Source organism: Rousettus aegyptiacus, unplaced genomic scaffold (assembly GCF_014176215.1).
Source record: "Rousettus aegyptiacus isolate mRouAeg1 unplaced genomic scaffold, mRouAeg1.p scaffold_m13_p_2, whole genome shotgun sequence".
In the NCBI taxonomy this organism is placed as follows: domain Eukaryota; kingdom Metazoa; phylum Chordata; class Mammalia; order Chiroptera; family Pteropodidae; genus Rousettus; species Rousettus aegyptiacus.
In genome coordinates, this window is record NW_023416295.1 from 39,527,836 (window position 1) to 40,072,650 (window position 544,815).

A 544,815-nucleotide genomic window follows, 5' to 3' on the forward strand; every position below is an offset into this window, starting at 1 on the left:
CTGAAAGTATTTCATTAACTATAGACAAAGGGTATGGGAGAAGGTGAAGTGGGGCTGGGTCTTGGATAGGCACAGCAGAGTCTGCAAGGAAGAGTCTGCCCCTGTGGATTAGCAGTGGGCAGCAGATTGGAAAATTCATATATAAATGAGCGGAGGATCCTGGGGTTCTAAGGCAGCTGGCTATTCTCGCTTTTGGATAATCTCGGAAATAGCAACCTGGAAATTAATCCTAAATTCCAGCAGATATACAGGAATGTAAACAGTCTTGTCAGACCTGGTCCACAGCTATTAACAGGTTAATGTTCTGTCTCTCTTTCTCACTCTGTGCCACTGTAATTTTAATTTAGATCATCTCATATTTTTTTCTTGTCATCGCTTTGATAATTTCTTTTGTATTTCTTGTCTTAAAAAAAAATCGCCCATTTTTTTTTCTCTATGTAAAATTAATAGTCTTTCATTTCTTCTACCAGAGCTCTGGCAGGGAAGAAATCCATTTTCTTAAGAGCCTTGTTCAATCAATTATTCCTCTTTCTCCTGAATCTTTAAACTTTCTTCTCTCCGGATTCTGATTTTTAAGAGTATGAACATGCTGTATTAGTTAAGAATATGTGTCCTTCCTGAAAGCATGTGTTCTAATACAGAACCACCTGCCCTTTTCAACTCCAAGTAAGTAGGCTTTCCCTTGTCAGGAGAGACAGTCCTTCATGGGTCTCTTGTCTTCTGGATGTGTCCAAACTGCAAGACTGCGATCAGTAGTCATGGAATCTAAGGGAGTTGGGGGCCTGGTGCTACTGATTGGATGACTGGACAGGGTTAATTGATCATTGTGTTCAGTTCTGGGATCAGCTTGGTGCCATCCCATCTGGTCCTACTGCCAATGGAGTTGTTCTGCCTTCATGGGCCTAGAGTTGAAATGCATCTAAGGCTAAAATATTGTCCTTAGTATCACTAAAATTTATTGTCCTCATGATTCTAGGCCCGAGGCTTGATCAATCTTATGTCCTAAGGCTTAATAATTAAAGCAGCAGGCATACAAAAGTAGAGGGAGAGAGGATGGAAAAAGCAAATAAGTCACAGTGGCATTATCTGGGCAAAACCAAATAAAATCTGGTTTTGAATCAGAAAAAAATATATTAAAGAAATCAAATGTAGTTTGTGTGTGGTTGCGGTGCAGCTACATCAACAAAGAGCAGGTTTGCGTAATGCTTTACCACTAAAAGCAGTAAATTTCCCCACATGACATTTATACCCAATTTTACCACACTGTCTTTGGAATTTCATGCTTATGTGAATTCTCAAAGTGCACATGTTAAAATTTGTTTTTCTCCTGTTAATCCGTCTCTATTAATTTGATTACTAGCCCAGCTAGAAGAACTTAGAAGGTGAGAGTAAAGTACTTTTTTAGCCTCGACACTTAAATCATCATTTAGGACTTTTAAGATGTTGTTGAATACTAGAGGTGATGGCAGATATTTCTTGTTTTTGTTGATAATTTTAATGATAATTTAGTATTTCATTGTTCAATATGATGGCTATTATTGGTTTTTGTTAAATAGTCATTTCTTTTCATTCCTATTAATTTATAGTTTTTATTATGTATAGATGTTTTATATTAGTAAATGCTTTTTTGACATCTATGTAGATAATGCAAATATGATTACAATATAAGTCAATGAATATAGAAGACATATCAGAAATTAATAGAATAAAAAAATAAATACAAAAAAAGATGAAATAAAAAACTGGTTTTATAAAAGATAAACAATGAAACTAGGCATTGATCATCAACAGCTGCTAACATTACAGAAAGAGAGGCAATCAGACATATGCTTCCTGATATAACACCAGCTATAGAATATTCTTGCTCAAAATATTGATACTAAGTCTTATCCAACTACCAGTTGACAGGAAGGAAGTACAGAGGACAGAAAAAGATGTTAAACTGCACCATTGAAACGTAAACAGGAAAATTCAGACTGTGGCAATCCCTAAAGGACAATCTGCTATGCTCAAGTAGATAGATTGCAAGGAAAAATAAAAAAGAGAGAGAAAAGAGAACAAGGGGACCCCATTGATTCAAAGAGTCTTAAAAGATCTAGCAACCATTTAAAATCTATTGGCTCTTATAGAGATAAAACAAACAATCTACTTTAAATTATATTAATAAGAAAAATGTGAATTTGAACACTGGGTATTCGATATTAAGGAATTCCCTAAAATTAGAAGTACCAGATGCTCCAGCAATTCCTCTTCAGGATATTTATCTGAAGAAAACAAAAACCATGAATGTAAAAAGATATATGCACACCCATGTTCATTGCAGCATCATTTTACAATAGCTAAGATGTGGAAACAACCTAAGTGTCCATGGACGTCTAGATGAATGAAGAAAATGTGGTGTGTATATGTCTGCATTTGTATGTATATATATATATATATATATACATACATACACACACATATATATATAATTGAATACACACATTTATACACACACACACATTTATACACACACACACACACACAATGGAATATTATCCAGCCATTAAAAAAAATGAAATCTTGCTGTTTGCGACAACATGGATGGAACTTGAGGGTAATTAGACTAAATGAAATAAGTCAGAGAGAGACTAATACCATATGACTTCACTTACATGTGAAATCTAAAAACAAAAAACAAAAAAACAGAAACTCAAAACCAAACATAGTTACAGAGAACAGATTGGTTGTTGGCAGAGGCGAGGGAGGGAAAAATGTGTAAAAGGGGTCAAAGACACAGACTTCTAGTTCTAAAATAAATAAGTACTGGGGATGTAATGTATAGCATGGTAACTATAGTAACAAAATTTTATTGCATACTTGAATATTGTTAAGAGAGTAAATCTTAAAAATCTTCATAAGAAAAAAATTTTCGGTAACTATATGTGGTGATGATGTTAACTAAAATTATTGCAGTGATAATTTTGTAATATATACAAATATCAAATCACTATTTTGTACACCTGAAACTGATATTATATGTCAATTATACCTCAATAAAAATTTCTTGTTCTTTTAGTTGTGACAATATTATTATGGTTATATTTTAAAAAATTCCTTAACTGTAGATAAGAAATACAAATATCTGTGATGACATGATATGGTACTTGTGATTTGCTTCAAAATAATATAGGGTAGGGAGAATTGTGTAGAATTTAAGTGAATTAAATTGACCAAAATCGCTAGTCAATGTTAGGTGAAAGATTATGGGAGTTCACTATATGTTTCACTGACTTTATACATATTTGAAATTTGAAGCAAAGTTTCACAGGACTCTGGGGAGTTGTTATGTAGGCTGAAATTCTGCCAAATAATTATGGAATAAAAGTAAAAAATAGATTTATAAAAAGACTAATAAATTAGGCAATCTCTCATTAAGTAAGATATAATCATAGATTTCCAGAAAAATATAAATTACCTGAAATGACCCAATAGGAAGCAGACGAATTAAACTGGTTACTGTGTAAGACATGGGAAAGGTTTTTAGAGAAAATAATAAAAAGTTACTAGGTCCAGATTGTTTTATGGCTGAATACAATCTAACTTCCAAAGAACATACATTATGTACTATATCAATTATTTACTATATCAAACCATAGGAAGAGATGCAAAATAACCACAATTAATTTTTCAAAGACAATCTTAATATTAAATACTAGTAAGAATAATTCAAATGAAAATATATATGAATATAGATACAAATATCAAAATATTAGTAAATTAGATTCAGCAATGTATTAAGGGATAATAAACCATAAACAAATGATTTTTTTTTATTGGTTTTTAGGGTTGAAAGAGTTTAACATTAGGAAATCTATTAATATAAATCATTAATTTAGCAGATTGAACAAAAACCCATGTAATTATATTAATTGAAGTTTTTCTTTTTTTGGTATTACTGGCATATTTGGAAGGTATATTTTAGTTCAATTCTCACACTAATTTTAGATAGCTTCTGTAACAATCAGCAAATTTTTCAGTCTATAAACTTATATAGTGGAGAGTAAGGAAAGGAAGGGTATAGAAAAATTTTTTCATCAACTCTAGAAGAACAGATTGCTAAGGCATCTGAATCAAATTCAAATTGGTTCAAATTAAGCTTATTATGTAGTACAGAATCGTTATATGATACGTAACGATTAAGAATGCTCTAATGTCTAGTGGAATAGTCTTTGTGTCTTATTAAAATACAAATTATCTTAGCAGGGATAATGTATTCAGTATCATTTGCCAATTACAACAGAGGAGACTTTGTTAGGAAACTGGAGAAGAGGAAAAAAATAAATTGGATACTTAAGATGGGGGAAAGGTGCATCATCAAGAAGGCAAAAGTACTGCAGGAGAACAAATTTACTGCCCTAATACTTTGCCTTATGGTGAGCCCTGAATGCCTCTGCTCTAATTGCAGAGGCCTCCATGGGAAAGGGAAGGGTGGATTCAGAAGGAGGAGAGATTAACATTCAAGTGTGCCTCCTATGGTTCCAACTTTTCTTTCTTTTTTTTTTAAAAATTAAACTTGTTGGGGTGATATTGGTTAATAAAATCATATAGGTTTCAGATATACGATTCTATAATATATCATCCTTATTGTGTGTTTACTATCCAGAGTCAAGTCTCCTATCAACATATATTTGACCCCCTTTACCCTCTTCTACCTCCCCTCACCTGCCTTTCCCTCTGGTAACCACCATACTGCTGTCTGTGTCTATGAGTTTTCGTTTCTTTGTCTTTATTCATTTGTTGCTTTCAGTTTTATATCCCACATATGAGTGAAATCATATGGTTCTTGATTTTTTCCATCTGACCTATATTGCTTATATGTCATGATATTCTCACGATCCATATTGTTGCAAATGGTGGTATTCCATCTTTTCTTGTGGCTGAGTAGTATTCCATTGTATGTATGTACCACATCTTATTAATCCACTCATTTATCAAAGGATATCAATTTTTTCCACATCCTGACCACTGTGAATAATGCTGCAATGAACATAGGCGTAAATATATCTTGACAAATAAATGTTTTCCAAAATTTCAGGTAGGTACCCAGAAGAGGGGTTACCGAGTCATATAGCAACTCTATTTTTAGTTTCTTGAGGAATCTCCATACTGTTTTTTGTAGAGGCTGTACCAATTTACATTCTTACCAGCAGTATATAAAGATTCTTTTTTCTCCACAACCTCTCCAACACTTCTTATTTCTTGTTGATAATAGCTATTCTAACAAGTATGAGGTGGCATCTCATTGTGGTTTTGATTTGTATTTCCATAATGAAATTGAGCATCTTTTCATATACCTGTTGACTGTTTGTATGTCGGGAGAAGTGTGTGGTTCAGGTCCTCTGCCAATTTTAAAATCGGATTATCTGTTTGGTTGTTGAGTTGTATGAGTTCATTATATATTTTGGATATTAGTTCCTTAGTGGAGTGCTGTTTGCAAATATCTTCTTCCATATGGTTGGTTGCCTTTTTGTTTTGTTGATGGTTTCTTTTGCTGTGTAAAAGCTTTTTAGTTTGATATAGTCCCGTTCATTTGCCATGGTCCTAACTTTTTACAGGCATTTTAAGTATAGCAAGCACCATGATTGTTCACAATTTATAGATGAAGAGACTGAATTTTAAGATGGTTAAGTATTTTGAACCTAGCTATTAAAATGCTACACCAAATTTTAATTCAAAGTTTGTATAACTCCAAGGTCAGTATTGTTTCCATTGAAATAATTAAAGGAATGAATATTCGACTACACCATTTTCCTCAATAATGAGAATGTGAGATAAGTATTACACATGCATATTATACAAAGCATACAAATATTTAATTAATAGATTTACTAAAAACTTTAGTGAGATTCAGAAGCAGAAAATGTCCTTTTTGTTCAATACAAAGAAGAAAAAAGCAAGTGGAGATTATTTTATTTTCCTAGTATATTTAAGTTTAATCAGGCATTAAAACCAGCCAAACCAACTGTCTCTCTTTGCTAGCCAAGGTTTCACAAAGTTACTTTCTCTCCTTTCTTTCTCTACCTCTCTGAATGATATATATATAACAATGTTATGTATATGAATATATTCAAACAAATTATCTTAATATTTTTTCAAGTTTATATTTGGAATGAAGTTTTAGAAATGGTTTTGGCGTATTAATTATATATAATTTTTTAAGATATTGTAAGATAATTCTGTGTTGTACAGTTTGCATTCCTGTCAGCAATTTTCTCAAAGCCTTCAATCAATAGAAGTTGTTGACATAATTTGATCCCCAATCTGAAAGTTAGAGATGAAATCTTAAATTGCATTTTTTGTTATGAGTCAGGTACAGCATATTCTCATATTTTTAAGGGCCACTTGTGTTTCATTTGATACACTTTTTCTATGATGATTATGTATGTTGTCTATTTTTCTACTTGTTTCTCATTTTTATGTTCTTCGGGTCTTTAAAAAGTAGTTAAATGTTTTTAACTACTTTTGCCAATAAAAAGTGGCCAACTTTTTTCTCTTATTTTTTTTTACGTATTTTGAGTTACAATTACATTTTTTTTTTTCTGTGTAGTCAAACTTGTCAATCTTTTATGGTTTCTGGATTTTGAGTTAGTGTTAGAAAACTCCACTCCGGGATAGTGCATAGAAATACTTTTAGTCTTGTGTTTGTCTTCTCCCAGTACTTCTATAATTTGATCTTTTACATTTAGATGTTTGAGCCATTTGGAGTTTATCTTTGTGGACTTATTTTTATCTTTTTCCATATTTAGAAAGTACAGTCAGGTCTACTATAGTACTTGTTTGAAAACAGAAGTTGTTTCAATGCAATCGATATATTAGGGAACAGTTTGAATATAACGATAATTTTGCATTTGCTTATGCACAATTTTGTCTGTGAGAAACACTAGATGTGCACAGAAAACTCCCCAGATGATCTGAGTTACAGTATGCAGGAATACACAAAACACATGTGTGCATGTGTGTGTGCGTGCACGTGCCCACACACATACTTCAACTTCTTACCAGTTCTCAGTTCCCCACAAGTTTTACCCTACGAGGTTATGTTTGCTATTACTTCACACATTTGTAAATTTTTCTATGTTAAGAAAACTCCCACTCATTTAACATCCCAAACACATCTAAGCATCTTTGGTTCAAAAATGAAAAGCAATGCCTACAAGAGAAAAATTATAACATCTGAAAATTAAAGGTTTTGAAGAAATCAGAACATATGTGATAACTCTCAAGCAAAAGTCATATAAGAATTCACATTGTAGAAAATCAAAGACCCACAAAAATAAAAGAAACATTCAAGCTGCTAAAACTTCAAGTGCTGTGAAGTCAATAAGAAGATCTAAAGAAATAGAAGTGGAAAGATTGTGGAATGTGGATTGAAAATTAAGTCGTGTTGCAAGCCACCTTTCTCACAATAAAAGAGAAAGCACAATCTACATACGAAGCCTTAAATAGGTATTGCCAAACCCTACAGAAGAGATTATTTTATTTAGAAGTGCTGGTTTTGGACATGGTTCCATAATGTAGCAGCTAGCACATCTGCTGTACATGTAGAAGGTCTGGGTTCATACCCCAGTGGAGCCATGGTCCATAATCTATGGCCATGCCACCCTGAAGAAGCCCCATGTCTGATCTTGGAAGCTAAGCAGAGTTGAGCATGGTTAGTACTTGGATGGAAGACCACCTAGGAAGACCAGGTGCTCTAGGCATAAATAATAATAAGTAGTAATAATAATAAAAAAAGAAGTGCTGGTCTGGTGATTTTAAACATCACTATAATTTTCAAAATTTTCAGCTTTCTGGTGAAGATGTGACTACAAAATGGAAATCCGCAAAATTTCCATCAGTGAAACAGATGTTAATTGAAGAAGTAGGCTATCCAGTGTATCATATTGCAGTTTTGATGAAACAGATATCTATTAAAAATGCATGCCTTGAAGGGACCTACATTTCAAAGGCAGAAAACAGTATTTAAGGCTCTAAAACATTACAAATTGTGATAATCCTCCTACCACTTCATAGTGAATCACAGTGTGCAACCCTTTCTAAGGGCACTACCATAAGGAAACTTCAGGTCTTTTTTGAGGTTGAGTGCCATTTTTATTAAGTATTTCTTAACCATTTAGCATGTGTAAAACTGTGCTATTAATTTTAAAATTGGATTTCTATTTTTAATGTGTTATTGATGAAGTTTCTGAGTGTTGAATCCTAACCCATTTTTCCTATAAGCCCTGTGATTTTTATTGTACAATTTTGCATAATAGGGTGATTTTTAGGACCATATATTTTCTGTTAAAGCAGAATTGACTGCATATACTTTTTGGCGATTTGAAATACTGCTTTTAAAAATCTTTTATTAAGTTTATATACGTACCTTTCCTATTTCTGGACATTTGTTTTGTTTCACAATCTTACTGTGACATATGCCGATGTCACATTATTTTAATGTTTGAAGCTTGATACTAATTTAATAGAGCTAGCTAGCTTTGCTGCATTGACTGCAAGGATGGAGACCATTCTCAGCCATCTGACTGTCGACATTCCAGCAAATGTGGAATCACTCTGAAGGGACACACAGTTACTGTGAAGGGCTCCAGGGGCACCCTGTGGAGGGACTTCAATCACATCCCTGTAGAACTCGGTCTCATTGGAATGAAAAAGAAGAGGCTCCAGGTTGATAAGTGGTGAGGAAATAGAAGGAAACTGGCTACTGTTCGCACTATCTGTAGTCAGGCACAAAGCACGATCCAAGGGTGTTACACTGGCTTCTGTTACAAGATGAGGTCTATGTATGCTCACTTTCCCATTGATACCATTATTCAAGAGAATGATTCTCTTGTTGAAATTTGAAATTTCTTAGGTGAAAAATACATCTGCAGCATTTAGATGAGGTCAGGTGTTCATTATCTAATGTCCAGAAAGATGAGTTAATTCTTGCAGAAATGACATTGAACTTGTATCAAATTCTGCTGCCTTGATTCAACAAGCCCCAAGTTAAAGACAAGGACATCAAATTTTTTTTGGATGGCATCTATGTTTCTGAAGAAGGAACAGTTCAGAAGGCTGATGAATAAAGTTTAAGTTGTCCAGCTACATAAAGGCCAAGATGTCAGATGATTCTTCAGATTTATTTGTGATATTTTAAAGATGCAATAAAAGTTATGTATGGAAAAAAATAGAGCTAGCTAATTAATCCTCTTCCTTCTGCCCACCTCCACCCACCCGTAGTTCCTATATTTCAAGATTTTCCTGTCCTATTTTTGCTTTCTTATTTTTCCATATAGATTTTACAGTCAATTTCATAAGCTCTAGGAAAAAAGGTGTTGATGATTTAAATGGAATCACATTAAATTCACAAATTAACACAGAGAGAACTGTGATCTCCACTGTATTGAGATTGACTAATCTTGGCTAATCCTGCAGAGATATGTTTATAACACCTTGATTCTGACTAGTGTGTAAAGTGTCTTCTTCAAGTCTGTGGGTCCTATCATTTTCCCCCAATCATGATATGCCACCTCCTATCTAACTGGCCAAAGTGTCACTAAGAAGAAAGAGATGAACAACCTACTAAATATTGCTTAATGTATGTAACAGGAAATACTGCAAGTCTGATGACTATTAACCTGACCTGAGTCGTCTTGTGAAGAGTGATGAATTTCTACCCAGTTTCTAGACCTAAATTAGTTCACAGACCTAAAACTCCTTGATTGAAGGGAAGGCCAGGTCCCCTTGAGGAAGGATGCTGTACTCAGTAGGCATTTATTGCAATTAAATTCCCCACTTAGAGCTGCTTTTGCTGCATTGTATAAATTTTGGTGTGTTGTGTTTTAACTTTTAATCATTTAGAGGTACTTTTTGATTTTATTTTGATTTTTTCTTTGATCCATTAGTTACTATGGAGTGTGTTGTTTAATTTACATATATTTGCGAATTTTTCAATTTTCCTCTTTTTATTGATTTCTAGTTTTATACCACAAGGAAGGACACCAAGTTGGTATGATTTCAATTTTTGTAAATTTAAGATTAGTTTTGTGGCCCTACAAATAATCCACCACAGATGACTGAACCTTCCCTACATATCCCCCAGGCCACGGGGAAGCCTGTGCATTTACCGCAAGTGAGACATTTTTCAGAAATCTCCATTTGGAGCTTGAAACTGACGTCAATAAAGTGTGTTTTGCCAGAGGTACAATATATATATATATATATTTATATATATATGCCCATATATATATATGGTGGATTTTAGAAAAAAAAGGCCCTGCTGCCCATGGATCTTGTAAAAAAGGTAGGCTTCTCACTCTCTCACCATTGTGTCTGAGCTCGTCGTTGTGGTCCTTTTAATCTCATTTCAGATGGAAAACTGAGCTTCAGAGAGGTGACCACACAGGTCATAAGTGACTGAATTGAAATTCAGACCCACACTTTATTGACGTCAATTTCAAGCTCCAAATGGAGATTTCTGAGAAATGTCTCACTTGCGGCAAATGCACAGGCTTCCCCGTGGCCTGGGGATATGTAGGGAAGGTTCAGGTATCTGCGGTCGGTGGCTGCAGAACTTTGAGAAGCTCTCGCCCACACATAGGGCTCCTTGGGGTCCAAAGTATGTCCCATTGCTCTCTGTATCCTCACGGCAGATTCAAGGCCAGCCCGAGATGGCCAGCCCAGGCATGCCTGGCCCACCATTGCATCGACCCAACATGCATCCTCCTTGGCGAGGATAAGGCAGAATGGCAGCCTTGAACTGGTGGAAAGAGGTCATTTTCGCCAGACTTCTGACAGCTGTGGATCTGAATTCTGATTCAGTCACCTATGACCTGGTCACCTCTCTGAGGCTCAGTTTTCCATCTGAAATGCGAATAAAAGGACCACAACGACGATGGTCATTGGGCCTGTGACCTGAGGCATGAGTACGACTCCTTCCAGGTCCCTTGGCAGATCGTGCTGGTGGCCGGATCAAGGCCAAATGAAGCTGTAGCTGAGTCCTCAGGAAGGTGAGACTATTTCTGGGTCTGTAGTCAGGACCATGATTGGTGAGCCTGCTACCACAAAGTGAGCCTGTCTCCTCAAATGGCCCTCCTTGATCTTGGGCTCTACTGGGGTTTCATAAACTCCTACCTGAATTGCAACGCTTCCACAAAGGCATTTTTTGTCTGTGAATGGCTGCCAAACTTTTGCTATGCTAAGCAGTGAAACTTTTATTCTGCCATCTGGCTCTGTTAATTTTTTTTAATGTCTAATCTTAGCTTCATTAAGCCAGATTTATGGGTTCTGGTTTATAAACATTTAGGTTTTTTATGACAAAATTTATACCCCTGAGCCCTTTTTATTTGTGCCATTTTTTAATTTTGAAAGAAAAATTAAAGTGAAGATGGAAAAATCTAGTTCATTGTAATAGTCTATCAATTTTTCTAGATGTTTGAACGTTTTTATAATAAATAAATTGGGAAAAGAAAAACAAATCAAAGTTTAATTTGATTAAAATTTGTCAAGAAAATGATTTATAAACTTCAAAAGAAGATGCCTTCTAGGAAACAACTACTCTTGACAATAACCACTTTGTATTTTAAGTTCACCTTTTCTGAGAATAATGGTAGTGCTATATAAACAATTATTGAAAAATTTTGTGGACCTGAAATATGCATCGTTTTAAGCCTGAGAATAAAAAGAAATGCAATTTATTGATTTTCATATCTCATTAGAAGCATGTGAAAGTGGTAAATTTACTCTGTACAGCACTTCCTTGACATTATGCAGCGTGTGTTATTACTGATTCAGCAGTCCACTGATCCAAACATGCATGTATTAATTAGATCTAATTTTACAGAAAGCTATTTCTTTCTGTCAGACACTAGGATATTTAGATAGGCAGTGGTGTTCTTCCCTTAAACTCAATCACATTCCCTCTTCCTTTGTTCTTCAAACCAAGAGATCCACTATTCTATATTTGGTGTTTATCATTTTAATGCCTGTCTTTATATTTTAACTACATTTGTATTCATTCTTAAATGATATAGTGGTGTTTCGAAACTATATAAATGTTTAAGTATGTCCCACCACTTCTATAATTTTTCCGCTTTAATATTTGTAGCTCTGTCACTCATTTCATAGCCATGTGTTTTTCCAAAGTATAAATCTACTACAATTTACATATCTATTCTAATGTTGTTGGACATTTAGATTGTATTCAGATTTTTTTGCTCTTACAAGTAAGGCTTGTGTATGACTTTTTGGACATATTTGTAAAAATTGTTTTAGTAGTGGAATATGTTTATAGAGAATTTGTGTTTCTTCTTCTGTGAATTGCCTGTTCAGATTTTTGCTTATTATTCTACTGGGCTGTTTTTCTTTTTCTCACCAATTTTCTTTATATATTTGGGATACAAATCCTTCGCCACTTACAAAAGTTGCAGACACATTTTCTCAGTCTGTGTCTTGTCTTTTCACTTTTCAAAAATGAGAAACTTTAATACCGAAAAGTTTTAAAATTTAGTGAATTACTTTCTTTATAGTTTATCTTATTTTGGGGGAGCTTGTTTAAGAAGATTTTATATTCTTAAATTCTATTTTTTTCTGAAAAAGTTAAAAATTTTTCTTTTAATATGTAGGCTTTTAATTATCCCCAAATTTATTTTTCTACTATTCTAGCATTTTTGGGGGGAGGGCTACTTCAAACTTTCCACTGAAATATTATTTCCCAATACATATCTCTTCCTTGGTTCTCTATTCTATTCTGCTTACTTATTTCTGAGGTCATATCACGCCTTCTAAAACTATATAATAAATATTGATATGAAGTAGGGTAAACTCTCCCCACATGTTCCACTTTTTACAAAAATGGTCTCGACTATTTGTGGCCCTCTAGTTTTTCATATAGATTCTTTTTAGAATTCCTTGTCAAATTCATAAAAAATTTCTTTGGGTTTTGGTTGAAATCACACAATTTTACAGATTAATTTAGAAAGAATCTCTGTCCTTATGTTATTTAGTCTTTTTAAATATCTTTTCATAAAGTTTCATGATATATTACATGTCCTTTGCTAGATTTATTCCTAGGTACCTTGTATTTTTGTACCACAATTGTGAAAAATAGCTCTTAAAATTCCATATTTCAGCTATTGCTAGTGTCTAAGAATGCATTTGGTACCTCATATCCAGTTAATTGTAATAATTTATCAGTAGTTTCTCACAGGACTTTTTTATAGATAGTAATATTGTTTGATAATAATGTCAGTTTCCCTCCTCCTCCTTTCTAGTACTTCCATCTTTTTATTTCTTCTTGTTTTTCTTCATATTGAGGGCACCCTCTAGTACTATGAAAATAGTGTTGTGATAGGTAGTATCCTTGTAGCTGATTTTTTTTAAAAAATAGGTACAGTTGGTACACATTATTCTATTAGTTTCAGGTATACGGTATAGTAAATCAACATTTATATACCTTATAATGTGATCACCACACTAAGTCTTATAATCATCTGTCACTATGCAAACTTATCGCAATATGTATTCCCCTACTTTTTTTTTTTTTTCCACCTATTCCTTCACTCTACTCCCCTCTGGCAACCATCAGTTTAATCTATGTTTCTAAATGTCTGGTTTGTTTTGTTTTGTTTGTTCATTTGTTTTGTCTTTTAGATTCCACATGTAAGTAAAACCATATGGTATTTGTCTTTCTCTGTCTGACTTATTTTACTTAGCAGAATGCCTTCTAGCTCCATTCATGTTGCCGCAAATGACAAGATTTCATTCTTTTTTATGGCTGGATAATATTCCATTGTATATTTACCATGTATTCTCACCCATTCACATATTGCTTGACACCTAGGTTGCTTTCATATCTGCACTATCGTAAACTGTGCTGCAATGAACATGGGAGTGCATATACCTTTTAGAATTAGTATTTTAGTTTCTCTGGATAAGTACCCAGAGGGGAATTGCTAGGTCATATCATAGATCTATTTTTGTTTTTCTTAGAAATGATAGTGTCCTCAACAAGTGGTATTGGGAAAACTGGAAAGATATATGTAAAATAATGAAACTGGGCCACTCTCTTATACCATATACAAAAATAAACTCAATGGATTTTTGACTTAAAGGTAAGACCTGAGACCATAAAACCTCTAGAAGAAAAGATAGATGGTAAATTATTTGACATCAGTCTGAGTATTATCTTTTTGGATATGTTCTCTCAAACAAGCGGGACAAAAGCAAAAATAAACAAATAAGACTTCAAACTAAAAAGGAAACCATAAACAAAACAAAAAGACAACCTATTGAATGGGGGAATATATTCGCAAATGATATATTCAATAAGGGGTTGATATCCAAAATATATAAGGAACCCATGCAACTCGGTAACAAAAAAATAAGCCATCTGATGAAAAAATGAGCAGAAAACATGAAGAGACATTTCTCTAAAGATGGCTAACAGGCATATGAAAATGCACTCAACATCACTAATTATCAGGGAAATGAAAATCAAAACCACAATAAGTTATCAACTCACACCTGTCAAAATGGCTATTATCTGTATCTATTTTTAAAACAATGCTTCTAATAACTTACCATCAACCATGACGTCCCTGAATGCATAGGCTTTTAAATAGAAGTTGGTCACGTTTTTGATCCTAGCACCTAACCTTGTATCTGGTACACAATAGATATTTATTAGATAAATGTTGACTCAAATTTTATTATTCTTTCCAGGATATGGACAAATATTATTAGATAAGAGCATATCTGTCAGACACAAAAATCTTAGAAAATTATATGCTTAAGTATAAAGTGATTACAGCTTGCAATCTGGTTACATCTTAAATTATCCAGAGTAGGTATCAACTTGAATATTTAAGAATCTTTCTAATCTCTGTAATAAACAAGAGGGAATTACTCTGTGACTGAGTAGAATTGGTTTATGACAAAATTGCTGTTTTTAAACACCTGTTGTTACTAACCCGCTAGGTATAAACATTCAAACGTTAAACATGTCATTTAGAAGCTGTTTTTGTGTTTGTCTTTTTCACAAATTAATACTAGACATTAAGAAAGTGAAGACAAATTCTTCAGTTCTGTTACTGTATTTGTTTTCTGTTGCTTTATAACAAATCATAAATTTACTAGCTTAAAATAATACCAATTTATTATCTCAGAGTTTTTATGGGTCAGGAGTCTGGAAACAGGTTTCTGAGCTAGATTCTCTGCTCAGATTTCACAGGGCAGTGTGTCAGGATACTGGCTGTGCAACAGTTCTCACCTAGAGTTTGAGGACTTCTTCTAAATGCATTTGAGTTGTTGTCAGAATTCAGCTTTTGATTTATTCAAAGTCAAATGATTCGGGATCTTGATTACATGTGCAAAACCCCTTTTGCCATATAATGTAATATAATCACTGGAGTGGTAGCTTGTCATATTCACAGGTTCTGCCTACAGTAAAGGAGAGAGGGTTATACAAGGATAAGGGTCAATGGGGATCATTTTAGAATTCTGTCCCAGCCAGTATACACTCATAGGTAGAATGTCACTTTCCTTCTTCCATTCTTGCAGAGATGTATTTTCTTTCTTGTTTCATGGCATCGTTGCAAATATTTTCCAAATATTTGCATACACTTTAAACTGCCATGTACCTTAAATTGATAGTTTGGTTTTAGTCTTATTTTTCAGATAAGCCTGGGGCCATCTTTTTCATGTTCCTCTTAGCAGTTGGTTAGCTGTTAGATTTTAATCCCAAAGTTTCTGATTTTCACTGGTTTCAAGCTGCTGTTTCAGTTATATTCAAAAGCATATGGAGACACACACGCACACACATCCACTACATACATAGCTATATTCACAATAAGTCACATATTTCTGGTGACTTATCCCAGAGTTCTAATATATTTTGCTGTTTGTAATAGACCTGGTATAATTTTATTCTCTCAGTTTGAGCATATAGAAAGTTTAAAAAGTTATGAGAACATTATACAATCTTAAAGTGACAGGAAAAAAACACATTTTTGTGGCATTTTGTTCTTACCTTTGGGAAATGTGCACTTCATTAGTAGCACCTACATCTTCATAGTGTTTTACAGTTTACAAGTTGTCAAATCACATATTTATGTCATTATTTAGCAGTACTATAATAGAGGAAGAAAGTGAGATATATATCGGTGATTTATCAAATTGAGTAGAACTGGGAATTCAACCCAGGATGTTTGATTTCAAGCATAGAGCTTTTCATATAGTTGCTTCACTCCCACATCAGCAAAAAGACTTTGTTATTTCTCTTATATTTGCAGTAAATATTAGAGATAGAGCTTTCTAGAACTGAAGGGGGACTCTTTTGTATAGACCTACTTTGTGTAACTCTGAACTGGTTTCAAAGGATGAATTTGTCCTTTTCCCATGATTGATGTGAAATTCTTTTTGAACTGGTTTTATTTTATGTTATGTTCTATCATTTATACTTTGGCATATAGTTTTGTCTGTTTCCCACTTTCCTTATATTTTTATGAGGCTATGTATCCTATTTAAAAGAGGGAACAAATGGAGAACATGCCAGTTAATAGGTTTACTCAAGAATTTCACAGCCCTTCACTTATACTATTCCTTATTATTCACATCTCATTGTCTGGTGGCAAATTTTCTAACAAAAAAATAACAATAATATTTAAAATAGATATTCATGATGGTTGAAGAGTTATGAGGATATTTTACAATACAAGTGCTTTTGTTAAGTAGATGAAGCTGACAAATATAAGGAGAGATGATATAAACTGGTAGACATCAGCTGACTTTTTAAATTAGCTATGTTGTACAATAGTATAGATATAGATAAATAATAAATTCAAAAAGATCACAAGAATGTGTAGTGAGAAGTGAGTTTTTCTCCTGATCTTCTGCTCCAGTCCCTGTCAGTAGCTTTGTGCCTTGCAGTGAGTACTAATTTATTAAGGAAAGGTTTAGTTCTTCAAAATGAAGAAAAAAATAATTAGCTAATATTTGAAAGTATAGCAGAATTTAAGAATGAGTGGGGAAAGCAGTTAAATGAATTTATGTGCATATGAAAGAAAACTTTTGAATATTCAATTTCCAAAAGAATATTGCCCTTAAACTGACACAAAGTTGAAGGACTGAGAGAACATGACACTGTTTTTGCATGCTTGCTAGATTCAGCATAACACGGCAAACATTTATCACTTATTGATCTCCTTCTATCATGTTGTTGCTAAGCTCTTTAACCGTCCCATTCCTTTAGTTATCTTCACTTAAATTGATCTCTCAATTATGGTATGGAAGACACTTATGTCATTATAGAATCAGGAAGTGTTGTGGGTTGAATTTTATAACTCAAAAAGATATGCTGAAGTCCTAACCTTTGGTACCTGTTAATGTGGCCTTATTTGGAAATAAGGTCTTTGAAGATGTAATCATGTCAAGATGAGATAATATTGGATTAGGGTAGGCTCTAAATTCAATAACCAGTATCCTTATTAGAAGGCCATGTAAAGACACAGACACACACAGGGATAATGCTATGTGATGGTGGAGACGAAGACTGGAGTTACACAACTGCAAACTAAAGAATGGCAAGGATTGCCACTAATCACCAGAATCCAGAAGAGAAGCATGGGACAGATTCTCCTTTAGAACCTCCAGAAGGAACCAACTTTGCTGATATGTTGATTTTGGGCTTCTAGAGTCCAGAGTTTGAGAAAATAAATTTATGTTATTTAAATCACCCAGTTAGTGGCACTTTGTTATGACAGCTCTTCGGAAACTAACACAGAAGAAAAAACAGAAAGAATTTTTTCTTCACTGAGAAGTTACTTGCATGCTAGGCACTACACAATACACACATTATATCATTACTGTTCTTTCCATACAGCCTTGCAAGGTAGATATTATCTCCATTTTAAAAAGGCAAAAATTTAGGCTCAGAAGTCTTATATACTTTTTCTGAGGTCACATTGTGAATGATCTCTTTCTGATAAAGAAGCTGTTATACCACAATATGACTGATGATCACCCATTTTCAAAGGGACAGCTAAACACAGAAATGGTTTTATCCATCTAGGGCAATGCCACATAGTCTCATTACAGGAGCATTAGAAGCAAAAATTACATCTCCCACTGATGCCTGAAATTTCGATATTTTTCATAATTAATCTTTCTTTTTAAAATGTAAATATCTGAGAAGGGTTAAAATATGCCCATGAAAGTACAAATATATAACAGAGTTTTTCTTTTTTCCCTGTTATCATATAAGATATAAGCTCAAGAACACTGTTTACTTGATGATAAAGATGAGCTTGGAATAGCGAAAGGAGTATAGACAGAGGAAATAGAATAATAGCATAAAATAAATGTTATCCACTTCAGAATTTTACTGAGTTTTGGCAAATATTTTTTAGATGTTTTTTGTCCTTAATCAATTTTGTCATTAGGACTGACACTATCTTCACTGGAGATTTATATTTGTAACAGTGTGAAATGTGAGGACTAAGTAGGAATATTTGGTAGGTATAGGATAGAATATGTATCTGACACATTACCTGTCTCAAGCAACTTTTTGACATTCTAAATCTGGCCACAAAGTTTTCATGTAATAGTTTTTTTTTTTTTTTTTTTTACCACATAGAACACATTTTCATTGTGAATAAATTTAAAAACATAGCTAATAGGAAAGAAGAAAATGACAATTAACTGTAATCATACCATCCTAAGTCTTACGATGTTGTATTTTGGTATGTCTTTCCAGGATTTATTGTATAAATACTTAAAAAATAACATATTTAAATTTTTTTTTGCAAATATTTAAACAAAATGAAATTTAATTTAAGAATAGATGCAGAAAACTATATTTGGCATGCCTAATACAGTTAAAAGATTATTTGAATTTCTGCTAATAGGCATTTTATGTTTTAAGTGAAGCTACTCATCGAAGACTAAGTAAAATGACATTTTAAAGATTCATTTTCATTTTCTGCAGAAGCTAAAATCTCATTCTAGGGCACAGGGAAGAAAAGAGCTTGACTCACTTCATTTGCTTTCAATTTATAACCCTGATACAGGCTGCACCCAGAATTGATAATTGATGATTTTCTTGTGTTTTTCCCAGTTCAATCTTATTAAAATAGTTTCAAAGTGACATTATCATAGAATGTGCATTATAGATAAACAACAAGCTGGCTGCCTGACAAAAGTAAGATAAAGTTAAATTATTTAGATTTTCAGAGCTTTTGATTGTAATGAATATTGTTTGCTAACTAAATATAATTTCTAGGCCTGTACTTTATATGTCTGAGGTATTTTTTTTTTTTTTTTTTTTTTGAGGAGAAAGTGCTGGTGTTAAGTGAAATGATGATAACTCCTAGGTTGATGTGGTGTCATGGTTAATATCCTTACCTGTGATGAATTGGATGTGCAACAGGTAGAGGGTAAATATTGGGTAGCTCAGTAATTGAGAGATTTGAGGAGAAGAAGAACCGTATAATTGTCTGGACTTTCTTAACTGCTTTGGAAGGCTTGAAGAAGAAGAACCACAGGCTTAGGTCAGCCAGTTATCAACTCAGGACACTCTGAAAGCCAGAGGCCTTTATAACAGTGTTTAAAGTGACTCTTATTTCTTGCAGTTGGAGACCAGACTGGAACTGGAATTGAATTGTGAGTGTTGTCAAGATGCAAAGGAGATGGAGAGAGAACCTTGCCAGGTCTCCTCAGTTAGAGTCAGGGCCCTGATAGTGAAAACTTGAGAAGCAGGATGAGGAAGTTGTGTGGATGTGCTAGAGAATTTTGAATCCTCAATTCCCCTGGCTTGGCGGAAGTGACCCTCACCCATGTGCCAGAGAAGACCACCCTCTCCTTGCCTGGGGATGAAAGACTCTGCATAAAAAACCTTAACAGAGCCAAATGCCTTGTGAAAACTAGTGTCCTCCTTAAGAATACTCCTTCCCTCACTGCCTAAAGAAGAGAAACAAGAGTCGAATCTGAGCATAGCTTGAGGAGAAATGCCTGGGGGGAATAGTTAAATTTCTGAAGAAACACAGAATCTGAATATGATGTACCAGCTGGAACTGGGAACATGCGTGGGAGTAAATCTTGGCCTAGGGCTAGTGTGGAATATAACACTGGAAAGAAAGAGTTTATTGACTTGGGTTCACATTTCCATGACTCAAGATTTCGCATACTAAGACACTGAGAGCTCATCCTAATGCCCTGCTGGAATGACACTCTGAAGCTAAGTGGAGAAGCCAAAACGTCCCTAACAAAGTATTGGGGAATAGAATTAGAGGCTAAGGGATGTGGGTACGTTTGAATGGATTGTGTGAGACCAGAGAACCCATCCTTGCCTCAGTTCCGCGGGAGAGGCCAGATAACACTTCATTTGCTAAGGCAACAAGGAATGCACCCCTGAGGGAGACATTAGCATCTTGGAGGAGTTCCGTAGTGGCTGTCCTCTCTAGGCTACAGTGACAGTTCAGTTGAAGATTGTCATCTGTGATTGCCTGGAGAAAATGGGAATGATAAGATTCTAGAATATCTGATGCCAAATGGTGGCACCTTGACCATAATTATTGTAATGGGTAGTAAGTCCAGAGAGGCAACCAGGAGGGCTTGATCTAGTGGGATCTGAGGCAAGTGTTCATACATCATGGGGCTCCTGGGAGAAGAGAAATGGAAAGTTCATCAGGGCATAGCTTGTAGACTTCAATTAATGGAAAAAATATGAGTTTTATTGAAAAGGCTGTTAGAGGAGGCAATGGAAAATAGATTTCAGGTCTGACCTAGTAATGATGAGATCTGAGCTAGTTCACAGATGCAGAGCCCATAGATTGGGGGAAAGTTTGGGTTCCCTTGAGAAAGAACCCTGAGAGTTTACTTCAAGTATATGCCATAAATATTCTCCGACCCTTACCCAGAAGGACTTATAGTCACTTATTGGATAATGATATATTGGATAAAAGACCTTTTGAGGGGTTTTGGATAAATAACCTGAGCTGATACTTGCGATAGGGGACCAGAAATGTTGTCATGAACCCTGGTTAAGGTGAAACTTTGGAAGAGCAGGTTTTAAATGGAGTGCTGGCCTAAATCTGTCTGATAATGTGTTCAACTCTCTGCACCAAGAAAAAAAAAAAAGAATAAGTAAAACTAAAACTGGGAGAAATTGCAGAGGTTGGTGCCAACCTCAAAGACTTAATGGACACAGGGTTATTTCCAACATATTTTCTTTCAGTTTACCTATTTGACCCATGCAAAAATCATGTGGATTTTGTCATATGATGGTAGCCCATCACAAACTTAACAGCATAGTAAGACTAATTGCAGCTGTGCCAATCTTTTATCTCTACTAGAACAGATCAATAAAGCCTCTGGTTCTTGATATTGATCTAGGAAATTCATTCTTTTCAAACCCTATGAATCAAGAATTTCAAAGTCAATTTACTTTTTGTTAGATGGACAGTGATACACATTTACTGTCTTGCCCCAGGGAAATATCAATGCTCTTGCTCTCTATTAAAATGAGGTCTGCAGGAACTTTGATTATCTTAACATTTCACAGATCATTACACTGATCCGCTACACTGAGGCCATCGTGCTAACAGAACATGGAAACAGAACTCATCCTTCTCACCATCACTCCCTGAGGCCTACTTATGGAATTTGTACTTTCCCTCCTTGACAACTAAACTCTTCTAGATTTGGAGAATATTTTCACTCAGCAACACAGTAAGTGTCCACTGAACTTGAAGTTTTGACTTCTTCAAGAGAGTGAAAAGTAACTCCTGATTTATTATAGGATCCTTATACCAGCAGACCAGCAGCAAAAGAAAATAATTATATATGCTGAATTATATTTATAAGGGAAACAACCACAATATCATGAAGAACTAGAATTTCTTCTAAACAGTGGAACTCAGGAGATCCATTGGTGTTTCCACTAGTGATAATGGCGAACTAACAATTGCAGTGACCATACATGATAAGAACAAAACAATTAAGAGCTAGATACTCAGGTTGAAGATCAGGGTCATTCTACTAGGAAGCAACTTGGATAAGCTGAGGAGGGACTGAGCAGCCTGGCAGACAGAAGAGTGAGAAAAAATATGTAAAGGGTAATAGAGATGTGAGATGATGAATACGAATTTTGGTTTGGGTATCAGTTGCAGCCTCTGTAGCTTGTCCTTCTAACCCTTGTGCATTATGCTTTTTAGAGAAGCCAACACCTTGAACACACAGTAACAAATTACATTTAATGTAGAGTACAAGTGGAGTGGTACCAGGATGGAAGGTATCGAGGTACCCCTGGTACCTTTAGTTCCTCTCAGTCATTTTTCTGAGTTCAGCTATAGCTGGAGAGGACAGTTCCAAGTCAGTTTTGCCTCCTTTTTCATTTACAGCGTCTTGCTTCAAATGTGCTATGTGTCTTTGATTTCAACTTTAGGGCTCTTCTGATGCTGTGGATGAAGGAAGCATAAGATAGGCAGCTGGAATATGGGTCTAGATGTTAGGAGATAGGTCCATAGAGATAAATTTAAGTGTTTCTAGACTGTAGAAGGTATTCGAAGACATTGGAAGGAAAGAGATTCTCTACGAAGAATTTCAAGAGAAAAGAGAAAGGTCATGGGGAAAAGTTTCAAAGAATAGGTAAAACATATATACTTGTGGAACAGTTAATACACGTACTCAAAGGGAACACTGGTGAAAAGCTTGAAGAGTGGCCAGTGAGAATGTTTAATGTTTTTATTTAAAGATGACCCCACTTATCCAAATCAAGTAATCTCAGTTTTATATAGAAAACAAATAATAGCAATAGTTTATAAAGCCCTTCTATAAAATTTCAATTTGATAAATAAAAAATTATGTAATATGCACAGACTTCAAAATTACCTCTGTTTTAGAGGTAAGAACGTGGGATCTCCGCCTTTATTATCTATCTATCTATCTATCTATCTATCTATCTATCTATCTATCTATCTATATCTATTTATTTTTTGCACCTACAGCGCCTGGTCTTCCTAGATGGTCACCCATCCAAGTTCAAACCAGGCCCAACCCTGCTTAGCTTAGATCAGATGAGATCACATGTGTTTAGTTTCTGCCTTTATTGATAAAGAATGGATAGTTAGATGTTAAAGCAAAGCCTATCTCTTGTGAAATTGAAGTATTGTTCATCTTTCTAGACTTTGAATTTTAGTGTCTGAATTTTATAGCTTCAGGCTTCACATGTTATTTATAAACCTATTCCTATTACTCCTGTTGTTACAGCCTCCTCTGTCTCATGCACCGTCTCATTTTAAGGTAGTAGTCTCAAAAGTTAGATTAATGAACACTATTTCTCTTTTTGGGATATAGACTGAAACGAATACATAATATAAACAAAATATATACATAAAGATGAAAATAGCCCTACTTGTATTAGATTTGCTTCAAATATACTTGTATGTGTAGGCCATAGGAAAAAAAGTAAAATAAAAATGTAATACGTATTAAATAAAAATCTTTAGTTTTTTTTTTTTTTTGGTTTTGCATAAATTAGTAATTGTTCAAAGATATTTCTCTTGGGGAGAAAAGAACACTACTAAATGTTGTAGATACACCCATTTTTGTAGCAGCAATAGACAAATTTGCCATGTTTCTAAATTTTAAAGAGCATAGCCAGAAATAATCAAAATGAGACTTTCCCCTTGATTTGGCATCAAAAACACATATGAGACCCTAGAGGGCACTCTATGCCTGCTGTTTTTCAAGAGGTGATACAATTCCTTTTAAAAGCAGCAATGAAAGCAGATATTTAAAATTCATTGTGAATACTTCTAAGCAGGTAAGAATTCTTATGCAAGACCTTGAAATCAGTAAGGATTAATAGGAATTTGCATTTTATGTAACATGTTTTCACTTGGGATAGTTTTTGTTTTTTAATGCCTGAAATATAATTATAGGTTCTCAAGAGAATATACCTACATTTAAAGGTTAAATGTTCTAATATCTTAATTACATTTTACTTAATTATTTGATTGGTATTGCTAATAATAACATTATTATTATTATTATTATTATTAAAATACTTTAGTCAGAGTTTTGGGATGTTTTCTAGGAATAGGATCATCTCATTAATTTGATTCTTTCCTAAATACATGCACATTATATGTATATGGGAGGGTCTCATCTGGTGTCTGGATTATAGTAGGTGTTAACTGAATGTTCCTTAAATCTGAATCTGAAGATTAAAAAAAACCCTTTTAATATTAATGAAGATATCACACTATCTGCTTCTGTGCCCTCTTTCCCGGGCCATTCATGGGCAGGTGATGGTAAGAACCTGGTCACTTGGGGTTTAATTTAGCCCAGAGACCATTTTTGTTTCTGGTGAGGTTTTCAAAAATCTGAATTTCACTGCATTTATGCTATTGCAGTCCTAATTCCAACAATGCTCACATTCCCCTTTTGTGTATATCACCTGCCTGACCTGAAAAGCTATGTGTGTTTAAAACCTCTGGGCAGAGCCAGGATCTTTTGCTGGCAGCAGATGTGTCTTTTGAACACCATTTTGTGGTTGAATGAATGTTACTGCATCAGTTTAGTGTATTGCACCTTGTGTAAAACCTCAACTTCCTGAATCTCTACACTCTTCACTGCTGATATTTTATTTCCATTTGTAAGCTCAACTTTGCCAGATTTGACCAAAGGGAATTGAAGTCTTAGGAATAGCTCACTGCTGCTTTTCTTGTTCTGACTTTGCTTTCAGTGCTAAAAACTTGTGTTGCACAAAGCTCCTATCACATACTCCATTTCCAGGAAGTATATGCCGAATTTTTCCCCATATGTCTGAATCTTATCTTGGCAAGCTTCCAACTCCCTGATTCCTCCTCAAGTAACTCGAATCCTATTTCGCTGTTTCTATATCAGGAGATGGCAGTCTCAGGTGAACTACAGGCCGATAGACTGGCTGTCATCTGCTGCCACTTAGCCACATTGTACATCTCTTTCATTCTACATTTCCATTGTAATGTTTCCCTACCCACATATAAGGACATGCCTTGTTGGACTCTCCTAACGCCAACACTTGCCCTCATACTCTTTACTTGGTAGTTATAATCCCTTACATTTATGTAGCACTTTCAAATGTATTATTTAACTTGCTTTTCATATCAGCTTCCATAATCAGCATCCATAAATTAGATATCATCACTTCTTTTGTATAGATGATAAAAATGTGGCTGAAAAAGTCAATATTTGCAACCATCTGTTTGTTTGTTTAAAATAATTGCAACTGGTAATAGGATTTGGCTGCCTTACCTCTTCTTTCCTTCAAGTAATTTTAAATAATTACCAACAGGAAACTCAATCCATGCACTCCTACGACATACGTGACCTCCTTCTTCCTTCTGACGGCAGCCGGCCGGAAGGAGAAGAAATCCATTCGTTCTTTCTTTTTTTCTTTATCTTTTTAGTTATTGGTTGTGCGTTCTTTCTTTGGTTGTATTGCTTGTCTTTTTTTCATTCTTCTTTCCTTATTTGCTTTTTTTCTTTCTTTTTCTTTTTTCTTTCTTTCTTCTATCTTCGTTCTCTGTCTTCTCTCCTCTCTCTGTCTCTCTCTCTCTGTCTCTCTTCTTACCTCCTTACTTCTAATTTTATTTATTGATTGCCGCCTGTGCCCTCATCTCTCTGTGGCTTAATGACTAGTCCTTTATCCATGTCCATGAGTCTCTGTTTGTTTGTCCTGTTCATTTGTTGCCTTTAAGTTTATATTCCACATGTAAGCGATATCATGTGATTTTGAAATAATCATACTAAGCGAAATAAGCCAGATAGAAAAGGTTGAAACCTAACTTTTTATTACTGGGTCTGCTTAAGCTCTCGTCCCGCATTGTGAGCCTCATCTGAATCATCTGCTCATCTGAATCAGAGCTCATATGCTGATTCTAAGAATTCGACTGTAATTTTATTAGGAATGAAGGTCACCATTCCCAAGGCTCAGAATATCACCACAAGCACATAGAGGCACTGTCTCAGCCAATAACTCGACATTCTCTTTTCAAACGGTACATCCCAAACATACTTGAGAAGAATCACCTGAGGCCTCATTATATGCACAGACTGCCAAGTTACCAGGTTTCTTCCCTTGGACACACTGTGGTTAGTAGGTTTAGGATGAGGTCTGAGAGTTTTTAAACTGGTTGTATGTAGCTGTTATCTTTGAGCAAATTTGAAAATCACCTTTCTAGGGCAGAGTGTCTTGAAGGACATGAAATTAACCTGCTCGTGCCCATTTCCTATTCTGTGACTTTTATCTCAGTAGATGAATTTGAGCATCTTTCTTTCCCCTTTCCCTCCTCCTCTGCCCAGTTCCTTTTGTCAGTGACAGAATTTCATTCTGATAGCCTATCAGCCCACTGTGTAATTTGAGTTTCGAAAGGCATTTGATATATAGATGCTCCTTGTCCTGAATTGAATTGGAGCAAATGATTTTGAAATTGTACCCACCCAAGATGATTTATGCCATAGTGTCTCTAAAGGCCACACATTCATAAAAGAGTTTTGGAGCCAGATAATGTTGGACTTAAATCTTTTTCTCATCGTCTCAGAAGAAGATGATATGTCTTTTTCTAAATGACCCCATTCTATCCCTGTAGAAGCTGCTAGAGTATCTCAATGATATTTAAAAAAAAGTTTTAATTTTATATTGGTTTCAGGTATACAGTACATTGGTTAAACATTATATAGTTTATGAAGTGGTTCCCCTCAATTACACTAGCACCCATTTGGCTCTACACATAGCCATTACGATACTATTGATTATATATCCTATGTTGTACTCTATGTCACCATGACTGTTTTAACTGTCAATTTGTACTTCTTTATCCCTTCATCTTTTTCACCAACCCCCAAACACCCTCCTCTCTGGCAATCATCAGTTTGTTCTCTATATCTGAGTCTGTTTTCATTTAGTCTATTCATTTCTTTTGTTCTTCAGATTCAGCAGGTAAGTGAAATCATATGGTATTTGTCTTTCTCTGTCTGACTTATTTCATTCAGTATAATACCCTCTAGGTTCAACTATATCATCGCAAATAGTAAGATTTCATTTTTTTTTTTATGGCTGAATAATATTCCATCATATATATGTACCACTTCTTCTTTATGCACTTATCTAATGATGGGCACTTAGGTTTATTTACTATCTTGGCTATTGTGGATAGTGCCCATAAACAGAGAAGTGCATAGATCTTTATGAATTAGTGTTTTTGTTTTCTTTGGATAAATACCCAGAAGTACAATTGCTAGGTCAAAAGGTAGTTCTATTTTTAATGTTTTGAGGACCCTCTAAACTGTTTTCCATGGTGGCTGTACCATTTTTTTTGCAATACCACCAACAGTGTATGAGAGTTCTCTTTTCTTCACATCCTTGCCAACACTTGTTTTTTGATTTGTTGATGATAGCCATTCTGACAAGTGTGAGGCGATATTTCTTTGTGGTTTTAATTTGAATTTCTCTAATGATTAGTGATCGTTATATATGATTTTTTTTCATATGCCTATTGGCCATCTGTATTTCCTCTTTGGAGAATGCTTATTCAGGTCTTCTTTTTAAATTGAATTGTTTGTTGTTGTTGTTGTTGAGTTGTATGAATTCTTTGTACAATTTGAATATTATCCCCTTATTAGATGTATCATGTCAGTGACTCTTAAATTAAATTCTAGGAGACCCTTAGCATATTATAAAAACAAAGTACATATATAAAAATCCCACAAGAAAAAGTAACAAATTATATAATGGTTATTTGTGTCAAGAAGTAAGATGATCTGGAAAGTCATACAATCTAATCTAACCATCCTCTTTGGAAAAAATTAGAAATAAATTCTCATCTTGAAAACTGCTAATCTATCCTTAATGAATCTATATTGTCACGTTGCCTCATCTGTGGGGAGCGTTACTCCAGTAGGGCACAGTCAACTTAAAAATAAAAAAACACCCAAACTCTTAAAACTAATATATAAAATCAGAGTGCCAATTTGTCATGTGCCATTATCCCTGTGATAAGAAATGGAATACTCCTATCACCCAGAATCCATTTTTTCTCATGTAAACCTACATGGAAATGAATTTTAGTACAAGAAAATCTGTTAGTTAACTTTCTTGTTTTTTTTTTTATGGACACTATCTGGGTAGTCGCTGTTGATGTTTACAAAAGACTATTCTATCTATAATTTTATAGCTGATCAATATTTCTTTCTGGTTAATACTTAATTTCCTCAGCTATATTACAACTTTTAATTGGGTTATACTTAAGTTTTACTGACTTGGAAATTATACTTATTAGGTGACTTTGCTTAATTATTTCTGTAAATATTCATGGCTGGAGGCTTTTTTTCTTTTTTACTCTATATCCTTTTATTTATGTATCTTTAAATTCTTCAAGTAGCCTTTTAGAAGTTATTTTCAATTGAAACATGACACTTTATTCCCCAAATAGGAATGATATGGATCAGCATATTTAGAAAAAAAGAAAATTTATTTTAGGTAAGTTCTTCTGGATAGCATTAAGAAGAATAATCATTTACTCTGTTAGCAGAGAGGTAACATTTGAACCATAGATTTCTCTTAACTATAGAATAAGAAGCTGGCATAACTTTTTCTGTTTTACTCTATCACATTAACAATTCGAATTACATTGTACTTGGATTTAGCATATTTTGTTCAGTACTGGTTACATAGTAATTAATTTTGTTCAGTACTGGCCACATATTAATTAATTTTTTATTAGGAATTGAAGACTTAAATAAGGTAATCTGAAAAAATTTAATGTTTAATTTACTTTAGATATTCAGAGTTGTTGCTTTTTGTTTTTTCTTGAGTATAATGACTTTGATAAACATTGGTCCACCATTATTTGAATATGTGACAGGCTCTCCATTAATACTCCGAATAGTACAATGGTTGACCTCAGTTTGACAGAAAAAAAGATGAAGTGTACCATGGCCTCAACTATTATTGATGTGTTTTGAATAAAAAATGCCAACCATGCCTGTGTAGCTTTGTACAGATGAAGAAAATGTAAAAAGAAACAAATTGGTTGTAATGATTTTATGATAAGTGACAATTTTTATTAGAAAGAATATCCCAAATGAATAATATATAATCAGGCAAAAAGTATATTTACATTAAAACAACAATCTATAATAGAAAGCAGTTGCAAAAGTGTGGAAGATGTGGGCATGCCGGAAGATGAAGGAAATGATTTATGCTTTTCAAAGTACAATTTATGAATGTGACAATCATTTAATACTATTATTTAACTTTTGAATGTATGCGTTCATATAATTTTTCTTATTTTAGAATTCATTTATATTCAAACAATTGGTGAGTTTCGCTGGCCTTGCTCATGTCTTAGGAATGCGAAAGAGGAGAAAACCATGTTCTAGTTACTCTGTCTCTTAAGCTACCTCCCTTGTCACAGTTAAGCTTCACCACGATCTTCTGAAGCAGTTTGTAGTGTTCTCACTCAAAGACATGGAAATAAGTTTCAGAGAGATTAAATCAAGACAAAGATCACAGATGTAGCATTTCCAGCAAAGTTGGCATAAGAAGTTCAATCTTTTGGTTCAGTAACTCATTCTACACTATGCAGTATACTTCGTAAACTATAAAACAACATGCACTTGTAAGAGTTATAATTATCATCTAATAGTACAGAGTTTTGCTAGGGTGTTTTACTATATAGAAAGATATTGCATTTCGTTCTAAATAAATGTTTGAACTGAAGTATTTTTTGTTTAACTGAGTACATCAATACATGTGCCAAGTCCCTTATGTGTGCTATGTTGTTAAACCTTCACATCTCATTGTAGTAAATAATGCTGTTTTCCTCATGAGAAAAAAGGCACAATGTATTTAAGTAGATTTTTTAATAGTGAGTGCGTTGCCAATTTCCTTTCCTCTGAACTAAGTTCTATTTGCACATCACATGTTCCATTGTCAGTCAGTGGTACGAATTCCTTATATGTAAAGAATTACACATGCAGCTGCATTAGAGTCCAACTCCTTATTTATTTAATTGCAATTCAGGCTTTTCCCACAATCCATTACTCAATTAGTTTTTGATCCATTTGATTTAAAATCACCACCCCAACCTCTATGCTTTGGATCTAAAAACAAATTTGGGTTTCATAGGTGGTTTTATCTATCATCTATCTATCATCATCCATCTATCTATTTTTCTATCTATCTATCTATCTATCATCTATCTATCTATCTATCTATCTATCTATCATCTATCTATCTATCTATCATCTATCATCTATGTATGTATGTATGTATGTATGTATGTATGTATGTATGTATCTATCATCATCTATCTAAGGAGTTAAGTGAAAGGGAAAATGGTAACAGATCAGTCATAAGCACTTATTTATCATCCATCATAAGCTAAAGAGAGAATTTTGGTTATATAAAGTCAACAGAAGTTGGCTGAATTCCAAGTCTAATTTAACAAGTAATCAACATAAACAGCTTAAATATATTGCAAATAAATTGCAATACTGTATTTTCCTATACTTTCTCAGATGTGCCAAAGCAAGTACCCTTCCTGTCAATTCTCTTATTTAAAAAACTGACACATAGTCTCTCATTTCCTTTTATTGTGTCCCCTTGAACTGTACCCATTGTTTCTGGACTGCCATTTTCCAACCCTTTCCTTCTCTTGGTGAGGATGAGGAGGAACGCTGCAGATTCTGATGAGAGATCTGTTTTTCTCTTTCACTAATCTTCTTTTTCACTTCCCACATTACTTTAATTACTTTAAAAAAACCAAACCAAAAAAAAAAAAAATACTTCATTACCAAAATAGTACTGCTTCTTTAGAGCAAAAATATTGGGATGAAAGTTATGTAATGAATGAGGGTTGGGAAGGAAGCTGAGATGAGAAGGCAAGAACAGATGTGAGAAGGTAGGACTGACAGCAGTACCCAGGGCCAAACATATAATGAGTTAGATCCAGAGAGAACCTGGAAGTTGTGTATAGGGGAAAAGTAATACGACCCAGGAAAGAAGACCTGGCTCAAAACCTTCCTATGTCAATCTAGGCAATTAATTTATAATGTCTACGAGCACCAGTTTTTAATCTCTATAAAATGAGAATCAGACCCATCGCAAAGGGGATTTATAAGTGTATGAATGTGCTATAACTATAATTACATTTGAAGTTTAAAGATGGAGCCGAAGAGCAGCAGTATATAGCTAGGAATTGAGAATTTGGGCTTTTTGAGGGCCAGGATTCAGTAGTAGTTGGCTTGGGATCTGAGCAGCTATGGCAAAGAGCCAGACTATCTGGCCTGGAGGACTGCAGGAAAAGGGTACATTCTCTAAGAGGAGGATGTGGATGGAGAGAAATGACATTTCGTTCACCCAAATGAAACTTTGATCTTCCATTCTTGAGCATGTGCTTGTCCCCAAGACTTGGTTTAAGGTTTGCTATCTTGTATTGCTTATTTCTACCTATAGAAGTGGAAGGCATTTCTTGAGCCTATCAAAGAGAATAATGGGTGCTACTTTTTCAGCATCTCTCTGTTAGGGGGCCACCCCTTCTCCCACTTCATAACAATTAGCTAGGCCTGGCCAGGTCATGTTTCCTAAACCCGCTTAGTTTATGGCCTACCCAGTTAGAGTACATCTCCCTGACTTCAGTGGTTACTATAGGAATGGCACATAACTCAAACAGGGTCATTTAGAGCCTTCCTGGTTTCTGATTTTTCTAATTCATGTGGTTTTAGGGATACCTGTGACTGTTTTGCTGCTACACAGACAAGTCCTGTCTGATATCAAGCAAAGCAAAGGCAAGCAGAAATAGTCAAGGAGGCAAGAGAAGAGAGTCCTGATGACATTGTTTAAACTCCTGGATTCAGCAGGAGATATAGTTTTTGGTCTTCTCATTGCCACTTTTCTGTCACTTGATCTTGAAAGTATTCTGGTTTGTACAGTCCCATAGTGTTAAGCTCCAACTATTTCTTACTATATTAAATGATTTATAATTTATCTGAGCAAAAGTAAAATAAATATTTTTTGGCCAAAAAACAATTTAATATTGTAGGATGCATCACCATATGTAGACCCTGATGAAGTGTTTGCTATTGCTTTAGAAATAACAGGTAAGTTTATTCCATTAAGCCTATCAACATGAAAACTTTCTCATATAGGTCTTTATCTTTATCTTATTAGGTTAAATGTAATTGCTTAGGAAAGAAATAGTTTCTATAGTGACTTCCAACAATAGCTCTCAGATGATCTTAAGAGGCATGCCATAGTATATTAGGAAAATGTGCAGATTTTTTTTGGATACATCTTTTAACAATTGATGATTGTTTAAAAAGTCAACTGTGAAGACAATATATTGTCTCATGTAACCTGAATAGCAGCTATACTGAAGTGATAAAATTTCCAAATGAGTATCGTGTTTGTCTAAGAAGAGGAACAATAAAAATATTATTTAAAAACAATAAAATTGTTTTCTTACCTCAGAAAAATTTTGCAAAAGTCTTTGGTCATTATTCAGAGTTGTAAAATTAACTCATTACATGAGGATGTAAAGGAAAACTAATGGTGTTCTCAGAATATAAAACTATAATAAATTGTTAATTATACATTCATTATCTTCTCCTTATTCATCATAATGATTCACTTTCAAAATCTGAGATGAATAAGCCCAATTAATTCATTTCGATTAGGTCTGCTCGGTTCAATTTATATCTGCTTTCTTGGGAAAAATGTCGAGATACCTAAGGTTGTATAAAAATGTCTAATAAACAATCATTTTAATTTTATATTAATTATAAAGTATTGAGAATAGCATAATTGCAATATGATGACAACAGATAGAAAAGGGGTCCAGTTTTTAATGATCAAATATATTTTTTAAATTATGTTATATTTTATTTTTGATTAGGTAATATTAAAACTAAATTAAATGAAAAATACAGTGAAAAGTCTATACCATCCTTTTGCTCCGTATGCCTACTACCTACCCTGCTACCTACCCTATATCCTTCCTCCCTTACATAGGCCACCACTTTTCTTAGCTTCTTATATATTCTTCCAGAGTTTCTTTATGCTTATGTATATAGTACCTTAAAGAAATGAAAAGGTAAAAATGAATTATTTAAAAAATGTTCCTGGGGTAATGGGTGGCTCTCTGAAAGAAAGTAAAATTGGATCCACATTGTTCATTGTATACTATAATAAATTCCGGATTCATCAAGAATTTATATGTAAAAAGAGAAGCCATTAAAATTCTAGATGAAAATTCATTTCTCAGCGGGAAGGCTTTTCTAACTATGAATCAAAATCGAGAATCTGTAATAAAAAAGATTAGTGAATTTGGATATATAAAAGGAAAAAAAATTCTTCATGGCAAAAACACTACATGGTAAGTCAAAAGAAATTGCAAACTCAGGAAAATTTTGCAATCCATATCACGGGCAAAGAGTTAATCTCACTATTTTAAGGAAAAGCCCTAGAGATCAACAAAAGGCTAATAGTCCAAAAGATAACAGGGTAAAAAATATGAACAGATAGCTCACAAATAACAAAATACAAATAATTTGAAAATATTTTTAAATATAGTCAACCTCACTATTAGAAAATTAGAGACCTGCATATTAAAACTACACTGTTACCATTTCTGCTGTCACATTGGCAAAGTTTTGATTTTTGTACTATAATCTATTGGTAACAGGAAACAGGCATGCCTATGCATTCCTCATGAGAGTGTCAATGAAAGTAACTATATATCGAGGGCAATATGACAATATTGGTGAAAGTTACAAACGTACATTTCACCTTTTGAATCAGCAATTTGTCATAGATAAATTTTACAGGTGTGAAATGATGGATGTACAAGTCCACAGGGTATATATGGTACATCAATACAATGGAATATTTTTTATTTGTTAAAACAAATAAAAAGCAAATGAAATAATTAAACAAACAAGTGCTCTATGTACTGAAAGATTTCTAAGATATAATGTTAAATAAAAAAGTAAAGTCCAGGAAAGTATAAAATATTACAATTTGTATAATTGGGAAAATCTATCTATGTATATGAACACATAAAATGGATATATATATTCATTATATAAAACAGTTGTTACCGGGAAAGGGATAGTTGGAAACTGGGCAGATGGAGATAGTCTTGGAAGGAGTCTTCACTGTATGTCTTTTTAAATTTTGTAATTTTTGACCATATGAATTATCTTTTACATATTTAAAAATATAAATTAAAAGCAACATTGGTAAGAAATTCTAAAGAAAAAAGAGGCACTGCTATTGATTGAATTTTAAAAATAGCCTTTTTATTCATTCAAAATGTATCTTTTTATCTTATTCTCTCCTCTCCGCAATCAGAATTTGAGAACAAGTTTTTATAATGAAGGGCATCCAATTGATTTATTGTTCTAAAATTTAAAATTCAGATTATGCTGTTGAGATCCCGTAAGTTATATTATATTACTTATAATAATTGCAAGTGCAATTTATTTCGTGTGAAGTGACATTATACTATCTTTTATTTTTGCACCTGTTTTTAATATTTCTGGAACAGGTTCCAATAATTAGGATGAATGTGGTAATTAAGGGCCTACTAAAGATGAATCATCATTTATAAATGCTGTGTGAATTTTGATCACTCTAAAGCTGCCACTGCTGTTAAAATAATTCATTCTCATTTTATCAAGTATTCTTGGAGACTTTTATTTTCTTTAAATCCTCACATTACAAAGCTGTTTTCCTACTTTGAGTACCACAAAATACTACACATCTGAGATGAGGATTTTAGATTTCAAGGTGAGGGTGACATTATTCAGTGGATAAACATAACACCTGCAATCCTTAGTATCACACAGAAAATGGTAATAGGATCAGCCTCAGGCTATAAAAATGACAATTGAAAATCTCTTTTACCGAATCAGGACTCTTCTGCTACTGCTTGTTTGTTTCAATTGTTCGTGCTCTTCAGTCTGCCCTGTTCCTGGAGTTATTTTCACATCTCCCAGTACTTATTATTAGTATTATAAACATATTGAAGAGGGTCATAGTACATCTTCCTTTTTTGATCTCTTTTTTGAAGAGTCTCCTTGTAGAACTCTCTGAGATAACTGGATTTTCCTATGTCTGACTCAAGTTTTATCGGAGTTATGTTGGTCTATGGGGTCACATTGTACTGAGTAGATCCTCTCAGCATACCTTGATTTATCCAGCTTGCCAGTTAAAATGGTGTTCTACATTTCTTCTGCAAAACATAGCCATGCCCAGAGTGAGCTGAATGCGGATGACCGAGGATTGCTTTCTTCAGGCAACCTTCCCCTCCTCAGTTGCATATTTACCGGAAGTCAGAGAATTTGTCCCCAAAAGCTTTTAATACTTTTTAATGATCAACCTCTTTATACTACATGGTTTTGATTAGCTGACCAGTTATACATGCTTATATGTCAGATGAGAGGACTTATAATGAACTTGAATTTGAATGATTGTTCTTTTAATCCTTCTATGTGGACCTAACTTTTTTGAGATAGGTAGAAAATTGTTTTTGGAAGAACATAATGTATTCTTTGGATGCAGGTGAAGTGACTAAAGAGATTTAGGGGAATATCTGAAATAAGGGCAGAAGGAAATGAGAGTGAGAGCAAAATGAGAAAACTGAATTCGGAAGTCAAGTTCTTCCTATTCCCCTGGAAGAAATTCATGATCCAAATCACAAGTTTACATCTCTCCTCTTTTCCCCATGGCTTCCTTTAATAAGAGACAAAGATTTTCATGCTATATTAAGGATATGTCAAATAGAAATAACTGGACACAACCGTAGCCATTTCTATTTTAGGGTGAATGAGTTTTTAGGCTTTGTGTAAATGACTGAGACTGGTGGAGGTCCTGGAAGATAACGTAGATAAGAAACAAAAAGAGTAACAACTACATTCCTATCAATAAATACCTTAAATGGAAAAGAACTAAGTGCTCCAACCAAAAAGTAGAATGGTTGAAAGGATAAGAAAACAAGAAAGGAAGGATGGAAAAAGATATTGCTTTGATGGGCCCAGAAGATATTTAAGTCACACAGAGAAAGATAAACACTACATGATTTCACTTACATGTGGAATCTAAGAAATAAAAAGAACAAACTAATAAAAAAGAGACTCACAAATATAGTGGACAATTTGGTGTTGGACAGAGGGAAGGGGGATGTGGGGGGCTGGGAGAATGGGGTGAAGTGCTAAAGAAGTACAAATTAGTAGCTGATGGATGGTCATGGGGATGGGGAGCACAGCATAGGGAATGCAGTTAGCATTAATACATTGACTAGGTGGAGGGTCAGGGGAGGCTGAATCAGGGTGGGACAGGGTGTACCTTCTTAATCTAGTATCAGATGAGGAAAACATATTTGACTATTGGATAAACCTATTATTTTCAAAATTGTACATATAATCAATGTCATACTGTTGACCCGAACAACTGAAATCTTATTCATGTTGTGCTATTTGCCCATTTTGCTGACCTGCTACCACCATGACATTTCACTCCTAACTATGTTTGAGTACGTCCATTCATCATGCCATTTTACTTTACCTCTGTTTTGTTTGTAACATATGAAACCAATGGAATTTATCTTTATTTGTAATCTAGCATACTTGGAAAAGTTAGCCTTTAAGACCTAAGTGGATATAGTATAGCCTGAATGCTATATCAAATTATGTTGTTTGAGTTTGCCATGACATCATGAAATCATTTTCCCTTTTCTTAGGTTTCTGGGGAAAAAAATGTGCTTTTTATTTAATGAGTTAAGAAATCCAGAGAGGAACAAAGTAGGATTGCTACCTTTTAGTAGTCATAATTTGAGATTGTCTTATAATATCATAATTTTTGATCTTTTTACTTAAAATTGAGATGGCCTATATAAAATTGTGGGTTTATAAGAACAATAATCTTTTAAAATGAAATTTGAATTGTTATAAACAACTTTTTGCTGTATCCATTTGCTTTGGTTATAAAAACACTTGAAAAAATTATTTTCTAACTTTGTAAAATTAGGAAATTACTTATAGTAAGTCTAGAACCCAGCTGGTCACAGGAGCTGTGGAAGAAGAGGCATAATTTTCAGAGTAGCAGAATATTGTTACTTGCGGTGTCTAACAGAGCTATCTTATTGCAAGAGAACGAAGAGGGCAACTAGAGCATCAGGGGGCATACTTACAAATAAAAGGGAAGTATTATTACATTGATCTTTGAATTTATTGTCAATTGTTTGAAAAGGAAGCTTTATTCTTGCAGTTTTTCTTCATTTACTCAGGTGAATGTTAAATCTTGCAAACCTGATAGTAAAAGGCTCAGATTTTATATATGTGGCTGGTAGGATAAAAGTGGTCTGGTTAAAATATACCAGCAATTTCAACTTATATTTTTAAGGGTGGTACAGTTAAAGAAAGCTTATTGTGTTTTGGTTAGACTTTATATATGATGAAATATTTGTCTGGAAGAAAAATATGCTTAACACATATGCATTTTTATGTATTATTATCCTAAAGGCTTTTTACTTCTCCATCCATTTCCTCAAAAGCCAAAACAACTCTCATGTCTTAGCTACTTAAGCCTGGAAGAGAAGAAAACCCTCTGAAAGTTGTTTACAATTAGCATGAAAAGAGAGAAAGAAAGCAATGACTATGATTTAGTATCAATGTATCTGATTCCACTGTTTTGATCAATAATGCTTCCCATTTAAGGAAATCACAAAAACAAATGTAACCATTGCTATTTCTTTGGGATTCTGAGTTCGATTTATATTTTTGAGAACAGCAAATATAAATTTGACAATTTTCTGACATTACCTTGAAAGAAATGCAGAGAAATATTTTTATGTGAAAACCTTCCTAGGGAGAAAGGAAAAGTAAATTGTACAAAAGATTTTATTTACCTTTATATGAAATTAACTTTTACTGTTAACTTCTGTTAAGGCAAATCCCAAAATGCATAGTACATGATTCATGTTTAAGTACTTTCCAACTGTAGGGACTCAAATTCTCATTAAATAAATAAACATTAAAAAAAAATAGAAGGTAGAAGGAGAATAGGAGAAAATTTGCTGAGCTTACATCTGTGTTCTAGTGAGTGCTTAGATCCTGTGAGACTCTCAGGGAGAACTACTGCTGGATTCATCCTTATGTTAAAAACTACAGATTTGTTCTGAAGAACATAACATGAAATATGAAAAAAGGGCTGGAATACAATTTTAGACTAAAAGAACTAGCAATATTAAAACACGAATCTTCTAAATGTTAATTCATTTTTAACTAGAACTCTCCTCAATCTATATTTTTTCAATCTGATGAAGTGTTTTAAGTTTTGTTTTTGTGTTTTGTTTTTTTTTGGAATAAATGCCTGAGTTAAGGTAAGATATTTTTGAACAAAACAACTAGAAAAAGAGAGCTTGCCTTTACATGAGAACATGCTGTAATTTACTGTACTTGAATCAATATGGCATTGGCATCAGAACAGACCAGTGGAAAAAAATCCAAAATTTGAAAATAGATACTGGTAAGGATGAAAATTTAACATATGGCCAAGGTGATATTTTAAATCATTGGGAAAATGATGGTTTTGCAACATATGGTGCTAGCCCAGTTGGCTACTCGTCAGGAAGTAAATAACTTGTACCAGTACCTCACACCATATAGACAAATTTTGGATGGATTAAAAATTAAATTTAACAAAAACATAATCACAAACATATACAGAAACTTTAGAAGACGATGAGTATAAACAGGAAAAAGAGAGCTTTCATTTTTCTTTTAAAAGGAAGTTAAAAAACAATATATTTTGAAAAATATATGCACACAGAACACAGACAAAAGATTAATATCTGTAATACACAAAGAATTTTACAAATTAGCAAAGAAATAATCCAAGAGAAAAATGGGCAAAGGATAAAGCTAGGCAAATCTCAGAAGAGAAAATTTGAAAAAGCTCAAATTCCTTATTAGGCAGGCAAAAGCCAATTAAACTAACATCTGTATATCTCTCAGAATGGCCAAAATTAAAAAAGAAGAAAAATACCACTTTCCGTCCAGGAATGTAGAGGAGAGAGTATTTTTAAATGTTAGTAACAAAAATTTTTTTATCCTTTTTTGGAAAGTAATGTGGTAATGTTTATTAAAAGAAATAAATACATGGCTGACTTTGATCTACAGTCTCTCTCTCAGAAATTTAGCCAGTAGAAGTAAGAGCACCCATGAAGATTGCATACATAATATTGGTTGTAACATTTCTCATAGTGGCAAAGAACTGGAAACAAAGTGAATGCTCATCACAGCACATTTATACCATGGACTATTTTGTAGCCATTGAAAAAAGTGTATTAGCACCACAGTAGGAACTTGGAAGGATTTTCTTGAGGTATTGGTGAGTGAGAAAAGCAAGATGCTGATGATGTTGCATAATATCCAAATTTTGAAATATAAGTATGATCCCCACACTGTAATATATGCATTTTGTAAATACTTATAACATTCTCTAGAATGAAATTTGTTATCTTGCTTTTTTCATACCAGTACAAGAATTAATATTACAAGCTCTAAAATTAATTTAATATATTCAATAAGTGTTAGAAATAATTTTAATTTTCCAAAGGAACAGACTAAATTGCCACCTTAAAAAATAATAGATAGCATTATATTTATATACTTAGGCTTTAAAAAATTTTAGGTCTCCTTTGCTTCCTTAAATATTTTTTAGAACTTAAAGTTTTTCTCTAATCTTCCTCTGAAACTGAATTTTGTAGTACTATTCTATTTTTCATCAATAAAAGTTTTACGTAGAATGCTAAGAATTTATTTATAGAAAGTTTCAAAGTGAGCTGAGGCAATCCAGTGTTGCAGTTTGTTTTTTTGCTTCAGAAATCAGTGAGACATATCAGACACAGCTTTAAGCTAGAGTCTAATTTTCAGTCACCTTACATATCTTCTCTACGCAGACGCCCTGCAGATTTCAAAGGCTGCGGTGAGCCACTAGTGAGCAGGATCAGCTACTCATTCCTGCTTTGTCAGTACTTACTCTCTACCGTCATAAGAGGTAACTTTTCTTTCTCTCTGCCTGTTTCTGATCTTGGCCATTATTGAATTTGATCCTTGTAAATCTTCCTAATTCTCTTCCTTCCCTTTCGTTTTTCTCACATACAGGCAATAATAAATGCCAGTGCTATGGCACGTGTTGCTGTATGTGAGGAATGGTGTTTTTATTAGTAAATATGAACGCTTAGATTTCTTTTCATTTGAGCTGGAAGTACATGATGGCTTGGTCTTTTAGCCCTGGGACCCTTAAAAACACATCTTGGCTGTATGATGTCATATGATATTGGCAAGTTAAAAACAATGTTAACATCTCATATTATCATGTTTTTCTGTTACTGTCTGTTCTTACACTAAAGCTGGAAGATTGAGGCTTTTCCAGCACTGGTGATATGGGCCTGTATCCAGCTGCCCAGCAACCCAAGTGTTATTTCCCCAAATTAACATAAATTGGGGCCAGTTGTGTCCTATTCCTTAAAACAAAGAGATCTCTTTTCGTGGTAGTGTTCCTGCACTAGGCAGGTGCCCCATTCTCAAGCTCACCTGTCAAAAGTCCAGAGGAGGCAAAAGATATTTGGAAGAAACAGTCAAAGAGAGTCAAGCTATCTATCCAATTCTCCAATTTATATAGCCGTATCAAGTGAGAGCGCAAGAACACCTTGTACCCAAGAGGACTACTACCTCACCTTGCCTCCTTTCATGTGTTTCATAAGATTCATCTTAGCTCCAGTTACTATAACAAAATACCATAGACTGGGTGGGTGGCTTAAACAATATAAATTTATTTCTCATAGTTCTGGAGGTCGGCAATCTAAGATCAGGTTGCCAGTATGGTAAGCTTCTGATGAGGACTCTCTTGCAGGCTTGCAGACAGCCATCTTCTTGCTGTGCCCTCACGTGGGAGAGGGGAAGCTCTGATGTCTCACCTTTTTATAAAGGCTTTAATTCCATCATGGAGGATTCATCTCATGACCTCATTTAAAACTAATTGCCTCCTAAAGGCCCCATTTCCTAATACCATTTATTATATTGAGGGTTAGCACTCCAATATATGAATTTGAGGGGAGCACAAATATTCAGTCTATAACAGATTTAAAGAATTTTTTTTTTTGATGACAGAAACAACATAATGATACTGTGATAGCTGAGATAGATGAAAGCATAGCTCTTTATTATTTTCACTCCAAATGAAAGAAGGCTGTCACACAGGGCCACACAGGGCATTGAACCCAGGGACAGAGTAACAGCTCGCTGGAGCTGTAGGAGGCAGCTTATGCATGGCAAGAGGGGTGAGTTTAGCTAGGTTTTGCAGGCTCCCTGTGGATTAGCTAATCTGAATAGTTTTGTGGGCCCTAAGGCATAGAGGCTGTCTCTAGATGTTTGATATCGGGACCAGACTAGGGTAGGTGCATAGTGGCCCAGAATGTGAAAGTCCAATAAAAGAAGCACTTGGGGTGTGCACTCAATCAGCTGCTGAAGAAGGGGACCTGACTGGCCTCCAGGCAGGGACTTAAAACTGTCATGACTGCATAAAAAATTGTATTATGCATGGTTGCCAGAAACATGATTTCATATTATTCTTTCAATTTTTATTTGATGGTATGAGGGCTGTCCATAAGAGAAAGTTTTCTGCATCTTTTAAAAAGTATTGTTGTCTATAGCCATGCCACCCTGAACAAGCCCGATCCCATATGATTTCAGAAGCTAAGCAGGGTCAGGCCTGGTTAGTACTTAGATGGGAGACCACCTAGGAAGACCAGGTGCTGTAGGCTATAAAAAATAGTAATAATAATAGAAGGGATTGCAAATTGACAAGGTCCTTGCAATCTGTGAGGTCAACCAAGGGTTGCCTCGCTTAAAAAAAAAAAAAGATATAAAGTACTATTAAAAAAATGTTCATCCATGATACCAATGCGAAAACTCACCTCATAAATTTCTCTTAGTTTTTAGAGCTATCGGACAAGTATTTCCCAATGCATTGGTATGTGAGTATCTCATTTTGCGTAACAAATGCCATAACTTCTGTTTTTTCTTTTGAGTACAGACCTTTTCAATAAACAGCTGGAGTCATAACAGAGACTCTCACATTTGCTGTGAGCATGCCCAATGACAAAGATCAGGCTTATTATTATTATTATTATTATTTTAAATCAGGAAACAAAGTTAAATTTCATAATGGGTGATATTAAGCAGGTATTTATCTTTTTTGAACTTCAGATCAAAAATGGAAATATAACCCCTCTTATTATCTACAATATTTATATAAGGTTCAAATGAGATGATTATATTTTATAAAGTATATGAAATAGTGTTTTATTAAATAATAATGTAATTCAAATAAGCTTCAGCTTGTGGGTATAAATGAAATCATTGGTATTGATACCCAAATAAAGAGAGCTTTTTAAGGTATACCCTCAACCCCCAAGGCTCTCTATGTATCTTTACCTATCTTCTGAAGATGTCTCATAGGTGTTTAGGGGACTCTACGGCCTCTCACTAATATCTCTTCTGTGGACTAGAAGTCAAATTGCTGGTGACAGCCCTGAGCCCCAGGGCTTAACTGTAGTCTGTGGAAGAATAGGTAAAATGTTAGCTTCTTTAATTTGGGGTTGTTTTCTGTCTCTGAAGCCTGAAACAAGATTCCTTGCTTTTTATACCCGGAATGCCTCTTAGGCTCCCCTAGAGAAACATACTAGATCTGTCTACTCCCAAACTTCTCCTTCCGTATAGTAACTGTACCAGTCCATTGGGTTGGGCAGAATGGACGATCCTAAGTATGCTGTCATCTCCATCCTCATTTCTTCCTCTCATTAGATTCCTGGCTCAGTGCATATGCATATGTTCTCCTCTTCCTTCTTCCCAGACCGTAAAACTTTTTATGGATGTCAATTCATGCACATATGTAATGTCATAGTTGCAGTCTAACAACTTCTGCGGACAGCAGTTGGTATGGATTCGAGTACAACATATTATCATAATAATGATTTTGTTGAGAAGCATTTTTTGTAAATTAAATCATATGCTATTTTTGCTTGCTGTTTTTCAAACTGAGCTCCATACCCATAGGCTCTCTGCTATTACTAAAATGCTTCTTTCCACTGAGTACTGCTGTGTAAGACTCCACCTTTGAGTGCATCCTTGTATTTATCAATTTCTTGTTGTTGATCTAGCTCTTTTTTTTTTTTTTTTTTTTTTTTTTTCATTTGGGCTATCCTTACATCTATCCAGCTTCATCAGACTCTCATCTAATTCCTGGGCCTGCCTTAGATTCTATTAAACCCAGCTCAGTCTCCTAAAATCCCAGCCCTGGTCAATACCTTTGCTTCCTACTCACCATGGCTTGGATATAGGATGGTATAAACTGATTTTTAAAAATAATATATGTCATTCCTGTCATTTCTGTGTAGGTTCTATATAAAGAACATTTGTTTCTTCTTATGTTATGGAAAATTGCTTGTGTTGGTAAAAACTTACTTCAGGATAATTAACCTTATTCATTTGAGGAACTATTACTATATAGTTTTCTTTCTTGTATTTAGCTGCTCTGTGACCTAATGAGATAGAGCGGTGGTGTTCAACCCTGGTGCACATTTTAAATCACCAGGAGTGGTTTTGAAGAAATGCCTCATTCAAGATCAATCCGAATCTCTACAGGTGAATCTAAAACATGGGCGTTTAAAAAATCTCTCTAGGTGTTTCTAATATGCAGCTAGTAATGAGAACTACTGGGATCAGAAGAAAGTTTCAAAACAATCGCTTGCTTTCTAATTTTAAATACTTCTGTCTCATACTAAATAGCCCTGTTCCCCCATACCCCTATTCTATTCTCTTGGAAAATAAAAGTATTTAAAACATACTTAATGCTCAATTCTTGTCTAAGATAGGGCCTTTGTATATCTGGAAGCAGGTTAACCAGTCTATAATATTTAATTGTTTATAAATAAAACCATTAATTATGTTTTCAAATCTTATCCTCCAGAGTCATGAAAATGTGCAATTCTCTCCTGAGGATATTTCCATTTTGGAGTAAATTAGCAAACCAAGGGAATATGCATCAACTGTAATTCACATCTTGTAAATTTCAGATATATTGCTGCATACTTCTTGTCTACCATCCTGAACTTACTTACGTAGAAATTAAATACTTTGATATCCTCAAGAATCTTACAAATGTTGGGGAAAACAACATGGATCTTGCTGTATTCACACAAAAATTAAGCAATAAAAATACGCGTTGGAGATCGAAGAATATCATAACACAAAGGGAGAGAGAAACAGTGGATTATTTGTAGAATGATAATGGAATTTGAAAGAAAAGTTGTCTCAGTGGTTGAAAATATTTGACAGGTATAGAAAATGACAGAATATGATTTTAAAAAATATTTCCTTCTGATAGTTTCTCTTTGGAGAATGTGATAGATTCGAAAGTAAAAAAGCATTGGCTTTCATGTTTCCTAAAGGCTCAGCCCCACTAAGGAGATGACATTAGTTGCTCTATCAAAAACATTTGACAGAGAAAGTGATTTTTCTATATTCAAAGCAAGACTGGGAGAGGTGGGGCTCAACTGGACATAGCCGAATATTCTCCCAGGTTTCAAGGAGCTGGTGATTTGGGGGTCACACAGAGAGGATGTGTACTTCTGTTTCTGAGATAGAATCCTGAAGAAGTGAAAAGATATGAGAGGTTTGTAGAACCCAAGATAGAAAGAGATCTGCACCTAATTTTCAGTCTTAGAGTTTTGGAAAAGCTTGAGAGAGGGAATGGCTGTTTGCTGAACCTAGATAGCAGAGGCACAGAGAGCCCTGTGGAGATGGTTTCAGGGTCATTAAGTGCAACGGAATGAATGTTCATGTCCCCTCTGAACTCGTATGTTGAGACTCAATCTCCAATATAGTAGCGTTTGGTGGTAGGGCCTTAGGGAGTTGATTAGATCTTGAGGGTGGAGCCCTCATGAATGGAACTAGTACTCTTATAAAAGAGGCTCCAGAGAGATCTTCCACCATGTGAGGACACAGTAAAAAGTCGGTAGTCTGCAACTTGGAGGGGACCTTACCCAAACTTGACCATGCTGGCACCCTGATTTTAGACTACCAGCCTTTAGAACTATGACAAATAAATTTCCGGAGATTATAAGCCACTGAAGTCTGCTGTATTTTTGTTATAGCAGCCCTAACGTGCTGAGACACTAGGAGTGATAAGGAGGGAGTGGAGAGAACTTCTGGCCCTGAATGTAGGCAGGAACGAGGATTGTCCTAGTAATGCCATGTGTGGGCTGATGATTAGGATGATGTTTGGGTTGACATTTTAGTACATGTCTGCAGAACTGCATGAACTGGGGACCAAATGTTTTCCACCCAATCCTCTGGCAGTATATAAACACCAGGAGTTAGAGTCCCAGAAAAATACATATTGGGAAATCAAATTAACTAAGATTCAGATTTGTCATCCCAGTGAAATGCTGCTCAAAATAGAAAATGAGTTTTAGGAAGTAAAAAAAAAAATTGTAGTTTTGTATATGCAACTCTGTTGAATTAAATTCTTAAGGAATGTCAAAAGTATGTATTTATTACCATTCATGATCTTTTAATGGCATTTAAAAAATCTTGTAACTGAAAGGGCCTAAATTTCATGGCATTCTAGCTTCTATTTCCTGTTTTAAGAGCTCTGCAAAATTTATTTAATTATTTTCAAATCCTTGGCCTTACTATTTTTCCTGGCTCATCACGACCCAGTTTGGATGAGGGATAACAATAGAAGACAATTTTGTCACTAGAGTATGTTTAAAGCAATAGACAAAGATCGAAGAATTATTTCAGAAATCATTAAAATCAAATAATTAAAGTTCGTATTAACATAGACATGTATTGATAATTATATTTTCATTAAATTACTGTTTGTTAAATAAATTAATACTTTTTTTTAGTGTAAACCTCATTTGTTTTGTGGGATCCTGCACTTGGTTTAATTACCATTCAAAACTCCAGCACACCTTTTTCTGTGAAAGTCCAGTGGTATGAAATTCTCCTAAACTTGCATTTATGATACCTCTAATGTATTATAAGGAAATTTTGATAAAAGGAACAAAAATATTTTTTGTAACAGATTATTTTACAGTGGTGTAAAATCTTAGAATCTCAGCATTTCACAAAGAGTTATTTCTCAATGTTAAAAACCACTCTGAAAATGAATTTCTTTTTCATGCAAATATCCACTCTGTGTGCAGCTCTGACAAAGTCTGCAGCATTTCCCTCTGTAACTGTGGTTTGCTCATGTGACTCTGGTCTTCTGGTCACTGGGGGCATGACTGGCTGCACATTCCTCTACTTGTGTGGATCACACAGTGTCTTCTCAGAACTCGCTCTGTCTCATTTTCTGAGGCATCTATAATCTTTTCTGGACATGCTCAGACTTTTGAATCTCACATTAGTAATATTTCTCCTCAATTTTGGGGAATCATATGTTTTGATTTTTCTATTTGGTCAGCAAGCATGTTAATAAAATGAACTGATTACTACTCATTCTTATGTTGAAAAAATGGACACTTTTATCAGAGATAGAGAAAACATAATTGTAGAAATAAAGAATGTGGAATTAATTAAGCTCTAAGATAAATTTGTTATAGTATTTATTTTTAATTTTTTTTTGCAGAGACATTGAAATCAATGAGGTTTAATCACTGGCACTGGACCAAGGCCTGGAATTTGGGAGTCACTGCTCTAGATAATGTCCCCTCGTTTTGGCCAATTTTGATGTTGCCTATAATTCTAATATGGTGTCAGAACAGAGATTATCTTCCTCTGAGGTTTATGTTCTTTTTTGTGGGTCATTCATTCATTTATTTAACAAACACTATTCAGACCTGTGCTTCATGTTAAGGACATAGAGGTAAAATTCCCTGCCTCCTGAAACTCACACTCTGTGATCAGATTATTTTTCAGTTGAATCCTGTTGCTATGGACTCATGTTCCTGGAAATAACCATGTATATCAAAAACACATGAAAGAGAAATATAATACATACCATCTTTTAAAGCAGTCAGTGTATTACCAATATTCAGAGAAAACTTTCAATTCAGTCTATCTTTATTAAATTCTCATTTATATCCGTTCAGTTTTTTATAAACAGAAGCATCACTTTTATGATGATTCTATAATTTCTTTGGCTCCATTGTGCTTTGCCTATCATTGTATTGCTTGCTTTTCTTGTCAGTCTTTCACCGCTTCTACCCTCACTTGGAACCAATAAGTTATTTTGCAGTATCTTCCTCTTAATTTTTCCTATTCTAACTCCTTCTCTAACTCCTTCTCATATATATATGTAACAACACATTATCTATGATCTTGGGGGGGGGTACAAAGCAAGCAAGATGAATATAAAATATTAAAGTTTTTCTGTTGCTAAAATTGGAGCTTGGTCAAAGTCCTACAAAGGATATATGAGCTTAAACAAAACTAAAGCAATGATTCAGGTATGAGTGTTGTAATGAGATAAATGTCAGATGTAAGTACAAGATCTTATGAGAACATGTAATCTGAAGGGGTATGGAGGATTCTGAAAGCAAGTGGCCCCTGAGACAATTTAGACAAACGAGTAGTAATTGAAGATGAATGTGAGTAAAGACATTCCCAGAAAAGGAAGAAGCTGAAGCGAAGAAGTGAGAGAGGAGGCTGCTGCAACTCAAATGAAGAATTACTCAAGATGGGGATTATGTCTTTCACAGGGGAGAACATCTGAGCTGGGTGAACTGAAATAGGCCCCATGCTAAGTACATGAAATCCCCCAAATCGCCCCTATTTTTCATGCCAACTGCAAATTTGAGGGTCCCCAAGATGACCCTCAGGTTCAATAATTTGCTAGTGGGACTCTCAGAACTCAGCCATTATACTCACAGTTACAGTTTATTACAGCAAAGATATAGATCAAAATGAAATAGGGAAGATGTGCATAAGGTAGGGTTTGAAGGGTTCCAGGCACAAGCTCCCAGTTATCCTTTCCCAGTGGAATCTTGAGGACAGGCACTAACTTTTCCAGCAACAATGTGTGGCAATCCTATGGAGTACTGCCCGCCATGGAAGCTTACTTGAGCCTTGGTGCCAGAGTTTTTACTGGGGCTTGGTCAAGTAGACATGTTTGACACTTACATGGCTGACTTTAATCTCTATCCAGCCCCTCTAGAGGTCAAGCTGACACCATGTGGCTCAAGGCTCCCCAACCATAAATCACACTATTAGCACAGACTATCTGAAATGGCCCAAGGTTCCCAAGTAAACAAAAGCACTCTTATCATGCAAGATGTTCCAAAGTTGTAGAGGCTACCTCCCAGGATCTGTAGGTAACAGACAAACCTTTCTTTGGGCAAGGTTAATCTTTTATTGTATACCAGGAAACTCTGAAATCCTAAATGTACTTCCTTCAGAGGAAGTCTGACATAAGGCATTTCTCACTGGACCAGGGATCAGCAGCATCCAATGCAATCTGGTAGCTTTGAACTATGGTCACACATTGAGATTACTTAGAGGCACTTACATTTTTAATGTTTAAGTCTATATCCCTTGATCCAAGAGATTCTGATTTAATTTGTCTGGGGCAGGTCCAGGATTGGTATGTTTTAAAGTTCTCCAAGTGATTCTAATTTATAGTCAAGACAGAACCACTACATAAACTAGCTGGGAGAATTCTGCCTAGTAAAGATGCTCTCAGGAGCATGATGTTTTTTTATTAGAGTCTGAATAAAACAAATAATTGCCTCTGGCAGTGTGTAAAGAAGATACAGTCTCAGGAGAAGAAGCATACAACAGAAATGCTGAGTCAAGAGAATGGTTTGCTATTGGAGTTGCTGAGGCATCCAGAGAGAAATGTCATTTGTCATGAATCCCTACCCTATTACTGTTAATTTGGTTTCCTGTATCTTTATCCTTAGAGGGAACATGTCCTTCTTCGTGCTGTGCAACTTGAATGTGTTTACCTAATGTTTTGGCTGCTGTCCCTCATCTCTTAGGGAAGGTTAGTTAATCCTTTCAGCCCCAGCTTTCTCATTGGTAAAATGGAGATGCAGTAGATACCCCACAAGTTGTTCTAGGATTAAATGACTGAAACCTTCTTTAAGCCACTGTGCCAAATCGTTTAACTTAACACATAAATTAACTTAATTAATTTAATTTTTATAACAGCCCTACGAAATGAGTGCTATTATAATTTTCATTTGAAAGCTGAGAAACTAGAATTTATAGAATGATTTGTTCAATATTGTTTGTGGCTTATTTTACTAATGATGTTATTAATAAAATTTATACAAGGGGATAAATATATTTAATCTGTTAATAAGGAAGTTGCTTATTTAGCATTGATGATATATGGTTTTGTATTGCTTTTGAGTTTTTCCAAGCGTTATAGTTTTTTCTTCCCATTAGACTATATGTTTTATCTTCCCAATAAGATATAACTAGCTCTTATATTTTGTTTCCATCCCTTACTGCTCCTGAAGCAAGAGGAGAACTGATCCCGTCATATTAGAAGAAACAAAATTAGTACTTAGGGAGGTTAAATGATTTTTAGGTGCTCATTGAAGTGGGAGTGGAACCTCCATCTACTGGCTTTAATTTGGGAGGCTTTCACTAGACTTTACTCCATGGAAATGGGGAAAAATATATGTAACAATTTCACACATCTCAAATTATGTAGCATAGCTATATAGTTTTAGGAAATATTGAAAATTACATAAATCTGAATTCAGTTACAAGAGAATTTGCAGGAAAAAGAATATTCTAGTTATTGAAGATTTTCTGTACATGTCACATAGGAATTATCTATTTAAAAAAATCCCCTCAATATTAAAACTATATAAGACATATTGTACTCTATGTTTGATAATCCATAAAAGTTTCTTCCTATAGTTTAGGATCATGGCTGTCAAGCAATGAAAAAACATGGAGAGACTTTAAATGCATATTAGTAAGCGAAAGGAACTAATCTGAAAAGTCCATGTACTGTATGATTCCAACTGTGTGACATTGTGAAAGAGGCAAAACTATGGCAACAGTAAAAGAATCAGTGGTATGGACTAGGATCGTGGGTCTAGAAGCGATCCTGGTATAAACCACTGGGGGAAAGAAAGAATAAGCGAAGCATAGAGGATTTTTAGACAGTGAAAATACTCTGTATGAGATCATAATGATGGACCTATGTCATTGTACGTTTGTCCAAGCTCTTAAAATGTAAAGCATCAAGACTGAATTGTAAGCTATGGATTAAGGTAATTCTGATGGGTCAATGTAGGTTCATCAACTGTAACAATGTACTAGTTAACAGAGTGTGTTTCAGTCTCCCCAACCATGCCATTTATTTTTAGTACAACATAAGTGTCAACTTCTTAGATGCTCAATAGATCTACTGGGTTTTTTTAGATTTGATATAATTGGCTCTAACTTCTAACCCGGTGTCCATTTTTATATCTTCAGTTTCATGAAAGCCAGGTACTATTGGCTTGAGTTCCTGATGTTGTTTTATACTCTTTGTCTATTGTACCATTTATTTTCTGCCTATATTAATTCCTTCCCTGTACCATGTTGTACCATTATTCTGTTTATAAATTGCCCCCATTGTGCAATGTTATTCTGCTTCCAAATTGACATCAACATGGTTCGATTGTTTAGAAAATTTTTATTGGATATTTGGGGAAAAAATATGTTACATCACAGGATAGCATACCATCTAAAATCAGATAATAGTTGTTTGTACCTGTTAGATTTTTCTCCATAAGAAACCCTCTCAAAACTTTAGGCTGACAATCATTTTATTATTGCTCCTGAGTCCTTTGGGTTTATCATGTAGTTCTACACCCACTCAGGTCTGGCTGTCCTGGGACTATCTCACTCATATTGGGTAGATGGTTATAGTTTTTGGCTGAGGAAATGGGGATGACTGAGCCATTTATTTTTTATCATCCAATAGACTAGTCTTACCTTTTAACAGTAGCAACAGAGTTCTGAAGAATATCAAGAGACAAACTTTTAATATGCAAGGACTTTTCAAATATCCGCTTATGTCTGGTTTGCTATTGACTAAAGCAAAACAGATGGTCAAGTCCATAATCAGTGTGGGAGGGGAATATCAAAGGTAAGGATACAGGAAGAAGAGTTAGTAAGCCAGTTCGTAAACAATCTACCTAACATTGTTTAACTTTTTTTTTTTTTAATTGTTCATCTTTTCTTATGGGTACATGTATCCCATTGCATTGCTGGGCTAACTTCTTTCTCCCTGACCTCTTCTCTATCACTCAGTGACTCAATTGTACCTAACGCCTACTTGTTTCTTCATTTTATGCAAAGCACCTCATCTCTTTTAAAATTCTTTTCCTATGTCATCTAAATCTAACCTTCAAAGACTTAATTTTTGTAAACAAACCTACTGACAAGATACATTTAAAAATGAAAAAGCTCTCTCCATGATAGAAATTCAGTAAACAACTCAATCTTTTTATCGTAGCTACATAAATATGAATATGAAACTGAATGCTCACAAAATAGTAATAGTGCTTTTATGTATTCATTGTATAAACAAGGTTTGGGATTTATAAACCACTTGCAATAGTTTTGGGGCCCCTCTATTGGTCCTCTGTTGTTGAAAATTTAACAAATACATTTGGAAAAAAAACCTTTCAGAAAATGGATATTCCAAAACAGACTGATGCAGAAAGAGACCTGTGTTGATGATGATGGAAGAAAGTGTGAACACTTTGAAATAGTGCTTTAAAAAAAAAAAAATCAAATTATATAAAAGTGCCCAGTTTTATTTTTAAAACCTAACAGTTTTTGTCGGGAGCCATTAAGAGACACTGAAGAAGTCATGTAGCTGATAGCCATGAAGCAACCGCTGCTGCTGAAACTGCTTAAACAAAGGTTCTAGGAAGCAGGGTGTGGAGTTAAACATTGCTGACCCTGGAGGAGAGGTTTGCCTCCTAAAGAAATCTCCTTAAGATAGTGGAATGTTTTACAGCCCAGAAAAGAATAGGAACTTATGTAAATGTCAGCATTCCTATGGTAATGTACATTGTGCTTTGCCATTGTACTATGTACTTTACTATTGTTCCCTGTGCTTTACTATATTGTACCCTGTGGTTTGCTATTGTATCTAAAAACTTGTATAAAGGCTGTGCTAAATAAACTCCGGGCTGCAGCAGTGACTGAATGCCCTCCGGAAACACTTTCCTGTCTTCTTTTTTCTGAGGCTTCACCCCCCTCTTTCAGGTACTGATCGACTTTAGCTGGCTGGCTCCAGCAAGTTTTCAAATCTAATTACCAGTGACAATGACTCTAAAATCTGAAAAATTTTACTTAATGGCTTATTTTGTTACTGGGAGTGAAATAGGGTTGTGTACTCAGACCAGACTCTCAGGGACTTCCTTGTCATGCTGAGGTAGCAACCTGAAGATCTGGGTATAGATGTGTAATTTCACTTTATGATTCCTATAGAGGGTGTAGAGTCTAGTGATCTCATAGATATGTTCAGCAACATATTTGGATCAATAATTGGCATAATTGAACCTCTCTGATACGGATAGTATGAGGATATGTGCTAGAGTAGGGTTATCTGATAAAATATAGATATTCAGTTAATTTTAAATTTTGGATAAATGACAATTTTTTAGTAAAAGTGTGTCCTAAATACTGCATTTACAAATATCTATGTTTCTATTCTAAAAATTATGCATCTATAATTCAAATTTAATGGGGGAATTCTATATTTTTATTTGCTATTTCTGGCAACACTATCAGCTTATAATAATATGAAGCTTAAGAGCCAGGACCTATACATACAAAGTAATAATACGAGGAAATATATTGTGTTTGTTTTAACACATAAATCCACAAATTCTTTGGTACTCCTTCATTGAGAGGTGAACTTCTATGTCCCTTCCCTTCAATCTGGTTGGTTTTAGGAGTTTGCTTATAACTAATAGAATAGAGAGGAAGTGCCACTGCATGGCTACTGAGATGGGGACATGAAAGGTAGTTACGGTTTTTCCTTGCTTGTGCAAACTCTCACTGTTGAGGTACTGAGCCATCAGGTAAGAGGACTAACTATCCTGGGGCCCTTATGCTATAAGGAAGCCCATGCTACATGGAAAGGCTCAAGTAGGTACTTCAGTCAAGAACCCCAGCTTATATCCCTCCCTGAGGTAGTAGCTTAGACACAACATCAACCACCAAGCATGTGACTGAAGTCATCTTTATATGATTCTAGCCCCCAGCCATTGAGTAGTTACCAGCTGAAGCCTAGATGTTATGGAATGAAGATATGCCATTTCTGCTGTGTCCTATCTTGATTCTTGATCTACATCATTCTAGAGCATAATAAAGTAGTTGTTTTATACCACTAAGTTTTGGCATAATTTGTTGCGATGCAGTAACAGTAACTGTAATGCACATGTTAAGTACAAAGTGGATAGTTAACATAATTCCTGTTATAGGAGCTTAGAAGAGGAAGCAATCACTAAAGGTTTGAGTTGGAGTGGGGATCCCCTGCTTGGCTCCTTCCCCACACTTGAAAGGCAGAACTTGTTAGGAAGTATAGGACATGGACAAAGAGAAAGCACAGTAATTAGCAAAGATCCATGTTCTTTTAAATTAATTTTCTTAGAATAACTGCAATTTAAAATAAATCAGTCCACAAAGCACTTGAAAAAGGATTAAGTGTTGAATGGAAGAAAAGAATAAATTAAATTCCCATTTTGATTTCTGAGCTATGCTTTTGAGCATTTAAAGATGAAGCCATTATGGCTGTTCATAGGACTTAATAGTCTTTAGGGAGACTGAATACTGAGAAACAGATTGTCATAATTTCTGATTGGTGACCTACCAGGCTAGATTAAGTACTTAAGTTTCACAATTCTTTAAAATTCTGAAACCAGGGCACTTTAGTGTTCTTTTAAAAGAATAAAAACTTTTCACAGGAGAACAAAGCAATATTGGTGAAGAAAGACTTTTCTTTACGGTTTAATGCCTTTGGAGAAGTCTCCAAACTGCTAAATGACCAAAGATAAAAGCAAAAGAGAATATTTTGCCTCTATCTGTGGAAGGAATTTTTGAAAGCTATAATGCACAGATATTGTGGGGAGAGATAGTGAAGGCTGATTCCTTTTCTTTGAGGAGTTCACAATGTCAGGAAGTGTTTATCATGTAAAGGATGTTTGTATATTACTCAAAAAATAAAGCTAAATAGATATTTTATTTACATATGAAGCAATACATTTCTTATTCTAGGAGTGGACTTTGGGGAAAATGGTGAGTTAGGTGTTGCTGAAATAGCTCTCCCTATCTTCTTACCTAGTTCTTCACTCCCTTTCCCTGGAACCACTCTGGGCCTTCCTAGGATGCTTCAGTTTTCATCCTGGGTCTGGGTCCCTCAGCTCCTCCCTTTCTCTGCTACAGTCTATCAGCACTGGTTTCTCTGAGTTTCCTCAATGCTATCCTTTGAACCTATTGATGTACCTCTCGTTAGTGATGCATGGCAACCACATAGGCTGGATCTTCCAAGATAAGTAGTGTACAAACAATTCCATTGCCTCTATAAACTGAAATTCCTCAGAAGCCCTAAGATTTCAATATCCAGAAGACATCGCTGAGAACTTCATTTAAATCTGAAAGAGATCCTAAATCCTTTCAGCTCTTGTGTTTAGATTTCTTATATGAAAAAAATTTTATCCTTCACTCCTCATTGCCTCTATTTAAAAAAATCAGTTTTCTGGTTAGTCTACAGCTTTCATTGCAGGCATTAGCATTTGCCTTATTTTCTTTGTTCTTGTCCAAACTCTGGCATTTTCCCATCCATCCATCCATCCATCCATCCATCCATCCATCCATCCAGTTTATTATTCGTGTGGACAGCTCATATACCACAGCCTCATAGTTACTTGTGGTTCTCAATTTTGATATTCTTATCTCTTTTCCAATTTATCTGACACATAGTGAACGTTATGTTAAATAAATAAAAATACAAAAGTACAAGTTAATTGTTAAAAATGATCATTAGAGTTTGATAACAGAAGGGATCACATTTCAATAGCTCAAATTTCACTGGCCCTTGTCTCCCCTGATGATATGGTATCTTTAAGCCTCTGCAAATATTTACCCAGTTAAGTCTTCAGTTATCCTGAAGGTGGGCGATGGCGATATCTTATATGTGTCTCAAGAATCTGTCGAGTGCAATTATTGTACATTGCCTACCCTTGTTTTCCTCTGTCACTCCATGTGCTTTTCAATCCCTTTTGCCTAAGGGGCTGCTTGTCAGTGCGCTACCTGCAGGTCCCTCCTGTGAAAACAGCTATGCTCATGCCAAATGTTCACTCTCCTTGAACTTTCATAGCTGCCAAATCCTAAGCTGGTTATGAACATAACCTTCTCAGTTAGACTTTTGCTTTGGCCACTTAAGTTCTACCCCTTGTATCTGTCCTATCTCAAATATTCTCTCATGAAAAAGTTTTTTCAGCTTTTGATTTTATTTGCTTGTGCTATAGGTTTAAAGTAGCTCTCAACTTTGTGCATTTAAATGACCCATGCTTATGCCCCGTCACAGATTCTGATTTAATTTGTCCGGGGAGGGCCCCAGAATTAGGTGATTCTATCATTCTGTGGCTGAAAATCTATAGTTTATAGGCATTGATAGGAGGCTGACATTGTGTTCATTTTCCCCTCATCTCAGTCTTTATTCCACATGTTGTCAAAATAGTGGCCTTCCATTCAGATTAAAGCAAATAAATAAATACTCCTCGCTCTCCAGCAAATCTTATCAAAGCACCCACCTGACGGCCAGAGATGTCTGATTTTTTGTTTGCTGCTTGAAGTAAGCGTCCATGACAGTTTTTAAGGAAAGAATCCCAAACAAATTTTGAGGGTAGAAAAAGACAGACATACTGGTGTTGGAGGTTTCCCCATTCAAAGCTATAAGAAAAATCTTTGGCTCAGTTTTAAAAAGGATTGATTAGGATGAAAAAAAATAAGCACATAATACCTCATTTTCATTGTTGACCTATTTGATTTTTCTATCACTATATGGAAACACAGTAATGTCACATATTATAGTCTGGATTTTAACAGATTTCTCAGTTTTCCAGGGTCACAGTATATATTTATCCCATGAGAATCATTTGAAGAGTCAATCAATTATGCAATATCCTCTGAATAATCTACAGAGGTGAATTTAGTGATGATAATGAAGTTGAAGTTTTAGGCTCTCTGGTGGGGCTCTAGAAATGTGTTCAGATAGTCATATATCTTTGTAAAATTTGTGTTAAGAATGTTAATTTTTTCTTAAGAAGGGCCACCTTCCCTGAACTGCAGAATTTTCAGCCTTTGTTTAACCTGATTATGTTGAATCCTTGAGAATACTACAAGATGGGACTTCCTCAAAGTGAAACAGTCCTTAACTCAAATATATTTATTTTCCATTTTTTATTAGAAAAAATAACAAAAAAGACTTAAAACAGGGCTTATTTTAAACCAATAGATAACACTAACAATATATACTTGTTAAATTATTGAAGAACCACTCTATTCCATCTAACCTGGTTGTTCCTCTGAAACTCACTCATACCTTTCATAATGTAGCCCCGAACGAGGTAACATTTTTCACATAAGAGAGCCCTCCAGGACTCTGGTCCAGTGCTATGGCCACCAGCACCCATTCTGATTAGTCAATACTGTGCTAAATGGGTTATTAAACAACTTAAAAAAACAACTTAAAAAAATTTTCTATAGTTATATATCATAGGTAAGAAAACTAAATGTTAAATAACATATCTTTATACAAGAAATGATGCTATATAAAACTAACATCTTTTATAAATTATTTTTGGAAATCCACTTTGGGTCCATTTAATATCTGGTTTATATGTGACTAAGAAAAGCCATATCACATGGAAACCAGATCTTAGATTAGTCAAAAGGAATTTGAGGGCTACCTTAATAGAGTTTTAGTTTGTGACTAGAATGTTCTTAAAATATATTGAAAAAAGGAAGCCAACTAATAACACAAAAGAGTAGTACTCAATAGTCATTATGTAGGAGTTGATATGAGGGCCAGAAAGGAGATAGTACAGATATTCAACAACTGTTTCAATCTTTACCAAAAAATACATTGGGAAAAGTCCCATATTAAACTCTATCTAGAGATGATCCACATTTTAGGCTTAAAGAGTAATAAGCTCATGCTATTCTCTGCATAATTTGCCAACCTAGAAATGAATAAATCATTTGTGTAAGAGTTAATGCACATGATTATTGAAAATAAATGAAAATGAATTTATGACTAGGTTGTTTAAAATGTATAAGCTCACTTCAGAATATAAACCATAGCATAACCTTTAGAAAGAATAATCCCACCTTATTATTTTCACAGTCGTTTTCATTTGTAAAGTGAAAAGAATCTATGGTTATCTATATTTTTAGATTCAAAGACACTTTAACAAGTTTAATTATTAATAAACACAAAAATAAGCAACAAAAGGGACAGGTGAAAGGTACTTTTGGGTGGAAAGAGTGACTTGCATATATTTCCAAGGTAGTTTCATTAGAAGTTTCACAAATGGCCTGAAAGCACAAAAGGGAATACTCAGATTTACAGATGCCACTAGGTTTTCTGAGAAAAGTCTCATCTGCCTATTTATTCAGCACTCAAAAATACTTTTTGGGGTACTTAACATACCCTAGGCATTGTACTGGACTATAGAGAGGAAAGTATGAAGACCACACAGTCCCAGTGGTGGAGACAAACAGGGAAACAGAAAACTCCATTCCATATAACATACAAGAGGTCTGCAGAAATGAATTAGTCACTCTATATAATTATACATCTTTTCAGTATAAGATACTGCTTGGCAGAAACTGCAAAGGAGTTCTCAAACCCAACACAGATTCTCTCCCACAGGTCTGACTCATTAGTAGGAATTATTTTGTCATGTGTTAAATGGAACCACATCTTGCTATCTTGGAGGGCAGATTTTGAGTACTTAATTGGTACAATAGCGCAGTGATGGGGTGTCCATTTGATCTCTGCCAATATCTCCTGTTTTTCTGGTCCAGCTGTAGTGCTCTTCTGCTCACATTCCTGAGACAAATATCTGTTCTCTGATTCTTTAGTAATGAAAGCAAACTTAACTATAACTGATTTCAAGTGCACACTTGCCCAGTTTAATCTCTAGTTTGATCCCAAGTTCCACCAGCAGGTGGTAGAGAAGTTCAACAGAGTTTACCTGTTTGTAATAGTTTTGGTCTGAGACTGCATGTTCAGTAATGATTTTGAAATTTCTGGGTAAACAACACCTTGACTATAAATGTTTATAACAACATTTATAGTCATTGTTCTCACTTTATTTGACTTGTAAAATATGTGTATTTTTTTTGAATCACATTTTTAGTCTTCTAGAGTTTCAAGCATCAGCATTCTTGTTATTATTGTTTAAGGATAAAGTGTGTGAGCATGTATGTGTGTGCATTGATTTGGCTTACTTCAGGCTTACCTGAAGCATAGTCTTTGTAGTTGAGCAGTATAATACAAAAATCTGAAAACATAGTTTATATGTGGTAATATTAATATCTAGGAAATCTTTCTTTCCAGAATAAAAATAAACCTGAAAGTCTAGTTATCCATTTTCTTTGGTTCATTTCTTATTCTGCAAATAAACCTAAAAGGACAAGTGACTTACTGACCATTGTGATCCACAGGTCTCTGGAACACTCAATTGCATATGGTATCCATTATCCCAGGACTCTTAAGGCCCTTCAGCATTGTTTGTGACATGGAATTAAATGAAACAAATATCAAACACCTATGGTCCTTTTTCCCTTCATTTTTTTTTCCATAGTAGTTTTATATAAGTTGCTGCATGTACTAAGTTTAAGAGTTAAGGAAACCAAGGATAATTAGGAGTAGAATATCAAGCTAATTTCCTTTAACTGGCAAATATTCTACATAGTATATAGGGCTTGTGAAATTGCGTTTTAAACATACTTTGTGCCAAGTATCTCCATGAATTATTCTGAAAAAAAAATTATTTGAAAGGAGCATGTTTATTTCGAAAGAACTTTTTTTTTTTTAGGATGCTTTCTGAGATAATGTATTCTTTTCGTTTATTTCTTAGTCAAGGAAAGTGTTTCTTTTCTTTTTGTTTCTATTTTTCTTTTGTATAGCAAATATTTTCTTGATGTCAGTGGCTACTCTATTTCAATGAAATGATGAAAATGGTCATGACAAATGATTCTTTCTTGATAATTTGTTAACCATTATCATAAGAATAAATATCTGGCAATTAGAAGTTACTCTTTTGGTAGAATTATAACATATAGAAATTTTAAGTTAGGAAATAAAATTAACTTGCTTTTTACTACGGCAATCAATATATTTGATATATGGACTATTTGGCATTAGGCATGTGGTATTAACTTGGAGTTTGAAAAAAATAGTTCCTTTTTGAACTTTGATGTATCATCATAAATTACATTGTTGAAAAATCATTTGGTGGGAAAATAGAGGTGACTTTTGGATCTTTCAAAATCCTCACACAAAAATAAACATAAGAAGTAGATAGTAAAATAAAATATTCATGCACAAGGTATGTAATAAAATTAGGTGACATGATATTCTCTTGAATCCCAAAAGTAAAATCACCAAATTGTCTGTTTACTGTGTGCCTGTCCTAAGCTCAATAAATATTACATTATTTTTCTATTGCCACTGTAATTAATTGCCATACACTTAGCAGTTTAAAACAACCTGAATTTATTATCTTCCATTCTATAGGTCAAAAGTCTGAGCACAGAATGCCTTGTCTGTTTCCTTTGCTTCCAGTCTCACGAGGCTGAAATCAAAGTGTCAGCAGGTCTATGTTCCCTTCTGGAGGCTGGGGACAGGAATGGGGGTGGGAGTGGGGTGCAGAGAATTTGCTCCCAGGCTATTTGTATTGTTGGCAGAATTTGGTTCCATGCAACTGTAGGACTGAGGTCCCTATTTTCATTCTAGCTGTCAACTAGGGGTGGGGGGTTGCTCTTATCTCTTCCTAGAGGCCTCCTTCCAGTCTCTGCATACCCTGAATCCTTCTCATGCTGCCATGTGTCTCTATTTTCATTTCTGCCATAGCCTTCTGACTGACTTTTCTGCCATGCTCTTCTAATTTTAAGGGCTCAAGCAATTAGGTTGGGCCCAACTAGATAATCCAGGATAATCTTCCTCTTTTAAGGTCCATAACCTTAATCATATCTGCAAAGTCCCCTTTGCCATATAACAACATATTTATAGGTTCTAGAGAGTAAGGAGTTTAAATATTTGAGGGGGAACATTATTCTGACTACCACATAAATATGTTTATAATTGTTTTTATTACAGGCTCTATTTCTCTGAAGCTTAAACATAAAGTTACTCTAATCTTTTGGATCTGATTTTTTTCTGGGAGAATTATTCCAGTCCTCTTTCTGAGGACATGAGTCTCTTCCTTTATCTGACTCTTGAGCACCAGTTATTCTTTCTGATCTGGTAATAACTAAAAATCTTCTTTTAACATCCCTTCTTCAAGAGCAACTAGATCTGAGTCCATCTTCTTTTCCCATTTATATATATCCAAGAAGAGCTCTAAGATCTCGGCCTTTTCTTTTGGGTAAATCTTTTGCTTTCTTCCCATCTTCTTTCATTTTTCTTTCTTTATCATGCTCCTGTCAAAGCATATTTTTACAGCTAATTCAATCTCTTTTTGTTTTTATGAGCAAATATGATCCTAGAGACAGAGAGTTCCAGGCACAGTTCTTTTTAATTGGCTACATAACTGTTGTATTTTCAATAATTTTCTTGAGTTATTTCTTTATATGAACTGAAGAAGATGGAATATTTTCTAATAATAATGTCCCATAGTCATGGATTATGTAATTCACAAATTAGAGCCAATTTGAAACTCTTATGTTTGTGTACACATGAGTGTGTATGTGTGTGTGCATGTGCGTGCATGTACGTGTGTGTGTGTGTGTGTGTGTGCATGGTGTCTTCCAGCCTGTTGACAACCTTAATGAATATGAGTCTAACCTTTCATTTGTGAACAAAGCTACAATAAGTTACTGGAATCCCACAATGTTAGAATCTCATTTAACTTTTTCTAAACTATTAAACTTTAAAACCATCTACCCTAATCATACCAAAAACTTCGATGTCCAAGTATTGTCTTGGTCTTCATATGATAGTCCTCATTCCTATGTATCAAGGTTTGTGTGTGTGTGTGTGTGTGTGTGTGTGTATTATTTTACTGATAGTTTGGCAAATATTTAACATTTCTCTTACTCTTCTGAGTCCAAAACCAATTGAGACATAGATAGGGGAGCTGACAGATAGATAGATACTAAGGTATCAGCTTCAAAATGGGTGAAAACTAGATTGGAGACTGTAAAGTAGAAATACTTCCATCATGGGCTTCTTAACACGTCACCCCTGACATAACTAACCATCCGTGATTGGCGCAATTTCGATAATGGCAACTTAGCACTGTAAGTTCTCATAGGGTAGAGTACAGCCTAAAGTGTTTCCCCTCTTTCTGTGGGAAAATTCGATATAGAAAACCCAAAACATGCTAAGTCAAGCAAACTTATTTCTTTCCCCAGATATATTAATTAGGTAAGTCCTTCTTCTTCTTATAGGGGGAGTGAGCAATGAAGGAATTGAGAGACATGCGGAAACATGGAACAAAAGGAATAAGGTTGCCTTTTCTCCTCCTGCCTGCCAATTTTTAGGTATGTATGATTCGTGATCATGGACAAAAGTTTCTTCACTGCTCCCACCCCCCTCGTCATTTAAATCAGTGAAAAATAGATATCAGGAGTACATAAAAGAGATTTTCCTATCCCACATGCCACAGATAACATACTTCCACCTCCCTTGTTACAACCTCCTCTGAGTAAATTCTTTGTAGTCCCTGCACTGATTTCTACTATCACCAAAAAATTTTCCTTTGAAGAAATAGTGGCAGCTAGTCTTTTCCCTAGGGTATATAACTCTCCCTATATCCTAAGCAGTTAGTGTGCATTAATGGTATCGTGTGCACATAAATTTAACTATTGTCTTGAAATGTTCACCTAGATCTCCTTTGGGGGGGATGCTGTACTTGGTGTTTAAAGACTACACACCTCTTCAGGTGAGACCTCTGAATCACCTACTTATTTTATACTTCTTGTTCCTCCTTGAGTGGAATAGAAAGTCCTACCTTGTACACTGTCCAGAGATGGATCATTGTGTGTGCAAGTGGTGTATGCTTTGACAAATGTATCAATTGCCCTCTTTTCCTTCCTTATCTCATTTCCTGATTCCCTTTTTTGTTTTCTCTAAGGGTCAGGAATAAAACCTCTGCCACTCTGCCCAGAGGTAAAATTTATCTAAAACCTTTCCATGGGGCTTGATTATTTAATTGCATTCACTTGATTTGGCCTGTCCTATTTTTACATGTATTTTGTACACTGAAAAGTGTCCCTAGAATATCCAATTACGGATTGGGGTCAGCTGTTTTTTTTTTTTGTCCAGCATAATCATTTTACTCAGGCCTAACTTATAACTAAAATCAAAACTGAAATAATCTAAAACCACTTCTCAGTTTGACCCATTGCAGTCGGTGATGGAAAATTATTTATCAGTCCTCAGGTGTAAAGGGATCTCATATACAGATAACCCTCACTATTCAAATCTCACTGTCCAAACATTTATTCTACATATTTCTAAAACTTTTATCCATAACTCATTCTTTGAACTGAAAAACATGCTAAATGAATATGTTTGCATACCAGCAAAATTATTTTAATTGGGCAAGACTCAAGGAGAGAAGATAAAATGTGCTATTCTCCCAATATAATTACAGCATGTGTGCTTGTGTTGTCTGAGTTTGCATTATTGCTATTAGCTTTATTACTTTTTCTTTGAGAGTTCAGCCTTTAAGTTTCCCAGTGGTTGCTTCTGTAAAGTGCCTGTGCAGTACCAACCTGAGTCTAAATTAGATAACAAGTGTTCATTTTATTTAAAGTCGGAGGGATAGTTATTTGGCATTTGAAAAACTCTACTCAAGCATACACGCATAACAATCAGTATTTGAAAGAATCTAATTAGGAGGGCACTCTTCAGAGGCACCTGCTACCAGCACTTTTATTATACCATCTTGTCATTAGGTATCCTAATTATAGCATACGGGATGTTGAAATGATTTTTCATTAGTGAAATGAGAGTGTTTAAGATATATGGGTTGATTAGAAATATTTCATAGGCACCCCTGACCTATATAAAAAGAGACTAAGTGTCCAGTGAGCCATGTGGCCTAGATCAGTGGTTCTCAATTAGGGGTGACTTTATAATTTGGCAATGTCAGCATTTTTGGTTGTCTAATCTAGGATGGGTAGATGCTAGAGATGTTGCTGAAAATTCTATAATGCACGGAACTTTCCCGCCCCACCCCTTAAACAAAGAATTATATGATCCAAAATATTAGTAAGTGTAAAGGTTGAGAGACCCATCCTAGACTCTTCATGGTTGTGCCCTATTTCTGGGACTCTATTTGTTCATATATGTAGCCGTTAACTAATTCTGTCTTGTTTTTGACTAGAAATTTACCTGATACCTGCAATTAGAATATCTCTGCAATTCCCTCAAGTGAACCTTTTATGGAAGGTGCAAGTTAGAGTTCTGAAGAGGTCAGAGGACTTAAGTATTTTTGTGCATGTTTGCTAATATATGTGTGCATATGTTGCAGAATTCAGTCTGAGACCTACTCTCACTATAACAGAATACCTAATAGATCAAGATATTTTGAGAGCAAAGACCTATAGCTTTTATCTATCTCTTGTTATTAGAGACTACTTATATTTATCAAAATTATCTAATAATGATATGTGACTAATCTTGCTCAGATTAATTTCCAAAAGGCAAGGTACAGCTTTAACCTTCTATCACATTGACTACCCACTATCTTGATGAGCTATTGACATGCTTAAATTTTTGTGCATACATTTAACAGGGTATATTAAGCACCTTATAAGTACCAGGCAATATTGTAGTTCCTATGGATTTAATGATGAACAAAATAGACGTAGTGCTTACTTTCCTGTGTATTTATTTTAGTAATATGTCTGAGTTCCAATTTTGAACACAGGTGTGTTCTTTTGATAGTAGGGAAGTCATTTTTAATGCAAATTAGTGGTTCCAAATAAATGTGAGTGTGTGTATGTGTGTGCGTGTGTGTGGGGGGGGGGGATGGTCATATACAATTACCAATTTTACCCTCAGAACAAAATCTCTAGATTTTTATAAAAAGGTTTGCATATAAAATATCTAGGCTAATCACTCTAAAGATAGAGAATCTGTAAGTTCTGCAAGTCATCGCTACATGAAATAGAAAATGAGAGAGTATTTGGCAACATCTCTTGGTTATTTTAATTTAGAGACTAATCTCTCTCCCTTATAGCAGAAGTAAGTCACCCTGCACTTGTTTCAATTTCACTTCAACAAACCACCATTATAGTGTTTTCATATTACATCACATTATGCACGTATTTTTCTCTCGTGCTCAGTTCTGAGCTGTTTCAAGGTAGGAATAGCACGTTTCCGGTACTTAGCAAAGAACCTGGCACACAGAAGGAGTTATGTTTATGGAAATGATGAATGAATAAACTATCATCGCTTATTCCTACATTGAGAAAAGATACATATTATTTGTATTGATATTTTCTACATATTGTTTGATGTTCACAAGAAATGAGCAAGTTTTAGTGGTAGAAAATTCAAATGGAGAGAGCACACAGACAATATACCATGGTTAAGGCGTTCACTTATTGGCTAAGAGGAATCACAAGTGGCATTTATTTTCTTGGTGAGTATGTAATTCTAAATCTTGTGCAATCACTCTTCAAGTGGATGTGCTAGCCATTGATGTGACGGACACCCATTAACCAGACTCATGAGACTGATGTAAAGTATACAAATGTTAATACATCAATATTCACAAGTGTTGTCATGATCAGAGTATTCTTGAGCTCTAGGCACGTCCATTTGGAATCAGAACCAGAGTACTGAGACTAAGGTACAAATTTCTTTTCTTTTTCTTTTTTTTTTTTAACACCTACACAACCTGATATTCCTAGGTAGTCTCCCAATCCAAGGACAAACCAGGCCTGACCTTGCTTAGCTTCTGAGCTCAGACAAGATCGGGCACGTTCAGGGTAGCATGGCCATAGGCTTTCTGTGTTTTTTTTTTTTTAAAACAAATTTCTTTAATCTGATGCATTCATCTAGCTGAAATGGAGAGAATTTTTCATGGGATTATAGTACTCTAAGCGTAATTGGCTAAGATGCTTCCTTCTCTGGATGAAGCTTGACTGGATGCTCTAAGTTTTTGCTCCTTGAATTTCCATTTTTGATTATTCCATAACAAAACACTCCTGCTTTTCCATATCCTCCACCAATTTATGATGGATGTATTCTTTCTTTAAAAATATTATATTGATTCAGAATTGATTTTGTCTTTTTGGCCAGGGATCTCTGTACTCATATATCATTCATTGACTCAAAATCTCAGTGGAGATTGTCGCACTGTAGATTCTGTAAATCACAACATTTATTGTATTTTCATCCCTTCTGCTCTCCTTCTCCATCCCCCTTTACTTCCTCCATACTTCTTTCTCCCTCTTCACTTCCCCTTCCTTCCATCTTTCCTTCCTTCCTTTCTCTTTTCTCTTTCTTTCTTTTCTCTCTTCCTCTCTCCATCCCTCCCTTCCTTTTCTATCTTCTTTCTTATTTTTGGTTCTCAAAATCAGATCAATTATGCTAAATTAAAAAATTATAACAATATAATTATGACAAAAGATCAACATTTATTATTTTAAATTATTAATTTTTTTGATTGCCATGAAAATTTAAATAATGTTAAGAACAAAGAATTAAATTCCTATCCTCCTCTGAGAGGTTTTATAATTTTAATTAGACATTCAGATATGACCCCTTAGAAAGGATGAGATAATATTTAAAACTTAGACAACAGATAATAAGGTAAAAGGCTCACATGAGTGTTCATTTTTAAGAAACTTGCAGTGATATTTAAATTTATTTCTGAAGAGAAAATGAGAATAAGGGTTTCTGGGGAAAATTAGATTTTCAGCATTTGAAAAGCCTACTAAATATTCAGAATTAAAGATGTAAGAGAAATAATTTCAAGGAATTTAAAACTCCAGGAAATTTTTTACCTGGGAGAGAAAAATCAATTAATAAGAATTACTTGGAAGTGAGCTAAGGGTCAAAGATAGAGGTCCCTCACCCACATCTCTAGATGTAAAAATGTTTTGTTTGTTTGTTTTTTTACAGAATTGGAGGAAAAAGTTCATCTCTATTTTATTTTCCCCAGAGCTCTCTTTTCCTGTTTTATGCTGTAGTGAACAGATGATAAGGAGGAAGTGATTCAAACTTATTTACTTGCAAATAGACATATCCTACAAAGCTTTGCTTTGAGTAAGGTTAGTTAATAGCAAAGCAGCACTACCAATTTTTCATCCTTCAAATTCCAAACCGATTCAATCAAAAACACATTCTGTTAAAACACTTGTTACTCCTTGGCAAAAATATTTCTCCCAATATGTTGAGTATTCATTTGACTTTCTTATTTGTGACGCAGATATTACTCAAAGTCAAATCAAGGTGTTTTCTCTCATGCTAAATCTCTTCTTTAGTTGTGTAGTATATTGAATGAACATCACCTACCTGTTGTATTTAATTCCCACAAAGAACCAAATCCGGTGCTTATGTAATGCATGGATTAGACACTTAATTAAAAAAAAATTTTTGTCCTTATGATTTAGAAATTCCCAATTTAATTCTAGACAAATCTAACAGCATATAACATCAAGACTTGGGAAGGAAAGTTGGTAGTTTTCCCCAAACTTTACATGCCATGGATTTGCTTTTTTTTCAGTTTCATCTATAAATGACCAATTAACTATGCACTTGCTTATCTTCTTAAAGAACTGCTTTGAACATTAATTAGTTGTATCCCCATGAAATATCTTTGAGTTTAGAGTTATTTGTGTAATAGTGAAAAATATAAGATAGTTTTAATTTTAGTTACAGAAATAATTTCTTCTTCTTTTTTTTTTTTTTTTTTTTTTTTTTGCAGATAGAAGATTAATGGTTTCTGTCTTGTACCTGGTAAAATAGTAGAGAAATTGGGGGAAGTTTTGGGCTGGCATAGAAGTATTCAAGGACTGACTTACATTGATTGGAAGGACATTTATCTTAAGTTACACAAGTCAGGGCAAGGGAGCCCAACAAGAGTCATTGTCCTGAAAAACAAGATCATAGTTCCTCAGAATAAACTCAGATCTTCTTAATATGGAACCATAAGACCTCATGTGACCTAGTTCTTGCTTACAGTTCTCAGTGCCCCAATAATGATGATGTGCTTTCTCACCTACAGGCTTTTGCTTAATTGTTCTCTTTTCCTGAAACACTTTGTCCCTATATAATTTTTCACCAAGCTAAATCTCACTCATTTTCTTGGCATCAGTTTAAGTGCTTCTTCCTACTTGATCCGCCCGAGCTGGTTTAGGTGTCCTTTCATTATGGTGTAGTAGTACTTTGTTTTTACCTCTGTGGTAATACTTTATATACAAAATTGTAATTGACAGTTTACTTGTCCACATCTATAACTAGACTACAGGCAGGAGAGGGCAAGTACTATATCTTTTTTTTTACTGTTGTACTCCAGTATTTGACACATTGCATGCATCCGATAGACATTTATTGAGTGGATCAATGTATAAATACACAAATGTCAGTGTGAACCAGTGTTTGTCAAATGGGGTGCTTGATCTTGCCTACCAGGAGACTTTTGGCAATGTTGGGAGTAATGTTGATTGATAAGATTTGCTATATAATCTAGTGGGTAGAGCCAGATGCTGCAAAAAAAAAAAAATCCTATAATACACAGATCAGGTTCCATAACAAAGTATCATCTGGTCCAAAATGTCAATAGTGTCAGTCTGAGAAATGTTGGTGTATATAATTCTACATACATTATAACAGGTAATACAAAGGTGATCACATAGGTAAGCAGTAGGAAAAAAGCAGATAGCAAAAGTAAATAACTGACATAGTTGGAAGCAATTCAAGCTGAGGTGCAAAGAGAGTTTTTCAGAACCAAGGCCATGGAGAGCAATGGGAACTAATCTTCCCATGTTAGTGGTCCCATGTGTGGTGGACTGAGTAGAGCTCAAAAGGTTCAGGATTAGATGTGCTCTCTAATTTACTTATTCTTTTCTTATCTTTTCTAGTTACTGCTCTTTTGTGTTGCCTTAATTTCCAACTGTCCATAAAATATTTGTCACTCAATTTTGCAGTTTTAAAAAAAATGTATTTCTTTGAACATGACAGATTGTATACTGGGAGAAAAACTAAAAATGAATTCTCCATAATTTGTAGGAGGAAGAAGAGATAGAACCTGAAGTGCTTCCAACATAGGGATAGAGAAAACATTGCATTTCTGGTCTGTATTATTAGAAATAGGGATACATTATTTTATAATATCCAAATTTTATCTTCCTTTGATTACATTTTGTTTATGGTTAAGCATAGTACGACCATTTCTTCTATATATACATCTAAAATGCATCTTAATATAAGTCAAACTGGCCTTTAAAATTATATTCAGTATAACAGAAATGGAACCAATTAGTAAACAGAAAAATGTTGGAATACTAAATAAAGACAGATGATATTTAACTGGCTTTGTAATTTACAGTCTATCATTCTGATTAATAATCAGACTTACTGTATCTATGGAAATGAAGAGAAAAATTACTTCTGTTTCTAACAAGTATGCAAAGAAGATAACTATTTTGCTTTTCTGAATAATCAGCACAGATGTTGCCCTCCTTGTTAACCTTGTGTGATCTATTTTACCACGAGAAAAGCAAAATCGTGTGAGTAGAGTTCAAAAGATGTAAGATTAAGAAAATAGATGGACATTTCCTTAAAGAAAATTGTATACTATCAATTAATGGGGAATTCTGAATTGCTGTCTGAACCAGAAAATAAAAAATGCCCAAACCTAGATGATTTCCACTTTCTGTACAATTTTATAGGCAAATTTTAATGGAAAATCTCTAAGATTAAGAACATTGAGAAATAAATATTAACCAAATAGGGAAAAGACTTCAAAATATATTTCATACAAATAGCATGCTATTAATTTTTAATTGAGATCAGCATGTTGTCATATCAGCATGTTGACATCAGAATATGGTTTTCATCAGGATCCATATTTTAATGAGATTTCTTGGAAGATATCAATACCTTCCAGGTGATTCTCAGATTTTAATGACCAACTAGGATTTGTATGACAGGGCCGAAATGCAGTTCTTAACCACTCCACATCCATCTCTTACCTTCTATTGAAATTAAAAGATAGCCATCTTCCTCTACTTAGGTTTAAAAGTTTTAGACTCTGTTTTACATAGTTAAAAAAAAAAAGTTTGTGGAACCCTCTTGTTTTTTACATCAGTTTTTTGTTGTTGTTTGATTTCTTTTAGTCATTTGTTTGTTTGTTTTGGTAGAGTAGCTCGAAAAACTATTCTTCTATTACCTTTCACAGTGTATTGAATCTTTTTTGTTTGTATAGTTAATGATTCGGCTTGGTTCTCCTCTGTGCTTAAGACTGTTTGAAACACTTGTTCTGGATGAAGCCAGAACCTGGGCCAGCCAGGCAGGCGCCTCACTTCGGCTCCCTGCTGAGAGGTTACTGCAACTGCAAATGCTGACAGGATGCTGGCAAGAGACTCTCACTCTAGGAGGACAGGGAGGTAATGAGGGCAGAGTTTACTCTGGAGAAGTCTCTGTCTCTATTCTGGCACATCCTGTCAATGCCCTTTTAAATGGTAAGCTTTGCACAGCCATCTAAGATATGAGTGGCCTGAGAAAGTGGTAAAAACCACTATTTGCCTCAGTTACACACATTTTCTCACAACTTACAAAACCCTGGCCAAGGGAATCTTATTATCTTCTTTTTTCAAAGAAGAGGAAACTTTTTTAAAGGCAAGGAAATAATATGCCCAGAGTCACACATATAACCAGTGGCAGAGCTACAATTCGAACTGAAGTCTCCCTAACTTCAACACTGCTGTGTTCTCTCTCTGCAATCAATTCATTGTAACTTTTTGCAAGTTCTTCAGAGCTGCCTTTTAACTAAAAGAGCATTGGTCAAATTTCCAAGACACATCGCCCAGTACCTTTGTTTTCTAATCTGGCACTCAGAGGTTAAAGGATTCAATAATAGTCTAGAATCTCTTTCTTGGAATTTTGACCCAGTTCTATTGTTAGCTTTGAAATCTAAACCTTAAATAATCTGAATTTTGACTTTTTCTGTGCAAAAATTTATCATGACAGTCTGTTATTTCATACAGATGTTCTTTGGAACACTTAATGGGTAGTTTTTGATTTTTTGCTATGAAACATTGCATGATAAAGGCAAAGATTCATCATTGACTGGAAACATAGTATAGCAGAGATACATGAATAGCTTGATATTAATCTGAAAGAAAAGTTGCACTGGACAAAGTTATACGACTTTTACTCAGGATTATTGCAATGGAGAGAAAGAGAGACTGAACTTGACTACACTGAAACAAAGGGCTGGAGATTTTTTAATAGTTGGGATGTGAGGAATTATAAATCACCTACATCTGCTAATTTGCCTAACCCAAAAGAAAAGTAAACTCTTGCATCTTCATGACAGGAAGAAATTTTGCAACCTGGGGCTATGCATCCACTGAAGTTAGGCTTCAGTCCTCCCACAGAGTCTGGGAGAAAGGGGTGCTATCTTTATTAATGAATATATTTCAAAATGGTGACTCTCAGGTCTTTGAGAAAGACATTTTGTGGATCGTAAAACTAGCAAAAGGCTTCTAAGGGGATTTGTATACATTTCAAAAGAACAGAAAAATAACTGCAATTATGTTTTCTAAAGTAAATGCTCTAAGAAAAGGGACTATAGTTAGGAATAAAGCTATCTAAAGTTTACTCAAGCTGAGAGGAACATCAAAGTCATCTTGATCATTAATTATAACTCTTTGACTGAAGCCTAGAATTAACATTAAAGTTGTGATATACTACCATGAATATTTGAGAACTGGCATTACTTGTCTTCCTAAGATCTATGCGCTCTGCATAATCATATTGCTTTTGTCTGCAGATGAACAAAGAAAACCCAGATATTTTGGATAAACACCTAACCAGATCTCTACAATATTTATAATAACTCAATCTAAGTGGTCACTTTACATATATTATTCTGATAATTTCCTTAATTATTGAATTTTCTTTGAATATAAATTTTTCTGTTCTTTTTCAATTCTTATTAAATGTATGATAGCGGAATCATATAATATTAGCCGCTGAAAGAAGAACATCCTCCTTTATTAAAAACAAAAACCAGAACCTCCATAAATTTTGTCACTAGAACATTATCTTGGAAGATGAGAGCAGATGAACAAGCAGCTGCTTCTTTGTTCTCCTGAATTTATCTTTGTCTTGGGATTCTTTTATTTCAATTACTCCCACTATCATTAAGACATTCTCCAGGACTATTCTGCAGTTCCTTTAAACGTCTGATTTAAACACAAAAAGAAGCCTTGTCTTTTAGTTCTCTTTATTACAATTACTACAATATGGAATTTTCAAATATTAACTGAACACAAAACTGTAACAATAAAGATACAAGCACAGAAAGATATATGAAGCATAAAAACAATCTGGCTTACATAGGGTAGGTTTCTGATACTACGGTAACTAGTTTTTTTTCCAAGTCCCATAGGCTTTTGTTCAATACCCTAGTAATAAGTCTCATAAATGTGTGTCTTCTTCCAATTCTATCTCAAGCTCCCTCATATGTGTTCTGTGATATAAACCCTAGCTCCACTAGGGAATTCTCTTCCCTATAGACATCTGAACTTTTATATTTCTGTATCATTGCATGAGCTGTTCCCCTGGACAGAAATGGCACCCTTCTCCAACTCTTTTGTCCATAGATCTTTACTCATACTTGAGATCCCACTCATTTATCACTTCTTAGTGTTCCAGATTCCTGTGAAATTACTTACTTTCCTGTTTCTGTAGTATTTTTAATGTTATTTTAAAAATGTACTTTTACTGTGTTATTATTTAGTCTGTATCTATCCCCTTTATTAGCCCTAAGTTCCTTGAAGGCAGGGACCGTACCTCGGTGACCAATTATATTTAGCGTAGTCACAAACATGTAGCAGGCACTCAATGGCTTTTGTTAGGTTACATTGATCAATTCGTATGTCCCTTTGGAGAAGATACCTACATCTTCATGCTAAGTGACATAACTTTGAAGATTCTTGTCCAGTTTTTTTATGGAAAATATTACTAAATTGTATTAGATCTAAGAATGACTGCCAACAGCCAAATTTAAAAAGAGCAAGTTCCTGACAACACTGCTGGGGAGAAAAAAAATTTTTCAATTATTTTTTTCACTTTATTTAACATTTTATTTTTTTATTTTACCCCTTCCCCTTCTCTCCTCCCCCCTCCCCTCTGGTAACCACTAGTCCATTGTCTATGCCCATGAGTCTCTGTTTGTTTGTCCTGTTCATTTGTTGCTTTTAGGTTTATATCCCACATCTAAGTGATATCATGTGATTTTCAACCTCTTATGCCTGGCTTATTTCACTTAGTATGATTATTTCAAGGTCTATCCGTGTTGTTGCAAATGGCAGTATTTTTTCTCTTCTTATGGCTGAGTATATATGTACCACTGCTTCTTTAGTCAATCATCTATCGTAGAATGACAGTTTGGTTGCTTCCATGTCCTGGTTACCGCGAATAATTTTGCTATGAACATCAGTGTGTAAATATCTTTTAGGATATGGGTTTTCAAGTCTTTGGGGTAAATACCCAGTAGAGGGATTGCTGGATCATATGGTAGATCAATTCTTAGTTATTTGAGGAACCTCCATACTGTTTTCCATAGTGGCTGTACCAATTTGCAGTCCTACCAGCAGTGTATGAGGGTTCCTATTTCTCCACATCCTCTCCAACATTTGTTATTACTTGTCCTGTTGATTATAGCCATTCTAACATGTGTGAGATAGTATCTCATTGTGGTTTTAATTTGCATTTCCTTAATAGCTAGCGATGTTGAGCATCTTTTCATATATTTGTTGGCCATCTGTATGTCCTCTATGGAGAAGTGTCTGTTCAGGTCCTCTGCCCATTTTTTGATTGGATCTTTTTGTTGTTGTTGTTGTTGTTGTTATTGAGTCATATGAGTTCTTTGTATATTTTGGATATGAAACCCTTATCGGAGGTGTTGCTTGCAAATATATTTCCCCATTCAGATGGTTCTCTCTTTACCCTGTTGATGATTTCTTTTGCTGAGCAGAATATTTTTAGTTTGATGTAGTCCTATTTATTTATTTTAGCTTTTACTTCCCTTGCCTTTGAAGTCAAATTCATAAAATCCTCTTTAAGTCCAAGGTCCTTGAGTTTAATTCCTATGTTTTCTTCTATGCATTTTATACTTTCAGGTCTTATATTCAGGTCCTTAATCCATTTTGAGTTGATTTTGGTGTGTGGTAATAGAAAACAGTCTAGTTTCATTCTTTTGCAGGTGGCTTTCCAGTTTTCCCAGTATCATTTATGCAAGAGGCTTTCCTTTCTCTACTGTATGTTTTGGCTTTTTTTGTCAACAATTATTTGCCCATATAAACATGGGTTTACGTTTGGACTCTTGATTCTGTTCCACTGATCAATGTGTCTGTTTTGCTGCCAATACCATGCCGTTTTGATTACTGTTGCTTTGTAGTATAATTTGAAGTCAGGCAGTATGATGCCTCCAGCCTCATTCTTTTTTTCTCAGGATGGCTTTGGTAATTTGGGGTCTTTTGTGCTTCCATACAAATCTGATAATTTTTGTTCTATTTCTTTAAAAAATGCCAATGGGATTTTGATGGGGATTGCATTAAATCTGTATAATACTTTAGGTGATAAGGTCATTTTAACTATGTTGATTTTTCCAAGAACACAGAATATCTTTCCATTTCTTTTTATCTTCTTTGATTCCTTTTAATAGGGCCTTGTAGTTTTCATTATATAGGTCCTTCACATGTTTCACTAAATTTATTCCTAGGTATTTTATTCTTTTTGTTGCAATTGCAAAAGAAATTATTTTTTCCACTTCTTTTTCTGACACTTCGTTATTAGAATATAGGAATGCTATGGATTTTTGAACATTAATTTTGTATCCAGAAACTTTACTGTATTTGCTTATTGTTTCTAGTAGTGATCTTGTGGAGTCTTTAGAGTTTTCTATATAGAGAATCATGTCATCTACAAATAGTGACAGTTTGACTTCTTAGTTTCCTATTTGGATGCCTTTTATATATTTCTCTTGCCTGATTGCATGCACTAGGACCTCTAAAGTTATACTGAATAACAGTGGTTATAGTGGACAGCCTTGTCATGTTCCTGATCTTAGAGGGAAGGTTTTTAGTTTTTCACCATTAAGTGTAATGTCGGTTAAGGGCTTGTCATATATGGCCTTTATTGTATTAAGGTATCTTCCTTCTATACAGAATTTCTGAAGTGTTTTGATCATAAATGAATGCTGTATCTTGTTGAAGACTTTTTCTGCATCTATTGATATAAACATTCCTATTTTTTAATTTGTCTATGTGGTGTATCACATTAATCGATTTGTATATGTTGAACCATCCCTGTGCACCTGGGATGAAGCCCATTTGATTGAGTTTTAGATGTTCAGCTTGTTGTTGTTTCAAGGGGAGAGATCTGGGAACATCTCTCACTCCGCTATGTTTAAACTAATCTCTTGTCTAGTTTCTCGCTTTACATTTCCAACTCTATGGAAGAAGTCATTCAACTGGACATTTTGATCCTTGCCGACTTTACATCTGAGGTCAAAAAAGCTATGAAGTGAAATTTTGGGTTATGAGTTGCTGGTTAGAGTGGAGGGGGCATTCAGATAATTTGCTTTATTTTAGTATGAGATCGGATCTTTCAAAATTCTGTTACATAAGAAAGCTATTTTTCATTTTGGTGCATAATTCAATTACTACTTCAGGTCAAAAGAACAAAAGTCCACTGGAGGTGTTCACACATAACAAAATTCTTGTATGAAGTCTCTATACTTGCATAACATGTTTGCTTAGCTAGTGCTGCCCATCTTTTGAACCCACATAACCATTTGCCTGCTAACTAAATCTGTAGATTTTTTCCATGAGAAGAGAGAGTGTCCATGAGGCCATTTGAGGTTTTTATCCCATCATGTCCTTATCTGAGTCTACTCTGTGAGAAATAAATCTATGAGAATACTTTAACAATCCTTATTTTTCCTTTTCCAGATCTTTCTGGGGAGGGTAGGGTGATTCTCTCTGAGTTTGTGTAACAACTATGAAAACAAGCATTTTTCCCAGGGACTAAAATTTACTTTGGTATAATTAAAACCAGCTAGTGGGTAAAGCTTTGTTATTGAATATTCTCTAACCTTTTTCTTTTTATTGCCTTAAGACTCAATTTGTGAAGGAAATTATGATTGTATATGTGGTCCACAGACATGGTTATCTTACTGGATATTATCTGATATTGTAACTAATGATGAAGGCAGTAGGAATGGGGTAAAATACTTCAGACTGGTAGAATATCATTGACAAGATATAGAAAAGAGGCATGTAAATTTTACAATTGGAGGATCACTTTTACAAGGCATATAATTTACATGGAATAATGGGAGGGAGACAAATTTAATATTTGGTGAATAGATTCAGTGAATATTTAATTATTCCGAAAAAGATAAAGAGTAAAGTTATACAAGACTAAGGTTTTTGTTGAGCTGGTGTTAGGCAAAGAATGTTTATAAAGGCCATGAAGAAGAAGTTCATCTTTGCTAAAGATCTCTTGGATTTTAGTAATACTCTTTTATTAAAACCTTACTATACATTATTCCTGGTAATTACAATGGCACCAAGTATATTAAAAGTGGGTTGGCTGCAAGCACAATCTTTAATTAAGGTTATAGTAAAATATTTTCTCTGACCTCGTTACAGCCTGAATTGTGTTTTCCCCAAACTTATATATTAAAGTCCTTAACACCTAGTGCCTCAACATGTGATTATTTGAGGATAGGATCTTTAAAGGCATTAAATGACTTTAATGAAGTCATTGGGATAGACTTTTATCCAGTATGACAGGCACAGAGGGAGGATCATACAAAGACACAGGGAGAAGATGGCTATCTATGAGTCAAGGAGAGAGGCCTCAAAAGAAAGCAACCCTATCAACACCTTCATCTTGGTGTTGTGAGAACTGTGAGAAAATAAATTCTGTTGTTTAAGCCACCCACCCAGTCTGCAGTGTTTTGTCCTAGCAAACTAATATAATCCTCAAGACTAGAATTCAGTAACTTCTTATTGATGGATCTTGCTTTGAGTTTGTGATAGGAAAAAGCATTTTTAATATTTTAATGTTATCTATAAGAAATAAAGACTTTATATCAAGGTTAAAATTAAAGGCTCCTAAGCATTTTAGGCATACTGCAATTCTCTATAGCTGGACAGGTAAAAGATAATATCCATACTGAAAGTGCAATGAGTATTTGTTTCCCAGAGTTGCTGTAACAAGTAACAAACTGGTGGCTTAAAACAAAAGAAATTTATCATCTCACAGTTCTGGAGGCTGAAAGCCCCAAATTTCAGGAGCTGCATAACTCCAATCTCTGCCTCCATCATCACATGACATTCTCTCCATGTCTGTAACTCTTCTCTTATAAAGACACCAGACATATTGGATTAAGAGTTGGTCCTACTTTAGTATGACCTCATCTTAACTTAATTATTTACATCCGCTATGACTCTATTTCAAAATAAGGTCACATTCTGAAGTCCTGGAGGTTAGATATCACTGTATCTTTTAGGGTGACACAATTCAACTTATAAGAGATTCTTTAGCATATAGTAAATTTCTTGTTCCAGGAAAGGTACATTTAGGAAACTCAAAAGGTTAATTCGTTTATTGTTAGCAATCAAAGGAGTAGTTATATATAGTTTGTTTTGCAGCCTGAATGGACTGGAAATAGAGCCTGGATACTTATCTGCATTTAATGAAGTCATATTGCTTATGGTCAGCCATTAATTAGATATGTGCTGATGGCATTGCTAGGAATAAGGTTTGCCAGACGTTTTCTCATTACTTTCTCTTCTCATGGAATTAATGCCCTCTATGTTCATTCTATTCCTAGAGTCATCATCCTTTTGTTCAAATCATACCAGTTTATATCAATTTATTATAATAATATATATGAAAGTAATTTAGATTTAAGAGTTCATTTCTCCTTTTCAGAACATACCATATGCTTGCTTTCACATATGAAGGAAAACAGTCATCTTTTTCTTCTCAAACTTATTTTCTTTCCAGACTTATGTCAACAATGACAGTCTAAGTGACTATATATACTGATAGCCCTTGGCTGATCTCCAAGCTGCTACAGACCATGCCACTTGTGGGAGAACTAAAAATGTCTGTGATCTTTTGCAGAAGAGATCATTACCTGGGTTACTTACTAATTTTTAGAAGTTTGTCTTTCTACTCCACTATGAGCTACCTGAAGGCAGGAACTGAATCCTGTAGCAGAACACCTAAACCATTTATTGAAAACTTATTATGTGCTGGCACTATTCTAAGCTAATTATCTCTTATTTTATAGTTGAGCAACTAGAGGAACTACAAAGAGGTTATGTAAGGAGTCAAGTACTCCACAGCAAGTGAGTGGCAGACAGAATTTGAATCCAGGCAGTCTGATCTCAGGGCTAGGGGTCAGCTCCATTCGGCAGTTCTGCCTTTTCACATAAACAGCCAACGAGTAAATATTTCTTAAATCCATGGTAGGATGTTTATTTTGGGATAATTAAGCTCATTATTTCCCTTTCATACTCAATCAAGTTAGAGTCAAGTGTCTATAATTTTTCACAACTGTTTTCAGGTTATTTATTTCGCTCAGAGTAAAAGCATGTTTTCAGTTTTGTGTAATTAGATAACTAAAAGCCTTTTAGAAAAGGAAAGGGGAACAATTCTATTGTCTAGAATTTGGTTTTATAAATTTTATTTTGAGGCCTGAGCAGAACTTCACATTTTTTTCTTTACTAGACTAAAAAATTACAAAGTAGTATGTAGTTGTTGCAACAAGATTGCAATATGAAATCTAAAGAGACTAATCCTATCTTCTTTAACTCTTCCTCCAGTCTTAAAGTAACATCCAACTATCTACCCTTTCACATCCTTTCCAAAGCAGGATAAAAATATATACATTTCTACAACTTGCTGTTTCATTGAACAAAAATCTTACCCCTTCAAGTTCACGTATCAAGATGTAATTCATTTAAAAACCAGTATGATTTTTTTTCATTGTAGAAATGCACTGATTCAACCATTGCCTTCATGATGGTCATTAGGATTGTTTCTAGCCTACCCTGTCCCCTTATTATTATTAAATAATAAGCTTATTAAAAGTGAGTCCATTGGTTAAATTGCATACATATTTTTAAATAGATGTTGCTGGATTATTTTACCTAAATTTACTAATTTAATATAAACATTAAGAATGTGGGAAACTTTTATGTCTCTGTTGCAATGTTTTGAATGTCTCCTATATCCAGAATAAAATTTGTAAGAAACGTAGATGATCTACTTAATAGATATATAGGGTGCAAAGGAGGACCCTTAAACTTGCATCCAAAGAGTAGAAAGGAGTTTACAAGAAAATAGATCCAGGTTATGAGAATTTCATTATTTACTTTGGCTCATGACCTTGGGTTCCTTCTAGACCAAAACTCGTGGTTCAGAAAATAAAAATAAAAATAAAAATAAAAATAAAAGAAAACTTTCCTATGGTCCTTGTACGAAGATACCTTTTGTTTTAGCTAAATTCTTTCTCCTATCTATTAGGATAGGAGAAAGAATTTAGCAATTCCTTAAACTGTTAAGTACAATTTTAGAGATGATCTCACATAATGGACTTGCTGCCACATTCATACATTCTGTATTATAACATTTTAACCCTTTAATTCTTGTCTTGCTTATTCCCCAAGGTGACAGTTTACTAGCAGTTTTGTCTGACTATTTTTCTCTGGTTCTAAGCACTTCACGTATCAAAGAAGATAACACATTAGACATTTGGTTGTCCAAGCTCTGCCATTTGAGAGTTTCTCTTAATTTAATCAGACTCTGTAGAACTGACAAACTGGCACAGTCCAGGTGGGACAGGAGAGTTTATTCTAATTAGTAAGTTACAGTTGACCCTTGAACAATGCAGGGGTTAGGGCACCAATCCCCATAGAGTTGAAAATCCACATATAACTTTTGACTCTTCAAAGGCTTAAGTACTGATAGCCTACCATTGACTGGAAGCCTTACTGAGAGCATAGTTGATTAATACATATTTTGTATATTATATGTATTACATACTGTATAATTACAATCAAGTAAGCCAGAGGAGAAAAAAAATGTTATTAAGAAAATCATAAGGAAGAGAAAATACATTTATAGTATGGTATGTATTTATTGAAAAAAATCCATGTATAAGTAGAACCATGCAGTTCAAGCCCATGTTGTTCAAAGCTCAACTGTATTACTAACAACAGTGATAATATTTAATTTCACTGGGTTACTACTTTTCTTTTTAAATAAAGATTAAAAAACCCTTTTATGTATGTAAATTTTCAAATGTACAGAAAAGATGAAATGGCACAATAAACACTTGTATATCCTTATCCAAGATTCAGCAAAGTTAACACTGCCATATTTTTATTTTATATATACATACATATATACACACACACGCACACATACATACATATGTATGTATATTTGCATACATAAATATCTATATGTATTTGATTGATATATTATTAGAATTTTATATTTTATATAAAAATATTTTTACTGAACCATTTAAAATAAATTGGACAAATTATTATGCTTTTAAATATTCTAGCATGCATTTCTTAAGAGTAACAAATGTCTACATAATCAAAATACAGTATAACTAAGAAAATTAATAACTATTTCTTAATTTTATATATTATTTATTCATATAAAAATAGTTCCAGTTGTCTCCAAAATGTCTTTAATAGATAATTTTTTCAAACCAGGATCCATTCAAGATTGACGCATTACATTTGCTTGTTATATCTCTTTAGACGCTATTCTAGTTCAGTGACAACACCTCCCATGTTTGTTTTTCCCCATGGCATTGGCTTTTTGAAGAGATCAGGCTAGCTATTTTGAAGAATGTCACACATTCTGGATTTAAAAAAAAAAAAATCTCCTTATGGCATGGTTCAGTTTGTTCTTCTAAATCCTCTATTCTGTAAAGCTGGAAGAGATTCAGATGGAACAGTTAAAAAACTAACTTTATTGAGATATCTTTGACATATAAACATTGAATATATTTAAGGTATACAATTTTATGCTTTGTTATATTTATACATTGTGAAAAGATCACCACAACAAAGTTTAATAACTTACACAATGTATTCTCTTAGCAAATTTCATGTATGTGAGACATTTTTGGCAGAAGTACTTTACCAGTCATGATATTTTTGTGTTAGTTTCCAACAGGCACATAAAGGCAAGCTGTCTTCCCATGAGTTGGCTAAATCACTGGGTTAACAGAGGGTCTGTCAAGCCTCTATATTGTAAAATATACAATGTGTTTGTCAAACAATCTGTAGAATAACGTGTAAAACAGAGCCTGCTTCTTACCAGCCTCGTCCCAGTTGGCCTTAGCATTTTTTGATATTTGATTAAATCAGTATTTCATTGGGAATTAAAAAATGGCAATGAATTAGAATTCCTCCAAAAAGGCAATTTAGATATTGAATTCTTTCCCTTTAATAATTAATTAAGATTGAGTATAATTGTTCCCTTTAGTCGTGGCAAATGAGATTTGTTTGTCTTTCACTTTTAAAACACCGCAAGACATATAAATGTTTAGCGATAGGTTTTAAAATGAAGTAAACATTTCTTAGCAAGTCTGGGGCTGATATCTTGCTATACTCTTCTCAATTGAGTTTTAGGGATTATAATTTAAGGTTATAAACTCTGAAATGTGAAGAGAAAGAGGCTGGCTGTTTCAACTGACAAGTTCGAACAACCTTCTTCTCTTGCCTTTCTCCTTTACCAGATCCCTCCAGAGTTACATCACCAAAGTCTTACCCCTTGGCTGAGAAGAGGAGAGATTACTGTCCAAATCTTTCCCTTGCTCTTAAGTGAGTTGTCTTCCTTCCTTTTTCTTCTACCTCATCCATCCAAACAAAGAGGGCTTCTTATAAGCACATAAAAAAACAAATAAACAAACAGAAAAAAACACTTCTGGAAAGACATTCTGCTGACTTCTGTTTTTTTTTTTTCCCCCTAATAATAATCAGTTATTAAAAAGTTGCTGAGTGTCAGGCATGGTGTCAGTTCCTGGATCTATGGAGGTAAAAACCGGGAGCTTATGGTTCATTTTGAAATTATCTTTCTAAGGGGAGTCAGCTAACACTCCAGGTATAAAAGAAATAAGCTGTGTATGATAATGAGGTCAATCGAAAGATGACAGTTTTTCTTTCCTAGGAAGTGACATAAAAGAAAAGGTCAGTTTTAAAAAGGACCTTTTCTGGATAATGAGACAGGGTCGAACTGTTGCTGGGCTGTAGGTTTAGAATTCTGCTGGCATAATGGGTCATGATCTTCTTCTAAATAAGTTTCTACTACAATAGAGACCTGAAAATTGTTCAATTTTTGTCTCCACTCTCTCAAATCAGGTTTACTGGCACTTAAAATGTTTTCCATGATTGGTATTATTTTGCTTTTTAAATATAAACTTATTGTCTTAGTGACTGTACATTTTTGAGTTCTGTTAGAGCAAGAAAGTACCTTTACATATTACTTCCAATTGAGTAATAATTAGTTCTTGCATTTTACCAAGATTTTCATTTTAACAATGACATAGAAAGAGAGAGAGAGTGATTATCTTCCTTATAATGCATGAAATTTGCCTTCCCAGTTTCCTACTCACTTCAGGTAAAGAAATTGAAATAATTAAGAGGCTAAACAAATCTCTAAAATCTCGAAGTTCATAGATGACAATTTTATGCCATTTTCTTGAGCTTCTCTTTGTCTGGTCATATTGGTTTCTTTCTGTAATTTGATTTGTAGCATAATACCGAATATATTTGCATTTTCATTTTCCATTCTCTTCTGCTTGGTAAGACTTCAATGACCCAAATTTTAGAAGAAAACACTTTTAAAAGTGAAAAAATATGATTCTAAACTTTTGCATTGCAAGGTAAAATCTTCAGTTTTAGCCATGATAACAGCTCTTGCCATTTTCTTCATAATCAGAAAGAATTAAATGAATAACTTGTGGACATCCATTGAAATAAAAACCCTGACCCATCTTCTCAGTTTTCATGTAAGTATTTCAGTATGACTATCTACTTAAAATGAATCAGCAAGTACTTTTATAGCAGTTACTATGTGCCAGCTCTTATTCTAAGAACCTTATTAACATTACTGTTATAATGCTCATATAAACTCAATGAGATTGGTACTGTTATTATTTTCATTTTAAAGATGAGAAAATTAAAGAAAATAGAGTTTAAGTAATTTACCCAATGCTCTATAGTCAATAAGTGAGCCTGTGCTTTCATTTTTATCCTGTGCTATTTTCCCACATAGCTTCACATGTCAAAAATTTAGATATATACGCCCTTAAACTTTCTACCATCTGGCCTAGCCCAGAAGTGAGGTTAAGAGAGTTTCAGATATTAATGACTGTTTGAAGGATATGCATTGCTTCAATTATTTTATTGCTCTTATTATTTTATTTCTATTCTTACCCTATTTAGAACAATAAGAAAATGACTATTGAACCTTGAACCTCCATAAAATGACCTTCACTACTGTGTTTGATGCAATGTCATTCATAAGCCTGGCACTACATTTAGCATGGTAATGCTGCTGAGGTCATCTTCTACTGTATTTTTTAGTCTTGCATTGTAAAGCCCCAAGTGAGAAATGTCTTTTAAAACTTAGCAATAGGAAAGAAATTTGTTTCCATTGATAATTTTTCCCTTTTCAACAGTAATTGGCAATTGGTCATATTTCCCTTTTCACTTTGGTAACTAGGAATAACATATGTAGCTTAATTAAATATATATCTTAGAGTCAAATATGTACCTCAATATTAAAAAAAAATTTAAATAAGTTCTTATAACCTCCATTTTTATATTTTATACTTTGTACTTCTCTTTTTGTCTTGGCTTCCTATTTCAGTTTATATTTTCCCTGTCCGGATTTTTATTCACATTATATTTTATGTAGTGGAATATTTTATGTAAGCTACTTCAAATTGCTCATGGAATAAGACACACAATCTGATGTTCCCCAAGCATCGGGGAATGCAAAGAAGCAGAAGGCATGAACTCACATATTATGGTTGGAAATACAGCACACTGACAGAGAAACAAATTATTAATGAGATCAAACACACTGTGAGTTCCAAATAAGTGGTATAGATTAAAAATACTAAGTTTTGAGTGAGGTCTGGGGCAGTTGGACACAATATAAAGAAATCGAAACTAAATGGGCCATTGAAGAAAGGCCAAAACTTCAATAAGAGCAGCATGGGAAGGGAGATGACTTTTTATGAAAGGAAAGTTTCCTAACTGACATATAGAAATAGAAATCTGATTTATTTGAATGACAGTAAACATATGAGCATGGCAAAGGACTGTTAGTTCTCTCCCCCAACATCCGTTCTCTTACTTCCCCTCCATTGCTGAACCTTAATTTTATTTCAGAGCAACCATTTAACCAGATTAAAAAAAAAAATACTATTTTTTCTGTCTCTACTTTGAAACCAGTTTCATCTAAGTAGTATGTTTTTGGCAGTGAAATGTGAGCAGAAGTGTTGTGTCATTACATGGAACTTTTGGAGAGTCTCCTTAAAGAGAGGGAGTATGCTATTTTCTCCTCCTTCTATTGTCCTACTGCCTGGAAGGCCGAAATTGGAGGGCAAGTGGGCATCTTAGACTCTGAGGATAAAGGCCACATACAGGTGTGGTGGAGTGGAGAGCTCGAATCAGCTTGGGACCTGATGATTTCCTGCAGCTGCCAGATAGCTGCGAACTTCCCACCTCCAGATTCTTTCATGTGGGAGAGTAAAGCCCTGAGTTTAAGGGGCTATTTTCCAGGATGCCCTGACTCATAGCTGAACACAATTCCTCCCTGATAAAATCATTTGGCTAGAATAGATAACATATAGAGCATAATAAAAAATTGTGGGCCAGAGCTAATAGCCAGTAAACAAATTAAACTTTATTTTACTACTGAAGGAAAAAAATTTGATTGTATATAGCTTTCAAACAAAAGTTTCTAAGCTGTTTTATTCAGTTAATTAAACTTCTATGAACTAATTTTCTTTCTGAGTGAAATTATGTTTTATACCAGTGCCAAACATAGAAATATATTCCTAGTCTACTTACTGTTACAATAAAAACTTTTATAAAAAGATAACATGCACTTAGAATAATTTTTAAATTATTAAAAATTATATAAAGTTTCAATAGTAGGTAAAGAAATCAGGAATATGAGTTCAATAAAAATATTTCCTTTTTCAAGTTTATAAATACTAACTTCAGTTTAATAACTCATTATTTAATGACAGAATATAAACAGAATAAAATAGAATAGCATTAAATCTTAAAGTGAAAACCTAACAAAGGTAACTATGTAAAACTGCTGTAAAAAATTGTTTATAAAACTTAAGCATTATAATTTTTATATAAAAGATATTGAAAACTCATTAGAAGAGGAGTTAGATTTTCTTTTAACCAAGAATGTGAACATATTTAGATGAATATTATTTTTTCATTTTCTAATTTTGCTAGCCAAGATTTATGATTAGTCTTCTAAAACATTTTTCTTGGTCTTTGTATGCTTCAAACCTGTGTAAATGAAGGAATCACTGTATTTGCTTTTGAAACCCTCTTAACGTGATTTTATTTATTGTGAAATGCAAGGAAGATGAAGAGATAATACACGTTTGAAATCTCTCAATTTGGTGGTATTTCATGTCTAAATGAGTAAAGATTTTATTTTCCACAACTATTTGATGTTTAGTTTAGGAATCAGGTGTATCCCATTCCAGGTTTCTTATGCAGGTACCACGAAAGTACAGAAGTAAATGAATAGCACTCCTGTTGTAAAGCTCCCTTCCCCTTCTGGAAAATTATCTTAGAGCATCAGGTTGCTGGTAGGGATATCAAGCACAAATATATATCACCTGCCAAGAAAATCTAGTCATCTGATTGGATGATTCCAACTGGAACTAAACCTTTTTTGATACCTAGGTAATTTTCTTACTAATTTCCTAATTCTTGATTTCTGTGGTCATGTTGTAGCAAATTGTTATGAAATAGCATCGGGGAGAGTGATTCAAAACATCATGCAACTAAATTTGGCTATAGCAGAAAAAAAATGTTTCTCTATTAAAAAAAATGTTTTAACTAATAATTAATTAGTTAACCAAGCTAGACTCTTCCAGGGCTTTTAAAACTTCAAATTATTCATTCTAAATAATTATAAAAGAAAGAAAATTTATAAGGTTATTATGGATTATTTCCATGTTGCAAAACAAGAATAAGTGCTAAGCCTAATGTAGGTGTTCACAAAAATAAATACGAAATTTTATTGCTTGAACTTGTTGTGCAAAGGTCAAGTTTATAAAAAATATTTGCATAGAAGTGTTGCTATTTAGAGAAGATGAAAAGTAAATTCATAACTGGTAAATAGTCTGACTTTTAAGAAAGGAAGGAAAGACTTGGCAAATTCAGCATATATCACTAATATCAGATCCCCAGATTTATAGTTTCTGCTCAAATATAAACTTCAGAACTTTAAATATATATTATCAAGATAAATGCCTAACATTGATGCTTTATCTAGTTTCATGCTAGAAATCATAACTTAAGTAACTAAAAAGAAATATTTAAAGTGTAATGCCTACTTCTTATTTCCTGTATCATAGCATTTATACAAAGAAAATTGCATAGATACTTTATGCCATATATATTATTATACAAAAATTATATATATTTGGAATTTAAAATAAAATGAAATCTTTTTTTGTTCTCTCTCCATCCATTATTTCTTATCTGTCTTCTTTTTTTTTCTTTTTAATCTTTGTGTTTTAAAATAATGATGACTAGGAAGTTTACCAGTTTTATATGAAAAATAACTTCAAAAATTACATTATTAGAAGATATAAGGACAAAACTGTGGCAGATAGATAGCTATGGCAAATGAATTGATTTAAAACAGGAGACATTTTAACAAGAGATTTGCTATGGTTCAATGAAAGAAGAATGTAGGAGTGGGATATGAAAGTCCGTGGATGGAAGAGAATGAATCCTCTCTCTGAAAACACGTCAATGTCTTTAAATTTTAATTTAAACTTTAAATTAAGGTAAGAATGTCAAACAAGATCTGAAAGCTATAGCTACCTTGAACTACCCTTATTATAATGCTCTTGCATCTCACTCAAATCGCTGAGCTCTGAAGCACCTTGGACTTACAATTCCATCTTACATATCCTATATCTGTAGCGCTGACTCAACTCCTCCCTATTTTTATTAGTAACATTCACAAATGAGAGTATTCCAGAGAGTATTCCAGAGGGTGGTGACTGGGATGGGGCTGTGTCTGCCCCCCCTCCTTTTTTTTTTACAAAGAGTCGATCAAGTTGCTGAGTTGTTTCACTGAGAGAAAGAAAGACTAAGAGGAAAATATCTTAGCTGTCTTCGACCCCTTGAAGAGCTTTTACTAGACATTCAAATGGATTGTTCCACATTGTTTTAGAGAGAATAACTAGAATGACAAATCAGATTTTGACTATTATTATTGACATATGAACCATTAAATTTTTTTTTTCAACCAAAGAACAGTCTCCCTTATAAATTGTGTTTCTCATCACTGGCAGGGGTTAAACCAGACATATAGAAGGCAGATGACTATTAAATATGAATCTCTGATGCTCTGCTTTTTATGTAGACACAACTAGTCAATAAAAAAAAATCTCCATCATTTCCTCAACATCCCACTTTGCCACCAAGTTGTGGTCTCAATGCCAATGTGTTTATTACTTCTCTCTACCCACATTACCTTCTAGTCACTGGCCACCCCCCACAAAGGATAACCACTGTTCTCTCTTTTAAAAATATAGATTACTTTTGCCTGTTTTTACATCTAAGTGGAATCATTCACTATGTACTCTTTTGTGTCTGGGTGGTATCCATTAATATTAATGAGATTCATGCATACTGTTTTGTGTAGTTGTAGATTATTCATTCTAATTGCTGTATGGGGTTTCATTGTGTGACTATTCTACATGTTATCCATTGTACTTTTGATGGGAATTTGGGTCGTTTTCAGTTCAAGGCTATTTTAATAATGCTCATTCTATTATTTTTATATTAAACAAATGTATGTATTTCTATTGGAAATATACCTAGAATGGCTCGTTGGACTGTGGAGTATATGTATGTTTATTATTAGTAGACACTGAAAAATATTTTTCCAAAGTGGCTTTATCCAGTTTACAATCTTACCAGTATGTTTGAGATTTCTGGTTGTTTCATATCTTTGTCAACATTTACTATTGTCAGTATTAGTCATTTTAGCAGTGCTAATATATATTTTGTAGTCAGTGACTTTTTTAAAACTATAAATAAGATTACACTTTCTCTCTTCTTAAATAACTCTTTAATGGCTTCTGATTCTACCTAGAATAAAATCCAAACTTCTTATCATGGTTAGACCTCTGCATGATCTAGCTCCCTGCCAATCCCTAATTTCATTTAATATCACAATCTCCCTTATTCTCTAGAGTCTAAACTTGCAGACTTTATTTCTGTTTGAAAATTACAAATTCTTTCTTACTTTAGAACTTTTATGCTCAGTTTTTATCCTGGATCTTATTCAGCTTATTGAAATTTTAATTCTAATGTTATAATGTATATATATATATATTTTATGACTCTAGTATTATTTATTATGGTAAAAGTATAATAATTAATAATGATTATGAAAGCTTTAATATTTATTATTTTGTGTTATTAAGAACTGCTTAAGAGTTAAATAAAGAAACAGAGTGGTGATTAATACAAATATTAAATGAGCATATTAGCTCGATAAGTTTGAAAAGGCCAATATATATTTTTAAGTCAACAAATATTAATATAATCCATATTATAAAACAATAACATATATTATTTCATAATTTTAATTTTTATAGATTCATTTGGTGTACTTGCCTGATTAAAAAAAATGTTTTCAGTTTCATGTTTCTTTGAAACTTCTTCACACATAGTGAGAATGAATTAACTAACAGAAGGATGCTGACCTTGTCCCTTTGAAATTTATAAGAAAATTCCTACAAAACTACATAAACATTAATAATAAAAGATCTTCAGTTCAAACATAAAGAGAATATCAAAATATGACAAAAAGAAGAGTGTTAGAGAAAAATGGGGTATACCAAACACATTTTATACTCACTAATAAAACTTCAAAACAACAGATTTATAACAACAGTTTAAAAACTCTTTACACTAAGTAAACTAATTCAGATGGAAGAAGTTGAGAACCATATTATTTCACTCATATGTGAGATATAAAACAAAGCAAATGAACAAATGAACAAGACGAACAAACAAAAACTCATAGACACAAATAACAATTTAGTGGTTACCAGAGAGAAAGGGAGAAGGGGAGAGGTAGGTAAGGGTAAAGTGAGTTAAATATTTGGTGAATGGAGGAGATTTGACTTGGGGGTGGTGAACACACAATATAGTATGCAGATAATGCATTATTAAGTTGTATGCTTGAAATGATATTTTATTAGCCACAGTCATCGCAATAAATTTAATTAAAAAAACACACAAAAAATAAAAATGAGAACTCTAAGTTTTGTGGCTATGGTAGTCAAGAATTTCAACAGAAATCTTGTTGAAATTATTTCTACACACTGTCAGCCATTTTCAGTAGTTGATAATGAAGGCTTTTTAAGGTTTGCTTAAGCTATGAATGTTAGTATGGAAATACACTACAAAAATACTGCTTCCTGAATTATAGACTTCAGTGTACAGAGAAGTTTAGATACATTATTAAGTAGACTAGTTGAAGAATCTATGTACATAGTGACTGCAGAACAATCTAGAGATGATAGTGCTGAGAAATTATGCTTAGACAATAATGTAAAACTTAGGCAATGACTAGAATTTTTAATAATCTGAAGTAATAGTATTTTTGATGAAATTTTGTTTATTTTTATATACCAGATATTCTTTCAGAATGTTGACATTTGTTTTTGAGTTAATATTAATTGTAATGCTCAATTTTCAGTGAAAATATTTACTGTATTATCAGTATTTATTTATTCATTAATGATATGCATGTGCTAATAGTCCTAATATTTTAAGTATTAGATGTATTATATTAAGTACTTAGTAAATTCTGTATATTACAAAATGAACAGAGAAATGGAAATTGAAAAAGGCTGAAATAAAGACAGTATAAACAATATTTTAAAATGTCAGCTTGCTAATTAACATGGCTTCCTAAAATCTTTAGATAATATTCTGAGAAATAAAGTTAAAAAACTGCATTCTTCATAAGTGATAGTTAATGTAAATCCATCATATAATAGTGTTCATTATTTCAAATGTTCAAAGAGCTGATTGTCATTGCTTTCAGTTCCTAATGTGGCTTTCGAAGAGCACTTTCTTATAGGAGAAGTGTCACTTCACTCCATTTCTTATTGTTTGCTCATGCTTGTATTATTATACTGCCTGTAATCTTTAATTTATTTACAGGAATATTTTAAAATCATTTGCATATTTTATAGAATAAATTTAATTCACATTATATGGAGTAATCTGTAGATTAATTAACTGCTTACAAGTAAACTGTGAAGAAACACGACATCCTGTCTGCTTGAGGCTCTCTGTTCTTCTCTCACCACTCCACAGCCAAATTATCTTTTAGATCTCAGCTTCATTGCTATGTTTTTTTTGTTGTTGTTTATGGATTTTGGTGAAAATCTTTAAAATGGTCTAAATAGATATTTATTTCCAAAGTTTCCTCTTGCTCTATGTTTGCAGCTACTATCTCAAATATTTTTAACAGTCAGTTCTGATTGATTTTATTTAAAGAATTACAATTTTATAGTTGGAAAGGATTTTAGAGCTAATGTATATCAATATCCTAATTTTTATTGTTGATTTCCTTCCAATAAGTTAGTTTTTAATTATTTTCTGTTTTCAACCCACCAACACTTCTGTTTTCCAGTTATTTACCTGAGAGTAGACTGTTTTATTTTTAAGTCAAAACAATGCTATTCTCAAAGAATATTAACTTAAAAAGATTTCTAATAACTAATAATGACATTTTAAACAATTTTTTGAGACTATATTTTGGCAAAATTTTCTTAGTACAAGTATACACATTCTCAATACATGTACTTAAATGGTGAAGAAAAAGTTATATGATTTTTAAGACAGTCATTTTTCCCCCACTGTGCTATAACATAGAAGACATGTTTAAAAAAAATTGGATAATTTGCATGAAAAAGAAGTTCATTTACATATATCACAATTTACTAGTTATGGCAGGCGGCATCCACATGGCTTAGAAGTCATTTATTTTATTGTGGTTCTTGGAATCTTGATTCTATTATCTTCTACTTTTAAATGGTTTCATCATCTTGACAACAACTTCCACCAGTATTGTATTTGAATGATGTGATGAACTCTGGTATCATGGAAATTCATTTTCTCTGAATTAAAGGAGAAGCTTCACAAAAACCTTCTTTTGGTTAAAGTTCTGTTTATTTTCTAGAGTGCCTTGTGTCAACTGAAAGCTCTGAAGTCAGGGAAATGATTACTGTGAGTGCTACTAAAATTAAATTTGTCATATGAGTCACTGGCCAGTTGTGATGTCAAGTAACAGATTACATTTGTTCACATCTTTTTACTTTACATGAGTGTTATGAACCAGATAGAATTGACAAAGCTTTATACATTTAATACTTCAAGAGTTTCTCTACATTTTTGAAAAGATACCTTGAAATCTTAACAGGATGTCTATGAGATTATGCACATACTTTGCAAGGAATTTCTTTCAGATTTTATGATGAACTATGGCTAATAAAACACTGAATTTATTTTTCCAAGTTATAATCTGAAGCCACATCTTTCTATGAAGTGGCAGAAAGAAGAAATTTCTAAGGCAGCTATCCAACACTGAAAGATGATGCCTTAGAAAGTAATAATACTAGCATAAATAAAATGAGGATAATATTATCAACTACTTATTGAGGGCTTACTATGTGTTGGGCATTGTGCTGAGTGCTATACACATTTCATTTGTGTAACTCTGAGTTAACTTGTAATATCTCCATTTTACAGATGAAGATTCTGGAACTGAGAAAAAAGTTAAATCACTTGCCAAAGTTCACATAAGTGAAAGTAATAGAATAGGAATTCAAATGCTTAATTCCAGAGCCCACTCTCTTAACTACCTCACTCAGTACACAATCCCTGGAGATGTTCAAGTCTAGCCCAGAAGATGGCTTGGCAAGGATCTGTAAAAAGGCTTCCAACATCAGCTGGATGGTGGAACAAAGTAAATTAAAACTTCCCAACTCTGAGAATCTGTGATTCTATGTTTATATCAGTAAGAGATGTATTTTTATGTACCTTTAAACTTCAGAAGGAGAATCGTGACTAGAGTTTCATCAAAGATGGATTTAAAATCAGTTTTAATTTAAAACACTAAAGAGGAATATGAAATAGTTTAGAAAATTTGGTTCTAAAACAAATGTTCTCTTCAAATTGTGGGTTAAATTTAGTCAAAGGAAATGGTGTAACTTTTTTGAGAGATGCCTTGCTTTCAAGCCCTTGTATCCCACTTAAATATTGAAGTCCCTTCTCCACTGGTGTACCTGCCTGAGACACATCTCAACATGCCATTTATCCCTGTTCACAGCAGTCACCACAGAAAACCCCAGATAGCCTCGTCACTCCATCTTCAGCAAAATCCTGATATCCTGGACCACTCGAATGGTCTCTCTGCCTTCTTGCTCTAGTGAAAACTTGTGTCTTTCATGAAGGCACTCCTTCCTCACAGCCTTCTCAGGTAGCGGCTGTTTATTCTACAGCTCTCATACAGCTAGATCTGTGGATGGGGGCAGACTTTCTCTTTGCCCCTCATGGCTGCTTTCAGATTATTTTTTTCCCAACGTCTCTAAAACTGAACTACATGCCAAGTTACCCACTGTTTCTCCTTATTGCTTTTTCAACTAAAACATTTTCAACTAACTCGTGGGACACTCCCAAGCCCTCCTTCTCTTTGATTTCAATTCCCAGCTCACCATCCCTTTCTCTAACATTATGCCCTTTATTGGTAAAGATGAAGCCTTCAATAGTTGGCCTCCCATTGATCTTTACTTCTTCAAAGATCTATTCTCCACACTACCTGAGATACCTACATCAGTCTCAAAAGACGCTTTCCCTCTTGTCCTGCTCTGTGTTTTCTCTCCCTTTCCCCTACCTCCCAGCTACAACTGTTATCACTATATACCAGACTATGCAGTTTATAATTTATTATGCTTGTTTTTAGTTGTTTGTTTCCTCCAGAGAGAATGCAAATTCTTTAAGCTTAGAAATTTTTAGGAAATATTTGCTAGTTATTTTTCAAATTTGTTTCCTTCTTCCCTGAGCATGGAGATAGACTGTATTCCTCAGCCACCCTAGCTGTTCAGTATATCCTTGTGCCTTTGCCAAAGGAAAGTGAATGAGGTGATGTGCACCATTTTTGTGGCCTGACCTGCGTGTTCTCCCTCTGTCCTCACTGCTGTGTGAATATAGAGGATCCAATTAATGACTGACGTTATCTATAGCAGAGGTCCCCAAACTTTTTGGTAATTCCTGATAAACTGAGGTGGAGCTGAAGTGGTGATGTTAGTGCTGGGGAGTGACTGTAAATAAAAGTGAAGCTTCTTTCGCTTGCTCAGCCACTCACTTCCTGCTGTGCAACACAGTTCCTAACAGGCCATGACTGGTACTGGGTCCGTGGCCTAGGGGTTGGGGACCCCTGGATAGGGTAGTGGATCTACCAGATAGAAACAACCGAGTTCCTAAATCATCACCCAATGATTGCTCATCAAATACACTCATTGATTTCTTACTTGACACAGAAGTAGAATTCTATTGTACTAAGCCTTGAAAATTGTTGGGTTGTTTGTTATAGAAGTTAGCTTATCCTGAATCACACAAGAAGGTATTCCAAGCATCTAGAATTGTAACTAGATCATGGTAATTTTTTAAATTTACAAATATATTTTTCCTTTTTGCTTTAATATAATGGAATTAAATATCTCAAAAATGCTAGTACCAGATAACCAGTATTTCAGAATTAGTAATAGGCTAAGGTTAACGGAGAATATGACTTGGTTGGAATTGCCCTGATTCTGGTAATGGTGTCAAGAAAGTAATTGCCTAGAGCATGATTTTCCTGGGGAATGGGGTCTTACTCTAGCAACAATAAAATAGAAAGACTAGTGAAATAGTCTGTGAATTAATCTATTCTAGATGAAGTTTGTAAATTATTTATTCATTGCATGGCATTTAAAACCTTTGCTTAGAGCTCAGGACATTTTTGCTGGACTGGGAAAAGACTAATTTAATGGATTACTTATCATTCTCATGTTTACTATATTTATAGTAGGAGTTTTCAAGTAGGCTAAACAGAGTTAAACCCCTTGTTTTAATGTTTATATTTGACTATCTTGGATATTTGAGGTTAGAAATATACTGCTGCATTTCTAGGAATCTCCAAGACTTACCAAACATTTACCAAAAATATATTCTTTTTCCTCATGACTTTGAATGACTATGGATATACAAATAATAAATTTTCAGGGATAAGCTAAGTTAGATGTAAAGTTAATGCCTAAATTCAGAATAATCAGACTTTCTGCCTGATTTCATGTGTGTATCAATTTCCTTAACCAAATGTTACTATTTGCTCAAGTGAAATTATATAACACAAATAGAATAAACTGCTTAATAATTCTGCTCATAAGTAGCATGAACACTTATACACAAATATGTCAAGAAACACTATCTCAATGAAAGAACTCTAGTAACTTGGTGAAGGAAAATAATGTATGCTAGGAATACAAGTGTTGCTTCTCTTCTGCATCATATGTGTGTCTAAATGAAAACAGAGTTCCTCAGTTTTGCTCTTACCTATAGTGAATGATTTTTAACAGTAATATAATATAGACTGAAAAAAGCATTTGTTTTTCTATTTAAGTAGACAATCAGATCATATTTAGAGACATTTCCCAGAGATCTGCAAATCATATTTGATTTCCTAATTCACTCTTTTCTTCTGCCACATGCTACACATACTATGTAGAATACAATACCGTATTGCTGATTGTATTACTGTTAATTCCTGATTTTTGTGTAAAATGACTTTTATATATTCTGTGTTCTTCCAGAATTATTGGCTTTGTACCTTTTTGGATTATTAGTAATCTTAATTTTAAAGAGGCAAAATCTGAATTAACAGAAATAGCTCTGCTTTGCAAGTTAAAGAAGACTAGCTTATAAAAAGCTTCAAAAGGAATTATATTTAATGTTCCCTATATTTTTTTCAAGATTTTTCTTGAAAAGTCTCTTCAAATATATTTCTAACACCTTTGAAACACTTTCCCATAAAATAGCTTTTTCAATGTATTCTGAAATCTTGATGATTTAAAGATTCAAAATTTCTATAATCTAAAATATATTATGTCTGAGAACTTCCAAATAGTTTATAAACATTAATTTCTTTTATAATATATACTTGAATAAAGTTACCTTAACTGTATATTATAAGCTGTACAAAGTGGCTTTGAAGATCTTCAACATATTTCTGTTTCCTGTTTGTCTTGCAAATTGTGATTTTAGAAAATGTTTAGCTGGTTATCCACACAGAATGTTCTTCCAGGAGTGGTCCACAAACACTTAGAGAATGTGTACTGGTCAGTTTTCCACTGTGGAGCTGCTGTTTGGCCTTAGTGTGACCTATGTGAAGGAACTCAGAACCATATGGGGAATCTGGTCCCGAGTGGGGAAAACATCTTGTACTAGTATTTTATGAACTAAGTGAGTACACAAGAGCCATCATCTACCCTGGATGAAAGTTTAGTCACTGGAAGAAAGAACATCATCCATAAAGGAAAGTGGAAATTCTTAATTTGGGGAATTATCCCAGAACCCTTATTTAAAAATACCCTTAAGAATACAAGGAGAAGCAACATATGCCTCTTTGGTCTGTGTGTATGTTTGAATAAACTTCTGAATGTGTCTTTAACTTTAGCATGGTTTATTGAGAGCCATTGGCAGGCACAGATCTAGGTCCACATTTCTCTAATCTGTCTTCCAAATTCCTTCTTAAGTTTTGCTCATATCCTGTGCATTTCAACTTGGCATTTCAGCATTTGTCACTAATCCTATTTTAAAAATTGAGTTTGCCATTGTTTTGGGTGAGGTATTTTAAAACAAAAAATGGAAAAGCAACAAACTATTCAGGAGGTCCTGGGAAAAAAAGCCAAGCCAGTTAGCTGTTCCTGTTAATAAAAGTTGAATCTGGACATAGGTTTCTTCAGGCTCCTGTCTTGTCTTTTGTCTGCTATTTCTCTGCTGGTGTCTGAGCAAATATCATATCATTTAACATGAGAATAAAAGCAAATTCCCTTTCCAAATTTCAGGGAAAAATACAAAGTTGAGAAATGAAATGTTTATTTTAAAATTGTGATAGGAATTACATGGTACAGAAGCCTGTTTCTAAAAGAAATCGTGATATTTGTTTTAGGAAGAGCCATTTCTATTTCTACATCCTTCTCTCAGTTCCTCGCTCCCTGATTCTCAGATACTACTGTGATAAACATTGCTATTTAACTTTGTTGAAGATCCCTCTTCTTCAAAACTTACTTGCCCTATGTACTGATTTCTCAGAGAATTGGAACTAATTTGCTAATCAACAAATTTATGTGATGGTGTTGAAAAGTAATTGATAAATGCACTGGCTTTTAGATTTAAGTAAGTATCATTGATGGCTTTATTCTATTCATATAAATTTCTGGTTCTGTGATAGGACATTTCTGAGGGCTTTTTTGGCCGGAGGGGGCCTTCCAGTAGCTGCCAAATCATGTTATACAGGCAATAGTCTAATCTGCTTATATGCAAATGAATGTAGACCTCTTTTTTTTTCTTCCAAGATGTTTCCTATGTATACTTCCTGTGTAATCTGAAGAGTATGACAAGCGTTTAGATTTTTATGTACTTACTGGGTACTGTTGGTTAAGTAGGTCTGATTGATGGGAAAAAAAAACAACTTATATAAAATAAATTCTAATGATCTTGATTAATTAGTTCTGGCACGAGTACTTTCATTAAGCAGACGACTTATGCCCATTGTCAAAGGCACAAAGACATAAGATGGTAGGCTAAATCATATCAACCTAAGTTGGTTTCCTGTGACTTGCTTTTCTCATTTTTGGAGGAGAGATTCATATTAGGAGATAACTGTCCTACTAAGCAGATATGGACATCAAGATGGTGCTAGAATCGAAAGGGCAAGCTGGACATTTAGAATAGGAGCACTGCAATGGATGGAAGCCTAGCACTCCAGATATACTAATGCTTCTTTTTGTATTTTGCAAATGTAATTATCGACCAGGGCTGTCTATGAGGTCTTTTTGTTTTGTTTGTTAAATACTATTTAACATTTATTTACTCTTAGTAATCCTTGATAATATACATTCAATTTCATTTTTTTTTAAGTTTACAATGTGAATTCATCTACTGAAGAAACTTGGATTACAGTTAGTTGAAAATATCTGTTAAACATGAGATCATAAAACTGTTTTGAAAGTAACCATACTGGTGAAATCTCAACTTGAGTGTAAAAACATGACATAAATATTTTTTCAGTAACTTCTACTACTCTTTCAGTAGCAGTTCTTTCAAGTTATCCACCTTTCCTGCTGGAGGCTTCCTTAATAAGAATTCGGTTAAATTATATAACATTTTATCATTTATAGTTAAGGAAACATTTCATTTTGGTTATTAACATTCCTTTCTTCACACTCATTTCTCTGATATTGGTTTTGTGAGGAGGGAAAGAGAAGAGATTTGTCCCTATAGTGACAGTGCACAGAAGTTTGGCTATATGCTCTTTGGTTGAATATAACTTTTGCTCCTTGATGAGAACCACCTTTTATGGGTGGTGGTGAAATTGCTTATTTGTCCATTGCTGGCTGTGGCTTTCAACTGTATGGTAGGCTTTCAAATGCTGACACCCAGTTGGTTCTTTGCAGGGCCTGATAGCAGCCTCCTGAATCACAGCTCTCTGATAAAGGATATCTTTCTTAGGCTCAATCTCTCTTACCGCCCACTGCAGATGAGCCTTGCGTCTGATATACACCTATCCAGGGAGTGGTCTCTTGGAAGGTGGGCCAGGAAAATGACTTTAGCTGTGTCATCTTCTCCTTTGTTTGGCTGTATTGCAGAGATCCTGTATTGCAGCACCTGATAGGAATGCAAGCTGTCCTCTTGGAACTTCGTGTCTCTAATCTTCCACTTCTTTCCTGCCCCTTCTCTGTAACACATCTGTATCAGGTGTTTTGCTTATCAAGAGCTTAGTCACTGCCACTTTCATATGAGATAATTACCAGTTCTTGCTTTCGTAGCAAGAAAGGACAGTTTAAATACTCTTTTCTTTTTACTTATTTATTTTTCAATTATAATTGATAATCAAAATTATTTTATATTAGTTGCAGGTATATAGTTGGTGGTTAGACATTTATGTAATTTATGAAGCGATCCCCATGATAAATCTAGTACCTACCTGGCACTACAAAGTTATTACAATATTGACTATATTCCCTATGCTGTACTTTATATCCCCATGACTATTTCATAACGACCAATTTGAATACTCCTTTCTTATTGGAAAAATGGAGTCAGGGGATCAATTCAAATGACTTTCCTTGGCCACAGGAAGGATGAGGGAAGAAATGGTTGTTCTCTACCAACTGTATACTGCTCCAAAAGATGACCTCTTACTTGTTTCCAGTCCTTCTCTTTCATCTTTTTATATGGTAAAAGTCACCAGACTAATTCAGCCTCTGCCAGTCACTAATTATGTTATGTAATTACACTAAGGACAGGCATAATTAGATCTTGAAATAAACATAACCAACTCTCAGTAAGAATGTAAATCAGAGTGTAGGGGCAGAAGTGTAGTCTCCTGGAAAGGAGACTACCAGCTCTGAGCTTTCATTGTGCTGTTGGATGTCAATTAACCAGTAGTTTTACAGAGGAATGGAAAGCTTTTATGAATCTGATAAGTCTGTTAACGGAGGTGGGTTACAGAACTTTACTATAAACTATGATATTTAAGCCGTAATGCAACTTTTTGAATGACCCGACCCAAACTTTTCAGCTAATTAGTTACGTTTAGACATGAAATCAGGTCTTTTAACTTGTAGGGCTCTACTTTAGTATTTGTATTCATTAGGGTTTAGTTAGGAAAAAAGAAATCATTCTAGTTCTTTTAAGAAGGATAAATTTATTAGAGGGAACCTGCTAATAGGGAAGAGTGCAATGGTCCAGAGGATAGCAACCACTCCTAGGGCTTGATGTGTTGCTGTAGCCCATGTAGTAGAGGCTAGAATGAGGGCAGGGGCTGCTTCGCAGGAGCTGGGACCACAGAGGGTGAGAGCTGGGGCCGTAGAAAATGTGCAGCTCTTATCAGAGAAGCCAACTGAGGCAGAGAGAGACAGGGAGAAATACCTGGCTTCTTCCTTTATCTTGTCCTTCATTCTTCTACCTGTGCCTCTTCTCTCTTTTTCAATTTTTCCTTTTTGGAAATGGATATATAGGAATCCTAATAGTATTACTTAGGGAAATATGTACCTATGGACTAAGAAAAAGGATGGCATGTCTAATAACTTAGCTCTAAAGAGGCATATTTAAAAGATAAAAGGAAGCAAACCTCCAATAAGATGGCTATTTATTATTAATAAAATAATAAATAATACATTATTCACAATAGCCAAGACATGCTAACAACCTAAGTTTCCATTGATGGGTGAACGGATAAAGAAAATGTGATATATCCCATTGTACGTATGCACATATACATACATATAGTTTTAAAATGAAGGAAATCCATTTGTGACAACATGGATGAAACTTGAAGGCATTATACTAAGTGAAATCAATCAGAGAAAGACAAATATTGTATGATCTCATATGTGGAATCTAAAAAAGTAAACTCATAGACACAGAGATTTTAATAGTGGTTGCCAGGGGCTGGAGGTGGAGAAAATGGGAAGATGTTCAAAGGCTATAAACTTCCAGTTTTAAGATAAGTAAGCTCTGGGGGAAAATATTACACAAATAGTAAGTGATACAAGTAGACAAGTCCATTGTACCACTTATTTTGTTTCATCTTCATCATATCTTTTATTGTAATTTCACCTGTTTTGTTTTTGGTTGTTTGTTTGTTCCTCCCCCCACCCCCACCCCCCATCATAGGGAAAGGAGAAAAAGAGGGAGAAGAACCAGAAAGAGTAAAGGGGGGTGGGAAAGGAAGAGAGAATCATCAGAGAGACAAAAGTATAGAGCATAAAGAAGGCACAGACATTACAGGCAGAAAAGAAAGGCTAGTAACTGCAATATAAATTAAAATGTTGAAACAATACTATGCATACAGCATTTTAATGGACATTTTCCCTATTTAAATGAGAGAAAGAAGGATAGGTTGGAATGGTGAGTTGGAAGGAATATATCAAAGAAATCCTCCTACTAGGGCATCATTTTCTATTAGGCTGACCTTGAGTTTCTGACAGCAGAGCAAATGCCACAGATGTTTAATCCTCTGAGTTGGTGGCATGTTCCTAATTTTATGTTTTTATGAATATTTTATAAAGCTTTTTTCTTAAGACTTAAACTCATTTAGACTCAATGGTCTAAGTGTAGATAGCAGAAGGAAGCATAAATAGAAAAAGAAAGCATCTATCTTCCTATAGAAGAGAAATTGCTTTAAACTTGACTATAAACAGAAGAGAGAAACCAGACAACTGTATTGTACTTTAATTTTTTTTTTGTTTACTAGTACCTGTCAGAGCTAGTCTAGCTGATTGTATGAGCAATTCGCTCTGCTTTTGTTTTGTCTGTTTCTTTTCATCACCTATCTTTGGTATCCAGTTATGGTCCAGTAATTTTCACCTTTTATCTCCATATAGAAAAGTTTATATGTTGATAGCCCTGTAAGAACACAAGTCGCTGATTTTTTAAAAGGTTAGAATTCTTTTTATTTTTTGCCTTTCGTGATTAAGAGATGTTTACTAAGGAACACAGAGACTACCATTTAAGTAATTTATACCAAAGGCATCCAATATCATGACAGAATTCAGGATGTGGTGGGAGACTGGCAGGTGGGGAAGGAGAGACAGAGAGGAGTAGTTGGCAGGACCCGTGTGCATCATCTTCTCAGTTTAGAAGCCCATATGGTGCTTCATAATGCTCCACTCAATTGCCATATAGTTTTAGTTTACATCATACTAAAAATAAACTATTAAGAGCATTTTAGATGAATTATAAATCTTATAATTCACAAAAATGTTTTAGGAAGTGTTTTGATCTCAATTAACATAGACTGAACTTTAACATAGACAGATAAATTGTGACATCTACATTTTAATGAAAAATGAACGTATTTATGAAAGATGTTTCCACTTTTTAAAAATTACTCATAAAAATTACTAATCACATTTTTGATTAAAATAAGCTTAAAGGGCAATTTTAATGTTGGGAACAAAGCAAAACAAAACAAAATATAAAAAATACACCTATCCCCTCAAAAACAAAATAAAACAAACTATTCTATTGTCCATAATGCAGACACGCCCACTTTCTTTTGCATCTTGATGTATAAAAGTGTGCGTTTTGATTTTAAACCCTGGGGATGAACTAATCAAAAGAAATAACAGTCCCTGATCTTCGGAATCTTGTAATCTGCCTTATCTGCTGAAATATAGTTATAAGAGTAAGTTGTAGTGGCTCACAGTAATGGTCAGCGATATATTAGGGACTAATCTTACAGTTAGCAGAGTAGCTTGTAATTAATCATACCAATCTGTAAATTCTATTTAGTTTTCAGGATAATTTTTGGAAAACATAAACATAATCAAAGGGAACTAGGCTTTATTTTTATTTTCTTATTAGTATTTTTATACCTGACCTATTTACACTATCAACATTTCGTATATGGTTCAGTTACAAAGCATGATTTGGGTGGTCTTCGATAATATTTACATTGACTGTGTCAAAGTAAGAGGGCCACCCTGTCCTCGATGGCTACCTTCCCCATCACCCACTGCTTCCTGGATTTGTAATTTAAGGGAAATAGAGAAGCTATCTAAAACAGATTCATTCAGAGCACAATCACAAAACACTTCTACAAAAGCCAGAGGAAAAGAGATGTGGAAGCAATGTACATCAATGATAATTCTTCCGAATGTACTCACCTTCTGATTTCCTTTATCATTGCCCTGTAAGTTTTGGCTTTTGGACCTGGAAACATATGCTTATTTTCATTAACATGATTTCCCCCTAAAAGATTAATACATGACTTTGGCAGAATGTTCAAAACAAATGTGAAAATTGAGAAACACCCAAGTTATTATCTTAATTAACAATTGGCTTTTATACACTAGTTGGACATTTTCAAGAACCAAAGTTTTATCATCCATTGACGTAAATCCATGGTGTGGAAATTCTAAAGATATGCCATGGGACCAAGAGATTTCCATTCCCAAATAGCTACTGTTATTTTACTGTCTAATACAATAATAAAACATGGTATAAAGAATAAAATAAGATTCATAAAAATTTTAAATACTAAGAAATTTTGAATAAAATAATTCATCAAGATTAACACTTGGAATATACCACATATTTTATGTAATGTAATTCATTCTGTTTGAGCAAAATAAGATTCTTTGGCAAATTAAATATTCTAGTTAATAGATAGTAACAATGTGTACATTATTTTAACAGTCTTTTAATGAGATCATCATTACAAACAAACAAGTTACAAAATTTGAAAAAAGTTGCTATACAATAAATACACTTAAACTATATTTAGTTTTTCTTTCCTGATTCCAAAAAATGTCAGGGTTATTATTTGGACCATAAATTAGTTTTGTCCAGCAACTAACTAGCAGAGTCCTCAGTAAACATATATTGAAAAATAAATATTTGGAAGCAGATGCTAATAGATTCTGGCAGAGAGAATGAATGGCTAACATATTACATAATATATGTAGCATTTACATTGACCTTACAAAAATGTTTAATTCATACAAAATGTCAGATATTTTCATACATTTCCAATGATTTTTCTTAGCCCAAATTTACTTGAAAAGTCTATGTGGTAGTGATTCAAAAAATTTGGTGTTTTCTCTAGTGTTTGAAAATAATTTGGACTTAAAAAAAGTAATTTGGGCTTAAAGCACATACACAAATATATTTATCAAATAAAAAAATCAAAATGCATCTATTTTTTGATAAATTGAACAGTTTAAAAAATCACAAAATATAGTTAACATAGTTTCAAATATTTAAGGTTGAGTTTTTAACTTTACATATTTTTCCTGAAAGTATATAGGTTTAGATATTATAAAATAATAAACTATTTTTAAAAGGCAAGGCCTGATTATATTATTTTAAAATGATCTAGTAAAGGCAATATATTTTATAACATAAAATTATTCAACTAGGTTAATTAAGATATTTTTAGTAAATATTTCTAGATGCCCAATAAAAACCTCTCTAATTGATTTTAATTTTGATGCTTTGGACTTGGAATTGATAGGCTTATTAGTTGGAAAAAAATTTTAATATTCAAGAATAGCTGTAAGTCAATCATTTCCTGCTCTAGTTATATAAAGCTTCATTTACAATAGTTAATTTGGAATTTTTAAACTTAATATTTTCTTTTATAACATGTGAAACTGATTTAGTCAGAAGCAGATTTGTCTATAAATATTTATGACTAAGTAACAAAATACTTTTAAATTTTCTTCTATGCTCATTTCATTAATACTCTATTATCAGTTAAATTAATTAAACATGAGCAAATAATACATTTAATGGTCAGCCTAGAATGGTATTAAAAGTAATTTAGACATATAATAGTTTTCCATAAACATTACTAGAAGTTGAGCCTCACAAGAATAGATCCAGGCTTATCTTTACCTTTTTTGCTTATTTATAGATGAATAAACTGAAATATAGAAAGTCTAAATGTTTAGTTTACTAGCAAGTAGTTAGGCCAGAAACTGAACTCAGTTACTGTGAATTCAAATTTAGGGCTGATTCTGCTCTACTACTATGTAAATTTCTTATAAAACTCTCTATAAATCTAATTAGTCCTTTTAAATAAATCATGTGAGGTTAGCAATGGCTTTCAGCAGGTCTAGATTAGAGGTTGCTCTATGTATGTGTGTGTGTATGTGTGTGTGCGCGCATGTGTGTGTGTATTTATATACACATATAAATATAAATATATATATATTTAGAACTGTATTTCTCTTAAGTAAAATACATCTTTTTCTGTAATTTCTTTTCTTCTTTCCTTTTTCTCTTTTTCATTTAGATAACTGCTGCAATTGCATTAGAGATTTTAGGTAATGGTAATGGTGAAGAAAGTTGTTTACTTGCATAAAATCATGAAATGAGCATGTACAATTAAGTAATAAATATTTAATGTTTTATAGAGCTTATGGGAAGGGAGAGGTACTGTGCATATATATAAACATACAATACTGCAAGTTTATACTAATGCATCTTTTGTCAATGTGAATTAAGAACGACATAAATAAACGTATATGTTTACTCATTGTATTAATTGAAACTAGTCAAGTGGATAAAAAATCTTATATTTTGACAAAATCTATGTACATGTGAAAAGATGTGAAACTGTGCAAGTCAAGATCACATTTCATCATTTTTGAATATGAAAAATATAACTTAAACCAAAAAAAGTACATAAGATTTTAAAATTATAGAGAATTTAGTAAACTCAGACACTATTTCTTTAAAGAAGTATTTGTTATATATTAGTGTGGCCAATTTAATAAGTGGTAAGCTTTTCAAGTGGGAGAGAGTAGTCCCTTGAAAAATTACCTCCCAGTTTTGTATCCCTTGTATCCCTCTTCACGTATCACATTCCTCATTGCTCTCTTCTGACTCTCTGGCTTATTTTCAGAAATGATTTGATGTCAGTAATTTATTCCTTAGTGGAACTTGAGGTCAATGTCTCACTTCTCTGACAGTTATTTGCATTTTAATATTTTTAAGTAATGCTACAATAAAAAGTTTTTCTCAATATAATTTTAGGGATTATCTAGTATGTGTGGGGATATATTTGGAGGGAGGAAATGACTTATTGAAGACATCTGAATGGAATTCTACTCTATATCTGCATAAAACTGACTATGGAACTAATAAGTCAATTGATAGGTGTATTCACATATGTTTATTAAAAATGCATTTGATTGTTACTAAATATCCATTGCACTGAAACTATGATTAGGCTATTCATGCTAACCTATATGATGAATTTGACACTACATAGTTTAAAATGTGTTCAATAGTGGAGTAACACAGTTTTTATTTTCCCCAGCCAAATGAAAATTGTATGAGCTGTGATGTATATATAAAAAAATTATGATTTTTTCTAGCTAACAAATAATGAATCAAATATTTTCACAGATAACTTTAAGGTGGAAATTTTTTTTTTACTTTGTTTTGAAAAGTAGCAGAGTTATGCTCAAAAATGCTCCATTTGGGGTAGAAACTTTAACTTTGGTATCTAATTCCTGGTCTGCCTCTGAGAGTTCATTGCTTACTCTGGAGACTCAAAACAAAATGAACATGAGCCTACTGCTTGTACTAGCAGGTTGGGAGAAGAGAGAGAAAAATCTTGAAAGCTTTCAGGTATTTGTGATGGCTGTGGAGCCTCTTCTTCTTTTAATGTTATGGAATATATTTTACAAAATTTAAGTTTCATTCAGATAACTTGAGAATTCACCGTGAGTAAAATACACCACTTTTGTGGGACCTATCTTTATTTGGTGATCTTGCCAATGAGACGCTTTAAAGATGGTGTGGATGCTTTGGCTATTCTTACCACTATATATTGCCTTCGATGGGATCTTAAGTGTGGGAATGGGGTAGAGATGGTTGGAGATATAAATGTTAGGTCTAGCTAAAATTCATTACTATCGGAGGTATAAATCTTAGCTTATATGATGCCGATGTTTTGATTTTGCTGAACGACTCCTTTTTACCATTCAAAATTCACATGTATTCTTGCAAAATTTGACCCTCTTGTAATCGATTCATCCAGCTTTAAGAAACTTTGTGAAGCACAGTGGAGGAGTCTTAGACCTAAAATACTTCCAAAAAATATTTAAATTAAAAAATCTCTATTCACATTTATTGAAGTTTTTCTCTTGTGCAGATTATTTGTGAGATAGCAGAGTAATTTTGGAAGTAAAAGCTAAACACTTAGAAGGAGCCAGATAATTGAAAATATTTTGCTTATTGTAATCTCTGGAAAGAAGAGCATCTAGAGTTTATTTTTCATACGTGTCATCAATTACGTAAAGCATTCCATATTTTCGTTTGGTTTACAATCTAATCATGGCTTTCCTGTTCAGAATTTTTTTCCCTCTAGAGATTTAAAAAAATTTTTAAATTAAACATTTCTTAAATACTAAAAAGTATAAAGATGTTGCCTGTAAATCCGTATATTTATACCCTGTTTAAGAAATCAGGCTCTTCCAAAACAGCTGAAGAACTTTATCCATTTTAATTCAATAACATCCCCTTCTCATTATCCAGAGTTTAGTGTTGATCATTCCTATTCATTTTAAACTTAACTAACTACATATGTATTTCCAAATTAGTAAAAAAAAAATTATACTGTCTAAATTCTTCCTGGAATTGATTTTTTAACATTATTTTTAAAATTTATCCATGTATATAGTTTTTTTTACCATGTCATACTAATTCACTGCCATATTATATTCCATTTTGTGAATTTGCCAACATTTAGTTAATGGGAAGCAGTTAAAATTATTTTTGCCACTATAAACATTCTTGTGTATGTCTCTTGCAATGGGCCAAATGTTTGTATACCCCACTCCCCCAAATTCATATGTTGAAACCTAATTGCCAAGGTAATGGTGTTAGGAAGCGGGGTATTTGGAGGGGGTGGTGGTGATTAAGTCATGAGGATGGAGCCCTTATGAATGGGATTAATGATTTTATAAAAGAGACCCCAGAGAGCTCCCTTGCCCCTTCTGCCATGTGAGGGCACAGCTTAGAAGACGCCATCGATAAATCAGAAAGCAGGCTCTCACCAGATGCCGAATCTGTCACATCTTGATCTTGGACTCCCCAGCTTCTGGAACTGTGTGTAATAAATTATGGATGTTTATACGCTGCCCAGTCTATTGTATTTTGTTATTTCAGCTTAAATGGATTAACACATCTGATCGATACACATAAGAAAGTATTTTAGAATATATGCATCTTCAACTTTTCTAGATATTGAATTGCTTTCCAAAGCGATTTTGCCAATATTTACACCAAGAGAAAACAAAGTTCCTATTGTTCCACATCCTTCCCAGATACTGGGAATTATTTGCAATAATTTTCTTAATCCTCTTTTGGAGATTTTAGTATTCCTTGTGGGGTAAATATAAATAACTTTAATAAAGATAATGTTTCCCTCTGGGGAAAGGTCTGGCATGCTTACTCCCATTGTAAATGATCCAGATTCCCTAATCTCAAGTTTTCTCTTCTATAATGCATTTCACTGTGTGTGCAGGTGTTATCTGGCTGTCTTCACAGCATCTTGTGGTAACTGAAGCTTAGAGAATCTGCACAAAAAAACACTAATACTCTGGTTACTAAATTTAGTGTGAGTAATAGATATTTGTCTCTTTATTTCTGACCCAAGAATGCCTTTTATTAGTATCCAGGGAACTGTGGTAGGCTGATCTGATAGCTTGTATGAATGGTGAAATAGCTCAGAAACTTGACAGTTTTTGACATCTTATTGTACATATCAATATATCAATTTTCTTGATTTTTTTCAAAGAGCCAGCATTTCATTTCATTGTCTCTATTGTTTTTCTGCTTTCTATTTCATTGATTTCTGCTCTGATATTTATTTTCATATTTTTACTGATTTCGTTTTTAATTTGCTCAACTTCTTCAAGTTTCTTAATGTGGGTTCTGAAGTCATTGATATGAGATCTTTGTTCATTTCTAATATAGCTATGTAGTGCTATCAATTCCCCTCTAGATACTGCTGTAGCTACATCTCACATAATTTGATATGTTGTGTTTTCATCTATCTTCATTCAGTTTAAAAATACTTTCTAATTTTCCTTTTAATTTCTTCTTTGATGCACGGGTTATTTAAAAGTGTAATATTCAATTTCTGAGTATTTGGGAATTTTCCAAAGAGCTGTTACTGATTTATAATTTAATTGCATTGGGGTCAGGGAATATGCTTTGTAGGATCTGAAACCTTTTAAATTTATCAAGCCTTATCTTATGACCCAGAATGTGGTTTCTTTTGGTAAATATTCAATGTGTACACTTTAAAATAATGTATATTTTGCTATTGTTGAGTAGAATGTACTATAAATGTGAATTATTTCATATGTATTAATCTTCTTGTTTATATCATTTATATTTTTAATTGGTTTCTACTTTTTTTAAAATCAATTTTTAAAGTGAGGAGTATCAAATATCTGACTATATGACTATATATTTGTGAATTTGTCTACTTCTTATAGTTGTATTACTTTTGCTTCATTTTGAAGCTCTGTTATTATGTGCACCTTCATTCTGACACCATTTTAGATAAGTCCACCTGTGCAGTCAAAAGTATATTCATCATTATTTTTCCAGTATTTGAAAATTTCAGAATATCTAGTCTGCTATATTAAAAGTCCAAATATTTCCTGGATTTTTTCTTGTAAATTAAAAAAAACAATGTGCTTTTATTTAAGCAAAAAATAATTACTCTTTTTAGTTTAAGAGTCTTGATAAATTTAGCTTATTTTTTTTTATCTCGAAGCCATATTTTTGGATTCCTTTAGTTTCTTGTTCTAATTTGGGCTAATTTATTTCTACTCCTTCTTCACACATGTAAATCTGGGATTTTGTTTTTAATCTCCACAGCTAAGTTAAGTACATGTCTCTGATTTAAGTTCCTAATTACTTTTTTTGTTTTGTATACTGACTCATGTAATTATTTTAGAAGTGTATTTAAATGACATTCTTTCTGAATTTGGGGCTTCTAAATATGTCACCATTTATTTTGTGATTGTGTGATGGTTTGCTGGCTGTAAGATTATAAGTTATTACATGGTGCCAGTATAATCTTACTATGAAAACCAATAAAGTTAATGTCACAAATATTTAGAACAATTTTACTTATGAGTAAGGATAGAAAGTTTCTAAAAAAAAAAAAATTAACACCAGCAAAGAATAAAAACAATAATGTTTTGTGACATTATTTCAGAAATAGTTCATGATCCGTAAACCTATTGAAATATTTATACTACAATCTAAAGGAGAAAAGTCATGAATAGTATCAATAATAATAAATGCTAACAATTTAGTAGAGCAGTTAGTATGTGCCAGAGAGTGTCCTAAGTTCTGTATGTATATTAACTCATTTAATGCCTACATCAACATTATAAGGAAGACGATATTATTGTGACACTTTATATGTGAAGAAACAGATACATAAGGGCAACTTGCAAAAGATTGTATAATTATTTAAGTGAAAGAAAAGGTATTTAAACCCAGGTAGTTTGGATTCAGAATTTTTGCTGTACTATACCTATTTTTAATAAATACTGAAAAATCATTCTATAAATTTTTGTCAACATTTAAATAAAATATTAGGTAATATGAAGGAACTACTTATTATAACAGAGATAATTTACCTGAATAAAGAGTTAAAGCAAAAGAAATGGAACATATGAGACAAAAGACAGATTAAATCAATTTTTACCCTGTATTTAGGGCTATTTTCTCAACTTAGCCCCAGAATTTACATTGAATGCTTTGTTTGGGGAAGTATATTTTAATTTTGTAGAATCCCTTCTTGTGTTCTCTTTCTCACGTCAAAATTTTTTGGTTTAATTTTATCAATGCAACATCTCAAATTTTTCCCGACATATTAATTAGAAAAAAAGTTGTACACTATTCCCCGAGTTCTATTCAGGTTTTCTCAATGTGACTTATTCTATTTTTATTCTATTAATTATAAAATAGCAAAGGCACAGTATTTGCTGTTTATGGCGATTTATCACTGTGATTCATCTTTGAGAACAGAATTAAGGTGTTTGTTGACTATCTCATTAAAGAAAAACTAGCTCTGAGTTTATTAAGTGAATATAGTTAGGTTTATACATGAAGGCACAGTGATGGTAAGATCGGCACTTCTGAGCCAAGGATATTATTTTCTGACAACTCTGGGAAAAGCTCATAGGAGTGAAGTTGTGATTGTCTGCTAGCTAAAGACATTAAATTCATATCAAGTTCAGGAAATAGCTTGTTGGAGGAGGGAAAACTGAAGCTTCACTTGATTTACCGCCCCTTCTTTTTTTCTTAGAAACTTTATTTCCTGTCAACCTTATTTCCATTTTCTGTTTAAGAGTTTGTAGTTTAAGACCACTCAGTGGTTGTCCCTACCCATTCAGTGGCTTGAATGTTGGGGCTGTAGACCAGTCCTCAGTGGCAGCCGGGCCCTGCTAAATAGGCACAGATGGTACCTGTGCCTTAGACCAGTCAGTGAGCTTGGGTTGAGTAGAAGTAATCTGGAAGTTGGAACAGTCCATTCATGCTGAAATTCCTCCTGGTCACAGCCTTTTCAGCAGTGGCTTGCTCTTTCTTTTGCATTCAAGATCTCTGCAGAAGTAGAGGTTGAGCATGACCTGCCCCAGAAGGCACAGGATTTGGTATAAGACATGGGCAGAACTCCCAGCCAGTGGTACCTCATCACATGCCGAGCGAGCTCTCCTCTTGCATGGGAAAGGCCAGGACCACGCATTGCAGAGGAATCTATGTTCCACTGAGTGGTGGTACATGGGTAAACAGGCTGCCTCTGTGAGAGAAATGCTGGTTAGCCCTGGGATCAATAATGACCGGAAGTCGGGACTCCTAGAACACTGCCGCAACCTGGTTAGAGAAGGTTCCAGGAATAAAGTGGCTGCAATAGGAGTGGCTCTAGTGGCAGCAGCAAACTAGCACAACTCGCTGGCTAGAGTTCCTGGAGGGTATGATGCTGACATCAGCCAGGTTTTCAATGGCATGAGCTACCAGCAGAAGATTTCTCCCAGGTTTTCTTGATTTATGAGATAATGGTATTATTTTTCCTTTTGTGGGTGACTTCCATTTGGAAGTCAAGTTCGGTGCCGCCTATGGCTGCAAAGAATTAAGGACATCCTGTATCTTTATTTGCAGGATATCAAGGGCTCCGGGCATTGTTAGTTTCCCTTTAAGTTGCAACAAGAACCCGGAACAACGTAATGTGGACCCCTCTCTGGGTGCTACAGAAAGGCTAACCTCTTCTAACTTGAAATCAGAAGACGGTTTCTATAAAATCTTCCAAAGATGCTTTTTACATACATATTACAACTTTGACTACCAGATAGACATAATAACTTTATATTGGAACACTACTTGTCAATTAAATCATAGCGCCTATTTTAAAGGACTGGCTTTAAATCTTGGGAATGTCTCTTTCTCAGTTTCCTCAACTGTTAGACAGGACTGTTACCTACTTCATGGGCTTTTTCTAAGAATTTGAAAAGGTAAAACTGTTAGGTACTAGGTATAATATCTGAAACATAGTAAGCACTCAAGTTTTAGATATTGTTATCTACCTACTATCTAAGTTTTCTTTCAGGGAGGAATAAAACTACATCTAGGTTTCCAAACAAACAGGAAATATTGCTTTTAAATGTATTTTTCTTAGCAGCTTGTAGATAGCAATAGCTGTTATGGAGCTCATACTCAAGGTCTGTGCTTGTTTCAAAGAAAGCTCGCCATGTGTTTGGATCTTGGCAGATGACTCAGTTCTTATTCTGTTTATGTCCACTTTCTCTCATTTTTCTTCTAAAATGCACAAGCAGCACAGCATTAATTTCTCTACTCTTACTCTTTCCATCCCCACCCTTATGCGCACGCATGCGCACGCACACACACACACACACACACACACACACACACACTCTCACACTCCCTTTTCTACGACACACACGTATAAGCACATGCACTAGTTTCATTTTATTTCATTTTTTTTTTTTTAATTCCCAGAGGATTCGTAGAGCAGGCTGTTTGCTACTGCTGTGTTTTCCACTGGTTAAATTGGCAGTTACCTACTGTGTGGAGTTGCTAGGAGAAGGTGAATAAGCATGATTGCAGCATCATTGATGTACATATTCTTTCAATAACAACCTGTGGAGCTCTGTGGTCTGTCTTCTGTATGGTTCTGTATGTTATTTTCTCAGTGTTGTCCTTAATATTTGTTGCATTTTTTGTTAGAACATGATATATTTTTAACTGTTGGTTCCAGATTAATTAAGAGAGAAAAACCTGGCATTTAAAACAGGCACTTTTTTTTCTCAGGGTGGTGCTGCTGATACTGGTTCCTGCCATCTGTTTTCTTATTACATCCTGCTCTCTTTCCATTGGTAGAGAGGAATTCAGCTTCTTCTGGTGTGCTAAAGTCATTCACGTTTCTCTTGTGCATAATAGATCTCATAAACTGTAGGAATTCTGATGTGCTTCGGTGCACGAAACAGTAACAAATGAGCTGTTTTTGGGGAGAGCTAGAGCACTTAGTTGGTCAGTAGTACAGTAGCAGGCTCACATGTGTGGATTGTTTCCGTGAGGTCAGAAGATCTGTTTATACTGCTGTCTGCTTGAGGGTGGTGATGTGGTGAGCAGTGGATATGCCTGTCAAAGTCAATAGCAATTCTGGCAGAGGCTGCCTTCAGCTTTGTAAATCTGCAATGTTTTGATAGATAAGAGATGCTACTGTATAACTCAGATTTGTAGTGGGCTGAGGAATGCTTGTTCTAGCTGCTAAAACTGACTGTAACTGTTTGCCCTAGGAGTATCATCATGGGGTCTACTACTACAGATATCGAAGAACTGGAAAACACCACTTTTAAGTATCTTATAGGAGAACACACTGAAAAAATGTGGCAACGCTTGAAAGGAATGTGAGTAAGCTCTTTGCTTGGTTTTGTTTTTATTTCTCCTCTCCAAATTTGACTATTAACGTATCTAAGTGTTGGTAAAATCTGACTTTGTGCACTAGTTGTTCCTTTAGAAAGATTTCTCTTAAAGAATAAAACTTGTCAGTCTCAGCTAATAACCTGCTTGAAAAGTAGACATTTTTTTTTTTTTTGCACCTGTAAGTTTTATGTAAGGCAAAGGCAACTCCCAGATGGAAAAAATCACTGTACTGTTATACTATAGGACTTCTTTTCTAGTTCTGCATGTGTCGTTTAGATATGCATAAAAGTAACCAGAAAGCTGTTTGCCAAGGTACTTGCAGAAAAAAAAAATTTCTTCATGTGAATAGAGAGATTACTACTGGTACTTATTTCTCTGTGATTGGATTTTGAAAAAACAAAAAGATTAATATGATAATATACATTTATACTCCATGGTGCTTATTATTTATGTCTTAATGAATCATATTTCTTTAAGAAAAAATGCATATGTGGGAAACATACTATCAGCATACCAAACTTATTGGAGAATTATGGCTTTAAATTAAACAATTCACTTGTGAGAGTACAGAAGAGCTCATGAGATAAAATAGATCTTAGTAAGGTGGGTCAAGAGATGTGCTTATGTCGCGCATGAAATATAAGTAGCTGAGTCAAACTTTAATTGAAATTCTATTCACCTTGCTCTTTAAACATTTACACTTTTTTTTTCTTCTGTGTATGCTACTAATTCCTGTTTAGTGTTACATCACATTATGTTTACATGCTTTATTTTAGTTATGCCATAATTTGAAAATCATATTTAAAATTTAGATAAAATGTGAATATGAATATCTTCAAGCAGTTGCTTAGCATGTTTGCATATTTAAAGTGAAAATATATTTGCTCTTCTATGATAAGAGCTGAATGAATCTTATACCATGTGGAACAAAGATTTTCTGGGATTCATATTCATAAAATACAATTAGTATTTTATAAGATACAACATGTCAGTAAATTCAGTGTTGCTCTTGATAACTATGGTTTTTTTAGATAAAAAATTATATCAAACTTTGTTTAAAGGTAAAATGCCTTCCACTTTCTTCCATTTAAATGTATTTAATGATGTTTATATTTAACTAATGTCTGTATATTTTCTTACACATGAATATATAGCATTGCACTAGTATAATAGCATACTAATAATGCAAAGAACTTTTAACAGAGACTAACTTTGAAAAAGGAAGCCATCTTTACATCATTTGAATGAATTAAAGAAATATGTTTCCAAGTTTCACTGAAGATTTAGACATTACAGTGTTTTGGTGAGGTGGTTCTCTAGGGAAACAATCCTATAAAAGCAAATAAAAATTTACAAAATTAATTATCATAGATGAAGATTAAACATTGGCAGTCATCAGATTATTTGTGTCCTTACCTAGTGAGTAGATAAACAATTGTACTAGAAAAATTATATCTCATATTACAACCATTTTAGATTTTCTTTCCTTCAGTAGAACAGAATATTTTTGTTTGTGCTGTTTATATTTGTTTTATTTTTCTGTAGTAACTTGAATGTATGAAGATTTATGGTAGTGAAATTATGCATATGTCTTTAAGAAATTTGAAAAATGACTTTGTATTTGCCTAACATTTTAGGGCAAAGTTATCTGACTTTCACTTTATCAATTGATCTCAAAGATCAATCTGTCATTACATTTCAGGAGGGAGTGATAGGATAATTCAACAGTAGAGCTTCATAACTCAACACTCAACATTGATGTAGAATATATAATATATGTACCTACTGAGTAAATTTTGAATTGTGTCTACATAGAGCCACCAAATAACCAGAGGGAAAAAATTACTGATAAAAGTTTTAAAAAAATTATTGTTACTAAACTGATTGGTATAAAAAAAAGGAATTTCATTTTGATGTTATTACTTTAACTTGTACTTTGACTTAAGATATTACTAGTATTCTAGGATTAGAATTGTCAAAATAAGAAGCTCTAAGTCTAAAATCAGCATGACTAATGACAACCAAATTGTATAATTATGGTCTTTGTGTAATTTGCAATCAAGGCAGTGATATGAGGGACTCTCTATTTCATTGCTGAAATTGTCTGGCCTATTTAAAATGTAATATTGACTCGAACAGAATTTTAGCTTATTAAAATAGCTAGTGCTAGAATTTCACTTTTAAATATTGGCAACTATATTCTTGCTACTCATGAAAGCTGTCAAACAATTTTTCAATAATTTTTCTTTTTTTTTAGTTTGGTAAAATAGACCCAATGAATTACTTTAAATATTTGTTGGGAGAATGTTTTTTGATCTTTTATTGAATCTACCTTTACAAATACATTGATTTATTTCAACAGGATATTCTGTTTTGAAGTGGGTTTACAATATAATATGTACATTTCTGAGGTTAGAGAAAAATAGAGACAAAGGTTAAAGTAAAATGTTTATTCAAGTATATCTTGAATATTGAAAACACCAGCCACTATAGGTAGATATTTATAGAAAATGTTTTATAAGCATTATCATGTAACATAACATTTTAAAACACTTTTTTTTGAGTCCATAGAAATAATTCTTAAGTTTTGTAACACATGCAAAAACTAAATTAAGATACATATCTTTTCTACTATGTTGTTGATTTATTTCTTTTAGCTCATTTTGAATCTCCTTCATGTACTATTTAATTGGGACACCATATTCAGTGATGTGCCAGGAAATCTCTTCTTCCTTTGTGGGAAGAAAGGTGAAACAGCTTCCTCTTCTGATTTCTGATATGGGCTTGTATGCTTTATTCTATTGATTTTTTTTTTTTATAGTTATAGCTTTTTTCTTTAGCTTCCCTCTCCCAATCCATCTTCTATTACTCATTTGTCACTCAGTATAAAAATTTAGATTTTACACTATGACTCATCATTTATGATGGTAGAAATGTTAGCAAATGACTATGTCATCATGTTCATAAATTACATTTAAAAAGAAGTATATGCTTTTCCATAAGATATCAATTATTTAGCACCTAGAAAACTTTCTATTTCTTCTTGCATGTCAACACAGATGAAATTTCTAGTTCAGAAGTCTCCTATGATTCTGGGACCTATACTACTTCCTATGTACTAAGAAAAAATTTTTAAATACTAGTCTTTGCAAAGATTGTTAAGGTTACTGATTTCTATGAGAAAAGTTGGTTTTGAAATTTTATGTCCATCTATGTGCAGTGCTTTATAGTTAGTTTTAGATTTTTTGTGTCATGGTGCTGTTGTTTTTTTCTTCTTTAAATGTAAAAGTGTAAAAAAAAAAAAAACCCTCCACAACCATGGATTTTAAAAAAAATAAAACTTACTTAAAACATTAGTGCGCTCTTTCCCATCAGTGCCACTGTTCTAAGAATTCAATTTAAGGGGTGGCAGCATTTCCAGAAAACTATTATCAAGTAGAAATTCCAGCAAAAGCCACATAATGTTATAGCAAAAACTAAGTCAGTGTTATCTTACTCATTGTTTAACAGAAGAAAGTTTGAAGTGCTTAGAACTATAATCTGTTGACAAAAATGTGAGGCTCATCACTCATGGCATTTATTGCCAATTTCTTAAGTTTTCATAAAGTAGGACTAGAACTTATGAGAATTTCAGTTAGAAACTAACTTATATGCCACATACCTCCTATCTTTCTCAACATAGACAAATGTCCAGGTATTACCATCTGGAATTGTGCATACAACAGTTGAAAGATTTAAGTTAAGCTTCTTTTCTCCCTCTTTGTTGGTAAACATAATCTTTAGCAATGTAAGAAAAAAAAATGTTAAGCGTAAAGGAGAAAGGAACTGTATAATAACCCTATAACTAATTTCAATGGGGTGTTGTTATTAAGAAGACAATGTATGATATGGTTTCAGATGAAGCAACCCAAACCCTCATCACCAAGGAGATGTAGCATTAATATATATTTAGAATAAAAATGGCAAAAAAGGTAACATGACAGGAGTTGTTAGTACCATATTCTCAAACTGGGAATCATACTTGAGGTTGGAGCAGTATTATATTAGAGAAAATCTGATCCATTTACTCTTCTGCTTCAAACTTTAAGCCTTCTAGTATCCTCCCTTCCCAGTTCAGCATTCTTCACAGGGTTTCCCCAGCCCTGCTTGACTTTTGGAGCCTCCTCTCGTGCCTCAACTTCTGTGTCCTCTCCCCACCAGACCCGGGCTGCCCAAAAGAAAGCTACTTAGCACCCATCTGACTTTTCTCATTTTGTTCTCTCACGCCGAGGGAACCACTCATTTCACCTCTCATCCAGGGTTGCTCTTGCTCCCCCATGATGCTTTTAGAGATGTGTGGGGATGATTCTGGTCGTTGTAATGCCTGAGGGTGTTTCTGTATTCAGTGGGCAGCAGGGGCAAGGCATGGTGCTCTAGAGCTTGGGACATTCCATAGCAGGAAAAATTGTCCTACTGAAAATACTAATAGGGACTCCCGTTGTAAAAGCTCTCTTGCAAAGATCTTGCTTCTGGATTCCCAGCACTTTGCACAGTACCTGACACATAGGAGAAAATTCAATAAATGCGTTTCAGTCCGTCAGTGAATGAATAAAATTCCGAATCTTGTAGTGGCTCTAACTATAAAATTAGATCAGTCGGGCTGCCTAAATAGGGCCCATACAGGTTGTAAGAGTGAAGATGGATTCACAGCTAGCATAGGGATAGAGAAGATGGAAAGAAGTAATGTTTGTTTACTATCTACTAGCTGTCAGAAAATTTCAGGTATAACATGTCTGTATTCTTATTTAAAACTTAGTTCATGGGCCTTGTGGTAGGCAGACTATTTGTCCTCCCAGGCATGTCCATGTTTTAATCCTCAGAAGCTGTGAGATGTTACTTTACATAACAAAGAGGAAATGAGGTAGCAGATTAAGTTAAAGTTGCTAATCATATGACCTTAAAATATAAAGATTAACCTAGATTTTCAGGTGGGCCCAGTGTAATCACAAGGGTTCTTAAAAGTGCAAGAGGGAGGCAGAAAAAGAAGGCAGAGTGCTGTGCTGTGACCTATCTTTGCCAGCTTTGAAGATGGAGGAAATATGCTATGAGGCAAGGACTGCAGGCAAGCCCTAAAAGGTTGAAAAGGCAAGAAAACAGATTCTCTCTTTAGAGCCTCCAGAAAAAAAAAAAAAATTGTAGTCCTGCCAACACCTGATTTTAACCCAATGAAACTTACAGCAAATTTTTGACATGAAGAACTGAAGATAATACATTTGTATTGTTTCAAGGTACTAAGTTTGTGGCAAATTTGTTGCAGCAGCAATAAGAAACTAATACATGCCTTCAGTAACAGAATAACAGAGTGTTTAATCAACATGACCTTTCCTATATCCTCTTTCGATACACACACACACACACACACACACACACACACACACACACAATGCCTTGAGGTGGGGCCAGCCTAGGTCACTATGGTAAATTGGACTAGATACTCTTTATCTTTAGCCATTATATAGCTCACAGTCTTCCATATAATGCTGGCTTACATACTCAGATCTCCAGTTTTCTTACTAAGCTCTGATATTGGGAGTATAGAGTTGATTCATTTCAAATGTCAAAGAAGAATGTTATACTATCTTTCTTTAAAATTATTGATAAATCTCAATCTCATCTCACATTTTTGATTATGTGATGGTTTTGTTGGATTAATCAGGTAACTTAGTTTAAAAATACTGACCTTTAAACTATCAAAAACAGACTCATTAATATAGGGGACAATTTGGTGACAGATAGAGAGGAGGGAGGGTTGGGGGTCTGGGAGAATGCGGTGAAGGGTGAGAGAAGTACAAATTAGTAGTTGGTAGATAGTCACGGGGATGGGGAGCATGGCATAGAGAGTGCAGTTATCATTAATGTAATGGTTGGGTAGAAAACCAGCAGAAAGAAGGAGCAATTAGGGGGATAATTTTATAAACTATATAAATATCTAATCAATGTACCATATACTTGAAACTAATTAAAATAAATACATAAATTTAAAAAATACTGACCTTTAATCATAAAACTAAATTGAAGAAAACCACCTCACAAAAACTATTTTGGTTATATAAACATAGTCTTAATATAAATCTCAGTCCTTATATAACATTATGTTGTAGTTTATAGAATAGACATTGTTGAGGTAAAATACCTTAGAGATTAAGAAATTAAACTTTAGAATCAGTAAAGTATTTTCTAATACTGTCTGTCCTGTAATTGAGTGATCATGGAAAATCTATTAACTTTTCTAAACTTCACTTTCCTATTGTAAGATCCAAATATTTTATTTATCATTTATACACTCAGTCAACAAATATCCACTTATTGTATGCTATCTCAGGAACTATTTTAGGCGAGGGAGTTTACATACTAGTAGAGGAAACAAACAACAAAAAGCGAATTATAAATAATAAGTTAGTATGGAGTAAGACGTGACCTGAAAAAAAAAAATGCACCAGGTAATATGATCAGGAGTTTCTTGGGGAAGGTATTTTGGATTGTCAGGAATGATCTGTTTTTGAAGGTGACTTTTCAACTGAGACATAGACAAAAATTGATGCCTACCTATTAGGATCTTGGGGAGAAAGAAGATGAGTGAATGACACCTCTAATTCGAGTTCAGGATTAAGTAAGGGATAGACTTTATTCAATAGTCTTTATTGAAGGCTAAACTTGTATTGGAGGATAAAGTTTTGGTTGTAGATAAATAAACCAGAATACTTCTGAATTCAACTTACCCTCCAAAACTGCAGATGTTCCCAGCAGGGGACAAAAATCTCCCCTCCTAAATTTATCTCACCGTCCTAACAAATGAAACAGCTTTCTACAAGCAGAAAATCCTTTCCCCACTTCCCGAAAATGACAGCTTGCCCTCCTAGGTCTAATTCCTTTTCCATAATTCACCAACCAAATGTCACTCCACACCTTCTGTGAAAGAATGTAAAAAGTGGCAAAGAGAAGCCTGGAAGCCTTTTCCTTTGGAAGGTCCTTCCACTTAAAGGGAAACATTAGAATCTGGGAATCTGAATATTGCCCAAATCAAGAAACTGAAAATTAAATTAAAAAATTACATAATAAGTATAACGCAGTACCTGGTATAGAATAAGCTCTCAAAACATTGTAATTATTAATATTCCCAAAATTGTATTTATTTTTTCATATTTCAACTGTTATTTAATATCTATATGATCTTCTCCAAGTTGATTTTTTTGGCGCTTTCATTTTCTCATCTATAAAATGGAATGATATCATAGATATTGAGAAGATTAAATGAATTAATGGTTATAAACTGCTTAGAACAGAGTCCAGAAATCAAGAAATTCTACTTGTTATCATTATTATTACTATCATTATTTGCAAAGCAGAATTTTTTTTTCCAAATAATTTTCTTATCAGAATCAGTGGAAAGAATAGTGTTGTCAGGATGAGAAAAAAAGTTTCTTTTAATTCAGTGAAAGTGATCTCACCAAGATCCTCAGGTTTCTCTTCACCAGAAGAGAGGATTTAAATTTCCCTGGGCAGGAGGGAGAATTGCCTAAGGAGAGAGTTGAGGAATTCAGGCTGACCTCGAGAGTTTCACTGATAGAAGAATTGCTTAGATGAATTTAGCACCTTTCGTTCAGCTCTTTGCGGTGGTCCTAGAATGAAATTTAGGTCTCTATAATCATATATAACCCAGGGTTAGTCTCATTTTCTGCATCACTCTAGCTTGAAAATCCCTCCTTAGGCCCATACTTATTCCATTTAACACTTAGTTAAATAATTCCATTTAACGCTCAAGACTCACTATAAAACCTGACACTATAAAACCTAGTTCGCTATAAAAGGCTCACTATAAAACCTAGTTCACAGTGGAGCTGACTTCCAGGTAATTACTTTTGTGTCCCATAGTCCTTCCTTTTGTCAATTAATTTTAGAAAATATCAAATTGCCATTATATTATTAGATTGTATCCTTTATTCTAACACATTTCAAACATTTAATCAAATGTAAATACTTGGGCAAGTCTGATTCCCATCCTGCAGGATTGTGCTATAAGCCCTTTAAACATGAAAGGAACTGTTCATTAACATAGTTAAACAGATGACAGTGTTAAAGGCTCATGAGAAACACAGTATTCCAAATACCTGCTCTGGATATGTATCAGACACGAATAACTATTTATTGTTAAGAAAAGACAAAAAATAATAATAGAGCAAGAGAAGCATATAAATGAAACATGACTCTTTTGGTTTCTCCTTAAAGCTATACTTTGTTCAAGTTGTTTAAAGAAATATTTTATTTTATATTTTATAAAATGTTTAAAAATCTAAATTTTTTATTAAACTAGGCTCAGAAAATGCTTAATACAGATAATTTATGATAGGCAAAGTTTTAATATCTATAGCTATTCAAATAATTTGAGTCACCAAAAAGTAGTAAAATCTCTAGGTACAGTCTACGGGGCAAGAAAAATGAGGTCAACCTCAAACCCTGCATCAGCATAGAGGATCAATGGATTCTTAGAATTTTGTACATGAATCGGGTCCTTGATAATTTAGAAGAAAATCAAGATAGATTTCTTATTGGAAAAGCAACAGTATGTTGACTAGTCCAATTAAAACTGGACTTTCTAAGACTTGGTTCAAAATAAACTACATTTGGAGCAAGATAAGAAAAAAAAACTGAACAACTTGGGCATTGGTCACATTTTTGATTAACAAACTATTTTACAAATCACCTCATAATTGAATTATAGTAGTACTCATACTTTATAGTAATTTTTTTGTGCTTTATAATTTCTAAAAGATTTTTTTTTTTTTTTTTTTTTTTTTTTTTTTTTTGTGATTCAGCACAGTTATCATCAGTTTTTCTGAGGAGAAAACTGAGCCTCAGAGACATTCAGTGCCTTGATCAATGTTTATCAATTAATAAGGGGAGGACCAGTTTTTCAGGCCCATACCTATTCCATTTAACACAGAGTTAGATAATTCCATTTAACGCTCAAGACTCACTATAAAACCTGACATTTCAGGAGTTAAAAACTGTTCTCTTGTTTTGATTATTCCATAATCCTGCCATCTGTTTGCCTAGTTCTGCATCCTCAAAGCTGAATACCAAGGGGAGTTATCATTTGGCATATGCTTTAGATGTCAGGAACTCTCCAGTTTTATTTTTCTCCTTCTCTATACGTGCACTACCATTTCTTCTTTTATTAATTTATTTAAACAATGATTAAGCTAGTATTTGCAAGTGAATTTGACTTTTCTTAAATCCTCTTGCTGCTTCAGAGCTTGGACGCTTACAAAGTTATTCTAATTTGCTTGGCCTTTTGTATCCCAAACAACAGAGAAAGACAACTGCACAATAGAAATACCTGGGTGTCTGTCCTTGAAGATTTTTATTTACTAATAAGTATGAAGGCAGAAGTTCCAATGATTAAAAACTAGGTATTTTATTCTTGATATACTGACCTTTCTCTTTTTGTTATAAAGGATTTAAGCACATGATAAAGTTCTTTTCTGAAGTAAAGTGAGAAGAGTCTTTTCTCCTCTTATTTTAGAGAAACGATCTAAATGGAGTTTATTATGCTTTATTTCCCACAGAGAACACAAACTACTTAAAGGCACACAGTATTTTCCTCATCCTTTCTTAGACTGCATTTGGAGATGTTTATTAAATGGGTTAAGGAGCTTCTTTCTAACTTTTAGAACTCTTGAAATCTCAAGTACCTCCAACTGATTCCAATATGAAGGAGTGTTTTTACATGTGTGACCCTCTTGATATTTCATCTGCCAGCAAATCTCTGCTTTAATATTTCATGTTTAGTTTTCCCAGAGATTTGTCCATGTTGTTGTTTACTGTTACAATATGTCCCAATTTGTTCGTGATTTCCTGTGTCCACTCTTGGGTAATCCCTCCCATACTAACTCTGAGCTTGGCCATCAACTTGCTTTGGCCAGTGGAATCTTAGCAAATGTGATACAAGAAAGTCTTGGAAAGGGCTTGCGCATTGGGATTTACTTTCTTGCTGCTCTTTGGAACTCTCATACCAGCATGGAAAGAAGCCTGGTCAAGCCTACTGGAGGCTGAACATGCAAAGCAGATATAAACCATTCCAGCTGAGGCTCCATTAGACCAACTAGGCCATCAACCACAAGACATGTGAGTGAGGTCATCCTAGACTATATAACATCCTCAAAATTATAAGGAAATAGTAAATGTTTATTGTTTTTGGCTACTAAATTTGTGAGATGGTTTGCACAAAAAATCCAACTGATATACCCTCCCAAATCAAACTCTTAGACTTAAAATTTTTTATATAATTCTCCAGCTTCCACAGTTTTTTCCTACTACCACACTGCTTCTTTTCTTCTCTTCATCTTCTGTTACTTATTTCTTTGACCAATCAAAATTTAGTTTATATTTCAGAAATAAAAATTGAGGTCCTTATTCTCAGAAATTCAGTCCGGTAAAATTCTCCTGCACATTATTTTCATCTAAAACAATGTCAATGGCATGTACCCACATAAATATTTCGTCTAATACACGCTCCCTCAGTGGCCTGTATATTGAAGTTGTGTTGTTCTATTTCCCACTGAACAGAAGAGAAACATAGAATAAGGCAGAGAAACTGCATAGCTGCATAAGAGAGGATGGTTCATATCCTGTTACCCTGGCAACAGGCACTGGGAAGGCCAGGGCTCCCTACACATCGTGTTGCCCTGACAACAGGTCATGCAGGGCATAGGAAGGCCCAGTTCTCACTCTTTTAGGCTTCTTTTTACCACCACAAAGATAAAGAAGAAAGTGATTCTGCATCTAATTCCTCCCCACCTACATATTTCTTCTATTATCTGAATCACTTTAGTATAAGATTGTCTTTCCAGATGTAGGAGAGGGTAAGAAAGGAGTGACTTCAATTTTTACATTCATACACTCTGAAATATTTGCTAATTTTTGATTGGGTCAGGAAAGTAAATGATAGGAATAAAAAGAAATAGAAGGAGTCAAAGTTGTAGAGAGAATAAATTGTGGAAACCAGGTAAGTAGCATATAGATAATGTAGCAGCCAAGAGCTGATTTTGGGTATATATCATTTAGCTCCATTGGTTAGGCTTAGCTAATTTTTAGTGAGTTCATCTGAGTAGGTCACATCTGCTAAATGGTTGCTTATTTGGTTACTTTTATTTTGTGAGCAGATAATGCATAGCCAAACCTATAAAGTAATGTTATGTTATAATATTTTTATCAACTTAATTTTCAATTCTGTGTAAATTTCCCCTTTTTCATTTTTTTTCAGCCTTAATTTTCTTTCATCACTTCTTTTCTTACCATACAGAGTTGATAAGATAGCAGTCTTATAAAATTCTTTTTTCCCTTCCTTCTCTCTTTGTTCCTTAAGCCATTGCTTTGATTATATAATAGAAAATCATTTCTATGTATTTTTGGAGCTATATATTGCTTTGTCTTCATAATTTATGGTTTATATAAAATAGGTGTCTATTCAGAATTGAGTAGTACCATTAGTTTTGCTATTACTAATGTCTACCAGTTTTTCTGTGAGTTAATATAAAATCTTAGTTGACTCCCCTAGTTTTAAAGATAGAGTAATAGCTATAAATTTTGGAAACCAGAAGTCTTTAACTTTTGTAAATGAGAAGTCTTATTGCTGAAGAGAAAAGTGGCAAAATCTCTCCAAAAAATGGAGAAGGGATTTGTGGAAAAAGACTTTGAATTTAAATTGAGTGAAAAAATAAGTGTAAGTTGGTTAAGAGGAAGTATCTTTGGGAGACTGTAACTATGTTAAAGCTGATTTCTGAAAGGCCAGGTGGGAAAGTTAGAGCCTAATCAGAATATCATTAGAGTCAGAGAAAAAACACGCATGATTATCTGAGACTAGGTAACTCTTCTTGATGCTCTCATTGCATTTCATGTATTTATTGTTAATGTCCATTTAGTTGTTCTGCCTTCCAGACAATCTTTCCCCCTCCTTCTGAGGTAACAAGAGGGAAGAGGTAGAAGCCATTTGCTTATTAAGGTATCCTCAGCGCTCAGCATAGTATATTACATGACATAAGAAGTTAGAAATGTTTCAATATAATAAAAACAAGTAATTGGGCAACATACACCTTTACATTTGAATGGTATAGTTAGTAAAGCTAGCTGTTCAGCAGCAACAATAATTCAAGCTGGAAGATCAAAAAAGTTTTATGTAGGCTATTTAAGCCACTTCTGGAGAAAGGAAGAGAATGTATTATCAGAACTTGATCAGCAGAGATTATTAGGATTGTGACAGTATCACAAATAAAACAAAATCAAAATCAAAATAAATAAAAACAAAAACAAAAGACAAACTTTGTAATATGAAACAGAATCTCAGAGGATTGTCGTGAGGGATAAAAGTAATGCATCAAAAATGTGCAGGCCCTGAGTCTGGCACAAAATAAGCATCCACAAGTGGTAGCTGTTATTGTAGATTATTACTGTGGCACAACCAAATGTAAGACAATGTGTTTGCTTTTGCCCTTTCTTCTGTCAAATATGAGCTTGAGATAACAGTTGGCCCTGGGTAACTGTATGATGGGGGAAAAGACAGGAGATTTAAACTTTTCTAAGTAAGTAGACTTCCTACTCCAAGATTCTAATTTCTGAAGTTCTACACCACTCATATCCTAGGAAAACTCAAATTTCTGTTTCATTATGTGGTTGAATGGTTAGATTATGTTGAGAATATCTTTCAATGATTATAAATGTCCTGCCTCCTTTGGCCTTGTGGCACAGTGAATTCTTGGTAAGTGAAGACAGCTGTGTATCCTGTGAAAGTTAATTGCCTGCTGAAGTTTCCAAACTGTAATGAGTCAGACAGGAGATAAGCTGAATGAACTTGGAGGCAATCAGACTAAATACTTTATATCAGCCTCTAGGCTACAGTTACTTGTCCACCACTGAGTTGAAGAATAACTAATCCTCTCTTTGCTCAGATCCTCAAAGAGAAACTTAACAAAGTAAGGTAGTCTTGAAATTTCACAATGCAAATGAGCAATTTTAAGTTTTTGAGTTTACTTTTTACCAAACACTCAAGTTCGAGGTGATGAGCCTTCAACTAAAGTCATCATTTTAAAACTGCCACTTAATATTTTTGTTCTCTGACTTCATCCTGTCATGTGTATCATATTTCAATTAGGGAGAAATGTTTGCAAAATGTGTATCAAAAGATGCATCTACGGGATAACCCATTTATCCATAGTGGAGTCATAGGTTAAGGAGAGATCACATATACTTGATGACTGAGAATATGCCAAAATGAAATTCACAATCAAAATTTAATATTCAATTTAGAGGATTAAAATCTTCTTGCCATTAGTCCCCAAATAGCTTTATTATATATACCTCCCATCTATTTTATATAAGGCATTGTGACAACTTTTTTGATTCCTTGCCACAAATTATTTTGGTGTCATAAATTAAAAAAAATGAATAATATAATGCTAAAATGATTTTATTCTTATATTTCTTTGATTTCTAATTATATACTCAATTAGCATAATGTCTACTTTTTGTTATTAGATAAGTTAATTGATTAACCAATAGCCATAGCACTTGGAAAACAAGAAATATAATGGAATCACTTTTGATCCCTTTGGAATTAGAAACACATTGCCAACTAATCTTAAGTTCTCTAGAAAGAGGAAATGTTTAGGGTTAGAAATGAAGAAAAAAATACCTTCCTTGAGAAATTCAGATTGTTTCGTTAAGTATATGTCTTATGGTTATACAAGTAAATACTAATTTACACAGTGTGAGTCAGACTATGTTAATCTTAGTCACTGATTAGAACTATCTTCAGAATGAGAGTCATTCAGAAATAAAGTTGTATTTAAGTTCATCAGAGTTATACTGACACTTGTAAAAATGTGAGATACTTTGGAAAGTAGGACTAATATTTAATTAAGCCAATTTATTACTACAATTTTATTTATTTGTTCATTTAATGAATATTTGTCAGTGGACACATGGAGTGCTCCAGAAGTGTTCTAGGCACCAGGATACAGTGATAAATAGTATAGTCATGATCCCAACCTTCATAGAGTTATGTTTGGATGGTGAGGATGGATGATAAACAAGGAAACAAATAAATATGTAATGTAATTTTAATAAAAACTAACAGAGTAAGGTGACAAAGCACCTGAGAGATTCAAAGTGATTACTTTAGAAGAATGGTCAGGGAAGGGCTTTCTGTGACAGTGACTTTTGGGGGGGAACCTTAATGAAGTGAGGAGTGAGCTACACCAAGGCCTGAAGTCATGGCTTTGCAGACAAAAGGAAGCAAAAGCACAACCCCTGAGGCAGGGTGAATCTGATATGTTTGAGGAAAAATGAGACCAGAAGGATTGGAGCAGAGTGGGAGGGGGAGAGAGTAGAACTGAGTGTGGAGAGAAAGGAAGAAGTCAGATTATCGGACTCAACATTTAGGATTTTATCCCTAGCCCCATGTTGGATCTGACTTATGTTTTAAGAAGACTTCTCTGAAGAGAGTAGAATGGTACTTACCAGGTGCAGCAGGGTGGGGAAAATGGGAGATGTTGGTCAAAGGAGACAAATTTCCAATTGTAGGATTACCAAGTTTGGGGGTCTATTGTACAACATGGTGATTATAGCTAATAATACTGTATCATATACTTGAATGTTGCTAAGAGAGTAGATATTAAATGTTCTTACCACAAAATAAAAGGCAACTATGTGACATTATGAGATAGAAGCTAATACTATGTTGGCAATCATTTTGCAATTTATAATATATCAAATGAACAGGTTATCTACCTTAAACTTAGGGAAAAAGGACTCCTCTGGTGATTTTGTGGAAGCTAATATTGAGGTGGGGGGAAGCAGAGAAAGACAAGATTGGAAATAGAAGGATGTGTTAGGATGCTATGGCAGTTGTCCAGGCAACAGTTTGATAGCTTTGGCAACATTGGTACTCATGTAGATGGTAAGTGTTCAGATTTAGGACATATTTAAAACTAGAGCTGATAAGACTCACTGATGAATTGGATATGGGAGTATAAAGATTGAAAAGAATGAGTCATAATGCCTTGTTTTATTTATTTTAGTGTGTGTGTGTGTGTATGTGTGTGTGTGTGTGTGTGTGTGTGTGTGTACCTGAATAACTGGGTATACAGTCCCTTATCTAAACCTTTGTGACTTAATTCATAACTTTTCTGACTTTAGTAAGGTAGCAAGTTACCTATTTCAAAAATTACTAAATATTTCCAGTGAGGTCTGGGGTAGTTCCCATGAATATTTCTGTCATAAACATGTAAGTACTCATTTAGGAAAAATGACCTTTCGTTAGTTCAGGATGAGTTTTGCTGCCAAATGAAAAGGTCTAGTTTTTAGAGTTATTAGGATTTTGATAGGTGTGGATAAGGAATGGCTAATCTGTACCATTTCCTAAAATGAGGAAAATGGTAGTGAAAACAGAAAGCTCTTCTGTATCTATGAATTTTGAGATGCCTATTAGACATGAAAGTGGTCTTATAAATAAACAGATATCTAGACAGATAAAAGGTCAGAACAGAAGATATAATCTTGGCAGTCATCTATATATGGATATATTTAAAATTTTGCAACTAGCTGAGATCATCTAGAGAGTTAAAATTGATGTAGATGAGAAGGGAATCAAGGGCTGAGCCCTCAGGCACTCCAATATTTAGAGGCTGGGAAGAGGAGAAGACAGTAAAGGAGACCAAGGAGTGGCCGCGTGCTGTGGCCTCTTGGAAGCCAAGGGAAATCTACTTTTCAAGAACAGAACATATCAAGTTTCAGATGTTGCTGGGAAGTCATGTAACATGGACTGTGCACTTACCATTGGTTTTTGCTCTGTGGAGATCTTTGGCAATCTTGGCAGGACACTCTCAATGAAGTGGGGAAACCAATATCCTCATAGAAATGAGTAGAAGAAAAGACTAAAGGTAAAGGAGTGGGAGTAGCATGTACAAATAACTCTGAAGAATTTTCTATAAAGAAGATCAGAGATAGGGTGATAGCTGGAGGGGAGTTTGAGAATAAATGAGTTTGTTAAATGTGGGAGATGTTAGAGAGTTCTAATTCTCTGATCAGAAGAATGTCAGGAATGATTCTCTAAGTAGTAAAAAGTCAATGCAGAGATGGGGTAGAGAAGAGAGAGAGAGAGAGAGAGGGAGTAAGGGAGAGAAATATTTCCAGGTTTCCAGCCTCCTGAGTAGGTGAGAGGTGAGGGCTGCTGAAGTGCAGAGATTGGATCTAGGAGCAGGGGAGGGAAGCAGAATATCTGGGAACATGTGCAAGTAGGTAGGTGAAAACTTGGTGATGGTGCCTTCTGGTTACTTTTATTTTCTCAGTGAAATGAAATAAGATGCTATTTGCGGAGAGTGAGGAGGGGAGAGAGAAGGAGTGGAGATCTGAGGAGAAAGTGTGAAACAGTCACCTCAGAGAGAAGTAGTGTGACTAAGGAGATGAGGTGTAATTGGCGGGCAGCGCTGAGCATCCACTTGCTGTCATATATTTAAAGTGAGATCAGTCTGCCTCCCTATGTGCTTTTTTTCCCTGTTACTTTCAGTTTAGCTGCTTCCAGGAAGGCTCAGAGCAGATGCAGAACTGAGTTGCCAGAAATATAAGTGTGATGGATGAAGAAGGGGTAAACGCAGTGAGGGCGTCTGTAGGGTTCAAGGTAAGAGGAGAGATAAGAACCTGAGGGTGATCATGAACAGTGAAAAAATAGATAAAATGAACAGATTGACAGATTGAAGGTAGAAAAGGGGATAATACATTCCTGGAATGCGGTGCTAGGATCAGTGACCTTTTGTTCTTCTCAAAGATGCAAAATTATATATATATATAAACAACAAAAAACACATGTGTAGACACGCTTATGCAAGAGAAACGATTTGTGAAATTAATATATGGTAGGCTATTTATTCTTTTCCTCTTTACAGAAGCTTCCTGTGAGATCCTTTACATTTCATTCTTAGGCTGTCTCTTCAAAGCAGAAGAGTCTGTTAGGAATGTGGTCATTGCCACAAAGAAAACAAAAACTGACAAGACCTAATTTTAGGATGCTTTTCCTTGACAACAGCTTTTTTAAGTGTTGCCTATACGACAGTACAAATTGTCTCCAGAAATTAATGAGACTGTGTTTGGTTAAAGAAATTCAATTCCATTTTATACTTGAACCTTTCACAGTGTCATGAGAACACATAATAGAACTTGCCCTTCACCTTTCTTCAGTAACTTAAGTTTTACTACAAAGTGTTGATGGCAAATTTTAATGTATGCATCAGTAGCAACAGGCCAAGCAAACAATGAAAGGCTGCTATAAAATGTGGTTTTAACCATAAGGATATGGAGATTGTTTCACTATATAACAATCGTTTCTGTTTCCATTCATAGTAGCTTTGGTTGACCTAAATAATTCAGACTTTAAGTTCTCTCTTGAAAGCCGAACCATTTTTTTAAGACTGTACATACTAAACAAGCAATTAATTGTGCATTTTTTGGATGATTTTAATTCCAAGAGTGGAGTGGAGTTTGCCTTAATTGAAATTTATAATAAAACACACGCACACACACACACCATCACACACACACAGGCAACCACACATTCACACGAAATAATGCTATTTAATTATGTACTTTGGTATAATTACAACTGCTACTCAGTAACTATATATAATATTGTGCTGATCAGGAATAAAGAGAAGTGAAAGTCATTTAAAAAATTTTTATCGTAGTGTCATTATATATAGAATTTGGTGGGTCATGATATCAAAGAATTATAAGACTTCAATGTAAAGGTCACATGTAGTAAGATTTTACATCTGCTTTTTCTAGGCAATTGAATCTTCTTTTTTGTGATAAACTAATTTGGGGATAATTATATATAAGTTATGTGAATATTTAAAAGTTACTCTTTTGAAATGTTTGCCAAATTTCATATTTGGCATTGCAGGTCTGATCTTGTTTGCAGTTTGGTAGCAGGTAGCTTACTCCAAAATAATACTTCAGTGATTGGATCTATGGTGGGATGTTTTCATACATAATGCTGTGCATTTTATGGTTGGTGAATTGAATTTCCCTCTCACCTCCCAGCAATCTGCTCTCCTGATTTTCTTCCTTTTGAGAATTGACCTGAGTATGATCTGAAATTACATGATTCCTGCTTTTCTGCCATCAAAGCTCTCCTTGAATGAAACTGCCAGTCATACCCTTTGACTGGGTCTTTCAAGAAATATAAATTTGGCTTCCTTGGTCCTACCCCTTTATATTGAATTACACTTGTACTTTCAAAAATTAATTCTTATTTTTATTAAAATAATAAAATACTACCATAAGACAATGAAAACCGAAGTTTTCTTCTCTACCTCTTGGTGCTACCCAGGTCTGCTTCCTGATATATCGACTTTCATCTTTGAATTTTTTCTTCTTGTAAATCATCCATTTTTAAAAATAATAATTTTTATGTAGTTATTCATTGATTTATCTATTTTAAGTGTATCTAATGACTTTATACAGCAGTAGATGAAAATTTAGCACCTTTAGACCAGGCTCTAACCACTCCCTTCTTGACTTACCCTCCCTTATTCTTCCCGGTGTAGTTCTGTTACCATTCCAGTGAATCAGTGTTTGGTGTTTATAGTATTATGTCTGAATTGTTTTCACTTCTGAGCCAAGAAATAAAATATGAATATGTTTCCTGTGGAGTACAACCCCCTTGTTTTTCCTGGAATTATTAAATATCTCATTGTAATTGTTAGCTTGTTGGCCTTAATCACTGCATACCTATCAATAATTCTTTCCAAATTCATGAAAAGAATTATAAAACTCCCTTTAATATATTTCCTACATTTCCAAGCACATCATGTGCTTTTTCTCTCCCCCTCTTTTCCTTGGAGACAGTGTTCCCTGAGCCTTTGGGTCTCTCCAGCCCTGAGGCACAGTTCTCCCCTGGGACTGCCCTTTGCCTTCATTCTGGAAAGTCCCTTCAACACCCTCATGAGTTGTGTCTGTTGTTTCCCATCCTTTCTTGGTTTACACTCATTTAGGGGATGAGCTAGTCCAATAGCTTCCTGAAATAAAACACTTAAGAAATGCATTCTTTTAAAGAACATTCATATATAAAACTGTATTTCTTCTATTTTGATATAGCTAGATTGGCTCTAAAATAATAAAATTAAAATATTTTTTTTTCTCAGAATTTTGGAAATATTATTTCATTTATTTTAATTTCTGGTATTGCTACCAAGAAGTTTGATGCCATTTAGCCCTGTTCTTTTTACGTGATGTTCTTTCCACCCCCATGAGTAGTATTCCTTTTTTTTTCTGAAATTTCATGATAATAACACTGATGTTAATAATAATGTGATAACATCTACATTAATTTTTAATACATATAATACTTTTTTAGCTCAAGTTTATTTTTATTGATTGACAATTTTCTTCTACTTGGATAGACTCTATAGAATTATTCTTTTCTGTGTGTTTGTTTCAATTCATTTTTCACGTTAAAGACTTTTCTTAAAGCGGCTATCTTTTCCGACAGAAACTGAAAAGCTGATTGATGTTCAGTATGAATGCATAGTGTTTGCTGACTTGGGGGCTTCATGGTACAGTGGGAGGTTCTCTGCCATCTAATTAAGTGATTAAAAAATGCCAGTGTTCATAGATCTTTTTTTCTGAAGCTATTTGTTTTCTATATTGGAAAAGAATCTAATCTTTAGTCTAGGATGTTAAAGCCTTGCTGCCCCCATTCTAGAACTGAGTGAGGGAAGAAGCTGGGTCATACCGTAATTCATTATGTAGTTTTTACTTAGGTTCTGTTTTTAAAATATAGCACCTCACCTCTCTCACCTCTGTGGATTAATTTAATCAGAAAATAAACACAGTAATCTGCCATAATAATGTGGGAGCAGTAGATGCTAGGTACTAAGAAAGAAAATGAGGTCTATCTTCTCTATACATAAGCTTTTAAATAAAGTCCTACTTTCAGTCCCACCCTGATTCCCTGACTTCTGCAACTCCCAATGCCTCCAATTCCTTCTATTTTCAACCCCAAAATGAATTGATTCTCATGTCTTATCTTCTTTCCCACTCACTGTCTTTTGGGAGAATTTACAACATTTTTATGTCTTTACTGTCATGTTAATGGAGGTTTAGGAGACGTTGATAAATGCATGTTCAATTAGCCGTGATTAAAAAATGACACACTGTCTGATCTCGGAAGCTAAGCAGAGTCGGGCCTGGTTAGTACTTGGATGGGAGACCACCTAGGAAGACCATATACTGTAGGCATAAAAAAATAAAATAAAATAAAATAAAAAATAAGGGATCGTAAGCTAACAAAGTCCTTGCAATCTATGAGGTCAACCAAGGGTTGCCTCACCTAAAAAAAAAATAAAAATAAATAATGATGCATTAAGGTTTTTTAATCCTTTTAAAATTAATTCAAATATTTATTTTTCACTTTAATTTTCTTGAAAATCCTGTGAGGTGACACCGTGTACTAACTCCATTTAACATGTAAGGAAAGAAAAAGAGTTGATTTTCTCAAAGTAATTGTATTATAAAGAGTTCAGTGCAGGAAACAAAATCCAGGTTGGCACCTGAAATAGAAGGGGTTAACTGTTTACAAAATTATAGGAATGTCTATAGTTGCTGGAAGGCAGGGGCCACCATGGCTTTGACAGGTTAAAAGCTCAACACCATCAATAGTTGTGATTCAGAGGCAGGGAGCTGCTGCAGCTGGGCTGCCATGACTAAGTGCTGCCATCTTATTGCCTCCAGACACCTGTGGAGCCAGTGGCTTGATGTGTCAATACAATTGTCTCATGTCTTATTTGTCAGCAAAAACCAGTGAGTGGCAGGAAGATGACTCCTCCTGACTTAGCCTTACAAACCCTTTGAGACTGCTTTTGATTGCAATACCTAATTCACATCTAAAACCTCAGCTTAAATGGGTTGGGAATTTAGATTTTAGCTTTCAAATCTCTTCAAATAGAATGAGTCACTTTAAAACAGCTACTACAGTAATACAGCTGGTTTGTGACAGAGTTAGAATTGGATCCTAGTTTTTGTGACTTCCAGCATTTTATTTTCTACTGTTTTCTTCTACTTAAAAAACATAAAATAATTGAAAAGATAAAATTAAATATAGGTATTTAAATATCAAAATTATATGAAAATTTGGAATAATTATCTAAATACGATAATGGTATAATTGACATGTTTTTCTGTTAGGCTTTTGTCCCTAGCAGTATTTGGTAAAATCTAAATGCAAGATAATATTTTGATTCTCATTACACAGAGTATATGGATCACTGTTACATGCTTAACATACTAGGCTTAGTCTTTTCTTTAACTAGAAAGATAAAACTATTAATTGGTAGTGCATAATAAAATATGGAATATATGTATTTTCCTTTGTGGGTGAGAAAAATACTCATATCTATTGTGTCTCAAGAACTATGTATTTGTTATCTCTTTAAATATTTATACAAACCTTGTAAGTTAATATTGCCATCCTCATTTTACAGAGTAGTAATGGACACTCAAGAAGATTAGATAATACCACCAAATTATGATGACTCTTGAGGTGATTAAAGATGAGCCTTGATGAAGGGTAGGATTTGGATGGCAGAGGGGTAGGAGAGGTGTATCAAACTCACATTCTATCAGGGGCCATAACTGAAAGGTTGGGTGGGGGCTGTGGCAGCTCAGGGATTACCTCTTTTCTCTTGGGACAGCAGCTTCTTAGCTCAACTTCTTTTTCTTTGTTGGAATAGCAGCACATAGTGGTCAATTTTGATTTTCAGAGAAAAGCCCAAACCCATATTTTTATATAGAGTCCTTTGATTTTAAAATGTTAGAAAATAAATCAAAGCTTTAAAAATCACTGATTGGGTCCACCAAGCAAACCCCAGATGTAATAGAATGTTAAAATGGGACTCTTTCCATTCTGGCTCTGGCTGAGGTACTGAAGCCCAAGGACAATGCAAAAGGTGCCAGCCAAAGCCAGATATCGTATGCTGGACCAACCATAAAGGAAAACTAAATGAGTGAAAATGGAATCTCTGGCATTAGAGAAAGCTCTCCTCCAGTCTCTATTGAATGGGATATTGAAAAGGAGAATTTCAGGACCTGTCAGTGAGCTGGCATCTTCACCACCCCCAAGAAAAAGTTCAGAGGTGACAGACTGTGGCTGGAGCTGCCTTTGTCAGCAAGGAGAAAGGGGGTCCATTGGGCTTGCCACCAACATCAAAGCAAACAGGCTAAGTTGGCCCTTGGAAAGAAGCCATACTGGGTCAGTTCATAAGAGATGCTGCCTCAAGTATTGCCTGGAAGTACAGGACACCTTAACAGATAAAGCCTGTGCAGAGTAGACCAGTAAAGGTAGGATGAGGGAGGGAGCCTTTAGTGGTCATGTAGGGATAAGCATTATCTTTAGGAACTGTGGTTCCCAAAATCTTGTGTTGGGGGTCCCACCAGAGAAAAGTTCATCATCTAGAATAAACCAGTACAAGACAGCTATTGTATCTGATGTACAAAACTGTGCCATTTCTCCTAATTCCCTTTTCTCTTGGGCTTAGTAAGTTAAAGAGTTGGAAGTGGCATAGAGACGAGGAGGAAGGAAGCTCTCACCTGATGCAAGTCTGAGCATGGATCTTGGGGCAGAGATGTGAGGCTGGAAAATGCTTCACTTTGAAACAAGATAGAATTCTGATCATTGCACTGGATGTTGGACATTTTGACTTTCTAACGTGAAACTTGTGACTGAAAGAGACCAAAAAAAATCTGTGAGGGATGGATTTCATCCAGTAATACAAACAAACAAACAAAAAAAATCCAGAGGGTGTGTATAAAAGGACAATGAGGGAAAAGAATAAGACTCCTTACTGACTTTAGTATGTTTCCTAAACATTTACACATGTCTGCCAGCCAAAACTGTGTATTCTCCATTTGCAGTCTCTGGTATAATGACAAATGATTGTGGATCAGGGATAAGCATTGGATGAAGAAAGTATGATCGATGATATTAATAAAAAATGTAAAGTTTATGTATAAATAGACTGCATCCTGTTTTGTCTTTTCATTCAATTGTAGAATCCAAATGACCTTTTGAGGCCCTTACTACATATTTAGATTAGTGAGCAAAATTGACGGTTCTAATACTTTTAGATAAGTAGGTAATAAAAGGTTACCTGAGCTTAGGAGATAGCTGGGTAAAGAACATCCAGTTTTCTTCGCATGATAATGCATAACTGTTGACAATTCAGAAAAAATGATTTTGTTTGTTCCTCTGGAGCCCACTTCAACTGATTTTTTAAAAATGTACATTTTCAAGGATTTAACAAAATCATCAAAATAAGGGGCATTATCATTATTTGATTACATAACTGCTGAAGTGCCATTATTTGGAATTTGTTCAAATACTGGTATAAAATGCATTGCAAAAGATAGTCCAGAAAATCCTCTTGCTGATTGAAAGTTAGCGTAAGTTAAGGGGGGATTTTTATTATGTATGGCAAGGAATGTTTTGGCTAATTGTTAAGGTTTTTTTTAGTTTGAGTTTCTGGTAGTAGTGTTTTCTTGTTTGGGACTCTTGTAGCTGCTGCAGTAATTAAGATGAGGTTAGCAGCGAGTGGATGGTCTATACAATAAATAAAGTGTGGTTGAAATGCCTGCTGGTTCCCTGCTCATTTGCCACCACCACAATGGTATGCTGCCTGACACTCATTCTGAGCCTGGAAATTGTTTGTATAATTTCCCACACAATTAAATTTCTGAGTAACAAAGGCAGCACTAATGACTTTTTGGCATGTGGATATCTCCTGTGAGACTCAGACTTTATTTAAAAACATGTTTCACTGGATCAAAAGTAAAATTCATTTAGCATTGTTTTGAAATATAACAATAAACAACAGTTTGTGGTTAAATGAAATCACATGATAGGAAAATCGATTCTCCCCTAAGTGAGTCTAATTCACAAAGTGAATGTTTTCTCTTGATCTGTGGTTGATTTTAAGATCTTATAGGAAAAGATTCTAATTTATGTGATGGTTTTAAAATTCTAAATTATTTACACCGCTAGGTCAGACAGTTCAACTCAGAATTCCAGGAAGTTTGCTATTAGAAATTTCATGTGATATTTAGATTTGAAAGTTAGAAAGTATACACAGATCTTCATTTATCCATTCATCATCCATGAATTCATTCATTTACAAAATCAGTCACTCATTCACTCACTCATTTACTCACTCATTCACTCAATAAAGTATACTGAATTTCTACTATATGTAGAGTCTGATGCTTGCTTTTCAGATGGATAAAAAGGTGAATAGTTGTAAACCTTAGGAAGTGGGAGTCTTAAAAGCTAATGAGAATTAGTTATTGGAACAAATAATCAAATAAATAATTAGAAATGCATACATTTATATATTTGTAATGTATGTTACATATTTATATATACACACACATAATCATAGTGTGCATAGAGCTTCATGTCTCAGTTTAATTACATTTTATTCATTGCTATTGTATTTTCTTTATATATTATGTTTTAAATGGCAACATGAAGTTTATCTTATTGTTTCTCTGTTGCTGGGCAATTGTGTTGTTTCTAATTTAGAGATATTATGTAGATAACACTAGAAAACACCCTTCCCATATTTTGTTTTTCCTTGGAATATATTTCTAGAAGTGGGTATGCTGGTGAAATCTAAATTCCAAATGACCAATTTTTCAATCGTTTCCTCTTATTTTCAAGTCTAATTCTTCTAGCACCTCAACTCCAAAAGTTTTTCCACCCTACTGAGACCTTCGATTCACTGTCCCTTGACACTGTCTCTCTCATTCCCCTTTGCTCTTCTCATTTGCTCACATTCCCCAGAAAGCTTTAGATGCAATAGTCCATTATTATACCCCTTGCTTTCATGCTCATTAACAGCCTTGTCCTATTTTTTGTATACACTTCCAGAAACATCCTATTCCTGTTTAAATCACACTTTTTTTTTTATCATTTCATATGCATACTCATGCAGCTGAATGTAGTTGGAGAAAAACACATCATTGTGTTGACCGCTTTTACTTTAAACGCTAACTAGGAACCTCAAGTGCAGCCATAATTGTTGTCTAAAAACCCACTACATTCTGTATAACTATGAATGACTGTTCTGTGCCTTCTCCTGTCAATCTTTGGATGCTGCCTTTTTACTTGCTTACTACTTTACTGAGCAAATGGATCACTAACAAGAGCCCTCCTCTACCATGTCTACAGCCCCACATGTCTCTCCCTGTCTATGCTCTGCCTTCCCTTCTGTTAAAATGAATGACAGTGTTCTGTCAGTGCTCTTGTCTAAGGCTACCCCCTACCTGTGTACTACAGTGTAATTGTTTCTCAAGGACATTACTCCCACAATTATGTCCCCTTTCTTCTGTATAATTCTGATCAACATGTAAGTATACCACATATCTTTAAATTAATCAAATGACTTTTGTAATAAAAGCCTTTTATTAGAATCTCTGATGAATAAGTACAAATAAGAAATTTGATGCAAGATTTATATATTACAGTAATTAATATTTCTAGCTCATGATTTATAATTTGTTACGTTTAATAAATATTTATTCAATGAATGCAGAGTATAATGAAAACTGAAATGTGCTAAATACGTTAAACTCCTTTCACAGTATTTAATATTGTGCCAATCTGCACATTAACCCATTTTCATTCCTTGAGACTAAAGCTAAATGAGTCATATATCCCAAGCCTGCCTGTTTTCTTCCCTCCCTCTCTACGTTCCTTCTTTCTTTCCTGTTGTTTCTTTTTATGAAGAAAAGGGTAAAATTGTATCTGCAAACTAACACTAAAGATTCTGTCAATTAGGGTTTGAAATAAAGCTTTCACATTTCAATGTAACTTGTAAAGCCCAAATTTATCTAAGAATTGTTATGATTGCCTGTGTAGTGAGCTGTCAACATAACTATCTTTTGGATGAGCATCCAAGTGTGAGTAAATGTAAAGATAGGCATATTGCTTTCATACACCACTAAGATTGCCTATAATTGCTTATTTTTACAGAAGTGAAGTTCATTTTTCATGCTTTGAGTTTGTCTAAGAAAATTCTAACACTTCCTTTATCTATTGTCTAATAAACATAATCCGAAAGGATTTTTCCTTTCAGATTATAGAATTAACATAGACATCTTTTTGAGTTTGAAGTGCTTGTTTCATCCTTTTTCCTCATTCCTAACTAAATGGAATCAGTGGAAGTAGTATATATGTGTGTATGTGTGTTTGTAGTTTCAATAATTTCAAGTTAAAGAAAGTATATCAATCACATCTGCTGTGTTTTAGGGTAAGATGGTGTATATTTTCTGTTATAAAATGATACAACAAGACGGGAGTCATTATCAGACATTGCGACATTATTATTTTAGTGTGGACAAGAGAAGGTTGTGGTCACCAAAGGCCAGACCAGGGATCAGTAATCTTTTAAAAGTAATAAGTTAAATTAATGATCTCCTTTTTCTTTCATGATGAGAAATGTGAGATGTTCACTGTATTAGCCTCCAAATGGGAATTAGGATACAAAATCTTATGTAGAAAAGGCCAGCTTTCCAGAGTTCTTATTGGCCAAGGAATTGTACAAGTTCTTCCAGTCGGTGAGACAAATGCACTGGTGGCTTTCCAATCCTAACCTGGTTTGGATTAAAAGGTATTTACAGAAATAAACTACATGGGGAAAAATCAGGACATACAGGAATGACCCTGAAATGGGGGTTGCATACATGTGGCATGCACAAATACTTTTCCACTGCTCTGTGCTTCTCAGACATTATTAATCCATCATAGCACCCTTTCTCATTGATTCTCAATGCTGTGCTCTAGGAATCTATTGTCTATCTGTCAGAATTAGAAATAATTTGTGTGTGTGTGGGTGTGTGTGTGTGTATGTGTGTGTAACAGGAGTAACCACCTCAGTGCTTAACTCATAGTAGTAGTTCCTAATGGATATTTATTTTATAAATGAATTGAACGAGATTTACCAGCATTTATAAAATTTCCAGTGTTTTGCAAATTGCAACACATATAAACCAACAAAGAAATTTTTCTGTAGATTTGTTTGTTTATTTTCAAACTTCTAGTCAGCAGAAATATTCATTTTAAAAAAAAGAAAATAATGGATCATTTTTATGCTTAAAAATATATGGATTTGAGCAGCTTCTTTTTGAGATGATTTTTAGCCCTGTTTTTTAGCTCCACTTCATGTTGAAGAGAAGCTGTCCTTTGTCATGGCAAGAATGAGTTGGGCTCCATGGCTTCTGCAACAAAACCTCACCTTTTCTTCCTACATACCTGGTATCTAGAGAATGGAGATCTTTCAGTTCTCCGCAGATGACACTCACATCACCTGAATGACCTTTTCCTGAATGGATTTTGAACTGTGCTACACAGCTTCTGTCAAAAGGATGGACAGGCTTTAGATTTTCAAGTCTTAGGTGAATCTTTGCTTAGTTGACACAAAATATGTAATCTTGGGCTATATTCGGCTTCAGTTGTCTTATCCATAAAACGGACATTACAATAATAGTGCTCTCTACTTCTAGGAGTGGTTTTGAGAAATGAAATTACACCTGTGAAAATACTTGGAAAGCTTTAAACACACGTCAATTAATGTTCAGCTCTGTGCACTGTGCCTTCTAGACATGGCACTTAAATGGGGAGGCAGTATAATGTGGGAGTTAAAAGAATTGTCTTTAAAACAAAACACATCAGAGTTCACATCTCAATTTCACCATTTACTCACTCTGTGACTAAAGGTGCATTCCTTGATGCCTCTGAGTCTCATTTTCTTCATCTGTCTGAACGAAAATGAACCACTGTGAGAATTAAATTGTCACCTGTTTAAAGCAGTTGGCACAGTCACTGGTGCCCAGTAAACAGTCAATTAACAACAGCTTCATAATAAATACTAGCTGACTTAATGGAAATTATAATCAGAGAAATGCTAACCACTCTACACTTTTTATTTTCAGCATCTGTCACATCATCCAAAAGCTACATATATGAATTGTTTTGTATTATCCTGCAGTACAATTACTACTACAGAATCTCGACATTTTGTATTTGGCCTTTTATTGATATTCTTTTCAAGTGCTGAAGTATATGAATGCTTTTGAATTATTATGAACGATTGTGCTGCTCATTTTGTTCTTTGGTATCCTTATATAATAACCCATGTAACAAACTCCCAACATAATTTAAATAATTTAAAAAGTTTCTTCCAATTTTCTGGTGTATTTCCTTTTATGAGATGAAAAAAGTTGTGGTAATTCCTAACATTTCCCTCTTTTCCTTGGCTGTGACGAAGCTTAGAACTATGTTTTGTTCACAAAGCTTTAGCCACATTAAGAATGAAAATTCCCTTACATATTTATTACTTTATGATCATTATTATTATTATTGGCTTTTTCATTATCATCTTAAAATATTATATATTTATATACATAAATATATATTTTATATAACATTGCTCATATTTTTTCATCTGCCTAATATGTATTACCTTTTTGATGCTATCCCTTTTATTCAATAAATAATTATTGAAATGTATCTCATAATTTATTTAAGTGTTCTAAAGCCATGTGACTGTGGATCATAGTAGGTGATTTTAAAGAATGTTTTTGCTCTGGATCTAAATGGGTCTGTAAAATAAGTTGATTTCTGTGAAACCACTTAGAGAATTGAGTTCACTAAATTGTGAAAATTGTCATTTGACTATCCTGTTCTTTATGTAAGCATATATAATTTTAATTGTTTGAAATGTTATTCCACCTACGTGCAGCACTGAGGTACAAAAGTCACTTAGGATACAGACAAGGTAATTCATGAAAAACAAATTGCTGTATCAAAATAGTGATAGTATCTCAGTAAAAATTTAAAGTCAGATGTCATCTCCCATAGGGTTGAGCCTAATGTGCCATGTGCAAAACCTTTTATTCTAAGCATTTGATAACACGATAAAGACACTTTTTACTCCATGAACACATTAATTTATATTTCCTACTTGTAGTTCTATGAAAAGTACATATTCTCTCTTGCAGTTACACTCATTTCAGCAGGCTGTAAGCTTTCACTTTACATAAATCCACTCTCTGAAGCTTTCCTGGACTGGAAGACTGGGTTAGGAGCACCTCCATTGTGATTTTACATCACCCTGGTATTCACCTAACATCACAGCACTTATCATATCTTTATTGAAATTTGTTATAGTTCTTTCACTAAACTTTTGAGTTCCTTTCATTAAACTCTTGAGACTATCTTCTTGGTCATTGTTGAATAGCTATTCCTATAATAACCCCTGACAGAGAGTGACTGCTCAATTAAGATTTGAAAAATTAAATTAAATGGAACATTTAAAATTTCATATTGAGGAAATTATTACCCTAACACAATCAATGACGGACATTATAGACAGTACCATAAATCACAAAACTACCTAAATTGTCAAATTCTGCATAGCGAGGTTGACTACAGTGCTGCCGACTGCAATTTATATACAAATAAGACCACCTCGATCCACTGAATGTTTTCTAAGCATCATCCTGTTTCACCTAGGCTCTGTAGACCAGTACCTTTATGGACACTGAACATCTTTCTGAATCCATACCAATATTTTAAACAGGCAATTCATATTTATTGCTTTTTTCTGAGATGTAGAAATAAATATGCAATACTTTCCTTTTCTACTGGGGTTCTTCGACTGTTAGGTTAAGGAAAAGTTGACTAAAACATTTCCTAGGAACCTACTACTAGCAAGGAACTGAGCTAAGCATTGTGTAAGGTATGAAAATAAATGAAATGCCAGTATAATTCACCAAAATCCTTGAAGAGAATTATTTGCTCTTAGGTAAAATCCCAACTCTGAGAGATAATGTTTTAGCAACTTAGGCAGAACTCGTTTTTCACTATTTTTGCGATTATCTTAATTTGAATTTTTAGGGAGTAGGGGGTGAGGCCTGATGATTGTCCTTAGAGCTGTGAGTTTGTGAATTTAGGACTGAGTGGTATGGTGTCAACCACAGATTCAGAATCTTTGAAGAAAGGTATAAGTGGGTGAGGTCAGGCAAGGATCTTATAAGACCCATTTGCAATGTGTATGGAATGAAGTGCGTAGCTGCATTTTTATTCCTGATATGTATAAAAATGATTTCCTTATAGAGTAAAGAGGCCATGATTCATCCTATGACACAGTATTACAGTGTTAGCCTTTGTATAGTTTTTTCCTATTCTTTTTTGTTTATAAAATATCATTTACCTATAATGAAATTTCCAATTTTAAGTGTATACTTTGTTGAAAATTTGGTAATTGTCTTCAATCATGAACTTGTTATGACATCAAGATGTACAATAGTTCCCTCGCCTTAAAGAAATTCCTCGTGCCCTCTTGCATTTGAACAGGCTAACAGACCTGTTCTCCCCCCCCGATCCCTGGCCACAGGCAAAATCAGATCTGCTTTCTGTCCTTAGAGTTTTACATTTTCTAGAATTTTATATAAGTGGAATTATACAGTTCATAGTCTCCTGGCTTGACTTGTTTTACTTAGCATGTTTTTGAGATTCATTCATGTTGTTGTGTTTATTCATATTTAATTCTTTTTTATTGGTGTGTACTATATCATGATATAGATATATAATACATAATAAGTATATGTAATATAATATATATTATATGTAATAAACTTTTTTTATCCTTCATAGGTTGATGGACATTTAGATTGATTCTACTTTTTAACTATTATAAATTATGCTTCTATGACACATAATAGATTTATATGGACACATCTTCATTTTTCTTATGTAAATACCTAGGAGTGAAATTACCAGATCATGTGGTTGATATTTGTTTAACTTTATAATATACTGCCATGTAGTATTCCAAAATGGCTCTATTATTTTACATTTCTATCAGTAATATATGAGAGTTCCCCTTGCTTCTTATCTTGGTCACACTTGCTATTTTTAATCTTTTTAATTTTATTCATTCTGATGGGTACAGAGTAGTGGTTTTCACTGGTGACTAGTGGTTTTAACTAATGACTAGTGATAACTAAGAATCTTTTAATGTGCTTATCAGCCATTTGTACTTCTGTGAAGTGTTTATTTAAATATTTTATCCAATTTTTGATTATTTTTCCTCTTATTAGTGAGTTGTAAGAATTCTTAATCTATTCTGGATACAAGCCCTTCCTTGGCTGTTTATATGGATTACAAACAAAATTTTTCTCAATGTGTGTCCAGCTTTTTGTTTTATTAATTAAGCCTTTTGAAGAGCAAAAGCTTTTAATCTTGATGAAACCTATTGTATTATTTTCTTTTATAGTTTGTACTTTAGAGCTCAACCAATATCACAAAAATTTTCTATTTTTAGAATACAAGTTTAATAGTTTTAGCTCTTATATTTAGGAACAACCATTTGGAGCTGATTTTCTTGTTCGTGGTATGAGGTAATGATTAATATTAATTTTTCCCCATATATTTCATTTTTCCATCACCCTATGTTGAAAATTTCCCTGTTAAATTACCTTGGCTACTTTGCCAGGTCAATTAACCATATAAGTATAAGTCTGTTTATGAAGTTTCTATTCTATTACATTGACCTATATGTCTAGCATTATTGCTAATACCTTGATTATTGTATCTTCATATTAACTTTTGAACCAGATAGTCTGAGTACTATAATTTAATTCTCTTTTTTCAAGATTGCTTTATCTATTTTAGGTCATTTGAATTTTGATATAAATGTTAACTTTATATTGTCAATTTGCTTTAAAAATCCCAGTTAAGATGATGATTAGGACTGCTCGAATCTAGAGGTCAGTTTGGAGAGTATTGGTATTTTAACAATATTTAATCTTCTAATCTAGGAATGTAGTGCATCTTTCCATTTATTTCCAGTACTTTCCACTACTTTCAGCAGTGTTTTGTAATTTTCAGTGTAAAGCCTTGCAACTCTTTTATTACATTTTTTGTTTATATTTTTATGCACTTGTAAATGCAGTTTTCTAAATTTCATTTCACATTTTTATTTCTAAAAATTGAAACACACTTGATTTTTTTATATTGATCTTAACTATTGCAACCCTGCTAAACTCACTTATTTGTTTTTATATCTTTCTTGTCTATTCAGTTTTCCTACATGCACTATCATGTTGTTAGCAATAAAAATATTTTTCTTCTTATCTATTCTGTATGCTTTATATATATATTTTTTTCTTATGCACTGGCTTGGATTTAAAGTACAATGTTAAATTAAATGGTGAGAGCACAGTCCTTGTTCCCGATCTTAGCTAGAAAGCATTGATCCTTATGTCACAGAGTTTCAAGTTAGCTGGTTTTTCCACATGAACTTTTAATAGGTTAAGGACTTCTTCTTTTTTAGTTCTAGTTTTCTGAGAATTTTTATTATGAAATGGTGTTCCATGTTCTCAAATGCTTTCACTGCATCTACTGAAATAATTTAAAAATTTCCCCTTTATTCAATTAACATGGTGAATTATGTTGATCTTCAGATGTCAAATCAATCTTGAATTCCTGTGATTAACACTTCTTGGTTATATTATCTTTTTAATGCTCAATTTGTTTTGCTAATATTTTAAAGTAAATTTTTTTTGTGTCTGTATTCTTGAGGGGTACTGATCTGCAATTCTCTTGTGTTTTTTTTTTTAACCTCATTTTGGAATCAAAGTAAATTTGGCTTGAAATTAATTGTGAGTTTGTTCTCATATTTTATATTCTGAAATAGTTTCTGGCTAGTGGTTACTATTCTTTTCTTAAGTGTTTTGTAGAATTAAACATTGACGTGACCTGGGTCCTGAGTTTCTTTTTGGGGGAGGTTTTTAATTATGAATTTAATTTATTTAAATAATATAGGGTCCATTTAATTTTTTTATTTATTCTTTTTTTTTTTTTTTTTAGGAATTTTCCCCTTTCATCTGGATTACCAAATTTATCGGCACAAAACTGTTCATAACATCACCATTATTTTTGATAATTCCATTATTCTTCTTTTAATGTCTGTTGAATCTGTAGTGAGATCCTCTTTCATTCCAAAAATTGATAACTTTCATCCTTTTCCTGCTGCCTCCCTCTCTTTTTCTTCCTTCTTTTTTCCCCTCTTTTCCCAAAATATGAAGTATGTGCGCAGTTTGATTTCTAGGTGCTCTTTTAGCCTGGTGAGCCTCAGGGCTCAATAGACAAACCCTAAGAACTCTGCTTTCTTTTTCCCTTATGGCTAGAGCAGAGCAGAATCAATTTTTTTTCTAGTGTTCTATTCAGCAAAACTGTGTCCATGCCCTGCTGGCATTTCAAGAATAAGGGTTCCCATGAGAAGAAAGAATGAACTAGTTAGGAGAAAGAGTGGAACTTTGATTTATGAAAGAGGAAAAGGTTTGAATACTGTCCTCAGATCTACACCATGGAAATGGCCCCCACGATCAACTTTTTGATTGGAAAGAATTTGGTGGATCCATGGCAGGGCTGTTGAGGCCTGTGGATAGGAGGCCTGGGATGAAAACCTTATCCAGTTGTGTCTCCATCTCTTTCTTCAACCCCATTTCATCTTACCTTTCTCTACAATAAATTCAATCACATGTAAGCCAAAAAAAAAAGGTTAGATTGACAACTCTAATTAGGTAACAAATAAATAACAGCACTTAAATTGATTTACATAACAAAATTAAATTTAAATTGATTGATTTAAATTTATTGATTACAACTCATAAATTGAGTTGATTTACAACTCTAACCAAAAAGTTTACCTCCTGTACTGCATGATCCAATTGTGTGTACTTTTTGAATATTTCATTTAAGAAGCCATTCCTGAAAATTAAATGATGAATATAAATATCACCCTTTTCTCAAAAATCTTTAATGACTTCGTATGGTTTGATAAAACAAAATATATAATTCTCTGTCAAATATTCTAAGTCTCCTTCTCACTGCTTTTTACAACTTTCCAACTTTCTATTTTGTTATGTTTTCATGCTCACCTCTCTCTCCAATCGAGATGGTTTAGTAATTATTTTGCCAACACACGCAGTGTATTTTCATTTTTGTGCTTTCATCGTTATAGGGCTGACTCGCTCTTTAATTTTTTTCAGTTTTCTAGAACTGAGGTCCAGAGTGGTGGGATAAATTGATCAGTGCTAAACACTTAGGAGAGAATGGCAACAAGAACTCAGATCTACACCTGTTCTTAGTCTAACAGTTTGAATGGGAGCCTTTAGGTTTCCTGGGAAGATAACTCTTGGGAAGAAAATGCGGTCTAAGAAAGATAAACTTTAAATAGGAAGGAGAAAGATGAAATTGTGGCATGTACAAGTGATAAATGAAGTGGCTTGAGGTATCCCTAAGCATACAGGTTAGGTCAGAGGTTGTGGGACAAACAGAGAGGCACGGATTTAAAGATATCTTGAAGAAAACACTGACGACACTTGGGAAGGAAGAACTGGCAGATACAAAAGAAGGCACTACTTTAAAATTCTTCCTCTAGGTTACCATAAACCTTATCATATTATGTTTGGTATAATAGATATTTTTGTACTTTATTTTTGCAAATTATTTTTACCATCTACTCTTTTCAGGCAATGTTCTAGCACTGGGGACACGAAAATGAACCATTTAATGAACCTCACCATCAAAACATGATCTCACTATCAAATTTCATATGCCAAAATTTTATTAAGGCCATTGGATAAAAATTTTGATTCTGCATAGTTATTTTTAAAGAGGAGTAATAATCCTGATTCTGGGACTATTTAGGAATAACATTCAAGTTTGTCTGGGTAATTCCATTCAGTAGACATGAAACCAGAATCTATGTATTTGTGTCTAGTGAGGACGAAAAATTTTTTTTAAATGCATCAAACAGGTTTTAAGGTTAATGTTTATGGAATAATTTAGGTGATGCTATTCCCAAACATCATAACCAACAAAGGATAGAATAAAGGAAATGGTTTCTAAACTGAAGAGAATCTAATTTTTTTACTTAAAAAAATTGTAATTCTAGTGGTTTGTTAGAAATTACACAGCTCTTCAATATATTGGTATAACCAATTAACATTTTTGAGAATGCTTTGAATTTTTTAATCAAAATACACTTTGTTTCTCAAATTCCAATGCTATTATATGTATATTTGGAAAGAAAAGGTGTAAAAATATTAGATATAGATATTCACAGTATTTTTGGCTAAATGCAAAATTAATTAGTCTACTATGATTTGACCAATAAACTTTAGGCTAAATTTGAAATATTTGATGGGCCCAAATTCATTTTAAATTATTAGTAGTAAAGTATTAATCAAAGGCATTGTTTCTTCTTTCAGCTATCACCGTTTAGTCTTTTTCATTGTCTTAGAATTAAGCCAAATAAGCAAAGAAACCACGGTAATACCAAGTTAACCAAATTATTCTCTAGTAAAAAAGTGAAACAAAAATTAGAGGTAGGAAAAAGTATCCATTTACTAGTTTTGTTTAGGAGTCTTTAAGTTTCACTCTTTAATTAAACATCCAGTCAACACATTGATTGAGCGCCCGCCATGTGCCAGTGTTTACACTTACCAGGAGAAGAAAGCCAGAGGGTCTGTGGCATAATGGTGCTTTCCTCTGGGTGGTGAAGACAGGTATTAAAAGTTAGCAAAGATTTAAGCAGGATAATTCCAGAAAATGATAAATCACTTGAAGGAAATAAATAAGCTATGGAATAGGAATTAAGAAGTGGCGGGTCACTTTTATATAAGGTAGCCAAAAAAAGGACCTATTGAGAGATATTACTTGAGCTGTTGAAAAATTAGAATTTAACTGATTCACAAACTGGGTGCAGGAGAATGGACTTAGCTTTATAGCGTCTACAAAATAATCAACCCTTTTTAAAAGGCTAGAGTATCAAAGGAAATACCTTTTTTTTTTTTTTTTTACATCCAGGATGCCATTTCAGTTCTGACACTTCCCCTACTTATAGACTTTCAAAAGACAATAACAAATTAGGAAATTTTTGAAAGTAATAATAAAGTTTGTACTTTCCATCACTTTCTTTTCAAGTATCATTTTATAATTGAAAACATATGCTCTGGATCTGAAGAGTGATTCTGACTATGGTGTTTATGTATCATTAAAATTTTTTTCATATTTAGCTTTAAAATAATTGTCTCCTTTTGTTTCATATCATACTTAGTTATATTGTGCATTACACATCTTTTGAAATGAGTGGAAATGTTGTTTCTCTAATAACTGACTATGACTAGAAGAAAGTTACATCAGCTGAAAATAAGAGTACTTTCTTTATGCACATCTTTGCTATTTGTTTAAAAGGGAAGTCGAGAATCCTCAAAACGCATCCATAAGTACATAATAGATTTACAAAGCTCTAGTTTCACAACACCGAAATGATTTGTTACAGCTCTCTCCCACTCCCAACGCACGCGCGCACACACACACACACACACACTCACGCACACACTCACACACACTCACATACTCACACTCTTTCCTTCTCCAGAATTTCTTAGATTTTCTCTGTTCAAAGAACCCTTATAAGTTTTCTAGTAAATACAATCTTCTGTCTGAGGTGAAACTATTCCTAAACTGTTTCAAGTAGATATTCATCCTCTCCTATTTTTTTAATCTCCTCAAAAGAAAATGTTAAGTTCTCTGACAGTCCATATATGAGTCCCTTTCTTTGTAGAATCATATATAAAACTGATGGTTTTGGAATGACTGTTTAGTTTCCAGTGTATGGTACAAGGTGACCAGATCAGGATGGAGAAGACAGCTTTAGTAGAGGCAGCATAGGCATCAGTCTCTGAACACACTTATTGAACAGATGAAATGAGAGGTTAGGCTGGCACAGAAGCAATTCTTTCCATGTCATTACCAGCTTAGTCTCCTTGCCAGGAGTTTCCTCGCTAGGAGATAGCTTGGTTGCCATGGGCTCCCAGAAGTGTTCCTTGGCAGCCAGAATGAATCCGGAATGTGATTTCATGCTTATGCTTTTCTTCGGCTTGTGCTTATCTGTGATTTTGAAAATTAACTATGATTTTTGGATAAATTGTTCATATGTTGCATATTATTTGAACTCTATAGGGACTTGGACATTAGTTATCTTTTATATATTTGTTAATATTAACAAAACAAAATTTTTGCCTGGTAAAATGTACTTTTTCTTTCTTTTATAGAGTAGTAGGTACGTGGAAATATTCTCGAATCGTTCCTATTTTTCCTTGTGAGAAGAAAATAAAAGTTGAGGGGTGAGAGAGTGGGGAAATAGAGATTGGGAGAAGGATACAAACTTTCAGTTTTAAGATGAATAAGGTCTGAGGATCTAATGTATAACATGGTGACTATAGTGGAAAACACTATAGTATATAGTATAACTAAATTTTGCTAAGAGAGAATTTAAGTGTTCTCATAAAAAAGATGAGGAGATGAATGTGTTAATTTATTTGATGGGAGGAATCTTTTCAAAATGTATGCATATCATCACATTGTACCCTTAAAATATCTTATAATTTTATTTGTCAATTATACCTCAATAAAGTTGGAAAAATAATAGCAAATAATAGGTATATGTGTTGCTCATTTTAGGGATGAGAGAAAATTGTGAAAAACCAAATGTATTATAAACATAAAAGGTTTACTGAGCTCAGAGAACAGATGCAAATGTATTCATTAGATTTATATAAACTGTTTTTAACTATATTATATAAAAAGTAAAAATTAAAGTGGAAAAAAGAGAGGCAGTATTAAGCTTAAAGAGTGATCTTTAGAATATGATGGCTCAGAATTTGGACCACTAATGAATAGAAGAGTGGACTGGCACAGTTATCTGTGCAATGAGAGCACTTAGCATCATTTTAATTAGTGCCAATTTATGATTGCTCAGTTGTTTTTGCTCTTTAGTGTTTTTAAAAGTGGTGGCCTACAACAGTTCTCACTTCCCCCACATTTTGTTTTAAGAAAAGCTCTTCAAGCATAATTTCTCCTTATCAGAATTGGATGGTATAATAATATGAGTACAAGACTGAGTTGGGAATTCCAAGACTTAGTCCTAGGTCACCTACTTCCTGTTTTTCTCTCTGAGCTTTAGTTTTCTCATTTTAATATAAGATTCAAATGAACCCTCTTTATTTGCTTCAGAGTGTCATTGAGAAGATTTATTAATACCAGTTATAAACTATACCTCATCCATCTCTATCCACTAGATAAAAATCTCAGGAAAATCCAAGTTTGTAAATGGCAGTCAAGCATGCTATAAATAAATGTAGATTTGTCAAGTTTATAAACTTTTTGTTTATTCTTATAATCCTTATTATACCTGTCATATTTGTTTACTGGATTATTCTCTTCCTGAACTAGAGTGGAAGCTCCATGAGCAAAGGGACTTTACAAGTTTTGTTCATTGCTTTTTTCTAAAAGCACATGGTGGTGCCTGATGCAGAATAGGCATCGAATAAAATTTGGTTGACTAAACAAGTGAACATACCTTAATTTTATAGATGAGAAACTAAGATTTAAAGAAGTCACATACCCATATTTATATGTGAGGGGTGGAGCCTAGATCAGAATCTAAGATTTCTAAGCATCCTAGGCCAACTTTTTACTACTTAATAGAGGAAATCTTTATAATATGATTAAGTGAGAAATTTGTGTAATATGATTAAATGGAAGGTAAAACATTTTAGTTAGTGAACAATGCTAAAAATAAAGAGCAAAAACACCTAAAAGTCTAAAGATTTAAATTATACTTTATATTTTATGTCAAATAAGTAGGGTGCCTTTGGTATAATCAGAAATCTACTTTATTATTTTGTTACTTGTTCCATGAAGCTAATTCTTTCTTGACCCTCAGATAAAAAATTGAACAGGAACTTTTTTATTATATTGACAAAAATATCAGTCCTCCTCCTGTATTTCTCCTCTACCCTCACACTATGACCCATTCACAACTCTTTTGACACCAGATATACAGAGATTTTACCCACACCATGTGACTCAGGGACTTCAGCTTGGTGTCCAGCAATTTAATTCAATTCTGACACTGTCTCCCTGGATATAGCATCAGGTCCCACAGGTTAAGATCTCAGTCTCACAAGAGACTTTAGAAGTGAATCGCAAGTCCAGGATGTCACCTATGCTTCTGGCAGACTGGCTAGAAATCCGAGGTTCTTCTGACCCCTGCTGGGGTTTGATTAATTTGGTAGAGCAGGTCACAGAACTCAGAAAAACACCTACTTACCATTACCAGTTTTCTAAAGGAGATGACAAAGCCAGATGAACAGATAAATAGGTGAGGTCTGGGAGGGTCTCAAGCACAGGAGCTTTTATCCTCATGGAGTTGGAGTGTGTCACCCTCCTGGTACATGGATGTGTTCACTGACCTGAAAGCTCTCTGAACCCTATATTATTCGGATTTTACAGAAATTTCCTCGTGTCAGCACGATCAACAATTAAGTCCATTTCCAGTCCCTCTCTTCTATTTGAAATGAAGAGGGTGGAGTGGGGGAGAGTAAAAATTCTAATTATGGTTTGATCTTTCTGGTGACCATCCCCCATCCAGATACTTATAATACCTTTACCCTCATTCACAGGGCTGCTTCATGTCCTACTGAATTGAAGATGTGTGGGAGGGAAAGGTAAGGGCAGGAAAGATATTGCTTGTGGTCCCAGTTCTGCCATTATGATCAAGCACTGATAATGAGGGCTCAGCAGACTCTGATGGAGCATATGTGAGGGCCATTCACACCCTGTCTCAGTGCAAGGGATTGAGTGAGTCTCCTCTGGCCACTGACTGCTTCTACAGCCTCTAGGCATCAAGAGGTCCCCGACCTTTTTACTGTTAATGTCTTTCCACACTTCTACAGGACTCTCTTAGGCAGAATCTAAAACGATCCCAAAGCAACCCATTCTCTTCTAGGCCTCAAATTTAGTCTGTGGGGGACCTGCATAAATCATAACCCACCAACAACCCAGGGATTGTAGGCAGCTTCCAGGACAGTAATGTTTTTATGCTCAGGTGTCTGGAAATCATTTATCCTTTCGACCTCTCATGAGTGAGTCATAAGTCAGGCCATGGTATGCTGTGCACTCCAGAAGATGTGTATTAATCATTCCAAGTGGTCCCACTAAAGCCCCTCTCCCTAGGTTATAGGAGAAAGGAAAGCATTGCTGCCCCTTTTCTCCATTGGGAGGAAGGTGGCCGTGGAGGACTCAGAGCTCACCAAAAGTCTGTTCTAATTATTTACATTTCCTCTGGCCTCTAAATTCTTATTGCACAGAAGTGGATAATGAGCTTTGGGTTATAAACTGGCTCTCAAACTCTTCCTTTGCAAGTCTTATTTTGATGAGCCTGAAACTCATTTCCAAACATGAGGCAAGTTGTCACCTTTTTTAGGGGGGACTTCAGTAGAAACTGAGAGAAGAAATGCCTCATTTTAACATTCTGTTCCAGTAAAATATAATCGCTTGTTTCGCCCAGCAGAAGAGAGATTTTCTTGTTATTTGGTGGTGACCAGAGAATCCAAGTTGTGAGAAATTAAAATGGGAATCGTAAAAAACAATCTCCAAAAACACGCAAAAGAGGCAGGAATTTAGTCTTTGTAGGGACAGAATGTGTCTCTCTTGTTTAGTGTTTTATAACCAGTGGCCAACAAAGATTCTAGCTCTCAAGTTGACTATGAATGTTGAATGGGAGAAAGAAGAGCTACTTGGAGGAAAGCAGTTCATAGCAGAAGAGATAGTAAAGACGACAAAGCAATGAGGAAGGCAGGGGAGAGTGAATATTCTGCACGTGGTAAAAAAAGAGGCAGCTCTGAGCTGGCAGTGGAGACAGCAAGCACTGCCCAACTCTGAGCATCCTGAGGTTATCCGTGTTTTCTTTTTGCGTTCTTTGTATCAAAGAGCTTAGGCAGCTGTAGGATAGGTTGTACACTGTATGAGTTCACACTGATATAAGACCTCAGGTTGCTGATCATGGCTTGAGAGAACAACAGAATCCCCACTGATTAATGATTCCTTAAGTACGATCAGGAGTGGATAATACATTTCAGGATGATTTTTATGAAAATAAAAAGAATAAGCATTTTTGAAAGGCTTGAAGAATCAAGCTTCAGTGATTTAAACAAGAATGATAAAGTATTCTCCAATGGTGCCAGTTAATAATAGAAATATATTTGGGGTGATATGTATTTATGCCTTTTCACATTTCTAAACATATGCTAATATATTACTATATACTTAAACAATTTTTATAAAGAGAAAAACATCTTTCAAGTACATATTTCTATAGCATTGGTCATTTGAATGTGATTAGGAACCCAACATTTATTAACTCCAGTGGGAATTATAGAATAGAGGTATAAGTTATTCGTAAATTAAATTTGTCAGCGGAAAAGGACTTACATATGGTAATTCATGTACTTTTGACATTAGAGAATTTTTTTCAGAAACTGGTACACCAAACAGTGTCAGCTATAGATAGCTATTTTTTCCCCATTTGCAGCTAATATACATAACTTTTTACAAATGTAAGTAATTCTTATTTTTTGTACTTTGCATACTTTTTATACATAGTGAAAAGCTAGCAGTTCACACACTGTAATATTAATGTAACATCTATCTAATGAATAAATTTGAAAATACAGAGAAAAATTAAATTCAGATATGTAGATTAGAGGAAAAGGACACTGCTTTAGTATATCTTGCGGCCTCAGCTTCCCCAGAGGAAAATACAGACTCTGAACTAGATGATTTCTGAGGTGCCTTTCCACACCGCCACCATAGTTCGTGTTTGTATGAACCACAGGATTAGAGAGTAGATTATAACAACTCTGCCGTGCATAGAGGCTTTAAATTAAAAAAAAAAAAAAAGAATTAGGCTTCAGCCATTAAACCACACTAAATGTAACTGACTTAGTACTCTACTGAAAGGAACTGTAAGTGAATGCATTTGTTGGTAGATAAAAATTGGCTGGCATACGTAGCCATTAGCAGTGGCTTATAGGGATTTTTTTGGATGTAATGTGGAAAGAATAGAAAGCTGTGATGGAATGCCTTTGAACTCTTATCTTTCAGTTCAGAATACCTGAGAATCTTTATAATTTTCATAACAGAATGGTCTTTAATTTTTGCTTAAGTCACATGTGCTTAACAATTATGGAGTTTCAGGGTACCTGTAAATAAGACTTCGATAAAGGAAACATAAGTTGGAAAGAATAACTTGAAAGTAACTCTAAATTCCATCTTTAAAAGTCTGCTTTCAGTATGAGATAAAAACAATCTAAATGATAAGATAAAGCAAATCACATGTTTTTAAAATTGTTATTTGAAACATATGCTCCAGGATGGTTTAAACAGTTCCAAAATTAGAAAGGAAGGAAGAAAATCAAAAGTTACTGAGCACACCCAATGTGCCAAGCATGAGTGTTAGGAGCTTGAATGTTAGGAAAGCCAAGGATTTGCATAATTGGAAGAAGATTCGCTGAGCTCATAATGTAGTGCTAAGATGCTAAAATGCAGCTTCGGTTCATATGGCATGCCTGGGATCAGGGAAAACAGCAGTGACACCCAGGGCTTGGGAGCAGGAATTTCACAGTTGAGATAAAGCCAGAGATCCAAGAAAATCTTTTGTTCTAGCCCCATAATGTCAAGAAGTTGTTCAAGGCTGATGCTCATCTGCAAACATCCTTGTAACAGAATATGGACAGAGCTCTGAAGTACAAGACTGTCTAAGCAGTTTAGACACGAGTCAGAGAGTGACAGTTGATAGTCATTCATCCATTCTTTAATCACTTATTTAAAATGCACACAAGCCTAGTAGGGAAAACATCGAGACCATAAGAAAGTATAGGTCAGGTTTGTGGTTTTTCAAAGAGAGAGAGAGAGAGAGAGAGAGAGAGAGAGAGAGAGAGAGAGAGAGAGAGAGAGAGAAAGGGAGAAGGAGAAACCAGTGAAAACATCATTCAATAGAAGGCTGAGAAGGCCTTTGAGCTGGACCTCACAGGGTAGTTTTGGATGCCTTGTAGAATGGATCTTTTAGTCTCCAAGTCTGTACAAGTTGTTATCCCTACTGGGAAGTGTAAGGCTTCTTATTCAGTGGTGATCTCTAGCATATATTTTCTCTTCCTCTCTACTTGTGGTATACACACCCATCACCAAAAAGGGCTTTTTATGAACCACATTGGTGGTAGGGAAGGTTGATGAGAAGCATTGTAAATTGGTGGGGATAGGAAGAAGTGAGTGTTGGCAGGGATGGGAGGTAGGGGGTCAGGTGTACGTCTGTACTCTGTAAAAAATCCCAGCTGATTCTTATATATTCTCCTTAGATGGCTATGCCTCTCTTTCACTCAAAAATTATTACTATTAGATGATATGAAATATTAAGACATCAAAAGTAAATGCAATATTATTTAGGAATACTTGATACTGAAGAACTAAACTTTATGAGGAGGAGGTACCTTGTAATAAAAAGTGATATGTAAAATATGAACAAGGAATATGCATGCATGTGTTTATGGGGATGGGAAGACTTTGCTTCTACTGTCATAGGTTCGATAGCTGGGCCTATGAAATAAACTGACAACAGGAAGATTAACAGGAGAAATAGTATATAAATTTATTAATTTTTTACATTACTTGCACAGGGCCATCACACACAAAAAAGCAAATACCCAAAGAAGTAGTAAGACTTGAACATTTATATACTGTCTTAATGGTGTGAAGGAAGGGTGCATACACACTCATGTGTGTACAAACACAAATAGACGCACACATACATACATATATAAAAATCATGGTTCATTCAGCATTTAGGAACTGTAATATAATGAAAAATCGTCAAGGTAAACATTTTCCAAAGATTGTACACCTAACCAAATTCTGAGTGTAGTTCTAGCTTTTTGTATATATTAAAATAAGAAACAAAATATTTTGTGCAGATTTATTACATATCAGGTATTTGTTCAAGTGTTCTATATATATTATCTCATTTAAAAAAACAAAAATCTCATGAGGCAGTCACAACCCTTATCATTTCTTTGCACTTGAGGAAATTGATTCTTAAATATTTTAAATAACTTTCCAAAATATTATATACCTTGTTATATTATATACCTTGTTATATTATATACCTTGTTATAAGGTATATAAGAGGAGTTGGGCTTCTAACGAAAGTAGGCCATTTCACAGATTCCATGCTCCTTACACTATACCAGGGAAGGTATCATTTTAAAGGTACCTAAAAGTAATGTTTAATCATTTAAACTAAACATTTCATATATAGGATGTAGGTCTAGTAATAGTCAAACAATAAAATTTGTAAAATTTTAAATTAATTCTTTCTCCTTACATTTTCGTTTACAAAGCAAATTGCCAGTCTGGATAATTACTCTTTGCTTTACAATGAATGAACATCTGTTGTCAGTTCTTAAATCTGGCATTTCAGGGAGAATTATTAGTCTCAGTTGGGGTATGTTGTAGTAACCACCGACCTGACTAAAATAAGAGACTGTACTTAATTTAACAAATGTTTAGTGGCAATAAAGTTTTCCTTCACCCCTTGACCTGATTTTATTTGTGGTAAACAGTATGCCTTTATGTGATCGATGGCTAAGGTAAATTTATCTTTGTCCTATGTTGACTGACCCTTGTGAGAGCTTTCACTTCAATAGTATGCTGCTCTAACAGAGCTGAGTGGTTCATGATCACTTCCAGGTAGGAGATTTGATGATTACACTTTCTTTAAATCTAGTAAGTATGTTAAGATACTATAAAATATTCCCTAGAAACCATTGCTAACCATTTTACTTTTAATTAATTTATTCATGCTTTTATATGAAAATATTAATGCAATAATAAAAGCTGAGACAATGTAAACATGATATCATGACTGCCATTTAAATTGAAATGAACTGAAAAACATATTTGTACTTTTATATTGTATACTTACATTTTAAATAGGATCACATTGAACTTTTATCTTGCACATTAACATTTACAATAGTGATAAATATTGAATATTCATGTCCCAGCATGCCATCATTTCTGTTATAACTAATTGCCTAATAAGGTTAATGAAATTTTATTTTGATGAAAAAAGCTCTTGACCATATTAAAAATTTTAATATATCAAGTCTTCTTTGAGGGTTAGAGAAAACACTCTTAAGAGGCAAGCGAAGTTTTATGCCAACACTAATCTTTAAAACAGCCCAAGTATTTTTGAGCTTCAATAATGGAAAAAACAACAATATTGGGCAGAAACGAAGCAGGAAATGTTTAAATTATTGTCTCTCTAGGCAGAAACTAATCTAAGTAATGATATTAAAAACTATACAGTTTTTTGGCTCTTAATCTTGCCTAAATTGTTGAAATATATTCTTGCGCTATGGAGTTTTCTCTTTTGTATAGCTTTCACATTGAAGCTAATTTGATTTTTATTGGTATAAAGTATTTTTCTTAAACTTCTAGATAAGCTTCTTAAAATAATATTTGTAGGTTTCAGCTCTTCTAAAGGGAATCACCAACATTCATGGACTCTAGAAAAAAATAATCCTGTTTAGAAACAAAACAATGTTATTTGACTCTGTGTCAGATGGGAAATGGAATGTTTATTTTGAGGAGATAGCTCAAGGCATAAACTAATTACTCTAAGTGATTTGTTTTACTATTGTTTTTATACTAATAAAAAGCAGATTTTAGGTGATTCTGTTAACCTTGTTGAGATCTTGATATTTCTATTTAGAAAGAAGTTCCTTTGTATTTCCTTATTGTCTTTTGCAAATATTTATGTTTCTATATCTTCAGTAAATGGTCTTAAGAAGTTAAACTCCATTGCTTTTGGCCTGTCCTCGCCTTAAGTGCTGAGGAAGATACACTTTCCAGGATACATAAACTCATTTAATCAGACTGAATGCTCAACCATCACATTATGCATTTCCAAACACAATTATAGTATGGCCCAACATAGTCTAAAATTCCATTTTCCGCAGCCAAGAAAAACAAATTTTGGCCAAGGTCCAAAGTATGCCAAGTTTAACTTGTGTATCTCAGGACTGTTTTAGCATACTAAACCCAAAATGGTTAGATGTCTTTTCCACTCCTTTTCCCTTGTTTTATTGAAAAAGAAGACTAAGAACACAGAATTAAGTACTGAAGACATTCTCTAGGAAAGAAGTATGTATAAAATGACATATTCATGCACATATGTTTAAATAGGTGATAGATAATTGCTGATTATTTTGTCTTTAAATCACTGTGAACATAAATAGTACACAGATGTCATTCTCCCAAATTTTTTGACTTTGCTTCTGAAAAATGGCATAAAGTTTTGATGTAGTAAATTTTATTGTAAAATTCATACAAAGTTAAAGATAATGCAGAATTATACATTACACTTAAAAGTCAATTATATATTGGCTTTTCAATGTCTAAAATTTCAACAAAATTTAAAATTAAAGTGTAACAAACTTTTAAAAAACAATTTTGTTTTAATATAATTTTAAAATTAAAGAAGATTTGCAGGAATAGTGACAGGAACTCCAAGAACAATTGTTTTTATATTTTGCTCCATTTATCATTCTCTCTCTAACTCTCTCTATGCATATATATAATTAAACATGTACATAAATAGGAATTATTATATAAGTACAATAAAGTTAAATGTGTTTAATATAATGCACATACTTTTTAATCAATCATTTGCACATCAACGGTACAATTATTAAAATCAAGAAAATGAACATTGATAAAATATTGTCCAATCTGAAGTTTTATTAAGGTTTTGTCCTTTTCTAATAATATCTGTTATAGCTATGTTATTCCTCAGCCAGAACTAGATAAGATGCTATACTGTATTTAGTTGCTATGTCTCTTTAATCTTTTAATCTGGAACAGTTCTTTACTGTTTCCTTGTGGCTTTGACCTTGACGTTTTTAAAGTACAGGTCAATTATTTTGTAGAACCTTCCTCAGTTTGGCCATGTGCAATATTTTCTCATGAGTAGATTCATATAGGAGTACTACAGAAGTGATACTATGTCAGAAGGAATGTATCGCTGGTTTGTTCTAATGTTGATGAAGTAACAGTAAAGTTCTTAGCTTTTATCTTTGAATTAATAAATTTGTAGAAAGATACTTTGAAACTATATAAATATCCTGTTTTTTTTTTTAAATAACTTCATTGAGGTATAATTTACATACAAGAATTTCACATATTTAATGTATGAAATTTGATGAATTTGGACATACATACACCTGGGAAAATACCACCATAATCCAGGTAATAAACATATCTATCACTTTCACAAATTTACTCACATCCCTGTGTGTGTGAATGTGTGTGCATGCTGCAGTAAAAACGTTTGACATGAGATCTACCCTCTTAATGAATTTTTTTATTTAAAATTTTTCTTTTAATTTAGTCTATAATATACATCTACAATTTCCCACATATTGGTAGTCCCCATGTACTGCCTAAATAAACATTAACATTTATTCAGTAGGTAAATAGCACACGTAACTCTGTATCAGGTTGTCATTCTTTTGTTCTGCTACATACAATGATCTTAACAAAAGTTTTAAGTGCACAATACAGTTTCCTGTGCTGTGAAGAAACATTTTAGATTGATGTAGTTCCAGTTGCTTTCTTATTTTATTGGTGTCATATCCAAGAAATCATTGCCAAGATCAATGTCAAAGAGATTTTTCCCTGTATTGTTTTCTAGGAGTTTTATAATTTCAGTTTTTACATTTAAATCTTTAATCCATTTGGAATTGATTTTCATATATGGTATCATATAAGGATCCGATTTCATTCTTTTGCATGTAGATATTCAGTTTTCCTAGAGCCATTTATTGAAAACGCTATTCTTTATCCATTGTGTATCCTTGGTACTCTTGTCAAAGATCAGTTGACTATATATGCATAGATATATTTTTTGACTCTCAATATTTTGTTCCATTGATCTATATATCTGTCTTTCTTTATGCCAGTACCCTACTATTTTAAAATTACTGTAGCTTTATAAGATATTTTGAAATCAGGAAGTGTGCTATCTCCACCTTTGTTCTTCTCTCTCAAGATTGGTTTTGCTATTGTAGGTCTTGTGACTTAACATAAACTTTATGATTGTATTTATGATTGCATCACAACTGACCCTGAAGACCTTGGCTTCTGTGAAGAGTGAAACTGATCTCTTATGCTTATTGGGAAAATACCTGGATAAACAGAGGAACAAAGGCTATCTGGAACAATAGCTTCAATATCATAAGAAATTAGAAAAACAGGCCCAGGAAGAAGATGTATTTAAAAAGCCTGCTACCAGGCTAGATAAAGAGACTTAACTTTCCTTACTTTCCAGCACAAGATTCCAGGTTCATTTCATACTTTCCCCTTCCAGCCCTAGATTCAGCCTATTTTACAAGGAATCCTAATTTCTTTTAATAATCATATATAGAAACAAAATTTGGGCATTAGGTATACTAATTGCTACTGGCATCTCATTGTTTCTCGGCCTTCTCAATGAACATAGTTATGTATATACATACACATATATTATATATAATATATTACATAACATATACATATATGTATATATAACATACATAACATTACATATACATATACACATATATTATAATATATATAATATATATTACATATATTATAATATATATGTAATATATATATATATTACATATATATATTACATATATATATGTAATATATATATATATTACATAACAAATTGCTTATGCCAGTACCTCCAACTTCTGTGCAGCACCACAGGATATATCCTAACCTTCCCCTTTTCTATATGTGCAATTCTCTTCTCCAATCATGAGAAACCTGGCTCTTGCTATTCTTAATAATTCTTAGTTCAAGTCAATAGGAACTTTTATATTTGATAAAATGATTATATAGAAGAATACATTTTTACAGAAGAATAAACAGTCATGTGTATCAAAAATAAATTTTGTGGGGAGGAAAAACAACTGAGGGAAAGCTGATCCTATCTAATGCTTAAGTAGACTGAAAGTTATATTAACTAAATCAGTGTGGTATTGGTGCAAGAAAATCAACAGAATAAAAGAGAGACTTCTATTTTCAAATTTTCAAATACACATGAAAATTAAATGTCTGATAAAAGTGGTATTTTAAATTAAAGAAAAAATAAAGAATATTTTTAAGAAGTAGTATTGAAAAAATCAAATTATATCATATTGAGAATATGCCTTAAATTTTAGATACTATTAATTTCTCAAATAGCACCATTTTAATGTGAATTATCTTTTTTTAAATGATGTAGTAATATGTCAAGTATTTATTAACTTTTTTGCATGAATAAAGATACAAATAAGCATTTACTAGAATTGAATGGGAATACATAATGCCTGCATATAATTAGGAAGAATAGATAGTTGACAATGTGGTATGATTTATAAAGCACCTATAACTAAATATCATCTAATTGATCTACCATAATTACTTAACTTTAGCATTCTTGATAATTATGTTCTAGAATACAATAGACGGTATTTATTATCTGCTAATCCATGAACAGATTTGATTTTGTCATTAGGTCGTGTGGCTCATAGTCTTAGTTTTAAAGCAATAAAACAGAACAGTTAAGTTTTTATAATAATCAGGATGAGAAAAAAATACATAGAACACTGACTAGATGGTCGCTGTTGTTCCATACTTAAACATCCAGAAATCAAAAGAGAAGAAATGGGATCTTGGAAGTGAACCCAAAAGAAAGGTGATGAGACAAGAAACAGACTGTGGCTACTTAAATAATATGCCCAAGGCCAGTAGAGTGTCACTCCTTCTATATATAGAACAACCACAAAAAATGGTTATCCAAGTAAGTGCCAAACTGAAGAAGACATAGGGCAACTTGTCCTGATCTTTTCTTGGATTCATATCTCTGTTACATTCCCACACATGTCCTCCCAAAAGAAAACATTCCTTGGAAATTTTAAATCAAGACATTAAAGTAGAAAAAAAAAACACTTTCTTGAAGCAAACTATTGTTGTGTAAACAGATGGTCATACTTCTTCCTTCTGTGACCCCAAATATTTATACAGTTAGTCTGTATCTCCCTTTTTACATTTATTTCCATAGGCAGCATTAACTGAAGTGAATTTGGTATATACCTAATCAGAAAAATTCTCCAACCTCTCTGGTTTTCTTGGTTTCAGAACTTTTGTCTTACTGAACATGTGATTGTTCCAGGATAGAAATTGCTTTCATTAAGGCTGCCAGTGGCTTTTATATAGCCAACTCTAATGAAAACATTTGTTATTTTTCTTTTTAATTGATCTTCTCCTTTGCTACCACTGATACCCTTCTCCTACCTGACACTTCTTCAACTTTTGTTGTGGGATAAACTTTCCCTCCTAACTTGCCAGACTCTCCGATGTTATCATTGGATACTTTTCCCTGCCCTACCCTTCAATTGCCAGGGTTTTGTTCTTGGGACTTTACTTCTCTAACCTATATGTTTTCTCTGAGTAATATCATCCATATTCACAGTTTTATATTAATGTAGCAATACCTCCCTCTCCCTCCAACACACACATTTTGTCTCTGTAACTGACTTCCCTCTCTCTTTGTAATTTAAATATCTAATTGCTCATCTCTACTTGGGCCATCCTTTGGTATTGCAAATTCTTTGTGCCCACCAATAAACTTTTGATCATACTTCTTTTTCAAATTTTATTATTATTATTTTTTTATTATCTGGGTCTTCCTAGATGTTCTTAGTACACCGTCCACCCAGATAAAAAACCAGAAATAAAAGTATTGTCTTAATCCTTTTCTTTCTTGTTCAGTATACCAAATTATTTGCTAAGCCCTATGCTTTATACTTGTTAGTATCTTAAATAGCCTCTCTCTTTTCTAATTAATGGCTTTGCCTTGCTTCAAGCCATTATTATCTCTCACCAAGATTACTCTAATAGACTATTCAGTGATATCCCTGCACCCAGATTTATTCTTTTCAAAAATATATTTCACATTTTTATCAGTGAGATCTTCCAAAATTGAAAAGATGAAGGTGCCATTTCTCTGACAGTGGCTCTCCATTGCCTATTGGATAGAGGCCAAGTTGCCATATAGCACATATGATTTAGCCTTTGTTTAATTTTCCAACTTTATCTTCTGCTGTTCCCCCTAACGTTTATACCCTCAGTCATACCAAGATGATTTCCAGTTTCTGAATACTATGGTATTTCAGGCTTCTGTATTATTTTCCACCTTCCTTTAATGACTTTCTCCACTATTTTTTCGAGTGAACAGTTCTCCCTGATGAACTTCTAATCACTGGCTAAACCTCGCTAAAGCAGGATAATTTCCTCCATGAGTTTTCTTTTCTCTCCCTTCTGAGCTTCTTTTGTTCATTTTATTTATTTTATGAATCCACTTATTGTATTGAAATTATTTTTATAAGTAGATTATATTTTCCTTTTATACTTGAAGTCCTTGAGGAGAAGGCCTGTGTTTTAATAATTATCGTTCTCATAACACCTGGTACATCATTTGTCACATTGACCAGTAAAATTAAGCCAAGTTATTTAAAAAGGTAGTATATAAGGCAAAAATTTAGCTAGAATCAAATTTTGCCTTTCAGTATATATTAGCAGTGGCTACAATGGGGACCAAATACTGCTCACCAACACCAACATAGCCAGTTTCCCCTCTGTTGTTGAAACAGATTATTGCTTCTTTGATTGTTTACCAGGTGAAGAAGTTAGTATAAGAAAATCCTCTATTATTGAATACAAGTAGCACCAAACAAGATGAAATCCTCTTGTTATGAGATGTTCTTGGGGATGGAAATGAAGGAAAAAGCAGATTCATTTTCTCCAGCTCAGGGGCACTTGGGAGTAAGCCCTTGTTGAGAGGAAAAGCAAAAAGAATTTTGCAGTGTTTGGGAGGGTGAATAACTTGACCTTGAAGGTCCCTTCAGATTCTTGGAGCCTATGATTCTATTTATAACAAATAACTCATTACCTGAAGGTCGAAAAATAGACGTCTGTGAACTCCTCTACTAAAATACTATGTACATTCAAAACAACAGCAGTGTTCTGTATTTGCAGAACAGTTGAGGAAAGTGAGTTCAGAATCTCCACAAAATTAAGAAGGTTAGAATCAATAATGATACTTGGAGCTCATCATTGGGAAAGAAAATTGTTTATAAAATAGGAATAAAAGAAGAGAACGAAGATAAACATATAAAATGATTGTGAAGAATACAGAAAGGGAACTGAAGTAAATTGTGTTAGCCACAGTCATGGGAGGCACTAGTAGTTAAATGCATGAGCTATGGAGGAAAGCAGACCTGGGCTAAAATCCTTGCTTCATTGGTCCCAGTTGTGCAATATTAGCTATCTCTAAAATAGGGATACTAATTCCTATTCCTCATTTTTGTTGGGAAAATTCAATGTGGAGCTCATTCATCCTGTTTTGTAGAGATGAAGTATCTCATGAAGTGATTTTAAAAGAGGGTAGAGAATTTTAATTAATAATATTTTTTTATGATATGAGTTTCTGTGGGCATGATTTTGAGAGAATTATGGTACAACCACATACCTCAGCACTGGAGAGCCATTCTGTATGTTGGAGATAGAACTAGTTTTGTTTGTGTATGTGCTCTGACTTAATTTTTTCCTGGGGTTTCTCAGTGACATTTTAACCAAAATTTTGTTTATTTACTTTTGTTCGATGAAGATTATATAGCAAACAAATGGCAAACTTCATATTTAGTGTTCTGTTCTTTTTTTTTTCTTTTTCCTATTTTTCTAGTTCATTGATCCATAAATGTATGAGGATTATATTGTGAGAATGACCCAAACCAGACTAATGTGTTTCTGAAATCAAGTCTGAATTGTTGTTAGGATTTAAGCTAATTCAAATGATCTGAGAATTATATTTTTAAAGATACAATCAGCCAAGATAACTTTTTCTTTAAGGCTGCCATTAAAACTAGATATATGATCACGAGGTGGCGATGTTAGTAAGAACAAAGATGTTTGCATTTGATAAAACTGGATACAAATCCTATTACTGTAACATACATGAAGTACAGCCTTTGGCAAATTATATAACATTTTTCAGCTCCACTTTTTCTGAGTGTAACCTGAAGGTAAGAGAATCTACCTTCTAGGTGTGTTATGTAGAATTAACTGAAATGTGAACTATTGTGCTGAACACATAGTAGTAAATGACTGATAAACACATGCCAATTCTCTTGCTCCCATACTTTCTACTGGGACAGGTGGAAAAAAGAGCAGATAAAGGAAGATTGCCCTTTTCTAGGACTATAGAGCAGGATGAAGGTCATAATGTTAAAAAAAAGATGAAGAATTTCTGAAATTGACCTCACTTCCAATATTCTGTCAGGTATTGGGCCTTGCATCAGATAATAGAGTAGGTAACGTGTCTAGTATTGGACCTGGGAAAATGTTCACTGACCAGTTTAAATCCTGCATGGAATTTAGAATTTAATTAAATGAATGTATAAATAAATTATGGTAACTATAGCATGCTATAGAACAATTGATAGGAATGATGCATTAATATAAAAATTAAGAGTAATTCCAGAGATCAGATTGTCAAGGATAGAGCATTTCAGTGGATATGGAGTGAGAAAGTTGGCAGATGCAGAAAGAAAGTTGAAAGTGAAATGGGTCTTTTGAGGAGTGAAGGGATGTGAGGGTACAAACATATGTAGCTTGTATTTATTATCTCTGCTAATAGCTCATTTTTGTTTTAGAAAGGTAACAGGAATAGTGACCTATTTCTATACATGTGAGTTATTTACACAGAACCTACCACACATACTATTAAAAGCTTGGCAAACTGAGTGGTTGCTTCTATTCAAAGTCAGTGTGAGTCATGATTATCTCTATTGCTGTCTAATTCTAAAAGCTTAGAGAGTCAATAGGTTAGCCTTTAGGAATTTTCCATTTACTGACATTGATTCAAGTCATTCTTGCTGGTAGTTCTGCACATTTATTCATAGGCATTACTGGAAGATTAAGACAGACTTAAAAAAAATTACTAATTGAATTTAGACTCACGTTGAAATCATCTTAAAATATTGAGGAAAGCTGATAAGAATGACTCAGTACTGAAGCTAAGTTAATGATTTAGTGATGTGTTTCAGAGCTGCAGAGAAACTGAACGAATCTCAGCATGCAACTCTCTACCTTTGGACAACTTTCCATGGACTAAAGAATTGTGGACAAGAACATTTTTGGCATGTTTTGGGAGTAACTAAAACCTCTGAGTCACATTCTTTTAAACTGTGATATCGTGTTGATTATTTTGCTAATCACAGCCCCTCTTCTTACGTGATGATGTGAACCTCAAACTCCACAGCCTAACATGGCAGGAGCCACAGCACACTGCTTCAGCCACAAATGAGCCCTCCAACCCGAGTGTTATCTGGTGCTTAGGGCTGGTGAAACACTGCTTGCCTTTTCCTCTTAACCTTCTTAATGAATATCTATTCATTCTTCAAGCCTCTGTTCAATCATCTTTTTCTTAGTCCTCTGATTCAAAGAGAATTTTATATTAAGGAGGTCTCTTCCTATAATGTTTATTTAACTACCCACTATGCAAAAATCATTTCCTATAATAGTAAATTTACATATTGCTCGATTGCACATTGAACAGTGGTGGGCGGGTGTTTGGCTATGGGAATCTGTTTTCAATGATTTCCTTTGTTGTTGTTTTTGAGGGCGTTATCACAGAATGTCACACCCATTCAAAGGAAGTTGTTTGCCAGCACTAAAGGCTGTCAGAATTTGTGGGAGTGTTAATTGGAACCAATCAAAGTTTAACTGACCTGCTTCTACCCTTCAATGACAAAGAGGAATTTCTCCTACTTTATGAAGTAGAAAGGCTCAGCTCTATACCTGGCTGAAGAGTTATTTAATTTGGAGAACAGTTTTTCCTTGTCACCTGAAGCTAAAAATTCAGTCTTGCTTATTTATTCTTTTAAGAAAACAACAATTCTGAGGTATTTTATCACTGATTAAGTGAGTGATAAACTTTGAGTCTGATACATAAGTCAAGAGAATCTAGTTTAAAACTATTAAATGGATAGAATCTACTTTTTGCTTTTAAGGTAGAAAAGATTTTTAGTCAAATTCAGAACCATTTCCCAAGTGATTCTCAGTTGCATCGTCAATTTTAAAATGCCCATTCTATTTATTATCAGACATGCAGAGTTACTGATTTGAAGAAGTGTAATGACAAATGTTTCAAGATGAAACACATACATAGGTATCAGATGATGCTTTGAAGCATTCCAAGATATTGGTGAGAGTCTATTTTTAGGGCCTTACACACTTATGAGGAAAAATGTATTTTTGGTATGACTCGATTAGGTTTATTTTTAAAGTAGTCAGGAATAATTAGATGTTCTGATCTTTTCCTCAGTTACTGCATTTGACAGAATGGGTTTATTGATTCACTGAACAGATGAATTTTTAAACAAATAATTATACATATTATACAACACACAGATTATAATATTTGCTATGAAAGAAACAAAGACAGTGTTGTAGGTAGACAAAATTCAGAGAGAGTTGTCAGAGGAGTAACCTCTTTGAGGAGGTGAAACTGCAGCTGAAATCTGAGCAATGAGCGGAAGGAAGAGTATTTTAGACTGGAGGAAACAGTGTGTGCAGAAGAGGCAGGAAAGAGTGAGGAGTGTTTGGGGAACAAAATGCTACCATGGCTAATGAGAAGTGAGCCAAACTGTCAGGGTTTTGAGATGAGGGTACAGGTAACTAAGGTCTAGATCAGGCAGAGTGTTCATACTGTGATATAGTTTATCACTATTCACCCACTGAAATGAATGCATAAGAAAACTTTATAAAATAATGGGAATAATGTGCTTTTCTCTCTTCCATTTTGGTGAATATGATCTTACCTTATCCCAGAAGGATCCATCTGCTTCATGCAGGGTGGATAATGGGATTAACATTATTATAGAGTAAAGTAAAAACAAATGAGCCCAGTTTTGAATACCTAAATGGAACCCTTAGTAAGACAATAATCCTGAAGGCTAGACTTTGTTCACATTACAAGGGTTCCCCAAATTCCCTAAGCTTTACTTAACATACATAATCCAGGCTCGTGGATCTGAATATTGAGTTTATTATAAACCACAAAGGGAACCCAGAAGATAACAGTAAGAGATTTTCTGCCACATTAGATTAGGAAAACATATGTGTTCTGCTCTGGTGAAGTATAAAAAAGGAGACCCAGATAGAAGGTGTTTCATGCAAAAAAAGGACTAAGTGTTTTGACTTCTTACCTCAGAGCTGAAATCCCAGAGAAGGGAGCATGTAAAAGCTTAAAGTAGATGATTTTTCCAGTGACCAGCTATAACAAAAATGGTGGTATAATGTGGCCAATCGCAAGCCTTCTTCAGTGTCTGTGTGAGATAGAGGGCTCAAGAAGTCCTACTTGCTCAGTGAGGAATTCAGAAGTCAGTTGAGATGAGGCCAGTAGATCTGTCATGAGCCTGCCATGCCCATGGCCAGGTGTTAGGGCATCTTGCACAGAAGCCAAAGGGTTAAGAGCCTTGGTGGATCCAGATGAAGGATGCAACTGAGACTTAGAGGGTCCTGAAGCACCAGTGAAAGATGAGATTGAGCTCAATAACAAGGGGATGACTACAATTCCCAGACTGAGTCAAGCGATCAGACAGATGAGAGATGTTGGTTCAGAGACCAGAGAAAACAAAGGAGAGACGCCTGCAGGTTTGGGTTTGAGGCCACCTCTTTCTTGCTACTACAGGGTTATAGAAGCCCACCTTCCTATAAATGCAGATGCTGGTCTTATAATAAAATTAACATAAGACAGATTAACAGGAGAAAAAAACAATTTTGTACATTTGAGGGCTACATAAGAATGCGAGGCCCACAGGCAGTCAGGCAATTGAGGCTTATAATGGAGAAAATGCCAAAGGTTATGAATGACAACTTAAAAGGATACAACAGATTTAAATTATCTGTAAAATGATGCCACTCTCACCCTCTTATACACAATAGTTTTTCTTCAAGGGATAAAGGGACAGAGTTACGGTTAGTACATCTGCCATTTATCTCATGGTAGAGTTGACCGAGTGGCGTTTCACATTAGCTATGTCAAATGAAAATTATGGCAGTGCCTGCATTTTACTTTGTTTTTTGGTTTTATTAAGAATTAGGTGCTTTTGGGGAGAGTATCATGTGCACATTTCATCTTCCATATATGATATATCAAAAAACAAAGTTCGAGAACTTCTGAACTGGAGTTTCACTATAGAAGACACTCATCATACAAGGCACTAGCTCTAACTTTGGTGGAAAGTAAAGAGGCAAGACTGAAAGAAGCAAGTTTTTTTAAAAAAATTGAAATGATGTCATAATAAAACCTAAAATGTCATTGGATTTTTTTTTTTGCATTTCCTTCTTAGTTTTCCATTTAATTTAAAACTCAAATATATAGCTTGTGACATTTAAATTGTATTGGGAAAAAAACATGTACACTTTGTTTCAGACTTATATTTGGCTATAGTTACATGACAAAGTGATAACCTGTAGATATATTTATTTTCCAGTTCTTGGGCTGGCATTATATCACATGATTTTTCTACCATTGCATGCTTGTTGGCACTTATCTATTGCAAACAGAGCCAGAAAACAGACTATTATGATGAAAAAAAAAAAAAAGGAAAAAAGAAAGCTTACCTGTTTTCTAAGATGCTTAATACAAAATCCTATGACACATTTAGTATTCACCAGGCCAGAAAAGTCATGCAAGTGGATCTTTTTTTTTTTTTTTTTTTTGGTCACACAAAATGAGTTAATTATGAAAATGTTGGTTAGTTATAGATATGATGGATATGTTAGTGTGTTTCAGCTGAGCATTTGAATAAATAAATTTCAAAAATATTTATTGAGCACCTATTATGCAGTCTCTTAACAGTGCTGAGTAGAGGAGGGTATGTGTGTATGTGAGGGGTGGGGGGAGGGAGAGAGAAATGCGCAAAAACAAGGGTTTGGGTGAAAGTGTTAGGCAAAGTCATACTGAGTTTGCCATACCTGGAAAAATATAAACACCATTTCTGACCCCTAGCCCCAGGAAAAAAAATGTTTATAATAAGTTATATTTAGCTTATTTTATAGGAGAGTTGACATGGTTATAAATAAGTTTAAGTATTTTACACAGTACAGTTGTGTTAATTTAAGGAATATAGTTTTGTAATTTAAACAATAGTGAGGTTCTTTCTTTTTATTAAATACTACATTAAAGTTGACTAAGTTAATAAGGCAAACTTTTTCTCAATATTAAATTTAAATACTCTTTCAGAAAAAGTTAATGAAAACATATAAGAAATACAGATTTTTCTTTGTGCCAAGTGAATATTTCACTTACTGGTATTTTGCATGGCTCTGTAGGTTCTAAGACTGAGTATAAATATAGTGCTTGATGTAAATGGGAATCTAAAGCTTTCTACCTGGAAAACTTAAGAGCAAAAAGATTATAAACCTAATGCAAACAAAGATGTTATGGATTTCCTGTAATTAATTTAACAACTTTCAGATTCTGCAGTGGATAATTAAGCCTTTGAGACTCAAGTTGAATTGTATACTTTCTTGTCATTTGAATTCTACCTTGCTTACATGTTTATTAGTATATGTGGTGAGTTCTTTCTATCATGCTAATGAAGAAGTCACCTCACTTTTCTAGTTCAAAAGCAGACAAAATGAAAGTTAATTTTTAAAAGTTGGTGGACTTATTATTCTCTTGGGTTGTTCCTTAGGGGTTTTTGTATTAAATTGATATAAATATAGGTAAACTATGAGTACAGAAATTGAATGCTACCCGTAAATTCAAAAATCCTTCCAGAAGACCTGTGTTACACGTTATTACTTATGTACTTTCCTATACGAAGAAATCCAAAGCCTATGGTTATGATAAATCTTCTCCCTCGAAGGTCTGCATATCAATTTGCATATAGATGTTCTCCAGATTTAACATCAGTATCACACACATGTCAATCTGTATGACTGGATGCTTATTGATGAAGAAGTAGACATTGATTTAGATGTCATTATATAAATACATAATATCTACATAAATGTATAATATAAAATTATCTTCCTTTTATTTATAATCTCCTTGTTTACTTATAACTTTATATAATAAATTTTTTTGGAGCATCAGGCATCATGCTAGGTTCCATTGGATGAAGCAGACAAATTATATTTAGAAATAGCACCATGGTACCATTAAAACTGGAAAAGGAGCATAGAATTCAATTAGTATTATAACTTCATTTTACAAACAAGGAAACTGGGGGTCAGATAGGTCAACAAATTTTCCCACAGTGGCCCAGCTTGTTCATAATAGAACTAGGACTGGAACCCATTTAATTTATTTTTAGTTCAGTGCTCTCTCAGACTGATTTTATTAGGAAAAACAAAAAAGAAGAAAAAAACCTGTGAATTAGAACTCCTCAATATGATCATTAATTTCTTAATAATTTTATTCTTCCTTGTTTTTCTTCTGGGAAGAAAATAAAAAGACATTCTTGCTTCTGTGGAAGTATCTGGAGAGTGTTAAGAACTATAGATTGTGACCATATTCCCCTCTGTGACATTCGATTCTTATTTTTATGGATCATCAACTAAAGATATGTGTTTCTTAGGTTTCCCCCCCTTTTAGTACATGTATATTTTTAAAACATTTAAATCATGATTTGAGATGGTTTATTTTATTACATACCAAACTTCAGGCCTAGAGTCTCATGACACTATTGATTGAGTAGGAATTTTGTTAGTGATTCAAATACAAGAATGTCTCCAAAATAAGTTATATTAAAATAAGACGTTTTGCCTTATCTGTAACTAGAACAAGAGTTCCTGCAGTATGAGTCTAACTCTTCCAAATAAAACAATTTTTTAATGTCATTTATTTTCAGCTGTTCACAACTTCTCTTTTATATCTACTTTTCTTTTTATTTTTATAACTTCAAATTTGATCATATAATGTAAAAACCTCAGGTTCCCAGGGAGTTTGGGGGACTTAAAAAAAAAATGGTGTGCGTGTATGTGTTTTTGTATCTTTTTTGTAGTATCCTCTCTGAGCTGGAAAGCCACATTTGAGTACAGACATTTGGGTACAATGTCACTGATAGAATTGAGCAATTTTTGTTTTTCTAACTTTTGTAGCTCTGGCCAGCTTCACATGAGCTTTCAGTTGAAATGGCATCTTTGACTTCAGCCAAGTGTAGGTTATTAGGTTATGAACGCCAAAAATGATGAGTCTTGTCCATATTTTATTCAGTGTGAGTAAAAGCAAGATTGAAAAGTAATTATAATCTCTTGAAGCAGAGCCAGCCACACAGTCTGAGCCCTTCTTTCTTCATTAATTTGTATATAGTTCTTATTTTAACAGAACAAACTTTCAGAGGGTACTCACATGGGACTGCTGAACCAGCTGTACAACTTTTATTTTGAAGAAAAAAAGTTGAGCTTCAGAACAGGCTGTTTTAAAGACAGGGAGGGACTTAGCTTTTCTGAGCTTGACCAGCATGTGGAAGGAGTGCTCTCATGGCTGCAATAACTTAGGGAGCTCCTACCTGGGTGCCGCTGGGGTAGGAAGTTTTCTGTTTGTTTTGATCTGCTTCCGAGGGTCCGGTACACTACTCTTGACTGTATCAACGTGACTCTTGGTGGATTTTGCACACCCTGCTCTGTGGGGGAGTGCCCCAACGTGCCTGTCTTATGTGGCCTCTATGGACACATTGCTCAGCTGGCAGAGAGCAGGGAAGTTTTCTCCCAGCACCCAAAAAGAGAAAGAGGAAACTGCTTTTCCCTTCTGGGCTCCTAGCAGCATAATAGATCAGGATAAGCTTCCACATTCCCTCCCTGGATTTCTGGAGTGGTTTCCAGGAAGAAGTTAAACCTTCACCTTTAAATGGATGACCATGTCACAATCAGGAAGAAACATCTCCAAAGACCCATCTTTAGGTAAGTAATGCTACATCTCAGGTGGCTCCAGAGGCATCAGCAAAAACAATTTTGCTCCTTCATCCTTAACTTGAGAATTCTGGCACTAAGCTACAGAAAAGCAATAAAGAATGTGCCTGAAGTTTAACTTTATGCATACCGAAGGAGTCCTTTTATTTTCTGCAACTCTGTGCACAAGCTCTTTATCAACTAACTCCTCAAGATATATTTAAAAAACATATTAGCCATTCAAGCACGTGAATGACAGAGCATGAGAAAAATTTTTGAAACATGCAACGCTTTGCTGTTTCCAATGGTTGCTCAGTCCTGTAAATGGGAAATACTGTGTTTGGTTCTTTCAACTGATTACACTTAGAGGTAGTGTTTTAGTGTTACAAATGCTATATTTTTCTGCAGTAATGTGTGGGGAGACAAATTTGAACTTGATAGGTACTGTACCAGAGTGTACATTTTATAGCTCATTCAGGAGTATTTGTACAACAGTTAAGGAAACAATAGGACCATAGCAGGAATTTTACATTTTGGTGGGATCTATGGCTAGGAAAAATGTAGATAGAGTATATTGAATTGAGCTAAGGTTTAATTTTGTGAGGAAGAACACTCTCTAGGAGTGCAATAATTTATTCATTGACTCTTTTAACTCTTGATTCTTTAATAACCTATTATGACTTTAGAACTCAGAATTTGGAATTAAGAATTTTAAAGTAGCTAGAAAATAAACATAAAAAATTTCTCTCTCTCAAAACAGAAAAGAAAGAAGTTTTAATTATATATCAATTTTGTGCTTTCTCCCAAATAATATCCTAAACTTAGCAGAAATACTACATGTAAACAATACTAAATGTTAAAGTCAAGTTGCAGTCACTGGTTGTTGACTTGGACTTAAATACAGGATAATCGAACTTTATGGTTAGAATTCCTAGCATTCTGGGGTTGTTATATAATGGATAAGAATGGCTCTCAAGGAGTATAACAGTATAAAATGTGACCATTTTTATGTGTTGATTAAGCATTATTACTATATTTTTCATAGTAAGAATATGCTTTACTAATGCTTAAAATTCTAGCTCAAATCTGTTTACAACCTCCTCTTGAAGATGTACATTTAAATCTATATTTAATATCATAATCTGTCTACTTAAATAGGCATTTTACACAGTGATGACAGTAAATAAACAAAAATCTAAAATGACCCCCAGTATGTGTATCTATCTGCCGCATTTTCTGAAAAGTTGTCCCAATCCTATGTTATTAATTTCTGTTTTCTCCCAAGTGAGTGTGTAAATTCAAAAAAGCATAACAGTGGCACAGATAATTCCAAAGTCAACCGCACTGAGGCACCACTGGCAGAGGGCACCTGCAGAGTTCAGGAGGGCAAGATTATGTTAAATAAAATCAGACCCTCTTAGCCAGCATCTTTAGTATGTTACCCCACTGGGGAGCTGTTGTGATGAGGCAGGTGATTCTTCACTGCTGCTTTATGCCAAACTTTATTAGCTCCTGATGAATTATCCACTTTGGTGCCACTCACAGGGAAACTGCAACTCAAGTACGCTGCTGTTCTTATTTTATATGAAGAACAGATCCTTTGTGGAAGCTGAGATTCTTGGCCCAGATAATTAGAAGAAAATTTGGTAAATTCAGATGAATGCCTTATGACCCTGGTGACCTAGAAAAGAAAAAGTAGCTGCCAAAGAGGACATAACTTTCACCCAGGCAATTATTGCAAACAAGTGTAGAAATGGTCATATGTGGGGTTGGCATTGATTGTTCAGCTTGCATGTCGACAGGTGGCTTTGCTTTGACCAGGATATAATTGTGAAGAGGACAAAAAGAGGTGGATAGTATCTTAAAGGATTCTAATGACCAAGCATAATTTCTTAGAGAAATTTTTGAGCTGTTCTTCAGTAAAATATAGCATGGGCTTTCTGATAGGTAGTTGTACTTTGGGGCAAGTTGGGAAGTGGTTTAAGCCTGCCTTTGGCATTTTTGCCCTTCATGCCATGCCCCACTTCATTTTCTTTGTTAGCGTTTTCCCTCCTTGGTCCTTTGTTCCTCTGGACTGTCCAGACTTTCACAGTGAGATATCTTTCTCAGGCCTGCCCTCCTGGTCAGAGACCCATGTACCAGGACTTCCTTTCTCAGTATGTACTTGTTTGCACCCTGCTTCCTAAGGGCTTTGCGTACTTGTTCTCAATCCACATGGTAAACAAATCTGTACTAGGCTGTTTTGGGTGTGCTAGAAATTTTATGAAAATAATATCTTGGCCATTTATACATTATTCATTTAAATTTTCAGTCATTAAGAGAGATTTTTTTTTGGGGGGGGGGAAATGTCTGACATATTGACACCATTCACATTTCTATATATAGGATACTTTCTCTTGCAGCTAAACCCACAGCTTTAATTTAGTTCACCCTGTCTTCTCTGGTTGACTATGAATGTCAAGATTCTGGGCTAGGGCACCTGAGAGGTCAGACAGGATAAAGAAAAACAAACTGCATTTGTTCCCACATGACATTTCATCTAGTATATACCTAGATAACTATGGCACAAGCAGATGACGGGTGCCAAAAGAAAGGTAACAATATCTGGAGAAATTGAAGTGGAAGAGACAAATTTCAACAATGACTAATTCTGACACCTAAGTGAATTGAGAGAAATAATAGCAAGATTTTTACAATTTAATTTTTGGACTAAATTAAAATTTTTACTAGCATAATTTCCCTAAATTTCAGACAATAAAAATCATCTATCAAGGTTAAAAGTAAGTTGAGAGGTTTTAGAATAGTGGACAATGAAATTCCATGACTAGGTAATGATACTGAGAAAACTAGGAGAAATCATACATGTTATTCAGATTTTGCCTCTATTTCACTAGTTAGGCTATCAAATCTTTGTTTTAAAAGTTCTTTGTGGAAATTTTAGGTGTATGTATTTCACATCAGGTCTGTGAGGCAAGGAACAAAGGCAAGTTTCCAAATGGCCAAGGCAGGAGTTTGTATGATCTCTTTCATGCATATTGTGTGGAATTTGGGACCAGTGAAACCATTCAGCCCTGAGCATATATAATAGCGCATCTCAAATACACTTTCTGGATCCACCTGTAGACGTCCTTGCAGCTCAATTTGTATAGAAAAAAGATGATTCTCCCTTTACCGAAGAGAAACACTTTAGGTTTTATAATTTTCCAGGAAGGAACCACTATCACAATATATTTATTAACATGTTTTCAATCAACAGCACTAAATTTGCTCCTCGATACTTAGAAAATTATATAGATCCTTAAAATCCAAGATATGAATCACACTTGATATTGGAGACCTCCCATAGGCACATTCCCTTATACTTTGAAAAACTCCTTTTTCTATATTACTATAGATTTTTATGTCTGTTAATCATAATTTATCTCTTTATATAAATAGAGTCAACAATTTACAACACTCACAAATGAAGTACTTTATGTAATTTCCATAAAACAATTGCTGAAGATGGTCAGTTTACATGTTGTGAACTTTCTATAGAGTGTAAGGGATAGATCAACCTTTCACTTTGATACCAAGAATAATTTCTTTCTCCTCATAAAATTGCACTAGTGAAAATATCTCTTATCTGAATTTCACTGCCATGAAGAGTTTAAGTCTGGATTTTTGTTGTAATTATTTCCTCTCACTTGGTTTGATATTTTATCAAATTCTATTTTATGTGCGTTATTTTCCATTTGTTGATTCAAATTATTTCTAGAGGTAGGTAGGGAAAAAATGAATTTTAATAAATAATTTGAGACTTTTTCTACATGTTAAGCTTTATTTAGTGTTCTTTGGAATTGACAGCCTTTTGAACTTCTTCAGGGTTCAACAGTGGATAGTTATTTTTGTGGTGATTTTTTCATTAAAAGTAGCACTAAAAAGCCATAAATGAAGTCATGCAAATAGTTCTTCATCAGCTATAGAACTGAGAACTGTTCTATGTGTCCAGGATCCGAGACATTAAAAGTGCAAATCCAGTGGCCACCAGGGCCCAAGACCAATGAAAATTGTGTTGAGATCTTCAGAGTATTTAGAGTGTGCTATTTCTTTATGCCATTTCAAAAGCGTTATTTTTACAAGTTCTGTTAGCAGAGGAATTCTGAATGTGTTTTTGGCAGGCATAGTCTCTTCACATAGAGATGTAGAAAGCATAGGAAAAGAAAGGACGATCCTAATTTTGTTTGTGGATCTCATACTGATGGTTAGTAAACTATCACTGTGTCTGAATTCTAATTTCAACCTTGTGATCTATGATTTATAAAGGAATATCATAAAATGTCAGTTACATATTTAAAATCATACACTTTTGGAATGTAATCATTTTTATTCCCATATTTAAGCTCAGTGTATTAACATTGGTGTCAAAGCAAAACCGGAAGTTGATACACCGCATTTCAGATTTTTATACATTAATAAGGTAGAACACCTGACTGACTTTGCCAACTTATAGTAGTTTTCTAGGCAAAGTGTCCAGATAGTATTTAAATATTCAGATGTTTCAGACCTAATTCCTTCACTATTTTTGAAACAATAAAAAATGTAAACAAATAATCTAAAATGTCAAGTCACTTCAAAATTAAAAAAATTGCAATACATTATTGGACATTGGCATTTTTGTCTTATAAATACTTATTTACAATATTCTTTGACTTAAGCCTCTTTTTAACACCTTCACCTCACCAAAAATATGTCCTTCAGATAGAAATATATTTAGTACAAAGTCGTCAGAGTGAAAAGTAATTCAATAGAAAAAAATTAAGTTTAAGCTGATGAAGTGTATAATATATTAAATATCTTTTCTTTTTTATGCATTGAATTCCTCACAGGAAAAAGTTCTATGTAAATCGAATCTGAAATATAATATCATTCTATATTTATGAAAATATTTAACCAACTTTTGGCTTTAAGGTAACAGTGATTATAAATTCATTTATTAAAAAAAAGAAGAAAGAAACGAGTTTACCTGCAATATTTACATAGTTACATACCAGAAATTTAGTTCCAAGTTTTTTTTAAGAAAGTATAAATGATGATTTTTACATGACAATTAATTAATAGAAAAATATATATTTAAGTTATCCCTTTGTTATGAAAGTGAAAAATATTTCTGGAAAATAGACATAGTTAAATGAATTTAAAGTTTATGACACTATTGGATAAAATGCTAATTAGAAGAAATATGTATTTTATAACAGACATGTTTATTAAAATTAATCTTTTTGTTATCTAGGTCAAGATATTATTGCTGTTGGTTAAAGGTTGTTCATTGTATAAAGCAAAACACAGACACAAATTGATCTTTAAAAAGACTTCAAAGATCAAAGCAAAATAACAAACACACATGAATGTAAGGCATATGGTAATGTTTAACATGAAAGAAATAACTGTGCTTTTTTTCCCCAGAGTTGTGGTAAAAGTAATTCTAATTTATGTGTTCCTCACAAACAGATAAGCTGTAATTTGATATACATTTAAAGTCTGGAAGTAAATTATTTACTCCTGCTGATGTTATTTCACTCACAGTCAACACAAATTTAAATTATCTCCAGTAAACTTATTAGCAGCGGCAGCAGCAGCAGCAGCAGCAGCAGGTATTAATATTAGTACTAATAGCTGCTATTCATCAAAATCTTAGCATATTTTTAGTCATGTACCATGCATACAATCCTCAGAGCAACTCCATGAGGAAGTAGTAAATCCAAATTTATAATTTTGACTATGGGTCCAAGAACAGAGACTAGATTAAAACATGGGAAAGTGTCAATAGATACACAAATCTTGTTTTGTAAGCTAGAGAAGATTGGTGATAATTGCATTTATTTCAGACCTTGATATGATTTAGAAATGGTTTTTCAAAGATTGGTAATGTTCAAAATGAGAAAAATTAAGTTTATGCCAGTAAGATGATCTACTGGAGGTAGTTTAATGGTTTTATACCATCTGGAAAATTTTATATTTGGAATAATCAGCCTATAACATATAGTGTTTAGGTAAAAAGCAATGAAAAATAATGTTAATAAGACTAAAGATGACATATATGTTTGTAGGGATGGAGTAAGTTTAAAGAAGTCTGTAGTATTTAGAAACCCCAGGCTCTTCAGCTCTGTGACTGGACATGACATAATTTTGATAGTTATTTCTCAGGAGAACACTTTAGTTTATTTATGTATTTGATTAAGGCCACTTGAACGTGAGCTCTAATTGAGGAAAACCCAGCATTTCCTGAATTGGAGCAGCTGTAAGCGTATGGGGCAAGTCACAGTGCATTTGAAGGAACAGATGATAAAGCTTCCAGATTTGCTATCTTCATAACATCCCAAGCCTACTCTGTTAAAACCATATTATTTGTTACAAAGAAGCATTAATTCTGAGTCAAATCAGTGTTTATTTTAGTGTGTTGGTGACTAGAGTCTTTAGGATCTTAGAATATTATTTTTGAAAGCATTGTTTATTAAGTAAAAACAGGTATTTAAATATTAATTATATATTTATTCACCAATTATTTAAAGGTATTGAAAGTCATGGACTTTTTATGAAAATCATCACTTCAGCTTTAAAAACATTAATATTTAATTTGACATTTTTAAGGATCAAAGAGCTTGGAACAAATTGGCGATCATCGGAAATGAAAAACAGTAGGGCTGTATCTTTTACATACAAATGTGGCAATTTTTGAGTCCTAATTGAGGAAGGAAAGGAAAATCCCATTAAGTCGAGTCACTTTTAAATTATATTATTAAACTAAAATTTGGATGAAAGTAGGGGCATGTGACAATCTGGGACCATCTGTTTGATAGATATCTCTTCTAATGAAGATTCCAAATGCTTATAGCTATTCTGGTGGTGATGTCTTTGTGCCATAACATAAAATAGAAAAAAGAGACTCTTGTTAATTTCTATGCCCACTTATTAAGCATTTGCTGTTTAGTCCAGCCACATTCAAATGTTTCTCACTCTGAGTTCCCATATCATTTTATCAGTTTCTCTTTTACTGCACATATCACTTCATTCTATTATAATTAATTACTTGAAGAAAGGGAGCAACTCTTCTACTAACTGTAAGATTCCTAAGGTTAAAGTAAATATTGAATTCATCTTTGTATTTTCCATAACTTTTGGTAGAATGAGTGTGACAAGTATGCATTTACCCAGTCTTCAGACTTAAATATATAAAGGAATCAGGTCAGTATTGCAAATGTGTGAACTGAGGAGTGTTGGTAGATGGGAAACAAAAAGCATTTAGTTTCACGTTTTTAAAAACACTGAAAGACTAAACAAAATCTAGCTGCAGACTGCTAGCTGGTGACCCTTGAAATGAATTCATGATAGAAATGAATAATTTGCATAGTTAGGTCCATATAATAGTGGTCGCTTTCCATTTTCAGGATGTATGTTGGCTATAAATCTTGGCTGAAAATTCTGGTGGCTATTAGAGGGTTACTAGAGGGATGGGCACTTGGTTCTTGTTTCTAGTACTAGTTAAAGAATAAGAAAACCAATATACTCTACAATAAACTTATTCTGTTAATCTGTATATAATTTTATAGCAATAAAGGAATAGATGAAGAGATGTATAATTGTTGAATGAATAAAATGCATTAATGTTAGCTCTCAAATGAATTATTTCAGAATCAGAAAATTCAATGTCTATAGCCCATCCCACCTTTGAACAACTAGTGACTTGTTAGAAAGTACTTTCTTAAGTGGAAATCCGTTTTCCAATTAATACAACCTTTTTTCTCTTTTAGTAGAACTGGAATGAAAAAGATCCAAACTCTCTTTTTCACAGAACAGCCTTTCAAATACTGAAGACAATTGTATCAGCTATTGCTGTTTATAAATCTAAAACATAGTGGCTTAAAACAACATGAATCTACAGATGAATAGTTCTGTGCTATGTGCTAAACTTGACTGATTTCAATGGGCTTTCTCATGCATATATGACCTAATGGTGGGTTTGCTGGGAGCTGGCTGGTCTAGGAAGACTATGGTTACATGACTTGGGTTTCCTCCATGTGTCTCTCATATCCCTCCAGCAGGCTAGACTGAACATGTTCTCACGGTCACAGCAGGAATCCCTGAGAGGAAGCAGAATTTCACACTTTTTCAAGGCTCTGATTGAGTCTGAGTGAGTCAAATTTCTACTGTCCCTCTGTTACAGAATAGTGAAGGAGAAATAAAGTACAGTGTCTAGAAGATAGTGAATAATATTGTAATAACTGTGTATGGTACCAGATGAGTAAGTACTAGACTTATTGGAGAGATCACTTTGAAAGTTATATAAATGTTTAACCACTATGTTGTACACCTGATATTAATATAATATTGAATGTCAAGTGTAATTGAAAAAAGAAGAAAAGAAAAGAAAAATTCAAAAAGTCACATGGCCAACCTCAGGGCCGGTGTGGGAGGGCATTAATAATAGGAAGCATATACAATAGCTCTTGTGCTTCTTCTCATTCCTCTTTCCTTTAGTTTATCCCCAATTCATTCGGCCATTGAAGAGAAAGCTCATAATTTGAATTTTTATTTTACATTGTTAAAGTTATTTGAGTAACCAATGAGGGTAGAAAAAAAATATTGACAGAATAGTGAAGTTCAGTTGACCTTCATATGGCTGATGGGTCAAATGTGGCTTACCTGACTCCAGGGTTACAGCACGCCTGAAATTCCTGGTTTAAAAGCTTTAAAAAGTTAAATGTTAAAAAATGTTCACCTAATTGCCTAAAATATGAACTATTACACCCATAATGATCTCTTATATCTTCCCAGTTCCTTTTTGAGAATCGATGTTTACCAAGTGTCATACTAACAGACTTAAGAAAATTAGTTGTTTTAGTAAAAGCTGAATATAATTAATTATATAATTTGGGGAAATTCAATTTCAATTCCATTAAAACTGTGATATGGAAAGGGGGTCTTGTATTTACTTCCTATGTATTCGAATAATATTTAGGTCTCATCCATAATGTATGTTCTCTAGAATTTATGATTTTTATCTTTTAAAAATTATTTATTTTAAATGGGATAGATTTATGATATTGTTTTCTATTGCTGAACCCTCCAAAACACCACTATTATGAGTAAATGTTTTCATAAAAGCCAAAAATTATGTAATTTCTCTTTTAAATCGTGATTCACAAAATGAATCTGTTTGCTATTGACATTAGAATTGCAGCTTGCAAAACAAAAACAAAAACAGAAACAGAACAAGATTCTGAAGATCTAACCTCAAATATTCTGCTTTAGTAAGTCTCAGAGTAGGGCTTTGATATATTTCCACATGCTCCCCAGTTTATGATGAGTCATAGCTAGATTTGGGAGTCACTTTTTCTAATGATATAATTAACATACAATAAGAGCAGAATAATGGAAAATGTTTTAATAAGATTAGCATCATACTGGAAATAAAGCCAAAATTTTTCTTTTATTTTTTAATTCAAAAATGTCTGAGAATATGAATATGAACATGAATATGAAGAGGATTGTTTCTCTTCTAAAAAAAATATTACCCCCCCTCCCTTTTTAGAATGTCGGTTTATAAAGTATAGAGAGAAACTACCATGAACTCCAAAGCAATGGTTGTCAACATTGGCTAGATCTTACAATCACTCGGGAATTTTTAAAGTCATAATTTAGGAATTGTATTTCAGATGTATTATATCAAAATCACTGGGTAAGACCCAGGAATCAATGTTTTTTTAAAACTCTCTAGATAGTTCTAATTGTACAGCCAAGTTTGAGAACTATTGCCCTAAAGAGAAGCACATATGAAGTACAGTAACAGGAGAGGGAGTAAGATTTGAGTGTAAACATTGAAGCATATGTAGAATTATGATAGGCAAGTGGAAGAAGAAGGAAAGGATATCAAGAAGATGGTATAGCATGTGCAGAGGCATGAGGATACAAAAATGTGTGAGTATGTGGAAGACTTTTGGGGATAGGGAGAATTCCTGATTGGCCAGCACATAGCAGAGCTCCTGCATGTGGAGAAACATTGGGCTGAAAGGTTAATTATGGCTATAGGTTGGTTATAGTGAGTCAAGGGCCATATTACATTTATATTGTGAATATGTGCTGTTGCCATCTAGTCTGTTGTTAAAATGGACAAATCTGATAAACTGAACTCCTGAGCTCAGTGTTTCCAAAATACTATTTCATCATAGACAACCAGTCCCCTGAGATACTTTAAACAAAAGTATTAAGTAAGTTAGGAAAAAAACTGCCTACCATACTCTCTCTTCTCTTAGAGATTAGGTCATATTAGAATTTTTACAGTAAAACTTAAGTTTGTTTACTTTCATATTTCCCAAAACATTCTATTTCTACATAAAGCTTATTAATAACTCCAGAAATTAGTATTCCAAGGTACAGTTTTGTTCCTCTAATTTTCTCAAAATATGGCTCATTTAGTTTTCTGAAACTCACTTTGCTTCAGCTATTTTTTTTTCTTTCTTACTTTCTTTTCTCATTTACCTTGAAGATAGTATGACCCCCCAAAATTTTTTCATGGTTGACATTTTTCACCTTCTCTTAGAGAAACTTGGTAAACAAAGTTGCCTGGTTGAGAGAATAGTTAATGTTATATTACATAACTGTAATGGTGTGAGTTTAAAAAAGAAAAACAACATTTTGAAAAGATTGAGAATGATGAACAATGTCACATTAGTGAAACAGCTGAGTTAAATGAAGAAATAACAGATAGGAGTTATCTGTGGATTATCACACCCAGGTACCACTGTACATGCAAGTTTGGCAGCATTTTACCTAGCTCATGTGCTTTTTCCCTCATTTCATCCTGAAGAGATATTTTAAGGCATTGCCCTAAATTCAGATTTAGTGAAAAACAGACCATTTAAAATCTGCAAATAACACTATTTTGATGGCTTGTGATTGTGTAGAATCCTGTACGTAGGGTTTTGAAAATTTTTTTACATCTGTTATACTATTTGTTTACATGATATCCTTATGAACTAGTAAGGAAACTATATGGATCCCCAATTCATAGATCAAGAAATTGAAGCTCAAGTGGTCATTGTAAGTCAGAGGAAGAAACACTGAATACTGACATTAAGAACAAGCAGATTAAGTGTGGCTTGCCATTACAGGTTGCACCTTCCTAACTGATAACGTTAGGAGACCTTAATGACTCTCAGACCAGCCATACGATCCTTTCCTTTTGGTATAACCCATCAGACTAGCCAAGTAAGTGCTCTGAATCACTTTAAAAATACTTTTTAGCTGCTCAGAATTATTTAATATCCATGATATCTGTGAATATTTTCTCTTCTAGAGGTAGAATAAGGGGAAAAAATTGTGTGTTCTCTGAGTTACTGTAATGACCAAACATAGATTTGACATGTCACATATGAGGTACTTACTAGGAATTTTAGGACATAAAATACTTTCTCCAGAAGGAGTAAAGAAAGAGGAAGGAAAAGAAAGATAAAGTTCAGGCATTTGTTTTGAAAGTGTTTCTAAACAGAAGAGATTTGTTGCTACCATAATATAAACAGCATTTTTCTAGGCAACAGAAAGATCCTTGTAGTTACTGAGGATGTGGTTTCTAGATTGTGAAAGACTAGAACTAGATTTCACTATGACTTCATTATGATATCATTAATAGAAATGTTTAAATATAATTTGATAGTAGCCAGTCTAGTAATATTCTTTTTAGGCTTTGCTTTCTATAGATTTCCCAAAATGCTTGAAATTTACTGTTTTGATATTTTATTTCAATGGACTCCAGACCATTCTTGAGTACCACATTTTGTTATTTTAAAATATTTTACTTTATTGTGATTTTGTTCCCTGAAATAACATACTAAGAATCTATTTTTAAAGGAAAAATAAATCTCACATTCTATTTGAAAAACAATATAAAACCTTATGAAGCTATTTTCTCTCTCTTAAGAATCAAATATTTAAAAAACCTTAATGGATATGTAATTTTTGTGGCACAGGATGGTAAAGACACAATTTGTTTTAAACACATTCCATTTCTAGAGCAAATCCATTATTTCTTGATATTTGCTTATCTAAAAAATGAAAAACACTTTCTAGTTACATTCTGAGTAGCTGAACAGCTGTACTAAATGAGCATTGATCTGAACTTTATATAAAATTTTTATTAATTCCATATACTAGCTTTTAGACAAACTCAGTGTGGAAGTTGAACACCTAAAGTTGAATAATTTTAATCAGTGTGTGTAATCTGGATAATTTGTTGTTTATCCTTCTTTCTACCTACCAACACATCGCTTCCCCTTCTCCCTATTAGCCCAGTTGACAATTTCGCCTTGCTCGTCCACTTAATGGAGGCTATGTCAAAACTGGGCTGGTGAAGGACCCTAGCTTGCATGTAGTTGTTAATTTGCATCTCTTATGGATATCTAGATAAACTACGTTTGTTGTTCTCTCTCACTTTCTGTTCTTTTTTTCCCCCTCCTTTCCTGCCTGACACCAGAACACCCAGCATTTACTGTTTGAGAACAATTTACTGTATACTGAGAAAACTAACAGTCATGTCTATTAGTATGTTATCCTAAGAAGTTCTACCTATAACTGTAAACATTAGGGCATTTTAGGTCTCCGTAGGGCTATGAGTTTAAATCTATCTGAGCATAAAATGGTCTTAGGACTTTCAGGTGGATTATTGGTTCTAGATTTCCTTTAAAGATTGGGCTGGCAAGGAAATAGTTTGGTATTCCATATTTGACACTATGCTAAACTAGAATGCCTAGATGATATCTCGATAACTTATTAAGTAAACTGGAGATGCTGATTCTAAAATAATTTTGCCTTAATTTTTCTACTTTATCAAGCCACAATTCAGTCTCTCTTCTTTCCATCCATTAAAGTGTAGATTGTCTGCTGCTTCCAAAATTTTTTTTAATTAAGTTTATTGAGGTAACATTAGTTAATACAATCATATAATTTTCAGATGTGCATTATCATTTGACATCTGTGTACTCTATTTTGTTCACCACCCAAAGTCCAATTTTCTTCAGCTACCATATATTTAGTCCCCTTTACCTATTTCACCCTCCTCTAACCCCAATATGTTAGATGATTCTTAAATTCACTTTCGTAGATCTCAATTTTATCATGACAATTTACCTTTATTTTTATCTCTTAGACATGTTCACCTGGATGAACTCCTGATACCTGATACCAAACCACTCCAAAGAGATTTATTATTATTACATACTTACTCTGTTAAAGTAAGTTCAGAAGCATATGTGTGATGTGTGCATGATTCTAAACTTTATCTCTTGCAACATTAGTGTCCCATAAGATTTAATAGTTTCACATACACATACATATACCCCACATGATTTCCTAGAACTTTATTAAGTTTATGTTAAATGTAAATATTTAAGAAGAAGATATGATATTTAGTGTTTCCCAAATTAGTGGAACCCTCTGTGTTGAATCTATAAACACGTCAAAGTCTCCAATAAGCTGTTTGAGAAATATTTTTTAGATGAATAGGCTGGCCTAGCTGCTTTGAATATCTGTTGGTAGCTGTTGAGAAAAACATAAAATGTTTCCCTGTACTTCTACTCCTTGTCATTTGGACTTAAAATCTATTACTTTGACAATAGATTTTAGATATAGAGGCAATAGATATTTTTCCTATTCCTTGTCTCCCATAACAAAACAAATATCAAGTCTTTTTAATTATGACCTTAAAATATGATTTATGTATCTCCTCTTTCTTTGTGCCTTTTTGCTTTAAAAACTTTTTCTCTCTCTTCTAAAATTTTATAGTATTTTTAAAATTGATCTTCTAATCTTCAACCCCCCTTCCACAGTTCCTTGTTTCTAGAGTGATCAGATTAATCTTTAGAGCTTTGTCATGGTTATGTCACTTCTTTCTTCCATAATTTGCAGTGACTCTTCATTTTCAGCCAAGTGAAATATTGGCTCTTCTGGCATTCCAAAGACTTTATACCTACTTTCCATTTACCTTTTCTCCTTTCTCCTTTCACAAATCCTGTGCTGTAGTCATTCTGGATGACTCATTATCCCCTGAGACCTGTCTTATGCTTCCCTTCCTGAGCCTGTGTCCACTCCTGGGCCTGCTTTCTCTGCTTCAATACTTCCCTTCCATCTCCTGTCTGAACTTACTCTCTGTCCTTGTCTGTGTTTCAAGTCCTAATTCAAATGCTCCTGTCTTCATGAAGTGTTCCTTGATTCTTCCACCAAAAGTATTCTTTTCTCTTGGGTTTTAATGGTAGTAACATTTTTTTTTTCCTGCTCTGTATTTCTGAGCATAGTTGCCAGAAGTTGGTATGATTATTTATTATTTAGTTTATATTCTATCTCCTCTTCTTATGAATTTATTGATGGCCAAGGCTTTGTTATATTTATAGAATTATAGAACAATCAGGTTAGAAAAATCTTATATCTAGTGCAACTCTCTTATTTCATAGATGACTAAATAAAAAACTTTAAGACATTAAATATTTTGATGAAGTTATCACAGTTGATTAATGGTAGAATCAGGACTAGAACATGAGCCTTAACTCTTAATGCAGTGCTCTTTCTAGCCTAGTTTCTTTGTATCTTTTACACTTCTAGCCCACACTAACAATATACATCGAGAATCCACTATGTACCAGAAATCTTCTCTACATTATATCTAATTGTAAGAGTAATACTAGAATATGAGTTTTAGTATTTCCATATTACACATAAAGAAACTGATGTTCAGTGAGTTTAAATAACTTGCCTAGGTAGAAGAGTCTGGAATCAATGCCAGGTCTACTTGTGTGCTCATTAAAGACATATACATGATGTTCATAGAAGCACTACTTATAATAACCTAAAACAAACAAACAAACAAACCAAAACACCAGAAAACCATGATCAGTAAAAGGGATAAATAAATTTTGTGGAATACTATAAAGCAATGAGAAAGAATGAACCACAAATACATGCAACAATATGGACAAATATCACAAAGATAATATTGAATGAAAGAAGCCAATCACAAAAGAGTACATACTATATGATTTCATTTCAGGTTCAGGAACAGGAAAAAATAATACAGATAATTGAAAGTCATGAAAGCGATCACCTCTGGAATTCTTTGAAGGGTGCATGAGGGGGGCTTCTGGGTGTTGGCAACATCCTTTTTGTTTGTTTTTAAATCTGGTTTCTGGTTGTATGGGTGTATTTAATTTGCAAAAATTCATCAAGCTAACTCTTGTGATTTGTATAATTTTCAGTATGAATGTAACACTTTAATAAAAAGTTAGGAAAAACTAGAGCAGCTTCTGTTCCATGGAAAATACTCAAACGTTCCCTATTCATTGACTGCAGATGAAACTTAAGGGAGAACCTGATAGTGGCTCTAGAGCAGCTTTGAGGGGAATATGCTTTGTAAATGGCTGTCATGGAGTTTGAGTAACCATGAAAAGAATGAACAATAGTTTTCTTCTGTCTTGTCAGTGGAAATCTGTCAAGGAACGATAAATAAATGTGGATGTCAATTAGAATTTCTTGGATGTACATTTAATTTTTATATCTTTTATGTTTACCCACTTATCTTGTAAGTTTTACTATTCTTCATTGTTAACAAAAGTGATTATTCTATCTTCATGAAATAGAATTTGAGAAATGGAAATGCTTAATACAGAATGACACAGACCATGTGAGCCCAGCTATATTATTCTATTATATACCCATGTATTAGTTGTACTGCAGTTCTTATATGTTTATTAGAGAGATGATAACCCCACATTAATATTTAGATGATTAATCATTATTACAGTTAGGAACAATTCATGTCAAGATATAAGCTTTCTTTAAAATAAATTACACTCTAATAAATGTTTATTCATAGTTTTGAACTGTGGGTACATTTTTAAATGCTAAATTAGTTAAACTGTTCATTATAAAATTTTGAATTTTTTACAAATTTATTTTTATAAAGTATACATTTAGAAACCGTTTATTAGTCAATATCTTACAAAATGCTCTGAACCTAGAAGAAAGCAGAAAACTCATTTGTTATTTTGAACACTCTAATGAGAATTATTATTCTTACTTTTGATTATAATTTGGCTACTTAAGGATCTAATTTAAGTCTCTATTGCTAAGGAAGAAATGTATTTAATTTATTTTAATATTTTTACTGATAGGCCATATGGCATATATAATTTTAATGATTCCAGCCACTGCAGTTAAATGAGATCAAGAAAATCAGAGGTTCATCAATATAAAGATTTTGACTTATCTTTCCCTTGCTATGGTATACCCAGAGACTCTCCAATAATTCTATTGTCATGAATGGAAAGTAAGTGAAGATGCATCCACAAACCTATCAGGAAATGAGAATATGGTTATTTCATAGCACCTTTCAACCTCTGTTTGAAGTACTTGTAATTATACATTTAGGTTTATGATTTGCTTGGTGTCTGTCTCTTCCACCGAAATGCGAGACAGAGACCTGAACAGAAACTCCAGGGGCCTCTCCCTGTTAAAGGGACAGGCAGCTGAAGGCAAACACATGAAGGGCTCTCAGGTCCTGTTCTGGGAGATCCTGGAAAATTGGAGGTTGGCACTTGTCCCTAGCACTTGGCTTCTGTTCCCGTTACCTCAGTATGCCTGCCCAAGTCTATGGAGTATGAGCTCAAGATCCTTTCCCTCTGAGCCAGGACATGCCAGTCTCTACCTCCTGCTTTTGGGTGGCACTGACTGAGGCCAGCACCTCAGCCACTTTGGACATCAGGGAATTGTAGTTCACAATAGTTGCGTCAATCACCTCATCTTTGGTGTAAAAATTCATGAACTTCGGCTCCTCCATATACCCCTGCATAATGATGTAGTGAAACCCTTCTCTGTACACTGTGGACCAAGCAGGCAGGAGGTGTCTGCATAAGCCCGGCACAGGGGATGGGGCTTCACTGGGTCTGAATCCTGAATCCAAACTCCACCGTGTACCTTCTGCCCTAGAACAGACGTTCTATGCCCACAAATTTGGGACCGAGTTTGCACGTGTTGTATCTCCGGTGTCAGCAAAGTGTCCTCTATATAATAGGTGCTAGATAAGTATTTGTTCAATTAAAGAATAACATGAAATTATATATATATAATTTATCTTACTGCTTATCTAATTAAGTATGAACCCTATACTTGAGATTAATCGCCATCGCTATTACTCTATTCAGGTGGAAATTTCTAGCAGATTTTTCAAAATCTAAGAGTTGAGCCGTAGTCAGATTTTGGAGATACTTGAAGAAAGATGCTAGTTGAAGGGGGGAAAGGTTAGTTTCAAGAAAGAGAGGTTACAAAGACAAGGGAAGAGGGCTAAAGAAAGAAACAAGAGAAATGCCAGTTTTAGAAGGAGAAAAAAGAGTTAGAGAAAAATGGAGGAAGTCAACAGAGTTGTGGAGCAACAACTGACTAGTAATGAAGGTGGAGCAAAAGGCTTCCTGGAGGCAGATCTGTGTCTCTTCTCAGCTTCTAGCTAATGAGACACATTGCTTCACCATTCTGAGCTTAGATTTTCTTTCTATAAGGAAAGCAAATTGACCTCTAAAAGATTTTGCCAGCTCCTGAATTTTGTGAACCTTTCCCATGAGAATTAGCAAAGGCCTTAGAGTTGATGATCTTTGTTGATAATATTTAAGTGAGACCTTTAGAAGAACAGAAGAAAGCAAGAAGCTGTGTAGTAACAAAAAGGGGGCAATGAGTGTAGATCACTTACATAAACAGTTTTAAAGAAACTACGTTGGCAACAGGAAAAATATTGCATGTTAATTTCAAATACATTTTAGGAAAAAAATTATAACTTCTCTATTTAGTTTATCACTTCTCACAGGTAATTACTGCCCAAAGAATCTGAAATATTTAGGGATCCAGGCGAAGGCTAAGTAATAATCATTGGTAATTACATTAAATGAGCACCTAATATGTGAAAGTCCCTTTTCATTTGTTATTTATATAAGGTATATCATGGTAGTGAGTGTTTTTCAGAGTTGAGAATTTAAAAGTGAAGCTCAGAGGAATTAGTCAATTTATTTAAGATTACACAGCTAGTAAATAGCAGATCCAGAATTCAAATTCACATCTACCAAACTATGAAATCCATGTGAAGTTCAAGTACATTTCATTGTCTCAAATAGCTAGGAGTAATAATGTAGAGCATTAAACATAATGGGGAGAAGAATTTGGGTAGCTACTGTTTTTATATTGACAAGTACTTCTAAAAATAATTATATTTTTATATGAATTGGTAGACTAAATACCAGCTGGCTCAAATCTAACATGTCAAGTGTAGGGCACTGGGGGCAATTCTCACTGGGTACAAGCACTATGGGCTGACATTTTCTATAAAACTTTTAAAAGCAATAATAGGCAGCTAAATCTGTCTGTTTTTTATTGCCGTAATGTGCCAGCAATTCTAAGCAATATAAGCAATAAAATACTCAAGAGTCCTATCTTGATTTAATTCCTAAATAATTGCTGTGGTACTTTTGAGTTTTAATAATCTGCATATCTATATACATTATATATATACACACATATATTATGTGTATATATAGCATATAAAGTATGTGTTGGTGTGTATGCATACATATTTTATGTACACATGTATATTACTTATTCTTTGGTAAACATTGTGTTCTATAGAGGAGATATTTTGGGAGAATTTCCAGTTATTCAGTAGTCTCCCAGCACATGCGAATTCAGCTGTATACATTTGTTTCAAGAGTAAGTAGTCAGCCAAGTTCTGTTTTTTGGTCACCGTGCCATCATTTCAAATATACTGTTCAAAATGTGTTACAGAAAGCAAAAACTGTTCTCAAGCCAAACACAGATTATTCTGAACAATTATTAACTTTGAGAAAGTTTACCAAGTATAATATAAATTTATGCTGACTTTTCTGGTGAAGTTATTTTAGTGGCATTTTTCTGACTGCAGAGGCATTAGAAAGCCTTTGGAATCAATTCTGAAGAAATAAAGACATTAATAGCATTTTATTGTGCAATTGGATTTTGTAAATCTCTGCTAAACTTATCTTTAATCTTTTTCCTATATATTTTTTTACATCTGTTGTTTCAAGTGAAGGAAACATTTTGAAAGCAAAATTAATAAAATGTGCCCTTTGAATTGTTTTGAGTGAAGATGGACAAATCTGGCTGTACTGTCTACCAAAGGCAAATATATGAAGATCAATTTTGACAATGTTATTGAAAAACATGCAGAAGTTAAGTTTCAAAACACAAACCAATATTAACGATTAGTTTAATGGAACACCATGTAGACATGCATTTGTTGACATTTTATTAACAAAATACATTAATTAAAAAATCAATGCATTGCTTTTTCATTTTTCTGTAATATCTAAAATATTTATTATTTATATTTTTATACTGGCATACCAATGCAAGTTCAACTAGGAAAAATGTTTACTGTATAAATTTATTTGCTAGCCATTATTACTTGTCTCATTTCATAATTATTTCTGAGAATAATTTTTTCATGCATATAAAGAGAGTGTTATAAAATGATCCGCTCTGGTGTCAAACATGCTAGATATGCCACAGGCTAAAACTAAGGATTATTTTTAAAAATCTTCTTGGATTGTTGCGGGAAATTGCTTTTTATTTCTTTGTCTCCACCAGAGTTCTACGCATAGCAGTTGAAATACATACTTTTTGAATGAAAAGACAAATGATGAATGAATAATAAACAAATGCTTAAAATAAGCCATGTTTGGTCTGCTAGCATTACTGGAAATCAACGTTTTTACTGTGAGCCTAAAAACCTAAAAATAATTTGACTGCTAATAAAAACTCCTTTAGGTTTATGCTGAAGATGAAAACTACTAAATAAATGTGGTCAACTTCATTATGTTTAAATCACGATCCTCTAAAAATACCCTGTAAAAGGTTTTGAAATTTCAGGCTAAATATGACTTTTTGGTTTTTCATCTGTAAAATGGGAATAATAATAGTAGTGTCATGTAGGGTCGAAATAGAGTAAAATGTGATAATATGTATAGCATACTTAACATAGTGCTCAAAATAGTCTAAGCATTTGATAAATCAGAACTATCATGATCACATAGAAACCTAATTTTTTTTGGTAAAATCCTTTGACCTAAAATGGGTCCATAAATCTTTTCATTTAAGCAGAAAATATTTGTAGGACAATATTCATTCTTTAAAAATGTTACAGCACTAGATTTGGTGACTGTAGCTTTTGATAGAAATAACTGAAAGCCAGAAAATGATGAAAATTGGAAAGGAATAAAAACCACAGTGGGAGAAAGGAATTGGATCTCTGAGAGACATATTCATGGCTTCCTGCAAGCTAAGTTTATGCCATGACTACCTGACAAAATCCTACCTAGAATTTACGCTTTTGAAATGCAAAGTTTCACTGACTTTGCCTTAGGCAACAATAGGCTCCTTTTTGCTATCAGCTATGTCTTCTTGCTATCCCTTTACCGAGAAGAAGCAGAAAAGTAGCAATTCATTTATATTTTTAGTTTCCTGTTTATTCCTTGTTTTATCCTAGGGAAAGTCTGTAACACTGAAATATATATATATCCTTTAAAAACTCTCTTATCAGTCATACCAATGTCATCATCCAACATAGCTATGAAGTGTATTAACTGTCTCTAAGTGTGTACCATTTTTGTGTGATACGGTCTGTTGTCATTTGCATATTATTGAACCATAGTAGAAGCTCTTTTTATTGCTTTCTTGTTTTGGTAAAAACAATAGTCCCCTCTCACATTTTTCCTTTTGGCCATGACAGCAATGATAAAGCTAACTACCTAGGGTATTTCTGTAGTTCATAATATTCCTCTTGTATTTTTTTTAAATTTAAAGCTGACATGAATCCTGGAGGAAGAGGCAACATATTATTATTCTACACATATTACCAATGAGAAAACTCTGTAAGTACAGTCATAGGTTACATGGTGAGTGAGCAGTGCAGTACAACTTTCTATTTCTATTCAAAGCACTTTCTATTACGATAAAAGTTTGTGGTAAAAATGCTGTCTGTAGCTAAAAATCATTGGATCGAGAAGTTACTATATACAGTTGATAAAATTTAACTAGGAATTTGGATTTTATTTTGAAACCAAGCCTGGATTACCATATTTGCTTTTTCAAAATTTCTATTGACTAAATAAATAATTAAGTTAAGGGAGTGGTTTTATTATAATTGCAATAGTAATTCCAAATTGGTTAGTTAGCAACTCTGAAAGAACAATATATGATACTCATTTTTTGCCAATATTCTATTCATGTAATTTGAGGGATAGGGTAAAGATGTGCCATTAGTAAAACAGCAGTCGGTAGAGACCTATGCCCAAATCTAGATCTTGACGACCAGTCTTCTGTTATTTCAATTTATAAACACTGTGAGACTAACAATTTATTTTCTCTTGACTTCTATCAGTCCCTGCCCACCAACCTAAATTTCTTATGTTACATGGCAAACTGATATTTAAACTACTTTCTGGTTGATGAGACTTCATTTATTTTCTTAAATAGAGCTAGAAGTAGTGGTGTGGTGGTAAACTGCCTCTGTGAAAAGAAATTTAAAAAACCCTGATGTGTAACATTAGCCGGTTTCCATGATATGAATATTTCCATCATGGACTTAGAGTTGGGAAGACATGAACTCTCAGAGCTGGCAGGGGATGGCTCCAGCCTACCACTGGGGAAGGGAACAGAGGTCACCAAACTTTGACCCCTCGAGTCACAGAGGATGAAACTGAGGCCAAAGCAAAAGTGAACACTTACCCTCTCTTTATTCTCCAACTATGAGTACTTAATTTAATTATTACTATAAACTACTTGAGGAATTAGCATTTAATCTAAAAGAAAAGGTAGCAGTAAGCAAAGTGCAAAATGATGTTATAAAATATTTATGGGAAACAAAGTAAAATTAACATGTGTCGATAACCAGGAACCAAAACAGATCAGTGACAGGAGAACGCTATTCCTACCTACAGAAGTTACTTTTTAACCCAAACGGATTAGTTTGACAATTTAAAAATCATTTTAAATTGCATTATCATTTCCACTGAACTGAAGAGATATTTGTAGCTTCAAAGAATCTGTGACAATTTTTGTGAAAGTTTTCATATTCTTATCTCAGTGGATGGCAAAGTCACAGAGTGACTTCCTAGTGGTTCAGTTAAATGCCGGTCCAGAAGTTTCTGGTTCAGAAACTTACCTTCCTAAGAGACAAAATATATGAGGGAGAGTATCTTCCAAGAATCGTCGGTAAAGACTAATCTAATTGTCAGATCTTTTATCTCTTTATTTTCTCACATTCTTTTTAGATTCAATCATGTAATTTATATACTCTGTTAATTGTGGTGATTACATTTTCTGAATTCTAATTGAACATGAGTCATTGATTTTTATCCCTTAAATTTAAATTCCCTTAATTAATTAGATTAGCATTATACAATGCTAATGTCAAGTTTTGACTGTGTAGAAAGTCATGAAATGAAAAGTTTAAATAGTATTATAATAGTATGTCTAAAAATAAGAATGATCGTTGAGTAACTGAGTGGTATTTGAAATTGTAGCATATGATCAGATTTACGATCTTTTAAATTTAGAAAATATGTCAGATATTTAATACTATTCAGTTCCTTAATTTATTACTCATATTGTTTTAGGTGGCAGGACTCAAATAAAATTTATAAGAGGACTCGAAAAGGCTCATAGTACACAGCATTGTTTTGTAGGGTATTCTAATACCTGATTATTTGCCAGCTTCAATATATTATGTAGATGGTGTTGATTTACTGTAGTAAAGGATTATGTTGCCAGACTCTTCTAATACCAAGAATAAACCTGACTCTTTAATTTTTCTAAAGATGTAGTAGATACTAAATTAAAGTAAATTAGAGGAGTTTAAAGACCAGAATGGATGGACACCAAATGTTTCAGTTTTTAGATGATTCTAGCTACAAATTAATTTCACGTGGAACATAAAAAAATTTGGTTTTATACATCAAGACTGACCTTTTGGTATTTTATATATTAACTAAGCTAAGATGGCTGTGAACTGTGTACAATTTCATATTTTGTAATGCACAGTTTGTGTTCACAGATGTAAATTTACAGGCTTCAGAAAGACTTTAATTATAATAGTCTAAAAAATGAATTGCATAGAATCCAGGGACCATGTGAAGAAACTACTCTCAAAAGCATGCATATGCTGTCTCCTAAAGTTAGTTGAAAACATATCTAAATCTTCAAATAATAATACAAAATATCAAGACAGAAAGTGTCACAAATTAGTAGGTGACTCTGCCAATAAGTGATTCTGATGGAATACTGTGAATTTAGTAAGGGTAAGGGACCAGTGACTGAGTGAAAGAGTAAAAGAAGGCTTTACGAAGAGGTAGAAAATGATTTGCAACCTGAAGGAGGGTGGGAGCCACATAGTTTGAGAGAAAGGGGATCCGGCTTTTTAGTGGGGATAATAACATGGGGGTATGCTTAGAGAATAGACTGAGCACATAGACTATTTCAGGGATGGTGAGTAGGGGTTTTGGACTAAATTTAAAGATTAGTTTAATTGGACTTACATAGTGTTTCCAAAATGTTTATGTGCATGTAGCTCACCAAGAGATCCTGTTAAAATGCAGATTCTGAATCAGTAGGTCTGGGGTGTGATGTAAGATACTGCTTTGCCAAGGAGCTCTTTAGTGATGCTGCTGCTGCTGTTCCTCCTGGGTCACGCTTCATAGTGGAGTTTTAGTTTTTTATCTTTATCTCTAACCCTTCACTTTGCATTTTAGCCTGGAAAGTTAATTAGAATTTATACACAGCTGAGACAATAACATCGATCTATTCTCGCTCGTAATTACTGGGTTGAAGTGACTTTGAAGCAGTTCATACCTTTAAAAGTTTTCCCAAAGGCAATAGTGCCATGGTTTCAAGGTATCTGGTCCTAGTTTCTGTTGGCCCGCCTCTTCATGCAGTTTCTGAAAACTAATAGACTCGATTTTATTACCTCACTTCCCGTTATTTCATTGTTACTTTTTTTGGACCACTTCTAGACTGGTCTTTGACTCCTGTGGGATTGTCTACCTTTCAGTACTCTTAATTTTATCTTCTGTGATACCTTCCAGAAATAGCTTACTCTTACCTTTTATTTAGCACTTCACCTTGAATCTCCTCATCTGTGCTCTTCCTCTGGTCTCCCTTATCCTCCTCCATGCTCATGTTTTTGGTTTGAAACTGTCAGATAAAAGTTCAAAAAACTAGGTTGAGGTCAAGTGGTGGAGAGACATAAATTTTCTAAAGCTCTGTGTTTATAGCTGTCATAAATTATCATGATCATTTAAGTATAGAGTTCACTCAGGATGCTGAAAGTAAAGTAATATAATATTTTTATAAGGAATCTTAATCCAACTCTGAAAAATAACTTGACCTATGCACAAGGAACTTTCAATAAAATAGTAGGAGATAAAGAGTCATTGGTAAATGATTTATCATGGGTCACTATAGTAAAAAAGTATCATAAATTTAAAATCTGGTAGTGCTACATTCACATCCTATGACAATGTTGAACTCTGTCTTCATGTCAATAGGAGTTAAGTGGCACAAGAGATCAGAGTTGCATAGTTAAGGTTGACAGTTTGTATTATAATTCATGTATATGTCCATTTCCAGTAATAATGGTGAATATTAAATATGTCTTCCTTTTAAGTGATCATAATTCAAGACAGCACATTTAAAATAGAAACTGTTTTGTAAGAGTAGAATAGGAATTTTATCAGACTTTGTCCAACTCAAGTGTTTTTTTATTGATGTATCCCTTTGTCTTTCTTACTTTTTCAGTGTCAAATACATACTGTCTTTCATTATTGCTTCATCTCTCTAAACCATGTCACTCCTTTCTGAGCTCAGTTGAAATCCCATATTTTTCATATAAACCTCTTTATAAAAAATGCCTTTTATTTTCTGAAATCTTACTATATGTAGAATATATTTTTTTGGTCTGTACCACTTAATTTCATCTCTCCAAACAAATCGTAAGTACCTTCAGTGCAGAGACTATATCTCTAAGATATAGTTTTGGCATTTTCCTATCATCCATACATTCAATCAAGTAGGTACTGATCATCTTTTCTGTTCAAGGTACCATGCTAATTGGGGAAGGAGATAACGAAAAGAGCTAAACTATCCCTGATCTTAAAAAATTTATCATTCCGTAGGAGAGTCAAGACTCATATATGTGACCCCAATACTAGACATCATGTGGAACAGAGTGATCAAAAAAAGACAAAAACAAACAAATAAACCCTGGAGTATTGATGCAATTGATGGAGGGCAGTTTTTTTCTCAGACAGATCTCTGAAACATTCAGTGAAACTGCTCTCCTAATTTGGTTTCTTATCCCAGAAAATTTCCCTTATGTCTGAAATTGACACTAAGAATTTATTAAATTATATATTGCTTTCATTCTGAAAAGGTTTATTGAAAAATACTATGTTTTTTGCTTTACACATCCCCCCCCACATTGCAATGTCTCTGAAATCATATTGGCTTTATAAATTGTGTCTTATAATCCCTTTTGAAGAGACAACAATTATATTACTTTAAACAAAATGAAATTGTCTACATTCGACTGCTTTTAACCTACAAAAATAAGAAATTTTATATGACGTAATTGCCAAACCATTTGTAAACTTTGTCATTTTTGTTCATCTTGTCATTATTTCAGTTGTGTTAGGTGCATTAGTGTGACTAAAGATGTTGAATTCACTGCCCCTCAAAATGTATTTTAAAAAATCATACTAGAGATGCCATTGAAATGAAAGGTAATTGTTCAAGGAGAAAGGAGTGGAAACAGAGCACTGGATCCAATAATTGACATTGCAGCAAATATTTATCATGGAATAAGTGACCTTAATTACCTATTTTCTTGCAAAGCAGTAAAAAGTACTTGAGAACTTAAAAGGGAGATACTCAGAAGTAGGTAAAACCTTGCAATTTTATTCTTTAGATATATGCACAAACATTGCTTTTCACTTCCCAGTTAATACAACTAGAGGTAAGAACAGTTGCCAAGTCACCAAAAATGATGAAATATATGCCAAAGTGATGATGAGAAGCTGACGTAACCTCCAATGTCATGCAGAGGTATAATGAAAGCATTCTGTTACAGTTTAAATGGCAATTTTTGTTTACTTTTAGTGATATAAAAATAATAGTGTGTCTTACAATGATCGTATTTTTCCTTTAGTTCAATACGATCATTTAGATGTGTTTTTTTCTAGTAAAAATTAAAAAAAATTGTTCACATAAATTATGCTGGAAAGAAACACAAACTCTTCAAATGACCGCAAAATCTCAGAGAACACTGAATCAACATGTTTTCTTTTTCATACAGTCATGGCTAAAAAGTGATTTAATTTACTTCTCCTTTGTATTTTATGAGACACAAGTTCTAATTATTTAAAAAATTTCTTTATTGAAATTCGAATAAGTAATCATTTCCTACATTTATAATATAATCTCTACCCTCAGTTAGTCTAAAATCCATATAGAAAGGTAAGTTAATAGTTCATGATGACATTTATATAGAAATAAATATGATGGCAAAATAACTAGCACAGAGAAGAAATACTTAGGAATTCAGAAAAGATGTCGATCTTGGGGGCAAGAGAGGAATTTCAGAAAGAACTTAGTGTTTTGAAAGATGACTGAAAATATTTATTCAGGTATTTCGCCCATTTTTAAATAGGATTATTTGCTTTTTTGCTGTTCAGTTGTATGAATTATTTATACATTTTTGGAGATTAAGCCTTTTGAATGTTAATCTAATAGATATACGGTTTGCAAATATTTTCTCCCATTTCATTGATTGTTTCTGTTGCTGTGAAGAAGCTTTTTATTTTTATGTAGTTCCAATTATTTATTTTTTCTATTGTTGCCTGTGCTTTTGGTGTCATAGTCAATAAATCATTGCCAAGACCGTCAAGGAATTTTATCACTGTATTTCCTTCTAAGATTTTTACAATTTCAGATCTTACATTTAAGTCTTTAATCTATTTTGAGTTGGTTTTTGTGTGTGATGTAAGATAAGGATCCAATTTCATTTTTTTTTTTTTTTTTTTTGCATGTGGATATTCAGTTTCCCAACACCATTTGTTGAAAATACTGTCATTTTACCATTGTGCATTCTTGGCACCCTTGTCAAAGATCAGTTGACTATATATGTGTGGCTTATTTCTGGATTCTTTATACTGTTTCACTGGTCTATGTACCTGTTTTTTACATCAGTACCATACTGTTTTGATTACTATAACATTGTAATATAATTTGAAATAAGGAAGTGTGATGCCTTTTGCTTTATTCTTTTCTTCAAGATTTCTTTGACTCTTCAGGATCTTTTGTGGTTCCATACTAATGCTGAATAGGTATTTCACTAATCATCATTAGGTATTTGCTCAACATCACTAATCATTAGGGAAAAACAAATTAAAACAATAATGAGATGTCACTTCATACCAGTTAAGATGATTAATATTAAAAAGACAAGAGATAACAAATGTTGCCAAGTATGTGGAGAAAAGAGAACCCTTGTATACTGTTGATGGAAATGTAGATTGGTATAGCCATTATGAAAAATTTCATGGCAGTTCCTCAAAATTTTAAAAATAGAACTACCATATTATCTAATAACCTTATTTCTAGATATAGCCAAAGGAAATGAAATCAATATTTCAAAGCGATAGCTATGCTCCCATGTTCAGTGTATCATTATTCATAATAACCAAGATGTGAAAACAACCTAAATGTCCTTTGATTGATAAATGGATAAAGAAAATGTGATATACCTATACATACAATGAAATACTATTCAGCCTTAGAAAGAAGCAAATTCTTCCATTTGTGACAATATGGATGAAACTGAAGGGCATTATGTTAAGTGAAATAGGCCAGAGAATGATAAACACTGTATGGTATCACTTATATGTGGAATTTTTTTTTTAAAAAGCCAATTTCATGGAAACAGAATGTAGTGGTGGTTGAAGAAGGGAAATAGGGAGATAGGCAGAAGTGTACAAATATTTAATTATAGGAAGAACAAGTTCTAAGGATCTTATATACAGCATAGTGACTATAGTTGATAATATGGTATGGTTTGCTTAAAAGTTGTGGAGAGTAGATCTTAAGCATTCTCACTGCGCGCACGTGCACACACACACACACACACACACACACAATTAGCTATGCGAGGTATAGATATGTTAATCATGTTGATCTTCGGAATCGCTGTACAATGCATATGTATATGAAATCATCATGTGTTAAACTTTAAATATATACAATTATATTGTAAATTATTCCCTCAATAAAACTTGTTAGGGGAAAGATGGGTGGGAATTGGATAGGCAGAGGGGAAAAAAAGGGAGTCCAGCTAGTGATGTATGGAAAATAGAAAAACAGCATGAGAAAACCTCAAGAAGTTTTCAGAGTATGGAGAGGATCTGGGAAGCAGATTCATTATAGATGAGGCAATGAAAGATTTGGGATCACAATGAGAAGGATATTGTTTCTGGATTTTATGTTGATGGTGAGAAGTAGTTAATTATCTTGATGATCAGTTTCAGTAATTAAGCTATGGAAACTGAATTTATCAACATAACCCCTTACTTTAAATATTTTTTCACAAATGTTTTTCTCAAAATATTGTTAATTTTCAGACATTTAATTATTAAATTTTACAAAATGTTATATCTACTATTTTAGGATATATCCATTTAAATCTGCTAGGACTAACTATATAAGAGTGCCAGAACAAAAAGGCTAGATGCTAAATTAATAATAATGTGTTTTTGAAATATTTTTCCCCCAAAGAAAATATTTCTAAAATTTAGCTCTTTTATCGAGGCAGTAAACTAAGCTTGTGTCTCTTGGTTTTAGATGCCATATTAGTTTTCGTTTGCTAATTAACAAGTTATCACAAATAGGAGCTTAAAACAACACTCATTTTTTAGCTCAAAGTTCAATAGGTCAGAAAGCCATGCACACTGGCTGAGTTTTATGCACAAAGTATCACAAGAGTGAAATCAAGTTTTCAGCCATGCTGGATTCTCATCTGGAGGCTCTGGAAAAGACTGCTTCCAAGTTCATTCCTAATGTTGGCAGAATTTAGTTCTCAGCTGTGAGACTGAAGTTCCCATTTCCTTACTGACTGTTAGCCAGGAGCCATGCTTCAGCTTCTAGGGGTGCTCTTCTTTGCACATGGCCCTTCCATTTTCCAATCGCAAATCAAATCTTTGTCTTGCTTTGAATCCCTCTGACTTTTTCTTCTACCTTCCTCTTGTGCCACCATCCAAGGAAACCTCTACTTTTAAAGGAGTTCTGTGATTAGCTTTGAATGCCTATGATGATCTCCCTACCTTAAGGTTAATTTACTATATAAGATGACAATCACAGCAGGAATGTTTCATTATACTCACAGATTCTACGAAGGAGAGGAGGTTACAAAAGGATAAAGATCATTGCAGGTTATTTTTAGAATTCTGCCTATGACAGATCTATATTTGATTATTGTTAAAACTTACTTTAATATTATACATGGTAGAAGTAGTGCATATAATTTTTACAGAAATAAATAATGGCTAGAGACTAGTGAACAAAACACATGGTCCAGAAACAATGATTATCAAGAATAAAATTAAATTAAAAGTTAAAAATATATAAAAGGTGGCAAAATTAAACTGAATTAATACAGGTCTTATAAGCAACTCTTACTTTATGTTCAACACATGCCCTCACATGAATGCATGCAATAAATGCCTTTAAGAGGGCAGTTTTCCACCCTCCCACAGACCATATAAAGAGGCTCTTCATTTACTTTTCTGGCAATGATGCTAAATCCCATTTTGACTTGTTAAGTTATCCCAATAACAAATGCAGGAGTTTTGAGTCTAAGCTGGAAAGGGCACGACGGTGGAGTGGGAGGTGATGAAGAAAGTTCCTCTTCTTCCAAATTTTAGATGAAAAACAACTTAGTCTGTGTCAAAAGTCTGTCAGAATTTCAGTAGTTCTATTTCTTGGGAGAAATGTAAAAACGAAACAAAAACAAAAATTACACATGATTCTTGAAGAAAGAGAAAATCCATCACAATCACATCAATGATATGTTTTGATGACCAATACTCCTGTAATGGCCACCTCTACATCCTTAAATGCTGTGAGTTCATTACTACTTCTCCATGAAATCACTGTTTTGACTCATAGCCATGATTCCTGTCCTGGTTGGTAATCTTGACTGTGAAGTCTGTAGGCATTCTCTTTCGGTCTCACAGAAGCATGCTCTGTGTCTGACTTTTCACTTCTAGGATACCGGTGCATTCTTAAGGACTCTTCAGTGCAACTTATGTAACTGGTCCTAGACCTGCTGAGGTTTATTCAGTGGTATCATCATTGCTTTATTCAATAACCATGATTCCGATTAGCTTGTAAGTTGAGTTTTTTAAGTTTTCCTCAATGACTTATAATTATCCCAAAAATGAATAAATAATTTTCCCAATTAAAAAACTCTATACATGATTATTAAATAGAGACAATTAAGAAGAAAAAAGATAAGGATATTTGAAAGGTAAATTTAAGTCTTTTTCAAAATAACTAATTTTAAATTTAAAGTTTAAAAAGCTTTTAAATAACTTGTTTTTATTTGGTATAAAACTGGCACACATGCCATTGTTCTCAAAATGAGTGAGAACATATCATATTGGCATGAATGGTGGAGACAATGATCTATTCTATTTGGACAAGAGAGAAAGAAAACTTGAAAAGTTTAAAAGAGGAGCTGAGTCTTAGATAAATTGGTGTTGCAGAGGGAATCAGGAAAAAACATGAATAAAGGCAAAGAGACATGATGGAGCAAGGGACTAGCGCGAAGAGCATAAAGGAGGAAGTGTAGGAAGAGAATAGATGAAGAAAGAAAGAAAAAAGATTTGGGTGGATCCTGTCTGCAAATGCTTAGAAGTATGTCATAAAGATGGTGGTCTAGGATTCGAGCCTTGCCTATAATTTGCTGCAAAATAAAGTGCCCATTTAAGTACCTGGACCATGATGATTGAATAGAATAGAAAAGATCTTCGTCCTGAGAGGATCCAACCCTAATACTTTAAACCAAGTAAAATGATCCTGATAAATACTCATTTTTGGAAAGAAAAGATATTTCATAAATTATTCATGGCTTCTTTGTCTCAAAATAAGAATAATCCTGTTAATTCTTTATGCTTTAACTCCTATTTTATATTATGTTACTACACATTTCTTTCCACTTAACCTTCACAGACTGATGCCTTTTTATTTCCTTCATTTGCAGGATTATTTAGTTCTGCAAAATCCTTGCCTGTGAGCATTGCTTTATTCCTGTTTGTACTGTTAAAGCTAAGCCAGATGGAACTCTTCCAAGCCCTTATTTTTGGCAGAGATTTGAACAGCTGGGATTGTGTAGTTTCTGAGTTTGAAGGAAAGATCTGTAGAACTCATGTCAGCAAGGGCCATGAGCTCTCATGATCTCTCTTAGTAGCTTTATAATCATACAATTTCGCTTGGAAAAGACTAACATCTATATTTGTGCCAGGATGGAAGAGATAGTGAGAAGAAATTGCATCGAAATCTGGCTTTTGACATTTTAGAATATTTGTGCCTGCTTTATTAAACCCATTTTAGAAAATTGTAATTGTGTCATTATTCTATCTTGTGTAGTCATTTGGCTGAAAACATAGATTTAAGTAGTTCTAAAAAGGATGGGACTTTTTTTTGGAAGGGGTGTTGAGATTCACCATGTTTAACTTAGATCACTAAGTGGAAGATAATTAAGACAAATTGGTGTTGACGTAGATGTGAGATTTATCTCAAAGATTAAGTAGGTTTCAAAAAGTGTTCTTTACACTATTAAAAAAGAATGAAGTTTTTTTATTTTAATATCTGAAGGCAGTTATTTTATTTAAATATTTTATTTAAATATTTTAATTAAATAAAATATTTCCCTCCCTGTTCTCATTTTCAATGGCTTAATATTCATAGAAACTAATTTTAAAAGTTTAGTCAAAAATAAATTTCACCTTGTTGCATGTGCTTTTTGGGTCATGTTGTGCTTTTTGGGTTATGTTAGACTACCTAGTTTTTTTTGTTGTTGTTAGTTTTATATTTCTTTTCTTTTAAAAATATTTTTCTATTTTTAATTATAGTTGGCATATAATATTATATTAGTTTGATGTGTACAACATAGTGATTAGACATTTATATACTTACAAAGTGATCACCCCAATAAATTTAGCACCCACCTGACACCATATATAGTTATTATAATATTACTGACTATATTCCTTATGCCATGCTTTGCATCTTCACGATCATTTTGCAACTGCCAATTTGTACTTCTTAATCTCTTCCCCCTTTTCACCCCCCAAAGCCCCCTTCTATCTGGCAACCATCAAAATGTTTTTTGTATCTATGAGTTTGTTTCCATTTTGGTTGTTTGTTTTGTTCTTTAGATTCCATGTGTAAGTGAAATCATATGGCATTTGTTGTTCTCTGCCTGACTTACTCCACTCAGCACAATGCCCTCTAGGTCCAGCAATGTTGTTGCAGGTGTCAAGATTTTATTTATTTTTTATGGCTGAGTAATATTCCACTGTATATATGTACTGCTTCTTCTTTATCTATTCATCCATTGATGGACACAGATTGCCTCCATATCTTGACTATTGTAAATGATGCTGTGATGAACATATGATTTCATATGTCCCTTCAAAGTAGTGTTTTAGGTTTCTTCAGATAAACATCCAGAAGTGGGATTACTGGGTCCTTCTTGCTCTCCTGTTACAGCCTTTGTTTTAAAGTTAATTTTGTCTGGTGAGTATTACTACCCAGATTTTTGTTTGTTTCCATTTTCATGAAATATCTTTTCCATCCCTTTACTTTCAGTCTGTGTATATCTTTTGATCTGAAATGAGTTTTTGTAGGCAGCATATATGAGTCTTGTTTTCTTTTCTATTCAGCCACCCTATTTTTTGATTGGAGTACCTAATCCATTTCAAATGATAGATATCTAGTTATTGCCATTTTATTATTGATATATTGACTTTTTTTTTCTTTTTTCCTCTTCTCATAGGAGTTCCTCCAACATTTCCTTGACGGTGATGAACTCCTTTAGCTTTTTCTTGTCTTGGAAGCTCTTTATTTGTCCTTCGATTCTAATTCTAAATGATAGCTTTGATAGAGTAATCTTGGTTGTAGGCACTTGCTTTTCATCATTTTGAATATTTCATGCCAATCCTTCTAGCCTGCAAGGTTTCTGTTGAGAAATCAACTGACTATCTTATGGGAGTGCTGTTGTATGTAACTAGGTGCTGTTATCTTCTCCCTTTGTCTTTAAACTTTGGCTTTTAATTATAATAGTCTTTGTGTGGGCCTTTTCAGGTTCATCTTGTTTGGGACTCTCTGTATTTCTTAGGCTTGTATGTCTATTTCCTTTTCCAGGTCAGGAAAGTTTTCCATCATCGTTTCTTCAAATAAGTTTTTAATTCCTTTCTCTTTCTCTTCTCTTTCTGTTACCCTTACGATGCAAGTGTTGGTATGCTTGATATTGTCCCAGAGGCTCCTTAAACTATCCTCATTTCTTTGAATATTTTTTTCTTGTTATTCTTACTGGGTGTTTTCTGTTACATTATCTTCTAAATCACTGATTTGATCTTCTGCTTCATCTAATTTACTCTTGATTCCTCCTAAGCTGTTCTTCATGTCAGTTATTATATTCTTCATTTTTGATTTTTTTTATGTTTTCTGTCTTCATTTTTATGTTTCTATTTTTATTAAAATTCTCATTGAATTCATCTACTCTTTCCCTAAGTTCATCAAACATTCTTATAACCATATTTTGAATTCTGCATTTGCTAGCTTGCTTGTCTCCATTTCATTTGGTTCTTTTTCTGGATCTTTGTTCTGTTCTTTCATCTGGGACATGTTTCTTTGTCTCCCCATTTTGGCTGCTCCTCTCAGTTTGTTTCTATGTATTAGGTAGGACTGCTCTGTTTTCCAGTTTTAGTAGAGCAGCCTTATGTAGTAGGTGTCTGTGGGGCCTTCCTTATCACTTGAGCCAGATATTCCAGGTGTGTGCCTTATATGGGTTGTACATACCCTCCTGTTTTAGTTAAGCTTTGATTTCCGTTAACACATCAGTGGGAGGGATTGACCCGTGGGATGATTGTTTGTGAGGACTGGTTGTAACTATAGTGGAGGAGCTGTTGTGCAGGGGCTGACCCTACAGAGCAGGATTCATTTTTGCAGAGCTCTGGTGCCTGTCCAATCTACTCTTTGGGTGTGTCATCCTCAGATGTGGCCCCAGGTGGTGCTCCACCTCAGTGTGAAGCTAGCCACTGGGCGTGCCTGTCCCAGGGCCTTTTGAGAGGGGCCCCACTGCAGGTCCAGTTCAGCCACAGCCTGTGCCCTTCCTCAACCCAGCTATCATGAGCCGCAAGCAATCTGCAGATAGCTTCCACCCAAGCAGGGCTTGGAAATGTCAAGCTGTGAACTAAGGCCAGCTGCTACTAGTGCCGGGCTTGGGGCTGCTCAGCCAGAGATATGGGTATGCTGAGGCCAGATGCTGCTTGTTTATGTTTTCTGAACCTTTGAGAGATTTTAGGACAGTTCACAACATGAGCCAAGACAGGCCATTTGTATGGAGAAGCCACTGGAAGTGGCTTGGATGGGTCCACAAATTGGGTGGGGCAGAGTCTCAGGGAATCACGAGGGCAGAGTGATCAGTGTTAGCCAGGCTGATGGAGACTCAGATACGGCATCTGCCTGTGTCTGCATGCTGAGTCAAGGAAGGGCTCAGCAAAGAAACCATAGATTCTGTCAGCACTTCTGTCTGAGAGAAAGCTGCCCCTCCAGCTCTGCCCCTGAAACCAGTCAATTCAATTCCTCCCTGTGTGTCCCTGGCACCTTTTGAGCTGCTGCCCCAGCACTGAAGCTCAGGGTGAATGAGTCCATCACAAGTAAGTCCATGTTCAGGCCCTTTAAGAGGAATGCCTGAGACTCCTGCAGTCCTCCTCTCACTGAGCCACAGTCTCTGCTGATTTTCACAGCCAGATTTTGTGAGGCCTTCTCTTCCCAGCACTGAAAGCCTGGGCTGGGGAGCCTGGTCTGGGGCTAGGGCCCCTCAATCCTCCAGGGGAAGACTTCTGCAGCCAAGATATTCCTCCCATTTTTTAACCACCACGCATGGGTGTAGAACCAGCCTATTCTGTGTCTTTGCACCTCCTATCACTGTTGAAGTGGCTTCTTATCTATGTTCTTAGTTGTGGGACTTCTGGTCAACTAGATTTTAGCTGTTTCTCAATGATGGCTGTTCTGTAGTTTACTTATAATTTTCATGTGGTTGTTAGAGGAGTCAAGCACAGCATTTACCTACTTCACTATCTAAACTGGAAAAAGAGACTACCCAGTTTAATAAGGATCTTTAAAAATATGAAAATATTAGACAATTTTGAAAAGTGAGAATTTTATAGGACAAATGGCATGATTACTTCAACAAATAAATTACATGAATACAAAAGAGTGAAAAAGGAGGACTGTTGTAGCTTAAAAGAGACTTAATAGACATCAACCAAATGTGATGTCTGGCCCTTTTATTTCAGAAGAGGTGGAAGGGGAGGGCTGTTCCTGATAAAAATGACAAATTGAAGAAAATATATATAAGAAAATCATAAAAGTTGAATAGGAAAAGGTATTTGATAATAATTAAGGAATTATTAGTAACATTGTAAAATGTGATAGTGGTACTAGGAAATGTCATAGAAAAAAAGTGTTACCTGTAAGTGATAAATTTAAAGGATAAATAGGTAAAGTAATATTAAGTATGGGATTTGCTTTAAAGTACTTTTATAAATATAAGCCAGGTGGAGATAGGTGAGAAAAGATTGGCAAACTATTGATAACTGTTAAAGCTGAGTGGTGAGTGCATGAGAGCTCATTATACGAAGTGCTCTATTTTTGTATATTTTAAGTCTTCCACATTAAAAAGTAAAAAAAAAAAAAAGGCAGAGAAGAAATAGAAGAGATATATATTTTCAAATTTATTTTCAGATGTAAGACAGAATCATGAAGGGTCAGATATAATTTTTTTTTTTTTTTTTTTAGTATGTATTAAGGCATTTGTGGATGACAAAGTATAATTATATTTATAAATTAATTTTTAACATCTTAGAGAATAATTGGATTTTGAAAACTCATTCCTACTAACCCATAAATGCTACTGTTTCCAGCATATGTAACATTACACCTGAATTGTCTTTGCTAAATTAATTTGTTAGGACTCTTCTATCAAGAAGTTAAGTACCCAGAATGCAGAAAATTTCTTTAGTTCTACTCACTGATTTTGTTAGAAAAACAATTTCTCACTATCATAATTTAAAATTTATTAGCATTTTCTTCTCAATGTTTAATATAGATTCTAAAATTTTAACACATACTTGAACTAGAAATATAGTGATATAAAAGAATTACAGAAACCATAGCGAGTAAATTTGTTGATCATGTCATGTATATCATGCCCTTGGGAACAAAGAAGCTAATTGCTTCACATTTGATTCTAGTCATAAGAAACAAAATAGTAACAATAAAAATATAATCAATAACAAATAGCTTTGCCTTAAAGAGCTTTAATATTTGTACTTAGCTGGTGTGTACACTTTTGTCTTTTCTATGCGATTTCCAAATCAAAGGAATCAGTCAAACAAGCTTGTTTTTTTTTTTTCTAACTTGCAAATTTTATAAACCATTAAATATTTTTGACCGAAAGATATGGGCCAATTTTTGCCATAGTGACCAATGCTCATTTGAAGAAAGATGGTCAACAAGTACTTGAAACTTGCTTTTATTGTGGAGTTTTGTCAAGTTTATGGTTATATTGACAGACTAATAAAGCCCACAATGATTTAACATGAGTTTGTGACAATGATGCTGCACTCTGTTTATTTATGTAACACTGATTGCTCAAGGAGCTGCTCTCTTCATCCCACATTAGCCGCAACTGCCAAGTCTACTAGTCAAAACAATTTCACAATTGAACATTAATGGATTCAGGAACATTAGCAGAAGCAAATATAAGCAGGATACCATAGTAACCCATGGAATCTGAGGAAATGATATTCTATTAAAGGAAAAGATAATGTCCCAATATGAAGCTTCACATGGACAGATGAGTTTCTCATACTTAAAATGTTTCCTAATGTAAAATGAGCTTATAATTTTATAGTGTTTATATTCCTCACTATCACCATAGTACTTTTAAAATTCTGTTAATATTGAATATGTTTTTAATGTTTAAAAACAATAGATTAAATTAATGAGGGGAGAAAGATAAGAGTGCTTTATATAGAGGTAGATAATTTAAGGTTTTTAAGTTTATATATTAATGTTTAAGAGAAGCAACAGACAAATCAGAGTCAATATATCAATATGATTTTAGATTTAGCACTAACAAATATCACCTCACTCATAAAGACAAATAGAAAAGATACCTCTCATTCTCTTTTTTCTCATCTTTTTACTTGTGCTTACGAATCATCACTCTGCAAATAAACTTTTATTACAGTGGATTTCAAACTTTTCATGTTTGAGGCAAACTCTTTAACACTAGAACTTTTGGGGTTACCCTTGAAAGGATTTTAAAAAGTGAAAACGCTAAACACAGGAGGAATAATTATATTTTCTAGAAGAACTCACAGTGTTTATTCCTGTAAAACTAATTACAATTTCACAGAATTCGTATTATCACCTCCAGCAATGTGTCACTGAATATAACTGTTTATTGTCAAATTAACATCTCTTAGTATTTGAAAGGCAAATTCCTGCACATTACAGCCACTTTAGCAACTTCCAGCATTTGGCTGCACACCTGTGAAGATTATGGTAAAGAGCAGAGGTGAGAACCACTGATGGGTACCAAGCCCTGTATAAGTTCCATGCACTCTTTTTATCTACTAGTTTGAGTATGATTATAAAGAATACAATACAAAACGAGGAACAGATTTCTACGGAAGAATACTAGCAAGTGTATATTTGTATATATATTTAATCAAAAGAATTCTAGGACACTTTTAATGTTGATAAACAAAAGCAAGTCTAAACAATATTATTTCTATCATTGCAGACCCAAGACACTGGTAAGAGAAAGAGAGGACTGAAAAGAGTGTAGGGCCAATAAGAAGGAAAGATGGGGCACATGAGGGGCCCACAGTTATTTACAACTAAAAATCAATTTAGGGACTATGTTGCCATTAATTTTATAATATGTTAATTTTGTGATTGAGAAGCTGATTTAGTTTGATTCTTTTTACTTTGCAATACACATTTAATTATGCCAAGCTAAGTTAAATGTATAGAGTTCAAAATCATTTCAACAGAGGAATGATCTAAAGAAATGAAATTGTGTTTAATTTAATGAAGACAGGAGAAAAAGCTATAGAAGAAATCATTTTAAATTATTTTAAAAGGTAGCTTATAAAGGAAGAATCATATACATTCATTGTAAGTCTGAAATAGCCAAACGTTGGAACTTTTATATAATTAAAATTAACGTTCATTGTGACCCATACATAGGATAATTGTACCTGCTTATTTGTTTGGCATCATCTCAGTTTACACCTGATGCCCCCTCCTTAATTACTAAGAATGTCCTATTTCACTCTCAAAAGTGTTCTTGTTTTCATGATAAGGAATATAAACACTTTACTCATAAAATGAAGTAATAGTGATATAAAGTTTTACTCAAAATTAGGAAGACCTTTCCATAAATTAAAATTTTTCAATAATGGAAATAATTGCCTTAAGAGTCAATGAAAATATTAGCAATCTTCAATCAGATGCTAAAAAATTATTAATGAAGGGGTTTTTGTTTTAGGAGGGGCTAGACTAGGTAATGATTAGAACAGCAGATATATTAATTAATTTTAATTATATAAAAGTTCCATTGTTTAGCTGTTTCAGAATTACAAAAATGTCAGTTTCATATAGTTCAACTTAATACGACATCTACTAACACTCTAAGAGTCTATTTTATATTAAGAGTGCTGTAAAAGCATAGTATATATTTGAAACATAACCTACAAAGTGTTTTACTTTAAAATCTTAAAGTTTTATCAGGAAGAATGAAAATTAAAATACCTCTTTATTTGATGTAACCTTAATAGAATACTAAAATGAATAAATCAGAGGGACCGCATCGAAAGCTGAGAGAAAATTTGGATGGATTTTGATACCAAGCTTTCATAAAATGTCAGGGATATATACTAGAACTTCCTGTTAGGGATAAGATTTCTAGAAAAGAATTTAGAGTACGCTTTTTAAAAACAAAGTGTTTTAATATAGTCTGGGAATGCTATAAAAGCCATGTTAAATTAACTATGATTGATAATAGTTAAGATTAGTAGAAGCCTTACAAAAGTACACTACTATTTATTGATTTCTAAGATTGCATTATAACCGTGTTTTCCAAACAATTACAGTCTCTGGGGCCATTGTCATGTGGAGAATTACACTGAGGAAATGGTGTTCCCCAAGCATGTTAACAGATAGACATTCTCAGGGGTCAAAGGGCAGAAAAACTTTCAGACACAAACTAAGGTGCTTGAATAACATGGTTTAATGAACAAATGAAAAAAACAGCAAGAATCAAGGGGAAAGAATTGAGGATAGCTTGATTAATAGCCATGATGACAGTCCAAATAGGAAAGAGATTGGTGTAAAGAGTGGAGGAGAAGTTTCTCGAGTTATTTAGAAAGCTACTGAAGTTTAAGTGACATCGGCTGAATTCTTAATTGCCCAGTACAATTTCTAGCTCTTCATACCACTGTCACAGGCCAAATACTGGCTAATACTATACACATCTATTAATTATCTTTTAGCTTACACTTATTCTGGAATTTGTGTGTTAACTTTTTAGTCATTTTACTTGTTACATCAGAAATGTTCTTCCCAAACTTAACTCTGTTATAAAATTTAAAACATTTTGTGAAATATAATTCATTTTCTTTATTAATATCAGTATAATTAATATCACTGTTGCTCTTATTAAGTTATAAAGCAAATTATTAGCAAATATAAAATGTAACTCATGTCATATATTTTCCAAAGTAATTTATCTATGTTCACTTTTACACATAAAAGGCAGTGACTCTCTCTCTCGCTCAATCTACACAACTCATCAGATGTGCATTTTACATAATTCCCACACAGCTCACCAAAGCTCTAAACCTTTCAAATCTTGTATCTGTAGTTTGTGGTAAACATCTTTTAGTTAGACCATTACATTATTTTTTAATCCTCCTGATAAAACCACTTCACGATTATTGTTGTTTTAAACATTCTTAGCAGCCCAGCTCTTCACCTACTCAATAATGTGTGCTGCATCTAAACAAGCTTGAAGAATTCAAGTTTCCTTTCTGGCATCATCTCTTCCTATTCGGTCCTCAGCCCCCACTGGACTTTCTCTCTTCCTCAAAAAACATAAAGCTTGCTCCCTGCTTAAACTCTTTGTTTGTGGTGTTCCTTCTGCCAAGAACATATTTCTCTCCAAAACATGTGGCTTGGCTTGCTCTTTTTACCTCCCTCAAGTCCATGTTCAAATGTCACCTTCTTAGTGAGGCTTTTTATGAACATCCTACTTAAAGTTGGTGCCCTGGATCAATCTTTCTATTTTTTTTTGATAACACTTAAAATTTTCTAACATATTTTATACTTCATTTATTTGTTGTATTTATTTTTTTTTTAATTTCTTTTCTCTTAGAACATAATGCCTCTGAGGTAGGGATTTTTACCTGTTTTCTTCCCTCTGTTCTGTATAGGTATGTGTGTACATGTATCTGTATGGTTATTAAATATCAACAACCACATTCTAGACAAATTTGTAAATGAAAGAAAGGTAAAATTATAAATTGAAAATGTAAGGGAAAACAACACTCATGGCATCTTGTTCTGGTTCACCTGGGACTTTGTCAATTCAGCACCAAAAATCTTGTGTCTTGGGAACCCTCTCAACCCTGTGTGAACCAAGACGCCTTTTATTTTTGTCTTAGTGTGAGATGCTACTGCTGACATCACAATTCTTAATAAGATTGCGTATGTTTACCTCATACGAAGACCTAGGGGGCTTTCTCCTTTAACTGATAAGTCTCTAAATGTGTCACTTTTTTGGTGTTCTGCCTTGATTTGCAGAATGAATATATGTTCTTCTCACTAATACTTCTCATGTTAGCATGAAATATTAGACTAGCAAACAGGTTCTGCACTAATTTGCTCAAATGATTTTACTAGCCTAGCCTCTTAGGTTTTTTTCTTTTATAAAATGAGGGAACAGATATTAATCTGCATCCTTTCCACCATTAACATTCTAGGGTTCTACTCTATGGGATTTCTTTTGCCTTGCATCTGAAATTGTTCCTTTTGCTTTGGAGATGTCTTGGCCACTGTTACCCCTTCAACTAGAGAATTTGGCACTTGGGGAAAAGCAGGAAACTTCTCTGACCACAATAGGCTGGAACGACTTTAGTTTCTGTATCTCCTCTGTTAGGGCCTCCTCGCCTTTACCTACTAAGATTCTCATGAGAGGAAAAGAGTGATGTGGCTCTGAAACATTTTGATTCTAAAGAGGCTGTTTCCTTCTGAATTAATTTGTTTTTAAAGGACTCAACTGACTTTTGAACAATTTCAAACTTAACTTGAATTTGATAATTTATTAGCAATTTCTTTATAACATATACAAGTATATGACTAAAATAATACATATATGTGAGATATGTGAGACTGAACGGTGTATGTCTGTGTGTATATATAGATTAAAGGAAACCTGACAGTTCTTATATTTTTTTATTCCCCAAACACTTAGGTTTTTTGTTACCCTTTCATGAATTTGAATAAAACGTAGGAGACAAACAAGTATTTTGATTTTAATACAGCTCTCATATTTGGATCAAAAAATGCTTTGGGGGAAAAAATTAGCAGAAGCAAATATCATTTGCAATTAAGTACTTTACATTTGAATGATGCTAAGGTATTCAGAAATCACTTCCTTTGTCTACTGATTTTCACAGTGACTCTGGAAAAAGAGCAGGTGTTCAAATCAGATTGGATTCAGATTTTTGCTGTACCACTCACTAATTGTGGATACTTGGGAAAATCAGGTTAGCCCTCTGATTTTTGGTTTAGGCAGGGTATATAACCATGATTGCAGTGTCTGCCTCATTCAGCTGAACCCTTTTACAAGTTGTTGTAGGTCTAATGAAGTAATGCTTACAATGTACCTAAAAGAATGGCAAATATATAGAAATGTAATTATTATTATTATTTGTTATTATTATTATGTTGGGGAGATTTTTTTCTCTACCCTTTAAGTTCTTCTAGCTGGTCTAAGAATTAAATTGACAATGGACCTAGAGGATATTGCGCTGAATAAAATGGGTCGAATTGAGAAAGCCAAATATTGCATGATTTCATGTGCATGTAGAATCTAATTAACAAATGAGCAACAACAGTAACAAAAGTGGAAAGAAACTCATTGATACAGAGAATATTTCGAGGGCTACTCGATGGGAGGAAAGTTGGGGGGAAGATGAAAAAAAGGCAAAGAGATTAAGAGGTAGAAATGAATAGCTGTAGAATAGACATGGAGATGCAGAGTGTGGCATGGGGAAGATAGTTAATAATGTTATAATAAGTATACAAGGGGGAAGAGGGTACTAGATTTAGTGGGGTGATTGCTTTGAGAGTTATGTGGATCTCTGATCACTTTGCTGTACAACTGAAACTGGTATATTTTTGTATGCCAACTATAATTGGAAAGAAAAGCTCATTGAATTGTACGATGTAAAAAAAAGAATGCTAATTGCTTACTTTTTAGTCATCGTTAGAAAATACGGTTTCTAAGGATTAAGATTTCTAATTAATATGAAAGTATTAATATGAAAGTGTTTTCAGTAAAAAAAAAGATATAAGGTATGCAAATGTACTTTTGAGGAAATTAAAAGAAAATGGTTTACCCTAAAATAAGTTGATTATTTCTGCATGAATAAGAATAGGCAAGCTAAGAGGTACAGGAAAATTGTAGAAGCTTTATGAAAAGGAATCATGGGGCAAAAATTTTATGTGTGATCAAGGTGGATAAGATTGAATAAATTTGGTAGAAGGGTTTTTAAAAATAAGCTTAATGTCAGTAGTGTAGTAAAAATATTCTTTCAACTGCTAAAAGGACAAAGTTTTCTTGGATTATTGGTCTGCTCCTGATAATTTATTATGAGAGTTATCTGCAGAGAAAGCAAAGAATCTGTTTTATCAACGACAACAAAAATTGACGAGACAGATTAACAGGAGAAAATTTCATACATGTGGGAGCTCCATAAGGAATGAGGCTCACAGGCAGTTGGGCAATCAAGATTTATATACTATTCTGAGCTAAGGAAAAGCAGGTCTGGGACTTCGAAGCAAGGAAAACAGTTTACAGGAAATGGAAGAACACATGTTTGGTAAGCAAACGTTTGCTGTGCTGTGCAGAGACAACAAGACACAGACAGGGCTTTGAGCAAGCAGGCCTTGGTGCTAAGCACTCCCTCCCCCCGCCTGCCCCATCCAACTCTAGGCTATCACACCTCACTTATATATTCTTTGTAATTATCCCTGGTGATAGTTCTCTCCTTGGACCTACCCCTCTATCTAAATTTTTTTAGGCAGTTAAGGGGAAAGTAAAAGCTTTTTTGTAGTCTTTTGGGCCTCAGTTGTCTTCAGTGTAAAGTAATCCACGTGCCAAAGTGGCACGCACTGGGGAGATTGTTCTGAACCCCTACAATTATTATTCCTGTTTATAGATAAAGTAACTGAAGGTAGAGAAGGTTAAGTAAAATTTGTCCAATTGACAAAACTTACAACTTATGAACTCAGGACTTGTTTACAAGTCTAGGACTCTTTCTCTGAGAATCACAGTGATATTTTGATGTTTGTCAAGAATCCACTCAGCAAAAGAGCAGCTAAGTTCAGGGCTACATTATGAATTTTTTGAGCCATGGTCACTTTTGTCTTCATAAATCCCTTACGCCATACAAAAAAGAAATGTAAATACATCCAGTGGGATTCATTATGTTATATGCATTACTATTATATTTAGTTTTTTTTCATATTTTAAAGAAAAATATTAGAATGTTTTCATGGGTCTCTAAACTTATCATGGGCCCTGGGCACTGTGTTCACTGTGCCTGATGGTTAAATCAACCTTAAGTTAGAAAAAAACTACTTTGTCCTGAGACAAACAATAAAAATAATGAATTCCCTGGCCCTATGTTTGGTCTTAAATTCAGAAAGTGTTCTAGTGAGGTCTTTCAGCTGCCCCCACAGTGCCTCCCAAAGTGTACTATAGTTAGCTTCTAAACCAAGTTAGATAAAACTGGGACACTTGCCAAATCCCATTGCCTCACTCTCTGTGAGTGATGGATGGGCTTATACAACTTTAAAAGTTCATGATAAAAAAAAGTTAATATTTTAAAATGTAGAACACAACAATTCTTCTACGTCAGATAATAAAATCTAAGATTAATACAAACAAATGTGTTCGAGGGAATGTTGCAGTAATTCATCATGTCTCTCCAAAAGTGCTATCTACGTTAAGTGTTCCCAAACAGTGTCAGAGTCAGTGTCTGGAAACAATGTAATCAGGAAGGAAAAGGAGCCGAGTCACACATTTTAAACCCGTAGGCTTCATATGATAGTTTCTGTGAGAAAGAGGAATGCTGCATTGAAACTTCTTTAGTACTTTCTTTATGATATTTGGATTCCCTTTAGGAGACTCTATAGAATTTCAGAATTAAAGGCTTGAAGTATATAAAATCCTTAGACCATCTTCAAGGAACAAAGCAAAATAAGCATATCATTGTTTGGCAATCTCAGGATAAGCCTACCCTTCTTTGCTGGTAATTTTTGGTGTGGCGTAACCATCTGAGTTTCCTCAGACAGGAAGGTTTATGAATGCAAGGAATAAAAGCTCATGGGAAAATGCCTTCTGTAACCTTTTCCCTGTTACTTTTCTTGACTGCTGGGAGCTTTATTCTCAGCAGCATAAAGTGTGTCTATGACATACAAGCCAATACAGATTTTCACTACTCAATTATTTTACTGACATGGATGTCAAACAAACAAAAAAAATACTTCATTAAAATGACATCAATAATCTTTCTGATGCATAAAAATTATGTTTCAAACAGGGAAATGTATTAGTACAGGTATAAACTTAGGCATCTGAATCCTCAGGCCCAGAAAATGATTTCAAACTGAAAAAGTCATTTACATTAATCATCGATGTGTCAGCTTAAAGGCTGTAAATATGTCATTTCTAAAAGCGATTTTACGTTATAAAGTTGCTCAATAAAACACTCCAAATATAGGATAGAGGGGTTTATTGCCATTATTTATTACAAGTTTTAACATACTCATTTTGGATTTGCCTTTTTAAAAAATTAATTAAAAGAGTTGGTGTGCTCTGGAAGAGTGTACTTAAATTTTGCTTCAAATGGATTCTGATTATGTTTCAAACTAAGGAAACAGAACTATTTATTATAATTTAACTTAAATTTATTAAACTTGTTAAGAGTTCATTTGGGAAAAAAGACACTGTGCCTGACTTTCTCCAAGGTCTATATCGGGCATGTTCAAACAAGTTAATTTGCTCAAGAAACATGCACAGCTACATGTTAGGAACCATAATAAGCACTGAACAGTCAAAAAAAAAAGGCAGAAAGAAAAGGAAAAGGAAGGAAAGAAGGAAGGAAGGAAGGAAGGAAGGAAGGAAGGAAGGAAGGAAGGAAGGAAGGAAGGAAAGAAGGAAGGAAGGAAGGAAGGAAGGGAGAAGAGTTGTGTACCAAATTGGTTAAGAACAAGGGTTATGGAACCAGATGGCCTGAGTTTGAAAACTGTCTCTTCTAATGGCAAAGGCTTGGGGAAATAACTTTCCTCTGCCTTAGTTTTATCATATTAAACATTGGGAAGATAATAGTCCAACCTCCTAGGGATGTTAAGAGGATCAAATGGATTCATCCATGTTAAGTGTTTAGATTCATTTCTGGCATTTTGTAGGCTAATGAATATCAGCTATTAACTGAATATCCCTCCTGCCATGAAACTCAGTGCCTTAGGAAAACAGCAGACTCCAAATGCAGATATACTATACTACTGTGCAATAAATACTATATAAATCTGAACAAAGTGTTTGAGGAGGCACAGAGATGATACCAGATGAAAAAAATATCATGATAATTAGAGAATAGAGATGATAAGGGATAAAAACATCATGCAGGATAAAACAAAGGAGAGATTAATTCTGATTAGGCGAGTCAGACCAAATTTTAAAGAGGAGATTACCTAGAAGCATATTAAGATTTTAGAAATCACACAGATGAAAGTTCGTGAACAAAGGATTGAGGGTATGAAAATATAACATAGGCTTAAGACAAAGTGACTAGTCAGGTGTCCATGATGCAGGGAGTGGCCGAGTTGAAGGAAATGAGTCTGGAAGAGAAAGTTAGGATCAGGCTGCCTGTAGCTTCTCATGAATATATAAACACTAGGAAGCCATTAAAGGATTTACATGAAAAGGTGACATCATTGGAGCTGACTTTGAAAGGATAACTCTTAATGTGGAAGAGTGGAATCATATATACCCAAAACACAGAATCGGGAAATTCAAGCAATTGCTAGAAAAAAGGAAGATGGCTAAGAAATGCTTGAGGGGCAACCAACAAATTTCCATCTACTAGAGGTAAAAATTGCAATCACAGTGAAAGTGCTCATTGCCTATCTCCTTTGATCTGGAGTTTGAGCTCACGCAACAGTGGGAGTCAAATGCTATCTGGGGACAAACTGCTTAGAAATCTAATATTAGTTATTTTATGATCTGATAGTAGTCAATTTATTTCTTTGATATCTGTGCTGAACTCAATGGAGCTGCCTTTAACATGAACAATGGAGCATATTTAAATTAAAATCTGGTCTGGAATCTAATATTAGTTAGGTAAATAGTTAGTTATAAAGCTAGTTTCTTCCAGACTCCAAAACAATTTTGTAAACGATACAAAATGGACACCGTAATAATGCCTTTGTACTCTTAGGGATAATATTTTTGTGTAGACTTTTAATAAAGCATCACTATGAGGCTGTATTGAAAAGAGTAATCTTTGTGGTCTATTTAAGTGTATATCGTCTCTGCAAATGCCAAGTGAAAGCTCATAGTGCAGAAACATGTTAATGATTCTTGCAGTTATTCTTTGGAGAAGCTGTCTTGAGTAGTTATTTGGGTGTTTACTATAAATTTGAAAATAATATTATTTTTTACTTTTGTCTTTTTAATTTGAATTACTTCAAATTCAGAAAACATTAAGAGATATTTATACAAACATTCAAATTTCTCAGAAGTCTTTTCACCAGGGTCTTAATGTTAATTATTTCTGCTGTGACTTGACATATATTAAGTGGTGATATTCTCATTTGTCATAGTGACCCTAATAGCCAAAGGAAAAAAATCAAACTTTCTGCAACACTCAAAAGCTCAGTGACTTTGTAATAATTCATGTAATGTTTTTCTTTAAGCTTTTTCCCCATATGCATTAAGATTGTTTAAAGCAATGAACTGATTTAGAGGGATGACTGAAAGTACTGATGTCATCTAAGTGTTTAGACTTCTAGTCTTCTAGCCTTGTCTTTTCTGTTCTCTCTTGTGTCTGGTCTTTCTTCTCATTTCTCTTTTTGAAAAAAATTCTTCTTTGCTCCTTCTTTCTCCTCTCTCAGTAGCTGTTTGATCCATCATTTCATAAGAACCATTTTTCCTAAAATGATTAGATCATAAGAAGTAAATGAGAAATTTCCATTTTTGCATTTAAAAATTAATAATTATTAATTAGTATTAATAAAAATCTTTAAGATATTATTTTTCCCTTTTCAAACAAATGTAAGAAGTTATTTAACATACTATATATCACCAAGGGTATGTAATTATGTAATTGCTGTCTTTTTTTTTGGACCCTGTAGTCTATTGTGTTATCAAAGCATTCCCTAGTAACTATTAAAGTCTTCTGTTTCTGGAATTTCAGCAATTTTATAAACTATCTTTGTATTTTTGTATGGTTCAATTGTTTCTTAATGTCAACATTCAGCAGTGTAGTTTAAAAGCTCTTATTACAATCAAACTGACCTTTAGCTATTTTCAAATTGTGCAATTCTTACATGTTAGATATTATCCAACTTTGACTTTCCTATCCTAGAATATGAACAACTCTTTAAAATTGTTGGTAAACTTAGTTTCTCTCCAAATCCCTATAACTGAATGCAACTTGAAAAAAACAAACAAACAAAAAAAAACACAAATCATTTTAAGAGGTACAATCATTTGAAATCAAAATGTTAAAATTTCATTAAATGCATTCCTGATTAGAATTGTTCACTTTAAATATTACATTGGCAGAAACTTCACTGAAACCATGAGTTGTCATAGAAACAGAATCGGGGCCAAAACTCTACCTTAATTAAAACCTTTTTCAAAAAACATTTACCATGAAATTATTTTTAAGAAATAAATGGCTTAGGCTATTTCAGTTTGATAGCAATGATTTAAGTATTAATGAATACACGTAAAATTCAGATGAGGATGATATATGCTTAAATATAAGCCACATAAAAAATGTAGACATGGAATCTAGTTATTTGAAAAGATCGAAATATTGAGTGTTTCTCAATTTTAAAATTTTATTTTAAAAGTGAAATTTATCTTAAAAGGACACGAAAAATCAGAACAAAGTCTTTTAAAAATGATAATTATTATTTCAGCCTAAAGTTTTACAATATACTCTATACTTATATACTTACACCTATCATCTTCCTTGTACTATGAGTACCAAGACAAATTCAGAAATTAATTTTTAACTCTCAGTGGGGCTATGATGCTTTCTTAAAGCTAAGAATATCCATATTTATTTAAGTGTAATTTTGCTATTGATATAACAGGCAATAGAGCGTTCACATATATACATTTCATTTACATTTAATTATGTTTCTTGTGTGTATGAAAAAGATTGGCTAATAGTAAATATTCATGTGAGTTAGTAAGTGTACATTTGCATTCCATAAGTATGTTTGATTTTGATTTCCATAATATGCATTTCACACCAAGGAATTCTGGATTTAGAAAATATAATTAGTATTTAGAAAATGCTACCACTGATGATTGCTGACAGTTTAAATAATTAACAGATTAACTTTTAGAAAACAAGTGAAGTAGAAACATAATTAAACTCAATGTGCCTGTCTCCTATGGCCATTAGAAAGTGTCTGTTTTTTAGCTTTTGATGTAAGATACATGTGACTTTTTCATATGTAATTGTGAAAATAGTTGCCAAAGTGCATTGTTGCCTATCCAGATGTTTATATTTAACTTTCATTACTTCATAGTTATCTCATTAGAACTCTTAGACTCAGACCAAACAAAATGTGCTATTCAAACATTTGATTTTGATTAATTTATATCTTACATATTTGAGATACACTAGGTTAAATCACTGATTTTTTTTATAGGATTTTAAAGTTCTCCTTTTAGAAGCATCAAAGTTTCCTTGATGCAAGATGAAATATATTCACTGCCTAATTAGCTATGTGTTTTTTACAAAATTTTAGCTATGTGTTTTTTACAAAATTTTATCTAAAATAAATGCTTTCTGCCATGTACAAGTCAACTCTTGTACAACTCCTTTAGTCCAGCTGGCAATTGGGCAGAACACATACACAATTAAAAAGGAAAATTAACCATTTTTTAAGGGGGCTATTATTACTTTACAGTAAATTGAATGTCCTTGCCTTGATGCCTATGAAATAGTTTCTTTCTTTTCTTCCTTAGTTTATTTCCTTCTTTTCATTTTCTTTGGAAATGAAACATAAAGTCTGTTTATTTGGATATCCCATTTTAATTTTGTTTTGGTATTTTATATTTGAGTCCCTTTGCCTTGAAATAGATTTTTAACTCTAATCTAATAAATTAGCCTATTACTGCTTCATAAATACTGTCAGAGACATGAGACTCCTGGGTCATTAGCAAAAAGCTTTATTATCCAGGGCACTGCAAGCAGCATGAGTGTCAGCATGTGCATCCGCTGCCCATAGGGACAACACAATATGAACTCAGGTGGACACTGCTCATGTCATTACTTTGCATCACAGCTAAGGAACACTGAGCTTGAGGAACCCATATTTTTATAGAAAATAGGAGGCAAGGATGTTCTTTGTCCCAGCGACATTACCTCATCTCTCAAGGTTATTTGCTACAAACAACCTGAAGAATAGGTTAAAAGCAGTCATAGTCCTGCAATCTTGGCACACCCAGCAGGACATGTAGGGTACTGCAGACCTGTGGAGGATACTATCACATAACAAACTTTTATGTGGGTATTGTATATGTTTTGACATGCATAACCCTATTTCAGGTAGGTATGTGTGCATATTTCTTCCATTTTTTGGTGTTTTGTGTTTTTGTGTGTGTGTGTGCCATATGACTGACTAAATATGTGTATGACAAAGTATATATTTACCAGTTCATCTTCTTAATCAAGATTATTTCCTAGAGCATTAGCATCAAGTAAATTATTAACATTAGTTATGGTTCAGATTCATTGCCTTAGAAATAGGCTTATAAGGCTTAATAAGGTTCATATCATATGCACACAACAGAACACGGATGACAGGGTCTTGGCTGTGATTTTACATTTAGAAGTGAGAGTAGACGGCTGTGACTGATCTGAAATGTCAGGGTAAGGTGCCAATGCTGACACTTGAAACACTTCAAATGAAATGATTCGTTTGTAGCATTGCATGGAAAAGCATTCCAGATTTGCAAAGAAAAATGACTTGTTCTTTGGTATTACCCTGCTGGATATTTTTATTTCTTATTTATTATTTTCTTTAGTTTTTATACTTCAAATTGGTATTGATTTTCCCTCCACTTGATAATCAGATCCTAAAAGATATCTTCCAAACATGGCCAATCACTCTACAACTTTCAAAGTTATTATCTAAGAACTGGATTTCACCAGTTTGAGACATTTAGAGAAAAATGAATGTCTAGAAACTCCCCCTAGCTGTGTTCATTGTTAATGTATGAGAAGATGTGACCCTTGTCCACATTTACAGCTATTGAAAAAAATGGAAATTATGTCTACTACTTTGAGAAACAGCAGGTTACATTGTAGAAACAGGGAACTAAGAAGGCAAAATTGTCTATAGTACTCAGGTAGCGCTAAGAGATGTCAATTTAATGGAATCCTTTCTAGAGTTCCTAAAAGATAGGGTCTACCGATTTCAAATGCATTTTTTTTCCTTCAAATTATCCCAAGAAGAACATGTTCTGTTGCTCAGTGTGCTTTTTGTTAATACTGTTGAAACAAGAAAAAGCAAAATAGCCATCCTATACTACAACCTTGAATTTGTTATAATTTATAAAAATAAAAGAAGCTATACAAGTTATAGAATGGTAATAACCAGAACCATTCCTTGGGATAAAGAAAACCCTGGATCAGCTTTTACTAGTTTTCAGAATTCCCTTTTTTCAAAAAGTTCCTGGCCTAGTCTCTTTCTGGTCAAGCCATGGTACTCTTTCCTTTCACTATCTTTAATTTTTTCTAGATATTGTTTTTTTTCAATGTCTTCTTTTTCACCTCAAAGATGATTTCATTTCTGATTTTAGTATTTGAATATAATTACAAGGTATCTAACACAAGTATTCTCTTTTATAGTTTTTCTCTTTATGGTCAGTGGCCATTTTTGTAGGTACCTAGTGATGGCTTTATGAGTATGCAACCTGTGTAGTCACAGAAGGCTCTGGGCTCAAAACAGCCTCACGCTTGATTTAAAACCATGCTACTGACATCTTAAATCTTACAAAATGTATCCATCAACTCCTATTTTATAAGCGAAGCTCCATGGGACAATGGCACATGTGCCAGGGGCTTGAAGCCTAGGTTTGCTCATGGGGAAGCCTAGCATCAGCTTTCTGGTCACCACTCTTTTGTTTGAGGGGTCCAGGTCCTACCTGGCTTTCCCCATCTATCTCCCTTCCCTGCCTCATGACACTGCTGCCTCTGGAGGGTGTCTACTGAGTGAGGGGAGAGGAAAGAGAGGCTCGAGTTCAGCTGACTGCCTTCAATATGGGCAGAGATCTGAACACAGGCAAAGGGGTGAAGAGGATTGGGGTCTGGGGAAGTCTTAGAGCGGGATGTGGTAACGACTTCCCCTACCATGGGTTGGCAACAGCCCATTTTTAAAGACTCTTATGGGGAGTCGCCTGTTTGCTGTAGGTTGAGGCAATGGGGTCCTAGAAAGAAGAGCTGTCTGCCTCAGTTTCCCCAGAACTCCCTTCTAGCTGTGGCCTGGCTTGTCACTCCAGCAGCCAATGGAAGGACGAACTTGGCATTCTTTAGACCTGAGCTCCCAGCTCACCTAGCTGTGGGGTGTCTCCCTGCTTGCTTGTGAGGACCTACACTCAGCTGAGAATCTTGTGCTCCAGAGAGTTTCCACAACTAGCTATTGCCTGGGTTCCCCACTCTCCCTTTTTCTAACCTTCCTTAGTCTGGCTTGTGTTGGTTCTGGCCAGTTCAAGTCACCCTCTAAAATAAGAATTATGCAATTTTGGTGATTTCGACATGGATTGAAGGCTCTTTTTGCAGTTAAAACTAACATTGTACGATATAAACAGTAAAATTCATGCTAAAAATTTTAACTTTTCCATTTTCTTTGCTTAGAATCTGATTGTATAATAAAAATCATCATGACAAGTCAAAAGAAATCATGGGAAAAAAGGGAAAGTTTTATACCTCTAACTGCACTTTTTCTGCTTTTTAAAAAAAGGGTCTTATATTTTTATTTTACACTGTGCCCTGTAAATTATGTAGTGGACTCTGTATGCAGCCATTTTTTTCAAGAAACTACTGTACTTACCCTTGAATATACAACAGCCAGCACACTCAAGCTGAAACATAAGCATCCTGTATAACCCAGCAATTCGACTCCCAGGAAAATATCTAATAGAAATACATGCATATATTCATCTACAGACATGTAGAAGAATGTTCATAGAAGTACTATCTCTCACAGCCCTAAGCTGAAAACTATCCAAATGCCAAATAAATTATGGAAATGGATTATATCCCAACAACAATATAAATGAATCTCACAAAGATCATGCTGAATGAAAGAAGTCAGATAGAAGAGTTCATACAATATAATTCTGCTTACATAAATTCAAAAACAGCAAGACTAATCAATGGTATTAGAAGTTACTAAACGCTTACTCTCAGAGGTTTGAGTAAGTACTGAGAAAAGGTATAAGTGGAGTTTTTGAAGTCCTGATAATATTCTATTTCTTGATCTAATGCTGGTGACAATGCTGTGTTTATTTATGATAATTTATCAAGTTGTAACAACATTCGTGGACTTTTCTGCATGTACGTTATACTTCAATAAAAAGTTGAAAATAGGCTAGCATGAAAAATCTTCCTTTCTTTTCCTCATTGTTACTGTTAAGTAAGACCTGATTCTGTTAATGTAAAGTTCAGTGGAAGAAATGATATAGCAAAATAAATTTCTTTTTTTGTTAGAGTTATACGTTATGCAGATAAAGAAGAAACCATTGTCTTGATCCAAACTTTGTGAATGTAGAAAGAGTAAGAAGAGGCAAAATATTTTACTATTAAAAAGGTCTCCCTAGACAGTGGCAAATTCTTGGAAGGGGTAACATTGAGAGGTCCTGTGGAGTTTAATTCAGGAATTAGAACCATCCCAGTAAGGTTAAAACATGTATTATTCTAATTAAAATTCTATTATGTATGTAAGAAAAATGTTCTGTTGATTTAGTTCAGTTATGTTTTTTACCTCTCTCTCTCATTTTTTTTTTAGTTGTCAATATTGATTTATGGGAAATCTGCAGAGACAGTTTTCAAATATCTTCAGTTTCCTCACAGGAACAGTAAAATTTTTTTATAAACTTTGGTAAATTGGGGAGGGCCAGTTAAATCTAATTTTCTATAAAGCATAATAATTATATTTAAAGTAACTGATATTCTCTACATTCCCATCACTTGTCAAATAAAATCAAATCCACAAAGTATTGGAAAAATAGAAAAATATTAAATGATAGAATATTTAGCTAATTAATTTTTATCTCTCTACTATATTAACAGATTCCTTTATGGTTTCTCTGCCAATAGTGTCTTTGGATAGTGTCAGCTTCTTTTGTATCACAAGAGTTAATTTTCTCAAAATCAAATATAATAATATTATATTACTGTACTTATATGCTTCAATTGACTCCCTACTACCTATGGAATAAGATTCAGTTTATTTAATCTGATCTATAATGCCCTGTTTCTCTCACCATGTCTTCTACCATTTCTGTCTTTCCTTAGCTTTGTTTCCCCGGGCCTAGTTGTTTCAGGATTATGTACTGACTTCTCATGCCTACTGCTGTACTTTGTGTTTAAGGCCTATATTTCCATTTGAATTCTAGCCCCATCAGGAATTAATTATCACCCTTAGTCATGTTTTTTGGAATTTTGTTCATAACTGTGTAATGCACAATACTTCTTAGCTCAAAATATTATCATAAACTACAAGGAAGCAAAGTGAATTCATCCTCATATTTCAAGGGCTTATGTTAGTGACTGGCTCATAGTTGGTGTTCAACTGTGTTAAGTAAATGATGTTTATAAAAATCTGAAACCAGCTAGAACCTGATGAACTAAAACTATCAAAAGGAATTTCTACTATACCTTGCTTTTAGGGAAAAGGCTTTTTATCTTCATACAAAGTTTCAGTTATGCAAGATGGTTAAGTTCTAGAGATGTACTGTAAAGCATAGCTCCTGTGTTATATTCTTTAAAATGTGCTAAGAGAGCAGATCTCATATTAAGTGTGCTTACCACAAAATTAATAATAAAGAGGGCAGGAGGAAAATTTGGAGGTAAAGGATATGTTTATGGCATAGATGGTTGTTATGGTTTCACAGAAGTATACTTATCTCCACACTCATCAAGTTGTATACAGTAAATTTGCACAGCTTTTTTGTATGTCAATCATACTAGCATAAAATGGTTTAAACAAAGTTCGCATTAACCTTGAACTGTAGTTTGAGCATTCCCTCAGCATTTTGGGTGGTTGAGATAGTGCTAGAATGAAGCAATTAACTGTTTGAAATTTTAACTGCCTTCATTATATAACCACAGCATGACAAAATATTCCTCTACTGCTAGCCTCCAGGGACTTTAAATATCTTTCCTTTAAGTATGAGTGTGTGTGTGTGTGTGTTTGCATTGTAATTTTCAGATTAAGTACCATGTCTAGAAGTCTATGGCTTTGGAAAGGAATTCAGTTTGACAAATCTTAATCATCCTAATCAGAAGATTGATGTTTTGCAGAAATTTCAAGTGCCTTTCAATGTCATAAACACTACTAAAAATTCCACCAACCTGGTCTCTGACCAAGAATAACAAAAAACATGACAGAAAACCTAAACATAAATGCCTGTCATTGAAGAGCTTTTCCATTCAATTTGTTGTTGTAGTTAAGATACCAAGGACTCAATAGCCATGTTACTTTACTGACCTGTACTGGCTCAGTTGGAGGTCAGTATGTTTTTTTGGCAAAGAGAAATGGAAAGTGTGTCTTTTTCGGATAAATTCTATGTTTATCCTGTTTACTTATGATATTTAAAAATATTAAATTGTTCACCCTCAGAGGCTTCCCTTTTCCTCACCGAACTCCATTTTATAATCTGGACTTCTGTATGTTGAAATACTGCTCCTGGCATCCATAGCAAAGAGCTTTCTGACTAAATAAACTTAGCAGTCAAAGGTCTGGTCTGTACACTTACTTGGGTTATTTTCAATTCTCCTGAGAGTGAAATTACCATAGCAATGACATTTTATTCTACCTAGCTCCTTATTGGAGATGCCTATTAATATACCATTTATCAGAATAGATTAGTTTATTTTGGTGTTATAATAACACTTTTTTACAGAAATTCGAACTATTCCACCTCCTTTGCACAATCTTTTCTGCCTTGAATTCTTTTCTTTTTTCACAGAAAAAATGATTTAGCTCATTTTTTTTTTAGTAGAGAAAAATATAGAACAGTTTGAGCTCAAAATTTAGAATAAGGTTCAATAACCCACCCAGGCATGTAGTAGTCCCAAACTTTGGCACAGGTTCGATTTTGAAATCCAGGGCTACAACTAAGAGTGTAGCTAGACATGGCACTGAGGTAAAGGACTAAGGACTAAGGACTGCTGTTTGGATTAAAAACATAAAACGTAATGAACAGAATAATGTGGTGTCCAAAAAGTTCACTGGGTAGATGTGATCTACACACCTCAGTAAAATCTTCCAAAGAGAGGGAAAAAGGCTGGAACATGTGAAAAGAATAAGGAGAAACTCCCTGAGCTATGTGAGAACACAGGACAAAACCTTTTCAAGGGAATCTATGGTCCTACTGTTAGTTGATCTGAGCCAATTCATACAGGTAATGTATAATCCCAAAAGTCAGAGACCGTAGAATACCAAAGTGTTCTGTGCTTGTTCGTTGGTCTAATTCACCTTTCCTCTTATCTACTTCTTTCCTCTTGACTCTGATCATTTCCCCTTCTTTATAAAAAGGTCTAACAGTCTGCCTAAGTTCCTAAAGAGTCCTATCAACATACACAGAATGGAGAAATGATCTCTTTCTGTCTTTTGAATACTTTTATTTGTTCATACTGGCTTCTTCAAGGTTATTTAAGTAAAGTCAGTTTGTAATTTAACAGCTACATTATTAAAGATTTGTAGTAGGAGATCATAAAGTAGATCGCAAACAAATGATAAACATACTGGCTGGCTTCACATCAGCATAGCATAGGTAGATTGAGTTCAATAATGGCTGCAGATCTCCAGCAGTGGTAATCAACTCAAACATATCATTTCATTTGTGGCTTGCATTAAAAGTTTTTTTCCCTATAAATGTACTTGTTACTTTCTTTAAAGATGACCACATACCACCATAACTCTATGCTTCTTTCTTATACTTTTTCCCTCATCCAACAAAAACATTTTTTAATATTCAGCTTTTTGTACCTTCTTCATGAAGCTATTTCTGATCCTCTCTGTTAAAATCAGTACTCTCTCCTTTGTGCTCTCATTGTGCTTTGTTTATATCTCTTTGTTAATGGATTAGCACTATAATTATTTATGTGCATCTGTCTTTCCCACCAGATGGTAGTCTCTTTGAGAATGGAGAACACACCCTATTCATTCTTATTGCACAGTATCTAACATGGCACCTGTCTTAAATTAGGCACTAGATATGTATTGGACAAAGAGTTTCACTACATTATGGCTAAAAAGCAATTTTCCAAGGGCTGAATTCATGCTGCAGTTAACAAGGTTTTCAATCCATGATTGTACCAGAGGCAAAGGAAGTAATAAGATATTAATGGAGACCGTAAGGGAAACCTAATTTTAACAAAATGAAATGGATATCCAAGTGCATTAATATTGAAACTGAATATATGAGTTATACAGAAGCATAGTGCAAATTAGCTGCTAGATTGCAGACTCCAAAGGTTTTAGTATTAATTTTTGAGTTTACAACTTTAAATTAGATTAATCGTTGAAGTTAGGCAAATTGCTTTCTTTGTAGCAGAGACTGTGAATACTCTCTTCTCCTTGGGTTATTAACATGAGATAGAGCCAATAATTTATCAAAGGGACATCTGAACCTTTAAAATCACAATTTAAAAATTCCTTATCAGAATTTAAATCAAGCATTTTCTGACTAAATAGCTTTTACATTTAGCCCAGAGGGGAAGTAATACTCAGCTTTTTGCCATCTTTTTTTTTTCTTTCCCTCACATGATGAGGACTTAACCATTAACAGTCAGCTCTGATTTTATAAACTTTTATATCAGATTTTGTTTCAAAATAGTTTTCTGGAAAAGAACAGAGGGTCTTAATCACTTACTTCTTAACTAGCTGCCAAATGAAGAAAAAGTGCTTCTGTGGAGACAAAGTCAATTTTCTCAGCAGTCTTCGGTGAAATACTTGGGTGTGGGCTTTCAAGCCAGACAGGTAGGAGCTCAAATGCCATGCTGGCCCTGCTATTTATTCTCTGAGTGATCATAAGATTGCCATTTGAACTCTGAGTCGATTTTCTCATTTTAAAAACAGAACTCTACTATCACTAGTGTAAAGGTGTGTCAAAATTCATATATGCATACATTTGTATATGCTTAGACCTCTTTTACAAGAAGATTATAGAAGAAACAATTACAATCTTTCCAGGTAGAGGGAGTGGGTGCCTTCCAGCTGTCAAGAATGGAGGAGAGAATTACTTCTTATTATATATCTTTTTATACCCTTAGAACATTGTACTGTTACGTGTATTACCCTTTCAAAAGTAGATTGCTTGATTAAAAACAATAAAATATGAAATAGAATTTCCAAACAGTTCCTGACATGGTAGTCAACAAATACTATTGTCTCTGCCTTCTGTATTTTATTCTCTACTACCCTCTCTGACCTGGTATCCACAGGAAAATATACTCACTCTTTTACAAAACTTTTAGTTCTACTATATTTTATCTCAATCTATTCTTCTGTTTCACTAGAGGAAGTTTTAGTTTTCACTTTTTTAACTGTTTGTGGCTGTAAAGCAAGTTTAAATTCAAGATTAATTTGAAAAAGTTCAAGTTTTTTGTTTTTGTTTTTGTTTTTTTTTACTTCTTGTGGGTAGAGCTAATATATTTTATGAAGTTAAGTCTTTTAGATTATTATGGATAAATACTAAAAAGATTGATGTTTTTAGAAAATCTAAACTTTGATGACTTAGCTTATTATCCTTTCTTGTAGGACATGTACATTTAAAACATAATAGCACACTCATTCCTCTAAGAAATATTTATGTTGCCTGCCATAGATGTGTCGGATACTTTTCCAGACCCTTGAACAAAGAAGGCAAATATCCTCTCTTTGAAGAGGTTACATTACAGGAGACAGATGATAAACAATAAATATGATGAATAAATAAATTATTTAGTATGTTAGAAGGTGGAGTATACCATGGAAATAAGACAAAGAAGACCAAGATAGGAGGAAATTGGAGTGCTGGATGGGTGGTGGTGACTTTACCTGTGGTGGTCAGAATGACCTCATTGAGAGAGAGGCTTGAGCGAAGACTTGAAGCAGACAAGAGAATGAAACCACACAGGTGTCTGGGGGAAAAGCATTCCAGCCTGAGGCAACAACCATCTCAGGCTCTAACCAGAAGCTTGTCTATGTGTTCAAATAATAGAAAGGTAGTGGCTGCAGGGGGTGCGAGTATGAGGAGGTGTGGTAGGAGAGGAGATTTGGGGGTAACTATGTTTATTTAAGACCATGTAGAGTCTTATAAACCATATTAAAGATGTCAGCTTTACTCTGAGTAAGATAGGGAGACATGGAGGGTTTGGGGCAGGGGAATGACGTGCTCTGACTTCTTCTTTTTTTAAATGGATGACTCTGACTTCTCTACTTATAATAGATTATAGGAAGGCAACAGAAGAAGCAAGAGATAGTATTTATTAGTGTAATATAGACAAAAAATGCCCCCGGAGTGGTAGCGTTAGGCTTGATAGGAGATGTGAGTAAAGGACAAAGCCCAGGATAACTTGAAACTATGTGGGCTGAGCACCTGAAAAAATACTATCTCCATTAACTGAGAGGACAACTGAGAGAGAATCAGCAACAGAGGAGGAAATACTGGTAGTTCACTTTTGAACATCATAAATGTGAAATATCTATTAAATATATCTAAGTGAATATGGCAATGAGGCAGAGAAGCCCGGGCTGAAGACAAATGTGTAATCATCAGGCTAAATAAACTCTGAAATTAGTGACTTCCTTTCAAGCCAAAAACAGGCTCAGGAATCTGTCTACCTGTAAGTGATATCCTGGTGGATCCTGAGAGCAGAAAACGCAGACCTGGTAGAATGCCAAGGGAAAAGGCAGTGATCACTGAATTGGAATGTAGAACATGTAGTTTTCTTTGCGGTCACTTTAGAATGAGGTGCTAATTTCTGTATCCTGTCTTTGGGAGAAGACTTGTAGAGGCTTTTGTCAGGGAAGGCAAATAATTGATATTTTGAACCTGAACTTTGGATAAAATGTCCTCCTAAGATCTTAAAGTCTTGAGGAAGTTGGGGAGGTAGAGAAGAAGGAGAAAAAAAGAGAGAAAAAAATAATGAGGAAAAATAAACAACGAAAACCCCCAACTACTAATTTAAAGATGCAAGCAAGTTTCCTGTCTTGCAAAGGTAAAGATACCTTTGGTGCCAAATATTTATTTGTCCAGAGAAAAGCACAAAAATGATGACATCATGTAAGCAGAGGCAGTGGCTAGAAATGAAGCTGTTTAAGAAGCTGAGGCAACAATGAGCTGAACGCTCTGAGAAGTTGTATACACAATGGTGTGAATTTGGGGATGCTTATATTGCTATAAACTATGCTTTTTTAAATACAGGAGAGAGTTGTAAATTATTAAATTGTTTTAGTTATTTTTTGGTCTTTGGCAGAGGTTGGTTTAATATTAAAGAGTAAACTCGATTGTGTCATGGGACTTCTATGGACAAGTTTGTTGTCCACATTTTGGTCACTATATGGGAGAAGAAGGCACTTAGGTAAGTATCAGAGGCCCAGAACATGAGCAAGTGAGCTGTAGTGGGTCGCTTAAGGCATCTTACAAAGCAATGTTTATTCAGAACTAGAAAGAGAATGTATTTACGGCTCGGGCTTTCAGATACATGCAAGGATGGAATAAAAAGGAGGCTAGCGATAACTGCAGCTCTTTATATGGAAGCCAAAACTGGTAGAATTTTGGCATACATATGAATGTGATTTCATTAATACACTCAGGGTAGTGAAGTCTAGAGACAATTAAATTACATTTAATTAAGTTATAATAGCTAGGAAGATTGAAGCCAATTTGCAGTCATTGCTGAGAATAGTAAAAGTAAGCATGAAATGCATTTGTGTATGCCAATCTTTTGGAGTTTTTTTAAAGCTTTGTTCCTTTTATTTTTGTAAATATTTTATTGCATATTTGAAGGCTTCCTCATCTTTATATTTCGTAGCATGATTCAAGGTATAAATACTATTTTCCTTTGAATTTTACTGATGGCATCAAAAACAGTAAGTAACTACTATGTCTTACATGTGGTAAGATAATTCAGGACAAGTATTAAATATAGTCTTTATATATTCTTGTCAAAGATGACATTTAATATTGTAATTTCTAAAAATGAGAAATCATAAGTGGTACTATACTAATTCTCCCTCTCTGTTACTCAATTTAATCATGATGATTTTGATAAGTATATTACAAAAACATTTTAAGTCTGAAGATGTAGATCTGTGTAAAATGTCAGTCTTGTCACTTAGGTTGCAAAAATTTTTAAGAGTAATAATTTGTAAATGTTGGGGCAACTTTAATGACAACTTTTCTAGCTTTTTATCTTAGAATGAGCATGTCACACTATAGTTTCTGTAAGGATAAAATTCAAAAGATCACCTACTTAGGTCTGCTGCCTATAGTTATACCATACACCTTTAAAACGGTTTTATATTTTTAAAAATGTATATATACTCTAAAGCATATATACTCTAAAGTATAGTGTTGTGTTGTTTATCCATCCCATAAAAAAATTACCAAATGAATAGCATATGCTTTCACAATAGGAATTGAAGAGATGATTATTGAATTTAATTTATAAATCATCCTATATTTTAAAATTTTGCTTCTTATGTAATGATCCTGTGAACATGAAAAGAATATATGTTCATAGTTGTTATGTACAATGCTGGATGCAGCTGGGTGCAGAGTCTGTTACATTGGGTCAAATTTATTAATGGATTTGTTCAAGTCCTCAGTGCATTTATTTATTTTTTTTATCATTTCTCAATTGCTATGAGAGGTTTGTTAAACTATCTCGCTATGATATTAGATTTGTTTATTTCTGCTTGCAGTTCTGTTACTTTGTTTTATGTATTAAAGCTATGCTATTAAGAGCAGACACTTTTAAAAGTTCTTCTAAACTGAAATTTTTATATTTAGTAGTGATTCTATGTTTCTAGAAGCAAAAAGAAATTAATGTAGGGATATCAGTTTTTTTCTTGGTTAAAGTTTGCATGGTATTTCTCTTTTTTATTGTTTTATTTTTAATCATTCCTTTTACTTACATATATCTCTTTTAAAGAACACAATTTAGTCTGCTTAGTTTATTTATATTTAATGTAATTATTAATATATTTTACATTAAATCAAGCAACCTATAATTTGTCTTTTGTTTTACCTGGTATAGTCTTTATTTTCATCTTTAAATGGACAGTGTATTTTTTACTGTTTTATTTTTTTAATCCCTGTATTAGTTTGAAAGAGATATACTCCTTTGCTAGTGTTTTTAGTAATTCCTTGTCCTTTAAGATCTACTCTATAATTAAAAATCAAAATACTTACAAACCATTATTTAAAGATAAAGAAAATATCATGACTGCTAAGTGTTCATTGGCTGCATGATAGTTCATCACCACTTTGAGTTCCAAAGGAGAGAGCAGAGTTGGTTATATAATTATCAGATTGTATTTGATGCAAGGCTGAGAATTAAGAGTGACAGGGATTATGATTTAAATAAAATGTTTATATTAGTCAGGATTGGGAGTTGACTAAGTAATATGTAAATAAGTATTAACTCTAATTTATAGTAAGTAAATAGTAGTTAGAGCTGCTGCTTTAATGTTAAATGCCTACTAAAATACCAAGACAAAACAATTTTGAGCCTCAACTACATATGAGTTAGCTGTGTCCTTGCAGGAAGTGACATTATCAATGAGCATGAGCTTATTTGTAAAACGATGTGTCAACTCTAAGTCTTATTATAAAAAATATTGTTGTATTTATCTTTTATATGTAATTTATATATATATACACACACAAACATATGCATATGATACATACTCATCCTGTGTAAGTTATATAGAGTAGGGAAAGTGTCATATTTTTCTAGCATGCTTAACTTCTCAATACAATGCATTGGAATCTCTACTTAGTACTATGGGAGTCTATTGATATACTAATGAAAGAGTGTTTCATACAAAATTAAGTCATATAAAATGGTTCTATTTCAATGATGATTATTCATATATTTACATTGAAAACTCAATAAAAATCCACTTAGCGTTTAAGTGACTTTTTAAAATTCTGAATCTTTGAAAAATGCTTTTGATTTTGCTACTCAGTCTGGTTCAGGTATACTAAGAAACAAGTGAAATGTTTTTAGCCAAGTCATAAAAGCTTATTTAATAGTTATTAAAAAATTAAACATTAAGTTCTCAGCATCAACCAAGCAAATTCTGTTAATATATAGCAGGCAACTAAAGAGAAAATATACCAAATTTGGAGTTTCTTAAAAAAAAAAAGTCTCTTATAAGCACAATAAAAAACTAGAGTAAGAATAACTTTCTTCCTATTAGTTGTTTATTCAGTGAAGTTACCAAATATATATATAGGCTTATGCTATGTCTGGATAATGGCTAAGATAAAACTGCACCTCATACTTGTGTATTGGAATATCTGATTAGATCAGGGTAGAGTTCTTGGGGCTGCTGAATCTCCAGGGAGAAGAAAAAAATATAGATTATATATGAGTGTACTATATGAGTGCATACTGTTGATTAGAAATGGAGACATAGAAAAAGATGTCATTAAAATATAAACATATGCAAGAGTTATAGTCAGAAATATGTTTATATTATAGTTCGAAATTTAGAAAATTAGACTCTACATACATGCATGGCTTTGAAATAACTTCATAAATAGAATCCACTAGATGAGGGATCTTGATTTCTTGGGCCAGATTAGCTATTTCTTGGCCTTACAATTTAAGTAGGACTCTAATCCCATTGAATTTCAGTTCTCTTATTAATGGAATGGACAGTATTAATTTTACCCTTCCTCTTATAGGTTATGAGAATTGGGGACCAAAACTAATGGTGTTGGTAAAAGACCTTTTTGGCTGTAAAGTACTATTAAAAATTTAGATTTTATTATTAATAAATAGCCAAGCACATACAGCCTCAGGATCACCTTAAGCAATGCCAGAGGATGCCAGGGAAATACAAGATATAGTAACTGACTTTAAAAAATTTATGCTTTGGAAGATTCTAGGAGGAAATAATATTTTATGTCAGAGTCCTAAGAACTCAAAGGGACAGTAGAAATTAAATTACATGTCCAAACTCTCCATTTTACGAATGAGGATTTTGAGACCTAGAAAGATCTGTTGGACTTGTCCGTGGTTCCCCAACTAGTAAGGCTGGCATACCCAGGCGTTATGACTCTAAGGCAGCCCTATCACACCATTACATGTTAACATATGTGTTGACCTAATATATGTAAATATGTAATGTAATGCTTGTTTAGAATTTGAATTGGATTACATAAAATTTGGGTATGGTTCATTAGATAACATGTATTTATATTTAAAAATTTTAATAACTTGTGTGCTAGGTGCTATAGGATGAGTCTGCTCTTGCTGAAAAGGGAGTTACAGTCTGACTACATTTTGGAATGTTGTTAATTTTTTTATGGCACCTTTCATTCATTTAACAATGGTATTTTAGGGTGTTAATAGAAAAATTATCTTTTGAAAAATTTTATTTTGAAAAATTGTTTTCTCTTGTATTTCTCACAAAATTTGTAGAATATAAATGTGGTTATATCCTTTTTTTTAATAGGAAGTCCACTTTCTGCCATGTGTTATTTCTGCTTCAAGAAAACATGATCTTTATGCTATTCCGAAAGATGTCTAAAGAGTAAAAAATATTCTCTGCACTTAACCCATTTGACATGTAAAAATATTCATTATCATAAAATTATTTTCAACACCTAGGTTTTAGTTAATATACTCCTACTTTAACATCAGGGCTATAGAAAAGCTAGCTGTTATCCTTGACATTCTAGCTATTTTAATGACATGTAACATAATCATACCATTTTTCGAGTAAACTCTTCCTTAACCACATTCCTGCTTAAAAATCTGAAGATGCTAGATCTAGTTAAGGTGTAGCTTTTTTTTTTTTTTTTTGTATTCTGTTTCTAATTTTGAAGTTTCTATTTTTTACTATTTTATAAGAGTTATTTTATGAAGTTTTATGAGACAAGGTGCTTTTGGCTTAGATTAATAGCCAAAAGAGAAAGGGGTAGTGGGTGACCAAAATAGGCTTAGGAATTTTGTTCTTGAGAATTCATTCCACTTCAAGACTCTGAAAGTTTTGACAGCAAGCTAGTCTTTAATGACAAGAGCAGACATTAGTCATGCAGAAGTTATAGTAGTTCATTTTTATTAGACAAACTTTCTGAAGAATAACATTTAAATTTGATGTGATTTTCCTAAAAGCAAAGGGAAACACAAGTTGCATATTTTACAAATGGTCTTCAAAGCATCCTTTTGCTTATTTTGAAACTTCTCTTGACAATTCTATAAATTCTAAAGACTGCATATACTTCATTTTGCCATTTCCCTTGGCCTTACATAATTCAACAATCTTCATAAGTTGTTCTTCAATAAAAGTTGTGTTTTATAGTGTAATCTCAGTGATCTATGTTCAAACTGTGAAACAGGAGGTTGCTTTACCAGGGCCGTTGAAGATAGGTTTATATCTCCACAATGAAGTAGAGTAATGAATGTGTGGGTTTTCGTCCTCCCTATCTCAAGTAAATTTGGTTCAGGACTTTAGGAAATGAAAAATCTTTCTTCTTTTACAGAAGATAAGTATAATTGCATTATGAATCACATTATGAAATTGACAGGAAGTAGAACTGCTCAATCGAAATCTCATGGAGTGTTAATATTTTTTAAAAGTTCTGCAGATGATTATGATTCAATTGCTTTTGGAACCTTTGTCATAAATGAAAGTGGAATATTTAATTTTTCCTGAAAAAGAGACCAACCTTGACTTATAATTCCGTCATTCGAGATTTAGAAATGCATGATGTTCCCTTAGACCGAACAGAATTAGTAGAAATCAGAGCATTTTTATGTTTGCCTTTTGACCCAAAATTGCATTGAGTCACTTTTCAAAGCAATTATGTTCTGATTATTATTCAAGATTGCATATTATTAATAAAAACATTTTATTCAAATTAAATGAACTTAATTTTTATTGAATCTAGATTGTTTGAGTTTTATAGCTCTTTTAAAATTGCTTTTCAATGACTGAATTTTTATAGCCATACTTTTATTTATAAAATGGAAAGTCATGAATATTTTATAAATAAAAGCAGCTAGTTTATGCTAAGTATTTCCTTAGATGCCTTGACAAATAAAAAGGTAATATGAAACTGGGCACAATAAAATGAATGCATCTTTGAGAAATACAAATTATAAGGAAAGATTTCACACTCTATTAAGCAGGTAGAAAAGACTCTATTTCTTGTGTCTCTTTTTGTTCTACTAAAGAAGGCCTTCTTCATACACCTTATAAAGATTTTTTGTTCAATGATTCAAAATAAAAAGGAAATATGCCTTTGAGGTTAGATCAATGTTATACTTTCATGGATATATAGAAAAAATAATAATGTCTTCAGAACAAATCCATGAGGAAGACTTTAAAATTTCTGTTTTTCAACAAGGCACTAATAATCATCAAGTACAAACAAAGTTAAACGTTTCGAACAGCTCATTAAACGGTCTAGTTACCACTGAAATGTTGGTTATTACCAGTGGTAAAATCATTTAAGAGAAAACAGATGACTTCTTTGTCTGCCATTTCAGACTCTTGCTTCCTGGTTACAAATAAAACCATGTGCTTAGCAGAGGGGTGGGATTGGAGACAAAGACCATTGCGTGTTGAGTAAAGCGGTTTTAATTGCATATGTACTTATACCAGTTAACATTCTAAGTGCAAAACCCACCAATAAAGGGACTGGTGAACTACATATATTTCAAATATTGCTTAAGTAAAATTAACTATGAAAATATTAACATGTAGAAGATTTTCTTTCTGTTTATTATACTATCATTCCTTTTCTTTTATATTTCTTTCATGTAGACATTCACGGTCTTTCTTTCTTTATTTATTTTTTATTTTTTCATAGTCTTTCTATCTTCCCCTGCTCAAATCCTTTCCCTGCATTTCAGATCTTGCACTTTGCACTATAAAATATAATGTAAAGAGCACAGATTCACGCCCCAGAGAAGAAAGATAACGCCTAACATGTACTTACCACTTACTATATACCTGGTACTCTTGTAAGTCCTTAATACTTTTATTTCATTTTAATTCTCAAAACAAACTATGACATAGGGACTATTTTCTATCTCCTTTTGTAGCTGAGGGAACGAAGACACAGAAAGTTAAGTAACTTACCTGTTGCCAGGATTCAAATTCTGAGCTATGAAGCTTCTGATCAGCTGCTCCATAACTGTGTGATCACAGCTAAGATACTAAGCCTCTCTGTGCCTACGTCTGCTTGTTCATAAAGGAGGGCAATGGGAATACAAAATAAATAGATAAGCTAAAAAGAGTGTGACAGTCTTCTTGGCACAGATATTCAGTGAACAGATAAAAATGTGACTCTGGAATTCAAGAGGCAGGTAGAGCACAAACTTTAGAGATTAGTTATGGATAGCACCCAGAGAAGCCCTGAGAGTAAATGAGACTTCAAGGAAGATCATCAAGGGCAGGACCCAATGAGGTAGTCTGACTTGAGTACTGAGGAATAAAAAGGACAGTGTGGGAAAGAGATTAGAGAGGCTGGAACTGCTCTCTCCAAGAAACTGGCTAACAAGGCCAAATATAACTTTTTATATTTAAACATAACATTATGTTTGGTGATGAGGTCACCACTGACCTTTTAAGAGACACCTTCCTAGAGCTGTTTCTGTGGAAGTGAGGTTGCAGTAGATTCTGAGGTAGGAGGGTAAGAAGTGGAGGCAGGGTGGAGAGGGATTGTCCTAGTAGTTTGGCATGAAGAAACTGTAGCCAGAGAGAAAGTGTTGCTGAGAGAAGGGCTTGTGGACAGGGGACATCTAAATGTGTTTCTACATAACATTTAAAAATCAGAGGAAGAACAGGGAGAGATTGAGAAGAGGAAGAATGATAAAATAAGAGACAGGAGGAAGAAATAGACCTATAGCCTTCTGAAAACATTTGCACTTTAATGATTTCTTCAGTGGTGCTACCAAAGAAATGATTGATGATAATTTGAGATTTATTCAATAACTAATATTTATTAAATGGTCACTATATATCAGACACCATTTTAAGTGCTGGTAATGCAACAACAATAGCAAAAATGAAACAGGCAAAATTCCTGCTCTTATGGTACTTTCAATGCAGGGTCTGTCAAAAATAAACAATAAATGTGTAAATGAATGCATAGAAAATGTGTCCGGTAGAAATAAGTGGTATAAAGAAAACCAAACTGGAGTAAGGAGGTAGCGGTGGTACCTGGAGGGATGGCATTGCTGTTGTAGATGGTGGGTATGAGACTCTATTTGATAAAGAGACTGAATGGAGATCCTAAGCAATGAGAGGTTGAATTTTATGAATAAATGGTGAGAAAATGTTTCAAGCACATGAACAGTGAGTGAAACTACTTACAAGTGCAAAGAGTTTGGAAGATTCAAGGAATAGCTAAGATGTGGCTATAGTTGAATGAGCAGGAATGGGGTATGGGAGCTTGGAAGCTTAAATTGTGCAACCATGTTTTCCTCGAAGAGTTTATCATCTGGCTCACTGTCTCTGCAATCATATTTCATAGTGATTCCATATAGAACCCTGGCATCTCAGTTTCTTGGTCTTGTTTCCATCATTCTCTCTGTTTCCTCAACCATTTACTCCCATGGACATACTCTAAGCTTGAAAACTGTACTCCTTCCACAATCTCAGTTTCTAGAATCGCAGTCTCAACCACTGCCTCCTGTTTTTCCAGTTTGCTCCCTCTAGTGTCCCATATCCAAAAATTCTTGATCCTAATGGAATCTATTGTCCATTAATTCTGCCACCTTTTTATTGCGCCCCTATCCCTGAACTACTTCCTTACTTCTCTTCCCACACATCTTATACCCAGTGATCCATCACTGCATTAGTGACCTTCCTTACATTCTCAATCCCCTTGTTGCATTACTTCCTATCATGTTTTTCTGGCAAAACCAACTTTCAAACTATTCACATCATCACTTGTGCAATGCAGCTGAATAAAAACAGAGGTATGCCTGATGTTCTGTATTTAAATTCATGACCACAAACTCTAATGCTGCCTGGCAATCATACTGTCTCTCTACTGTTCAGGCTAAAACACATTCCTAGGAACTGTTTCACACCTTCTTTTTCTCTCTTCTCATATCACCTGCCCCCTCACTCTCAGATGGAGTCTTTGTGACTTTGTACCCTATTTCACTGAGAAAATAAAGAAATCAGAAGAGAGCTTGCAGCATTCCTAACACATCCACCCACCTAACTGTACCCATGTTACATATTCTACTTTCACTCATATAAGTATAGATGAGCCTACTTATTAAAGCCATCAGTTCTACTCAATCATATGCCTTCTCACCTTCTCAAAGACTTTAGCCATTGCTCAATCTGCCCATTGCATCAATTTGACCTATTGGATCAATGCGTTTGGTATAAAAAGAAGCATGCTTTTATTTTTTTTTTCATTTAGAGAAAACCTTATCAGTCCACATTTATCTCCAGTTTTCTCACCATATTTCTTTATCGTTTATAGCAAACTCCTAATGTGTCATCTATATGTGCTTTGTCTATTTTCTTTTCTCCCATATTTCTTATACTCAATTGAACCGGACTTTCTCTCTACAGCTCCACTAAAACAGTTCTTGTCAGTCTTTCACTGACCTGGTGTTGCTATATCGAATGGTCGTATCTCAGTCTGCCTACAGGAACTATCAGCAGCATTTGAGATAACTAAATGCTCCCTTCCTCTTGAGATAAGTTCTTCACTTAGTTCTACCCACAGCTCATTGGCCACTCTATCTCAATGATCTTTGTTCTACCTTATCTCCTTACCTTTAAAATTGGAGCATTTTAAAACAAACCTCTGCTCCATTCAAACTGACCTCCATATTCTTTCTTGAATACCAAAGCATGTCCTTATCTCAGGGTTTCAGCAATTCAATTTTCTTTTGTCTGAAATGCAATTCCTGCAAAAATCCACAATGCTTACTTTTCGTTTCATTCTGTTCTCTGATCCAATATCACTCATTCACTTCCCTGCCCCATGCCCAGAAATGCCACTGGCCACTAAAATAACCACCCTTGTCCCAGGAATCCAGTCACTACCTCTTCCCCTTACATTGTTTCATTTCCCCTCCTCATTGATCATCATATTTACTCATTTGTTTATTGTTTGTCTTCTCTCAAAGAAATACCAGCTCTGTTAGGATGGGAACTTTGTTTCATACACCAGAGTGTCCCCAGAGCCTAGGGTAATTCCTGATGTGTGCTAGATATTCATTAATTATTTATTGAATGAATGAGAGAGGACAAATTGATTTAGCATCACAGATTTGTGTATGACACAATGCTTACTGTGAATTTTTGAGCATGGGAACCATGACTTACTTATGTTTTGACTAAATGAATAAGAATGTTAACATATGCTTTGAAATGTCAGATAAATGAAAAAAAAAAAAGCTGGATTGCTAATATTCAGAGTAATGTTGTATGCCTCCCTCCCATCTCTGACCCCAATCCACATATATACTATTTTAAAAGGCTGCTAATTTCTCCCTCTCATATAACTGCAAAGATATTATTCTCTTTTTTAATTGTGGTAAAATACACATAACAAAATTTACCATTTTAACCATTTTAAGAGTAGATATGGACCTATCATCACTATCCACCTCCAGAACTTTTTGATCATCCCAAACTGAAACCCTGTACCCATAAAGCAACAAGCTCCCATTTCCTGGTAATTACAATTCTATTTTCTATTTCTATAAATTTGACTATTCTAGGTACCTCATATAAATGGAATTATATGATATTTGTCTCAGCATCTGGCTTATATCATTTAGCATAACATTTTCAAGGTTCATCGATGATGTAACACGTACAATAATTTCTTTCCTTTTAAGGCTAAATAATATTCTATTGCATGCATATTCCACAATTTGTTTATTCACTTATTCATTGATGAATATTTGAATTGTTTCTACTTTTTGGTTATTGTGAATAATGATTCTATGTATGCTGGTGTACAAATACTTGTTAGAATTCCTACTTCCAATTCTTTGAGATATATACCTGGAGGCAGCATTGCTGGGTCACAAGGTAATTCTTTGTTTAATTTTTAAGAAATCACCATGCTGTTTTCCATAGTAGCTGCCCATTTAAAATTCCCATCAGCAATGCACAAGGGTTCAAGTTTTCCCACATCTTAGCCAACACTTATTTTCTGTTTTTTTTTTCTTTTTTAATACTAACTATCCAAATGGATGCAGATTGATATCTCATTGTGGTTTTGTTTTGCATTTTCCTATTGATTAGTGATGTCGAGCATCTTTTCATGTATTTATTGGACATTTGTATATCTTCTTTAATAGATGTCTATTCAACACCTTTGTCCATTTTTAATTGGGCTGTTCAGGTTTTTGTTGTTGAGTTGTACAAGTTTTTATGTATTTTAAATATTAATCCCTTATTAGATATATGATTTGAAAATATTTTCTCCCATTCTGTGAATTTTCTTTTCAATCTGTTAATAATGTTCTTTGATATACAAAATGTTTAAATTTTGATAAAGTCAAATTTTCCTAATTTTTCGTATGTTGTCTTTACTTTTGGTGTCATACCTAAGACATTGTTGACAACTCAGGATCATAAAGCTTTTCCCTACGTTTTGTTCTAAGAGTTTTATAGCTTTAACCCCTAAGATAGGCCTTTCATCCATTTTGAGTTAGTTTTTGCATACTGTATAAGAAAAGGGCACACATATACTTTCCAGTCATATTTGGTGTTATAGATTGGCACAATATCTATGCCTCACTAAATTATTTATTGACCGATGAATCTAAATTTGGCAATTCCTGTCATATTTGAGACTTATATCTTCCTATTTCCAATTTCTCAACATGACCTTTATTTATTATACTTTTTGTTCCTGTTGATTTATCAAGCATTCATTTATAACTCAAGATGTTAGCTGGAATGTTAGTGTAGAGAAAAGAGCAATAAATTTAAAGTCCAAGTGGTAGGATTTCATTTTTTTAATGACTGAGTAATATTCCATTATTTATATGAACCATAATTTCTTTATCCAATTGTCTGTTGATGGGCATTTAGGTTGCTTCCATATCTTGGCTATTGTAAATTGTGCTGCCATAAATATTGGAGTTCATAGATCTTTACAAATTAATGTTTTGGTTTTCTTTGGATAAATACTCACAAGTGCAATTGTTGGATCAAAAGATGTGTCCATTTTTAATTTTTTGAGGAACTTCCATACTGTTTTCCATAGCAGCTGTATCAATTTGCAATCCAACCAACAATGTATGAAAGTTCCCTTTTCTCCACATCCTCACCTGCTGTTTTTTGATTTATCGATGATAGTCGTTCTGACAGATGTAAGGTGATATCTCATTGTGGTTTTAATTTGCATTTCTCTGATGATTAGTGACCTTGAGCATCTTTTCATATGTCTGTTAGCCATCTGCATTTTCTATTTGGAAAATGACATGGGTAAACCTAGAGGTTATTATGCTGAGTGAAATAAGTCAGACAGAGAAAGAAAAATACCATATGATTTCACTCATATGCAGTATTTAAGGAACAAAAAGAACAAACTAATCAAAAACAGACTCACAAATATAGTGGACAATTTGGTGACGGACAGAGGGGAGAGGGGTTGGGAAACTGGGAGATGGGGTTAAGAGTTAAAGAAATACAAATTAGTAGTTGATAGTTGGGCATGGGGAGCATGGCAGTGGGAATGCAATTAGCATTAATGCGATGGTTAACTGAAGAGCCAGAGGAGGGAGGGAGCAATTGGGGGGTAGGGATCATTTTATGAACATGATAGATGTCTAATCAATGTATTGTATACTTGAAACTAACTTAAATAAAATTAAATTAAAAAAATTTGAAGTCTAAAGCTTGGACTGAATCCCAGAAATAACTAGGTCCATGACTTTGAGCAAGTCATTAAACCTTTTAGAACTGCAGGAGTAACAACACCTACCTCCAAGTTTGTTGTGATAACCTCTGTGAAAGCAACTAGCACATAATAAGAATGTAAATATTTGCAGAATCTATTGCCCAAGACTGAACTGCTGATATTTTCTAAATGACTAATCTCAGCTGACTTGGTTTTGTATCCAGGGCAGTCAACCATTCAGTAGGTAGAAGGTGAAGAGGGCGAACCACCTATGCTGAGATAAAAAAAAAAAAAGTTGGGTCATGTTGTCAAGAGATATTACAGAGGAGTAAAGATGTGGAGTGTGCACACCTGCTGTAATAAATATCCGCAGAGAAGTGGTTTTGTTTTTTCGTGGGTTTGGGGCAAATATACAACTTCGAGCAAAAAGTGATGGCAGTAATAAATTTGATCTCTAAAATACAGCATACTTGGTCTTAGGTGGAAGAGGTAAAATGCTTGGAAATTGGGTAGAAAGTCTAAGTTTTTAAAATTACATAGCATAATTATAATTTGAAAATATGCCTAAAATTGTATGTATTGAGTATCTCATATGTGTGATCAGAATATGGGAGTTTTAGTGGAGTAATGTGGAGCCAAGATTCTGGTGAGAGAGTTGTGGTGGATTAGATAGATATTGCTCCTTGTCCCCTAACCACTCAGACACAGAACTTTTAGTGTTAATTTTTCTTCAATAAAACAGAAATAATATTTACTCTGCTATTTCCCTCACAATAATATGGCATTCAAATAAAATGAAACATATAATGAGTATTTTCTCCAGGCATCAGCCTTGAAAATAAGCAGTAAAAATTAATATCATCAGTATTTATGGCTCTGTCTTCCAATGTCTCAAAACAGGGATGGCTTCTCTCCTGGCTGTGATTAACTGCCTGGCCCACTAAGAAAATATATACTGTACCTGAAAAAGTTGTTTGCAGCTCAGAAAATCTGCAGAACATTACTACAATGCCACACCGTGTAACTATGTGTAGGTTGGTGGGGCTACATACTGGCCTACTCCACTAGGATGGAGAAGTCCCTAAAAGCAGGTAGCCGCTCACTTCTGGAAGAAATAGGGTGCCTCAGAGGACTGCTCTAAAGGATCTTGAGCTGCCGCATTTGCAATATCATCTTCCTTGTGGTCCATAGGGCTATTTGGCTCTGTTCACTGATAAGTTGGACCTACCTCCCAGGCAAGCCAGGCAAGGACCCTATAAGCGGTCCTCACACTGGATATGGGTTTTTCCAGTGCTCCTCTGATAGGCACTTAGGTCTTCCAAAGAATTCCTTTTTCTCTAAATCAAAAGAAATATTTGGAATTAAAAGAAATATTCAGCTGTAACTACTAGACATTAGGACAAAGGTAGAAGTGTTTTTAAAAATTCTTTGTTTTTATGACTTGGCTCCAACTTGCATTCAACGACCTAATTGTCCCTATCTTCCTTCTAAGATAAATGCTATTATTTTAGTTATTGCTTCCTCAGTAGAGAACTTCTTTTTATAACTTTCGTGACTGAATCGCTACCGAAAAGAGAAATAGCCAATTTCTTATTTGAGGATGCAAAAAAGGAGTTTTTTCTCCCCATAAAATTATAATCTATACTAATCAGCATTGCCAATAAATGAGTATTTTTAATTGGTCACGAAGAAGAAAGAAACTGGGTGTGTTTTCCCTTCCTCTCCTTATACATTTCTCTTGGAATGTCCTTATTGTCCACTACTTTAACTTGTTTACAAATTAGAAGGCTTTTAAAAATCTGTTTATTTTAGATTTGCTTGTTAAAACTCATAGGTTAAAATAATATTTGCTTGATTTTGTAGTAAATCAGAAAATACTCAACTTTTTATAAGTCTTACAAAACATAAAAATAGCTGTATTATACATAACACAGAATATTGAACACTCTTGGGCATTCAACTAGAATTCATTTTGTAGAAACAACATGTAATTTAAAATTTTGCTAACTTATGTAGTTGTAATATTATATTCATAAAACATAGTCTCTGATTTGATTTCTAGATCTAAAACTAGTTATTTATTGATTTCTGAGAAGCCATTTATCTACTTTATTGTTTCTCTTCTAAAATAAAAAGAATAGTAAAAATAAAATGTGGTTTCACCTGCTTACTAGAGTGTTATACAAAAGTTTTCACTAAACTTTATAAAATATTCTAAATGTCTCAAATGAAAATTTCAAGATGAAAATGAAATTTTTTGGTGAATAACAGTTTTTTACTTGTGTAGCAGAGATTCTGCATCATGAGAAATGAATACAGCTTCTAATATTCAGATAATTGTGAAGTCTAGGATGGATTCTGTGATGTACTGTGTGCTTAACACCATACTAAGAAATTTCAGTACAATATTGAATTTAATCCTAGTGACATAGGTTCTACTTGTTCTCTCTTTTATAAAATAGAAGATTGAAATTTAGGAAGAAAAACGTAACTTGCCCGAGATCACACAGCTTATATGTGGCAGGGAGGAATTCAAAATATAATGTGACTTGGAAGCTCTTTTTTTCCAATGGCTATTGACAGATCAAAAAACTTTTCTCCTGAAAATAATACTTTGATATTATAGAACCAAAGTAAAACAACATTTTCTAAAATCCTTGAATGATGAAGCTGGAAGAGAGCTTAAAAAATTACCTAGTCTAGAGGCTTATAAATCTGTACTTAGCCTTGAAGCGTATTTCCACTAAAAATTTAACTGGCAGCCCAAATTCTCAAACTATACAAGTTTGGAGAGCTCTATCAAAGAGAACAGAGGCAGAGGGTAGCCTTCTGTAATTCTCAGTTTGAGGTGCTTACTGAGGGAGTCTCAAAGAATCTTCTCGGAATCAAGTCCTAGGGGAGTAATTTGAAAAACCATTGTAAAATTCAACATCTTCATTCCATAAATGAAAAAAGCAGATTTTCAGTAATGCGGAATTAAAGAAACACTATCAAAATAATAAAGATTCCCTTCTTTATGTCTTTTCTCTTTCAGTTTAGAGCCATTATATAAGATACTGACAACATTTTTTTTCTTCTTTTAATCGCTAGCCTTGCGCCTGGGACCTAGTAGAAATACAACATTTTTTTGTAGGTGAATGTGTTAAAGAATTAATGCACAAGCAAACTTTTCTTAAAGTATTTGTGTGTCTGTCTACACTAATATTTTGGAAGGAAAAGTAATTTTTATAGCCACATGTTGATTTGTAACTGAAATCTTCAGGCTCACTCCAACCTATTGCCTTCGGGAGAGTTTGTGAACTATTATAAATGGGACATCATGTCCCTTCACAGAGAAATAAACAAGAAGTGAAATATGCCAGTTGGAACTACAGGAGAGCTCAGAAATTCTGGCTGTGATCACATGAAATGGAGTCCAGTTAGAGGGCATTTGTAAATGTTCTTACTGAAAAATGCTGTTTTTAATGACCATCTTGATTTTATATCTTATTCAACATGCAAAACATTTATATGCTTTAAATTAATAGTCACAGAGAAGTCATGGGCAGTTATTTGCTCTAAATACTATATTTTGCTTCTTATTGAAATCGGATTCATTTTTCTCAAAACACTTGATTACAACCTATTGCAAGATATGGAATGTGTAAATATTAAGATAAAATACTATTTAATTAATGATCACAGATTGTATGTCTGTTAGTGATACAGAACAAAATAGTTTGCAAATATGTAATAACTTACATATGGGGTATTTTGAGCTTAGGGAAGTACCTTGTAAATCATATCTCACAGAGATAAAGGAGTCACAAAGTCAGTAATAGTGAATCTACTATTATAAAATGTCAAGGTAATCTGTGGAATGATATGTGTAACTTTATATTTAACAGAAGTCTTTTATAATTGTTCAATTGAAAATATTTAAGAACATAGAAACTGTGATTTGATACTATAAATAACAGTCAAATTTTTAAAGCTAGTTTATTATGTACTGAAAATAGTGAATTCAAAGCAAATTCCTACTTATGGTTAATAATATTTAGTTATTGAGGTAACAAAGATAAACAGAAATTAAAATAAAACATTTCTTCAATTCCAGAAACTACTGTTTTTTAGTTCTTATTTGGATTTATAAGATAGTTTTAAAACATAATCCTTATTTAAAATTTTTCTTTGGGTTTCGTAAAGATGTATTTTTATTTCAAATTTCCTTCTGCCAGTTTCCTCTAGGTCAATGTGGCCTGCATAAAGACAGAAATTTGTATCCTTGCACCTCACAGGGAATCTAGCATATTTTAGTAGGTACTGCACACGGCATCCACTCATACAACAATCCAAACTAACCAAGCATGTTCTTGGCTTTCAGGATATAATAACAAAGACTATAGAGAGGAACCTCTGATACTAAGCTTATGTTGTCACTAGTATCAGTATCAGTTAATGACTTTGAATATTTATTAATTAAACAATTAGTATATTTGTCCAGTCTTCATGATGAGCCAATACAACTCATATGTCTTCCAGCTGGCCCTTATTTTACAAATCATGGTGAACAAAAGGCACAGAGCCTACTAGTTGTTAAGTCCACCAAGAGAATGCAGACCAATGATATAATACGTACTTCTCTACAGAAGAAAGTAGTCTGAAAGTGAAAAGCTGCTTCTAGAATTGACATAGCCTCAGAATTCAGTAGAGACTGAATATTCAGAATCTTACAGTCTACTGAAGAAAATAATCCCATTGCATGCCAATTAAATAAAGTGTCATATTCATTCACTTTGTCACGCCATTTTTCAGAGGAACTATATCTTCTTGTTTTCCTTGGTGGGTTGCTGTGCTTGTCAGCAAGAGTGAGGTGATTCTGGCAAATCCTAAGAACATCCACGCAGATTGTGGATGACTCAGCTAAGAAAAGAAGGAAGAGGGACTAAGCATACTTCTCACTTCTTATATTATCCCTTTGAGCTTTCAGAAAACCACCTTTCAGAAAATTCCTTAGACTGGTTTCCACCAGAATAAATTAAGTTTATATAATGATATCACCCTTTTAATACATTTTATGCTAATTGTTTAACAAAGTAGTTTTGATGTAGAAGTATAGGAGTAAATAAAGTTATAGTTACTACTAAGTATGAATAAATTTAAAGTGCAAAATTAAAAGCAGGACCATAGTGGGTATTTTTAAATTTATTCATTAATTATTCATCAATTCATAAAGTTTTGGGTAATATCAGTAAAGACCTGGTACAAAATGTTCAGGTTATGCAAATATTAGGTGTCATCAGTTTCTCTTCTAACTCCATATATCCCTGTTGAGATTTTGAGCCAGCAGATCCCTTTACAGAAAACAAAAAGAATAATTTTGTCCTAAAGTATAGACATACATTATGATGTGTATGTGTGTTTGCGTGTTTGTACATGTATGTGTGTATGTGCAAACTCCAAAATTATCAAAGTAGGAAAACAAATACATGATAATAAATAAACTTATACTTTCAGGACATAAAGGCACAAATGGGTAAAATAAGAGAGGGGACAAATGGAGTGAAAAGAAAATATTGTCAAAGGCATTTCTTAACATGTCAATATATACATGGGAACAGTGACTAAGAAAATAGAATAATGAGCAATTATTGCTGAGAATACTAAGACATATTGAAATAAATGTGGGCTGGACAGAGTCTTCTTTTTTTAATTTTATTGGGGTAACATTGGTTAATACAATTATATAATTTTCAGGTGTACATTATAATTTGACATCTGTATATTCTATTGTGTGATTACCACCCAGAGTTCAGTTTTCTTAAGCTACCATATATTTGATCCCCTTTACCCACATCACCCTCCCCCTACCTCCCTATATTTGACCCCCTTTACTCTGTCTATCTCCTCCCCAATACTCTACCCTCTGGTAACCACTAGTCCATTGTCCATGTCCCCGAGTCTCTGTTAGTACAGTCTTCTTAAAGGTTATAAAAATGAAAGGAATACAGAAGAGCCCATGGAATGGGGGGTAACGCTAGAAAAACTTAGGTCCACTAGTGTTCTACAAAATTTTAGAACCCACAGTGAATCATCATGTGGCTACAAAGATATTACTTTTCCCCTGGAGTTTCTATGGCATTGAAGTGAGCATTTGACAGCAGCCTCTGTTTGTGGGTAAAATTCTTTCGATTCACTTGATTGTCACATGGGTGTCAAAATGAGAGTGCCAGGGAGAGTGAGGAACCAGCACGTTACATTTGACTTTCTGGGGAAGAGCTGTCCCTAGCTTTTATCAATGCTTTCTGTGACAATTTGTTTCTTGATTATATAGACTTATATATATAATATTATCAATCTTTGAAATGGAAGATACTAAAAATGGCATGGCAGCCATCATTTCTTCACATGAAGTCACATTAGGTCAGGTTAGGCCAGGGGATAGCTTGGTGTGGCGTAGTGATATTCTGTAGGGGACTACTGGGGTAAGAGAGTACGTGTAGGTTGGAAAAAACACAGCTGGTTTTGTAATGATATATTTGAATATAAAAAATATGATTTGATTACATTACGAAGTAGAGGGATTAAAATCTCTGGTTAGTGAGAATGTACAGATTGCAGTGATTAATACTGAGGGGGCATATTAGATCATCTGGGGGCACAGGGATGAGATTTTCATGTTCGTGAAAGCCAGAAAGAGGTTTAAAGAGTTTGAAAAACTAATATAATTAAAAGAAAATGTGTATCGTAGCCAGAAATTCTGTATTTGACTCCCAGACCTGCTTTTTGTGTGGCTTGGAACATGTGATTTATACTCTCAAGTTTTGTTTCATTGATCCACAAATTGGGGATAATTGCATCCACACGCAGAGTTAGGCAATCATATCTATACGTTAAGATAAAAAATAAATAATTTTTATATTATTTATGGGTGCCTGGCACATGGATTTACCAAATGGTAATTCAAGCTCTCCAGCTCTTTGCCTATTTTTCTCTTCCTCTCACATTTGCTCTTGTCTTTCTAGCTTCCCCTTATCTATTTTTTCTCATTCAGCATATAAGCATACTCAAGAATTACTTAAAAACTAAAAAATATGCATCTCTATTGTTTTTAGGTCCCCACCTCGTTACTACAGTGACTTTTATTCCCCCTTCAAAATAAAACTTCTCTGTCCACATTCACTGTCTTCATTTCTCCATTGTATAGTCAAGCTCACCCTTTGCAATTGGCTTTGATCTTCATCAGTCCACTATAACTGGTTTCAGTAACATATGCAATTCCCTCGCTTGCCAAATTTAATCCGTAGTTTTCAGGATTTTCTTTCTGGACCTGATCTTTAGGAGTGATGACATTTTAACTCTTCTGATGCATCCTTCCTTGATGTTTTCTCCCTCAGCTTCCTTACTGCTACTAGTTCTTCTCATTCTCTCTTTAGAATGCCCATTTAATCTTGCCCCTCCTTTAAATATTGTCATTTTTCTGGTTCCATCTTTAAGGCCCTTTTTTTCTTCTCTTTACAAAGTGTCCTGGAAATGTTTATCTACATAAATAGCTTCAAGTACTCTTTATTACTGCATATGTGGTCTCTGAAAACGCTGCTTCGGAATCATTTTGAATGCTTAGTAGAAGTGAAGATCTGGGGCTTGACTCCAGACCCTCCTATGCCCACATTCTGATAAATTTTAGATGTTACCACCTCAGATCCCTCTCCTGAGTGCCAGATCAAGTGTCTTTCTTCCTTCTGGCATTTTTGTGTGCTAACAACTAAAACTGTCATTTTTCTTGGTGCAGTCTGCCACGGCCGCTATCATGGTGATGCTCACTAATCTCCCACAGTCTCCTAAGCCTGAGCATCTCCTCTTTCCCCTCCACACCCTCAGTCATCAAGCCCCTTCTCTCCACCCTCACTTCTTTCTTGTCTACCTCACCTGGGTAACAAAATAACCTCAGTCTCCCTGCTGTAGTACCAGCACTTTTAGATTTATCCTCCATTATACTGCAATATTGCAGGAGTGGTATTCCCCACTTTAAATCAATTGCTGGCTCCCTTGCAAGCCTCTGAGTAAATTTAAAGCTACCTAATAGTGCATAAGCCCTTTCCTGCCTCCAGTCTTTTGGACATGTTATTCTTCATGCCTGAGATTCCTTCTCCACCTGACTGACTAACTCCTGTTATAGCGTCGGTACTTATTTCATAGATAAGCCTCACAGGTCCTTCAGGAATCTCTGTACCTCATCTGAATTGAAAGATCCACATGACTGTTTTCATTTGCTTTTTTGTTTCATCTACTTTCCTTTGTCACAGCATTAATCGTCTTATATGGTGAATATCAGAGCACGTGTCTGTCTGCACTTCTAGTCTGTGTGAATGGAAATTGCACTTTTTATTTTAAAATCTGACACATCATGCACTGTACCTATCACATAGTAGGTATTTCAATGTATTCGTTAATGTTTTGTTTTGTGAATTAGTGGTTCTTTCAGGTAGATGACGATGGCATCGTGAGTGCAGAGAAATACACTATTCAGCACCTCTTAGCTCAATAAATCATGGTTTTATCAAACAATTTATTTAAAAAAAAAAAGGTGTGTGAGAAATGTTTAAAGAGCATCTGTTTTCTTAAAAAATCGAATATAAATATTTAAAACTTAACCCTGGAGACGCATATCACTACAAGTGTCATAAGGCATAAATGCATTAGAGTGTTAACATCTGGTTATCCTGGAAATATGTTTAAGTGTGGGTATTAAGATACATTACATAACTAAACTTGTCTAAACTGCAAACCAGAAATTTACTATTTGGAGGCAAGATGAAACCAAAACACAGGCTTTTTAAACCTAAACACAGGCTGGCCAGAGGAAGAACAATGAAAACATGTTAATCTGAATGTTTTACAAAAGGATATAAGTAATTTTTCACATTTTTAAATAAGTGCTAGAATCCAACAGCAATTTGGCAGATTTTGTTCACTTAATTCTAAGCCAACATATATCAGAAGCGAGAGAAATGTCCATGTTTATATTTTAGATTTTAAACAGTTGATAATACCAATTCAAAAAACTTTGAAATGTTTTAATGTATTTGGTGTTCAGTCTATATATTTATTTAGAAGTAAAAAGACTAGGTGTAATGATTTATTGAAATACAATTTAAAAAGACACTAAAAATTAAAAAATAAACAATGCATTCCTGATTCTCTGAATATCCTCTTTTCAATTCCCAGCCTAAAGTAGAGACTCTAGTAAACATTGTTAGCTATTTGTAGGACTGGCATTGCAAATCCGTTATTAATGCAATGACCTTAGTGGAGTAGAAAGAACTTTAGATTATAATTTAAAAGACCTAGTCTTGTCTGAGCTACTTACTAAATGTATGGTTTTGACAAATCACTTCAGAAATAATAATTCCTGTTTGCTTACTTAATAGCTATTGATTTAATCAAATGATAAAATATATGAACTCTTTGAAAACGTTAACATATATAAACTAATACATCAGTATAAGTAATGCATTGCAACTTTAGAAAACTACTGTTTTACGAAGTTTGACCACATATATTACCTCATTTTTATATGAGTCATCTGTTACCCTATTCTTCATGGGGATGAATTGGAATAATCTGACATTGCATTTTTATTTCTTAATAACCTGTGTATGCTGTTATTGACTTAGATGCACCTGCCTAGCACAGGTTCTCCAGCTACATTTAAAGCTTCATCAGTTAGTGCTGGAAAACACCAGGACTCCTCTGAGCTCACAAACAACTTTCAGATTCTTTTGATGCTTGACTGCTTGGTCAGTTTTTACTGCTTGCAAAGTCACTTGTGAGCAGAGCTTTACTAGGCCCCTATGGGCAGTGTTCCCAGTGGAAATGGTGAAGAGCTTGTTGGGAAGTGCTCTCTTTTGGTGCTCCCAGTACTGAATTTCCCAGAATCTTCTCAGCTGAAACTACATGGTAACTCTTGTAATTCCCTCCCTTACTTTATGCCATACTTAACTGTCTGAATATGAAAGCATCCTGCTTGTTTCCCAGAGTTTGTCCCATACAGTCCCTCGTGAAAATAGTTTCCAAGTTATGTGATCTTTCTCTCTAATGGAATCAGTCCTTGCAGTTGAGCATAGAAAGCATTGTACTCTTTTCCACAGTGACTCTACCACTTTGAATTTCTGTAATACATGAGTTTCAAGTTGCTCCACCTCACTGCCTGCACTAAGTATTCTCACCTTTACTCATAAAGATATATGTACTCCGAAATTCATTACAGCATTATTCATGATGGCCAAGGCATGAAAACATGTGAGTGGATAAATAAGATGTATTACATATATGCCATGGAATACTACTTAGCCATAAGAAAAGATGAAATACTGCCATTTGCAACAACATAGGTAGATCTTGAGATAATCATTGTAGGTGAAATAAGTCAGGCAGAAAAGTTGAGAATCATATGATTTCGCTCATATGTGGCATATAAAACTGGAAGCAACAAATGAACAAGACAAATAAACAAAAGCTCATAGACACACACAACAATCTAGTGGTTAGCAGAAGGAAAGGGTGGATGGAGATAGATATGGGTTAGGAAGTCAAAAGGAGTTTTGACTTTGGGTAGTGAATATACAATGCAAAATACAGATGATGTATTATGGAATTGTATACTTGAAATCTATATAATTTTATTAACCAATGCCACCCCAACATTTAAATAAATAAATAAACATATAAGTTAGCCTTTAACATTCGATTAAATATATAAATACCAGAGTGATTTCTTAAGGATACTGCTTTCTGATATATTTTCTTAACGACCTACTAATCTTTCATCTTACATGTAAAATAAAATCTGTAATCAGTCAACTATTAAACAAAATAGTACTCACATTAGATATTCATAACAGTAGAAGCCACATGTTTTATAACTATTCTCAGTGTGTTCATCAATAAAAATCAAGGCAGGTGAAATTTGAAAGTGTACAAAAGAAGCCAAAAACAGAAAGAAAATAAACTGCCAACTAGAATAATAAAAAGATGTTTGTTCTAACTGCTTCTGTTCAATGTGGTACTAGAAATGCACTAAGACAAGAAAAAGAAAAGATATCTAGATTTCAAGGAAAGAAAGAAATCTGCGTAGAAACTTTGATAGAATTTATTTTAAGACTCCTAGAACTAATAAATGAGTTTAGTAAGGTTGTAGGATACCTAATATTTACAATAGCAGCAAAAATTATAAAATACTTAGAATAAATCTGATAAATAATGTACAAGTTCTGTATATTAAAATCTATATAATATAACAGAAAAAATTTTAAAGTCATAAATAAATGGAAAAGTATGCCATGTTTATAGACATATTATGTTTATGGGTCAGAAGACTGTTAAGATGTCATTCACCCAAAATTATTCTGTAATTCAATACCATCCCAATCATAATCCCAGTGGGCTTTTTTTGCAAACTGTAAAAAGTTTATTTTAAAAGTCATATGAAAATACAAAGGACCTACAATAGCCCAAACAACTTTTCAAAAGAAGAATAAATTTGGATGGCTAACACTACCTGATTTCGGGACTTATTAAAATCTAGAGTGAGTCTACAACCATGACATCTTGAACGTGACCGATTGCATCGGATCTCAGAAGCTAAGCAGGGTCGGGCCTGGGTAGTACTTGGATGGGAGACCACCTAGGACTATTAGGTGCTGTAGGTGTTAAAAAAAAAAAAAAGCTAGAGTGATTAAGAGAGTGTGGTATTGGTGTTAGGTAGAAAAAATAAAAAGAATAAAATAGAATAGAGTCTATAAATTAACCCACAGATATATGGAAATTGACCTTTGACACAAAGGCATGAAAGTAATTCAGTGGAGAAATAATAGACTTTTCAATAAATTATTGAAATAAACTCTTATTAGTACCTCAATTATATGTAAAAATATAACTCAAAATTGATCACAGAGTTAAGTTAAAACCTAAAACTATAATATGTCTCAAAAGAATAGCAGAAAAGCTTAGTGATCTTGAATTAGACAAATATTTCTTAGATATGGCACAAAATATACAATCTACAAAATAAAATATTGACAAGTTAAACATGATCAAAAAAATTTTTTAAACTGACTTTTTAAAGACACTGTTAAGAGAATTTTAAAAAATGTCATGGACTGGGAGAAAATATTTGCAAATTATCAATGTGAAAATGTACTTATATCAAGAATATATAAAGAACTCTCGAAAATATTTTTAAAAAGGAAAAATAATAAAAAATGGGGGAAAAATTGAAGAGACATATCACCAAAAAAGATACAAAAATGGCAACTAAGCACAGGAAAAGATACTCAAATCAGTAGAAACATTTATCATTACAAAAATGCAAATTAAAACCACGAGATATCACTATACAGCTATTAGAATGGCTAAAATTACAAGGAATGACTGTAGGAAGTATTGGTGATAATGTGGAGGTACTGGAACTCATATATTGTTGTTGAAAATGCAAAATGGTACAACTATTTGGGGGAAAAAGTTCAGTGGTTTCTTAAAAATTTAAACTTACTCCTATATAAAAACAACCATTCCATTCTTCAGCATTTATATGAGAAACAAAATCGTACATTCATATATAGGCTTCTGCGTGAATGTACATCAGTTGGGGAATGGGTAAATGTGGTTCATCCATACAATGAAATATTATTCAACAATAAAAAGGAACAAGCTTCTGATACCTGCAATGACATAAGTGAGTCTTAAAAGCACTGTGTTTAGTGAAAGAGCCCCTCCCCAACAGGCTCTTCATTTATATAACACTGTAGAAAAGCAAAACTATAGGGACAAAAAACACATCAGTGGTTGCCAAGGACTAATATTAAGGAGGGAATTGATGGAAAAGGGCAGTGATGCAATTTTAGGGGTGATGAAAATATTCTAGATTTTTATTGAAGTGACCATTATATTACTGTACACATTTGTTAAAATTCATTAATCTATACATCTAAGAATAATTTTTAAATTACGTATCAACAAAACTGACTTTAAAAAAATAAAGTTACAGACACTAAACAATAAACAGAACTGATGAATTATTGAGAAAATCAGAAATGCCAAAGTGATCAGGAAAATTTTCCTGGAGCAGGTTAACTTGAACTTTGTTGGAAAATAGAGTTCCTATATGAATAGATAAAGAGAAGAATGAAGCTATAATACTAGTTTTAGCAGACTGACTACTGTGACAGCAACCCTAAATTTTGGTGGCTTAACAGAATAATAGTGTTATTTCCTGCTTACCTGGTAGTCCACATCAGTTCAGGAGGCAGACTTCCAAAGGGTGATGTAGGAACCTAGATACTAGAGGGTCTAGGTACTAGAGGGTTCTTAGAGTCCTTCACCACCTCTTTATGAAGGAAGGAAGTTAAGGAAGAAGACTACTTCAATGGAAGATTGAATGAGAGACTTTAGAAACCAGACATGGAAGGTATATATCATTTCTTCCTGTACTCTATTAACCAGAGAGGATGTTCACATGGCCTCAATTGTCTACAAATATGCTGAGAAATATAGTTTAAGCTGGGGTCCCAGGAGGAAAAGGAATGAATATGATGAGTACATAGTAATTCTTCTGCCACATGTATGGACATGTGCAAGTGAGATGTGCAATTATAAAGTGCTGAGGAGTCTGTTTGGATGTAGGACATAGGTGAAATTTGTAAGAGAATGTGGGAGGAACTAGAGGAGGACATTGAATACCAAGATTAAGGAGTTTACACTGTGTTTAGGATAATATCTGGCCAAAGATATTCTTATAAAATAGGGTGATACTTGCCTACTATTTGAAGGTATGCTGAAGATAAAACAAGACAATATACTGAAGATGTCTTTCAAGGTTTATAAAGCACCAAATGAGTACGACCCATTTTGTATAAATTCAAAATTACTGCCATTGTAAAGCAATTTTTTCTCCTGTTCAAAGACTTCCCATAGAAAGTTTAGTTTTTCCACAACTTTCTAACGTTGCTAATTATTTCCTCCGTACACTTCAAAATAATAGTTATTTCCTTTGCCTGTCTTGACCCTCTCTGAGAAGAGGATATTAATGTTAACTACAAAGGAAAGGAAACCACAGGATTTCTTAGACTACTTCTTTGCAATGCTGCTGTGTTGGGGCAAAGAGTATAGTATTACTATCTGTGCTAATAAAAATAACAATAATGTGCACAAATAATATTAAAGTGTAGAATGATAGAGTATAATCTCAAAAAATAAAATTAAGACCCATTTTGTTTTGTCTTTCTGCAGATTACATTTTTGCCTTATCCATTTATTTTACCATTAATATGTTTATCGAGCCCTGCCTCAATTACTCTGATAACTCTGCTTCTCTCCTTAGAGCTGTCTGCCAACTGATTACTTCTATAACTAGACAAATAATAGTTTCATCCATAATTCAATGATGCCCTTTCTGTAGACCCCTCAGCGTTGTCTTTATTTGGGACTTTGTCATTTCTTCCATGCTTTTACTATTACAGCTTCCTATTTCTAAAACCAATTTTCTTCATTATATTAGTATTCTCTCCCCTTTCCCTTTTAAATTACCTTCTCAATGACTTTGATTCTAATTTTAACTATTTTATTGAGTTACAGGACAATTTTTTCCACCATTCTTGAGCTAGTCACATCCATCGCATGTAGTTAGATCACCTTTCCATATCTTTATGTAAGAAATACACTTAAAATAGACTCTTTGATAATTTTCCCAACTGTGTTTTTACCCGACTGCATATGTCTGCAAAATAAGTTTTTTTTCATCAATTTACTCTGCTCAACTTTCAAACAACTGCTCAATTTTCCAGTGAGATTTTAATTGGAACAACTAATTTGATATTCATTTCGAATAAACATCCTTTCTCACCTTTGTATTTTCTGATCAGAAGTTTGCCAAACATGGATACAGTAGTTAATGCTTTATAATCTTACAGGATAATTGTGATTCTATTACTGGGAAGCTGGCCCTCTTTCTTCTTTCGTTTTGACTATGCATTAGTTTTTCTACATTGCATTACTAGAAATGGACATGTTTAAAGATTTCCATTAGGCGTAAGAGCAATAAATTATCTTTCATTGTGACTACCATAATTATAAAATATAAGGATGGTATTATGGTTTCATGAAACTTGGGTTTCATGAAGCTCTTATAGATTTTTTTTTTTTTTGCAAACCTGTTTCTTCCCCCATGTGAACCTCTTTGTCACTTGTTTTTCTAAAAAAAAAAAAAAAAAAAAGTTATATGCCTACCTTAGAAACTTAGTAAGGACAAGGGAAATAGCATTTCATTTTTTTAAAGGAAAAACAGACATGATAGATTGTGGATAAATTGTAGCACTAATCTGAAATTTCATAAATTATAGTAGAGTTTTATGGGATATATACTGTACTTTGTAACTATAGGAAAAAACATATACATTTCGCTTTCAGATGAATAAAACAAATTGTGTTGTTTCATATGCTTTTTTTTTATATTGTAACACGTTATATCTGAAAAAAATGACGTAAACATACAATTGAATGAAAGTGAAAATTTTTTGTTGAACAATTAGGGATGTAAGAAGGAGACAGTAATTCCAAATACTTTGTGTTTTCCCCACCACCAATTAATCACATTTACATTATCAGTACTGTTTTAAGTTTTTAAACTGTGCTTGACCAAATTTTACTTTTTATTACAATTATTCACTTGTTTCATAGCATTTCTGTTAATTTCTAGATTTTCATTTTATTTAATAATTTTATTTAATTTTATTTCATCCTTTAAAATATTCTCCCTGTTTAAAAATAATAAGGGAAGAAGAATGATACTCATGGAGATTGAGTTAATTTACAATTGCTTATTACGCAGAGATTTGCTTTTTAAATTCTCAATAACTTGAATTTACATTTTAGGTACTTTATTTAAAATTTATAGCAACACATTTTATTAGCACTTCAATCTTTAATGTACTTTTAGCCATTTCTAAGCAATATATAAACCACATCCATTCTTATTGGAGTCAAACAATTTCTCTTATATTACTATATAATTTATTTAATTATAGCATTAGGCTTTAAATAACAAACTTGTCATGTTTCTAAGTTATTACATTAGTTATATGTGGTATTTCTTTCTGAGTGATCTAAGCTAGAAGTGATTTTATTCTGACTTAGGCTATGACTATTAAACTTCTGCAGAATAATATTGTCAGCAAGGCCTGCCATGTGAAAAAAAAAAAATTTCCCCAGTGGAAATTATTTTTCAAAGTATATTTTCAACATAATTGCCAGTGCCTTAATGCTAAATGTTTAAAACATTCACTTTTAAAAATAGTCTAAATTATTATAAATACATTATTTTTACTGTTACAGAACTGATTTTGAAATATAAATCAGCAAAAATTTTAGATAACATATAATTTTATAAATCTTATAATCTCTTCTTAGAGTTATTGATAATCTGTTGTGGCTTGGAGGATGTTCCAAATTGTTTCCAGAATATAGGGGTATACAATACAGAATTTTAGAACATAAAGAAAACTTAGAAATAATTTGTAGCAGAGTTCGGTAAATCACATCCCATAGGCCAAATATGGCCAGCAATCTCTTTTTGTAAATAAAGTTTTATTGGAGCACAGTTACCCACTTATAAGAGCATATCCTTACCCCACACCCTGGGAATCAGTACCTCTTATACAATAGAGTTGAAAGTTGAGTATGGAAAATACAAATCACCCAAGTAGGTCACTGGGAGAGACAGTAAAAGAGGCCACTTCTAGCTTGATTCTTGGTTCTCAGAGCCAAGTATTCTAGCTATTAGAGACATACAATAGCCATTGGCACTTAGAGGGTAGTACCTCAATCCCACAGAGTAAGAAATAGTGTCATTCATAAACTAGTGGTTTACTTGTACCTTTAAGAAATTAATCCAACATTCTACCAGGCCAGCAGATTTGGATTAATGCAGTATATTGTAAAATGAGATCATAGTCATGTACTTTTTGTTACCATTCCTTTGCTATAATATGGGTCCTTTCATTCAAGAAGATGTTATATAGGACCCATGACGATAAATCTCCCATTCTCTGAACCCTTGGATAATTTTGCTGGATGAGATACTTAGGCAGAAAAAGCAAACCTGTACCAAAAGATTTATCAATCCTAGCAATGACAAATTACTGCCCTTCCCAGAGAGAAAGGGTCAGATATTACCAACTTGCAACAAAAGGGCTGCTTAAAGCACTGTCTCCACATTATTGTCTTTTAGGGCTATCACTGAGTGAGGATGCAGTGTAGAATTTTCAGCTCCCAACAGTTTTTCGCAATGATCTATCAATGAACCAAGCCCATATTTTTCTCAAGCTCAGTCAACTGCACAACTCTATAGATGTGAGCTGAGAGCAAGGTGTCACTACAACAGAGAAGTCTAGTGTACCTGTTCCTAAAACTGACTTATACTTTTTTAGTATACCCAATATATTAGACTCCATCCCAAATGTAACATTCCCAAAAGTGGTATGAACTAAATGTCTTCAAATCTAAAGAGGCCATTAAATACTGTTTCTTTCTCAGTGCTGGAGGTGCAAAGTACAATAACTTGTTCTTTACAAAGGTATATAGATGCTAAGTTATTGGAGTCCTGGTCCAAGTTTATTTCATGTTGGACCCATTGTGTTCATGGATCAATCCTATGATTATTTCCCCAGCCCCTGAATGAAGGATCTGGATATACTTAACCACTGGCAGACACTTTGAATTGATATCCAAATCTTTACAGTTATGGTCTTCCAGCATATTCTACCATTCTACGTAATGATATTATACCATCATGGTGGAAAAGATCAAGCACAGATCCTTAAACCTGCTTCCTCTCCTCTGGCCAGGAATATAATTAAAATTCAAAACAGCATTTTGGGTGGAACAGCTAAGATTAATGTCACCATTAAAGACTTAAAGGTACAGAGATGGTCATCTTCACATCCCCAATTAAGTCATCATCTGGCCCTGCAAAAATAGGCTAGATCATGGCAGATGACAGTCCCTAACTGCAAACCCATCTTCTAGAGAAGACTTAAAAAGTCTCTGATATATGGTATACAACTATTAAACTGGCAAACGTTTTCTTTTCAATACCCATCAGAAATGAGGATCAGAAGCAGTCCTGATTTCTGTGGTTGGACAGCAGTATGTGTTCATGACCATGCCCCAAGAATGTTAGTTCTCCAGCTCTCTGATACAATATTGTGTGATCATTTGGACATTTTACAGAACATCACACTGGTCAACTATAATGATTACAGCATGCTAGTCAAACTTGAGCAACAGCAAGTGATAAGGAAACTCATACTAGAAAATATGTCCAACAGAAGATGGGAGATAAATCCTATAATGATTCAAAGATATACCATATTGGTAAAGCTTGGAGAGTCCAGTTGCCTGGAACACGCCGGTGTATATATGCTCCAAAGTTGTCTTTGATGGTATTTAAAGTCCCTGGTAAACAACACACTTCAAAATATGTATTTTTCCCTGGGGTACAGAGACCCTAGAATTTGGGGGGAAATAGTATATATGATATGATAATATAATATAGGGAATTGCTATTCAATGTATTTGTTTTGCTGTTGTGATGGTTTTAGGTCTAGAATTGGTTCTACCCTGGAAACTGGCTGAAAGGTTTAAAATGTTTATTATAGCATCAAATATCAGCCTTCTGCTCATCCAATCTTATATTCGATCTTGTATTCCACTCCTTATATTTCATTCTTTATGTTCTAGTATCTTCAAGACAAATTCTCAGACACAGTCTCCCAGTTTTTGCTGGAACATAATATCAAGCTTCTATGCTCTTTTGGTGAATAAATCCTTTCTTCTTATAGAGGGACTGCAGAGGCTTGAGCTTAGTTTTTGGTCTGGAAGTAGTGAAGTAAAGTGAAGGAAGATCAGCTCGTGAGCCATCCACTTCAGATGAGGCCTTTGCGTAGTTTACAGGGAAGGAAAGGCTACTTTTTTTTTTTTTTTTTAACAAGGAATGTGAGACACCTCCGTTAGTGTTCAAGAGAATTTGGGAGTTCTGTGTTACCAAATGCACCCACCCACAGGTTTCCCATCCAACATTTCATAGTCACATTTTTTTTTTCTTAACAGAGACTTACTTTAGCATAAGGGACTTTCCAGTTCTACATTTTAGTCTTTCTCACAATAAGATTTTGGGACTGATTTACAATTTAATCCTGTAGTTATAGGAGATAAATGTCTATTTAAATGCTGCCATGAGGACTTTCTGACTCTCATACCCTCCCAAGTTGAGAATGGGCGTAACTGACGCTATGATTTTTTTTCTGTAAGCAGTGTAGTGGCACTTAACAATAACGATTCAACTCCATAGTCCCTATAATTGGATTGCCCTCATAGCTCTCAAATGCTATGCATTAGTACCTTCTTCCATCTATGTTTTATCCCAATTTTTTATAAGCGAGCTAGTAAGTGTGGTGCTAGAGCACAGCAAGGATTATCCCCACTGCAGTTACAGCCAGCAATGGGATTCTTCTTTCCATCTGGCTGGCAAGTTATCCAATTCAACTAGCTTGTGTATCTTCTTTAACTATTGCAAAATATTGTCTTTGTTTATACATTCCCAAAGGCAGATCAGTTGATCTCTGAAAACATTGGTAAGAAGTGGGGGAGTGATACATGGAAGAATCTGTTATCAAGCAGGTTACCAGTGTGGGAAACTGTATCTTACTGAGGAATTCTGGGAAATAGTATGGAACACATGCCAGAGAGGGATGCCATGCAGTAGGTGAGGAAAATAAAGTATTATCATAGTGATCACTCTTGTTGCCACTTACTGGTTGAGGCTGATTCCAAAGTCAGGCGTAACACAGAGTGGGCACTAGCATCCAGAGAAAGTCTCAGGGAAGGAGATGTAGATGCTGAATATTAGAAGGAGGGGAGGCACGGACTAAAGTGGTAAAGCCTGAGTACATATGGACAAGGCACTAAGAACATCGCTATAAGTGACTGACCTAACGTCCCAGAGTCTATCCGTGGTAGAATGGAAACAAGAGCATGGGCTTTCTGACTCCTGTTCTGGTGACCTTGCTCTACCCTGTTTCTTTCACATTTATCCTCCAATCATGTTGTCTAGTTTATATTTGAGAGTGGCATGCATATAAATGACTCCAAATCGAATTTAATGAGTAAACCTCCTCGTTGCCAGCCCAAGGATAAAAGAAAAATAGCTTTTGTCTTTTCTTTTTTGAGCTTAGGAAATGGAGTTTACTAATCAAGGACAATGCTCTTATGCCATTGAGGGAGGAAAAGAGGATAAATAAGATTTTTTTTTCCAATAAAGGAATAAATAAAAAAAATTAAAAGATAGTGGAAGCTTTATGCAATAGATAATAACTTTTGTAACTTCAGGGACAGCCAAAAGTTAGTTTACAGTTAACCAAGGCCGTGGCAGAATTCATATTCTTAATATGCCCACTGGCTTGTAGGTTAGGTTTTGGAGACTCCAAAGGCAGTTTTACCAGGTGTTTCTTACTTGAAGATAAGTGTCCTCTTTGTTACTTGGCCTCATTTCTCTTGAGCAAGAGGTTCTAGACCAGTCGCCGTACGTCCTCAGGGAAAGGACAGAAAGATATAAGAAGGTTCCCCGAGGAGCAGCCACACACACATTGATACATCTACATGATAGCTTTCTTCGCTGCACCTTTGTTCGTAAGCACGTATATATGTGCCTGGACATCACTTCCATCTCCCAATATATATGACAGCGCTGGGAGATATCAACACTAAGAGAAAGACAATGAAAATCTGCATGGTGGGATTGGGACACAGTCCAGAGAGCTTGTATGTGCAATTCCAAAGCAATCCCAAAACTCAAGTGTAGGCAGTTTACTTTTAGTTAGTGGTTTTGAATCTCACTTCATGGACTCTAATGTGTCAGATACACTTTTATTTCAGCTCCTCCTGGATATATTTTTAGTTTCTGTATACTGACTAATATTGAAGTTTAAACCTTAAAAGCATTACTTTGCTTAAAATACTCATTCAGTTGTGACCTCGGAGTGTTTTTCTTGTATGATTTCCCAAATTTAAGTTAATTTACTAGTAAGACAAGTCTATAAAACTAGACTATGGTATATTTCTTGCTAATGCATAGCATAAATATCACCACAAAATTCCAGTTTCTTTTCCTTCTAAGGAATCATTAGTTAGCAGCATCTAGGTTTCTGCATTCTTATAGTACTTGTTCAATAATGTTAAATCACATATTTTCTTCTCTCTTTCTATACATATGTCATTTGGAAATAGGATTTTAGCTAATTTTAAAAACAGACAAATTTGAAAAGTTTTCAGTTCCCTTAAAAATAGATATTTTGGTCTTCAATCTGGATAACATCAACATAATACTGGGGAAATTACTGAAAATTCTGAAACTGAGCCATAGGCATATCCCTGGAGATTATGATTCAGTAGGTCCCAGGAAAAGCCTAGAAATTGAAATTTTGAAAAAAACTCTCCAGGTAATTCTGACGATCCTCTGATTTGAGGAGACAACAGAGAAGAAAACACTCTATTTGGCTTTAAAAGGTTTGGGTTCTACTAGCAACTAAAAAAAGTCTCTTGAACTTTTGTTTCTCAATTTGTAAAGTAGGGATACACTTACCTGTTATTTTGATTGATCTCTTTTACTTGCTATAAACAGAGACGTGCTCAAGTTATCTGAAGAAAACTGGGCAGCTCTGAGGACCACCTATATTCACCCTTGTTCACTTGTGCTCGCTCATTCCCTCTATCTCTCTCCCTCCACCGCCCCATCTTTCTCCCAGCATGAAAGTCTCTATTTCACGGCATTTCTGTTTCCTCTTCTCCCTCAAAATTTTGATTTGTCATAATTTCTTATGATCTCGATTGCACCTCATGGCTTTTCTCTTTAAATGTCTTTTCACCTTTACCTACCATTATTAACTCCTTGATACTTGCTATTTTTCCAATTCACATTTATAAGAGACAGGGTCTGTTCAGGTTACACCATATAGAGCAAGATATTTTAGAAACTGCCTGTTCTTGAAGCAGAGCTTAGCTTTCACCCAATTAGTTGATGCCAAAGGCACAGGGTCATGTGATTTTAAATACAGCTACCTAAAGGATATCCTGTAGAAGAGACAGGGCTTAACCTTAAAATGTGTGAGCAACATTGTCAATATCTACCTATCACACATACTTCACAAGAATATTCTCATTCTTGAAAGAGATTATGTTTCTTAAAGTACCTTGTGTATATAAAATTACCTTATGAAATATAAAATTCTATTCATATGAATTATTAATCCAATTACTATTAAAAACATAACCATGGTATGGAAATATTACTGTTCTATTCTAACATCAAAGTCAGAATTAAATGAAAAAAAAATACTTTGTTAATTGAATTTATTTTGAAAAATTCTTTGTGCACCCAGATGAATTGCTCTCTAATTTACATTTATCTGTTACATGTTTATGTTGTATTATTCATACCCTCACAACTTACTTGGAAGTTGTGTGTGATAATTAGTTCACTAAAAAGCTTTTTTTTTTGTTTGTCGTTTCTTTAAAAATGTTAGCAAATGAACAGTTTTAGTACCAGGTGAGAAGAGGAAATACAAGCTGTTAATATTGAAGTAATTAAACTATACAAAGTAATAATGTCATTGCTGAATCACTATTCTTTGAAGATATATTTAAAAACATAAATGCTACTGTTTTCTTTTCATTTATTTTATATTTATTTAGTCAAAATAAACCCTGGAAGTTTTATTGAAAACATTTATTAATAATACAAGAGCTTTAGCTTTTATTTGTTGTTTGAAAAATTCATTCTTTGAAATCTCTGAATCTCTGAGGAAGGATTTAATGCAATTTTCTTTGCAGAAGATTCAGTCTTTGACACTTAATGAGTAATTCTTAAAGACAATAGGCTATGACTGTCAAATCTAGGGTATAACTTTAAAATAACAGCTAACTAGTTTATTACCCTCTAATAAGAAATATAGTTGTCAAGAGGTCTGGAGCCTTGTGTTACCCTTCAGTGCACTATGGCTCAGTGTACTCTATATCCACAGGAAACTAAATTATAACCAGAAGCCTTGGGGATCATGGAAGCTTAGCAAATAAGGGGAGCTGTTTAAATATCTTTAACTGTTGACAACAATAAACTTAATTGCTTAATGTATTCATCTTATATGGCTCATCTTTTTATATTTACCTCATTTCTTTATTGTCGCCTACTTAGAATTCATATTTTAAATGGCAATATGAGAAATTTAGGGAAAATGGTATATATTGGGAAAAAATTGACAATTTATGAAAACTTAGAAAGTGCCTAAGTTGTGCACTCAGCCTGGAATATCCTCTCCACCTTTTCCAATCACAACCATTCCTAGCATGACACTGAGGTAAATGAGTTTGGGCAAATGGCCAGATTGAGGATTAAAGTTGCTACATGTAATGGATTAAGGATCAAATAAGCATATATTAAGGTTTCATAATTTGAAGTGCATACTTTTTTGAGTTATTACTTATTAGTTCTTTAACTAGCTATTTATATGGAGAAATGAGATAGGTAGATAAATAGATGATAGGTAGATAGATAGATGATAGACAGATGATAGAGATACCATTGTCTATTCAAAAACTGTGTGTGATCCCTCTAAATAAATAATAAATTCTTAAGTACATGGGAAGATTTTATACTTCTTCATAAGCCCTTGAACACCTAGTGCAGTGATATCTACAAAGCAGATTCTTACAAAGTACATGATTAATATAGCAAATAAATGGTGCCGACTGGCTCATAAGCTCAGAAATACCTGAGTGACTAGTTTCATACTTGCTATTTGTCACCATACACAAAAATTAACTCAAAATAAGTCAAAATCCTAAATAAATATAGGACCTGAAACAATAAAATGCATAGAAGAAAGTATACGTACTAAACTTACAGACCTTGATCTCAGAGAGTATTTTTTGAATTTGACCTCAAAGGCAAGGGAAGTAAAAGCAAAAATAACTGAATGGTACTATATGAAGCTAAAAAGCTTCTACATAGCAAAAGAAACCATCGACAAAACAAAAAGGCAACCAACTGAATTGGAGAAGATATTTGCAAACAATACCTTCAATAAGAGGCTGATGTTCAAAATATATAAAGAACCCATACAACTGAACAACAACAACAACAACAAAACAATCCCATTAAAAAAGTGTACAGAAGACCTGAACAGACACTTCTAAGAAGATATACAAATAGACAACAAATATATTACTAGCTATTATGGAAATGCAAATCAAAACCACAATGAGATACCACCTCATACCTGTTAGAATGGCTATTATCAACAAGACAAGAAAATAACAAGTGTCGATGAAATTGTGGAGGAAAAGGAACCCTCATACACTGCTGGTGAGAATGCAAATTGATACAGCTGCTATGAAAAACAAAATGAAGGCTTCTCAAAAAATTAATAATAGAGCTACCATATGACCCAGCAATCCCTCTTTTGGGTATATACCCCCAAATTTTGAAAACATTTATTCGTGAGGATATATCTACTCCTATGTTCATTGTAACATTATTCACAGTGGTCAAGGCATGGGAACAACTGATGTGTTTTTGACAGATGAGTGGATAAAGAATATTTGGTACATATATGCAATGGACACTACTTAGCCATAAGAAAAGATGAAATATTGCCATTGTGACAACATGGATGGATCTTGAGAATATCATGCTACATGAAATAAGTCAGATGGAAAAAGTTAAACACCATGATTTCACTTACATGTGGGATATAAAAGAGAAAGTGAGAAATGAATAAACAAGACAAATGAACAAAACTCAGATAAAAATAACAGTATGGTGGTTACCAGAGGGAAAGGGGGATGGAGAAGGTAGAAGAGGACAAAAGAGGTCAAATATATGGTGATGAAAGGAGTGATTTATTAGGTAGTGAACACACAATACAATATACAATTGATATATTATAGAAGTGTACAATCGAAACCTATTTAACCTTATTAACTCACGTCACCTCAATAAATTTAATAAAATATAAAAATAAATAGATAAAATTTTTTTAAAAACCTCCATGCAACCTATGTAATTTTCTAAATGGTGAGACACTAAGATATTTTGCTAAGAGCACAAATTTACTTTAAATTCTAAAGAATTCCTTAAAAAAACAATAATAATAGGAAACATACAACCAAGGATTTAAATAGCCAGACACCCATTCTTTTGCTTCCTGTGACTCTAAAGAATGCCTACATTTCGTCATTCTGTTTGTGAGGTTTGTGTTTCACTCATATTCATCTTACAGAGAAGAAGGTATATTTACTGCTTTGACATTTCACAAGCAAAAACTGAAAATCCTAGAAGAATAATATTAGAGGGAAAACCTAGAAATATAAATTAAGGTAAGAAGATTGAAGATTTACAAGTCATTGCTGTGTATAGCTATGCCACCCTGAACAAAACTGATACCCTGATCTTGGAAGTTAAGACAGGGTTGGGCCTGGTTAGTACTTGGATGGGAGACCAGGTAGACCAAGTGCTGTAGAAGTAAAAAATAAAAATTAAGGTATTGTACACTGACAAGGTCTTTGTAATCTGTGAGGTCAACCAAGGGTTGCTTCACCTAAAAAAAAAAAAAAAAAATCATTTTGAACTTTAAGTTCTAATTGGAAAATTTTTTATTCTTCAACATGTTCTCCAACATATTACTTTTTTAGAGTGAAGTTGAAGATTCCTTAGATAAGCTGATAATAGATAGCATTTATTGGGTGTTCGATGTGTCAGACACTGTACTATACATTTATGCATAAATGGCATATAGCCAAAAGTTTTTTGAGAAACAAGTAGAATGAGGAGATAGTTGCTCTGTCAGAAAATAAAATGTAATATAATGCCACTATAATTAAGAGACAATAGTGTATCACAAGAATAGAACAATAGATCAGAAAAAAAAGGATTAGAAACACATCCAAGTATATTCGAGAATTAAATGATTGCTAAATGTGGGCTTTCAAACCAGTGGAGAAAGTCTGGATTATTATATAAGTGGCATAGGAATACCAGTGATCATTTTTGCAATAAAATTAATTTATGTTATATTTCACAACATATTAAAATTAAATGTCAGAGGCATTAAAGATCTAAAGTTTAAGTAAGCACACATACTTATGAGAGTAATTTCAAACAGAAACTTGAAACAACCTACAAATCTATTGACATGAGAATGGTTAAATATTTTTGAAGTGAGGTATGATACTGTATCATTGCACTTCTAATCTATGGTGAAAGCAATCAGAACAGTGGTTGCCTGAGGGAGGGGTGGATAGTGCAGTGATTAATGGGAAGGGATGTAAGAGATCTTTCTGAAGAGATGGAAATGTCCTAAATCTTATCCATTTACACTAGTGCAAACATCTGTTGAAATTCATTGAACCATACACTTAAGATCTATGTATTTCACTGTAGGTAAATTATACATTATTTAAGAAAATGTTGTCTACAACCATGGTACCCTGAACAAGCCCAATCTCGTCTAATCTCGGAAGCTAAGCAGGGTGTTGGGCCTGGTTAGTACTTGGACGGGAGATCACCTAGGAAGAGCAGGTGCTGTAGGTATAAAAAAAAAAGTTAATGTACTGAATTGAAAATCTGTAATGAAACATATTTACATATTTAAAAGGATTGCAAAATATTGTGTATAATATGATCTTACTTTAATAATAAAAATGTTATGCTATAATACATATGGATATTTGTATATATGCATTTGTTATAACCATGAGAAATTTTTTGGAATGAGAAGTATCAAGCATTTAATTCAAAGGGACAGAGAGTTTTTCTTTTATGTTCTTCCAAAATATGAAGTGAGAGTAGGTGTGGTTTCTACTTCTTTGGTTTTCTGCATTTAAAAAAATTAAAAATAAAATACCATATCTTATATTATTATTCAGTAATACAAATTGTTGTTAAGACTATACTCTGAATGTACTATGATAATATCATATGAATATTAATTTTTTTACTATTGTGAAATACATCTTTTTTAAATTATAAAATTTTATGACATAGATAACCTAAACAGAAATTAGGGCAAAAAATGTTAATATTTTGTTTTAATTTAAAAATAATAAAAATATAAAAGCTTAGGAGAAAAGTAAAAAGCTAGTAAAATAATTTTTTGTTTATAAATGTCATAGAAAACAATCAAATCCATAGACACTAGGTTCTCAGACATTCAGTTGTTGAAAAGTTAGGCGTAAAATACAGGTCAATACAAGGAAAAGGCCTTCCAAAATACCTGCAGTCATATTTGATGATAGGATTATTAGAGAAAGAGCTTCCGGTAGTTTACGAGTTTGTATAAATACGTGTGAAGCTGCTTATACACATTAAAAAAAAAAAAAATCCAATAATTTGAGAATTTAAAAAGAGAAAAGAGAATAATACTTCCTACCTTCATTATACAGATAATTATTTCCAGACTACCGATACATTTTCATAGATTTTACTATACTATTAGTCTCAGTTTTAGAGATCAAGAAACTTGTCATTTTGGAAACTGTAAGAAATATAGTCAGGTCTCCTGAACATCTGCCTTGCACAGCATGATTCAAAAGAATATTTGGGGGAAGAGAGAACACAGTGAATATATTTGTACTTCAAATTGCATACAAAAATCTGATTCAAAGACATTTAAGAAAGATCTTCTGATGTCAGAACTTAAGTTCTATGACTAGACAAATAATAGTTTCCTCCAAAATTCTATGGTGCCCTTTCTGTAGACCCCCAGTGTTGTCTTTATTTGGGACTTTGTTATTTTTTTCATGCTTTTACTATTACAGCTTCCTACTTGTTTGCCAGATACAATTATCAATCCAGTCCAATTTATTCTCTAAATTGTTGTTGGGTTATATTCCAAATTAAACAAATTCTATTATTCTCCAGTGTTCCCAAAGAAAATTGGTATATTTTTCTGCTGAAAACTTATCTTTGCTCTCCACAAAGATAAATAGCCACAATTTAAGGCCTCAGAGTTTACAATCCAGAGAGGAAGCATGGTCATATAAACACCTAATCATACAACAGTATGGTACATACAAAAAGAGAGATACACAGTATATGCGAGAATGTTACCAGAAGGAGGTGGTTAAGTATGCTTCAGTATGTCAAGAAGAATCTCACAGAGAGGAAAGAACAGGCTTGGGGAAAGGCTAAAAAGCTCCAATCTTGGGTTATGAAGGTTGAAGTTACCGGGGGCATCTAAATAGAGAACACAAGTAGGAAGTACTGTATATAGGTTGGAATCTTGAGGAGGGACAGGAAATGTAGATTTATGCCATCAGCATACAGGTGGCAGTAGAATTTATAGGCACGTAAACTAAAATAAGAAAAAAAGCAAGAGCAGAATAGAATGTTGGGCAACACTAACACTTAAGCAATAGGATGAGAAAGTTAATAGTAAAAAGCTATAGGAAGGGATCAGACTGGTGCAAAAGGAGAAGTCACTGAGTGTCATAGAAGCCATGGTAATATAGAATTTCAAAGAGGAGAACATGGTGAGGACCCTTAAGGCAAGCCAGGAAGGCTAGACTCTGTTTACATAGGATAGACCCTCATTAGGTGTAGGTTCTCTGTTTTAGGATTAAACCAAAGTTAATGTAACGCTACCCTTGTTTCTCTCATTTTATCCCTAGTGCTGCTAGGCAACAGCTTAAGCTTTGGGAAAGTTAGTACATATCCAGTAGAAAGCTTTTAATTGTGTGGCTATAAATTAAACTAATCTTTCCACAAAGAGATTATGAAAAATTTTATTTTGTTTTGAATGTTAAATATGCTAGATACTCGCATTGTTTTTTTAAAAAGCAGCTTACCCACAAGATGTACACGAAGATACTACATTCTAGTACATATATATTCTAGATTTTTTTTCTTGAATTTAGCATCAATGTGGATTAAAAGTAGTAATAGAATCAGAAGTGAAGATGAGAATTTTAGAATTAAGTACATTTTCCTTTAATAGTCAAAAGGCAGTAATAAAGCACAGGTCTGGAAATCTAGTAAGGAAACTGAACGAACTGTTACATTTGAAAAAAATAGCTGTAGAAAATGTCCTTATTGTTAAAAGTTAAAATGGCTCCTCTTGAAATCTGCTTTCTTTTGAAACCAGAAAAGAAAACTAAACAAAGAATAGTTTGTGATTAGAGAAAAGTCATAAATATTAAAACACAGGGAGTGATGTCTATCTCTAGTTTAAATATTTATAGACATGTTTATTTAGCTTGTTCTGGCTGTTATGTTGTCATTGGTTCTTTGCCTATGTGTCCTATACGAAGCTGGCTCTGTACCCCAAGTGACTTGAGGGGCTCTAAAAAATATCTTTCATTTTGTTCTGCTGTACTTCCTGAAAATTCATTCACTGGAAACTTCAAAGGTATGCTTCTAAAAAACAAAAATTTTGCTAAGAAAGAGAAAGAAGTATTTCAGTCTTTAGCCTCCATTAATATATGCATTAGAACTTATTTATCTACTTCTCTAATATCTAAGCAAACAGAAAGAGAAAACCGAGAAGGGTAATAAGACAGGTAAATGTTGGTGTTGTAATTGAGATAGGAGAATAATAAAGTAGCAAAATCAGAGAAAAGATCAGGCATGGTAGTGCTTAGGAATTACCTAGGGAAATAATACCTTTGAGAAACTTAAGTCTAAGGAATTCTAAAAAATATGGATAACCAGAAGCAGTAAGATGATAAAGTGTGGTATGGCAGAAAGATCACGAATTCAGGAGCAGAAGCTGGAATTCTAGTTTTCATTGCCCCTAACGACAAACTTCTCTGAACTGATTTGATTCATTGACAAAAGCAAGATCTTAAACCAGATTACTGTATAACCTCCTTCAAAAGCTGAAATTCTGAAACTTGATGATTTTTTAACTTCTAATACAGCATCCAGTTCTAATATTTTATTATATTTAAGCAGAATGGTTTTAGGGGAATGATAAAGCAACAATGTCAGAAAAGGAAGTGTGCATAGCGGTCCATAGAAATGTCAGAAGCAAAATTTAGCAACTCACTGTAAATAACAGGTATGAAACTGACAGAACATTGGTACTGTCTATTTTACAGTTCAAGTTTCCGGAAAACTAGGTGCATATACCCACTGCGTGTCTCACACATGCAGAAACTAACACTATAGGTAGTTACTGGGACATGTATTGACTTGTTAGCCATGAAGGTAATCAGAATCTACTATGCTTCCTATCCAGGTAGGATGGGCTGCATGATAGTTATAGAGCAAACAAAAGGATTCCTCAGTAAAATGTTGGTTCATATTCAAAATTAAGATAGCATGACTGTTCACAGACAAAGCGAATTAGCTGCGGTTTTTCAGTAGTCCAGGATGTAGCCATGACATTGTGATTTGCAAATCCTCTTAGTAGTGTGTATAGTGGATACCCTTGGTAGCTTTCTGATTTGGGGAAAACAACCTCTTTAGGCCTCAGTTTCTTCAACTCATACAGTTCTTTTAGAATATGCCTATACTGGCTGGCACATCAAAAGTTCTCAGCAGCTATTAACTGCTATGATTTTATTAATGCCTCTTCTATTGGAGAGGAAACAAAATTAAATTGTCTACATTTAGTTAATTAAACTAAATTCTATTATTAAAATTATTAACTAGTGAAAAAGTCTTATTTTAAGTATCGAGAGTTTGATTTTCTTTTTACTACTGTTTTTTAACTTTTAAATACCATATTATAAATTTGTTCTCCCTTTGCACTAAGATTTTCTGATGTAAACAGGAAGAACAATTTAATTTATTAAATTGAAGAAGATGTTTTGTTCCAGACTTAAAAATTTAATGGTTTCACTTCATGTAGAAATAAAATGTGTTTGGGAGAAAAAAGTCATAAGTGGAGAAAAACACTATGTGTTCTACCCCCAGACATTTCATTGAAATTTTTAGGTTCAGTGGAAAGAGAAGAGGATACAATTAAATTGGTCAGCTAAGCAGGTCTTTCAGCAAAATTTGACCAGTTTCTTTCTTAGCAAATCTGGCTTTTAGACACAAGTATCTTTTGTAATGTTGATGTAAGAAACAAACTTGCTTTGTCTTTTTCACCTCAGTGGAATTGGTTAGAGGGATGAAAGTGCGCACAGCTCAGTGCACAGAAAGTTCAACACTTCATTAATGAGTCAGATTTACTGAACACTACGAATGTTTCAAACAGTTCTACCTTTCTAGGTAATAGAGGTCAGTGGTGAATAAATTATACAAGGATGTCTATCTACTTATACTGTGGGAATGATAGGTAAAAAGTTCAGATGACAAATTCGATACATGATAGACAGACATAAGTATATTCCTGATAGAAGCATATCAAATTGTCATACGTTCTATGCAGAACATTAAAATAGATTGATGTGCTAGAAAGCGACTGGGTGACTATTATAGATCAGGTTGTCATGGAGGGCTTCCCTGAAGAGGTGTCATTTAAGCTTAAGTCTTAGAAGGAGGCGGTATCAGCCATATGAAGATCATTGAAGAGTGTTCTAGGAAGAGAGAAGAATATGTACAAATATTCTGGAAAAGAATTTGCTTGGACTGTCAAGGAACGGGAAAAAAAATCAATGTGAGTAGGTCGTATACATGATGAAGAGATTGGCATGACACAAGTTCAGAAGAGTAAAGCAAGACAAAGATCAGGATGGAGTCTGTGGGTCAAGGTAAGGCATTTGGGTGTTAGGCAAAGTACTACTGGAAGACATTGGAGAATTTAAACGTAGAAGTAAGGTGGTCCAATTTATGTTTAATAAAATACTCTTCTGGCTCCTGCCAGAAATTGGATTGTAGGAGGACAAATGCTGGGAGCATGGAAGCCAGTAAGGAACTGGGGCAATATATGGCTAGCTGCTCATTGCACCCATTACTTGTTTCCTTGGCACATAGTTGAAATGCTTTTTTCGCTCTTCCTTAAAGTAAGATGTGACTATATACCTGATTTCTCCTCAGTGTAAGATGAATAGAAATTATGAGTACCACCTCCATTTCTCAAATATAAGGCCTTCTATATGCAACAATCTATGCCCTTTTTTACTCCACTGGCTAGATGTGAGTGAGTCCAGTGATCATGGAAGCCATATATTGAAAATCGTGGCAACATATGAAGGAAGGAACTTCGGTCCTGAATCACTTACTAACTAGGCACTCACAACTTCACCTTTTTAATAAGTGAGAAATAAACTTTGATTGTATTAAGCTACTGGATTTAGAGTTTAATCTCTTATAGTGGTTAGCAGTACTTTATATATAAATAAGGACTAATGCAGTAACATAAGTGAATTAAGGGGGTAAGGAGAGAAAGCGATGGATAAATGATTGATAAAATTGAAAAAATAAACCTACCAAAAACTACCTTCATCATGAGCATTTCCTAAAATCGCTCATGTAGTGCTCCTTAAACCAGAATTTAAAATTATAGACAGTGGGGCTTTAGTAGGGTCTCAACCCTTCTTGCTGCAGCACATCTCCATGTTCTTCCATATAAGCCATCTCCTTACTTTTCTGCCTATTCAGGTACCGTAGGACAAGGTAGAGCTATCAAGATCACTAGCTGCTTGAAAGCTGGGACCTAATTCAGTTGTACCTTTGAGAAAAACATAACATGTACTTGATCATAGTAATTTTTACTATTACAGAACCACCTCCTTGAACTTCTAATGCCCCAGTAACCCTGTGTGACATTAGGTCACAGATGTCATTAATGTTTTACACCATACTTAGACCAAGAGGTTAAAATGGGGGTTGATAGTTTATAAGCTTTTAAGAGACATGATGCTTTTCCATGTGTGGGTGTGTTGCCATGGAGTTCTAGTTAACCACTAATTTAATCAAAAGCTTTCTCCCTCGTCTGACTTTCATTTTATAAACTTTATATTTTTGTCTAAAAACACCTAGTTATAGTGATGCTCCTTTATGTCTTTCGTTTTAGAGTCGACTCCAGTTCCTAAGAATGATTTATTTTCTTCTGAATGGAAGTGTTTTTTGTTTCCTTCCAAACAAAGTTCAGATCTGTGTCTTTCCTTGTTAAAATAATGATCATTCATGATTTGTTCCAAATTAACATCGAAAAGATTTTTTAAAAAGAACACTTTCAGAAATAAAATCAAAAGCCCAAGCAGAGCCCAATATTGTTCGATTATATTTTCAGGTCTAAGAATTTGTATTGTATAGCATTTAATGAAGGCTGCCACTGAGTTAGTTATACAGAGTGTGTGTGTGTGTGTGTGTGTGTGTGTGTGTGTGTGTGTGTGTGTGTAAAATTCAGGTACCCTTTATACCAAAACTGTGTTCTCAAATTGTTAAGGTAGACTCCTCAAAAGATTTTAAGGCAATGTTTTGGATTATTCTCATAAAGTTTGGCATTTGAAAATTCCATCAGAATCATTGAAATCATACCTTATAAAGGACGATTTACTACTAAGAATAGACCTTACTTGGCTGTGCTTATGTGGACCTTCAACAGATGTCCAGTATCATTTACTTTGCTGTTGGTTTTACTAATCCTTGGAAATGATTATATCAAAAGTTAACAGTTTAAAGATTTGAGAAGAACATATTTCATCCCTATTGCTTATTGACATTGATTAATATTTAAGGCATTTGCTAAACATAATCTTAGTCTTATATCCAGGTTGGTATAAAGGGAAAAACATGGATTTCTGAGAAATATAAACTTGTTTTAGATAAGCCTCTTTTACTGTTCAACAGTATAGATGTACACAGGTTAGTTACTTTAGCCTCGGTGTCTCGTTTTAAAATTAAAAATATTTTATTAGGGTTTTGTGAGGATTAAATAAGTTTTATCTTCTGATAGATCTTAAATGCTTTATTAAATGAATGTGACTGTCACAATAATTTAGAACTAAGAGATTTATTGTGATATCAGATATGCATATAGACAATATGTTCATATATTGAGTTAATTATTTATAAATTACAAAAATAATTTAAATTCTTGGTATGTGTAGGGAAATAATGCCAACTTTTGGACTTGTGTGTATTTATAAATATACATACGTACACATAACTAACACAAAACTACAATATTAAGATATGAGATATGATTTGGTTGTAAGAGGACAATAACATAAGATCCTTGTGTTGTTGTGCTTGATGAAACTGAGAGTTGAAATTTGGTGAGAATTGATGTTTTAGTGCTCAGCCTTGTGTAATCTTCAGCTAAGGTCACTGCAAGCTGTAACAAACAAGGACACCTATGAAAGTAATTAGTTCAAAGGGGTGAATTTCATCCACATAGTAAGTTTTTTTTAGGGAAGATGATTGATAGCTAAAGTCAAGACAAGAGATTGGAGGAAAGGTTACCAACTTGACAAGTACACGTATATCAAGTCATCATTTAATAATACTGTGTATACTTAAAATTAGCTGAGATAAATCTTAAAATAAATCTCATCCCCCCACACACTGGTAACTATGTAGAAATGATGCATGTTATTCAGCTTGATTAGTGTGATTTTTTCACAATGCATCAGATATCAAAATATCAAGTTGCATAGCTTAACTATACAATTTTTACATATGAAAATATCTCAATAAAGTTTTATTTTTATTTTTTTGAAAAAAGGTATAGTGACTTCCCTTGACAGTGACCATCTCCTCTTGGAGCAAAAGAATAACCAAGACCTAGCTGAGCATGGGTAACAGAGGAAGACTTACATTAACAAGGAATGATTAGAGGGGAGAGCTCAAAAGCAAAAAAGATAATGGGGACAAGTAAGGAGAAGACTTGCAGAGAGGTTAAGGTTATGGTTAAAACTCTCTACAAGGTGAGTGAGTTGAGTCATCAGAGTTAACTGGATGAACCTACTCTCATTTCAAGATTAAACTAAATGGTACTAACATCCTGTCTGCAATAACAGCATCACTACACTGAGTGTGATATTGTTCCAGAAGACAGGTCACGGGTACTAGGAATGATCTAAATGGTCAATATACAAAACTATATTCATAATGTATTAGTTCTTTTTTCAACATTTTAGTCTAAAGTGTATTTCTCTAAAATTTCTTAACTTCATTTAATATTAAACCCAAAACATTTGGCTGTAGTGTTAGAAGCTGAGTCGACCATTTACTTGTTTACTGCATTAAAAATATTTTCCCCTTTAGGTCAATACTCACTTGTTAAATCAGACTGAATATATAACAGTTTAAACAGCCATTGAGAGAGGTACTTAAAAAAAAAAAAAAAACATTTTCATAGTCTTGTTTCTTTGGGCATACTGATGTTTGTCATACTTCACCGATTTCTTTAGTTTTCTTCTAGCTGTAAAAGCACATGGTAACTCTGAAGTACATGAGTGTGCATAGTTATTTTCCCTTTCTTAGAAGCAGTAGCAGCAGCAGCATCTACTCAACATGTGGTTCTTTCATAGGGCAATTGCTTACTGGAGTTAGAGTCTTCTAGTTTATATGGTTAACATTCAGATAGGTTCCTTAACATTACTTTGCTATGTTATTGGTATCATTTTCAAGTTGAACTGACTATCTGTTCCACAGGTTTGTTTTAAGTAGTTTCCTTGAAAAAAAACATTTCTTTAAAGGCAATATTCTTTTAATACAATTAAGACAAAGCACTTATAATATTTTTACAGCATGATTTCTTCATAGGACATTTTAAAACCAAGTTGCAGTGGAAAACCAGCATCTGTGTTATAAACTTGAGAGAGTATCACACCTTCAAATGAAAATGCTAACGTGATGACAGAAAATTGTTGCTAAAATTAACAAATGAAAATGACTCATGCACTTTAGAGTACACAGAGTCCCTTAAAATATGTCTCTTCGAGCCTTTATAGTTATAGAGTCATCAGGGTGTATGGGAGTAATGAAGCGGAAAAACCATAGAATTGCATACGGATCAAGAGACATTTTCTAGTTTCTAATTCTTAATTCTCCCTACTATCTAAATGGACTTTCAGCTAATCTTCTTTATTCCTTGTTCATTCTTACTGGCCTAGAAAAAGACAGTTTTTCTTTTATTTGTAAAAAACACTCTATAATTTTTTTCAATGCCAAATGTATAATGGCTATTTGCACCAGGCCTCTAGGTTTTCTGCTTCATTATTGTAATTTTGTTCAGTTATTTAGATTATTTACCAAAAAGAAGTTTTCATCTTAGCTGCACCTCATTATCTTTTTATTTATTTATTTTTTGCTAATTTAATTAAGCAGCAAGAAAATAAAATTTTTATTTTTTAATAAAGATTGGAGATTGTCATATATATTTTTTCCTCACTTGAGACCCTCTCTAAAATGATAGAAGAATATAATTTTAAAAACCCATAAAATCAAAGAGAGAAAACAAGAGAATGCATTAAAGAACAGGATATTTTAATGAATTTTTGAAATATATAAATAGTGGTAATTGTCAGAACAGAGCAGCAACTAAGCACACAACTCTTCTGAGAGAAGAAATGAAGAAAAGTTTTCAAATTTTGAGAGAAAAATGATTCTCAATCTAGACTATTCTGTCAAACTATCAACAAATGAGTGAAAGAACAAGTATTTTTAACACTAGAATACACAGACATTTATGTTACATGCCCACTTTTTTGGAAACTACTGGAGAATGTATTTTGGAAACTATTGGAGAATGTATTTTTTCAGAAAAATGGGAAAATTCAGAAAAAAGAAAGTTATAGAATTCAGAAATAGGAAATCAATACCATAAGAGAGATTGTCCAAGGGAGGTCTCCGAATGACAGCTATGATCTGGAGAGCAACTCATTCAGAGTTGAACCAGAAGATAAAAAGCTCTAAGACTGAGGTCTCCAGAATAAAAGGGCATTGATAAGTAGCAGATATATGTGAGATCTGGGGGGAAAAGTAGACAGAGAAAATAATGGTAGTAAGAAACAAGATACTTAATAACTTCGGGAAAGTTTTAAAAATCCAGGAATAAAAATTCAATCTTCATACACTATTTGGCTATGTAATGAACGTTATGTATATGATCATAAAAATGTAAACATGGATTACTGATTAAGAGTAGTATGGAACACTATTAATAATTTAGGGTAAGGTAAAATTGTTAGTAAGACATGTAAAACATGTAAATCCTCATCTACCATAACAGGAAGCCAATAGGTAATTCCAGTATCAATAAATCAAGAAATAGCAGGATAAGTACAGCATTTTAAGATATGAAAAAAAAAATCTCAGAAGAAACAGCCAAAATATTTTAAAGTAGATGTCTCAGGTGAATAGAACACAGAGTGGGACTGGGTGGGTGAAGAAACTGCTAGTTTTTATTAAAGAATTTTGCTCTTTGACTCTGGAAACTCAAAAAAACATGTAATGTCTATACTGTGAGATTATTCTAGGAGCTGAAAAACAGGCTTAACTATTAAGCCCAAAGGGGCATGGATCTTAAATAAATAAGGAAGCAAAGAGAGAATAACCTTTTTACCTTATTATCTATGTTAGCGACCCCTCTGGTTCTATGGTGTTGGCATGCATTGTGAGTTTCTGTATATTACAGTGATTTAGGCTACAAACCTGTTGAAAATCTGCTGATCCTCTGCCTGTTTACAGTGAACATTCATTTCCTATAACAATAATAATATACATAATAAATATAAATATATTAATACTAAAATATTAAAATAATATAATATATGTTAATTAACATAATAAATATAATTAATTAAGCTAAAAATGAAAATTGATTTTTTAGGAATCCTACTTATGGTGTCTATTTTTGTTATATCTGGTTATTATTTAATAGAAAATAATTTATGTAGAATCTTCAAGAAACTATAAAAAAGTATCAATTTGCCAAAATCTGAGTTTGGAAAAAAATGAATGTTGAACCTTAGAATTTCAGCTTTAAGTTTTTCATCATTAATGCTCTTTTTCTTACCATGCTGCACAAATCCATTTAAACTGTGTTTGTCCTACTTCAAAAAATTAAAAATAAAATAACTTCAAGGCTTCTTGGGTTGGTCAATGCTACCAGGTTTTTCTCCCCCCACCCTTCAAAAATTAACTGTTACCTAGCTACTATAGATAACAGGGTTGATTAACCAGGATGAATACTCTCTCTGGAATGTCAAGCAGGTATTGACTTCTGAATTCGCTCTTACATTTGAATCAGTATGAATTACTGTTTCATTTTGGTTTTTTAGCAATGACAAGTATCCGTATGATCTTAAAGTATTGTCCATAATGCATAAAGAGTTTCTCCACTTACTATATACCAGAGGTCTAAACTATGTATAACTGCTAAAGTTATTCATAAATCCATCAAATATCATAGAAATGTCAATTTTACTGATCACTACTTCTTTGAAGACTTTTTTCTAATGCTGAAACTTCTCTCTATCTTAGGCAACCGAATCATAGAATTGAAGCCTTTGGTTCAGTGTTTACGGCTAAAGATCTGGAAATACAATGTTCAAAGTTAATGCTCCAGGTCATCTACCTCAGCAAATAGTTGAGTATTTGAGGCATAATTACTAGAAACATTGAAATTGAAAGGCTTGACTCAGTTGTGTAAGCACATTAAATCACGTCTTTAACCATGCTCATTTCCACAGTAGCCCTTGTCTTGAGGTGAATTGGAATCTTTGTAGTGATGAAGGAAAGAACGAATAGTTCAAGACTTTCTCAAGAAATTCTCCTGTTTAATTACCATACTAAGGATGTCTTATTAAGAAATCTTGATCTTCCAAAAAGTCATCATATCCACTTGGGCAGAGCACAGATAGTAAATATGTCACAGGGAACACGGACTTTACATCTTTTGGTGGCTTCTTAAAAAAAGTCTGCTTGGAAAGCCAAATTTTTGGAGTTATCGAATATCTGAAAATGCCTTTATCCTTTCTTCAAACTTGATTGATAACTTGGCTGTATATAGAATTGTAGCTTGACCCAAGGACCAGCTGCGTAATGTACAGGGCCCACTGTAAAATGAATATGCGGGGCTTCTTGTTAAAAACTTACTAAGAATTTCAAGATAGTGACAGCAGAACACTAAATCAAGGGTGGGGTCCTTCTAAGCACAATGTCCTATGTAACTACCAAGTACATATGCGCATGATACAAACCTGGTGGGCCCTTTCAAAATGAAGATTTTTAGTTCTGGGAAACTGACTTTTTCTTTGATAATTTATTCTATTCCTGATGTCTAGAACTTTAATTAGCCAAACATTAGATATCCTGAACTAACCTTCTAATTTTCTTATCTTTATTATTCTATTATTCATCTTGCTGCCTTTTTGGCTTATTAGACTTTCTTCTCTACCCCTCTGTTTACATTTAATGTAAATCATTAGTGTTAATTTCCAAGAGCTCTTTCATCACCATTTATTACATTTAAAAAGTAGTATTATGTTCTTGTTTCATGAATGATGTTTTTAAAAAAATTTTTTATTAAAGTATTTACTTATTTATTTTTTTGGTTTCTATTATTTTGGTATCCTCCAAATTTACTTGTTCTATTTGTCTGTCTTTCATGGTGGAGCTTTTCCTTCAATGCTTGCTCACACCGCTGACAGACCATTAATATTAAAGAATGTGGCTCTGAAAAGTGATTAGAATTTCTCTGTGAATAGGTGGTGCTTGTTACCTGCTGAGCTCACCCAAGGGTGAGCAAGCTGTGAACTGTTTGTTGCCAAAATGTCATTTCTCTGGTGCTTTTCCTGGCAGTAAATCCCCCAATCTCCATTCTGTGACTAGATGAGATAAAGGAACCTGAGGTATCATCACTGAACATGCTGACTTTCATTCAATCCCCCTGTTTTCAATCTGTTTCATTTTCAGATGTGCTGTAAGAATAGATAAGTACAGTTTCCTACGATTTGGGATGGAGAAAAAAAATCTGAAAGCTCTAAAAAGATTGTCACCTTATTATTTTGAGCCCAAAGTGGTACGTGCATTATAGGATCTTTGGTGTCCCTACCTCATGAACTGTTGTGAGTTTCTGTGGGGATTCTCTTACTCTCTGTGTGATCACCCTTTGAAAGCATTGTTCTTTGTTTCTCTTTCTTGGTAACTGCTAAATCGGTTACCATATCTCACTCTTCAATTTTTCCAAAAATGTGTTGTAAACTTTTCTATTATCTTGTTTCCTGTTCTTTCTCCTTGTAGCTCTTTTACCTTTCAATCCCTTTATGTCATGTTAATGACATTTCAGTGGCAAACAGTAGTAAAAACATTTTAAAATTCATCAGGGTTAAATGCAAGCTACAAATCTCTTTTTATCTATTTCATTTTTTAAATTTTAAAAATTATGCCACACATTCTCTGACCCAGCTATCATCAGCTATCTTCCATAAACATCCCTTTCAAGAGTCAGGTCCTCTCGGTGGTGAAGGTGGCAATTTGGTGTCTTGGCTCTCCTGCATTTCCTATGATGCAGCGGAACCTCAGCATTTTGTGTAGTTTCTGTGAGCCAGAGTTCAATGTAATGCTGATCACTGCAGAAAACTGGACATAGTTCTCTAGTCAGTGTGTTGGTCCTTTCCCTAAATACTAGGAAAAAGGTGAATGTAAGTAGAGCCAGCCCCCACTGACTTTAAAGCTCTGCCTCTGCAGACTTTTCAACACCCTTGAAGCACTGTAATAATAGTCTCTAGTATGTAAGTTAGAAAAAGATGACACAGTCAAAATGGGTAATCTGAGGAGCCTTTAATAAAGAGTATTTACAGTTGTGGGACAAGGGTAGGGAACCACCAGGATAATATAATACTTCTCTGGGCTAGTAACATGGGGTTCCATGGATGTATGGTTTCTGATAAGAGAGAAAGAGGGAGATGGGGCAGGGGAGAACTCTGTGGAGAGGGCTGCCTGACGAGAGACCTTCTTGAAGGGTGACCCTCTAGGAAGGAGGAGAATAATACAATGACTTCTCTCTTCACCCTCCGTCCTATCTTCTGCTCATGCTCCCCATGTGTGAAACCCAACTAGATGCCTGATGTAGTCTTTATATTCTCCTTCTCAGGGCAAGGGGCAGCATAGAGACCAGTAAAGTAAGTCTGGAGAGATAAGTGAATTCTTTTGCACAGAGTGGATACCTGAGCTTAGTGCTAAATATGTGTTTTCTGAGGTCTAATAGAATGTCATAAAATGTTCAACTGTTCTTCGGTGGGTCTGCTATGTGTGTGCCCTATTCCTAATCTTTCTTCTCTGGTTTAAATAAATACCTTACTAGTAGATGAAGGTCACTACTTTTTCTTCATCAGAACACACAGATTTAACTTTATGTATAAAATATATAAATATGTGGACATATTTTATATATAAATATATTTACTATATAAAACAATATATCTTTTACAAATATAAATATATAAATCTAGTATATATTTTACATATTTAAATGTGTTTAAATATATGTGCATTTAAATATATATTTAATATACATATTTATTTAAATACGTAACCTTTTAAGGAAAATCCTTGAGTCCACCTAGCCCGTAGTATTTCAGAAGGGTAATAGTAAATGGCACAAATGATTGGTTCTCTCTTTAGAGTTAAAATAGTCTTACTGTTCTTTTGCCTCCAAGGAGAAAAATAAAATTGATTTTGTAAGCGTTTCTAACTATTTGAATGTATCTCTGTACTTAAAAGCAATTCTTTAACATGCTGGGGATTACACAACGCCCATTTCTGTTTTAAAAAGTTTAATCTTAAAGTAAATTGGTTGTTTATACCTAAATTGTGATTTTGGGAGTAGGGGGAGGATAATTATGTATTCCTTTCTGCTTATAAAGATACTTTTTCATCATATATTCTCCATTTCATTGGGATTTTTTTGCTGCTTTAAATGTAGAATGTAAACCTATATCAAAGCCTTATAATATTTGCCATACTATTATTTCCACTTTTAAAATGATATCAATTGTTTGGGGAATTATTTCTCCCATAAAATGAAGGTATTAAAGAGCTTTATAATGATAATATTTACCTACGTAAAAGAAAAATATCTTTAAAAGGCTTTGAATCTGTAAAGGTCACTTAGACTAAGGTTAGAATTTATTTTCCTAAGCTTTGACCTGCAGAGTAGACAATTTTATTATTTAATGGCTTATCATTTTTTTTTTATCATGTTAGGATCAGAGACAAGCAGAACTTAGTGAAAATGACATCCCTATTTGTGTGTGTTTGGTGCATTCCTATGTATGGGCATATTTTAATGTTAATGTTAATATCTGCTGTAGATATTCTTCAGCTTTAGCTCTTCTACTTCTTATTACAGCATTCTGACAACAATATCTTCTCACTTTTGTATTTCAATCAAGTCAAAAATGGCAATAGTTATTATTAATTCTCTTACTATTAATTCTCTTATAACTAATTTATTATTTGTGGTCTACAGCATGAGGGATATCCTGGGTATTTTAGTCCATAGAATTAAAACAGATGTGAATAGACACTTAAAATTTTTTAGTATGAGAATATTCTTAGTTATGTAGATGGTCATTTTGCAAGATTAGGTCATGTAGCAATACCTTAGAAGGTAACTTAAGAGTATTTGAAGTACTTGATTACAAAAGTTACATTATTTCATATTGAGTATTTTTTCATTTGGAAAATGGCAGTTCTATATTTGGATAAAAAAATACTCAATCATATTCTACAGCTCAGTACTCTTTGTTCAAAGGTAGAAATTATTTCTCTTTTGAATTACAGAGTCAATCAATTATTTTCAAAGGCAGTGTTTCTATTTTCATTTCTGTCTTCTTTTAAGTGTTCTGATCATCAGAAGGTAAGGAAGTCCCTCCAAAAAGTTAAGATCAAAGGCTGTTCTTTTCATAACATTCAGGCTGATTTTAAAAGTCTTGTGAATTATCAGATTAATGTCATTCTCCTAGGAAAAAGATCATTATAACTTTAATGCTACTTTAGCTTTTGTTCATGTCATTGATAGTAAATATATGGAATTTTAAGTATTTCAATAAAATTGATGAAAATTAAGATGTATAACATAAGCATTTATTTAGCACATATCTTTCTTCTAGCTCAAATTAATGATTACATATTTTATTTTGTAATTTATGAATTAATAAGTGTGATAAGAATTCACATATACCGATGAAACCATCCCCACAATCAAGAAAATTAACATTTCCATTATCCTCAAAAGTTTCCTCAAGCTCCTTTATAATCTCTCCCTTTCTCTCATCCCTGATCTCACCTCCCCCATTCCCAGACAACTACTGATCTGTTTCCTGTCACTGTAAGGATAGTTAGCATTTTCTAAAATTCTATATAAATGGAATCATAAATGAAAATAAAATATGCAGATATCTTATTTCACTCAGCATAATTATTTAAGATTCATTCATGTCATTGTGTGTATCAATAGTTTATTCCTTTTATTGCTGAGTGGAACTTTGGATGAATTTGCCCGAGTTTGTTTTTTCATTTACCTGTTCATGAATATTTGGGTTGTTTCCAGTTTGGGGCTATTACAAATAAAGTTGCTATGAACATTGATGTATAATTCTTTGTAAGGACATATATTTCTTTTTCTTTCCATCAAAGAATAAAATGGCTGAGTCGTGTGGTAGATAAATGTTCGCTTTTTAAGAAACTGTTTTCCAGAGTGATCATACCTATAAACATTCCCAACAGCAACGTTCCAGTTGCTTAACATCTTTGCCAATATTTTCTATGATCAGTTATTTTAATTTAGCCATTCTAATAGGTGTTCGGTTATATCAAATTATTGTTTTAATATGAATTTCTCTAATAATTATTTATGTTTAGCAACTTTCATGTTTGCTATAAATATATCTTTTTTGTGTGTGAAGAGGCTGTTCAAATTATTTGCAGATTTTATATTGGGTTTGTTGTCTTTTATTGAGTTTTGCAAGTCTTTATGTGTTTTAAATACAAATCTTTTATCAGATATATGATTTGCAAATATTTTCTGGTCTGGGGTTTGTCTTTTCATTCTTTAAACAATTTTCTGAAGAATAGTTCTTAATATTGATGAAGTGCAACTTATTTTTTTCACAGAGAGTACTTTAGATACTATATCTAAGATATCTTTTGCTGATTCAGATCACAAAAGTTTTTCTCCTGCATTTTCTTCTAGGTTTATAGTATTAGAATAAGCATTTAGATACGTGATACATATGTGGATTAAAGTTCCTTTTATATATATCTATTTCTCTTTGATCCAGCACTATTCATTATAAGTGCTATCCTTTTTCCACTAAATTATCTTTGCAACTTTTTCCAAAATCTATTGACTATATATTTGTGAGTCTCTTACTAGACTCTACATTCTGTTCCATTGATTTACTTGCTTATCTTGGTGCTAATTGTAAGGTAAACTTGTGACCCCAGAGAGAAGTTTTAAAAAGCAAGCCTTTATTGGGAGGGGGCTCCTGGGCAAGGTTCACTGGTCCAGAGAGGAGAGAGGCCAGAGAATTCCTGCCCTGGGGTGGGAGGGCGTAGTTTTTATGGGGTTATGTAGGGGTAGGGTATAGAATGGAGGAATGTTAATTGAATGTTAGTTGAGCAACTGGATTAAGGTGGTGGCGCCAGGGCTTTGGGTGGGCCCTTATCAGTTGGACTCCAGACTTCCGGACTTCGATGTCAGGCTGGAAGGTCTGGATTCTGATATCAAGCTGGGAAGTCTCCAGGTAGGCTTCTGGCTGGCCTTCACCCCACCTCCGCCCCACCCCCCTGCTGCTGACCTAACATTAATAATGTAGCGTATTATGCCTTTTATACTATACTGATTACTGTAGCTTTAAAATAAGTCTCGAAGTTTAATAAGTTTTGAAGTAATGTGAATTCCCAACTCTGTTCTTTTTGTTAAATTTGTTTTGATTATTGTAGGTCCTTTGCATTTCTATATGAATTTTAGAATCAGCACATGAATTTTAGAATCAGCATGTCAATATATACAACAAAAAAGCCTTCTAGGATATTTATTGGATTGTATCATATCTATAGATCAATTTGTGGAGAAATACCATGTTAACAATATTGAGTCTTTCAATCCATGAACACAACATATCCCTCCATCTATTTAGGTCTATTTTAATTTCTTTTAGCTATGTTCTGCAATTTTCAGTTATAGTACTTGCACATACTTTGCCAGATTTGTGTCTAAGAATTTCACATTTGGGGGAATTATTGTAAATAATATTGCTTTTTATTTTAATTTCTGATGGTCTATTACAATTATATAGAAATTACATTGATATTGTATTTGTTTTTTATATTTCAAACTTATTAAAAGCATTTGTTACTTTTAATAACATTTTGGTATATTCCATCAGAATTTCTACTTAGACAATCATGCTGTCTGTAAACAAAGACAGTTTTACTTCTTTTCCAACCTGGATGCCTTTTATTCTTGCCTTATTGCATTGACTAAAAGATTCAGTACAATGATGAATAACTGTGATGAGAGTAAAGCCTTATACCTCATATTTGGAGGAAAGCAATTAATCATTTAACATGACTTTTGACACTAACTATAAATTTTTGTAGCCTTTATCATCAGGTGAGGAAGTTTCCCTCTATTTCTAATATGCTAAGAGTTTCAATCAGCATTTATGTTGAATTATGTCAAATGCTTTTTTAAGTATTTATTGAGGTGATACTATGGCCATTCTTATTTAGTTTCTTAAATAGTGAATTATACTGATTAACATTTCAATCTTATAAAAACTTTGCATTCCTGGGATAAACTTCTTTTATGATGTGTCATTCTTTTATATATTGGTGGATTTGGTTTCCTAAAATGTTAAGAACTTTTACATTTACGTCCATAAGATCTGTTCTTTTTCCTCTTCTGCTTCTGCACCTTGTAATGTTTCATCCGATTTTGTTATAAGAGTAATTTTGGGCTCCTGGAATGACTCGGGATTATTTTTATAAAAACGTGTAGACAAAGGGTATTATTAATTCCTTAAATAAATTCAATGAAGTCATCTGAGCATGTAGTTTCTTTTATGTAAAAGTTTTTAACTGCAAATTCAGTTTGTCTATTTCTTTTTGAAACATAGTAGTTTGTGTCTTGTGAGGAAATTATTCATCTTATATAAATAATTGTTAAATATATTGGAATAACGTTATTTATATTGTTGTGTTTTGATAGTAACTGTTTTAACATCCTTGCCTACTAATGTTATCATTTTTGTCATATTTGGGTCATTTTCAACTGATTGATTTTTATCCTCAGATGGATTGATTTTCCTGCTTCTTGAATGCTTCATAATTTTTTTTTATTGGATGAGAAGCCAATTGGGAAAATGTTATGTACAAAAAATTGAAATTATAATGGAAGCCAGAGAAATTTCAGTTTTTTACTGAGTAATTAATGAAGTATGTTTTATTTTCTGTATAAGGAGAGATCACAATGGTTGGAAATCGTCAAAAGACTTACAATATAGGTAGCATCTCAGATATGCCTGGTAACTAAACATGATTCAGACAGCTAAAGATGGGATATGAGAAAAAGAAGAATTGAATCTAGGATGATGTGACAGTGTTTGAGAACAGTGATTAAATCAGTTTGCTTGGAAATTAGGGCGTATGTAAAAGAAGTAATGAGAAATGTATACATTTTAATATTCGACCACACTATTTGCATATGTCATGCCATCACCAGAGACTGAAGATATCTTAAAGACAGGTACTATGGTGCATACACAGATGCCCATGAATTTATACGTATATGTATGTGCATGTGTTTGTGTCTGTATATATCTTTATATGCACATTCATATATATGTTTTTTTGCATTCATATATAGTTTTTACACAGCCCCAGGTACAATAATAAATACTAAATAATTACTTAACTGACTTGAGTTTTTAACACCTTTTGGTAATATTATCCACTTATATGTAGCTACTCTATGCTATTTGAATTTGCTACCAAGTGCAGTCTCCATTCACAGATTGCTGAACCAGAAACTGCTCAGGTTAGAACACCAAGTACAGGTACTTAACTTTGGGAAACAGAGGTATTAATAAAACTTTTTTATTCAGCTTGGTATTAATAAAACTTTTTCATTCAGCTTGCCTATTCCAATGAAAGAAACCATTTTATTTTCAGCACATGACTTTGTGCTTTCTTCTTCTATATGAGAATTTGCCCATAGAATGGCTTAGGAATTAGGTAAATTTTTTATAATTATCTTCTTTAAAAAAAGTTTTTAGTTTCTTTAAAAAAAACTAAAAATTTTCCCAGATACATGCAATAAAATCTTAATGCTTTAGAAGCCACCAGTTTAATATGTATGATCATTTGAAAATGATTTATGTAAATATTTGGCCTCATATTATTCTATAAAGAAAGTGAAATAATAACTTAAGATCGTTGGGGATTATTATATGCATAAATTGATTAAAAAGCAAATTCACAATTGGAATAATAATTATATAAATTATTCCATTAACCTGCTGTTATAATTGTAATCTTTTTATAATACAAAGATTTTTCTTTTTTATGTAAATAGAAATATGTACTCGTTAAAGGAAATTTGGTGCATATAGGCAAAGGAGATAAAGAAGAAAGAAATCCTAGTAACCCCAAATTATAAATTTCCTTTCAGTCTTTTGAGTTGACATATTTTGCTGAGGGCAGAGGGTGTACATACACATGTGTTTGGGTGGTCATGGTTATACAGAATTATCACCATCTCTAACTAGATTTTTTTTTGGAGTATTTTTTCAGAGTGATTTCTTATGTCAGATTATAGATTTACACTCCTCTTAACATATAACAGTTCATAATATTTGTTGTTTTTGTTGTTTTTAAGCCATAGCAAGATGTCTTGTGAAAGAGCATGTTCATCATGCAAGTATTAGAGCCCCTTGATGTTACAGGTTTTGTCAGGTGTGGCCTTCTAATTTGATAATAGTCTAATGATTTCCCTGGAAACACCTGCCAGCTGTTATGAGTTAGGAAGTACATACGTGAATAGTTTCCCAAGGGTATCCCCTCTCATTTTATGTGGCAATTTCTCCATTCTTCAGTTCTTTGAGTCATTTCTTACTCTTTTCATTTATCTGTTAGGATTAGGTTCAGCTGCATATAGAAGAAATCTCAAAATAATAGTAGCTTAAACACATTTTTTTTCTCTCACAGGAAATAAGCTCAGAGGTAGGTGATTTCACAGCATAGGATCCAGGCCCCTTCCATCTTTTTTCTCTGTCATTCTTACTAGGTAGCTTCCTTCTGCCAGGATCCTTCCTTCTTCATGATCCTAGATGGTTAAAACTACATCATGCAACCAAATACAACCAAGTTGTATCAAGTAATTTTCACAAGTTATACAAGTGGTATATTTTTTAGCCATTGCAAACTTGTGAAACTCTTTTACTTTCATACATAAAAGGTAATATAATGTGACTGGGTTATAAATATTATAAAATTTCAAAACACTCTATGTGTTGCTCCATTATTATTATAGTCAGTGTTTTATGCTTCAAAGCCAGGCTTCTTTTTTTCTTTCTAAGTAACCTGTTCTAGGTGTTATTTTTGTTTTGTTTTGTTTTGCTTCATCTGTACAAATAAGACATTTATTGGCACATAGAATTTATTTGGCAATGTGATTGTCTGCTAATATTTTATCATACAGAAGTATAGAGCACAAAAAGTAATTATTTGTAGTGTCTTGAGTAAGAAGTCAATCTAGCTATAACTATTTTCATGGAGAAAAAAAAAAGTTTCTTATTGATGGAGGAATCTCAAATAACCTTGCTAAAATTTTTAACTTCTCTTTATACCCTAGCCTTGGTATTACAAATCATCCAAAGTAAATTTTCAAAAAATTTGCTACACTGTCTCACAGACAGTGCCTAAAAGTAGATATACTTCATTCTCCCTGAAAAACTTTATACATTGGCTCCCAAATGGAACTAAATTCTGTCTGCTGACTTAGGAAAATGGATAAATTGTCTTTACATTGTTTATCTGCAGTACGTACAGAGTAAGAATTTTTTTTCCCTCCCTACTATGGGGGGCAATATCTTCAGAAACACTTGATTTATAATTAATGCATAAAGTTTCTAAAAGTGTTAAAAATTTTTTGAAGCAATTTGTATTATCTTACTCCTTGAAATATCTATTGCTGTGTAAAAAATTAGTGGCTTAAAACAATAGCATTAATGATCTCACAGTTTCTGTGATTCAGGAATCTGGACATGGCTTAGCTGATCCCTATGCCTTAAAATTTCTCCAAGAGTTGAGGCATATCATCCCATGGATAAAAACAAGAGAAAACATTTTATAGATCTGTCTCAGGTAAAAAAAAAAAAAAAAATGCTATAAAAACACATACATATGTTTTTTTATCATCTCACCTATATTTTCTTGGCTCTTTTGCCTTTCATTTTTGTTTTCATTGCTATGTACACTGAATAATCACTACAGTAATGATCAAAAGAGTACCCTTTAGATATTCTCATAGTGCCAACTCTGAAGAAACAGAAAAGCCATAGAATAAATTCTAGTGTTAGGAACATACTTTTATGAAAACATCTATATTGTCTTGAATTTTCAGAAAGACTGTCCTTGAAATATGGTACCTACACAATCAAACTTGTTTCTATTTGATGACCTAGAAAGATATGTTAAAAATGTTATTTGATATGTATATTTAATATTAGACTATTTTCCATATAGTTATAATAAATCTTTTTATTTTTCTTTTTGTCTACTTTTTCAAAAAATAGACTAAGATGCTTAGTGAAGCAGCTGGAAAGAGGTGATGTCAACGTTGTAGACTTAAAGAAGAACATTGAATATGCAGCATCTGTATTGGAAGCAGTTTATATTGATGAAACAAGGTAAATTTTAACCTCTTTTATCTTCTTTGCCTCTCTCCCCTTTTTCCTCTTTCTTGACTTTCCTTTATCTCAAACATGAATTTTGCATATCTTAATCATGAAACCCAATTCAAATCTTATTTAAATTTAAAAAGCTTTTTTTCATGTCACCACTTAACGATGATCTTTTTAAAAACAAAACAAAAAATACAAATACATAATTTAATCCAAATGCTTGAATATCAAAAAGTAGTCAAATAAAGCCATAAAATGAATAAATTAAAAAGTCTCCTCTCTCCCTACCCTCACTGTCCTTAGCCCATGTTTTTAAATGCCAGAAACAGATGTATGCTTATACTCATTTTCACAGATGTAAAGATTTTTTTATTATCTCAATATTTCAGAATCCCTTCTGAGAAAATTCCTTCTGAGAGAATGCCCACACATTCTCATGAGATGTATCTATATATATTATATCCTCTACACAGAGGTTACTAAGGGGCAGTCCCAAATGTGTATTTGACCATCACCTAAACCTCATCAGCTAGCCTCATAATTAGCAGAGTGGTGAGGAAATTAGGAAATTGGGATTTATTTGAAGAAGGTTGTTAGCCTAGTGTTGTGGCTCTCAATCAGGCTATTTGCCTTTCAGGGGTCATTTGGCAATGTCTGAAGGTACTTTTAATTTGGTTGATGGGGGTGTAAGACTGTAATGTGATAGGTAGAGGCTAGGGATGCTGCCAAACATCCTACAACGCACAGGAAAATCCCCCACAACTAAGAGCTATCCAGCCGTACTTGTTAACAGTATGGAGGTTAAGAAACCCTATCCTAAAGGGAGAACTGTGCATTTTCTTTCTTCTCTAAGGAAGAACTTAACCCTGACCTCAAGTCATAGGAGGGTTTCTTGAGGATGCTAATGCTAATAGAAGACTCGGTGAAGCATGATGTGATGGTTCTTGGGAGACGTGACCAGTGTTGTGGAGTTCAGAGAGTACTGAAACCAGTTCCTGACTCTCATCTCACAAAGATAAAGGTTGCAGGCTGTTTGGGACAACACTGAATTCACAGTTAAGAGGGACTCTGTGGTGGGAGGGACATGGACTTCCAGAGTTTAGCAGAGAAAAAGCACTTCTTAGTTTTTTCAAAGTCATAAAGCAGGTGAAGTAGAGGTCTTTTGAAAAGATTAATGAAAGAAAACTGATTTCAGAAAGTAAAAAAGAGGCTACAGGGGTGATTGTTGATATAAGAGCCAGGGTAGAAATCATAAAAATTCAGCCCAAATATTAGAGAACATATAATGTTTAAGGTACACTCTCAGTGTAGTGAGTTGTCTCTGAAGGACCCACAAAAGCTATCCACACAAAAAAATAACCAACATTTGGGCATTTGTCACACAGGTGATAACAAACACACTAGTCTTATAAAACTCTTTCACTCCTATAATTTCCTGCGTCCTCCCACTACATTCTGAAAAATGAGAAAGAACAGAGTGGGATGGAAGATGGAAATGGAGGATGAAGACATCCATCAGATGCCTCCCATTCTGCAGATGTCCGTGCTTGGGTCAGGCCTGAGCTTGGGGAAGTGAAAAATAGACCAGAAGTGAGACTGAAGTTTTTATATATAGAAACGTGCTTAAACACATTCTCTTTCTCTCTCTCTCTCTCTCTCTCTCTCTCACACACACACACACACACACACACACACACACTGTTGTTTAATAGGTAATAAATTCACATGATTAAAAAATCAAAATAATGTAAACAGGTGCCTCAGGAACGTCTGGCCTCCACTACTGACACAATCTACTCAAATTCCCAACTCATAAATTTCCTATGTATATCCCCCATGATTTATTACAAATTTTTATTTCATGTTTTTCTCATCTTCATTCATGAAAAGTGACAGACTATATGTACAGTTTTTCATTATGCTTTTTTTTCTCCCTAAGTAAGAAAACGTAGAGATTTTCCTGTATCATATGCTAAACTTTTTAATATCAGATAATGAGAATTTTTATTAATAATTGATTTTTAAGAAGGGCATTGCAAAGGCTATGTTGCACAGATAATTCTTTTTTTTGTCTGCCAAATGAAACTCCTCTGTTGAAGCATGGTTTAAAGTCATAAATTAAGGGAAAAAAATCATAGGCTCACTTTTAAATTATAAACTCTATGCAGAATTGTTTTCTTGGTTAATTTCACTGAAGGTATATAAATGTATACGATTCTTCTAAGTGAACAGAGATTCAAAGTGCAAATTTTTAAAAATCTGATGTTGCTCTGATTTTCCTATTTCTTTATTTTCATGTATGCTCTTCATTGTTCACAAGTTGACTAAACTTAACATGTTAAATGTCCTTGATGTTTTGTTTTTTATATTTATTTATACAACTAAAGAATTTTTATCTTTAAGAATTATTTAGATATTTACGTTATCATCTTATAATGACATAATGCTAATTATCTGGTTTGCCTGATGCTTTGCCATCTTTCATTTGTAGATTATTACATGCAACATTAATTAACATTTATTATTAATTAACTTTATTAATTTCCTGTTGCATTTAATTTCCCAGAAACTTACAATTTCATAGATATTTTGTTAGCTTAGTTTCCCATGATTCTTAATTCATTTAAATATGTGTTACAATTCAAAGTATAGTTCCTTTTCATTTGAAAATCACTCTTTTGGAGAAAGAAAAATGCTTAACTGCTTCATGGTAAAATTGTGGAGTTTTGTTTCGTTTTCTTTCTTGCTCTTTTCAAAGAACATGCCAGCTCTTAACACCACATGATTTTCAATTTTTACTTGAATGATGCAAAACATCACTATTTTATTTTTAATTCTTCCAAGGCAGCTTGATTTATAAATTGGATTAATAATAATACCCCGTATTTGTACCATCTTCCAAGGCCTCGTAGTTTCATTACCTCATATTAGTCTCACCACAATTTTATGCAGTTGGCAGAGTAATCATTACTTTCTGCACTTTATTAATAAGAGAACTAAAATTCTTAGAAGTAAAATGGTTTGCCAAAAGTTATGGACCTAGGCATTGAAAAACGGACTAGAAACTGAGGTCTGACTTCTTACTTATTACTCTTCCCTTTCTAACTGGCTCATCTGTGAGTATTGCCAAATTGTTTTTAAATAACCTCTGAAAGATTTAAATGACAACGTGTAAAACTTTTTGATATTTAGAATTATAAATTCTGGAAAAACAATACTTAACATTTAATACTAATAGCCTATTATTATGTCTTGGTATGTACCACAAACTTTTTAAAGTATTTTAATACACTATTTCATTTAATCATCACAGCAATTTTATGAAATAGAAAGTTTATTCATTACCATTTTGCATATGAAGAAATAAAATTATAGACAAGTTACATAGCTTATCCAAAATAACAGAGAATAACTCAACCGAATGGAGTTAGCCTGGCTCTAGGGCTTGGGCTACTAAGCACAATTCTCCTCTGCACCCTTTAAATAACAATTTCCCTTTAAACGGCAATTTCAGGGACTTACTGGTAGTTTGGATGAACACCCGTATGTTGTCAGGGTCATCAGATCCAGTGAGGTGTAGACTGTGGTTACATCTCTTCCCTACTCTGCCTTCAGGGATATCACAGTGGTAGCTTTAAATTGGGTACAGTGGGAGAAATTACAACAAATAAAAAAATTTTTTTTTGGAGAGTTGGTATTTAAACATTTACCATTATGCCACTGGTCAGACCTAAGGTTGCGTCATATGTATCTCCTAAGACTGTGACTTCATGATGAAAATATCAGCTCAAGAAATTTAAGAGTAACAATACTTGATGTAGTTTGGTTTCCTATAAACTTAGTAAGACATACAGCAGTAACCTGAAGATATTTTTTGCTAAGATGTGTGTACAATTATTAATATGGTATTTGCCTTAGCAAAACAGATGATTTAGAAGAAAAGAAGCATTTAGTTGCTTTTAAGCTTTAATTTAAAAAACTGCTTACTTCTGAGATGTTTTTTAATGGAAAAAAAATCTCTTTCTAGAAAAAAAAAATGTTTTGGTGAGTATTCCAGAGAGGCATTTTTTTGAAATTTGGACTGGGCTGCATTAAAAGGTCAACATGTAATAAAGCAAGATGAAACAGAAATTATGAATTGGTTTAACACCCCCCAACACAAAGACACACACACACACACACACACACACACACACACACACATCTTTTCCTACTAAGCCTCAGTGACTACAAGATTTCAGTTATGAAAACAAATCAAAACAAAAATCTCCCTTGAAGTTGATTTGAGTGAGAAAAATAAAAACAGAATTCTGATAGAATTTGAATTCTGACCTTTTCTGAGGGATTATAGCAAAAGTCCCTACTGAATAGAACTGTTTGTTGGTTTTATAACAAGAAGTTTTCAATTGCAAATACCAATATTTTATGAGCCGTGCTTTCAGATGTGTCCCTAGAGGCTATTGTTTTTCAGAGCTGCTTATTTGTAATCCAGAACATGTGGCCTAAAAAAATTTTCTGTTTGATTGTCCTTATTTGGATTGGGATACTGCCAGACAAAGTAGCATCTTTGGCCTCATGAATTGCTTGCTATTCATGAGGGTAGGCAGCTGATTGGGAGGTATACTTTTAGAGATGGATATTATGCTTACTAAATCTGCCTAACAATGCAAGTGAAAGCAAAGTGCAGACTGATGGAAAGGAACCTTAATAGAATACATGTTCTTGATTAAAACCATCCTTAATTGAGAGATTACCTTGGAGAATGCGTGGATGTCAGTCAGTACTTCATGAAGTTAGTCTGGTAGAAACTGAGTGACATCCAGGGCACCTTAAAGGCTAAGTCTCTTGAAATCAAGTACCTCTACAGGGATTTACTAAGAAATATTCACTTATGAAACAAATGTTTATTGAGTACCTAGAGTGAATACCAGGCACACTGATCAATAGAATCAGGAGTACAACTGTGCCTGGAGATGAGTCAAGCTCTGGGAAGACAGACCTAAGCAAGACGACCAATACTAAAAACAAGAATTGGAGGTTCAGAGTTACGGAAAGAAAGCTGAGCACACTGGCAGATTGCAAGAAGATACACTAAGTTGCAGTAAGTCATAACCAGAGGGAGTAACATGGAGGTAGGAACCGCGCAGAGTCAAGATTCTAATCCAGATATTGTTAAACATGCAGGTATTGCTTGATGTTAATTGTTTTGTTCTCTGACAAAGTTCCCCTTGCCCATTCTTAAAGACATGGCTTCTAACAAAAGGAATTATGATATAAAAAAAATTCTGGAATATGCTAGATTTACAGGCACTACAGCTCAGAAATATGATGCCAGTTAGAAATGTGAATTTGGGGATTATAACTCAGGAGTTTCCAACTTTTGGAGATGCTTTATTTTTATTTCAATAATCAGAGTACCTTTGCTATTTTGACATGTTTCCCATCGTAAAGGTTTTGGGAATTGCCCAGGAATATTTACTTATTTTACCAATCTGTCCTGGCTGTCCCTTTCCTCTGTATCCAGCTCTCTGGCTTCAAACTGCTGAATTGTTACCCTGTGGGTTACCTATTTTCCCCTCAAGTTCAGAAATCCACAGGCTGTCCAAGCATGAAAAAGCTCAGTTCTTTCCTTCAGTTCTGCAAACTAAAGCTAGAACCAGCTGTAACTGCTATAAAACATTACTGAAGGATGCTCTCAGAACCTGTAACTCAACCCCTTCTATAGGGGTGCCCTGCCATGCATATCTCTGCACCTTATAAAGTCTAAGCCCATCTTGCAGAAGCCAGCTTACCATCCTCTGTGGAAGTGACTTCAACGTGTTTTCCTGTCCCGGGTTTAGGATCTCAAGCTCCAAGGCCAAGAGAAAGGAAATGGGCTATCAAAATTAATGTCAAGTTGTGTATTCATCTCCAGAATCAACACCTGTACTCAAAGACTATACAGTTTAAGTGTATATTTAGAAAAAAAATGTCATTTTTTCTAAATAACACAGATTTCTCAGTGATGCAGCTGTGCTCACAATGAGGACAACCATGTACATTACTGTTTGGAGACATTTAGCTTCTTGCAGACATTGTCTCAATCATCTATATGCCAGAATAGGGCCTTTACTTTATTTTGGTATAACTTAAAGACCTGTTCAAAGAGTTTTCATAAAACAAAAGAGCGGTCTGCCTCTGAAGGTAATATAAAACCTCTTTAGATTAAAACAAATTATTTTTGACTTTTTAAATGTCAGTTGTTCTCACTTCCAACCATTAATGTTTCAAAAAACTCTTGGAGCTCTATCTCATTATGGGTCACCATGTTACCCTAGTAACTGAAGTCTAGGGAGATGATGAAAATGCCAAATAGAAGTATATAGTGAGGGGGTAGTTAAGGACAGATATGGAACACACAAGAATTTAAGGTTAGATATGGAGCCTGGAGCCACTAAAGAGAAGACTTAGGAAGAATAGATATAGAAAAGGAGGTATATCTGAATAATATTGAGTACCAATTGCAAAAAGAGAACAGTATTACAAAAAAAGGGTAAATTGAATGCTACGGGGAGATCCCTTGGATGCAGTTAGGAGATTCCTGATGTCTCTAAAGAGGGGTTTCAGGATGGAAAAAAAGCTACCAGCCAGATTATGGTAATATGAGGAATTAATGTGGAATGGCACTGGTAAAAAACTAGTACAGAGTATTTTTTAAGAATTTCAGTGTAGAAAGAAGAAAAGATAGAACAATCTATTAACAAGGACATATACTTGTTTGGGTTTTTTTTAATACTATTTTTTGAATGGAAGACTGATACTTGTAGCCTAGAGATGATGAGTTAAACAAGAAATTTGAAATTAATAGAAATAATATTTAGAGAAATATTAGATCAGAAAGTTATCGTTGGGAAGTTTTCTAGGATAAAAAGATAAACACCCAAACACAGGTGGAAAATATTGACGAAGATGGAGCTAACTACTGCTAAGTGTCTTCAAATAAGCAAAACACGAGTTGCATTGTAAAATCAGAAAGGTTACTTAGCATTCCTTTTAAACTCAGTTGCTTAGCATAGGTAAGAGTATAACAAACATTATGACCCATATGGAGACATGGACTATAATACTCAGGGATCAATGTGACATGAAGAGCAAACCCTTTGTGGCTATTCACTACAATCTGCATATTGTGATGGCACTGACTCGTGTGTACTTAGATATCTAGAGCTAGAGCAAAGGAGAAGGAAATAAGAAAAAACTGGACTAATGAACACCTTTCATGAATATTTCAATTGTAAGTGACAGGAAACCCAACCAAACCAGCTTAAACAGTCTGCCGAAACATCAATAGCTAGTGTTGTCTATAAGTATAGGTGATTCAGAGCAAAATGATGTAAACAGATCAACCTTTCTGTTTTGCTTGCTCTGTCTGTGATGGCCAGCTTCCATTGCTTTGAGTGTTAGCAAAATAAGATGATGGCAGTATTTTTAAGTTTTACATCCTCATACCTTCAAATCTAGCAGGAATGAGAAAGGGTTTCTTTCCCAGAGGCTTCAACAAATATACCCTTTCCGTTTCATTGGCTCTTGTTAGGTAATATACTTATCCCTCAAACAATCACATCCAAAGAAATTAGATACACAGGTTCAGTGGTTAGGCATTTCATGAGCGAGGTAGCAGGTCAGTTTTATTTAAATCACATACTTAAGATTTAAGAATGGAGGAGAGTTGCTTTCTCTAAACACAACGGTTTCTACCATAGGGTAAAAACTTAAATGTTTACATAAGTACTGCATGCCAAGGGACCTGACTCAGGGTGTATGTGGGATGTTGAATAGCTTCCATCCTGACTTTCCTCCTACTAATGATCATCTTATGGGCAAAAAAGTTCCTTTTTCTTTCTTTAGTCATTGGTTTCTTTACATGGAGATGAAGTCTCCAGTCCCTTTGTGTTCTGGAATTCTGTGGTTTTATCTATAGTCTCAAAGTCCTTCATGAAGACCTGCTCATCCCTAAACTACCTTGGTCACCAGAAAGATGCTAAGAGAGAGCTGGTTGCCATTTGCTTAGTTGGGGAGCATTTATAAGTATGAACACTTGTATTTTTTTTAGAGTGTTTTTATTTGAAGGAGTCCCTGAGTAAGTTAATTTGAGGAGTAAGTGCTAAGACAGTGCTGCAGTTCTATGAATCATTAAAAAGCAAATAATGATTTTTATGAATTCCATTTTTATGGTGCGAATTGAAGGGAGGGGTGGCTGTTGGAAGTGTTGTGTTCGTAAGCTGTTCTCGCCCTGTAGATAGAGTATGAAAACCAGGCTTAGAAAAAGCTGCAGTATATTCTGGTTAATTTTCATATTGTCTATACATCTGTGGTGTGTTACTTTCTATAAACTTTGAAAAAAAAGCCTTACTAAGAAAAAAGAAAAAAAAATTCTGACCAGATCTTTTGAGAAATAACTGACCAAAAAAAAAGCTCCATATATTATATCATATCTCATTGTTGTTATATTTTAGTCAATAAAATATAAACAAATATTTCCTGGATTTTAAAAAGATATTTTAAACATTATTTTTCTCTAATAATGATGTTAATAGCAAGATTTTTTGACAATTATTTCCAAGCCAACATATTATGCAATTTTCATATATGATTCTATATAATTCTCAAAAATCCTATGAATTAGATACTTATGTTATTTCCACTATAAAGTTAAGAAATTTATGGCATAAAAAAAAGTAACTTACTTGCTTAGGATCATATAAATGTTAGTGTCAGAGAGAGGTTAAAACTCAAATGGAGCATACCCAACAACCATTTTTCTTTTCTTCCTTGCCAATAGAATGGCCATCACTTTTTTTTTTCAATTATTCACTCTCCTCTGCAAAGTCAAGTGATTCAGGGGAGACCTAACCCAATCCCAGGCTCAAGATGGGTGAACCCTAATTGATTTACATGAGTAATTAGTCTCCAGTTTTCTAATCAGAGAGTTTGGACATGGACATGCGACACAGTTCTAGTTAATGACACTGATGGGAGTGTCAGCAAAAGATTTCCTCTCTATAGAAAAGGAGTCCTGTGCCTCTGAGTAATTGGATCTGGGTATGTTGCTTGAAACTGATGCAACCATTTGGCTATAAGCATGAGCTAAATCTAACACTAAAGCTGGTAGTATAGAAAGCTGGAGGAAACCTGAGTCCTTGATAATATTGTGGACCTGTTGATTTAAAAAAATCTTTACTGGAGTCAATCTACCTTTAGCCTTCTTGTTAAGGAAAATAATAAATTCTCCTATTATTTAAGCCACTTTGGGTTAGGTTCGATGTCACTTGCTGTTAAGAACATCCTTACAGCCATATAGGTCTTAATTGCTCCAAAGCCCATGTTCTTAATCTCTAATCCTTCCAGGGAGTCCACCTTATCCTAATAAGTTCTAATGCAAATGTTTGATTTCTAAGTTAGCTACTTAGAATTCGCAATCTTTTCCCCCATGAAATAAAGTAATAGGTTGATTAAGTTTTCAAGGTAGACAAAACTTATTGATCTCATGGTACAGCTAAACAACATAGGTAGTTCTCGGCCAAGTATTGGGTACTGAATGTCAGAGACTTAGGTTACTTTTCTCATAATAAAAAGGTATTTCCTCATTCTTTGCTATATTCCATTAGCAAAGTTACCTTCAAAGTATATTTTGCCACTGTCTATTCTCCATCTCTTTTCTCATCTCCATCTACATCACTTTAGTCTGAGTCATCATTATCTTGAAGACTACCTGTCTAGACACACATCAACAAGTTCTGTGCTGAGATCCTGCTATCCTCGAGATTCTACCCAAGTGGTAGTTGGGAGTGGGACATCTAGCTTGCTTCTGCTCCAAGATCCTAGAAACTTAATAAAGTTTGCTGTCTCCCTTTTCCCCTCAAGTTTGTCTTGGTTTGGAGAATGTCAGGCAGGATTCAGTGGCCCTTCTCAAGATCTCTTCTGTCTTCCTTTCTGACTCCTCTTGATTAACTAGGATATATTTGGATAATTCTATAGTGATGGTCTATAGGAATGGGACTCTGCTCTGACTCATCACATATTCTTCTGTTAAATTCTTTGCCTGGCTTTTCCTCCTTTTATGTGACCTATATTTTGAAACAAATTCAGAAACAGGAGTTTTTTACCTCCCTCGGTTATTGTGTGTCATACATAACTTGAGTCACTGAGTGAAGTCATGACTGACTTATGTGGACGAGGAGCTGCAGGGTAATAGAAAATATATATTTTTTAGTGTCATGTCATCTTTTCACACATGAAGCTGGACCTGACTGAGAATGTTAATATGAATAAAATATATGCATTAAAACAAAGAATGACTTTATTCTTCATCTAACTACTGACAATGCCTGAATATTTTAACAATCTCTAAAACCAGAGACACTCTGCCTATGTTTTTATACACTTATTCAACAAATATTTATGAAGAATACTCTCTATATGTTGATAATTATTTTGCAATTCAGTTTGTCTATTATTAACTTCCTCTTGTCATTGTTGCTGGTATTTTGGCTTCATAGGTTTAGAAATAAATATATTCTTTGTCTTCCTTCACACTCTTGTCCTCTGAATATACCTCAGTTCTTCTTAGTATCTGTTTCGCACCCTTAAGAAACTCACTTTTATAGAAGCACAGCATGGTGACTATGATTAATAAAACTGTACTGCATATTTAAAAGTCACTAAGAGAATAGATCTCAAAAGTCGAGAAGTTGACTCTTCTTTTTTTCAACCAAGCAACATGAAGATAATTCTCATTCATAACATTAGTATAACAAATTCATTAATTAATATACCTTTATAGAAATTGGTCTGCCAGTCCCTTCCAATATATTCACTGACACTCTCCATCTCTGACAGTGAAATAATGGGTATATGGAAATAAGCAGTGCTACCGTGTTCACATTTTATAAGAGGACGAAATCTCACTTGTTTGGCAGAGATTTTGCATTAATTGGCAAGCTATGAATGGATAAGAACAGTTCTCAGACTTGAATGTTCATCAGAATCACCTGGAGGACTTGTAAAAACAGACTGCTGAGTGCCGCCCAGTAGTGTCAACAGGTCTAGAGTTCAGTTCTAATAAATTCCCAGGTACAGCTGATTCTGCTGGTCCAGGGGCTATGCTTTGAGAACAGCAGTACTAAAGGATGTCAAAAAAGAGAGGATGTTAGAAACTTAAATGGTTAGAATTTTAAGTTCTTATCAAAAGTTTGTGTATCAAATATTGCCTCAAATCGTATATGAAATGATCTTGTGCTGAAATGCCTCCCTCAACCAGAAAATTTCATCTCAGAACAGAGGCGATAAGCAAAGGGTGCTGAACTGGAGATTAGCAGTGCCTCATAGCAATGATTGTTGGTCTGTGGTCCTGTGGTCTGGTCACCTTTAGCAGGTCTGGGGAATAATAGGCCCTTAGGCTTCATCTCTGGGCTGCAGCTCCACGCTTTTTCTCCACCACAGTATTGTTAGTAATTCTATGAAGAATGCACAGTTAGATGGAACATGGAACACCCTTCTGTATGTCTCATTTCTCTTCTTAGAAGACGAAACATATAATTCTCTGGAAAGTGGGGAAGGAAGAAGATCAATACTAGGTAGAGATTGTGTTGTGGTAAAAATATACATAATTTAACATTTATCATTTTAACCATTTGTGAGTATATAAGTCAGTGGATTTAAGTGCGTTTAAAATGTTGTATGACCGTCACCACTCTCCGTTACCAGAACTTTTTCATTATCCAAAACAGAAACTCTACCCATTAAACATTAATTCATCATTTCCCCTCCTCCCTTTGGCACCTGGTAACTTCTACTCTATTTTCTCTCTCTGTGAATTTGCCTGTTCTACTCAGTAAAAATTTAAAGTAGGTAAAACATATTTTTGGAGATTCTTTGCACTGTCTCTTGATGACCCATATTATCTTTACATTGTTCTTTGGCTCTCCGAAGTTTACTTTGATCAACTCCTTCCCATGATATCTCGAACACTTCCATCCCCATGGCACTCTTTGACGCGTCAAAAATGGGAAATCTGCTTAGACTAATTCATGCAGATAGCTGGGAGTTTACTGAGGGTTTGTTTTGTGGCAAACACTGTTCTAATTGCTTTCTGTGAGTTCCCTCATTTCATCCTCACAAACTCACCACTAGGGATACTATTATTATCATCTCTACTTTATTATTATTATTAATTATCTCTATTTTATTAACAAAGAAACTGAGACTCAGACAACTGAGGTATGTTTTCCAAGACCAGGCAGCTAATAGGTGATAAAGCCAGTGGTCTGACTGCAGGTGCAGTTCTCCTAATCACAGAGGATGCTTATTATTAATAGTAATTTAAAAATTGGTAATCAGTGGAATGTTAGGCTTTGTGCCTAATGGAATATATTCAAAGATACTTCTGAGCCAAGAGGACTTCCTGGTGAGAAGTCAGGAGTCATCAGCGAGGCCTAAGGCAGTTTTCTGCTTTAATCATTTCTTCCATTTCCATCTCCCAACTGACTCAGAAATTACAATCTTGATCCTAATTTTCTGAGTCACTTAATTCCTTCTCAGAGCCCTCCCTCAACATTTCCCTGAGCTCTTTCTGCCTGTCTTTGGGGACAGGCCCTCCTCTGCCTGGCCCTCTGCTTCCCCAGTGGGTACAGAGAAGGAACAGAGTTCTTCTTTGGCCTTTAGTTGGAGAAAGCTGCATCTAACCTCAACAGTCTCCTTGGGTGACCTCATTTTAGGCGGCAAGATTCGCCTCTTGGGAATTGAGCTAAGTTCAGTATAACTGACTTATTCACCCAAATGTTCAGTCTTCATAGACACACTAATATAATGGTCATCTTCTCACAGTTAAAAACAAAACATAAACAAAAACAAAAACAAAAACGAAGAACGAAAGACTAATAGAATCAAAGGAAATGTTGAACAACACTACCACATACAGAGAAAAAGAAAACTACTAAAAACAAAGCACAAAACAAAACAAAAACAAAAAGAAATGTTGAAATAAATTTGTGAGCCTGCTGTTTTAAGTCTCTTTTGAAACAAGACAAGGAATAAAAAATAAATAAATGTCCTTGGAGGGTGGCCTAGAAAAATGAACCCAATGTATTTAGCACTGAGGAAATAGATTACTTACAAGTCAATATGACATTTCAAATATATTACCTTTTTCTATCCTGATATTTAACTTATTGTTCTTCAAAGTACCCTGAAATTCTACCATCTAGATATATTTCTTTATGAGAAAATTATTCAAAATACCAGTCTTGAGACATAAATTTCAGCTCCCTCCAACCAAAAATGCTCTGGTGGATCAAACTCCTTTAAGATTATTTTTTAAGATCAATTATTTTTAACCTTGAATTTCAAGTTAGAGATGGGATAGAGAATAATAATTAATGATATTTTTATTGTCCTAATGTCAAGGTAGTCTGGGTACATAGCAAGAAAAACACACTTTTCAGGTGAAGGATAACTCAGCATTTAAAAAGACAGACTCTGAAGTTCAACAGACTTAAACTCAAAATGTGGTACGGCTACTTCCGGTCATATGACTTTGAGCAAATCACTTAAAGTATCTATTCATAAATGTAATAATGATAGTAATAATAATTGTGTCTGCCTCATAGTGATATTGTGAGGATTAAATGAGGTGAAGCTTGGCTCTTGGCCTGGTTCATAGTCAGTAAGAAGTAAAGTTATCTGGTTATCATTGATATCCTCAAATGGTTCGCAAGTCCTACTGAAGCTTTACAACTACCTTCGTTTTTTTGTTTGTTTGTTTGTTTTGTTTTTGGATGGGGGTGGTTACAAGCAGCTTAGAGCATAGATATGTATTAATCAAAGAAATAATATTAATGAACTTGTGTATGAGGGAACCACTTATTCCAAAAGAATAACCATAGTGTAGAAAGATTACCCTTTCTTCATTCGCCAGCCATCCTGGGAGGCTCACTTGAAAGAGACTTATCATATACGAATTCAGTACCACCCTTAGGCCAGGGTCAATGGAATTGCTTCCCTGGACACTGACCCCAACTTCAGAGTAATCAACATTGGCCCTCTTCTGGTGTTCCCTCTCAGGAGGTGATAGACATCTGAGGCCAAGAAGAACCTGGAGTCCAAGGCTTTCTCCCTCTTCCAGGTACCTGGACCCTGGAATCCCCTGCCCTACCCAGTGTGCCTCTACTGTATTCTTAACACTAGCACTCCCAAATTCTCTGCTTAAAGGTCTCCTAAGCTGTCCCTTGAGTCTTTAGGGGCCACGTCCTTAGGTCTTTCCTCCTAAGGGGCCCAGAACCCTGTGGGTGTGTGTACCTTTCCACCCTTAAAGAATAGCCAGGAAACAGCTATTTTCATGGCTGGGCCCATTGATGGAGAGTGTAGCGGGAGGCTACAGGGTCCACCTGCTTATGCAGGAAGGACCTGAGAGGAAGGTTAAGTAGGAACAGCCTCAGCCAGATGGCCCAGCCCCATCACACAGGAGTTGAGAATTCTAAATTCAAACTCATCTTGTTGGGCTTTTATGAAATTTGTTGAAAGGTAGGAAGGTAAGACAAATTTAACAATTTATTCACTTTGTTATATAACTTTAAAGTATTTAATTATATGGTATTTAGGAGAAATGTACTCTTGCCCTGGGCCCAGCAAATGTAAAGGGCAGAATTAAATGAGTTGGTTTCTTGTTGAAATGTGTTCTTTATAACAATAGTGAAACAGGAACAAGAAAATTTCAAACTAGAGAAGCCAGTTACTCCTAATTACATCCAGCACTTGAATTTTAATACTTAATAGGTATAAACGTGGGCACCTGTTGCCTGGGAATAACCATGTGGGTACACGGGTATAATCATCTTCCAAGAATCCACTGTGGAAAGAAATATTTTCACTGATATAATTTTAAGAGTCAAAATCCCATGACCTCTTCTTCCGTGGCCGCCTCCTTCTTTATTCCCTTCTCCTACAAACTTTCTAGTTCAAAATATAAGCCCTTTGGGAGTTGTGTCATCTGATTTCAAGAGAAAATTTGGAATATAAATAGCTTTTAAGGATCATTTGAGTACTGATGGAATACAGGGTCAGTTTTCACAGCTTGCCGGTCCCGTATCAACACACAGTTCATGTGTAGGAACCCTCACTGTCTGCTTTATTAACTCCATTGGGACTAAAAAAAAAAGTCACATCATACACCAGTGAAAGCATTTTTCAGAGGTCAACAATGATAACATTTTACACATATACTCCTTATTCCATATAGTGCATTTTAAGAATTCCCAAGAATGCACCATATTTTTTAATTTTGTTAGTTTCTTAAACACGAAGTCTTTATTTTTTTTAAGAGTACTGCAGAGTAAATAATTATGCTCACTTGGCCATCTTTCATTAGGATGAAGAGCAATAAAGCTGTTGGATATCTTGAAAGCAAAATTCATCATATAATTTGAGGTCCCATTTGATCAAGCTACATGTACAAATTATTTCAAAAATAAAATGAGGGCAGACTGTAGTTTTAAATGTTTTACATGTGATATAATCTTAGGAAAGTATTTAGATATTTCCACATATCTTAGATAAATGTATAGGAAAATTGTTCCTGAAATTCTCTGTCTAATGAAAGCCCAGGATTACTGTTCTGTGTTATAATATAGTTTTCATTCCTGCTCTATTGATCATGGTCAAATGAAACCAGAAGAGCTCTTTGTGGTGCTTAGAGGAAGGAAGACAGGTGCCAGGGAAAGGGTGAACAAATAAGGAAGAAGACAGAGGTGCAAGACAAATATGTACCATTAGGTGTGTTAGTTTATTTTAAAATTTGTTTAAATTTGAGTTTTATCCACTTGTCTTTCAACTTTCTTTATTCTAAACTGGAATAATTATATTAACGAGTCTGCTACAACTTATTTTTGCCATCATTAAAATTTCTTATTATACTCTACTTGATATACAAGCATAATACAAGTATTTAACAGAAATACTGAGATCCTTAGTTAAAGATATATGAACACTGCATAAACTTTAAATTTTTTTCTTTACTGTGCCTTTAATTTGAAATGCTATCAAAAGTGTTTAATGTCTTTTCCATGCCAATTAGACATTCCCCCATAATTTGCTTCAAAAATTATAAAGGGATTGTTCAAGGGCACATCAACCTAAAGGCAACGGAGAGATGGCTGTTGTGGATACTGGTGACATAACAGTGCACAAAAGCTGTCCAGTTGTCTGTTCTCAAGGTCTTTACAGTCTAGTGGATAAAACATTAAAATGAATAAACAAACTAATAAGCATATGGCATAACATTAAGTAGTGGTCAGTGCTTAGAAGTCTATAGCAGGATAAAAAGACAGGATAAAGGTGTTTACTATTTGATTCGGGGACCAGGGAAGCCCTCTCTACCTCAATGCAGTGAGGAAATGATCCCTGCAAATATCATGAATAAAGAGATTCTAAGCAGCAGGAACCACAAGCACAATGCCCCTGAAGCAGAAGCAAACTCGGCAGGTTTGTGCACAGCAAGGAGGCTAGCATTGCTGGAACAAAATGAGTAAGGGGAAATTGATTCGGAGATGAGAGTGGAAACTAAGCTTGTGATGAGCTATGCAGGGCTTTGTAAATTAGGTTCTAACATGGTCTGATTTATACTTTAAAAGAGGTATTGTGTCTGCAGAGAGTTGAAGAGACTGAAGGGTGTCAGGACAAGAGCTGAGAGACCAGTAAGAATGTTACTGCTGCAGGCCAGAACTGATGATACTGGCTTGGCCTCTCTCTCCTTCATTGCTGGTGGGAATGCAAAATGATACAGCCACTTTGGGAGACAGTTTGGGAGTTTCTTAAAAAACTAAACACATACTTACCATATGATCTAACCATTATGCTCATTGAAAACCACACACAAATATTTATAACAGCTTTATTCATAATTGCCAAAATTTGGAAGCAACCCAGATGTCTTTCAAAAGTAGAATGTATAAAAAACAATGGTATATCCATACAATAGAATATTAATCAGCGATAAAAAGAAATGAGCTAGTAAGCCACGAAAAGAGAGTATGATGTTTAGAACCATAATGGCTAAAAAGGTATTTTAGTCTATTGAAAATGGGATTTTTATAATTTAAAAACTGGAATAGGATTGATATTCTTTATTAAGTGAATATTAATATAATAGAGAGTTGTGTTCTTATCTTCTATTTTAATTATAACACATGTTGGTAGTTACCTCACTCATAGTGTTCGCGAACAATGAAATAGTCTTTCTTTATATATCTGTATATATCCTTAGCTTCTAGATTATACATATATATATGTGTGTGTGCTATTTCTACATATATATTTATGTATATAAATGTCTAAACTGCTGTTTGACAAAACTATTGAATACTATAACCTAGCCATGTTTATGTATAAAATTAGCCATAACAGAGGTATTTGTTGCTTTTCAAGATTTACTTTTTTGGTTATATAACAGCGTATTTCATGCTTTTCTCTTTAGTCTTCCTTTGTTCCTATATCCACTAATTAACCCACATCACTCTTACTCCCTAAGATTACATGCTCTTTCCTTCTCAGTAAATGACATCGTGCCTTATAATTTAGGATGGCCCGAATCCTGAGTACTGCATCTCTATGTGATCTCTCATTTTAATGTTTTTGTCATATTTGATTATATCTTGTAAACAATTTGTGAGTTTAAGACATATAGTCACAAAATCATCAACATCAAAGGGGCAATTGGCAACCATTACTATGTGTCTATCATTCTACTTTGAGTAGTTGATAAAACAAGATAGCAGTGGAATTCTTGGAGCATGGTGACATCACAGTATTACACCACAATGATTCACATTCCACTTGTTCTGCTCTGTGGTTTTATTTCATCTCTAGATAAGAAATAATTGAAATGGCATAATCAATAATAATAGAAATGGTGTAAGCCCTGAAATTTTCAAACCATGTAGTTTAGTGTCTTGCTCCAATTGGCTAAGAAATTCAATTTAAAATGAAGAAAAGGAGAAAAGAATTGTTTTGCTTTAAAGTACTATATCAGTGTATTAAGGGTAAACCAAAAGCATCCAAACGTAAGAAATATAAATATGATATAGAGTAAGTATTAATCATTATTAACTTCTAACTATATGAATCTTTTTTATCTTCATATTATATATATGTAGGTTTGTAGCTCTAGCACTTAAGGTGCGTATATTTTTTAGTAAGATGTATCATAAATGCATTCATGATTATTTAATACTATGAGAAATAAATATTGACAAATGATGGGTCTCTGAAGGTTTATAGAAAATAACACAAAGAAGAGGTGATATTATCTTTTGAGCCTTATTTGGTAGTTTTGGGTGCTTTGAGTAGGCTTCCTTCTTTTTTGCCATTTCCTTGGTCCCTTCCCTTTCAAGATGGTGTATGACTTGTTCTGGAAGCTTTTGTACATTCTGTCATCTCTGAGTTCCTTCCTTAGGCTCATAACCCTTAGACTTCACTCTGTACAAAGTGATTTACCAAAGAGAATGGAACCCAAAAGTCAAATCTAACGTGTGCCCAAAATAGCTCTAAGTTATTAAACTGGTGCACTAGGAAATAACCAAGTCAAGTGATAGGTAGAACTGGCCTGTGTTCTTTCTTCCTGGAGGCAAAGTCCAGTTGCTCTGTAAAGCCATTTTTGTTGTTGTTGGTTTTTTTTTCTTTGTTTTTCTTTTTTGATTTTTTAATTTTGTGGGGAGGCTTTCACTCTGTCTTGCCAGTTTAGACCTTCAGGAAGTCTGAATCACTGGAGCCGACCAGCTTTCATGGCAAATGTTACTGCTCGTCAGTGCAGTCAACGTTATCTATCTGGAGCCTACACGGGAGAGCGGGCAGCACAGTGATTTCAGTTCCTGTTCACTTCCTCACTCAGTTGGTTTTCTCAGCCAGCATTTCTAACCCCATGAGATCTCCATCCTCAAGGCAGCATTTACTCTTAACTGGAGGTGTTTCTCTTTCAATTACACTGGCTTGGTCACCTAAAATGAGTTTTCAAATTAATCCATTTGTTTCTGTCTTTTTTTTTTTTTTTTTTACTTTATCTATGATGTTGCTATCAGAATGAATATCTTTTAGAGTACGTAAGTTATTATTTTCCTAAAATTTAGAGATACCAATCAAATGAAATAGCACATATGAATGACTTTTGTAAACTCCAAGGCTTTATTCAAATAGCATGTGATATCTGTACTATATATACTCAAGATTACTAACTATAAGACTATTTTGATGGCTTCAACTTCCATTTTTTTCTTTCCATTCCAGTTGCTTCCTTTAATAGCGAACATCTGTTTATGACCTGTTGCCACTATTTTATCTTAGTTTTATTCATTATTAGAATAGTATACTAACAATATTAACAATTGATATCAATAGACTGATAATCATTGTACTTAAATGTTTGAAAATCTGAAAATGCTAAAATATGTTAGTCCTTACCTTCAGAAGATAATCAATATGAGAAATTCAGAGTTCTCCCAATGTTAACCCAATCATTTTCCTTTTTTTTTTAGATAGTCATATTCAGAGATGATCGAAGAGTGGTTTTCTATATTTTAAACCCTATTGCAATGCTTGTTTTGTTGTTATTAAATTTCTTCACTTTTTCCTAAAGTTTAATTGGTATAACTTTTTGTAGAAGACTGCTCGATACCGACGATGAGCTTGGGGACATTCAGTCGGATGCAGTTCCATTGGAAGTTCGGGACTGGTTGGCTTCTACCTTTACACGGAAAATGGGGATGATAAAAAAGAAATCTGAGGAAAAACCAAAATTTCGGAGCATTGTGCATGCTGTTCAAGCTGGGATTTTTGTGGAAAGGTAAGTGAAATTGCTGGTACCTCAAGACAATAAAATTTTAAAGGCAGAAGATACACTTACTATCTCAAAGTAATGAGAATCTTGTATTTTATTTATTGAGGAAAAGTGTAGTTATAAGTAGAATTACCTAGAATGAAAAGATTTAGGGCTTTATGATTAAGTTACCTATAATAAGAATGTCTTGTCCTGGAAATAAGAGTCATTTTATTTTAAATTGACCTAAAGACTAAAAGGAGAGACTTTGGGCATTTGAATGACTGTTCAGCTAGAATTTGTGTGAGTAACTGTTTAAAAACAATTATAACCCGTTCAAATATTACACAACTAATTTTACCTGAATGAAATGTAATGCCTCATAAAATAAATTCTATACTACATACCAAAATCAAGTAGGCTTTTTTCTGTACTAAAGAAAAAAGACCATTCTCTTCCCGGTATGAGAGAAAAGCTCTCTCATACCCACTTTTGAAGAGATTTTTTACATTTCTGTCACTGAAGCAAGGGATTCTTGATGGCTCCTAGAACCACTTATTCAAATCACCAGAGTTTCTAATGTGAAATACATGTTAATATGACCCAATTTTATATTATTTTAGCCCTTAAGAACACAGCTTATTTTTCTATCTATGAAACAAGATATTCCAGAACTAAAACTACAAACAGACTGACTTGAAATAAAAATGTTACATCTGATAATGTTGAAACTATTAGAATTTCCTTAGGTTAAAAAACAGTTATATTAAATTATACATAAAAATATTATTTTAACATTTTTAAACTAATAAAATTAAATTTAATGGAGGCCACATCATTGTTTTTAATCATCTGACATCTCTAGTCATTACCTCTAACGAACACTATAAATTTTAATTTTTCTCTTCTAAAGGAAGAATGGAAAATATGCTTGGGTTTCTGAAAACACAAATGAGAATGTATTGCAATAAGTATTCAATGTGGTTTAAAGATGTATTATAACCACCATACATAAAGCCTGTAGGATCTTGGCTCATGAGTGTATAACCCAAAATAACAACTACTCAATGACTATTGAAATTATTTACAATATTTCTTAATCATATCTAATTGGCTTTGATGAAAGAATTCTCATAACAAGCAGTTTGATTAGTTTCATGAGGTGACACCCTCCCCTACTCCCTTAGTACATAAACTGGTCCCAACTCTGCCAGATGGGACTAAAAGTCTGAAACAGAGAGGCAGGGCTAGAGAGAAAGAATTACTATAACATATTTTTATTTTAAAAAACAAATTAGTCAAGTGTGTGATAGTTACTGATTTTTCATAACATCGAATTGAAAATATCTGAATAGTAGTTCATGAAGTTAGTGAATCACAGATAAAAGAGAGTATGTTTGATTTACTGAAGGAATATATATTTTGTCTTTTTTGTTTAAGAAATACTGCAGAGCTTGGCAAACTAAAAAGAAATACCAATGTGGAAGTAAACCAACTAAATTTCCATTTCCATTCAGTAGAAGATTAAGAAGAATTCTGTTACATATATTGACATGCTAAATTTTTTTCATGTTCTACTCAAAGTATTTAACAGACTATAGAAATATCAAACATACTTAAAGTAACTAAGTAAGCAGTCTTAAAGAAATCAGTGTGCTACAAACACATTGAAAAGAAATATTTTCTATTACCCTTGAATCCCTATTAGTAAGTGCATCAAAGTAGTGCAATAGGTTTATCTTGAGTTTTCAAAAATAATCATCTTTAATTTTGAAAGTAGAAAGTCTTCTCGAACTTTCTCTCAAGTATCCCCTACAAGATTCACCACCTCATTAAGTCCTGACAGTTTGTTTAATCTAAACATATTCTGGATCTGCTCACTTTCTCATTTCCACTCATACAACTCTAATCTAAGCCTTCATTACCTGCTGTCAGAAGTATGACAATAGCTTTCTAGCTGGGTTCCCCGCTTTTTCACTCACCCCCTCCAAACAAGTCATTTGCAGTCCTGTTTTAAAATATAAATTAATTCCTGTCACTCTGAAGTTTAAAATCATCTGTTGGTTTCCATTTCACTCAGTATCAAAGGCAACCTCTGTATCATGGCTTTGCAGGACTAGGACCCTTGAAAAGTCTTCAGACCGATCTAATGCTACCTTCATCCTTGGCTGAATATACCAGTCTGATACCCCATGAAGATCCCTAAACTCTTTCCTCCCTTGGGGCCCTTAATCTTACTATTCTCTATATCAAAAATGATTTTCCTTGCCCTTTACCCTGGCTAGCCCTTATTATCTTTCCAGAAGCCTTCCCGGATCACTTTGTATACAGTTTATCACTTTTGCTACCCCAGCCAGTGTTTACCTCATAACACTTACCACTGTTTGTAATCATATATTGTTTCTTATTCATTGTCCCTCTTCTAACTTGTTATTCAAAGCATGTGTTCTCTTTGCTATGTCATATGGCCTTTCTGTGCCATGAAGTCAAACTGATTTAATATTACTTAATTTTAAAAATTTTTTGTTCATGATTGATTTTTATATTGACCTTTTTCCCTTGTCTATCACCCTCCCATTTCCTCTCTACCTCTATTTTTTAGTAATAATGAATATATATATATATGTATGTATATAATATATGTATGTATATACTTTTTTCTTTTTTAGGATGTACAGAAAGACCTATCAGATGGTTGGTTTGACATATCCAGAGGCTGTCATAATAACATTAAAGGTAAAATAATTTCAATTATTTTTGTTTTTTCAAAGTCATTTTTTTAAATCTTCTTAAAATGACTGAGAGAAAATGAGAATAGGTCTTTGCTGCAGCTTAAGTATAGGTATGTAAAAAATATTTTAACCATTTTACAAAATGTCATGTGTTGCAAATCATGGTTCATTGTAGACTTAAATGAAGATTGATTTACACCAACAAACTATATCAGTGCATATGCATGTGTGCACACGTGCATTTTTATTCTTTATGTTTTATATACATGAATTTTGAATTTAATTTTAAGACAGCACCAAGACTTGTCAATATATATATATATATTTTGTTTTATATATATTATGGAAATTTTTAATGCATTATAAAAATGTTTTAGAAAAATATTGTTAAAGAACAAAACATATAGAAGAAAATTGTTTAGAATTTTAGGTCTGTGGAAATATATAAATTAATCTAAAATTAAGAAAGAAACCCCAAAAAAACTCTTTCTCTTTTCTCTGCTTTTCCTATGGCTGCCCTAGTCTGAGGCCCAATGGCAGTATTAAAGCATTAAATGTGTTAGAAATAACTAGAGTCGAAATTCTGAAGTGGTGAAAGTTTTTGACTCCCTTATTTGCCTCCATTTTGTGTGTGTGTGTGTGTGTGTGTGTGTGTGCGCTGTTCCTAGCCATTATTTCTACAGAGGCATTTTGTAAGCTCATCATTAAACAATCCTTATTTCTTTTTACCCTTCATTTTGGGTGGGGGAAATTCAACCTTGTCTTCTCTAATAGTTCATGGTTGTTTTCCTGTATTAAACAAGAATTTAAAGGATGCTGACAACAGAATATCCCAGGTTGCCTATTTCCGATGTATTAAACTACTTTACTAACTTAAATTTGTATTGCTTTCTTTTGTCCTTTAATTTCCTTTTAAGCATCCCTTTTGCATTTGTTTTTCCTCTGCTGCAGATTAGATTTTTATTTTATTAATTTAAAAAGGTCGTTTGTTTTTCTTGGATGCTTCTTTACATGTGTGTTTCTAAGTTATAATAACAAATATATAACTGAAATACTACATTATAGGATATGAATTACTTCTCAGCTCTCGAGGGATTTTGATTTCCTCATTATTTCCTCAACTAGGGGCAAGAATTTTGTTTGTTTATTTGTTTGTTTGTTTTAAGAATCTTTACTAGAAACCAACTAATAAAATATTTTGGTATGAGAGAATGTAAATAGTTTTCTAAAATGTATAGAAAAAACATATGAAATAAACTGAGGGAGAAACTATCACTGAATAAAGAATATTTTTAGTTAAATAATTCTTATATCCTGAGATACCTCCTTGTCTTCTTTGTTCTCAATTTGACAAGGTAAAAAAGCCAAGCAAGCATCTGCATTAGTTTACAAATATAATCATCGCTGTTGATAAAAATCACCAAGAAATAGAGAGGTAACCTTTCACCCAGTGAGAAATGCCTAATGGGAACTGTGAATAGCAGGCTTGTAACAGTCTGAACTAATTCTTCTATGTTAGCTTTGGAATTTGATAAAAGATTTGTTGGCCTCCTTTGAGCTTTACTGATGGTAAAATGCCTTCTAACAGAACTTTTGGAGATTTTTACATTGACAGATGAGGCAAGTGTTTGGGGATCAAATTAGGGTCAAGTGCAAGGAATTTAACAAAGGTACACAAGCAATTCCAAAAATATTCCATTGGTGTTTCCAAGTGATTAAAAAGACCATTCAAAGTTATTACTACTATTTTTCAAAAAAAAAATCTTTTGATAAGAGATTATTTGAATGCTTTTATTATGTTTTTATTTTAGTTTCAGCATGTTACAGCACAGACAGTTGGCTTTTATTAAAATGTGTTAACTGAATAAAGTTCTAAACAATGCCTGCTCAAATTCAAAATTAATGTGTAGCTTGGAGGTTATCCACTTATTGTTTAATACTAAACCTGCTGTGTGTGTGTGTAATCAGACCTTCTTTGCTAATAGTTTCTAATAATCGTTAGCATTGACTCTGTTGTATTTGTGTAGTTTTTTTTTTTTTTATTTCAGTGATTTATTTAGTGTTAGAGCTCAAACTTCACATTAATATCTCCCTAGTGTATAGGTCTGATGTCAATTGCTGCAAGTCCATTTTATAAACTCTGCAAGTTTTCGCCCTGGAATTAACCTTAAGCAAAATCATGTGATAACTAGAGTGGTTTGATTTACCTGTTCACTGCACTCTTTCCCATAGTTAAGGGGCACTCTCCTAGAGTACCTCTTTGCCTACAGGCCTGACTACCTCCCTAAGGGAATTGCCCGAAGCTGAAATTACCATCCTCCTCCTCCTTAATCAAAAGATCCACTTCCTTTATCTTAACATCTGCTCCTGGAAGAAAGTATAAATGAATCAGCCAAGGTTAGAGTGACTAATAAGGTAGTATTTGCTCTCTCTAGGGTATTTGCATCATAAAAGAAGACATAAAATAGCAAAGATTAAAACCAAATTGCTAAACCCTAGGGTGGGTGGAATTTCAAGCAATGTAGCAGGTGGGTGGGTGGGAAAGAGAAACTAGGGCTGTCTTCCCTTTATCCCTCAACTGACATCACCTTCAGAACCTGCAATTCCACCTTAAAATGAGGCCCACTCTAAGAAAATTATTTATGGTATGAATTTGGACAGAGATTTAAGTTAAGGGCCTTGTTAAAGTGTTATCAGGCTTATTACATCAAGTTTAATAAACTTAGAATTAAGGGGAACATCTTAGAATTTCACTAAGCATTATGGCCTTTTGCAGACCCATAGACCCTGAGTGGCCCTGTTATATCAGACACTGATAAAAATATAGTTCAGTGTGCTAAATTGAAATCTGACCTGTTGAATGTACAATGTTGAATCTTTCCAAGAAGTTTTCATAGAAAGAAACAGAACTATACAAATTTGCCACCTAAAGTATTTATTCTTTTTTCTACAGGATGTTGATAAATGGTCTTTTGATGTATTTGCCTTAAATAAAGCAAGCGGAGAACATAGTCTGAAGTTTATGATTTATGAACTATTTACCAGATATGATCTTATCAACCGTTTCAAGGTCAGAAACATGGAACAAAAATGAAATGCTCTTAAAATTAGTTATCTGAATAGCAATGAAAATGCAGAACATTGAGTCATTAATTGATGCACTTTATGTTTCTCGCTGACACTGCATGATATTGCCACATCCTCCACAACCCACTGAATGTATATATATTCATACACACACACACACACACACACACACACACACATATTATATATATCCACTTGGATATCATAAGGGCATTATAACCTCATTCCAATGAAATGCCAACATCCCCCTTCAATTACTCACAGAACAGTCATGTAGAGATTGAAAGCTATGTTTTAAAGAAATATGATCTTCTGTGTTCCTAAACTATAGAATAAGACTTTATTGGCAGTTTTTCTTACACTAAAATGAGAGTTTCTAATTAACTTCATTTAGAGCCACTAAGCAACGGATTTGATCCAGATTGAGCACTCTGCATGCGGCCTGTACCTTTCATCATTACCTATGGAATCATAATATTTTTAGAGCTGGAAGGTACTAGAAGGTCATTTATTATAACCCCTTGTGTTATATATAGAAAAACTAGACTTCACCAAATCTAATTGGGAAATTTTACCCTTTTAAGAGCTAGACTTCTTACCTGACTCTGGAAAAAATAACCATTTAAAGATGACAGTATGACTGTTACTTCATCTACCCTTGTTAAACACTTGGGGGTTACAATTCTTCTTAGGATTGAAAGCTAACAGATCGATAATGTTATTTTTCAGAAAAGTCCACATTTAACTTCAAGAAACTACTGCCCACATCTGACTCACTAATAATATGTCTCAAAAATTGTTGTGTTCACGTTAAGTTGGAGTTACTCTTTTGGTAAAATATAATCATAATTATTACTTTCCACAGATTCCTGTTTCTTGCCTAATTGCCTTCGCAGAAGCTTTAGAAGTTGGTTACAGCAAGTACAAAAATCCTTATCACAACCTGATTCATGCAGCCGATGTCACTCAAACTGTGCATTACATAATGCTTCATACAGGTATCATGGTAAGAAAGTCTTTGTAACCGAAGTTTGCTAATTTAGAACATCGAATTCTATTCCTCTAAGTTCTCATTGTCTCTTTAATGCCCGTAGCAGTATTATAGGTAATAATCTTTTGGATTTTTAAGGGTTAATAAGTTATTCATAATATACATTTTTCAAAAATACTTTAACCCAGTGTAGGGGGGAAATACTTAGAGGCAAGTGCAAATATACTATAAGTTTTCCAAAATTTGAGCTATAAAATATTTTTGTTTGTAAATTCCTTTCCCATAGGAATCGACTAAGGGAAAAAAAAAAAGTGCCCTAAGGAAAAAAGTCTTTGGAATGAAAGTCATCATGCTTTTCCCATCCTGTTCTTTGTAGCTGACCTTAGCAACCTTTTCTCTTTTTGTTATATTGCTAATCACAATCGAATCCTACTAGGAATTTGGGAAATTATTCATGTAAATTTTTCCAAATTCTCCTTCCTTTTCTTTGCATCTGAATGATGATTGATAAGTAAGTAAATGACTCAGCAATGCAAGTCTTGGACAACAGTGCATAAATGATAACTTTGAGACTTCCTGGAGTTCCTGTAATGTCTCAGAGTTTAGGCTGAAACCCAGAAGGTAAAAAGAGAGGAGCTTCTCTTTTGAAGGTTCTAAACTGAGGAAGGTTCTCAGGGGTGTAGTCTATGCAAGATCCCCAAATCTTAGTACCTTCTTGATTCCTCATATGTCAACCTAGGCTAAAGCAGTGTCTTAAAGTAGAAGTAAAGAGAATGTTCCACCAAACTCCAAAATATACATTGCCTACCTGTTTGGTATTCAGAAGTCACACCCTCTGTATTGGCAGGGGTCACTAGCACTCAGATCTATGTAACTAGTACTCTTTAGGGACCAGAGATCCTCAATACACGTCTTTCTACACCAGAGACTATATCCCTAACTTGGTCCCAAGCAAAGCCCCTAGAAACACAGTATGTTTTCCTGAAGATCTTTAAAAATCATAACAAGTACATAATTCTCTAACTTTGTTGTATATAGCAAATTTTCATCATTATTTCACTTTCCCCCAAGAAATTACAGTATGTTGTTTATTAAACATATTCATTTGCTATGATTCATCCAATAGTGTCTCATGTAATGGCTAAAGAAGTTGTTGATTCTTCTCCATCTTTCTTTGCCTCTAATATATTGCAGATCCTTCAATGCCTTAGGTTCAGATCCCACTTCTGCCCCAATTTTCAATTATCTGTTGCTCCATAACAAACTACTCCAAAACTTAGTGGCTTAAAGCAATAATTAATTAATATCTCTCAAGGATCTATGGTTAGAAGGGTCCCGACTAGAAGGTTCTCATTTGAGGTCTCTCCCATAATTTTGATCAGCTAGTAGCATCAATGGCTGAAGACATCTGAGGACATCACTAGACAAGACATGCACAGTGGTTCACTCACATAGCTTGCAGTTTAATCATGGCTAATGTCTGAGAGCTCAGCTGGGTTTTTAATAAAAGACTTTCTTGGAATCTGACCACCAATTCAATAGATATATGCATTTATGACAGAATTACAAAGTAATATAACTTGCTTTGGAGTTAAGTCTTATTCAAAGGGAGGCAGAAATCCCCAAAACCTTCATTGATACAGTGGAACGAGTCACTTGTAACCTTCTAGAAGGCTGAACCATATGTGTTGTTAACCTCATACCTTGTATTTTCCTGTTTTAAGGTATATATGTAAGCATCACTGACTTAAGGCGTAAATATGCCCATTGTGCCAGATCAAAAGTAGTCATGGCTAGACTTGGTCTTTGGTTGAAGTTACTCACCATTCATTCCAGGAGTCTGATTTGACATTTAAAGGGAGGAAGTACAGGTTACCAGTAATAAGTAGAAACTCAAACATTCTAAAATACATCTTTAAAAGAGTGTAAGCTTTTCAAAAGTACTATATGTTACCTTCTTTATACCTGTTTCTCTTTCTTTTAAAAGGCTTCATTGTCACAGCTCTTTCTTGAACTCTTTGCTGTTACTTGGTTCAATGTGCATGACAATTAGTGTGAAAAACAAAGTGCCCCCTGACAGCTGCAAACGCTGTTACACTTGAAAAAGTCACTTTAACATCTTCTCAGTTAGAGCTGCTTGCTTTTCCCTAAGGCCTTGGTCTCAAAACTGATAGTAAGGTGGTTTACATTTCAAATATTTGGCATTTCTTTTTTTCTGAATACTGGGGCTTTGAAAAAGTTAACTGAAAAATGAAATATTTAAAGTTTACTCTTTAGTGGAAGCTGAACTTATTGTTTCCTCAGAACAAGATGGAATGAAAAAGTAATACTTACCTCAGTATAATAAAATATCTGCTTAACTTATGAAGCACAATGTGAAGATAGAAGCCATTTCAGCTAGGCAGTAACCAGGATTTTTAAAACATGTTTCTGCTTTAAGAACATTTTTTTTTTTTTTTTTTTTTTTTGCCACAAATGTAAAGGGAGCCAAATAAAGGTCTTCTGTTTCAGCTTCAGAACCTCTCTTCTGCAGGTGACGTTCAAGAGTTGAGGGATGCTATATTAATGAGTAAATAGAGAAATTCAAATCCACAATGTGACTCGATCCTCAGACTTTCAAGGAAGATTCACTCCAGGTTATAATAAGCCATTCCAACTTCCCTGAAAGGCTGGGGAAATCAGGCCCAGCCTGGCTTAACGTCTAGAAAGTTGAAGTTGTTAATAAAGATTGCACAGTCACCTTTTGAGAGATCAGTGACTTAGCAATTATAAATGTAATTTCACTCTACTTTAGCAAGTTTGATTTAAAAACTTGTTTCTGATTTTAATCATCCTTTAACAACAACAACAACAAAGTATCAGTGGGCTCTTTAGTTATCCCTTAGTTTGATCATTACAAAAAGAAAAATCATCTGGTGGGAGACTGTCAGTATTTTGGGGGTTCAGGAAAATACATTTTAAGTAAAGGAAGTAATGAGAAATGTTATAATAGATGGTGAAAAGGAAGGCAATATTTATTGACTCTTTTGTTAAAACTAAGTTACACTGCCAGATTTACAGTTTTGGGGACGTTATTTTAAAAATATTTCCTGTAGATGAAAAAAAAGTGGTAGATGAGTGTTAATTTCATAATACGAATATGTTGGTCTTTAAAACAAAAAAAAGTTATAGAAATATTCTTTTAGCTGAAACCTGTCGGATTTGATATGGAGAAGACTGGGTCATTTATGTGAGTGTTTTAGGTGATATCCTGCTGTTTCAGGACAGTCTTACCAATGTGACATTTATAGAGTACTCCATAGCAGCCCAACACTCTCAGGTGACTAACGCAACCTGTTACCTGCAAAATGTCCAGAGGACCATTTCCTGGAAGGGACTGTGATGAAGCCCTTGTCCTTCAGTTTGTTGATGTCATATTGGACACGCTCAGGCCTGGGAGGAGGCAACGCAGAGAAAAGTTGATGCTAATACGCCCGCCGTCTCCCTCTCTCTCCTTTTATCACTTAATTAATTTGTGACAGTGGTGTGCATACCTCAGTCCATTTGCTGAAGAGCAAATGCTTCACTGAGCAATGCCAACCCACCTCTAAATATCTCTTGGCAAAGGAACACTTGCATTTGAGGGCTCCTGGCACTGTGTTCTCTCTGACATGAGTAGACAAAATGAGATGACCTGAAATCTATTTCTTTTGGAACTTGTAGTTCATTTACTACACCCAAAAACAGCCTCCCATATACTGGAATGGGCTCAATGTTTCTTCAGTCAATCTATAGAAAATTTGCACTATGTCTCTAGGTTACAAACTATGTGAAAATTCTGTTCTGTTTGGAAGAGTGAAAAGACTGTAAGCTTTCAAGGCAATCGGACATAGGTTAGAAACCCTGCTCCACTGCTTCCTAGATTGCTCTCTCTCTACTTTGGTTCCCTTCTCACTAAAATGTGGTTAATAATACTTGCTTGTAGTACAACAATGAAGAGTCAATGATATCATATATGTAGAGCACCCAACCTAGTTCCTGAAATGTAATAGCTATTAGCATATACACTAATGTCAGTAAAAATTATTAATTTATTATATTATATATTAACTTATATGTGTTATGTGCTTATATTAGTATAATATACATGCTTTCTATACCAGGTAAGTTTTAGCAAACTACCTCAGCCTATTCGAAGAGATAGAGAAAAAAAGAAAGTGTCTAGCCCTGTAATTCAGGCTAAAAAAGTTGTTAATTATGCTCTTTTGGACATACCAGGAACTGATTTTCTGACCTGAAATTCTTCCAGCCCTGTACATACACAGATATAGTTTCTCTATCAAATGAACACACACACACACACTGAATAATTCAGATGTAAAAATTACATCAGATGGCTTAAATCAAAACTCTAATAGCTACTACCCATCAATATATTCAGTTAATTATCTAGAAATTCTTCTTTTGAAAACTTAGAAGGTATTCAGAATTTTGCCTCCCTTGAGTAATGAATTTTATTGTCATCTATAGAAGAAATATTGTGATCTACGGAAGAAACAGAAACTTTTGAGTGTGATAGATTTGGTTTGAGTTCCTGCTCTGCCACTTGAGAGCTATGTGACATTAGGCAGGTTGATTCACTTCCTTTGGATTCAGCTTTGTTATTTGCAAAATAAGGGTAAAAATATTTACCTAGTAAATGGTATAGTGGATGGTTATAAAAATTAAATGAAACCATCTAATTAAAATGTTCAGTTCATGTTAGTTTCTTCTTTTTTTTCATAGTCATTATATTATTGACAGTCAGTATCTTCCTGTGACATAATTTGAGGACTGCTCGTTTTTGAGTAAGTCCACCTGAGCATTCTCTAGGCAAAATACAACCTACAGTTTAGATGAAGCACAGTTTTCACATTGCCCATGACTCATCATTTTAACCCTTTATTTCTACTCATCAGGAATCAGAAACTGAGGTTGTGTCCTGATCACTGTTCTAGTTGGGAAGAATGATATGATTCAGCTCATTCTCTTTCACTTGTTTTCATGAATCACCTACAAAATCCATGAATTTTAGCATCTAAGTTCTGAGTTAGAATTCTCACTTGACACTAACAAAATGAATCAGCAACTAAGGAGCTAAAAATTAGTCCCAAGATTCTTTCTTTAATATACAATAGATATATTTTCTAATTAAGTGTGAAATTTCAATGTGTCTCTCCTCTCAAAGGATTTTATAATGTAACCTTCATTATTAAGATTTAGTGTAGTAATAAATAAGAGGATTCATTAAGGAAGTATTATTTATGAGAAGAGAGATTAATGAGACTGAAAACTGGAAACACTCGTATAATCAATTTTGATAGCTAGGAAGATAATACTTTTAAATACTTAAGAGATAATCTATAATGAAAATTTATTTCTGATTTCATAATTATCTTTTTTACAATTGCAACTTCATGTTCCTTATTTTCATAGTAGATATCGAATATTCCTTTTTAAAAAATATCACAGTTAAATCTGTACGCCTTTTATATAACCAATAGGAAAAACTTATGAAAACTGGTGGGGGTTTTTTTCCCAATGTTTTTCATTTCATGGTGCTTAATTCCACATTGGAGGCTCAGTCCCAGTTCAGCCTGTAATATAGGCCTTTAATAAGATTATTTTCTTTCTATTAATGATACAGAATTAAATGCACCTATAAACACAGAATAGCTAGTTATATCAACTCTTTTTGGTTTTGAAAATCATTTCTGCTTCAGTCATCCAACTGTTAGGCATTTATTCTTAAATTACAATCACTAAAGAAACATTAGCTCACTATTATTTTCCAGATTCAATGACTTAAACAATGTATTTAAGGTAATAAGTTTAGTAAAATGCCACTTATTCTGTATTTTACTATATGACAAGACTGTAATAGGCACAGTGCATAAATTTAACTATGAACTTCTTTTAAAAGCCACAAGGGAATGATCACTAATTTTATTTTCATGAGGACTATGGCTGAGAAAGAAAATAACTTATTTGCCTAAGAATTAATAAAGATTTAAACTCAGGATTTTCTGATTTTCTAGTATTTTCCCACTACTTCATACTACTTCCTCCTAATGCAAAACTGGTGAAATGCAACTCAACAGGCAAATATTAAGTTCCTATTATATACCAAATGCCATGATAGTTTATGTGAAAAGAGCAAAGATTGATAAGGGCATGCCTTTGGCAACTATGAGACTCAACAGTTGTCACCTCCTTTGTTTTTTAACTCATGGACCTACATCAACTCCCTCTTGCCTTTTATCTAATCTAAATTCAACATCACTAATCAAAGTCATCTATCAACTCTTTTCCATGCTCTGTACTCTATTTTCAATCTCACTTCACTTGACTCTCCAACACAGTTTTACTACCGGTAATTCAATTTTCATATAGACTTCCACAGCTTCATTCTGCATTTGCTCTTTCTATTTCAAATCTCTGTTTCCAACCTTGCATTTAGCTACCAACCTCTGTCCATCCTGATTCCAAGATCCACTACCACAAAATAGATATTCTATCTGCCCTTCCATTTCATCTCTTTTCTGTAACCTTTTATCAAGTATGCATGTAGTTTGTTAAATTTTTCTGTTGCTTTGTGCAATGTTTTTAATTATTTCGAGTATATGGAAAAAGACCACTCAGAGCAAACTTTGTGCCATTTTGGTCCTCCATTTCTACAATTAAATACCACTTACTTGTAGTGTTGTCCAACAGAACTTTCTGTGATAATAATAATGCTTTGCATCTACATTGTTCTGTATGCTAACCACTAGCCACACGTGATATTAAGCAGTTGACTACTGTGACTATGAAGAGGAATTTAATTTTATTTATTTTTAATTTAAGTAGTCATGTGGTTATCATATTGGACAGTGCAGTAAAAGTGTTATTTATTCAAAACATGAGTGATAAACTGTTGAATTACCTAAATGGACTTTTATAATAATAGTGGAATTTTGCTAAACCATCCAATTGATAACAAAAAGGTCAATGTATGTGAAGCGTGGTCCGGATCTTATCTGAAAGCAATTAACCTTTCATTGTTATTAAGTTTAACTGCACAGTCATAGTATATATGTGTTATGAAGAGCAAATTTGGGAAATTCTTCAAAACTCTTCTAAACCTTTAAATATAAGAACCAGGTTCAGTTTCTCTAATGAGCAAAGTGAATATTTTTAACTCTTGGAAATTTTTCTCATGGTAAGCTCTTCTACAAAAGACATTTTAATAATGTGTGAGTTATATGTTAAAAACCACAAACTTTGATTGACTTCATAGGAACCCAAATTGGTAAGGCTATGAATTCAAAATCCAGTCAGCGTTCACCTTTTAAATTATAGACAATTACTCCTTTTCCAATCAGAAGGAAAGTTATAATATTTGGATTTTGAACTTACAAGCCATGAAACAATCATTAACATCATGAAGCATTCATTTTATGCAATTAATGGAGACAAAATAGAAAGAAATATTTAAAATCAATATTTTACTAAATGACAGGATATACTGGGTGCACTGAAAATCTTTTTTTGTAGAAAGACAAAAAACAGGGCCTCTGATTTCTAAACATGTTGGAATCTTTAATTTACTAGCACTGGCTCACTGAACTGGAAATTTTAGCAATGGTCTTTGCGGCTGCCATTCATGATTATGAACATACAGGAACCACAAACAACTTTCACATTCAGACAAGGTAAGCTAGATGAAGTATTAACTTTTCTAAGTTAAAACTTGAAATTTATTTTTCTGTATATGATTCATTTTGAGAGGATTTAAAAATACTAATGAAGATGTCTGATAAGAATAGGTTTAGTGGATTTTGGCAAAATTCTTTAAGCTGAAAACGTCTAAATCAATCAACCATTATTTATCAAGAATCTTGAATATATTTGGTGGCATATTTAACAATTTAAAGAATATAAAAATGTGTAAGATAATTTTTCTTTGCCCAGAATTTATACTCCAAACTATCACACAAGTCAGACATTTATTCGTTGAGACAAATTTTGCAATTTATTGTTTAAGGCATCTGTTTGGTGTCAGCATGTATTTGAAAGTAATAAAATTGTACTTCTGAAAAAATATATAAAAATCAAAGAAATCTTACTTCCAAGTTAGCTTGAAGTACTAAATTTAAAATAATTGGAAAATGAGATTTTTTTTTAATGATGGCGATAATGGCAGTTGTTAGAATCAAAGTACCAGACAGGAAGTGTATTAGTCTATTAGGGCTGCCATCACAGAATACCACAGATTGGGCAGTTTAAATAACAGAAATTTTCTCACACTTTAGAGACAAGCTAGTTGTCCAAGATCAAAGTGTCAGCAAGTTTGGTTTCTTCCAAGACCTCTCCCCTTGGCTTGCAGATGGCTGCTCTCTTGCAGTGTCCTCACTGTGCCTGAGCATCCTGGTGTCTCTTTTTGCAAGGACACCAGTAATATTGGAATAGGGTCCGCTCTTATGACTCATTTAACCTTAATTACCTCTTTAAAGGCCTTATCTCCAAATCCAGTCACATTCTAAGGAACTAGAGGTTAGAACTTCAACATATAAATTTTCAGAGAACACAATTCAATCAATAAGAAGGTGCTCTAAGTTGTTGTTGTTGCACAGAGATCTCAGTGCCTACGAGGCAGAATTTGGTCTAGGACCCATCAGGATCCAACTCATTTTATGTACATAGATCCTGAAATTTCTGCTTTTTCCTAGTCAGAGATGCTTACGATAGAGTTGTAAGTTGAGAAACTAATGTCTCTCTGGAACCACTGTAGAACTCTATTCTTACTATGAGAACACTAAACCTAGTTATTTTTTTATTTGTTCACTTTTTTCAATTAATAGACTATTTCTTTGAGCAGATTTAGGTTGATAGAAAAATTAAACAGAAAGTAGTGTTCCCATATCCCCTCTCTTTCCACCCCACAGTTTCCCATAGTGTTAACATCTTGCTCTGGTGTGGTGAATTTGTTACAAATGATGAAACAATTGATATGTTATTAGTAATTAAAATTCCCAGTATACATTAGGGTTTAATCTTTATGTTATACATTGTATGGGTTTTACAAATGTATGCTGCCAAGTATCCACCATTACAGTAGGGCACACTACAGTTTCACTGACCTAAAACTCCACTGTGCTTCACCTTTTCATTCCTCCTTCCCTTCGTCCATCCCTTCACTTTACCTGTGGCAACCACTGATCTTGTTAATGTCACTATGGTTTTGCCTTTTCCAAAATGCCATATAGTTGAAATCAAACAATATAAAATCTTTTCAGACTGGCTTCTTTCACTTAGCCGTATGCATTTAAGGCCCCTATGTATCTTTTCATGGCTTAATATCTCATTTCTTTTCATTGCTGAATAATATTTCATTTATTGTCTGGATGTACCAGAGTTTATTTACTTATTCACCTATCGAAGGATATTGTGGCTGCTTTAAATTTTGGCACTTATGAACACAGCAGCTATAAAATTCATGTGCAAGTTTTTGTGTGGTCTGTGATTACATTAAACAGGGAAAACATTTTTTTTAAACAAAACTTAAAATGTATGTTTTACATTTTCTTTAATAGTGATTCCTAAAAACTGATTTTCCAGTTAATTAGAAGTTGTTGTTTTGATGCGAGGACCATAGACACATTTTGTTAAAATATTAGACATTTTAGAGGTTCAAAGGACCAGAAAGTGACTGAGATCCACATTATGAATCCTCTGGTCTAAACCTCACAGTCTAAGAAGAAAAAGCAAACATCTCAAGAGGTGAAATAACCTGTTTATATGTAGTCAGCTGATGGCAGTAGCAGAATTGAGAAGCTGCGAGGAGACACAGTGTACTTACATGACTGCTCCCATGGCCAGAGACAGACCTTTATATCCTGAAATGGATGGTTTTAGAGATCATGTCCCCAATGGAGACAAAAGAAGAGTTGGAATTCAAACAATGAAATATTAGAGAAGGCATTGTCTGTCCACACAGTCTCCTAGATAGACAGATCATGACAGGAAACGGAAGCCCCTGAATTCTGATTGTGCCACAGGGAGTATTATTACCCTACACATTTGCAAAGTATAGGGAATTGTTTTATTTTTATTTGTGTTAAAAATCAAAGAAAAGATAGACTGTGCAGATTATTTTTGCCTATCAAAGGCTCTTCTACATCTACCAAGTCCATAATGAGTGGGATTTTCATTAAAGAAAGCTCTTTACTGAACTGGACCCTGTTATAGTAGAGGTCCCCAATATTTTCGGCACCAGGGACCGATGATCTTAGGGCAGCAATGCTAGAGCTGGGGAGAGGCTGCAAATACAGATGAAGCTTTTCTTGCTCACTCACTGCTCACCTCCTGCTGCGCAGCTAGGTTCCTAACAGGCCACAGACTGGTACCAGTCCACAACCCGGGGGCTTGGGGACCTCTGCTGTATAGGACAGCAGTTTGGGGAGTTGGAGAAGGGAGCAAGTGATTTGTTACTTTGAAAAGAGAAGGAATTGGGCTGGCCTTCTCCAGCTGCATTGTTAGATCATCATTTCTAGATTTCTTTTACCATTCATTTACAACTGAATGAAGAGTTCTAGTTTACTTATACTTTGGACTAGAGTAGGAGGAGTAAGAAAAAGGAGGAAGAGGAAATCTTTTTTGTATTTAGAAACTATATACAAGAGAGCAAAGGTCTAGTATTTTACTTATTTTTGTATAACTTATCTACCAGAATTATTTAATGGGTTGATTTTATAAGAACTTAAAATTTTTATGAAAAGTGCTTTTTAAAACTCTCACCATCATCTTCACATTTTGTCCAAGAAGAAATAGGTTTTATGTCACCGATGTCAGAGATTCTGTTGTATTTTATATTATTCACTGTTACTTGGATTTAGAGTGTTTTCCTAATATGGAAAACAATGTACTGGATAATGTAAAATGACTGAAAAATAATTTAAAACATAGTACAAGGCTAGATTTAAGTCCAATATAGACATTATAATTCATGAACTCCTTGCAAGTGTAAATAAATGCAAGTAATTCCTTCTTTGTTAAACTACTAAGCTACATGTTACCATGGATACTGGATGCTGCTTAGAGTCTTGTTCTTTTCTTAGCAATCAAGGACCATCTCAGACATTAAAACTATGCTGTATTCTCAGCATCCTGTTGTATTTATGAGACAAAATCACACATGCTTTGCTACAATTAAATCTGGTTCAAAAACACATCTTTTCTTGTTGCTGAGAGGTAAAGACAGTGATATTCGGAGACATATCTTTTAATAATCCTGGTAACACTACAATGACTAGATTTGAGTCCATACAAATAATATTTGGTTTACAAATTACCGTTTTCCCTGTGATCTCAGTGAACTTCTGGAGATACTTAGGCAAGATCCATTTAATTCTCTCTTAAATAAAGATATGCTTTGCTAGTTCAGTTTTCTTTGTACTAAGTTATGATTATAGGCTATGTAATTTTTAGGCCATAGCTGAAATTATTAAAAGAAAATGTAATTTAGAGGTATGTACTATTAGCTAAATACATATGTTATTCTACTTTTATGAAGTGATAGGAACAAAAGAGTAAGTAATTACTCTACTGCCTGATAGGTCACTTCCTCTATGTTGGTTTAAAAATAAAGCTTGGTTTATCTAGCAGACTATCAGATACAGATCTTGAATAGGTTGCTTTTTATTTATCCTTGTCTACTCTTTGGTAAATATTCAGTGATAAAGGTCAGTGCTAGGTTATAACTAAGACTCTATCCACTGAAAAGCCTAAAATAATGTCTTAATGAGGCAGTTTTAGTGCTGACAGAGTGTGTATCTACCAAGAGGAAGGAAAAGCGAGAGGACCTTGGTGTTAAGGAAAGTGGTAGCAACGTTATTACAGGTTTCAATATGCCTTTTTTTTTTTTTTTTTTTTTTTTGCTATTTTTGATGCCTACCTCCAACTTGCCAACTTATATGTATGGGTTCACCATTTTAATGTATTGAACATAGTGGCTCAGTTTCTAATTCTCTTTTTTTGAAATGATCTGGCAACCTAAGATGATAAGGAAGGAGATACAAGATCTCCATTATACAGAGATGAAAATGCTTGAAATATTTTATACTTTATGCTAGAAGAGCAAATTTAACAGTGAAACTCAAAGTAGCTTATTTGATGATCAAGTTATACAAAAATACAAATTGTTGAGAAAAAAGGTGTTCTTTGATGAATTCATCATTTAAAATTATAATGTTCATTATAAATTGGTGGTAAAATATACATTTTAAGTTTCATTTAAAAAATGGTTATCCCAGTTTAATTTAATGCTAAAGGATATAATATTCAATTTGAATCACATATTAAAAAGTAGAATCATAAATATAATTTTCTTCATTCTCTCTGCCCAAAATAATTTCAGTTCAAGAGAATAAGGGTAGTAATTAACTATCTGAAAAGAGTAAAAGGGGTTGATTCATGCGCTGATTGAATGTTAGGCAATATTTTTCTCTTTTGTATATCTAGATTATCTCACAGGTAACTAGATTATAAATAGAATGGAGAAGGCATAAGCACATTTAAACTATGTTGTTTAGTACAAAACCAAGTGGGATTTATCCCAGGTTCAACATTTGAAATTCAATTAAGGTAATCTATCATATTAATAGGCTAAAAATGAGAAGTCATATGATCATATCAATAGATGAGGAAAAAAGATTTGATGAAATTCAATACCTACTCATGATAAGAATGCTCAGTAAACTAGGAATAGATAGGAAGTTATTCAACTTTATAAAGAATATCTCAAAAAACCTACAGCTAACATTCTACTTTACAATGAGAAACTTGAAGCTTTCTCACTAAGATGAAGAACAAGGCAAGTATGTCCCCTCTCATTACTGCTTTTCAACATCATATTGGATATCCTAACTAATTCAAGACTAAAATGGGGGGGCAGGGGGAAAGGTTTACAGATTGGAAAAAAGAAAACTATCTGCCTTTATTCACAGATGACATGATAATCTATGTAGAAAATTCAAAAGAATCAACCAAAAAAATCCTGAAATAAATAAGGGATTATAGTGAGGTTGCAGGATGAAAGGTTAATCACTTTTCTACATACTAGCAATAAACAAGTGTAATTTAAAATTAAAATCATCAGTTTTTTAGTACCAAAAAAATAAAGAAATAGGTATAAATCTAACAAAATATGTACAAGATATATACAAGCAAAACTATAAAACTCTGATGAAAGAATTCAAAGAATTAAATAAATAGAGAGGTATCCCACATTCATGGATAGGAAGACTTAATATTGTCAATATGTCAGTTCTTCTCAAGTTGATCTGTAGCTTTAATACAATCCCAATCAAACCCCCAGCAGATTATTTTGTGAATATTGACAAGCAAATTTAAAGTTTATGTGGAGAGGCAAAGGACCCAGAATAGCCAACTTAGTATTGAAGGAAAAGAACAAAGTTGAAGAATTGACACTATCCAGCATCAAGACTTACAATAAAGCTATAGAAATCAAGACAGTGTGGTATTGGTGACAGAACAGTAAAATAGATCAGGGGAACGAAATAGACAACCTAGAAATAGACTTACATAGTCAACAGATCTTGGACAAAGGAGCAAAGGCCATACAATGGATCGGTGATAATCTCTCAACAAATGGTGCTGGAACAACTGGATATCCATATGCAAGAAAAAAAAAAATCTAGACACAAACCTTGCATTCACAAAAATGAACTCAAAATGGATCATAGATCTAAATATAAAACACAAAACTATAAAACTTCTCGAAGATAATATAGGAGAAAATGTAGATGACCTTGAGTGTGACAATGACTTTTTAGATGCAACACCAAGGGCATAATTCATGAAAGAATATGGTAAGCTGGACTTCACTAAACATGAAAAACCTATGCTCTATGAAAGACAATATCAAAAGAATTAGAAGATAACTCACAGACCAGGAGAAAATATTTACAAAATATACATCTGATAAAGGACTGTTCTTCAAAATATACAAAGAACCCCTACAATTCAACAATAATAAAACAATCGGATTTAAAAATGGGCCTCACCAAAGAAGTTATACGGATGGCAAATAAACATATGAAAAGATGCTCCTCACCATATGCCATCAAAAGAATGCAGATTAAAACAGTGATGAGACACTATTACATAGAGATAACCTATTGGGATAGCCAAAATCTGGAACCCTAATGACACCAAATGCTGGCAAGGATATGGAGCCACAGGATTGCTTATACAATGCTGATGGGAATGCAAAATAGTACAGCTACTTTGCAAGACAGTTTATGGTTTCTTATACAACTAAACATACTCTTAACATATGATCTAGCAATCTTTCTCCTTGGTATTTACCTAAAGGAGTTGAAAACGTATGTCCAGAAAAAACATGCACACAGATATTTACAGCAGCTTTATTCATAAGTACCAAAACTTGGAAGCAACCAAGATGTACTTCAGTAGGTGAATTGATAAATAAGTGGTGATGCACCCAGGCAATGAAATAATATTCAGTACAAAAACAATTGAGCTATCAAGTCATGGAAGGGCAAAGAAGAAAGTCAAATGTGTATTACTAAGTGAAAGAAGCAGTATGAAAAGACTATATACTATATGATTCCAACTATATGGCATTGTTTAGAGGCAAAACTATGGAGACAATAAGATCAGTGGTTGTCAGGGGTTAAGAAACTGAGAGGGATGAATTACCAGAATACAGATGACTTCTGGCATGGTGAAAATACTCAACATGATATTATAATGGTGATACATGTCATAACACATTTGTGCAAACCTAGAAAATGTTGAACACTAAGGGTGAGCCCTAATGTAAACTATGAACTCTGGATAATAATGATGTGTCCATATAGATTCATCAATTATAACAAATGTACCACTGTGGTGGAGAATGTTGATAATGGGGAGGTTATACATATGTGGGGCCAGGGAGCATATGGCAAATCTCTGTACCTTCTGTTACATTTTTCTGTGAACCTAAAATTGCTCTAAAAAATAAAATATGTTTTTTAAAATTGTGATATGGCTAAAAAATAAAAAAGGAAACTAAGTACTTCCACAAATTTAGGTGTTCAGTTATAGGGTTTTTACTAATGAGATGTTGCATAATAAGTATTTTTTTTTTATTGGATGCTCATACATCAAATTGAAAGAAATCCTCTACTAGGCATTTTGTTTTTAATTCCTAGGTCGGATGTTGCCATTTTATATAATGATCGATCTGTCCTTGAGAATCACCATGTGAGTGCAGCTTATCGACTTATGCAAGAAGAAGAAATGAATGTCTTGGTAAATTTATCCAAAGATGACTGGAGGTGAGTTTCAGAGGAAGCCTAGAGGAAATCTAATTTCAGGAAAAAGTCAAATTATGTGGTTCAATATGAAGAAAACATATAAAAATAAATCCCTTATTTATAACTACAAACTCAATTTCCTTTGACTGTATGGCTCTGAGAAGGATTAGTACATATGTAGAAGACTTTGTTCAGAAGCCTAACTCTGTTAGACGGAGCCAAACTATTTCCAAGTCAATTAAACATCTATGTGCATCATAGCTACTCCACAAGGCCATATACCATAAAACAGACACCTTAAGATACATAATTACATACTCTCTGGAATGAAGCTCTGCTTAATTGTACTAATCTGTGGTCCTACATGAATATTAGTGTCATACTGATTTCTTCATATATTAGTTATCTATGCATGGAGTTTAACTTTTTAAAAAACAAAGAATTTACTGTTCAGAGAAAAGCACGACAAATATAATATACTAAAATGTCCCAGGTGCAGAAGGAATTCTTACATGTTTACCCAAGGCATCAGTTTACTTAAACAAACAAACAAACAAACAAACAAACAAAAAACTACTTGGAATGGTGATACTTGTTGCCATTTAAGGGAAAATGGCAACAAGTACCCCTACGAGATGTACCCCTACCACTCAGTGTAACTTTTCCTCCTTTTTTCTTGATCCCCTAGTCATTATCATTCCCTTCATTTGCCTATAGGGTTGCCAGATTTAGCAAATAAAAATAAAGTCCAGTTAAATATGAATTTCAGATAGACATAGAAATTTTATAGTGTTAAGTATATTCCTAATATTTTATGGAACCTACTTATACAATTTTTAAAAAACTTTGTTTTTAACAAAGATCTTATTTGAAAGTCAGTTAATAGGTTGAAAAGATTTCCATTTAAATGCAAATCTCAAAGGGGTTTTTTTCTCCCCTTTAAATCAAGGTAAAAAGAACTGTCCATAGAAAAGAAACATCTAAAATCAAAAACTGCTTTAAAATAGATAAAAGGTTAATTTAAAGTTTAAAACAAGCTCTAATTTCCCATGATTACTTTTCCACATTGAAACTTTCTGGTTTTTCGAGGCCAATTTTGCAACTTAGAAAAAGGTCTAATGTGGGAAAAAGGAGGCACTCTGTTTTGGGAACTCAGTTCAGGCCCTTCATTTCATTCTGCAGGAAAAAATAGTCCATGAGGGTGTCCAGCCTAGGAAGGCCAGGACCTACTTTGTAAAAGGATTGAGAAGTGACAGCTGCCAGGCTATGTGGAGAATAGAAAGGCAAAGGCAGGGAACAAGTCTGGAGGTATTTCCTAAGGTCTGAGAGGTTAGCTGTTTAGTATATCTAGAGTATTTATTTCTTCAGCAGTGATCATCATTCCCAGTGATAACAGTTATATTATTATGTTTCATTATTATTCCTTTGACTTAAACTTTTTACTTCTCAAAGTTGATTCTGTTGCTATCTCAGTGTAATTTTTTATTATGTAATATTAACATCTTTAATATTTTATAATTTCTTTGTGATAAATTTTCAGTCATCTTAATTGAATGTTTTATAGAATTGTTTTAACGAATATAGTACATATCGTAAAGATTGTAGAATTTGATAGAGCCAACACTTTCCAAAAAACCATAAAAAATCTAATTGCTGTTATGAACTTGATAACATTTTACCAAGAATTAAAATATTGATGGGTTTTTAAAGACTTGTAGGTTTTCTGTATGCATTATCTGTTTATTTCTTAAAGTAACTTCAATAACCACAAATGCAATATTAGAATTTTGGCAAGAAACATTCATTAAAAAAGTAACATTTTTCTTGTGCACTATTTTGCCTAGTTTATCAATCTATTAGTTAATTATTGATAATATCCAGCATTTCCTGATCAGTTATCTGCAAAGTATGATGTATTTATTAGATTTATAGATTTCATAAAACTTTCTCATTTTTTTTAATTGACATGAATATGTTGGTTTAGCTGCTGTTGCAATATAGGTCTCCTCAGAATTTCAGAAAAAAATGTAATTGAGAATAATTTAATTATCTTTAATAACTTCTCTTCCCTTAATATTTGGCTAAAAGTATTCTAAGCAAGCTATCCATAGCATGAACACTAATTAGAGTATTGACTTCTCATGGCTCCCATCTAAAAATCCAATTAAATTGAGCACCCATAATTTTCAGCAAGAACCTCCAATATGCAATTGTTTTTAAAAACAACTACCTTGATCATGCCATCTTCAAATAAAATTCTTTGACACAAAATCATATTTCATGTTTACCACACACCTTTAATTTAGCTTACTCTAAGGCCAGACCACAGAATAAAAATAAAATATGGTTTCTCATATGAGTATCTATTTTACCTATCTGTACTGAGTAAGAGATGAATTGTGGAACATGCAAAATTTTCCTGGAATGACTTATTTTCTACTTAGTGTGAGAATGAATTTTTCATGGAGTAGGCCTTGTGATATGGTTACCATATTTACAATGTCTTGTTAAATTTTCAATACTGCCGATAGCTCTGTCTATGACACAGAAAGTAAGGGTCCCAATAGCTTAAGCAGAGAAATCTCGCTTTAGAGTTTTGATTTTTCTGGGATTCTCAGAACATTGACTAGACTGAATAAACACTAAATAAATAGTGGTGATTTTATTAATAGTACATACTGCATTTAGAATATTTTTTTCTTTAAAATTATTTAGGATCCCTTCAGATTAAAAAAAAAAAAACAATATCTAGGAATTATGAGTGGGGGAGGGTTGTAGATGTGAGAGAAAGCATTTAGTTCTTTAAGGAAAGATGTTACAAGGAAAGAGCATCGTTCACAGATCATTCTCCTGGCAACTTCCTAAATCTTTAAGAGTTAAAAGAAAAAGTAATGCAAATTTTTGTAACCACTTTTTACCTTTAAAAAGTAGCTTCTTGTGTGTTCATATCCATTAAAAATAAAATGAAAGTAGTGATGTTTAAGAAAATATTTCTCTTGAAAACAATAAAGGGCCAAATGTACCTTATTCCTTTTGATGATTATTATACAGGGATCTTCGGAACCTGGTGATTGAAATGGTTTTGTCTACAGACATGTCAGGTCACTTCCAGCAAATTAAAAATATAAGAAACAGTTTGCAGCAGCCTGAAGGGTAGGTTATTTTCTTTTGTATTATTAAAGTTTCATGGGCTTGGACTCAGAAAAGACTGTAATTGGTTACTTTGTTCTGATCATTTGAGTATGTCCTTGGTTTGACAGGATCAACAGAGCCAAAACCATGTCCCTGATTCTCCATGCAGCAGACATCAGCCACCCAGCCAAATGCTGGCAGCTGCACCACCGATGGACCATGGCCCTGATGGAGGAGTTCTTCCGACAGGTGCCTCTTTCACACTCAAATGTTTTTGGAAATAGTGACTATGCCTATTGACATACAGAAAAGGCGACTTATTATCAACTGACCACAACACATTCTTGGGACTTTAGGCAAAATTTATTAATCTTTTAGATAAATGTATTTTTAAAATCCTATGTAGTATAATAGATGCGTTAAAGAGTCAAGTCTTAAATCTCAGATGCCACTCTTAGGAAAGAAGGAAAGAAGGAAGGAAAGAAGGAGGGAGAAAGGAAAGGAAAGGAAAGAATTTAGAGTTGCTATCTGCTATTAAGAAGCAAATGCTAGAACAGAGATAGGAAACAGCTTTCATCATAAAAAGGGGAAAGGGAGCTTATGTAACATTTCTCTGCATGCATCTTGTTTAGAATTTAGTTATGTATGCATAGCTGCAAGGGAGGCTGAGAAATATAGTTTTGCCATGTGGATACATGCCTAAGTTAAAAAAAAAAATCTATTGTTATGTGAAAAAGCAAGCCTGGATATAGATACAGGGAGTGGCCAGTGGTCACTGCCACAAGAATACATTTTTCCCACTATTGTGTTTCTGTTCTGTTTCCACTCCTACCTGGGATGCTACAATACATTATGATTCTAACCATCTGGAGTTAGCATCAGATCCCACAAGTTAATGGCTTCCATAAGACTAGTTCTACTTCAGATGCCAGCCACAAATGGGGCCCCAGGACTCTAGCACTTTAATCACTGGTTACAAATTTAGGAGTCCTCACAATTTTCTTTGGGTTTGATAATTTCCAGAATGAAAGTGCTATACTTAAATTACAGTTAAAAAAAAAAAAAAGACTACAACTCAGAAGCAACCAAATGAAGAAGTGCATAGGGAAGGCCTGGAAAAGTCCCAGACATAAAGATTCTATGCTCTCTCCTCATGGAGTCAGGCTGTTTCTCCTTCCTGGCACATCAAGGTGTTTGCCAACCAAGAAATAACACTGAGCTTTGATGTCCAGAGTTTTTATGAGGATTGTGTTACATAGTCATGAGAGATTAAATCATTGGCCATGTAATTGCAATCAACCTTCAGCCCCCACTTTCCCTCCCAGGAGGTCAAGGTGGCCCAAAGTTCCAATCCTCTGAAGATGTGGTTGGTCTTTCTGGTAACCAGCATCCATCCTGAAGCTATTCAGGAGATCTGCCATGAGTCACATAATTAGTATAACATAGAGTCTCATATTACTCCATTCTGTATTTACAAATTATTTGCTATCTCAGTATTATTCTTTATTTTTAATGGTTTACCATTGGTTTTATACCTATTCTGAAGACATAAAGATCAAATATATTACTATAATTGAATGACTCTGGTCTCTATCTCCCATTGTCAATGGACATGATATATGGTTTCATTTTGAAATAGCATTGCAAAGTCTAGAGAATGTTACTGAGTAGCATCTTCCAAATGCAAATATTTTCATACTAAAAAATAATTTTGAAAAAAATACTTTAATATATTTTGTGGCTTAAAAAAAAAGACCAAGTGTTAAAATCCATTTAATTCCAAAGGCCAACTGCATGCTATGGTCACTTAAAAATTATAATTTTATATACTCAATCAATCACTAACCAGAAAAATTTAAATCTCAAGAGACTTTAGAGATCTCTAAGTATAACCTTCTCATTTAAGAAATGAAAAAAAAAAACAAAACAGAAATATGAAGAGATAAAGTAACTTTGCTCAGGTTAAGAAGAAATTTTAAAATATTTTCAAATGAATGATCATGAAAACACAACATAAGAAAATTTGTGAGATGTAGCTAAAGCAATGCTTAGAGGAAAATTTATAGCTATAAATAAATGCTCATATTAGAGGAGAACAAAGGTATAAATTAATTATCTATTTTTCACCTAAATAAGCTAGGAAACATCTAAAAAATAAACCAAAAATAAGTTGATAGAGGATGTAATAAACATAAAAGCAGAAATCAATGAAATCAAATCAAAGGCAAACAATTGCATCTACTACAGTTAAACTTAATACCCCCTATGACCCAGCATGTCTATCCATAGGTGTATAACCCATATAAATTAGTGCTTATACCCACCAAATATCTTAAATAGGAGTAGTCATAACAGTTGTATTTATAATAGCCCAGTACTAGAAATAGTCCAAATGTGCAACAAAGACAAAATAGGTAAATAAATTACGGTATAATTATATAATGGAATATCATGTAACAATAAAAAAATGTACTAAAATACAGTAATAAATCTCAAATGCATATTTCATGTAAATGTATGATTCATTTATATGAAGTTCAAAAACTGGCAAAAAATATGTGATGACTGAAATGTGAACAATGGGTGCCTATACAGAGTGGGCTTCTCTGTCATTCTCATCACATAGGAAGAGGGTAAGGGAACTTTCTGGGGTTGATGGAAATGTTTTATATCTTGAGTGTTAGTTATACGAGTGTGTTCATAATTTATACACTAAAAGTTTGTAGATAAATTTTTCCTTGACATAAAAAATAATATATCAGAATAAAGGTGTTTCATTAATGACTTAAGGATCTCTAAGAAAATCACTGTTTTAAAATGCTATCTCTACTAAATCCTAGAGACTCTTGAAATTACTGTTAGATCTCCAAATAATATCACGACTTATATTATCCTTATCTCTTATTAATTTCAAACTAGATGAAGAATACCTGACTGAATCATGAGAAATAGAGTCCAGATGTTTTTGAAGTTCACCATCTTATTCTTGAATTTTCTAGAAAGGTGACTGATACCAATAATGAAACTTCCAGCATATAGTGATTCTTAACATCTGAATTTCAGGGTAGAGGGAAATTGTTCCATAAGGCTACTTAGCTTCTCTGTCATTCTCATCACATAGGAAAGAGTGACTCAAGATATTTGAATATCAGCCAACATAAAAGGAATAGTTTTAGAATAGGTATAATATCAGAACCCTTTTTTTGTGATCTGTTTTTTTCAGATTGTATTACTTAGAGGATAGTGATGTCAGGTTTTTGTTTTATTTTGTTTTGTTTTAACAAGACTTTTGGTGGGCAATGGTAGACATTTGTGTAACCCCAAAATGTTTGGAAATGACAGTCTGTGTTTGAATGGCCTTAACATAAGGCAATATATTTACAGTCCAAAGGAGAGTAAAGTGTATATGTTAATATGGGCTAATATACAATCAAACTCTCTCTGCTAGCATTGGCTCTTTTCTTCAACTACAAAAATCCTTTCAGATTATAATACAGTGATTAAGACTTTAGTTTTTAATAATGAAATCTCATAGTTTTCAGTCTCTAGATTTTTAAAAGTAAATGACTTTCAAACCCCCTTCAGAAACATATATGGCAAAACAGGAGAATGTGGAGTTAAAGGTCAAAATGAGTGAGTTTATACTGCCAACAGACATGTTTTACAAGCAAAACAAGTTTATCTTTATGAGACTTAAGCTACAATATGACCTTGACTCCAAAAGACAAAATGTTTTCATGTATTCAGTTAACTAATTGAGTCTCCCAGTCCCCTTAATGGTTCTTACCATACCATATATTTTCGCCCTTTGGATACAGCAATGAATCTGAAACTGCTGGTTGTACGTTTTGCTCTGAGTGTATTTGACATAAGCTATTTATCTAGATCTCTGTATCTATGCAGATGTCCTAGTAATTGGCAGGACACCAATGGTTCTTCCATGTCTTTTCTTATTCTTGCTCATCCTGACGTCACCACATATGAAGCTGTCATTTTGTAGAACCCAGTGTTGAGAGATCCCTTCTTGTTATGCATCTAGCCAAAGTGACTGTGTTTCTTGTTAAAGAAAGTATTTTATGTATATTGGGCAATCATAAGAAGCCTAATAATGCAAATAAGAGAACTGGATTTAGCCTCAGAAAACCCAAGAGGTAAGCCCAAGCTTTCTCACTTTCCCGTGGGAGTGGACATGAGACTTCACCTTCTTACCTTTAAGATGGTATTAATCCCATTCTGCCTCCTCCCCAGGATGATCATGAGGAACAAAATGATGGAATAAATGTAAGAGGTCTTTTCATGCTATAGACATAATACCATGTGAGGAATTAGTATTATTTGTTATCCTCCTGGTCTATTTTAAGCTTTATATTTTTTTAATGTAAAGTAACAGAGAACCATTGACATTTTGTTATTTGATAATCACTTAAAGCCAAACTTTGAAGGATCTGGGCACAATTTAAAAAAACACATTTCCAACACAACCATGAAGCTTAAAAAGTAGCCAGTTAAGAGAAGTATTTTTTTCTTTTGTTCTGCAAAATATAGCACTAGACTTGGAATTCATTTAATAGGCTTTAAACAAAATTAACAATTCGATATAAATTAAAAAAATCAAAAAAAGTACTCAAGGGAAAGAGCTGATTTTTAGAACTGTCAAGAGCAACAAGAAAATGTATGTGTGCCCATATAATACACACATATACTTATATGTGTATATGTATGTGTGTGTATGTATATAGGTATATATATATGTTATATATATGTGTGTGTGTGTATGTATATATGATACGTGTGTGTGTGTGTGTGTGTGTGTGTATCAGAAAAATCCAGAGGAATTTTGGAATGTGTTGATTTCTAAATCAATTTCTTATCATCTACAAAGTTTATTTTATCTAACAAAAGGGTTTAAATAGACATTAAGAATTTTCAACAGAATGTATTTTGGGGGACAAACCAATGTAAATCAAGCTATTTGTACCATCCTTTAAACTCCTATCCATGTTACCCTAGTCCATTGTATAACTACTTTAGGCATACCTTCTAAAGCTGTGGGAAATTATAACAAGAAGAGGTTAGAATTGTACCCAGAATTTGCAGTCTTGAGAAACTTATTTCTGACTCTGGAGGGAGCAGCTGAAGGTAAAGCTTCTCTCATCTCAAGGCATGTTTCACCTACCTGTGATATCGTCAACACAGTTAATGCCCTCTCTTCCAGTGTTCAAGCGCTGTCATTTCTTCCCTGACTGTAACGGGTACATTTGGAAGATGCTCCATTCATTTCAACTATGACTTATATGACAGAGAGATTGGAGGTGGAGGTACCAGCCAAGGAAATAACCATTAGTCAACCATTTGTTTCTTATTCTCTTCTTGAACAGACATATTAGTTTGGCAAGATAACAAAACATTAATACAATTAAAGTTTAAAAAAGTCATTGCTATTTAAATTTGTTCATACTTTATACTATATGAACCCAATAACTAAGTGATTTTTTTCTCCTTTTCGACTACATGCTTTGTGATGCATGAAGAGAAGTGAGCATTTGTGTAAAGTTTGCATTTACCAATTAGTATTACCTTGTCAGCCAAGGAGAAACAAATAATTGAAAGTGCAAGTTATTTGGAAGGGAAGATCAAAATGATTATTTTATTTTGAACTATATATAGCAGGGCCCCTTTATTTTCTTTAATGTTGCTAGAAGTAGTATAAAGTATTATTTCAAAATAAATTATATTTTCCTTAGTGATAATAATGTATTTAGTAAATGTATTTTCAGCCAAGGATCTGGCATCACAAATTCAGAGACACAATGAAAACAATTTTCTAAATTTAAAGAACTGTAGCTATGAGCCAGGATAATAACTTAAAATTTAAAAATCAAAGCTTATAGTTTTAAGAGGCATAAAGAGTTATAAACATCAATTGCAAAGGTGTACTAATGTTCTATAAAATATTTATAACATTCACAAAAATACAGTTATATCATAAATTTTGCTAAAAGTGGGTTAGCTATAATAATCACTAAACATTTAAATAATTTTAGTAGCTTTCATAGAATTTAGAAGAATCATTTTTAGAAGGAATGCAGGAAGGATTTATATGGCCTAAATCCCTTAAATAAGTTGTCCAAAGAAGGCTAAACTACTGCATCTGTCCCTCCTTCCTCAATTAAATCCCTTCTAGAACTAGGGGTCCTCCAGATGCTAACATTGGCCTTACAGTGACCCACAAGCCTATGGTCAAAAGCTTGCTACAGGTTTGTTGTTGGTGTTGCTTCTGAGATCAAACTTAGATTTCAGTGCAAAAGTTTTCTCAAGATTTCATGCTTCACTTTTTTCTATCTTTTTTATTTCTTTAAAACTATAGAAACTGTTTTGACTCAAGAAGAAATGCAAAAAAAGAAAAAAAGTTTGCCATTAAGTCCCTGGATTTGACTCCTTGTTGACAGCTATCAAAGCATTTCACGCTGTTAAGAAAGCATAAAAACAATTATTAGGTCTTTGTCATGGCCTTTTAAAGTAGAAACTTCAACAGCCTCCAAGAGAATTGCTAAGACAGGCATAAACTGCCAGGCCTACGCACATCAGTCTGCCTCGTGTTTCCACGTTGATGGGACCACTCTCTCCATCTCCCCACCTGCAGTCTCATCCCCAAGAACAGATGCAGACATTCAGGGTGGAATTTAGTGGTATTGGTTAAATAATTGAGTTTCATGACCTTGGTGTTCTATAATTTTGCTCCAACCACTTGTATGAGTTGACCCATCAGAACACAGGTATATTCTGTAAGTTACTGATTTTTAAAAGTATATTTTTGGTTTCCTGAAGACAGCACCATCAAATGAAGCATGGCTTTCATGAAAAACTAGTTGACTTATACAATGTCTGTTGCTTTGAGCCCTGATGTTATCTTGATGCAAAGTAAGGGTTCTTTTTTCAGGGACATAATAAGGAAAATTGTAAAGTTTGTCAGATTTATACTTAGGAGTCCTAACTTTCTCTTCATGTACCTTTCCTTCTCCCTTAGTAGTGTCTCCCTTGGCCTGTTGGGTTTCTGGTGCCCTCCTAGTCTGGCCGCAGAGCCCCCTACTAATCTTGTACTTATAGCCTTCATTCACGCTAAAGAATAAATGACACTTTGAAATATTCATAAATAAATTAAATTATTAATGTATTTTAGCATTCGATGTGCTTTAGCAGTGGAAATTTAATATTCTAAATCAGTTGTGAAGTACAAGAAGCAACTAGAATATAAAATCTCACTCCATCTATAAGAAGGTCAACCCTACATATATCTGTTGTGGGGGCTAAAAAAACATTGATACTTTTCCTCCCACCTTCTAAGTTCTTCTAGCTGGGCTAATAATCAAATCAACAGACAGAGTAACAGGAGAAAATCAAATTTTCAATACATGCACATGCGGAATTCATATAAGCATGAAAATTCCAAAGACAGTGGGGCAAAATAGGATATATATATATATATATATAGATATATATATATATATATATATATATCGTTTGGACAAGAGACAAAAAACAGAAAGGAGGAAAAAGGTATTAGAATTCAGAAGTGAGAATGGGCAATTTACAAGTAGCTGAGGAGCAGAACACACATGGCAGGCAAATTCTTGCTGGTCAACTCAGACACAAGTGAGTTGTGTCTTACCACACTTAATTCAAGTTAGGCTAAGGTGAGCATCCTAAGATTCCCTTCCTGAAGCAGATTTTTCTGTCTGAATCTCTTGGGCAGTAAGGGGTAAGGTCAAAGGTTATTTCTGAGCCTTGTTTCTTAGCAAACAGCTTAAAATCAATATCTCAAAAGGCAGACTCAGGGTGGCAAAACTTGGATTCCCTTCACTGTCAAATGCCTGCTTATAAGTCCTATATGAAAATGTTGTCTCAGCCATTCTGTAAAATTTAATTCATAGGAAATAAATCATCTCAATGCCTTTTTTAGTCCCAAATTATTATTTTTAGGTCAAAGAACTGATAAAGTATAAAAATGTACCTATTAAAATATCAGATGGCAGCCCCTTGACCAATGACACCACAGTCGTATCTGCATATATCAAATAAGTATCCACAAGATCATATTTTCCATGAAGTTTGCAAGGAGCTTTATTTCTATTTTCACAATCGTAATACAATTATTTATACTTTAACATAAACTGTTAATGATATCATTCTTGCACCTTAGTCTCAGCGTGTTATAAATCAAATCCATAATAGCCTTCACATCTAGCCCTCACACAAATTGTCTTCTATTGATGGTACTACCAATGGCTCCTTTCCATTCAGTGGAAGCTATCCCCCACACTACCAGCAAATCAATCTTTCAAAAGTGCAATTCCTATCGTGTCAATTCTTTGCTGAAAAAAAAGGAGAAAAAAGCCAAGGCCTCTCCGTTACATGCTAAATTAACTACCAATCCTTTTTCCTGTCATTTAATACCATTTGAGATATGCATTAGACATCATAAACATCTTTAATTTGCGAAGCTCTGTATTTTTGCTATTAAGAATTATGGTTCTTATTAGTTAACATTTACCGACTATTTTCTAAATATTAGGCCCTGTCCTTGAGTTTCACATAAATTATCTTAAATAACCTCAAGGTAATTCTATTAGGTAGATACTAGTATCTACCTAATATCTTTATTCCTAAAATGAGTAAAGCAAAATTGCCAAGTTAGGTAACAGATGAAAATTGATTTCATCCAAGGCTGTGATATGTCTGCAGTAGTGGAGACAGCACGTTGAACAGCAGTGATTCAGCCTCTGTTCTATGACTCCAAGGCTAATGGTACTCATAATTCCTTTCCATCTGTCCCTTAAACCACGTGTAAATATTAATTCCAAATGGAATGGATGTTGCTATTCTCTAGGGGAATGAAAACAGTTGCTGGGGGAGGTCACAATAATTCTATGCCCTATTTTCTCTGTCGTGAGATGGTAAAATGTTTCTGATTACAACTACTTTGCCTACTTCTTTGATGACCATATCTAGATTTTCCTGAACAATTCAGATTTCTAGCCCTCATAATCAGAAGCATGGTTTAGAAGAAATTAACCACAAAACATTGTTGATAGAACATTAAAGCCAATAAAAATACTGACGTAATGTGAAGATCATGATTAAAAGATATTAGAGGAAGCAGAGGGAATGGAAACTCTGAAGTCAGGCAGATGTCACTTTGTTTCCATGGGCTTTGCAACAAAGCAAAAGTGAGGGCCCCTCCCTCTTGTGTCCTGATTTCAGACCCTGTTCAAAGTTCTGGCCTTACAGAAGGCCACTGTACCCCTGGAGAACATAGAGCCAACAGCTTAGGAGAAAATAGAGCCCGGAAGCATTCTTTCAAATGGCCAGAAAACTGAAGTGAACAGACATAAGCGAAGTATCTTCTCTTTCTTTTTCTAAGCACCTTCTCTTAAATGCAAAGAAAAGAACTGATGTTTGACAAATATTGTGATAAAAAAAGTTTTGCTAGAGCAGCCACCTTTATTTTAGGAGATGAACATCTAATTTGCTTATGTAATGTTAAACCCAAACATTTAAATGAAATTCTTAAACATATGTGCTCAGCTAATCTACTATAAATGATATCAAATAATAAAAAAAATCATTGATAGATTTTCTGAGAAAATATTAAAAAGAAGCATACAGAGTATAAGAATGTTAAAGATATTCTTTATTACTTGCTGAAGGGGATTCAGCTAAAATTGGTTAGTAAATAGAAAGATGTTTCAAAATGTTCATATACTTTAATTTCAAAAAGCAGCCTAAATATAAAGTCTTAATATTGAAGATCTGCTGATGTATTTAGCATAGGATTAAAAAAAAAAAAAAAAGAGCAGAAAAAGCCATGAACTGCATAGTTAATTAAATGCTAAATAATACACTGGGATGATGATTTTATGGAGACTTAGGAAAATTCCAAAGAGCAAGGCGTGTCTCTTCACAATCAAGGGGTTGTAATACCAAAGTTGAGTCTCCATATGCTGAAAACTTTCATGTTTTTTTTGCCCTCTGCCATATGTTTCAAAAGAAGACCATCTGAGTAAAATTATATAAACTTGAGCTACAGCTTTTAGTTTTATCAAATACATACATACATACATATATAGATACATACATACATACACACTCACACACACACACACACACACACACACACACACACACAGGCACAGGCCAATTAAGAAATGAAAGATATGGCTTTTTTAGGCTTTGTATCTAGGCCGCTTGTTATCTGAGCTTCTCCAGACTAAGTCTGTACTAATGAGCTTTCCTTCGCACAGGGAGATAAAGAAGCTGAATTAGGACTTCCATTTTCCCCGCTTTGTGATCGGAATTCAACAATCGTGGCTCAGTCACAAATAGGTAATACCGAAAACTGGTGGTCATGAAGAGTGGGTGTGTGCTTGTCAGTTTTCAAACAGATACCCCGTGTTGTTCAAAGGGGCAACATCCAAGAAAACCTCACTCCACATTCATGATAAATTTGTTCTTTGGATCATCTATATCATGCTCAATCATAAGAATTATTAAAACAGTCTCACAAAATGAATTTAATAAAGCAGTATTAGGAAACATAATTGTTATTCTGTAATCCTTTTACAAAAAAGAGAGCCTTTAATCTTTTTTAAGAAACAGCATTTTTGCTGTTTCATTGCTGATTATTGTTTTCTGTAATTTAATCCTTTGAATATAGAACAATTCACTGAAAATATTAATATATTCTGTTATCTCTAAGTTTGCATAATATTCTTAATATAGTAGCTCATATTCTTTTGGAAAAAAAATGCTTATGGTAGATAAGAATAGATGGTAGGTATGAATAGATAAGCCAACAACAGGAAATTTGTAAAACAATACTGCTTTCAATTACATTCATTCTTTTCATTTGTATTTGTGTTGCGGACTTCAAGTCCCACCCATTATTAAAACATATTATTGCTATGCTGCATAGTTCAAATATTTGAAATAGTTATTGCCTGAGCCAGCATTTTCTTTATTTCATAACCATTTGATGTCGGCCTCGCCCCTCTAGCTGCTCCACTACCGCCTCCTACACCGCCGGGGTCAGCTGTAAAAAAGCTTCTTGCTCTGACCTTCCTCCTCCCACCCAAGTTCCCACAACTGTTTTTCTAGATACCATAACAGGGTGCCCATCGTGCAGGTGTGAATGTGGCCAGCTAAGGACCTCCTCAGGCAACATGGGAAGAATGGAAGTTGCTATAATGTAAATTGCTGCCATGTTAGTCCAAGTGGTGGCCTTATTTGACAGTCACCATATCCCTGGCATTTAAAACCGTAGCCAGAACTCGGAATAGCACCCCAGGTGGCCAGTTAATATTGCTTTGACTTGAAAGTGTCAACTAAAACAAAGCAATTGAAGTTTTTTTGAATTAAATAATGTGCCTTAATCTATTCAATGACTAATTCAGTTATTCGAAACGTGAATTACTGTTATCTGAGTATCTGGATATTTCTCAAGACATTCTTTCTTAAAAAGCTTCCCTCTAGTTATTCTCTTATATTCACATGGTAGTGCATTGTTCCCAGGCACCTTTCAGGCAATAAGCACTTGATTTTCAGCACCACACCTTTCCTGGGACCTTAGGGTGTTGAGTATACACAGAGCTTAGAATAGGTTCTCCTCCTCCACCTAAACTCTAGGTGGTGACTGCCCCACGGAGCTCAGTGCCTTATTCTCTGTGTTTGTCACTTGGTTTCCTAAGTGCTTTAAATGTAAACGTCTTTATCCAATCCTGACATCTCAAAGTCGGGGCGGGGGATTAATGCTGTTTCCCAGAAATGGTAGTGTTCTCTTCACTGATTTGACAGAACACTCCCACACACTGTGAACTAACACTTTACATACAGAGAATAATAAACAGCAATCTGAAATATTAACATACTGACAGAAAGCTCTGACTGATACAGTAAGAAAGAAAAAAAGTGGTTGCTTTCCTGTTGCCTGAGAACAAACTTCATTTATTTCCTTCCTTTGGGGCTTAGATAATCTTACTTGTTGGTCAATAATAAAATTAAGTAAGTGAAGACCTTTTAGAAAGGGTAATGATCCCTCTCACTGAGAAAGAAAAATATGTTCATTCTGGTTAGATATGAATTTATTGTTAATAACAGTATAAGGCTGAATATTAAATCAGAAAGCCAATATACTTGCATTAGCATGCTTAACTGCTTGAGAGAATATTTTATACAGCTGTTAAACTATCCTTGTAGATTGTGTTATTAGATTAAAAATAATCGCAAGGGGTAAACTGAACCAATATTACAGTTGATACTTGCTATCAGGAGCATCAGAGACTCTTTAATTATTACTAAGTTTAGAATTCAGTAAATTATAACATTCGAATTTATTCTTTTTTTTTCTTTTCGCTTTCGTAGGTTTTATTGATTTCATAGTAGAGCCAACATTTTCTCTTCTGACAGACTCAACAGAGAGAATTATTATTCCTCTTATAGAGGAAGATTCAAAAACCAAAAATTCTTCCTATGGGGCAAACAGGTTTGATATTTTCTTTTCTGCATCATTTTTTGTATTTGTGATGTTTCATAACCTTTTACTTATGATTATTATTTCTTACATCTAGGTAGGAAACTCTAAGAATTATTAGGTAGTATTGCCACCTAGTGGCTTTTGTTATATTGCTTCTGCTTTTGAGAGAAGGAACTTAGTGTTCTCTACAATAAATATCAAAGTACTAAGGAGGATACGAGAATAGTATTCAATATTCAAGAGAAAAACTATTTAAACTTCTGTTGAGGATGTTGGTATTACGTCCTGTATATAGTAACATATTTGGTTGTGTTGGTCTGCTGACAAAGAAATCAATCACAACCCATTTGTGTATCTAGAAAGATGCCTGTACAAAAGTTAGCCTTTTAGATGACATGAATACAATGGATATGTAGAACAACTTACAATATTTCAAACTAGATTTTTTTCATTGATAAATTTGTTAAGGGATATGATTTAAAACTTCCAGGTATGGAAAAGTCATGCTACATTCCAGGTATGGAAAAGTCATGCTACATTCTTGCCCATCTAAACACACAACTTTTCATGATAGCACACCAACTGACTCCCTAAATGTTGCTCGGTGAGGAAACTGAGGGACTGTTCTACCTGAGAAAGATCCTGGTTAGTCTGGAGATTAAATGGTGGAGGAAGGGGCAGGTGCGATTACCCACTTTGGGCTCCAGAATCGTGATGCCCATTTTGTGATGTTTGCTAATGGACTCACCACTAATTCAGCTCACCCCAAGGTGCTGCTGCCCTCTTCCTGCCTCACCACCATATAATACATGAGCACCCCAACCTGCTTCTCTGGAAGACCTGGACAGATCCAGGGAATCCCTGGCCCTTTTCATGAGGGAAGGATAGGAGAGTGTAAGCAGCACTAACACATGCTCAGAACTGGGCCTGAGTACCTGCCATTCTGCTTCTCCAGCTGGTTTTGTAAAGTGTTTCATTCGGGCTTTGCTCCCTCATCCCATACTCCTACCTTCGTATTTTCTGGTTTCTTTGGTTGTTACTGTTAGCTCAGGTATCTTCATGGGTTTGTATACTGCTGATTTGTTTAGACGATCAAATATGAAAGGCACCATGAACGAAGGCACCTATTCCCCAGACTACTCCCTTGCAAGTGTGGACCTGAAGAGCTTCAAAAACAACCTGATGGACATCATCCAGCAGAACAAAGAAAGATGGAAAGAGTTAGCTGTGCAAGGTATAGTTGTTTATGAAGACTTACTGCCATATCTTTATGATGAATTTGGATTTTTCCCCCTAGATTTCCTTTTTTTCTTTTTTTTTTTTTAATACTATAGGAAAGCCCTTGCTGGTATTTGGAATTTAGCTACCCTTTGATTATTCATAAGAACTGTTGAAGAAAAGAGATTCTTCTCTCTTTATGCCACAAGGACTGTAGAAGTATGTATCAATGGGTGGTGACAAAGATATGAAAGATGGGACAATAAAATGGTGACAAAACTTTACATGGCATAATAACCTGTTCATATCTAGAGATACTTTTGAGCCTCTAGTGTTGTAGGCTTTGCAAGTGGCTTTTGTGTTGCATTAGGAATATAACGTCTAGTGTCAGAGATTTAGGTGTCTGTTTTTGTTTTTGTTTTTAAAATTTTTTTAAGTTACTACTTTGGCTGACAGTTTTATCTCATGAGTTAAAAAGTCATGTGTAATTTGCCACCAAAAAAAAAAAAAAAAAGTGAAGCTAGCTCTAGTTATTTCTATCATATTTCCTGATTCAAATAAATTGGTCCATTTGGTTTACAGGGTATGTGAGTTAGTATCTGTCATTATCTTTCACATAGGAAATTAGCTTTCGAATTCCAGATCTGGCCCCTGCCTTCTCTCACATTCCCTCCCATAGCCCTGCCCCTTTTGTGCTCTGTGCCCCCTGCACAGAGGCCTGCTGGTAATTTCTTAAAATACTCCAGGGCCTTTGCACTGATGGTTTCTTTAGCAAGGAATTCTCTTCTTGGAACTCTCTGCAAGGCTGATATCTTCTTGGCTGTCAGGCCTGTTTCAATTTTTAATTTGAAAAACAGCACTTAAATAACTCATATAATTTAATTCTCACATGGATCTTAAAAGATTTATACTATTATTATTTCCATTTTACAGATTAAAAAAACTGAGGTAGAGGACAGTTTTGTGACTTGCCCCAAGTCTCACAATTGTGTAACTTGCTCCAAGTCTCACAATTAGAAGCTGGAATTTATTTTCTTTCCAAATGCAGTGCCCTAAAACACCACTCTAGGCAACCCTGCAACGAGGCCCTTCTTGACCATTAAAAGTAATGTACTGTGTCCTATTTTTCCCTATTAGAGCTCAGTTTAGTCACCTCAAAGTGATATTACTAATCTATAGTCAATTATATTTGCTTATTCCTTTCCTGATTTATCATCTATTCTCCACATGAGATTGTACGGTACTCAAAAGTTGTGACATGGTCTGTCGAGTTTTCCACTGTATCCTCAGCAACTAGCACAGTGCAAGGCATATGACAGGCACTCAGCAAATATTTGTTTAATTAAATAATTACTCCTGGATGGTGTCATATTATTCCTCAAACTCTGTTATTAAAAAAAATAAAAGAAAAACTGGTCTAATGCCTTCATCTGATTCTGTAACTCACATTTTCCCAGCCACTTGAGTCTGATCTTAGTTGAAGGAAAAAAATTTCCCAAACATTGGAGGCTCTTTACAGCCAGGAAGAAGGCTACTTCCTAGGTTTATAACCTGTGTGTCACAGGCTCTGACACTCAGAATGGGCTTGCGCTTATTTAAGTATTCTACAATCATCATCTTGAAATGCTTAATAATTTTTGAGCCAGGAACCTTGTTTTATTTTTTACTGGGCCCTGCAATTATGTAGCCACTTCTGGCCAATACAGAGAGTCTTTGTGATGCTATGTCATTCAATAAAGAACATAATACAATACAAAGACCCAGATAACCATAAGTAAAACAGAAATTTAGAGAGATAAGGAAACTTTGGAGCCAGAATCTTTCCTAAGAACATCTGCTTACCTTTGCTGGAATTATAAGTTTGCTAACTGAATTTACCACTGCATCGAGTTTATGCCAGAAGTGCACATTTGATTCCATGTTTTAAAAATTCTACTAATGCAGCTCACTATGTTAATGATAAAAGGAGAAAATTATAAGGTCTCTAGAGATGCAGTGAGCATATTTAATAAAATTCAATATTCAATTATGATAAAATTCTTAAAATTTAGAACATTCTTAATCTACTATTTCTGTTCTCCTACTTTTTCTGTATTTGTTCTTATTGCTTGAAGGTTTTTTTTTTCATTCCAATTAATTTTCTTTATGGTTTGAAATATTTGTACTCTACTTCTGTTATGTTCAATGCATAGCCGACAGTGGATAACAGTGACGTTGCTCAATAAGTTTACCTTTCCAGCAAATAACACAAAAACCTTTAAAAAACTTTGAAATATTTTTTTAAGTTTTAAAAATACAGATTTTATATTAATGAAATTTTAAAATGTGTGTTTGAAACTCTAGAATGTGAGGATCGATGCTTTTCAAGTATTTTGAAAAAATCAAGTTAGTGCAGGAAGCTCTCTCACGGACCTTTCCATGCATGTGTGGCTGGGATGTGTGGAGGGCTATCTCAGCCTTCTGTGGCCTCTAATTCCTAGGATTTTTCTGTAAATCCTGTTGATCTACCAGTTAACTTGGACCACAACCTCAGGCTTGAAAAGCTATGGGGTTCCTCCATTTAGAAAAATTAAACTAAATCTACCCTCTCTATGTAAGAGAAACCAGGAAGAGAGGTGGGGTAGGGGTTGAGTAGAGCGTTGCCCTCTCTTCACATCCCAAACTGAGTCCACCATCTCTGGCAGCAAAGCTGTCTTCTGCAGCAGTTCTCCAGCTGGGGTTGGTGGAGGGAAATAGGAATAGCTCCAGACAAGAAGGTCACAGGATCCTGCTGCTCTTACTTGAATTTCCAGCAATTTTTCATATGTAAACGATTCCCAAATTGTTGCATTGTCTTGATTGATTTCCAGTGTGACAGAATAGTTGTTTTTGTTAATATTTTTTAATGTTATACTTATTTTCTGTGGAAACACTCTAACTCTTCACATCATCTATAACAGGAAGTTCTTCTTGTCCACATTGATTTTTGAGAGAATTAAATGAATTGATTTATGTAATCTGCTTAGAAGTATCTAGAATAGTAGCACTACATGAGTTGCTGTTATTACTGTAATTATTACTTATTGCCCTTCTGCTACATGTTCTAGGAATTGAATATATGGTAAAAAAAAGAAAAGAGACAATAATACCTAGCCTCATGAAAAAGGGAGTGGGCGTTAAGAGAGGGGATTGCAATTTCAAATAAGGTGGCCAAGAAAGGCTTTACTGAGAAAGTGATAATTTAAGTAAGTACATGATGGAAGTTAGAAAAAGCTATGGGGTAGGGGGTGGGGAGGTAAGGAGTAGGGAATAAATTTTCACACAAAGGAAATAACCAGCAAAATATCAGGGAGGTCAAGCTTACCTGACATTCAAAAATAACTGGAGGCAAATGAAGCTGAGGGAAACTGAACAAGTGGGAATAATGTAGGCCATGTGATAAGTGGGTCATGTGCCACACCATTGGTTTTGGTCAAAGAAAGATAGGTAATCCAATTTGTAGAGTTTTGAAGAAAAAAAATAAAGTGATGTGAATTGAAGTTTTGAAAAGATCACTCTGGCTACAGAATGGAAAATATTCTTCTCTTTAGGAGGCAAAAATGGAAACAAAGAATCCATAAAGGCTATTGTTAACTCAGGAGAAAAACAGAAGTTAAATTAGGTGGTAGTGGTAGAGGACAAACCATCTCAGTTCTGGATACATAAAGTGGTGGCTTAAACCACTGTGCATGTGTAGGAAGAGATAACAGAAAATGATGGAATTTTGGATATTTTTTGAAAGTAGAACTGGTAGAATTTGTTAATAGATTAAATGTGGAGTATGAAATCAAGAGAAGAGTCAGGAATGATACCTGGACTTCCGGTTTTCCCACATGTTAATTATTTACTTGTAAATTTGTATAATTATTTTGCAGAAACATTTGGCATTCTCTAGGAAGGTTAAAAATATATGTGTCACATTTCCTAACAATTTCACTTCTATACTTTCACCCTAAAGAGACTTTTGCTCATGTGCATCAGAAGACAGGAGCAAAATATTTATAACAGCATTGTTTATGAGTCAAAAAAAAAAAACTAGATAAAAAGTAAAATAAATTTATAAGCTGTGGTGTATTTATATTATGAAACAATATACTACTGTTTAGATAAGTGAAGTTTAGCTGTGAGCAACAACGGGATGAAAGACACATGTTGATCAATATGCAAACTGCTGAAATACAGCAAGATGCCATTTATATAACATTAAAAAGAAACCTACAAACTAAACAATAGGTTTTAGAATACATATATGATAAAAAGAATGATAAGGAGAAATATTCAGAATCTAGAGGGAATGATGGGGCTTATTTAGAAATTAGTAATATTTTATTTCTAAGGTTAGGTGCTAGACACACAAATATTTATTTTATGGCTATAGTTATACCTAACATATATGCCTTATATATGTACATATAATTCATTTGTATGAATAGAACATTTCATAATAAAAATGAAAAATATGATTTGCTACATATAAGTATATATATGTATTCAGATCTAAATACAACAAAGATGAAAGTTTATCATAATTGCTTTGTGATGAGAATAATCAGGTTATATGATACTTAGAGCTTTGTAATATAAACTAAATTCTGAGGCTCTGAACAGAATCCTGAATGTTTTCTCATCATCATATTAGCCCCAAAGCTGTATTTTATAGATATCTCAAAATCCACTAATTTATAGATATCTCAAAATCCACTAATATCTCAAATTCCACTAATCCTAGAGTAGTGAAAGTTCTGGATGCTTGAGCTCTATGATACGAAGCTCCTGGGTCATCAATGAAACAAAATACTTTTTTAAAGAGTGATTTTATTCAGTAAGACTTCCATTAAGGGTCTGGGAACATCTGTTTAAGAATATTGGATGTAAACACATCCCTTTTTGACATGGGACATTTACAAAAACAAAATGCAGATGCTTGCCTCCATCCCAAGTGGTTTACTTTTTTTAGTTAAATCTTACATATTTTGATAGATATGCCTTCATAATTTACACAGTACTCCTCAGCATCTTAAATATTTGCCCAATCTCTACCTTTTTCTGCACTGTATAAAATCGGACAGGAGGTTTTAAGAGGAGGTGTGACTCTTTTTAATGAGGCAGATAGAAATAGTGAGCAGAGTCACTCTTCTATTTCTATCTATAAAGTTTCAGGTAAATCCTTTAACTTATCTTAGCCTCAAAAAAAAAAAAATGTAACTATTGGGAAGATAATATCTACCCTAATGAAGGAGCAGACATTCCCATAAATTCTTGCCCAATCTCCAGTTAGACTGCAGGGTCTTGAAGATGTATGATTCAGCTTTGTGAGGAAGGCACCCAGGGAAGTAAGAAAAAAAAAAACACACATTTGCCTATGCTGGTGGCCAATAGGTGATAGATGCCTAATTAACAACCAAGGAAATCATATACAGGAAAGAAATGTACACACTTTAAAATACCGTATAAATGTAGCCTGCCATCCTAGGTTATCAGCAATATTTGGGTCTAGAGCTGCAATGGAGGAGTGCATTAGGTTCATACTTGGAACTGTAAAAGAAGCATGTCTGTTTAGAGTAGCCCCTGAATGGCAAACACAAATATATGTTCTTTGTTAAGCAGAAGAGTTACTTTTGTAAGCCATCTGAGATTTTGGTTTATCGTTAGATGCAAGAATTCCAAATTGAATCAGGTACACCAAATCCACCATAAATCAATCCCAGATCTGCTTCCTTTCCCATCTTCTCAAGGAGAATGTGTACTTGGGCTAAACTAGTTATATCCCAGAATGGATTCTGGGAGTCGGGGTGGGGGTGGGGGTGGGGTGTCAGTCTGGAATGGAATGCAATATGTTTCATACTGTACTGGATAATTTTCTGATTTATTTGATATTGATTCAAACTCCAAAATATTAGGCACACAGAAGACTAAGAAGTGAGAAAAGAAGGCAACGTGGGAACTGAGATGCTATTGGATTTGCTTTGTGCATGAATCACAGCTGTTTAGAACCAGAAGAAAACCTAGACCTAGTTTAAGGCAAGCTTAACATTTTAGAATATGCATTAAAATTTTCAAACACACGTGTTTACTAGTTTATTTTTATGACTTATTTCCTACATAATTGCTCTAGAGTCATAGAATATTTTCAGTATGATATCATTCATTTGAACTTTTTGAGACCTAGTTTTGGTTTAAGTAGTTCATGTGTGCTACTAAAAAGGGAAAAAAAGATAGTATTCTGATTGGAATTATTTTGATATAAATTCTGGGAGAATTGTCATTTTAATGTTATTGTCTTCCTATTCATATATATCTTATCATTCATAGGTTTTCTTTCAAGTTTCTCAGAATGTTTATTTTTCCTTAATCATAATAACAATAATAATGATAATATAAAACACTTATTAGTGTTATTAGATGTTAGATGCTATACAAAACATGTAATATATTATATAATCATTTAATATTTATAATTAATAATTATTTAAAAAATTTTAATATACTTTGTTGACTTTTTCATCAATATATTATACTTTTTACTGCTTTTGTGAATTACTATCTCTTACAGATATATAGAGAAATGTTTACGTTGGAATACTAATCTGTAAATAGTGACAGTTTTTTCTTTCCCAAACATATACCTTTTATGATTGTTTATCTTGAGTCAACTGCCATTAGTAAGTTTATCCAGAATATTCTGAAACGGAAGTGGTGATAGCATTCAGTTTGTCTCCCAATTTGAAAGGGACGGTGTTTAAAGTTTCAGCACTTTGTGATGCTTCTGAATTTCTTTGATCTGCAATTTATGAGGTTAATTATATTCCCATCAATACTTAATTTTTAAGAAATATATTTTAAATGAAACATTTAGTTTTATCAATTGTCTTTTCTGTAGCTTTTAAAATAATCTGAATAATTTTTCTTTTGAATTGGTTCATGTAGTGAAATATATCAATAGATTTTTTTTATTGTCAGACCACCTTGTATTTCTTGGATACATCCAACTTAATCATGATGTATTAACTTTTAAAAAATTATGTATTACTTTTGCTGACTTTTAAAAATGTGTATTTATGAGTGAGATTAGGAGGTCATTTTTCTTTCTCATACTGACCTTGTTTAGTTTTGGTATTGAGACTACACTAGCCTCATAAAATGAGTCAGAATTTTTAAATTCTCTAGTTTGTGTGATATTGGAATTGACATTGAAAGTTTGGTAGAGTTTACCTTTAAAAACTATGTAAGCCTAGTGTTTTCTTTATAGGATAACTTTTATCTGCTGATTCAATTCCCATTTCTCTTCCTCTCACTTACTTGCTCTGCTCCAGCCACATTAACCTCCACACTGTTCTTTCATTTTCTTTCAACACATCAGATGCCTTCCTGCTTTAAGAGCTTTGTATTAGCATTTTTGTTAGAAATGCTCTGCCTTCACATACAACATGGCTGCCTCCTTTTCTTCTTTCAAGTCCAGCTTTAGCTGTTGCCTTTTCAATGAGGCCTCTTCCAGAAAAAATTTCAAATTCCATCCATGTTCGTCTCTTGCTCTCTGATACCTCCATCATTTTCTCATAATACATCACTGTCTAGTTATAAATAATTGACTTACTATGCTTAATTTTTATTGTTAGTATTCCCCCATCAAAAATAAGGTTCATAAGAACAACAAGGATGTTTGTTTCGATCTCTGATGTGTCTTAAAGCTCTTAGAACAGTGATTGTCACAAAGTAGAAACTCAATTACATGATGAAAGAAAGAAGGTGGGGGAAGAGAGAGAGAGAGAGAGAGAGAGAGAGAGAGAGAGAGAGAGAGAGAGAGAGAGAGAGAGAGAGAGAGAGAAAATTAAATCTTTCTCACTACCACTCTGAATTCTATCCTTGTCCTTCTTACTTCTCTTGGTGAAAACCTCAATCCATGTCCAGTGAATGTGGAAGCTAGATACCTTGTAGAGGACTGGGAGGGAAAGTAGAGCTTGACTAAGTATTTTCCAAGGAACTTCCCTACAGAGATGTGGTGTTCGAATCTGATGATTGAAAATCTGGGTGCTTTAGAAACAACATCTGTGGCTACTTGTCCGAATGGGCATGGGCCTGGTAGTAAACAAGTGGGAACAAAACCAGATCAGTTAATCATCATCAACAAGGCATTGTAGTTCTTTCAGGACATACAAATAGCATGTGATTGTTAAATTAACTTTATTTGAAACAATATTACTTGATTAACATTTATCAAGGATGTCTTACTACTTTGTAGGGAAAAAACGATGTTAATTTTTTTTTAATTTGAATGATTTAAAATTAACTGACTTATGTGATGCAAATTAATACACAAATTTAGCTTCTTTGAGGTTTTTCAGTGCAGTTAGTAGTTTTAAACAATGTTTCAAAGGGAAACTGACATTCTTGATTATAGGAAAATCTGAGTTTTTTTTTTCTTTTTAATGAGACATTCTCTCTTTTATGCCAGGTCTCAGGCAATCTTAAGGCATGTTAGGTACATAAATTCAGTCAATTTTTTTCCTAGAAAATACTGACAGGATGGTAAAAGCTGGTTTAAAAAATCGAGCCTATAAAATAGTGTAAATAGCCAATCTGCATTAATTTCCAATCGGTATCTAACTTAGGGAACTTTAGGGGCAAATGTGGGAAAGTGAGTCTTACAGCTCCTAGCACTGCACCCAAATGCGACACTCTTATCCCTTTTGAAAAGTTCCACAATTTGAATCAGACTGATTCCTCCTTTTGGTTTCACAGGGCGGGAAAAATTTGCCACCAGGACAATAAGAAGTCATCTCATATGAATGCTATGTTATCTTCTTCCTTTGCTTCCTCAATGAAAACCTTGGAATCTTTAGGAAACAAGGCTGATTGGCTTTAGCCTCTATTCTTAAACTCTGACCCTGAGGACACGTAGAGAGGCTTCTTCAGTGAAAATTTAAAAATCACCTTGAGGACTGATAGATAGGCTGCTCGGGAGGAATAAATATGATTGCTAGCCTAAATATCACACCCAAACCTGTCATATAGCAGCAGTTTTACTTCCAAAGACCTACTTCTCTGTACTTCTATTTTACAGATCTCTGTTAGCGTTCTGGGCACATTATTTTTCTTGTTTGCCAGCAACCTCTAGTAGATCCTAACAGTGCGCCTCACTCTTTTACAACTGTCGCTTAGAGAAAATAAAAAGATTTTTTGAATTACTTTAGAAGGTTATGTTTATAAATATTTGTTCATAAAATGTTATTCTTTTCCATTCTCTTTTTAATCTGTTAAAACTTTTCATGCAAAATTTAATGTATTTTATGTTTCAACTCCTAATCTATCTGGACTGTGAATCCTGATTATCATTTCAAGAAAAAAAAAATGTACACTTTTTAGATTTCAGAAGAGACAAGAAATCAAACAGAGAAAAGCAAAGTTAGAGATAAAAAACAAGAATTTGCTCTTATTCTCTAATTATGGTTCAAAAATGTAATTAACAGTTTAAATGAAATCATTCTAGTAATTGTAAAATCATATATTTTAAATTATTAGTAAATTAAATTATACATTATATCATACATTTATTTTTTTATTCCTATTTCAAATTTAATCTGTCCAGCTAACATTCTACATTATATTATCAGTACAATAGAGCAGGAGTATGAACTTGATAGAAAGGAATATTTGAAAGATCAAAATTATAAAGTTCTATGAGTTAGTATTCACCAAAGTCACTTAACCCTAGAAGAGCTTAAATGACAGCTCGAAACTTGAGTCTGTGCTTCTGTTATTTATTCATTTTCTCATTCATTTATTTTAAAGATGCAACTGAATTGTTTTTAGCCCTGACATCATATTAGCATCATCTGGGCCACTTTATTTTTCATAAGTTCAACATATCTTAACTCTAGTTCACAGAGGAAGGAAAAAATAGAACACTTTGTGCATTTAAATGAACGCAGCAGGACATGGAGGGGGAGAGCAGGAAATTTCATCAGTTTATGGTAAAAAAAAAAAAAAAAAAAAAAAACAAGCCTGTATAGATTAGGATCTGAGCCATTGTCACTCAGCCAAGCTATATGCAGGAAATAGCAGCACATACCTTAGAAATGGTATTTCTCAGATATCTTGGGTCTTAGATGTCTCAGGTCTCACAGCTCTATCCTGAAATGTTTGCCTTCTACTCCTGCGAAAGTCAGAAAGTCTGTGGACTTTATCACTGTGTTTCCCTTCTCATGAAATGCAATTTTTGGATCCCTTCCTCTACTCTGCTAGTTAAAATACTACCTATCTTCCAAAACTTCATTAAAATGCCTTTTCTAAGAAGGCTGTCACTTCATTATATAAGCATAGGTATCTTATTCATATTACAGTAGGAGTACTTATATTTTGCCTTGCATCCTAAAAATGGAGTTAAAATGCATTCAACAGGGACTTACCAAAATCAGTGTTGGAACATGAATAGAAATAAAGAGGAAATTCAAGATATGTTTCCAGTTCCACATGCTTTATTAGAGATTCTGACATTCCCCTTTGGAGGTGTGTACCATCTCTCTGTCCAGTCACTGCATTATATGAGGTATTATGATTGCAGTGTGTTGCACGTGTTAAAACTATGGAGCCTGACAAAAAGTTGAGAACTAATAATAAGGTCATTCCAAAATTATTTGCAGAGGTGTTCTATGTGCAAAACAAATACCTATAGATTTTTTTTTGAAACCAGAGCTCATGGATGTTCAGCTTTAGATCTTCAGTGGCTCCTGCTCAGAACAAGGTAAGAGCTCAGTCAATGTTGAATAGAGAATTGACTGCACATTAACAAAGTCTGATTTTAATAGTGAGTCCATATAAATGAAATTATATTACCCATTATGTTGCAAAATATTTTTCTTTGCTAGCTGAAATGTCTTAAAAAAACTGATTAATGGGAAAAGGGAAAACTAAATGTAAGGGATGTTACCCCCAAATCCTCCTCTTGTTCAATGTCTGTACTGCTATGTTTTCTGACATCCAAAACTTAGTCCCTTGCTCTACTGTTACATTGGAATATGAGTCATAACTGTAAGAATTTATAGGAAATTTGTAGCTTCTGAAAACTGTCGGATACAAGTATGACAATGAAAATTTGGGGAGTAGGTGGTGATGAACAGGGAGTTGTAGATGAGATGTTGCAATGTTGAGCAGAGTTGATGGGGGCAAAGACTAATGACTTTCGGAAGGAAATAGCTCTCTGAGAATGTTCTCGCCTTCAGATGCTACTCTCCTCTAGCAAGTGTAACCAGAATTTGACTGGATCCTTCACACCGATCACACTAGGAAAGGAAAAGAGATATGAAAGATCTCTTCAAGTGGGATTTAGTATATAAGTCTTCCAGGAGAAATGATGAAAACTTTCAAGAATCTGATGCTCAAATTTTACTTCTATATCATCTTGAAAATACAATGTAAGCCCATTCTTTAACAAGACAACTGGAAATGATTAATTTTGGAAGCCTTGAACTAATTTTAATTTGTATCAGGAAACTTTCGCAGAGGTAGAAAGAGAAATTAAGTACATGGACCTACTCGGTAATATTAACTCATCACTCTAGGCTCATTCAGAATGGGATCCATTCAGAAGGGCCTTTTGTTCCCATATCACCTTTCCATCTTAGGTTAGGCTTCTATAAAATATGCTGAGTAAGTCTTCTGATTAAAGAAAACCCAGAGACATTAGTGAGAAATAGGAATCTCATCAAATAAAATTAGTTCAACAAGAATAAGATAATAGTTTTGATATTAATTTGATATAGAGATAACAGCACCCATAATTTATTTTAAATAAATTCAGTTTCATCATGAGAATAATCCTGTTAAGTAAAGTTTTATGGATTAGTAATTGCAGTACTCCCTACAATCCTGGCTGGATGCTGTAAATCAATAAGGTGCTTTATGATTAATTACTCAAAGTGCTTTTATTTTAAAGCATGAACTTACCATTTATAAGTCTTCTTCAAAAGGAACAACTTGTATATATGTCCAAAAGCAATTTATTGCACTACTATTTTCAAAAACTATAAGTATAGACTAACTCTCTCCACACATTGCTTCAAGTAGTGCCTCATCATAGCCAGCATAGGTTAGATAAGAAAATGTACGTAGGAGAGAAAGAAAGAACAGAAAAGATATTTTATAAAAACACTAGTCTCACAGCCCAGGATAAAAGATGATGGCAGGATTTTCCACTCATTTACACCTTCTGATTTTTTTAGGCATACATACTTACTTTAGCCATATATTTATGCTGTATTTTTTTACAGCTTTATTGAGCTATAATTGACATATAACATTGTGAAAGTTTTAGGTGTACAATATGTTGATTTGATACACATATACTGCAAAATGACTACCATAGTAGGGTTAGGTACAACTCCATCAGCTCATATTTATCTTTGTGTGTGTGTGGAGCAGTGAGAACATTTAAAACCAACTTTCTTAGCATCATTCAAGTATATAATACATTATGGTTAACTATTATCACCACGCTGTACATTACATCTCCAGAACTTATTCATCTTGTAAGTGGTAGTATATACTGTTTGGCCAGCATCTCCCATTTCTTCTATCCTCTAGGCCCTGGCAACCACCATTCTACTCTGTTTCTATGAGGTCAGCTTTTTTAGATTCTGTGTGTATGTGAAATCACACAGTATTTGTCTTTGTCTGTCTGACTTATTTCACTTACAATAATGCCCTAAAATTCCAGCATGCTGTCAAAAATGTCAGGATTTCCTTCTTTCTCATGAATGAATAATAATCCATTGTATGTATATCTTAGACCTTCTTTATCCATTCATCTATACATGGATACTTGAGTTGTGTCTATAGTTTGGGTATTATGAATAATGTTGCAATAAACACGGGAGTGCAGAGATCTTTTTGATATCTTGTTTTCATTTACTTTGGATATATATCCAGAAGTAGGATTTCTGGATCATATGGAAGTTATATTTTTTATTTTTGAGAAACTTCCACATTGTTTTCCTTACTGGCTGTACCAATTTACATTCTTGCCTGCAGTGCACAAGAGTTCCTTTTTCTCTACACCCTCATCAATATTTGTTATCTTTTGTCTCTTTGATGACTGCCATTCTAATAGGTATGAGGTGATAGCTCATTGTGGTTTCAATTTGCATTTCCTTGATGCTTAGTGATTTTGAGCATTTTTTCAAGTGCCTGTGGCTATCTCACCTTTTTTAATCAAATTGAGGTTGTTTTTTTTTTTTTTGGCTATTGAATTATATGAGTTATTTATATATTTTGGATATTAATCCCTTATCAGATGTATAATTTCAAATATATTCTGTCATTCTGTAGGTTGCCTTTTCATTTGTTGATTGTTTCTTTTGCTGTGCAGAAGCTTTTGAGTTTGATGTAGTTTTATTTATTAATTTTTGCATTTGTTGCTTATGATTTTAGTGTTTTATTTAAAAAATATATTGTTACCAAAACTAATGTCGGGGAGATTTTTCTGTATATATTTTTTTAGGAGTTTTATGGTTTCAGGTCTCATGTTTAAATCTTTAATGCATTTTAAGTTAATTCTTGTGTATGGGGTAAAATAGTCCAATTTCACTCTTCTGCCTATGATTATCCAATTTTCACAGTACCCTTTATTGTAAAGACTGTTTTTTCCCCATTGAGTATTCTTAGCTCCTTTGTCAAATATTAGTTGACCATATATGTGAGGACATATTTCTAGGCTCTCTATTCTGTTCTGTTGGTATGTCTATTTTTACGCTAGTAAAATGCTATTTTGGTTACTATAGCTTTGTACTATGACTTGAAATCAAGAAGTGTAATGCTTCCAGCTTTGTTTTTCTTTCTCAGGATTGCTTTGGCTCTTGGGGTCTGTTGTGCTTCCATACTAATTTTAGGATTTTTTTTCTATTTCTATGAAAAATTCTATTTAAATTTTGGCAGAGATTGCATTGAATCTGTAGACTGATTCGGGTAGTATAGATATCTACACAGGATATCTTCCCATTGGTTGTGTCTGCTTCGGTTTTTTTTTAAATCACTGTTTTAAAGTTTTCAGTGTACAGGCCTTTCACCTCTTTGGTTGAATTAATTTCTTAGTATTGTTTTCAATGTTATTATGAATGGTGCTTAGCACATAGGAAGTATTCTCTGAATGTTAAGTATTGTTTTTGCTCTTTAATTTTTGAAAGTGTTTTGGAAACATTGGTTAAAGAAAGACTCTTCTTTAAACGTTTGGTAGAATTCACCATAAAATCATCGGGTCCTGGGGTTTTCTCTGTTGAGAGATTTTTGATTACTTATCTAATCTCCTTACTCTGTATTAGTGTGTTCAGATTTTTCTGTTCTTTCATGATTTAGTCTTGATAGCTTGTATGTTTCTAGGAATGTAGCTGGAGTCACAAATCTCTATTATTTTTCCTCTGCCATACTAGCAAGAGAACATTTGGCGTCTTCTTATAGCTCTTTACTTTGAAACCTCCCTGAGTATAGGACCTGTATCAGCCTTGGTTTTGGAGTCTTTCTTAGCCTCTTATTTACTGCATATTTTACCACAGAGAGTAGAGGCCAAAAGAGCCTTGTTTCTTAGAAAATGCTGTACACTACTTTACCTTCCCTGAAAAAACTGAATTTTGAATCCTATTATCTTATCAGAGCAGGAAGATGAAAATGTCATGTTTACACTTTCCAACTTGAAACTTTTAAAATGTGTTTCTCCAGACAACAAACAATGTTTTCTCCCTTTCAAGTCCAATAGACACTTACCCCTTTGGGTCAGGGAGTTATCACTGTGTGGCCAAACTCTTTGGGTTAGTAGTTAAGTACATGGCTTTGGGGTCGAAGGCCCAACTTTGCTCGTTTGATGATATATGGTCTTGGGAATAAAAAGTGCTGGAGGGTTAAGTAATAAAATATATGAAACACTTAGCACAGTGCTTGGCACATAGTACATAGTCTCTGAATGTTAACTGTTGTTTTTGCTGTCACTGTTAATGTTAACCATCATCATCTTGGTTCTTACTCTTTAAATTATGTTCTTTTTTATACAGATTACTTATAATTTAATAAGTCAAGATATAATAATACATTTATTTTAAAATACACATAGATTGATTTTAACAAGAATTTAAATTTTAGAGTTGGTTGTGCATTATATTCTTTTTAAAGTTTTTTGTATAGATATTCAGAGTTTCAAGTTTGATTATATCTTCTTCATATCCACATCTGAGTTCATTTTAAAACACTCAGAATCTTATAAAAAGTTGTTGGTCAGAGATTATAGGTAAATGGTAAGATAAATAATGTGTATGCATTTTGTTTCTTCTTTATGACATGGTTCAAGTTGAACAATTTGAGAAATAACTTCTGATAGTATTGAGAAATAACTTCTGATAGTAGAAATAACTTCTGATTATGTTATAAAATTCCACATTAAAAGTAAAACCTTTAACTAATTTTTTTAACTTTCGAATTGAGTAAAAATGGAAAGAAACCAGCAAAATCAAGAACTGATTTTTAAATAGTTCCCTAGAGCTGGTAAACAAAAATGATACTCTATTCTACACATACAGGGGAGTGAGAATTGATGGCTTATATTTAGAACAATATATCACAGGTATTTTTGCAGGATTATTGTTATCAAAAGAAGTTTAGTTATGTTTAACATTCTCTATTTAAGCACCAAGTAGATTTATATATTGACATATTTAAATACTTTTACTAAAAGCAGTTGAGTTCTTTTTCCTTAATCCAGCTTTAAATAGAAAACCCAATTAACCAGAGTACTAAAAGCAAAGCCAAAATGTTTCCACTTTACAAATATTTTTTCCAAGTTTTAACTTTTAAAACTTGTTTAGATGAATACTTAAATTAGTATTCTGTGTGTTTTTTCCTACTTTTAAAAGATAAAATATGAAATTTTGGCACACCTCTCTGACTCGATTTTTATAGCATCTTTTTCTTAATCGAGAAACTAAAGAAGTTCCATATTGCCTCTCACATCTAATTGGCTCTAAGAGCCAAATCTTAAAATGTACATGACCAGTTCCTCTTTTACAACAGTGTGATCTGAATGGTCATCACTGTCACTGCACTACTCCAGACCTTTCTCCATTGCCCTCCTCCCAACTTCCCTACCTTCCAAGATAATCAATTCCTTTACATTCCCACCTTCTCCCTGTCACCAGAGCCTGCCTTCTTTTAAAAAGATCTGTGATCCAATCACAAATCCCTTCTAGAAATAATAGCACTTTAATAGGCATTAGAACCTTCTTCTAAAAAGAATAACAGTGAAGGAGAAATTTTTGCTTCAGTCAGTGAGAAGGAACTCTGAGTCAAGTTTTCTCAACTGGGCTTCTCCCTTGGCACATTTTTTTTCTTCTGATCTCCTGCCTTTGTTTAGACTCTAGTCTTCCAATCCATCTCCTCACTCGACACATTAGGAGCACATTTCTACCTGCATTCCACCAAACATATGCATTCTGTAGACCCAGTTTTAAACTGAACTTTGAACTTTCAAGGAGCTGCAGTAACTACCTCCTACATTGTTTAAACTCTTTAGTGTCAGTGAAACTTAAATACTAAAATCTGGCTGTTTGACATGGCATTAGCTCCCCTACTTGAGTATACTTTCATTGAATGGCAGATAATTATATCATAAAAATCTTTCGTTTTCCATAGATCACCTGTAGAACTCACTATACTTTTAGGTGCCTAATGCATGTGCATTAGGTAATGGATTCATTCTGGAGTTTACTAATGTAAATCACTGTGTTTTGTTTTGCTTTAGTGGAGCAAGAAATCATTTATCATTTTTTTCTCATTAAACTTTGTTTTAATGAGTCTCAAAATTTTGTGACAGATTTTTTTGATCATGTTGTTTCCATTGAAAAATGCTGATTTTAAAAACTAATAACTTAAAAATTGCCACACACACCAAAAAAACCCAAATGGTCCACAAAACATTCTTCTTCCCTTCTGAAGTTTTTATGAAGCATTGTAATCATGAACTAGTCTTTTGCTATTAAACTTAAATGGCCATTTGAGACAAATAGCTGAGACCATTCTTCCACCACCGATTAAGAATGGGGTGGCAGGTACTGGGGAAAATATTCATTTAGCTTTCTGAGCTTTCTGGGTAGACTTGGTAACCTTGCCATCCCCAGCTACCTTCTTGTCCACTGCTTTGGTGACACTCACAGCAACTGTTATAAATAGCAAAACAGCCCAGAGGAGGATAGTCAGAGAAGCTCTCAACATACATGGGCTTGCCAGGAACTGCATCAATGATGGCAGCATCACCAGATTTCAAAAATTTCAGGCCATCTTTCAGTTTTTTCCCAGAATGAAGATCAATCTTTTTCTTCAGCTCAGTAAATTTGCAAGCCATGTGAGCTGTGTGACAATCCAGCACAGGAACATATCTGGTACTGATTTGGCCTAGATGGCTCAGGATAATCACCTGAGTCATGAAGCCAGCTTTTTCCATTGGTGGGTTATTTTTGTTGTCACCAGCTGGATTGCTACAATGAATATCTTTGGCGGACACATTCTTGACATTGAAGCCCACATTGTCCCCAGGAAGATCTTTCTTCAAAGCTTCAAGGTGCATTTCAACAGACTTTACTTCAGTTATTACATGGACTAGAGCAAAAGTGACCACCATGCCAGGTTTGAGAACACCAGTCTCCACTTAATCCACAGGGACAGTACCAATACCACTAATTTGTAGATATCCTAGAGTGACAGACACGAAGGCTGAGTTAGTGGCTGGATGCAATCCAGAGCTTCACATAGTGTGGTTCCACTGGCATTGCCGTCCTTAGGGGTGACTTTCTATCCCTTGAACCAAGGCATGATAGCACTCGGCTCCAGCATGTTGTCACCATTCCAACCAGAAATTGACACAAAATACAAGTGTTAGGGTTGTAGCCAATTTTCTTAATGTAGGTACTGACTTCCTTAACAATTTTCTCATATCTCTTCTGTCTGTAGGGTGGCTCAGTAGAATCTATCTTGTTAACACCAACAATTAGTTGTTACGCACTCAGTGTGTAAGCCAGAAGGGCATCCTCATAGGTCTGCCCATTCTTGCAGATACCTGCTTCGAATTCACCAACACCAGCAGCAACAATCAGGACAGGACAGCTCAGTTCGCCTGAGATATGCCTGTGATCACATTTTTGATAAAGTCTCTTCGTCCTGGGGCATCAACAATGATCTTGCTGGTCTTGAATTTCCACAGCAAGTGATACTATGCTCACATTCAGCTTTCAGCTCATCTAAGACCCAAGCATATCTGAAGTAGTCTTTCCCCATCTCAGCAGTCTTCTCTTCAAATTTTCTAATGGTTCCTCTGTCAGTCCCACCATTGTAGGTCAGATGACCAGCTGTGGTAAACGTGCCAGAATCTACATGTCCAGTGATGACGATGTTGATATGAGGCGTCTTTTGTTCCATTTTGGCTTGGATATAGTATTGGTTTACATGACACCCATGTAAACCCATTGTGGAAAAGCTCATTTAACTATTTCTTGATTTGTATCTTATATAACACTTAAAACAAATTAGATATTACTTATTCTTATAGGATTGGAGCTAGCATATTTGAGAAGTGGTGGAGTTTTTCTTGAGCATTTCCATCTTCTTTTTCTTCTCAGGTCCCTTGATGTTCATTCCTCCCTTTACTTACTTTTACCTTCATACTCACAGCAAAATTCACCCCCAGGAAAAAAACATACTAAAAACTATTTCCTCTCTAGATGCATTTAAATTAAGAGTGTTTTCCCCTTGTGTCAAAGATTTCTTATTCCCAACCTATAAGGCGAATTATACAGATTCCAAAACACCAATTAGAATTTGATGTTCTGATTTATCCTACATTACATTTCTCCAATGACTATAACTTTTAATCTTTGATCACCAATTCATTCTAGTTATTTGCAATATAAGCTACATGAGTGGAACAAATATAAAACTGAAGCAACCAAGATAAATCAGCCTGCAAGAGGAAATACATAGCAAAGGTGAGATTTTTCCCATGAGGAAATGAGAATGCAGTGTAACTCAGAACTATTATTTCTGTTGAAAAGACTGCACAAATAAATTTAGAGCTAAGTATTTTTCAAACACTATTTGTTGTTACTGCTAAATATGGAATATTAATGAATATTTTTCTGAGGGATAATTTAGGGTTCTGTCTCTCAAACTTACCCACGCTATGGTGCCTTGGAATACTCTATCTCTCCTGACCATGTGTTCCTCATTTCTAAGACGAAAATCATACTGATAGTTTTCCTACTCACATGCAAGGATTGCTGGGTCAGAAAAATAAGAAATATACATGAGTGCAAATATAAAACATTACATTAAATTTATTATTTTTGTTAAAAATATATATAGAAGAAAAGATTTTTTTAATTATGAATTATATGCATTAGAAAAATATAACAATTAGCATTTAGAGCAAAACTACTTTTTTAGAAGAGAGTAGATTTAAAGTCAGTTTAAAGAAGTAGTAGGTAACTAAGGGTAGGTGGCGTGTGTAAATATGACAGAAACAGTAAAAGTGGTATGCAGATAATGATAGTTTGGGAAATGGTAGAACTAGAGGTCAAGATTCTAGATGCACTTGTCAGAGGGATCAAGCCACTTGAAAACCTCGAAACCTCGGGCAGATGAAGTAACCCACTTCTCAGTTTCCACAGTTGTTAAACCCTACCTCATGTTTGCTGTGAAGATTCAGGGAATTAAGATGAGTGAACCACTTAAAATAGTGCCCACCACATAGTAGTCACTCACAAAGTGTTGAATGTTATTTTTATATTTTAAATTGTATACTAATTTATCCTAATAGATTATTTCCCAAATAATAGTTCAACAAGACCATAACTAGACAATTGGAGTCTCTAATATCCACTTGACAGTGTGCCTTTTATTATTCCCTGAAAATATTATTTATATCATCTACAAAACTAACATACTATGATTCTAATCTAATAATAGGTAGCTCAAATCACAGACTAAGAGCTTGGATTTTAGCTAAATTTATAGGATTTCTCTTTGTTTTGGTAGATCTGTGCCTCCTGTGACCACTAGCCCATCCCTGCCTCCTGCTGAGTTTAGACTCCATTTATAAAGCAAAATGACAATGTTTCTATCATTTTACACACTTTTTTCAAGTTTTAATACTTTAATCCAGTTTAGATGAACACCTAAAGCTCTTTGAAATGAACAGAATTATCTAAGGGCCCTTACTTTCACTACTTTTTTCCTGTCAAAAAGTTTCTATGCACTTGCTTTGAACATACTCATTGCATTCATTCCTAAGGAGTTACTTCCTATTTATGTGAGTTTGCAAATATTTTCAAATGAAATTTGAAATTCCAAGGTAACTTTACTGCTCTTATTGAAATTGCAGTGAATTAAAATACAATAGTTTTGACTTCGTGTTATCTATTTGTGGTCTGCACTGGAGGAAATCATGTAATTACTTTGATCCTGTTTCTTACCTGTGAAGTGAAGTTCGGCTCTATCGAAGATTTTAACTCATAGTTATACAGATGGGGGTCTGTTTACTTGGAGAGTGATTTATTTTCTAACCTTAAATGAAGTTTAGAATTTTCTTTATTTGTAAGCAACAATATACAGAGTAACGTGTCACCAATAGAAATCATAGACATTTTCATAGCACATTTATATTCATGGAGATATCTTGAAGTATTATTTACTATTATTGTTACTTCAGAATTACATAGACGATAAACCCGCAACTAGACCTTGTTATTTAATGCATTAATAGAGAAGTACATATATTACTGTATTACAGTAACAGGATTACTTAAATAGGTTGATAATTACATTTTAATAGAATTGGAGTTCTTTATAATTCTACATATATTATTTTATTTACTTACACATTTTATTTTTAGAAAGCCATTCAGTTTCACCAAACTAAAAGAGGGGTCCATGATTCAAAAATGTTTGGAACCTTGGACTATATGGATGTTTCTCAAGCTCTCTAACATAGATCACTCTTGCTTGGGTCAAGATGATCTTTAATGGGCCAAACAATGCAAATAGTTTCTTTTCTGGCAGAATGATATGTCAAAATGATTTGAGTCTCTTTTCTTATGAAAGACTAAGGGTTACTTCCAAGTAGTATTATCCAAGTTAATCATAAAGGTTTCTACAACTGAAGAGTTACTAACTAAATATAGTGTGATTTGAATTTGCTGAGGACTCTAGCATTTTCCTAAGCAATTTGGCTGCAATGCAATTGCTTGGCAATGTTGTGTATATATCTGAATACATCTGGAATTTTACGGTTTTCAAAAAAAGACACTTTTTTTTTTCAGTACTGCACAACTCTCGTCTTGAGTTGGTCATAGTTTTTATTCATTTTTATCATTATTTTTGAAAAGATAAAACTGATAAACCCTTTTAATTTAATTTAATTTAATTATTTTATTTTATTTTATTTTATTGTGACATTGGTTAACAAAATCCAATAAGTTTCAGGTGTACAATTTAACAGCGAAGCATATATATGCTGCATTGTGTGTTCACCTCCCATATTATAGTTTTTAATTGCTGCTTATCTAATTGTATGCATAGAATTACTCTTGGATATAATCTGTGTATCATTTTGATATTTTTTTTTTGTAATTGCTGCATTGTTACCATTTGATGATTTTGTTCCTTGCCCACTCTTTTGTTACCGATGAGTTCTTTATCCACCAAATGTAAGAGCATTTGGTAGTAAGTAAACTTCAGAGTCCATTGCCCATTATAAAAGTTTCTCTCAAAAATTTTGAGAACCAGAAAATTAATTAATTATATTCTTTTATTTCAGTTCAGTCTATTCTTTCCACTCTGTTCCATTCTGTTCTATTCTAGTCTGTTTTGTTCTGTTCCAATCTAGTCATAAGTAACAGGACATTAAATCAGAAGTTTAAGCCAAGTTCTAATATGATAAATGTCAGAAACAAATTGACTCATGAGGCAGGAATTTTTAAAAAGTTTCAAAAGACAATTATAGAAGACTTATAACCCTCACCCAGCTCAAACAAATGAAAGGTCAGGTTGTTGACAGTCAAAAAGGATTGTGAGGCAGATTTCTTTAACGAGCTTCCTGCAAAGGGAAAGACATAGAAATGCTTCTCTCTTCACTTCAAATCAAGGGAAGATTGCTTCATCAGAAACTTTGGAGAGATTAAAGTTAAGGGGATTTTGGGAATGGAGTCCTGTTCTTACATGGAAAATATAAAGGATTAGATGGTGACAGATCAACCAAAGTAGATTTCAGCCTTTCTTCAAGTAATTTATGGGAATACATGCTCATGAGTGTTTCATGGGAACGAAATATGGCCCGCCCATATTTGGAAGGGTGAGAGTACCTCAGAAGACAGAAGCTGGGTATCTACCAACAGATTTCCTAGGGCTATAGACTTTGTAAGGAACGAGAGTTTCATCTGACCGTACCAAGGTGCTGAGACGTCTCTCGCAAAAAGTCCCTAAAGAGCCCCCGAATCGTGCTCACAAAGAATCAGCTCTAAATACCTGGCAGTGGCACTAGTCAAGTAGTAAGTTTGCTGCTCCTCTCAGTTCTCTTCTCCCTTTTCTCCAGCTCAGGAATCCAAGAAGCCATTTGGGAGAGAGCGAACAAAAAATGAGAGAAATATCAACCATGCCCTGCCCCGCCCCCCACCACACACACACCATTTATGGACTCTGCAACAAACTCAATGTTGGCAAGAAATCTTATCTTTATTTGAAGACTGATGTGTGTTATATGTGACCAGACCTAATGTCTGAGGTCTGAGTTGAGACTTTGGCAACTTAATATGATTGCATGATGCTTTTATTACCGAAGAATGATCAAAAAGTTATGTGACTACCTGAATTTTCATCCTGGAACAAAAGATGTTTCTGCCATTGGAAAAAAAAAAAATGTGTGTGTGTGTGTGTGTACCCACACACACACACACATACATACACACACACATATATACATATATATACATCATATACACATACACACACACACACACATATATATATATACAAGTGAGAGACAAAATAATGTTTTACCTTATAACTTTTATATATTCTCGAATTTTATAACTGCAATAAAAAAATCTGTAGCAACTGAGCAATGCAGTTTTACAATATATGTTGAAAGAATTATCTCAAAGTTAATTGGTGCAAAGTTTAACTATTAGTATATTTTCGATCAAATTTCAGGCAGAAGGAGCATTCCATCACATATGACTATTTCCTGAAACATCAAGGTATTTTGAATAATTAACTCAGAGATTTCTGCTACTTTCTCATATAAGATTTTTTAACTGTACATTTTGCTTTATAGTTCTATTTTTAATAGATTCTCTGCAATCCTGCTAGAAATATTGTAACATTTTCTACACTAATGTTTTTCTTCTTCTTCTTCTTCTTCAGGGTTTATATAGAAGCTCAGTGTTTCTAAGATGATAAATTCCATTAATTTGTTTTGGCAGATTATACCTTATGTTAAACATTACATTCTTTTAGACTCATTTGTTTTAAAATCATAGCAACTAAGCAATGTGTAGTAAAAGCCACTGATCATTAGAGGGTTTGTTTAAAAGAGATTGCTTCAATTAAAAATATTCAGAAAAGCATATATAAGTTTTACATCTGATTTAATAAATGTTTAACATGTCTGATTTGTTTCATTTCTGTATTTCCAGATTAAATTGCAACTTTACAAAGTCATATAACCACAACAAGGTGACTTATTATACTCTATAAAGTCGCAGGCTGATAACAAAATATTTAGTACCTTTGGAGAAATGTTCCACAAAATCCATTGTAAAATCCAGTCTTCAACACTTTACTAATTGCTTCAGTTTCTTGACCTTATTCATTTTTTTCACTGGTCTATTTTGTTTTTGTTTGTTTGCTTGCTTTTTAGGTGAACCTGATCTTCATAAGAACTTAGAAGATCGTGTAAATGCTGAAGAAAAACATGCTGATACACATTCATAGGTTTGAAACACCATAAAAGGCTTCTGCCCTTTTAAACATAAGAGGTAATTATATTTTTTCAACAAGAAACCTAACTTCTGAAATAAATTTTTTGTAGAAGATCATTAGAGACAAAGTTATATTATTTCAATGCTCTTATGGATTCTTTATTTAAAAAAAAAAACCTCTGTCTTCTAAGACAAAATCTTAAATATTATCTTTCCAGAAAGTTTAGTTGCTTATGAATAAAAATTATACTTATCGAAACATTTTAGTCCTTCAAAAACGACATGCTGTAGTCAATAGAATGGGTTAATCCTGATTATTTTTTCTATTTCATGTGGGAAATATGAATATTTACAGTAGGTGATAATAAAAAAGCAAATACATGTTATGAAGCAAATATCAATGTTTGCTAAAATTCATGGACATTTGCATCAATGGTTCTCTTAAAAATTTAGTTCGTAGGGCTTGCCTTTGATCTACCAAATTATTAACTCTGGGAGTGATGCTTTGAAATCTGAATTTTTAATAATCTCATCTTGATATTTCTGTACACTAAAGTCGAGAAACACTGTCTTGGCCTAACAGAGGATGCGTAGGCAGTTAGAAGGGAAGGATGTGAATTTATAGCGGAGATGTCTTAGTGTCTCCTTAATAAAGTAATAAACAAATGTCAGGTGTAGTAATAAGTCCTGCTGTTGGGGTAACGGTAGGAGCAAGAGAAGATACTGAGGGTACCATACTAAGCTTTTAAGATGTTGTCAGTGGCTCTTATGTTGCTTTAGATATGAAAGAGTTAAAATGTGATTAGCTTTTAAGATGATTCATTTTGCAGTATTCTTGAGTTGGTTGAAAGACTGTCTTTTATTAATAATGATGGTTTCATGAATAGCAACTCTCAACTGTCAGGCACTATGGTAAACATCTTAAATATATTACCTCACTCAACAATTCCAGAGTTAGTGATTGTGAGTCCTGTTTTTTAATTAAAGCTATTGGGGTAACATTGGTTAATAGCATTACATAATTTCAAGTATATAAGATTATAATTTAACATCTGTGCACTCTATTGTGTACTCACCACCAGAAATTTAGTCTCCTTCAGTTACTCTGTATTTGACCCCCTTTGCCCACTTTGTCCTTCCCCCGCCTCTTCCCCCTCTGGTAACCACCATTCTGTTGTCTGTATCTATGAGTTAGTTTTTGTTTGTGTTGTTAGTTTATTTGTAACTTCTCATTTTAAATTCCATATGAGTGAAACCATAAGGTTTTTGTCCTTTTCCATCTGACTAATTTCACTCAGCATAATACTCTCAAGAGCCACCAATGTTAAAAATGGCAATATTTTATCCTTTTTTTGGCTGAGTAGTTCATTATATACATATCACATCTTCTTTATCCAATCATGTGTTTCCTATTATACATATGAAGTTTGGATAGAAATCAAGCCACAGAGTGGCTGTTTAACAATTAAAACTCATCTCTATATTTAACCATTTTAATATATCATCTCATTTTAGATACAGCAATTTATCTCCATACTCTCTATTCATACTATGAGTTTATTACCTTTAGAGATCAAAACTGTCTTAGAAGAGTCTTCAGGTGCTGACAATATATGATAAAACTCTTAAAGTATATTATAGGAAAAACTAATTCAGTGGAATATTTATAGATGTTTTATGTACAAAGGTTTTTTTATCAAATAAATACCATTAGAAAACTAAGTTGAAGAAAATTAAGCAATATTCTTTCCTACTTCAAAAGAAAAGAGCTTGAGATCAGCATTTTTTATGCATTTATGATATGGAACTGGACTATTTACTAACATTTTCCAAAAATTGGATGTAGGGAATCATAGGTTATCAGCACACTTGTAAAAATGACAAGTTAAATATATGAACACGTTGAAGGCAAATATATATATATATATAGATAGATATTATATATATATATATAAAATCTGTAAGATTTTGGCATCTCATAAGTAAAAGGTTTTGATAGGATTCAGTTGGCAGTTAATGAAGTCTTTTGTTTTCCTTTTTTTCTCCACTAAAAAGCCCCTAAAGCTGGAAAAGTTTGAGACACACCCAAACTAAACAATATTTAAACCCCAGCAAACTGCTACACAATTGTTTTTCCCTGATCAGGACCATCTAAAAATTTTAGCTTCCTTCTCAGTTTGAGAAAGCACCGCCTTTGGTCCATAGTCTTGTAGGAACCACGGCCTTCAGTAGATAAAATTAACGTACCTTCAAGGAATAGGCAGGTCTCAAATGAAGGAAGTGGGTAAAGTCGAAAAATAGCAGCAGTGGTGACAATTGGCAGCCGTGACTCAGGCATAGTGTTTGGGAGACTCTACAGGTGGTTAGCCTGGGAAACAGAGGCTGCAGCACACCCAGCCTGAGAGCTGAGGCCATTCGCTCTTTAGCTTGGTCAGATTTTCACCATGCAAGAGTTGAGGGCCTGGTGTTTCCAGGTGTGCCTGTTGGTTAAGAGAATTTTTTTTTTTTTTTTTTGTAAAATCTTTCCATTTTTAAAGTTGGCTCAAAGTTTTCTGAAACATTGTATAGGCCAAACGAAATATATTTAAGGGTCAGATTTGGTCTGTGGGCTTCCAGTTTGCAAATTTACCACACATCTTTGTGACCTATAGCTAATTCTTTTACTGGCCTCCTTCATGGAAAATAGAGATCTATGACAACCTGGCCACATCTCCAAAAGTGTTGCCTGCTTCCTTCCTTCCTCTATAGGCGCCAGTATGAGACAGTTTCCCAGGAAATATTATTTTGTTTTACTTACATTTTTCTTTTATGTTTTGAATAAATAAGATTAGAGTTGGATATACAATACCATGCTGTTTTATTATTTAAAAAGATGCTGGCATATTATTTATCATATTATCTTCCTTGAAGGATATGTAAGATATTTCTGGCATTTCAATAGCAAATCAATATCAGACCGTTCCTTGTTGGGAGGAAAGTGTTCCCTATTCTTTGTTAAGTGTACTGTCCAAGAGGAGTCAAAAACTGGGGGTCTGTGGGCTGGATTTAGTCTGTGTATTAGCTTTTTTGACCCCCACACTGATTTAGAATATCTTTTTGAATATCTTTAGATAAGGCTTATGCTCTTTAGTTTACTGTGGTCCTTGTGACTCTAGTTGTTTTACACTCACATGGAGCCACAGAACTCATTTCTGTTACTTTCCAGGCCTGTATAGCTATTTGAGTTTGTGATCTCTGATCAAAGGGATCGAAATTTTTACTGAGATTAGAACATATAAACATATGCACACATATATTCACACATATGTACACACATGGAAAGAAGAAACAAAAAATAGGAATTACAACTGGTATAAAAATAATATACTAATTATATACTAATGAATCTCTTATTTTCTGCAAAGTATATGAAGTTCAGTGTGAAATATCTGCACAGTAATTGATGCCTGTATATGACTAAAATATGATCTTCATATTCATTTGGATTTTATTTCAGGATAATGAGAACAGTGCTAAAACATCCTAAATCTTCAACTTTCCACACAGCTATATTCTTCTCTTTCAACACATGCTTGGTTCAGGTCATTTTTAAGGACTCCTATATGAGGAAATGATAAGACAAACATAAATTCTGAGCTAGTCACGCTGGCCAAATAAATACACTCAAAGTTGCTATCAGAGTTTTTGGCCCATACTTCTGCCATCAGTTTTCCTCTGCAATTTGGCTTTCTTCAATCAAGCCAGAGAAAAATTTGGAGACAAAAGTTGGACAGTTTTAAACTGTCATTACTTCAAACCCAGTTATAGCATAGGTGACTGTGTATTCCAGGTGCAGAAGATGAAGCATTTTTAAAATTTACTTTCTTCCATTGTTTCACAAAGAGTGCTGTAACTACAATATTTTAATTTCTTAAAAGGAAAGCAAAAATGAAATTATGGAAAAATATTTTTTACAGCTCTGAGGAACAGGCCATTTAGATTGTCCTTGTTACTAAATACATGGAAACAAAATGAGAGGCAGGGCTGTCTGGAAGCTGTGGTTCAAGACCTACGAAAAAAATGGAGCATCATAGCCCTGACCCTCTGAGCTGATGAACATGTCATCGTAACTCTAATGCTGGGAAACCACAGTGAAACCTGTCCCTGAAACCAGTGGAGCAGCCTGCATCCGCCCCTGTGGCTTCAAGGCACCAGTGTACCACTTACATGGGCGACGTCACAATGCAAATCACACATTACCTACAATGCAAGGTAACAAGAACCTTCAGCCATTGTTGGATACAGACAGTAGAACTGAAAATGGAATTTACCTTCTGGGGTGATGATCCCATTAGGAGGTAACAAGAGATAAGTGACAAGAAGTGTGTGTATGTGCGTGTGTGTGTGTATTCAAAAATACCTATGAGAATGGAAGCCCACACTTTTCTGTACAGATAACATTATTTGTTGTGACTTTATATTTTACTACACAGAAACAAACCCTTGAAGACTCTGCTTCCTTGTCATGTTATGCCTGAGCATGTGCAGAGCTTTTCCTTTGTTCCAAACTAAAGAACTAGCTTTATTTGTGATGAGCTGACAAGAAAGGTCAAGCACAATTAGGTGTTGTAATTTTTCACTGTATAAACACTTCAGTGATTGTGAGACTAAGTGAATTTGTTTTTGTGAAAGGTAGGCATTGGGTGGAAAAAATCAAGAGTAGCCATCAATTAAAAAAAAAAAAATGAAGGAGAGGATGTCTGTCCTAAAAAGTTTTCTGTTGCACCTGCTTCTTTTCTGGGTTTCACAATGCTAAGCAATATTGTAGAAATGAATACAATCAGAAGCTTTTAAGTCTAAGGAGTGGGATTTCATAACTCACACTTAGATCTCTTTTAATGTGTAAGCCATATTCTATATGCATATTAGGTATGCATCATTCTAATTTAAGATATATTTGTGCATAGACTGTGTATAAAGTGCTTATGTTCTGTGAATAGGTCCTTCACTTTTGTTTCATTTGAATCTTGTGTAGAACACAGCTAAATAATTGAATTGTATCATAGATCTTATAATATTTTAAATGTAATCAGTAAAGATTGATCTATAATGATGTGTTGGGGGAAAATTTATAGTTATGTACATTATGGTGACTTTTTGTCCTTTAAAAAAAGTCTTTTTATTTCTATTTATAGAGAAACTATAACTATTACTTTAAATGCCTATTTTTAAGTAGCTATTTACCAGCTAGAAAATATTCTGCATTTAAAATAGAATCCGACTCCGGAAAGTCTAATTGCTTTTGTTCCTATTTGAGCCAGCCATCTTTTGGTAAAGCTGTAGAATCTCTAGAAGGAGAAATAAATTGAAACACTGCTTCTACATTGTTGTAAGAAACATGTCCACTTCATTCCTATTAATACTTTATGATCTATAGATGTCGTTATTTAAAAAATAGACAAATGTAATGAATTTATAAATTTCTGTATGTGGACTTTAACCTAATTTTCCAGGTTATATGACTTATAGAGGACTGTGACTAAACTTCCAGAGGAAGTGGAGGAAGCATGCTTTATCTCTTCAGAAGAGTTTTCACTCTGCAGATGCACTTCTACCCCAGTCTTCCTCTCTCTCTCCTTTCCTTCCACTTCTTATTTCTCCCCTTTTTATTTCCTTGTTTCTTCTTCCCTTCTCTCTCTTTAAGACAGCTACTAACTAGTGCTAATGAGAGAGGAAGTCAGAGGAGAGGTTACCAGTGCCCGTCCATATGTCTTTTCATTTAACCATTAATTCTTTTATTTAATTTTTAACAAGACAAGCTACAATTCTTGTGTTTTTATCCTGCTATAATTCTCTGTATTTCTCATTATATATGATAGTTAAATAAATCATACTTGAAGGAAAATATTGTGAAACATTTGGTGTCTGATGTAATTCAACTTAGTGGGGCATTGAAAAGTTGGAGAAATCAGGGAAAACCAGAAGTATACCAACTCAAAAACTGATGTGAGTCCTGTCAGAAAGTGATTTTGCTTCTAGTAAAAACTATCTATTAAACATTTATTATTTGCAAATTCCTGGCTAGATGCATGGTACATATAGAAATCTGGAAGCCTAAATCTTTCTCTATAAACTTCATCCCTTCTAGAGAAAATAATCTATACACAAAAATAATTAAAATGCCACATATAAAAGTAGCCAGATGCAAATAAAATGAACCTTTGGATTTTAAAGGAGGTAAAAATTGCTTCCAGCTTCGGGGCTTCTAAGAAGATCTCCTAGAATGGGTGAATGGGTGTCACATGGGTTGATACAATACTAAATAATAACAAAAGCCCATACACATTGCCTATTCTCTATGTACTGGCTCCATGTAAACACATCTTTACCTCTTTTCCTCAATAATCCAGCAAAGCGGTTATTGATACAAATAAGGAAACTGTCAGAGAAAGGGCTTTGTCTAAGGCCATGCAGGTTTCCAGACTGGCTTTGGTTCCAAGTCTCTTTTGCACCAAAAACCTCTTTTTCTTTCTGCTACTTCTATGCAGGGTGGGGCAGAAGCAAAGTGGAAAGGAAAGCTCTGTGAAGGACAGTGTAGATAAGGTAACAGGAGAATAATAAAGAAGCAGAGTGTCAAGTCCAGGTGAAGACCTAGAGAGTTTCAAGTCATTGAATTAAGAGTGGGACAGTGTGTGTCACCTGTCAGGCCTATGTTTCCAAGATGCTGAAGCATTCCCAATAAAAATGTAAAAATTTATCTTGTCATCAGTTATATAACACTTAACTGAACTTTTTACTTTAAGCAATCCCATGATAAATTTCCTCCTAATATCAAAAAGCTTTCAAAGGCCATGTTTTAATTTGAAATATAATTTAGATATAAAACACATTTCCTTCAGAAGCTATGTTAAATCTCTGTCCTCTGCCTAATTGTTTTTCTAAATATTGCAATGCTTATCCACTACCACTTATTGCAAACTTTAAACTTTAGAGTCAAAAAACAAATTCCTAATAATGTGCCACATTACATACATGTCATTTCTTTGGAGGATATTTCAAATTTAAGGTACAAATCCTATATATTGACCAACATATGTATTTAAAGATTTATTTGGGGCTATTTATCCTCTAGTAACATTAATAAGTTTCTAGGTCATTTGTTTAATATTTGTGATGGTTGGAGAGCTCTGTATCCCAAGCTGATATAGTTTTACTTCTGATAATTAGAGATTATAATTATTTAGTTTTTATTATAGTCTCACTACTGCATTACATTATTTTTTGACATTATCTCTTTTACTCCTTATGATTACTCTTTGAGGAATTGTTATCCCCATTTAGAGAGGAAGAACCATGGGAAAGGAAATTAAAATAATCTGTGTAAGATCATGCAGCTAGTAAGTGGAGGAGCCTGGATTTGACATCTAAGGAAATGTGATTCCCCAAACCATTAGACGAGACTACCTCTGGCCACTGTGGGAGGCTCTGTCATGTCTTCTCCACCAGCCAGATTCATTACTTTCCTTTCTGCCTTTTATTCCATTCTATTCTTTATTCCATATCCAGGCATTTGTCCCTAAAAACTACCCCTTTGAGACGGCAGAATTTCCAGTGACCAACAGTAGAAGCAGGTATGCTTTGGTGACAAATTAAATCATGGGTTACAGCAGAAAAGTTGCCTTTGCTATCTGTGGATAGAGAAATTATTTCCCATGCTTAATATGTGACCTTAAAATCTTGTTGTTCAAATAATCACTGGTGTTCATTCTAGACCTCTGCCACTTAAAAGGTGGTTCCCACCTGGGAGCTTCTTAGAAATGAAAACTCTCAGGCCCCATCCAGACCTACTAAACTAGGATTGGCATTTTAAGAAGATAACAGTGATTTCTATGGATATCACTGTTCTAGACAATAAAAATTATTGTAGAGGTAATTCTAAACACCCACTAAGTATTTAAACATGAGTTTGTTTTTCTCCACACTAAATAAGAGGTTTCTATGCTCTTAAAACTATACTAGTCTCTCAAAACTACAGCAAACCAAACCCCAAGAGATTGTAGAGCTGGATGTAGTCTATAATTTTTTTAGTTGTTAGGAACCTTACTGTGACATAGAGCTTAAGTCTTTTTAAAGTTAAATTATATTATTTCTATAAACATTATTGACCCATTTGTTTCTATTCAAAGAAGCTTGTATTGTTTAGATCTTTACCATCTCACTTGCGTTTAATATTTGCCTTCTCTGCTGCCAGCTCTTTTCACTTTTTCTTTTCTGCGCACAGTTTATTATTACACTAAATCTTTTAAATGCATTCCTTGGACTTACTGTGCTTCTCAAAAACATTTTCTCCTTGTATCCACCAGAGGTCAGCAAACTTTTTCCATTAAGGATCAGGCAGTAAATATTTCAGACTTTGTAGACTACATTCATTCCATCACGCTCTCCCTCCTCCTACTAGTCTTGCCTCTTTTTCTTCCCCTTTCTCCTTTCTCATCTTTTTCTTCTTCTCCCTCTTCCTTTTCTTCTTTAACAATCTTTTAAAAATGTAAAAGTCATGCTTAAGGGGGCGAGGGTGGCACACATAAACAGGCCAGATGGCAGATTTGGCCCATAGGCCCACACTTGTTCTACAAGGAACTTGGTACCCTAGGGCAAAAGAATGAAGCTGCTTGTGCTAGGATTAGTCATCCCAAAGAGCTACAGCTTCCCCAGGGCCTACCCAGTCACCCTAAGGATTGGGGAGGTCAATATCTCCAGTACACCTGTCACCCATTCATAGCACACAGAACAGTTTGGAATGGCTGGCTACTGCACTGGTGCTTAACCGTTAGCAAGTACTAGCATCACTTAGAGGGTCTATTAAACTACAGATTGCTAAACCCCTCCCTCGCAACCCTGAGATTCTGATTCAGCCTCAAGGTAATGCTGATGCTATTGGACTGGATATTTAACTTTGGGAACCACTGGACTATAGATAAAGCTTAAACTTCTTAGTATCCTGTTCAAAGCCCCTCACAGCCTACCCCAGCTTGTTTTTAGCCATAGCCTTCACTATACTATTCACTGTTCCTGGATTTCTGCCATGCCTTTGCACGTGATACCTCCTCTGAGTGGATCTTGCGGCTCTTTTGTCATCTTTACCTGTCACTAACCCCCCTTCCTCCAGGGACTTGTGTATACACCAGCTACTCCAGAAAGCCTCTTCTCAATACTGTGGTCAGAACTCTCAGACCCTCTTCTCTAGATGAACACTGATCACTGAGCTCTACCCTTTTGTGCTGGAAAATTGTAGCTCTCTGTGTCACATGCTTACTGCCCAATTTTAAGGTAAAGAAGATGAATCCTTACACATTTTAGGTGTTTAGTAAACATTTGTTGAATAAATAAAGGCAAGAAGACAAAATTTATTCTCGTTTGTCCTAATTGTTTGATATATAGTTAATTCTTTTCAGATAACATCTCTAGTTAATTCAATCAAAATGAGCTCACTTTTAAAGCACTTTAGATCTACACAATCTCTAAAAGCCATTTGTGTTGTTCCTCAGAGCAGACAAATGGGGAGTGCATTAATTCTTAATTAATTCTTAATAGCACACTAAAAGCAAACCTGAATTATAAAAGAGAAACGTTCAGATCTTCCCATCTGTCTCTTGTCTACCCTTGGGGAGATGGGTCTGCTCATGCAGTAATAGATTGTAACTAATCTTACCAACTTCACTAAGGAGAAAAGCTCACATTTCCTAGGTGATTTCTGATAGCCTTTATGATTAAAAGTGGAACCTATACAAGCTTTGGAACAAGAATGACCTCCATCCATAGTGTGTCTTTGGTATTTGGTAGTGATTGACCTTAACATTTCCTCACCTCTCACCATGAAGACTCTGATAGAATGGTAAAACAATGATAAAGAATATTTAAAGGATCTAGATAATACCTGACACATTGTGGGTTCTCAGTCAACATAAATTAATATTATTATTTAATATGTATCCAGATGCTGTTTTTTTTTCTTGTTGAATTTTATGTGGAAGAGCTGAGGCAAGAAATATGTTATCCATGGACTGAGTTTGGCTCTCAGTCCAATTTTAGCCTTTGTCACTTTTGGTCTCTATGATCTTGGACAAACCTCAATTTTCTCATTTATGAAACAGAGATAGTAAGAGTACCTATTTTATAGCATTGTTGAAATAATTAAATGAAATAGCCGTGTAAAGTGATAACACTATTTACTGACACATAAGAAAAATGAAATAGTTTGAGGCTACAACTATTTTATAGCTCCATCTTCTTTCTTTAAAATTAATTCAGGTTTATAGTTTCAGGAACATAGCATGACTTTAGTAGCAATATCCTAAAAGTCCACATGATGGGAAACTTGTTCCATGCAAAGAGTAAGCCAGCCATTCTATAGTAAAGATCCTGTTATCATTGACTTCAGCATTTGTGTCATTGCTTGAGAAGCAGAAAGGCAAAATTACATAAACAGATATAGCTATAGGTAGATTGATATATATGTGTATATATACAAACAGCTATAGTGACATATATATGTCAACATATGTTGATATATATCATGCAGACATTGGGTTTTAGAGGACAACTTTTTATGCAGATATTAAAGAGAAAGATATCAGCATAAAAATAAAATAATGACCTTTAGACTTCCTGGATGGCTTGTTAAATAAAACACATTATTAGACATCCATCCAGGTGCACTGTTGGAACAATAACAGTGTCTCAAAAAGAACCATAAGTACACACCTCAGTAAACTCCACTGATTTCACACGATCTTCGTTAGCAAAATAAAAAAGCCTTTCTTTGGAGGAACAAAAAAAAAAAAAAAAAAGGAGAGAAACTTTCATAATTGCCCTTCTGAGAAGAACAAACAAGTCCACTAAATGTGGTGAGTCAGATGCAATCTAGAAGTCAAGTGGGTCAACATTGAAACTATAATCTTTAAACCTGTTTGGGAAGAGAGCTGCTAGAAATAGCTATAGTGCAAAAGACATATTCAGATGGAGATGATTTGGCAGGTGGGCAGGAACTTATTAAGAGCAAGTTGTGTGTCCAGAGCCCAGGACACAGAAGAAGCTGGCCTTGCCTCTGCTTCAGGCTCTCTCTCTCCAGCTGCCTTTCTCTTTCCACCTTCCACTTTACCACAGCTTTTCACCATTTTGTAGGACATCTTCACACTCTTCCTTTTGTATAGCTTATTGTGGACATTTCCTTCCATTCTCACCTAGATTTCCTTAATAAGAGATATTATGGAAGTGATAATTTAGGGAGGTATTTATTTAATCAAGGTTTAAGTCTCTGTGCTTAGGTTAATAGCAAAAGGGTTAAATTTCTTCCTCTAAAAAAATTTTCTTTTTTATTTCAGTGTAGGTACATTATATATACATATTTGTATACATATACACATTTTTTATACATACGTATGTATACATACATGTATAGTCATATATATAGAAATTTATGCACACACACATGTATTTCTCAATTGGAAAACATTTCAACAACATATACAATGAAAGACAAAAAGGAGACTTTAAAAAATTAAATTGGAAAAAGCATATAAATTTACTTGTGATTTAAATAAAAATTTATTGATTTTGGTATTTTATTATATTTTCCCAAAAATATTACATTAAATTATTTTATACCATTATAGCTTTTCCTAGTTTATGATGACAATATCTAATTTTTAATACTATTCTGCCCGTAATACAAAAATTATATTAAGATTTTTATTTAGATATTAACTGGTATCATAGTATCTATATGATACCATTTAGATATTAAAGGGTATCATATAGAAGTCCAGGATTTAGTGGTTTAATTCCTATCTTAGTCATCATTGACCTTTATATCAAGGTTTAATATTTAGAATACTGAGTGTTCTCAAAAGCAAATAAGGACCCCATACAACGTTTAAAACACTTGACAAATATAACAAATAAGTGACAATTTCAAAATAGGAAATCTATGTCCCATTAGAGCACAAGAAGAAAGATGAGAGCAAAAGCTAGTACTATAATTTGTTCGATTAGAGAAACACATCCACAGAATTTATGCTGCAGGGTAAATGTAATAAGAAATCCATCCATCCACTGCATTGCCTGACAAATGCTAGTCTCTTCTAAAAAATAAAGAAAAAAGAGAGAGTATTCTCCTGTAATTATTAAAGAGATGTTGAACCACCTGTGAGCTATTTGGTTTTCTTTTAAGTTCTTATTGTTTCATTGCTTTGATTTGTAGAAAGCCGGGTTAGACCTTTGCTACTGCAGGGAAGGAAAAAGTTTTCCTCTGTTCTCTTAGAGTTCCCGGCTGGGTCTGAAATTTAACTGACAAAGACATGTTAATAGGAAAAAAAATGGAAATTTATTTAATACAAGTTTGACACAACACAGGAGCCTTCAAAAGGAAACGAAGACCTGAAGAAACAGACTGGAATACTTTTATGCTAGGATTGACACAGAATGGACAGTCGTGGAGGAATGTGATAGTTTAAGGAGGCTGAGGTAAGTATAGCCAACTGTAGGAAATTTAGCAAGGCCTGTTTGTGCGGATTCTTTTCAGAGTCTCTCTGTCTTCAGAAAGAAGGATGGTACTTTCCTTCGGGTACAAGGAGGGCATCCCTCACGTGAGGGCTTTATGGCCTGTTTCAGGGGAGAAAGGCAGGGAGAAGGTCAAAGTAAACTTCCTGCTTCTACCATTTTCTCAATGTCCTTCAGCTTAAAATATTCAATATACCTAGGTGTTATATATTGAAGTAACATGTCCTGAACCCCATCACTACTTTTGAGAAAAATAATGTTTTAAAATTTTAAAGAAAATTATTCCTCAGTTAGCTTGAGGAGACCAACGGCTAGAATGTTCTTTTGGGTTCCATGGTTTTTTTAATGCCATAATATCTACAGTATATTTCACAATTATGTATTTAAGTCTAGCGTAATTATGCATGTTTATATTATCTTTAATTTTCCAGCAATAAAAGTTCTAGGAGTAGTAAGTGAAAATGACCATTCCTCAATTCCTAGGGGCAGAGGGGCATGGAGAAGGGGAAGATAATAAAAAAAATATTAATCGTTAAATTATTGTTACTTTTAACTTTACTATTTATTAGAAATTAAGAAAAACTAGTTAAAAAGATTGATGACTTGTTCTTTAAGTAAAGATGATAATACTTAAGATCTTCATAAATTCAGCAATTCTTTCTTTTTTAAGAAAGATATTAAAGGTTATTTTTTAAAGTATAGATTTAAAACAGAAAATATTTTTAAATGAGCCAAACGCTTTTTAAAAACTTTCAGTTTGGTTCTTATATTGGTCATAGGTCATTTTAGTTTGAAGTCCATGCCAGAGAATTAAAATAGAGCTTAAGTGCTTCTTCCCATTCCAGACTCATTTGCAAAACTATCACCTATTCTTTATATCTGAAATGTAGAAAGTTTAGTTCCTGGTCAGTCTATAAGACAGCATAAAAATGGGCTTTTCCACTTTGAAAAACTATCACAACTTCTCTAACAGAGAAGCTAGTGAAAGGATTTGTTAGATTATTAGTTCATTTAGGGCCACTAATTTTCTTTGGACTCTAAATTCCTGGTATATAAAGTGAATTCTATCTGTCATACATAGTTAATGTGATTATTAGCTGAAAAACACAGGTGAGGCTACTTTATTAATTATAAAAAATGAACACATATCTAATAATAGGGTGGCAGCAACAATAATAGTTTTTTCACTTTTATAACTCTGATGCTTATATTACTAGTTGGCATGTGGTAGACTATCAATATATATTATTAAATTAAATTGATTCATGACCAGTGAAATTTGAAAATGAAACAAAAGAGTAAATAAATACAATGGAATTTTTTTTTTAAATAAAGGAAATATATTTGAAAGACTCTCCATTGCAAGAGAAGGCTTGGATTTCCAGAATTAGAAAAACTAACAATGAATCACTTAAAGTTTACCCAAATTCAAGATTTCTTTTTTAGCCCTAGAGAGAAAGAAGTTAAATCCAAAAGGAGGAACTTGGCAAATAGTGTAGCATGAATGATTAAAAATATAAACAAAATGAAAGAATGATTTCTGAAAAGTATGTCAATAGTTATGTATAAAATACCTAAAGTGCTTCAGAAAGCAATACAAAGAGAAAATAACACAGCATGAAGGAGGTGATGGTGGTGTTTGTTTTGTGTTGGTATTTTTCCAAGCTCAAGTAGGAGCACGGCACTGACAAGTCAGCTTCTGGTTGTTATCAACCCATTTTGCACCTGGAAAAGAAAAAGAAAATAAGTAACTACTCCAGAACCCAGTGGAAATGTTCCAGAGAATGTCCCATAAATCTCTGTAAAGGAAAAAATCTGGTATGTAGCACTTAATAGCAACAAAGCTTGTGTGCTAGGATAGAGTAAATTATCCAATTAGTGATTAGTAGGAGAAAATTTTTTCTGGAAGGACTTTCAAATCTTTAAAAACAAACAAAGAAAAAAGCTGATCACCAGTTTTTAGTTTTCTAAAGAAAACCTTTAAAAGACAGAAGACATAATTGGTTGCAGTGCTATTGTCGTTACATACATACACACATACAAACAATTTTGTTTTGTTGGCTGCCATACAAGCAACAACATACCTCTTTTCTCTTCGGATCCCACCTTCTCTTACTACTGTTGATTTCTGTCTATTCCCATCTCTTCTTTTCTCCTTTGCTTCTTGCCTACAGCTCCTGAAAAAGAACCAGAGAGAGAAACGTGGATCCTCACAGGATCATCTGGTTATCTCCTTGCCCCACCCCTCATATTATTCTCCACATTTTACCGAAAAGAAAAATCAGCCCCAAATGATTAAGAACGGCCCAATGTCACACAGCTATGATAAGAGGAGACGTCACCATCCACCACATAACTTTGTTTTATTTCCTTCCAGGAACTTATCACTATCTGAAATGGTCTTATTTATTTATTAATTTATATGTAAAGTCACAGTCTTTAAACACTAGAATATACATCTATGGATTTAAGGACCTTTACTGTCTTGTTAATACCTGAACCCTTGGCACTTAATATCTAGCATGACATAGGAATATATATATATATATATATATATATATATAGAATAATGAACTAGAATATTGGTCTTGTTTCTAATATAGATGTTTTCAAACTGCACAAAATTATCCTATGAAAAATAGTGTGGGATAATTAAGCTATATGAATTGTTCTGTCTAGCTAGTCTATCACAAACATTACCTAATTTATGCATTTTAAGAAACAAAATTATCACCGATTATTAATATTTTCAATTCCTGGAGATTTCTAAGTAGCCTGTGCCTCCTTTAGATGCCCCAGGGAAAAGGAAAAGTCCCAGACTTCTGTTCATCTGGAAGCAGATAGTACTTACTGACAGCCATCATCTGCATAAACTAAGTACGAAATGCTATGAGGGAAGTGTCTGTAACAATGTCTGTCCACAGAATGAAAGGACCTCACAGTACAAATGTCACAGAAAAGATCTCAAATTGAATGGTAGCCTCTTTACAAAATGCCATCAGGCACGGATACATTCATCTAGATTATTTTATTTAACACAACATTGCTAAGTAGAAACTTACCCCCATTGCTGTGCAAATTACGTGGGATGTTTGCAAAGTTTCACACCTTAATTACTTACTTGTCATTTAAAACCAAAGATGCCATCCATCACTTTCTGAAGCGCTTCTTCCTCTGATGTTTAGTTCTTCAAAATATTATGACATTATGAAATCTAATAATTTAATTTCTTTAACAGATTTCACATTTCAGCAACATAAACATTTTTATTAACTAAAACGTCTGTTGGAACTTTAAAGACTGGTTTGTGGAATCAAGGACTTAGAAAATTAAGGGTATTACTTCCCCCATTCTTCTTCAGAAAAAGCAAGTACTCAAATGACATGTGAAATATGAACACTTTAAAGTAGTTAGACATGCTTTTTCTATTCAGTTTGCACTTACATTGTTAATAATTGGCACCTATTATAATTATTAGAGTGAGAAAGGTCCTGAGGCTATCTATCTAAACCAGATTTATCTAGCCAAACTTTATTTTACACTGCTTTTAGATGTGAGTGAAGAAACAGAGAATTTTTAAATTAATGCAATATAAGTAGTTTATTTATGAAATCCTAAATCTATATTAAATGAACTCTGAAATACTTACACTTAAGTTATTTGCGATACTTACACTTAAGTTATTTTGCTAGCCAAAATCAGCGTTTCCAAAATTTTATTCAATTGTATACCTACCACTTTTGTGATTTTGAGGTACCACCCACCGTTACTGTAGTTCTTTAATATTTTTCTTTAAATTGATTTTAAAATATACTCACACTTTAAGCTTACCTCATCCTAAGCAACAATAGCTATAAAATTACATATTTGGGGTTGCTAATGATGTATCTTTTCTAATATGTATTTTAATAATATTTAAAATTTTTAAATAAAATATTTTTTCCCTGGCCAACCTAAAATAATCTGTTTCCATAACGTAGAATACATTGGCATAATTGAATTGCATTTAAAATGGACGGTGAAAAGTTCTTTGAATACAGAAAGCCTGAGAATTTTGTTTTTTATAAAGGCCCTTACCCTAGACAATTTATTATCTAATAGAAAAAATTCTGACCTGGAATCCTGCTCTACCCTGCCAGGCAGTTTCTCAAGTTTTGAGGGATAAAATAATAATCCCCATTTTATCCACCTGACATAATTTTGCTTAGATTCAGTATATTCAATTAAAAAGGATTGAAAATTGAGTGACCAGGATGATGAGAAAAGTTGAGAAGAATGGATCATGTTTTATCACAGAGATGAGATCACTTAGAGATGACGTCAGAGTGCTCATCAGGGTCCGAATGGCTGTGATACAGGACTAGAGGTACCATGTAAAAGAGAGAGTTTAACATAGAGAGGAACATCCAGGTTTGGGGTTCAGCTGGAGTTATTCAAGAAGAGGTGAGGTCATCAATCACTCGTCTGTGACACTGAAGATGATTGTGTATTAGATAAAGTTTGGCTTGATAACTTCAGATATTTTCTCACTCTAATGATAAGAATAGGCACCAATTATTAAATCCTGACTTAGCTGAGCTGAGCATTTTATAGGTCTTATTTAATTTTCACACAAAAAAAAAAAAACAATAGGAATAGGTATGATCTTATCCATTTTACAAATGGAGAAACTAAGTCTAAAATTTGGCAGAAGTTTAATTTGAACCCAAGTCAGAGTAACTCAAAGCCCATCTACTAACTGTTATGTTATATTATATTATAAAAGTGGTCTGGGAAAGATAAAGTTTGGGGTTTTTTGTTTGTTCATTTTTTGTTTTTGTCAGAAAGTTTCTTTGCCCATTCAGCCAAACTAAAGCCAAGTTGTACTGAAAAACTTTTGTTGTAAACTATAAGTACTATGTGAAAAGGAAACTGAAAAGCCATTATCTCAGCTGGTTTCCCTCAAATTTCTGAGAAAGCCAACACATTTCCCAAGGAAAACTTATGCTTTTGTGATCTCTGTGTTTTGAGAGTGGAGAACAGAAGAAACAACATTTTAAAAGAAAAACTTATGCTTTTAATTTTGATCTCTTTGTGTTTTTAAGAATGGAGAACAGAATAGAAGAATCCAGAAGCCATGCTGTTTATTTCCCAAATGATGTTACAAAATCAGCAAAAGCTTTGGTTTCTCTTGTTTGTATGAATTCTTTTGAAAAACATTTATAAAAGTTGTCTGTTCGAGGAAAGGGAAGGGCAATTTTATTTTTTTGTACCTCAGGGTGCTCAGATAATCTCAAGGGGTATTGGGATGTTTTGCAAACACAAATAATTCAAAGTCGCTTAAAACAAATATGTGCCATAATCAAGTTTTAAGTAGAGTAAAACTCAGGAAATCAAACAGTTACAACGGGTGGTCTAAAAACTTCAAAAAGTTTGGGTCAAATTGTCTTTAAAATAAAAGGCCAGGGGGAGATAAGTAAGAAAGGAAGGAAAGGAGAATAGGAAGAAGAGAAGAAGGAAGGAAGGAAGGAAGGAAGGAAGGAAGGAAGGAAGGAAGGAAGGAAGGAAGGAAGGAAGGAAGGAAGGAAGGGAGGGAGGGAGGGAGGGAGGGAGGGAGGGAGGGAAGGAGGGATGGAGAGAGGGGGAGAGAGAGAGAGAGAAAGAAGAAAAGAAAGAAACAAATGAAATGAGAGTATTGAGTCATACTTGTGACACTACTTATCAGTGTGTTTTGCATTTATTTTAGGGAGGAAGTATATTAAGGAAAATGATTATTTCTACTGTATTATCTTATAAACACACAATTGTCTTAATATCTATATTATTATATAAACTCACATTCAAAATTAAAAACAATAGTTTTATTTCTTTGACTCTTGATATTAAGATTCAACAGTGGAGTTCACATTTGCTTTTTTTTTTTTTCCTGTCTTATTTTCTCTTTTTACTGACTTTTGAGAAATCTTTTCATTTTTTTTTTCACTCGTGAAACATCTGAACCTCACTAATATCATCACTGTGGGAACAAAACTGGGCATTCCTCCATTCCCAGTTGTAGGGGAGATTTTGCAAATTTTATTTTAGATTTAGCACTTTTTCTTTCTTAATAAGTAGTAGAAATGCTAGGAAATCTCTCATATTTTAGAAAATGAAGAGAATTCTGTACTCTTTAAACAATTAACATGTTGTTGGAGGGAAAAAGATGTTTGATATGTAGAAATCTGGCATTTCTTTATCATTTTGAAATAAATACCATGTACTATTCTGTATACAGAAACATGATAAACGCAGTTCTTAAGTTTCATCAAGTATTCCTCCATAAGTTAAACCCAGACACACATTCATGTCTAAATGTGTTTAATATTTATTCTTTACTCTTAAATTGATGCTATTTACATGTGATTAGAAGGCAAACTATATTAGTAGAACATTAGGGAATAAGCTCCGCAATATTAAAGTTAGAACACTCACATGTTTTGCAAATTTCTATGTCATTAAAAAGAAAAATCACTGTACAATAAATGCTTGTTCTTTACTTGTAAGTGATACGGAACAATCTGTACTTAGTTCTAAAGTTCCACCAAGAGGGCTTCCCAGGAGGTGTACTGCTGCTGTACAGAGTGTGGAGAGCAGAGACGGCAATGCTTCTGGAAGTCAAGCAGTGGCGTTCCATGGGATATTGACAAAAGTGAATAGTTCAGTTAATCCCAAGAAGCCTTCTTGCTGCAGACTCATAATTAATGGTCCCACTGCCCTTCTCTCTCGTTTACGCCTTCTTCTTCTTCAGGGAATGCTGATTCATTCTGGCCTTTCAGATGCTTAACCCCTGAAATTATAAAAATTATGCTCAATTTAAGTAAAATTTATTTCTGGCAGATTTACTCCTTTGCTGCAAGAGATAAAGAAACCAAGTGGAAAGTTTTCACTGGTGTATATGTATTTTCTCCAAGAATCTTAACAATATAATCCTATATAAACCTTTTAATTTACTGAGGAATAAAAACACATTCAGCCAAATTTCCATTAGAGATGGGCTAGCTTTTATAATTTAATCTTCTCCATTAAAAATTACATCACAGCCCATTAAAAACCTGTTAACTAAAAATCTGCTCACAGGCTCTTATTGTAATTCTGATATTTCATTTAGTTCAAATATTTCTTTTGGCATCCCCGAACTCTATTACAACGAGAACCATGGAAACTCCTAGGAACAAAGGGGTTGTGTTTGCCATTTCTGTTACTTGTTAACAACAAAAGAATCACAATATTGTTATTAGAAATAGGAACATCCTCATTTAATTATGAAACTTCTGTATTCAAAATTCTTCAATAACTTCCCTCGCCACCTACAAAGAGGAAAAACATTGGCACACCTTTCCCTGCTGTACAGGCTTATGTGATCCTACCTCTCCCTACTATTTGGCCTTTTTTCTCACCAGACTTTCCTGCTTCTTCCTTCTACAGTAATTTACTCCTTAACAACACAACCTACTCTTCTACATTCCCTGATCACCCCAGGCTCCCTCAAGCCTCCATGCTTTTCTTGGTCTATTCTCTTTGACAAATAGCCTCTTTCTGCTCACCCAGTGGATAATCTCCCACTCATTCTTCTAGTCGCAGCTTGTTTCCTTTGTGAAGTCTCCTTAATTCCTCAGTAAACTTACCTAGATCTTTCTCATATTTCCCCCACTGCTCTTGGAAGACTTTCTTTTGTATCAATTATCTTATAGAAGTGTATTTGTTTACATAGAATTTTTATTAAAGCAAATTTCTCGATTTCAGGATTATATAGTTTCACTTTGTGGGCCCAGGCACAATGCCTGGCAAACAGTAGGTACTTATTAATACTTATTGCATAAATAGTTGATGGAATTAATGAAGTAAAAAAATTTGGCATATGTTTTGGGTTGTTCTACAATAATGTATATTTGAATTTGTTTTGAAAATTAATTTAAATTTGGAGTGTAAATCAGAAGGCAAATACTACATCCATACACGATCTACAGAATTATCCTTAATTTCACTGGGATCTATTCTGTTAAAACATCATACTAGCTGAACACTCTGTGCATATAGTGATGCTTAATATGGGAAATTTTATACATATTTCATATGTTAGAAATTGGTTTATGAGATTTTATAAGTATTACTGAAAAATATATTCATCAGAATTGAAAAATGAAAGGAAGTCACTGCTCATGTTTGCTATGAACAAAGAAACTGAAAAAAAAAAGTGTGAATTTGCATGAGGCTGCAGTTAGTAAGCCTCAGAGTGCTATTTGGCAAAGAATGACATCCCTAGGCTTGGTGAATTATCTTGCAAAAATATTTGATCAGTTGTAATAATATTTAAATACCTTAATTTGATCTGCAAACACACATCACTCACAATTCCTGATGACCCAAGACTGTAGAGAGATGTTTGTTTTTAACAAATGAAACTTACCTCATATTATTATAAATTACATGGGGAAAAACTTCTAAATGCTGGAGAAGGGGAAGGGAGTTTGAAAAGCATCCAATTAATCACTTTGCTAGAGGCTTACATATCCGAATCAGCAATCTTACAAGTCCATGGGATGAGTACCTGGACGGTGAAATTTAGACTTAAGGTAAGTGATTTGTTCAAGGGTATGAGGATAGTGTAGTTCTAATATAAGTTCTTACACACGATAGTCCCTTGATATAAACAAACAGACTGACTGAATGAATGATTGAATGAATAAGGCATAAAATTCCTTTGTCAGGAGACTCCAACTTATTTTCACTTTTAACTTTTTAGATGCTGACCTAGACTTTTCTAACATTCTCTAGGTTTTATTGTAGGTTTACAGTATCTATTAACCTGGCTTAGATAATCTTGGGAGTCTCTCTAAAATATTAAAGCACTATAATCATTTAGCTGTCTGCCACTCTCTTTCCTGAGCTGAAATTGTCCATATCTCCCTGGCTTTGCGAAGGATCTATTGCCTCCGGAGCCCATCCCTCTCCCCCACAAGGTGACTACAGAGTGCCAAAGTTGTGTTCAAGACAACTTTCTTTAAATTAGGGTTAGTAACTTAATGCCAACATTGATTTGTGTATATGTGGTGTTGGTTAAAACATGAAAAAAATCAGTAACCAAAATGTACAACTTACTAAACCATTAATCAACCATTAATCAACTTCCCATACTTGAGTATAGGTCTACTTACTTACCCCAATCCACATTTGATTTATTTTGCAGTACTAATGGTCACAAAGTTATAAAAGGCAAACTTTTTAAAGTAGAATCACTCACTTGGGCGAAGCTTGGAAGGTACCTTTTTTAGCTTTATTTGAGTGTGACATTAACTACTCCAGGTGAAAAGTTTTGATGAGGCAGTAGTTGGTAACATATCACAGAGCTGTTCTGCAAAACATCTCTAGAGAAACATGAATTCTTTGGCTCCCCAAGCAGTTTACACTAATGTCATCTTTCCATTGGATAATGGATGATTGGTTAATTTGTGTTTTAAATCTTTTTTTTTTTTCTATTAGAAATACTTATTTGGTTATGGATAAAACAATGCTGCAATTAAAGTCTGTGAGGACTGTCCAATAATTTCTTTTCCCCTATCCCCCTCCTCCTATCTACAAACACACATATACTTTGTTTAAAAATTTTCTTTGAACCCTCATTTCATATTTGAGTAATTCTGGAGGTGGAGGAAAATAACTTGGCCTGGGAGTGTTGATGAAATTACCAGAGTCTCCTCCTCTGCCAGGTGCTAATGAACGTGTAGGAAAATATCTCACCTGCACAGGTGCTGATTCTAAGGCACAAGGCAAAGGGCCTCCTGGAGCCAGAGTAGACTCAGCCAGCCCTGCACCCAGGCAGAAGACAAATGGCTCCCAAAAAAACACAATGGAGGTTCTTTCATCCGAACCAAAATGAACTCATGAAAAAGGGGACCAGGATATCCAGTATGAGTATGTGAAGGAATGAAAAAAAAAATAGACATTGAGTAAAGAAAGTAGACTGAGTGAAAGAAGAAAGGAAAAAGAAAAGAAATGTGTTGCCCCCAAACAGAACGTAATACTCAGGCTTTTCTCCATCTGCAGATCAGGAGCTTAAATGTGAGTTGGATGAAGTTGTGAAGTGATTGAGTGAAGAATTATGAATAATGAATGCACAGAGGGAGGCTTGCATTTGGCAAATCACAGGTCAATATGTTTTCCAAAAAATTTGGAGGAAAAAAAAAGGCAGGTTTATTACATGTGTAGGTGACACAAAACTTGGAAGAAAAGATGACATAATACATGATAATATTAGTATTCCAAAACGTTTGGCAGAGCTGGAATGACACCCTGAGAAATTAAGGTAGGGATAAATAGGAAGTTTTCTTTTTAGGAAGATTATTTTGATTCTAAAAAATGGAGAATTAGGGCAACCTAGGGGTTGCAGGTGACAACAATTTCAACATGACCCAGTAAAGCCACCTGCTTCTAGGAACAGTGCTCTTAGCAGTGTCGAGGGCATTCCTACCAGCAGAGTCAGCAGTTACGAGAGGTAACCACACTCCACCAAGCGTTGGTCAGACCCTTTCTGGATCCTGCTGCTTAATTCTGGGATCTGTATTTCAAGAGTTCCTTTGAAGAAGGTAATTGAGATTAAATGTCTTATGAAATCATTTTTCTAGAAGAATTGTATGTAAAACTGGAATTTTAGCATAGAAAAAGTGTAAAGAGGACAAAAGAAGCTGCCATTGTATTTCCAAAAAAGAAAGAAAATTTACTTATGTAGCTCTTGAGAGCAGAAATAAGGTCAATAAATGACATTTATAGGGTGAGAGCTGATTACAGTTCAATACTAAGATTAAAATTCTTAAATTTTTTTTTTTTTATTTACCCAGCATTAAACATGTGAGCCAGTTCCCATCATTGTGTGTGTTCAAGTCAAAGCTAAATTTTGACCTCTGAGGTGAGTTACAGTAGGAAACCTGCATTAAGTAGCAGGGTAGACTAACAATCTCACTGACCTTGTAATGTTATTAATCTACAAAGCAAATCTCTTTTTTTTTTCCTACTGAAAAATTTGCTCTGCTGTGAGTACTCCAAGTTACAAAAACCAGTTATAACTTCAAATGACACAAATGGCCCGAATCTACTTTTTAAAACTAATTCACATTGGGAGTAGCAAATGTAAATAGATTCTTTTTTTTTTTCAACCACGTTCATGGTTTTTTTTAGACTTTAGAAATCACTGTAAAGCCCTCTAAGGAATCTGTGGGTGGATTATAGAGAGCCTCTGACCCCTCTTAGAATTCTATTTATAGTTGTATTTGTGCTTTTTGGGGGAAGAAGGTTCATCCTTTTCAGCAGAATCTCAGAGGGATCTCTGACCTATAAATAGTTGCAAATATGAATCATAGTCTAATCTCTTGAATTTAAAGACGAAGGAACAATTTCAGATAGCAAAGTGACTTGCTTAAATTCACACAATGATCATTAGCTAAGCTGGGACACAAACTAGTTGCCCTTAATTCCTACTGGGGGCTGTTCATCAGATTCACTAAGACTCAATCTTCCACTGTCATCAATCTTTTTTAAGGTTACGACCTGAGGAAAAATTTGGTGACTCAAGATCACAAGGCCCTTTACATTATCAAAGTCTTTCAAAAGATATTACATAGTTGATAGATTAGATGTGAATTTTCAGTCTTTGTTGTTGTTATTGTTTTTAATAGAATTTTGAACCAGAGAGATGTAGAATTTATCGTTGCCCAGGAATGTTTCCAGAATAGAACCAAATTACGAATAATGTTTAGGTTATTAGAAAAGAAGCAGTCTTTCTGCTGTGCTCAACCTGGGCCTGGACTCTGGGGGACACAGAAATTATATTATGGTCTAGTCTGTGAGATGAGACATAGTAGTCATCAAGCAATACAATGTAGCCATCAAGCAAGTTAATATAATAAAGCACCCCCCCACATACACATACATATACACACTGTGTATTAAGCATGAGAGAGACACAACTACATATCAGATGAGGATGCAGGTCAAGGGGTGATGGTGTGCACATACATGAAGTTAATTCAATGAAGACGTGTTGTAAACCAATAGAACATACAATGCATGTGGAAAGTTCTGATACGGGAAAGAAGAGCTCCAACTGGGGAGATAGTAATCTGGGCAGCCATTTATTGAGAAATACACTGGCTAGATTAAGAGAAAGAGCAAGTCTGATTTCTATATGAGAAAAATATTTACAAAATACATTAGTTTTCTGAAAGCCTACTATATATAAAAGAGTAATTTCAACAGCTCTGCAAAGATGGTTTTCTAATGGTTCCTTGTGTTTTAACCCTCAAATTGTATCAAAGTAATCATGCTAGATAAACTAGAAAAATATAATTTAACCTATAATATGGTACAACAAAGATCCTCAGTAAAGGCCCATCATCTCTCAGATTAAAAATGAGCTTTATATTTCCCAAAGTGCTTTCATATATATTTTGTTTAATCTTCTTGTCATTCATTTATTATGAATAGCTATACATTAATACACTGAAGGTCATAGAGATCAAATGACATTAATTTGAAGTAAATTATATATATATAGCATAGTTAATCTCTGTTCTAATATAGTAACTGGTCCATTAAGATAAACTGCAAGATCATTTCACTTAAATCCCTATTACTTAGAGAAACATTTCTCTGCAGGAGAATCAATGTGTAATATGTTTCTCTCTTCATAATACATGGGAATAGGGGCAGCATGTTTATTTAATATTCATAAATATTATATATTTTATGTATATTTTTACCTATTACATATTTTACCAAAGCTGGTACCCCTAATGAAGCTTTGGTGAAAGATATAGCAGTGAATACAGAGAAGGTAGGGGAGGAGGTACACGTACATACTATTGTTAGAAGTGTGAATTCAGATAAAATCTTTGGAGAGCAATATAGTCTCACTTATCAAAATGTAAAGTGCCCACTTCTTTATCAGTAAGTCCGAGGTTGGGGCCAGGCAAGAATATATATGGTTGTTGTTTTTTTTTTTTTTTTTTAATTTTATAAGGATCCTGTTATTTGGCCTAGTGTGAAAATCACTTTGATAGGGTGAGTGCCTCTTTTACTCTGTACAGCCAAGTGCCCTTCTTATACCCCTTTTTCTTCTAAGTTAATGCATTTTTCATGAACTCAGAAGTACAGTTAAATTTTTAAGCCTACACATAATGGAGCTAAACTGTGTTGGGCAATTTCACTTTAGAGAGAGACAGATGGCTTCCTGGCCTGTAAGACTTGCCAGCCATTGCTTAAACACAATAGCATATCTAAAATAAAGAATACATCAATGAGCAAAAGTCAGTGGTTAGCCTTGAAAGCACTAAAAAATAAGATAATAAAAGGAGAGTTGTATTCACAGCCAAAAAAGCAAATACTGTCCATTTTTTAAGCATGTCCACAGAAGGATGCCTTGTGCTGGCATTTTCGAAGGCTCTCTCTCCCAGAAAGGGTATTTTCCTTTTGAAGAAATGGTCACTGCAGGCCGCCATAGCTTGATGCCAGTATAGGCCCAATCACATAACCAAATCATCCAGCTCTGAGTCTAAGTTCACTGAGAAACCTTACAATAACAGCAGAGCTTTTTCACAAGAAGAAAAGACCCTGACTGGACTTAATGATAGCTCACGTAGTTATTGGGGAGAAGACCATACCACGCAGATGAAACAAGAACTGCAAAGGCTTTATGGAACATACCTGCTGTGGTCAAAGAACAGCAATGAACCTGGAGTGTCAGGAATGAGGTGTACGATGGGTAGCAGTAGAAGGTAAGCTCGGAGAGAGGAATGCAGAGGGGGAAGAGGACCCTGACTATGCAGGACTTTATAGGACATTATAAGAGTTTTGGCTGTTATTCTGGGGAGCCACAGGCAGGTTTACTTTTGTTTTGTTTTTTTGTTTGTTTTGTTTTTGTTTTCGTTTTTTGTTGTTGTTAGAGGAGCAAAACGATCTGATCTACATTTTCAAAGAATCACTCTAGGGTCCAGGATGTAAGGAGCTAAGAAGTCACTACTCTGTTCTAACAAGTAAAAAGCTGCACAAGCTGTAAAAAATAACTCTCCTTAGATCCATTAGAGAAGGTCACATGGCAAACTACTGCCAAGATGTAGAGAGACAGACAGGTGAATACAGAGAAATACAACTTACTGGAGCAGAAACCCACATGCAAAAATATATTCAGGAACCAGTAGGTAGGAAAATTTAAACTCATAGCTGGAGGCTCAGTGTGGACAAGACTGAGGGAATGGGGGATAGCCATATGGGCCCTCACACTTTTGTGAATTTCACCTCCTTGGGTTCTATTAGTTTCTCACAATGAAAATCAGAAGAAAATCTCCTCAGGCTTCCTACAGAGAAGACGAACAATGGCCATTTTCAAAAACAGAGAATTCTGTTCTTAACAAGGTCAGTCTCTCTGAGGAGAAACTGTTTTACCCCAGCCTCACCTTATGAGGTTTTATCAGAGACTCACCTACCGGCGGCGGGGGGGTGGGGGGGGGATAATTCCAACCTCCCACTCCGTGAGTCATTCTGTCCCACCTAAAGGGGGAGGGGGATACTGAGAAGCACTGGTGAAGTTCATAGTCCACAGACACAGGCTCAAGAAAAGACGGACACCTAATTATAGACTATACAACGCTTGTTCCCACCCTCACCATTACATCACTAAATGTCTATTTACCACATTTCCTTTTACCCAGTACATTATGTTCACCTTTCACAAAAAAATTACAAGGCATTCTATAGGCGAAATACAGTGTGAAGAGTTTGAACACACATCAGAACCAAAGTCAGATATAGCAGGAATATTGAAATTATCAGACCAGGACTTTTTTTAAACTATGAATAATATGCTAAGGACTTAATGGAAAAAGTAGACAATGTGCAAATGTGTAATATAAGCAGAGAAATGGAAATTCTAAGGAAGAATAAAAAAGAAACACTAGAGATCAAAACTGCTGTAACAGAAATAAAGAATGTTTTTGGTAGGCTTTTTAGTAGACTGGACATGGCTGAGGAAGAATATCTGAACTCGAAGATATGACAATAGAAACTTCAAAAACTGAAAGCAAAGAGTAAAAAGACAAAAATACAAAACAGAATATGCAAGAATTGTGGGACAACTACTAAAGGTATGACATACTTTTAATGAGAATAACAGAAGAAGAAAGAGAGACAATATTTGAAGCTATAATGACAGAATTTCTCTCTAATTTATGTCACACATAAAACCACAAAGAAGCTCAGATAACATCAAGAAAACTACACCTAAGCATATCATGTTCAAACAATAGAAAATTAAAGATAAAAACAAAAAACAAAACAAAACAAAAAATACCTGAAAGAAGTCAGAGGAAAGATTTACTTATATAGGAACAAAGATAAGCATTATATCCAACTTCTCAGAAACTATGCAAGGAAGAAGGGAGTGGAGAGAAATATTTAAAATGTTGAGAAAAGAAAAAAAAAACCACCAAGCCAGAATCTTGTACTGTCTGAAATTATTCTTCAAAAGTAATGGAGAAATAAAGACTTTCTCAGAAAAACAAAAATGGAAGGAAAGTGTTACCAATAGACTTGCCCTTCAAGAAATGTTAAAAGAAGCTCTTTAGATAGAAGGAACATAATATAGGTCAGAAACTTAGATCTACATAAAGAGAGGAAGAGAATCAATAAAGGAATAAATAAAGGTAAAATTAAAACTTTAACTTTTATTCTTAATTAACAAATAGCAGTTGTTTAAAATAATAATAGCAAAAATGTATTTAATTATTTATGCTAATGTCTATATATTTTGTATATATATATGCTTATGTATGCTTACATATAAGTAAACTAAATGATAGTACTGATTCAAGGAACAGGAAAAAGGAATAGGATTAACTTGTTATTTTAAGGTACTCATACTACCTGTGAAGTAATATAGTGTAATTTGAAAGTAAACTTAGATTAGTTGTAAATGTATATTGCAAATTCTAGGACAATCACTAAAAAAAAAAAAAATGAAGTATAAGTGATATGCTGAGAGGAAAAATGTAATGATATAAAATGCTCAACTAAAACTATAAAAAGCAAAAAAAGAAAAGGTGGAAGACGAAAATAGGAACAAAGAACAAGGATAACAAATAGAAAGCATGGTATTTATTAATCCAACTTATATCAATAATCACTTTGAATGTCAGAGATTTAAATGTACCAGTTAAAAGATACATTGTGAGGGTGGATCAAAAAATAAGACCCACTATAGATTGTCTACAAGAAATTTATATTAAATGTTAAGACACATAGATTTAGAGTAAGTTGGTGGAAAAAATATACTTTGCTAATGTTAATCAAAAAAAAAAAGCAAGAGTAGCTATATTACTTTCAGACAGAAGCAAGGAAAGATATCAGAGATAAAGATGAGCATTACACCTAACAAAACTACAGTTGCTATAAAACCTAATTCTCTATAACTTTAATGACTGAAACTTGAAGGGGATCAGGCATTATACTGACAAAAATCTTACAACCATGACCATCGCTTTCACATAAAAATTGTAATCGCAATTCTTAGTGGGCTTCAACATTTCCTGAAAGATCTACTTTATTTTTCTGTGTAAGTTATCCTTAAATTATTTTATTCCTCCAATCTCAAAACAAAAAACAAACAAATTAAACAAACACAAATAACCCATACCTTCCTCATACTTAACTGATTTTATAGAGAAAATTGAATCGATTATTAATGAATTGACAACAATATATCTGGATCTATACCCATATTTCTGCCTTTTCTCATAGGACTCACCTCTTACTTTTCACCCCTCTTTTTCACAATATCCCTTCCCCTTTCAAGGAATGCTCCAAAAATTATAAACTCTCTCTTGCATCAATTTTTTCCATTCTATGAAAATATTCCCATAACCACAAAAACATGTTTTACTATCTCTCATTTCAAAAAATCCCCTCTAGCTATTGCCCCTTCTCACTCCTTCTCCTTTATAGCAAAACTTCTTACAATATACTAAATAGATAATATCACTTTATAACTTCTTAACCCACTCCAGTCAAACTTTCATGCTTATCACTCCTTGGTGTGATATTTATTTATTTATGGACTTGTAGTATTTCTCCTCAGTATAATGCTATTAAAATGGTTCTTGTCAAGTTTCCCAATGGACTCCATTTGGGGAAATCCAGAGGTCAGTTCCACACCCATTTTAGATGAAACTTGGCAACATTCAACATGATTGGTCACTTCTCTTTGTTAAAACACTAATTTGACCTCAAGACGACTAGCCCTCTTGTTTTCCTTCCTATTACTCACTGGCTACATGTTCTTGGTCTTTTCTGCCAGGTAATCCTTTTCATTCTTACCCCAACTTGCCAACATGTTCCAGGACTTGGTTATTTTACTATTTATCTACTTCCTAGGTAATCTCATCCAGAACTATTGCTTTAAATATAATCTATAAACGAATTAATTCCAATTGTATATCATCGAGTCTCAACCCCTCATCTGAGCTCAGATTCATACAATCTGTTGGAAATTGTATTCTGATTTTTGGATGCTTAATAGGCACCCCACGCTTGGTATATCTAAAACCTGATTTTAATTCTTCCCCTGATCTTCAAATAAACAAACAAACCCAGACAAGCATCTGTCCCCTACCAACCTACTCTTTTCTAAATCTTTTTTATTTTAGTTGATAGAACTTTCTCTGGCCCAGTGTATTTTTTTTTTTTTTTTTTTTGCTTCCTTTTGTTCTTTTCATACTCTTTTTCCAATGCATGGCCAAATTTTGTAGCCTCTACATTCAAAATGATATACCAAACCTAATCATTTTTCATCTAATCCATTGCTACTCTCTACCTAGAGGTCCTTCTAACTGGTCTCTCTACTTTCTCTCCTTCCACCCTAACATTAATTCCCCAAATAATTTACAGAATATTTTTTTAAAAAACAAATCAAATTACATCACTCCTCCGATGAAAACTTTTGATGACTTCTTATTATCTTAAGAATGAAATTCCAACACCTTATCATAGACTCATAATCATTAAGATCTTTCATGTTAAATCCTGTCTACTTCTGACCTTATCTCCTTCCAAACCTCTCTTCACTTGCTTAGCTTTGTTGGTCTTTTATACACAGGCCTTATACAGCCTTATACACACAGGCCTTGTCTTCCTCTGCATTCTCCACTGAATTCCTCTTCCTCTAAGGGACCCATTTTCCTTGACCTCATTTGGCCTTTCAGGTCTCTGCTCAGATGTCATCATTTCAAAGAAGCCCTTACTGACCATCTCATCTAAAATATTCCACATTTCTTTCCCTTACTTTCTATCTAAATACCATGATTTATCTTATTTTTTCCTTCCTTTAGTGTACTTATCACTCCTTGGTGTGATATTTATTTATTTATGACTTGTAATATGTCTCCCCACTATAATGCTAACACTATGAAATCAGAGCCAATGTATTGTTTTACTCACTGATTGATCAGCAGAGCCTAGAACAATTTCTGAACACTGTATGCTCACTGTATTATAAGTGAAAAAATGACTGACTTCAATCGCATTCATTAAAAATATTTCCTATTCAAAGTAAAGTTTTAAATCTAGTTGAGTTTTTTTTTTTTTTCCAAATAAAGAACCTTCTACCCAATCAAGTTAAGTCACATCTCCTATGATAAGCAGAAAACTTGCACAATGATTTTGGTCTGGAGTTAGTTTGTTCTTCTCAGTCTCATATACTATTTTAGATTATAAATTAATGATTGTAATTATGATTAGCAATTATGATTCTGAAATTTCACTCAGTTCACAAAAACATTCAGTAAATCTTTTTTTTAATTAATTAAATTTTTATGGTGACATTGGTTATGGAAATCTAGTAAGTTTCAGCTGTACATTTTAACAGTAAGGCATATATATATTTACATTGTGTGTTCACATTCAGTAAATCTTAACGATGGAAAACAGGAAATGATATTTTTCCTAGCATATAATGTTGCTCTGTTCACCAAAGAGTTAATGAATTCCATTTTGGTGGATGGCTTTCACGACATAAGTGACATTAATGAATTTGATTAAGTATTTTAGCCCCCTCAGTTATTCTTCTGTTACTCATTTTTTTTTTTTTAAGAATGATAATCCTAATGAATTGATAGTTACATCCGGTCTCAAAATCCTCTAGGCTTTCTCCGTATCCTGAGGCTGTTTTCCTCTACTTTCCCTGAGGATGGTCTCCATTCCATTGGCTTCTCATTACCAGCTTGCTGGCCGCCAGGAAGCTTCTGAATGATATTGTTCTGCAATTCATCCTCTACCTGACTCAAGGACATGGAGTTCACACTCTGAGCATTGCAACTGTTTTTGCTCTGACCCTGCTTTTCTGTTCAATTTACCATTGTTCTTGTAGGCATTCCTGTTCACAAGCAGGTTTACTCTATGATCAGTGCTTTAAATATTAGTAATTTATTGCATTGCCATGGGCCTCTCTGACCTACTTTCTTTGATTTGCTGCCCAATAGTTGGTCTGTTTTACTTGTCACTCACATATAAAGTCAAATCTCTCTTCTTTTTACATGGATATTTAACAAATTCTCTTTAGCTGAGCTGATACCATTTCTTTTATTTCATGTTGTTCTTTTAAAGTTTTTATTAAGAATACTTGATCCAAAGGAGTGATTATATACTCAAATTCTATGAGGAGTAGCAATTTTATATAGTTTACATGAAGGAGAAAAATATTAATATAAATTTTGCTTAAAATGATATTTCTACCTTATAAAATGTTATTTCTACCTTATAATATTCAAATGTAATAAGAAGGGGGAAAAGTTTTCACTTACCAATTTTACTTAGTTTCTCAACACAAGAACCTCTTACCTATGAAATTTTTTTAATGCCAAATTTGAAATCCCCCGACCTTCTCAGACATTATAAATTAATTGCTCTAAAATCATGGCTTTTGAATTTTCAGAATTTTCTCTTGAAAGGGAGACTATTCTTACTTTTGGTGTACATACACTACATTCAATTTACAAAAATTTATAACCACTTTTGTATTAGAAAATTAATAAAACTATTAGTAAAAATTAATGTAAGGTTTTTTAAAAACCCATATTGAATTTTATTTAAACCTATAGTCTGAGAGGAAGAATTCTCTTCAAGTATGTTTTAAGATTATCATACCCCAAAGGGATATGAAATAATTTCAACTTTTTTCCCAAACTTACTGTGTATTTGGTCTACTTATCTTTTCTTAGATATTTACTCTATTTCTCCCTCAAATAATAGAATCTATTTTGAGAAAAATAGATATATATATGATAAGAAAACCAATCAGATTTTTAGAGATAAAATGAAATCACTGAAAATAAATAGCACTATTATTTAAGTCTGATACACTATAAAGAATTTCCAAATTTACTAATTAGAAACAATCTCTAATTTACTTACACAAGGAAGCAGAATCTCTCTCAGAAGATGCAAGAAGGATCATTTGGCTATGAACTCTTATGCAAAACTGGCCACAAATTAGACTTTTGATATCGCCAACTAAGTTTATATATACAGTAACAGATATATTTATTGACACATATGAAAATATTTTGTTAAAGTGTCTCTCATAAAACTTCACACACTGATGATTACTGGACCAAATTACCTGGATCATACCATAAATTATTTTTTTTATAAATATCATAATTATGAATAGCCTAATTATGTCATTGTAAATTTTGTTTTGTTAAATGAAAATAATTACAATTGCATCATTTTTGCAATTCTATTTTGGCATTCCTTCATTCTTTGATATAGGGAACTTCATTATAGACCTCCCCCCCTTGACTTCCATGAGGCCTTAGTACAGAAGTTATACAAACCAATGGACATGGAAGTACGGCCTGTGTTCCCACTCCACTCCCTTCTAGTCTCCTTCCCCCATAACTATAAGCCTAGAGAGCTGCTTTTCCTTAAGTAGCTATATTGCTTTGGAAAAGTGCTTTTTCTCAAATATAGAAGCATGAGATTTTATCATTGAAAGAACTTTAAAAGGTAGTATTAAATTTAAATGGTAGTCTAAATGCCTCCCAACACACATATATGCACACATGCTCGCTCACACACCCACCAGTGGCAGTACCACAACCACCATTATATTAAGATTTGGAAACCAAGGCCAGTTTTCTGAAGTCTCACAGCAAGTAGCAGTCATTCAATCAAGAATACAAGTCGTCAGATTTTTATTCCATATTCTTTACATTGTACCACAGCAGCACACAGAGAATGAATAAACTGCTGGTCCCGGTAGTCCCAACAGAGTTCCCTTTCCTGCTTTCTTTTACTCAACCATGATCTGATTGCCTGAATGCCTGTACAAAACCACTAAGAAGTAAAATGTATTTGGTTGTAAGCGGAAGCCATGCTCTTCATAAAGATACTCTAATGGATGTTTGGTAACATTCAAGTGAACTGTTAGTATAATAACTTAAGCAATTATTTATGGAATCTGCTTCTATAAACTGACCTAAAAAAAAAAAAAAAAGACACTAGTAGCATTGGTTCTACATATTTTCAGATCCAAATGCCTTCAGATTCAATTTTCATAACACCATTCTTGTTTATAATTGGAGGCTGAATGTTCTGGAAATTCACCAATAGTACCACTAGAATAGCATTAGAAGGGGGAAGAAATAAGGTATAAGTTTCTAAGGAAGGTTTGTTTATTTCTCAACAAATAACGTAATCCCCCAGATATTTCTGTTTTGTTCTTTACAATGAGTATCTATTGTTTAGTCTTCTTGGCAACACTGTCTACCTTCTTGTAGTGAATGACTATTCTCCCCACTCACCTTCCTTCTCCCTACTCCAAACATGGCATAACAAATCAGCTCTGCCTGGTTCTAATATCACTCTGCCCACACATAGCGCAACTTGCAGATGAAACGTCAAAATTATCACAACTGATTTCATGCTTTCCTTGGTCCCGAAGTAATAATTTTATTACTACAAAGCACTGAAAATTTATAGTTAGCTCTCACAGTGTAGAATTTTAAATAACCAGATAAAAGAATTTGAGTGATTCCAAAAAAATCTTTTACACAGAATTGTCCCAACCTAGGTTTATAATGCTTAAAATTTTGTGTTTTCTCATATTAAACATTTACTTTAATAAATTATAGAGAAGACATACCAGATATTGAAAAACATAATATCATAACACATTAAAAACAATCTTCTAAAGATTCTAGAAAAATAGTAAAAAAAACAAAAACAAACAAAAAAAAAAACCTCTTTTTTAAATCCTCTAATAAATTAGCTCTTGTGCTCCTTCTTTATTTTTCAATTTGGCTTTGAAAATACGAATAAACAGGATCTATAATTCTATAATTTTATATATATATATAATTATATATATAATTTTATATATATATATATATATATATATCCCCATTCACTTAATTTATACTTGCATTATAATCACAACCAGTTCTAGGTAAAAGTAATATTCATTTTAAGTATGGCTTGCCCAATCTTCCCTATGGGGTATCCAATCCATCTTAGAGTATAAAATTGCCTTGAAGGTTTCATCCTGTTTTTTCCTTTGCATCTTCATTCCATATTATCAATATTTATAGTTTTAACACTAGCTAACTTAAAATGAAGCTCCATTCTGCCTTCCATGTTATTTTCCTGAGATTAATTATATTATCCTGTATAATACTAGTAATAGCTTATTATAGCACTTTTCAATTTTTCAAAGCAAAAGCATACATATTGTTCTATTCTTAGCATAACACTGTAAAGTCAGAAGGTTTACTTTTATTATCCCCGTTTCGCAGTTGGAGAAATTGTGTCCGCCAATAATGAAATGAATCACCCAAGATGCCTTGTCAAGTCAATATCAAAACTAGCACCAGAACTTAAAATTCCTGAATTCAAATCTAGTTATTTTCCCATGGAAATGAGAATTCAATTTCTCATTCCCTCTGAGCCAAGATTTCATTCTTCTAATAACCAACTATCTTTGGTTAAAAAATCTTCCTCCATTCCTTTGCAATATAATATGGTGAACATTTTAACAATCTTTTTTTTCTAAAGAATATAGGTCCCTCTATCATATCTCCAAGGAAAAGGTCAAGTAATGGCAATTTTAATTCAGGTGTCAAGAAAGGCCATGCAAGGTGGAGATGATTCGGGAAATTAGGACTTTGTACTGTTTTTCACATCTTAATATTTAGATAGGTTCCTCTTCTCTGCCTGTTTATAGGACTGACATTACTTAGAAATAAGGCAGACAGTAATTTCAAATATTCTGAATTGCTTTTCCCATAAATTATGGAAATGTTTTAGGAATCCCAACATCTCCTGAACTACTTCCCACATTAATATTTTTGCAACATGCAACATCGAAAATGACCTTTGTCCTGCTTTTTTTCCTAGAAAATATCATCACCAAAAGAATGTAGAGTCATATTACATTTGTTGAAGAATCAAATTTCTTATGTTTTTTTTTTTCCCCCCAACAAAATTATTTTAGGGAGCTTATTATGATCTCACAATTATTTTTAGATATTTGTTCTTAGTTTAATACTCCATATGCAAATAACTGTAGATTAGTGTGTGCCAAGACAGAACAGTTTGTACCTTTTTGTTACATACCAGATATCATCATAAAAAGCCATCTCCATCATATTTGAAGAAAATCCAAAATAAATGAGCATTTTTCCCTATTTCCATTACTCAAGAAATCTCCAGATTAAAAAGATATTGTGTTCCAAATATACATTTGTAAGGTGTTTGGGACTCAATCTACTTTTCTATAAGGACACATGTAACAATGTGAGGAATTTTGTTTTGTTTTTCTAGGCGACCAACATGCAAATCCTTCAGAAAAAAAAAAAAAAAGACCTACATTTGCTGTTGCGATAAACCGATTTGTAGTGAAGGCTATGATTTTGGGGCTTGTGCTATCAATTGGAATGTAAAATTCAGAGGAAATTATAGAGTTATTATGCATATAAAAGAAAAGAAACACTTTTTCTTTTGGAAGAGAAGAAGGGAAGGATTCAGCAGGAGCTGGGTGGCTTCTGGGGGAAGGGAGGAGAAAGAGAAAACACGTGTGAAGTAGAAGAGACCTGAAAAAAGAGGGATGTGCATTTACCTTGAAATCATTGGCATTAAGCCCTCTCCTCAGTTTATTTTGTAAAATTCAGTAATTTATGCATTACTATTTACTCATGTGTGAAACTTTTTTGGAGGAGCAGGAAGAGAAAAGTGAGAGAGACATAATTGGAGCTTCATGATAATTATTCAGGGAAGGCTTCAAGATCTAGAAATGCAAAATCACAGATCCATTTTAAGCCAAACCAAGACTGGTTTTGTTTCTGTGACCAAATACATTTCAAGTCACAATGGGAGGTGCCAAAAACAATTTCTTCAAATCCCATCGATTCCATGGAAAGGGTAAAGAGGTAAACTAAGCACTCTTAGTTTTGGTAGTAAAGTAACTTTTTAGTCTCATATCAATTCACTCAAAATTAGTATCAGGATGGGGCAGGGAAGACAGGATTCTCAGTCATTTGTTCTATGTATAAATGATTCCCTAACTGTTATGTTTTCTATAATTTACTTTAAAACACATAAGAATAGAGAATATATGTGTGAATATATGTGTATAGAAGTATGTGTAAGTTTTATGTATCCCTTAGGGATGAGCGATTAAGGACTAACAGTTTAGGGATAGTTTGTTAACATTTGAAGGACTCTAATGAAAAAACCTACTTCAGGGAGTACCATATGTAACTCCAATAAATACCAGAAAGTTTATTAACTAGCATATAATATGCTAGAAATAATTTTTCTTCAGAGAAATGAGTAGTGTTCAAGGTGTGTCTATTGGCTACATACATTGAAGAGCATTTGTATTTGTACAAATAAGGTTTAAAAATCTAGTAAACCTATTAAGATACATTCTTCAAGTGAAACCTAGTCTTACTATTCCAATCTGTTCTGTGTGCACTCTTTGTCACCTGATTCTGACTAGAAGTTTAAATTAATCCTGCCACTAGGAAAGTATACACTTTGCCTTGAGTAAATCTTTCATAGGAGGTCTGTGTTGGAGAACTTGAAAGAACAGATGGCTGAGATGCATTGGGATTTCAGAATTTGTATGGTTTTGAGGGAAGGAACTGGTTGTTAATAAATGTTTGCATGTATGGATAGATTAGGAGCCAGCCATGCTGATTATCTGAAGAAATAAATCGCAGTAAAGGAAACTAAAAGTAGAAAGGCATAGACACTGGAGAGAGCTTGACATACTTAAGAAAAAGGAAGAGGGCATTGAAGATAGAAAATAGGAGTGCATTTAAAGCCAAGTGGAGGCTTGGAAAGGGGCAGTCAGGACATGAACAGCCAGATCATCTAGGGCCTGATTAGCCATGGTGAGAAGTTTAATCTACAGACACACCTTGGAGATATTGCAGGTTTGGTTCTAGATCACCATAATAAAGTATCATGACAAAGTATGCTGTAACCTTTTTGCTGGTGGAGGGTCTTGCCTTGTCTGTAGAAAAAAAAAAAAGCAACATCTGTGAAACACAATAGAACGAGGTATGCTTGTGTTTCTAAGTGTATCAGAAAACCCCATGGAACACAAATTACTTGTTAGTTGAATATGATCAATATTATGGGTTACAGACATCTGACTAAAAGGTTAGACAGGTAACATAAATGGATGAAGCAGCTATACTATAAAAAATAATAACTCAAGTTCAGTAATAAATGGCAATTGACAGTAGACTTAAGGATTAAGGACACCACAGTGAATGGGGAGGACTTTGACAAATAAAGATCACATGATTTATCTTGTGAGCCGACATGCTAGAGGAAGGTGGCGAGGGGAGAGGTGATTGTTGTCATGCAGAGATCTGATTCAAGTGATGCCACATCTTCTTGCTTTCCAAGACAAGCCATACATCTGAACTTTGCATTAATTCTATGTTTAAATGAAACTATTATGTGGGATAAACAAATCATGAATTTAAATGGAGCTCATGGGCTTCCACGGATAACCTCTGAACTGTATAGTAAACGCTTAACTTTTAGTATGTATGAAATCTCCCTTCACTTTAACTTTCTTATAAATTGCAGATTATTAATTAATTATTCCTACTTTGCATGTAAAAAATATAAAGCTTTTCAAGCTAATTCCAACGTTTAAAATTCTATATTCCTATATATTTTTTTCAGTCAACAAGTATTTGAGTGCCCATCATGTTCTAGGCATTTGAAATATACAAATGAACAAAAAATAAAGATCTCTGCTCTTGTGAACTTTATAAAGTCCTGGGGGGACACTTACATTTAAAAAGTGAGAGAATAGCAGGAAATGAAAAAGATCAGAGAGGAGATCGAGGCTGGAAAGGTAGAGAAGACAAGTGATAAATATGACGAATACATGAATTATATAGTAACGTAGAAGATAATCAGTGCAATTGAGAAAAGAAAAATAAGAGCAGGATAAAAGGGTTTGGAGAGGTGGTGGTCTTGGGAGGATTTCCACGCACAACCCTAAGCCCAATCTCTTTTGAGATCTGCCGCTCCCTCTATCTAGAACTTAATCCTGTCTGCTCTCTTCTGCCTTCTTTCCTTTGTTTATAAAACATATTCCTGTATCTCCTATCCTAAAAAATAAGCAAGCAGACAAAAATCTACTCTAACTATGCATATACACTTGCCTGTGTCTCATCCTTTAAGAAAGAAGCTGTCTACACTGTTGGTCCCACTTTCTCACTTCCTGTTCATCCAACCACCAACTGCAATAGGATTTGCACTTCAATTTCTTTACCAAAACTATTTCTAGATGACCTTTAATTGGCCTAACCCAATAGCTTTTCTTAAACTTTAATCTTATTCACCATTCCTCAGCCTTTGACATTGTTAAATGTTCACTCTTTCGTGAAGACTCAACTTATCTTGGCTTCTGAGATATAATTCTCCTCCTGATGGTCCCCTTACTAAATTTATTTAATCCTACTCTGTCTCCTTTGTGTTCTATTTTTCTGCTTGTACTACCTTGTTAAATCTTAGTATTCTCCCAGGATAATTTATTCCTTCTTTAAGATCAGAAAAACTCCTTCACTAATATAGGAACCATACACTCAGTATATCTCAAACTGTGCACTCATTTGTTCTCTTTTAATCCTAATTTTGGTTAACTGCTTTGAATATTTGTTTCTGGAAAGGAAGGTAAAATTTTTGAACAAGTTCATCTATCCTGGGAAACAGACCGACTATTATCATTTTAAAATTTTGAAGTTTTTATTTTCTAACTATTAGTTTATATTCTCATGTAACTATGAAGACAGTACATGTGTTAATAGAGAATTTAGGTATTGAAATTTTAGTTTGCAACTTTTCATATTATGGGAAACTTACTAGTTATCATCTAAAAACATTTGACTTTCAAAACATAATGCCTAAATTTATTCTTAGAGTAATTAAGATTATATTGTCATTTCTGGAAAATTATGCTTGGAACATTTTTATCTATTCATCCTTGACTATCTTTTCAAATAAGATTCATTTTAAATATTAAGAACAACATTTAAAGAAACTGAGTTTATCTAATTATCAGAGGTTAGAGCAGAACGCAGTTCTTGTCTGGTTTTCATCTGTTATAAATAGCAAATGTCACACAATTTACTACTTGTTTACAATTGAACAAGCATCCTTCACCAATAACTCCCTTCAGTCTTGTTTTAAAGGAGGTGCATTCGACTACATTGGCTCATCTCACACACATGCACGCACACACAAAGTTCAAGAGAATTGTTTAACAGTAATATGACATAACGTCAGGTGGCAATATGAATTTGACTATGATTCCAAATTGCTACCCAATCGGAATTAGCATATATCTTTATACAAGATATTTTTATTGGATAGGTTTGTTAAGTTTCCATAACAAGAATGCCCAAACGAAACATACAGCACATATACTAAATATGTGCTGTATGAGAGACTAAATATTTACATTTAAAATGATTTACTTTTGGTCAGGCATTCAACCAAAAAGCAAATTTGAATCTATAAATTACGAAAATGTGAATAGTAAGAGAGAATATACTATAAGCATGTAAAAATGGCAGTACGATTCATATTAATTTTATATTTAATTTATATTAAATAAATATAAATTGTATAAAAATATTTTTGCTATTGGAAGATAATTCTTGACACAAAGGAAAACTAAGGAGACTTATTTACCTAGAGAATAAAACTACTCGATCTAATTTTCAGAACTTGATATGTACTGTTATTCATTTTAGTAATAGAAACATGTATGACTAAGATTACCACCAAATTACTTAGCAATAGAGTGATGATTATTGTTGTCAAAGAAAATTGACATCTGATTATCTATCATGTTACTCTTTGAGTATTTTTGTATACTTTAAATAATATTTACTTTATGCTGTGTAATGAAAATGAGACTTTATATATAGAAATATCTATACTTACTTATGTTTATAAAAGGCAAAAAAATAAATAAATGTGAGGCAAAATATACAACCCACAAATAATTGTTAAAGAAATTAAAGAACTACAGAAACATTTATCTCAAAACTGTCAAATTTTTACATTTCCTGGAAAAAGGCGAGCTTTTCCAACTTGGAAATAGCAAATGATCATGCTTAGACTTCAAACAATTTAAGATACCAAAAGACTTGTGGGCCAGTCAAAACCATAAGTGAGAATTAATCTCTTGCTCTCACTACCCTTCTAGACTATTGCTGAGTGGGAGTGATCTTCAAGGATTTGGTTTTCTATCTACCTAATACTTCAAACCAGAATTTACTACTAAGAGTCCTTTCTGTGGCAGTATTTAGTTGTTTTCGGGTTGAGATAATGTAAACAGCTGGGATCTATTTCAGAATTGTCTGGCTCCAGCTGGATATACCTTTGGGGAAAAAAAAAACTGTTGTTTAGAGATGGATTTTCACTCTAATCACGGAATTTAGTTTACAAAACTGAGACATAAATGGTGTTCCTGCACAGGGACAGTTTGACCTGGTTGTCTAGAAAGAAGAAAACCCAACTGTTTATTTAGCCCTTTTATCCAGCATTTAAGATTGTCTCACTATTTAAAACTCCTAGAGATCTAGTTCCCATTGGGATTTTGCTAAGATATTGTAAATGAATTTAAATAAGAAATGTTGTGTGCACCAAAAAATAATTCTGAATCATTGAAATGTAGCATGTTTATAGCATGCTTGCTACAGAGTAAATCTATTAGTAAATTTGTTGTACTACATTAAACCAAACATGTAGAGCTAAGGAAAGAACTCATTACTAAGTAGTAGCGACAAAGAAGTAATGAATGTAGTTGAAATAGTCACACAACTTTTCAGAGCAAGAGGAATAGAATGATAAGAAAACTGCCAAACTTCAGTCAGCCTTGTTGATTGTCAGCCTCTGCCTACTCATGGGAAATCACATATATTCCTTGGTTATAGCTTCACTCAATATCCCCATCACTTTGACTGTTACCCACAAACTCTGATGACCATGCAGACAGATAAACACTGCTTATGGGACTGCTATGGATGAACATCAATAACCTTTCTCCAAACTTTATCAAACTGTGGTTTCTAGTTTAGTGAGTTTACAAGTTTCTGGAAACTTAATTGTAGACTAGAAATTTTCATTAGCAAGAGTCCCACAAACATGTGTGAAGTATTTTTCAATAGGCTAAAATCATGGTGGTCAGAATCTGCTGAGAGTAAAGTCCCTGAGTAGGAAATGGAGAGTTGTTACAAAGTTTGTTTGCATCTTTACTGGTCACTTCAGGAAACCACAGAGACAAAATGTTCAAGGCAATTGCCTAAGATATCTATCTATAAAGCTTTAAATTTTCCATTGGATGTCTGTCTACAATAAGAGAATGCATGTAGACTTTTAAATTTTATAAATGTTAGGGGGGAAAACACTCAAAAAAGTTAAAAGCAACTACTGAGAACCACCAGAAAAAAATTTATCACTTAAAAGATAGTCAACAATATGATGGATGATTGAATAAAGAAGACATGAATGATACAGATATACAGTGGAATATTACTCAGGTATAAGAAGAGATGAAATACTGCCATTTTCGACAACATGGATGGATCCTGAGATAATCATGCTAAGCGAAATAAGTCAGACAGAAAAAGTTGAAAATCACATGATATCACTCATATGTGGGATATAAATCTAAAAGCAACAAACAAACATGACAAACAAACAGACTCGTGGACATGTTCAGTAGACTAGTGGCTACCGGAAGGAAGTGAGGTGGGGAGAAGGGAGGTAGGTGGGAGTAGAAGGGGTTAAATATGTGGTTATGGAAGGAAATCTAACTATGGGTGGTAAACACACAATGCAATATATATATGACATACTATTGAATATCATACTTGAAACTTACATGATTTTGTTGATCAATGTAACCCCAATGATTTTTAATAATAATACAAAAAATAAAAATAAAATAAAAGATAGCCAACAAGAAGAGATTATTTCTCCCCAAGGATGGTAATAACATATGGACGAGGTCACTTTAATGGCATTGTGTGCAGTACAATGTGCTTACCCTTGCTCCATTGCCTAGCCTATAGTCATGCCTGTGGGGACTCATTAAATACTTATTAACTTGTGTAGTTTATAAAGCTCTGTAAGTCTTTCTAATTTTGAGCAACAAAGACAAGTATATGCTCTCATAAACTACAGACTTGTGACCCAAGATTGTGTCAATGATTGATAAACTCACTTCTCGTTCTCATTCTCATGTATTCATTCATTCAACAAGCATTCATTCGGTACAATTCCAGTGGTGACCAACATAGACATATCACTGCTTCGTGGAACTTATAGTTATTCAGAGTCCATTAACTCATTCAATAGATATTTCCTGAGTAAGTATTATCTTCCAGGCATTCTTCTGTGTACTATAATATGCAGGAAAACAATGAAGAAAAATTCCTGACCTTGCGAGCTTATTTTTAGTGGGAAATTCTGACAATAAATATAAAACATGATAAATTAATGATAAATAAATAAATGATAAAATATGCTAGAACGATAGATATAAAATATAGCGCAGGGAAGGAGATTAAGGAGTATAGTTCAAGTGGCTGTAATTTTAAATAGGATGGTCCGTATAAGTTTTATAAAGAAGGTGACACATTTGAGAAAAAGCTTGAAGGAACTGGCCATAAAGATATCTTGAGGAAAATATCCTAGAGGAGAGAGAACAGACAGTGTACAAAGGTCCTAAGGCAAAGGGATGACTGGCATTTTCAAGGAACAGAAAAGAAGCCACTATCCCTCAAGCAGAATGAGCTAGAGGGAGAGCAGCAGGCAGGAGGTCAGAGAGGTCATAGGGATCCAGATCCTGGGACTTGTCAGCCTTGTAAGGACTATAAAGAATCATTCTGGTTGATATATTAAGAATAGACTATAGAATACAAAAGTAAAAACCCATTAAGAGGTAATTGTATTAATCTAGGTGAAGAATATTGATAGCTCAAACAAGAGTGATAATAACAGGGGTTGAAAGAAGTGGTTAAATATTTTTTGAGAGTAGAGTCAGCCAGATTTCCTTAGAGATTAGATGTGAAATGTGTGAGTGAAAAAGAAGTCAAAGAAGACTCAAGTTTTTGGTCTGAGCAACTGGAAGAATGGAAATGTCATTAATGGAGAGAAGGAAGAGTGCAGAAGCGCGTTGTTTTTGTTTCTGTTTTTGTTTTTCCTGGGTGAGGGAGTCGGTAGGGGCAGAAGATTATGGTTTCTGTTAGGGACATGCTGAGTTTGAGGTGTCTGTTACAAATCCAAGTTAATATCCTTTATATTTCCAAAGTAGTTTGATATGTGAATATAGACTTTAAAAGATATAAATTTGGGGATCATCTGTTTATAACAGTATTTGGAACCACCAGAATGGATTATATTACCAAGAAGGTGAATATAGATAGACATGAGAACCCAGACTAATCCCTAGGTCACACCACCATTGAAAGGTCTCAGAGAAAAGGATGAATAAAAAAAAAAAAAGCGAAAGAAACTAAGAAGAGGCAACCAACCAGTCAGGTGAGAGGAAAATCTGGTAGATATAGTGCCTAGAACCAAGGAGAAAAAGTACATCATGGAAGAAGAAGTGATCAGCCATGTCAAATCCTACCAAGTACATCTTGTGGTAAGTTTTCATCACAAGATTTTACACAGTAAGAGAAACAAGAGAAAAGTCACTAAAAATATGATTAAAGTCACCATCGTTATTGTATTTTTTCCGTTTTCACTACAAAATTGAGATCATACAAGGGATAAAACAGGTATCATTGTAAATCCAGCTTTTTCCATTTAATGATTTATGATGGTTATTTTTCCCATGACATATTTATAATAGATTCATAGATGCAGAATTCTGTAACAAGGGGTTTGAACATTTTTCTGTTCCTTGCAAAAGTTGTACTAATTTATGTTTCAATAACAATGTATAGCTGTTTTTCCCCTATACTCATGAAATTTGAGTATTATATTTTTAAAGAAAATTTTAAATTTATAGTTTGTTTTATTATTTTTTTCAGTTATGAAGGAGATTTAGCTTTTTTGTTTGGGGGCACTAATATTTTTCTATGAAGTGTTGACAACTTTAATTTTTTCTTTTAAAGTATTAACATGTTTTCTCCTTGATTTATGAGATCTCTTGATATAATGATGATACATTTTGTCTGCCATGTTTTCCAGTCTACCAGTTATTTTTCAATAATGTTTTGGCTTTCAAATTTTTTTCTATTAATTTCTATAGTCCTCTTTCTTATGTTTTTTTCTTTTGTAAATTCTTATCTTAACTTTTCATTTATGTCTTAGATATATTCTATAAATGTATTTCATATGTATCCATATTGTCTTCTAGGTTATTTTACATCATCATTTAAAAATTTTTATTTTATAATTCATCTGAGTATTTTTTATGTATTTATCAATATACTGTCATTTGACGAAAACACTATACTGGAGGGCAAAGTAGACCAAACATAGATGTTATGTGATCAGCTTTCTTATCTGTCCTTCCTCTGTTTTAAAACAGTTTCCCTTGTGGCATGTTACAGTGTAGTTTATTCATTAAAGAAATACTAAATATTTGAACATCAACAAGTATAACTGAGGTCAATTCTGTCATATAGTCAGAGCAGACGGTTGCCTAGGGCAGCAAAAATATTCCACACAGCAAATTCTTTAGGGATTGTTTTCACTGTGAGAAGTAGAAACAATAAAATACAAGACAGTTCCCATTTTGTTTAAAATAAATTAAGCAGAATTTAATTATCACTTAGAAGTATCTTCTTTGGCACCCATATTGATGCTTCTATTCCAATGGGGGCTGGAGGATAAAGCTACCAAAAATACTGATGGACACTTGAGAAAACAATTTTTGGAACTACTCATTTTCTACAATTAAGGATGAATATTCACAATGTTTCACTTTTATTGGAGGGAGGAGTATGTGTTTATGTGAGTGGAAAAGAGTGTGTATTCCAGTAGGATTGCATTGATTATGCCCTGCCATATACCATGATCTCCCACAGGTTATCACCAGACTCCACTTAGTGCTATAGCTTTCCATCGGGTATATGTCTGCAATGTAAATTGTTGTCCACTAGAGTCCTCCTGACACTAGAGGATAATAGTCTGGGGAAAAGTAGGAAAGAATGCCCTTTCTCCCTTTATGCTGCAGTGGATTAGAGAGCCCCCTCCAGGAATATTGCTGAGGCCTTCAATGTATAATAGTGTCTTTACTGAAATAACTCTTTTGATCTCTTTGTTTCTCTTATATTTCTCTTAGTCTCTCACATTGTTTCTAACACTATCATAGTCAACATATATTCAGTACTTATATTCTTCTGGCTCATATTCTCCTGGGATTCAGACACAAGGCCAAAGAAGCAGAGCCGGAAACAAGTGTGAGTGACAGAATGGACCCTGTAAGTCTCTCTTATCAGGTCAAGCTGAAACTTATTGAGCCTGGTCCCTTTGTTCTTCAGAATAACTTTCCGACCGTGATTTCTATACCAAACACATGCAAATATGCTTTAGAAACAATGCATCATGATTCTGTCAGATGTAATCTGAATCATTCTTTAAAACCTAGTGAGACCTCTGCTACAAAATATTTTCATTACAGTACTCCCTCTGATCACCTAAATGCTATCATTTTAAAAACAAATGGCTCCCAATATCACATGCATGCATTTATCTGTTGCTTTATGAGTGTGTTTCTATCCTTTGCATGGATGCAGTGAGAATTCCTAACCAGTTCATGTGCTTCTTATGAGCAAAAAATGTCTTTATGTATCCTTACGGGAAATAGAGTAGTAGTTAAAGGGCAATATACAACCCTGTGAGAATCTCAATATGTTCATATCTGCTTTGTCAAAGTAATAGCTCTGTGTTTATTTCTTTAAGTTGCTAAAAAAACAAAAAGACATTTTAAAAAAGGATGTGTGTGTATGTAGTTAGAACTTTCGTGGTAATTATTTTCCCATTTATTACAAAGTTGCAGAGACTTCTCTCCCAGACATTTATGACAATATTTGGAATATTGGCAATATGCAGAATAAAATGTGCAGTCATAGTAAAATGTGCATGGGCTTATACAGGATTGAGGTATATGTGAAGAGTTGTCTAAGTGGCTTTTCAATACACACATTAGACTCAATTAATGTAATTGCTGCTAAGCGCATTTTTTATTCATGGCACAATATTTTTCAAAGAAGCCATCTATATGGCTTTTAAAAAAAGCCATATGAAAGCTCACCTCGATTTTAACCCCGCTAGTTGTATTTCAGAATTAAAGCTCTCTCATTAGCTTAGCTGAGTGATCACTTTCATCTAATTCAACACTCTTCAGAATCTCAACTTTCAATATGTGCTGAATAATGTTGATTATTCTAGCATTAGAAATATAATGATAAGAGTTTCTATCATGAAACTCTTTTTTTTTTGTCCAGATACCTCATATAATGAATTGTACCCATTGATATTCACATAGAATCTAAGGTCCCCCCAAAACATATAATACCGATAGCCACCATTTATTGAGTGTGTACTATGTGCTTTTTAGTTCCCATAAAATATTTTACCTCCTTTTTAGATAAGAACAATTCTTTCTAATAATTGTATACACTGCTCCTAAACCATACCATCTTGCTAAAATGCAACAGCATCTAAAAATGCACTAAATAAAATAAGTCATCATATTAAGCAGAAAACAAATAGGTACAAGAATTTTAGAGAATTAATGTCTACATGATCTTAACATTATGTGTAATCACTAATGTTTATTGAGCATGTATTATGGGCATAGTACTATTCTGAAGCATATCATTTTCTCATTTAAATCCTGGAAAAGAAGTGAGAATATAACAAGTCAATTGCTCTCGGAGTACACTCTATAAGAAGGATCACCAACCCTGGGCCATGAACTGGTACTGGTCCATGGCCTGTTAGGAACCGGGATGCACGACAGAAGGTGAGTGGCAGGCAAGCCAGTGAAGCTTCATCTGTATTTGCAGCTGCTCCTCAGCGCTAACATCACTGCCTCAGATTATCAGGCATTAGATTCTCATAGGAGCACCAATCTCTGGTGCCAAAAAGGTTGGAGACCATTGCTATAGGACCAAGTGGTAGATTAGACAAGACAACAAAGAAGAAGGAGTTATAAATGTTGAGGCTATAACTCTTGTGAGACGAGGAGACAGGCAAATGGGATTGGTGATACCATTTACAAGATTTGGGGAATCTAGTGGTCCTTATTTGGCAGTGAAAATGAAAGCAGGTTTAAATGGCTTGAATTTAAGGTACAGTGGGCCATCGGGGGAAGCTATCTAGCAGATAGTCACAATTGATCACCTGTAACTTTGGTGAAACTGCCTAAACTATGTAAAATTTTAGAAGTCACTTAGCTAAAACGTCTATGACAGGCATTATACCAGTGCTTTCATTACAGTAACTGTAATCCTCAAAACTACCCTGTGAAGTGTGTAGTGGGATGAATAGTGACTCCCTAAAGTTTCTGTCCATTTGGAACCTCAGAATGTGACCTTATGTAGCAAAAATAATAGGGTCTTTCCAGATTTAATTAATATACGGTCATACTGGATTAGATATCCAACATTTTCGATCCAGGCTACGTAGAGATGGAGGCAGAGATTGGAGTTATGCTGCCGCATGCCAAGGAACAGCCAGGACCACCTGAGCTGAAGGAGGTACTGAAGGCTTTTTTCCTAGAGCTTTTGAAAGGAACATGGCCCTGCTGATAACTTGATTTCAGACTTCTCGCCTCCCTAGAAGTTCAAAACCCTTGATATATAGTTACCTAGAGAGACACCAAGAACTGTCCTAAAATATCCAGACTAATTCCCACAATAATAGAAAAGAAATTTGTCGTTTTAAGCCATCACGTTTGTAGTAAAGGCAGCCCTGGGAAGCTGGGGCTGCATCATTTAATTAAATGAAGAAAGTGAAGCACGGATGAGGCACTTCATGTACTCTCTCAAGGTCAGACAGCGAAATGAGCTAAACTTCAAACCAGATTTTCTGGCTTCAGACTTTTGCACTTAACCACTACCTATACTGTCTCAATTATTTTTTTTTTATTACCTGATAATAAAGAGTGACCTAGACTGTGTACATAGAACTAGAGACAGCACAGTATTCCCTGGAGACGAACTGTCGCTCAGAATATGTAAACATTAGACTCAAACCACTTTTCTCTACCTAGCTATTTGATTGTAAAACCATTGTTTACTGTCTTGTCAAAACCTAATATACTAAAATAAACACATTTACTATATGTATAACAAAAGAGAGCTATTAAAGATATGCATTTATTTGCATTAACCTTAACAATATCTATACCTCACTATCTAAGTCTTCCTCGTCAGAATATACTGTTTACTTAAAGTCTTTATACCCTAATTTAATAGGTTTCTGGAACTTACAATTCTGTAGGGTCAACTGTATTTCTGATTTTATCTTCACGTCAAAAAATAAATAGGATTGTATTGTAGATTGTGTAACTATAGTAAAGTCAAATTATAGTAATACCTTTCAATAAAAACTATATGTTTTATACAATTGAACATGTGTTATATGGATACACTTTCAGAATTTTTGGAAGGAAAGTTATTTCTCTTTGACACTCTGGCTCATTTGGTTGGTTGGAACAGAAACTCAGATTTCTTAGGAATCGTGTTATCTACAGGTAATATGCATCTGCTACATGCCAGATACTACACATACATTACTTTATTAACCCTCACAACAACTCTCTGAGAATTTTAGCTCCAAATTATAGATGCAAACAGGAAAGAGCAGATAGGATAAATAACTTGAAGAAGACTACACAGATTTTATCGGAGCTGGAATTCGAGGCCATGTTTCTCCAATTCTTGTCCTTTCTTTTCAGCTCTTTTTTTCCCTATACCAAATGAAGATGTTCTACAGTGACATAAAGATGAGATACCCAGGATTTTAACTGGTCAACTTGAAAAAAGATTTTCACTTCTTTACACCTTTTACTTGCCAACCATATAGCTGGACTAAAAGTGACCTAAAAGTGACCCTATGAAAATTCCTCTACTTTGTGGAGAAATGGCACTATTCAAATGGAGCTGACAGACTCACAAATTTTACTTTGGTTGAAGTTATCCAGAAAAATTACCTGCCCATTACTCTAGAGCCTGCTTTTTATTGCAAAAAGTAAGGCAATGCAAGTGTAGATAATGGTAAAATGATTAAAGACAGAGAATAAAGTGGCTCAAAACTTAAGAAACATAAAAATGAGACGACTTTCTGCTGTTTATTTCTTTAGTTTAACTTCGCTGCACTCCTAAAATGACACATTTTTCTCCTTAGAGTCTAGTTCATAAACATTATTTCTACTTGAACTTTTTTAACTTTGTGAACCAGCAGAGGGAGCTATATAGTCACCAGCGGTTTGTTCTTTTTAAAATGATGTAATAAGCACTGAATGTGAAGCTCTTCTTTTCTGGTTTCATTGCCAATGAAAAACATAAGCTCTCCCCATCCCCCTTGCCCATATAGTATTTATTTAAGGGATCAAAACACTCCTGGGAGATCTATCGGCCAATTACCAGGGGTAGAACAGGACATATTTACATAGCACCCAGTGGAGTGGCTCCATGGGATCTATTTTGTTCTATTGACTAATTATATAATTACATGAAAAATATATTAATCTCAGAGGTCAGAAGAGATTAAAATACCTGTCTGGAAAACAAAGGATGCTGAGATACATGCAAAGAATTATTTGGTTTGGTCTTTCATGTAAAACATAGACCTGTGGTGATATTATTAATTAATAAGATAATAGAAAACTTTGGCATTGACAACAAAGCCCTGTGATGTTTACTTTTGGAATATTTTTCATTGCTAATTTCAATAAATTAAAACATTAATTAAATTTATTTGCATTAAAATAAAGACTATGCAGTTGTTTCTGATTTATCTTGGTTACGTTTTTAGAAAAAATTATTTAAATTGATGACATTTCAGGTTATTCCCAAACACATAGCTTACTGTACCAATGTTTAAGTTATGTTTGGGATTCTTTGAGGTCATGAAGGAGAGTTTTAGTTTTTAGTTGTCAAGTCGTATTAATGTTTGTACTCCTTAAATTTTAAATAGACTAAAATTTTTTAAAAGTTTTTATTACTTCTATGATATATCTGTATGCCCAAGTAATTATAGAATATTAATTAAATAATAATCAGATAATACTTTGCTTACCATCTTCTAAGAAAGCCCAAAGTAAAATTAATTCTATTATCATTGTTTTTTACAATGTTTAGGATGAGTAAGCTTAGTTTAAAGGATTATGCAGAGATCAATATCATCAAATAGGTTAAGAATCTATGGCAAATGAATTTCTCATATATCTTCATGTTAGGATTCATATTACTTAAAATCCAATTGAATACTTAGCAGTAGAAAAAATGTACTGTTGAAAATAGTATAAGCAAGTTACTATGGGCAAGTATAATTAAGAAAGAACAATAGAAAAATATTTTGGAGAAAATTATTGCACAAGTGCTAATCAATTTATTGTTTAGAGAAGAAATTATGTCAAGAATAATGGTAGGGTTAGAATATTTAGAAGAGCTCCAATCAACTTCATTAACCATTACAGTTTAAAGTACAAAAGGAAACAATATAGGAAATCTCAAGTCCAATACTCCTTCCTTCCTGAGCTAATTTTTACATACATCATTTCTTCTACAATATCAAAGATAGGGACAGGTAACTTTTGCTCACAATTTTAAAAAAGATGAATAGATTGAAGGAGAGAACTTCTTTTCTTGTTCTAGTCCCCTAGAAGTTCAAAACCCTTGATATATAGTTACCTAGAGAGACACCAAGAACTATCCTAAAAGATCCAGACTAATTCCCACAATAATAGGATAAAAACTTTTAAGGAAAACATCAAAATAATAAATACTGGGACTAAATTTACAACCTAAAGATAGAATGATACTTATTACATATAGTTCAAAGTAAAATACATTTTAAATCACTTTTCAAATCTTTTTTTCTTTTTGCCACACAAAAATCTATATTGAGACCTATTATTACACAAGGGAAACATGATCATCCAGTAGTAATTTTTAATGAATGAAATATGTTTATTTTTCACTGAACTTTCTAAGTTAAGAGACAAAACTGATAATATAGAGATCATCACATTGAACTAGGACATTTAGACTTCATAGATTCACTTGAAATGGACATAGAGTCTTAAATAGTTCCAACAATCAAAAAAATTTAAAATTAGGTGAAGAATTTCTCCAAGTATCATAGTATGGAAGAATGATTTCTTTTTATTATTAATTACTAATTATTTTCTGAACTAGTCCATAAAAAGAGCATTAAAATGTGTTATCTTTGACAGTGAATCATTATGGCATGGGTAATTTGGCTAAAGAGTTCACTCCAAAAGGAAAAATAAAAACACTTTCTATTATTTCAAGGTGACACTTTCAACTTACCAGATGAAATGTTTTGTAGGAAATGGAAGGAATCTTGCAAGTTGGTCTTCACCTTTTCATTTCTGAGAAAGATTTTAAACGAAATTTCTGTTGCATTTAGGCGGTAAAGTGGTGGTGACTCAGGCAAAATTGCTAAGTAGGCCAAGTTTGTTTTCACAGCCTTCCTAATGTCCTGGCATGACTAAAACACTAGTTTATGAGCTACTGAGCTCCAGACCTCTCCCTGTTTCCTGTCATTTCACACCGTCACTAGCGAGTGGCCACTGTAAAAGATCACCCATCATCAAGGCTTCGGAAAAGGAAAGAATAAGAAAGCATGAATACTTGTATTTTCAGGTAATGCGGAGTACATACCACATTGGGTAGAAATTACAAAAAAAAAAGTCACTGAGATTTAAAATCTTTTATTGTATTCTTTCACTTTCCTGCTCTTTAAAATACATATTATGATAAAAATAGTACTTTTTTCCTGAGTGACTCAAGGTCACTGCTTTGATCTTTTGTCTTAAACAGTGAAGTTGCTGTGTAAATTCGTAGTGTTTCTGTTTCTTCCCTCCTCAGCAAGCTCTCACATCTCTTACAGTCATTTTGCTTGTTACTTCCACTGTTTACTCCCATTTTTCATTTGCCTCTGGACTGCCAGGGTCTAGAAGGACCAATACGCTTTTAAGAATGAAATATTTAATAGTAGACTGAGTAATGGCCTCAGATTCAGAAGGGGCAAGATGACACCATTTCCAGCTCTCCAAGCCCATTATCGATATTAGTCCAGCTGTATTTAAAGCTGAGATTGTCTTTGGGTTGTGATAGTGATGGAAAACATGTGAGAACCTTGCTCTAAGATAGCTCGTTGGAAGTCAGTAAGATAATTTTAAGTTTGATTTTGAGAATAAAATTTTAGAAAGTTTTTCAAGTGTGCAGCGAATAAAATTTCTGTTAAAAAAAAGTATAGTTTCGGCATACCCGTTGAGGGATAATGAAAGCACAAGTTTTCATTGATAATTATACTGCAAAGGAAGTGATGTAGAATACAGATCATAAATCATAAATGCAATGCTTATCATGTAATTTTTATCTTGGGGGCCTAGTCATTTCCTGAAATTGTCCTTCAGACGCTCTTGCTTCTACTTGGTATTTTGTCTCTTAATGAAAAAAACAAAACTGTAAACCTTCCTCGAATTTGACCTAGGGCGCTTTAGAACTTGATAGTTCATTGTTTAAAATAACACACAGCTCAGAGCTTTGCAAAGAGTTTGAGTTTAATAAATATTTGTATATTGATTGATAGCAATGCTGACACCTTTATTATCCCATAATAAACATTCCACAGAAAGAGTGCAGTCTGCTCTGACAAGTGAAATGTGGGACAGTTCATCTTGAGAACCCACTAAGAAAGGAATTAATAAAACTTCTTAACATTATCTTGCAAATCAGATCTTTTTTTTGAGGTTAAGATAAGGTTTAAATGGAAAATATTTAGAAAAGTTTTATAGACTAAGACAGTTTGTAAAAAAAGGTAATCCTATCTTAAATTTGCCCCACTAAGAACCAATTTCTTAATTTATTTTGACATTTATGTATTGTAACACGTATCTAATTGGATTTCCATTCATTTATTTTGGAAAATAATATGATGAGTATTTCAACTTCTCACAAGTCATAAATATTATTTAGAAAGTCTGTATGCATTAAAGTAAAAACAAACAAGTTTGGCTCCAAGTCATTCTTATATAAATAAGAGCGTTGAAAGCAGGCAGAGTTGCTGAGGCAAATAAAATCTAAGGTAGACCAGTCTTTAAAAATTAACTCTGTAAATCAAATTCTTTGTCACTTTTCTCCTCTCTTATATTTTTAAAGCATTCATGAGAGCACAGTAACATACCAAGTAATATTAAAAATTGTTGGAAAATGTTCTGCTGTCTCAAGATAAAATCTCACCTCCTGAGTACACAGCACATGGAACCTTTAACAAGTCCTCAGCATCTGCCAGGGTTCTTTTCTCCACAGCCTCTACCCTTAGTCTCACCGTGTTCTGGATTCAGATGCCCTTTCACAGTCTGCACCTCTGCATCTGCTCAACTCCTTGCCTAGAATCCACCCCTCAGGCTTCTCTGAAAATCTTACTTACCCCTCAATTAACAAATGAGGTTCATTTCTTCTGCGATGTCTTCACTATTAGTGACAAGGAGAACTAATGATTTCCATTTCTGCATTCAAATACCCTTGTCCATTTCAATATTATAGAACATATTTTTTTATACAACTTCTTTTTCACTTGGCTACATTTTTTCTATGGACAAAGATTGCATAGCTCATCTTGGACTAAAAGAGCCTAATATATGACCTGAAAGATAGCAAGCATTTTATAAAAGTTTGTAGAATGAATGAGTGAGTAAGTGAATGAAAGTGAGTAAAATGGCACCAGAAATTTATAATTTTTTTCAATATGGCTAAATTTAAGCTATTAAATTCATAGTTTTAAATCAGAAAGATTATTTACTTATTGATTCAGCATTTACTAAGAGCTTGCTGCAATATATGTGGAAGATAAATAATAATACTCTTGGAAGAGAAATAAGACATTGGCCTCGTCCTTAAGAAATTCAGTCTAACTAGAGGTACTGAAGGGGAGTAGAGTTTACCACCCCAAAATATGCCTTTTGGGATATTGATTATTTTAAGCAGGTTGTTTTCAAGAAATGAAAGGCTCAGAAAAAGCTTTTGACCTTCCCCTTAACTGCCTAAAAATTTAGATAGAGGACCTGCTTTAGGAAGGAAGCTGTCATCAAAGATAACTATAGTTTAATATGAGCTGTATATGTTAGACAGAGAGGCACCTAGCAAGGCCCATTTGATCAAAGTCCTCTATGTGTTCCATTGGTAAGATAGCCCGGCAAGCATTTGTTTACCAAACATTTGCTTTTCTATCTCCATGTGAATTGTCTTACTGCCATTTAAAGTTCCAAACCTCAACCTACACCCCCTCTTCTTCTTAGCTCAAGGTAGCATATAAGCCTCAACTGCCTGATATGTTCTAGGGTACCATATTTTTATGGAACCCCAATATGTACATATGTAATAAATTTAGTTATTTTCTCCTATTAAAATGCCTATGTTAATTTGGTTAAGTTAGACCATCCAAAAGAATTTAGAAGGGTAGAATGAAAATTGTTTATTCTCCCCAACCACATAAAGAGATATGTACAGTGCATTTTGAATCTCAAAGTAGCACAGCTCAAAGGATTTAGAATTAGGAAGGATAGAGAAAGAACATCTATTTAAATAGAGCTAAAGAACATAAGTGCAGGCTAGAAAACAAGCCTTATTTTCAAAGAACTAAATCAGTTCAGCATTGCTACACCATGAAAAAAAAAGGAGGCTATTGCAAGAGGTCAGGCTAGGCAGATATGAGGAAACCAAACTGTAAACGGTCCTGAACATTATTTCTGAGTCCTTATTCTAAAGGAATTGATGCATTGTTGAAAGGTTTTAAAACAAAAAGACGCAGGGTCAGATTTGTGTAGTAAGTTGTCAGGGTTGGTGGGAATGTGAATTAGAGAGAGACAAGATTAAAGGTAAACTCATTTTGAGTACAAAATTGTTATTACATAGGCTCTATTATGGAAGTTTAAAATTTTAAAAATGATTATAAACAAAAGTACTAAGCATTTTGTAGGAATTCTGGTATAGAATATGTTGTAAAAACTTTCCATTAAGTTGTGAGGTTGAAAGATCTCTGGATTTTAAAAGGCAAAGAGCATAGATGAGTAAGTGGAAAAAATGAGGCCTATTGCTATTCCAATAGAGAAGTAAAAAAAGCTCATGTCACAATTTAGCCTTCTAAAGGAGAATAATATTTAACGTGGGAACTCTGCTCTTCTATAAACCTCAGCATTCTCTAAAATAAAAGATCCTATGAAACTTTAGATGGTTTTCTGTAAGAAACAAATAAATTATACAAAAACACAATTACGTATGTTGAAGCACTACACAAATATTAGATGGAATAAACATTGCTTTTTTAAATCTCTCACTTAAATAAAGCAAACAGCCAGTCTCCACGAAGGCTGCAAATCTATTACTAATTCCACATCTATAAAGGGGCAATACAAATCTCATCCAAGAAATCTCATCAGGGAATACTGTATTAGGTATTAAATGAAGTAAGGCAAGCTCATAAAGATAACATCTGCCTATTCTATTAGGAATTGCTTTTTCTTCCTGAAACTCTCATTAGCATTAATCAGAGCACAGTGCGTAGATCTTAGCATGCTGATAGTGTAGCATTAACCTTCCTAAGCACTAATGGATATGATGCACATACATTCTGCAGAACAAGAGATAGATTTTTCTATTTTTAGTAACTATATACTGATGCAAACATAGGTTTTACAGTATACTGACTCAAAAAGGAATTAAAATTGTAACTTGAAGGATCCTTGAAGAAATGACTGATTCTAAAAGCGAGACTGGAAATATACAAATGAACACGAAGTATCTTGTAGTGCCAGAAAGTAAGGATATGCTAAAACAAACAAACAAACAAACAAACAACTCATAGTAACAAAGTATGTCAAAGGGACACAGGAGTAAACTGAAAAAACTCCCAGTAGCTAAAGCTGGGACGATTTTAGCAACAAAATAAGTATTGAGTTAAAATCCAAAGTATAAAATAAATATCCATAAGTTTATACTGATAAGAAATAAATAATTGAATAAATAAACAAATGGGGGAGAAGAAACAACTATTTTGTGCAGAATTACAAATAATTTTGTAGATATATATCCTTCAAGGGAGTGGAGTATAATCCCATTCCCTAAGTGTGAGCTACACGTGGTGACTTCTTTCCAAAGAGAACAGTATGGGAAGGAGGTAAAAAAGAGTAGCTTTATAGTAGAGAAACCTGACAAACACTACCTCAACCAGGTGATCAAGGTCAACAACTATAGTAATAAGTCATGTTGATAGTATGTGCTCTTTATGTCATGTAACGAAAAGGTCACTTTATATTTGTAGTCTTTTCCCCCAAAACCCATCTCCTCAGTCTAATCATAAAAAAAAAAAACATTGAAAATCTTAATAAAGGAAAATTCTAAAAAATACCTGCCCAGTACTACTCAAAACTATCAAGGTCATCAAAAACAAGGAAATCCAAGAAACAGTCACAAGCAAGAGAAGCTTAAGGAAACATGATAACTAAATGTAATGTGGTATCCTGGATGGCTTCCTAGAACAGAAAAAGAACATTAGGCAGAAGCTAAATAAATACTAATAAAATATCGACTTTAGTTAATTGTAACAAATGTACCATACCAATATAAGATACAAAGCACAGGAGCACCTGGATCAGGGTTATATGGGAGCTCTCTATACTATCACCATAATTTTTCTGTAAATCTGAAAGTTCTAAGATATAAAGTTTATGTTTAAAAAGTATAATTTGCGCTGGACCTTATCCTGTTTTATAAGTAATATTAGGAGGAAAGACAAAGTTGCGAACCATTTACAATGTCATCTTAAATGCTTTGCAAGTTATTATGAGCAGGAGGATTGACGATGGTGAGCCATGTGTTCCACTTTTTCAGGACTCCGTTTATTGTACTCTGCAGATGTATGTGTCAAGATGACTGTTCCTTCTGTGATCTGAAAGTGGCCCCAGCCTCCTGTCCCCCAGACTTAGTGTGGGTTCCCTCACGTTCCCTGCTGACTCTATCGGCTCTCTGTTCAAGGATTCCTTGTGAGCTCTACCTGTTTGCTGGTGCGTAGCTTCCTCCAGACAGGTCTCCCAGGGGCCAGGGACCTCATCCTTCACCTCTGTAGCCACAGCGCTTTGATGCAGCACTTAGCACACAGTGGAGGCTCACATGTAGTTTGCAGCAGTAATATCATTAGTGCTTACACAATGGAATTTTACCATTTGCGTATTTGGGAAAGACCCAAAGATAGCGCATCTTGATTCATCTGTTCAAACCAAATGCAAAATTTCATCTCTTTCCCTGCTCTCAATGTAGGGAGCAATTTTAAAAGAAGTATATTATTTGTACAGAGGGATGGAAATTTAAAAGATTAATTTAATATGTATTAGAGAGAGAGAGAGAAACATAAATGAAACTATATTAACAAATAGTGGTCTCTTTCAAAGTGTTAGTGGCACTACATGAGATTAAGTTTCTTGTCTTGCTTCACTTTCAATGTTAATCTCAGGGGGAAAAAAGGATATTTTAATGACTTACAGGAAGGTACATTCTTGGATCAGGTCTCTAAACTGACCCTGTTCTCTGTATTCAAAGATATGTTCAATGATAAATATAAAACTTAGTGGAAGAAATTAAACAAAAATGAAAAAAAAGGGGATCTGGAAATAGATGCTTTTTTTTTTAAGAAATAAACAAGACTTGTATATAATTAGAATGTTCCTTGTTATCTAAGAATCTGTTGAAACTTTTCTTGAGTTGCATAAATACGCCCCATCCTACACAGTAAATAAATAACCAGCACAAACAAGTCAAAAAAATGATGATTTAGAAAGGCAAATGTGATGAATACCTGGATAACACCCACGGAGGGACAGAAATATTTTAAAAAGGAATGCAGTTTGTTGGAGATGGCCTGATAAGAAGCTAAAAGATCTTGCTACCTTCTCTCTTTTCCTTAGATTTTCAAAGTGCAGGGAGTGATGAGAACAGCCTGCTCTGTTCTGAGTATTTTTTTAGTCACAATAACAAGAAGCTTGAAATCAGAAAGAGTGGATTGGTCACAATTTGATATAATCATTGTTAATCTGCTGACATTACTTAATCATAGGCTGAATTTATATAAAGCGATTTCCTTTTCATCCCTCTGGCTAGAAATATTTATTGTGTCACTTTCTTTAGCACCTCCAAATTCACCATTAACCATTGCTTTGTTCTTAAGCTTTTCTAAAATACAAGATTTATTAATTTGAATATCAACAACTCCAAAAAGGCTGTTAGTTAGCTGGGAAATGAGGAACACCGTGTCTGAGGGAAGAAGCTGGGTGGAATGAAATAAAAACCAGATTTTGATAAAAAAGAAAGTGAAAGGTCAAAGATTAAAGCCACAAATCCACTTGAGACTGGTGCAAATAGAAGTGGAGTGAATGGAGCAAGGCTTGGTGGTCCGCGTGCTCATTTGGACCAGGCACCTCTAACCCCGACTTTTCAACTTCCATTGGATCGAGAGCAAAGCTCCATCAGATACTTCATACTTCTCCAAGTCTCTTCATCCCTCTTCAGTCTCTTCCCGCTGCTCCTGCCTCCGTTCTGTGAGGGTCAGTGGAAATGAAGAATGGGTGTGCCTGACTCAATTCAGAGTTCAAATAATTACTCAGATTATTTCCCACATATCGTGTGCCTGTTCTAAGAATTACACATATCATTTCATTTTGTCCCTACACAATCCTGAGTGGTAGATATCATCTCTCTTTTACTTACTCGAGAAGGGAGTCAAGTTAAACTGGCCGACTTGCTGTTAAACAGGTAATAAATGGTGGTGCTGAGAGGTTTGAACCCTGATCACTTACCCACCAAAGTCCATGTCTTTTTATGTTGGGTCCCATGAAATTATGATCAACACCCTTATTTGAAGATTACCTTTCAGTTAATATTACATGTCACATCCTTGTCATTGTCATCTGCCTCTCTCCAAAAACCACTTTGGACAACTTCTTATTGAGCCGGTTTGATTTTTTTTCCCTTCCCTTGGTTATTCCTTATTTCCATGTATCACTTTATTGGGAAAAGAGGTTAAATCAAGATAAAATATCAAGATCACAACCCTGCTTGGAGAAAAAAATGTAGGAGTTACAGTGCCACAGGCATTCAAAGAAGACCTGTTTGACAGATCGGAAGAACAACCTCTGGGCACTGAGGAGCCAAACTATTCTTTTAAAGAAATTATGAAGACTGAGAGGAGCAAAATATTTTCAGAAGTACAAGAAAAATCTGACTTGCGATGCATTAAGATAGGTAATGTAATACTAAGAGGCCCTGCTGTACGAAGTCATTTTTCAGTCAGCTGCTTTGTTTCATGTTCAGATTTCCTTTTAAATCAATAGCACTAGCTCTGCTCTCTTCAATTGAAGGCATTTGCATTCCAGTAAAACACACACAAACGTAAAATGGAGGCGGAAATAAGTCATCCATTTCCCGTCCCAAATTCCAAACCTACTCTGCTTTTCTGAAAACATGATTTGAGCTATCCAACAATAATTTAATTGGCTGTTCTGTAAATTACAGGGCTGACCACCACATAAACACCAGAGAAGTGCACATTGATATTCAGTAGTCAGCTATCATTTTTCTGATAACTTTCAGAACTTTCTACTTATATAATTATAAAGAACCATATTATACAGGGTAATGGAAAAGTGAGTCTGTTTTCTATGCAAACTTCAACATCTGTTATTTTTAGACATAATATAGATTATAAATTTATGGTTCATCTGTATAGATAAAAAATATGATCAGCACAAGATATCTAACATATAACAATATCCAACGAAAGTGCTCATAATATCCTCTGTTTTGAAGGGATAAAATCCTTATATAATAAGTCTATTCTATTATTGGTTGAATGGTGATGGCATTCAGGGAGATCAATGTCAACCAGAGTCAGATATGTGTGCTGAAGGGCCCTCTCTTTGCACTTTTCTCTTTGATATGTTTACAAAAAAATGTGGATAAAAATACCAAAGTTAAGTTTTCTTATCCATGGATGACACACAATTGAAATAGTAGAAAATAGAATGGATGAAAGAATTATGGTACAAAATATGACATGTTCATGTGACAGCCTCACTCTAAAAAGAGGAAAGAAGTAGGATGACAGGACTATCTTGCTTTCTGGTTAAAGAAGGACATAATTTTAAAATGGGGAATGAATAGCGAATAACATGGCTTAAAAGCAATATACGAAAAGGGCTCGAAAGTTTGAATTTATAGTAAGCTCATTATTTATTACCAATGTATACGGCTGTCACAAAAGTCTAATAAGATTTTGGGTTGCATTAATAGAATCAAATTATATGAGATTAAGTAGGTAACAGGGCTAATTAAAGTTTTCTCTTTTTCTGGTCAGACCACATCTTAAATATTATGTTGATTTTGAATGAACTGCTTCTAGAATGACACAGGCAAAGGGGAGCTTATTAGGAGATCAAGAGTAAACATGAAAAGACTAACTGGTAAGCATAATTGACATCTATATATTTAACCTGGAAAGAAGGAAGTTAAAGGTGAGATAAGGACCTGATAAATGTCTTGAAATATTTAGATAGTAGTTATTTTAAAGTTTGCCACAAATAGAAACAAGATATAGAACAAGAATCCATGAATACAAAGTTCTAGGGTCCTTAACAGGGAAAATGTCTTTCTGATAGACAAACCAAAGAAAATGTAGATACCCTAAGGAAATAATTCATTTACCAATACTAGTGTTGGGGATATTTTTAAAACCTATTTAAAAGTATATTTATAAGCATGGCTCAGGTCCCGAGCATTATGTTCGGCCCTGCGGATACGGTAGAGAAGAAAATGGACGCTGTCACTGCTGCCACATAATCACTCATCTAGATCACGTCCAGCCTAATTGGAAAGACAGACGCTAAAAAATAAGTTAATTAATTAATAATACAAATCCTAAATAAATAAATAAATAAATAAAATTGGACATTGTGATTATTTGTGATTATTTGCAATGAAAGAACTATAGAGAACTTATAACTACTAATAGAGAGTTATAGCTATAGAAAATTTAGTATGGAGGGTTAGAAAATGCTTCTTTCAGGAACTGACCTTTAAAGACAGGGCTTAAATGATGAATAGGAGTTAGCCAAATGAAAAGTTAGGAAAAGAAAGAGGCAAGGGAGAACACTTTATGTGAAGGGGAAAACGTGTTCAAGATCTTTCCTGAAACAGCAAAGAGCTTGGTGCATTCAGAAGCTGGCACAAGACCTGTGTGGCTGGGACTAGTGGGTATGGGGAAAAGAGGCAGATTGGAGACCTTGGGCAGTCAGCTTTGAAAACTCTGCTCTGGTATAGGGATTATATCTAATGACAATGGGAGGAACTATTGAAGAGTTTTAACTGGGAAGTGGCATAATCACTTTTGCATTAAAAGTTCACTTTGGCTATAGTGTAGAAAATGGATGGGAAGCAAAAAGAGAAAGACTTGATGGAGAGTAACCAATTATACCCTGGCAAAGAAATAGTTGTGACTTGAAATATGGAGGTGGCCCTGGAGATAAAAGAGGAAAGGTGAAGAGATTCTGCTGGGGTGCAATCCACAAGACCCAGTGCTTTCCTGTTGACCAGAGTGTGGAGAGGGAGAGGATGACCGAAGACTCCCAGAACTCAAGAATAAGATCCTAGACAAATGAAAATTCTGCTTCCTGAGAAGGATAATAGTGGAGAATAAAATGATAAATTGCAGAGATCAAAATGTCAGTTTTGAACATGTTAGTTTTGATCTTACAATCTCTTTGATCTCTATGAGCTATCTATGACACAAGGACATGTTGGATAGGTGATTGGCTTTCTGAATCTGGTCAATCTTTAGACTTGCAGCCACAGAATCACCTGGAACTTTTGATTATCTGAATATGACAATCAGTAGAACAAAGCTCAAGAGATACCTACTTCTGATCAGATGACAGTGTGGCTGGATTCCCCAGTTTATTACAGTTTATTTATTCAACGACTATTTATTGAACACTTACTATGTGCCAAGCATACATTCTAGGTTCTGGGCCTTCCCAAATGAATAAAACTATAGTTCTAGGTGAGTGGTATAGAAAAAAATAAGGCAGTATATAAGGACATAGATAGTGATGGTAGAAGGGACAATTACCAGGAAAGGAAAAGCGTCTCTGAGGAGGTAACATTAGCTGGGCCACCTATGAGGCCACTGGGTAAAGAGCATTCCAGGCAGAGAATATGGAAAGTACAAATGCTCTGAAATGAAAGTCTGTTTGGCATATTTAAGACTAGCAAAAAAGTCCATGATGTTGGACACCAATAAACAAGGGTGGTGTACAAGAACATAAGGTCGAAAAGCCAATGCATCTCATCCAGGGACTTGTAAGCCATGGCTGGAGTTTTAATTTTATTTTGAATGTAACAGGAATACACTGAGGATTTTAATCAAGGGGATGGTATTATCACATTTGTATGTTAGAGGAATTACTCTGGCTTCTATGTGAAGACTAATTTGAGGAGCAAGAGCGGAAGCAGAGAGACCAGTTAGAAGGCTACTTTAGCAGCCCCAGCAAGAAAGAATGATGGTATGCACAAGGCAGTGGCAGTGGAATATGTGAACACCAGTCGAATAAAGGATGCATTTTGAAATTAGAGCTAATGAGTGTAGACGATGAGTTGGGTAAGGGATGGAAGTCAAAGATTACACAAAGGATTTTGTTCTCAACAACTGAATACAATTTAATGAGATGGGGAAAATCGGAAAAGAGCCGATGAGTTTGGTTTCAAATATGTTAAATTTGAGAAGCCTAATAACATTCAAGTGAAGAAATTTGATAGCTAGTTGGAAAAAGGAGTCCGAAGTTCAGGAGGTGCTAGGACTGCAGATATAAATTTGGGAATTATCAGCATATCAGACCTGACAGTGAGTCTGTTAAAATGGTTTCCTCTGCTCTATTTCTTCCTCTCAATACTTTCATATAAAACTCTCGTTAAAAGAGGTAACCTGAACATGTTTCTGTTTCCTGAAAACTGGTGGAGCCATAAGTACCACCGTAACTGAAAGAGAGGAAAATAAATGAATGTAGGCGATAGGAAACTAGTCTGTGTAGGTATTCATTGAAGTGGCATAGGTGGAAAGTGGTATCTCTCCCCTACTGCCACTTTGGCCTCTGTACTCTGTAACTCCTCACAACCTAGTACGAGAGGAGAGTAAAGGAATCTTGCTAATTTATTTTTGTTTTGTTTTGTTTTACTAACCAGTTTCTCACTGGATCCTTCATGAAGCCCTAGTTGGCCTGATATTTTTTCATAACTCTTAATCACATCTGTTGCTGCTTTGGTCTCACAGCAAAGTGTTTTTTACACTCCATAATTGTAGGTTCCACTGCAATTTGAAGAATTATACATTTCAGAGCAATTGTATTATTGCATTTAGTATCTCAGTAACATTTCCTTTGCTAATTCATCTTTCTTATGAAAGCTCCTTAATATGCTCATAATGCACCATGTGTTATTACCATTGCTTAATTTTGTCTTGAAATATTTATTTCTAGTTCTTAGGGACGAATAGAGTGAACAAAACATGTGGTTTTGCTTTCTCTTTTCTTTTATCAGAAACAGGAGGCTTACCCAGGTACTTACTGGTTATAAATGAGGATGTTAAGTGGCTTGTAATAACACCCTGATAGCCTCTTGATAGAATTATTGTGCTTTCTCAAGCTTTTAATTCATGACCAAAAGTGATTATCATTGAATACCTATATTTGAGATCTTAACGGCAGCCAGGTTATATGTAAAAATGTGAACTATGACTAACTTCCCTAAATGTTAGATCTCACATTCTTATGATATTTGAGAACTAAATATAATGAAAACCATGAGCCCTTGGGGCCTTGATTTTAAGATTTCACTTTAAAAATGATACTATTTTTTTCTGAGGACATGAGAACAGTATTACTGTAGTTAAGCTAACCCAAAATAGAACAGAGGAAATCATTATGAGTAAACATATATCTTTCATTGTTGCCCATTTATGCCAAAATTTATATGTCTTGAAAGTACAAGATAGTTTACGATAGGGAAAATATCTTCAAAATGATTACATTGATCTTCAGAGAGAGATGCCTGATACTCTCAATAATTACCCTGGAATGAACTACAGTGCTAATGATTGCATTATTTACTGCAGTCTTACAAACAAGCAAACTTGATGTTTTATGGCTTCACAGAAAGGAAGTTTACTGAAAGTAGCTATTAATGTGTCCATTTATATCCCACCTCCCTGAAAAGGCCTCAAATCTAGAGAGAATAGAGAGTGGAAAATTTCACTCTCAATTTAGACAACTCTCCAGACTCCAGAGGAAGCTGCTCAGCTGGCCTCTCCTGCAGTTGAAACCAAGCTGGACGACTACACGATGATCCATTGGGCCAAAGGCCCAAGCACCAGACTGGAACATGAGCGACTGGATTGAACACACTCTGCCTTATGTCAGGAACATTTTGGTGTGAGAAATAAAAGAAGCTTTTCCTGGAATTTATGTTGGTCAAAATTCTGACACACTTAGATGTTCTTTTAGCAGTTCTAATTTTGGATGGAAATACTGGGAAAATGCCAGAATCTCAACTAACATTCTTAGTTGTTATTTCAACAGCTGTTACATATACAGCTAATAGCTGTTTGATTGGGTTTCTTAGAGCTGCTCCTGATACAAGGCAATGAGGCAACACTTTATATTAAATCTACTCCAAATTCTACTTGTTTAAGCCAAAAAAAAAAAAAAAATGACAATCATCTGCCAATACTGTCAAGAGTAATTAGGGATTCTGGAAAAATCTCTTTAAGGAAAATGTGTGAGAAAAAGTAAATGAAAAACCTTTGTCATTATTTTGGAAAATCTGAATTTCCAAACAGATTCTGAGACATCTCTAGTTATTCCTTCTTCAATCACCAATCTTAATCTTGATAAAACTGACTTTTAAATAGATAAAGGATCCTACTGAAAGTCACATTACTAAGTTTTAGAGCTGAGACAGTGCAGGCTTATTATTAAGCACATTGTCCTGGAGAATAGACAGCTTGCCAGCCATGAACTCAACCTGAAACAACCCGAAACAGTACCTGAACAGTACCTTTCATCGCAGGTGGTGTGTACACGCTCTGCTTCCTTTGCTTAGGGGATGCATTCTGTGACTGGACGAAAAGGAAAAAAGTAAAGTTTTATATATTGATAAAAGGACAACGCCATCAGCTCTGTGAGGGAAATCAACACTGTGCCATATTTCAAAGAGTTTTCTGATTTCCTCTAACATGAGATATAACTGTAATCAATGAGAAATTATATACATGTTCACTAATAGTACAGTGTTAAGAGATATATGAAGCTATGAAATATATTTAATCATAAAACTCTTTTCTATTGCAATCTTGAAATTACTTTTTATTTTCCAACCTAGTAACTTCATTTAAAGAAAGAGAAAAAGGGTCACTAATCTTTTCCATTTGAAAGAAAAGCATAAGTGCCAGGACAAAATATACTCAAAACCTATGGAGTAATTATCCTGTTCACAGGGTTGCTGAGTGGCTCTGGAGGAATAATTAGTGTCCTTGGTCAGTAATTCCAATCTATAACCCTCTAGAATTAATAGATTCAATCTAATATCTCCTCTTACTTGGAATTAAAATGTTAGGATAATATTTTTTACTATGTCCAAAAGGTAAGTCCTTTCCTAACAAAAATGCTATTTAACACCCTGACCTAACTGAGCACACTGGATCAGGATGTCTTTCTCTCTACAGATGACCCTTAAACAATACAAGCGTTATGGGCGCCCACGCTCCACCCAAGTAAAAAAGCTGAATGTAATTTTTGATTCTCTCAAAACTCAACTATAGTTGGTCCTTCACATCAGCAGATTCAATCAATCAAATTAAGGGAAAAAGGTAATTTCCATCTACAGCTGGGAATTTGGGGCTGGGAAACTGCAAGTGGGAATGAGAAAATACAGTTTTTAATCTGCAGTTGATTGAATCTGCATACGCAAAATCCACAGATTTGAAGGGCTTAACTGCATTTATTGAAAAAATCCACGTATCAGTGGACTTGCAAATTCATACTCATGTTGTATATATATGTATATATAATATTATTTATTATAATAACATAAAGACTCCTTTTTAATAGTGTGTTGATTTATATTTCAATGTGTCAAAGGTAGATGTTTTAGTGTCTGCAGTAATTATTTTTTCTTAGAAAAGCTCAAGTATGATTAGTTACTGTTGGGAGATTAATTTAGACTTGCCATGCATATTAGTAAAACATTGTGTACACAGTCTAAAAAAAATAGGAACTGTTTCACAAAGTTGTAAATAGAACTCGAGGCACCTTTCTTCTACATGCTAAAGTTTAATTGTTCTCAAAGGTACAATCAAGATGTTGGCACTTACCTGATGTGAAAACAATCTACTGAAAAGTAAAAAATTCAACTGAATAGTTGCCAAATTCATATCAACCAAACAAATAGTACCAAATTTGTTTAGAATAAAACATTTTAGTACCAGTCCATTATGCCCAAGTGCAGACAGGGTGACTCTACATTAATATAAACATGTAGATGATTCACATTTCCTATTTACCTCTATTGTATTCAGTCACTTCTGGTCAATTTTGAGAAGGAAGCACTTCCCAGATTTCTTATATATTTATTTTCATACACATATTCAAAAGTCACGTAGAAAAATTAATTCTACAGAAAAGTCTGTTTAATAACATAGCAGTGAAACTAAAGTTAATAAAAACTACTTTATATTTATGTACAAGTTTAGTTTCCAATGCATTTTCAAACACTCTCTTTAAATTTTTAGTATTTTGGTATTTGTTCTTTCTATATTTTCCTGAGTGTTGCTTTATACCTACTCATGCAGCCATGGAAATTGACTACTAAGTTTGCATGCACCTTATTAAATATTTGTTCCATTTCTGGGTGCAAGTTTACTCACTTCCTTGTGTTCTATATTATCAGCTCCCCTAACCTCTCCTGGTTCCTGCATTCTATCTGAACTCCTACATGTGTATGTTGAGACCCTGGCCTCACAATCTGCTCTTGGCTCCACATATCAGAAGATCCTTTGAGGGGTATCTGCCTCCCACCTGTTACTCCAGAATTCCAACACTGCCTGTCCCAAGACTGTGGTGGTCATATGTAAGCAGTCACTAAATTGGAATTATCAATACCATATCTTGCCATTAAAAGCAATGGTTTATTTTATAACTTTTTTCAGGGGTTGTCATTTTACAGGTAGAAACTCAAGGTAACCTAAAAAAGAGATTTAATGGCACGTTTTACTGTTTGTTCAGTCAGAAAAAGCAAACTAGTTTTTATATCATAGTTATACCAACATATTTTACATCACATCAAATCAAACTGATTATATTTTTAATTGCTCTAAACATCTACTTACACAAAATATAAGAAAACTTACTTCTGCTTGTGTGTTGGTCACCCTCTTGTCATCTATTTCTGCAAGAGAAGTAGGTGTAATTTATTAGGTGATATTCTTTTCTATAAATGCATATTAACATTTTCAATGATGTAGATCAAAATGATTTATTAACTGCCTGTTCTTTTATAACATCCATGGCTTAGTCTAATGGCTGATAATGAAAGGAGACCAGAAGGGGGTGCTTTCCTTCTGAGATAACCTTCTCTCCAAGGTTTTTAAAAAGGCAATAAAAAAATCCCTTCTGAAATCCCAAATTGCCCATCTTCCAGCAGTCTAGAAAGAAGGCCAAGGAAATGGCTCCTAGAACAACTCTTGGTGTTATCAACCTCACAGCCTAAGGCGTAAACCACTTCTCTTTTCATGGACTTTCTTGCCACTGTTTACTGACTCTAGCCTCTGCCAAATTTCTTCAACTTTGCCATTAAGCAGAATAAACTTCCTTTTCCACTCAGCCCTATCACTTACTCTGAGACAACACTCTCTTTTCCATATTCCACTGTAAAAATTAGTTGCATTGTCAGAAATATTTCTTATGACAGTGCTAGGGCAATTTCTACATTGTCTGTGTAAAAAGAGTTGTAAGGAACAGGAGAGAGAAGACAGACCTGCTCACACACTCCCCATCCACAAAGGGAGGAGATTCCAGGCTGGGCTTCTTTCTTACCGCCTCACCTACTTTGCATGGATTCTGCCTCTAGGCTTCTTGACCCAATTACCCTTTCTGACTCATAGATTAGTCCCAAGGCTGAGAGATTGATCCTGTGATCCAACAACTGAGTGAGAAGTTCACCAAAGAATATCTCCTTAAAGATATAGATTTGTCTTATTGACATGAAAAGATATGCTACATAAATGAAAAGGAGTTGAAAACTATGTTATGGTATTTTTATTTTATACTGAATAGATAAAATATAGATATAGAGATGATTGAGAAGTGCATATATTTGCAAAGAAGAATATATACCAGCATGTTAAACACAGTTATCTCTGGATAATTGGATAACACATTCTAATTTATCCCTACCTGTAGTGTTTGCTTTTCTTTTTATAATAAAAATGTCTTACTTTTATCACAAATCTTTGTATATGTATGTATATGGATATATATAAACTACACTATATACGTAGTAAAGTTTTTATATAAATCTATGATTCGTAAAGTTGAAATTTCATATACTGAGACCAAAATAGCCAAATAACTAGAATGAATAGTATATGGAGCTATCATTTATTCTAATATTATATCTTGATTACTAAGTTTTTAAAAGTTATGGAACCTTCTGATGAATTTCACGTCCATTGAATAGGGGAAGGCAGACAACAGGAAACTATTGGTCGAGGACAGCAGTTGCAATTGCTTGATGCAATCACTAGAAGTATCTGGCTCATTCTCAGGCATCGGTGAACATACTGAATTGAAAGTTCTATGTGAAATCTTTTTCTATTATCTTTTAAGTAAATATCAAATGTGATCCATCCTAACAATACATGTATTGTGATCCATTGAGTTGTTAAATGCCAATGGGTTTTTTAATATTTTGTTTATGCTTTAGTAGTTTTCAAAATTTAACTCAGAAATCATAACCTATTGTTTTAGCAACAAAATGGGGTCCAATCATTCAGCTTTGCACTTTTCCTATTGTCTGACTATAACACACATTGAAATAATGTCTGTGTAAGGCAACTATTTAGACTTTACTCATTGTATAATTCAAAGAAAAGGTTTTTATTCTTGTTGAATTTTGTAGGCATAGTCAACTATTTTTGTCATAAAGACAAGTACTGTGTTCTTCAAACTGAAGAGTGAAAATTACATGAATTTCAAGTCAAAGCAACTCAGACAAAAGTACAGGGCAAGCCAAAATCAATCATGGCTTTTTAAAATTTTATTAAATTAATTGGAGTGAACTTTGTTACACCCTGGCCAATCCCAGAAGTGTTTAAGAAAGTCAAATGAAATATAAGGATATATTTCTTCAAATACTGTTTAGCTTTCTTGTTAAACCTGGAAAGAATACTATATTCAGTAGAGTAGAACACAATCAGTGAATACATGAGAGGTTTGTAAATGAGTATTGATAATCTAAAACTACACATCTTCGAAATAGATTTTTGTACTTATTTTAGCTTTATCTTATCTATTTTTTTTCTCTCTCAAGGGTCATTTGTTTTAAAGGAATACATTTTTTACTTCAAGAGAAAAATATAAAAGTCATCTGAGCATAACATTTTAAAGAATATTATTATCTTTGAAAATGGAGTTAGGGTTAGAAATAGTCTAGAAAGTTTTGAGATCAATTAGTTAGATTGTGCTCAAGATATTTAAATTTATGAAAGGAATAGGACAAACTCAAGATCCACATGGATATGCACGTAAACTGCAAACACAATCATTTGGTGGCCTTAGGAATATTACTGAGCTCTCCTCAGTTTGGGGGGAAAACTAGTAATAAAAAATTGCATATAAAAATGAAGTCTAAAAGAGAGGAAAATAAAGAAGACCATAATCAAAAAATAAGAAAAATTTTATGAACTATAGAAGAGTTATAGAACTACAAAAACTAAGAAAAAAACAAAATATAAATAGATAGAAAGCTAAGGAAAGCCTAGAGCATCTTAATTGTGGCTGACAAGAAATTTTGTTCTTAAAAAAAAAAGCACTGGAGAGGATATACAACTTCTAATATGGTTCTTCTATCTATCTGACATGACCAGAAGCAAGTCACTTAATCTTCATGAACTTCAGAGTTTTTCCCACTTGTGCAATGAGATTGAGAATAAAAAATATTTTTAGGAATAAAAAATATTTTTAAATGGGAATATAACTCCTCCTAAGTATGAGCTGCACATACTGAATTCCTTTTAAATAGTAAAGTACGGAAAGGGAGAAGGTAGATAGGAGAACCTTTACAGTGGAGCAACTTGGCAAGTATTAATTCAGCCAGGTAATTAAGGTAAACATCAACAGTCATAAACTATGTTGATAGTATGAACTCTTGATGTGATGTGATGAAGAAGGCACTTTACTTCAACAATTTCCATAACCCCAAAACCCATAATCCCAGTCTAGTCATGAGAAAAACACCAGACGAATCTCAACAGAAAGATAATGCTGGGAAGTAGGAAGCACCCGGAATCTGTGCACCTAGGCAACAATTATATTGCAGGAATCTATCTGATGCAACTATTTTGGAACTTCAGAGACTATTAAAGAATTGCAACTTCCAGGGGGAAGACTCAAATGGTAAATTTTGCTTAATTTTAGTCAATTTCAGCTCTGAGTACAATAGCTGCTACCCATCCCCTACTCCCCAACCCCATGGCAGGCTGCCATGCACATATTTCAGGAGCCACTTACATACAATTTGTGGGAGCCAGGGTGGGTAAAAAGGATCCTATTTTCTAAATATCAAAGATCTGTGCTGCTTCTAATCTCAAAGGTACAGACAAAGGGATAGGTGGCTATTGTTGTTGCATCTACTACCCTCATTGTTACAAGTCTCTCTTCCTCAGTCTGAAAAGACTTCTGGGTGAATTAAAGGGTTAATGCCCTTTTCCTGCTCTTTATTTTTCTCTTTTGCCACTTCTGTGAGCCAGACATTAAAGTCTATAAAATTCAAAAGCAACTTCATATCAGAAGAAATTAGAAAGTGACTGTGCATGCCCAGGGAAAGGTGCTCAAAAAAGACCCAAGAAAACTTTAACTTTATACCTCAGGTGAATCCTCCGCACATAGACAGCCTACTATAATAAACAAAAACAATAAACAAAAAAACAAAAATCCCAGAAAACTCTGGAGAAGTAGGAGAATCTGACTTCCAGAGTCACCAAATTATTATATTCAAATGTCCAATTCTCAATAAAAAATCACAAGGCATACATACAGAGAAACAGAAAAGTATAGCCCAATAAAGGTGAAAAAATAAACAGAAATTGTCCCTGAAAAAACTGATGGCAAAGACTTGAAAACAACTGTCATAAAGATGCTAACAGAACTAAAGGAAAATGTGGACAGAGTCAAGAAGATAATATATGCACAAAAATAAAGAGACAGAAAACCTAAAAAGAGGCTAAAAAAAATTCTGAATTGAAATAACTGAAATGAAAACTTCATAAGATGGATTCGAAGGCAGACTTTAACAAGCAGAATAAAAAATCATCAAACTTTAAGACAGAAAAATAAAAATTATTGAATATGAGGAATGAAAAGTAAGAAGAATGAAAGTGGACATAGCCTAAGGGACCTATGAAAGACCATTGAATGTACCAAAGCACAAATTATAGGAGTCCCAGAAGGAAAGAGAAAAAGAGAGAGAGTATTTGAAGAAATAACGGCTGAAAACTCCCCAGATTTGATGAAAGCCATGAATATGAACTTCAAGAAACTCAACTCCAAGTAAGATGAACTCAAAAAGACTCACACTGAGACATATTATAATCAGACTTTCTAAAGCGGAAAGCAAAAAGAGAACTTGAAAGTAGCAAGAGATAGGTAACTCATCACATACAAGGTGTTCTCAACATAATTATCAGCTTATTTCTCACCAGAAGCTTTGCAGATGGAAAGGTATTGGGACAATACATTTAAAGGTCTGAAAGAAAAATTGTTGGCCAAGAATCCTCTGTTTGACAAAATTGTTCTTCAAAAACTAAAAAGAAATTGACATTACCAGATAACCAAACCTGAGGGAATTTGTTACAAGTAGACTTGCTCTACAAAAAATGCTCAAGGCAGTCTGGGTTGAGTAAAAGGACGTCAGATAGCAACGGGAAGCTGTGTGAAGAAACAAAAATAAATATCTAAATATTTATAAAATATAAAGATATTTTACATCTTTTATAAGATATAAAAGCTGGTATTATTATAACAACAGTTTGTAACTCAACTTAATGATTTCTACATGATCTATGAGAAAAATACATTTAAAAATAACCTAAAAGCTAGTATTATTGTAACTTTGGTTTGTAACTCCACATTTTGTTTTTTGCATAATTTAAGAGATGAATAATTTTAAAAATTATTCGTTTCTGTTTTGAGGCACACAATGTATAAGGATGTGATTTTATGATATTAGTAACTGAAAGGTATGGAGACAGAGTTATAAAGAAGCAGAGTGTTTCTATGTTACCGAAGTTAAATTGATATGAGTTCAAATTAGAGTGTTATAACTTTAGGGTGTTAAATATAATGCCCATATAGTTTACAAAGAAAATAGCTATTTAATATACAGAAAAGAAAATGGGAAAAGAATTTAAACAATTAACTACAAAAAAAAAAGTCAGCTAAACACAAAAGAAGACAGTAAATCAAGAAATGAGGGATGAAAAAGCTATTAGGCATATAGAAAACAAATAGCAAAATGACATATAGAAGTCTTTCTTTATCAATAATTACTTTGAATGTGAATATATTAAAATCTCTAAAAGGAAAGATTAGCAGAATGGATAAAAACACATGATCCACCTATGTGCTATCTATGAGAGACTTTAGATTCAAATACACAATAGGGTGAAAGTGAAAGGATGGAAAAAGACATTCCATGCAAATAGAAACCAAAAGAGAGGAGGTGCTTATACTAATATCAGACAAAATTGGCTTTGAATCACAAAAAATTAGACAAAGAAGGGCATGATATATATACTTTAAAGTGACAATATAGAAAAAAGATATAAACATTACAAACAATTACATATCTCATAGTAGACCATTAAAATATATGAAGCAAAAACTGACAGAATTGAAAGGAGAAATGGTTCTACAATAATAGTTAGAAACTTTAGTACTCTACCTAACAATGGATAGAACAACCAGAAAGAAGATAACTAAGAAAAAAGATTTAAACAACATAATAAAATAAATAGATCTAATAGATATATGCAAAAAATTCTACTCAATAACAATAGCATACATATTCTTCTCAAGATAGACCATGTGTTAAGCCACAAATTAACCTCAAGGATTTTAAATATCATATAAATATCACATACAAATCATAAAAATATCATTTCCAACACAATAAGATGAAGTTAAAAATCAATAACATTAGTAAAATGAGAAAATTCAGAAATTTGTGGAAATTAAACAAAACACTCTTAACCAATGGATTAAAGAAGAAATCATAAACACAGTGTAACAAAACTTAAGGGATACAGTGAAAGCAGTGTTAGAAGGAAATTTTATGGCTATAATCTCACATTAAAAATAAGAAAGATTTAAAATGAGCAAACAAACTTTACAACTTTAAGACTTAAAAAAAAAAAAAAAAAAAAAAAAAAACAACTAAATCCAAATCTGAAGGCCTGAAAATCAGAGGGCTGTTATTATAAGTCCTGATCCAAGTCCGTTGGGCCTTCAGTCTTGGACCAGGGTTTACACCATCAGCTCCCCTAGTTCTCAGGCCTTCAGATTTGGACTGGAGTTATACCATTGGCTCTTCTAGGCCTATAGCTTACAGATGACAGATTGTCTTCTCAGCCTCTATAACACGTGAGCCAGTTCCACATAATAAATCTCTATATATCTCTATATATCCTACTGGTTCTGTTTCTCTGGAGAACCCTAACTAATGTAATTGTCAAAACAAGAAAAGTCTGAGACATAGCCAAAGAGAGCCTAAGGAAACATGACAGCTAAATGTAATGGGGCATCCTGGATGAGATCCTGGAACAGAAAAAAAGGTATCAGATAAAAATGAAGACAATTCGAATGAACTATGGATTTCAGTAACTAATAATATATCAATATGGGGCCATTAATTGTAACAATGTAACATTTTTATATAAAATATTAATAATAGTAAAAACTATGTGTGAAGAAGGGAATAAATGGGAACTCAGTGTGTCCTGTGTTGAATTTTTTCATAAATCTAAAATTCTTCTTTAAAAAAATTATCTATTGATAAAACCTCAAACAAAAAATAAATAAATTTTAAAAATCACCAAACGCAAATAGAAATTACCCTGTGAATATGTTTCGTTATTACCATCAGGATTTTGTATGTGATTTGAATAGCACCAGGTAGTCATTTAAAAGTAGGTAATGTTACTGAAAGCAGTTATATATATAAATATATAATTTAAATTATATATAAATATATAATTTAAAAAATTGTTGTACAGAACCAATCAAATAGGGGGGAAAAGGTAGGATTAAGATTATAAAGAGAAAGTTTTAATGTTTAATTAAAGGTGTTGCAAGATGATTTAAGAAAAGATATGTTAGTGGAAAAATGAGAATTGAAATGATTTCCAGACAGGTCCAGTGATAATTGGAGATCTTTACTTTGATTTATTTATTGATTAAACGGAGAGAGAGAAAGAACAAAGTATAAAAGAAAATACTAGTAGTACCTATTTGATTATACATATCTCCCAGCCTGCTGCTTCTGTGTGTTTGTTCCTCATACCCAGAATGCTCTTTCCCTCATATCACATAGTCCCATCCCTTCAAGTTCTGCTCAATGGAATCTCCTCCGAGAAATCTTTTCCAATTCATGTCTTCCTTATTCCCCATTAGAAGTCATCTTCCTCCGTCAGTACCCACAGCACTTCCTTTATGTCTACCTCATAGTATTCATCATCATATACCCTGTACTATGACTACCAGTGTTTTATCTCTCAAATAAACTGTAAAGAAATGAGGATGAGCTTTCATGCTTGGTTTTTCCAAAGTTCATAGCACAGTAGCATAGTGGTACATTGTAACAGATTGTCAAATAATTATATCTTAAAGCCTATACATAAAACAAGACCCTCTGTTTGCTGCTTCTCTACATTACAAAATACAATAGTAGTACAATTACTTATACTAGGTGCTAAATAAATAGTTTTAACAAATAAGTATTTGATTTGCAAACTTGTTGAACAGAGGCCATAACTTCTATTTCTTTAAATCACTTGACCAAGTCTAAGGCAATGATACAGGCACTCTAATTCTTATAAATATTGCCCAAGTCATTCAAAGGATAATCTTGGAGGAAAAACAAGCATATATGACTTTGCTTTGTTGGTTTCTAGAGATTGAGAAGACATCTGTGTCAAGGACAATATGTATCATAAGAGGAATTAAAAATAAATGATAGATAAAGTTAATTAAGTTTAAAGTGCTATTTTATAAATATCAGCTCAGATAATAGGTAAAACCATAGAAACGTATGATTTATTCAGGATACTGGATGCAGAAGAGCACTGACCCATATATAGAATGCTTTCATGGGGAGAGATTTAATTTCCTAGAATAAAACCAAAAGATAAAATCTTTTGATGAATTTAGATAACAGAAAGCCATTTAAAACTTTATTTTAGGCAGTTATTTTGGAAATGTGAGGGGAAATGTCAGTTTAGAAGAAATTGGAGTATGTCCAATAAAAAGAGTGTGGTAAGTTCATGCTTTGAAGATTCTTCCACTCAAAAGCAATAGCAATTGCAGATTAAATATAAAAAGAGAGGACTAAAATGATACAACTAAAGTTAAAAATTACTCAAACATCTCTATGGACTATAAACATAAGAAAAGCAAAGTGCAATAAGCAGACGATACTTTAGCTCTAGAAGCAGGCAGAGATAGCTCGGAGTTCTAATCCTGAGTTAAAGGATTTACTTAATGAAAGAAAGAGAAAGAAGCCAGGCTCGCTGACTGGAACCAGAAGCAAGGCTCTCTCACCTATGCTGACAAAAGGCACTGATTCGTATATCTAGGCAGACAGGAGAAAGACAACTTGGAACAAGCCACCATGGATTCAATGACTCAATCTGCTCTGTTTCTAGTATAACCATGGAACAGTAGTCCTAAGGTCCAAATTAAGGTTAAAATTCTGTGGTACTGAATAGTGAAACACTCAAGAACATTAACAAGGAAAGGTGAGCATGGGTGTCGTGGAGTGGGGCTGGGATTCTCACTCACGACGAGTTGAAAATTAAAATCTCAAAATGCAAAAAGAAAAGGAACATTTAAGAATGACTGCCAGAAAAGCAATAGGGAGATGAATTTCCTCCAGACTAAATGAAAACTTCAGAGCAATTTAAAAATGTCTTTAAAATGAGTATATTTGGGGCCCACAGTAATAAAGTATATCCATTTTTTTTAAACATGAAATGCTAAACTGAAACAAGAACAGGTGAATATAAAAAGAAACAGTTAGAAATACAAATTTTAATCATAGAAATAAAAAACTCGATCAAAATGAAAATCTCTAAACTGGGCTAAATATGGCTTAAAAATCTTAGGCATTATATATAATCATACATATAAAATATACATGAGGACGTGGTTCCGTAGTGTAGCGGTTAGAACATCTGCTTTACATGCAGAAGGTCCTGGGTTTGTGCCCCAGTGGAGCCATGGTCCATGGTCTACGGCCATTCCACCCTGAATAAGCAGGGTCAGGCCTGATTAGTACTTGGATGGGAGACCACCTAGGAAGACCAGGTGCTGTAGCATAAATAAATAAATAAATAAATAAATAAATAAATAAATAAATAAAGTATTTTAAATTAACTACACAAGAAAGGTAGAGAGAAGAAAGAGGATCAGCTCAGGCTCTACGGACCTGAGGAACAGCACAAGTTATTTTATCTGAGTTCCCTGGGCTTTCTTTGACTCATTCCAGATTGAAGGCAGAAAAGCTGGCAATCCAGAAATGCAAATAGCAACCAGCAAAAATAGAAATTTCCAAGAAAGCCTATTTTCTCTAACCAGAGGACCAGGAAAGGGACACCTATTTTCTAAAAGACATAAAACTTCTAAATACTCACCACTCTTCTTCTCATTCAAGGAGAACAAGTGGGAATGTGGCATGTTCATAACCAACTAGTGCTAATGAGGCAGCATGAGAGAAATGACACCTTACTAACAGGAAAAAGCAAATTGCAAAGCAGCAATATTTCATCAGAAACCATGGTGTCAGAAAGAACAAACAGCACAGCATTTTTCTAGTGCTGCTGAGAGCCTGGGTTGTGAGAGGTGAACAGGTAGTAAAGCTTCTTGCAGTGACTAGACAGAAAATTCTTATGTTCTCTGGCAAGAACTAAAAGTCTGTTACTCCAAGGAGTGAATCAGAGTAGAAGCACAAATAGAAGCTACATTCGCATGGTGTCTGGACCATAGTGCATTTAATAATCACTCTATACTTCTATCTTTGAATGTAATTATGACAACATAGTTCCTGAAATATTTCTGATAAGGAAAGCTTGTAATTTTATTTGCATAACACCTTTAAGAATGCTCTACATATCTTTCGGTTATTATATTCCACTCCTCTGTCTAATAAATGGGATTATCTAACTTGTCAGAAAACTGAGATACTCTCTTAAATCCTTAGTATATTTTCACTCAACATTTCTTTTAAATCTTTTCTATCACTGCTTTGCAGAAAAAAAAAATTCATTCTGTTCTGTAGAGGGGTAGCAACAGAGAGAAGCAATTTATAGTCTTCTTTTTGAGGTACCCTAGAGATTTAAATGTAAGAACATTGATGCCATCCACATCAGTCTCAGAAGGAATTTACCATCAGACTTCTGAAAGCAGCAGTTGATTTCAGCTGAGTCTCTATTTTTGTATCTAACATGTTCGAAGGTAGATCTTTCCTGCCAGAGCTCCTTGGATCACAACTATGGGCTTTAGGCTTACTAGTTCATGAACTATCACTGACCCACAAGTTTTCAGGACTGGATAAGAATAAGTCAAATACAAATGAAAGAAATTGCTCTGCACAGCTCAGCTCTTCATTTCACATGTAAATTTGTCATTACCTTGTGGTTTCAGCATGCTAGTACAGAATCAGTCAGATTCAAGAGTGAGAGAAATCTCATGCTTTACTTACATATACTAGGGGACTAGAATACTCAATGTTTCTTTTCAGTAGGGCTTTGCAAAATCTCACAAGAAGGCTATGATAAAACTTCTCTTTCTGATTTATTATCAAACTCTCTGCTTTTTCAAAATGATCTCTAGTTATCAGCCTTTTTGCTAAACCCTGCTTGACTTTGTTAGAGGCCTGTCATTGGGGCTATGAGTTAAGCCACTAGGCGGTAGTTTCAGCTGTGTTTTTCTTTGGGCTCTTACATTTAGCCAAAACTGGGGCCCAAATTGAAACCACCAGAGCAACAAATTTATGTGTGCTGGAAAGGGAACATGGGGAACAGCAACAAATAGTAGGAATAGTTTCACCCTGTTGTGCCAAGATTCGCACAGCTGTATTTTTCTTATATTATTTACAGCTTTTCACTTTTAATTGATGAAGGTAAGGACATAACTCCATTACCAAATAGATTTGTACCTCTCAGAACTCCCTATAGATGGTTCATTTTAGTGGCAATCAGTAAGGACGAGGTACAAAGTATTCTATGGAAATAATGAAGGAAATGACAAAGAATGCACAAGATGGATCATGTTGGTTTAGTAAGGAAGAACTTTCAACCAGTAATTGCCTTATGATAGAGGTTATATATCTTCCAAACTACCTTGATATGTTTATATTTCATAATTTCTGCTGCTATTCCAAACAGTAAAAGAAAAATCAGATCATTTAAAACCTCAAAAGTCTGTTTTTCATTAGTAATCTCAATTTTTATAAGCTGAGTTTCTCTTATAAAACAGATTTTATTCAACCACATAAATGGTTTATATGAGGGCCAAAAAACTGTTGCATCATGTTATGAGTTGAGATTTTCAATCACTGGTAAAATTTTTCTGCCTTTATGAAGTTTGGATTTCCCACATTTCCTCCAAAATAATGAATTGATTTATATCAATTTTATAGATTTATTTAAAAGAATTATCAAATGTTTCAGGCAATTTGGACAACCAATTAAGTAATTTAATGAGCACTTATTATTTTCCCAGCACTGTGCTCTATGTCATTTTGACCTAATAAATATAATTTCTTTAATACGACTTGAAAATTTTAGGTTTTAATCAATTAAAAACACTCAAATTTTATTTTTCTATACATGGGGTATCATAAAGGTATTCACGGCTAAGTACCCAGATACAGTCCCATAATCGGGTACCTTATGAGTCAGAGTAAGGGAAATGATTGAGGTAAGTATGAAAAAATTATATAGAGGTTAGTCATTTGAATGGTGATGATAGGGAATTTTCAGAACACCTACTTTAGAGGCGGACATAAAGTATTTGCTGAATAGAATTAGAATAGAATTAGCTGTTTACCAATATCTGGAATGTTCAGTATTCTTTCCACTCCATAGAATGCTTTCTCTTTTTTCACACTGGCTGCTAAAATTGAAAGTGACTTATTAAAACTGCTTTGCAATTTGTATCAGATGGTCGGAGAAAATGTAATAGTTTTCATTTCTAGAAAAGATAATGGAATATAAAGGTAAACTTCTAAAATGTTTATATATGATAGATTTAATTACTAATAATTATTTAACTTGAAATTACAATCAATGTATTTCTAATGTGAACTGTTAGTCAATTTGGAGGCACTACAGTTTTCAAAAAAATGGGGAAGCAGAGATAAAATTAGGTTTCAATGTATTTTTATGAAGACATAAATGGACATTCGATAATTTTGGAGCTACTCTAACTTGATCAATTGAAGTAACAAATTTCTTTTTTAAATCATACTTTTATTTCTTAAACATATGACCTGATATCCTTCATTGAAAAAAATTTTTTCCAAACCTTTTTGCATATTGGACTGTGTAGATATACCATCATGAATTTCAGAATAATTTTGGGTATCTCTATTCTGGGTAAACCATTGTAAAATGACATAAAATAAAGCGACGATCTCCTTTCAAACAGCATCTATAACAAAAGGCAAACTTTCCCTTTTAGGTATAGATGGAAGGTATATTCCTAAAAGTTACAAGGTGTCACTCTACACATTAAATGTATATGGGTGCCTATAAGCAACATGGACATATTTTCATGACTTAATCAACTGAAGACATCCCATCATCAATATTAAATATATTTCTTAGTAAAAGAAAAAGAGTTCCGTGGAACTATATCTTTAAAATCCTACTCCACTTTACATAACTTCTTGTGGACGTAAAAAAATATGCAAGTCAGCTTTTGTCATTAGAAGATCTATAAACATTTACTTCACATTTTAAGTAATACTTCTCAAAAAAAAAATAATGACTCCTTATTCTTTCAGTTTTCAAGATTGAAGGGTTAAATATCTGTGTAATCAGGTTTTCGTCCCATCTCTTGGTATTTTATCTCCCCTGGAAATCGTCACACAATTTCTTAATTTCCTTCTTTCAAATGTAATTTGCTTGAGGATTACACAATATATTTTTTAAAGCAATGGTTATTTGTATTAGATACATGGAAGAACTATTAAAGGACAAAGTACGGTAATCAGATACTGGTTCAACATGTGTAGCATCAAGTTCAGATAGAAAATAGAAAAAAATATATATATTTGTGTACATCAGGATGCTCTACATTTCTATTAACCTTAAAAAAAATTTTTCTTGTGAATGATGATACAAGAAAAAATTAAATGACAGAAACATATATTTGAATGCAGTTTATAAGTATCTATGATTGTACGTGTTTTGTACATAAGGCTGTCACCATGGATCTAAAATGCATCTAATGTTATAATAATTTATTGATTGTATAATATGTGTTGAGCATTCTGCTAGGCACTTGGATTGAAATTTCCTTGAGAGTTTAAATTCTACTAAAAGAGACACACTGCAGTGACGAGATTTTTCATCAGAAGAAACAGCTAGTAACAATGTCCCTTAGGTGTGAGAGTACATGACAATTTTTTAGAAATTCAAAAAGACAAATATTTGGACCATAGATACCAGGGGTAAGTTCAGAGAAAAGAGGTTAAAAATTTAAGAAGAAGCTGAATAATTTAGGGCTTTGGGACTCTGATAAGAAGTTTGGACTTTATTCTACAAACAATGGGAAACCGACAGGTTTTAAGCAGGAAGAGATATGATCAGATTTCTTTTGTAGAAAGTTTGTTCTGACAGTTATGTGAAGAATGGATTGGAGGAGTCCCTCCTGGATACAGCGAGTTCAGTAATTCAGGTAATGAAAAATGATGATTTGAACTAGGTTAGAGAGACGTTCAAGAGAAAAAGTAGATGGGACATGGAGACTGACTGGTTAAGGGAAGGGAGTGACAAAGGAAAAGGAAGTAAAAGATTATATCCAATTCCAGGCTTATAAGATGAATACTTATAAAACTGTTGATTTTGAGATGCTTATTGACAATCCAAGTGGAGAGAGTTTAGAAACAGTCACTCTCAGAAGTGAAAACAGAGCCGAAGTTACAGATCTGGGAGTCATCAGCATTCAGGTGGTGAGTGATGCCGTGGGAAATAATGAGAATGACCAGGAAGAGAGAGGTGAACTAGAAAAGCAGTGGGCCTAGGTGGCAACCCCGACTAATATCAATAGTTAAGGAATAGGCTGAAAAAGAGAGGTCTGTAAGAGTACAAAGGAGTAACCAAAAAGTAGGAGGAGAAACTTCATTGATAATCTATAAGACTTAAGTCATTCTTCAGAGCAGACATGAATTTGTCCTCAGTCATCTACTCCACATTTAAACAAGTGGCACATGAGTAAACTTCTTATGCATGGCTTGCTATCTAGTTAGATTATTTGTATTACACCATCTCTGGGCATTTATACATAGTAAAAATAGATACTGTGTAGATCTTTCTCCTTTCTTATGTTTTATGCTTAATTTCAACACGGATGGCATTGTAGTAGATAAATCAGATATTCTTTTGATTATTTTCTTGATTATTTTAATTTTTAAAATGACAATATATTTGAGAAGGTTCAGTACAATAACTATATTTCAGAGTTTTTGAGCAGGTTTGGCAGGAGGTTGGGGATATCACAAGACTCCTTGGAAACCAGTTCTTGCAAAATAAAACGTTAGTGGTTTAAGAAAATAATTCAGGAACAGATGGATCGAATTTATTTCCACACACATGAATTTGAATGTGAAGTGGTTGACCAAACGCATTTTGCCCTCATCTAAATATAACACTATGAATACTGAATCGAACAAATGCTGATTTATGTGTTCTTTTGCTCCTCTAATACTTGCCCATCATCCCTTACTAGTCAATTTTTTTCTTTTATTTCTCTAGGTCAAACAGATAGTTTTAAAATGCATCTTCTTGTAAAGGTTTTCTTAAAGATTACTTGTGATAGCAGATGCTTCAGATGCACTGCATCTCATTTTATCAACCCATCCCTGCTTTCAGTCACGGCTACAGTAAAAGTTCCAGAGAGGCTCAGATTCATCTCTAGCTGACTAAATCTTTTTCTCCTATCTTCTCTTAAATCTAATACCTTTCGCTCCCTTAGTGCTTTTCCATATGACTAGGTTTTCATTACTTATGTCATCCTGTTTTCACCAAGTAATGCTCCTTTTAAAAGCTGATGGGCAGAACTGAGCACAACATTCCAGATCCAGGAATGATGTTTGTTTGTTTGGTTGGTTGGTTGGTTTTTGTCTGTTTCTTTGTTTTTTGGGGTTTTTTTTATGGCTCTTTTCAGTTTATTGCATGCAGTTACACTAGTCCAAGTAAAAAGGAGACCCCCAATAGTTACATTATATAAGCTTAAAAACTTGTGACAAAGGACAAAAGGGAAATTCTACTCATTGCAAGGCAATCCTCACTTAAGCTTCAGTAAGCCAAAAAAGCACTTAAAACTCATGAACCTTCATCTGGTCATCCTTAGCCAGTCCAACCTCTACAAGAAACTGGCACATGTTCTTGCACTGGTTACCCTGTAGCTGAATTACTTCTCCATATTCTGGATGCTCAATTAGAGTACCATTACAGGCAAATTTCTTCTTAAACGGCTTCACTGGTTTCTTTTTATAGTAATCACCAGCAATCCCTTAGACAGGGGCAGGGTCTTCCTGCCTTTTCTCTGTTGAATTCTTATGAGATACAGTCCTCAGTGCCAGCAGGAAGGAGATCATCACCTTTACTTGCACCAGCAAAGGGGTCGAAAGAGTGAAGGTTCTGGATGGCGGACCTTTGATATGATTCCTTTTTCTTGGTGGAAATGGCCTGCGGAAGGCTGTGGAAGGCTGCGGAAGGCTGCAGAATGCGGCTGTGGGAGAAGGCAGGCGGGGCGACTGAGCTTAGGAAGGCAAGGGGACTCATAGGGGAGGCTGCCGGGTCCTCGGCGCGACTCAGAGACTTACTGACTGGGCTATAATTCTGTCCTTGTAGTAAAGAACTATAATGCTCTTGTTCTCTGCATCTTACCTCAAAGAGGAATGCCGAATTCATCTTGCCCTTTTCTCCCTAGGACATTCTCTGGCTTTAGCAGAACCAACGACTGCTGGTGGAGTTAATAGCCCTGGGTGACAATTTGCAACCAGTGGGAGACTAAAGACAGAGGATAAAAGCTCCAGTTTCTTGTTCTTTAGTGGGCTGCGCTATGTGCTTCTCAAGAGATCCCCACACAATTGAGCCTCCATTCCACAGTAACAACCTTGCTAATAAGTCTTTTTCTTTTTCCTTTTCCTCTGTCTCATTCACTCTTGTTTTCTGGGGTTACATTTCAGTTAAATTACTTTTCATTCAAATTCTTTTCCCAGGCTCTGTATTCTAGAGAATCCAAACTAAGTTATTTATATTTAGCATTTTATCTGTCACATGGAATAGTACATATTTGGACTTAATTAGACAAAGATCAAGAAATGTTCATTCCTATTTTTCATTGAGATTTCATCAAATTTGTAGGAAAAAAATAAGTATAATTTTTTATTCTAGTCCGGCAATTCCTTTTCAGTGAATATGACTACATAGTCTAATTAAACATAGGTAAAATGTTGTGTTAAGTACAGTATATGCTGACAGGTAAGTAAAGAGAAAGCCACATATATAAAAAAAAGAAAAAGACCTTATCTTTGACTTTCTTCTCCTTTGTCATATCCCTCTGATAGCCAGTCGGTCTCCAAGTCCTGTCCATTCTTTCTCTTACACATCTCTGTAACTTGGTTCAAATTATCATTTCCATCACCTGAATTATTGCAATACCTTCCTAACTGAACTAGCTATATCCAAGATGACTCCTCCAATTCATTCTTCACACAATGTCAGAACAATCTTTCTCAAAAAAAAAAAAAAATCATGCCTTTTCCTGTTTAAAGCTCATCAGTAGTTTCTCATCACTTTTAGAATAAAGTCTTAACTTCTTAGTGTAGTCACAAAGCCCTAAATTACCCAGCTCCTTCTTAAGTCTATAATTTCCCCTGAATTTATCCTTGGCATTCTGTGGTCCAAATATTTAAGGTTTTTTTTTTTTTTTCCAATTTCTGAAAAGAATTGTCATGTTCTTTCACACCCTGGAGACATTCCCATCTGCTGTTCTTTTGATGAAAATCTCTTCGACTACTCTGTCCCACCAATTTTCTTCAGCTCACCTACCTTTGCTGTCCATCTCAGTTTAGATGTCCTTTCCCCTCAAGAAGCCTTTCTGATTCTGCCAAAGCTAAGTTAGATGCCCTTGACACATGCTTCTATCATAGTGTTTCCTCTGTTACAGCCCTTATTTATCACACTGTACTGTGATCGTTTCTTTAATTGCCTGTCTCTTTCAATAGAGTTTAAACTCTCTAGAAACTGTGAACTGATATATATCTACTATATAGAGATCTACTACATATATCCATCTATATTCTATAAATAATCATTGCTTTTTAGAATACACTGTGCAATCCTTAAGTAAATTACATTTGAGACAAGAAAATTAAGAAATTGCATGAAGGTTAAGCTACAAAAAGGAAGGAAATTCTGCCATTTGTGACAACATGAATGGACCTCGAGGACATTATGCTTAAGTGAAATAAGCCGGACAGAGAAAGACAGATATGGTATCATCTCACTTATATGTGGAATCCAGAGAAGTTGAACTTATAGAAACTTATTATGGTTAAGGGAAATAAGTCAGAGAAAGACAAATACATATCATCTCACTTATATGTGGAATCTAAAAAAGCCAAACTTACAGAAACAGAGAGGAGAATGGTGATTTTCAGGAGCTGAAGCTAGGGAAAATGGAGAGATGGTGGGCAAAGGGTAGAAGTTTCCGGTTGTAAGGTTAATGAGTTCTGGGGTTCTAATATACAGCATGGTAACTATAGTTAATGAGACTATATTGTATAATAGAAAGTTGATAAGAGAGCAGATATTAAATGTTCTCATACACACCAAAAAGGTAATTATGAGAGATGATAGATTATTGTGGTAATCATTTTGATATACATATGTATATCAAAATCATCAGGTTGTACACCTTAAACTTACACAATGTTATATGTCAAGTATGTCACAATAAAGCTGGAAAAAAAATTCCTACTCAAAGCAAGAATTGTTTCTGTGGGTTCTAACACACTGTCCTTCAATATCAGCTTAAACAGTTTTAGTTAAAGATAATGAATTAAGAAATTTTACACAATCCATAGTAAAATCTACCCATTAGAAAATTATTTTCTATTCTGAGCTAAAATCTAACTTCCTGGAGCATCAACCCACATTCTCAATATTCTTTTTCAATTGATGACCCTCTTGAAAGTTAATTTTCAGAACTGAGCACTACATTCCAAATGAGAGTACATCATAGTTCTTCTCTTAATGTTGCAAAATACTATATTAGTTGCTGTGCACTATAGGTTCACATGGTCTATTGTCCCTTTAAGGGCATGTATTTGATTCACATAAACTCTTTTTTGCATATTCAACTTTAAATAGTTAAATACAGAATCTTACATTTTTCATTGATATACTTTGTAGAGAGTCAGATGTGAGCCAGACCTGATAGAAGCATTGGCTAAGTCATGCTTGGCTGTGCTATAATCTGCCAAGGGCAGAAAAGTGAAACAGTTAATAAACAGCTGCTTGTAGTTTAGCACAGACAGATAACCGGGTACAGACAGGGCTTGGGAAATTATTGCTGCCAGCAAGTTTCAAGTTATGAGAAGAAGACTCCCACTCCCTCCTCGACCTTCGAAAGTATATAATAAACAAGCTGAGCTGAGCTCAGGGTCACTGTATCTGAGCAGAGTGCAGTGTCTGACATGGCCCCAGCTTTTGTATATACTGTCTCTGTGTTTTCCATCCTTCCATCTCCACATCTCAGGTATATTAACACTTTAGCCGCGGAAGTCGTGGCAAGTGGTGCCCACGTGAGGCCTGAGTATGGGGGATCTTCACCCTCCCACTGAAGGGATGGCTCTCTTCATTGTAAATTTCATTCCTCCATCCAGGCAGAAGGACACTCCTGGGGGACACGGCCAACACTTAAAGGCAAGTATACATGAGGAGTGGTTTGGTTTTGCTGTGTGTAAAACATGAAAAATTCTGGATCCCAGGAGAGGATCCTTTCTGTTCAGATGCTTAAGGATATGCTTAGAGCTAGAAACTGCAAAGTAAAAGGAGAGCAATTAACAGAATCTTTCAATTTTGTGCAGGAAATATGTCCTTGGTTTCCAGAGGAGGGAACTGTAAATAGTCAGACTTGGGGGGTGGGGGGAAGGAAAGCAATTATGGGGACATTATACCTCAGAAGGGCCTAAAAAATCCACATTTTCACATTTCATCTGTGGTCTTTAATAAGAGATTGTCTTGATACCACCAGAGAGAATCAGAGACTCCCTAGGAGGAGGTGGCTAAGAGTTGGTTGCTATACTACAAAGGACTTTGGAGGGGCATGAGGACTTTTATACTCTTCCACTGCCTTCTGCTCCTCCACCACCATTGCCTCCTGAGTATGAGCAAGAAATAGAGAGGGAGGCTCACAGATATCAGCAGGCTAGGGGAGGAGAGGACAGTCAGGAATGGACTTTGACGGGCTGAGTCGGCACCCCCAGGGAAGTTACAAATACTGATGGTGGGGAAATATGTATATGTGTATGACCTCTAATCTATATTTGTCTGCATTATATGTAATATGATGGTTCAGTTAAGAATTCTAATTATGATGGAAAGGAAAATAAATGTATGTTTTTGGTAACAGAAGGTATGAAGTATAAAGATTTATTTTGAAAGAAATTAAAGGAAAGGTGTTTGTCTTAAAGTTGGTTATTTCTGAATGAGTGAAAAGAGACAAACTGAAGGAACAAAGAAAGTAGGAGAAGATTTATAAAGAGAAATCCTGAGAGGAAATTTTATGTAATTGAGCTAAACAAAATTGGAAATTTAAATGCCAAAAGTAAACTAATGCAAAATTAAAGTTGTGTTTTAAAGTTTCTTAGACTATTAGTCTGCTACTGATGTTATGAAAAAGTTTTCTGGCTGGAAAACAAGGATTCTGTGCTTAATCAAAGTAATTTCTGTGTTTTATGTAGCCTTAACCAGTTTTCTGAGGCTTTTAGAGAATATACTAACATTGGCTCAAAGTCTGAGGGCCAGACACTCCTGTCTATACATTTCATTACTCAATCTATGCCCAATATTCAAAGGAAGCTCCAAAAGTTGGGGCCTAGACCCCAACCCTGCAGGCTGCCCTGGTGCCAGAGGTCTTTAACATGTCCAATAACTGGGACTGGGCAGAAAAGGAAGCAGAGTACAAAGAGGCGTAAATTTTAACTGCCGTAATAGAGGGACCATCCACAGGTGATCCTAGGCAATAAAAACCTTGCAGGCCTGGAAGTCTTCTATCTTGGTTGGCCATGAGTGACATTGTTGGGACTGAGACATAATCAATGTGCAAACTGCAGAGGGAAGGGCACTGGAAGGACGAGTGTCCATCCAGCACTGGGAAGCCGAGTAGGGGTGGACCTCATAAGCTCTCGCCCCACATAGCAAGCTTCTCATAAAGGGGCTGGTCTCTCCCCCAACAACAGAGGCTCAAGCGCTTACAAGCTCCAGTCCCAGGAAAATCCACCATGATCACAACAGTAGAACTCAGGTCACCCTTGACATGACAAGAAGGAAAAGCTGGATTTTTACTAGATACTAGAGCTGCCTATTCTATCCTGACCCATCCCATTGGCTTCTCTCCAATGTTAACTACACAGTGACAGGAATAAAAAGTCAGCCCCCAAGGCAAACAGAAAGGGCCCTACCAAGCTTTGTTAAGTTCCCAACTGCTGTCGAAGTACAAGGAATCAACAGCTGGGTACATTTATCTTGAATTAAACCAGTATCTTATGAGTCCTCACAGGTTCCTCGAGAAAATAAACCAGAAAGTGCAACCTATTCCCATGAACCCCTGGAAAAACTTAAGCTCTTGTTCTGGAAACTAGATAAGTCCACATGTCCCAGGGAATCAAGAAACTTCTGTGCACCTTGAATTAACAAACTGCCATCAAAAAGTAACTTCAATGTCAATTACTTCTACTTCTAACTTCGGCTTATCTTTTCTATCTTTTTGCCAAGTTTATATCTTCTAGGTTTACAAGGCTTCCTACCACTTCAGCATGATGGAACAACCTCACGTTGTGTGCCTCCGGGCCCCTTAGAACAGGTTTTCAAAGATTTTTATTCCCAGTAGGCAGGAACTACAGCCCTATTTCGGCTTTGAAGAAGTTACAGAATACAGACTTTCCTCCCTCAACATCCCCTTCAGATTAATGGAATAAAATCTCTAAAGGGAAATAATGTAGGGAGGAGACAGGAAAATTGTGGTGTTGATTGGGCACATCAGGAGACTACAATGTGCTGATTAGCTCTGCGCCCAGGCCAGGAGGACACCTACAGAACAAAGGAAGGTTAGCTGAAGGAATAGCTCACTCTCTGAATATCACTTTCTGCTATGTATGTGGGGGGACTCTGATAAGGGCTAAGTAGCTGTGGGAAACTACAGAACTAGTTCCCACCAAGACAATGCTAAATATAATGGTCCCACACATCTCTGATGATAGTCAATAGATTTTAAAACATACTATTATAGGACAATACTATCTAGTATCTTTTAGGAATTAAAAGCTGTTGCTTTTAATTCTTTTTGGTATATTCTCAGTCGGGTGCTGAGTCCTCTAGAGACAGTTGTGAGACCTCCAAGTGAGCAACTTTCATCTGTGCTTAAAAAATAAAAAATGGGGAGATGTAGAGAGCCAGATCTGAGTCAGACCTGATCGAAGCATTGGCAAAGTCATGCTTGGCTGTCTGCCAAGGACAGAGAAGTGAAACAGTTAACAAACAGCTGCTTGTAGTTTAGCACAGACAGATAACCAGGTACAGACAGGGCTTGGGAAATTATTGCTGCCAGCAAGTTTCAAGCTATGAGAAGAAGACTCCCACACCCTCCTCGACCTTCGAAAGTATATAATAAACATGCTGAGCTTGGCTCAGGGTCACTGTATCTGAGCAGAGTGCAGTGTCCCACCTGACCCCAGCTTTTGTATTTACTGTCTCTGTCTTTGTCTCCATCCTTCCGTCTCCCCCTCTCAGGTATATTAACCCTCAAGCTGTGCAGGTCACAGCAATACTTAATCTTGAAGTCTTTCAACACATCTAAATACCTTGTCCACATGTCTATGGCTTTGATTCTGCCATCCAAAGCCTACATATATCTTTCCAGCTTTGGAGCATTAGCAAGACTTTATTTAGCATTATTTAATAAAAATATCAAACAAAATTCAACGAGAGGCAAATCACTAAGGTAGCTTACTCCAGGTTCATGTATATTCACTTATCTTTAGGTATGGTTAGTTAAAAAATTATGAATTGTCTAAATGCATTATAATCTAATTTTATGTATACATATATGTGTATGTGTATATTATACACACATAAATACATATATACATAGAGAGAGAGAGAGAGACACATATATCAGGAGGCATTTGCCAAATGTTGATAGATATATGATTTTAGCATTCCCTTTTCCCTTGATCAATCAATATAGTAATCTAATAAAAGAATAGAAATAAAGTTGTAGGGATATGATTTGTTTTTAACAAACCTCCTGTGTTTCTACAAATCAACATTTTAGATTACTCAGAAGTCTGTAATAGATTTCGCTTCAAATTAAGTTCAAATTAATAGTTCACAGTTTCTAAATTCCAGTGTTTTCTCAGCCATTTAGCTCCCAGGAGTCCCTATAGTCCTCTGGCAGCTCACTTATTTTCCTTGTATTTTTAAATGTTGACATCAATAGTTCTTTGATCATGATTGCTATTATTTTATTATCTTGCGATACACTTTTTTCTGAGCCTGGGAACCTGAACATAAAGTCATAAGAAGCTCTCTTACTTTATTATACTAAACTTATCTTTAAGTCTCTTTTAACAATGCTCATAATACCTCCTCATTTGGAGGAGAAGTTGCCTTGTAGAAAAAGATGAAAGAAAGATAGACGTTAAGAACTCAGCTTTGTTTTTCTTTTTAAGCTAAGATTACAGCATCTGAACAAAACAACTGAGGATACTCTTTGTTTCTTGCTCCTATTGGATCTAGAAGCTATTTAATGTGTATGTTTTAAGGTGTTATACTTTTAATCCTCATCTTGTTCCGGTGTTTAGTTTCTCTAATATGCTTCTTACAAATTCATAAAACTCTGAAATTTATGTGTTGCTGTATGATTCTTTCATCTTTATGTCGTTTCTGAAAACCGAACATATTTATTTATATTAAAGCATGCTAACATAACTGAATAATAGGATAAAAATCCAGGTCTCTAGTGAGTTTACCTTAAAAATGCAATTTACAAGTAGAAGTACTTATGAATGTGTCATTTAGTACTATATAGATATGTACATATATATATATGTATACATACACATAGTGATAGCCTTTTTAAAACAATGTTTTGATAATATACATTATGACTTTGTTACTTTGTCAGACAGTATAAGTTATAATTATTACACTGAGATAAACAAATAGTGAATGGTGAAATCAGGATTGAAATCAGGACTGAGCAAACATATCGAGCCCTTAAGAGGAAAAGTTGTCTAGAGTTACAGAGACTGTAAGAGGGATAAGAGGCTCTTGTACTACCAAATAAATTTTAACTCAATTTGCACTGCATTTGTAGTTCTAGTCATCTTTTTTTCTAGAAAGACTTTGTTTTGGAGAATCTATTTTCCCTCCCACTATGTAGTCACACTCTTTGTATATGAATAATTAAAAATGATGTGTTTAAAAGCAAAATGAAATGAAGGAGTACGGCATAGGTTTCTATAGTAAACCATTGTGGGATTATAAACAAAAATAAACTTTTTCCCCCTCTAGGGTATTTAGAGTTGGCAGTAAGAATGTCAAAAAGTAAACTCTATGCAGAAAAAAAAATTCTATATAATTTCTCATGGCACTTATTTTCATAGCTAAGGCACTTAGATGACTAGTTAGAGGCTTACTCTTCAAATATAAGTTGAGCAGTTATTAAAAGCTGAAGATTAGAGAGCCTTGAAGGAACAGAAAACAGGTAGATATGGCCCTTACCATCTTCTGTAATTCAGTGCTGTTGTGGGAAGGAGCAATTTGCTTTTAATGCCTGCACATCTCAAAAATCATTTATCATTGAATTTTAATAATTCAATACTAATGTTATTTTATCCTAGTCACACTACACAAATTATATTGTATCATCAGAGCCTTTTCAATCTTCAGTCATTTCTTCCATTATTATAATTAAGAATTGGCTACTATAACTTTGGGGGAGCTTTTTTATTTTTTTGTTTTTTGTTTTTGTTTTTTTGCTTTTGTTTTTTCATCCTAATTATCTCAACTTTTTTCTTTGGTAATTCCACTTTTAACTAGCGTCATGTTTAATTTCTGTTTGTGATTTATTCACTTTCTTATAGCAGTCATTTTGGCCTATAGTTTCCTTATCATCCCAAGTTTTAGCTACAGGACGATGTATGTATATTGTAACCAAGTATTTTTGTATCATTTGGCACCGATGAGTAACTTTTCTTTTGTCCCTTGCATATTATATTCTTCCATACTGTTTTTTTCATCTGTACTTAACAAGGTGCTTGTGATATTTATGTTTTCTCTGTGCTATGTTTACAAAATTGCCATTCTATTTCTTGTTTTCATTTGATATACTATGGACCATTCTTCTTGATACGATTCCCACATTATATTTGACTTATTTACCCTCTTGACAAATAACAGTTGAGGAACTGGTATTTTTATGTCCATTTCTGCATAACCAAAAGATTTGAGAGGAATGCGGAGGGAGTACTCTGTGGATATTGGCTCTGCTATTTATTCAACATCTTGTTAAATTCCCTACATTGGGGTTGACTACACCAGTTAGCAAGGTATATTATTCGTAAGAGGGATAACTTATTCTTCCCATTAAGTATGGAAGCTTGGATATGATGATCTTTAATGAGTTTTCAAGCTTCTATTAAGATCCTGAGAGTTGTAGATAACAGCTTCTACTCTTTGGGGTTTTATTTTCTCCCCCAGGATTTTATAGGATGACCCTGAATAAGGGTATTTTTAAATTGAAGATTTTAAATAAAAATTCACAGGATATGTTGGGCTACTTATGAGGGTGGGGGTGAGGATGCTGGAGGAGTAAGGAGTTGCTCTAAATTAGGACAGGATCATCTATTTCTTTCCTTAGCTGCCACTTTTTACAATTCCTGGCATGTGTTTTTACCATTTTGTTAGTTTTGGTTCTACTAGTTTTTATCTTATTATTTTATTGCTTGTTTTACTTTTTAGAAAAAAAAATTATGAAGAACTGAGGAGGGAGAGTCTGTAATACAGCTCAATTAAATTGTCTTTACCCAGATTTATGAGTTATGCTTTCTTTATTTCTGATTTCCCCCAGAACCTAGCACAGTGGTTCAAAAACCTTTTGCATTTAATCAAAAATATAAATCGACTTGAGTGCAAAGATTGTAGTAACCAAAAAAATTGATCAGTTTTTTTCCTACAACATGAGATAATAATTTCTTTAAATTATTTTTTAATTTAAATAATAGCATTAATCGACTAAACACTAATAATCCTGCTTAACATTTTTTAGAAGTCATACAATTTAGATCAAGACTGAAAGAAACATCTACTTATGAGTTATTCATTGACAACTCGCTGTAGGGTCTGTCTTGTCACCTAATCCTGATAGTAACAGATATTAACTTATGGCTTTTCAACTATGTTCTCTCCTCTTTTGGCTATTTCTGACTATCTCATTTACAGATAATTATCGATCACTTATAATGTGCCAGGTAAGTAGCTCCAATGTCTAAAGTATTGATCCATTTGTTTGCAATAACCACTTTGTTTGGGGGAAGGGGTAAATATCTTCTTGATACTTTCTAGAACTTTCTAGTTACTCCTTTATCCAACTTCCTTTTTATCTCATTAGCTCCTTTCTACTTAAGCATTCTTTCTAGAAGAAGTTTTAAAAAGGCAAAGAGAGAAAACTCATATCTGCTTTTCTATATTAGAGATTCTTAAAATTAGAAGAACCCTCTACAAGGTCTACTCCCCTGCTCCTCTTTAAATAATAGAAGACCCTGTCCTACCATATCTCTTCAAGGTGACCATCTAGATCCTACTTGAGTTACAGAAGATTCATTTACATTCTAGCTCATCTTCCCCATGGTGGAGACTTTGATTGTTATAATCTAATGCTTTATATGATATTAAAATATGTGTCCCTATGACCTCAACTCATATGGGTCTGCATCAAAATTATGTACTTTGCTTACTCTACTATAAATTTCACATATTTTTGGATATTGGAAGAGCCTCTTCACCATTTTTTTTGAAATTTCATTTGTTTTTCCTTCTAGGTCCCCTTCTAGTTTTTACTGTGCCTTTTTCTTAAGACACTTGACTTTCACCAATTGGAAAGTGATGGAATTGTACTTATCTTATTAGCACAAAACCTTTACTGCCATTGTCAGAAAATTGTTAAAATAAATATATAGTTATATTATCTCTAAAATGTAAATGACTTAGAAGGCTGTTTTTTTAATTTCAAAAATATTTTGTATCTATATGAATTTGGGGGCACTATCCAAGTTCAGGCATATCTCTCAGCCAGGAATATTTCAGAAAAAAATTATAAAGTAATAAAAACAACTAGAATTATAAATTTCCATTTATAAAATTCTAAGTTCAAAATATGCTTAGAAATTCATATTTCTAAATAACTAAAATTATTTTAAAGTAGAAATAAAGTCAACAAGCACTGATTAACTCTTTGCCATATGTAGAATAATCTTATCCTATAAATCTATTTATTGGAGTATACAAAGCAGACCTTCATGAAACAACTCATGGAAAATTATAAAGCAAAATATCCATGTTCCAGAATGATAAATAGAAAAAAAAAAAAGTTGATTTTGAATCAGAAGACTTGAGTTTGAGAAGCAACTCTTGCGTCTATCAAGAAGGAAAGTTATTTGGGTCTCCAAAAATGGATTTCCTTATCTTCAAAACAGAAATTTTAAGAACATATGATTTATCTACCTGACAGCACTGTTAAGAGAAGCAAATGAAATAATTTATATAGAAATGCCTTGCATGCAAAAGCAAAATAAAGGAAAGTATTTTAGTAAAGAGAAGTATAGGAAGTGAAGTCAGATAAACCTAAGTTCAATTCACAAACCTTGTACTGTCCTCTCTGAACTTCAACATATGAATCTACAAAATAAGTATTAAAATATCTTGGTGAATTGCTGTGAGTCTAATAATTGCAAAAACATATGTAGTTGTTTGCATTACAATATTAAAGATGATTGTATTTTAAACCAGTAAATGCCGAAAGGATGCAAAGTAACTATAAAAAGGAAGCTGACAGCTATATAGTTGGTGACACTGATTTGGAAGCAGAGTAAGGAGCCCTGGAAAACTACCACTTATTAATGGTATGATATACAAGGAGCCAAGAGACAATAATACTAACAAAGAGAAGTCACCTTAGCTGAAGGAAGGAGAGGGCATGGAATCACAAAAGCCAAAGGTGGAGAGGATTTCAAGAAGGGAATTGTTAGCAGTTTGAAAAGTAGCTCAGAATCAGAAGGGAGGGGGGAGGGGGGTCAGGGAGATAGATGAGGTAAAAGGGGTCAAATATGTGGTGACATTAAAGAATTTTTTTTTTAAGCAGCTGAGAGATCAAGAAAGATAAGTACAGAAAGCAGATAAGTGTGTTTCGATAAAGTAACCTTTGAGAGAGGAGATTGAGTGAAAGCCAGATTTGAAGTAGGTTGAGTGACTAATGAGAATCTAAAAGCAAGGGCAGACTAACCTTAAAAAGCTGAGTCATAAACAACCAGAGAGAAATCAAGTAGCATATACAAGGGTTTGGTGAAGGTCAGGACAAGAGTTTTCTTCTTCTTAAGATACAGGTTCCTAGTCATGTTACAAGGCAGAAGAGAGGAAAAGGATAAGATACCAGAGAAGATGGATGCCAAAAACTCTTATGGAAAGAGGAGAAAATAATCCAAGAAGAAGGAGAAACTACATTCTCAGAAAGCTGTGATTTCTGATGAGGTTGTCAGAGAAAAAGATACAAAATATTGCTCAGGACTGGAAGGACCCCCAGAAGCTACTGAGTCTACCTTAGCTTTCTTCAAACATTCACTTTTACCCGTAGATCCCTCATAGTCAAGAAGAACCTTATATGGTTCTCAGAAAGTAAAAGAGGAAAGTACAGGCTGTATAGTCTTTCTCATTGTTTATCCTCCAAATCCAGAATTCATATAATGTCTAATAATTTTTACCTAAGATATTACTCTTCGTTCCTCTAATTCTATGCAATGCTAATATGGAAATTAAAACATAAACCAGTTACCTCATATTTTCCTATCAAGACTCACAGTATAAATATTTATAAACATATTATAAGCAATTTATCAAATCAAAAATCATTTTCATTTAAATACATACAGGGTATTGTAGTCCTTTTAATCTTTCCTTCTGTTGTCTGTAATCTCATGCTCTAGTTGAGAACTAATTATATTTTTAATGAGTCTTCCATATTAAATGTCAAACAAACATCTAACTTATTTAAACCAATTTCAACATGCTCATATTTCCAGGGAACTGATTTCTTATGTATCTTAATTATTTAATATATGTGATATTTGTAACTTGCTATTACAGAGACATATCTATATATTTTGAAGAAAACTTCACCAAATTAGTCACCAAGTTTGGCTTCAATTCATAGGTTTCTGTTTCTTTCTTATTGATTTAATGAGTTTGGCTCTGATTCCAAGTTTATTTCAATGTTGTCTATGAGACTGCATGACGTTCATAATCATTAAAAACTCTGTGCTAAGAGTACAGGATTTGCAGTCAGATCTAAGTTTGAATCTCAGCTCTGCCACTGATTTATCCTATGGTACCTACCAAATTATTTGATCTCTCTGAACTCATTTCCTTATCCAAAAATGGGGAAAGGAGCTATAAGGAAAACTAATGGGTTAATATTAAAAAGAGAGAGACACTTTGACCAAACAAACCATGGTGCCATTGAATTACCCAGAAGCTCAAGGCTGAGGGTGGCGGCAAACTAATGAAAGATGTGCAGCTCAAAGTAGTGACAGCTGTGTCCAATGGAGCAGTAAGAATAATGAGAAGTGGTACATATGTGATACTTCTTCACCCAGGGATTCAAGGAAATATTTGATTAGGGAAAGCACTATGCATGGGGCTGGAGGGCCCACATTAGCAGGTAATGGCTACCACACAAGGGAACTTTAGGAATTATTATAAATAAGATCATATCTATACCCATAGGTCGGTAAGAAAGGCAATACTTCAAGTTGCATCTATGATGATGTAAACCTCTACTCTTTTAAAGAATCTCATTTTTAAATAGAGCTTTCATTTGACTTTATTATTGAAGTTGGGGTTTGTGTATAAGCACTCTGCCATGGTATAAAAATATATAATTATAATATATATAAAATAACATATCAGTAATGTATATGCTGCATGCACTATAAATTTGTTTAATGTGTCATTAGGTAGCTACATAATATTACTTTTACATTTAAAACTGACTACATTTTTACCACAAAATTATTTCCTTCCTGCAGGTTATTTCCCAACCCTCCCCCCACCTACCTTATCCATTCTTGAAGTCCTGCTTTGTTCTCTTAGCTTGCTCATTCAGGCAATCAATTGATTCATTTTTCTCAATGCCTCACGCATTTGTCTTTTACAATCCATTACTTTGCCATCCCCTAGTTTAGATTTTTACCACTCATTCCTAGACTATTCCATTGGTCTCCCAAGTGACCTTGCTGCCGTTGCTCATTCCACGCTGTATGCTGTAAGACTGATTTTTATTCGATCACATCATTCTCTAGCTCATACAATGCGAATAATTCTTACTTTGTAAGACAAATTCACAGTTTCTCATTCTAGCCCCTCCATGCATACACTGGCTCTCATACACCTCAATTCTTATTCGTCTCCTATGTTAACCATTTGCCCCAGTCCAACTGACCTGAGCAATTAACTTCATACATTCTACTTCCATAATTTTCCATAAGCTATATCATCTCCTCCATAGTGTCAGCTCTAAAAACACAAATCTTGAGAGTTATCACTCTTCTGAACTCTTATAGCATTTACTATTGACTTCGTTCATTAAATAATGAATTATCTTCTTTCTTATTATAACTCCGTTACGTTGTTTCTCACCTCTACTAATTGTTCTAATATCTTTGTCTTGTTTTCTAAAACCAGTTTATAAGCTCACAAATCAGATTCTTACTATCTATTTTATCTAGCATGCCTACCACAGAAACTATACTCAGTAATTATATTCTCAATATTTTTATTTTGGCTTAATTTAGATAAATCATTATAGTCCAGAGCTATACAGTGCGAAGTCATTTTTTCACATTATTATTCATTTTTAAAAATAGTTAAAAAGATAGACTCACAAAGATAAAATATGAGGGAAATCAATAGAAATGGTTATTATTGATTAGTCTAAATGGACATAAAGTCTCAAAAAATTTGAACTATAACCATGTTCTTTTAGCTGACATTGAGAAAAATAATCACTCATCAACATAAACAGCACACTGTTTCATATTATAAAAGACCATGATTTTTCTCCCTTTATCAACTTATCCCAGAAATCTAGAACTTTTCCACTGCACATTTATTTTAAGATGACAAAGCTCTTACAGTATGATAGTTTCAATGAAAACAATATTTTCTGAACTAAACTGCTATTAAATACATGATTGTGAATGAATGTTTTCACAAAATACAGCACATTGTACATTGTAACTTATTGCTCTTTTTTGACAGAACACAAATTTACAGAAACTTTTATATTAGAGATAATAACTTAGTGATTAATGACTCCATGTCCCAGTAGAGTTCCCACTAGAATGTGTGCATCAAAAGAATGAGGACTTTATTTTTTTTCCCACTGCCTCTCCAAGTACTTAGAATATGTAGTCAGTACTCAAAGCCTATCTATTTATTGAATAAATGAGCAAATGAAAACATTCTGATAATACTAATTTCAGCAATGTTAACAGGTAAACCAGATGATGGTTAAAGGGTTAAAATATTTAGTCTGTCAAAGATTCAAGAATACTTTGACACAATTCTGAGAGTTTAAAGAATTTCTACAATGGTATATTCACTTTGTATTATGTATCTCTCCTGTGTGTTCTTTCTTTCTTTCTTTCTACCTATAGCTAAGCAAGACTGTCACTACAAAGTGCTCCAATAAAGCAATAAGTAACTTCTACTTTAGGGATCTACCTTAGCTTCAGAAACCTCCACTATGCCCCCAGTTTTCATCTTTTTTATTCCAGTTGCCTTTTTCTCTTTTTCTCCCCAGGTTTATTGAGGTATAATTGATTAATAAAATTCCTCTTCTCCGTCCACTTCTTCCCCTGAATATGAGTGATTCCAGATTTGCACAAAAGTTTTCCTTTCTCTCTTACCTGACTTTGGTCATACCTCATATCTGCTTTGTTAAACAAACTTCCAGTATCATCCCATTGAGGAGAATAGATAGGACACTCTATATTTTACATGCGAACAAACCAAATACCTAGAAAAGTTTATCAACCTGCTAAGCACTGTAGCAAATTGGAAACAGACTTAGACTAGAGCTCTACTGACTGTGTTGTCCACAAAATATAAATTATTAACTCCAAAATGTATTGACACACCTTGATTATACATATGCACATATGCAAATATATTTATATAGATATATACAATATATACATACATACTAGATACATATATTTTTACATATGTGCCCCCAGAAATGTAGCTTTTTAAAATTAGTTTATTAATTTATGGCTAAATTCATACTAAATGAATAAAAATAAATAAATACCCTAAAGATATAGTTGTTCCAATTGGAACATCTACCTTTAGTGAAACTTATAAAACCTGTTGGCTTACCAAGTATTTGGCAAAGACTTCAAAGATGGCTAAACCTCTTCAAAGATGGGTAAACGATATGCTATCATGTGTTTGTGATGACAAAGATTCCTTTTGGATCATGGATAAAAGTGAGATTAAAATTTTAGTTCCATAATTGAAAAATTGGCAATGAATCACACAAACATAATATTTTAGAGCCCAGCCTATAAAACGATACAAAAATTAAACAGATGTCTAACCACTTTTAAGTAGTTAATGGGGGATAAGTGCAATTGACCATGTAATTAGGAAAAGATTCATATAGCTATTTGACAGTAACAAAAACAAAATTAGATACTTAGGCTGACTAAATGATGCCTATGGTTTAAAGAAGTTGGAATGTTAACATGTTTTAGCTAAAAAGAATATAAATCAGTTTCTCTTTCAAATACATACATAATTATTTCTACAAAAATACCAAATCAATCAACTTTTATGTTTAAAATGAAAAGGAACTAACATTTCATTAAAAAACTACCATATAGAGCCAATAACTGTATTATTTCATTTAATCCTTGTTTAATATTTACATGAGGAAAATGGCCCTGTACCATTTTTCAAATGAAAAAACTGGGTTTCAAGAAAATTATGTCACTTTTGCAGGATACCTTAACTGCTAAGTGATAAAACTGAGATACAAAATTTCATTTATCTTACCCCAAAAATTCTATGCTTCACTTTACTACTTCAAAGGTAAAGTTATCACAAAAGCACATTTTCTAAGTTTTCTTTGATCGAAACCATTAAGAATTATAATAAAAGTATTTTTTTAAAAACTGAATATATTGTAAAATGTTAAAAGGTGGCAGTGTTTTCATCTAAAGAACAAAATAAATAAACAAAACAGAAACAGACTCATAGATATTTGGAGCAAACCAATGGTTGCCAGATAGAAAGATGGTTAGAGGCTGAGTGAAAAAGGTGGAGGGATTAAGAACTACAAATTGGAAGTTACAAAATAGTCACAGGGATATAAAGTACAAAATAGGGAATATAGTTGATCATATTGTAAAAACTATGTATAGTGCCAGCCAAGGGAGATCACTTCATAAATTATATAAATGTCTAACGACTGTACTATATACCTGAAATTAATATAAAATAACATTAAATGTCAAAAAAAAAAGAGAGAGAGAGAGAGAGAGAGAAAGAGAGAGAGAGATGATAGTATCCTCTTTAAGTACTGAGTCTGTTCCTCTTTACCAAGGTATCTTTACCTAAGGCATGAGCAATGACTTGAAGGGGCGTACCCTGAATCCTGGCAAGCATGTCACAATGCACTCATAGTTCACGGTAAATACCATGTATTTATAACTACATTCTTTGAGTTTTAAATAACTACCTGATGTATTTTATAGACATTTATGTAACATATTAATTTGTATTTTGAAATATTTTCTCCTTCACCTGAGAGGTCTTTTTTTATCATTAAAAATTATTGGGGGTGGCATTGATCAACGAAAGCCAATAAGTTTCGAGTGTACAATTGAACAGTATTTTGTATATATTTTGCATCACGTGAAATAGTTTTAAATGTGCTAAGTCCAAATAAAATTTTCAGGCCCTGTGTTTTTCAGTAGGTCCATTAAAACTCATAGTCCCCAGGCACTATGTCTTAATTGACTAATGGGGAAAAAATGGCACCGAGAAAAAAAGACAGAGTGCCTTACCAAGGTTACTCAGTGGAAATCAGAATAGAAGACTCTATCATCTAGTTGGTTTTTTTTATTTTTATTTCAACATCACATGCCTCAATATGGCATTATTCTCAAAAATATAGAATCCTACATGAAGCCTTATAGACAAGACAGTTTTGGGGATCTATATTCAGCTGGTTTTTCCTCTGAAGCTCAGGCTTTGAGTGGAATTTCGATTGGATATGAAATGACATTTAGATTTGAAAGGAAATGTAATTAAAGTATTAGTAGTATCAGTAATGGTATTGGTATTTTTTAAAATAAATAAACCATAATATGCCATCATAGGATGATGGGACACCATGACCAATTGGTTGTGCAGTGTGTTAGAAAATCTATGTAGAATTTGTATATGTGTGTGTGTATCCAAGGATAACTAAAATTGTTAAATTTTAATACAAGGAAAAGAATTGAAAGTGTTATCTCATCAAACCTTTTCATTTTATAAATCCAGACAATGACACTCAAAGACATGAGATGATTAACCCTTTTATACCTACATCATGGCAGATTTGAAACTAAAATACAGATTCCCAGTATACGAGTTATTGTTTTTGTTTTTAATTATTCTCATGATGCTGCATATATAAGGTAACAAAAAGGAAGCAATTTCTATAAATAAAACATGATAATGTAAGCCATTACCTAACCAGATTTCCTTTTAAAGAAGGAAATTCCTACTGTACATTCTCATTTTGAAGACTAATATAATGAGTACTCTGAAAACCATTAATGAGCAGTGAGTAGCCAGGTTAACCAGTTCAAATCCCAATATGGCAAGCTTTCTTTAATCCATGGTTTTAACTTTGATAATTACTCAAAGCTTCTTGCTTTTTTGCAATACTTTAAATATTTCAATAATGGTTCATGTATAGGGTTGGGTTTTAACCTCATTGTTTCACTAATAATGGCACATGACTTTACAAGCAGGCTTCAACACATCTGCCTTACAAGAGGAAACTGCTCAAAACTGAAGGCCACTTTTAACAAAATAAAAAGATGAGGCAGAAAAGATGTCATGAAACGTTAAAGACAATTTTTAATTAGTCCATGTAATTTTGCTCAAAATTGTAACCACATTCAACAAATGACATTTATCTTTCAGTCCTAAAAGCCAAGGATATCCTCAGCAGTTATAGACAAACTGATTAAAGTATCGTCTTTTTTTCAGTCTTCTAGTCCAGCAATGCCCTAGGCCATCTGTGATTAACTTGAAATGCACTTTTAGTCTCCCTCATCTAATCCTAATCCTTATTTTCTATGAAATTAAAAGATAATATTTTTAAGAGTTTTAAGAATGTTCCTGTGAAGATCAAATTGTCTTTGATCTTTTATTATGAAACCTTGACTCCCAAATATCATTGTTTATATCTTGTTTAGTAAAATCCTAGGCAATAATGATATTAGTTTAAATTTCCTTTTAATGATTTTTAAATTGCCAGTTCCTTAATTTCAGCCAATGGTCTCTGGGAACAATTCATCTCACAATGCATAAAATCACCATCAAACAAAACCAATGATTGCAATGACTATAGGCCGGACTTCCAGTTGAGGGGGAAAAAAAGGGCACAATTCTGCTTCAACACTATCCAAAAGGTTAACATTTTACTCTTACTGCTATTAGCTCTAATACCATGATGCTATAATGGGGAAACATTTTCATTCATTATTTTAATCTTCAAAAAACTCTATGAGGTAGGTATTGTTAATTATATATGTTTTCATATATAAAAACTCAAAAAGGATGGGTGACTCACTTAAAGTCATAGACCGAGTTAGTGGCAGAGTTGGGATTCAGACTTCAGTCTTTGTTTCCAAAGGTTGTATCTTTTGATTATACCTTACTTTTAGAAATAAAATTTTTCTAAGATTGATGTGGAAGGGACTGAGAAGAAAAGAAGGACAAAGTAAATAGTGTAGTCAGGCATTTATTCAAGACTGAAGATAAAGTATTGATAACATAAATAATAGAAAATGTGCGTGTTTATATGAGGTGTAACAAATTCCCTTAGTTACAGACTGTAACTATGCTACTTCTGACTTTACAAATCTTTAACATTTCCAAGATCCATACCTAGATAACTTGTTCAGTCACGCTTTGCCTTCTTAGGAAAGGCCCTAGCATCTGTAGCCTTAACTCATACTTATTTTTTTATTACCATCTCCCTGTCTGCCATTCAATTAATCAAGTCTGCTGACTCCTCCTCACTATACTCACTTTGTTAAACATTGACAATGAGGATATAAAACTCATCAGAGAAGAATAAAAATTTTGCTCCAGTTGGACTTTGAATTTAAATAGATGTGCTGAACTGAGGTCATACAATTCAAGATTGGCTATTCCTTAGAGTCCATGCATATGGTACATCTGTCAGAAGCAGCTTAATATCTATGCCCCAGATTGTCTGGCAGGATATTAGTGACTGAACAGATAAGTAGATGTGAGTAAATAATCCTAATGCTTGATAATTACGTATGTGTCTAATTGGAGTTCTTAAATGATTAAGAGCCGTAATGATTTTTCAGGTAGATATATGGAACCTGTAGTATTATTAAGGTAACAATTACTAGGTAAACATTTCCTTTTTTATAAGTGCATTGTGTTTACTCTTAAAAGACTCTAGTAAATTGATTTTTAATACCAGTGGCTCCATTATTGAGACATTACTTCCAGAAATGTTTTAAATATTTCACGTGGAATTAGAATCAGAGATATTTTATCCACTATATCTAAAGTAATGTGTTCCATTCTGAACTCATTGCCTTTTTCCACTTCTCTCCAACTGTGCTCTGCCTTCTTAGGAAAGGACCTAGCATCTGTAGCCTTAACTCAAACTTATTTTTTATTACATCTCCCTGTCTGCCATTCAATTAATCAAGTCTACTGACTCCTCTTGCTCTCAGACTTCCTTCCTCCTATTCATTCTTTATCTGTGGCCGAAGGAAATTTTCAGAATAAAATTCAAGCATGTGAGCTCTACTGCTTGAAACCATTTGATGGTTCCTAATCAAAACTCCTTTAAAATGTGTAAAGCATTCCCCAACATGGTGCCTGCCTAATCTCCAATCCCGCCTAATGCCACTCCATGTTACACCATATAGATTCTTCTCAGTTCCTTGAATCTGCAATGCCTTGCCCAACTTCTGAGATTTTGTCCCTGTTTTTTCCTTTGTCTTGAATAATCTTCCCTGCCTTTTCCTTCAGGTTTCAGCATGGACTTCCTCCCTACCTTAATACTGACTCCCTCCATACTGACTGAGTCATGTACTCTTATTATGTGCTTTTAAAGTATCCTATATTTCTGCTACCACAAATTCCATCGCCTTTCATTGTGAATCTTCACATTTAGCACAATACCTAAACTATAGTAGATGTTCAATAACTACTTGTTAAATGAGTGAAATTTGGGTACTATGCTGAAAAATATGAGTATCACTAGGGAGCAGAATGATGAGATTTCTGAAAAACCATCTCATAATTCTAAAGCTAGATGTAACTAAAAATTTCAAACAAGAGGGAACTGAGGGCAAAAGAAATGTCTGTCCCCAAATATATGAAGGGTTCTCAGTTGAAAGGGGTATTAAACTTTTTGTGGTATCCTTCAGACAGATATATCAAGACCAGAAGTTAAAAAATTCAAGAAAGATATTTCGACTAGGTGTAGGAAGAACTTTCTAACAATTAGAGCTGTCCAATCATAACTATGGTACTTCAAAAAGAGCTAAATTCCTTATCATGAAAATGGTCAAGTGAAATCTCACTAATCGTCAGTTGGGATTCCTGGAAAAAGTAATTCTGCATAGAGATGAGACCAAAATAGAACCAATACCATAGCTTTTATCAATTTTATGGCACGCTTCCTTTGCTTGTCAAAAATAATCATTTTTTAAACAAAATTAATGAAGGAGAGTGGTTTTAGTGGAAAGTAGAGTGTCTATTAAGCATTTTTTCCCCCAGTGGTTAATTATACATGTGACAAGTTCAAACGGCAAAGTTAACTTGCAGGAAAAAAAAAAATTGGTAGTTAAACAAGTCACAGAGGTTAACTCTTGAGTTCATTAGGTTAGAGATGCCACAGGACTAAATTAATGTAAACCTCTAGTGGAATGTAGGAAATTTGCAAATTTAAGTCACTACCTAACTGTACTCTACTTAGTAGTATTTTCCCAACTCTGAGCTGTTAGAATACATATTTCTGATAAATGTCTGTGTCCAGAAATGCATAATATATTTGAACATCTTTTTAAAAAGATAAATATTTAATAAAATAGAATATCGATGAGGGTATTCTAAATATGAATCTTTAATTAAATTTTTCTATTTGAAGATTTATGGTGGAAATGGTTAGAGGACAAGTAGCCAGTCTGGCCAGAGATGCAGGTTCAGGCCTAGGAATAAAGTAGAGTTGGAGAATTTGGTTTGACCTCAGCTATCAAAGATCTTGGATATCAGGCTAAGGAATTTGAGTATTATTCCATAAGAAGAATGTGAACATAAATACTGAAACACAAGAGTACTATTTGGGAAAGATAAGGCAAAAATATATAAAGCAGATCTCCAATATAAGCACAAATTACAGATGACCCAACTATAATAGTCTAAACTATTGACAATTTATGCACCCCTTTATAATTCTAACACATCCATCATTGTCACAATGTTATTAACCACCACCACTCTTCACCAAAGGAAGCTTCTTGCTATATGTTTGGTTATGGGAGAAAATACAGATTTCATCCTCTCCCAATAGGATGATTGAGGGCAGGTTTTTTTGTTTTTGTTTTTGTTTTTGTTTTTACCATAGCTGTGCATGGAATAGTTCTACAAGTTATAGAAGGAGAAGGAGGAGAAGGAGAAGGAGAAGGAGAAGGAGAAGGAGAAGGAGAAGGAGAAGGAGAAGGGGAAGGGGAAGGGGAAGGGGAAGGGGAGGGCAGGTGCAGAAGTTCAACTTACGTGGTCCTTTACGTTTCACTCGCTACTTCGGCTATGCTTCCCTTCCCCCGCTTCCCCTTCCTCGATGGAAAGACCGGAGAAGAAGAAGAGGAAGAAGGTGACAATTACAATGTACTATTTGAGGTGATCTTATCAATACATTTTTTCCACATATGCTTTGTGCTACCAAATATTTGGTGGCAATTAGTATAAATATTACTGTATTTATAATTTGATTTAGAGCATTTAAGACATGTAAATCAGTCAAGAGCATGAAATATATTAATAAACAATGTTAAAAGTCAATAATATTGTTTCAGTTCTTTGAAATATCATTTTTGTGCTTTCAATCTTAGTCATTTTCTTTTTTCCTTCATGCAAACATTCAACCAAAATTATGAGTAAAAGGCAAAATCTAACTATTCTATTTTAAGAACAAGGAATCTTACCCATTTGGCATAATAAATACGTTATTAATAAAAATAAATCCGATGACCAGTACAAATGATTTTTTAAATTGTTTTTATTTTTTTCTTTGCTTTGTTTTATTTCAGTTTGCATATATCCCTTAGAATGTATGATTTGAAGTAGGATGCATATTCTATTTCTTCTAAATTTGTTTTATGTTGAAGTTTCAAAAACTTTTTCATGTCTAAGAAAGTTATTTTCTCGTAAGTAGTTTGATGCTAAAGCCTTTCAGATTTTTCACTAAAGTGATATGTAAGCCTATAGCTTTAACAACACTAGATCGATTCCAAATTCTAGCTCCTCCACAGAAAAATTTAATATTAAAAGGGGAAAAACATCTCAATAGACAGTAGATTGTCGTATGTATGGAAAAATTGACAAGAAGAATGTCAGACTAAGTTAGAAATGAGTAAATGGGGTCGATGCCTGCAATGAGCTCTTTTTCTTTCTTTTTCTTTTTTTTTTTTTTTAGGCTAGGCAACCCTTGGTTGACCTCACAGATTGCAAGGACCTTGTCAGTTTACAATCCCTTATTTTTTATGCCTACAGCACCTGGTCTTCCTAGGTGGTCTCCCATCCAAGTACTAACCAACCCTGCTTAGCTTCTGAGATCAGACGAGATCGGGCTTGTTCAGGGTAGCATGGCTGTAGACTCATTTTTATGTAATATATCAGCAGTATACCTATAATGATAGACATGTTAATAAGTACCCAGATAACAGAAATATAGAGCACAATCTATTATTAGTCAAAAGATAATAAAGCAGCTGGTATGTTGTAATGTGAAGCTTTATGTAGATATGCCTGCAAATAATTCACTGGGGCCAAAGTAAGTTGTTTCTATGGTTTCCTTGTGTACAAAGTGAGGGGAAAGAAAGAGAAGGTACAAGGTCCACTTTAAAATTATATTTTCTGTCCTCAATATGTTCTGCTTATGTAGGAATATTACATACAAACCAATCAAATAGACTTTCGGGGGAAGTGTGCAATTTTAAATGCTTTTGGTAAGTAAAGAACTATTTTATTTTTGGTATTGACTACAGGTCACTATTAACTTATTGCTAAAAAAGGAAATAGTTTAAGAGAATTACTGGGTGAAATGTTTATTTCATAATTCAAAAGAAATGAAAAGAAACCTAGCTCTATTTATTTGGGCACATATGCTAGTCACCATAGAATGAAAATATACGGCCATTATTGGATTAGATACTGCTGCTGTATGATGGTATTGAATTGAACTCTTGAACTCCTATATTTCTATAAGAAAACAACCAAATTGATTATATTCAGTTTTCTATCATCACCACTTCACTGACAATTTAAAATCAGATTTGAATAAAGACAGCAAAATAAAAATAAAATTGGTTATTAGACAAATATACTCAGGCTTTAGATTGTTCTGTAAAACATAAGAATTCCTTAGATTATGCAAAATCTATGTATTCAGTCACCAGTTGTCTATGGTGCATGATTCGCAACACGTCTACACTAAAACAATGAAATAAGCAGCTCGAGTCCTCAACTACTAAAACTTAGCCTTATTAAGATGATTCCAATAATGTTTTTCATCCTATGTGTTGTGCTGCAAAAGCCACTTTAAATTACTCTCAAAAATATTTAATGTAAAAGCTCATAACAATTCCATGGGTTATCATTTGTAGGTTCTTGTGAAATGCGAAGACAAGGATAAACCTTGTGAAATAATCAGGTTATTTTTAAGTGGTCCCTATTTTCCTCCCAAAGTAAGATTTTCTTCTAGTCACTCTCCCAGATCCTCAGAGCCCTATTCTGAGGCCTGCTACCCAAAAAGGACTTAATCAAAGCCTAATACACATGGAAGGGCCTTGTAACCCAATATTTCTTATTCTATCTCACATCAAAATTTAATAATTCTATAATTTATTCCTTCAGGGTATTACTAGGTGACAGAAAGTCATTGACAATCGAAGCAAATGAGTTAATGAATCCTGTGACTTTTTACTTCTATCAGTAAAGCCTTCTAGCTGGAGTGGTCGATGGAAGTTTGATGGAGAAAGAGGGATTTGATCTGAGTCTAAAAGGATGAGAAGAACTACAGTAGATTGGAAGAAAAGATGACAACGTAGTATGTACACAAATCAGTAATATAAGTGTAGGTATATAGATTGCAAATAAAGGCATAAATAAATAACAAGGTTTAACTCTAAAAATGAAATAATGCATGAGATTTATTTTTCTATTTGGTTATATGACTTTTTTGCTTACATAATAAAAAAATCTAGTATTATTAATTCTAAAGTCTAATAATTATCAAGGAAAAGAAAAAGAAAACAGTATAGAATCACCACTCTAAAACAGTCACTTACTTTGGAATAAGAAGAAATACATTCTGGTATTCATGTCAAAAAGAACCTTACTTGGCCAAGTTATAATGAGGAAGTTGCATATAATTACTTCCAAAAGGGACAAAGAAATAAACCAGCAAGAGTATGATGTTGCTTATTTGTAGAAAGAAAAATGTTATTGACATAGTAAAAAACACATTGACCTTGGATAGACAACCTATGTTTAAATTTTAGGCCTACTAACATACTAGCTTCTTTGACCTTGAGCAGCTCTCCTATCGCCGCCCCCCCCCCACCCTGTAAAATGCGGGTAATAATATTCATCTCACAGAGTTGTTGGGATGTATATTATAGGTCAAATAGGTTGCAAACTATAAAACTTTCGAAGGTAAGATACATTACTATTAACTTCTTTAAATTTGCCTTTAAGCTTACATGGTTTTTAAAATAGTTTTATATGTAATTTAGAGATATTTTATGTTTTTGTATCCTAATTGTACATCAAAATATAGTTTTGAATATGCTCCTTATACTGTAACTGTCTACATAAACAGTACAGCTCATCTTGGCCTCGATTCCAATGATGGCTATGAACCATATGTAGACTAGGGTATAAAGCATCTTTGACTTTCTCCAAGACCTTAAGCAAAAAGTGCCCTTCATTGGCGAAGTAAAGCAGAAATTCTGGGCTATTCACCAAGTAAAATGACCTGTGGCAGAATTCGAGATGAGCCATTTTAGCTCAGTCATTCATGATATTTTTTTTCACTGAAATGTGATAGTGATTCAGTCTCTGGTATTATTCCTGAAAAATCTCTTAATCGCTAGGGCAAGTGGCTAGTGCTTAGGATCTGTGAAGGAAGAATTGATAATCCTTGGAGTGCTTTAGAAAACAAATCTGGTTTGAGTCTGTCTTGCTTTATCTGAAATCCCTGCATATGTGGAAAAGTTATTTTCAGTAAGAAGGTACCTATGGCAAATGAGCAAGGTTTCTATATTGAGCTTTAGAAGCCTCAGAAAAAAATAAATGAGGAAATAAGAAAACATTAATGTTTATCAAAATCTAACACAATTATTATTATTATTATTTGCACTGTTCATTTCTTTCCTTTAATTAGATCTCAGCTGGAGCACAATTATCAACAATTTGAGTAATAGAAGTTCCATTGACTATGGAGGAAATGACTGACTGACTCAAAGCAAGAAATAAGATTCATGAGTAGATTATGATAAAATATACAAGCTCTTCATGAGAAGACCTCATGTGCTTTATCATAACTAATTGAAAGCTAGGACAAGTAAACTATAACATACAAATTAGAGGTCATAACAAACCCATTATGAAAAGTAAATCTGCCCTAGCCGATCACTCATTACATAATTAAGTCCGCCAAAGCCTGTCACATAAACCAGAGTGGGGAAAGAACAAGTCTACTACCAGCAGTGTTGCTAGCACATATTATCGTGCTTGATTCCAGCAGCATAATCAGTGCTGGGGTTTCCCATAATCTATGTTTCATGGAAGTCTGACAGTCATGCCATGATTTGATTTTGTCTTGCCATGTTCACTGACTCTAAGTTTAGGGCTCTTAGCTCTACATAAAACCACCTCTCAGGGTTAAAATCATGAAAAAGTAGTTTGGAAGTTATTGTGTGATTTCGGAATAAAACAATAAGTCAGTTCTAGATTGACCAGAGGCAATAAAAAATATAGAGGGATAAATTCAACCTGTGTTAACAGAATCAGCAGAAAAGCCATTGATAGATTTAGGGGGCAAAAGACAGAGAGAGAGACACACACAGAGAAAGAGATAGAGAGACAGAGATGATTCTAAGTTTGAATGGTTCAGCACTTAGAAGAATGGGGATATTATTAACAGAAATTCTAAAGTCAGGAGTTAATACGTTGAGTTCAAATTGGTGATGCATTTCAGTTAGACACTAACTTTCAGCTGGTGGAAGAGCAGCTCCCTTTCTATATCTAATTATGCTCTCCTTATATTCATAAATCATGAAAATGGGCATAGAAAACCTACCCAAATGAGAAGATAGTCTTAAAGCAATTACTATGCAATAAATGTAACTTATTTTTAAAACATCCTTCTGATTTAAACAAATAATAGTTTAATGAATCTCATCATTCGAATCTATGCCAGTAATTTCAATGGTTTTTTTACTAATGGTTTTTAAATAAACTGATTAGTTTTTGATATATTGGTTTTAAATTTAAGTGGTTAGATGTTTAAATAATTATTATTAGTTTTATTCCACTTATAACTTGAATCCACAAAGCTTTTCTAGATGCTTTGGTAGGCCCTGGCCTTTGTAACTCATATCACTTAGTGGAGGTAAATTTTATTGTATTGATAAATAACCTGTGATATTTTTACACATAGTTAGGTATTTGAATTATATATGCATAGGTACATGTGTTTGTGCATATAGATATGTGTACATGTTTTCTAATAGTCTGTTTTTCATCAGACAGGAGAAAAAGCATAACATAACATTGCATCATTGAGGCAAATTATTTCAAAAATTGGATTTCAAAATAACTTTTGTTCTCATTTTTCCATTTTGTGCATTAAGTTCTATTTTACAAGTAGGTCAATATATATTTACATATAAAGAAAATGATTCTGAAAATCGTTTCCCATAATGATGGAAAATTTCTTCTGGAGAATGAAAAAAAATAAAGATTACAAATTTCCTAGCTTTTCTTAGTTCATATAGTACTTTTTCCTCAGCATTATTGCCAAGGTCAAAGTGTAATTGTATTCTAACCAGACTGTCAATATATCTTCCTTTGATGATGCAGATTTTGGCAACTTATTTCACTAATAGCTTTGTTAAGCACTATAATTGTCTCTATATCAAATTACTCTTAAGTGATACAAGGTCATTAAATTAAATTAAAAGATAATCTTCTACCCATAGCACAGAGAATACCCACAGATATAGATGTAACATTTCCCAACATGTTTTGGATGCCCTTAAAATATTAGAGGAGATGAGTGTGCGGGGGGACATAGCATGGAGAAGGACGTGATAGCAAACAAAGTAGACAGGAAATGAGTAGCTGGGACATTTTCTCCAGGTTATTCTTCCCCTTTCACCTTAGGCTTTCAAGGTTCACTTTGAGCTCCAGGTAGACTACTGTTCTAAATTGTTAGAGAGAATGCATTATATCTGGCCAGAGTACTTGCACTTTAGAAGACAGAGCATATAGTAATAACAATAACTTCAGTAACAATAACTGGAGATATTTTCCAGCATCTCTACAATCTTACCACCTAGGTGCCACCATCACTCATGGAGGGTTTTTTTTTTTTTTGATTTGTAGTTTTATGTTTGTTTAACTTAAAGACCTTGAATGGAGCTTGCATCCTCCAAGTAAACCATAGATTCCATCACAATGTTCCACACAGAACCCAGGCACTCATATATGTCACCTACCTAGGTCCTAGGAATATCTAGTTTAAGCTGCTGGTAAATTCTGCTACCAAATTGTACCTAGAATTTCTGGAACAGAGTAGGTCACTACTTTGTCAAAGCCATGACTAGAAAATAATGGGAGAAAGAGTAGAATCCTGAAGCTTGTAGGTTTGTTCCTGAGCAATTCTAAAATAAAGAAATATGGAAATAACACTTCTCCGATACTTACAGAGTAAGGTTAGATATTTTTTTTTGTTGTTAGAGGTTTCCAAGTACCACTGTTTGTCTTGAATATGATTATAAACTAGATACAATTAGAAAGAGTTGTTAGTAACTTTTTCAATCTTAAATTTGAAACCGGATGTGCCTTTAACAGCTGACAATGATGTGGTCCATGTGTATTATTTTGCAGATACAAAAATGCACATCTATTTATTTAATAGACACAGAATAGCCTACTTTCTAATGAATATATTTTGTATTTAGTGAAATATGGAAGTATTCAAAAAATAAAATGTATTTCAGAGTCATAGGAACCCAGCTTTCTCACTTTAATGGACCTGAGGAGGATGAGCCACTTTTCTCGGAAACACAGGCAGTAGCAGCCATCTGAGATCCATACCCAGGGCTGAGTGATTCCAGTGCCTCTACTTCTAGGTACTACATGCCTGTCTCCCCAAAATAATAGCTGCTATTTATTAAGCAGCTAGTCTTTGTACCGTGCTTTCCAACGTTATAATCTAATACCCCAAAAATGTCCTGAGATGGACATTTTTGTACTGAATTTAAATATATTTTGTATTTTTTCCATTTATGGTTGGTTTTACTATCGATACACATGTGTTATAAATATGACTCAGGTAGGTTTATGCATGAGGATAGAAATGATAGCTTACTATTTTATGACCCAGAGGAGATAATACTGCCTTAATGAGAGTAGGAATTCAAAAAGTTTGAAAGATTGTCATTTCATTTGAAATCTATTTATTATCCATTTAAATTAGTAAATATTAAATAACCTATAGGTATCTAATATCTACTCTACTAGATATTCACTCTGCTAGTTTGAGTAGATACATCTACTCTATTAGTTTTGAATAAATAATAAAATTTTAGCTCCGATACCAACCCTTAAAAGCTGAAAGCCAAAAGAGCAAAAGAAGTCATACAAATGCTTTAGAGATTCATAAGCATGATAAATAAGTACCTCTATGTTTTGGCCAAAATTAATCTTACCATGGTCTGAGCAGCTGAAATTTCTACTATAACAATTGTATTCTAGTTTATCCAGATGTTTTATTCTTTGTTACCTAGACCACATGTTCCTGGAGGACTTAGAAGAAAAACTCAATAAATATTTACTGAATTGAATTGAATGTATCAACCAATACATAGCTTCAAGAGTTGGAGATGGGGGAAGAGTTTTGAAATAACAAATCCAGCAATGGATCAGATTAGTCAGAGAAAACTCTTGAAATTGATGTGAGTCTTCTGCTGTAATTTAAATAAGAAAAATAGGTGGAAAAAGTGTAGACTGATTTACACAAATGAGCCAGTCTAGTCTAAGTTAGAAGAACCAAAAGAAAGAACCAAAAAGAAAAAGCTTAACCATAGCACAGGGATGGTGTATGGAAGGAAGTGAGAATAAACAGAGTGGGATCAATGTGAGCAATGAAAATGAGTGTCTGATACCTATCTCCAATTGTTTTTATACTCAATATTCAAACTTCTTTCTTTCCATATACTATTAGAATATGAATTTCATTTTTGCCACATACCAATCTGCCACAAAGATCTCTAATGCTTGCAATAGTATTTTCATAACTTTATAGACATCAGTAGCATGCTTACTTTAAAAATTTTAAAAGACTTATATTTCATGAAAATTATATTTGTAAACAAGACTTGTTCAGTTGAAGAAATATCACACTATAAGATGCCTAACGATTCTTTAATTGTGTATTCTTGTCCTGATAAATAAAGAGGTATGGTACATCTTTTCTCTTATCAAGAACTCCCATCTTTTGGGAATGCTGATACTATCTAATGCAGTTAGGATTGAAAAAAACTGGGCCATCTTCCAATAAGAAATACAGGTTTTAGGAGGATGCAGCTTTTCTCAACATAGATATCATGATGCAGGGGATTGCATATCTTCAGCATTACCTTGTTTGCAGGTACTATGCTATCTATGCATTGCTTCACACTTCAATATTCTATTTAAGAAAGGAGGAAACCAAGCACAGAGAGGTTAAATACACACCCAATGTCTCACCCCCACAAAGCTAGGATTCAAACTCTGGTCTTATTCCAAAGCTAGTGTTTTACCTATTACAAACATTGCCTCTCTACATCGTGTAAAAGTGCCTTATAAAGGTATTTTCATCTGTTACATTTAGCATAAGTAGGGAAACAAAGACCAAGAAAAATGAAGTAAATTGACCCTATGATCAAATTATTCTTTCATATTTCACCAAGCTATTTCTAATTAAAATCAACATAACAGATGAGCAATATATGCTGTTATTCAAAATGAGCAAAACTAGTAATCTTGCTGAAATAAAGTGGAACTATTTCATTGTTTTATAATTTGCCCTTTCATTTTCTTTCATTTAACTTGAAAATTATACTAGTTCCTTTGAACATTTATAGGGTAGCAAACTTGGCCATTACTAAGAACTAGAACCTCATTTTTGGCTCACAATTTTTGGGCTATTTGGCTGCACAGACTGAATAGTTAGTTATAAGCAAATAAGTCAATCAATGGTGTAGTACATGAATCTCTGAAAGCTACATTCATCACTTGTCTTTAGATCATTCAGCATGTTTTGGCATTTAACAACTCGTACAAATAAACTCTGAGGAGAAAAAAATAAGTTTTCCTGATAATCTCATAAAAATCAATACTGGTTAACTCTTGAATGATCTTCAAACATTGGACATGTCTTTGTTTTGTACTATCATTAGTACTGAGACAGCAAAATAAATGTTAAACAATTAACAAGGATTGTGAATCAGAATGAATTACAACCACATTCCCAGGGAATCTGAGAAAACCTAGAATGAAACAAAACTTGTATGGATTGTGGGTCCAGTACAACTTTTCTTAAATGCATTTGATTGGAAGTCCCTGTAGGGCTGATGATATCTTTCTTACTCATCCTTAAGAGTAACAGATTCTGAAGCTTGTACTCAAGGTGCCCATTGCATTTTGACCACAAATTATTCATTTTATAACAGAGAGTCTCTATGAAAAGAGTGTGTGCATATGAATGCACTAACACTTTAACTTTGTTGGCTCTGCAAAACCTCTCATTGTCAGAAATTCTTGGAGCCCCTCTATTTCGAACCACTATCTGAGTCCAGCAATACTCTCTAGCTGTCATTCAATGTCTCGAGATTATAAATCCAGAACCTTCAGAAAGTTACATGCTATTTCCAGAATGTACTGTGGCTTCTTTTTCAGTTTGTGGAGCTGAATAACCTAATCAATAGGAAATTCCAGTTCCCTCTACTGACTATACTTACTATCAAGGTTGAAGGGAGATAGTGTGATATTTAATTTGTGTTTCCCATATTAACTAATTTTTAAGATCCTGATCCATGTAAGAAAATGCCTTTTTTTTTATTCCTAATTTCTAAGAATATTTGGAGCTAAAATTGTCAAAGATAAACTCAATCATCCCCATATTCGACTGTGATAGGAAGTTCAATATATATGGCTCCAAACCATTTTATATTATATTTCTGGTTGCAATTTTTAGATGCGCAAGATTTTAAATGATGTCAACACTCTTGGGTATTTACCCAAATCTTCACTAAGCTCCAAGCCTCTTATGGTTCACTCATGTTTAATAGGCATCAGGTCCATTAAATTTAATTGTAACCATATTGTCTCTGCTTAACAGTCAGTGGAAAGAATGAATGCTACAAACTTTAATATTCAGAAGGCCTAGACTAGGCTGGCCTTTCACTGGAAAATTGTGTACATCTCTTGGCCCCAAAGGCCAACAGACAAGGAGAAATTGAATACAGTTCATTAAAGCTTTACAGGGCCTGGGAATATTCAATCCAAAAAAGAAAATAATAAAGAATTCTTTTTAGCATTTAAAAAAGTGAGTAAATAAAATTTATTATGGAGTAAATAGTTACTTTAGAATAAAGTGGAACATTATTCAAGTTTGGTATAAGAAACTGCATTTTCTAACATAAAATTATTGAATCTGGAATTGAAAACTGGGGATAACTATGGATTCTTTCTGAGATATATAAAAATAGAGTGAGTTTCTGGTATGTGGATTATGCATCTTTTATGGAGACATATGGTTAGATTAGGTATTTTCTGAAGTACTTTTCCAATTCTAGATTATTAATACTAGTAATCAAATATAGTCTTCTTGGAAGTCTATTTAAAGTCAAGTAACGTTTAAGTAAACTTAGAAATGTGATTAAGTAAATTGCAGAAAGCGGCATTGTCATTTATTTCTAAATAAGGAGGATTTATGTGTAGTCATCCCTCTAAGAAAAAATATAGGAACCAAACTCATTAATTATAGATTATACAAGATAAAAAGCAAATAGCACATAGTACAAGAATAAACAATGAGGCTCTACTGTTTTGCCTCAGAGAGCTTGTCATAAATAGGCTCCTACTCAGAAGAGGAGCTAAAAATACAGAAAGGTGTCTGGTAGCCCCAGAAAACATTTGAAAAAGATGAAATTTTTCTTTGGTGCCTCTCTACACCCACCCCATCCCACCCCACCCCCATCTCAAGTTTTTGGTATCTTTTTACAGCCTTCTGGCCGTTTAGAGTCATTCTTAGAAATAAACACATAGTTTCTGCCATCTCCATCATAAAGACACACCCTTTGCTATTAAATTTTTTTAGGTACAATGCTTTCAATTCAATATTTTTAGTCCTGTTTCCCATTATTTTGAGTTAAATTGATTAATTTATGCCAGAAAATGATATATCCTTAAAGGGTATACATTTGTATATGTTTCTTTAATGCTTCTACTGCTGAGAATTCTAGACTACTGGTTTGAAAGGGACTGATGGGACATTTTGTTGTCCCTGGAATCCTACCAATCAGGTGCCCACCTCATCTGTGTGTTTTGACCAGCATAGATGAACTAGGAAACAAACAATCTGGATTTACATGTTGAAATATCTTTCTGTTCTATTTCTCTTCTTTCAAATATAAACAGAATGCATATGTATTTCTAAATTTAAAATTAAATCATGCTTTCAAGTATTCTTTTATAATTGACTGTCTGCAAATTCTTGAAGAAGTTAAAAAGAAAGTTATGTCTAATCACTTAACGATGATTGCAATCCAATCAAATGAATTGCAAGGGTTTGTTAATTATGTCTCTAAATGAAAAATTTAATTTTCCTTGCCTCATTAATTGACAATAAAGAAAGATTTTCAGGGATTTTAAACAGTGTTAATGATAGGCGATTCCAACATTCACTGGTTTGCTGCGCAATTTCAATAAATCGGAGAGATTTGTTTACTTTGCCAGGATTTAAAGCTACAGTCAATTTTTATTTGTCAAAGTATACATTGCTTTTGAGAGCTAGAAGAAGCAATTACTTTAAAAAGGTCATTTGACATTTAACAAAGTTTTTTGTTGTTGCTGTTATTTGTGTTGTTTTGTTTTGTTTTATAGAGAACGTTCAGATATTTGGAACATAAAGAATTGTGGGGTAGGGCAGAAATATTTAGTACAGATGAAATTATAAAGATTCTGTTCCACTTGCTATATCTTAACTTTTAAATATCATGTGCAAAGTTCATATATTCAGAATACATAAGCTAATAACACCTAACATTTGCTGCACTTAGACATTTTTACAGTATATTCACTAACTCTTTCAATCATTACAGTAACCCTGTGAAGTAGAAAGGATGGACATTATAATTTCAATTTTATAGATGAGAAAACAAAGCTTGGAGATATTATTCCTTACACCAATACCACATGGCTAATTAGACCAGTATCCAGAGTGGGTTTGGTTTGGTACAGTGTTCTTTTGCTGCTATTAGTTTGTTTGTCTGTTGGATTCTCATATTGATTCCCTTAGTAAACATGGTTCTAGACCATTTTTACTGAGAAAGCTACATAAGTATTTGAGTTTTTGCTACAAGAACCCATACTAGGCCAAATACGGGCTGCCAGATACATTCCTTTATACTACCAGGGGCTGAACAGTCCCTTGCAAACTATTCTAGGATCCAAAAAGAGGATAAAGCTGCAGAAAGATGACATTACTAAAACTGCATCGTTGTCAGTAGCATGCTATTTGCCAAGGGTGCTTATAAACAGAGGGAAAAAAAATGGAGTCAATAGAGAAATAAGACAATGCCATCTAGTGATTAGGAGATCTGGTAAAAAAAAAAAAAAAGTTTATAGAGAAAATCTAAATTTGGTTCACAGGGATATTTAAATATAAATCTTAATCTACTAAACTAAGTGGTTTTAAACAAAAGGACTTATTTAAAGTTGGGATTTGCTTGTCAATAGGACCTGAATGTCTAGTCACATTTAGAGAGCCTTCACTATGTAATGTAAATGGAAATTTGCAGGCCAGCATCATGCCACGGGAAATGCATGGACTTTAGTATTAGAATCATCTGTTTTTGTGTAATCTGTCACATACTGTTGTAACTTCTGCAAAAATCACTTCATCTCGCTGATACTCACTCTCCTCATCTGTAATTGACACATATTTGGCATTCAAGAAATAGTTGTTACTATTTTGGGGGCTCAAATAAGAACCACAAGGTTACTTATATGGCTTCACTGTTTTCAAACAGTAACGATGCCTGCAGAACTCTGAAAGCTGCTCTTTAGTAGGCAGAAAAGCACCTAGAAATCAAATTGGTCAACCCTTTCCAAGGCTGGCATAAGCAGGTAAGTCTATGACATTGTGAAAATCTGTCACTGAGCAAAGGCAGTGGTAAAAAATTGCTAAAAAATTACCTCCAATCTGAGAAAATTTCATTATTATGTTTATTTACTTGTATTCATTTGTAAACTTTAAGTGCATACCATTTGCACCTCTTAGTCATCCAAATATGTTAACATTGATTAAGTGAGATAACATATTTGAAAATGATTTTAAAATGCTATAACACTTTAAAGATATAGGATCAGTTATAATTCTTTATTTTCAGCAGGAATAAATTTGCCTTTTGTTTTCCATCAGATGAACATCTTCTTGTATTTGGATGCAACGATGAATATTTTATTAGAATTGTACTTTCTTTTCTTATGTATGTTTCTCTAATTAGAAAAGAATCTGAAAAAGTCAGACTATTTACTACAATGTACATTTAGATTTATTATGTTTTCTCTACTCAAACTCCTTTTGTCCACCCTTATTGTTTATACCTGCAAAATTCCAACACCAAGTGCCACCTGGTTACAAATTAATACCATAACCTTTGTTGTCTTACTTGTATTTCTAGAAACAGCACTTAAATATAATATTAAAATCACCCTCCTTCAATAGGTAACTAATGTTTGCATATTACAGATCATAGTCATTTATCAAGAAAAATAACGCAGCTTTACTCTTTACAGGAAATGGAAAATAAAACCTCAACAAATGGATGCAACCCTTCAGAATGGCTCTCAAATGGACAGTGATGAAAATTGATCTGGTTACTTGTCAATTGCATTATTCAGAGATGACATCAGCAGCAAAGCTATAGCCAATGCTGGCTCAATGCCCACCTCATAACAACCTTTCATAAATAAAAAACCTAATCTGTAAAGATATAAGCATCTCTGGGACTGTAATTTCAGCTCTGAAACCTAAGTAAACAACTTTCCACCAGCCTCATCAGTAAGCACTGAACCAAATTCTATACAAACACCTGAACACATGCCAGCTAATGCTAACAAAACATTTCCTGTCATCACCAATGTGTCATTCTAGAGGCAAAGCAGGCTGTTGACTGAGACAGTTTCTGTATCTATTATTGATTTTGTTTATGATCCATTTTATAGACTTGCTCGTTAGATTATTGCTAACAGAAATCCTGGATTGAAATCTTTTGGAGGTCACATGCTCCTTAATGTTCTTCAAACAATTCTATTCTGTTCCATCAGTGTGAAATTCATCATGCTTCTTTACCTGGGGGGTTATGTTCATTGAGAATCACAAGTGATGCTGGTGTTGGTCTTCTTTTCCTGATCTGTGAATAACAAAGACCCAGCTAAGTTCAGTGAGAGTCAGACAGTGCCCCAGGTTACTCTACAACTTACAAAGCTGTCTATTTCTCATCTTTTCCCAACATGCAAAAACAAATAACGAGAGGGCACACAGTAGGTACTCACTAATTTTATTTTGAATACTAAAAAGCCAGACAGTAGAACTGTCAGATATCGGCTTTTTTTTTAACCAAAAAGCTGTATTTCCACAGAATATAAATAGTTGTGTATAATCAAATGATGCTACAGGAAATTAACACACATTGATGATACCGGGATGACTTGCTAATTTTAATGGCTCTCTTGAAGCCTCATAGTATTGATAATGTTTTCAAGATCCATTGCCCTTATTTCTAAATGAGAGAAGCTTAGAAAACTCCAATTCCTAGCAGGTTAAATTTAACAGCTTTAGTTCTTAATTTATATTATAAGCTTTTCTTATTTTCTGTATTACATTTAGAAAAAAATCAACAAATAAAGAGAGAAGATGAATCTTATGAGAGTATGTAATTTAATAAAAACTAATAGGTTTGGTGTGGCTTTCTTTTTTTCTTAAGCGTTATAGGAGCATTTTATCATTAGAATTTCTAATGTGTCCTTAATTTCTTAGATAGGTAAATTCCCAAAGAATATGTCACTAGGTTGGTAGATAATGTTTACCAATGACATTTTGTCCAGGATAGAACCATCGCCCCATTCAACATAGACATATGTTCAAGGCTGTATTTATCTGACCTGAGTCTGGGTGAATCTACTTTAAATTACCAAAACATCCTAGAAAGTTATGAGTCTCAGATTTATAATATTTAGAAAAAGATTCAAAGATAATTTATGTTTTAAGAAATTAATGAAATTGGTTGGTGACCCTGTAATTTCTTTGCTTTTGCCTCTCCACTGCAATAATTTTACCACGGATGATATTTTAAATGATTTCATTTCATGAAGAATCTAAGTAAATCTGAATACAAAAGACAATACAGATGTAAACCAATCACTCATGAGAGAGACGGAGAGAGAGAAATACAGATATATAGATATGTTAGACATGAAACATGAATCTGGATGTTAAAATACTATTTTTAATATCCGAATAAAATGGTTTTTAAATTATACATATACCTACAAATCCTATCTATCATATATTACATATACTTACAATTACTGCTTTAGGTACACAATGGAAACCATTACAATAAAATATTAAGTCTCAAGTCTGAAATTATTTTAAGATTTAATGCTTTCATTGTTAAATGAATCTTTTTATTCTATATTAATGGAAACAAGGTTGCTAATTTTGAGAATATTTTTAAAGTTTCTTTAAATGTTGAACCTGTTATTTTAATAAGCAAAAGGAAACAGATTTTTGAATCCAAATCTGAAATGCTAATATAACCATTTTTCCCTAACAAGTGCCAATTTTGTATCACATAAAGTGCATATTTTACCAATAGTTCACCCAGTGCAACTCGAATAGTGCATATGGAAACCAACTTATTTTTTATCCACATATCCTAGAAAGCCACAAAAGCAAATGCAAGTGGTAGAAAAGCTTTCAATTAATAACAAAAATGTATATCTGTATTACTGGTCCCCACCCAATTCCACTTACCTGCTCTGCTGCTTCAGGGGCAATCTGACTCTGGAATAAAGGCACAGCAAATTGTATCTTTTTGGGACTGTTGGGCTCCATGACAATGACGAGAGTTAGTCACAGATGTGAAGGGCTCAGGAAAACTAACCCCAAGTGCTGTCTCAAATGTGTTTCCTCAGGCGCACTCCACCCAACCACACAGCGTGCTTTGTAATAAATAGCTGTAATTCCAGAGCGAGCAAGTGAAGATGCCGAGGTCTGAGTAACTCCCTCTCCAACATCCACAGTGATGCCTGGCTTGCCTGATCCCCCACCAATGCCTCGAATCTCCTCAGTACAATACAGAAAGAAACAATAAGCTAATTGTGTGCCTCTTCACTGATACACATGCCAAACATACACTCAGCAGCTAATTGAAAATGCAATGCTAGCCTTGAAGGATCCAATGCCCTGGGATTTGAAAGAAAGGCTCTATCTACTGTACATTACTAATTGGTTGCTCAAAAGTGCAATGTAAGCTCCCTCTGAGTATTGCAGGGATGGGCCATTCATTATTGATGAACATAAAGCAGGAAGTTTTTAGAGCTGGGGGTAGGGTTTGGGTATGGAATCATTTCATTTCTCTTGTAGCAACTTATGATTCAGACACCTTCGCTACTTTATATTCAGCCACCAAATAGATGAATGGCCACAGAGGGTAAACCACAACCAAAAATATCTGCTATATTTATGCTGCATGATTTGGTTAGGTAAGACCGATCACAGCAGGCAGAGCATCTATGGTATAGTGAAGACAGCGCTGCCACCAGCTAAGCAGATCTTGATTCGAGTTCCACCCCTTTCATTAACGAGCCCTGTGGCCTCAAGCAAATCACAGGCTACGTCTAGGACCTCATACATTCATCAGAGAAAGGAAGGGGTTGGACTCAATGACCTTTGAGCTCCCGTTCTGTTCCACCATTCTATAATTGTAGTTCACAGTTTTCATTAGAGTGGAAAGTATTGGATGGCTAAATTTAGCAAACAGCTTGGAAGTCACTGCTGCTGCAGTGACCTCTATTTTATTTCCTTTTGGAGCGGGTTATAGCCTCTGAGTTGGAGGAACAGAGAAGTAAGTAGAAAACATTAGTGGAAACAAAAGGTATCCAATGTTGTGTTTTGTTGTCAATATTAGGATATGTGTAAAGACAAAAACTTGGGGAAAAAACTATAAAAGTAGTAATCTCCAGAATGACAGAGGATGACAGTCACATTGGCTAGTGATGAAGGCAGAGAAAGATACCGCCAGATCTCCACATCTGTGAAAGGTAGAGGGGAGGCAATAGCATAGTTAGGTGGCCTTCACACATCCAACTACCTTTGTGAAAAAAGCCGAAAGCGAAGCAGCTTTAATGGAAGAAAACTTGAGTTCTCCACATCTTTATTTGAAATATATTGTTTGATGAATACTAGACTTCTTATATGTTTTTGGATTTATATAATGCATTTAGATATTGACTGCTTTTCTGGTTTATTTACAAATAAAGTTTTCTTTTTTAAAAAAATTATGAGTCCATACCAGGTATCCATCTTAGTGATTTAAGTGTGCAATCCTCTGTTGAAAGAATATACAAAATGATATGCATTATTCAAGTAGATTTCTATACCCACTAGGGAAAAAAAGTAAATGAGGATGTGGATGTGAGAGTACTTTCAGCTGGAGAACAGTGCTGATAAGTAAGAAATTTTGTGATGGGTTCATCCTTGTAGTGTCGAAGGAAATTTTATAAATTACATTATGTGTAACAATTTAGAAAGCCCTGAATGAAAATATGAATTAATATAATTAATGAAGTTATTTCTCTGGATATTTATTCAAATTATATAAAAGGAAAATAAAAAAGTATTTCTAGTGAACAATTAATCCAAAACTTCATTTAGTGTAGTAATTAAGGACATGCACTTGGCAGCCTCTAGTTCAAACCTTGGCTCTGCTACTTATTCAGTTTATGAACTTCAGCTGTAAGAGAACTTTCTACTGTAAGTTTTAGATGAAATAATTCTTAAAAAGAGATCATTATAAGGCCAAACATGACAACCACTCAGTAAAAGATAGCTGTTATTTTTTCTTCAACTAGATTTTTCAAAAGGCTTCAAGATATGTATTTTTAACCTCAATCTCTACCTTTTTGAAATAATTTGATACCAGTTAGGATAATAGGTGATAAAGTGAAACTATGTATGCTTTATGGTATAAATATCAACAAAATGATTCTCATTAACTAATTCCTCTATTTTAATAGTTTTATCAGAGACAATGTTGTAAAGGGTCTGTCTGGACCCTGTAAACTTCCCTCTTCAGCGGGCCAACTCCTGTGCATCCTTTAGGACTCAGCCAAGTAGTATCGCCTCTAGGAAGTCTTTATAAGTTTGCTACTACCCATACTCTTCTGTGGTGGCAAAGCACCCAGTATACCTCACCTGAGGTCCTTTTAGAGCTAAATATTTATTCTAATATTCACTTAAAATGCAATTTAAATTTAAAGTAATCTAAATTTTTTAATGTGTTATAGAGTATAGTTACACTAAATATTAGCTGTACGTTTTTCCACCCCTTTCATTAACAAGCCCTGTGGCCTCAAGCAAATCACAGGCTACGTCTAGGACCTCATACATTCATCAGAGAAAGGAAGGGGTTGGACTCAATGACCTTTTAGAGATAATAGTAATAGCTAACTCTTACATGACATTTATTATGTACTAGGCACTATTGCAAGTGCTTTATCAGCATTAACTTATTTAATACTCATTAAAAAAAAAAACCCTCTGAGATAGATATTATCGCCATTCTCATCTCTAATTTAAAATGAGGAAACTGAGAAACATAGAGTTTATATCATTTGCCCGAGGTCATTCAGCCAATATATAGCAGAGCCAAGATTCAAAGTCAAGCAATTTTGCCTAGAACCTGGGCTTTTAATCATTATGACTACTGTAACATTGGAGCCTATAGAGAAGTTGATGAATCGCACAATGGTTAGATATTCTGACCACAAGAGTCCCATTGTAAAAAAATCTTAAGATGACATGTGTATGAATAAAAGGAAAGAAAATAGCATGATTATAGGATACTAGTAATCATAATTATATTTCAAATTAGATATCAGTATAGAATGAAAAATCTAGAGTTGAGTATCACGCCACCTAACTGATTTAAAGGAAGGCAGCTTTTCTTCTCTCTCTCTCTCTCTCTCTCTCTCTCTCTCTCTCTCTCTCTTTCTTTCCTTCCCTTAACTCTTTTGTAATGGGTTCTATCATTAATTATTAAAAATGTCTCTAGAACTAGAAACAACTAGAGTCTCTCTTCAAGGTAAGTGATACTATGGTTGAAGAAGGTACATATTAAGGAAATAAGCCATTAGGCCTTCCTAATTTTACTCTATAATATCTATCTGACTTGATTTTCCACAGCTCTTTAAGACTCCCATACAGGCCACACTTCAGCCCATCCCCAGCCTTTCTGATGCCTTTCCTACCTTTCTGAAAAGTTTTCTTGCCTTCCCTTCTTTTGTTGAAATTAGATTCATCTTTAATTCCACCTCCTTAGGAAGGTACCCTCAGATTCTCCAGAAAAGAGGAATTATTCCCTTTTATCCTCTCCCAATATTTAATTACATAGTTTTATGTTATTCTACAATTTCTTATGTGTTCTTTTTGCCTCCTCTCCTAGATTGCAAATCCTTTCCCATTCTGTCTTAAACATACACAGAACAAGCAAAATGTTGGCTACTCATTAGCTACTAAATAATTTCACTCAGACTTCATTTATTTGGTATTGTCAGGAAAAAAGGTGTTGCAATATACCAAAATTTCCCCAAACCACAGCTCATCCTTTTGAGCACCACATCTTGCTTTTATTTTAATTTTTAATAGGCACTTAAAATATAGTCAATAGTTCCATGCTTTTTAGAAAAGGATATATTGAACATAATTTGTCCTTTTCCTTACTTTGTAGCATTCACATAAACATCAATTATTGTACTCTGTCATATACAAAGGTGCCATCTGAAGCTATTGGTATTTTTTGCTATCCCAACTGGCTCCAACTTTCATAGATAGATAGTTTTGATAAAGGTTTTAGAGTCTTTCTTTATCTGATGATTACCAATAGTCATTTTTAAATTGTCACTTGTCTTAGTCTTTCCAAACTGCTATAACTAAATACCTGAGACCAATGGCTTATAAACAACAAACAATTATTTCTCACAGTTCATATGGGTTTGAGGGGAACATAAACATTCACTCCATTACATTCACCTGACATATGATATAATGCTTTATTTGTGCAAAGAGGAAAGAAAAGGAAAAGGAAGGGAAGGGAAGAGGAGGGGATGAGAGAGGAGTGGAAGGGGAGAAATTTTTACTTTTTCATGTATTTCCTCTTTAAAGCTGTGTTACAAATCTTGAAAGACAAACAGATATATGTGATAGTATTTTGTTTAACATTTGCTTGGCTAACTGTGTACCACCAAAAATAAAAGCTAATATTTATTAAGCATGCCTACAAATATCTAGGACTACATTAAATGCTGGAAATAACATAATGAACAAAAGCAGACACCATATAATAGTGTCTAGATAAATGTCAAATGAAAAGATTTCTAGCCCTAATACAATAATTTTCAGTAACCATGTTTAATACTCCAATGATGGCAGTCATATCTGAGATGCATTCCCTCTCATGCCCTCCTTCAGTTCTAGCTGCAACTTCATTTCTTCTATTAAAGAAAACAGATCATAATGCAAGAGGGAGTGACATTATTATTGGGACTATCTAGAATAATCTCAATTATATTTCCTGTAAATTGTTGGAGAACTCCAAAACTTTTTTATTAATAGTATTAACAAATTACTAGTGAATTGTGAATACCTGAGACAAATAGGTGTATCTATGAAATGTGGCCGAGTTCCATTAATCTAAATAAAATGGACCACTGTCTCCTGATCAATATTTAAATTAAATTTCTCCAGAGAAATTATTAACCATATTAACTTTTTCCGAAGGTCTTCTAAGTTCACCCATACTATTCCAAATCTTATACTTTTTTGAATTCTATACTTATAAGAAGGCTTCTCAGACTAAGCTCACGAAATTGTAATCTTATAATAAAATCTGAACCTCCACAGCACTTAATATAAAAGCATACTTGTAGTCACTCCCATGTTTAAAGACTAACAGCACTGATTCATTCATTTATTTAGTGCCTGTCATATCCTTTCAAATTGTTCCTCAATTATGTTTTATGTTCTTGTCTTCACTAACTCTAACAATTTAGATTTACTCTAGGATCCCCATATCAATTAATGCTGTGCTTACAATGTGTGTTGAATCGAAGAATTAATAATGTGTTACATAAATACTCAGAATTTTTTCCTCCTGACTATAGACATGCTGTTCTGTTTAATAAATAATATTTTCCTGGCTCTTCACTCAACTATGTTTAATCTTTATGTCTTGTGGAGGTAGGCTCACTAAAGAAAACCAGAAACCCTTGGAGGGTTTTCAGCAAGTTCATATCAGCCATGTGGCTAGAACAGTAAGTTTACATCAGAGAGTGGAAACTGCAGGTATTTGTAGACCTGGGGCCTGTTTTGAAGAACCTGTGGCACTGTGGGACTTCACTGATGCCACTGTTGGAGAAGCAGTTCATTAGACAGCCCAAGCAGAAGAGAGCCATGTGAGACAGAGTCAATAGCAGTCTGTTATGGACCATGGAAGGCTTTGAAATTTTAGACCATGTGGAGATTGCTATGAATATTTTTAGTTCAGGATTTTTATCCAGCAAAGGCATAGGATAATGGAAGAAGACTTGAGATTCAATCCTTACCTAGCCCTCTTCTCATTTGTTTTGGTAACTTTCACATTTACCCATTTCCATAGTTGAATTTTAGCCCTTCCCGCATTTTATTTGGGCAAAATAATGATTACATGAAATACAGAAATTAAAATTAGTGAGGTTATATAAAAGTATAATAATTTATGAAATATTTTAATAAATATTATTCATTCATCTGCTGAATATTTATTGAGCATCCCATTCTATGCCAAACATTAGGATATAAACATGAACATAATAAGGCCCCAATCTTCAAAGAACTTAACATTAAGAGAAGAGGACAGAATCTTAAATAAGCACAGAGCTAGAAATGCTATAACAGAAAGTAGTCATAGGAAATAGGGCACCTGTATTGAAGGGTAAGGGCTGGCTCTGGGACACAGACATTTTCTGTTTTCCTACACAGTACTTTTTAAAATTAGGATGACATTTAAAAATAAATAAATACATCCCATTTTTTTTTAATAAAGTAGAAAGTCTGACGAAGCTGAGTTCTCAAGGTTATCATCAACTCCACTGACATAGAGCTGCCTTCTATAAACACGGCAGTGATTTTCACAGAGCAACAGGGTCCATCACCTCTGACACAGTGTGTGCATGGTAGTCACACTCAGCTGGCTTCAGTCAACACCTGAGCTAGAGGAGGACAGGCATGACAACATTACATACCATGCAAAGAAATGTAGCATTTACTGCAAAGGCAATGAGTAGCACTACAGAGATTTAAGTAAAAGAGTATCATACTCAGATTTAAGTCCTAGAATAGTCACTGTGGTCCCTGTGTGAAGGACAGCTTGGAAGGGGTCAAAACCAGAGGCATGAACATCTGATGATGTTATAATAATCTACTAGAGAGATGACAGAAGACTTAGTTAAAGTAGCAGTAGTGAAGATGAAGAAAAAGAGGTGGACAGAACATAGTTATTTAATGGAATTGGATGGTAGTAAGAAAAGAAAGAGATGGAAGAATGATGGATCCAAGATTTTTCAGGTTCAGCAGCTTAGTATATAGGGGTATCACTCACTAAGAGAGAAAATGTGAGGATAAGATATACAGCAGGGGTTTGGTTAGGATGGCGTAGAAGATCAGAGAGGTAGGCAGACCAGGAAAGAATAGTAACATGGAAATCAAGGTTAAAGAAGATTTCTTTAGAAATGCTGTAATCGGCACTAAAAAATCAAACAACAGCAACAACAACAAAAAACCTGTAGAAAATCTAATTATGATCATTGAAAAGTATTTGTTGGATTTTAGTAACTAGGATAAGGGAAGGAAATGAGAAATAGGCAAGTGAAAACAGTTTAGACTACCTCTTAAAAGAAATCTTGACAATTAGAAGAAAGTCTCCTTCATACACAGAACTTTACAAGAGCAAGAGAGCAGGAGAGAGAAGAGAGGAGGGAGAGAGAGACAGAGACAGAGACAGAGACAGAGAAGTAGAGATATTTAGATTTGTTTTATAGATGAGCTAAACTTCAGTATGTCCTGGGCTGCAAGGAGGTAGTCAGTCAAGAGAGAAGTTCACAATACGGAAGAATCAGAAAAGAGAGAGAGAGAATTTGTAAAAATAAATGTAAATACACATATTTTTTTTTAATTGAGAAGGACAAAATGTAGGAAATTAATTTCAGATTAAACATATATTTTCTGTGCTGGAATTATTTCTCTGGATTCTTGAAGAGTAGTCCAGTCTTTAGGAATACCATGAGTGTGCTTCTCTTTCTTAAAAATGTAAATAAACAAACATTTGAATAAATAATCCATTTGTAAATTTCTTCACATTTTACCAATTTTTTAAATATGAAAAAATGATGTTATAATGGCATTTTATTGGGTTTGGAATTGGAATAACTTCTAAAATCTCACCCTTGGTTGTTGGTGTAGTTTTCAAATAATTTTAAAAAATTTAAGTACAATTAAGTTTTTAAAAAGTAGGTTATTAAACAGTATGTCTAGTATAATTCCGTTACATATTTACATGGACACACCCACACATAGACACGTGCTCATTTATAAACACATGTTGACATATCCATATACACATACTTATACTTTTGTGTGTGATATGAGAAAACTGAAAAAATCTGTTATGAGATGCTACTAAGGATTATCTCTTGGTTGTGGGATTACAGGTTATATCTTTACTCTTTATGTTTTTCTTTCTATTTTATGCAATGGGAAGGTATTAATTTTAAAATAAAAAATTAGCATCCAGAATAACAAAGATAATTTTTAAATAATACTCTTTATAAACGGTCTTATTTTCATGAATGAAAAAATTCATTTTCACACTCTCCCTTAAATCAAAGAAATTAAAATAGAAGTTTTTTTAAAAAAAAAAAAACATGTTTTGTCTTTTAATTAAGTACAACCTGTTTTGGATTAAATCATTATTTTCATAGGCATACTGAATTTGTCGTATCTATTAAATGCAAAAGAACAAGAGAATCTTTATTTTCTGGTACTGTCCTTGAAAACGTCTATTATTTTCTTATTTTTTAAGCTTTGTTGATTCTTTCCCTAAGATATGGACAACAAACGGAACATATCCTCAATTTCACTGGCACATAATTAATGAATGAATGAATATGAGAGAAAGAGACAATTAACAGGACAGAAGATAAAGCTCCTTAAACTGTAAAAAACTTCGTCTTCTACTCAGAAGAAATGTTTGAAATGTAGATGGCATTCGTACTACAAAAATATAATCAAGTAATAAGTGAAATATATTTTGGTAATAAGTCAGAGAAGACTTGAAGGAACAAATTCTTTCAAAGTCCTACTCGGTCTTACTTTTTTAAATGCCATGCAAAAGAGAAACTTAAATAGACAAAACATCCTGAAGAAAACAAAATAGCAACAAATAACTTCCGGCTATTATAATATCTCCAGTTTTATTCATTTAATCATGTCATCAAATGCTAGATAGAAAGCATTCAACCTCAATTAGCCCCAAGATTTTAGACTTATAATTTTTCAAGTCAGGGTTTTGTGAGTCGCCTAAGGTCAGTGCCTTGTAACATCATATGATTAATGTCAGTCAAAATTTCGATGGTCACCAAAATTTCGGTAGACTCTTAAACCCCTTAATTCATTTTACAGATGTCAGAAAAAGTATTTTGTGTAGTATCTTTATCTACAGACCATTTTAAATGATTGAAAAAGACAGGAAAAGACTACACTCCTGAGATGATGAAGCACTTTACTTTAAAATATATGTTAACATTTTAAAGGGTACTCAGGTACAGCTAGTGGGAGATGAGGTCAATCCAGTCAGTGGCTGCAGCCAGCCTAATTCTGACCTCTGAGGACCCATGAGAATTCTAATTTGTGGTACTCAGAAGCTTCTTCCAACCCCAGCCTGGCCTTCTTCTGGTGCTTTGGTCCATCTTCCCTTTCACCCCTTCTTACTTAGACCCTCTCAGATAGTTTCTTATAACTCTGGGGCACAGCTAGAAAATTTGAGTTCCCCAGAGAAATTCCAGGAAGGGCTCATCCTGTGCATAAGGTTGTGATTGAGTTTCTTCAGATTTATCTTAATTCTGGAAGAATCTCATATTAGAGTACATACCAAGTCTTTGTGCGAGGGGCATAACTACAATCTTTTCCAATTAAAATTTGCAATAAGAATAAAATCTAAGTTCTGATATGAGATAAAAAGGCAGGTAAGACTTTTTAATTAAATTTTTGGTTGTTCTCTAAAATGTTCTAATAGCACCTTCTGTTTAACTCATTTATATCTGCAAATGTATTCTATGGAATCTAATTTGAAATGTATATAACTATGAAACACATATCAAGTAAGAAATATTCTGAGTGTAATCTTCAATATGTTACTCTAATTAATATTCACAACGATCACTTGGATTTCGATGGGAAAGAGTGACAAATACCATTTGCATAATTTAAATCAACTCTAGGTATTGGTTCCAATTTTCTTTCCTTACATAATGATTTTTTAACCCAAACTCTCTTTTAAATATATATATAAACCTTGTATTAGAAGTACTTCAGTGGCATAATTGACTGATTTAAGTTTCATCTCTTATTCCTAAAACTCCCCACCTTCAGTAAGATGCTAACACTTAGGTGATTGCTTAAAAGGAAGATACGGGGAAGAAAAACTGGGAAGCAAATGTCTGCATAAGCCACAAATTAATTTATCAATCCCCAGAAACAGAAAGTTGGTGATAACTGTAACTGATTTGACAAGCTTCACAAATGTTTTTTAAAGAAAATAGGATGTAAATTTAAATTAAATATACATGTGATTTGAAAAGGTTCATACAATATAGATGTCAATGAAGCTATAGTATTATATGAATATATACTATACTCATGTTGAGTATGTTTTTAAGAAATACATTTGATTAACTCATCTCTATAGAAGGAAGCCAATTGTTTTCTGTACTCTCAGTATGAGAAAGATCTACTTTCCCAAAAAATCCACTTTCCTCTGACTTATCCTCAAGAAATGATTAGCTTCACTTGGCACTTTTAACACTTACCATTTTGCCTTTTTTTTATTATCATTATAAAACTTGACAAATGCCCTTTTCTATCTTACTCTTTCTGTTCACCTTCGTAGCTACAATGTAAATATATTCACAAATTTAGTACTTTGTATGTGTTCTCTTTGTTCTAACTTCCATTTTAACAAAAAACAATTTTTTTAATGATGATTACAACTTTTGACTTCGTGTTGTTACAAAAAAGATTAGCAATCTTCTGGTTCTAAGTGGATTCTAAAAGGAACATGATAGCCATTCTTGATTGTTTGTCTATGTTTCCATGCACAATGTTGGCTTATTTACATCCACAAATAATCTTAGGTAATGAAACATTAAAAAATAGAATATTTCACTGATTAGGATGAGTCACTTCCCGTCAAAGCAAACTTCTAGTAAGAACATGAAACCTGTATTGAATGTCTGAGGGCGTTTGCTGTTGCTTCTTAGTCATGTTGGTCTATAGTGACGCTGGTTTTGCCTCTAAGTGAGTTGCTTATTGCTCACATTTATTTCACAGCAATCTGTAATCGGGATCATCAGTGCTATCTATCCCATAGTCTGTTTCTTGAGAGTTTGAAAGATTATAAACATTTATTTATGATTCCTTTACCACCTAGTTTTGAAAGTATAGTTAACATATGACTCATTAGACTGCTTGTATAATATATACATAATTGTTTTGGAAGCAAAGAGATTATTAATTCAGAAAGAACATGAAATTTCTAGCAGGATGTAATGTGCTGAGCCTTGTTTTCCAGTGTAAATAATTAGTCATGAAGCAAATGGATGATAGAAGTAGGTAATTAAGAAAACATGATAAGAAAGTCAATTAGATCATCATCTGGTCCTTTAGGGAAGGAAAAAATTTTAAAACCTTATTTTATAGACACATCACGTCATGAACCCTGCAGCCACCACTGGACTTCTTATTCTATCTTGAACAACTGCAAGCCCTTTTATAATGCGTCCTTTGCATATGAGGACACTTTCCTCTACCCCGCCTTTGTTACTTGACAAACACCCCTTCCTTTAGGACTAAATTCAAGGCCTCCTCCTCTAAAATGACTTCCTGAATCCTCGGGGTTTCACAGCTCTTTGTTTATACATCATTTTCTGCCCTATTAAAAATTAATTATGCTAATAATTAATGTAACGGATGAATAACATTTATTGTGTACATCTAGCCTGAAACAAATTCATCCATCCATCCCCTTCCCCAGTCTTCACTCACCTGATATGGTGAAACAATCTGTTATTTTAATTTCAAGGGTATTTTTTTTTACAGTATGTTTTAACTGTTTCATTTTACTGGTTTATTTGCCCATCATTGTCCCTACATCCCACTTCTTCATCTTAGAGTTATTTTCTGTCTTGCTGAATTGTATTCTTCAGTAATGTTTTTAGAAATGATTCCTGGGTAGTAAACTTTCTGAGTCTTTGCATATCTAAAAATGCAAATCTTTATCTTGCCCTCCCACATGAGTGAGTTTGGCTGGGTAAAGAACTCAGGTTAATAATTTTTTTTCTTTCAACGTGTTGATAATATTTCTCTGTTGCCAACTTGTATCCATTATTACTGATTTTAATTGGGAGGAGAATTTCTTTAGATAATCTGATTTTTTCTCTTGAGAAACTTTTAAAATTTTATCTTTATGTTTGGCATTCTGAAATCACACTAGGGTGTGACTAAACGTGGGTAGTGTTTTTTTATTCGTGTTACTCTGAAACTTTTTGGATCCTTTCTATATTTTGAATGACTCACTTTCATGGTTAAGTTTCTTCAATTAGTTTATCGTTTGGAGTTGCTGTTTATATTTATGGTTGAGCATCTTAATCAAACAGGATGGTTGGAATGTATTTCATCAAATCAAATGAGAACCTCCTTTAGTGTAAGTGACTTTAAATTCTGAATATAGAAGACTGCCTTGATTATTTGGGAAGAGGATCAAGCTGGGAAAATTTGCAAGGTGTACAAATAACTTTTATTTAGGGTCTGAGTGCCCCTCAGTTCTGTTAGTTGTTGTACCTTATCTAGTACACTGACTACTCCAGGAGTATCCTGTGTCGGAACTCTCATTTCAGGGTGTCCTACTCCCGAATTCATTCTGCAGACAGAATTTCAGTGGTTTTCCTTCCTTTCCCCTTCTTTACTGTGGATTTGGAAGTTTCAAGTTAGCTCAGGCTCTGCTTCCCTTCATCTCCAGCCCCAACCTCGTATATAGGACTCCACAAGGGCGATAACTCACCTCGTACTGCTGCTGCCAACTGCGTTTGCACAAAAGGTGGAGGGTAGAGGTGAAGAGTAGGCCAGCTGGCCCATTATTCAAATGAAGTTTTTAATTAATTGCTTATTTTAGTGACACCCTTTATATTGCATTCTCTCCTTATTGCTCCAAGGTCATTCTATCTGCTCTTTACCATCAAAGAATTCCACAAAACTGGTCTTCTGAGTTCATCACTTTCACTGAGAGATAATATCGATTTATTATCTATTATAATATTTTCTATCATTTCAATAGAGTAGGCACAGAAGAGGAGCTAGAGCATGTTTGGGTTCATATTATTCATAAATACATTGTATTGTACACTAGAATAATGATGCTATGTTTACATATGTCTCCCATCTAGAAAGTAACTCTCGCATGGCAGCAGCAATGTCTTGATAACCCCCATTGCCTCACCCAGTTGTCTGTAAATGGAAAGACCACATGAACAGGGCATAGAAATCAAAAAAAATGCAAGGATTCAAGGAAGATAGAATTCTGATATTTTTGTGAATTAAGAACAATGGAAATTGGTGAGGCTAGAGAGAAAGAAAAGGGAGAGGGGATTTTTTGAAGTAAATAAAATTTCAGAATGATGGAAAACTTTGTGTGACATTGAAGTTGTGGGGATTTTTTTGTTTGTTTTTTGTTTTTCCATTGAGGTTGTTTTTGACTCTTTTTCTGAGCCCCAGTTCTCCTATTTGGGAAAGAGAATGTGGCTACAAAATTGCCAAGATTCTTTCCCTGCTTAATCACTGTGTGATTCTATAAATTAGATATTCGAAATCAATACACCTTACCAGACCAATGATCTCACAGAGCCCTCTAGACAGAAACCTTATGGTTTGCACTCAACTTAAAATGAGTAGGACGAGGCTTTGGCAAGATAGTGGAGAACTTATTCTTTTTTTTTTTTTTTCCTGTGATTTATTAGCAGGTCTCTTTTCTCTTTAGCTACTTTTACCCTTTTCCCAGTGATTTATTTTGTAGCTGTTTTTATAAATCTCTGATAGGGCATTAACTGCTAAGGAAAGTGTTAGCTGTTAAAGACTGAGGGCAGACACTTTATAGAGTTATATATAGTCACATACTACATGATGATGTGACTATCGGTGAAGAACTGCATAAATAAGGGTGGTCCCATAAGGTTATAATGGAGCTGAAAATTTTCTATTGCCTAGTGACTACGTCTAGCCCTGGTATGTAGTAACTCTTATAAGGTCTAAGCTGTCCTAAAGTTATAGCCATCGTAACATCATAACCATAGTATCGTTCAGCCATAGCAACATTATAGCATGATGCAGCTATTCATATAGAATGAAAATATAAAGAAAAATATTTTTGTGCAGCTGTACAATGTGATTGCGTTTTAAGCTAAGCATTATTACAAGAGTGAAAAAGTTAAAAATGTTTAAGTTGGTAAAGTAAAAAAATTACAATAAGCTGTTTAATTTATTATTGAATAAAGACAATTTTAAATAAATTTAGTGTAGCCTAAGTGAATAGCATGTATAAAGTCTACAGTAGTAGACAGTAATGTCTTAGGCCTTCACATTTACTCACCACTCACTCATTGCAACTTTCTGTGAGCTCCATTCATGTTAAGTGCCCTATACAGGTGCCCTATTTTCTACCTTTTATGCTGTATTTTTACTGTACCTTTTCTATGTTTAGATAGGTTTAGATACACAAATATCATTGCCTACAGTATTCAGTACAACAACATGCTATACAGGTTTGTAGCCTAGGAGCAACAGGCTAGCTATACCATATAGGCTAGGTGTGCAGTAAGCTTATATCATCTGGGTTTGTGTAAGAGCACTCTATGATGTCATACGGCAAAATTCCCTAACGCTGCATTGCTCAGAACATATCCCCATCATTTAACTGCATGTGACAGTACAACTTTTTGAGATACTATTTAATAAAAAGCATTATCTTTTATTTTCCAAGACTTTTTTTAGTTGTAAGGAGAAAAGTTACAAATACAAATCATGTGGTTAAACAAATCTGCTATCAAAGGCTAATATATATATATTTGGAGCCTCCTGCAATGTTCTCTAATTCTATAGCCTGATTACTTAAATTAAACACATAATTAATTGGTTATTGCAGAAGTTTTCAAATACTTAAAAAGACAAAGCCATACTAGTAAAATGCTATGTAGTGACATTAATATTTAAGGACAAGAATAGTGCTTAAAGCTTTCTCAAATTATAGTCTAGGATCAGCCAGCCACCTCCCTCCTGCTTGCTATCAAGTTTCAGTGCATATAAAATTGTCACTTTTTTATAGTCTTATACTTCTTCACTGAAAATGTGTTTTTCCCCCAGTTGGCACTAAAACGACTCATTTTCAATTCTTTACATTCACACAGATGTCAAAATATTTCTACATACTTCTGCCAAGATGCTTCAATCTTAAGTTGGAGCTAGAAAGTTCTAGGCTAAAGACTAGCCAACATAAAATACTTTTTGTAAAAGATATGTGCTCAGTAGTTGATAGCATTAAGCTTTGCTCTGTCTAGAGCAAATTCAAAAAGATATAGTACTTGATGTCTAGGAATACACAATATGAGAGAAATTTGTTAATTCAGAAAGAAATGACTTAAAAATAAAAATCAAGTTTATTGAATAAATAAATAATAATATTCAGCACCCTTTTTATGTGTGGGGAGAGTACTTATTCACTAATATCAGCATTTCTCAAAATGAGGTTGCTAGATTCAAGGGAAGTTTCTTTAAATTTTTATTTGTGGGTTTCCACTTTAATAACAGCTTTAAAATACAACCTACACACTCAGAACAGCTATAAGTTACAGACTAAGACTACCAAGTATTATTTAAAATGTAGAGTAACTAAAATTCTCACATACTGCTAGTGAGGGTTAAAATGGCACAATCACTTTGGGAAACCACATGGTACTATCTAAGGAAGCTTAATATATGCATAGTCTTTACAATCAATTCTACTCTTGAGTATTTATCCATTATAACCCTCAGATATGCAAACATTTGGACCTCAAAATACACTTATAAGAAATTTATAACAGCTTTATTTATAATAGCTCCAAACTGGAAACAACCCAAATGCCCATCAGCAGTAAAAAAAAAAAAAAAAAAAAAAAAAAAAAAAAAAAAAGTGAAACAGCTATATAATGGAACACTCCAGAGTAATAAAAAAAAGAATGAACTATTGCCAAATGCTACAACATGGATGAATCTCACAAAAATCTGAATAACAAAGCAAGGCACAGAAGAGTACAAACTGTAAGATTCATTTAAGGTTCTATTGACTGAGAGAAGGTACAGGAAGACTTGCAGTTCTTGTATTATACCATATCTTAACTTGGTATTGGTATTGCCGTTAACCCTGGGAAGGAGGCTCTACTGCCCAAGGTCCGGCTGCATAGACACTGTTCACCTATGTGCTCCCTCTCATATTTAAGTCATTGCAGTAGATACTGACTGTGCTTCATCCACATCCCCTTGACTCTTCCTTGAGTCCTATGCTTCCTTATGAGTCACTCAGCCTCTATATGCTGTACATTTGTTAGCTGACAGCTACAATCTTTAAATGACTGTCTTTAGGTTGCTGGGGCCCCTTTGGCTGCACCTACAAAGAGATGGAAGTGCCAGGGATCTTATTCCACTACCCACCAACCTCCCTACAGCTTGTGGTCAATGACTGACTAATATAGAAGAGTGAAAGCCCACCTCCTTTCCTTGAAGACAAAACAAACTTTGAAATGTAATGTCCTCTGCACAGCTCCCCGTAGAATCAGGCTGAAACTGGGACTCGACCTAAAACTACTGAATTGCTTAGCTTCTCGACTTTCCCCAGGAGGCTTCCTTATGACTCTACTGCCTTAATAAATCTCTTGCTCACATATTCTTAAGTTCTACCGTGAGAATCAGACCCCATACAGTCACATTGGAAACCCAGTGTTACAAGGATGCGGCTTTTTTTCCCCTGACTACCCTTGAAAAGTACTTAACAATACTCTCCCTATTGCCTAGAGTTTATACCTCAAGCAGTCCCTTTTAGGGATTAAGGTCTTGAATGGCTTGCATTAATTATATGGGGACACAATCTCAAGTCATGTCTCCTAAAGCATTTATCAATAATTTGCGTTTAGCAAAATGCAGTAAGGGTAGCAATGCAGTCTTCTGAAAAGACCTTTGGCCACCAGGAAACTCCCCATCCCCAACTGGCTAGCTGGTTATTATAGAGACAAGGAATGATGTTCAGAAAAAGTCCAATGCACAAGTCTTGCCTGGGAGGGGAGTGGAGTGGGGCATGAGAGACACATTCCTCAGGCTACAAGCAGTAATATCAGATTTCGATCATGGATTTTGGGCTCACGAAGGGAAGAAAGAGACTGAAAACAGAAACAATTTTGAACAGAACACAATCTAACTTTATGAATTTTATCTAGGATTATCCCTTAGCTAATATAATATGTATTAATTCTAAGTGTAAACAATGGAATGAATGCATGCTATGATTCAATCAGTCAGAGGCACTTATAATATTTTTAAGTGGTTGAGAATGGGGAAATTACTACTTGTCCCAGATGAAACCCAGATGGCTTTATGAATTGAGATTTCAAGAGCTTGCTTGATAAGAGCATAGGTATCCAACTGGAAAGCATCAATACTACTTATTCCAATTCAAACATCTGATCAAATTTTTTTTTGTCCAAAATCTATTTTAAGGTTTAGCAATATGAAGAGCCAATGGAATGAGATTTTGCATTAATGACAGTCAATAAACTAAAATTTTGTAACATTTCAATAGGAAATTTCAAAAATAATGTATTTTAAATCTAAACCTCACAACTTCAATTTATGTGTATCTAAAATAATCTTAAATCAGTTTTTATAAATAGCTTGTGCAAACGAAAGATATTAAGTATTACATGATAAACTTAATTGGAGGGAATGGTAATCTAAATTACCCGTAAAAACTATGACACAAAATGAAATGAATAAAGCCAAAAAATGTAGATAACATAAAAACATAGATGAAAGGCTGGACTGAAGCAAACCAACAATTCGATAGTGTTTATGTCTGTGTGTTAGAATTAAGGATCATTTTATTTTCTTCATCAGAAAAAGTGTTGTTTATGAAAAAGGTAATGTATAAGATTTTCCCTGCAATTCAAAGTTCCCTCACATAAAGACTTAGTGGGTGAATATCACCTAAGCATGAACGTATTATGAAAGCATTTTTATACAGGCTTGTGTGAATTATGAATAAGATTTATTTCAATCACTCTGAGTTACCCTATACATACAACCTAGGAAAGACTCTAACATAAGAGTGTTGCAGACCAAAATAGAACTATTTTCGTTGGTAGTGGTGAGATTAAACAATCAGACATTTTCCTAACGACTATTTCCTTGATGGGAAAATACTGAAAGGGTAGGGATATAGACATTTAAACACATACACATGACCTTTACCTGATTGAAAAGAAATTACGTCTGTGCAGGTCTCCCTTAAGTAATTGCTCAATGACTTCAACCAATTTGAAAGCACGGTAAAGGGGAAAGAAAACAAAACGAATTTCAGAGAAAAGGCACAGCTAATAAGAACAAGAATCTTATAATGGGAGTTTTCAAAAGTCAAGTTTCCATCACATTAAGAGGGATTAGCTGTAAATCCGTGGGATGGTTTATCCCATACTTGGCATTTCCTGTGAGTCACACACCTTTCATCTGAGCATCTTAGAATATTTTATAAACACAAAAAACCTCAATAACATCTGCATTATTTTCTTTGTTTTATAAATGGACTAATAAGTCACAAAAGAACTTGTAAAGTTGACAGAGGTCACCTAAAATGAGATCGATTTCATAACAACACTTCTCCCCATGGCCCTCAATTAGGAGTTTGAGAACTCCACAGCTTCCACTCTAGCACATTCTGTGACATAAAAGCCATGTCTTTAGCTTTTTAAAAATAATTTTTTCAGATGTCTCTAGGGAAAAAAATCTATATATGCATGTACAGATAAATATCATCTATTTATAGATAGAGATAGGGAGATATATATAGAAAAGATTCATAACCAGCAAAGTGTCAATAAACTAATCACAGGCAAAGAAGTTGGAGCGTGGTTGCTGACCATAGATATCTGGTTTTGTTTACATAGCTGAGAAGAGAATGGGGAAGTCCGCAAGCAATAAACAAGTGGAATGTTCTCAATTTATTTATTTTTTTAACTTCTTTGTGAATTGTGATCTTTCTGACGTCTCTTAATAACTTGTTCAGAGATTCTTAACTTTCTTGGTTTATGGTTCCCTGAGGTCTCAGTAAATTTTTCAAAGTACCTCGTGGCCAAAAGAAATACCTAACAGTTCTGTTTATTAAGTTGCTAAATCCAAACAATTTAATATAGTAGTTGGCATGATTTCCGACAGAGGGCGATGTGCTTTCCTTTGACAGTTTTTCCTTCGGTGTTGCTGCGAGTCGGCTGCTAGGGGCACCTGGCATCTGGGCTCGGTTTGAGAACCAGGGTTCTAGGTCATCCGTAAACAAGGCAGGGTGAGCAGCAGAACTGGCCTTCGTAGCTAGGATTTAAAAACAAGTGAAAGGGACCCCATGGAGGTGTCTTCCTCTTATTATAGGAACTCCAGAGACTTATCTGGTTTTAATAAAAATGCCTTATTGCTACCCTTTAGGTCTAATTGCTATTTTGCTCACCCCAGTAAAGAGAGGCACAGCTGGTCTCTCCCACACAGAACAAACAGGAAGCTTATTGCTATGTCAGGTTTAGCTATATCCTCTCCAGACAAAAACTTCTGAATTTATAAACTCTCAAAGCTGGTTCGTTCTATTCAACCTTTTCCTTTTTCGTTGTCTGTGCATCATTCTCCAAACCACATAGCCTTAAAGAAAACTATGCAAATAAAACCAGTCTCTGTTTGTATCTGAATCATACCAAAAGATATAAACAGATTTTTCTGTAAATAGTAAAACTTTGTTTGGGACAGCCAGCCTTAAAACATAAGCATAAATGAAATTTGTTTTCTGGGACCCTGTGGGAGGATACACTCCAAAGAAATAGGCAGTCTTCCTATCTCCTCTGACAATGAGCTTTGGTAACAAATGTGTGTGCTTGCCAGTTGGATGAAAGGTGCTGGATATAGTAAGATACCCTGGATGAAAGAAAATATGGTTTTAAATAAATCTGCAGGTGAGAAGTTACAAGAGTAGAAATCTTTGAAACGCATGCATTGATCAGCTCTGTAAATGTTTCCCACACAAGCAACTCCATGAAGCATGTACCTGTGAAAAAGGGAGCAGGCATTTTATTTTTCTTTAACCAGTTATTAGCGATTCACCTGAGCCACACCAAGAATGCCAGAGAGTTTCTAATCAGGCTCTGTTCTGCGTTAAATACAACTCTTTTTTTTTTTTTTTTCTTCAAGAACTCTACTTAGAGAGCCTACTAAGTGCCAGGCATTGTCTAGTTTTACTGAGAGATCAAGGGTGGTAGGGGAAGGGACAGTTCCTGCCCTTCAGAGTTGAGCCTTTTTGTTAAAAGCAGCAGGAGGTTCCATTTTACACCTGAGAAGAAACAGAGGAGTAGTCCAGGCAATTTGCTTCCCTCTCTGACCTCAATGTGTTCTTTTTAAATGAGGGGGTTGGCCCTCTCCATCTCTGAGCCCTAATGTTCTGATTCTAGCACCCTACGAAGTTCACTTCAAAGTCAGTGAAAGAGTTACAGCCACATAAATAGACCTCAGGGTATAAACACTATGTTATCCAAAGGGAAAATAAAGATGACAGACATGTTTTAAAATAAACTTACAGTGGTTTTTAATTCTCAATTCCAACCCTGAGTTTCATGAGTATTGATTTCCTAAGAAAAGGAAGCCTACAACTACTACCTTCCTTAAGTACTTTTCTATTCATTTTAAATAAGGCCATTAGAAATTTTCAGGGCCAACATATGTAAGTTTCAGTTTAAATGTCCTTCTTGATCTCATCAAAAGAACCTTTCTTAAATAACTAAAACAAAGGTTTAATTTTGGACACATAAAAAGTTAAGCTTGATGCTGAGTGTTTATATGAAAACAATATCTTGCTATGCCTTAAAAAAATCTTGACTGTGATATACTTCAAATGTTAACCTGAAGTGTCATTGACAACACAATGGGATGAGCATTTCAAGGGACAAGACCTAAGACATCTGTGATTTACTTAACGTCACACAATCGTTTTTATCTTCTTCATTTTCATCTTATTGTAGTTATCTCTCACAATAGTCCTGTGGAGCAACATCCCTACTCTATAACCAAGGAAATTGAGTTTTAAAATAGTATGTTCTCACCATAATTATGGGTTTGAAACTAGATCTACCTAGCTCAAAAGCTCTTTCGATTTTCCACTATACCTTGTGGGATTTTAGCACATAATCCCTACTTTGCAAATTTTACATTCTCACATATAATCAAGGAGACCTTCATTTTTCTTTAGAGAATGAGAAGGAGGCAGTCGTAGAGGAGGGATGAGGGGGTAAAAGTGATGTTAAAGAACTGAGGCTCTATTACTCTAAAATGTTTCCAGACTTATCTTACCCTAACCCTGCTCAGATCTTTTATTGTACCCAAATTCGATACCACGGTTCTTGGAATACACTGTATCCAGTGTCAGTTTCTTTTTTGTTTTCTCTCCCAGAATCCTCTTTTTCTTGTCTCTGCTTACTGAAAACCTATCCATCTTTTTAAAGTCCATTTCATGAATCATTCCCCTTCCATGAGGCTCTTTGAACCTCAGTTCTCTCAATTAGAGTGAAGAAAATGATTCCTACTGAGATATCTACCCGGCAGAGTCATTAACATAATTATATGACACCTCAGTCAGTAATAAAATATGAAAAGAAAATAAATATATTATTTCTCACCGTTAAAGATAAAACTTTAGTAGGTCCACAGCCTTTATGCTCACTCTTAGATAATGTTTTGGCGTTACAAGTTCCACTCTAGTCTAATAATTACAAAACTGGAGTCTAGTCCAGTAAAGAAGTAAAACATTTGGTGTCAGGCTTCTCCCATTCCCAGAATGGGGGCCCAGGGAGAGGACAGGAGAGGAGCATGGTTGGCAAATTAAGCATTTCCTCCTCTGCCTCCTCTCCCCTTGTGTAAGCCACAGTTCTGACCTCTGGGAAGTCGGCCTAGGAAGTAACGGAGTAAAGGAAAGGGGCCAGGTTCCATGGCCAGTATAATGTAATCTGTCCTCAGTGCCCACTGGGCTGAAGCATTGCTGACTTTTCCTCTGTTTTATACTTTTGTTGATTCTCTGGAGATTCTCACTCAAGGTCACCAATGAAGTTTCCCTGCCCTTGGCAATGCCCTCCTCTGGGTAGCTCTTTTCTTCACATTCAACAATTCATCATTTCTTCATGTATGGTAACCTGAGGCTGTCCTTTTGGAAAAGATTTCCTTTTAAGATGGCCCAGGTCAATTCAGTTTTGGAAGAGGTGTCATTTTGTCCCCATGAGCCAATTTGAGTTGGAAGTGCATACTATCCCCGTAGATTCTCTTTATACCTCTTGACTTTAGACTTCTCAGAGTTAAGTCAAACACCATTGTCTATCACTTTCAATTTCCAGGACAGCGATATAAAAATCCTATCACAGTCTTCACTCGTTGGCTTGAGGTGAAGGTAAAGCATCCTTCTATTTCCATGAGGAGGAAACAGAGAATATCACAAAAAGGTCACATAAAGAAATCTCTCTACTCTCGTTTTTCCTCCTATGCCGACTGGAGTACACAGTCAAGCTGGCAGCATCATTCATCGTCCCATAGCAAATCATACACAGGTGGTCCGGAACTCCACTGTAGTATCTGGGCATTGAGTGGGAGGAGGGAATGTTCCTTGGAGTCTATTATAGTGTTCTTTGTCTTTAGTTCTATTTTCATAACCTGTTACACAGATAATGGGCTTAAAGGGGGCCTGAGCCATGAATGTGGAAGTCATCAGGACCAAGGAAGCTTTTCTCTCTCTCTAGAGTGAAACAACTACCTTAATTCTCCTTCTCTCTGCTCATAATCTACTTGTTTCTCCTCTCTCTTTCCAAACCGGCTTTCTTTGTTTGTCTAGGCACATACAATAAGAGAAACTCCACAGCTTCCAGTGTTATATGTTTGTTCCCACAGACCAGAAGAGACCAACTAGTTAGAATTCCACTATAAAATTACTAGAGAAGTAAGACAATTGGCTTAATCTGAACTATGTGTCTATTCTAGATCAAATCACCTTTGTCTAACAAACAGGCTATCAGAGCCCATTCCTGAGGTCCGGAAAATTCTCAAAGAAAGGAGACAATGGCCTAGGCAGATACTCCCCAAAAGAGTCAGCAATACATGCATCGCCTGAAAAAAGGCCTACTATAAGTCAATACTTAGTATGTTTTTCTTCACTTATAAGACACTTATTCTCTTCTGAGTAGTTAGATATACTGGACATTGTGGTTTTTCCAACATTACACTCCCTTTCCTTAGTCACGCCAAAATTTTTATTCAGATATCTTCACCTCCTCTGAACATCTCACACTAGCAGAGGGGCAAGTGGCTTAAGCCCAAACTAATGATCATAATCACAGACAGTTGTTCCAGGATGACTGATGTCAGGCTAATGAAATCAAAGGAGAGGATTTCTTGTGGTTTCTGGAGAAAAAAAGTGTCCTCCCTCTTCTGGGAACACTCTTGGAAATGATCCCCTCTTCTTCCATAGATGCTCACGTGGGAGTGGACACAACCAACAAAGCAGACCACAAAGCAGAACCAGGCTTAAGGAAAACCCGAATCTGCAAGAGAGATGAGATAAAAGGAAACTGAATCTTTCATGATTGAACGACTGACTCAAACCAACCCTGAAGCAAACTTATATGTCAATTTTCAGTTACATGAGCCAGTAAATACTCTGCCATTTTAACTAGCTTGGACTGGATTCCAGAAAGAGCTAATTTATATATTTACCAAAACTTCTAACATGTCAGGAAAAAACAGCAAGTATATTTGCAAAGATTGTGATATTTCTTGAAAGGAGGTTATAAATGGACTCTAGGAAAAAAGAGAATCAAGAATTAAAACTCTCCAAAAAGATTAGGATAAAGGCAACCTTAAAACCTTCAGAGAATATAAAAGATATGGTAAAACTCAGAGAAAGGTATAGGAAAATGTTTAAATTGAATTGTAAGAAACTGCCTAATTTTTGTTCTAAAGATGCCATTTCAAGGTGACCTAATGTGATGTCATATGGATAGTTCTCTACCTCTGTCCAAAGAGGATATTATTTTAAATCTCTCAAGAAACTGAAGACAACATCATGAAATGCATAGCACCAGCAACTATCTGAGAAAATTCGAAAGACTACTGTACATAGAAAATACAAAAATAATATTGGGCAGGATAGGCTTTCTATTACCTTTAATAAGCCCATCTAGAAAAGCCCCTGGACACCAGGACCCAGAACTAAGAGGAGATGGGGAGATCTCACTAAATGCCAGAATTACATACCAAAGTAAGATATAGATGATGGGAGCCAGGTAGCAATCTTGAGACCAATCTGGGGGCCCAGCATGTACTACCCATAAAAGCTTCCTACCAGAGACCTTGCCAAGGAGGAGAAGTTTGTCATCTGAGTTCTAGCAGTACCATGGAATAGAGAAAGGGAAGAGAACTAAAACTAGAATAGAATACTATTTAAAAAAAAAAAAAAAACAGACATTGTTTGTTGTCACTTAGTTCTCAATTTTTTTTATGCATAGATAATTTGTATTATATTTATATTATACTTGTGTAATGAAATATTCTGAAATACTTCATTATACTTTTCTTTCTGTTTGGCATCTCCTTGTTTTTTTTTTGGGGGGGGGGTTGTTGCTTGGTTTTTTGCTGTTGTTTTTTTTTTTAATTTTACTCCTATTCTACTAGAGCTATTTATTACCTCTGGGAAGATTAAGATTGTTATAATTAAAAAAGAAAAAAAGTCAGTAGTTAGAGTTTGGCTTTTGGCTTCCAAAATTAGGTTCATTAAATTAATTTCAGTAAGGACGATCTTGAATTTAGTTTTCAGTTTCAAGAACCAGAGAAGAGACTGAGCAAAAAAGGTTGTTTTTTTTTTTTTTCATTTTTGTTTTTGTTTTTAAATTCATAATCTTTCTTTTAAATGTCAAGAAACAATTCCTGGGAGACAGAGAATAGAGTTTTTACTAAAAACCTATAAATATGAAGAATATGGGAGATTACAAGAGGGCAGTTTTCTAGCCCAAGGAAAGGAAACAAAAAAATAGCAAAAACTCCCTTAGGTGTGGCATCTTAGACGGCAGGGGCTACGATTACAAAATATCACAGATTGGGTGGCTAAACAGCAGAAATTTATTTCTCACAGTTCTAAGGCGAGGTAGTCCAAGGTCAAGGTGTCAGCCGATGGAGTACCTGGGAGGGCCCTCCTTCTGTTTTGCAGATGGTCGTCTTCTCTCTGTGTCCTCAGATGGCAGAGAGAGGGAGAGAGAACAAGCATACAGGTGTCTTCTCTAATAAAGATATTTATCCTATTAGATCAAGGTTCTACTCTTACGGCCTCTTTTGACCTTAATTACAAGCATACCTCATTTTATTGAGCTTCCCTTTACTATGCTTCACAAATGTTGCATATTTTATAAATTGACCTTCCATCAGCAAAAATTATGACTCACTTTTTTTTGATATTCATTTTATTGCAGTGGTCTGGAACTGAACTCACAATATCTCTGAAATATACTTGTACTTCCTTACCCCAAATACAGCAGCACAGGGGAATTAGGCATTCAACATCTGAATTGGGGGAGGGAGGAATGTAATTTAGTCCAAAGCATGTGGAAAGTATCCTGAAAGTGAGCTAAACAAGTGAGTCATAGATGAATTTCCGAAGAGGCTCCTGCTCTGCTTTCTCCCCACGTGTAGAGGAGTGTGAATTTGATGATAAACTAGATGGCAGAAAACACCCAAATAGTTCAATTCTATGGGCCAAAAGAACTTTCACTTGGTTTGGGCCTGAAATTCTAATTGGAGGTAGCCTCAAAGAGTGTACCTTGCCAAACGGGCATGGATGCCATAAAGAAGAAGGCGATAAGGCATATCCAGAGCAAGGAGACCTATGATAGCACTCTGTGTATAGCCCCTTCATCTCCATCTGCAGAAATTTCTGCATGTTCAACATGGAATTGCTGCAGCCTTTAACAGAATGCTGTAAAGAGGAGTTTCCTAAACCAGACATTTAATGGGAATCACAGAAAATCTCACTGGATCCGAAACACTAACGGTTAATGTGGACTCTCATCAACACTGAAACTTGGTCTACTTTCCCCTGTCATAGTGGCTGCTACCCCATTTATTGGCATTCTACTATTCCAATATACCATGTTATATTTAAGTGAGAAACAATATTTTTGTTGGCACACTATTGTTATTCTGGATAATTTTTAATTGATACATACCTCTATGAATACACAACTGCTTATAGAGCTTACCTCTTACTGAAAACGACTAGAAAACCGGACAAAATAGATGAAACAACTGTTTTTATACAATGAATAACTGTGCTCTCTGAGAGAAGGGAACAAAACAAAATGAACCCTATGATCGTCCCAACAATTTCTGGACTACAGCACAGGGAGGGCACCCAGAAAGACCCTGGCAGTTACAGTAAGTTGAGAAGACAGAGTTCAGAGATGAGGAAGGCTAACACAATTAAAATTTGCAAGAAAGATTGCCAGAGAAGAGGAAGCTATGCAGAGGATGAGCTCTAGAAATCTGTATAAAGGTCTTCGGTGGAATATCAGTCTTTGGTGGGTAAGGTAAAATTCAACACGGCCAGACCAAAAAAAAAACAAAAAACAAAAAAAACCCCACAACTGCTAAGAGAAGATAGTTATTAGGGAGCTATAAACTGAAGTATCCCCCAAACTCATGTAAACTTAGGAAACATTTGGTTCATATCAGTCAGAGTGCAGAAATGTTGAATTCGTATGGCATTTCATTAAAGAAACCAGAAGTTTTGCGGTTAGTAGTGGGATTAAAGACAACTCATACCCACATGAAAAACTGAAAAGCAAGCCTTGAAAAGAGCAAGCTGATCTGCAAGTAGTTTACCCTGGCAGAGAAACACTCTTTAAAGGAATACCACAAAATCCAGCATTCAATGGCATAAAATTACAATAAAAAAAAATACTGTTCATGTGACGAAGCAGGAAATATGCCCCATAACCAAGAGATAAATTAGTTAACAGAAAACATCCCCAAAATGACAGACATGATGGAATTAGCAGACAAGGACTTTAAAATGGCTATTATAAATAATATAAATAGGTTCAAAAAAATAAAAATAAAACCAGAAACACAATGAGGAGAGAAATGGAAGATATAAAAGGAACTGAGTGGACATTCTAGAGATGAAAATATAATATGGAAATTGAAAATTATATTGAATGCTATTAACAGCAGATTAGATACAACAGGGGACAAAAAAAATCTGTGAACTCGAAGACATAGAAATAGAAATATCCAAAATGAAGCATGAAGTAGGGATGATGGGGAGAACAGAACCACAGTAACTCGAGGAACAATATAAAAATTTAACATATATATAGTTGGAGTCACAGAAGAAAAGGAGGGGTAAGAGAATGGAAAAGAAAAATATTTGAAGAAATAATGACTAAAACATTTTCAAATTTGAAGAAGTATAAACCTACAGATGCAAGAACCTCAGCCAAGAAACTCAAACTACACCAAGGCAAATTATAATCAAATTGCTGAAAACAAGTATTAAAGAGAAAACTTAAAAGCAGCCACTGTTGATGGGCAGGAAACAGAATTGGTATCATTTATATCTTGATATATTCCCAGAGAGTCATTATAATTTAAAATTTTGTATTAAGCAATAATGCTTTCATTTAGAAAGCACCCTTTTTTACTATCAAACAATCCTCAGTTTAAAGTTAACACTTCACATTACCCTGACTAGTTAATAGCCAAAATATCCTTTTTAGTATTGGTAACAATTTACACAAAAGCAACCTTGCACTTAACTGTACTTTGCACTTAACTGTATCAAGTATTCAAGGGCTTTATTTTCCTTAATTGTAATTAAAAATTGAATATTATTTCTTGTGATTAATTGAACTATCAGCATTTTATGAGTCAGATTTAATATTTTTATTCTTACATTTTATCTGTTAATTTGCAGTAATGACAAACTGTGTAACATTTATATTTTTAATAATATTTAAATTTTTTTTTTTTAATTTAGAGTTGACATATAATATTATATTAGTTTCAGGTGTACAACATAGTGATTAGACATTTATATAACTTATTAATTGATCACTTGGTAAATCTAGTACCCATTTGAAACCATATGTAGTTATTATAATATTATTGACTGTTCATTATGCTATACTTTACATTCCCATGACTATTTTGTAACTACTAGTTTGTACTTCTTATTCCCTCCCCTTTCCCAACCACCCCAAATCCCTCCCATCTGGCATCCATCAAAACGTTTGTTGTATCTATGAGTTTGTTTCTGTTTTGTTTGTTTATTTTGTTCTTTAAATTCCACATATAAGTGACATGTGGCATTCATCTTTGACTGACTTACTCTACTCATCATTTATATTTTTATAAATGTTTTAAATTTATGATTTGTAGTGTTTTATTAAATTTTGTATTTAAAATTTATTAGGCATTTAGCTTCATTGACTACTTTTTCTTGACCTGCAAACATACTTTTAAAATTTAAAAAATAACATCAATATTAGTTTTTAGTTTTATATAAAATAAATACCAAAATACTCATATTATAATTTTACTCCATTATTGGATCCCAACTCAGGAGGAATTACTCTATAGTTCTCATTTTGACAGGAAACATAATTAATTATATCAGCACAGTAAAAAGAAAAATCTCAAATGGGCATAGGCAAAAGATTGATTTCTTTAGGGTATGTAGTTTTGTTTTGACCTACTATTTCCATTTATTAGGGTATCATACAACTGTAAAAAAGTAAATGTTAACTTATAGAAAACTAATAGCAATTCAAACTATTTTTATTTGTAGCATTGTACATGAATTTTGTTCTGTAGACGTGTAAATGATTTCTATATGGTCAAAAAGATTAAAACATAAGGTTTGAAATTTTAATTTAACAATGTTATTTTGGTTTTTCAATTATAATATTTCTGCCTGTTTAGTACATTTTTCAATTAGCTTTATTACTCTTCAGATTCCCTCAGTAATTAACTAAGTTAATCTTTGACACTTGCTAATTTTATATTAGTAGAAGAATAGTGTTTTTAATTGTTTTGAAAATTACAGTTTGATGAGCAATCAGATGCAAATGGAGATGGTGAATAAGCATAGTTTTAGAGAAATAAAAATCAGCATTTTTGCACATTTAATTCACAGTGAATGAATTCAGAACTCATCTTATTCGTATCATAAGATTAGTCAACCTGCATAAGAATTTCTACTTTCGAGAGATCAGTATCTTTTCCACATTATCCTTTAGTCTTATCTACCAAGAATGTCTAAACATTGGACACAATCTTATTAGCGATCCCCAAAACAAGTACACAGATCTTTTTCAATTCGTGTGTGTCACTGATGTCCATTTTAGGAAAACAGATGGACATAAGAAACAAAGAAATAACAACAAAAAATATAAACATGGGGAACTACAAATAAGAAATCCCCAAATTCTTATGGCCATCATTATTCTTCCAGAGTCCCCAACTTCCTTCTGACCTAGTGATAGGAAGTTCTTTTAGACTGTTTACTTTTCTATGAACTTTGAAGTTCGCAAAAGTTGTCCCTAAACAAAGGGTATGTGATCTTCTTTCCACAGAAAGTTCTTCTATAAAAGCCCATGTTTTATAAAAGTCATCAGAGTGAACGGTGAGTGTCTGGTCTGAGAACACCCAGCCTACACCATATCCACTCCTCCAGGGCCCCTGACATGGAACAGTTGTAGTTGCTGTCTTGCGGTGGTAGCAGATTTTCTGCAAAAACAGTCAAAAGATAAGGGCCAAAGTGAAGCCCTCTTGCATGCAGGGTCCAGGACAGCAACCTCTCCTTCTTTAGCATTGGAGAATCAACTTTGCGTCACAACCTTGAAGCAAGGAAGTGTGTCTTGGCTAGTGTCTTCTAATTGGGGTGAGAAAAATACTAAGAAAATAAGCATAAATTAATAAGAAAAAATTATCTTGCCAGAGTAAATCAGAAATAAAGATCTGGCATTGACTCTCTTAAACTGTACAAAACTGGACAACTAAAAAGTGAGATTTCATCATCACTCAACATTAGGTCTTGAATTAATGATTTGGTCAAATTGGATTTGTTATTTTGTAAATAAATGACTTTGAATCCAGAAAAAAAAGTGACTAGTTGAATAGAACTTGCGCAGAAATGCAAACTCACAGGGTCAAATTCCATATATGTCTCTACAAAGCTTAGAAACACAAACAAGAGAAGCTTATTCGCATACTTAGGTTTCCATAAACAAGATGACAGAAAAGGATGAGCTGCTGCTGTTTTTCCGTTTCATCTTGTGAACATTTTACTCTGGAAATTATCACCAGGGTTAAGTCTTTGGGCTCCCCATAGACTGTTTCATAAGGAATGTAGCTCAACTGGAGCTTACTTAGTTACTGTTGACACTACAAACAGAAAAAAAAAAAAAAAAAAAAAAAAAGAGAGAGACTTATTTCACACAGATCTGAAACAATCTCAAATGTATACCTGCTGCAACACCAGCTTCCAGTCCTAGAATGCCAAGTTTAAGGGGAAGTATTTCAGATATATTTGAACTCCAAATTCACCTCCTTAAACTTAACATAAATGAAGAGAATAAAAGGAAACTCATGGAATAATCCTCTATGACTATTTAAACAGGATTTTGTCAATATTTACCGTTTCTATTGGCCACATTTGATATGATATTTGCTTCCTACTTTATTTCTCGTAATCCAAGAACTGTTTCTAATAGAGGCAGTTAACACTGTAATCTCCTTGTTCTTGGGTTTATGGCTAAAGATATTTAAGTAATTTTTCAATCACACCAAATTTAGTAAAACAAATATCATCTCCATGATTATCAAAGAGAGTATTGTGTGTTTGCAATGAGATATTTAGAGTACGAAAGGAAATCTGCTAGGCTTGGGAATAATAAGTTAGACAGACAACATTATATTTAGGTCTGGTAATAGAAAGAAACAAGCCAGTGTTAAAAATCTAAAAACCTACAGTATAACCTTGGAATATAAACAATGAAAATATTTTGTTACTATCTGGAAATATACAAATCTCAGAAAATAGAAAAAATTCTCTATGCCCTACTACATAGATAGACACATACATCCAGGTCTCTCTATTTCTAGAATAAATATTTGGTCAGTATAAAAGCTTGACAAATAGAGCACCATTTTCTACTTTTCAAAGTGGATTCAATTGATTTCCAAAATGAGGGATGGAGTAGAGATAAGAAGGTACCTTCTTTACTCCACAGCATTCGAACATTTTATTTTTTTACCTTTCTTTTTACTGAGATATAATTGACATCGTGGAAGTTTAAGGTGTACACACTTTATTTCTATCAACAAATACATTATGAGAGGAAAAAACACTAGTGTTTTTTAATTTGAAAATCTGAGTGACAGTTTATTTGAAGTCTTTAAAGCTTACTAAGTTAATGAATTAGGGACATCTTGCTCTTAAAATTCCAGTAATATTAAAAATCAGAAAATGCATTTGAAGATAGAAATATGAAAATTTAAGACACATAAAGGAAAATACACCACACGAGTAAGGCGGTAAATAATCTGATGCAGTACAAAAGTAGTATGAATTAAAAAGTCCTGCCCCTGCCTCTAAAAGTTTGGGGATCCAAAACCCTCTTCATTTTGTATTTTCTCTTCCTTTAAGTCCAAGTTGATGTAATTTTTAAAAAACTCATGTGGTTTTCTTATGTATCAATTTATAAACAACACTAAAAAGTCAAATTCAAAAGCTCTTCAAGATAAACCCTTGTCTACTTAGGCTTCTTTTGAGACAGCTGTGAAAAAATACCCTCAGATGCCCTATTATTTTACTGAATTGATGTGGCCAGGTAAGCATTAAGATTTTTAAAGAAGCTTTCCTTTGTTTGAAATATTTTGTGAGCAACAGTCTTAGATCCTTCTGAGGTATTCACAAAGATCTTAGCGATTTATCCTAACTTTGACCTTTTCCAGAAGCCGTTTTTCAATTTAATAATGGGTTTTAGAAGATTTGGGTAAGAAAAATAATTTTATTTCAAATTCAGCAAGTTCTGGCTCTTTTATATTTAATGGTTTATTATTTAGCTCATCTTTCTCATATGTTATTATAAGCAATAAGAAAAAATATCAAGTGGCATTTTGAATATTCTCCCTGAAAATTTCCTCAGCAAGATTCTTGAGTTTTTAGGAAACTTTCCTCTTTGCCACATTTCTGCAGATGACTATGTTGGCAAACTCTGCCATCACCTAACAAGGATCTCCTTTTCTTCAGTTTTCAATTGCATTTTCCTCTTTTTCCTTTAAAACTTTACTGACAGTTCCCTCAAGGCCTTTTAGGTTTCCACTAACATTCTATGTGAGACCCTTTTTGGCATTCATGAGCAGTCCCCTCAACACCATTTCAACTTCTCCCCACAGTCCAGTTCAAAAGCCAATGCCACATGTATAGGTTTTTATTATGGCAGCATCCAATTTCTAGGTACCAAAATCAGTAGCAGTTACCCAGTGATACATACACTATTCCCAAAACTTTGTGGCTTAAAGCAAAACTTGTTACTTATTTTGTTCATGAACCTCTATTTTGGGTAAGGTTAAGCAAGGACAACTTATCTCATCTCTACATGGCCTCATATGGTGTGACTTCATTGACAACTAGAGAACCCACATTCAGGATAACTGACTGATATAGTTGGCAATTTGGTGCTGTTAATTAGCTAGGAGTTCAGCCAGGGCCAAAGTCTAGAAGCTTCTGTCCTCCACATAGACTTCTTCTTCCTAGATATTTTGGTCTTCTTGACAGCATGGTGGCTGGGTTCCAAGATCAAGCATCATGAGAGAACCAGATGGCAGTGCACGGCATTTTTTATGTCCTAACCTTGAAAGTCAGAGTTTATTACTTCTACTACACTCTATTGTTCAAAGTAATCATAAAGTTTCAACCAGTTGCAAGGGGAAGAGACTCCAGCTCCTCATTGGGAAGTGACAAGGTTTTTGAAGAGTACATAGTTAGGACAGGAGGCATTGTCGCATCCATCTTTGAAAAACATAATGCATTACATTAAGTTAAAAAGGATTGTATAAGGAAATTAATATTTTAGGGGATACGCCTTATCTCTGATGGAGATGCACAAAAGGATATATCTGGACTTTGACTCAAAAATAATGGAAAGACATTGGGAGGCTTGGAGCAATAGGGGTAAAAGGATGACAAAGTCATATTTGCATTTAGAACAATTGCTAACAATATGGGAGAATATGGACTTCAGATGAACTGCTGTAGGAAGACCTAGGTAGAGAATAGTGCCACGACTCAGACAAAAAGTAAGAGGGCAGTAAAGATGATTGGTTATAAAGAAATTAGACTATCAGGATTTTATGGAAAGAAGCATAAAAAAAGACAATAAAAATTTGCTAAGTGAAACAGGAATTTTGATAGGGCTATTACTTAGCTATATCGATAAAGGAAAATGTAAAAAGTAATCTGAAATGGCTTATGTCTCAAATGACATGATCTTTGCATATAATATTCCCTTGAAGGGAAAGAAATGACATGGTACGATCCGTAAATGTACTTTATGTGTTTAGAATCTATAAGATTTTTTTAATTAAAAACTCAAGTATTAAAACCACCCAGACATTTCTTTTTGAGAAGTCAAATATATATTTTAATAACCACATAACCACCAAACCAGGGACTTATGAATATCATAACACTTTTATAGTTATTTTTATAGACCATCATTACTAATTAGAAGTTCCTTAACTTCTTAAAGAATTAACTATAAAGTTTTGTACCAGCAACCATAAAACTACTTGGGCTCAGAAGAAGCACCTGCATATAGGATACTTTTCTAGCATTGTACTAGAATATTTTTGGAGATATCTAAATGTTCTTTGTTTAAAGAAGAAACCAGGAAGTTGACAGTAGCTTTCACCTCTAAAAAGTGCCTCTTCCTTTTCTTGTCTATAATGAGATGTCAAGGTCATGAAATACGGATGTCCACACTTCTTAGTCTCTAAGATACACAAATCGTGGTTAAGTAAGTGTTACTCCCTTAGCAACATTTGTGACCCAGAACTATAAATTCTTTCATCTAGAGAGAAGATGCTGACTATTCTACTGTTATGCCTTAAAATATTGTCAAAATTATTTGCAATTTCTACCAGTTGAATATTTATTCAACTTTAGATTGTATGTTTTTCAGAATTAACTTGGCTGATACATATCAATTGGAACTCTAATATTCTGAATAGTAGAACTCTTCAAAAGTAAATCTCAAAAGTAAATAATTATAATGTACTCTGTGTATAGTACATTTTACTTATATTTCTATGTTGATAAGAAATTAGCTTAATTTGTTAGTCAATTTTTTCTCAAATTTTTTAACCCATATTCCACTAGTTCAGATTTTAAAAGTCTATGCTTTCTGTAGCTTGTATTTCCAGGGACTATTTCTCCAAATATAAAATTACAACACAGTAAAAACGATTCTGTGCAGGTATTCTGTGTGCATAGATACACATATTTGTGCACAGATGCACACAGATGTACGACACATATTCTGATAATTGCCCTTGGACAGCTGAGAATATCCTTAGAGAGTTTTTAAAAGCTAAATTTAGTTTTTCAGTTCCTTTTTTTAAAATGAGATAAAAAGAAACAGGAGGTTAATGCTAAGAGAATGTTACTGTCAAGGGCATTCCTATTAAAAATAATAATAATAAAGGGCTACAATTAGCCAAAACTAAGGATTCCAGTTTTCTGAAGCTCTAAATCTTTTAAGTAAATGATATAGAGTAATGCATCGCATCATCAGCAATTATCCTGATTAAACTTTTATTGTGGTGCCAATTAAGTATAGTCATAAAAATAATAGAAAAGATAAACTTCTGACAAGTGTATCTACCATCGAATTTGCCTGAATTAAATAAAGCTTAGGCAGGACAAATCACACAACTTTGATAGTTAGTGGCTTAGTTAACATAAAGTTGAAATAACATCAACTATATTTTTACTCATCTTTGATTCAGATAATCAATACAGTATATCATTTTGATATTTTAAAACATTATTATCATTTCTACTACCTCCTGCTAATAACTAATATTTATTGAGCTCTTACGATGCACTTTGGAGTATTTTATTACACCTTATCAATCTCCCCCAATAAACCAGAGGTAGGTGCTGTTGTTATTTTCAGGAGAGTGAAGCTAAAACAAGTAAGCAAATCACAGAGCTATGCCTGGAACTGAGGTCTATCTGCTTCTAGATTGGAACTCTTAATGTTCACATTTTTCTACTCTCTTCAGTTATATGTATTTTGGCAATATTTTCTTGCAATAAGAAGTGAACATAAATGTCTTTGGTTTTTAGCAAACTCAGTACAGACTCAAACATATAGCCCAGATCACATGAAGAACTAACTTGTTTTACACAATCTAATATCTCAAACTTGGCATTCAGGCTAGAACGACATTGAAAGGGACAGTTGTTGCCAAATGTGGTATTTTTCCCCAGTTCTATCAGATACTATAATGCACAGATTTTAGGAAGAAAACAATGTTCTCAGAGCAGAAAAGTGGAGTTCAAGAAATCTCTCAATAAGGAAATAATTTCTAGGTCTTAAGATAAGAAAAGGAAAAAAAGCAGAAAAGAAGTGCTGAAATTGAGAACACACTGTAAAAGAAATCCATATTACTCTGAAAGTACCTGTGGTTTGGATTTTTCCATCATAGAAATATTTGCTCACCAAAAGATTTAAATTCAGGCTCTTACTGATTCCCCTACTGCTGCCTCTTCTTTTCCCTTTATTTTTGTTATTAATGGGTAAGTATTAAGTACTTTAAAGAAACTTACTTTGCTGCCAGCATCACTATAATTTAACTAATCCATCAACCAAGACATATTTATAAATGGACAGCTATCAGTGTCACTGATAATCCACAGTTTCTGATTGTAGATGAAGTTTCCTTCACTACTATTGTGCCTCTTCACACATAATTTTTGTCAAATGTGTATCTAGATTTTAAAGAGATAAAACATCTCTTAAGGGATGTTGTTTCATTCATTTCCCTTTCTTATTCTGGATATTACAGGCAGAATGAACCAAGCTAAGATTCTTCTAGGAAATTAATATCTACTCTAAAAAAATGGTCTTGGATTACACCTAATGGAATTATGATATTATTTATGTTCTGCTTTTGGCTTCTTATAGGACATTTGAAAGACAACAAAAAAAACAATAATAAATTGTATCAAAATAAAAACTGTTTTGTGAATCTTGAAAAACTTGACTCAAATGCTAGTAAAATTAGCAAATTAGTAAATAGTAAAATAAGGCCATGAAAAATTTACTTGTCCTTAGTGTCTTCTACTCAACAGCCATTCATTAAGTACATGTTGAATGAATATAATTGTGATGAGATTTCTGAATAGAAAAAATAATAAAAATGAGTATGCTCAACATTTTTCATCAAAATACTTGTCTGTTCCTAAGAGTAGGAGGGAACCAGTTTGCGCTTATAGTGTCATACTAAAGACCCGGCCATGGCCAATTGGAATTAGTTGATTTGCAGGAGGGTTTTCTGGCAGAGGGCAAAAGAGCTTACCAGCACCAGAGGAGAAAAGGGATGGGAAGGACAACAAAGTATCTGTCTCTAGTGCTTTTCACCCATGACTAAGCCCCAATGGAGATGCTGCTGGAAGTATAAATGACCGAAGATGCATTAGATGTGTTCACAAGATATTCATGAAACAAGGCTGGATTATAAGCAGTGCTGCTTTGTTGCCATTGTAGTAAGTAGATACAGCAAGAGAAGTTCTTTATTTCCATACAGCACAATACTATCATAATTTGGCCAATTGAGATCCCCAGTAGAAGAGCAGAGAAGCACTATGGCTCTCAACAGAGAAAGTAAGAGACCAGGCAATCACTTAGAATGATAGATAAGAACAAAGATATATGAATGACTCTTGGGAACTCCTCCCCCATATAAATGCATGTGATTTGCCTCAGGTGATGGTCAAAGATTTTTAAAAAATGTCTATTGTCAATAATGCGATCCCATTTTGTCCTCATAGGCTAATGGGGTCTGGGTTAAAACATTCTATTTTTATTCAAATGTTTATATGAGTCAACTTATTTTACATATTTCAATAGGTTAATAATGGTGTCGATACTTCTAACTAAACATAAATCAGAACATTCACAACTGAGATTTATCTGATGATCCGTTGTGATTTAATCAAGAACAATCGGTGACCAGGAACAAGATTGTGATAAATATTTGTGAATCAACTCATCAGATAATATGTGCTTTGCAATACATCAAGGGATTTTTTATTTAACCTTGAGAAATAATAAAAGAGATTATGTGAGACATACTGAAATAAAGTATGAATTGTCTGTGGATGGATTTACTAAACTATTAAGAACACAAATAGCACATTACGATGTGTTCAACACAGGTATAATTATTTTTAATCACTAACCCCTTCCCCCAAAGGAATGGTAAACAACTCCAAATACCAACGACTGAAATTTTACAATTTAGTGATGATCTCCCTTCTGCAACATCTCCTGAGCTAGTTCTTTTCTTTTTTGGGTCTCATTCTTCATCTTTACTGGTTGACTCTTCAAGCACTCAGACTGTCATTGCATCTTCTCATAGTCTCTGGTCAACACAATATAGACTTATTACCTGCAACCATTAATAACAAAGTAGCTCTTTGCTTATGTGTTATTGATGCTACACAGGCCTCTCTTGACCATTGCATGTTTCCATGAGGTCTTAGGTGTTTCTCCTCATGGTTTCCTTCCTGTGTGCTGTGCTTACATTTGTTCTTTATTTTGAACTTTGAGCTGTAACGAAAAGTTTCTTCTAAGATACATCTTAAAGATAAAATGTCCTTTCTTTACTTAACAAATTTCTCCCTTCAAAGAATCTGGCAGACAGGTAATAGGACCTGCTATTCTAAATCCCCACTACCAAAAATAAAGTAGTAAATAGTGAAGACTAGCAGTATCGACTTCACATGAGAGTATGTGGAAATGCAGAAATTTGGACCCCAGAAAGTAGGACCAGATGTATTCAAGCAGAATCTTCATTTCTACAAAATCTCAAGTGATCTGATTTCTATGCATATTAAAGTTTTAGAAGCATTACTCTATCAAATTTTTTTTTGTTCCGAAGAACAAGCTTCGTTGAAATGGAAAGGCCATACTATTCACTTTTCACATAATAGAGAATCAGGGGTCCTTTGCCAGTCGCTGGTTCTATTGCTTGAAAGGACACAAGATGAAAATTTCAGTCCTGGGTCTATAAATTCATGTTCTCTCTTCTGTAAAATGCTTAATTTGCCAAATCTCACCTACCTGTTACCCTATTTCCACCCATCACCAGCATCTCTATCATCGCCATAAACACCTTATTGAGCTATGCCAAGCATTGTGCTAGGTGCATTTATACTCATACTAATGACTCTTTGAAAAAGATACTAGTATCACCATACCAGTTCTACAGAGTAGAAATCTGAACCCAGCTTGAACTTTAACGACTAAATTCTATTACCTCTCATGTATTCTTTGCTATTCTTTTCTTTTGGATAGAGAAATATATACATACTTATCAAGTGAGTCATCTCTTGAATTTCATATATCCTAGCCCTTTTGCTTATAACATTTTGTTACCTCGTTGTCTGAGAAAGTGCCTGTAGAAATAGTGATGTTTAACCATATTTCTTTAACAAAAACACTCCTTATGACTAGTTATAAGTTTAATTACGCTGGAAAAAATAGGTATTCTTAAAATGTATGTTTGTAAACACAGTAGTATTTACATTTCTGTATTTCATGAAGCCAAATATGACATTTAAAATTATTTTTAAAGACATAAAATTATAAAAATTTTTGATAAATACTTTATGATAAGTGAAATAAGTCAGATGGAAAAGGACAAGAACCATGATTTCAACTCACATATGGGATATAAAACAGAAAGTAACAAATGAACTCAGACACAGACAATAGTATGGTGTTTATCAGAGGGGATTCTGGGGGAGGATGAAGAGGGTAAAGGGGGTCAAATACATGGTGATGGAGAGACTAGACTTTGGGTGGTGAGCACACAACGTAATATACAGATGTATTCTAGAATTCTACACCTGAAACTTATGTTATTAACCAATGTTACCACAATAAATTTAAGTTTTCTTTGTAAAGTGTGTTACACTGGCAAATTGGCTCTTTTAAGAAAATTAAGAGGTTTACGTACGTTAGAATTAAGAACAGAATAATTTAGTATAAAACATTAACCTCTTCCTTAAAACATTGTTATTGATGCTCTGCATGTCATTTGAATGTTCAAATGGAGTATGCTTGTTAGTCAATATTATAATTATTGATTACATAGAAGTGTATTAATGATATCAAGGTTGATTCAAGGGACATTTTGTAAATCTAAATTAACAGAAGCATCAAAACGATAGAATGTAATTTTTCTAAAACTCTAAAAACATATATTGACAAAACATCCTTTTTTCTCAATAGTTGTGTAGTCCTCCTGTAAGTTGTACAAAGTAATTTTTTAAGGTTTGTTCAATTTTTTTCTCCTTAGCCTACAATGTTACTTTAAAATGTTATCACTTCAGGTACATTTATATCTAAAACAAAGCAACATTCTCAGTCCCACTTCTAAGTCCTTCTGATGTCTGCTCTTCAAAATGCATTGTTTCCCAAATTCATTCCAACTCATTTAATATTTAATATGGTTTTATTATCTTTAATACATTTAATATGGTTTTCTATAAAGTATCCTTTATATTTTTTTTTAAATGCCCAAAAAGGAGACAATCTAATTCCTAAGTGTGTATTTTCATTCAAAGTTGCAAACAATATACTTTATTACCTTTCCTTAGAACATGCTGTTATTCATTTTCTTTATATATCCATCTTCTTAAGCTCAAAGCCTTTAAAAGGGTGGGTATCCAGCAAACTTTCAATAAAGATTAGTCTCCTTTGGAGAATTCAAAAAGATCCTCATAGGGAAATGGGCCCTTGTATTTATTTGTTTAGCATTGAGCATATTTCTGATTTATTGCTGAGCACATTCTTTATGCAAGCTATTACTTAATGAGTTTTAGAGCATGTTGTGAAAATGAAAAAAAAAGGTAAAGGGTCTGAGTTAATAAAATTTAAAAACTGTACAGGAACTATTAGAAATGAATCTTAATTTGATACATTTAGAATGAAGCCAGAATAAGTGCTAATTAAATGCTTTTGATATTCATAAATGGTTTCAATAGTCATGCATAACTTACTACAAAACTTAGATCCTCAGCTTGAATAAGATTGAATGTTTCCTCTTTCCCACGTCCTAGAACCCTATAAATTCCTTTCCAAGAGAGGAAAAAGAAAAAGAAAGGAGCAGCTCTGCTTCTTCAGTTTTGCTTTATTCTTCCACTAGCATCACACTCTCATTTGGACAGGTGAGGCACTTGGGAGTACACCATCCCTTCAGAAATCTCCCAATCATATTTTTTCATTACAATATTTTACATGCATTTTGCTGCATTCTTATTTTCCTCTAAAAAAAAGTATGTCATAAACCTAAAACTGCTCCTAAAACATATCTTTAAAAAGAAAAATGGCCAGCTGAGCACTCTTAACTGTCGTAATGCCTACTTTAAATGTTACTGGAATTCAACTGCATATTCTTAAGAGGAACAATGTGTACTTCAAATCTGAGCTGTCCATTATTGTCAATGGTATATCATTCACAGCAACTCTCAACTTCCAAATCTCCATTGCAAGATACTTTTTCTTCTGTGCCGTCTTCATTCAGGTTCTTAGCACAGCATGCACAAGCTACAGACAACACAGGTTCTTGAAAACATTCATCATGCACATAGTAATTCAAACTGTGCATTCTGGATAACCTCTGCTGATGTTCTTGACCCCATCCTTTCCATTTCCCATTCTTTAAGACTACTTAAATCACATCTCCTTGGTAAAGATTTCTGACAACCCAGGATAGTCTCTC

The 544,815-nt window shown here is 33.9% G+C and overlaps 2 protein-coding genes and 3 pseudogenes across 12 annotated transcripts; 2 read left to right on the forward strand and 3 right to left on the reverse strand.

Moving 5' to 3' along the window:
* The first annotated feature begins 41,772 nt into the window (after window positions 1-41,772).
* On the forward strand, window positions 41,773-41,891 carry LOC118614360 (annotated as a pseudogene).
* Window positions 41,892-111,741: 69,850 nt separating this feature from the next.
* Window positions 111,742-392,991, forward strand: PDE1A (phosphodiesterase 1A). Of its 10 annotated transcripts, XR_001597511.2 has the most exons (17): window positions 112,211-112,408; window positions 112,584-112,694; window positions 296,955-297,068; window positions 316,747-316,929; window positions 319,572-319,638; window positions 322,588-322,704; window positions 323,587-323,727; window positions 331,324-331,424; window positions 338,952-339,077; window positions 342,108-342,209; window positions 342,317-342,437; window positions 352,490-352,571; window positions 354,606-354,726; window positions 355,806-355,951; window positions 379,892-380,009; window positions 383,449-384,203; window positions 392,343-392,991. XR_001597511.2 is itself a non-coding variant. In XM_016149788.2 (16 exons), exons 1-15 carry the CDS (start codon window positions 112,404-112,406, stop codon window positions 379,963-379,965), a joined length of 1,611 nt encoding a protein of 536 aa, XP_016005274.1. In that variant the 5' UTR covers window positions 112,211-112,403; the 3' UTR covers window positions 379,966-380,009; window positions 383,449-391,496. The 10 variants fall into 10 exon arrangements, 9 of the variants coding, with proteins under 9 accessions (XP_016005272.2, XP_016005273.2, XP_016005271.2 ...); XM_016149788.2 differs by lacking the exon at window positions 392,343-392,991 and having other exon boundaries at window positions 383,449-391,496; XM_016149789.2 differs by lacking the exon at window positions 392,343-392,991 and having other exon boundaries at window positions 383,909-391,496.
* LOC107513287 lies at window positions 373,051-374,397 on the reverse strand (annotated as a pseudogene).
* A 5,807-nt stretch (window positions 392,992-398,798) lies between the features above and the next one.
* On the reverse strand, window positions 398,799-504,167 carry PPP1R1C (protein phosphatase 1 regulatory inhibitor subunit 1C). 2 transcript variants are annotated; one of them, XM_016149793.2, is made up of 5 exons: window positions 503,830-504,167; window positions 502,144-502,204; window positions 448,806-448,843; window positions 446,456-446,516; window positions 398,799-399,294 (listed from the first exon to the last, which is right to left on the reverse strand). In XM_016149793.2, exons 1-5 carry the CDS (start codon window positions 503,908-503,910, stop codon window positions 399,206-399,208), a joined length of 330 nt encoding a protein of 109 aa, XP_016005279.1. In that variant the 5' UTR covers window positions 503,911-504,167; the 3' UTR covers window positions 398,799-399,205. The 2 variants fall into 2 exon arrangements, with proteins under 2 accessions (XP_016005279.1, XP_016005278.1); XM_016149792.2 differs by having other exon boundaries at window positions 399,206-399,294; window positions 502,144-502,225; window positions 503,830-503,942.
* LOC107513275 lies at window positions 464,489-465,086 on the reverse strand (annotated as a pseudogene).
* Window positions 504,168-544,815: the final 40,648 nt, after the last annotated feature.

Coding starts and splice junctions, on each gene's coding strand:
- PPP1R1C (XM_016149792.2), bottom strand. CDS start 503,910: ATGGAGCCCAACAGTCCCAAAAAGATACAATTTGCTGTGCCTTTATTC. Junction 502,226..503,829: donor CCCCTGAAGCAGCAGAGCAG/GTAAGTGGAATT, acceptor CACTGAACTTAG/CTGGGTCTTTGTTATTCACA. Junction 446,517..448,805: donor TGACCAACACACAAGCAGAA/GTAAGTTTTCTT, acceptor CTTTTCGTCCAG/TCACAGAATGCATCCCCTAA.
- PDE1A (XM_016149784.2), top strand. Junction 319,639..322,587: donor CTGTCATAATAACATTAAAG/GTAAAATAATTT, acceptor TTTTTTCTACAG/GATGTTGATAAATGGTCTTT. Junction 323,728..331,323: donor TGCTTCATACAGGTATCATG/GTAAGAAAGTCT, acceptor TTAATTTACTAG/CACTGGCTCACTGAACTGGA.